Source organism: Pelodiscus sinensis, chromosome 7, assembly GCF_049634645.1.
Source record: "Pelodiscus sinensis isolate JC-2024 chromosome 7, ASM4963464v1, whole genome shotgun sequence".
Classification (NCBI taxonomy): Eukaryota; Metazoa; Chordata; order Testudines; family Trionychidae; genus Pelodiscus; species Pelodiscus sinensis.
The window spans coordinates 8,780,307-9,214,098 of record NC_134717.1 but is presented as its reverse complement, the minus strand read 5'-3'; the positions used below and the strand labels follow the sequence as shown (position 1 = coordinate 9,214,098).

Below are 433,792 nucleotides of genomic sequence, written 5' to 3'. Positions count from 1 at the left end.
TAGGTAGGGAAGTAGTCAGCAGACTTCACTGAGCTCATAGAAAGGGATAGATAGGGGGACCAGCTGAGGGGGAGGAGGACTCCTTCACACACATTCCCTGAAGCCATGCATTCCTGTGTGAGCAGCGATCACACCAGTCCACAGCCCACAGGAAGGGAATGTCCCAGGTGCAAGGCCATGTGTGACCTGCACGGCATGCCCTGTGTCACAGGGGCCTCGATGGGGCCAGAGGACCATGCTGCCCTCTCCCACCTCCGCGGAGACACACAGGCAAGGGAAGTGTACGGCCACAGTGGATCCCCTCATGGGCAGCAGAGGAGCCATGAGCAGCCTGCCCCTCCCTGGGGTCTGCACAGACGGCTGCTCACAGACACTGTGCTAAGAGGGTGAGGGAAGGATGAGAGTAGAGCTCTGCCTGCTTCCTATAGCAGCCCTAATTGGCTGCTGTTCCCCAGGAGACCGGGCAGCGAGAAAAGCAGCCATCAGAGTTTTGTTCCTTGGCAGAGCGGAAGGGTGCAGCTGTATGGATAGCACCAGATTGATTCTGGCCCTGGCCTGCAGCTCAGTGACATGGCAAGGATTGGCAGTGTTGGAATGGGCCAGATCATCCCCCCGAGGCCCAGTTGGCCAGTGCACAGAGGTTTCCCTTTCCGGTTTGGCCACCAGTGATGGTGTAGTCTATTCCCGCGCCATGCACTGCTCGGTCTCCCTCAAGCAGTGCCACATACAAAACATGCTGCTGCTGCTCCCACCTGATCAGGAGATGAACATAAGAACGGCCATACTGAGTTAAACCAATTGTCCATCTAGTCCAGTGCTCTGTCTTCTGACAGTGGCCAATGCCAGATGCCCCAGAGAGAATGAATAGAACAGGCAATCAATGAGCGACCCATCACCTGTCATCCCTTCTGGCAGCGGGAGGCTAGGGATACCCACTGCATGGGGCTCCATTCCTAACCATGTTGCCTAATAGCCCTTGATGGACCTACCCTCTGTGAACTTATCTCATTCTAAGCCAGGAGGAGCAGAGGTGGCACTGAACTGATTTGGAGGCTGTGGAAGTGCGGTCTGAAGGGGGTGGAGCTGATGGGGTGGCTGACGATTGAGGGGCTGGTGGGTTAGGAAATGGGACCCCCAACTCCAAAGAAAAATCTCATTAGCGCCCTGAAAATCCTAAAAAGCAAGCTCTGAACATCCCCATGTGCTGGTGACAATCTAAACCTGCAAATAAATAAATGCTAGTATCAATTTGTAAAACCTTCATTTTGATCTTTATAACTGAACAATCACTTCAACCAGATAAGCAAATTGGTGCATTGCCCAGCTCCGGCATACACAGAAAGCCCGTTCTCTGTCTAGCAAGGAGAAGGAGCCCTGCCAGGAATCTTAATGTCAAGAGAGGTCATGCAGGTTATAATTGAGTCTCATTAGCCCTCCACCAACATCATAGTTCGTTACCTACAGCCAAGCAGGAAGGTGTGAAGTTTTTACTTCCCTTGAAAATATCAAAGGAAATCAAACATCACTCTCAATCTGATGCTTACAACCAACATGAGAGGAAAACCCATCAGCAGCAGAGTCAAGTTCTGAGAGGTAATTTGTAGATCCATACAGCTGACTAATCACGTCAAGTGGTGATCAAAGCCACTGAAATCAGCTCCTCCCACCAGTAGGGAGCTAATGATGTAAAGTAGAAACATATGTAGAGAAATTATTGCTATAATTATTTATACCACTGTAGCATTCTGATACATTCGTTTATACACAAACCTTGCCTTAATCATCCAGTCCCTGCTGAGTGACTTTCAGCAAGTCACTTCACTTTTCTCTGCTCGGTTTCTCCATCTGTAATGGGGGGTGGGAATAATACAGAGCTTTAAGAGCTAGGTATTTGTTATTAGCATTACCTGTCCCATTGTGACAGTAGATGTATACCTGGCCTCCTCCTTCCCTACTGTTCCGGGTTGGGGGGCGGGAAGAGTCTTGGGCAGGCTCAGGCCAGCTTGGGCCCCACAGCCACCTCCCTTCCTGCTGCTCCAGGGCCAGGGAGGCTGGAGCCACATGGCCTCCTCCCTCCCCGCTGCTCCCGGGGGTGGAGAGGCTCCGCCATGCAGTTTTTTCCCTCCTCACTACTCCTGGGGCAGGGAGGATTAGGGATGCTGGAGCATGTATGTGCTTTTCCCCTCCCTGTGGTGGGGTAGGCACCTGCTCAGCATGCTGCTCCTCTGCCTCCTCTCCTCCCCATGGAGGAAATGGGGCCTCCACAGAGGGAGATGGGGCTGGGGCCTGCTTCCTCCTAGAAACTTTTCAAGTCTGCTCAAATGGGCTACGTCTACACTGGCCCCTTTTCCGGAAGGGGCATGTTAATTTCAGCTATCGTAATAGGGAAATCCGCGGGGGATTTAAATATCCCCCGCGGCATTTAAATAAAAATGTCTGCTGCTTTTTTCCGGCTTTTAGAAAAGCCGGAAAAGAGCGTCTACACTGGCCCCGATCCTCCGGAAAAAGTGCCCTTTTCCGGAGGATCTTATTCCTACTTCAAAATAAGATCCTCCGGAAAAGGGCACTTTTTCCGGAGGATTGGGGCCAGTGTAGACGCTCTTTTCCGGCTTTTCTAAAAGCCGGAAAAAAGCGGCGGACATTTTTATTTAAATGCTGCGGGGGATATTTAAATCCCCCGTGGATTTCCCTATTACGATAGCTGAAATTAACATGCCCCTTCCGGAAAAGGGGCCAGTGTAGACGTAGCCTTTGTATTTACATTTATGTCATGGCTTTATCATAAAAGCTCACAGACCTTCTGTTATTTTTCAGGACACAAGAAGCAAATCATCGGCTTAAAAAAGGTGAGTGTATTGACAAAACAAAAGATATATTTGATAAAACATACATGGTTGCTCAGTGTTATAGAGCAACTAAGAAAAGAACAAAACACAGAGGCTGTGTCTAGACTGCATCCCTTTTTCGTAAAAGGGATGCAAATTAGACGTATCGCAATTGCTAATGAAGCGGGGATTTAAATCTCCCCCACTTCATTAGCATAAAAATGGCTGCTGCTTTTTTTCGGCATGGAGCTTTGCTGGAAAAAAGCGCCAGTCTAGATGCGGATCTTTCGGAAAATAAAGCCTATTCCAAAAGATTCCTTATCCCTCTTAAAATAAGGGATAAGGGATCTTTTGGAAAAGGCTTTATTTTCCGAAAGATCCGCGTCTAGACTGGCGCTTTTTTCCAGCAAAGCTCTGAGCCGGAAAAAAGCGGCAGCCATTTTTATGCAAATGAAGCAGGGGGGATTTAAATCCCCGCTTCATTTGCAATTGCGATGTGTCTAATTTGCATCCCTTTTACAGAAAAGGGATGCAGTCTAGACACAGCCAGAGAAAAAAATGGTATCTCTGGGACAACTTAGGTATAGTGACTGATGGTGAAGGGAGGGAGGCACATGGATTTCACACTGAGAAGTTTAACCAAACAGAAAACAAAGAAAAATACCCTGATTGTGACTAAACATAAATTCCTCTCTCTACTCACGATCTGTACTGATCGTACTTCAAGGCCCAGTCCATTCCCATGCCCAATATTTCTTGTAATGCCATTTGATTACTCCATTTTGTTTCTTCCAGCTCCTAATTTAGAACTCACACAAAGCAACAGCAGCCAGGTATCTATACTCAATTTACATTTCAACAGTCTTTCCCATTGGCTTTCCTAGCTTTTTGCCAACACTGCCCTAGCTACTTGAGTTTAACCCTTTAGTCACCAGGTGCTGGCACTTCTCCTATCCATCACACTATCCAAAATCATCTTTTTCTGTCTCATGTTCTTTTCCCATCAATGTTCCCTCCCAGTGCCCATAGATATGTATCACCCGCTAAACTTAATGTACTCTGCAAATCAAATTTCTCTTTTCCTGAGATTTCTGTCAAGTGTTTGCTGAGTTTCAATAATCTGCAATACTTTTTCATTGGTTACACAATCAATCCATAATATTTTTCAGATTTTTTTCTTTAACAGCATCATATAAAGAAAAGTAGTTTATTATTTATTGTTTGAATATGCATGTTTTACAGACATAATTTAACACAGTAATTTTTAATAGTTAGATTTTAGTTTTCAGATTTACATCCCTTCCCATCAGATGCTCATTCTTCCAGAATGTCTCTTTTGCTTTTGATGTTTTAGTGCTCACTTTAGGATCTGATCTTCCATCTTCTGTAATGATGCTTCCTAAGTAGCAATAATTTGTCACTCGCTGCATGGCTGTGTCATTCATTGAAATCTTGCACATTTACATATGCTCCCTGCCATTCACCAGAACTTTTGTCTTGTTCCCATTCAAATATAACCTTTATGCTTTGCCTATTCACCTAGTCTCCACTAACTTCGTAAGACCTTCTTCTGAATTAGCCAACAGCATTGTCACGTGCACAGTGTTATTCACTCATTTTTCGTATATCTTAATACGTTTTTTTTCTGCATTAATTGTTATTGGTTACTCATCTACTCTGTAGTCTCCAGTAGCAGGGCCAGTAGCCAATGCACTCTGGCTCCATTCCCAGAGAGCCCCCAAGCACCTCGTGCTGCTGTCTCTGTTTAAGATCAGCTCCCCATGCAGACTGGCTGCCTGCCTCCTCCCAGTGCTGCTGTCTCTAATACAGAGGCAGCAGCATGGGGTGGCAACAGCCCCTGTCCGCGAAGGGGTCTGAGCTCCTCACTGACAGAGGCTGCTGCAGTGGGGGAGGGAAGAAGGTGGAGGGAGGCTGCTGAGAAGCAGCCTTGGTCTGCGGCGGCCCAGGCCAGTTGCGGACAGAAGCTGGTCTGGCAGAAGCCCCTATCTGAGACTGTTTGAAGCTTCTGTCCACGATAAGTCTGGGCCCACTGCAGGCAGAGGCTGGTCCCAAGCAGCAGCCCCGTCCGCAGGAGATCTGACCTGAGCCTCTGTCCACAAAGAGCTTCTAAAAGTGTCCAGCAGGTGAGTCTGAGAAACAAGAGGGGATGCTGGTATCTCATTGAAGAGAAAAGGCAAGAAGATGACTTAAGTAACTGAAACTGACGCTTTTGGCTATCCCTTTATGTTATGGATAAATAAAATCTGTCCAGGGCCTGGTAAGGCTCATGAGCTTGCAGCACTGAGCTTAGTTGACTGATCCTAAATCTGCATTTATTCGTTATCATTTAATTTAATGTTTTATATTCTTTTTCTCATGTTGATCTCTGTGCTTTTATTTTTCCTCTTTCATCCCCGGGGTTTTTCTTAGCTAGTAACTTCTTCCCTGCATGTTTATCTGCAGTCCATTTACCCACCACTGAAATATGGCCACTTCCGTAACAGAATGTGGAAAACATTTAGCAGTACAGTGTAATATTCTCACTTGCATGCAGCAAGATGTGGAGAATACTGTTACGGAAAGAGCCAACAGGCAGCACTGTTATATAGAGTCTTACACATTCTTTTTCTTAGCACACAAACTTTTAGGCTATGTCTACATTGGCATGATCTTGCGCAAATACTCTTTAATGCAAGAGTTCTTGCGTTAAAGTATTTGCGCAAGGGAGCGTCTACACTGGCATGTGCCTTTGCGGAAGAGATGTGCTTTTGCGCAAGAGCATCCATGCCAATATAGACACTCTCTTGCGCAAGAAAGCTCTGATGGCCATTTTAGCCATCAGGCTTTCTTGCACAAGAAATTCACGTTGCCTGTCTACACTGGTCTCTTGCGCAAGAACAGTTGCGCAAGAGGGCTTATTCCTGAATGGGAGCATCAGAGTTCTTGTGCAAGTAGCACTGATGTCACACATTAGAATGTCAGTGTTCTTGCGCAAGAACTTCCCGCCAGTGTAGACAGGCAGCATGTTTTTGCGCCAAAGCAACTGCTTTGGCACAAGATCGCGCCAATGTAGACACAGAATACGTCTTTAAAGAATAGCTGTTGTAGTCTTATGTGAAAAGCTGTGGCAGATGGCACAGAGTTTTCTCTCAACTTTATTCTTTGTTGTTGAGGCAGTTGTTGAGAGAGTAGCTTCCTAGGGAACTGGACATTGGTGTGTGTATTGAAACTTGTGAAATAGGAGATTTTGTGCTTTCTGTCAGCAATGGCCTTTGTTCCAAGACTGTATGGCTGCATCTAGACTGGCATGATTTTGTGGAAATACTTTTAACAGAAAAGTTTTTCAGTTAAAAGTATTTCCGCAAAAGCGCGTCTAGATTGACACGGATGCTTTTGCGCAAAAAGTGCTTTTGTGCAAAAGCATCCATGGCCAGTCTAGACGCAATTTTGCGCAAGAAAGCCCCGATTGCCATTTTAGCCATCAGGGCTTTTTTGCACAAAACAATTCTTCCCTGTCTACACTGGCCCTCTTGAGCAAGTATTCTCACACAGGAGGGCTTTTTCCCAAGCAGGAGCGGGAAAGTATTTGTGCAGGAAGCACTGCTTTTGTACATTACAAAGTCAGTGCTCTTGTGCAAATTCAAGCAGCCAGTGTAGACAGCTGGCAAGTTTTTGCGCAAAAGCATCTACTTTTGCGCAAAATCTTGCCAGTCTAGACGCACCCTACGTGTGTGGTGGCAAAGCTCCAGTTTTGCCTTGGGGGTCCTGCACTTTTAAGCAGTTAGGATGTGCCTCAGAGGCTATTGTGAACCTCAGTATAGCCTTTCTCCCTTTCTGGAGGCAAGGGTCACAGATTACTGTGCCGCCTTCATCATAAGCCAGTCAGTGGGTTTGGCATGAGAATCCTTCTTAGTCTCAGTCTTCCCTCTCAGAGAATGTCTCTGTGGCGATGTCGGGAGGGTTGGTGGGGAACCCCAATCCACCCTCTACTGCAGGATCCAGCCCAGGGACCCTAATGACAGCCACAACAATTACCCTATGTCTACACTTGCGGCTTCTTGTGCGAGAAATATGCAAATGAGGCTAAGCGTGGACTATCACAGAGCCTCATTTGCATACCTAATGAGCCACCATTTTTGCAGAAGAGGCTCTTGCGCCAGAAGGAGCTGTCTACACTGCCCATTCTTGCGCAAGAAAAACCCTCTTGTGCAATGCCGTTACACCAATTATTTTCAGGAATAATGGTATTGCGCAAGAGGGTTTTTCTTGCGCAAGAAGAGGCAGTGTAGACAGCTCCTTCTGGCGCAAGAGCCTCTTCTGCAAAAATGGCAGCACATTAGGTATGCAAATGAGGCTCAGCGATATTCCACGCTTAGCCTCATTTGCATATTTATTGCACAAGAAGCCGCGAGTGTAGACATAGCCTTAGTGTTTCCTCCACTACCATAGCTATAGCCCTGCCCTGGGTCATTTTCCCCAAAAAGCCTCTCCCAGCACCTTGTTCGTGGTACCTGACCACTCTCATCCTGCCTGGCCTTCCGCAGCACTTCACTTTTCTCCCAGCTCTTCATCAACTACCCTCCTTGAAGGGGGGGCCTCTTTAAACTAGCCCTAACAGGTTCTTAATAGGCTGCAAGTGTTCTGATTAGCCTGTCTCTCTTAATTGCTTCTTGCAAGTTCTTAACCGGCTACAGGTGTTTTATGGTGTCTGCCTGACTTAATTGGTTCTAGTATTGTTCTGGAGCAGCTCCTGCCTTAGTCATTCACAGAACAGAAAATTATCCATCCAGTGGCCGGGTATAGTTGCCTTTGACCAGACTACTGCAGCCAACTGGTCTGGGTCTGTCACAGGGTAAATAAAGAAACTGAGCCACTGACCTGCTGCGCTCCTGTGTTTCACTGCTGCTGGGCAGAGGTGGTATTATGAGAAATGGAATACTTGTGTCAGGAGAAGAGGCAGAAATGCATTATCTGGTTGAAATAGCAAAGGACATTTTGACACCAACTCTTCTGTGAAGAGCCTTGAAATCTTCAGTGTTATAAATGCTCTGGACCTAAGTTGTACAGATCATCCAAAAGGTCGTTTGATTCAGGCAGCCTATTGCACGGTACATCAGTTTAACAAACCCATTAAATCTAAAGCAAAAATAAATTCTAATGATTTCTTTGGAGCCAGTGCAGTTGACTCAAGCACACTGTTCCTAACCATTGGTCCCTCTTGGATTCCTTTCGGGTGGTGATTGGTGTTGTCCACATCTGTCTTTCTGTCCACCGTCAGTCTTTTTATCTAGATATAAGTATATAGTTTAGTGCAGGAGTGGGCAATAACACAGTGGCAGTCTCCCAGGGCTAATTCCTAGCAGGCTACCACTGCTATATTTACCTTCATGGCCGCAGTTACTGGCAATTGCAACCCCTGTTGGCCGTGGATCGCTGTAGTCAGCCAATTGGAGCGGCAGGAAGTGGCGAAGACTGGGACACCCCTTTCTGCAGCTCCCATTGGCCAGGAATGGTGATATGCAGCCAATCACTGGTACCTGTGGCTGTGTATGTAAATATAGCAGTGGAGGTCTGTCAAGTGCTACCGCTGGTGGACCAACTCCATCCTGCAGGCTGACATTTGCCTGCCCTTGGTTTAGAAGGGCCATAATTCCCATTGCTGCAGTATGTGGTTGCAAATGGAGACTGAAGCTTTGTATTTATTCACATAACATGCAGGATAATATAGCAGCAGCGTGAGAACTATCCTTGCTGGTCTACTAATGTCCCCACCACTCCTTATTTGCGGGGATGGGAGGGGAATCTATGGATCACCAGAAGAGACATTAGGCACAAGGTAGATAGACAACCTTTGAAAGAGTTATATGGGTTGGGGATGCTAAGAGGATTTCCATTGCACAAACAAACAGCCTAGCTAGAAACCCATTCTGGGAACCCATCCCTAGAACAAGAGCTGCAGGAGGAGGCCAGGTGGCAAATGGACAATTTCTTTAGGCAGGAAAGGCTGGGTTAGGGAAGAAAATATGCCTGGGCACAGACCTACAAAACTCAAAGGGAAGGAAAACAAGTTTTCACTGAAGCGTGTAAGGGGCCAATACAAATATTTTTGTACTCCAAGGACACTTAGGACAGATGCTTTTAATTTCCATGTCCACTTGTACCTTGCCCATTGGGCTCTTGGACACACTTTGAAGACTGCCAACAAGGAGGAAGGCAATAGTTCTAGTGATGGTATATTAAATGGTGCACTGATAACTACCCTTTAAGAAGTTGACTGAGCTCCCCCCCACAGCCAAAGTTAATTTCATGTAAGTTATCAACAGCCATCACCTACTAGCAACTTCCAGTCATTGCCAAACTAGCTCACTTTCAGGCTGATAACTGGAAGCTGAAAGAGTTAGGAACACAATTGACCTGACCCATCTGTTCCTCCAGTCTCACTTGGATTCCCAAGCCCTTTGTGACCATGCGACTTTCTCCTTTGAATCTTTTATTTCGAAAATTGTTACATCTCCTAATGCTTTATGTCATTGTCACTGACAATTCTTTCAGCAATGCAAAAATAACCTTTCTATGACAGTGCGCTGACACAGGTCAGTACTGTGCACGATATGCTGCCATGGATTCAGAGAAGGGCGGAATACTCGTGCGCAGTGTCTTTTGTGCTAGTGGTGCTTTTTAAAAATTAAATCACAGCGAAAAGAAAAGAAGAAATAGTCTCAGGAATAGTGGGGGAGAAAAGCTCGGAAGAAGAGGTGTTATTCCAAACAGCCATTCAGAAAGATTATACAAAAAAAATCCAGCTTGGTGATTTCTTGATTACTGCAATTCTCTCACACACAGTGAACTAGCACAGAGAACATTCACATAGTTACTGCAGTTTTTCTTTCTCAGTCCAGTAATCTGTACTGGGTTTTTATTTTTAACCCACACAAGAAGTATTATCTGTCAGCCACTGGGCCACGAGCAGTCCCAGGGCAGGTTTTGTGGTTGGAGCAGGCATTAGTCAGGAGTCAGAGCTCAGGGTCAGAACCAGGTTCAGAAGCCAGATGTCAGAGGGAAGGTATAACACTAAAAGCACCCCAATATCAGATGGCAAGGGGCTTCCTGGCATGTCAGTCAGTTTCAGCTAACTTGGCCAGCCCTGTGTGCCCCAACTTATTGTCATATTCTGCCTCTAACATGGGTATCAAAAGTGAATTGGTGTCACACTAGGGTTTCATCTTTTGGGGAAATGGATGCCCAAAGCCAACAGACTCTGGTCGTTGGCAGGTGGGATTGAACATGGGACCTAAGAATTTAAATCCATGAGCTCCTATTACGGCATGAACTAAAAGCCAACTTACTCTTAGCTGAGGCTATAGAGCAATGTCTCTAGATTATAGATCTATTAACCCTATGAGGAATTACCGATGCTCACTAATATGGTACTTTAAAGTCAGTCCACCAGAGAGGAAGGAAGGCAGCTATCTACCTGGCATCCTAACCCAACATGACTCTGGCTCCCAACTCATGGTTCTGATCATGAATTTGTCTCCTGCTTCTGATCTCCTGTTATCCTGACCCAGCTGTCTCACTGCTCCTATGTCATGAATGTGGAGTCTGACTCTGACCACTAGGTCTGACTGCCATGACCCAAGCCTTAAAAGGTAGTCTAATTTGGTAGATGTGTGGCTTGGTCTAAGGTTCTGGGTAGGGAGGCAATACCTCATCCTCTACAGCCAAATGGGGGATAACCTGATGGTCTTGGTCCACATGGTGCTTTATAAGCTTATTTGGTGGACTACAAGAGTTCCTTGAGCTGCTGGTGTAGAAGGGAGGCTAAATCCATGCTGGCCAGTCTTGAGGAACTCATGGGCAAATCTGGGTGGAGTACCAGTCATCGACAGGGCTGCCCTGGGAGTTTGATTTAGCAAGTCTTAACTAGACCTGCTAAATCAAAGTCTGGGAGATCAATTGATGCAGAGTCGATCTTCCATTCAGTGAAGACATGGCCTAGGGATTAGAACTTCACTGCATATTTAGCACATGGCTAGCATCCCTACCATGTCACCTGGGATCGGGATGGTGATGAAGGGACTTTCAGGACTTCATTCTGTGCCTGCAGGGGACAACTTGGGCTTGCAAGAGACCCCCCTATTCCAGAGAGACTGGGCTTTGTAGGTTCCATGCTTGTTATGTCAGCTGTAATGCCTTTATTGTTTGTGTTCTTGGTTGCTCAACCTGTCGGCGACCGGGACACGAGCAGCTGTACCTTGTGGTTGCAGCAGGCATTAGGGTAGTACATGCATAGGTGGCCAGGGTCTGAACCTGAGTCAGAGGCCAAATGCCAGAGCCAAGGGTCTCAGCCAGAGCCAGGAGTTGGAACTCAGGCTCAGAACTGGGTTACCTGGAGTTGGGCAAGGGTGGAGGGAGGGCATGGCCAAAGGCTGGATCAAAGCAGAAACAGGCTGGGAACAAGCATACGCAGATGCTACTGCATCCCTGGACAAAGACTATGAGTAGCCACTGAACTGCTGCTGCTGGGCTCAAGAGCTGGTCTGCTGACTCTTCCAACTAATCAAGCAATGCAGCCAATTGGGCAGCCTACTGCTGTCCAGCTGTGCTTGTTAGGTTGCCTAGAGACTAGGCCTGCTGCAGCCCCTGCTCCCAGACTGGCTAGCTGCAGGCCCTGACTTCTGATGTCCCAGACAATAGCACTGGGTATCTGTCTGAAGTCACAATCACACATCATCTCTCCCCAGAACAGGACTTTCTAGCGGTATCTTCTAATCAGTCTAACTGTGCGTTTCTAATGAGCTCCTCACTGTGGGATCTTCGTGCACTGCTATCTAGTATTACAGATTTCCTGCTGCGTCTGTTTGGCATTACTGTCCATTTCTGATTTGGTGGCAAGTTGATATGTAGCATCTTGCTGTTTGCCTGTCCAGAATATCAAGACATAGCACTTGTAAAAGGCTTTTCAAAACACTTTGTAGGTATTAACTAATTCACCCTTTTCAGGAAGAAAGTATGACTCTTTCCAGATTACAAGTCCAAATAATGAGACAGAAAGGTTAAATGATTTCCTTAGGCCATAAAGTTAGAGGATCAGAGTGGGAATTAGATCTTGTCTCTGAGGTCTCTACTAGGGTTGCCAGATGGTTGAAACAAAAATACCAAACACCTCTCCCCCAAAAAAACCTGGAAAAAAATTCTGTTGAAGGGGGGGAAAAGGAGGGGGAGACCAAAGTTGTTGAGCAAAAAAAAAAAAGGGGGGGGGGGGGACTCCAAGGACTTATTAAGCCAAAATTTTTTTTTAAAATAAAACAGCATGTCCCCTTTAAGTGCAGGGATAGGAACAGGGGAGAGGTTGAGCACTAAGACCCAGGGGAAAGCATTGCTTCCTCTAGGTCAGGCATGCGTCCTGCATGGACTCACTGTGTGGCCCATGCCGACTAGGGGCAGTGCGGCCTCATCCAATCTGCCAGCCGGGCGGAGGAGCGGGGCACTGCCGGAGAAGGGGAAGTGTGGCGATTTTTGCCACCGTGCTGCCTGCATGCAGCTCCGGCACGAGGAGGCGGGGCGCAAGCCAGAGGGCGGGATGCCAGCAGATGTCAGGATGCTGGTGTGACGTGGCATTGTGATGTCATGGCTGGCGACCGCCAGGTTAAAAAAGGCTCCGGCAGCCCTGCAAACTGGAAGGCAGAAGCCAGGTAGGGGAGGGGAAGGGGCTTGTGCTGAGGGGAGGAGTCAGGTCAGGAGAAAGGGGAAGGCACCAAGGGGCAGGGTGCAGGAGAGACAAATGCCAAGGGGCCAAGTGGAGACACGCGTGGTTTTGCTCAACAAAAATTTTTAGCCCGCGTGTTCGGTATTTTTTGGGGGAGCATCCCTACTTGCAGCCCGCAGCTGTTTTCTTTGGAGTAATATGGCCCTCGCCGTTTTCCGAGATGTGCAGGCCTGCCCTAGGTCTTTTGGCTGTCAGCCATTTTGTGCCGGCAGCCTTGGGGAACCAGGTAAGCATAGGGGCTGGGGTCGGGGGGTTGGGGGTGTTGGGAGCTGGAGAGGGCTCAGCGGGAGGGGGAGGGGGACGCTGGGTGCTGAGTGTTTGTAGGGTTGCCAGGTGCCCAGCATTTTCACCTCCTGTCCGGGGGGAAATTCAGAAAATACCGGACATTTTAGGTGTCCGGTATTCTTTGAATTTTTTTACCGGATATAAGCCAAAAATACTGGACTGTCCGGGTGAATACTGGACACCTGGCAACCCTAGACTCTCTACTCAGACCACTAGCCCCCTAACCTCCCATCTATCCATCTATCATAAGCAACACACAGACAAATGCTAAATACACAATAAGGGTACGTCTACACTACAGCGCTAGTTCGAACTAACTTAGTTCGAATTAGTTAATTCGAACTAAGCTAGTTCGAACTAACGCATCTAGAACTAAAAACTAGTTCGAACTAGCGTTTTGCTAGTTCGAACTAGTAAGTCCACATTGAGTGGACTCTGAACAGGGCTTAATGATGGCCGGAAGCAGTGCCGGCAGGGCATCAGAGGAGGACTTAGAGCATGGAGATACTGTCTCAGGCTAGCCGAGGGCTGCGCTTAAAGGGTCCCGACCCCCACCCCGGACACACAGTTCTAAGGGGTGCCCCGCTTGCAAAGCAGTCCTGGCTTGGAGTGCCCTGAGTGCCCACACTGGGCACATCACACCACTCGGCCATCAGCCCGGCTGCACTTGCCGCAGGCTGCCATCTGGGGAGAGGGAGTAATTGGGGGGCTGCAGGAGAGCTTCCACCCCCAGAAGCCCGCAGACCTCCCCATCGGGGGCTCGTACCCCATTCCTCCCTCACCTCCTTCCACTTGCCCTTCCCTAGCCCCCCTTCTTATTGATGTACAAAATAAAGATAACGTTTCTTCCAACATTGACTCTGTCTTTATTGAAAAAAACTGGGGGAGACTGGGAAAAGGAGGTGGGAGAGGGGAAGAGAAAGGCTGGGAGAGGGGAGGGCAACTAACATGATCAGGGGTTGGGAACAGGTCCCAGATGAAGAGAGGCTACAGAGACTGGGACTGTTCAGCTTAGAAAAGAGGAGACGGAGGGGGGACAGGATAGAGGTCTCTAAAAGCAGGGGTTGGGTGGAGAGGGTGCATTCAGAAAAGTTCTTCCTGAGTTCCCATAAAGAAGGACTAGAGGACACCAAAGGAAAGGAACTTAGATATAATGGTGATGGGGGCCTGTTGTGGGGTGATATACTTGTTCCTTTCCCGGGGAAGCTATCACGTACCTGGGGTTCTTGGACCCACCCCCACCCCTTCATGTCCTGAAATTCAACTGTGATTCTACACTCATGCCTCTTCCGCGGGGGCAGTGCGGCCTGGCAGCCTGAGTCCTTAGCAAACACCCCTCTCGCTGAGCAGTGTGGCCTAATAGCCAAAGTCTACACCAAATGCCCCTCTTGTTGGGGCAGGGCGGCCTAGCAGCCGGAGTCTGTAACAAATGCCCCTCTTGATGGGGCAGGGCGGCCTAGCAGCCGGAGTCTTTAATAGCTGGCACAGGCCCCCCGGGTTGGAGACTGAAGAAGGGATAGGGGGACCCAGGCTCCCACTACTCCACCAGGTCTCAACCCAGGGCCCTATTATCAGTGGCACAGTCCACTGCTGGCCCAGCGGGGTATCCTTCTGCAACACACTGAGCTCCTCAGGATACAGTCTCCCCTATCAATCTCTGTAGGGGGAAAGTTTGGGTAATCAATAACATGTCTGCCATTTTGTAAAAGTCCAAACACCAGCATGGACTCCATCTTGGCCACCCTTCTTCCTCCTCCTTTCAGGGCATTTTCCCTGCTTTTCTGATGTTTTGGCAGGAAAACTAGTCCCACACGTGACCTAAGTTCTGCCCGGCCACAGCGGTTTATTTAAGGGCTGCCTCTAGGGGCTACCCATCTGAGTGGCAGTCAGGCGCTGCCGAGAGGACAGGCCAGCACCGCACCAATAGGTCTCGGTTGTGGGAGGGTGAACTTACCTGCACGCAAGGGGTGTGCTACCAGCAGCCACCTCTCCTCAACAAGGACACGCCCACGCCCACGCCGGCACAGGGAGGGGAGTGGGCCAACCATCGCCAGAGCAGAGCTGACGCAGCCTGACCGCTCTCACCTGAATTACATCTGGAGACGGAATCCAGAGCTGTCCCACCGCCGTGAGGGTCTGCAAGCTGCAGGACATGGTAGTGATTCTACAATCCTCCATCGCCTTGCAGGGGTCCCGTCCGGGGGAAGGGAACTCACCCGAATCGCCGTCACGCACCACTTTTGTGCCACTTACCGTTAGTTGTGTGGGTCCTGGTTATAGCTATGTTCTTTACTTTGTTTGAACTGTTGACTAAAAACCCTGTTTGTTTGCACCCACATGTCAGTCCGTTTATTTTTCCTAAGGGGCTGGGACAAACCCCGATGACAGAAGCGGGTAGGGAGACGTTCCTTTAGACGGGTTCCTTTTTCGGCCAGGCATACCAGTCTATATCTCCACCAGACTCCTTCCAGGGTCCTTCCTCCAGATCCTCGGCCGGGTCTCACTGGCTGATACCCAGGTCTGGTTCCACTGGTGGTTCACCTCCAAGAGCTCGGGCAATGCCTCCTTCCTCCTCAGCAGCCAGCACAGACCGAGCCTTTCTCCAGGCCTTTATACCTGGGCTGCAGTCCAAGCATGCCCTTCAACCAGGTGAGCCTGGTTAGGGCCAGTTTCCCCAGTGCGGGGCTGATACACCCCATCACAGGGGCAGGTCTATCCTGCAGCTCGATGCAACTTTCCCAGGCTGGGTCTAAAATTTTTGATTGGGGTGGCTTTGTGCAAGCATGCTAAAAATAGCTGTGTAAAAATGGCAACTTGGCATGGAGCTCAGACTTTGAAGGAGGCGGGGCAGGCAGTGTGGCCGCTGTTTGTCAGCTCTTTTGCTGACAAAACACACCCAGTGAGCGGTGTTGGCTTTCTCAGCAGGAGAGTGGTCCTTTGGGGGTGGCGGACAGCACCTCTGAACGGCAACGGTTTTGTTGTTCTGTTGCCTGTGTGCACACAGCCTTAGAATAACACTGTCCTCTATTCTGTGGGCAGCGTGTTTTGTTTAAAACACGAATTCATGCATAGAGACCAATCCTGCAATGGTGCACTATCACAAGGTGTCCTCCCGAGAGAAGGCCTAAGCAAGGGCCAATTAACCTTACAGGCTTCGGCATCGACTCTATAAGTGCTCAGGGGCTCAAATGTCCACAGGAAAAAAAGGGGGGGCTCAGCACGAACAACTCTTCAGCTTGGTTCCCAATAATCTGCCAGGGGGCACTCAGGGAATGGGAAGAGCAGGAAACAGTGGGTGGGTAGGAGATCTCCGGGGGGGGGGGGAAGGAGAGCAGGGCTGGAGCAGAAAGAGGTGGAGCAAGGGTGAGGCCTCAGGTGAGGGGTGGCGTGAGGGTGGAAAGAGGGAGGGTGGAGCCTCGGGGAAAGGGGCAGATTTGGAGTGAGGCCTTATAGCAGAGTGGGGGTAGAACACCCACCAGGAAAAATAAGTCCGAATCTGTGCTTGCAGGCTGCCCTGGGAGGAGAAGCAGGGCTGGATAAAGCCTAACGGAAGATGAAGCCTAGCTGGGCAGGTGCAGGCCGAGCTTGTGTAAAGGCAGGATGTTGAGAGCGGGAGGTGGCTGCCGTCACTCCCCAGAGAGTAAGGGAGGGACAAGGAGGAGTTCTAGGGGGTTGAGTAAACCTGGGATCCTATCCCAGACCACGGAGTCTGGCATGAAGCTGGAGGGGGTGGGGGGGGGAAGAGAGTAGTCAAGGAAAGAGGAGGAAGCTTAGGCTGGTAAACCCAGAGGTGGGCCAGGACACAGATGTGAAATAGGAAGAAACTGGGGAAACAACAACCGTGTTTGAGATTGACTAGACTGTGATTGCGAGGCGTAGGATCCTGGGCTGGAACCCAGAGTAGTGGGCAGGCCTATGGACAGCAGTACGAGACCTGGACTTGGCCTGGAAGCCTACCTGGTACAGTATGGCTACGTCTACACTGGCACCCTTTTCCAGAAATGCTTAAAACGGAACAGTTTTCCATTATAAGTATTTCTGGAAAAAGCACGTCTACGTTGGCAGGATGCTTTTCCGGAAAAGCACTTTTTCCGGAAAAGCGTCCGTGGCCAATGTAGACGCGCTTTTCCGGAAAAAAGCCCCGATCGTCATTTTCGCGATCGGGGCTTTTTTGCGGAAAAGACTACTGTGCTGTCTACACTGGCCCTTTTCCGGAACAGTTTTTCCGGAAAAGGACTTTTGCCCGAATGGGAGCAGCATAGTTTTTCCGGAAAAACACTGACAATTTTACAGTAGATCGTCATTGCTTTTACGGAAAAGCAAGCGGCCAGTGTAGACAGCTCGCAGCTTATTCCGGAAAAGCGGCTGCTTTTCCGGAATAAGTGGCCCAGTGTAGACACAGCCTATATGGATAGATGGTCCGGTGGGACTTTGGCACCCTGGAGGGGGAGAACTGAATTGTGACCTGGCCAGAGAGCTCTGTCATGAAGAGGGAGCACCCTGGAGGATGGAGTGGGGAAGAGGGCAAGGCGGTGCAAGCATTATGCACATGTAGGTTAGCTTTATGCATGTAAATGGTGGCATAGCGTCTCTAACAATGCAAGCTAATTTAATCTTTCTGCATAGTGAGCTCAATATAGTTCCACTCAGATAATTTTTCAAGCCCTTCTAGATATTATAGATGCATACACATACACCGTACTGCTCCTTCTCTTTCTCTGCACATGTGCATAGATAGACTGTGTCTGTCTAAATAAACCTACTATGCATATTAGATCATTTGTTTTTCCCTATGCCTCAGTCAGGAATTATTCTTGGATATTTAATTTTGCCCTATTTTTCATTTTTCTTTACATTCATTGGTATGATTAAAATGCAGCCTGTTCAGGCTTACTATCAACCGCCACAATTAAACCCGTGACTGCAGTCATTAGTTATAGAATGCAATGAGAACATTTTAATGGAAGAGGGATTTTCCTTTTAAAGGACCTTCTCTTGCAGGGCTCATTACTCACAACCATATAACAAGCATGGCAGAGCTACCTTTAAAAATTATTATCTGGTCTGCTGGCTTTCTGCAGTTCCATGCCAGAGCAGCAATTTAGCTACTCAGTAAGGAATTTACAAGGCCCTGAGAGTTCACACACACAGTGCAAAAAACACAGTGCAGGGAAACACTGCTGGAACTGCTGCAAAAGAGCAGGAGCAGGGAAAGAGGATGGCAAAAAGAGCAAGAAAATGAGGGCAAGCTCCAAAGCTCACTGAAGCCCGTAGAAAGACATTCAGTCAGCTTCAGTTCAGACCCGAAACACTTGGGAGATCATTCCAGTTAGGAGCTGATAAAAGCAGGGAGCATTGGGCATTGATGGCACAAGCTGACTCAGGATAAGCTTATTTTTGATTGTGTTCAAAGCTAGTGGTTCCTTCGTCTGGCTCAAACTGGCCTTGATGGCTACATCTATATTTAGATAAAAGAACTGCAGCATGGCCGTGGCTGGCCCAGGTGAGCTGACTTGCGTTTTCAGGGCTCTCAAAGTGCAATGCAGGGCTGTGTCTAGACTGGCCAGTTTTTCTGGAAAATCAGCTGCTTTTCCGGAAAAACTTGCCAGCTGTCTACACTGGCCACTTGAATTTCCGCAAAAGCACTGACTTCCTACTGTAAGAAATCAGTGCTTTTTGCGGAAATACTTTGCTGCTCCCGTTCGGGCAAAAGTCTTTTTCCGAAAGACTTTTGCGCAAAAGGGCCAGTGTAGACAGCAGAGATTTCTTTTCCGCAAAAAAGCCCTGATCGCGAAAATGGCCATCAGGGCTTTTTTGCGGAAAAGCGCGTCTAGATTGGCCACGGACGCTTTTCCGCAAAAATTGTTTTTGTGGAAAAGCATCCTGCCAATCTAGACGCTCTTTTCCAAAAATGTTTTAACGGAAAACTTTTCCCTTAAAAGCATTTCTGGAAAATCATGCCAGTCTAGACGTAGCCCAGATGTTCAAGGTTGGGCCCAAGTCAGGGCACTGAGACCCCATGAGGGGCTGGCTTCCAACCCAAGTTCAAATATCTACATTGCAATTTTAGAAACCCATGAGCCTGAGTCAGCTGACCTGGTTCTGAGACTCAGTGCTGGGGGTTTCTTTTGTAGAGTGCTAACATCCCCTGAAAGCTCATGGCTGCATGTTACTGAAAACTTGATTTCCTATGGAGACAGGGGGAGCTGAGGGAACTCAGAATTTACAGGAATGCTTGACAGCTTGCAGAGTTGAGGTCTAGATAAACAATGAGGGATATGTGACGATCTGGGGATTTTATAAACAGAGCATGGCCTTGAGGGGTGACGAATGGGATGAGGAATCAAGAGATCTAGGTTCTGTGCCAAAACTCTCCCACATTCATCATGACCTTTGCTAAGTCACTTAGCTGATCTTGCCTCACTTTCCAATTCTGTAATATGAGCGCTTACTGAGGCTTAATTAGTGAATTTTACAAAGCACTCAGCTCAAGAGAGCCTTGCATTAGGGGACCCACTGACTTTGGAGAGTTTGAATCTTGCCACCACTGGAAATCAGTGCAAAACCTGTTCGTTTTTGCAGACCTCCTTTTACTATTTATTTTGTTTATTTGAATTTAAATAATTGAAAAAATGCTAATCCCAGACTCTCGGTGCCCAAACACATTATCAACAAGACAATGAAATCCCAGCAGCATTAAAACTATCATTTTGGCAGGCACTCCTTTCCACCCCCTTTATCGTTTCATTCAATTCTACCCTCTGCCCTTTCAAAAAGCCCTATCAAACAGATGTTTGCAGAGATTGTAACATGGGTCTTTCCCCCTGGAAATCAACCATCAAGATTAATCTCTTAGAATCACATCATAGCTTACAGAGGGTCAAAGAACACGATTCTTTATTCACTCAGCAATTTAAGTTTCTCATCTCCCTTGTATTTATCTCTTTCATACTATGGGGATGAGCTCATTGGCAATATGTCAATAGAATAGATGGAACCTACTGCTGAAGTGGAGATCTTCGCCTTTAAACCCTAATTTGGTGCCTTTGTATATGCATTAGGATACAGTTATTACTTATACGATCATATACTATTTTTTCCACAAGAAAACTGCCTGCCTCATTTAGCCCTCAAGAAGAGCCTGCTTTTGGGGACACATCAGGGTTGCATAGTGAAGAAGACTGTTGTTTGTGGGATTCCTGCCTATTTTATTGCAGAAGTTGGAGGGTATGTACCAGGAGTTCATCCCATGGCCCGTGGGCCTCTTGCAACCCAATCACCACACAACTGTGGCCCATGTGGCATCTTTAGGTCCCTACCAGTGGTACTGGATGTGGCCCACAATGAGTTGAGAACCACTGGTGTGTACTGTTTGAAAAACAGGACAGGAAGGTCTAGGCTTGCCCCAAATGGAAGGCTCTCCCCCTCAACTACAGGAAGGAACATCAAATCCAGGCTCCAGGTGATTAAAGAAGACAACAAAGGAAAAAACAGAAACAGGAGTCAGGCCAGCGGTTGAAAATCAAGTAACCAAGAGGGGGCATTGAGCAGAAACCCTTAGACAGAGCCCACTGCTCCTGTGAGGCGTTCAGGGTGCCCAAAAGAATTCTATCTGTAGACATAACTGAAAAAGGGATCAGAAATTGGTGGCTGGCCATCCTGGTCAATGCCAGGAGAAGACTGATGAGCAGGCCCTGTGATTTTGTGAGGCCACGGATGGGGTGTGAATAAATCAGGAAATATGGGGGAAAGTGTATCCAGAACCTCATTAGGTAACCCTGGAGGAGCCGGAAGAAGGGCTACATCCTGACATGCACTAATGTAGATGGGGACCAGGGTTTGTTTACCTCTTGTTGCAGGTAGCAGGGAATTCAAGAACTGTGACAGCTGCATACTGGTGCTCACAGCTCTATGGATCTCTGCAATGGACTGTGGAACCAGAGTGGCCTACAGGCTGGCCCAACAGGGTTCCTTTCCCTCCTCGGCTGGCAGCAGGTCCCTCCACTTGGTGTCAAGAAGGACACAAGGGCGAGGAAGCGGAAGATATGGAGCACGAGCACGTACAGATGTGCTCTGGGAGTGATTTGGAGGGGGGTGTTGTACAGCTGGCTCAGATGGCGTCTTGAGGGCAGCTGGAGAGATTTGCAAGGCAGGGTCCTGATTTCATTTGGGGAAGGGTGAGGGTGGTGGTGGTGGTGGTGATGGCACCTGTAGGACCTGCTCAAGGAAAGCAAGAGAATTGGGAGACAAGGCAGCCCTCCCCTCCTGGAACATATGAGATGGGACACACAGTGTGGGCAGCCTTACATGCTGGCTGAGCATCACTGAGGTCACCCAGCCCCTATGATTGTTCTCCAGGAGGTCTCTGAGCCTGGTGGTGCGGCCAGGACCAATTTCCAGTGCAGCAACTGGGACACCACCACTTGCACACTAAGCTGTGCACTGTGTGGCAATAGCTCCACTAGGAGGGTGCCCCCCACAGCTCACACTAAGAACTTGGTTGCTAAGACTAGATTCTAGGTCCTGAGGCAGTTTTGAAAGCTCAGAGAGGACGCCGAGGAGAACTTTCAGGTGGAAATAAAAGAATGGCTGGTCGTGGAGGAGGTAGTGGAGAAAGGTGGGCAGTAGCAAGCTCCATGCCGGACTACCTGCACTGTGAGGGAGTCTGTGCAGGGCCTGGAGGTGGAAGAGATGGGTCTGGCTGCGGATGCAGAACAGGCCCTGTCCACCCTCTTCCAAGAGGAGGCTAAGGACACTCATGGAGACCCAGTGCAACTCTACTGGGAAGAACTCCAGAATCTGCTTCTGGAAGCTGGCCTGGGTTGCCAGAGGTGACCTCAGGCTGTTAAACTGATGCCAGAGCAGGGAGAGGACTAGCTGGTTGAATGTCAGTACCCTCTCCCGATAGGTAAGGCAATAGAGATGCCCTGTCTACCTTCATACCCAGTCAGACTCCCTAGTCTCTAGACTGATCCAGCTCTCCAGATCAGAGGGATGGGTGGCAGAAAGGTACACACCAAGAGAGAGCAGTGACCTGTACCCCACCAGAGAGCACAGAGCATGGGTGGGTCACCTGTTGCTAATCATCAAGCCAAAATTCTTGACCCAAAACACCATCTGTCACTTGTTGCTAATCATCAAGCCAAAACTCTTGACCCAGATGACCTGGATGGAGAAAGACTCTTGCCAAGCCTTCTGTTTGGTGTCTATCTGTGCCAGCTCTCCTTGGAGCATGTCATCAACACTGGCTCCCTCTACCACCCACAAGTCAGTCTCCCATTGAGTCACAGATGTGTAGGAACGAGGTAGGGGGATTGTTGGAAGAAGGTTTCATGGCTAAGGGTGCTGAATGCTGCTCTAGGGAAGAGAATTCTATCCCTCCCTCTACCACAGAGTTCTTATGTGGTGTGGGACAAGTCACTGAAACCAAACTTTTCACAGGGGGCCATTAACTGTGTTCCTCAGTTTTCAGGGGTCTGACTTGAGATCATGGGGACTGATTTGCAGAAGTATTGAGCATCCGGCAACAGCTAAAGTCAGTGGGAGCTGTACTTAGAATATATGACAGTGCTAAGCACTCTGGAAAAATCAGTGCCTAGGGAATCTCAAACTGAGCACCCAAATTAGTGGAAACGTTTTAATTTAATCTCTCTGTGTCTCAGCTCCCCATCTGCCAAACAGGGATAATATCATCCACTCACCACACAGGGCTGCAGTGAAGATAAATTAATTAATGTTTGTGAACCACTCAGATACTACACTGATGAGCACCACCAAAAAGCCTTTGAGGAAATGAGTAATTCTATATTCAGAGCAGGATTGAATAGTGTGCTGTAAAATGGTTGGTTGGGGAGGGGGGTAGCACACATGGAATAATGAGGGCAAAGCAAAATATGAAATGAGCACCATTCATCCTGTGTGTTGAATGAGGAAAGGTTCCTATGGGGAAAAATAGTATGTAATTATATAATTAAAGACTGAATCATAATGCTTGTGTACCAGGGGCAACCATAATTCTGGTACAGTATTTCCTAACTTTTCGGTGCTTGATTTCACAACCTTAATACTGTTGATTTCATGTCACTTTTTGTGTGCAATATGTGTATATAAAAGACAGCTATACAACAGTGTTGGAAATAGGCAGGTATTGAGCTAGATTGTGAGATGATTTGATACATGTGGATAAGTTTATATAAAAATGTCCTTCTTTTAAGGATTAGAAAATCCCAGATGATGAATGAACTTTTATTGACCAAGGACTAGCTTGTCTATTCCGAACCCACAGACAACTACATCAAGCTACTTGAAACAAAGGAACACGTTTCATGAAGACTGTGTCCCTTTTTAATTTAAAAAATTCACACGTTTTCCACCAGCTCTACACCTGTGTATAATACATGGAGTTCTGCTCACAAGCCACTTTTGACCCACCCTCCTTGACTGTCAACTAGAGTTTTGCCTACAGAGGGACTAGGGACAACTGTAAAGGGGAACTGGTTACCTGGTAAACACTGCCTTACCAGCAGGCTTACCAGGATAACCAGGTTGGAGACTGCTCCAGACCCACTTCACCAGGCCAATTTAACCAGTTAAATGTATAGTTTAACCAGTTAACATTTTAGATTGGATTTTACATCCCTAAGAGGGTCTCCAAGATTGGGCTATCCCTATGTAGCTGTGAACTCAGAAAGCCATGAGTGAAAGGAACTAGCAGTTACTTTTCATTGAAAACCACGGAGCAGTGGCTTTAATAAATGTGTGGGATAGCGCGTAGAACCTTGGACTAGGATTCACGAGAGCTAGGTTCTATGCCTCTGGCCTGCTGAGTGATTTTGGGCAAGTCTCCATACCCAGTTTCCCTGTTTGTAAGATGGGGATAATGGTATTGGTCTCCTCTATCAGCACTTGAAATCTGCTGATAAAAAGCACTATGCAAGAGGTAGGAATTATTGTCCCAAGATCTTATACCGGGACTCCAGAATAGCTCAGAAAGCATTGCTGTCACCACGGGACTGAGCTGAAGTCAGTGAAAAGATCCCTGTTGATTTCAATGAGCTTTGGATAAGGACTCATGAGACATCATTTCCTATGAACCCAGTTTCATTTTGTTCAATGATTTCCTCTCGTAAAATGATGTTATTAATGAGACAGCCACAGAGTTGCAGTTATTCTGGCGACATAAATCAGGATCTGAGTTTGCTTAGTTTTTTAAAGAAGGTGCATCTTGGCAGCAACACAAAAACAAGGGGAGACTATATATTTAGGAAGAAGGATAGTCTAATAAAACAGCCACTGAAACTAGCTAGGTGCAGACAGTGCAGTCTATTAAATATAAAATGAGAACAATACTGAGACACTAATAAGGTATAGGCCAGGTGAACTAGTAAAGAGGAATAGAACGATGTAAGCTGTAGCTGACAGGGTCATTTCAATGAGTTCATATCCCCACGTGCACCAGAAAAGGAACACAGCTGAACCAAAAACTGTAGGGTTGTTGTGTTTTTCCCCCTTCATTCTGGCAGGTAGAAAAGCAGAAAAACTGAGCATCTGCTCAAAGCACTTGGGTATGAAAGGCAGCAAATGGCTGTGCTAAAAATGCAAGCATGTGAAGCAAATGTGACCTACAAAAGAAAGGCTGGTAGTGAGACATGCTGTGGATGTGACGCCCACCACTGCTCAAGAGCTATGCAAAGGTGCTATGTCCAGGCTGCTGAAAGGGGAAACAACCTCATGCAAAAAATATGAGATCCTGTGATGGGAAACATTCACAACTCTGGATTAATTTAACTAGTTCAAATACAGAATTACCAAATATTCATTTAGAGTACCCTCGTAATGTCCAGAGAGAAACCATTCTTGCCCAGGAAGGGCACGTCTACACAGCAGCGTTATTTCAAAATAAGTAGCATTATTTTGAAATAACAAAGTGAGCGTCTACACCGCAAGCCCGTTATTTCAAAATAATGTCGAAATAACAGGTGTCTTATTCCGAAATCTGTAACCTACATTTTACGAGGAATAACACCCATTTCAAAATTGTGATTTTGAAATAAGGCGTGTGTAGACAGCGCAGTTGTGGTTATTTCAAAACAAGTGGCCTCCAGGACTTCCCACAGGTGCCCTGCTGGCACTCTGGCCACACTCATCAGGACTCTATAGTTCCCCTTCCCCTGCAGGCTTTGAAGGTGCAGCCTCAGAGGAAACGGCTTGTGGCACACAACAGGCCCAGCTCGCACCGTGCCACACAGCAGAGATCAGCTCTGCCTACCCTGCTGCCATGGCAGACCACAGCGCTGACTCTGAGCCCCCAACAGCTGCAGGCATCTCCCAAGCCCCTGCCCAGGGGAGGAGGAGGCAGGCCCCATCCTGGACAGGTGTGGAGGTCCTGGATCTCATTGACATCTGGGGAGAGGAGGCAAACCTCCAGAATCTCTGCACCCGATGCAGGAATGCCGACATTTATAGCCAGCTAGGGCAGAGGGGACACATCCGCACCCAGGAACAGGTGCAGATGAAAGTAAAGGAGCTCAGGCAGACCTATACTAAAGCCAAGGAGAGTAGCTCCCGCTCAGGGGTGGTAGCCCAGAGCTTCCAATATTATAACCAGCTCCACCGCATTCTGGGACGGGGGTCAGTCCCGTCCCCACTCGGTTGTGGACTCTGGGCAGGAAACATCCACTGTCACCCTTCTGGAGAGCAGGCCTGCGTAGGAGGAGGAGGAGGAAAGGGAAGAACAAGTCACAGCATGCACGATGCCTGCCGTGCAGGATCTCATCTTGTCCTTGGAGCCATTACCACCATCCCAGGATGTCATCCAGGGATTGGACAAAGCTGGAGAAGGCCCATCAGGTGATCTCCCTGACTGTCCCTAGACATATCCGGGGGGAGGCGGCGGGCAGCAAGGGGCTGCACGCTCCTCGCTCAGCCTTCTCCGCCTGAGCATCATGCAGCAGCCTGTGCATGTGGGTGCATATGAAGCACTGATTCAGAGCACTCAGCCCAGGAGGCTGTCTTAGAGGCCCCATGCATGAGGTGGTGGAATCACCGTAGGAAGGCACCACTCCTAGCTCAATCCCTGAGCCTCTCCTCCCCCTCCCTTTCTCCTCCCACCTCACAGGTTCTTTCCCCGGTTATATTTTCCCCTAATTAAACCACAGATAGTTTCTTGTTTCAAAAACAAAAGGTCTGCTTTATTGTATCAACAGGGGAAGGGGGGGGTGGGGGAGGAAAGGCAAAGAGGGACAATGCACTGGCCCCTTGTGAGGAGGCCCAGGGGAGAGTGTCACTGGGGTCGTAGTGTCAAACTCTCCCTCAGGGCCTCTCAGATGCATATAGCCCCCTGATGGGCCTGCTGGATGGCAGCCCTGCGTGGCTGTTCAAAGGCTCTGGCAACTGCTTGGCCTCTGCCCTGCACCCTGGCAGGAATGTCTCCCCTTTGTTCTTGCATATATTGTGCAGGACACAACAGGCCACCACCACCAGGGGGATGTTCCGCTCATGGAGGTCGAGGCGGGTGAGGAGGCAACGGAACCTTCCTTTCAGATGGCCAAAGGCACCCTCCACAACCATGGGGGCTCTGCTGAGCCTGGGAATGAAACGTTCCTTGCTGTGGTCAAAATGTCCCATGTAGGGCATCATAAGCCAGGGGAGCAGAGGGTAGGCTGTGTTCCGTGAAAGAATTGCCAGTGTGCAATTTCTTGCAGAGGCTAGAGCTGCAGTGGACACGGGCGTTGTGTGCCTTCCTTGACCACCCAACATTGATGTTGGTGAACTGGCCTTGGAGGTCCACGATGGCCTGAGGGACGATAGAAAAGTACCCCTGCTGGTTGATGTATTCGGAGGCCCAGTGGTTAGGAGCCCGGATGGGGATATGGATGCCATCAAGGCCCCCACCCCTTGCAGTTGGGGAAGGCCATGGCAGCAAATCCAGCTACAATGGTCCACGTTTCCCAGGAGGATGAGCCGGTGCAGCAGGATTGTGCCATCACCTGTAGGAGGAGACAGAGAATCGCAGGGTTGCCAGGGCCCTCAGGAGGTCCCCGAGGCCAACCCCCCAACTTGGACACACCAGGACCAACCCCCTACTTACCCCATCCCCCAGCAGGGTTTTGTGAAGGCAGGATAGAAAACCCTTCCAGGGAGGGAGCTTCCACCACTCTTCCCCTTTCCCTAGGGAGCTGCATTCCAGCAGTTCATCACCTTCCTGGGATAATAGCATGAGAGCGCCATACCTGCATGACCACGGCTCTGAGGGTTGATCTCCCCACACCGAACTGGTTCCCAACAGAGCAGTAGCTGTTCAGCGTGGTGAGCTTCCAGATAGGGATGGCAACCCACTTCTGGAGGGGGTGGCAGGTCACTTGTGGGTGTCCCGTTGCTGGAGGGCAGGAAAGAGCCACTCACACAGCTCCAGGAAGGTGTCCTTCTGCATGCAGAACTCTGGAGCCACTGCTCCGTGATCAGTCAGAACTGGTGTCTAGTCGCCAGACGTGGCGGTGTACAGGGAAGGACAGGAGGGGTCATGCTGCATGAGCAGCGCATAGAGAGAGGAGAGAAGGTGCCCCACAATGAGCTGGGGGTCCTATTCCTGCAAAGCCATGAGGGCAGCCTGCAGTAAGTGCATTAGGAGGTGTGGCATGGAATCTAAGAGCCGTCAACTGCGTGGAGGCAGGTCCGGCTCCATGTCAGGAGTGCTGTGGTGTCTGCAAGGGCAACCAGAGCACACACACAGAAAAGGCTTTGCTGTCCCTCAAGGAGGTAGGCAAAGGAGAAGAGCCTGAGACATGGCTGTACAGAGGGGTCCATTTAAGCGTGAGCCTCCAATAGCCTCAGGCAGAAGCTACGGGATGAGAGTGCTGTCCTCATGCCCTGCCTGACGTGCTTCCAGGTGGCCTTAAATGCAATTCACCGTCCAATAAGTGTGGACGCTCTCTTCTGAAATAGCTCAGCGCTATTTCGATGGGCATTTGCTGTGTAGACGCACTACTTCGAAATAAATTATTCCTGAGTTTCTATTCTGATATAGCTTATTCCAAAATAAGCGCGCAGTGTAGCTGTACCCTGACAGAAAGCTTGTAAGCTCTTGTACAGTAAGCACTTTGGGAGAGGGATCAATTCTTTTGTTCTCTGGGGGTGCACCTAGCTCAATAGGGTTGTAATCCGTGACTAGGTCTCCTCAGTACTATCATTATATTCAATAATATTTGATACTTCCACTTTATGCTGCATTAAAATGAATGGTGTGTATATATACACACACATCACTGCCCTCTACTGAACAGAATAAAAAATGTCCAACAGTGTGTCACATGCACTGTAATGCTAAAAGTTAATGCCAATTCTCTTATAGTTCAAATAATTGGGTTTGTCCTTTTTGAAGCAAAGGATGAGAGTTTTGTCTCCACTAGCGCTGAATTTCTGAATGGCTGTGGTATACAACTTAATGAATGAATTTATTACATACTGTCTATTTAGATTGAAGGTTTTTTTGGCAAGGAACTTTACTTGTCTGAAAAGCACCATGTATAGTACTGGCACTAGTCACATAATCACTAATAAATTTTCATCAAGAACATGGACATATTTAGGTTGCAAAAGCTTAAAGTCCCAGATGACCATATATGATGAGCCAACATGGATTCTGCAAAAGAAAATTATGACTCCCCAATCTTTGAGAATTCTCCGTGTGGTATAAAACCATAATTTGAACAAAAATTTGTTGGCTAAATGTCTTTTCAAAGATAATCTTTAATTATTGCAATACATGTTCAAATACAGGCAAGACAGTAAAAGTAGGTTAAGCAAAATAAGTTAATAATTCGCTACAGTGTCAATATGTTGAATGGAACATAAAAAACCCACCAATTTCTACACCTGTTACTAATGACCTTTTAGTGAGTTAAAATTGAAAGAATTAAAAAAAAATGCAGTTGGCCTATTACATGTCATGCAGAGTGGATAATTTCACCTGTGGGTAGAGTCATTTTCATACTCAGTGCTTGGGTTGCAAACAAGACAGGGGATATGAATATTTTTTTGTTTAAAAACAATTGTTTTCCATTCATACTTGAAAGAAATATGGTTATTTATCATTTGTACTGTGCATATGAGCCACACTCATGGGCCAGGACCTCATTGTGCCATGTGCCATACAAACACAGAAGACCGAAGCACGACTATATGCCTCTGCACATTCCCTGCACATGCAGTCACCGCCCCCTCAACTCTCATTGGTCATGGTTCCTAGCCAATGGGAGCACTTAAGATGGCGCTAGGGGCAGGGGCAGCTCACAGAGGGAGATGCCAGCAGCTTACTGGGAGCCACAGAGAGCCAGATAGGGAGTCTACCTCCACTGCCAACCAGACTTTTAGGCCCAAACAGCAGAGCTGATTGGAGCTGTGAGGGTCTGTTTTTGACCAGGCAATCCCGATGCAGAGTGGCCTCAATCTAGTATGGAGGGGTCTAACTCCCCTTGGTGGTTACAGCTAAGCCTACCCCCTCCCGTTTCCCTTGCAGTGCAAGGGCAGGGCAGGAAATATGAGAAGACCCTGGTAGCTCAGTTGCAGGCAGACGTCCCTTCCAGGGAACTCCGCCCCAGCTGAGCCTGTGATTGGCAGCCAGAGGAAAGGCAAACCACCATCTCCCACCCCCTGAGATGGAAGTCTATGGAGAGAAAGTAGGGAGCTGGTGGAGCAATGTGTGGATGTGCCTTAACCTTTAAGGCAGCTTCCTAACACTACCAGAAAAGGGTGCCCTGAGTCCAAGAGGGAGGAATGTTACCGTGTCTCCTTCATATTTGTGTAGTGTTTTGAAGAGAGAGAACGCGTGCTAAACAAGAGCAAAGTATGCTCCTGCTGAGCAAAACTGGAAGTTTGTACAAGAGATGGTTTTAAGCAGTTGATCAAAATTGAAAATGTTAGCAGTAGAAGTATTTGACCAGCTCTAGTGATTCATAAGTAAGATGCAACAACTAATATTTGTTGCTTTATTTATTTTAAATATTCATATTTGGGAATTTTCCCCAGTATTTAATTAGCTATCCCTATCCTCCCCCCCCCCCCCAAGTGCACCACGAGATCCACACTTGGAATGGAATTTTCAGAAGCACACCATATTAGCCTAACTCCAATCCCATTGAAGTCAATCGCTGATCCAATGGATTGCACGCATACGGCGCCCATTACTAACCTATGAACACCTCACAATTTGTCATGTTGATCCTCACATACACACACACACGAAGTGGGGAAATGCTATTATCCCCATATTACAGATAGCTTTTCTTTAAAACTCAGTTCCTTAAGTGACATGCCCACAGGTAAGGTCACACAAGTAGTTTGTGGCAAAGCAGGGACTTGAATTTGAGTCTCTGAAGGCCAAGACTACCACCTTAACCACTGGCCCACCCCCACTCTTACCACATCTGTATTTCTATTTCCAACACTTGACTTACCATAATTACATTATGCCCCCTGTTTGAGTTTTCTGCTTGGCAGATAGGATACTGCTGTTCCTTAGCATTCAACAAAATCAACAGCCCTTCAAAAAGTTCCACCTTTATTCAGCTTGAGCAGAGATTTGTTTGGCTGGAACAATCAGATGCGGAAGACTGTTTTCCATGGCCATGCTATCTGATACTCATCTGGGCTTCTAGAATGGATTTTTCTTCTTCTGAGGACTTGTCTGAGGAAAGTGTATTTCACTTCCTATGGAGGAGCCTTTCCCAGTTCATAACTGAAGGAGGTTTGCCTGCCAGAATGTGTCATACTCACAGGTATAGCTCAAGGTTGTGATCTAGGTGTTAAAATTAGAGAGAGTAGGTACGCCAGCTAGCTTCTGCTCTATTTATCACTTATAACAGTGTTTTGTAATGGAAAACAGACTCTTCCGAAAAAAATGACTTTCTGCAGAAATCTTCAAGTATTTTTGTTCAGAAACTCAGTGCCTGGAATGTTTGATGTTTTTGCCTGGAAACGAAAATGTTTCAATTCTAAAATGCTGCTGTAATGTCTCAGGGGAGGTATCATTCAAGAAGGGCCTTATATCCCCCTTTCTTCTGGAGGGGTGGGGCTATGGTGTGGGGGCAAGCCTGCCCATTCCCCTTGTGGGGGGAGGGCATCGGGCGGGGGAACCCTGGCCACTTGTGGCAGCGCAGGGCTGGGGAAATGTGGCTGCACACAACAGTGCAGGCCAGGGCCAGGGAACTCCAGCTGCCAAAGGCAGCCTAGGGCGGGGGCCAGCAGCACCAGAGTGGGGGAGAGGGGAGAGGGTGCCAGCTGGCTCAGGGCCCATAGCAGGAGACATCTCCCCTGCTCCAACAAATTCTGTCATTCAGGACCAGTCAGGTCCTGACTGTGCCAGACCAGGCAGGTCCAGCCTGTAGTAATGCTGCCTTCCTGTAGGGCCTAATAGCCAAGTCAATAGTGACAGGAAGGGTTTGGTGAGGAGAAGGTAGGGGGACCCAGGCCCACCCTCTCCATCAGGTCCCAGACCAGCGCCCTGTCAGCAGTGGAGCGGAACACCACTAGATCAGCAGAGAATCCTATTGAAATACACCAAGCACCCAGGATACAACTCTTCCCCCGGGCTACTTCCTTCCACTCTCTCCACCGCAATCTTCCCCCAGCTCTCCCTCCAGCCTGGGGCTTCTGCTGTGGTTCCCTGCTACTAACAACAGCATCAGGGTATACCAGCACTTCCCCTTTCTAGTCTCCCCGCCAGCACCTCCTTCCTCATCAGCAGGTAGCCCAGACTGAGCTCCTCGACAGGCCTTTATACCTGGCCTCCCACTGGAGCATGCCCAGTAAGGCTGAGGGGGCGGGGCTTTCTCAGCCAGGTAGCTAAGGTTAACCCCTTGCAGCCCCAGTGCAGGGTTAGTACACCCCATCACAGGCTAGCCAGACATTTCCCATGATGCACCCTCTCTGATCACTGAAGGGTAAATCATGGTGCATTGTGGGTAATGTGGTCCAATCCCAGATTCTGGACTATCCGGGAAAATAGGACACCAGAACTACAATTGCCATTAGACACCACTGCAGCAGCATTTCAGAAATATACAATCCACAGTGACGTGAAGGAAAACAACCTGAGAAAAGAGACCCCTCTGCTTCGAGACGTCACAGGCTTTTTGTGGGGTTGTGTTCTATCGTAAGAGTTTCTTGAGCAGTTTCTTTTTAAAAAACTGTTGGTGATCTGCATATATCTATTCTGCACATTACTAGAAAGATTCTGATATGCAGCGGAATTGTAGTGAACTGACGACTTGAATATATCTCCCTCTAGTAGCTGGCATCTGAGACTCTCAGCCTGTTATTCATTCTCAGGCAATGGAGTCACTCCTTCAGTACACTTGGTAGGGACTTCAGCATTTGCTGCTACATTTACTGAGTTTGACTCTGGCTGATGAATACAGCCACATTTCATTACTTCCTTTTGCCATTATTTTCAAAATAATCCCAACAAACCTGAGAATACTATGAATAGTATGAATTAAAGCAAACTAAGGGCACAAAGAGCAGTGGAGAAGCTGCATAATTTTGAAATGCTCCTCTTTTCAAGGTAGTTTATTATATTATTTCCCCATTAGTATTCCTTTGTTTTACTTCTTTCTCTGAGGCACAAAGAAATTGAGAGAGCCAGAGCTTAGTATAATTCCTAGCATCTCATTTGTCAACCAATTCTTCATTAATTTTTAAGAGGAAAGAATAACAAACAACAAAACATTTTCCATGGGCAAGTGAAAGAGCAACAAACAAGTTTTTATACACACATGTGGGACAATGCTAAATTGAATCAATATATTGGCCCAAATTCATGTCTAATGTCAACCCATTTCACTAGGGTTGCGTTTGGTTCACTCTTGTTTCATATTTGAATAAAACTATCATATTAAAAAATAATTACAATAGAGTGAAGGAAATATAAGAGATGAGATGAGAGAAGCCACATCTTAGTGGACACTTGACACCACGGGGTGGGGGTGGTAATTTTGTTGCTATAGGAGGATTCAGAAAATTGATTCCTGGTTCTGTTGAAGATTTCCTTGTGCAGATCACGCCCCTGCTTTCTGCCTCAGTTTCCCCTCCCACTTAGCTGCTTATATTGAATCTCTTTATGGTAGGTATGGCATCAGTTGAGACTGCGTCAGGGCTGTGGGGATCTAAAGAGGTAAGCCTCCTCTGCTTGAGCTAAGACACATTTACTACTTTAGAGAAGGTACTAAGCTCACACATGATTGGCCACTAGAAGTAAGACAAACGTAGGCTGGGTTAGTGTGGCTTACATACATGGTACCCAGAACCATAGTGCTTTGATTCAGTTGGGGCCTGCAGGCCCTACTGTAATACAGATAGTGATAGTGTCACCCCTCTGCCAAGTTGCAATAGCTGTGTGGACTGTGCGGCTCAATTCCAGTGACATGGAGTCTAGGTATTTTCTTAGTGCAATTTGTTTACTTTGTACAGCAGTCCTTGAACAAAGGTGGTCAAATGGCATGCAGACAAACCCCTCTTTCAGAGCTCTCCGCCCAAGTATAGATGCTTTGTTTCCTGGAAGTGACTTTGCCTGAAGAATGATCTCTAGCTACAGAGAGTAAGGCTGAGAGCAAATTCTGATGCTTTTTTGAAGCATCTCTCCCAAATAGGAGCTACATCACAAACCTAACAGCTATATAACATTTCTCCAGAGACTGTACACCATCTATGTGCCAAGAAAAATAACTTGTAAGTCTATGTGTGACAGCATCACCCGGTGACTTCTGCAGTAACAAGTGCCTGGTCCATCTATTAGCACAGTTGTTTAAACACAATATGGATCTGATTTAGGGCCTGATTTTGCAAATCCTCACGTATGTAAGTAGCCTTACAGAATGACTGCTAGCATGAGTGATAGTGCCAAGACTGGGTTGTTATTTACAGAATGTCTTTTGTATAAACTAGCAGACAAAGTTAATAAGTCAGTTATAGAATTAATGATACCAGAGGGAAAGAGAAATGCAGGCATAGCTGGTGAGGGGGAATAAGATCTGCTGAGGAATGAAAGAGAGAGGAAATAAATGCAGTTCCAGAGGTCTTTTGCTGCGGCGGCAATAATAGAACTGAATGAGGGCCCCTTATTCTGCACCAGTAAAGCCAAAGCTGGGTTAGGAAGGTGGCACCTCAGCTATGATTAAAGCAGCACTTCTGGAGACAGAGGAACCTGAACTCTGGAATGTAGCCAACCACTGACAACCAAATGTACATAGCATGTAGGGGGAGAAGAAAGTGACTTAGAGACATTGCCTTATAGGATGTTCATACCATTAGTGGGAAACTGAGCTAAAGGACTTCTGACAAAGATGACATGAAGGTAGATTAATATATAGATCATTTCTTATTATGTGTTTTCCCAAGTCAGTTCTGTGCCTTAGTGAAGTCTCTTTGTTTTATAGACAGACAGTGCTTGTGAGTGGAGAAGTATTATCTAGGAAGGGGACTCGGGAAAGTGTTGAGTCTGTCTGAGTGGAGGCTGGAGCATGTGGTATTCATTATAAGTTCAAAAGGAGCCTCTAGACATCTGAACTTGGCCCTTGATGCTGCTGTTACCTGGCAGAAAGGCTAACCCAATAGTGGTGAGCATGTTTGACAGGAAAGAGCGGCGGTCATTGCTGGATGAACAAAGGGCTCAAAGGAGGAATGAGCATACATCTGGGGACCAGAAGGTCTTGAGTTTTAATCTTAGCTGTGCTACTGATTTGCTGTGTGGCCTTTGGGAAGTTGCCTTAGGTTCCCCAACTGTAAGCTGGGGATAATAGTGACCGATCTGCCTTGGTGGGGTGGTGTGCGGGCAAGTTTAACATTTGTAAAGTGCTATATAGCCAGTGCAATTAAAAAGTGAGACATTCAAATCTGCCATAAGGAAATACTCTTTCACGCAATGTGTGATTAAGCTGGAGGACTCACTGTCCCAGGAAGCTGTTGAGGGCAAGAACTTGACTCAAAAAGGGGTTGGCTATTTACCTGGATGTCAGTGATCCTCAGTTATCATAATTAATGATTGGTAAAAATTGTGGAAGGGATATTATCCTTGTGCTTCAGGGCTTAGACCAATCCTAGGGTGGGAGGAGCAGACTAGTCCACCGATCCTCTGCAAGTTCTTACACTTCCCTCTGAAGCAGTCAGTGTTGACTGCTGCTGTAGATAGAATACTGGAATGGATGGGCTACTGGCCTGATCCAGACTGACCTTTTCTATGTTGTAGGCCAGGCCCTGCCATGCAAAGGAAAGCTGCATACCAATGTCAGGTGACTTCAGCCTTTTTAAAGAGCTCAATTAGTGACAAATGAAAGCAAATCGAACCTTAATGACTTCTCATCACTGGGGCTACCTTCCTCCAGGAATAGGGACGACTGACAAAAATGTTATTGCTTCCATGCTTTAATGCAGGTTTTCTTCCTCTTGTCTTGTTCTTACCCTTTTGGACTTCTTGTGCATGCATTACCCCTCACGATGGATGAGGATTATTTAGGCTGTAAACCTGCACTTAGGAGCCAATCCTAGGGAAGTCTTACATTTCTGATGGCATAGAATCTTAGGGCTGGAAAGAACCTCACGAGATCATCTAGTCCAGGGTTTCTCAAACTTCACTGCACAACAAAAATTCCTACACAACCCCAGGAGAGAGGACCAAAGACAGAGCCTGCCCTAACCCTGCTGCCCAAGCCGTATCACCCCAGGCAGGAGGCCAAAGCTTAAACCTAAAATCTTTTGCCTAGGGTGGGAGAGCATGTAACCTTAGCCTTGGGCAGTGGGACAGGGGCTTCAGCTCAGCCCTGGAGAGCGGGGCTTGACTTGGGTTTCAGACTGGCTGGGGTTTAGGACCAACAACAACCTGAGCAGCCCAAATAGAATGGAGCCTCGATTGAGTTTGAGAACCCCTGATCTGCTCCATCCTCTTGTGCTGAGACAGAACCAAGTATACCTAGATCACACCTGGAAGGTGTTTGTCTGAACTGTTCTTAAGCCTCTAATGATGGAGATTCCACAACCTCCCATGATAAATTATTCCACTTCTTAACTATTTGTATAGTTAGATACAAAGAAAAAAAATTAACCTTTGTCCCCCTTGTTGTAAACTAACCTGATTGCTATTTATGCTACCATTGGTGGACATGGAGAACAGATACTCTTTCTGAACCCACTTTATACATTTCAAGCCTGCTATTAAGTGCCTTCTCTTTTCTAAACCAAACAAGCCCATTTTTTTCAACCTTTCCTCCTGGGTTGTGTTAACTAAATCTGTTATTTTTGTTACTCTTCTTTGGCCTCTCTCCAGTTTGTTCATATCTTTGGTAGTGTGGCGCCCAAAACTGATCCCAAAATTATATTTGCCTTTTTCACAACAGCATAACACTGACTTGTAATTAATTCATGATCTACTATAACTCCCAGATTCTTTTCTGCAGTATGTCTGTCATTTTGTCTTTGTATGTGTGCAATATCACCTCTGGCAGTACTAGTATATCAGCAAAGTGATCAATGAGCAGGAGCTCCATATCAACTCTGATGATTAAGGCAGACCCCACACAAGAACCACATTGCATGAATGGAAGGTAAACCACTCAAGCTGCCCTTCCACCCTTCATAGTCTGCAAGGTATCCAACCATCAGCTAATGGACTAGGAGGGGTTTCCTGCTGATTCAGGGGGGACAAGGTCATGCACTAGATGTAATGTGCCTTTGCTATAAGCAAGGCAATTGCATATATTTAAATGAAATAAAAATGACTTACACTTATTTAGCTCCTAAACGTTTTACATATCAGGATCTCTTGGGTTACATGCTAAAATGCAGCTGCTGTTTAATAATTCACAATATAGACGAGTAGGGGTCAGGATGTGACAAGAACAGGATGTGAAGATTGCTACCTCCAGCTGAAACTACATGGGGAATTTACATAAATAGCAATTACTTCCATGACAAGCATAACGAACAACTGATTGACTCAGTGGCTATATCTACGCAGTTGGCTTCTTGCGCAAGAACATCTTGTTCAAGGGTTCTTGCGCAAGAAGTCTTGGCAAGAAGACGTCCACACTGCCATGTGCAAGTTGTGCTTTTCCACAAGACCATCCGTGGTCATGTGGATGCTCTCTTGCGCAAGAAAGCTCTGATGGCCATTTTAGCCATTGGGGTTTCTTGCGCAAGAAATTCCTACCAAGCGTCCACACTGCCCTCTTGCGCAAGAGCTCCTGTGCAAGAGGGCTTACACCTGTTAAAAAAAAAAAAAAGAGCATAGTGCTTGCACAAGAAGCCCTCTCTTACCATGCCGTACTGTAAATTTCCTTGCGCAAGAATAGGTGGGAATTGTGGACACTCTGCGGATTCTTGTGCAAGAAGGGCTATACTTGCGCAAGAAGCCGCAAGTGTAGATATAGCCAGTGGTTCTCAAATATTTTTCTACTATCAGTTCATCTTAAAAATCTCCTTTTGTGTACCTTCTTTTTTTTCCCCACAACCCAACCTTGATCTCTTATTAACTGCAGTTACCAGGAAAAAAAAGAAGAGAAAATTAGGCAAGAACTAAGTAGTGATGTAAAATTAAACTCACTTTAATGGGATATGTGTGCACCTAGTTGGTTACATCCCATTCTTGTTTGGCATCTGTGCTGTTTAGGGAGGAAAAAATGGCGCTTCATGTTTTCATTAGATTTGAATCTCATTTTGTTGTCTTTCACCAAGTCACTGCATCTTGGTTTTGTCTTCCTGTGTATTTGCTATCCTGTCATGGTCTGAAAGTTTGAGCTACTGTTGAATTTACACTAAAGATATTCGACCCAGAAAAACAGCTTTGCGAGCTCTGAAGCAGGGATGGCTTGAGTGTAGCTGGTCAAAACAAACCAAAAGTGGAAATCTGAAGAGAACCTATAACTGAGCTCCAAATAGCATCAAGAATCAAGGCTTGAAGACTGACTCGTGCTTCATCATTGTGACAGAAGTGACTTAACTCAAGAGCTACGGTGGTTGCTGATTCAGCAAAATTGCCCACCTGGGATCTCTGTGCTAACCGCTGCATGACTATGCAAAATGTAGATCTTGCCTGCCTGTAGCCCTAAGGATTAGAGGTGGACTCAAAGTAAACACGGGATTCAAGCATGCCAGAAGCTGAAGGCCAGCTGTGAAGCACAGGTCTGGGTCTATCTTATAACCAGGTGATTTAACACCCTCAAACTTTAGGGGCATGGATGCCAATCTAAACATTGTGTCTCAGGTCTTTAACCATGGAATTTTTTTTTTTGAGGCATGGCCCTATGTGTGTGGACAGCAATAATGCAAAGAAGTTGAAGGATGTGCTTATGGGGCTGATCGCAGCCTCCTCCTGCTGTCAGTTTATAGCAATGTGACACTAATGACATAAACAAAGGGTACTTAAAGTGGGTACTAAGTAATCTTATCAGCTTCATTTAGCATGGACATGCTAATTAATTGACAATTTATTTTCTTCTTTTTCTTCCTCTCCCTCCTTCTCCTCTCTGTGCTATTTACTTGAAAAATTGGACTGACCCCTTAAACTCCATTCATCTGAAGAAGTGGTTTGTGCCCACGAAAGCTCATGTTACCATCTTGTTCTGTTAGTCTCTAAGGGTGTGTCTAGACTACTGAGTTTTGTCGACAAAAGTGGACTTTTGTCGACAAAACTATACCAGTGTCTACACTACCGCTGAACTGTCGACATAGCGTTGACAGAACTCAGCAGTTTTATCGACACTGGTATACCTCATTTTATGAGGCATAACACCTTCTGTCGACAGAGTTCTGTCGACAGAAGGTGTTATTGCTTGTAGGGTTGCGTCTAGACTACAGGGTTCTGTCGACAAAGCAGCTTGCTTTGTCGACAGAACTGAATGTGTCTAGACGCTCTATGTCGACAGAAGTTTTGTCGACAGTATCTGTCGACAAAACTTCTGTCGACAAAACCCGGTAGTCTAGACGTACCCTAAGGTCCTGCAAGACTATTTGTTATTTACGTTTTTCCAGTTACAGACTAACATGGCTACCCCTCTGAAACTTCTGAAAAGAAAGTTTGATTGAACCACTATATGTGTTTGATTGAACCACTCGATTAAAAAATCATCCATATTTAAAAGGGGAAAAAGTGAGTGTAGCCTGTGTTGGGGCAAATGACAGTCTGAAGTGCATGCTGCTGCTTCAATTCAGTTTGTGTGTGTGCTTTAGGGCTGCCAATTCTCCTGGACCAGATGCTAGTGCCACAAATGGCATCCGTTCAGGAAAGTTGGCAACCCTAGTCTGCTTACCCGGGAGAGACTGTGTTTAGGGACCATGTCTGCTCTCATTCAAGACAGTGGCTAAATTCAGGTCTTACATAGGCCCAAACAAAGAGGTTCTTCAGGGAATTTTTATTTCCTGAGTTGACAAAGTCTAAAATTATTCCTGATAGAGATGGGGTAAGAAGGAGGGAGATGATGCAAAACTTGAGCGATTCATAAAATATTATTAAAATTAAATGACAACTCCTAGATTGTAGAATGAGGATATTTTACTGAAAATAAGGCCCAGCACTTAACTTTAAGCATGTTTGTTTAAGTCGGCTTCACTTGAATGTCAGTGGAACTTTAAACATGTGCTTGAAGTTTGAGCATGTACTTAGATGCTTTCAAGAACAGTTGGCATTGCTTGTGTGCTTGAGAGCTATCCTGAATCAGAGACTAAATTCTACACTTTCCTTCTGTTCTTATACATTAAAAAATTGAGCACCCATACAAAAATAATCCTACACTTTTGCCACTATACAATGTGAATAGTTAAAACCTCCAGGCCATTGTTTTGTTTTGTTTTTTCCTCTGAGACATGACTTTCAACTCTAGTTCTAGGAAGTGTGTTCACTTCTATTTTCAGAAAACCTACATTGTTACATCTCTGCTGAAAGTGGATAGCTCTAGCAAAAGAAACTGTACAATAAAATCCATTTAATATTTACTTTATAAGAATAAGCATTTTAATACAAATTAGTTAGTATGCTTGCAAAGTCTTACTCGCTCCGGTAGCTCCTGCTTGTTGGTTGTCCTGTTCATTTTGATAGGGGAAAACGTTTTGTTCTACAAACTGCAATACAAAGAAATGATTGTAACATAGATGGGTGATAATATTTGCATGACATTCAGTAGCTAAATTCACTATATGGTGAAAATCACTTTTTTCCTTAAACATTCTTCTCTGTTCTGTTCCCATTGAATCAGACATTTGGAGGAAAATGGAGAACAGGATTGACAGAAGAATCAAACCTTGTAAATTTAATTCTCCCCTTGCAACATGAATATAAATGGAAAACTAACCTACTAAAAGTTTTTTGATGGACAACTCTTGTATGAAAGAGAAATAGGAAGAGAGAGTCAACCGAGAAGGCAGTCATGAGAAATCAAATAATTGATCAGCCTGGATATCTGGTGACTTGAAACATACAAACAGGGCTAAAATTCTGATCACTGCTCTAATGAACAGTCTGATTCCGTAATGCAGCAAGCGCTCCTGTGAAGTGTTAAGCACCTTTGACTGCCTGCTATCGAAGGCTGGGAGTGCTTAGGACCTTACAAGACTACACCCTCAATGGACTGTGTGGTTAATGTTTGGAGTGAGATACTTGCTTATTCAGCTAGAGCTTATATTCTCAAGAGATGAACAGGGTGTATTTGATTGTTGCCTGAAAGGATGCTGAGTGTGTTGGGTTACAAGATTAAATAAAATATACAGCATATTTAGACTCCACTGAGTAAAACCTGAGTAGGCAGCTTACAAGAGTCTAATACTGCTGTTTAATAATACCTAACCTGGGATGAAACAGTGCTTAATCTGCGCATATGTTTAATGCCACAGTGATCTTGATTACTCTTTGTTCAAAGTGTTCCCTGTTCATGATTCCTGAAATACAAGCATAGGATTTGATTTTAGACATTCAAAGGCAGTGTACAAACAGAACAGTCTTTCATCTTACACAGCAGCACTGGGCTATCCTATACTTTAAAAAACCACTAGAAAATGGTTCGTTCTCTTTGATGCTGTGCCTCACAGGTAGAACTGTAGTGACTATTTGTCCATCACTGCATGTTGTGATGTGCAGGCTGAATGAAGGACACAATGCTGGGCAGAAGAGGCTTGAAAGTTATTTATCACTAATAATAAGAGCAGGACACCTCTCTTGTCCTGTACCAACACATTCTTTGCTGCAAATCATCTTTCAAGTTTATTGGCATCTCTGGCTCTGCCTATGAAGGGAAGCAAACACACACCATTAGGATGCTGAACAGTGCATTGTTATATAAATGTTCTCAGCTTGAAGGTAATATAATGATACCTTTGGCTGTGTCCAGACTCCATGCCTCCGTCGACGGAGGCATGTAGATTAGCCAGATCGGAAGAGGGAAATGAAGCCGCGATTAAAATAATCGCGGCTTCATTTAAATTTAAATGGCTGCCCCGATCTGCCGATCAGCTGTTTGTCGGCAGATCGGGAGAGTCTGGACGCGATGCCCCGACAAAGAAGCCTTTCTTCATCGACACAGGTAAACCTGGTTTCACGAGGCTTACCTGTGTCGATGAAGAAAGGCTTCTTTGTCGGGGCATCGCGTCCAGACTCCCCCGATCTGCCGACAAACAGCTGATCGGCAGATCGGGGCAGCCATTTAAATTTAAATGAAGCCGCGATTATTTTAATCGCGGCTTCATTTCCCTCTTCCGATCTGGCTAATCTACATGCCTCCGTCGACGGAGGCATGGAGTCTGGACACACCCACAGTCCAAGAAAACTTTGGCTGAGCTACTGTGAGCAGCCACCTCTTCCAACTTGGTCTACACCACCACATATAAAGTGCAGGGAGTCCAAACTCATCCTCTTTCTGAGATATAGTTTTATTAACAAGAAAGAAGCATAAGCAAAATTCAACTCAGTCTGCTCAGTCCATACTCTAGATCCTCTCTCCTCAGGGAACATAGACCAGCCATAGTGGATTACACCAATGATTCATCGAATTCAGTATCCTGTCTTCTGAGAGAGGCCAGTGCCAAATGCTTCAGAGGGAATGAACAGAACAGGGTATTTCAGTAATCCATCTTACAGTCCAGTTCCAGCTTCTGGCAGTTGAAGATTTAGGAGCATTTGGAACACGAGAGTGCATCCCTAACCATCTTGGCTAAGAGCCGTTGATGGACCTATTCTCCTTGAATTTAGCTAATTTTTTAACCAAGTTCAAAGGATTTTTTTTAACCCATTTGGCTTTCTGAGCATTCCCTCTAGGCAAGTTCCATAGGCTGATGGCGTGTTAGGTGAAGTAGTTCTTCCTTTTGTTTCTTTTAAAACCTCTGCCTATTGATGTCATTGGGTGATTCCTGCTTCTTGCGTTATGTGAAGCTGTTCCCATCTCCCTTCAACTCCACATGGGTATATGAGCTACCTGTTGAGCCAGCAAAACCCTGCTCGGAGCAGGATCAACATCTAGCAGTTTTTCAGGTGAACATTGCTTGTTAAAGGTATCTTTTCATTCATTCATTCATTCATTCATTCATTCATTCATTCATTCGGTACACTGACTTCAGGGTGGGCTGAGAGGCTTGGATTAAAACAAAGACCCGTCAGATATGCACATAGGCCTTATAGCTTGCCATTCTGCCCCAGGCTATCACTGATTCTCTCTTACCTACTCTGAGAGGAGTAGCCATGTTAGTCTGTAACTTTAAAAACAATGAGTAGTCCCGTGGCATCTTAGAGAATAACAAAAATATATAGACTCATGACCTTTCGTGGGCAAAACCCACTTCATCAGATGAATTGGAGTGGAAATAACAGAAAACAAGATATCCACAAATGCTCATGATTCTGTATACAATAAAACTCTAATTGTCCGGCATCCAGTGGTTTGGCACTCCCAATAGTCCGGCACCAACTGGAACCCGGAAGTCCTCCAGCCAGTCGGACAATTGGAGCTGCTGTGAGCCTCATGGGAGCTCGTGGCTGGGAAAGGGAAGGGGAGAAGAGGGGAAGGGGATTATACCCCTGTGATGGGTCTGCCGGGACCCGCACTTCGTCCGGCCGGGGGGGTGGGCGGGGAACGGCACGGCGAGGGGCGAACCCTCCGCCATTTTGCAGGAAGGCGGGGGAAGCTCCGCACAGCCACCGGCGACAGACCAGCTGGAGAAACCTAGCCGATGGCCTGCAAGCAGCAGCGAAGAAGAGGGGGCAAGAGCTAAGTCCCTGAATTTGCCCCGTTCCGGCTGTGCTCAGCCCCGCCCACCATCGAGGTTTTTCAGGCATATTAACATGTAGAATAGAGTGTCTTACTCTTTGGGAAAGGATGGAACCAGAGAGTTGGGGTATAGATTCTAACTTTCCTACAATTGAGTGGCGTGGGGTTATGGGGCTCAGGGTTCCATTTCAAGCTGATAATTGTGACAGGTCTGAGTGTTCATGTTCTGGATTTGGGCAGGAGTTTGGGGTCTGAACTTTCCAAAGGGTCAGAGATAAGTTTGAGTTTCAGTACCTGCCGCAGCTCCTCAGGAGGCATTTGGTCCTGGCCACTGAAGTCTAGAATTATTCTAAACCCCTGTTTTCAATCCCTCATAACTTTCTGACATGTAGATGAAATCGCCTATATGTGATCTCAGCCCAAGTGTGACTTTGTTGTGAGAGATGTGATCTTTTTTAAGTGAGAAGAGAGTGGGGAGAGGGACATTTTCCCCCTTTAAAACATTTTTCATAGCCTTTCAATTTGAACAACTCTGCAGCTGAACTGGGTGAAGATTGAAAGTGAATTGGCTTTGATTTGACTGACTCATGAGTAGTTGAATATCACATACTGAGCATGCCTGGAAGGTATTTTATTTAAACTCATTACAAGTGTGTAGCTATGGAAGGACATGCTTTATATAGCTGAGTTAGCCCAGTACTCAGTATAGCTACTAACAGGCCATGATTTTCAAACACTATGGAAGAACTTGAATCTGGTAAGAAGATCCTCTTCTTTCCACTGCATTCTCCACCAGACATGGCTGGGTGCCAGAAAGCCCTACATTCTGTTCCCACCTTTACCTTGAAGTACTTTGGTAGTTCTTTGCATTTCATTGTTCAGATTACTCTGAACCACAGAGTCAGTATATTATAGGATGTGTAAAGGAGGTGGAGGTAAAAAACCAAGGGTTACCCATTCCAAGAGTCTGGGACACTGTTTCAGATTTTGGTAGGGTTGGGCTGACCTGTGCATGCCCTGATGCCAGAGAAGAGAGTGAGAGCGGGGTGGAGAGGGAGCAGAGGAGGACAGCAGTTTCAGCAGTGTTACTAAGCATACTCAGTACAAGCCAAGCAGCATATTGGGAGGCAGGGAGGGGACTGATTCCATTCTCCCTCTCCACACATACGTGTCACCTTTCTAGGGCGACTGAGGCACTGGAAAATTCTAGTTTTTTTGGGGAAGATAACTGAGCAATTAGCTGACAGGAGCCCTGTATCTAATTCCTACACAAAAGGGGAATAAATAAATAAATATTAGACCCACTCAGCTCCAATATTAACATGTTCTGGCATCTTATGGCAAGTCACTTAAGGGACACTGTCTAGCCTTAAAATTTTAATATGTAGTCTTACTTTCTTACTAACTGAAGAGAGAGAGAGAGAGAGCGAGAGAGACTGTCAGGACCCCTGGGCTCTATCTCAGCTCTGGAAGGGAAGTGGGGTCTAGTGGTTACAGCAGAGGGCAGATACATTTGGGCTCCATATAAGATCAGAATGGCCATATTAGGTCAGACCAATGGTCCATCTTGACTAGTATCCTGTCTTCCAACAGTGGTCAGTGCCAGGTGCTTTGGAAGGCATGAACAGAAAAGGCAATCATCAAATGATCCATCCCCTGTCACCTATTCCCAGCTTCTGGCAAACGGAAGCTAAGGACACCATTCCAGCCCATTCTGGCTAGTAGCCATTGATGGACCTGTCCTCAAACTTATTTTGTTCTTATTAGAACCCTGTTACAGTTTGGACCTGTCCACCATCTCCTGGCAAAGAGTTCCACAGGTTGTCTGTGAAGAAATAATTTGTTTGAAATCTGCTGTCTATAAATATAATTGAATGCATGTGTTATGTTAGTGAAGGAGTAAATAACATTTCCTTAGTCTGTTTTCCCACACCATTCATGACCTCTAATATATCCCCCCCATCCTTTAATCATTTATTTTCCAAGCTAAAAAGTCCCAGTCTTGTTAATCTCTCCTCATATGAAAGCTGTTCCTTACCCCTAATCATTTCTGTTGCCATTTCTGTACCTTTTCCAAATCCAATAGATCTTTTTTTAGATGGTGACCAAATCTGCATACATTATTCAAGATGTGGGCATACCATGAATTTATAGAGAGTCAATATGGTATTTTCTTGTCTTATTATCTATTACTTTCCTAATGATTCCCAATGTTCTGTTAGGTTTTTAGTTTTTAGGCAGTGATCTAACCATGCCTTAATTAAAGTGATAGGGAATAGCCAGCATGGGTTTGTGAAGAACAAGTCATGCCAAACTAATCCGATAGCTTTCTTTGATAGGATAACGAGCCTTGCGGATAAGGGAGAAGCGGTGGATGTCATATACCTAGACTTTAGTAAGGCATTTGATACGGTCTCGCATGCTATTCTTATCGATAAACTAGGCAAATATAACTTAGATAGGGCCATGATAAGGTGGGTGCATAATTGGCTGGATAACCGTAGTCAGAGAGTTGTTGTTAACGGTGCTAAATCCTGCTGGAAAGGGATAACAAGTGGAGTTCCGCAAGGGTCTGTTTTGGGACCAGTACTGTTCAATATCTTCATCAATGATGTAGATATTGGGATAGAGAGTACGCTTATTAAGTTTGCAGATGATACCAAACTGGGTGGGGTTGCAACTTCTTTGGAGGTTAGGGATATAATTCAAAATGACCTTAGCAAGTTAGAGAAATGGTCAGAGATAAACAGGATGAGGTTTAATAAAGAGAAATGCAAAGTGCTCCACTTAGGAAGGAACAATCAGTTCCATACATACAAGATGGGAAGCGACTGTCTAGGAAGGAGCATGGCGGAAAGGGATCTAGGGGTCATAGTGGACCACAAGTTGAATATGAGTCAACAGTGTGATGCTGTTGCAAAAAAAGCAAATATGATTCTAGGTTGTATCAACAGGTGTGTTGTAAGCAAAACTCGTGAAATCATTCTGCCGCTCTACTCTGCACTAGTTAGGCCTCAGCTGGAGTACTGTGTCCAGTTCTGGGCGCCACATTTCAAGAAAGATGTGGAGAAATTGGAAAGGGTACAGAGAAGAGCGACAAGAATGATTAAAGGTCTAGAGAACATGACCTGTGAAGCCAGGCTTCATGAACTGGGCTTGTTTAGTTTGGAAAAAAGAAGATTAAGGGGGGACATGATAGCGGTTTTCAAATATCTAAAAGGGTGTCACAAGGAGGAAGGAGAAAATTTGTTCCTCTTGGTTTCTGAGGACAGGACAAGGAGTAATGGGCTTAAAGTGCAGCAGGGGAGGTTTAGATTGGACATTAGGAAAAAATTCCTAACTGTCAGGGTGGTCAAATATTGGAATAAATTGCCAAGGGAGGTGGTGGAATCTCCCTCTCTGGAGATATTTAAGAACAGGTTAGATAGACATCTGTCAGGGATGGTGTAGACGGAGCTTGGTCCTGCCTTGAGGGCGGGGGGCTGGACTCGATGACCTCTCGAGGGCCCTTCCAGTCCTATTATTCTATGATTCTATGATACTTGTATGACCAGTCTTTTGTTGTTGGTAATCACCTCCCTCCCTCATTTTATAACCAACTCCTTGTCCCAAAGGCAAAGCTGCAAGCATCTCAAACTCTATTGCAGTTAAGAGGTGCCTTTGGAACCATGCCATGCAGCTTTAAGCAGGGGTTCAAACTCAGGAGGGGGGATACCGCCCCCCCTTTACCTGTATAAATGGTGCCCATGCCACAAATCCCAGCATGCACATTTGCATTTTCAAAAGAGTTTAGCTCACTGGATGCTGTACATCAGTGGTCCACAACGCGGTGCCCAAGGGCGCCATAGCACCTGCTGGGCCATTTCTGTGCGCCCGCCGAGTGATCAGGGCCAACCCCGCCCTTGAGCACGTGGTGCATGGGCGGTGCCAGCCCCTGGGCATGCAGCGAATGGGTGGTCCCACCCCCGGGTGCATGGCGCAAGGGCTGTGCTGGCCCCGGGCGCGTGGTGTATGAGCATCCCCTCCCCTGGGCACATGGCTCAGGAGCAGCGCTGGCCACAGGCGTGCAGTGCATGGGCACTGCTGGCTCCTGGGCGTGAGGCACAGGAGTGGTGCCGGCCCCAGGAGTGCGGCGCATGGGTGGCACCGGCACTGGGCACGCAGCGTATGGGTGTCCCCGCCCCTGGGCACGCAGCGCAGGAGCGGCGCTGGCCCCAGGCATGCAGCGCTGGGTGATGCCGGCTCCTGGGCGTGCGGCACAGGAGCGGCGCCGGACCTGGGAGTGCAGCGCATGGGTGACACCGGCACTGGGCACACAGCGTATGGGTGGCCCCGCCCCGGAGCGTGTGCGCAGCTGCAGCCCCATCCCCGGGAGCGTGTGTGGCCCCACCCCCACGTGCGTGTGCGGCCCCACTCCCAGGTGCCCGGCGCGTGAGTGGACCCGCCCCCAGGCGCCCGACAGACCCAAAAGGTTGGGGACCACTGCTGTACATCTATGTCTACATTGCGCTCTCTTGCTCAAGAACATATGCAAATGAGGTGCGGTGATGAATATCGCCATGCCTCATTTGCATGCTTAATGAATCACCATTTTTGCACAAGGAGCTTTTGCACAAGAAGGAGTATAGACTGCTCCTTCTTGCGCAAAAGCTCCTTGTGCAAAAATGGTGGCTCATTAAGTATGCAAATGAGGTGCGGCGATATTCATCCCCACGCCTCATTTGCATATGTTCTTGCGCAAGAGAGTGCAATGTAAACGTAGCCTTAGAGTTTCAATATGTAGAAACAGGGTAGTATCCCTTTAAATAGTTTGTGAGCCAACAAGAGCTACTGGTCTGTTCCTGCATGCTAATAGTGTGACAAGGGGAGTGGCTCCATGCTGAGTTCTTCTTTGAAAATCTGGTCCTAGTTGAGGTCTCCAAAGTCAATTAAATGAATGGCTGAGCAGGGAGCAGACCCTGAAACTCTGATGTGGTGGAACCTTCCTTTCTATTTCGCTCTGACTCTTATATCAAGTTATTACCATGATCTTTTATTCACCCAAACACTGTGTCTTTCATTGAAAGCTTAAATTCTGTAGCCAGAGAGGCATAGGGCCCCCAGTCTTACCCTGGAGAGAATCGTACAATGAATTTTTCAGTCCTTGTGATAAAGTTATCCTTGGTACAATAAATGAGTTCAGAGTCTGGTTTTATTTTTCCAGTCTCAGTGCAGAAACTGTTTTCAATTTATATGATCTCTTGGGCTCAAAGCTAGAGCTGAAAGAAAAGGTTCCTAATGTGGGACTAAGCTGTTTAGTTTAATGTGGTGCTGCTATAACTTATTTTTTCACTGTTCTTTTTTTACCTGGCAATAAATGGTTGGCTACTGTGTGTTGTGAGAGTTACACAATGGCATGCATCTCAGATCACATGAGATGCATGCACTGTTTAAGCTGTTCCCTGTGTGGCCACTCAGGAGAGGATTCATCTGATTAGCAGAGCACCCATAGCTAGGTTTTGTGTTTCTATTGGTGGTGCACATTTGCACATGCCTCAGTGCACATAAAAATTTATTCCACATGTGGATGGAAAAAAATACATATGGATGGAAAAGATTAGAGAGAACATTGGACACATGGCCAAATAAATTTCTTCTGCACAAATCCATTAGACTTCTCTATTTATGGAGACAGACCCATGATCCTTTTCTCCATCTCTCGTGCTAGGTCTATACTAAACCTGGAAGGATGGCGTCAGGTATGCAACTCCAGCTAAGTAAAAAATATAGCTGGAGGCGACATATCTTAAGCCAAGCTTGGCACCATCTTCCCAATGGGAGGCTGATGAGAGCAAATACTCCTGTTGGTTTCCCTTATTCCTCATGACTTCGATGAGAACTGGCACTGACTGGGGGCACCCTCAGTGTTCAGTTTAGCAGGTCTTTACTAGACCCGCTAAATCAAATGCCAGAAGATTGATCTCCGGTGTGGTCATTATAAACGTGGGAGCATATCTTTAGCTTTGTTCTCTGTTTAGTATAAGTTACACTGCCACCAGTCTGAGCCCATAAGCCACAACAGAGAGTGTATGACTTCTCATGTAAGCAAAAATCTCTTAACCTAAATATGTTTATAGATAATGGCTATCTGTCATGAAATCTAGACTTAATCATTCAGGCTAGTGCTCATTCTCCTGGGGCCCGGTTACTTACCTGGGTGGTGGACGGGTCCCTGCCACAGCCACAAGGGAGCTGTGGTCGGGCTGTGCGAGGGCACTGCTGCAGCAGGAGCCCGATTGGGAGAGTGTGCTGCAAGTCATGTCTCCCACCAGCTGGGTCTCAGTGGAGTGCCCCAGGCAGCTCTTGCTGGAGTGTAGCCAGCTCTTGCCAGAGCTGAGCTCTGGGGCACACCACCTTACTTTCACCTCTGCCTGCTGGTGAAAAGCCTGGTTACACATATGCATGCACTTATGTGGATTTGGCGGCATGAAGAGTAGTTTTAAATGCAACCACGCTTCATTTTCTCTTCCCTCAATATGGATGAAGTCCAGTCCATTACAGCAGAGTGTTGATTTAAAACAAACAAACAACCCCACTAGGCCAATGCATGTAGCTGAAGCGCTGAAACCCCCAGGAGCAGCCACCCGTATGTGAATCTGGAATCCAGATGCTGAGGCCAATGGCTAGACTTTCCTTTGGATTTGCCCTTGATGTCTCAGTCAGGGTGACTAATCGGAGTGTGCTGAAGTGTTGAAGCAGCTCTGGCCAGCCAGTTCAGTTATGAACAGACCAACCCTCTATGCTCAAACGGAGCTTAAACGTTACACAGCCTACTCTGGCTTGGCTGGAAAGTGACACCATCGCTGCTTTTCTCATAGCTTTGAACTACCTGACAGTTGCTGAAAAACCTAAATGCAACTCTTTCCCCTCCCCACTTGGCACAGCTCTCTGATCAGAGCACTGATAGGACACATGTTCTAAGGGGAATCAGGCTGGCTCTGCACTAAACTTCCCCCTAATGCCGCCCCTTTTCTCCCAAGACTCTTGTGCGCTAGCTAGCCCTCCTTGGACAGGCAGCTTAGATCTGCCTTTTCTTGCCTGACACAGCTCAGTTCTCTTAGGTCCACTTCTTAGCACTGTCCCCTCTGACACAGACATTTTGGTGAGGCTGTGGTGAATTGCAATGACCCTGCCTCTCCAGCCCTGTCTCTCAGGCAGCAACACTGCAACTTGCACAGGCAGCACTCTACCTTGTCCGCATTGTTTAAGAAGACTTTTTTTCCTAGTCTTCTTGGTTTGTACCTCTGTCCCACCCACAGCTACCATCAGAGGCATGTAAGGATATGACTACATTGCACCCGTAGCTCGAAATACGCTATGCAATTTGAGCTACACAAATTGCATAACTTATATCGACTCAATTTCAAAACTGCTTATTTTGTAATTTGGTGCTGTCAACACAGCGCCAAATTTTGAAATAACCCGCTATTCTGAAACGTCCCTTAACCCTCATGGAACGAGTTTCCCAGGGACGTTGGAATAGCGAGCCCGTTATATTTCGAAATAATGGGCGCACTGTTAAGACATGGGATGGCTGTTTCGGGATATCTCTGGTACAGCCTAAGTGTGTAGGGATTCCCGAGGCCAGGCCACTGGCTTGCAGGGCAGATCCTGACAGAACATGCAACTCCTCTGCTGTATACAAGGCACAGATTTTATAGACTACACCCTGTTACTAAACATAGGCTCCTGTAGCATAACTCTTGCTCAGGTGTTGTTGGACAGATAGTGTGAATTCTCCAGGGCAATGTGTCCCTCCTCTGTACCATACTCAAGAGAGCATTAGGATGCATCGGCACCACCTAGTGGTGAAAATCATATTGCACACTTTTTTGGGAGGCAGATGCAGGGCAAGAATATGCAACTGTCAGAATAGTCCTTTTTGCAATATCTGTCCTTAGTTTAGCTAGCAAACACCTGCATGCCAGAGAGGGCATTTCAGATAGTGTGTGGTGTAAGGTGAAGTTCAGAAGAAGAAATCAGGAGAAGGGAAGAATAAGGAGAAAAGGATCAGTGGCACTGGAACGTGAAGAGAAAACAGAAGAAAGGGCTTCATCCCAGACACCAGTTCTCATAACAAACAGGCCTGTAGTCTATATATATAGTAACAGCTCAAAGTCTGGCCAGTGAGAGTCACAGAAAAGAAGTTCTGATGCATTCTGTTTGTATAATGACCTGGAATAGGGACTAGGATTCTGAGGTTAAAAAAATGGATTTGTATGTCACAAATGGAAAATATTATTGTAATAGTGCGACGATTCACTGGCATTGTTCTGAACAACCATGTCATTGGCTCTATAATGCTAATAGCTAATGGAGAATCACTTTAATTCCAAAAACAGGGTCCTCTGCACTAGGGGGATGGAAAATTTAGGTTTCATCCCTCCTGTCTGGCCATGAGTTTCCAAGATTCCACAAACTGCAGAGAAGTGACAACCATGGAATTCTGGGTGGCCATGGAAATGGTAAAATGCTTTATTTTATATAGCACTTTTTGTCCCAAAGCTCTCTACAATTTACAGATGCACAGTTCCAGTGAACTGCCACCACCATTCTGGTGGAAAGTAGTGTAACAGTAACAAAGGATGAATTTTGCTCAAAGGCATCAGGGGAGAACTCCTTAAAAATGTGCCTTGGAATCAGTAATGTTGAAATTGAGTAGAGAGAGAACCCTGACTTACAAGGGCTGTGATAAACATCCACACATAGCACACTGCTGGGTACTTAAATTGCGTCTCTCACAAGAAGGAAAGTTTGAGTTGACTCTTCTGGGATTTAGAATTTCAGTTGCAGGAAGCGTCAGCATTTGAACCCTGAGGCTTAAACAGCTAACCCATCCCTTCCTGATTAAATTTTAAAAGAAAAACCACTAGTGTACTATCAGATGCCTATAGACCTGGAGATGTAATCTCCTCTCTGTGCCAAAGTTGGTGCACATCAGTTATTTAAAATGTAATATAATGAAATAGAACAAAAGTGCATGCAGTGAGATAGTAATCATCCATCATCTTAAGAACATGGAGAAACACAAGACATTTACAAGTCACCTGACAACTAAGGCTACACCCTAAAAACTATGCAACAATGCCAGATAAAACTACAGTTATAAAGAGAAGTTGGAAAAAATTGCAGGAGAGGAACAATGGAAAGGACTGATCACTTCCAAATTCCTGATTTTGCTTAGTCATATGCCTACGCTGACTGAGAGAGAACTAATGATTTCATTACAGAAGTTTAACATATGTGGCATTACAGTTCAAAGTTTGATCCAAGGCCCATTGAAATCAATTGGAATTTTTCCACTGGCTTCTATGGGCTTTAGATTAGATCCTAACAAGTGGACCAGGCTGAATGAACAGGGAAAGAAGGAGAGGTTTATAGGGCAGTTTGAACAAAATATTCCACAGTATGACAAGCTCAAAACTAGTCTCTTTCTATAACTTTGAGTGGAGCCCATTGTGACATTTGCCATCAGAAAACCATGCAAATGCTTTTAAAAGTATACCAGTCCCTGTTTTGCAATGTCTGAAATGTTTGAAAATAACATGTTGGAAAAGAATTCAGATTGAAAATACCATCTCTCTCTCTATATATACATTTTTTTCCCTGTAGGATGACAGAGTGATATCATCATGTCACTCTGCGTCCTGCCTGGTGCTCGGTGGGAGAGAGTCAAAGCTGGCGTGCTGTGGCCTCAGCCTGGGATCCCCCTAAATTCCTCCTGGCAGCTGGGGGGAGGGGGAGAAAGAGCCAAGGCTGACATGGCCTCAGCTTGCTCCCCCTCTGCTGGCTGGAATGGAAGGGGGGCGGAGAGCCAGAGCTGGCTTGGACTTGGCCTGGTGGTTGGGGAGGTACAGGCTGGGGGTGTCCTGCCTCGGCCCCCCTTTTCCGGTGGCCAGGGGGAAGAGCCTGTCTGCCTACTCCCCGAGAGAGGGCAGTTGGAAAGTGTAGCGAGCAGGAGGCAAAGCCCCCAAGTAACTTTACATAAAAGATTTTCTGTACACAAACTTTATCGCAAAATGCTTTGCAGCGGTAAAGAATTCAGTGACAGAGTTAAATAACAACAGGATTACAGAAGGCCAGAGAAATTAGAGCAGGCAAAGAATAGGTAGCTTATTATTTGTGTGATGACTACCTCAGTGGATCTATACTGCTGTTTTCCAGAGATACGATTTCTGAAAACACCCACCACCAACATGCTGTAAAAGTCACATTAGTATTGATGAGGCATCCTACTATCACACTGTTTATATAGCTATAACATACTGGTGATATCAATATGACTTGATTAGTCTTGAATAGGAACAGATTCACATATGTAGTGAAATACTGTCACTAAAGAAAATTCCATTTTGGGATTCTGGAAGTAAGTAACTGAGGCTTTCATCTTGTAATGTGTAATATCACTAAAACCCTTTGATGCATTTCTTTTTACTATATACTTGCTTATGTTGTACTGTCTTTATACAGCTTCAACTAATATCTTAATATATATTACTAATGTAAATATTGAGCTATTCAGAACAATTTAACTTTTTATACGGTGCCATAAGTACTGATTTTTCAGTGTAAAGGATCCCAGAGTGACAATGTACATATAGCACTGAGGAGATTAATCCACTTCTAGGATGGAGGGTGTTACCCATTTAGTTAACCATAAGGGCATGGAATTTTGGGCAAGGCCACTGAGGTGAACCTCTGCTTTAACAAAATGGGCAATACTGTATTAATATTGCATTTCTGTGCTAACACCCAAGTTACACTGAAATGGGGGATGGCAAGTCCCCTTCCCCAGTAAATTCAATTGCAGTGTAAACTTATTGCCAATCCTACAGATAAAGACCGAGGGGAAAAATCACCACTGTATTGTCTTGCAGTAAACCTTCCTGACCTTGCACATTCTGGGAAAACATGCGACATGGTAATTTTTTAGAGCAGGGATCACAAGCAATGGCATTTTCAGATCAACTTCTTCTTGGTATGGACTAGTCTGTATTGCAACTTGTGTAATTTCCCACTGCCTTCAGTGGAAGCTGGAGCCCACCCTTATGAAGGGCTAGATTACCTATGTCCAGAACAGGGAGGAGTGGGATTTAAGGAGGCTGTCCCAATCCCCACCTTCTTGTTTGCAGCTGTGCATGGAGCTCTGAAACAATCCCAATTATTGGCCTCACTGACTGGGATGAAAGGGAACACAGCCTTAACCACTCATCTGTACTGGCTAGCCTTGCAGGGTGCTAACCATACTTGCAGCCCAAAGAAATCTGGTGGAATTGTGTTTGTGTTGCTTGGCACACTGTTGTATGAATCTCCACTCATGGATTACGTCTAGACTGGCATGATTTTCTGCAAATGCTTTTAATGCAAAAGTTTTTCCGTTAAAAGTATTTGCGGAAAAGAGCGTCTAGATTGGCATGGACGCTTTTCCGCAAAAGCACTTTTAGCGGAAAAGCATCCGTGCCAATCTAGACGCGGTTTTGCGCAAGAAAGCCACGATCGCCATTTTCGCGATTGGGGCTTTTTTGCGCAAAACAATACCGTGTTGTCTACACTGGCCCTCTTGCGCAAAAGCATTTGCGCAAGAGGGCTTTTGTCCGAACGGGAGCAGCATAGCATTTCCGCAAGAACACTGACAATCTTACATGATGTGTAGACAGCTGGCAAGTTTTTCTGCAAAAGCAGCTGCTTTTGTGGAAAAACTTGCCAGTCTAGACGCAGCCATAATGTACACACCCTACCACTACCATCTGCTTTTAGATGGCGCACTGTAGCCATAAATCAGTATTTGAGTGATTGCTATTAAATTGATGTATGGTGCAGTAGCTATAAAGTGGATACCATCAGACTAAAAAATCATATTTAAAAAATAAAACACATCCTCCCCTGTATTACTAATAACTCAGCACCAGTGAAAGGCAAATAAGATTTTTACAGTTTTCACCCCACATGAATTGTAAAAATTTAAACATCTAATTTGTTTTTCACCAGTGCTTCTAACTAGACCGTATTTCTGTCAATTTAGAATAATGAAAACAAAACAAATCTGAAGCAATGTATGCGAGCTTGAAAGTGTCTCTCTCACCAACAGAGAGACAATAAAAGATACTACCTCATCCTTGTCTCAAGAAAACAAACCAGTCAGTGTATTTCACTATCCTGCCACTATCTTCTCTGCATTCAAACCTTTTGGACGGATTATAGTTAGATTGGAAAGCACTTGGAATACATCCTTCTGATTCCCATTCCTCTTACTGTGATATTAAAACATTTTTCACCTAACAAGAGAAATTAACATAAGGTAGCAACCAATGGTTTATCTAGCCCAGCATCCTGTCTCTGACAAGAATCAGACCAGAGGGAATGAACAGAACAAGGCAATTATTAAATGATCCCACTCATGCCCAATCCTAGTTTTTGGCAGTTAAGAGATTATGGGACACCTGCAGCAACCTGCTGGATCCTAGCAACACCATGTTTCCTATAATATCACTTTCTCTTTCCCTCTCTTTCTGCTAGTTGTTTGGGGGCAGAGACCCTATCTCCTTCTTGCTTCCTTCACAAAGCCCTTAAACCCACTGTGGAGTGGGCCTTGTCAAAAAGCCAACTATCTTCCTCATGCTTCACCACGCTGCCTAGTGCTACATTGTCCTGCATTTTGCTTCAGCTGCCTAGTGGTGAGGGTTGCGATCAGGGGAAATATTTGTTAAGCAAGTTCAATGGGACGTTCCAGGGAGAGATTTCCACCGTCCTAGGTTTTGTAGGAATTTTACAAAGCCGATCCACGGAAGAATTACTTGTTGAGGGTGGGGGATGGGGAGTGTCTTCCGATTTCCCTCGAAACTGAGCTGGTTTGTTCGCTCCAGTCGCGGGCACGCTGCTCGGGAGAGGGAGCGAGCTGCTTGTGTGGAGCGCAAGGGAGCATTTCCCGGGCAGCTCAAACCCGCTTTGCTCGACATTTTTTTTTTCTCCCGGGGCTGAAGTTTAAACGTCTCATTTTTGCTGGCTCCCCCCAAATAAAAACCTCCCCTGCCATAAAGCCTCCCCCCCCCCTTTTCACCCCCCTCCCCAGGCAGCAAAGGCTGCCGCGCGCCTCAAGGGTTAAACGCGACCATTCCCCGCCCGGGGCTTGCATTATGCCCGCGGCCGTTCAGCCTTGCGCGGAGCAGGCTTGCACGCGAAAACACCCCTCTCTGCAGCTGGGCAGCCCGCGAGCAGCAGCAGCTCCCGGCCCGACGCCCGCCCGCCCGGCACGGAGCCTAGCGGAGAGGGGCAGGCGCTATTGCAAAGCGCGGAGCAAAGAGCGGGCGAGCCCCCCCTGCAAGCGGCGACCCACCGGCAGGCTCGGACAATGCCCGCCGGTCCCGGGCGCGCGGGGCTGGCTGCAGCGGCAGCGGCGTGTCGCTCAATGCCCTGTTGAACTTTGAATATATTAGTTGACATCAGTGTGAGTGGGGCTGCCAGCCCCTAGCCCCCCCCTCCCCCCTCCGCCTCCTCCTCCGCCGCCGCCGCCTCCCTCCTCATGGGAAGAGGGGAAGCGTCCCTGCTAGGAGCTGCTGCGGCGGGGCTGCTCCGGGCTGGAAGGCAGCGAGAGGAGCCAGTCCGGTCCCGAGAACTCCAAGCCGGCCCCGCGGCTCCTGGCGGATGGGAGACCGGGGGGGCTGAGAAGAGGGTCTGAGCTTCCCCCCTCCCCACGAACCTTGCAGCTCCCGAGCAAGATGTGCAAGTGAGTTCCTGCCCCCCCTCCCAGAATAGTAAGTAACAGCATCCAGTGTGTGTGTGGGGGGGGGGGTAAGAGAGTGGGGGGTGTTATCCCTTTCCTGCACCCGACGCTATTTTAAGTGAGAGAGGAGCTGGGGGGGGGGGGATAGTTGCAAACTTTAGCAACTTCAGTGCGCGCGGGTGGAGGGGGTTGAATGGAGAATGGGGGGGGGCAAAGCCAGCGCCAATGGGGGGGTCCTTTGGAGTAAAGCTTATTGTGCAGCTTCATTGCTTTTTAGCGCCTCTCCGCAGCGCCACGGGGACGGGGTGATGGGGATGCTGGCGGGGGTGGGGGGCCATGTGTCGTCTCCAGGTTCAGCCGCCCTCCCTGCTGGAGCACCTCGGAGAGGAAACGAACTAGGAAAGGCGGCCCTGCAAGTGATTATTTTCCCTCCCCGCCGTCTCTCCCTAGTTCCACGCACCCGGGCTGCATACAGCGGGAGGGTGTGTGTGTGTATGGCGGGATCTGTGTGTGTGTTTGGGGGGGGGGTGCGGTATCTTAGAGGAAAAGGATAGGAGTGATTTTTTTTTGGATGGTAATTTGTCTTTGTGGTAGGGGTGGCCCATTAACGTGCAGCTCACGTCCCGATGAAGATCAAAAGCGGAGGGGGAAGAGGGAACCGGAGAGCCGAGTATGCTTCCTTGGTTTCTTGTATTGTTGGAAATTTCGGAGGTGGGTGGGTGGGGAGCCTAAAAGAAATCTTTGCCGAGCCAACGCAGAAACACACACACACACACACACACCAAAAGTTGCAGATCTGTATTTTCCGGCAGCTACCACCTGCCACAGGATGCTGACTAGGAGCATAAGTGCCCAGACTGTGTTAGTTTTCTTACAGAAAACAAAAAGAGGAGGGGGGTGGAAGTGTGAGGATATTTGGAAGGGTTTGTCAAGCCCACATTACTCGATTATTAAATCTGTCCCTTTATTTATAGGCTTGGCTGCTAGGAAGTAAGGCAGAAGTGCACTTGTATCGTTCTTTGCAATGTACGCTGTTGGCTCAGACTGAGCTTTTAAATTATTTCCTGAATTTAAAAAAAAATATCCCCGAGCGTGTGAGATCCCACCTCCTGATTGCTCTTGAGCTGGTTTCTGTGGCGGGGAAGGTAGGGAAGAGGGTGCTCATGGAGAAGTTTAAACTTGTACTGAGCAAGAATGCTCACGCCTTTATTTATCTTTGCCCAAACTCTTGTTTAGGCTTCAGTAGATTAGATCTCAGCGCCTTTGGGGGGGGTTCAGGTACAAACCTATCCTGGGCCGATTGCGTTGTGAACAGGAGAGAAACCAACTAAAGCAAAAAGTTGTAACTGGGCTGTGATTCTTTCACCCTCCCTCAATATTTATTTGTTGAGCAGATGGTAAATGCTGTTGTTGCTGTTGAAGATCATTAGAAAAGATGGGCGAACAAAGGCTAGAAAAAGGAAGACAGCGTAGATGGAAGAAACTGCTCCTGTGAAGAAATGCTAGCTTGATTAGATGCCTGATTTATAAAGTACCCAAAGGAGAAAACTCTGGTCAAAACCTGCAAAGAGTAAGGAGGTGGCAAGAAGGAAAAATCCTGCTGATATTTAATCAGATTACTCAGGGTTTTTAAAAATAGCTGTATTTCGTAACAGCTGCTTGAATCGTGCATGTATTTCTTCTTCTAAATCCTCCGACTAAAACTTTTCCTTCCAAAATAGAATTGAGTGATACATAAAGCACATTACAGTAGGAAACCTTTAGCAGAGTGCGGTATTCCGGATGCTATTGTACCCGGGGATGATTTTCCCCCTTTCCTTTTTTCTGTCCTTAAAGAGATTAAGTTTTTGTCCTCAGGCTGTCAGGGACGTGTTAATTCTGAGGTAGTGCAGCGGGCGCCTGCCATGCAGAATGTGAGTTTTGGCTTTGTTTGTTGTCCCATCTCCCACTGTTAGGTTGGTCCAAATTGATCATGATTGCCCTTGCCAGAAAGCAGCTCAGACAACCAGAGAGGAGAAAAGGTGAAAGTTAGAGTTGCAATTGGAAATCAAAAGCTTTAAGGGGAGGGAGAGTGGGTGCTGGGAAAAGGGGAATCAGCAGAGGGGAATAACTTGAACAAGGTGACCCCACCAGTTTATATACACAGCCTAAAAAGACACCATGCTTCAATAACATGAGAGAAATGCTTAATGTAAAAAGGCGCCCTGCCGGTCTTGTCTCACTTTGGCTCCATGTAGTGAATTTGGGGCTCAGCTCTTGCAGTCTTTACTCAGGTATTATTCCAGTTTAAGTCTTGGGATGTTAGATATCATGTAATTGAGTAGTCATGTAACCTCATGAAATGTTAGAGGTTACATGACTATTCAATAGTCGCTGGGGGTGGGGCCAGCAGCTAGTTCACTCTGGCCCCACTCTAGGGGAGCTCCATGCCAGCTTGTGCAGCTGCCCCTGTATTAGGGGAAGCAGTGCGGGGTGGCAGGCAGGAGCTAGTTTAAAAACCAGCTCCCCGTGCAGACCTGCGACCCTGCGCTGCTGCCTCTGATACAGAGGCAGCAGCGTAGAGCTGCTGCCATGGATCAACCTCTGTCCACGGTGGACCCAGGCTTGCTGCTGACACAGTCTGCTTTGCGGCAGCCTCCCTTGGCACCCCGTCTCCTGAGGCTCCTGCCTCTGAGGCAACAAAGGTGGTGGTGGGGGAGGGGGGGGGGAGAGTGTGTAGTCGATAGGATTACCCAATAAGCTCAGGCATTTACTTGACTATCTGCTGACATCCCTATTTAATCCCTTAAATTGAAGCAGGTTCGGATCCTAGACCGAAGGGAGGAAATGTTCTTGAAGGACGTTGCAGAAGGGTTTTGTATCTTAAGAAGGATCTTTCCCTGGCACATTGCACCCAGGTTTTAAATGAGCAGTGGACACCTGTGCTATCTAATCCTGATTAATCATCTCTATTTAGAGTGGAAAGTGGTAATGTCAGGGTTAAATGTGATCATTTGCATGACCGTGTTTTATTGAAAGCAAATGCATGTCATGTAAAGTTTTGTCTGGTGTCTAGGCTGTTGATTTGTTGTTGGGCAAAAGGGGGCAGTATCAAACAATACTACAAAGAAATCCACTCTTTGGAACTGTGTGTATGGGTTTCTGCCTTGGGTATTTCTACCAGCTCTCTCAGGGCTTCATTTTGCAGCCCCCACTTAGGTGAGTAGTTCCATGGGTGATCATGAGGACTACTTACCTGAGTAAAAGTTGCATGGTCAAAGCTTTCATTGTTAGATCTCCCCAAAAGATAAGTATTTGAAGCATGGAATAGGAAGCTTATGACCACATTGGTTTGTAACATGCATACATTTCTTCATGAAATGATTTGGGTTAAAGTGATATCATCTGGTTGCAAAGCCTCTTTTCTTCCTATTAAGGAGGCTGACAGCTAGGTGCTGCAGAACTATTTATTAATATACCAGTCCAGAGGCTCTCTTCTGCTCCTAGTGAAGTCCATGGCCAGGCAAAACTCCCAAGGGTGCGTCTAGACTGGCAAGATTTTGCGCAAAAACTTGCCAGCTGTCTACACTGGCTGCTTGAATTTGCGCAAGAGCACTGACTTTGTAATGTACAAAATCAGTGCTTGCGCAAATACTTTCACATTCCCGCTCGGGAAAAAGCCCTCTTGTGCAAGAATACTTGCGCCAGAGGGCCGGTGTAGACAGGGAAGAATTGTTTTGCGCAAAAAAGCCCCGATGGCTAAAACGGCGATCGGGGCTTTCTTGAGCAAAATCACGTCTAGACTGGCCACGGATGCTTTTGTGCAAAAGCACTTTTTGCACAAAAGCATCCTTGCCAATCTAGACGCTCTTTTGCGGAAATACTTTTAACGGAAAAACTTTTCCGTTAAAAGTATTTCTGCAAAATCATTCCAGTCTAGACGTAACCCCATTGATTTCACTGAGCAGGATCAAGCCCTAGGTTTGGTCTGCTGTTGATACAAATGACCTCCAAGTAATTTTCATCACTACTTTTCATACTAGAAAGAGAAATGGACATATTGTTCTGTCCTTTACTTCCTAGGAGAACTCATTTATTTTCAACCTAGGGAAATATATTGATCAGGCATACAGATTTTTTTTAAGAAGTGCATTAAACACTTTTAACCTTTTCTTTGCCTACTAGTTAGAATCTTTTCATGATTTTACATACCTTTTGTTATAAAATGGAATGTGACACGGTTAAAGGAATACTACCAGTATAAACGAATAATTTGGCAAATACACATTTACCTGTTACTAGAACTATTAGATACTTTTAAGTGACAAACAAATCCAAATGTATATCACTGTTTCTTTTTAATTTTTGCATTTCCCTCAATTTGGCCAAAGGAAAAAGTCAATGAAGCTAGTTTTATATAAGTTTTATAGCTGATTCCACTCATAGGTTCATAAAGCTGTACTGTTAAGTTTCCAATAATGAAGAGGGATGTTTATTTCTTAAAATATGTATTAGAAATGATTCCACAATTTGTATCGGTTTTGGGTTTGAGAGAATTGTTTTCACAAAAAAATGGTGCCAATTTTAAATTGATAATCTGCCTCTAATATTTTTTTTTTATTTTAAGACTTGCTTTACAACTGAAGAAGCTCAAAATCCAGTACAATTTGATACATTTTAACAAAAAGATGGAAGTTGGCATTTAAAATCAAGCACAGATAAGTTTGGAGATAATTGGAAAGCTTGTCTTAGGGTAAAGTTTGCCCCTGTGCCCCATTCAACAATTAAGTTTCATGAAGATTTCAAAATATTGTTTAAGAGATACATAGACCTTTTGCTGACCTTCTGTGCGGTTGTCAATTTGCAGTATTCCAATTCGCATTATTCTGATTTACTGTAAGAGACCATCTCAGAGTGTTTTACAGCACTGTTCAGGTGGCCCCACTGGAAACATTTAACATGACTGAAGATTGCACTTTAGAATATTTAGCCTGTATTGGGAACAAAATGCCAGTTCTTTCTTTTTTTTCTTTTCCTGTTTCACTTCTAAGAAAAAACAAACATTAGTGTACAGCAAGGTGTGATAACATCACAGCTTATGGATATATTGTAGTTCCTTTCTTTCTGTCTTTCTTTCTTGGCAGGTACATATTCTGTGTGATAGGTGCATTCATCCTCTCTTTAATCACAATTCTCATTAGTTAGATGAGAGTATTACCTGCACAAGGAAAGACTCCTGTAGCTTTCTGGGAATGGTACCGTGACTTCCTATTTCTGTCTTGCAAATTATGGAACATGCACAAGAGTGGGAGTTTACCTTGATTATATTACACTTCTAGTCCCACTGAGGGTATGTCTACACTGCATAGTTTTTTCCGGAAAAACGTCCGTTTTTCTAGAAAAACTACACTTACGTCCACACTGTTATTCTGTTGAAGGAACACAGGTGTTTTTCTGACAGTGGTAAACCTCTCTACGAGGAAGAAGCCTTTTTCCAAAAAAGCTTTTTCAGAAAAAGGCGTGTGTGGACACAGAAGAGAGTGTTTTTTCGAAAGAAGAGGCCTCCAGGAAAAAGCATAGGTGCCCTGATGGCCACTCCGTCCACAGTAATCACAACTGAAATGCAAGATAGTGTCTACATTGATGGGACGCTATATTCTGAAAAAGCAGCTCTCCTTTTTGTTGGGTAAACGTTCTCTTTCAACAGACTTTTTTCCGGAAGATCTCTTCCTGAGAAGCCTCTTCCGAAAGAAACCTGCAGTCTAGATGTAGCCTGTAATGCAGAGTATTCTGTCCTCATTGTTTCCCTCCATTTCAAGTCTAGCAAGGTTCTTATTCACCTACCTAAGAAATCTCACTGACTTCAGGAAGCGAGCCCACAAGCTAAGAGCAACTCATTTCCTTTAGGGCTTTGCTGGATTGGGTCTGTCAGACATTGGAAGAAAGATATTTGCATATTTCAATGACCACATGAAGTATTTTGTGCTTTGAAAAAACTTCTCTTGATCAGTGTGCAAACATTAAAGGGTTGGAGCTATTACATTGTTATGGAATGTGTGAAGATCTAAATGACTTTTTTCATAGCAGTACAAATCTGTTGGGTAATTAGGCATGAAATATGTTACCAAATTATAGAGTATGGTCCTAATTCAGCAATGGGACTGCTCACATCTTTAAAGTTAAGCAGGTATTAAAGTGTTTTGCTGGATAAGGGCCTATGTGTATTTTGTTTACCATTATAAGATCTCAAGCAATCATGCCGATTACTGGGCTTAATTCCCAAATCGATTGTGATCACACTGAGTGTTTGATAAGGCTGTGTAATATCTGATTGGTTTTTCATTAAGTAGTGGTTTGCAGAATGAGTATGGGATTCCCCCCCCCCCTTTTATCATTCAGATGACTAAATGCCTCTATACTTGCTAGTTTCAAAATATAATGTACTTTTGACTGTAAGGTTATATGAAGGAGGCAAGCAAAAATGGATTCCCAATGCAACGTGCCAGTTACAAAAGGTTCAAGTTTATCCACTGTGCAGCAGTGTTCCAGCTTATATGACTAGATGGAATGCAACAGCTTACAATGCAGAAGTGTTGTGATGTATTTGGTCTCTGTCAGAGATTCTGCTGAATTTCAGTGGCTTGATCCAAATTCTTTCAAGGTGCCAACAGGCCCTTCTTTAGGGGTGGTCTAAATGACTCTGAATAGGAGGTGCTTAGCACCTTGTCTGAGCCTTGGCATAGATCGGGGTGGTCAAACTTCAGAAGTTCAAGAGCCAGAGTGCAGCTGCTGGGCTCAAGGCTTCAGCCCTGCAGAAGATGTCTGCCAGGGTTTGGGGCTTCAGCCCTGCTCCTTCTGAACACTCAAGTCTGGCAGGCATGCCCTTCAGGGCATAAGCCCTGAGAGACGCCTCATCTCCTCTCCCTGAAAGGGTTGGGCAGAAGTCTTTTCCTTGCCACCTAGTTGCAAGGCAGGGGTCTCGAACTCCCCCTCAACAGGCTAGAAACTGGAGGCGGGGATGCGCAGGACTCCGTGAACCACACTTTAATGGTAATTTTGGCTGCCCCTGACATAGATGTTGCTTACGGGCCTGGCTCATTTGAGCAGTTCCACTGAAGTCTGTGTGTGTAGAGCCCCGTCATGCGGTCTTTGAGTGGGTTATCCACAAGTACTTTTCTCTTCTCAAAAAGTACAGATGCTCATATCTTCCAGATCCCTGATGCCACGATTCTCCAAAATAAAAAAAAAAAAAGACTCTGTTTGCGCAAAAGCATGTGCTTTTAACAAAATGCATTTGCTACCTGCTGAAACTGGTGGATCTGAAGTTACATATTGTAGGGGAAACTCTAGCCAAACATTTCTCCAGAGCTCAGTTTTATTCTCCCACACCTCACTTCCCTCAGTCCTTTCTCAAGCTGAGGTGTCTGCTGAGAAAAGCCGCTCCGCGTCTCCCTGGTCTGCTGGGGGGGGCGCTAGCTTCGTGTCTCCCTGGTCTGCTGGGGGGGGGGGGGGCGCTAGCTTCACATCTCCCTGGTCTGCTGGGGGGAAGCAGCTAGTGCGGGATTGCCTCACCCCGTTTGTAAGTAGGGATCTGATGTAAGTCGGATCCATGTAACCCGGGGACTGCCTGTACTTAATCCAGTGTAATTTATTCCAAGCCACTTTTTGTAATAATTTATGCTTCCTAAGATGTGTATTGTGTAGTCAAGAGAGAACTGTGCCTGGCTACATGAGATTTTACACATCTTTTGCACCCAACAAAGATGCAAAATCCAGCTCTGGAAACAGAATGTGAATTTGTGAAACTCCCTGGATGAGCTGTGGTGCATATATCAGTGCCTAAATTACATCCATTCATAGACATAAGGTGTTTTTTTAGCTATTCTAGATGTAACATGTTGCATGTGCCTAGTTTTAACAGTAATATTTGCATTTAATAATTCACTCAACGATAATGGAAGTTGCTCAGACGTTTTAAAAATAGCTTTCATTTTACTTAACATTTCAAAACATACCAGTGGAAGTTGCTTATATGGTACCAAACATTCATCAAATAGTGGGTTCTATGAATTGACTATAATAGTTATTAATGGCACAGGGCTAGATACCTCACTTAGGGAGCCACTCACAGGACAGAAAACAATCTGGGGTGGAGGGAGTTGATGAACAAGCTTTCTAATAAAGGAGGATCACAACTTTACAGAATCTTCATTCCTACAGCTGGATCTGGACAGTGGGTTTTGGTGCCTGTGTAGCATCCACTTACCTTCAAGGGGGTGAGAGCACAGGTGGCTGCCTGTACTTGGGTCAGTGCACAGGACTGGGATCTAAGTTTGGGAATACTTGAAGAGCGAGAGAAACAGAGATAATATGAACTTGAAATGGAGGCAGTATTCTAGCAGCACCCTGACTGGGTAGGTGGCAGTGATCCTTGATTACATGGTCCATCATCAGATAGAAAATATTCTAAACTGGACAGTAAGAGCTGAGTGAATAATATGAATTCTTAATTTAGGGATTGACCCCAGAATTCCCTCTCCATTCCCAAATTCTCTTCTGATCTACCTAAACTGGATTTGTGTTTTTGTTTTTGCGTGTATAAAAGACAGGAGGTTGCTGAATAAGGATGGCCTCTTCATAGAACCATAGAGCTGGAAGAGACCTCAGGAGGTCATCAAGTCCAGCCCCCTGCTCTTGTCCAGGTTTAGTTGCTGCTGTGCTGTGTTTCCAGGGCAGACATAAATTGTTTAGATTGCAGTTTCAGTTAAAGATTCAGCTAACTTTCAGCTTGTTTGTCTCCTAAAATGAAACATTGGTATAAGTAGATCAAGACATGGCAAGCGGATCATTCTGGACTGATCAGCTAGAACGGGGGTAGGCAATAATTTGTGATGGGGGAGTTCCAAGAATTTTGTTAAATGGTTACGGGCTGCACTCTTTCATAATGTTAATGGAGGGGGTGCAGGGTCTGGGATGGTGGCTGGGTGCAGAAGGGAGCTTGGGGAAGGGGACTCGGGTACTGGAGGGAGTCTGGGTGTAGGAGAAGATTCTGACCTGGAGGAGGAGTGTAGGAGGGGCTGCTGGATCTGGGAGGGGGTTGTGACCTGGTGTGGGGTGCAGGGTCTGGGGGGGTAGGGGTGCAAGAGTGGAGGTGCAGAGGGTTTGGGTTGTGATCTGGTGCAGATGGAGGAGCAGAGCATTGGGGAAGGTAGGGGCTGGAGTTCCAGGTGCAGGCTCTGGCTGGGAGATGCTTACCTAGGTGGCAGTGCTGAGGGCTGGCAAATAGAGGTGTGACATGGTCCAGTTGGTGTTGAAAGCTGGCTGCCCATAGCCCTGTCCCTTCCACCCAAGGCCCTACCTGTTCCGGGGAGGCCTGGAGCTGAACCCCTGCCCTCCCATTTCCCAGGGCTTGGTTAAGTCTGTCACCAGCCCTGGTGAGCCTGCATGTATGAAGGGAGAAGAGATATGATCAGGTCTCAAAACTTTAATAAAGTGATTACAGGTTTTCCCTCTTATCCCACCTCTTTTTCTACTCTGAGGCTTTGTCTACACTTCAGGGTTTTTATGCAAGAACCTATTCGCGGAAGAGATCTTCCACAAAAACTTCTTGTGCAAAAGCGCATTCACACCTCAAAAGTGCATTGCAAAAGTGATGTGCTTTTGCACAAGAGAGCATCCACACTGCATGGACACTTTTGTGCAAGAAATTTCTGATTGCCATTCACGGAATGGCCATCAGAGCATCTGTGCTTTTTCTGATAGGCTTTTTTGCACAAGAAACCACTGTTGAGCGTCTTTTTGCACAAGAACTCTTGCACAAAAAAGAGCTATTCCTTGTAGAAAGAGGTATACCTATACTGCAAAAAGCCCTCTGTTCTGCCATTTTACTGTAAATTTTCTTGTGCAAAAATGCGCTTGAGGTGTGGACACTCTGCAGGTTTTTGCGCAAAAACCCTGTAGTGTAGAATAGCCTTATTGTAAATTATAATCAGAGAGAGTTTTTTAATCAGGTGGATTATACAGGGCAATCAGCATATGTTCTGTCAGTCCATATCATGTTCCACAAGGTGACCTTTCCAGGGTTCACTGTACATCTCAAGCGCCTTTTTAAAAAAAGTCGGAGATTTGTCATTTGCCTGAAGTCTGAGATGCTTATCCAGAGTATAGCAGCTCAACCTATTATTTAATTACTTAGTCACTAACTATCTAAAATTAAAAAAATGCGTTTAGTATTCTACAGGTAGCCAGAAAATATCAGTGGTGGTGAATGGAGAAGAAACGCATTCAAGCCTTTTAACTGACCCCTAGCACAGTCATGTTCTGAGTCATGGTGGGGAGGTTTTGATGCGATTGTAGTACAAAGAGCTAAGGATGACGCCTGTCACCACTCCCCACCCCGCTCCATTGATGGTTCAGAAATCTAAGTGACTTGCCACAGGACACGGAGTTCCTGGCAGAGATGAGTTTAGACTCCAGATGCATGATTCCTAGGCTAGTTCAGGGAAGTACGGAAACACATGTATAAACATATACTTAAATTCTATTGAGTCAGTGCTTTCCTGAGTCATAGAACACTAGAACTGGAAGGGACCTCGAGAGCTCATCGAGTCCAGTCCCTTGCCCTCACCGTGTAGACCAGTGTTTCTCAATCTTTTTTTATAAAGTACCCCTTAAAAAAAAAGTACCCTCAGTACCTACAGTTTTCAGACACACACATTTTTTTTTCTACCATTGCAATACATTTGTTTAAACAACTTAATCGTAGCCAGGCAGGCGATGACATTTTTGGGTGTAAAAAGTACAAAAATAATAAAATGCTGTAAAACTTAAAACAAAAATTTAGTTTTCTACAAATTTAAATTGTGCTGACATATTCCCAGACTTCTCTCAAGTACCCCTAAGTGTACTCGTACCAGTGGTTGCAAAACACTGGTCTAGACTACCCCAGATAGATGTTATCAGAGCCCTAGTCCTGTGCCTTAGCACAATGCACTCGTGCCTACAAATCAGAGGAGTTCAGTTGAAGTCAGTAGTATTTCTGCTAGATAAAGGGGTGCAGAATCGGGCCCAGTATTTTGAAGTAGGACTGGATCATTCTTGATATATAAAAATCTAATTAAGGTGTTACTTGTTTTTATTTTATTAAACTTAGTGGCTGTGTGTAGACTGGCCAGTTTTTCCAGAAAATTATCCGCTTTTCCGGAAAAACTTGCCACCTGTATACACTGGCCGCTTGAATTTCCGCAAAAGCACTGACTTCCTACTGTAAGAAGTCAGTGCTTCTTGTGGAAATACTTTTCTGCTCCCGTTCATGCAAAAGTCCCTTTTGCGCAAAGCTTTTGTGCAAAAGGGCCAGTGTAGACAGCTCAGATTTGTTTTCCGCCAAAAAGCCCCGATCGCGAAAATGGCGATCAGGGCTTTTTTGCGGAAAAGCGTCCGTGCCAATCTAGACACTCTGTTCCGAAAATGCTTTTAACGGAAAACTTTTAACGCAGCCAGTTTGTCCACCCTTGAACAATAGAAGTTGTCACCTGGTGAATTATTTTCCTGGAGTCTGCTGTGTTTCTGTAGGACCATACATCACAGTATAGCTAATGTGATGTGTTTCCTCTAATGTGTCTTTGAAATATTAAAACAACTTAGATTTGGAATGAGCTCTGCACACCTACTTGTCTTTGGTTGCTTCGCTGCATTGCCTTTGAGAGTTATGAGTTCATTATAGTCTTGGAATGTTAATGGCACTTTGTTTTCCCTAAATTTCTTCTTCATATTTATTTATCGATTCTTCATTTGAACACAGTTTCACAGATGATCCTAGTGCTACAGAGAATAGCTGGCGTGAATAATTTTAAGAAAGCAGAAGCTTCAGTGCCTGCCTTTTTTGCCAAATATCACTGTGTAAAGTTCAAATGCGAAGGCATCCAAACTACTAAATCATGTAAAAAGACAACTGGATAAAGTGATTGTTTTGTTCTAGTTCCACGAATACAGTGTGCATTGGGGTGGCAAATCTAAATTGTTTATTGCAAATCCAGTGCTTGAACTTGCAAATGGTGCACATGAGTAATACCCGTGAGCAATCGTGTTGATTTTATTGGGGCTATTTGTGTGAGCAAGGAATCCTCATGGAAATTGGGATTTGCCGGACTTTACCATGACTAATAAACCTCGCTCTTACATAGCTGTTTTCATCAGTAGATCTCACTGGGTATGGCTACACTGCAAATATACCCTCTGTGGCAGTGAGTCTCAAAACTTCAAGCCCGCTGACTTGGCCTTGTGCTGTGGGCTAATAATAGCAGTGTAGACATGCCTTCTTGGGCTCTGAAACCCAGAAAGCGGGGTTGGTCTCCAATTCCTGAAATAATGTACCCCCCGCCCCCAGAGAAGTAACCTTCAGCAGCTGTTCTTACACTGAGTTGGGTCCTGTAGCTGGTCATGAACCCATTTTAACGGGATCGCCAGGGCAGGTGTTAGATTTGCTCTGGCCTGGGGCTGAAGCAGATGCCCAAACCCTACAGCCAGCAATAGTGCTTGGGCCTGTTCAGGCTTCAGTCCTGCTTTCTGAGGTCATGCAGTAATTTTTTTTTTATGGTCAGAAAGGGGTCACATGAAGTTTGAGAGCAGCTGATCTTCAGTAAATGGCAGTGAGGTTGCTGGCAAGTCAGGACTGAGGTATAGTGACAGATCTGTAAAAGATGTGGAGGAGTGGAATACCAAAGAGCTGTAGGTCAAAGCTGTAGGCTTGTCTTCAGTTACCCCGAGATTGATGCTCTGGAGATCAATCTCCTGGGGGTTGATTTAGTGGGTGTAGTAAGGACTTGCTAAATTGATTGCTGATGGTGCCCCATTGACCTCAATATTCCACTGGGTTGCTAAGAATAAGGAAAGTCAATGGAGAGTTTCTCCCATCAAACTCCTGCAGTGGGGATGCCACAGACGTTCAGCCTAAAGTATGTTGACTCCAGCTATGCTATTCTCATTTTTCTTCATTAGTGTAGACCTGGCCTGAGGTGCTTTAGTAGAACTAGGAAAGGTAAGGGCAAGAACAGTAATGAAGTTTATAAGTCAAGATTGAGGGTTATTGGTACATGAGGGCTAAGAATGCAACAGTAGGGAATTTTACAGGTCTAGACTAAGATGCAGAGGTATGTGCCTGGGGAAGAACTAGAACAGCAAGAATCATGCTAGAAGACCACCCTCTATTATCATAGGTGGGTATGGACTGGACTAGCAGCAAGTGTTGTAAATCAGGACTGGATTGTCTCAGCAGAGCTGGAGCTGGGGAAGTTTCAGAGCACCTGTTTGCAGCCAGGGAAGCACATCCTCTAACTGATGAATACTCAAATGAACACTCGGGAAGACAAATGTGTAAGATAATGATTGAGTCTTAATGTCTAGCTAGAATGAGTCCTGTGAATGGTCTGCCCTTATGCATGAAGTCTTATTAATTTTGTGTCTTAATCATTTCAGCTAAACTACCTGAGAAGGAGATCAAGAATAGTAGATGCTAGCATCAAGGAAAATATTCTTAAAGTGCTTCAGAAAGTTATGAATCTAATACCAGGTTTGGTTGGCTGGGCTGACGTAAACTATGATAACTGCTTTGCCTGAGGACTAGGCCCTTCCTTTAAGTAACACAGTCTCTGTGTTAAGTTCAGGAAGATGTTATCATTTAATGAAAACTTGTTTCCTGGCAGCATGGTACTCTGACCTTTTACAGAGCTCTCAAAGGACTTGGAGATCCATGAAAGCTTTAGAGCCCAAAATCGTTTCTCATTTACTCTAGCATGACCCCACTGTGGTCTTGAGGTGAGACCAGAGTACAGTTTTGGCCTCTAGTGTCACACAAATGTGTCCTTAAAAATCTTTGGACTATCTGTTACGGGGTTATAGAGGGATGCTTTCAAGTCACATTTTCCCTCCAAAATTAGGATGTGTAAAAACAAGCCAATGGAAACATTTTTTTTTAAAGAGAGGTACAAGAGTTGCAAACATTTAAGCATGAGACCTTCCCCCACCCCCATTGAAATTGACTAGAAACTGAAGTGAAATGGATGAGTCTTGTTTGTTTCACTGGCCAGACTGATAAATTGGAAGAGAGTGGGAAAAATTTGAGAGCTACATTCTGTCATTTTACTTTGGCTGACTTTTACTTTCCTATAAAAGTAGACCAAATTAACTGTTGAATGACATTAAGGGAGCTACCCCAATTTGTGTCAGCTGAGGATTCATCCCATTGAGGTCCATTGGGACTATTAAAGTAGTAATGCTCAATTAAGTATGAGTTAGGGTAGCAGAAATCAACCCTAAATGACCAGTGTAGACTGTTGAAAATAAGGTTTCAGCTCTTCAGTTATTACAGATATGACACCTGTGTAGTTTGTAACTTAAGTGAAGGGCCTTACTCTGCACCTGTTGAAATAAATAGAAAAGTGTCCATTGACTTGTGTGAGGACAGGATTGGGCTTTTTTCAATGTGTGCAGATCTGGCCGTTTTTACTCAGGCTCTTCTTGCTTTTTAAATGGGGATGTTTTCTGAGTCAAGCTGGCAGGATTTGATGCTGACTTTTTAAGTTGTCAGAGTCTCTTAAAATGCAACAGCATAATTTAGGTATCTCCAATTTGATTTAAATAGCAAAGCTCGCATGTTTCTCAGTTACAATTGAGTTGATAGATATGATTAAAAGGCAATAGATGTGGGGAGGGGGAATGCATGCTTTTCACAGTCAGTCTTCCTAGATGACAGAGTAAGCATATTTGCTATTGAGGTGTAACTGAAAGCATTTTTGCAAATTCATTTCATATGCTGTTTTAAAATGCTGCTTTCTGTTATGACCAGTTTCTGGAACAGATTATCATGACTGCAGGAAGCACTTCAAAGCACTTGTGTAGGAAGATCTTTTTTGAAAACTTGGGTTTCTTTTATAAGACTAAAAGCAGCAAACATGTCCACAGTCTGTGTTGGTTCAACTACAACAACATTTAATTGATAAAAAGGAGCTGCTATTAATTACCAAAATGCAATAAAGCTAGACCCTATTTTTTTTCTTCGATTGAAGATTCCAGAAAAAAGGGTGTCCTCTCTCCCCCTTGCTTTTCAGAATGGGATTTCAGTATCTATGTATGTATGTTTAGAAATGTCTGCCAGTCCATCTATGAGTCTGTTTATTCAAGTACTCCTCCTAAATGGTAAGAGCTAGGACCCCCAAATTTGGGATGAAGGTTACTTTTATCCAAACTTAAAGCAAGGTCAGGGTTTGGTTGTGTCATGAAAATATCAGGAATGGGACTGTTTTCCATAACATGGAAAGGGAAGGAGGGGAGAGAGGAGGGATGAGAAAAGGGAGGGGCACAAAGAGAAGGGACATAATACTGAAAGTGGACACTGGGGGCAGCAAGCCCGCACCGGAGCGCTATATTGCAGAGTGGCCATTGCAGGCCGCCGCACCACCAAAAGAGTGGCCAGCAGGGTTGGGGCTCTGCCATCTTGCCTGCCTCCAGACTGGGTAAATAGCCCTGCTGCTCTAAATGCTTCCTTCTTCCCCTGGCCCTTGGCCACAGCATTGGGTGGCAGAAGGTTCCTGGCTTGGGCCTTGTGATGTTTGCCCCTCATAACAGGGAAATATTTTTGTAAAATGAGCCCGGATATTATGCTGACAAGTGCCTTATGGATACTTACAATAACAAAATAATTTTCAGAAGCCATGGCCAGTGATGCACCACATGGATGAAAACAGGTGTGGCTCTCCTTACTCTGAATGAAGTGGTGATAGGATGTGTTGAGAATAAATGTTCTTGTGGGCTACACTAAGGATAGGGTTGCCAGATGGTTTCAACAAAAATACCAGACACACTTGACATTCCATCACAATCTACATGACATCTTATTTAGAAAATACTGGACATTTATATTTTCTCAATTTGTTTCCTGAACAGAAAGCTCAAATACTGGACTGTCCAGTTCAAAACCGGACACCTGGCAACCCTAACTAAGGATCTGGTTCAAAATTGCCCTTGGTTTTTAAAGCCCTCTTGGGTTGTCTTCTGTACTTCCCTACTGATTTTAACACTTGTCATGGTCTATGTCTATCTTGAATAGGAGGATTTTGTTAATGAAAACAGAGACAACCCTAGACCCAATCAAACAGACTTCCCCAAAGCTTGAGTTTCAGCTTTGTCTCCTTGTTCATTTACAGGCACAGCCTGTCTGGAATTCTCTACAGCACGGTCATGTAGTGACTGAATAATATGTTACAAGTAATCATATAATCAAAGCACTCATCTGGCACTGCTTAGCTCTCTGTCCCTTCCATTTTTGGTGGAGGAGCCCCTTCTGGACTGGACTGTATGAAAACTTTCTCTACCTCCTCACCTCGTCTGCTCTCTATCACATAGCAAATCTGTGATAAAAACAGACCTGTGATTAAAAACTCTGTTTTTAATTTTGTAACTTTATTTTTTAACCCTATAAGCCTCTTTGGGTACAGTTTGTGAAAGATGTTGTAAAAATACTATTATACTATATAATATGCATGTAGTTATTTACAAAAATAATTGATAATCACCTTTACATAAATTTTCTGTAAACAAGTAGAGCTATTCTAAGCTTTTCTTTGCCTTCTCTTTCCCTCACAGAAGATTATTAGCCAAGTACCAGTCTTGTGCAGTACATTTGCTTATGTTTTCACTGAACATAAATTAATCTACGTAATGTGTAGCATGCTCCTTGCATCTACCCATAATTAAATTACATTTGTTCTTAGGCACTCTTCATCTTCTGTAAACCCGCTTCCTGAGCAAATACTCCTTTCATTTGTAGAACAAACAGATCGGGGAGGCTGGAGTTGATTATTGCAGCATCCCTTTTCCCTTGTGTCTGCTTCAGGTCTGCGCAATAGAGAGGTGTACGATATGCACTCAGGGAGGAAAGCAGCAATTTTGTGGTTTGATATTAAATCCCAATAATATTTACCATCCTCCAGTGAAAGGTACAGTATTGTAAATGCTTTGTCAGTCTGGATGGTGTGACGAAGTGGTGATTGTATTCTCTCTGTTGGCTTGTGATGTTGCATGTGATTTTTACTGTCCTGTAGTAACCCCCTGTGTGTTCCTCGGTTTCCTGGGCATGGTACCAATACCTGGGGGCTGATGGGAATTTTGGTGTGATAGACTTCCCCATGTACACAGTGGCTGATGCTTTCTGTAACCTGAGCCTGGGGGAGCGGTTAACCAGGTGGCAACTTTTGTTCTGGAAGCTGGATAAAGGCCGGAGGCGGGGCTGGTTGCAGGGCTGGGGTGGGCTTCAGAGTGTGTTAGTCTTGCTGGTTTGAGGTGCAGAGATGAGGGCGGGGCCTTTGGCTCTGAGGCCCCTCTCCTCAGGATGGATTATATGGCCAGCTTCTGGTTACTGTGCTAACAATTCTGTTCTATGATGTGTCCCTGTGGACTAATGAGCCTTCTGTTTTACCTGCTGGCTGAGAGTCACATCTGACTGCAGATGAGGGCCCGGTGACTCCCATACCTTGGTGACAGATGGATTTTTCAATTCTCATTGTACAACCTAGATCCTCAGGTCCATCGATTCCCTTTTTTCTGCTAACAGCAATGGAGATGAGCTCATTTTCACAGAGAGACATTTTGGGTGCTGCCTCAGTGTTGGATGTGCAGTTTGGATAATGAGGACCCCACTGCCAGAAGTGCTGAGGATGTACGTCTCCGACTGCAAGTGCTGTGTGTATGGGCGTCTGTGGCCATCATGCTCAATAGCTGAAGTTGGGCACCTAAAGTTGATGGCCAGTTCTCAAAATCTGGCAGCCTGGGATTCATCCAGAGTGTCCCAATGAGTCAGCTGCAGAGAGGAGCATGGAACCCAGGTTTCCTGCTGCCCCCATTCACTAGGTCTTGGCATCAGCTGCTCATGCTGTGTGAAGGCTTGCACCCTGCTGTGGGCTAGCAAAGCAGAAGGAGAAAGAACTCCACACTTCTGAGCCCAGTAATTAGTCTAAGGGGCAATGGCATTTATAAGAACCACATTTCAATCTAGTTGCCTGTTTGTTTAAGGGTTGAACACTTTGAACTGAGGTGTGGTTTGCTCTGTGTGCAGAGTAAGATCCTGTGGTATTTGTAATGGGTAGGAGGCACTTTATTCTGGAGTTATTATACTTTGCCACTATGGTGCAGCGTGTCCTATGTCTGTCACTCTGTCTGCTGCCTTTTGTTGGTGCAATATACATACACGCAGCACTTGTGGAAAAAGATGCCACAGGAATCTGTCAGATACCATTGTTTATATTCAACAGCGCCTTGAATCCTCTTAGCAATAGGTCAGGTTTGAGTCCCAACCATCCATCCGTTTGTGCTCAGGATCCACAGAGACCATCCATGCTCAGACAGCATGACTTACCAACGCTTGCTCTTATAGCTCCTGTTTCGTTTCCTCTTGGAGCTGTTTGCTCTAGCTGAGCCCAGCCAGATGACGGACTGTAAAAGGAGCATAGAGTTTTGTTTAAACAAAAATATTTTTGTTAGCTGTCATTTGTGGCTGCACTTCACAAAGCTGGGCTACTTCTCTGATATGCTTATTCCAGTGGCATAAATCAGAGCTGTTTTCTTGGCTGTAACTTAACCGGAAGTCAGGATGGTGCAGGATTAGGGAATTGTAACCAGTTCTAAGAGGAGGACAGATTGAATGAAGAATCTAGCCTTTTTTCATTCTGTGCCTCAATATCTTTCCTCTTTCCCATCCCAGTAAAATAGGGATAAGAATGTTTCCTTTGTCTTGTCTGTGGAAATCACAAACTGTTTTAGGGAAAGATGTTTCTCTTACTGTGTGTCTAGCACAAAATGGGCCCATTTTCAGTTGGGGCCTTCAGATGGTATTGTAATTCAGTAGAACCTCAAAGATACAAATACCAGAGCTATGGACTGACTGGTCAACCAGGTGCTATGGGGAACTGGAAGTTAGCAGTCAAGCAGCAGCGGAGACCAAAAACAAAACAAAACAGAAAATATTGTATTGTGCCTGTTGCGTCTTAAAAGCAGGCAAGTCACAGCTACCTGTCCTCCTCCTAGCCACGCAGTGGGGCAGCCATGATTGGGGGAGACTTTAGGGGGCTGCAGCCTATGTCGTGTAAGAAAGAGATGGCTCTCCCCCCTGTTGACACTGCTTCACTGTGATGGGAAGCTCTGTTCCCTCAGCTCCCATTGGCTGCGATTCCCAGCCAATAGGAGCTGTGGAGGAGGGGGCCTGCAGATGATCATGGGCAGCATGGAGCCATCTGTTTCAGCCCCCCTCCAACAGGAGCTGCCCTGGGAAACTCCCCACACCCCAATCCCCTGTCCTAGCCCTGAGCCCCCTATACCACCTTAGCTCCCTACTAAGCCCCACATACCAGTACTAGGCTCCTGCTTGAACCCTAACTCCTGCGAGACCCCGCACCTCCACCTTAACCTCCTGTGGTGAACCCGCTCCCTCACTCCAAACCCTTTGGCCACAGCTTGGAGCCCCCTGTTACATCCCAAGCACCTCCTCTCCATATCCTGTGCCCTTGTACAGCGCTCTCATCCTCCCAACCCTGAGTCTCCTTCCACGCATAAAATCCCTCAGCTCTTCCCTTGCCACGGATCATCCATGTGCTAGAGTCATCACCCTTGCAGCCAGGGACTTAGAACCAGCTGCCATTGTCCGGGCAGCCACTTACTAGTAGGAGATGAGGACACTGAAGCTTGCAGGCTAAGCTGTGATCCTTTGCTCTGAGCAACCTGCCCTGAGGAGCATCCCGTACTGCCTTGTTCAGTTATGAACATTTCAAAGTTGTGACCAACCCCCATCCCCGAGGTGTCCATAGCTCTGAGGTTTTACTGTAAGTACAAACATCCATCCATAATGTTTCATGTTTTTTTTTAAATGTCTTCTGTTTGCCTTCAGATAAAATTCTCATAGCTGTTGGAGGCATTTAATGGAAATTGTTTTCACAGGACTACGGTATCTCAAAGAGCATTGTGTGTGTTTATGTATGGAGAGCAGTAGGAGCCATACAGTATCTTTGCAGCTTTAGCTTTTCCTACTCTGTGACAGGAGGAATTGATTTTAGAGTTAGGGGAGACGGATTCTAATGTAGCTTTATTAAGCTTGTTGGCAACTATGACTAACAATGTTAAAAAGGCCGTGTCCAGGTTGAATTCATTCAACATTTAGCCAAGAGCTTGTTTAGAAAAATAAAATAATATATCCCCATGTCATTTAATTCCTTCAGATTTGTTTGTGTATGTAGCTTTTGAGAGTCTGTATAAGAACATCTTTTACTGTAATACTATAGCGTCATCCCACATGGGGAAAATAGAGTTTCCTGGAGTAGGGATGTAATAGTTTAGTCGATTAACTGATAAGCCAATAAGCAAAAGCTTATAGGTTAATGCTGTAGACTACACACATTTCCTGCCTACCCCCACCTGTCAGTAAATTTTTTAGCAGGTTGGCCAGTAGCCCAGCTCAGTCCTGGCTCATGCCGGGTCCGGGACCTATCACCACTGTAGCTCTGAATTTAAAGTTTATTAGGAGCCAGGCGGGCAGGCAGCCCAGTTCAGTTCCAGCTTGTGCTGGGTTCGGGAGCTCAGCCCCTCCCTTGAACAGGGGATGCTGCTGCCTCTGAATCAGAGGCAGCAGCACAGGGCGACAGGCAGCCGGTTTGTGAGGGGAGCTGGTTTTTAAACTGGCACCACTTGTGGACCAGCTCCCACCTAGCACCCCATGCTGCTGCCTCTGATACAGAGGCAGCAGCGTGGCGTGATAGGGGGCTCCTCAGGAGTGGGGCCGGAGCACACTGACTTCTGACCCCACCCCCAGGGACTATAGAATAGTTGACTAACCCATAAGAATTCATGAGGTTAATCGACTGTTCAGTTGACCGATATTTAACATCCCTAGCCTGGAGAACACGACATTTGGCCATTAGATTGCAAGGTAACTTCATAGAGATCTGCTAGCATGCTGAATGAAGGAGGAGGAAGACTGGACTCATCTGTCAAGCACAGGACTTGGAATTGGGAGTCCTGGGTGGTGCATCTGGCCCTGGTTTTGCTACAGGATGGCTGCGTGATCATGAGCAAGTCACTTAACCCATTAGTGCCTCAAATATCTCCCACAGTAGAATAAACAATACCTGCCTGTCAGAAGTGTTGCAAAGCTTGTGTCACTAGGATTTGTGAAGCACTTTGTGGTCTTGGCCTCAGACATACTATAGAACTGTACAGTAAAAGTACTGTGTTACGAGTTCTGCTTGGAGTCTGGAGGTATCAGTCAAGAATCTCGTTTAGCTATTGCATGATTTGCTGCATGCTAACAACCATACGGAAAAAGAGAGAGAGACTGAACGGTGCTCTGATTGTTTAACTACAAGGGAAAACTCATTTTCTAGATGCTTGTCTATCAGTTGCCTTGGACAAACAACTTAAGCTCTGCCTCAGCTTCCCCATCTGCCCAATTGGAATAATAATGTTGTGAGGATTAATCAGAGATTGTTTGAAGTGCTTTGAACCAGAAGAGTGTGACGTATTTAACAATGCTTCCTGCCTCCATGCATGAGTTGTATGCACATAAAAAAATACCTTAAAAAAATCATTCTGATGTGCAGCTCCCATTGAGTGGTTTCCTCTTGGAATGACCCTTTTTTAAAATCAGAACGACAGAAAGGACAGATGCATGCCATTTAAAAAAGATGATCTAGTTAATTCTGGCTGTGCCCATCTCTGAAATCCACATCCATGTAGCCATACTTACAACCCCCCCAGATTCTCACCAACGTCTGCTGCTTGTAACTCAGTGCACGTCATTCCCCCCAAATTACTCACAGAACAACTAGCATTAGTCCTCCTTGTTTTCTTTGACAGGAGAATCTTGCGTTCCCTATCACGTAGACTCCTCCACACCTGCAGTCCTAGTAACAAGCCCTGGTGAGCAGTGAGTCACGGGACACATTCTTTGTTTCTGATATTGGCTTTTGGGTCTAGTGACATGTGCCAACATGGGGAAAAAAAAGACAAAGCCTCCCAGGGCATGATCACTTGAATTATTTCCCTTCCACTCTTCCTTTCTGAGAGTGGAAATCCAGCTTGCGTGCGTAGTTTGTGAACTGGAAACAAGCTGCTGGCTCCGTTAGCCGAGATCCTCAACCCAAAATGAAAGCGAGAGCTCTCCAGAGCATTAAGTCTCCTAGGTTATAGCCTTCTTGCTTGTTGAGCCTCTTTTCAGGACAAAAAGATTATAAAAGTGTTGCCAAGCCTCTCTTTTCAGTGGCTTCATGTTCCCATGATGCCCTGTCTCACTTGACTTTGAAGTGGGCTGCCATGTGGATGTTTCCCATTCACGGCTCTGCAAGAGCACGCTGCAAAGGTCCAGCTGGCTTTAAAGTGTCCATGAACTTTGTTAGTCGGCTCTTCTTTTGAGGAGGACTTGAAAATATCAGAGGCTGGAAGTCCTCTTCCCCAAGAACGGAACTATTCCGGTGTTACTCCAGAGGCAGGACTAGATGGTCACAATGACCTTAACATTTCTCAATTTCTTGAGGGCTCCTTGCTTTGGGCCCAATCCAAAGCCCACTGCAGTCAGTGGGAGAAGAGTGATAGAAATGTATCTGTGTTAGTCTGGTGTAGCTGAAGCAAAATACAGGACTATGTAGCACTTTAAAGACTAACAAGATGGTTTATTAGATGAGGAGCTTTCGTGGGCCAGACCCACTTCCTCATGTTTCCAGGAGTCCAAAGAGTTCTGGATCAGGCTCTGAACCAGACCTTGTTGTAACGAGGCATGTCAATGTGTAGACAACTACACTATTAACCGAGAAGCCTGGGTTTATTGGTTAAATTTGTCGAATACCCCCCCCCCCCGCACTGCCTCTGTATCAGAGGCAGCAAGTACGAGCATCAAATCTGCCTGCTGTTCCTCCCCTCTGATAGAGAGGCAGCAGCGCAGAGGATGAGGGGGGCAGGCAGGAGACAAAACGCGCAGGAAGGCGGCTTTTAAGCTGGCTCTCTGCATGTGCTGAATCCGGATTCATCTGCCCCCTCTCCTTGCTGCTTCCTACTGAGGCTGGGGGCAGGCCGACTCTCCCCAGTTCTGGCTCCATAGAGCTGCCTGCCTTCTCCTCCCTTCCTCGCTACCTCTTTCAGAGACAGGGGCTGCTGCCGTGAAGCAGCCTCTGTCTGTGGTGGGCTCTCTGTGGACAGAGGTCGTTCTGCGGCAGCAGCCCCTGTCTTTCGAAGTGGTCCAAGCTCCCTGCAGACGGGCTGCTCTGGCATCTCACGGAGCAGCCTCTGTCTGCGGCGAGCCTCGGCTCTGTCTGCAGCAGGCAAGAGCTGGTCTGTGCAGGGAATTGGTTTTTAAACTGGCTCCCCTTGCAGACTGGCTCATGGAGAGGCATCAGCCCAGGGTGGCAGGAGGCTCCCTGGGAGTGCGGCTGGAGTGCCCTGGCTGCCGGCCCCGCCCTGGGGACTATCGAAAAGTCGTATAACTGCTAAAATGTGATGCGCTCAGGCGACTGTTCAGTTATATTCCGTCTAACATCCCTCGTAACAGCCCATCTTTTGTGTGCAGCATAGATACGATACCGGAGAATGCTATCTTATGTTCCAAAAGAACAGGTAATTTTTCTGGCACAATCCGCTAACGGTTTTGCTTTCATTTAATGTGGTCTCTTGTGTGCGAATGTACATTGGTTTTCATAGCTAACTGCATCTGATGTGGTAATTGAGCGTTTGGTGTTGTTTTTTTTAAACAGAAGGTGGATATGTAGATGTCCAACAAAATCTGGAGCCGATAGCAAGTAGTCGCTTTAAAGCGAGCGATTCTAACAAAACCATTATTTATTTACTTAATTTATTTAGCCACGTGAGACGTGCACATCTGCTGCAGTACAGCTGGAATGTGTGTTGCCATGGGCTGGGAGCCTTTCTCCGGGGGATGGATGTATTGCTTGATAGCCTGGCCACCTGCATGAGAGAGTTTCATTTGGCTGTGTGAAACTTTGGTTAAGGTTGAAAAGATGCAAATTTGTTGTTTTCAATGCCTGGGGCAGATGGACTTGTTGGCGTGTGCTAGGATTTTATGCCACACCTATCACGTGGCCTCCAGTTATAGGCTGAATGCTTGTCTGCTGCTGAAGGGAAAGTTACGCGTGCTCAAGAAATAAAAACCAGTGCTGTTTTGCGCTCCACTGCCATTGTTGTGGAGCTTTCCTGGGGCTTAAAGGGCTGGACCTAACTCTTCCATGGCAGCGGAGAGGCCGGAGAGCCAACAGGTAACTCATTGGTCACTGTATTTCGCAACGGTGCAGGTGGTGGCGTGATGGGTCTGCACTCTGCTGGGAGTTCTCTTGTTTTCCTTTCTGTCTCAGACACACACTGCAAAAACTGAACCACCCCGGTCAGGCTGTTTCTCCTGCGAGCTGCTAAATGATTTGGACGGTGTTTTCTCCTGTGGGCTGGAAGTGGGTAATGTTCCTCACCGCCTTATCCTCTTTCCCCTCCATCCTCACTGCTGGGAACAGATAAGCTCCTGGCCCCTTGATAGGGGAAGCACCTGATGGGCAGGGCCCTGCAGGATTCTCTCTCCTTTCCTGTAGCAGTGTTGGCTGCTGCTGCTTCCCCGTCTGTTCGATGTTATTAGCACTGGGGCATGCTCCTTCCTGCTCTGCCTGATGTATGTCGGGTCCAGGACCGGAGGTGCTACCTCCTACTTCACTGGCAGGATGGGCTGTGGGGAGAGCAGCAAATAGGATGTCAGGCCTAACCAGAAGTCTCCCAGCCTGCCTAACCTTGCAGGCATTGTGAGCTGCCGGCAGCTATTCTTGGGTGTTGAACAGTGTTCCCTCTAAGCTGCATGGTAGCACAGCTTGACTGGCGATTAATGAGTCCCGCCCAGGTCCATGCAGCTCACTGACTGGGTGGGGCTGATTAATCACGTATGAAGCTCTGCTGCCCGCAGCTTAAAGGGAACACGACTGTTGAACTACTGGGGTGTCTAAAGACCTGTTTTCAGCTTCGTGCTAATGGGGGCCAGAGGTAGGCCAGAGTCGTGACCCCCGCCCTTCCCTGCTTGCTTGGGTTCCTGACCAGGCCGCGTTTGAATGGCCTTGTGAGCCCACGTGTCAAGCCACTTTTGCAGCCCTTCTGGTCAACGCCTGGGGGCGTTGGGAACCCCCGTTCCTCAGGAGGCTGGGAGGCATAGAGTCAGGCTGTTGGTGCTTCCTGGGAAAGCAGCTAAAGGAGAAACAGCAGGGTAGAGAAGGTGTTCTTCAATGCAAAGCTGGGGGTTGAGCAGCCTAAGGGGACTGTGTGTGGAGGAGGTAGGTATAATGCAGAGATCACAGAGCTCAGAAATGGGGGTAGGGGAGTAGTGAGGGGAGAGCTCGCTATTGGGCATAGGGCAGCAGGGAGGGGGGCGGTGGCCGCCTCCTCAGCAAAATTCTGGTTGTCCCCTTGACCTAATGGGAGCTAAAGCCTTACCTGTGGAAGTGAGGCTATATCCCTTCATGCCAATTGAATATAGTCTGTGTCATTTAGGCCTCAGTAGACCTGCCTGTTTTACTGAGATGGGGGAGGGGGACAGGATAGGATTATTATTAGTCGTTCACTGGGGAAATATCTTTTATTGTGCCTTGCAAATTTTCATATGTGGTGGGACCCGCTTGGGCCATGTTTAGACTAGGAAAAGCGATCTTGGTTAAAAATGTGGTGTTACATTTTTTTAAACATCATATTTTTAAACACCAGTGTAAACAGGATTGAACTGTTGGGTTTGATCACAATCCACTAAAACATTTTCAAAGGGGTTAAGCCCTGCCAGTGCTATTGGTCTAGAAAGCATGCTAATATGTTTTTCATCAGAACCTGTTTTCCTAGTCCAGAGCCTAGATGCAGCTTTGCAGCAAACTCCACCATAAACACTTTACCCCACATTGAAGATGAATGAAACCTCCCAAATTGCATCCTGTGTAAATTGCAATTCAGCAACGCCTCCATGTAGCGAGTAGGTTTTTTGTGATGTAACTACTTTTCTGGGAAAGGGTTTCACTCTGAAACCCTGAGGAACATACAGCTCAGGGAGAATTTCTACCTTGCTCTGTTGGTGTGCAGACTGAGCTGCATGGAGTATGTTTGACCTTTCAGTCCCCAAAAGGATTATCAGAGAATCATAAAATAATTGGTAAGACTCTGAGCTAGAAAAGAGCTGTTCAGTCATCCAATTCATCCCTCTGCTGAGGCAGGATTGTTCCCGACAGTGTATTTTCTAGTGTTAGTTTTAAATGATTGAGCTTGTATCAGGTCCTGTGGGAGATCATTCGGCAGTCTAGCAAACCTTGTCGTTTGTGAATGCCGTCTGACTGACATTCAGCCTAAACTTTCCTTTTCTTAATTTGTTCCTATCACTCCTTCCTGCAGCCCTTTGGCCACCTCTTTCTCCTTTTTGGATTTTTATACCCCTCAGATAGGAGTGGTTGGCTCTCACATTACCCCCCCAGGAATTAGATTTTTATAAGTCAGTCCCTCTGGCTCGCTCACAGTTTGTGCTGCTGTCTGCTCTGAATTCCATCCTGTGGCTTCCCAGCTGAATCCTGATTCTGTGAGGGCTCTCATGCTCACAGCACTTTCCAGGATCAGCCCATCAATGTGCATTTTCCAAATGTGCAGGATAAGAATGGAAATCTGAGCCAAACCGCTGCATCTGGACATCTGGGATCTTCAGCAGTATTCAAATTCAAAACCCAGAGCTAGTTGTGGTGGAGCTAAGCATCCCAGAATGGGAAGCAAATGATGTAGGGTTTTTATCGCCAGCTCTGCCACATGCTCACTTAGTGACCATGGGAAAGTTACTTGCCTCTCTATGCCTCAGATTCTTCATCTGCAAACTAGGGATAATGATATCCAACTCTGTAATATCTTTAAGATTTATGGATGGTTATTGCTAAATGTTATTATTTCAGTTGGCCCCTCATGTTTATATTGAATCAAACCAAAACACCAGGTCCAAAAGACTCTGTATTTTTAGAATAAGAGAGATCTGCGCCCAAATTATGTGATCTAGAAGGGACTCAGAAGGACTGTCCCTTGTTTTAAAATAACATGCATACCAATTTACTTGGCAACCAGCTGGTCTTTATTGATATAAGAGTAGGTAAGAGGCATCAGCCTAGCACTGCAGGGTGACCACAGTATTGTCCTTTTTTATGGTTTGTTGCAAATAAACATTCCTTTTTTAGAAAGGTTACAGGTGGCCAAAAAGCACATTTGCTGCTAAGCTTGTACTAAAAGTCGAAGAGGACACAAAACATCACTGTCTGCCTCTTTGGTGTAAATCACATTCATTTCATAAAAGTCCTGAACACATCCCCTAAATTTTAATACCTGAATTTCAAGCCCAGTAGTCAGTGAAGTTTTTAGCACCAGATTGAGAGCACTCTTAGTTGGCAGGCAGATGGTCTTTTCCCCTCTTTTACATTCTTTTAGCACAGTAACGTTGCCAGTTGGGTGTTTGAAAGCCTCATTAATTTTCCTCACTGTTTGGCAATAAGACCTTACTTGTTCTTTGCTCTGTTCTGATTCTGAAACCTGCGCAGTTTTCAAGTTTGTTACTTGTTGCTTTGATGTAGTGCTGGATTATTTGCCTTGCTGTGAAACCAAATGGTTAAGTTGATTGATTGATTTTTGTTTGTTTTAGAATCAAATTGGGATGTATTGCCAAGTAGTGACTTTAAGAAGGGTGGGGATTTAGCGAGTGGGGCATGATAGGGGTCAAGTGCAAAGAAAAGGATGAAAAATGAAAGTGACTGATATTAGACCAGCAAGTTGAAGAGCAGATTATAGCATTCAGTGATGAAATCACCTGTCCTTTAGGCCATTTAGGCCACTAATGTTGTTTGTATCATCACAGGTCTCTAGAGATGTTAACTGCACTGTTTGGAGATGTGTGAGCTCTAAAACATTATTTTAATTGTGCATAATAACGTCAAGTTATTTCAGATGAAAACTGCATTTAAAGTGTGCTTTTCTTTTGTAAAGCAAGTCTGTAGGAATGACATTGTGGAACTGCATGTTGATTTGATTCCCAATGGCTCCATATGTCATAAGTTTATTTTGCAAGCAAAAAGATAGAGGCTTTCTGATGAGCGACAGCCCGGAAACCCCAACCTGAGACAGGTATGTTTAAAAATCAAATGTGTTGCTTACATAAGAAAAGCAGAGCTTTTGTGGCATTGCATTAAGGTAATAAAACTGTAATATGCATCAAGACAAAATAATTTTAGTGAATCTAAAAAGAAGCATCCACTGTGTCCCTGATAAATCACTTATCTGGTTTTCATTTTCTTGAGGGCGGTGAGTAGAAGCTCCAGCTAAAACAGGGAGCATAGATTCTTTTTCAATAGGAGCAATGAAGTGAAATTGCCAACAGAATCACTTCTGATCAGATGAGTTCCTGCTGCAGAAATTGACTGTGCTACCCAAGTAATGAAATGCTACAGTGTTCATCTGCTCCTGAGTCAGTTAGTATTGCTTCGCTCTCTCTTCCTTTTTGGCATGCCTCACAAATTGGGAAAGATGGAAGTGTGAAAGATTTTGTTTCCCTAGCATGGACTTTTATAAGTAGAAGAGCTTGCTGATACATCAGCAATAGCTACATCTGTCAGAGTGTACTAAGGTGAGAGAATTGGTGGTAAGATTTCCTAGAAGTGACATCTTCTCTGATTTGCGTAGGAAAATATTGCTCATCTCCTGGATTACAAATAATGTGTCTCATGGCCTGCAGCTGGGTTACCCCTGGCTGCAATCTCCTTGCTTCTCACAAGCTGAGGAGAGTCGGGTCTGATCCGTTCTTAAACAGGAGACCCAGATCCGAGAGCAATGTCATCTGTGATGGTTTAAGGGTATATATGCACTGCGCAGCTTTTAGCGACAAGGCAGTGTTGACACAATCCTCTCGCTACAAACCAGCCTGTGTGAATGCTGTTTGTCAGCACTTTGGTCCACAAAATACCTCCACCCCCAATGAGAGTGATCTTTTGCTTTATCAGCAGCGGAGTGCTCCTGAAGACAAAGCAGCGTTCATGTTTCACTTGCTGCGGCAAAACTTTATTGTTCTTTTTAAGCACCTGTGAACATCAAAAGTTTGGTCAATCAAGTGCAAGTTTAGACGAGGGATGTGAATGTTTAACTGGTAAGCCTCTCCCTTAACAGGTGCGGCTTACTGGTTACAGTTAACTGATGGGGGCTGTCCTAGCCTTGCAGGACTCACCGAAGGCAGGGGTGCTCCAGCCCGGGATGGAGCAGCCCCTGTTTGTGGCAGGGGCCTGCTTCAGTCTGCCCTGTTTAACTGGTTAAACATGATTTTACATCTGTAGAGTAGACCTAGCCTAAGTGAAACTCTTTCATTTGAACCTATGCTCTTCCCCAGGGAAAGGCTAAAATGGCAGCCTATTGCAGGATTTGCTCTCATTGGGATGAGCTGTTAAATGGTGGGGTCTCGTCCTTTATTGTGGTCTTTAAATACCCATGTCACACTTTGTACCGGTCAGGTTGTGAACCTGTTGTTTTGGCCAGATTGTAAATTAGGGAAATCACTTTCTATGGGCCACAGGCTCTTCCCTGAAGTACAGAGGAAAGCAAACATGTGGAGGAAGTGACCCATATATGGGAAGTAAGCAGTATGGTCCCATGTAGTTATGTTAGTGTGTAGTCATTTACCTGAATAACTGATAAGATGGGGCTCATCGGTTAATCCTAACGATTATACACACCCCTTTTCCCCTTGCTGCCTCTGTGTCAGAGGCAGAAGCGTGGGGGAGGAGGCAAGAGCTGGTGAAAGTTCGCTCCCTACGAGAACTGGCTTCCACGGAGCTGCCTGCGCGGAGCATGAGGTAGGCGGGTGGGAGCCAGTGCTCCAGGGGAGCCGGCTTTAAAGGTGGCTCCTTCTCAAGCACTGGCTCCCGCCTCCCTCACCTCCTGCATGTAAACATGCAATTGCTGGAAAATTCAGCGGTTACACATTTACAAAAATAAATGGTTGCTCACATCCCTGCACTCAGCCTCCCTGCCTCCATGAACTTTACAGAAGAATGGGGCAGGACTATCACTGGCAGCCTAAAAACTTTCTCCTTCCGTGTCTGCGGATGAGAGATGAGCCACAGGGTCAGTGGGCAGCTTTACCTGCTTTTGTATGCTCTGGGGGTTGACAGCCAATGGAAAAGTGGTGGCTGATCCAGTTGCTCTTCTAGGTATGATCTGTGGTTTTGGAGGACTGGATGCCTAAGGATCCGTGGCCTGGATACTCCCTTCCAGCCAGCCTCCTCCAGAAAACATTAACCAACCCCTCCTTAGCCCTGTAACAAATAGAGTCATCAGCTTCTACCCCCTCCCCTCCAAATTAAGAAGAATCCTTTACATCCAATAGGGTTGTTGCTAGAGATTGTGCATGCAAGGTTCTCAGATAACATGATGATAAACATCAGGATAAAACCCTAAGTTGGGCAGGTAGAATATTTGATGATCTCCTCACCAGTGAAATAGTGATAGAAATGTAGCCGTGTTAGTCTGGTGTAGTTGAAACAGAAAACAGGACTATGTCGCACTTTAAAGACTAACAAGATGGTTTATTAGGTGATGAGCTTTCGTGGGCCAGACCCACTTCCTCAGATCAAATAGTGGAAGAAAATTGTCACAACCATACATACCAAAGGATACAATTAAAAAAAATGAACACATATGAAAAGGACAAATCAGTTTCTTGCCATTTCAACCAGAAAGGACATTGTCTCAACGACTTGATTACCTGCATCCTGCTTCAAAGATCTTTTAAGACGACACTTGAAAGAGAATCCTCTGAACTGTCATTCATGCTTAAATTCGACACTTTACACCGAAGCTTAAACAAAGACATTAATTATCTTACCCATTACAAAGATAGCTTCTCTAATTATCACCTCTAATATCATTAGCTTACAGACATTTACCTCCCCCCTATTCCCCTTCTGTTCTGAAATCTGATTTGTCCTTTTCATGTGTATTCATTTTTTTAAATTGTATCCTTTGGTATATATGGTTGTGACAATTTTCTTCCACTATTTGATCTGAGGAAGTGGATGTCACCAGTGAAAACATTGCTGTTTTATTTTGTATTGGCCTCCTCCCTGTGTTGTTTCATGTGGCTTGAGAGAGTCTGCAGTTCAACAGCCTTGAGAGCAGTGGTGTTCCACCAGTTCTGAAGTAAGCAGTGTGGGCCCTCAATTAGCAGGTAGTCATGTTGCATATAGTCATTTACACAAATAACCGAGAAGACGTGGTTCATCTGTTAATCCTCACGATTATACACACTCCCATCCCCCTTGCCTCCCATCTGTCAGAGGCAGCAAACAGTGTGGGGCAGCGGCAGGTGAGAGCCAGTGAAAGTCAGCTCCCCATGAGCACCGGCTCCTGCCACACTCAACCAATTAGTCACACTCAACTGGCCATATAGCCGCTAGTGGCTAGCGTGTTGGCCACCATGGCCCTAGAGTATTCCTCCTCTCTTTCTCAAACGCATTCTGGTGTGGTACTGTGTATAGTTAGTTACTGTTTTCCTTCCCCACTGGTGGCTGCATTTCAGTGATGGGTGAAGTATTTCTCATATGACTGTGTAGCTGTAAGGAACTTCAATGGTATTCTGAATGAAAGGCACTTACAAATGTAAGGTTTTAGTCAGGCATGCTGACGAGGGTCAAAGGCCGCCGTAGCCCCGGGGCCTGGCAGTTCAAAAGGGCCCAGGGCTCCCAGCTGTTGCCAGCACCGTGGGCCCTTTATATCGCTGCTGCGGTGCTCTGACACACAGTGTGTGGCTCTGAAAGCTGGGGTAGGGAAGAGGGGTGCTGTTATTTGGGCGGCATTGTGGGCTGGTTGCCCCCAGCCCCGCCCCTTCCACCCGAGGCCCTACCCTTAGGGGCACAAAGCCACTCCCCCATCCATACCTTGCCTGGCGGGCTGCGGAAGCTTTCGGCGTCCCTGAGTTTATTACTGGTTAGAACAATTCCTTTGCTGGCAAGTCACCATTTAATCTCTTTCCCTAATTCATAAACTGTACTCATTTCCACCCAAATTCCTGCAAGAGCATTTTGCCTGGCTATCTTTTCCTCTTCATTCCGTGATATAACTTAATTGAACTGAATGAAATATACATGAACATGAAGTGGTGATTACTCAGCCATGCTTGTTTTAATTCACAAATGTAATTTAACTTTTTTTTTTTAACTAACTTCAATTGGTAGCTTCAAAGCATAGATCATTAAACTAATTAGAGCTTTCTAAATATGTCAAGCAGATTATGTAGCACACCAAAAAGACACATGGACTGTATAGTATTTCTAAGCATTATTGCTGGCCTGCGGTAGCAGCAGTTTTATGAGTCCAATAACGACACTTCTCTTCTTGAAATCCCCCCTCACTCCTCCCAACATGTGATTGAAATCTTGCATATTTGATGTTTGACCAGAGAATTTTTTTAGACATGTCCATTGAATCTGCTGACTGAAATGAGAAACTTTGAAAAGTTAGGTATAATAGACTTATTTTGAAAATTCTTCTTGACTTTTAATTTTTAAAATAAATCCATAGCTCAAAAAGGACTTGGACTAGAAAGTTACTGTATGCATTATGGGATTTAGGGCTCTGTCCTACAAGTTGCTTCTGCAACCCACTGGTGAGTGGGTTACAGGTCCCTCCTCTGTGTCTGATTTACAGAGGAGGCAAGTCTGTTGTTGTCCCAGTTATAAAGCCTTGACTCTTTTAGCTCAAGATGTAGCAGCTCTGAAGGTCCCTGGTTCCATCACTGGTGTGTCAGCCAAGATGACATTCATCACATTAAAAGCTCTTGTGCTGCTGAGTTTCTTTGGTGCTACTAACGTCAGGGGGCGTTGCAGGGTGCTTAGCACTTGGCAGGATAAAGCCTTTAAGCTCCCGGTCAGGAAAGCGCTGCTATTCAGGAAAGCAATTGAGCACGGATCTCAGTTCTGCTAAGGTTGGGTACTTGCACTTGGGTCTGCCCACTCAGAGCTCCTTTACAAAGGGTGTACAAATCACTTTCTGTCTGGCTGTGAGTTAGATACAGTGTGTATGTATGTGTTGGTCTGTAGATATGGCCCGAGCTGGTTGGTGTAACTTCACTTGAAGCCAGTGGGACTCTGTGTATGCAGAGTTATGCCCATGCAGAAGCTCCTTACAGGACTGAAACCTTATACTTGAATACCAAATGTACTGATCCAGACACAGACTGTAATCTGGCTTTGTTGCCAAAATCAGAAGCTGTTTAAACACTGTATTAGATCACATCTGAGTGCTTTTAAAATGTACTCTAGTATGGAAATAGTCAATTATTTTTTGTCAAGGTCCAGACTTCAGAATAAATTATTATAATAACTCACCCAATAATAAGTAAAAAATATTTTGGGGTCTGTTCAAAGGAATCTCATGGTCCTGCTCTAGAGTATCTGAGACAGATTCATCCCCTGTAGCCAGTGGAGTTGCGCCATGGAGTTTCTGATCTTCTTACATCCACGATGACAGTAATTGTGCCACTGTACTATACAGCGTGACTGTATTTCCGAGTTGGAGGAACTGCAGGAAACTCACCCAATCTGCTCTGTGAAATCAATTTGATAATACAGCACATTGTTTTCCTTGATTTCCCACTTATTTGTTCCTTACTCAAACAAAACACCTGTTGAAGCCAAGGATCAGAGATGCCTCATGGTTAGTAAGCAGCCACAGTTTCCCATTTACAGGATGTCAAAACCTCTGTGTGGTCCCTCTTTAAAAAACAAAGCACAATTCTGTGTGCAAAATGAGGCCTGCCCGTGAGGTTTCTGCCAATGAGGGCCCCATTATTGTCTCTGGTGCTTTGCAAGTTATTAGCAGAAGTGTAACACGAAATCACTGTCCTGTGGAAAAGTGGCACTGTTTTCTTTTAGAGCTGATCATGGGTGAATCTGCAGGTGGGAATTCATGAGGTGTGTGATGCAATCCATCTTGCTGAAGCAGGAAGCCCAAGAGATACGAGAATCAAGAACCATGTTCCCCAGAGACCTTCCTCTTTCATTTCTTAAGTATTATGGCTGCATATTTTAGCCATGCCAGCTACAGGCATGGGGCCAAATCTAGCCCTGATGTAAGTCCATTATCATCAATGGAGTTGCCTGCCCTTACACAAGGCTAACTTTGGCCCGTGGTAGTTAAACTTCTGTCATTATTTCCACTAAGCCCTTCTCTTTATGTAGGGGTTTAGAAGCTGGCTGTAAAAATGTGCTCCATGCTGACAGTTGGCACCTCATCATCCTCGGATCAAGGCTTGCTTTTTTTTTTTTTTTTTTTTTTAAACAGATTGGGAAAGAATTATTTTGAGTTTTTTAACCGTGATTTCCTGGATTAAACAAAAATAGAAGTTTGCAGGTGAATAAGTAATACCTGAAGCATTCTGGGGTGGCTTGGTCTTTCGCATATAAGTGTGAATCTACAATAAGCTTTAGGTCTGTGATGTAAGTAGGAGCCATGGAAAGAGTGAACTGCTGTCAAGGTTTGATATCCTGTCACTCCATGTATTTTGCTTCAGAATTCAGGGGAGAAGATGACCATCTAGGACAAGAATAGAATGTAATGAACTGGCCATGTGTCCGTGTACCACTGCCCCCTACTGGACCAACTTTTTCCCTGTGTGTCATAGGCTCTGGACTGCTACCTAAAGCTGGACAGCTATAGGTAGCAAGTAGCATATCTAGTTTAGACATGTTTTCTGTGTGTAAATTACCACACGCGGATTTCAATCTTCATGATTTTGTTCTTTGTTCAAACAGACGTCTGCCTGGGTGTCTTGTGAAATGTTAATTGCAATGTTGAGAAGTCATAAAATTTGGTTAGGTGACAAATGATAGAGTGCACGTAAGTCACATGGTGTGATTGCTGCTGCTAAAGAATTTGCTAAACAAGAAGAGAGCTTGACTTTGTCAGTGGTAGTGTGAATTCTCATGCCAAAGCATATTTCTACAAGTATCCCCGATCTTTATGGAATACATCTTTGCATTTGAAGAAAGACATATGCAAATGTTTTTATGAAGAGAAAAAATTACACCTATGATTATGTTGTGGAAAATGTATAAAAGTAATTGGGAATTCTGTCTACAAGATCTTGCATTTTTTTATTCGAACTTTTTTTCCACGGCTTACCCTTTTATGCTTCAGGTTGACCCTCTCTAGCCCAGCACTCTCTGGCCTGGCAACATCCGTGGTCCGGCATGATTTTAGCCAGCTGGATGTCCACTTGTCATGAGTGTGGCCAAGTTTCTGGCAGTCCTAGAAAGTTTGTTTACAGGTGCCAGTCCTGGCTCTCAGTGTTCTGTGCTGTTTAGCTCTAATCTACCCCTAAATGTCTTCTAAGAGCCCAGAAAGCAACAGAAATGTTGGTAAATCTGCTGGACAATATTGATCTCCCATGGTTTGGCACCGGTCAGGTCCCAAGGGTGCTGGATTAGAGAGATTCAACTTGTAATAGCATCTCTGGGTTCCTCTCTTATCTCAGATGAAAAGAGTAGGGATGTGAAGGACTAGACGACTATCCGATAAGCATTTGCTTATCGGATAGTCGACAGGGTAGTCAACTAGTCGCTCCCTCGCCCCCCCTTGCTGCCTCTGTTATATATTATAGCCTGGCTTCGGGTTCCTCATGGCATTTTAATGCATCGACTATTTGATTAGTCAATTAACCCAATACTTAACATCCTTAGACAGGAGTGCTGTGGGTTTGAAGCAGGGAGCTCTGACTTTTGTTCCAGCTTCTGTCATGAAATTCCATATGGTTATGGCATGTCTCTCCCACAGAATCCACATGTCTCTAATGGACCATATTTGTTAGAATACTTACCTGTTTCACAACGATTTGGTGAGACTATTCATTATTTGTAAAAGCACATGGAGATCAGCAGGTGGCAGTGCCAAGTACAAAGTTATTGTAACATTGACAAGTTCATGCAGGTGTATTATTCAACATCCAATGAGAGACTGCATATTTAAAACACTTGCTATTATATGTCCCTGCCTCATTCTAACATTCAAGGATGTTAGAATGAGAAAAATGCATGTAGAAAAATGATACAATGCAATCTTTATTAATAGTGTCTGGGTTTCATTTTCAATAGGTCCTACTAAATTAAACAGTTGCTACTTTATGTCTCTACTCGAAGATTTATCCAGCATTGCCCAGGTCCTTAACTCAAAAAGTTTTTTGTTTTTCTTAATTTAAATCATTGCATGGGGTGGAGCTGGGGATGAGGGGTTCAGGATGCGGGCTGCCCCAGGGACAGGCTGCCCTCTCTCACCGCAGCAGCTTGGGGCCAGGTGAGAAACTCCTGTCCATGGCTGCTGCAGTGGGCACAGCTGGGGGATGGGTACATGTTCCCCAGCTGGGGGACAGACACATACTCCCAGATGGACAGACAAACAAACAGACAAACTCTCTGAAATATACAGTATAGCAGAAGATAGCTGTCCCTTTCTCCAACCCTAACCATTACTGTCCCGATGGTGTTATAGCTGTCCCCATCTCTGGCCTCTTGCTGCCCCCTTCTGGTCATTCTACAGTATAAACTCTCTCCTGCCTGACTCCTCTCTTTCCATTTTTTGAGAAACAATCGAATTCCGGACACATCCCATTGTCTTGGCATAAACAAACCTTTATAAGAGAGGAAGCTGCATACCAAACTCGGTAGTCCTAGCGTTCACCGTTTAAGAGATGTTCTTGGACTCTCAGATGGACAGACAGACACATACATTTCTAGAATAGATAGGAAGAAGATTGCAGCCCCATTTATGTGGCCCGGGAAGGAGCAGTCCCGATGTACAGTGATCCCCTTCTTCAAAAATAGAGCGCCTGTTTAGTCATACAGTGGACTGGCTGCCATTGAAGGCACTGAGCCTGGTCTGTCTAGTTGGGAATATGGCCTTGATCCTGAAAATGTTTAAGTCTTTGGGTAACTTTGCTCACATGCATGGATCCATTGTGAGAACATCACTGTTCTGCGCTGCCCTCCTATCTGCTGATGTATCTTGATGAGTGTTTCACGGGCAGACCAGCTGCAGTAAGTATCAGATAAACATGTATTTTAAGTGTATATGGAAGAGTCCAATATATACGCACGCATTCCTTTGTATTCGAGTATCAGAGAGGTAGCTGTGTTAGTCTGAATCTGCAAAAGCGACGAGGAGTCCTGTGGCACCTTATAGACTAACTGAAGTGTAGGAGCATAAGCTTTCGTGGGCAAAGACCCACTTCGTCAGATGCATGTTCTTTATATTCTTTGTTACAGTATTCAACAGTATAGAGTCAACTTGGCCACAAGGCCTGTTTTGTTTTTTCAAGAGGTGTTGAAGCTTCAGAGCTGCAGCCGAAGCATCTGGGAGCGGTGGCTGCCCTGTGTCTCTTCAGACCAAATCTACGAGCCAAATTCTGACACCTTCACTCACATTGTGTAATATCCCACTTGCACGTTTTCCCACTTATTCCCGTTGGCACTACTCAGTGTGTTGCGGCAGCTAACCCTAAATGATGTGTGAGGCACAAGGAAATTTAACAATTAAAATAACAAAAAGTGAAATAATTTGTAGTGGGTCAGTTCCCTGGCTCCACCAGCTATGGGCAGCACCAGTGCTCTCCTTTGAATCCATGCAGGCCTTTCTGTCCCTCTGCAGATTAGTAGTAGGCACATGCTAGGGATGTGCAAAGTTAATCAGTTAACTGGTTAAGCAGTGGGAGCTGGAGCAGCTCCCCACCTTCCAAATTGTCCGGAGCAGCCCCTGTCTGTGGCGGGCCTGGGTGCCCCCCAACCCTTTAACCGGTTAACCGCCCCTGTCTGTGGTGGGCCCGGAGCAGCCCCTGCACCGCCTTTAATCCGTTAACATATTAAACAATACGGCTGTGTCTAGACTGGCAAGTTTTTCCACAAAATCATCTGCTTTTGCGGAAAAACTTGCCAGCTGTCTACACTGGCCGCTTGAATTTCCGGAAAAGCACTTACGATCTCATGTAAAATCATCAGTGCTTTTCCGGAAAAACTATGCTGCTCCCATTTGGGCAAAAGTCTTTTTCCGAAAGACTTTTGCGCAAAAGGGCCAGTGTAGACAGCATAGTACTCTTTTCCGCAAAAAAGCCCCGATCGTGAAAAAGGCGATCGGGGCTTTTTTGCGGAAAACTGCGTCTAGATTGGCCATGGACGCTTTTCCGCAAAAAGTGCTTTTGCGGAAAAGCATCCTTCCAATCTAGACGCACTTTTCTGAAAATGCTTTTAACGGAAAACTTTTCCGTTAAAAGCATTTTCAGAAATTCATGCCAGTGTAGACGTAGCCTACGTGTAACTGGTTAACCAATTTAAACAGGATTTTTCATCTCTAGCACACCCCTATCCCTGTAAGCATCCCTTGGAGTGTTCATCTCTTCTTCTGCTGAACATGCGTTAGCCATAGACTTGACTCGCAAAGAAATACTGCACACCAGCTTACCAGGATCGCTGTACCTCACAGCTCAGAGATTGTAAAATAAGCATGCACTAGCTTTCATTGTAAACCAAAGAACACAAATTTGAGGAGCACAAAGTAGCATTAATGGACTTTTGAATTAATGGGCTTTTACATATAAAGCAAAATTATAACAGCTTTTCTCGAGCCTCAGCTTAACTAACAAGATGTTTTTCTGTCTCGTAAAATGTCTTTCAGTGTTACACAGCCAGACCAGCTGCGATCTTCTCTTCATAATAGAAGCCAGTCCTAGGTAAAGCATACGTGGGTGTACCTCCGCATTCCCAACTGTAGTTCCAATCATCCATTTTCTTCCTTTGTAAACGGGGTAACCCCGCTTCCCCTACTGCTTCTTATTTCCTGTATAGAATCTCCCCTGGACACTGCCTAGTCACTTGATTAGCATTTTGTTCAGACAGTAAATAAGCATGGTGGAGTTTACAATACTGTATTCAATTTACAGTACAGACAGGTAGATAAGTGTCCTGCTGCTTGAAAGAAACAGATTGATCACCTTCTGATGACCAGTCCTTTAAGAGTCTAATTTTCAGGTCAAGTACAAAATTCCTTACACGTTATATGTATTTCAGCGTGATTTGTGATTTGGTGTGACAAGCATTCAATCGAGACATGACATGACACTTTTTAACATGATTATATAGGCTCGAAGGGGTCACAGGGTCACAGTACATCCCCCCCCAAAGACTACATTCTTCAGCAGTGAAAGACATCCACACTGTCAGAAGCACTTAGCATGCAGTAGGGATGTTAAAGTTAGATTAATTAACTAACTGAATAGTTGCATTGCTAGTCGACTATCTGATAAGCTTCTGCCAGAAGGGATCTATAGATTCTCTCATGCATCACAACCCTTTAAATTTCACGTTGTTAGTCCTGTATCAAGTCTAGTAACTTGTCTGATTAAAGCATACCTTCATGAAAGGCCTCCTGCATTGCTCTGAAGACTTCAACAGATGCAGAATACACCGCTTTCCTTGGTAGTCTGTTCTAATCTTAATCACCTTGGCTATTAAAAAGTGCACCTTTTTCACAAGAACTTAAGAACAGCCATAGTGGGTCAGACCAGTGGTCCATCTAGCCTAATAACCTGTCTTCTCACAGTTGGCTGATGACATGCTTCAGAGTATATGAATAGAACAGGGCAACTACTGAGTGAGCCGTCCCATTGTATATGTATTTATGTGCGCGCGTGTGCGCGCGCGCACACACATACACACATATATCTTCACATTATTTTAATTTATTTATGTAGGGTTTTTATTTCAGACTCCATAGTAAAAATAGTGAACAGTTGTTTCTAATCATCGTAGAACAGAAACACAAATCAGGCGTGTTGTATGTTCTTGTCTTGTTTCTTTTGCTTAGGTCATTCAGGGGTTTAAAGACAACCCAGATTCAGGGGTTTAAGGATAGCCCAGATCATGAGGTTGCATGATCACTTTGGCTAATAACCATTGATGGACCTATCCTACATTACTTATACTTTTTTTTCCAACCCAGTTATATTTTTGGCCTTCACAACATCCCCTGGCAACCAGTTCCACATGTTGACTGTATGTTGTGAAGAAACCTGCTATCTCTTAATTTCACTTGGTGATCTCTTTCTCTTACATTATGTGAAGAGGTAAAAAACACTTCCTTATTCACCTCCACACCATTCATAGTTTTGCAGACCCCTATTGTATCCTCCTGTACTCTTCTTGTTTCAAAGTTGACAAGTCCTGGTCTTTTTAACCTTTCCTCAGATGGAATCTTTCCATACTCCGTAATCATTTTGTGTTGCCCTTCTCTGAACTTCTCCAGTTCTAATATCTCTTTTGAGGTGAGGTGATTGGAACTACATGCCACATTCAATATGGATTTATATAGCAGTATTATATTTTCTGTCGTCTTATCTGTCCCTGTCTTAGCGGTTCCTAACTGTCTTTTAGCTTTGACTGCTGCTGCACATGGAGCAGATGTTTTCAGAGACCTATTCACGGCTCCAAGAATTCTTTCTTGAGTGGTAACAGCTCATTTAGACCCCGTCATTTTGTATGTATAGTTGGGATTATGTTACCAATGTGCCTTACTTTGCACTTACCCACATTTCTAATTTGAATTTGTCTGGCTTTAGCTTCCACCCATTGTTCTTTAGAATAAAGAGCCCTTTAGTACCCATTATTTTCTCCCCATGAAGGTACTCATACACTGTAATCTAGTCACATCTCAATCATCTTTTTCATAAAATAAACAGCTTGGGCACTTTATTTTTTCTCTTTATAAGGCATTTCTCTAGTCCTCATAACTCTTTGTGGCTCTTTTCTGCCCTCTCCAGTTTTTCAAGATTTTCTCAAAATGTGGATACCAGAATGTGGCACGATATTCTAGTATTAGGCTCACCACAGCCATATACACAGGTAAAATCACCTCCCATACTCATGCTCACTGTGTGTATGTCCAAGGATCACACTGGCCCCTTGTATAATGCTCTGAGAGCTCATGTTAAGTTGCTTGTGCACTATGAACCCAAAATCAGAGGCACCTCTTTCCAGTATATAGTCCAGGGTTTCCCAACCTATGGGTCAGGACCCAAATATGGGTTGCCATTACACTTCAAAAGGGTCCCCACGTGTCTTCCCCTGGTGGCTCTTAAGGAGCCATTCACACATTTTTTCAATTGCCCTGGGTCACCAAGTCTTCCTGAATTGTCAAAATGGGTCCCCATCTAGAAAAGGTTGGGAACCGCTGATTTATAGTCCTTCACACTGTAGCTTTGGCCTGCATTCTTTATTTCTAGAGGCATGATCTTACATTTGGCAGTATTACAATGCATTGGTGCCTGAATGGGCCCCGTTTATCAAGCGATTCAGATGGCTTTGTGCCTGCCCTAGCCTGGTATTATTTACCGCTCTGCCAATCTGCGTGTCACCCATAAATTTTATCAGCAGTAATTTTATATTTACATCCAGATCGTGGATTAAAAATATTAGCTGGTGTCAGCCTCTAGTACTGATCTCCACAAGATACAGACCCATTTGAAGATGATTCCCCATGTTCTTCATAAGACTTTCCTGGATTCCTGTTTTGACCCTTGTTCTAACTCTGTTACTTGGGGGGAAAAAATGTGGACCAGAACCTTAGCTGGTGTAAATTTGTATAGCTCCACTGACATCAGTGACAATATGCTGAGTTACATCAGCTGAGGATCTGGCCTTGTGTCTTGGTGGCTTCTCTGGGATATCTGGTACTTTATGGCATGGATGGGGAAACTCAGGTTCGGGAGGGTTTGGTGTGGCCCCTGGTTTGCTTGGGTTTGGTCCCCGAGGCTCAGAGCCCCCCTCCTAGCATTGGGGAGCCCGTGCTGGTGCTCCATCCCTTCTCCCCCCACCATGGGGCTGGAGCACACAAGATCTATTAGCATGGGTCCCCCTAGGGGGTGTGTGAGGAATATGAGGAGGGTCTTTCTCAGGGGCCACCTCAGTGAGGGTTTATGGGTTTTTTTTGTTTTTGTTTTTTTTGCTTCTCACTTGTATGCAGCATCCAACTGTTTTTTTTTCTGTGGGTCAGTGACCTCTGACCCCCAAAAAGTTCCCCACATCTGATCTATGGGATGTGTTCATGTTCTCTTGTTTCATGTCACTCTGAGGCTTTTGGGGGAACTGTCTTAAAGTATGGATCGAATTCTGATCTTGCGTGCACCAGTTTTACCGGTAGAATTCTATTGGCTTCAGCAGAGTTATTCCCAGCTCATACCACGATAAGTGAGGTCAGAATTGGGCTCCTACTGTTCATGATTTTGGGGGTTTAATGGGCAAATTTGCCAGAGGATGATAGAAGTTAAACTGAAATGATGGCTTCCAGAGTTGGGCCTTAAAACCATAGATCTGACTTGCCATCTGGATCCTAGCTCCATAATGAGCTGATCCAAAACTCATCACTTTCAGCGGTTTGGCTCTGAACTCTGTAGCTCAGACTGAACTCTGGCACTATGAGTAATATCAGACCAATGGTAACAATGCTCCTTAGAGAATCTGTGAACAATGATTTGTCTTTCCCAGAGCTGGCACAGGATAAAACTAGCAGCGATATATTACTGGAGTCACACTTATAGGTATGACCAGAACTGGAACAGAGGAGACCTTTGAGAATCAATTCCTTGCTCCCAATGAATTTCTTTGCCATTTCAGCAATGTAACAGAGGCAGATAGAACCCCGAAGCTTTCTCTGTGGCACAACATGTGCAGGATATTGTAGAAATCTGTATGCATTAATGTATTTTGCACAGATTTATGCTGTCTCCTTGAGGGAGACATTCCTATCCATGCTGCCTTTAAAATGAGCCCAGTACATTTAAGTGAAGTAATACAAGGATGATTCTTCTGTCTAACAAGGGGCTGAGTGGAAACAATATCTTGGGACATGGTTATGGCCTAGTGGATCAAACACTGGGCTAGAACTTAGGAGATCTGGGTTCTATTCTCTACTCTTGGCTTTCTGGGCCAATTTGTGCAAGTTGCCCTGTGCCTCAGTTTTCCCATCTGTAAAGTGGGGATAATGTTTATCTCCTTCATAAAGTGCTTTTGAAAGAGATGAACAGTTGACAGGGCTCTGGGAAAGAGTTTAAACAACGAGGAATCCGGTTGCACCTTAAAGACTAATAGATTTATTTGGGCATTAGTTTTTGTGGGTAAAAAACACTTTGTCAGATGCATGGACTCCATCTGCACTTTGTGAGGCTGAAAGAGAAGCGTTCCTGTACACATCTGGCTGCAGGCCAGGTCCATATGCTGTTAGCTTGTGTGCTGCAGTGGTACCTGCTGAAGTAATCACTGAGGGGGGTGGGAAGTGTCCTATTGCGGAGGAAGAAATAAGGCTGCTCTCTCCAGAAACCTTCAGCAGAAGATTGCAAATTAGCTCCAGGAAAGTTCCCTCAAAATGTCTGTGGAGGATTCATGGGGCATCCCGTGACATCCTAACTGTGCTGGGGAATGAGAAGAAATAGTGACTCTACCTCTACGGCTTATTTCACTATCTCTTCTAACATGATTAAAAAGGAGTAAATGAACAGCTCTGTCCCTGCAATATCAAAACTAACTGTATACGTACCAGAGGTTCCTTCCCCTGCACCAGGCGCACCCAGGGTGGACTGTAGGGAATGGCTCAATTGCTCTGGAGTTAAAAACAGTCCTTGGCTCGCTGTGTCAGTGAACCCCTGGTTAGTGTTCCCTCTAACATTTTCTATCCTTGGGCATGTTGAATTTTCTTTTGGATGGGTTGAAATTTCTTATGTGCAACACCAATGTGTGGATGTGCACCATGAATACAAACAAAAACATTATATAAAACAAAACAGTCCATATATGTGGAAGAAAATATATTAAAACAAGGAATAGTTAACAAGGAGTAATGCTTACGATATTTAATATGAAATCAAATAAAGAAAATTAACACTACCCTTGGAGTACATGTATCCTCATCATTTCTAACAACTCAAGCTAGTCAACACAGCAAAATGCATATTATCCACACATAGCTCAGCTTTAAGATGCTAAACAAATCTGAGTCAACTAGAAATAGTATTTGCAAGGCGCACATGACTAATACAATATTTACTGACACTGGAAAGGAGAGTAAAAGGCATTCACTAACGCTTATACAGTGTTTCTGGAGAATGTTTAGGAAAAACAGATAAGTTCTCCTGGTTTGAAACTTTCACCTTGTGTGTGTCACCAACTCAAAGAGTAAAAGCCCCAGAACAAATTAACACATGGTTTCAGGGTTTGTAGACAGATTCATGTTTCAGAGAGCTCGCAAATAAGATTTCATCCTGCAAAAGTAGCATCATACTTGCATACCTACTACTTGCTACTTCTGACTCATTAGAACCAGAGCTCTATCACAAAGCAAAGATCTGGCCTTACAGCAATACAATTTACCATGTATTAATTAACACAGGATTTAAAAAAAAATAAGTTCAGGGTTTTAGATATGTGACATTCCAAAAAAAATCTGTTAAAAGAATCTTTTTCATTCTTATCTTAAGCCATTAACACCTATGTAAACTTTGTTTGAAATGTAATCATGCAAATGTCCTCCTGGTGTGCACACACCCCATGCAGCTTGCTTTCCTCCAACCCAGCCAGACAGGACTGCAGTAAGTGAGTCCGGACACTCCAAACAAATTATCCTCTGCCTTCACCTCACTGCACAGATGCCAGCACCTGTCCATCCACTCTTTCCCCCCCCCATCTACCTCATGCAGTCAGCCCTTTATCTCCCCCTTCCCAGCCCAGGAAGGTTGAAGAGACTGCTTGGTTTCTGCCTTTGTTTGTCTGTCTGTCTGTCTCTCTAGCTCTCTGACTATCTTTCTAGCTCTCCTGGGCGCAGAGGACTCTTCAAACTCAACTACTCTCTGACTTCACCCAGCCACTTATTCCTGCCTTATTTCACCTGTTTATCTGCTCTGGAAGCGCTTCAGTTTAGCATGTGGCAGCTCCCTTTAGCTGCTGCTTAGCTAGATGCTCCTCTCCCCTGCTGGTCAGCTGAGCTCCCTGCCTGCATGGGAGCTCTGAACCTCTGTGCTTGCTCAGAAAATACCTGTGCAGTCATGCAGCTGCACATCTTAGAGGGAACTTAACCCCTGTCACTTGTTTCCCACACTCTTCTTTCCTCTTCTCCTAATTGTTCATTTCAAGGGGTATGACTGCAGCTTCCCCAAAGTATCCACAGAGCTCTTGGAAGAGGGGAGGGTTCTCCACCAAGGAAGGCATGCAGCTCTTGGTAAAAGTGGCATGTCTGCAGCGCCTCACTGGAGCAACTATTATCCTCCTTTGCCTTCTAGTGTGCCTGCCACAGCTCCTTGATTTTCACGTGGCGCTGCTGCATGTTCCTCTTGTAGCTCTTTTCCACCATACCCTGAGCAACCTGTTCGTAGATATTGATGTTTCTGCAGCTGGATCAGAGCTGTGCTCAGGAGAGGCAGGAGCATGTCTACAGCGTGGAGTTGGCATGGGCAGTTGCTTGGTGAGCTCTCCATGCCAAGCAAAGTGGAAAGGGAATTTCAAAAGTCTGTGGGGCTTTAAAAAGGGGAGAATGTGTAACTGTGTGCCTGTGCACTGGGCAGTGGAGTTCAAAATGATAACTAGAGTGATCATGATGAGGAATTGTGGGACACCTTCTGGAAGCCACTAAGGTCAACATAAGTAACACAGTGACTACTCTAACTCTGCATTGACCTAACTACATTGACCTAAGCTCTTTGCCTCTCGTGGGGGGGTATAATCATTAGGTCAGTGTACTGGGCGAGTTACAGTGGCAGGAGCAACCTTTTAGTGTAGACACTGACAGAGCTAGATTAGTGCAAGGCATCTTACATTGACTAACTCTGTAATGTAGATCAGGTCACAGTAAGAGACAGTTCCACCCGTGAGAAGTTCACCATCTAAGGCCTTGATCTTGTGAACTAATCCACTTAGATGAACCCGGTGCACCATTGGAGTCATTGGGGCTCTGACTGCATGGACTAGCTTGCAGGATAATTTAAAGACAAAAGATAGGAGGAAAACGGAGTAGTAGTTGTGATAAAGTGGAGCTGTAGAACTGGCTAAATGGTACCTAATTTGATGTTAAAAATTCTCTTAGAGATGGTTAATACTTTCTCTCTCCAGCTCTATGTGCATCAGTTCCTTTGCATCTAAAACAAACTGTTTTGTAATCCTATGTCTATTTTTTTAAACTCTGTTTTCTGCTGGTTTTCATATATTTCTGTTACTTTAAGTTATAGTTTGATCTTACAATGCTTACCGTGGATTTCCTTTGGGGGGAAAATGGTTTCTGTACTTGTCTGTGTGAGATGTGAAAAGAAAAAATAGAAGGAATTTTTTGACAAGAAACCGATCAATATTCCAAAACTACTGGTGGTGAGGTTTAACGTGTCTGGTGCATCCCAAGAACCTTCTGAGAGTCCCCTGACAGTTCTTGCAAAGAAAATGTTAGGGTGCTTGTGGAATTTACTTAGTAAGTTACAGAGAATAGTTTGAATCTCTGCTATTAAGACTTCCTCTCCCCTCCTTGCTTGTAAGGTGTGGGTTTTTTTTTTATTTAAAGAAATTTAACAGTATGAACACCAGTGGTTCACAGTGATTTGTCTTTTGTGATTTTTTTTTTAAACGCTATTCCCATAGTCTAGCAAAAAGAATCTGACAAATAGGGTAGGGGAATGGACAGTCTATAGAATAACTAGTAAAAGGAAGATGTTAATAATCTGAGAACGTTTGGGTGTTTCATGTTACTTAAATAAATATTGCCTGCGATTTTAGACAACTTCAATTCTGGCTTTTTGATACAGCTTTCAGCATCGCTAACTTCAGGCCAAGATATAACTACAGTAGATGTTATTTGAAATACTCTGTTTATCCATATTTGGTAATAATTTAGGACCCGATCCGCTGTCCACTGAAGTGAATGGGAATTTTTCCATTGGTGTTTTATTGGATCCAGCCTGCAAAGAGAAGATGGTCATTTTTAGGAGTATGATAATCCATGGTGCACATGCTAATTTGATTGGAATTCCCAAGCCTTCTGCGAATGGGGCATTTCCAAAAAGAGAGAATTTCACTTCTTGGAAGATTAAAAAATTTCAAGGTGAGGAAAAGAGAAAGTTGCTTTTGTTTTCCATGTTTGATTATTTTGAAAACTCCTGAATGTAAATAAAATTGGAGGCAGATAAAACCCACATCTCACAGAAAACATTTTAAAGGGAATAGTATTATAAAGAAAAACTAACAAATATTTTCTCAAATGTATAACGATAAAATCTTATTGTGCCTTTCTTGTAAAATACGCAAAGATTTTTATCTTAAAGTATGTATTTTCTATTCTCTGAATTATCACTGCGAAGAGATGGGTCTGATTCACTAATGCAGTGTTCCAGTTCTATGCAAGTATAATTCCATTTATTTAATTCATAGACTTTTAAGGCAAGAGGGGACCATTATGATTATCTAGTCTGACCTTCTACATAACACAGATCATAGAATTTTGCCCAGTAATTCCTCAATCAAATTCAGTAATGTGTGTCTGAACTAGACTCAGCATACCTTTTAGAAAGACATCGAATCTCTATTGTTAAGAATGAAATGACTGAGGGGTGTGTCTAGACTACATGGCTCCATTGACGGAACCATGTAGATGATTTTACTAGACATAGCAAAATGAAGCGGCGATTTAAATAAACGCCACTTCATTTTCATCAAAATGGCTGTCGCGCTTACAGGAAACGAGGTTTACAGGATCTGACAACAAAGAGTTCTGTGGTTGGCTGATCCCCGTCTAAAACTACCGCGCTGTGTCGACAATCAGTTGATCGGCATAGCGCGGTGGCCATTTTGATGTAAATGAAGTGGCGATTATTTAAATCGCTGCTTCATTTTGCTATGTCTAGTACACTCATCTACATGGCTTCATCGACGGAGCCATGTAGTCTAGACACACCCAGAGGATCTACCACATCCCTTGCAAAACTGTTACAGTGACTATCCTCTTCCAAAAATTTGCATCTTATTTTCAGTTTGTCTAATTTCATCTTCTAGCCATTTAATCTGGCAGACAGAGGTGGAACAAGATTGAAGAGCCTTTGAATATCTCATCTCTCCCTCCATGCTGGCAATGTATAGACCGTGATCTTAACCTTCCGTTTTAATAAGTTAAATAGATTGAGCCACTTAAGGGGTATTTTACAGCCCTGTTTTCTAGTTTTACACCAGTGTAATTCAAAATTAATTAAGTGGTGAATCAAGCCCTATCACTTATTTTGCTTTGTTAGAGGTCCTGGTCCTTGCAAAAGTTTTGTGCTTGCAATGCATTCCAAGGTATGAACCATTTGCGCATGACAGGCAGGGGGAAACATACAGCAATCCGGCACTCATTGATTTTTTTTTTTGTTTAAACCCGATATATGTGATTATTTGCAAATGAACAAACCCTAACTTTCCTTAGATTCTAAGGCCAAGGGAAATGGCAGAGAATGGTATTGGAGCAGCTTCTAAAATTATAATTGGTGCTTGGGGGATGGGACAAATGTGATATCGGCACTATGCCATCATTGTTGCACAGACCAGCTGCACTGTATTGTTGTCTACCTTATGACCCTGCTCCTGTTGAACTCAATAAAAGTTTCCCCATTAACTTTAAAGGGAGCAGAATGGGCCCAAATACTGTAAGATTCTTGGAGGGAGAGACCTGTTGCATCCAGTTACCTTCTGCCTTGATTGACTCAGAAAGGTGGCCAGGAAGAGATGTGAGGGATGGCTTTCAGCTGAGGAGAGCTTAGCACAGCTCCTGTCTAGGTTAGACAGAAGCAGGTGCTTGTATGAGCTCCTCAAGTCTGTCAGTAGGCAGCAAAGCTGGAATTTCAACTTCAGTATAGTGCAAGGAAAGTTAGCAGCCATAAAGGCCACCCAGTATGTGAAGCAGAGCCCCATGTGTGTGGCCACCAGCTGGCTGGTGTGTCATTCTAATGTCTCCTTTTCTGTCCTCACAGGCTCCCATTTTAACTACCAAGAGAAAATCCCAACACTGGGTCCCAAATTTTATGGCTTGGGGCAGTGTTAGATACAGGATGCTAGTTCTTGCTGTACTATAACTTCGGTTTAGGTGCACATTTGGGGATGTGTGCCGTTTCTTAGTGTCTAGTGTTCAATTTTTTGATACCAGACACTAAGAAACATCTTCTGCTCCAACTGGCTTCTTGAAGAGCATGGGAATTGAATGATCTCAGAATTCCGGGGTTTTCAGTTTGGGGGTTCTGGCCTGTCTTTAACCTCTATTCCAGGAAGAGGGCTAGCTGCTTCCAATGTAGTCAAGTCAATGTGCTTGGTACATATGCTCACCTATTTGCTAAGATGTCAGAGTTTCTCAAAGGAAGCCCAGATTCATTACATAAATTGAATAAAGCTATTGTGGACCAAGTACCAAGAGCCAGGGTATGCTCTCCATTTCCTTGCTGTGAAAGTGAAGTAACTCTATTTACATCAGTGAAGTTACTCTGGGTTTCTACCCATGGAAAACAAGAGCAGAATCTAGTTTCATTTTGAGGATCTGATCTGGGGCGCTCACGTGATTCTCTTGAACTTCAAAATGTCAGTTGGGGCTGAAGATGAGCTCGCGGTCTCAAGACAATGGCCAAAAGCAGGGGTCTCCTAGCCCACAAGCCATCTACAGCCTGAGCACTTTCACAGTCTGGCCTGGGAGTCCCTTAGGCCTGGGGTGTGTGTGTCTGTACCCAGTGCGTGCGGGGGGCGGCCCTGACCCCTCGGTGATCAGGATGTCCAAAGTCGGGGTCAGTATCCCTTTTTTGCAGGGCAAATGCGGCCCATAGGACCTAGTCCCAAAGTACAGTTCTCTCTAACCAAGGTAAATAGACCCCTGTAGGCCTAGTCCCAAGGTAAGTCTACTGCTAGGGAGCAGGGTCATTGTGGGGTGGGGAGGGAGGAGAACCCAGGCCTTCCTGCTCCAGCGGGTCCCAGCCCAGGGTCCTGTTGGCAGTGGGGGATTTCACTGCCTGCTCAGTGGGAATGCGGCTGGAACACGCTGAGCTCCCGGAGGACAATCCTCCACCCTGGGCCACTTCCTACCATACCTGGCACCACTCAGCTCCTCGGGGTGTTGCTCAGCATGATCGGCCCTTGTGGCTGGCCTCCCTGCTCGGGGCTGTCGCTGGGGCTGCGTCTGAAGTAGCTGCTGTCGGGGGTTGCTGCTCCTGGGATGGCTCGGGGTACTGCTGTAGGGGCGACTCAGGAGCTATGACCTGAGCTCCTTCCCCTCTGGCGGTCCATCCCGACTGAGCTGTTCTGCTGCCTCTTATACTGCTCCAGCATTTGGAGCATGCCCAGTCTGGGGAAAGGGGCGGGACTTCCTCCACCCACAGACTCTTAGGCCCCCGCCTTCAGTCCGGGGTACGCTCTCCCCGTCACAGGAGTACATGGGGGAGGGGCGAAGGCGTGGTTGGGGCAGAAAGGGGCCTGGCTTGGGGCACAAAAGTGGACACACCCTCCCCTCGCGTCCGTAGGGACTTCCAGCCTGGATTGTGTGGATGAGTTTGAGACCCCTGCCCTAAGGTTTTTGTGACCACTGCAAATGAGGAAGCACCTGCTCCTTACGGTGAGTTAGAAGCCTGAGGTCATTTCCTTAGTGATGAAAATGGACAAGAGTTTGTCTGTTACACAACACAAGGTTGTTGGTCAAGGCTTTATAACAGGGCAGCATTCTCAATATGCTGCAAATAGTTAGACATAAGCTCCCTCCTTCCAGGCAGGTGCCATCTCCTGTCACACCCAAGTAAACGTCATCAGACCCCCTTTGTTCTGGCTAAATTGGTTAATAAATCTGTAATGAAGAACGTATTGATTCCCAAAAAGCTGGTATTTATTTGAATAAAGATTCTTTTCTGTGTGAGGATAGCACCTAGAAACGTGTACCATGAGCTGCGTTGCTCCACTTGGAGTTGCTTATATTTTCTGATAAGCTACCAGCTGATGGATGTTCTAGCGGAATGCAATCTGAAAATCGATGTTCTCTTGTCTGCTTTTAGTCATTGTGCTCCATTGCTCTTTGTGGTCTTATGTTATTAAAATTACGTCCAGTGTACAGCTGTATTGTGTGATGAGGTAACAGGGACGCAGATCACATTTGGATTACTGGATCAGACCTATTTATTATCTGCTCAGGTATCTGATGTGAATTTTCTGGCAGTGTCTGAGTGGATTCTGTAAGCTGAGAATTGCTTCCCCATCACGGACTGCTACATGCAGCCAGTCCCTGCTACATGCCGTGTACGTTTACTTCATGGTATGCTCCACTGGAGCATAATGAGCATGTGTATTGGAAATCGCTCATTGCACGTGCCAGGAGAGAGGAGGGATTCTAGGTAGACTCAATGATCAAGGGGCAGGGAAACAGGTGGCTCGTGGTGGTTTCACGTGTAAAGGGGGTGTGGTGGGGTTTGAATTTGGTAGTGGGGCTGGGGAGCTAAATGCAGACACTTCCTTAACCGCTAGTATGGCCGTACGGCATCCAGTGTTGGGAAGAGGAAACTTCAGACAAAAGGGAGCAGCTGGCTCTATGGATTCGGAGTAGGTCTGACGCTAGTATGGTAGTTAATGAGCAACGTGATCACCAGGACAGGAGCAGCTGGCTGTGTTGTGATCTCTGCGTGTTGCACTTAACAGTGAGATGATGGTATCTTCTTCTCCTGCTTTGTGTCCATTTGTTCTCTCTCCTCTCTGGCCAGGAATTGTCTTCTCACTGTGTGAACAGTGGCTGGCGTAAGAGATTCTCCGTCTCTGGTTGGGGCCACAAAAGGCACTGAGGGTAGGTCTACACTACCCTCCTAATTCGAACTAGGAGGGTAATGTAGGCATAGCGCACTTGCAAATGAAGCCCGGGATTTGAATTTCCCGGGCTTCATTTGCATGAAGCCGGCCGGCGCCATTTTTAAATGCCGGCAGTTCGAACCCTGTGCCGCGCGGCTACACGCGGCACGGAGTAGCTAGTTCGGATTAGGCTTCGAACTGCTGGCATTTAAAAATGGCGCCGGCCGGCTTCATGCAAATGAAGCCCGGGAAATTCAAATCCCGGGCTTCATTTGCAAGTGCGGTATGCCTACATTACCCTCCTAGTTCGAACTAGCGGGGTAGTGTAGACATACCCTGAGGGAATAGAGGGAAGGAGTAATACTCTTCAGGTCTCATTCCATTCAGCACAGGGTGGGGACAGGGGTACGCTTTAGGGATGTACACCGATCTAACCAGCGTTTGCATTTCATGGTGAAGAGAGGGAAGCAGTTCAAATCCAGCTCCAAACAGCATGGCTGCCCCATCTCCAGAAAGAACAAAATCTCAGGTCTGAACCTGCCCAAAAGTTGGATGATGGGATCCCAATTTTGTGATTCAGGACCTGTCTTTAATACATTCCAGCCTATTTGTGACCCATCCCTACATCATTTCTTTCTGCAGTGATCAGTTTATAAAAGCACAGCCCTGCAATTTTGGGTCAGTGAGATTGCAGGTGAACTATTCCCCTGCTCATTAAATTAAGTCCTACCTCCCAGGAAACCCACTTAAGTCCTTCCTCTCCAGAACTCTCTAAGGGCTCATCAGGGAGAAGGGAAGCTTTCTGCCTTCCTAGCTGTGAAACGTCTTCGGCCCACATTTGCCAAACTTGCGTGATCAGGAACTGACAGACAAGGTGAGGTTTGAACTTTGAACCTGCGTTGGGTTTGAGATTTGAATGGAATATACTGCACAGCCCTGTGTGTTCTATCAGTTTATGAAATAAATCACAGCACACTAGCTCTTACACCCATACATCAAAGGAATGCACGTAGAGAGAGTCAGAGGGGGAGAGGGAGACTGGTTCTCATTAGATCATTATCTAGCAGATGATGTTTGGCTCAGTGAGCCTGTTGCTTTTAAAGGTTACAAATGAGGTGTGTGGGCTTTTTTTATTGCCGTTGTAGATAGCTCACAGCTCCCATGTTTGATTTGACAGACCTTCCTCCTGAGATCAGATACAGCCTTTTTCATATACTTGTCCTCGCAGCTCTTCCCTGGCAACTAAGGGTGCCATTTTGGGCGCGTAGAGAAGAGAGCAGCCATGTGCTCCGGGATGCCGCTCGCTTTTCATCCCATTCCCTGAATGCTAAGGGAGTGAGGGGAAAGTGCTTCACCTGCCTGGTGAAGGGAGCAGCTGCCCCTTTGCTCTGGCTGGAGCCAGATGTGGTAAGGCTCTCTCTGGTGGGCAGCCTCACTGGCCCCAGTTCTAGCTCTGGCAGGCGGAAAGCCGCAGTCGGCTGGCCAGGCTGCATGGTGGCGGGTGGCTGCCCTCCTTTGCTCCGGATGGACCTGGGACGCGCTGATGTTAACAAGATCCAGTCCGTATGGAGGTGTTAAAATGAATCAGGAGTTACAATCTCCAGTAGTTAATCAGCCCACACATTTCTTCCTGAATGGCTTTAAAAGAAACAAGCAAAAAAAAAAAAAGCTTTTTGCTATTCTCAGTCCTTCAGGTTCCCCACCCCCTATATTCTTACAGCAGTCTGCTAGGGGATAACTCATGGCATCTCTGTGCTGTTCAGATGTGATCTTTCCCTGAAAAAGTACTTCTGGATCTTTTAGCTTGAACTGCCTTAGATGGTGCATAGGCAGGGCTTTCAGAAATGTACTCATACATGTCCTAATTAATGGATATCTTTAGTATGTATTACATCATTGCAGACCATGGTAAATGAAGAGCCCCTGGAAAACTGACAAAACTTTGATCTGCATTTATTTTTACTGGAGGACTATTCTTTAAAAACTAGCCAATTAGCCCATCATAAGACGGAATTTTCAGGTCTCTCCTCCATGTCCATCTTCTCTCCTGAGCCTCCGGTCTCTTGCTCCGTCTCTCTCTCTCTCTCTCTCCTACTGCCTCCTCTCCTCCCCCTCCTGCCTCTCACTCTCCCTTTCTCTTCTCCCCCTCCTGCCTCTCACTCTCTCTCCGCTCTCCTCTGTCTCCATTGGGGATGCACGCTTGTCCAAGCCCCGCCCTCTGGGCGTGTACGTCATTGCCCCCCCACTCTTCGCCTCCCGCCGTGGTGCTCAGCAAGGGGGGCGGGGCAGTGGTGTTCACTGCCAGGGGGCAGGGCCTGGAGCCGCTGTCACACTGCATGTCACTGCTCTGTCCCCCTTCGCCTCCTGCTGTGGCGCTCAGCTGAGATCTGCACCGCTCAGCTGGGCCACCACGGGGGAGCAAGTGGCCGTTTGGGTTCCCCCGCGGCGGCCTGGCTGAGCGGTGCAGAACTTAGCCGACCGCCACGGTCGGAGGTGAAGGAAGGCGGGGCAGTGACATATAGGGTTGCCAGGTGTCCGGTTTTCGGGCCCTCTGTCCAGTTAAAAAAAATCAGAAAATACCGGACATGTATAATGTCCGGTATTTTCTGGTTCTCCGGCTGGGTGCCAGATGGAAGCCTGGCCGGGGCGGGAGAGTGGCTGGGAGGGAGGGCGTGATTGGCGCTGGGAGCCTCTAGGGAAGCAGGGGAAGCTCCGTCCCTGCTCCTGAGCGCTGTTCCAGCGTGTGCTGGAGCTGCCGCTGGACTTGCTTCACTGGGACCATGAGCGGGGCGGGCAGCACCCTGGGATCTGCAAGTGCCCGGGTGAGTCCAGCTCCCCACCAACCGATTCCCTCTCCCCACCCCTCACCAGCCGGTTCCTCCTCCCGATCTCCCACGGCCAGCCTCGCTGCCCCCGACCAGCTTTGCTTCCCGCTGGCCAGCCCTGCGGCCTCTGACCCCCACCCCTGACCAGCTTTGCTTCCCGCCGGCTGCACCTCCCCCGTTCTCCCCTGGCCAGCTACGCTGCCTCTGACCGCCCCCCCCCCACAGCTCTGCTTCCCCCTCCCCTTCTCCCAGCCAGCCTTGCTCCTCTCCTGGCCGGTTCCTCCCCGCTCCCGCTCCGATCAAGTGTGTCCGTTTTTTTTTACCCTACCTGGTAACCCTAGTGATGTACACGGCCGGGGGCGGGGCCGCATACGTCACTGTGCCGTCCCCCTTCCCCTCCTGCTGTGGCGCTCGGCCGAGTTCTGCGCTGCTCAGTTGAGCTGCTGCGGGGGAGCCCAAACGGGGGAGCAGCCAGGCTCCCTCACATATCAGACACCTGTAGAGTGACTTTGCTTCAAGACTAGACCACACTGCATTGCCCAAGACTCCTGTGAGGGATGTATTGTGTGTAGAAAAATCCTAATCCATGGTGTGCTGCAAACACTCAAGTGATGAGCTTAAGTTTCCCGCACTGTGGTCAAATAAGAGGCCAGGAGCAGTGTCATTCAGTGCATGTGGAAATGAGTACAGCATATGTGTATGGCTGTCTGGTGGTGAGTGGCAGAAAAGTAAATTAATCTTGAGGCGGTTTCAGCTTTTAGTTCGAGCTTGGGACTTGTAAGCAGGAAATACAAAAGGAATAAAAGTATCATGACAATGCTTGTCTAAAACGGATCTGAAAAGATCTGGATTAAATATAAATATTTTCCTTTAGCTTTCTGAAAGGGAAATATACTGAGAGGTCTAAAAAAGCTGCTACTCACTACTTTGGAAGTTAACTATATCTTATTTTTGGTGAAAGCAAAGAGTTGTTTCAGGTGCTCAAATTTTTATTTGGTGTCGAGGGGCGTGGCCTCCTTGGACGGTGCCTCTCTCTAGAGTCCCCTGTGAGTCCGCTTGTCAGGGCCCACGCGACCCAATGACTGGCGCTGGTGTAAATGACGCCCCTCTGTCAATGTCAATCTGGCCCTGCGGCCTAGTCTTTATAAGACTCTCCTCTCGGGATAAATACAACCCTGCGGCACAGTTTTTATAAGGCTCCCCTCTTTGGGTAAATGCGGCCTGATCCTTAGACTTTCAGGCCTTCCTCTGCTCCAGAGTGCTGCAGAGGGGGAAGGTGCTTGTGTGGGGGCCAGGCTGTAGATGGAGGGAGGTGGAAGAGTGCTGCTTCTGACATCATCAGCCCAAGTTTCGTGATGTTTTCCCAAAGCTTTTGTACAAAGTAGAACCTAAACTTGCTCTTGCTTCATCTTGATTCTGGATGACACTCTTGCATAGGGCTGAGTTATTTACTTTTCCTAAATCCTTGGAGCAGTTGTAGCAACTAGTGTGGGAGCTGATAGCAGATACATATGCTTTGGTTTATACAGTTACAGGACACCTGCTTTTTCTTAGTCTTGGGTGAATCATCTGAGACTGCCCTTCTAGATAGTCCCTTTGAAAAATGTCATGTTGAACTCTAGATCTGCACTTCTACTACTTTGAGTACTGTACTTTGCTAAAATACAATGGCAATTTAAGAAAGCCTCTCTCCCCTACTGTAGGACAGTTAAAACCTAGTGCAGGGGGTCTTACTGTCTACTAAATTCTATCGGTTTTATCCCTCATTGGTGCTTTTCCTATTAGACTCACAAAACTCTTCCATAAGAGTCTGATGAGAAGATGCAGAATAAATTCAAAGTATTGTCACTTTAAACAGCCTAGAGGTAACGATGTTGGTTTGCATGAGAACCTAGGGACTTCATTGTACTTTCCCCATTATTTGTGATATATGCTTTATCCTCTGTCTTAGACTTGGCTTTTCCCAATCAGCAAATGTGTCTGCTGGAAACTTATTTGACCAGGCAGTTGGAGTGTCCCGCTGTGTGAGTAAGCGTTGCCCTTCAAGGGTCATTCCAAGTCTAGCGTGCCCAAGCCCCTTTCTTTAACACCATTGTAACGGAAAAATCAAGAGCAGAGGCAATATCTTTCTGAAGAGGAACTTTGCCTTGGCTGGGTATTCGAATGTGACTGTTATACGCAGGCTCAGGACTGCGTGATGTTATTAACCGTGTTATCAATGATTATAAGCAACCTACTGGACAATCTTAATAATCTACAACAATTGATTAGCTGTTATTAATAGATGTTTTTATCCCTTTTATCAATGTGCCATTAATTAAAACTCTACTCTGTTGTATTTTTTTCTTCCCATTCCAAATCTATTAGACCTGACAAGGATTGGTATTTGATTTCCCTGGGCTAGCTTGTGACCTGATCCCGCAAACTAATCTGTGCGTGTGAATCCTTCCACCTGCAGAAAGCCTTGTTAAAATCAGTGGGGCTCTGCCAGACAGAATAATTTGCAGGATTGGGGCCTTAGTTGTCATTCATACAAGCTCCATTAAACACACTCTCATAGCGCTGAATTCACCTGGAAAACAGCAAGCCCCTGTAATACAGATTTTAGCAGAAGCATAAGAGAAAACAACATATAATCAGTTTTTTCTTCCATTTGTTTAAGCTGCTAGGGTTTAACTAAAAATAACACCTTATCCCTGCTCATCTATTATACCAATCAAAACAGCAATTAACCTGTTACCCTTCTCTGAGTTTGGCTAAACAAGCTCGAAAATTGCTTGTAAACCAGCATTATTGCTCAGCTAGGTGGAGTATGCTTTCTCACTCAGAAAGGCGAAGGTTTCTCAGTCACTTGATTGTATTTGTCAGAAACACACAATTCAATGGACTTTCAAAATACTGAAAAACAGGCTGATAAACACGTTCTTTGTTGTATGTAAATTATGATACAGACCAAATATATAAGCATGGACAGCAGTTGCATCAGTAGCAAAGCGGGCTGCCTGATTGAGAACCTCTGATTGTAGGGAACAGTGTGAGAGAAACTCAGAATGGTTTCTTGGAACACAGTGGGCACCAACCAGTTGATGGAGATCTACTGGTAGATTTTGGAACCTCTGACAGGGGATCCTGACTGGTTTGGCCAAGAGGCTATCAAGTGCCAGCACTTCAGCTGCTACTTCCCCCACTGTTCCTCATCTCCTGCCCTTTGCCTTGGAGCTGCCTCTCTCCTCCTGCTTTCTGTGCAGTGCAGGGGAGGGAGAGGAGAGTGCTGATGTCAAGGTGCCCCCTCCCACTCTGTATCCTTTCACCACAAAGCAGAGAGGGGGTACAACAGGAATTTGGATGGAGTTTGCTGGCTACTTTAGGGAATGGTCCAGCGCCACGGCAGGGGTGAGCCTGCCTTAGCCTCACTGCACCACCACCCAGAAGCCATCTGAGGTAAGCAGTGCCCAGCTGTAGCCCACATCCTGAACTCCTGCCCCAGTCATGAACTCCCTTCTGCACCTCAAGCTTCTGCCCCAACCCCCCCTGCATCCAAACGCAGTCCCAGAGTCTGCAACTAGAACTTCTCCTACATCCCAACTGCCTGCCCCAAGAGCAGCTCAGAGTCCCTCTCACACTCCAGATCCCTTAATCCAAGACCAGAGCCTGCACCCAACCCTCTGTCCCAGCCTGATGAAAGTGACTGAGGATGGGCGAGAGAGGGAGGTTGAGTGAGTAGGGGCAGGGCCTCAGAGAAGGGGAGGGGTGGAGGTGGGGAAAGGGTATTTATATTGGAGGTAGATCTTGGATTTCACTTCAATTCAAAAAGTGATCACATGCTTAAAAAGGTTGGAGACCACTGTTGTAACAGCTTGCTCCCTCTGGACAGGACATGAGTCAGGGCACTGGTAGGGAGGTGCAGAGACCTGCCTGAGAGATTGCGGGTTTAGGGATAGTACCATAATGAGACACACAGCATTGCCTGTCTGCAGTATGCAGCTGCGCCACTTCAGGCAGACTGGTCAGTTCAGATCATGCTTGGAAGTCAGGGTCAGGCAATGGGCTTCTGGAAATGCGGGCAATGATTCAATAGAAGATGTCCTTCTGTCTGAGACAGTCCTGAATTTGTGCCCAGCAGCGTGTCAGTGCTGGAGATGCTGTGTTTCAGGTATTATGGAGCGTTTCTGACCACTTGAAACCATTAATGATCACAATCAGCCATATTCAGAAGAATAAACACACAAACCCTGGTCACATTTCCTAGTGGGTACCTGTGTTCTGTCTGGCTCATAATTTCCTTTGCCATTTTAATATGTTAGTCTTTCTCTTTCCTTTTCCTCTGTATTGCTTGAACAAGGGCTGTGTTCCTAAAAGTGGCTGCATTTCAGGGGTGAGTATGAGCTCCTAGGCCCCAGTCCTGCAAAATGATCCTTAACTGCGGAATATTATTCTCATATAAAATTTGTTTGGCTTCAGTTCAGGATTAGGCCATAGCTGGTAAAAATAATATAAGAGTCTCGAAAATGAAGAGTATGATAGAAATATGAGATTATTCTTTCTAGCTGCCCTGAAGCCTGGTCCCCTTCCTTCCCTTCTGAAAATAAGCTCAATAACCTCCGAACACTAGGGAGCTTCCCTCTTTTGGCCCTGTTGTTGGGCATCCAGACTAGATTAGAAACAAGTGTAAAATTGACCATCTCGCTTGATTACGCAAATGGACCAAAAAACAAACAGGAAGATGAAAATTATACACAGCTTTTTATTCAGTTTTAATTATCTCTAAGTTGTGGTTAGAAATAGTGGCAAAAAGAGCATTCTTAAATAAAATGGAATTTCATTATGTAGTTTCTATGTTTACACTGTCATTAAGCCTTTTTTATGCATATATGGTAATAAAGGGCTAACCCTTTACCTATCATTGGAGGATATATTTATCAAAGGTTTTTTTCCTACAAGCTATTTCAGTCTGAGAAAGGAAATGTGTTCCTTTTTCTGATGATGTTGTGACTTTGTAATGCTCGGTTTCTGATTGTTTCTTGTTCACTAATTGGCAGTTCCTTGGTGAATCTGTCAGAAAGTCTCACGAAACACCTGTTTTTCAGCATTGTAAAGAGCTTGGATTTCATATCACGTTTTATAGGTAGTCTCTTCGTTTATGTGATTGTGCCTTTGATTATTAAAATATTTTTGTAAATTTGCTTTCTAATATTTCTGCTTTCAAAGCTTCATTTCAGGGCAGCACTTAAACATGTGCTTAAGTCCCATTTAAGTCAAAATGAGTCCTACAACATACTTAACTTGAAGTGTTTTTTAAGTGCATTCTTAATCAGAGCCTTAGTTTGCTTACAATTCATCCAGCTTTCCATTTAGGCTCTTATATCACACTTCTTCTGTGGTATCTGAGGGCATGTCTAGACTTACTTTCACATTTGAAAGAAGATATGCAAATTTGGGCAAATTTGCATATTTTCTTCTGATCACTTTTTCAAAAGAGGCTCTTTTGAGAAAAAACCCTTTTTCTTAAGAACCGGATAAACCAAATTTTTTTAGGAACATAAGAATGGCCGTACTGGGTCAGACCAAAGGTCCATCTAGCCCAGTAGCCTGTCTGCTGACAGTGATCAGCACCAGGTGCCCCAGAGAGGGTGGACCGAAGACAATGATAAAGCGATTTGTCTCCTGCCATCCTTCTCCAGCCTCTGACAAACAGAGGCCAGGGACACCATTTTTATCCCCTGGCTAATAGCCTTTTATGGACCTAACCTCCATGAAATTATCTAGCTTCTCTTTAAACTCTGTTATAATCCTAGCCTTCACAGCCTCCTCTGGCAAGGAGTTCCACAGGTTGACTACACGCTGTGCGAAGAAAAACTTTCTTTTATTAGTTTTAAACCTGCTACCCATTAATTTCATTTGGTGTCCTCTAGTTCTTCTATTATGGGAACTAATTAATAACTTTACTTTATCCACTCTCGCCACACCACTCATGATTTGATATACCTTTATCATATCCTCCCTCAGTCTCCTCTTTTCTAAACTGAAAAGTCCCAGTCGCTTTAACCTCTCTTCATATGGGATCCGTTCCAAACCCCTAATCATTTTAGTTGCCCTTTTCTGAACCCTTTCCAAGGCCAAACTATCTTTTTGAGGTCAGGAGACCACATCTGTACACAGTATTCAAGATGTGGGCGTACCATAGTTTTATACAGGGGCAGTAAGGAAGAATGGTTCTTTCGAAAAAGCGGTTTTCTCTCAACAGAGCCACATCTAGATTACTTTATTTTTCGAAAGAACCTCTTTTGAAAAAGCGATCAGAAGAAGATATGAAAATTTGTGCTGAATTTGCATATCTTCTTTCGAAAGTGAAAGCAAGTCTGAACATGCCCTGAGAGTGTGGCTTGGAGAGTGAAAATAGATTACTTAGTTTCTTTATAACCACTTTGACTGTGTACCAGCAGTCTAGTCTGTGAGGGTATGGTATACATGTGCCTCTCCAATGTCCTTCATTTCAAAGGATATTCCTCATTTAAGCTATACTACAGAGCAGGGGTGGCCAACCAGTTAGAGATTAAGAGCCAAAATAGCTTTGAATAGTAGTGGAAAGAGCCACATATTATAGATTTATTTGTATACAGGCAGTCCCCGGGTTACGTACAAGATAGGGACTGTAGGTTTGTTCTTAAGTTGAATCTGTATGTAAGTCGGAACTGGCGTCCAGATTCAGCCGCTGCTGAAACTGATCAGTTTCAACAGCGGCTGAATCTGGATGCCAGTACTGACTTACACACAGATTCAACTTAAGAACCCCAGGCATCCCCCAGTTAGCTGCTGCTGAAACTGATCAGCGGCTGATTCCAGGAAGCCCGGGGCAGGGGCTTCCTGTAGTCAGCCATTGGTCAGTTTCAGCAGCGGCTGACTTGGGGACGCCTGGGGCAGAGCAGCTGGGGTGCTGCTGGGTTGGTCCAGTAGCGCGGCCGCTCCTCGGCACTACTGGACCAACCCAGCAGCGCCCCAGCTGCTGTACCACAGGCGTCTGGAGCAAAGCCGCGGAGCACGGGGGCAGCGGGACAGCCCAGACGCGCCGTGGCTGTCCTGCTGCCCTCGGGCTCCGCGGCTTTGCTCTGCTTTGCTCCCCGTCTCCCTGGTCTGCACGAGCAGAGCAAAGCCACGTAGCACGCGGGCAGCGGGCAGCCCAGACGCGTCTGGGCTGTCCGCTGCCCACGTGCTCCGCCGCTTTGCTTCCTCTCCCTGGTCTGCTGGAGACCAGGGAGACGGCCCCGTTCGTAACTGTGGATCCGACTTAAGTCGGATCCGCGTAACTCGGGGACTCCCTGTATATCTATAACCCAGTGCCCTCCACCTCCCCCTTCCCCAGAGGCAGGTACCCCCAGCCCCCTTGCTCCAACCCAATGCACCCACCCCTCCACAGAGCTAGGCAACCCCAGTCCCCCCCACTGTAACCCCATGCCCCACCCCTCCCCTAGAGCCAGGCAGCTCCAGATTTTTATTCTTTTATTAACCCTAGGTCTCACTGGAGCTGCTGCGGTGGCAGCCATGCACTTCTGCCTCCAGGCGCTGGGGCATGTGTGCAGAGCGGCCGTGAACTGTCGACGTGCGCAGCTCCGAAAGACAGTCGAACATTCCTTTGAAGGCAGGTGCCACCACCCCCTCCCCGAATCCCGGACAATTTTGGGGTTTTAAAAATAAACCGTCCAGACTGCAATTTAACATGGGAAAATGAGGACATGTCCGGGAAAAACCGGACGTATGGTAACCCTATAAAGAACCTCATTTCTATGAATGAGAGCCACAGATTGGCCACCCCTACTACAGAGCTTTTAGCAAAAACACAGGCCTGTTGCTAAGTCGGTGCGCATAAATGCTGTTTGTTGGCACTTCTGCTGGCACAATAAGTCTATCCCTAACAAGTGTCTTTTGCTTAGTCAGTGACAGAGCACTTCTGCCGATAAAGCAGCATTTGCCACTGCAAAACTCATTTCATTCTGGGAGGGAGGGTGTGTAAGCACCTGTAAATGACAAAAGTTTTGTCGAACAAGTGCAAGTGTAGACCTAGTTACCTCCAGGCCAGGCAAATTTGTAATCTCTTCACTTGTCTTGCTGAAAAAGTATTTACATCATAAATAAAGCACTGTGCAGCTGAGGGAAGGTTGTGGAAAGGTTCATTTGTGCTCTTCCCTCACAGCATTTTAAGATTTTCTGAATGAATAATGTGTCCCACAGTCAGATGTTGGCCAGTTGAAAGGTCTGACCAGACCCTGTCTTTGCCTTGTCCTGCTCCTATCAAACCTTTTCTTGAGTAAGATTTTTGTGTGTGTGTGTTAGAAAACAACTTGTACTGCATCACATGCGCATAGGTTTTTTCTCATGCGAGCTGGTGTGTGTGTGTGTGTGCATTTCCAAGGGAGAAATATTCCCCACTGTTGTGGCTGCCTGCACAACGTAGAAAGGCTGAGGAAGCATGTGGTTGAGCATAGAAATGAAGGATCAAGCGCTTTCCTCAGTCTGGCGAGACTGAACACAGACACAGATATGCACACAGACAGAATGAGCTCTTTCATGCGAGGAGCCATGATTTACTGGTGCACGGACTGAATATCAAGTGCCGCAGCACGGTGGCAGTGGCACTTGATTCCCACTGGCAGGATGGGAAGACTGATTCTGCAGAGCGGCAATCTAGATACCTGGGGTTCAATTCTCCTATTACTCACACCATCCCCTTGGCCACAATGGAGCTGCTCTGATTTGCACCAGTGTGTGTAAGAGGCGCTGCAAGAGGGTAACTTGCAGGGGCTGTAGCTACTCCTGAATTGGCCTCAGTTCTCCCTATAGCTGCTGCCACACTGTCCGCTCTGCCTTCAGAGCTGGGCAGCCAGAGTGGGGACTGCTGCCCGGGCACTCTGTTCTGAAGGCAGCAGTGCTGCTACTGCCAGCAGCACAGGAGTAAGTCTAGGGTGGGTACCTGAGAACTCCACCCACTGGGGCATGCCACCCAGGGCAGAAGGAGGTTCAGGGCTCCCCACATCTGCCTGCAGTGACCCTCTCCATGCCGGGTTCCTGGGCCTGTCCCCTCTGCCCTGGCAGTTGTTACCAGCTGCAAGCAAAGGGCAGGAGGGAGCCAGGTGCAGCCGCAGTCCCAGCCAAAGGGTGGAACTTTGGAGAGGGGAAGGAAGAGGAGGACAAGCCAGAATTTAGGAGGAGCAAGGGGTGGGGCTAACCTACCCTAGCCTCCCCACTAGGAGGAGGTGGTGCCCCTGGCAAGAGGGGGATTAGGCCGTATCTTTTTTTTGTATGCTCCCCACCCCCACATTTTTCAATACAAGGCTTTTACAAAGTGCCCTTCCTACCCCTGTTGTTGCATGGAGAATCCTGAGCTGGCAGCCTTACATGATCACTTTGCACAGGTTTAAATGTCTAAGCAAGGCAGCAGAGACTCAAGCCTCTGACATCTATAAACTCTTGTATTAGCCTAGTGCCCTAAGGCCCCAGCCAGCATGGCACCATGCGGGGTTCTGTATCCCCACAAATGATGGGACAGCCCAGTTACCACGTGGAGGGCCTGACTCTGATTGTGCTTACACTGCTGCAGTGAAAAATCAAAGTCATTGGAGTCACACTGGTGTGAGAAGATAATTGGACCCTGAAAGTGGTATCTGACATGTCCATATGGCTAAGGTAGTGCGATAGCTGGCATCACCGTAACATCAGAGTGTTTCACAAGATCCCTATGGCAGAAGGGCTGTGCTGTCATTCACAATTTATAGGTGAGAAACAGGCTAAGATCAATTAAGAAGGTTACATTAAGAAGTATGTAGCAGAGCGAGGACTTAAACCATATTTTTCCAAGTCTCAGATCAGTGTCCTACCCGCTGGACCATCCTGCCTCTCTCCTCACTTTGATGTCCTGTCCTTGCCTCTCATCCTAGTCAAATATAATCTTATTTTCTCAGATTAAAGAGAAAGGCCATCGTGCTGTGATATGAGTTTACTACGGGGCTGGTTGAAAGTCCTGTCAAGTCACACGGAGTGATAGGTGCTGCTTTCTGAAAAACATGGGAATCGGGGTCAGTGCCTCATGGGACTGTGTGTTCAGGGGTAGAAGGGACCCTAAACTGTAGCACTTTCTCCTCTCACATTTGTAAGATTAAGGGCAACCAATCATAATAGCACCTTGATTTAAGGTTAACTAGATAAAGTCATCTGAGTCGTATTTACTGTTAAACTAACTGCCCAGGGAGGTGAATTAATGATCTTTACAGAAACCTTTATGGTTATTTGGCCACAAGGTGCGATCTGGTCTGATCTTTTATGCAACATAAATCAGTTTAATGGTTAAATCTGTGCAGCTAGCTGCTGAATTTTAATGAGGGCTTTTTAAATGAACTATGGTGCTTTCCCACACACACAGGCACATTGAGCAGGTGTATATTGCAATTAAATGGGAAAACTTACAATTAAATAATGCTAAGTGTGTGACATGGGCTGACAGAAGCCTGAAGATTCATAGTGAAGGCCCACAATCAATCATTAATTTACTCCATTGTGGAAGGACAAAAATGCAAATGGCCTCAGCTGAGGTCAAAGCACAGTGGGGCAGTCAGTAGAGATTCGTGCTAGCAACCATTAATCTCAATAGAGGTAGGTTCAAATGCTAAGTCAAGTCACAAATGGAAATTAGTGGACAGCTATCAGTTTTTTTACCATTATTTGTATTATGGCAGCTCACATGGGCCCTGGGTGAGTGTCCAGGAGGCTAGACTCTCTAAAAACGAGTTGAGAGGGACCACTCCCTGCTCAATGAAATCTAAACGGATAAGATTGACTGGGAAACAGAGGCTCAGTTGACCGCAAAACCCAGGTCTCTTGATTCCTAGTCCGGTGCCATACTAAACTGCCTACTGTTTCCATCTTGTGTACTGTGTTCACTTGGGGCCAGAAGGGGCAGTGTTAGGTTTAGCATGAAATGCTTTTGGAACGTTATCCTCCATCGAGCATCCGAGAAGCTTGCTAGCTTGGTTCCAGGTAGATGTGGTGAACTTCAGGACATCTTGTATGAGCCACCTGTTTGCCCAAGTGTTTCCTGGGCGTGGGATCATTGCTTGGGATGTTGATTGAAGAATGGGGTCGGGTTGCTTGAAGGAAAGGAGCAGAAGCAGGGAGCAAGTTGAGGGTGCTATGAGTGTTTGTGTGGCCCAACCAGACGTCTGCCCCTATCACTAGGGCTATGTCTAGACTGCAGGCTTCTTTCGAAAGAGCCTCTTTCGAAAGATCGCGTCTAGACTGCAGGCGGATCTTTCGAAAGAGAAATCCGCTTTTTCAAAAGAGAGCACCCAGCGAGTCTGGATGCTCTCTTTCGAAGACGGCCTCTTTACATTGAAGAACACCTTCCTTCGAAAGAGGAACTTTCGAAGGAAGGCGTTCTTCCTCGTGAAACGAGGTTTACCGCCATCGAAAGAAAAGCCGCGTTCTTTCGAAATAATTTCGAAAGAACGCGGCTTGAGTCTGGACGCAGGGGAAGTTTTTTCGGGAAAAGGCTACTTTTCCCGAAAAAACCCCTGAGTCTGGACACGGCCTAGGTGTTCACAGCAAGAGCAACAGTTTCACTGTGAAGAGAGCAAGCGTGAATATTTCTCAGATCTTTGGCCTTCTGACGGCCTTGTGTGGCAGAGCTGCACTGAACGAAAGCAGTGTGCATTGCCTCAGAGAGCAGGAAGAAAGAGAGGAGAGCCTGGTAGTAGTGTTTTTCAGCACTTTAGATTTGGGTCAGCTTTTTTTTTTTTTTTTTTTAATTTCTCATTGAGAATATTGAGCTTCTCCATTCCCCAGCGTCTGAAAGAGGAGCTGGTTTCTATGTTAAGCAGGAAGTGATTGTGACTAGCTCTGCTCCGCTGAGCTTCTGTTTCATTAGATTTGGCTTAATTTGAGGCTGAAGATGCAGTCTTGGGCTATTGGATTTAAAGGCAGGCAAGCCTTAACAGGTCCCCATACACAAAAGAGCCATTCTCTTGGGCCAGATCCTGCCTTTCGTGTCAAAGGGAAGTCTCACAAGATATGGTCCTTTGTGCCTGTTCTTAGCTTCTCTTCCTTAAGGGAAGGAAAGTGGTTGATTGCGTCCTCTGTAGTGCCCAGGTCTGTTACTGTTGAAGCCAGTGGGAATCTGCCACGGACTTCAGGACGACTAGAAACTTTTCTGCTTGTGAATACTCCTATTGAAACTGGTTCCCTCCAAATAGCTGGGCAGAGAGTGATCTAATGCCTAGATTGGTGGACTGGGACTTGAGAGCCAGGTTCAGGACTAAGTTTCTAGGTAACCTTGGCCCAGTCACGCGCGTGTGTGTGTGTGTGTGTGTGTGTGTGTGTGTGTGTGTGTGTGTGTGTGTGTTTTCCCATATAAAATGCATGTAATGATAGAATAATAGATATGGAAGGGACCTTAAGAGGTCATCAAGTCCAGTCCCCTGCCCTCATGGCAGGACCAAGCGCTGTCTAGGTCATCTGTGATAGATGCCTCTTCAAGCTGCTCTTAAATATCTCCAGTGATGGAGATTCTACAACTTCCCCAGGCAATTTATTCCAGCGTTTAACCACCTTGATAGTTAGAAAGTTTTTTCCTAATGTCCAACCTAAACCTCCCTTGCTGCAGTTTAAGCCCATTGCTTCTAGTTCTATCCCCAGAGGACAGGGAGAACAATTTTTTTCTCCTCCTCCTAACACTACCCTTCTAGATACTTGGAAACTGTTATCCTACCCCCTCTCAGTCTTCTCTTTTCTACAGTAAAAAAACATGGGGTGGCAGCAGTTCCTGTTTGCTTAGGGGGAGTCTGAGCTCCCAGACCCAGTGCAAGCTGGAACTGAGCCAGGCTGCCTGCCCAACTGGTTCCTAATATACTTTAAACACAGAGCTGCAGCAGGGGTAAGTCCTGGACCTGGTGAAAGCCAGGACTGTGCCGGGCTACCTGCCTGCCCAGCTCCTAATACAGTTTAAATGCAGAGCCACAGCAGGGGTAGTTCCCAGACCCAGCGCAAGCCAGGATTGAGCCAGGCTGCTGGCCAGCCTGTTAAAAATTTACTGGCAAAGCAGGGGAGGGAATGTGTGTAGTCTATAGCATTAACCAATAAGGTTTTGCTTATCAGTTAGTCGGTTAATTGACTATAGCATGCTTTTTTTTTGTGACCGTACACCCTGGGATGGCACCTTTTTTCCCTGCGTAACTTAAATCAATTGCATTCCGTTTAGGTGTACCAGCACCCGTTTTCTTGGGGTAGCTGGGCTTCTGACGGAAGCCCACTTGGGACACGTGGCTCTTAAAGGGGCCATGACAACATTTCGGCCCCGGGAGCGAGCTTTTATTATTATTATTATTATTATTATTTATTATTACTACTAATAATAATTTATTTTTTATTTTTTTGCTCAACAACTTTCCTCCCGGAGTACTTGGCACCCTTTTTCTTACAAAAAAATCACTGGACTATACTATTACATCTCTACTCCTGACTTCCATGACTTTTCAAAGATGATCGCTAAAGGCTCAGATACCTCTTCTGTCAGCTTCTTGAGTATTCTAAGATGCATTTCATCAGGCACTTGTGATTGAAGACATCTAACTTTTCTAAGTAATTTTTAACGTGTTTTTTTTTCTATTTTAACTTCTAAACCTACTACATTTCCACTAGCATTCACTACTTTAGGCATCCCATCACCAGCAATCTTCTTGGTGAAAACCAAAACAAAGAAGTCGTTAAGCACCTCTGCCATTTCCAAGTTTCCTGTTATTGTTGCTCCCTTTTCACTGAGCAATGGGCCTACCCTGTCCTTGGTCTTCCTCTTGCTTCTAATATATTTGTAGAATGTTTTCTTGTTACCCTTTATGTCTCTTGGTAGACTGAACTTCTTTTGTGCCTTTGTCTTTCTAATCTTGCCTCTGCATACTTGTGTTATTTGCTTATATTCATCTTTTGTAATTTGACCCAGTTTCCACATTTTTATATACCTTTTTGATGTTTAGATCATGTAAGATTTCCTGGTTAAGCCAATGTGGTCTCTTGCCATACTTTTTATCTTTTCTATGAAATGGAATAGTTTGCTTTTGGGTCTTAATAATGGCCCTTTGAAAAACTGCCAACTCTCTTCAGTTTTTTCTTCTCTTAGTCTTGCTTCCCATGGGACCTTACCTAGTTTATTAAAATCTGCCTTCCTGAAATCCATTGTCTCTGTTTTGCTGTTCTCCCTTCTACCATTCCTTAGAATCATGAATTCTATGATTTCATGATCACTTTCGCCCAAGCTGCCTTCCACTTTAAAATTTTCAGTTCCTCCCTATTTGTTAAAATCAAATCTAGAACAGCTTCTACCCTAGAAGCTTTCTCAGCCTTCTGAAATAAAGAATTGTTTCCAATGCAGTCCAAGAACTTATTGGATAATCTGTGCCCTGCTGTGTTAGTTTCCCAACATATGTCTGGATAGTTGAAGTCCCCCATCACCACCAAATCTGCGCTTTGGAAGATTGTGTTAGTTGTTTTTTTTAAAAAAAGCCTCATTCATCTCTTCTGTCTGGGTAGGTGGTATGACATGACCCCTAGCATGACATCACCATTTTTTTTTATCCCTTTTAACCTAACCCAAAGACTCTAAACAAGTTTGTCGCCTATGTCCATCTTCACCTCAGTCCAAGTATATACATTTTTAATACAGTAAAACTCCAATAGTCTGGCATCCAACTGTTCGGCACTCCCGATACTCCGGCATCAAAATGCCAAGCGCTCCTGACCAGCTGATTAAAAAGCCTGCTGCTCAGCACACGTGCTGGCTGTAACCAGAGGGAGCATAAGGTTGTGGGAGGGGGGGAGGGAGTGCGATCCTGTTACAGTTCAGAGAAGAGCATTTTGCTTCAGCGAAGGGGAAAGGAAAGGGGAGAGGTAAGAGTATCAGGTTACAGGATGGAGAAGATGCCAAGAGGAAAGGGGAGGCGAGAGGGAGGGAGATTGTGTCCTGGTCAGCTGTTAAGCCATGCAGCTATACCGGACCTCCTGATTCTCCAGCAAATCTGAAAATCTGGCACCACCTAGGTCCAAAAGGTGCCCGATTATCGGAAGCCTACTGTATATAAGGCATCACCTCCTTCCTTCCCCCTCCCCTGCTTATCCTTCTTGAGCAAGCTATACCTTTTTATGATGGTGACCTCCTTTTGAGACGTACAGGAAAAAAAGCACTATATAAGAACTTGGTCTTAAGCGTATACAATTACAAGCTTTAAGTCATTGGAGATGGGCCTTTGAACCATGCACACCCGATTGGGGCATTCATTTTCACCACCAGGTCCCCACCAATTAAAGAAGAAGGATTCAGTACAGGTCTGTTTTAAGACTGGTGGCTTTAGAGCCGCGAATTACAGTTTTTGGCAACCCCTATTTCCCCTTTGTTCACACTTGCTTGAATTTTGTATATGCATAGTTATTAAATAATGCTTAACACTTACAATAACCCTTTATATCTCCAAAGTGCTGTACAAACACTAACTAATTAAAGAGACACACTCAACCTAGAAATAATGCTTCTGTCTGAAATCTGATTTTTCTCTTAGGGCCCTTACAAATAACACTTGAGACTGTTATGATAACAAGAGCTATGAAGAAAACAAGGGGATAATTTTCCCCCCTTCCTTTTTGTCAAAATTTGGATTTGATGGAAATTTTGGGACCAGCTATAACTAACTGTAAAAGAGAATAAAAGAAAAATAATACTCCTCAGTTTGCTTATTTTGTACCTTTGACAGTACTTTGTATAGAGTCATTTTGCATGCTTCCTGCCCTGCATAGTCTACCAGTCCATTTCCCCCTTTGGTTTGTGTGTGTGTTTCATGCAGAAAGAAAAAGAGAGGAAAAACATGGGGAAATGTGAGTTCAGGGGCACAGAAACTGTCAGGGTTTTTCCAGGGTAGGTGTGAAGTTGGAAACTACTTGAAATTCTCTTGTGAAACTGACTATGGTTCAAGGTGGTGTTGGGGCTCAGAACACTCCTGTGAGATAAATAATTTAGACAGAGAAAGGTGAAGAGTGTCCAGTAACATACAGAAAACCAGCTTTGGCCTTGGGGTGGCTGGGTATGACTTGATTGAAGGCAATGTAATGGCAGCTATTTGTACCAGGGTTGAATTTAGCCCAGAGAGTGAGTGGCAGAGCTAGGATTAGACCCTAGTTCCCAATTGCCAATCTTACATTTAGTGCAGTAGATTATGCTCAAGAATGTTTATAAATCTCTGTGGCTTTACAGTTTAAATCTTCAGTACATCATAAAATAGATAGCTGTCTCTAAATTCCCAAGGCAGAGCTTTGCAGTTGTGCTATGCTGAGACTAATGCTTGGAGTTATGTTTTGTCTTTGCCTCCTGTTGGTTCACCCCCTCCTGCCCTTTTTGCTTTGAGACATAGGTTTGACCAAATCTAGAAACTCAAAACTGAAGTTTAAACAAATTTTGCCTGATTTTAGGTTGAATCCATATGATGCTTTGAGGTTTATAAGTTGTCCATCTAAACATGTATGTTGTTTGGAGATAGCGACCAAGTTTTAAAAGTTTGAATCAGGACGGTTAAGGCAGAGTCTTAGAGGAAAGTTTTATTGAGAGTTGAGCAGTTGTTTGACCAGTGGAAGCTCAATGATGGGTGGAAGCTAACAGCAATTGCTTTCTCAGCCAAGAACATCTTTTCCCACTAATGTGTGTAAGAGTGAGCCCTGGCTTGATCATTCGTTTTGGGGGCTGTCGCAAAAAGGGTTCCAAAATTGAAAGTCAGGTCCTGAAAAGAGGGAAATGGGTGGATGTGAGTGGAGGATGATCATCCCATGTTTAGAGCAGGGTGGAAATTGTGTGAACCCTGGGAGATGTTTTGGAAAAACTTGGCTTAAGTTTAGGGTTGTTAACAAAAGGAGAAACTAGGCAAGTTTTGCCTCATTTTGGGTTTTATGTAGGTTCAAAGTTTGGGAATGTTTAAATCTGGGGGTTTGATTAACTCTTCAGAGAGAGTGGTAAGTTTACACTTTGATCTAAAATTGTCTACAATTCTGAGATGTTCAGATCTCTAATTGTTTGGTTTTGGTTTTGCCTGGTTTCAAGGCTTTGGTGAAAGAGCCAGAACTTCTAAGCTCATGTCCTTAATTAATTTTTGTTTTTTGGAAAATAAAATGAAAATGTACATGCTTCATTTAAGCATCATTGCTTTGTGGTAGGGCTGGGAATGAGAAGCTCAGTATGCAGGCTGCCCTGGGGAGAGAAGACTATTCCAGCTCCCTCTCACTGCAGCAGCTCGGGGCCAGGTGAGAAGCACCTTTCCATGCTTCTCTGCCAGAGTAAGGAATGCAGCAAACTGTGGACTTTTCCTTCTCTCCTTGATGAAGGGGAACAGCAAGCAATATTCCCTTAGGACCTGGGAGAGTGAGAGGCTTGGGGCTGGGGCAGTCCCCAACCGGGAAGGGTGAGCCCACAGCCAACCCCTTTCACTTGCCTGGTGATTCTGTCTTTTTTCTGTATGGTTTTCTGAGAAACCGTCTCATTCCAGGCACATGCCATTTTCCTGGCACAACCAAACCCTTAGCTTGCTTTAAGTTATGATAAGAGGAAGCGGTGTACTGAATGTGGTGGTCCTAGTTCTTACCATTTAGGAGGAGTTCTTGAACAGACATACACAGACAGACCATCTCAAATATATAGTAGTTGCGGGAGGGAGAGATCGGATCAACAGTGTCCTCCAAATCCATTGCCAAGGGAGGATGTCAAACTCTTGTAGTTCCTTCTATTTGTCTCACTGCTTAAAGGGGAAATTGAGGTCACTGCTGAGTTGCCGGAAGTGCATAACAAGAAGTGTGTGGGGTCCCAGCAGCCACATGAGTTGATTGTGCTTTAAGGTCATCCCTGAGAGGCAGAGGTGACCACTGCAGGAATGAAGCACAGCTTTGGAATTAGCTACACTTCCAAAGAAAGGGCTGCGTATGTATTCAACACCACCCCCAATTAAAGCAATCAGGAGATGTGGGGCAGATCTCAGTTATTGGTGAGAAATAGGCATGTAAAATCCCAGTTAATCGGTTAAACCAGGATTTTCCAACCTATGGGTCGAGATCCAAATATGGGTCACCATTACATTTCAAAAGGGTTGACAAGTGTCTCCCCAGGTGGCTCTGCCTCCTCTCCTTCCCCCGTTTTTGAATTGCCTTGTGTCACCAAGTCTTCCTGAATTGTCAAAATACGTCCCCATCTGGAAAAGGTTGGGAACCGCTGGGTTAAACCTTAGGTTTTATCGGGTAACCGATTAAGTGGGGTTCCTGCTCCCAGCTCCTGCTCCCAGCCCCCCTGTGTGTGGGGGCAGCTCCTGGGTACCAGTTAACTGGTTACCCATTCACAACCCTAGTGAGAAACCGACTGGGGGGTAAATCAGCCCTTGCAGTCAGAGTGTCTACTTCCCTTTACTCTGATATAGGCTTGAAAGAGGGGGGACATTTTCCAAAGGTGAACAGCTTGCAAGGCTGAGGAAATGTGCTATTGTGATAAAGAAGCCTTTGACTGCCGTGAGGCTTCGTTAATTGCTGTAAAAGATGAGATGTTCAATAGTGCCTTCAGTCTTCCGTTCCACCTGGGCCTAGGTTGTAACTTTGACTTTCTGCTTTGTGCCACAGTGAAAGAATACCGTATATACGCGAGTATAAGCCGACCCGAATATAAGCCGAGGCACCTAATTTTACCACAAAGAACTGGGAAAAAATATTGACTCGAGTCTAAGCCTAGGGTAGGAAATGAGGCAGCTACTGGTAAATGTAAAAAATGAAGATAGATACCAATAAAATTACATGAATATTTATTTCAAAGAAAAACAATAACCTAGCTCTGTAAGTGGAAAAGGGGGTCAACAAAAACAATATGGTATCAAAAATACCGTAACTCCCGCTCAAAGTCCTCCCGCCAATCCAATGAGCCCCTGAAGGGCCGCCTGCAAGAAAGCGCCCAGCGCCAGCACCAGTCACACACGGGAACAGACGCTCGGACACTCGGCCCAACCAGCTCAGCCCCCGCCGCCCCCGCCCGGACCTTTCCCAGGCCAGAGCCCCTCTCGGCTGCTCCCCGATCCTCCCTGCCGGCGGCCCCGGGGTGAGGCCGCTGGCTCCAAGCAGCACCTGCGGGCGCACCCGCAACCCAAGCGGCCGGCAGAGGCTCCGAGCGCCCCGCGCAGCGACGGCCCCCGACACACGGAGCCCAGCCCGCTCCCGGCAGCGCCCCCCGCCCCGAGCGCCTCGGTTACCGGGGCCGGAGCTCCGGGCTCACGCGGCTAGACCCGGCCGGCGGCAGAGACGCGCTGAGCCCGTCCGCGAGCAGGAGGCTGACTCGAGCCACAAAAAATGTGCTGAAAAACTCGGCTTATACTCGAGTATATACGGTACTTCAATTTTCCCTTTGTCGTCTTTGAAAGTCAAAGATTATCATTCACAGATGTAAAAGATGGTCCTGTGATTGAGGTGCTAAACTAGGGCTTTGTCTATACTTACCAGTAAATCGGCACTTCTCTGATTTGATGCAGCGGGTGTTGATTTAGTGGAGCCATTGAAGACATGCTATGGCCAAGTGCCAAGGGCCGAGTGCTTTCCCATTGACTCCAGTATGCCTGCTTCCTGAGAAGAGTAAAGTAAGATGATGGGAGACTTGTCTCGCATCAATGCAGCATGGTTTAGACATCGCAGAAAGTTGACCTAAGCTACATCAACTTCAATTACGTTGTTCTCATAACTAGAGTAGCATAACTGATGTTGACTTACTGCGGTAGTATAGATAAGGCCTGGGACTCAGGAGTTCTTGGTTTTATTCTTCGCTGTGCCACGGATTTACTGTGTGACTTTAAGCAAATGACTTCATCTCTGTCTCCATTCCACATCAGTAACATAATACCCTCCCACTCTTTTCCTGTCCTGTCTATTTAGATTCAAAACCTTCAAAGCAGTTGCCTAGCACAGTGGGATGCCCATGTGATACAAATAATAACACTACTGTGGTATTTACTTAGAGAAGACTATCCTGAAACTTGAGGTATGCTTCTGATATTCAGGGGTGTTTTCTAAAGACAGTGGGTCTAACTTTTGGGACAATTTGTGCTCAAATCTCCTCTGTAGCACCGGGACTCACTGTTGCAACATTGCACTGTCAGCATGTGGTGATGTTACTTGAGTGATGGGAGTGTGTTATGAAACCTTCACAATCTCTAAGGCTATGTCTAGACTACATCCCTCTGTCGGCAGAGGGATGTAAATGAAGCACTTTGAAAGTGCAAATGAAGCCGGGATTTAAATATCCCATGCTTCATTTACATAATCACGTAATGGCGCTCTTTTGAAAAATCGCTATTTTGAAATTGAAACCACAGTCTAGAGGCAGTTCTTTCGAAAATGGGGCACATTTTTGAAAGATGAGGTTTACAGTGCTTCATTTACATCCCTCTGTTGACAGTAACTGGGTGAAAATTCACCTGAATCAAATTTGATTGTATCCCCACAACTTGAGCCTGGCTCCCTTAAAGACTTGCGAAGGTTCTCAACCCCTGAAGTAATTCTGTGATGTGTTCCAGACAGAAGAGTGGTTTACCACTTAGGGGAGAAGCCATAGTAATCTTCATGGATGTGTAGACTGATGCTAGGCAAATCCGAGGGTTCTGAGATATCACGGAAATTTTGCTTAGGGTTTCTTTCAAAGGAAAACTTCAGAGACACAGTGTCACTTGGACCCAGAACTGGAAAGAATTTCAGTCAAATCCCTGTGTCCTGACACTGCTAAGTTTTGCTGGGCTGTAATTAGGAGATGGTGTATAACTATTCCCTGTTGCTGTAACTATCATGACATTGTGGTGATGTTATTGATTTGTTTCCAGTAGAAACTGCTTTCCAAACAGAAAATAAATCTCTGTAGGGCAAAGGATCATGTTAATCCAGCAGCAAGACAAAACAGGGGTGAAAGATAGGGGGAATGGGAGTACTACACATATAAAATGGGAAGATGATGGTTGACCAGATCTCAATGATGAAACAAATTTAACGGCAGAATAGTTTAGAAAATTGTATGTCTATAGAAAATGTCCTTTCACCTTACACCCATGCTGCTCTGGTGACACACAGGACACACAGCTCTGTGGTAAAGGCACTTGCCATGGAATTGTTCCGTATAAAATGAGAAATGGCTCAGAACTCAGATGCTACACACTTCTGAAATCTGTTCGAGTCTTCGTGTGGAACATTTTAAGGGATTTTGCAGGGGTTTGTCTTCTTTGATTCAGACTTGGCATTAGTCCTATCATAGCTCTGATCAGCAGCCTCCCTCTGGCTAATGGGACTTAAACAATAGTACTTAAGAGGGAAGTTACTGTGTTAAATAACAAAGTCACATAAAGAATTTACCTCCAGCTGTGCGTAACCATGTTGCTATAATTCCATCAAGGCGTGCTGACAGTGACATCAGAAATTGTGAGTGCCAAACTACAGTGTCTTGTTGATCTCCTCAGCACTTACAGATTTGTAGCCTTAGTCTGTGTACATTTATAGAGGGTTGTTCATTTCTTTCAGTCCCTTAAAAAGGGGTCTGTAAGTATGACAGATGCCACATTGGTGTCCCCTGGAGAATGAAGCCCTCTGCAACTCCATGAAGCAGAGAAGCAATGCAAGCGACTCTCAATGTGTCCGAAACTTCACCTAGATCTGACGAAGTGGGTTTTGCCCATGAAAGCTCATGATGATACTATAGATTTGTTAGTCTCTTCGGTGCCACAGGACTATTCATTGTTTTTAAAGTTACAGATTAGCACGACTGCCCGTCTAAGACACATCTAGGTATGTGAGACTAGTTCCATCTGAGAGTGCGTCTACACTGCAGCATTTTTCTGGGAAAATGGCCATTTTCCTGGAAAAACAATACTTGCGTCCACACTGCCATTGAGTTCTTTCGACAGAAAGTCGAAAGAACGGAGGGGTTTTCCAGACGGTGGTAAACCTCTTTCTATGAGGAAGAAGCCTTTTTCCGAAAAAGCATTTTCGGAAAAAGGCGTGTGTGGACGCACAAGAGGGAGCTCTTTCATAAGAAGAGGCCTCCAGGAAATAACACAGGTGCCCTGGTGGCCACTCCATCCATACTATTCACGCTGTCTTTCAGAAAAGCACATTGCTTTTTCATTGCACTTTTTCTGTGTGGATGCTCTCTTTCAAAATAAGCTTTTCCAGAAGATTTCTTCCAGAAAAGCTCCTTCCGAAAGAAGCTTGAAGTCTAGACATAGCCTTATAGGCTCATGGGTCTCTTGGTGAAGACCTCAACTATGGGTATGAACTACTATGAGCTGTCATTGCTTCTGGCTGTGGGGCCACCTGCCTGTTGAGAACTGGGTGGGAATCAGTGACTTCCGTAATGCTGTATATCAGACTCTCACAGTTCCTGCTCAGGGTCTCTATTGGACTGTCTAAATGCTGATGGAACCCAGAGGGGAGCACGCCCATGTCTGCCTAGGTGGCAGTGTGAGCCAGTAATCTTAGGGTGGAGTCGGTAGGTGGAATGAAGCAGGGAGAGGGAAAGGCCTCTGATAAGATTCTATTGAGCCCTGTGGCAGGCCAGGCTGTGGAAGGCTGTCTTGTGTAATGAGGAAATGATTGGTCTGCGGATGATTCGGTGTGCGGAGCTCTCCCACTCTGCTCTGAGCCGCCAGAATGGGATGGTTGGAGATTGCTGGTGCAGAAAAATCATAAGGCTCAATAGTTTTTCCTTGCTCTGCCAGGGGAGGTCAAAGTGCCCTGCTTTCAGACACGCCCTAGGAGCTGCGAGAGCTGCCCAGAACCAGATTTCACCCCCCCCCCCTTGGAAGGAAACACATCCTCCCTCACTGGGAAAGCATTAACCCTTAGAGGACCTTCCTTTGGCCCCAACAGGACCCCAGCTGCTTTTCCCTGGACTCTCCCAGGAACTCCCCTCTGCCTTGTTCATATCCACATGCACTCAAAGCACTGCACGCTGGTCTCCCCACTCTGAAAAGCCAGATGCCTCCTCTCCCTTCCTGACTCCACAGAGCTGCTAACCTGCTCTGACCAGCTCCTTGTTTCGCTCTGCTTCCCTGAACGTGTTCTCCTGGCAGATCTTCTCTTTGTTTGTGTCCAGCTTGAGCATTGGGTTGAAAGCCGGTAGCAGAACAGGTGGAAGACCTGGGCAGGGATCTGGAAGGTGTGTGAATTGTTCTGAGCTTACTCTAGTCAAAAGGGGGTAAGTCATTTCGCTTCTCAGGTGCCCTGGAATCTTTCCCTCCCTTCTAGCATAGTGATTCCCTGCCTGACTTGCACAAGTGATTACAAACTGCAGGCAGGGAGCTGTTCCAGCCCTGCAGGGGGCTTGCTACGGACAGGGGCTGCTCTTGTCCAGAGCAGCCTCTGTCCCTGGCGGGCCTGGGTGACCAGCAAGCAGGGGCTACTCTGGTGGGGGCTGGCAGCCGGCAGCATCCCCAGCCTCAGCGTGGGTGTGCGACCTGCTCCAGCTGGGCTAAAACAGTCCCTAGTCCAGGATCCTGCTTTAGTCGGTTAACCGCTGGGCAATCCTAATGTTTAACCGGTTAACTGATAAACTGGGATTTTTACATCCCTAATTTCAGTTATCTCTTGGGGCTTGATTCTCGTTAGCTCCTCACCTGGGTAGTGTGTTTACACTTCACGCTGCCTTAAACGACTACACAAAGAAAGAATCTGTCTCGGTCAGCAGAGAGAGTCCCAGGAACAAAGGAGTGACCTGAAGATGGGTCCAGTCCTTCGGCTTGTGAATGCACCTTTACCTATCTCCTCAGCACTTTCTCGGGATCAGCGGGATCAGCACCGACTCACTGAAAGAAATCACTTCCTTATGTGCTGTAAGTGGATATTTATTGGCGGACAGCTCAGTTCATGTTCCTGCCGAAGGAATTTTGGCCAGCGGCAGTTTCTGAAGTGGCAAACAGAAAGAAAAGAATGCAGACGACAGGGAGAACCAAGGTCCATCCAGGAATATTTTCAGGCTTTTTTCCCCTCATCCATTTAAAAATGGCCTCTAGCCAGGGCATCTCTGTCAGGAACCGAATTGTATCTAGTAGACTGTTCATAGAAATCAACTATAGTGATTTGCTTAGGATTATAGGTATGGTCAGACTGGGTCAGATCCATGGTCCATTTGGTTCTGTACCTCGTCTCTGACATTTACTGAGTAGCACCAGATACTTCAGAAGGTGCAAGAAACCCTATAGTAGGCAGATGGGTACTAACTTGCTCACAGTGAAGGTCTCATCCTAACCTTCAATATTTATGAGTTAGGCTCAAGCCAGGAAGCATGTGGATTTTTTTTTTTACCTCCCTTCCAAAATTCCTCTTTTTAATTTTTTGGCTAGCATTAATTAGTACAGTTCTGGATGTTCTTGTTTAAAGATTCTTTGCATCTTGCTAAGTTCATGTGGCAATGAGTTCCAAAGCCTAATAAAAAGTAATAGGGTAAAAAAAGGCAGCACAATATACTGGGAGTCAGATCGTCTGTGTTCTCTTCCTGGTTCTATTGCTGACTTGCTGTATCATCTTGGGCAAATCATTTACCTTGCCTCAGAATGCCTTCTGCAAAATGGGAGTGTTAGTTTTCACTGGTCTCATAGGAGTGCTGTGAGGCTGCATTAATCTCAATGCAATGCTTTGATATTCATGACTGAAAGTTGTTATTATATAGTCTGAAAGATCACATGGTATTTCCTAGGAACTCAGCTACTGGGAGCTCTGTGTTCAGATGGCTGCATGGCCTGCTTTCTATTTTTGTTTCATGCATTACATTTTGGGAGCTTTAGGGCTTATGTCTTACATACTTGGAGAAAAGTGATGTCCAGATTTGTGCTGTTACCTCTTAGCTTGTTTGTATTTTTGGCATGTACAGAAAACATGTTGATTTTGCAACAGAGATGAGCAACCAAAACAAGCAATTCCACTTGCAGACAGCCCAATCTGGGCTCAGAATTATCCAGCAGCTTCTCTCTCACTTCCTCTATCTCCCAGCACAGTCTTTTGTTCTTACATTCTGCCTGCCTCCATCAGCTCCTTGGCATTTTCTGTTCTCATTACATGGCTTTGTCCTAGTCAGCATGTGAAGTGCTTAACCCACACCTCCCCCTTAGCATACTGTGTGGTTCTGCTTTTAACCCTTTCTGTGCAGAGCTTCCATCTCCCGTATTTGTACCAATAATTCATAACACACATTTCATTAGCACCTTTGCCATGATTCTGCTTTGCAGTCTGCAAATTCCACAGCGGCTCTTTCTCCAGAATGTTTTCCCTGTCTCCCCTATTGACATAATTTCTTTTCAACCTCCTCCCTGAGGAGACACTGTTCATTCACTGATGTATGGAAGCTTTATATCTTTCCTAGCTTCCCTGGGTTTTCATAGCAGGGGCATCATTTCCCCTCTTGGCCCCTGTCTTCCCTAGACACTTATACTTTGCATTTCATTTAAATTCTCTGCCTCTTAAGTCATTTCTCCCCCAACACCATCCTTTTGTCTTTTCTGTCTTGTTTCTTGCTTTCCCAGTCCTGCTCTGCCTTCTCCTACACAGAAAAATAGAGATTGGGCCTGTCTTTTTAAATTGTTGCTATAGAATTTATAGGATGCTTAAATGCTTTTCTCCTACAGCATGTTATTTTTTATTACATTCTGTAGATTTTAGGATCACGTCTGTATAGCACTATTGCAATTCTACCTATTGGTTTCATCTCTATTAAATACTGTAGGACTTTTCTGTAAGCATAGCTATGCAGACACAAGAGAAATATTGACTTTTACTTTTCATCTTCAAAGTGCTTTCCAAATATTAATCTTCACAATAGCCCTGGGGACTGAGTAAGTATTGTCATCATTTTCACAGATGGGAAACTGACACACAGAATACTTTAACCAAGGGCAAAAAAAAAAAAAAAAAAAAAAAGGGAAGTCCTTTACTTGTACTTCTAGAGAAAGGTTTGGATAAGTATTCATTTATTTTTCTCCTCTAGGTATGTTGTTCTGTAAAACTTGCTCCTATGCACGGGCACCTCTGCCTTCCCTGGATGGAATCCTAAGTTGTCAGCATTATGTCATGAGCCCCATATGTCTACACTGGCACGTTTTGTCGACAAAAGCTGCCTTTTGTTGACAAAACAATGAGGGTATGTCTACACTACAATGTTAGTTCGAACTAACGGATGTTAGTTCGAACTAACATTCATAGCCGCTACACTAGCACTCCGCTAGTTTGAATTTGAATCGAACTAGCGGAGCGCTTAGTTCGAACTAGGAAAACCTCATTTTACGAGGATTAAGCCTAGTTCGAACTAGCTAGTTCGAATTAAGGGGTGTGTAGCCCCTTAATTCGAACTAGTGGGAGGCTAGCCCTCCCCAGGTTTCCCTGGTGGCCACTCTGGCCAACACCAGGGAAACTCTATGACCCCCTCCCGGCCCAGGACCCCTTAAAGGGGCACGGGCTGGCTACGGTGCCCGTGCCAGGTGCAAGCCTGCCAGCACCCAGCCAGCAGACCCTGCACCTGGCACGGCACAGAGCCACCCACCCGATGTCCCCCAGCCCACCCCCTCTTCCTGGGACCAGGCTGGCGGCTCCCGGGAGCTTGCCCTGGTCCGCAAGAGGTGGGCACCTTCCTGGGCTAGTGCAGACATTGTGGACCTTGTCCACGATCTCCGCACTAGGCACAGGAAAGTGGCCGTCTAGGGCAGGAGAGCTGCCAGCCTGGCCACCCAGGAGCAGGTGTGCATGAAAATCAAGGGGGTCCACTGAGACCCCCGACCCTGAGCCCTGAGCTTACAATGGCCGTCCTGGGTCAGACCAAAGGTCCATCTAGCCCAGTAGCCTGTCTGCCGACAGCGGCCAACCCTAGGGACCCTGGAGGGGATGGACCGAAGACAGTGACTAAGCCATTTGTCTCTTGCCATCCCTCTCCAGCCTTCCACAAACCTTGGGCAGGGACACCACTCCTACCCCCTGGCTAAGACTACTCCATGGACCCAACCTCCATGACTTGATCTCACTTCCCTTTCAACTCTGTTCTAGTTGTAGCCTTCACAGCCTCCTGCAGCAAGGAGTTCCACAGGTTAACTATTTGCTTTGTCAAGAACAACTTTCTCTTACTAGTTTCAAGCCTGCTACCCAGTCCTTTCCTTTGGTGTCCTCTAGTCCTTCTTTATGGGAACTCATGAAGAACTTTTCGGAATGCACCCTCTCCACCCAACCCCTGCTTTTAGAGACCTCTATCCTGTCGCCTCTCCGTCTCCTCTTTTCTAAGCTGAACAGTCCCAGTCTCTGTAGTCTCTCTTCATCTGGGACTTGTTCCCAACCCCTGATCATGTTAGTTGCCCTCCCCTCCCCTCTCCCAGCCTTTCTCTTCCCCTCTCCCACCTCCTTTTCCCAGTCTCCCCCAGTTTTGTTCAATAAAGACAGAGTCAATGTTGGAAGAAACGTTATCTTTATTTTGTACATCAATAAGAAGGGGGGCTAGGGAAGGGTAAGTGGAAGGAGGTGAGGGAGGAATGGGGTACGAGCCCCCGATGGGGAGGACTGGGCTGGCTCTGCGGGCTTCTGGGGGTGGAAGCTCTCCTGCAGCCCCCCAATTGCCCCCTCTCCCCAGATGGCAGCCTGCGGCAAGTGCAGCCGGGCTGATGGCCGAGTGCTGTGATGTGCCCAGTGTGGGTACTCCGGGCAATCCAAGCCAGGACTGCCTTGCAAGCGGGGCACCCCTTAGAACTGTGTGTCCGGGGTGGGGGTTGGGACCCTTTAAGCGCAGCCCTTGGCTAGCCTGAGACAGCATCTCCACGCTCTAAGTCCTCCTCTGATGCCCTGCCGGCACTGCTTCCGGCCATCCTTAAGCCCTGTTCAGGGTCCACTCAATGTGGACTTGCTAGTTCGAATTAGCAAAACGCTAGTTCGAACTATTTTTTAGTTCTAGACGCGTTAGTTCGAATTAGCTTAGTTCAAATTAACTAATTTGAACTAAGTTAGTTCGAATTAGCGCTGTAGTGTAGACGTACCCAGAGAGGGTTTACACTGCAACGTGACTTTTTTTTGGGGAAAAACATGCAGTTTTGTTGACAAAAAGCTTCTACCCCTGCAAGAAGCTTTTGTCTTTCCCCTCCCATTATTGTCGACAGAGCCAGCATAGAGTCTGCTGTTTGTTTTGTTGAGAGAACTGGTCAGTATCCCACGATGATGGCTGTGCTCAGTGTTTTCTGAACTCTGCTGCACCCCTCCCCTTTCAAAACTCCAGGAAGTATCTGACAACTGAGTGAGCTGCTCTCTTTGGGGGACAAAGAACAAATTATTGGAGTGCTTCTGTTCTGCACTACACTGGAAACACTGTGGCAGGTAGACTGCTGCTGCAGGGGCAGGGCGGGAGGGACTGCTGCTTTGACAAGGGATGTGACTAGTGACTCCTCTAGTTGCTTCCCCTCCCTCCCCCCATTGCTGCCTGTGTCAGAGAGAGGTAGCAAGCGAGCAGGATTGCCAGGTGTCCAGTTTTGAACCGGACAGTCCAGTATTTCAGCTTTCTGTTCGGGAAACAAATTGAGAAAATATAAATGGGGAAATATAAATGTCCGGTATTTTATAAATAAGATGTAATGTAGATTTTGATGTCAAGTATGTCTGGGATTTTTGTTGAAATACAAGCCGGAGGGAGCCGGAGCTGGTGCTGGGAGAGCTGGCTTAAAAGCCGGTTTCCCCGCCCCCCCCAGCATTATCTCCATGGGGAGGGAAAGGATGCTGTGTGGAACTGGCAGCGCTTCTGCCTTTGAAATGTAGCAAGAGCGGGCTCTTGCTACATTTTCAAAAGCAAAAGTGTGGCGGGGAGCATGGGGCTCTTGAACGTTTCAAAAGCAGGGAGCATGGTGCCAGCAGGGGGCTGCTTGAGTCCCCTGCTGTCTCCATGCTCTTCGCGTTGCTTCTGCCTTTGAAATGTAGCAAGAGCTGGTAGGGATCTTGCTACATTTCAAAGGTGGAGGCGCCCTTATCGACTATTCGATTAGTTGATTAATCTACATTTAACATCCTAGCTTTGACATTCCTCAGCATGGAGAGCTCAGCTCCCAGGGAATCCCAAGAAGTACGGAGATCAACTCTGATTTCCCCTAATACTGCACTGTGCGATGCTTACCCGCATTGCTTTGCTCTGTTGAGAGGGTGCTAGCAATGTAGCCATGAAATGTTGACAACGGGAAGCAGAAAAAACAGTTTGACCTGTTTTCACTTTTCACAACTTGTGCATGTTGATGGCACTTCTGTAGCCAAACCTTATCAGTGTAGCCATAGCCTAAATGAAGATGGAAAGTGGTGGCGGTTGTTGCCTGCATTTGCATCTTGAGGATTTGAAGAAATTTGTGATTCTTTTTGTGTGCTGCTTTTTGGCATGGAGTTGCTCCACTTTGTCAAGTTTCATTAATCAATAATGAGAGGGTATATGAAGGGTATGGTGCCTACTAAAGGGGAAGTCAGTGACCAAAATGAAAAGTTTCAGTAACATTTAATCAGAAGACAGTTCCAGTTTCTTTCTTTTGGCTCCTGGAAGAGAAGTGCCATCCGCTAACTATTGTCAATGTGCTCAGAACGTCATGCGGAAATTGTATCCGCCCGTAAGTGTCAGATAGGTCTGCTGCTACCTGAACAATGTAAAATCTCTCAGTCTCTCAGCTCCAGATTCCATCTGATCAAATGCTTTGGAATCTGATGCCATTACCTTCTGAAAGGGAGAGATGACTTGAATTACAGCCTGTCTCAGTGAGATGTGTCGCAGTCTTGCGTGAGTAGAACTTTCAGGCATAATCCAGGAATGCAGAACTGGCTCCTGGTGTCACCAAATAGTTGGGGTCCTTCCCAGAACAGACTTTTCTTCCCACCTTCCTCTAACCTCTGGGGCAGATTCTCCATCTACTAGAGTTGCTCCTCCTGATGTACTCCCTTTCCTGAGACTTGAATCTTTCTTTCACATGTGACATCCCAGCTGGGCTCAGCAGAAAGCTATACTTTGCCACTTCCTGTTACCTTGCCCTAATCCATCTCTGACATTATCTTTGCTAATTGAGCAACGGTGCTGCATAGTATATTGCTGGGTATGTGTGATAAACTCATGACTTCAGCATGTTAAATGACAGTATGTACAATGTGGGTTAAGACCTACGATATTTTTAGTTCTCTGTTCACCTACTGGGTTCTTCACTGTATTGTTCTGGGAAATGGAGTTGCTGAGTAGCAGCGTTTGACTTGTCTCTTGGAAAGTTAGGTTTCCTGTCAGCTTTCGGAATTCTAGAACAACTTGTTTTCCCACTGGTAATGCGCTCAAGACTTCAGCTCCTGTTCACTTCACCAGAAGTTTTGCCTATCTGCCCAGTCCTGAAACTGCCCCTTAAGTGTCATATTTAAAAGATAGGCAAGGTGATGTCTTTTACTGGACTAGCTTCTGCTAGGTGAAAGGGACAAGCTTTCAAGCTCTACAGAGGTCTTCCACCTTGTTTCTGTCATTTCCTGGGGCCAATCTGACTACAACAGCACTTCAAACCATGTTTTTAAAAATAATGGTGTTAGGCTACCGATTTAAATTGAGCCTGGGCAGTAGGCACAAAAGTCTTAGTCATCTGGCTGCATGGATGCTTTAGTTCAGTGGTTCTCAACAAAGGGGTACACGTATCCGTGGGTAAGCAGAGGTCCTTTAGATATTATCCCAGGCATTAACTAAATCAATGCAAACTAAAATTTCATACAATGACTTGTTTATACCAGGGAATATACTATACATTGAAATGTATGTACATTATTTATAGTAGTTTTACTTACTTTCTCATTTTTACCTTATAATTATAAAGTAAGCAGGTTTTCAGTACTAGTGTGCTGTGATACTTTTTGTATTTTTTTTGGCCTGATGTAGTAAGCAAGTACTTTTTAAGGGAAGTGAAACCTGGGGTGGGGAAAGGGGTGCATAGGATAAATTTGGCCCCTGCAAGCGGTACAGTAGTTTGGAAAGAGTGAGAGTCACTGCTTTAGTTAGTTCCTGATAGTTCACAGGGGGGGAAAAAAACCCTGGTGGTGCTAGTTGTCAGTTCAGTGGAGAAGCCATGTATTGGTTTAACTTTGAAACTTTTGCCCCTGGAGTTTATCCCTCCAAAACAGGACTGGAACATGCAAGGGCAGTGTGGAAATGCCGGCATTGGAGCTGTCCACGTGCTCTGTTCCAGATTAGAGGTCCTGAAGTTGAAAGGCTCCAGTGCCAAGCTCCTGGCAAACCAGTTCTCTGATCCTCTAATCTACATTTGAGAGTAAGGCGGCTTTAGGATTATGGCATCTGATTTCTGGACAGGTGATATGGATTCCATTCCTAGCTTTGCCACAGACTTCCTGTGTGGCATTGAGGAGCAGAGTGCTTGTTCGCAGTGTTGAAAACCACAGATGTTCAAAACCCAATGAGTCTGGTCCCCAATACCATGAGATTGGTTTTAAAATCATGAGATTCAAATCCAGAGATCTTAATTCATGGTTCATCATTTCAGTCTTTTCTCTCCAGATCAGAGAACTAGAAACTATTTAAAAAGAAGGCTGAGATTTTCACATGGGAACATGACCGAATGAAAGGGATTTTTTTAAAATCACTGAATTGTGCAAAAGTACGGTAAAATCAGAAGAGCTGACCGACAACCCTGTGTAAATAAACCTTGTCCCATTATTTTTCATCATAATTCAGAAATAATGTATTTCTTTCTGTCTCTGTACAGCAGGGCCAGCTCTGTACGGGGGAAAGCATGGTGGCCGTCGTGTGTGTTAGGCTGCGGGGCTGTGCTGCGTGGCTTCTTTTTTAAAAATTTGCTCTGATTGGCCAGCCTTTTTTGGTCTCCATGGATTGGCCAGCTTTTGGGAGAGAATTGAAGGGGTCCGACAATGTTTTCTGCTCTGATGGGCAAAATGGCTGGGGCGATTCCTGATGTACCCTTTTATTATCAGCATGACTGAGGGAAAACAAATAAGCAAAGGGACTTGCTACAGCTACCTGAAGGTGAAGTGTCTTGTGCAATGGCGAACAGCATGGTAGTGGCAAAGCTGGGAAAGAACCTAACTCCTGAATGCCAGACTAGTGCCTGTAACATACGCCATCCTGCTCCTTGCTAAGGGCCTGGACATGCTGCCCTTTCTCACTTGAGTTATATGCTGAGTTCAGAGAGACTCCTTGAGTAAGAACTGTGTGTCTGAGTAATTTTATTCTTGCAGGATTAGTGCCATTATGCTTATATAAACAACCCCTTTTTATTTGCCGTTTAACTCGTATCTACAACTGTTAAGAGTGGTAGTACATTTAAAGAGGAGGCGTTCTTAAAAACAAAACATTCCCACCACCATCCCCAAGCTTTTCCTATTAAAACGAGACTACAATAATCACAGTTAGTCTTCTGGGGCAGGCAAGCTGTGGAATACAAGGCATTTGAGTGTCTATCAAGTTCATGGGAAAATGAGCCTGGAAGAGCAACAAATACACACTGTGACCTCTTGACTCTTAGCCCCGGAGCTATGATAAGTTTGCAGTAAGGCACTTGGTTCCAGACAGGAATTTTCATTGCTGTAGTGACGTAAATCACTGTCCGAATGAGGTCTCTAAGGCCTTTGCTAAGCCAGGATTTCTCAGAGCCACAGTTCCCAGGCCCCCCCCCCCCCACCAGTGACAGCACAAGTGGAAGCTGTAGGGTAGACAGGGCTCACTTGGCCTTATGCATTTTTACCACTGCGTCAAAGCAGCAGTGAACAAACAATGGTATAAAAGCCAGGAGTCTTTTCTACAATGTGTTCTCCACTGGTGGTTCTGGCTAGTTCTTTGCGTGCTTGTTCACATTGATTCCAATCAGGTGTGTGTATGCTGCATGCACAGACATTGGAACCTTTTTTCCTAGCAGCATCTGTCGAGTTGGCTGTGGAGTCTCCTGGAGTGGGGCCAAAATGGTACGCTTTATATATGACCCCACTGACTTGACCACCCCTTGTTTCCTTCTTATTGTCCGTGACGGCCTGGGAACACTGTTCACTTGCTTCCAACCACCCTCGCCTATTGTTTGTACTGCTTCAAGTTAAAGTTAGTTAGTTAGTAGTTAAGTTTACTAATGATTTTGAGGGTGGGGTTTATGTTTTGATTTGTTTTTAATTAGTTTCATCCTAGTATAGCTCCTTTGAGGTGGCTGGGTTCATCTGCCCCATTTCCCGCCCAAGGCTGGGGGCTATGCTACAAGTCTAAGGCTTCAAGGCTTTTGGTTCATGCCGTAAGCCTATGCCTATTAGCGACCCCCACAGTTCCTGTTGATGTTGCCTGGGGGAAATGAATCCGGTGGAACATTTGTAAAATCTGCAAGGCATTCAAGCCATGCATGACAAAAGAATCATAGAATCATAGGACTGGAAGGGACCTCGAGAGGTCATCGAGTCCAGCCCCCCGCCCTCAAGGCAGGACCAAGCTCCGTCTACACCATCCCTGACAGATGTCTATCTAACCTGTTCTTAAATATCTCCAGAGAGGGAGATTCCACCACCTCCCTTGGAAATTTATTCCAATATTTGACCACCCTGACAGTTAGGAATTTTTCCTAATGTCCAATCTAAACCTCCCTTGCTGCACTTTAAGCCCAGAAGGAGACTTTTTAATTAAGCTGCACTTAGTAGTGGTCCCCAAGCTCCCGGCCTGAGTTCATCAGTGCGGAGCGCTCCGGCATCAGTGCATGACACGATGCAGGCAAAGAGCTGTTAAGGAGCGAAGGCATGGCAAGTCCCCGGCACCGCAGTGAGAGAGCGCGCAAAGCGGCCACTCTTGCACAAGAACTTGCTTCCTGTCTACACTGGCCGTGTGTTCTTGCACAAGTACACTGACATTCTCATGTATGAAATCAGGGCTTCTTGCACAAGAACTATGATGCTCACGCTCAGGAATAAGCCCTTTTACGCAACTATTCTTGCGCAAGAGGCCAGTGTGGACAGGCAACATGAATTTCTTGCGCAAGAAAGCCCTGTGGTTAAAATGGCCATTGGCACTTTCTCGGGCAAGAGAGCGTCCACACTGCCATAGATGCTCTTGTGCAAAAGCACAGCTCGCACATGGCAGTGTGGACATGTTCTTGAACAAGAACTCTTGCACAAGATGTTCTTGTGCAAGAAACCACCAGTGTAGACATAGCCTAAGAGTTTCCTTACATGAGCAAAATGAATTTTGTATTGGGCACCAGTACTGAGTTTAGGTGGCTTGTTTGAATGTGCCACAGGGGCACCCAAGTTATTAATAAATATTTTTAAACCTTTACCTTTTTTCTCTGCTGCCATGTCTCCTCCCCTTGTTCCATCAGCTCTCCTGGTGCCTGCTGCCTCCCAACTCCTCCTCTGCTGTCCTGACTCCTGCCCTTCTCACTGTCCTCAGCCCTCCTGCAACCTGACCCCCTCCACCAGCCCTTCTCTCCTCCTTGTGCCCACTCCTTCAGTAGCCCCACTCTGATCATGTGAGCTACCACTCCTCATCCCCTCTTCTAACACCTCCCTCTACAAACCTGCCAGACCTTTTCCTTCCCCTTCCCCTCCGCACAAGCCCGTTCCTCTCCCAGCCCTTCCCTTCCCTTCTGCCTTCCACTTTGCGGGGCTGGAGTTTGTGCTCCGTCCCCGGACCCGCAACTCAGCCGCGTGGCACAACGCAGCATCCAGCAGTTTTAAAATCCCGGGCTGTGATGTTATGTCACGCCGGGGCGTCTCCCCGCTCACCGGTTTGAGCACGCCGCGCAGGGCAGCAGCAGCCAGTAAGGGTGAGCTCAGTGAAGTTGTGCACGGCAGGGCCGGGATGGGGCTGGGAGAGGGACGCTCTGGGAATGGGAGGATACACGAGGGGGTTGGGGCCCGCTCCAGTTCCAAATATTGGTGGAGCATAGGCACCACGAGCCCATACAACTCGCTGCCCATGCCTCTGCTGGCTAGCCGGCTCTCTCTCTCTCTCTCTTTCAAAGGGGGCGGGGGAGTGCCGGCTCCTCGTGGAACCCCTAGTTTTGCTTCGTGGAACCCCAGGGTTCCCTGGAGCACCAATTGGGAAACATGGCTCTATGCCATCATCTAAATTGTTGGTGAAGCTATTGAACAGAACCAGTTCCAGAACTAATCCCTGCAGGACCCCATAGCCAGCATGACTGTGACCCACTGATAAGTATTCTCTGACAGCAGTTATCCGAGCTGCTATACACTCACTTTGTCGCAGACCTATCTACGTTGTATTTTCCTAGTTTATTGATAACAAGGTCATGTGAGACTGTATCGCATGCTTTTGGATTCCCTTCACCACCAAGCCAGGGCTGCCCTTTCCTTGGCCTCCTGCTTGATAACCTCTGTGGCCCATCTTCCCAGGTCACCAGAGAGCCCTCATGCACCTGAGGTCATGGTTTCTAAGCTTCGGAGCTGTGAGGTTTCCATGGAAGCTATGGCTCCTTAGCAACCGCCTGAGCCTATGGCCCTGTGAGGGCATCGCTTGCCAGACAGTCTCATGGTCAGAGTTTTAACAGTAGAGCTCAGGTGTGGGGGAGAGGTGGTTGTGGTTAACCAGGACCGTTAACCAGTCAGTGACTGCTTATCTGTTAAACAGTTAACCTAGTAGTTGTTAACATCCGTGTTTTACAATCATCCTTTATATTGGGGGGAAAGGGAAGAGGCAACTGCTTTCTAGCAGGTGATGAATATTGCAACGTGTCAAAAGGTAATTGAATTTCCCAAATCTTAATGTGACTGCCCACCATACCTGGAGGAAATCAGCTCCTGAGCAGTCAGAGCTGACATCAGATCAAATTAGAAACTGGGTTCAAATAAAGTGTCTCAAACATTTTTTCATGCCCTCTACATTAAAAAAATGGTGGCCTATCTGCAACGGATGCTTTATCTCTGGAGGCCAAGCTTAGACAGCATCAGCTTGATTTACAGATTTGCATGGTGAATTATAAAACTTCGAGGACCCCCAATACACTCTTATTGAAGCCAGTGGGATGACAGTTCTTGGCGCCGAATACTAGAAAATTTCCATGTCCCTTCATGAAGTCATTTTAAAAAAATGAACTATTGGCAAGAGCCATTGGAATCTGCCTGGATTTATGTATTCATTCTTATTTATTAAAATGCTGTGAACATGGATTAGCTTTCATTGCTGGATATTTATTGGTGTTTTCCTCTGCACCTCCAAACGGGATCCAGCAGGGCTTTAATAAAGGGAATGAGAGGCCAGTTGGTATTGTCCCATATCTTGTGTGAGTGTTCCTCTTATCTTCTTGCTGACCTGCTGCTGGTAAAGTCTTTGAGCAAAACTTGACCTGTTTGTAGAAATCAAACACAGCAGCTGTTTAATGTAATACTCAGGGTATGTCTACACTACAAAGTTAATTCGAACTAACGGAGCGCTTAGTTCGAACTAGGAAAACCTCATTTTACGAGGATTAAGCCTAGTTCGAACTAGCTAGTTCGAATTAAGGGGTGTGTAGCCCCTTAATTCGAACTAGTGGGAGGCTAGCCCTCCCCAGGTTTCCCTGGTGGCCACTCTGGCCAACACCAGGGAAACTCTATGCCCCCTCCCGGCCCCGGACCACTTAAAGGGGCACGGGCTGGCTACGTTGCCCGTGCCAGGAGCAAGCCTGCCAGCACCCAGCCAGCAGACCCTGCACCTGGCACGGATCGAGCCACCCACCCGATGCCCCCCAGTCCTCCCCCTCTTCCCGGGACCAGGCTGGCGGCTCCCGGGAGCTTGCCCGGGACCACAAGAGGTGGGCACCTGCCTGGTCTAGTGCAGACATCGTGGACCTTGTCCACGATCTCCGCACTAGGCACAGGAAAGTGGCCGTCTAGGGCAGGAGAGCTGCCAGCGTGGCCACCCAGGAGCAGGTGTGCAAGAGAATCAAGGGGGTCCACTGAGACCCCCGACCCTGAGCCCTGAGCTTACAATGGCCGTCCTGGGTCAGACCAAAGGTCCATCTAGCCCAGTAGCCTGTCTGCCGACAGCGGCCAACCCTAGGGACCCTGGAGGGGATGGACCGAAGACAGTGACCAAGCCATTTGTCTCGTGCCATCCCTCTCCAGCCTTCCACAAACCTTGGGCAGGGACACCACTCCTACCCCCTGGCTAATACCACTCCATGGACCCAACCTCCATGAATTGATCTCATTTCCCTTTCAACTCTGTTCTAGTTGTAGCCTTCACAGCCTCCTGCAGCAAGGAGTTCCACAGGTTGACTCTTTGCTTTGTGAAGAACAACTTTCTGTTACTAGTTTGAAGCCTGCTACCCATTCCTTTCCTTTGGTGTCCTCTAGTCCTTCTTTATGGGAACTAAGGAAGAACTTTTCTGTAGGCACCCTCTTCACCCAACTCCTGCTTTTAGAGACCTCTTTCCTGTCCCCCCTCAGTCTCCTCTTTTCTAAGCTGAAAAGTCCCAGTCTCTTTAGCCTCTCTTCATATGGGACCTGTTCCCAATCCCTGATCATTTTAGTTGCCCTCACCTCTCCCAGCCTCTCTCTTCCCCCTCCCACCTCCTTTTCCCAGTCTCCCCAATTTTTGTTCAATAAAGACAGATTCCATTTTGGAAGACACGTTATCTTTATTTTGTACATCAATAAGAAGGGGGGCTAGGGAAGGGTAAGTGGAAGGAGGTGAGGGAGGAATGGGGCACGAGCCCCTGATGGGGAGGACTGGGCTGGTTCTGTGGGCTTCTGGGGGTGGAAGCTCTCCTGCAGCCCCCCAATTGCCCTCTCTCCCCAGATGGCAGCCTGCGGCAAGTGCAGCCGGGCTGATGGCTGAGTGGTGTGATATTCCCAGTGTGGGTAGTCCGGGCACTCCAAGCCAGGACTGCTTTGCAAGTGGGGCACCCCTGAGAACTGTCTGTCCGGGGTGGGGGTCGGGACCCTTTAAGCGCAGCCCTCAGCTAGCCTGAGACAGCGTCTCCACGCTCTAAGTCCTCCTCTGATGCCCTGCCGGCACTGGTTCCGGTCATCCTTAACCTCGGTTCAGGGTCCACTTAATGTGGACATGCTAGTTCGAATTAGCAAAACGCTAATTCGAACTAGTTTTTTAGTCTGGATCCGTTAGTTCGAATTAACTTAGTTCCAATTAACTAATTCGAACTAAGTTAGTTCGAATTAACATTGTAGTGTAGACATACCCTCAGAGACACTAACCCCAGCACTTGCAAGGGCTAACCCCTGCACTTGCAAGGGGTGAAAGTCAATGTTACTCTAAGCCCATTCCATCTCCTCTGATCCCACTCCTGGAGAATTGCTCATGCCATAGCCCAGTGCTTAGCACTTGTAACTGGAAAATGTGAAGTGCCAGTAAGGGAAATCCATGTATTTATTCTCCAGCAATGGCTTTGCATGAGGCAAGTCCTGAATGAAGAGTTTTGATCTAGTAAGATTTGCAGATTCCATATGGGGTGACACATGCCACCTGACTTGTGCAAACCTTTGGAGTATGGCTGTGGCTGATTTCTGCCCCCCTGGAGATGTAGGATTACAAAGTGGGAGTGGCTTTTCCTTTCCATTGTAGAGACACACTCCCCATGCGCTCATCCTATGTGTTCTTCTCCCATAATACTCTTGCCCTGTAGGAATCTGGTTTCCCCATATCTGTGACACCTCCTGCTCCCCATTTGTTCCTCCCTTGCTTTTCGGCTCCTTTTGGTGATAGTAGGAAAGACGTCTCCTTGGTTTATTCTGTAGCTTGTCTCCCTTTTCAAGCCCTGGATGTAGTTTAGGAAGGAAAACGGTATTTTTTATGAATGAGAGAGACTAAGTTTTCCGTTTCTCATCCCTCGTGTATAAATAATGTAAGGAAATATAATTATTCTTATGTATTGTAATTCTTTAAAGTAGGCTCCTTTGGAATATGTAAGACTGAAAAGATTCAGCCGTGTATAAATGGTTCTGGCTGAAATCAAGACTGGCGCTAGGCAAAAATGTTGTACCTTGTGTTTTCTCACCCCACCTCAGATGGCTCCATTGCTTCCAACAGGCCTTCCTCCATCTGTAACCTTTCTGCTCAGTAGTTTGTGGGTGATCAAAAATATCAGAGCTAAGGAACAGCACAGTTCTGGAGTAGCAATTGTGCTTTTAGGTGGTGTTGGCATGTTGGCACTTTGAGCTGGGGGTGTGATGTGCATCACGAGGAGACTTGTGCCTGCTCTGATTGAGCTCGTGTGCTAAAAATAGTGACGTACAAGCTGTGGGAGCAGTACCATGCTGAGCATGGTCCCATCTAAGATGCTAGGCACATACTCAGGGTGGCTAGCCCCTCCCACCACTTGCACCACTGTACTATAGCTAGTGCAGACATGTCTCCTTGATCTGGGAATTACACCCCCAATAGAAATGTAGACACATCCTTAGACATGATGCTCTATATCATGGGTTCCCAAACTGGGGGGCATGAAGAAATTCCGGGGGGGGCACAAGGCAACCCAGCCACAAACCCCTCCCCGTCAATCCCAACCCAAGTTTTGTTGCTATTTTTTTGGAAAGGTTTGAGGGTTTCTCAAAAATAAAAAAGAGGTTGTGATGCCAAAAAGTTTGGGAATTACTGCTCTAGATGGCTACCTACTTAAGGTGTGTCTACACCATAGCTATGGTGCTGCAGTATAGACGGTTCTTGAGTTGACAGAAGGGATTTTCCATTGCTATAGATAATCCAGCTTTCTGAGAAGCAGTAACTAGGTTGATGGAAGCTGTGTCTACTGTGGATTTTAGGTTGACCTATCTAAGTCACAAAGGACACAACTTTTTTCACAGCCCTGAGCAATGTAGTTAGGTGGATCTAATACTTAGATCAGTGTTTCCCAAATAGTGTTCTGCGGAACCCCGGGGTTCGGCAAAATGAAAATAAGGGTTCCTCAAGAAAATTCCATTACAATAACATTTAATGATTTAAAAAATAATAATTAATATTATGTGATTTTTTTTGTTTTTAAATATGTGCAATTAAACTAAATGTTGATCTCATTATCTTGTTTAGCATTTGTTTATTGTTGTTCTTACTTATTTGTGGTCTACTTTTTCAGCTCCATATATTAATTAGACTGTTATTAGGGGTTCCGCAAAATTATCTGGAGTTTAAAAGGGTTCCGTGGCCAAATAAAATTGGGAAACACTGGCTTAGATGTAAAGCGGGCCTAAGTGTGCTGTTTAAACCTCAGGCTGCCAGTGACTGAGAGCTATGGAAAGGTTTTATTGTATTATACACGCAGACAATTAGTACCAGCAAGAGCAGGGGTGGGGAACCACAGGCCTGGGAGCCGGATGCAGCCCCTTTCTTGCCTGGATGCACCCCCTAAGGTTCAAGGCTCCCCCCCCCCCCAGTATTGGGGGATCTGCACCCTACTGCAGGACTGGAGCACACAAAATCTACTAGCCTGGACCCGACAGTGAGGGTTTGGGGTTTTTTTTGGCTTCTCACTTGTGTGCAGTCCCCAACTCTTTTTCTGTGGATCAGTGGCACCTGCTCCTAAACAGGTTCCCCACTCCTGAGCTAGAGTGTCAACATCCCATGCTTGGCCACACAGTACTTCACTCGTGCATGCTTCCCCCTCTGCCCAGATTGTGGCGTTATCTGCAAGCTGGGAGGAGTCCTGATGCTGTCCGCTGTATTTCCTGTCTAGTGTAGCTGGCCAAACTGGCCCTGTACAGAGGGTCATGGAGTGATCCATTCAATGGGTTGGGTTGCTTACTCCTCTTGCAGGGCTTGGAAGGAATTGTGGCTACACCTGTGCCAGTACTGTTATGCTCCGCCCTTTACTCAGATCACATAATAATGTTACCATCAAGCCCTAGGCAACTTTCATTAATGAAGTTTTTTTTTCAAGCTGAATACTATCCTAGCTGTCATGTGAGATGATATACCCTAGATATCCTTTAAGCATCATAGTCTCTCAATTCATCATAGCTTCATACTATTTAAATCCCTTTTTAAAATTTAAATTGGAAAACATTGAAATGCTTCAGGAATATGACATAGGCTTTTGATTCTGATTTGTGTCAAGATTTAGAGGACAGGCCATTTTGTTAATAACCATGCAGTCCTTTTTCCGATAAATCCTCCCGCGGAGAGTGCATCTTTCCTAGAGGGCTTCGCAGCTGATTGTGGCCCCAAATTACTCATCAAAAAGTTAGTAATATTCTGTGTATGGCAAGCCCTGAATTATTACCCAGTTAATGATGCGGCAGTGTATGTTTCCAGCTGTGCTGCAGTGGCATGCAGACCTTGGCGGCTGTTGTGGAGCTCATCAAATCACTGCTGAGCATCATCCCCGATTTGTCATAAACCTAAAGGTTCCTTTGGGGAAAGAATGATATTGGCTGCTACAACCTTAGCGCATTATAGCTAAATTCTGTCACCATCCTTATAAAGGGGTTGGTGGTTTTTTTGAGGGAAATGATAGTGAGATTTACTGACTCATGATGTTAAGTGATATCCATGGAGATGCAATTTAGCTTATGTTGTGGGAATACAAAATTCAGTTTCCAGATGAGTTGCAAAACAGCTCCATTGGGCCTGATTTATTAAAGGAATTTAGGTGCCTAAAAATGCAGTTAGGAACCTAGTGGAATTGTCAAAAGCACCTAGAAATCACTGGGGAGCAAGACACATGTGCATAGAGCTGAGCAGATGATAGAAACTGTTTTTGCAAAAGCTTCTGCATTGCAATTAGCATCAAATTCCTAAAATTTCAAAATTCTCCGGGAATGAAAAATCTGAAAAGCACTTTCCATTTTTGGCTTTTTAAAAAGTTGTTGCTTAGTATTATGTTTAGTATTATAACAGCAATGGACATGAAAAGTAATTTCAGAATGATCAATCAAAATGTTTATTCTGAAAGTGCCAGAATGGGAATTTTTTTGACATTTTGTCAGAACTCTGATTCTTTTTTTTTCCCCCTCTGCAAATTGAAAATTTTGCAAAGCTGACACTATTTCATGAAGGGTTTTGACTTTGATGAAAGTGCATTCTTTAATGGAAAGTGGCTCAGTTAAAAATTTTTGACTAGCTCTACCAAGGAGCTTCTGAAATTTCCTCCAGGTATTAATCTGCATATTTAGGGGCCTGAATCACTTTGAAAATCTGACCCTTTGTCATGTGTTTCAGGTGTGGAACTGAAAAGACACAGAAAAGTAGGGTTTCATTTCTGGCTCTGCCACAGAGTTCCTGTGAATCCTTGGGCAAGTCACATGATCTGCTTGTGCATCAATTCCTCCTCCGTGAAATGGGGATGTTAATATTACTTTTGTGTCATTGTATTTTAAGAGATTCATGGCAGAAGGCTGTCTTTTTATATGGATTCATAGCACTCCACACAATGGTGGCCCAGTCTCAGGTAGAACTGCAAGGGGTTACTTTAATTCTCTGGTGTGTGTTTATAGGTCCTTTCCTCTGTTAATTTGTAGAGGATACAGTTTGTCATGCCTGCCAGCTCATAAGTTCAGCCTTTAGCAAATCATGTTTTTAGCGCTGGAGTTCTCTGGCTCAGTTCCCAATGCATTGGCCAGGATGGTGGCCATCACACTACTGCAAGAGCTATTAATAAGAGATCCAAGGACATTTTGTGTAAGACTGGAAGTTACAGTCAGTCCAGGCCCAGGCTACGGGGGAAGGTCGGCTTAAGGTGTGGAATTCCAGCTACATAAAAAATGTAGCTGGAGTTTATGGCCTCCAGAGGTCGATTTTGGCCGCTGCAGTCTGGGGGGTTGTTTTTGGCCTCCGGAGGTCAATTTCGGCCTCACCAAACTGAGTGATTGGGCAACAAAATGACGAATGAAATGTAATGTGGATAAGTGTAAAGTAATGCACTTTGGAAAAAATAACCCCAATTATACATACAATATGATGGGGGCTAATTTAGCTACAACTAATCAGGAAAGAGATCTTGGAGTTATCGTGGCTAGTTCTCTGAAAACGTCCATGCAGTGTGCAACGGCAGTCAAAAAAGCAAATAGGATGCTAGGAATTATTAAAAAAGGGATAGAAAATAAGATGAAGAATATCTTACTGCCCTGTGATGGGGACCCCGGTGGGTCTTGCACTCTCTCAGTGCCGATCCCGGTGTACTGGGGGGAAAAGCTGTCGCATGAGCCAAGACAGCTTTACGGAGCATGCTCGGCAGCTGCCAGCAGGCTCCAGTTTCCGCTTCGCCCAGCAAAGGAAGGTGGGAGTGGGGCCGAGGCGCCGGTAGGGTGGCCCCGGCAACTCCTGCGCAGGTGCAGTCGGACACTTAAAGAGGGCGCCACTGAACCCAGAAGGGGATGGGGCGCAGAGGCAGCAGAGACCGGATTCTTCTGCTCACAGGACACTGACCGCGGGAGCACCCCCAGGACTGACGCTGATTTAGCAAGTAAGTAGGAAGTGACCCAGGGCATGGCCGCTGGAAAGGCCCATGGGTTGGTGCGTTGAGGGAAGCTTCCCCCGACCAACCGGACAAGGGTCACGGACCCCAGTCCTTAGGGCCCTGGGTTGGGGCTCGGAGTGAGGGTGGGCCCGAATCCCCCTACCTACCTCAGCCACTCTGGGATAGTGTGGCGAGCGATAGCCAAGGCCTGTAGGGTGGAACCCAGAGACGAACGACAAACATGGGTGAGGCGCCTGCAAACTAACCCAAGACAGGAGGGGATTGGGACCATGGACAGATCCGAGTGGTCGGGGCAGACAGTAGAAGCCCTGCGGGATAGGATTTAGGACCCCCGGGGAGGGTAGACCGTGGGGACAGTCGGGCCTCGGTGGGGGTGCTGGATGGATAATAAAGGCAGGATTAGACCCTAACCTATTCCTGTCCTTTACACTCCCCTATATAAAACTATAGTATGCCCACATCTTGAATATTGCGTATAGATGTGGTCTCCTCACCTCAAAAAAGATATTTTGGCATTAGAAAAGGTTCAGAAAAGGGCAACTAAAATGATTAGGGGTTTGGAACAGGTCCCATGTGAGGAGAGGCTAAAGAGACTGGGACTTTTCAGTTTAGAAGAGAGACTGCGGGGGGATATGATAGAGGTATATCAAATCATGAGTGGTATGGAGAGGGTGAATAAAGAAAAGTTACTTGTTCCCATAATATAAGAACTAGAGGACACCAAATTAAATTAATGGGTAGCAGGTTTAAAACTAATAAAATAAACTTCTTCACACAGCGTGTAGTCAACCTGTGGAACTCCTTGCCAGAGGAGGCTGTGAAGGCTAGGACTATAACAGAGTTTTAAAAAAGAGCTAGATAAATTCCTGGAGGTTAGGTCCATAAAAGGCTATTAGCTAGGGGGTAAGGAATAGTGCCTCTGGCCTCTGTTTGTCAAAAGCTGGAGATGGATGGCAGGAGACAAATTGCTTGATCATTGTCTTCGGTCCAGCCCCTCTGGGGCACCTGGCACTGTCCATTGTCAGCAGACAGGCTACTGGGCTAGATGGACCTTTGGTCTGATCCAGTATGGCCATTCTTATGTTCTTATGACGTACCTTAAACCAAGTTTTGGTGCCATGCTTGCCGCGGGATGTCAATGGGAGAAATGTTCCCATCAACTTCCCTAACTTGTTGCATTGGAGATAGGAGTTGGAGTTGGAGTACCAGTGCTGACGGGGATGCCCTCAGCATTCGATTTAGCAGGTCTTTACTAGGTCAGTCTTCCTGTATATGTAGATATGGCCTCAGTGTCATGACCACATCCTAATTTGGGTAACTGCATTCTTTTTTTCGTAAAACCACTTGCATTTTTATTTGGATATATTTTTCATTTCCTTAATTGTTGTCTAGTGCTGTTAAATCAGCTGTGGAGTTCCATCCTAAAGATAGCTGAATTTCAATGTCCAGCAAAATTAGTCCTGTGTACTTCAAGATGCTTGTGTGCCTCTTAAAACTTCAAAAGCTTTGACTTGCTTCTAGTTTCGGCTTGGCCCCTAATCACCACGGTGAGTGCTCTACAACTACAGAAAACAGTGCAAAAAGTAAATGGAACACTGAGATGGTGAAGATCTTTCTAATGGGCAAGGCAACTCAGTCCAAGTCATCACTGGTATTGTTTTGCGGTGTCACTAATAGAATGCAGAAACATTTTCAGCTGTTTGAGATGAAACATACAGAGGCAGGTACCTTTCCTTGGCCCAAAACACAGAGAGGCTTTCAGGCCAGAAATGTTCTTTCTGTAGTCAGCCCCTGAAGAATCTTTTTGGCTTGAAGTCCTTGTGTGTAACAGTTTATATAGTAGTTCAATAAAATATACACATGATCTACCTTGTCTTGCTATCAGTACATCATCTGAAATGCTGCAGCAGCTAATGTTCGTTCATATTTGATTTGTGCCTAGTGTTTTTTCAAGGCTGCAAAGCCATCCATCCAGGATAGATGTCTGTCTCAGTACTGGCCTCTGCTGCTGCTTATATATATTTGGATAAATACCTAGCTATCCTCTGGTATTAATTCAATTTGATTTAAATATTGTGAACAGTATTCCCCTGCCAACTTGCCTTGGAGGGTTTATTTTAACATCCTGTGTATGTATGAGTCTGTGTCTTACTGTTTCTGTTCCAAATGCGTATGAGAAACGCAATGATTGGCCTCTGACACTGTATTCATACACATGGTCAGTTCACCCCATGGGATGTGTGAGTAATCCTATTGAGGCTAAAATTTAGCCTGTGCTTTGCAAGATCAGAGCTGGTGCAACAAATCATTGGAAAGCGCCAAGTCGCACCTGATTCTGCATTCTGTACCTGTTCTTATGGAGTTGCCATTTCTTATACTTCATCCCTCCAGAGAACAGAATGGGATAAAGTCCTCACATCTCTGATGTCATTTACATCGTGATGTCCCAGCATTGCCGTGACACATAATCATGACCCTGGGATGCAAACAGTACATCACAGAGATGTGGTGCTATTCATTTTTTTAACTTCTTAGAAAATGCTACCCCATTTCAGAGCTTAGTCCTTGAAAACTGCAGCATGTGGCAAACCTGATAATTACAGCTTATATGGTACAAAATATTTCATGCTAACTAGAGATCTCCATCATATCCTATCTTAATCAGTCCTAGAAGCAGTGACTAAAGCAGTCACTTGTGTCATTGTTAAATATTTAGAAAAGCAGTATTTGTACAACACAACAAAAAAAGCTACTCAAGCTAATAATGTAAGAGTTTGACACAATAGATTTTTATAGCCTGTGTGGTGCTGCTTGTAAATATGTGTTTAGGGAGATAATAAAATGCAGATCATTGACCTGATATGCCATAATATCATCTTCAGAGCCATTAAGATGTGTTGGTTGAATGACTATTTAGAATCTCATACAGGATGAGTCGTAAAAATTTGCATGAAAAGTACTTATATGTCCGAGGAAACGTTTCAAAGTGAAAGACATGGACCACTTGAATTAGTCTATACTTTACATCAACAGAGGCCAGAGTTCTGCCCAGGGGCTTATGTGATCCTCTAGTTCTCCTGATGTGGCCCAGTACAGTGGTGTGAGAGGTGCTGCCTACTGGATAGAACAAACGACTGGGAGCTAGGACTACTGGGTTCTGCTGATAACTCAGTGTAAACTCTGGCTAGTAAACTAAACTTTGAGTCTTGGTTTCAATCTTTGAAAAAAAAAAGTGCTATATTAGTGCAAAGCATTAGTCAGTGATGGTCTCTGTAGAAAGTCCCAACAAAGATTTCCCAAGGCGGGAGTCGTCCTAACGAGAAGCTACTTCCATGTTCTTCGGTTACTATAAGTTACCAGAGGGGAAGGCATAGTAAGTAGTTGGTGCGCTCCGTTGTTTGATAGCTCAATTCTAGGGTCTCTCTTTGGAGACAACAGGAGGTGGGAGTGCACTGGAGACAGAATGCTCATCCCTTGAGGACAGACTCCTTTGGCATATTGAACATAATTTCTGAAGGGATTTCCATCTCCTAAGAATGTGGTGGTGAAGCAGAAGAAAAAGAAGGGAGTTTCAGAGATGGAGATGGGGTTTTTACTCCTTGGCAAGAAAAATAATGGCAGTGACATGATACAAAGGTGATGGACTGTCAATATGGCATAATGCATTTAGACTTCCTGACACCACAGAAGAGTACTCCTCACCCCCCACCCCCCCCCCCATCTAGCCATCGTCAAGTTCCACCTGCAAGCCGGTGCTACTGGTCATTGATTATTCATGGAACTAAATAGACTGGATCCTTAATTTTTGAGAGATGGTCATCGCAGTGTGAGAGATGGGCGATCCCTCCCCAGTGTTACAAGGGAGTCTTTCTCCAAAACCATGGAATGAAGAATGCAGTATATTATGAGTTAGGTATGCCTGCTTCAGAGGAAAAGGAGAATCAGTCATTCTTAAATCTCTTAGCTGATGACTTGTCTGAATGCTGACACTGATGCCTTCAAAAATAGCCTGCCAAAGCGACTGTCCCAGTGAACCCAGTAGGAGGTCATTTCCATGAGTCATTTTGGAAACTTAAGAGCAAAAGCCTGCAGCACTTAGTTCTATGTTAGAGCAAAATTCCTTTGGAACACTGGATCAGATCCTCCTATCCATTTACCTCAATGGGGCTTTAGTCTCAGTAAATAAAGACTTTAGGACCTGGACCATTTGGGGTTGGGGAGGAGAGGTGTCTGTGGGATATGGGTCTATAGAAATGGGAGGACTTTAAAAAGTATGTGTTTTGACAGCTGACCTTGCCTGCTGTTTCCTTAAAGTAACAGAGCAGGCGAGAAGCGTGCTTTTCAGTGCAAGCTGGCAGAGGGAGCAGGGATTTCTCTCGGGGGTGCTGTAGTTCTGCTCCCCTCTAGATGACGCTAAGCTGCCCTCTGCTAGTGATGACTCTGTCTCTCCGGAAAACATCTATGGAAAGAGAAAACACTTGGCCTTTAGAGCACAGCAGATTCCACCAAAGTGATATGGAGCATCAAACCCATAGATGGGCCTGAACAGAAACCCTCTCTTGAGCTTGGGATCCAAACTCCATAATTGTCTATCTCTTTCTTTAATGGGCTACTCAAAAGATTACAGATCTGATTACCTCCAAACTTTAGATGAAGATACAAACTGTCTGATTCAGGCCCACATTGCTGCCCTCCCCATGTTCATCCACCATCGGACTCTACAGATTACTCCATCCAACATCACTGTTCCAGCACAGCCTTCGGAGGAGACGGAATTCTTCCTTCGCTGCTGTTTTCATTGCTTTCCCTTTTCCCCCCTCCTCAAAGTTGAAATGTATCCTCTTTGCATTGGGCTCAGATTTTATTAGCAAAGGATCATGCATCTTTATTAACCTTTCAGTTAAGACTGCACCAGTGGTGTGAAACAGTATTCAGCAGTGCATCTGACATCATAAAAGCCACTGCAGGTGTCATGCAGTTTTTAAAAATACAACACATGAAGTTGTTTGGCCTTCTAGTAAAGAGATTAAATCTTTGTGGGGGTTTTTTGTACTTCCTGGTTAAAGACGTGTAAATAAACATGGTGAAACTGTCTTTGTAAAATTATAATTAGAAAACATATGCGGATGGTTCATTATTTTTATGAATCCCAGTTCATGATATTTAAGAGTCTATTGCAAAGTTCCAAAAATAATAAAAAATCAACACTAAAACTATACTGCTGATCCAAGTAAGGGAAAACTTTGTCAGGCCATATAACATTGGGCTATTTGTACTATTTTCCCTGTTGTTTATCTAAAGCACATTACATTCAGTGGGTTTCTGCTTCTGGCAGTTTAAATCTCCATGAGTTTAAGAGCCTTTGCCTAATTAAGACCATCGAGATTTTCACCAAACAGCTACAGTTCCACTTAAAGAATAATTTCTGTGCCATTCTGCTCTCTGGGGGAGATGAGGCCAAAATTAAAAATAAATAAATAGAAAAAGAGAGAAACAAGAGAAATAAACAGATTCAAACTACATAAAATATTTCCTGTAATGTAACATGGGGTCTGCTAGATGGGTCTCTAGTCATATTATTATTAAGTTATTTGCAAATAAATCATGGAGGAGATGCAAAAGATTTTATATTGTGAATTAGTGTATATGTGTGTTCTCACAGAGGCTGTGTAGCCTGCTTTGCTGCTTACTACCGTTTAATTAAACTGATCAGACGAGATTTATTGCTTCAATTCACTGATGCTGCTTCTGAAATACAGCAGCCTGATTCTATTAAGCCAGCACAGAAATGTCATTTTTAAAAATGGCTTTGTGGGCCTGATTTTCACGTACATAGATTCCTGCTAATCAGGTCCTGTTGTTTTGTTTACTTGATTCACTTTGGAATATGCTCACTGCAGCACTTGTCATGTCTGCTTATTTAAAGGCTTTGGAAATGGAAGCAAGTGGCTTGCACACCGGCATATTTCTTTAACAAAAAGCAGCTCTCTATTTGGTTATTGAGGTTGGGAAGAGAGAGGGGATTTGAGACCGAGAAAGAAAGCACCATGTAAACATACAGAAAGATCTGCATAGTTTCAGGAGTGGATTGGACTCAAGTTATATGTAAAGAATGGCAAAGTAATGCATATCAGATGCCAGAAGATGCAAATAAATTAAGTGTTACTAACAACCAAATTGTGCCTCTCTTACACGCGTTGAGTAGTGACTTAGTCTGAAGTAAGAGGGCTGTCTTGAATAAAGGTGATACAAATCTGGCCCTTTGAAAGCAGTCAGGAAGGGAGAGATTTGCTAATGGAGGATGACAAACTATCCGTTTGGGATACGATGCCTTTGTAAAGAACAAATCTACGCTTAAGACCTTTTTCTTGGAGGATTTCTCACATGGGTAAAGGAGTTTGAAGAGCCACTTACTACATTTTGCTCAGACCACCCATGGGATCCCATGTACAGGGACAGCATTCTTACTTAATCGAACCAAAAAACCCGTAAAGCTTAATAGTGTAACTAGATGGGCAGCCAGCATGATAGACTTATGAGGGTTAAAGGGAATTTGGCAGCTTATTTGTCAAAAGCAGTGTGTAATGGGGAGACAATCAACTTAAGGGTCATAAAATACCAGGAAGATGAAATGACATTAGAAACACAAGGAACAGTGGGCTTCAACCTAATAAAGAGCACATGCAAATTGGAAATGAGGAAAAACTGTCAGATGGTTGAGGGCAATTGGACAATGGAGTAGTTTGCTTAATGAGGTAGTCACAGCAAACTCAGGAGAGCTGTTGAGCTCTCTAGATTCAATAAGTATAGTGTTGAATTTTTCCTACCTTGACCCAAAAGTTTGGATTAAGTGACCCAGCAATCCTGTTCCAATCCTATCCTCTGTGGCCATTAGTTGGGTAATAATCTGTATATGAGTAAAAATGTGTTACAGAGAAACAAGATTCTTAACCTTTAACAGTAGAGAGCATGAGAAAGAGTCAGACAGGGTCCTTGAATTACAGCTGTGCTCTAGTTTCACAGTAAAAGCTGAAGATTGAAGTGCTTAATTGTTTTTCTAGTTGAGATTTAAAGCCTTTAGTTTCACAGTATGCAGTGTCTGGGCAGTCTTGTTACCATGTGAAATTGACAAATGACTAATTTACTTCTGGAATGAATTAAGATAAAACAAATTAAGGACACTTTAATTTAGAATAAGAGTGTCCACACAGGGCTTTAATGCAGTTTAACTAATCTGGGTTAATTTCCACAAGCCCTAACTTCCTTAGATCCCTTTGAAAGTGAAACTGGAATTCAAGACTGGATTATTTTAGTTTTGTCTTTTCTTGGACCGCAGCTGACATGGTGGCTATTGTGGTTAATGCCAGAACATTTTTTTAAAGATCAAAAATTTAATCGTTAATTTACAGTCCTCACAAGATGTTGAACCATAAATGCTCTATTTTATCTTTACAGATATTGTACCAAGTGATGGGCAACCAAGATTAGTGAGCGGGCTGCATGAATGGCCCTCCTTCAGCTTAGTGGGCTGCAGGGTAGTTATAAACAAGACAGTCTCTTGGGATAGTGTAGTTTTGCTAACTCTGCTTGTGTACCTAGAATTTCCAGGGTTTGCTGATTGGATGCAGAGGAAGCACGGCTCTTACAATCAATGCAGTGTGTAATCAGCAAACACCTCACTTCACATACCCTTGCTTTATGTGCATGTCACTTTAGTAATACCGATAGGGAAAACAAACTACATGGATGGAAGCCAGTGTTATCTGGCAACCTTTCCCGCAGACAACAGTAAACGGGCCATACATAGAATCATAGAACACTAGAACTGGAAGGGACCTCGAGAGATCATCGTGTCCAATTCCCTGCCTTCACGGCAGGACCCAGTACCGTCTAGAATATCCTTGATAGATGTCTATCTAACCTGCTCTTAAATATTTCCAGAGATGGAGATTCCACAACCTCCCTAGGCAATTTATTCCAGTATTTTACCACCTTGACAGTTGGGAAGTTTTTCCTAATGTCCAACCGAAACCTCCCTTGCTGCAGTTTAAGCCCAATGTTTCTTGTCCTATCCTCAGAGGCCAAGAAGGACAATTTTTCTCACTCCTCCTTTTGACACCCTTTTAGATAACTGAAAACCACTATCATGTCCCCTCTAGGTCTTCTCCTTTCCAAACTAAACAAGCCCAATTCTTTCAGTCTTCCTTCATGTTCTCTAGACCTTTAATCATTCTTGTTGCTCTTCTCTGTACCTTCTCCGGTTTCTCCACATCTTTTTTGAAATGTGGGGCCCAGAACTGGACACAATACTCCAATTGAGGCCTGATCAGCGCAGAGTAGAGCGAAAGAATGACTTCTCATGTCTTTCTCACAACACTCCTGTTAATGCATGCCAGAATCATGTTTGCTTTTTTTTGCAACAGCGCCACACTGTTGACTCATATTTAGCTTGTGGTCCACTATGACCTTTAGATCCTTTTCTGCAGTACTCCTTCCTAGACAGTCGCTTCCCGTTCTGTATGTGTGAAACTGATTCTAAGTGGAGTACTTTGCGTTTGTCCTTATTAAATGTCATCCTGTTCACCTCAGACCTTTTCTCCAATTTGTCCAGATCATGTTGAATTATGACCCTGTCCTCCAAAGCACTTGCAACCCCTCCCAGCTTGGTATCATCTATGAACTTAATAAGCGTTCTCTTTATGCCAGGGCTGGGCAAAATACGGCCCAAGGGCCGGATCTGGCCCGCCAAGCCACCAGATCCAGCTCACGGTCCACTCTGCCAGGACTCTCAGGCACACGTCGCTGCCGCGGTTTAAAACACAGTCCCTGTGTCTCCCTGTTCTGCAGGGAGGGGGAGGCTTTTGTGTGATCTCCCCCGGCCCCCAGCCTAATCCTCAGCTCCTATTGGCCAGAAACAACTGGCTAATAAGAACTAACTTCAGCCAATCTCTCAGCTCCTATTGGCTGGAAATAGCTAGCCAATCGGAGCTGAGAGATTGGCCCGAGAGTCTGGGGCAGTGCAATCCTCTTTCCCTACCCTGAGTTGAGAGCCACGTGGAGGGAGCAGCCTGTATTTTCAAGCGGGCTGGGGCTGCAGCAGGCAGGGAGCCCAGCCTGTCTTGGGGGTGCTGCAGCCTGCTGACCATAAGACATTTAGGTAAACTCCTCCCAGCTGGCACCTGCCTGTGGCACCCCAATTCCCTTCCCCAGATCACCATCCAAACTCTCTGCACTCCCTGCTCCAGGTAACAACTCCTTCCCAGACCTTGTACCTCCTCCTACCCCCTCCCCCAGGCCAGAATCCTTTCCTGCACCCACACTCCCTCACTGACCCTGCACCCCAATCCCCCGACCCAGGTCACAACTCCTCCTCCACCCAAACACCCTCTCAGACTCCATACCATCTCCTGAACCCCAGTCCCTTACCCCGTGCACCCTTCTGTACCCACCCTCCAACCTAGACCCCGCACACTGTCCACAGACAAGTGCCTCCCTTGACCACTTACCGAAACCTTGGAGTTGCCCCCCCCCCACCAAAAATTATTGTCCACCCCTGCTCTATGCTAATATCTAAATCGTTGATGAAGATATTGAACAAACTGGTCCCAAAACAGACCCTTGCGGAACCCCATTTGTTATACCTTTCCAGCAGGATTGTGAGCCATTAATAACTATTCTCTGAGACTGGTTATCCAGCCAGTTATGCACCCACCTTATAGTAGCCCCATCTAAGTTCTATTTGCCTAGTTTATTGATAAGAATATCATGCGAGACCGTATCAAATGCCTTACTAAAGTCTAGATATACCACATCCACTGCTTCTCCCTTATCCTATCAAAGAAAGCTGTCAGATTGGTTTGACATGATTGGTTCTGTACAATCCATGCTGGCTGTTACCTATCACCCTATTATCTTCCAAGTGTTTGCAGATGAATTCCTTAATTACTTGCTCCATTATCCTTCCTGGGTTGTTTTTATTTCCCATGTTATAGATGGGCACTATATTTACCCTTTTCCGATCTTCTGGAATTTCTCCCATCTTCCATGATTTTTCAAAGATGATAGCTTAAAGGCTCAGATATTTCCTCCATAAGCTCCCTGAATATTCTAGGATGCATTTAATCAGGCCCTGGTGACTTGCAGACTTCCAACTTGTCTGAGTGATTTTTAAATTGTCCTTTTTTTATTTTATCTTCTAAACCTACCCCATTCCCACTAGTATTCACTATGTTAGGCATTCCCTCATCATCAGACTTCTTGGTGAAGACCGAAACAAAGAAGTCATTAAGCACCTCTGCCATTTCCAAATTTCCGGTTACTGTTTCTTTTTGCTCACTGAGCAATGGGCCTATCCTGTCCTTGGTCTTCCTCTTGCTTCTAATATATTTATAGAAAGTTTCTTGTTACCCTTTATGTCTGTAGCTAGTTTGAGCTCATTTTGTTCCTTTGCCTTTCTAATCTTGCTTCTGCGTACCTGTATTGTTTGCTTATATTCATCCTTTGTAATTTGTCCTAGTTTCCACTTTTTATAGGACTCCTTTCTGATTTTTAAATCTTTAGATCATGTAAAATCTCCTGGTTAAGCCAAGGCCGTCTTTTGCCATACTTTCTATCTTTCCTGTGCAGTGGAATAGCTTGCTTTTGGGCCCTTAATAATGTCCCTTTGAAAAACTGCCGACTCTCTTCAGTTGTTTTCCCCCTTAGTCTTTTTTCCCATGGGACCTTACCTACCAGCTCTCTACACAGGATCCTGATGGGGTGCATGTGGCCTGTGGGCCACAGGTTGTCTTCTACTGTGTTGTACTATTCATTATAAGAACGTTCATGGAAAATGGGACCTTGTACAATAGTGTTTTTCAGACCATTTTTCTTGTGACTGTAAGAAAAACATTTATCTACATGACCCAAAACAAGTCTTCTGACTATAGCCTTCAAAAAATCCTAACAAAGGCATAAAGGAATAACTTTAACCGCTTCACTTCCAAAAAAACCCAACCCCTTCAGAAATAACAATCCCTTCTTCAAGCAGGATGTGCGCAGAAAAGCTCATGATTCTATTTATATCTTTTGATTAGTCTCCAAAGTGCTACAGGACCATTGTTGTTTACGTTTTTTTTTTAATTCCAGACTAACACGGCTACCCCTCTGATGCTTCACTTTAAGTAATAACTAAAGTTAGATATTAACGTTACTTATAGGGGCAGCCCGTCCACATAGGTGAATTAGGCGGTCGCCTAGGGCGCCAAGTTAAATGGGGCACCAAATGGTGGCACAATATCATTGAGGGGTTTGGAGGTGGGGGCGCCGATTGCATGGTTCGCCTAGGATGCCAGTTGCTGGCAGCTAGTCTAGGGCCGCCCCTGCTTATAAAACATTTTTAAATATAGTATAATGCAGTGAAAAAGGTGATCATGTTGAGTTTCGCTTACTTAATGTGATGGGTGGGTCTACCTGTTGTTCATAATCTTGTTGCAATCTGGATTTCCACATGACAGCGCCACCTGACTATCAGATACGCTGTTAAGTCATTTCCTTTTTTTCTTTTCTTTTTAACCTTGTCAAAATCAGAAATCCCAGTTCACTCAAGTAGTTTGTTGTTAACTGTAGCAACAACAGAGCACTAATCTTACTTACCAGTGGATATTCTTTGAAAACACTTGTCCAAAACAATGACAAATTGAATGACTTTTGGCATATTTTCAGTGTGCTATCACAGGTGATTTTCAGCAGCTCTCTTTCTTGCTCAAGTTTAGCTTTTTTATTGACTCAAGTTTTTTGAAAGCAGAAGGCTCACCCACACTTTCCCTTCAGATTATCATATCCTTCTTCAGGGATGTAGCAACTAAAATTGTCAGAGAAGGAGAGATAACTGTATGACACTTTACATTTCATTCACTTTTTCTGCACTGATGCCATTCTCCCGGTTTTGTAACTGTTGGGAATATGCCGTTGCTTGGACAGTTACTTTTCAAGTGCGCTTGCCACAGTGCTAATGACTTTTGGAATGCTTCTATCTATTCAGAGTGTTGAAACAAACCACTGCCTCATTCTTGTAACTTCAAATTCGGTTAGTTTAAAATTGAGAAAATGTCAGCGAGCTATGACAACTTTATTAACCACCTGTCGTTGCCAAACAAATTTGTCAAGTTAGATTGTTTTTCTACCAGGAAAATGTGAATCTCTTTCCTGTTAGGGAACTCATGTAAGCACCCTGCACTGAGAGAGCCACTGTGCTTCAGTGTGAAACAGTAAATGAGAGAACTCTCCTCCCCGTTTCTGAGGATAACACTTCAGAAAGCCTGTTGTTCTGGTAGCTTCCATTAACGAAATTAACAGTTTTCACTACTTCCTTCGGTATTGCTGAAAGATCAGAGGAAATCCCCTTAAGCTTCCTGCTAAATGAAACAGTAATTCCAAACAACCAGCTGCTTCAGATATTTTTTCACAACTCCTCTATTTGTCATATTTGCTCCACCTTTCACTTGTAATTTTTTTGCAATTAGCCCAGTCAGATTTGCATTTTTCCAGTTACACAGTCATGCAGTGCTTTAGATATCCGTGCTCCTGTTGCATTGGTTGTTAGTCAGACGACATGACAAATCTTTCATATAGCCATCTTGCCGTGCCTCCCTCACATAAAATTAACAGTGTTTCCCAATTTGAAATATCTGTACTCTCATCAAGTTGAAGAACAAAATACCTGCTTGCGTACCTGTAACCGGGTAATAAGATGAGCTTCCAAATGCTCTGTAGTATCACGCATCCACTGAGACACTGTTTAATGACTGAGAGGAATACATCTCAATTTTTCAATAGAATCTTTTAAAAAATTGTATCATATCCAGAGATCGTGGTAAAATAAGTTTTTCACCAATTGTGTGGACTAGGAATGTTAGCAAATGTGTTTTTGGGTAAACGTGTAACTGTTGAATTTTTGTTTACACGCAGGGGGAGATGGAAGAGGCAGTGGTGCAGAGGAGTTGGGGGGCAGGCAGCAGCCAGTACACATGGAAAGCCAGCTTTTAAGCAGGCTCCCCAGCAAGGACTGGCTCCTGCCTGCTCCCTCTCCTCCCACCCCATGCTGCTGCCTCTGTAGGAGGCAGGAGGGGTGGGGCCGGCATCAGCTCCTGACTCCCACAGAGGCAGAAAGGGGTGTGTGTGTGTTAGTCGTTAGGAATAATCTATAAGTCCAGGCTTATTGGTTAATTGTGTTAACTACATGCTAACGTCTCTGCTATGGATCATTTTCTCTTAATGGGATGTTACATTTGGACCTCTCTAACCCGGCACCCTTGGGACCTGACCAGTTCTGAATGAGGGATTTTGCTGGACAAGGGAAAGTCATTTCTGGCCCCCTTGGCACTGCCCCCATCCCTGACCTGGCTGGCCTCCTAGACGGCTTCCCACACGCTGCTGGCTCGCTGCCCTCCTGGGCAGTTGCCACTGCCACAGCTCCAGGATGCAGCCACACGCTGGGACTTCTAACCCCACCAGGCAACCACGCTCCTGGACTTCTGGCCCTGCTGGGCTGCCACCGCTGTTGCTGCAGCTCGCAGCCCCACCAAGCAGCCATGCACTGGGTCTCCGTAGAGAGGCGCCCCTGAAAGCACGTGTCGCAGCTTGCCTGACCAAGCAGGCACAGGAAGTATCCACCCTCTCGGTGACCTCCCTGGCGTGCTTCTGGGGGCTCTAAATCCGAGGCAGGCTCCCATTAGTGTGGACGCACTATATCAAAATAATTCTGAGCAATTTCGATGCTCTTCCATAGTGGGGACACACTATTTCAATTTTGTTATTTTGGGAGTTATTTCAAATTTACTTATTTTGAAATAATTTCCTAGTGTAGACATGCCCTAAGGTGCCAAAGGACTACTCATGGTCAACTTTAATTGTAAACTCCCATTTGTAAGCACCTTATTGTAAATAACACACTGTGGCTTTGGATTTGGAGTTGTGTTAGCTCGATGAAAACATGTTGCAAAAAAGCGTCACTATATTGCCTACTCCATACTGCCTACTCCATTATTTGCTTTTCTGTTTAGTAGTTGGTTTGGACAAGGCCAATGTGGCAGAAGTGTGTCTGTTACACTAGAACTCTCTGTTGCAGTTACGTTTGTATTTTTATTTTCAGATGTAGATGCATCTCATGACTGGGTTTCTCAACTTCTTTTTCTTATTACAACACTAATCCACTTTTTCAGGATTAAGGTTTGTTGATTAAGCCTTGCAACTGGAGTCTCCACAGTGTTAGCAAACCTGACAGTGTGTGGAAAGCACTCTTGCTACGAGACTGCATTCATAACCGCTATGTTGTGTATGCATGTGGTGTGTAAAAAACTCTTTGCAAATAAGCAAGTCTTACCGCAAATACGTCAAAAGTCTGACATTTAAATGATTGAAATGTTATGTAATGAAGGACATTTTAAGAGATCATGACACCTTAAATTTGCAAATGATCCAGTGCCTAATATTCCACGACCCAGTATGGCGACACAACCTTGAAACTGCTGATATGCAGGGGTGTTGTTTCCTTTAACTTAAAAAAACAAACAAACCAACCCTAACCACCTTTTTTTTCTGTGGAGGAAAAATGAAAAAGCTGGAAAACTATGACGGCTTTATGAAATGAGATGCAAATTACATACTGCTGGGACTTCACCTCTTTGTGAAAATGGGCCAAACTAATCCTAGGTTTAAGTCCACTGAAGTGAGTGAATAAAGAAATTGGTAGCATCGCACCTGCGAGGGATTTAGCCGAGGGAATTACACACTGAGGGAAATGATTAGCAAAATAAAATGTATTCATTTCTTTGTGCCACAATTACACAGTTTGTTACTCGCCTCGTTTTTAAATACATTGACAATTGTAAAATGCCTACTTAATGAGGTTCCAGAGGGATCCTGATTACTGGGTAATGGTCACCAAATGGTAATTTTTACTGTTTTTGAAGATGAAGTGTGTTGATATATTTCTCCATATGAAAATGGCAAGTATTGCACAAAGCAACTGATGACTATTACATGCTTGTAACAGAATTCATCTAGTGGTTTAATTTGTTTAGAAATTAATACGTCTCATAATGATTCTCAGTTATCTGGAAGTACCTTTTAAAATTGTTTAATTTCATATGATTTAGAAAACAGTCACAGCGATTTGATTGGAAGAATTTTAGAGACCCAACAATACACAGCAAAAGAGAGAAGAGGACTAAGTAATAATGCTTTGTAGTTGTATATTCAAGTGTGTTACAGTTACTGATTAAGCTTTATAACATACTTGTGAGGAGATATTATTATTATTTATTATTTATTTTAATAGAGGTGGGTAAATTGAGGCACATAGATAAGCTATAGTGGTCCTTTTATAACCACTACTCTCTACTACAGAGGTTTTCAAATTCTGGGTCACAGTTTTTAAGGGTAAGCCGCTAGCTGGCTGCAAGACATTTTATTTACCTGCGCGGGATACTACTTCCCACAACTTCCATTGGCTGGGAACAGCGATCTGCAGCCAGTGTGAGGTGTGATCGCTCATACCTGCGGAGCAAAGCCTCTTGCAGTCAGCTAGCAGCTTTGCCTTACAAAGCTGTGCCTCAGAGTTCGAAAACCTCTTTTCTACTGAAACAAAAGACAGGACTATGCAGCACTTTAAAGACTTAACAAGATGGTTTATTAGGTGCTGAGCTTTCGTGGGCCAGACCCACTTCCTCAGATCAATTTGTGGAAGAAAATTGGCATGACCATATATACCAAAGTGATACAATCAAAAAACAGTGAACACATATAAAATTGACAAATGAGATTTTAGAACGGGGGAGGGGGTGAGGGGGGGAGGTTAGTTTCTGTGAGGTAATGATATTAGGGGTGATAATTGGGGAAGCTATCTTTGTGATGGGTGAGAATGGGTGAGGCTCTTTCAGAGAGAAAACTGTTGCCTGCCATTTTAACCAGACTGACCATTCTCTCAATGACCTTAAAACATGCATATTGCTTCAAAGAGATTTTAACTCCAGACTTCAAAGAGAAGCCTCAGAACTGTCATTCATGCTTAAATTTGACACTTTACTTATGGGCCTTAACAAAGATGCTAATTATCTCACCCATTACAAAGATAGCTTCCCCAATTATCACCCCTAATATCATTACCTCACAGACACTAACCTTCCCCCCTCCCCTCCTCCCCCGGTTCTAAAATCTCATTTGTCAATTTTATATGTGGTCACTTTTTTTTTGATTGTATCACTTTGGTATATATGGTCATGCCAATTTTCTTCCACAAATTGATCTGAGGAAGTGGGTCTGGCCCACGAAAGCTAATAAACCATCTTGTTAGTCTTTAAAGTGCTGCATAGTCCTGTCTTTTGTTTCAGCTAGACCAGACTAACACGGCTGCATCTCTATCTCTTTTCTACTGGTTAGAGTTGTATCGTCATTTAATAGTTGGTCTAACAAGAGGTTGTAATCTCTGATACTCCTGGAAAAAACCAAATGCTGAAGGCTCTCCTTTTGTTTCAGTGGCTAAGGCTATGTCTGGGCCACAAGATCCTTAGAAAGATCCTTACATCAGTTCCCATATTTAGCATGTGTGTGGCATAGGAGGTGATTGTGTTATCTATATGTGGTCCCAGATTTCACTGTCAAATGCCATAATCTCTCGCTCTTCCGTGTGTACTACAATTCAGTGATTGATGGGATATGTTATCAGATGCAGTGTGTTTTCCATTGGCTGATAGTAGGCCTGAGACACGGGGACTTGTTCTGATCTCACTTTCACAGGTGTAAGTAAGGAGTTACTCCAAAGAAGTCAGTGGAGTTTCACCAATATAAGACTAGTCTGAGGGTAAAGTCAGGCCCTAAAAGGGTACAGCTCTATGTCAGAAACAATGGAAATGAGGAATGCAGTAGATCGGGGTGAGGAACCTTTTTTGGGTTGGAGGTCTCTGACCCACAGAAAAATCAATCGGGGGGCCGCACACAAGTGAGAAGCAAAAAAACCCAAACCAACCCTCTCTGATGAGGCCCACAACTGAGAAGGAGAAAGACACTCCCCACGTTCCCCTCATATACCAGAGCCTGGGGGGAGGGGGATCCAAGCTAGTAGATTTTGTGTGCTCCAGCTCCACTGTGGGGTGGCGGGGGGCGTGGTGTGTGGAGCATAGGCTCCCCAATGCTGGGAGGGGGGGAGCCCTCAGCCTCAGGGGCTGGATTCAGGGAAGTCAGGGGCCGCATCTGGCCCTTGGGCCTTAGGTTCCCCACCCCTGTAGTAGATCTTATAATGCAAAACTAGGGAAGAAATTATCTGAAGTGAAAATGGGTATTTGTTCAAAAAGATACTACACAAGGTTGCTCTTTGCTGTTGTGTAGAGTGGGTTGGAAGATGGGTTTTGTTCCCATGTAAGCTTTTTTTATTTTTACAGAAATCCGTCTTCAAAATTTTCTGGTTTTCATTACAAAATGGAAAACTTTTCAGGGGTTAGCAACTGAATGTGAAAACCCCAAAATTTTAGATGGAAGTCTAGTTTCCAGCCAAAGAAAGCATAAGCAATATTTGCCAAAACAGTAAGAGCAGTATAAAGGTTGACGAATGGCAAATCCAAATTAGTAGCAGCCAATACAATATGCATTAAAAATGGTACTTTTCCAAAGCAGACTATGTCTTGAGGGCAACGAGAGCGAGCATACTCAATTTTACCTCTTGTATCCTGTAAATACTTGAAAAAAAACACAACAAATGGTCTGGTAGCACTTTATAGACTAACAAAACATGTAGACGGTATCATGAGCTTTTGTGGGGCTGTGCCCACGAAAGCTCATGATACCGTCTGCGTGTTTTGTTAGTCTATAAAGTGCTACCAGTCCATTTGGTTTTTTTTTCTGTAACAGACTAACTCGGCTATCCCCTGAAGCTCGTAAATACTTGAGTTACTCCTTGAGATTATGCCAGTAGAATTGCACCATGACCCAAGAAAAGTAGATATTTCTCCATAAACATTTAAAGAAACATTGTAGTCAAAAGTGCATAGCATGCTGTGTTCTACAAATAATATATAGCATGTGCTCAACAAAACCCTGTAACTGGGTGATGGTCTATGGCCTATGAAGGTCAGACAAGTTGATCAAATAGTCCTGTCTGCCTTTTAACATCTGACATTCCGATGACATTACTGTTATTAATGTGCACGCTACTGTGCATTGTTTTTGTACGTTCACAGCTGCAAAAAAACAAAGCATGCTTAATTAAAATGCACCTTTATATTGAGAGTTGAATAATGTCCCTATGGCTTAAGCACAGAGCTTGCACAGCTTGTATAGCTGAAGCATGCTGACAACATTTCTGATATCTTAATTCCTCTAAGAAGGGACCAGAAGTGTTTCTGGTCAGATACCACAGGCTAATCCCCCTCTGCTCTGTGGTGCTGTAATCGGATGGAGCAGTTAAGCACAGTAGAGAAAAGAAGTCTTTCCTGATAACTGTTACTCTTCAGTTCATCTTGGTGTGTGAACCTCTAGTAAGTTCTCCATCCTAAAGTTTACACCATTCCACTTAACACGTCCTTAGCTGTGGATCTGGATACTTGCTATGGGTGTTTCATTACTGCTTAGGTCTCTTCCTGTTGGTCTTGATTTTTCTTTGTACTTCGTATCTTTTATAAACTAAGGCCGGATTCTGATATGAATCTGGCCCTGACTTTATAAATCCTTAGCTTTTATAATTCCTACTGGACTGGATTGACCTAAAGAGCTGAGCATGAAAAATCTGTAAGTTTCTGTCAGGGAAAGCATATCCAACACTGGCACTAGTATCTTATTATGTTTATTTCAGCAAAGAGTGGAGCTAAATAATTTTAAGAGATTCATAATAGCGGGTTTTGTAACGCAGAAGTGAGTGAGTGAAAGCTTCAAAATTCTGCTCAAATTTTCTCCATCTGAAGAAACACTGTTGTGCCCTAATATTTCAACAAATTGTTTAGGATCAGTTTTTGCCCTCAATGCATTCATAATGGAGGAGCCTGTGTGCTGCATATGAGTAGCATATGAGTAGCAAAGAGAAGAATTTGACACTTGAATTTTTAAATGCTGTGTCAAACCTATATTAACAGCAGGATGTAGATTGATTTAGTCTCTTTATTATAATAGAGTCCATGCTACCAGTATGGACTCTCAAATAATTTTTAGCAATATGGTTGCCACTGCAGATGTGTGCTCAGAAAAAACAACTGCAATTAATAGTGTTACTGAGATGACACTTGATACACAGGCAGTCCCCGGGTTACGTACAAGATAGGGACTGTAGGTTTGTTCTTAAGTTGAATCTGTATGTAAGTCGGAACTGGCGTCCAGATTCAGCCGCTGCTGAAACTGACCAGCGGCTGACTACAGGCTGAATCTGGACGCCAGTTCTTACATACAGATTCAACTTAAGAACCCCAGCCGTCCCCAAGTCAGCCGCTGCTGAAACTGATCAGCGGCTGATTCCAGGAAGCCCGGGGCAGAGCAACTCTGCCTCGGGCTTCCTGTAGTCAGCGCAGGTCAGTTTCAGCAGCGGCTGACTTGGGGACGCCCGGGGTAGAGCAGCTGGGTGCTGCTGGGTTGCTCCAGTAGCGCCGCTCCTCGGCGCTACTGGAGCAACCCAGCAGCACCCCAGCTGCTCTGCCCCAGGCGTCCTGATTCAGCCGCTGCTGAAACTGACCAGCAGCGGCTGAATCAGGACACCTGGGGCAGAGCAGCTGGGGTGCTGCTGGGTTGGTCCAGTAGCGCCCAGAGCGGCACTGCGGGACCAACCGGCAGCGCCCCGGCTGCTCTACCACAGGCGTCCGGAGAAAAGCCTGGTCTTCTGGGGGGGGGGGGGGAGGGCGTACTAGCTGCGCGCTCCCCCCCAGCAGACCAGGGAGACGCGGACGGCGGACCGAGACCAGCAGACCAGGGAGACGGGGAGCAAAGCCGGGGAGCACGCGGGCAGCGGACAGCCCAGACGCGCCGCGGCTGTCCCGCTGCCGGCGTCCTCAGAGGCTTTGCTCCCCGTCTCCCTGGTCTGCTGGTTTCCAGCAGACCAGGGAGACACGGAGCAAACCCCGTCCGACATAAGTTGGATCCGCATAACTCGGGGACTGCCTGTAGTAGCAAGCAATAGATGCTGTTGGAAATTCGGAGTGTGGGGCTTCTCAGCAGAGACAGGTGGGAGGAAGGATGGTCTCATGGTTTAGGCACTGGAGTAGGATTCAGGAGAACAGCATTTGTTCAGTTCCTGGCTTCCGGCGCAGTCTTAGGCACATCACTTAATCTCTCAGGGTACGTCTACACTACAGCGCTAGTTCGAACTAACTTAGTTCGAATTAGTTAATTCGAACTAAGCTAGTTCGAACTAACGCATCTAGAACTAAAAACTAGTTCGAACTAGCGTTTTGCTAGTTCGAACTAGTAAGTCCACATTGAGTGGACTCTGAACAGGGCTTAAGGATGGCCGGAAGCAGTGCCGGCAGGGCATAAAAGGAGGACTTAGAGCATGGAGATACTGTCTCAGGCTAGCCGAGGGCTGCGCTTAAAGGGTCCCGACCCCCACCCCGGACACACAGTTCTAAGGGGTGCCCCGCTTGCAAAGAAGTTCTGGCTTGGAGTGCCCTGAGTGCCCACACTGGGCACATCACACCACTCGGCCATCAGCCCGGCTGCACTTGCCGCAGGCTGCCATCTGGGGAGAGGGAGTAATTGGGGGGCTGCAGGAGAGCTTCCACCCCCAGAAGCCCGCAGAGCCAGCCCAGTCCTCCCCATCGGGGGCTCGTACCCCATTCCTCCCTCACCTCCTTCCACTTGCCCTTCCCTAGCCCCCCTTCTTATTGATGTACAAAATAAAGATAACGTTTCTTCCAACATTGACTCTGTCTTTATTGAAAAAAACTGGGGGAGACTGGGAAAAGGAGGTGGGAGAGGGGAAGAGAAAGGCTGGGAGAGGGGAGGGCAACTAACATGATCAGGGGTTGGGAACAGGTCCCAGATGAAGAGAGGCTACAGAGACTGGGACTGTTCAGCTTAGAAAAGAGGAGACGGAGGGGGGACAGGATAGAGGTCTCTAAAAGCAGGGGTTGGGTGGAGAGGGTGCATTCAGAAAAGTTCTTCCTGAGTTCCCATAAAGAAGGACTAGAGGACACCAAAGGAAAGGAATGGGTAGCAGGCTTGAAACTAGTAAGAGAAAGTTGTTCTTCTTCCCAAAGCAAATAGTTAACCTGTGGAACTCCTTGCTGCAGGAGGCTGTGAAGGCTACAACTAGAACAGAGTTGAAAGGGAAGTGAGATCAAGTCATGGAGGTTGGGTCCATGGAGTCCTATTAGCCAGAGGGTAGGAGTGGTGTCCCTGCCCAAAGTTTGTGGAAGGCTGGAGAGGGATGGCACGAGACAAATGGCTTGGTCATTGTCTTCGGTCCATCCCCTCCAGGGTCCCTAGGGTTGGCCGCTGTGGGCAGACAGGCTACTGGGCTAGATGGACCTTTGGTCTGACCCAGGACGGCCATTGTAAGCTCAGGGCTCAGTGTCGGGGGTCTCAGTGGACCTCCTTGATTTTCATGCACACCTGGTCCTGGGTGGCCAGGCTGGCAGCTCTCCTGCCCTAGACGGCCACTTTCCTGTGCCTAGTGCGGAGATCGTGGACGAGGTCCACGATGTCCGCACTAGCCCAGGAAGGTGCCCGCCTCTTGCGGTCCAGGGCAAGCTCCCGGGAGCCGCCAGCCTGGTCCCGGCAAGAGGGGGTGGGCTGGGGGGCATCGGGTGGGTGGCTCTGTGCCGTGCCAGGTGCAGGGTCTGCTAGCTGGGTGCTGGCAGGCTTGCACCTGGCACGGGCACCGTAGCCAGCCCGTGCCCCTTTAAGGGGTCCGGGGCCGGGAGGGGGGCATAGAGTTTCCCTGGTGTTGGCCAGAGTGGCCACCAGGGAAACCTGGGGAGGGCTAGCCTCCCACTAGTTCGAACTAAAGGGCTACACAGCCCTTAGTTCGAACTAGCTAGTTCGAACTAGGCGTTAGTCCTCGTAAAATGAGGTTTACCTAGTTCGAACTAAGCGCTCCGCTAGTTCGATTCAAATTCGAACTAGCGGAGCGCTAGTGTAGCGCATAGGAAAGTTAGTTCGAACTAACGTCCGTTAGTTCGAACTAACTTTGTAGTGTAGACATACCCTCAGTGTCTGTTCAGATTGTGGAAGATAGAGCCTTGTCCAAGGAGTTTACAGTGTGGGTGTGGTTTCTAGCAGTAATAATAATAATAATAATAATAATAATGTATTTATTATGTGATGCATGAGCTTTCAGTGGAATTTACCTTGACTAGGAATACAGAATGCCGACAAGTGCCCCTACGGGATGAAAAGCAAGTTCTCCAGTGATGCTGGCTACATGAAATGAGACTCTCAGGACAGACATAGAATCATGTATGCTGCTTTAAAAAAGACAGTGACTGTGAAGGCTCCGAGCTATTTTTCCTGAGATCTCAAACCCATAACTCAGAAAAAGAGAGAGGAACTGACAGAAAGAATGAGAGCTTTCCTCAAAGAAGACATTATAACATCATTATTGTATCCGGCCAAACTTGGAGGGCTTTCTGATGAGCAATACTACGTTTTGTAAAAAGCAATAAATCATCCACCAAGTTTTAAGAGACGTAGAGGGAAGGAGGCCCAGGAGATATGCCAGCGAAGGAAGCTCTTGCAATATGAGGAATTCAGAGAAGGTTTCAGTGGGATTGCTTGTGTGTGTAGGCACTTGCGGCGCCAGGTCTGTATTTCCGTAGTCTTGATTAGTTTATCTTGTGGGACTTCGAACTTGGACTGTTGCAGGACCATTTGTCTTGGACTTGGATTCTCCTCCGGTGAGTTAGTGATGGGGTTGTGCACAAGCAGAAGTTATGAAAAGCGGTTGGGTGCCACTGGACCTAGAGCAGGCAGGACCTTTTCTTAACAAAGCTCTGGTTTTGAGAGGAAATGTGGACAAATAGGTAAAGTGCAGGTGTTGGAGTCAGGAGACAAGGCCTATTTCTAAACCCGTCATAGACTTGGACAAAACAAAGGTTCATGGACTTCAGGCGTGGTATTTTCAGATGACTCAGTTGTGTCCTAACGCCTGCTTTGTTGAAATCAGTGGGAGTTGTACCGTTATCTTCAGTGGGGACAGGAACTTTTATGTTGTAAGCTGCCTAGCTGCACCAAGTTGGTAGGTCTGTATGATAGATTGGCTATAAAAATGGCTATGTTCTAGGTATGGCAATGTGTAGACGACGACACGATTAACCAATACGCCTGGGCTTATTGGTTAATCTTGTTGGCAACATGCATTTCCCTGCTCCCCTTGCTAACTCTGTAACAGAGGCAGCAAGGCGTTGGGGAGCAGAAGCCAGTGCCTGCGAGGAGCTGGCTTAAACGCTGGCTCCCCATGAGCACCGGATCCACCTTCTCTGCACAGAGGGTGAGGATAGTCGGCAGAAGCTGATATGCATGGAAAACTGGCTTTCAAGCAGGCTCCTCGTGCATGCTGGCTCTGCGGACCCACCTGCCTCCATTGCTGCTGCCTGGGGAGGCAGGAGCCAGTGCTGGGGGGAGCTGCCTTAACAGCTGGTTGCCCCCAGCACTGCCTGCCCCCTCCTGTGCTGCTGCCTCTGCTAAGGGCAGCATTTCGGGGGGGAGGAGCAGGGGAAGGCTGCTGCAAAGCAGCCTCTGTCTGCAGTGTCCCAAACTCACCACAGATGGAGGTTGCTCTGCAGTAGCAGCCCTGATCTGTGGGGGAGGAAGGAGGGTCTGAGCTCCCCACAGACAGAGGCTGCTCCAGCATCCCACAGAGCAGCCTCTGTCCATAGGGAGCTTGGACCCCCCTGGAGACAGGTGCTGCTACCACCCATGCTCTGTATCAGAGGCAGCAACGTGGGGTGGCAGGTGGAGCCGGTCTGCATGAGAAGCTGGATTTTAAACTGGCTCCCCTTGCGGAACAGCTCCCACCTGCCACCCTGCGCTGTTGCCTTTGATAGAAAGGCAGCAGTGTGTGATTGCAGGGGGCTCCCCGAGAGTGGGGCTGCGAGTGCTCTGGGTGCCGGCCCCACCCCTGGGGACTATCAAATAGTTGTGTAACCGCTAACGTTTCATGCGCTTACACGACTCTTGAGTTACACACTGTCTAACACTCCTACTATGTTTCTACCTCAGGTCTTGGAGATCTGGAGATCGATGCACTGGGGTTTTATTTAGTGAGTCTAATAAGGACCTGCTAAATCAAACGCTAACAGCACCCCATTGACCCTTGTACTCTACAGTGTCACAAGTAGGGTTACCAGGTAGACCCCGCCAAAAAACTGGACACACTTGAGCGGGGGGGAGGAGGCAGGGCAGGAAGCAGAGCTGGCCAGGGGGGTGGGATCCAGGGGCCAGCTGGGAGGAAGGGGGGGCTGGAAGCAGAGACAGGGGGGTCAGGGTCCGCGAGGCTGGGCAGGAGAAAGGGGGGGGCCGGGAAGCAGACTTGGGGGGGGGTCGAGGGCCATGGAGCGGGCAAGGAGGAGGGGGTGGGCCGCGGGGGGGGGGGGACAGGAAGCAGACCTGGTGGGAGGGATGTGCAGCCATTGGCTGCAGCTGGAGTCCAAGGGGCCGCGCCCCTGGCAGGCGCTATCTTTAGTTGAGAGCAGGCGGGCTAGGAGTCCCAGTCCCCGTCCCCGCCCTACCCCACCCAGCTTTTGCATGTGACTACAGGCTCCCAGCTGGAAGGCGGGGCCGCGATTGGCGGTGGGAGCCTCTGGTCGCGAGCAGAAGCCGGGCCGGGGGGAGTGGCTGGGAATCCCAGTCCCCGCTCCACCAGGCTTTTGCACACGACCACAGGCTCCCAGCACCAATCGCGCCCCGCCTCCCAGTCGCTCCCCTACACTCACCAAGCTTCGGTCCGGCGCCCAGCCGGAAATTCAGAAAATACTGGACATTGCACATGTCCTATATTTTCTGAATTTTGCCACCAGACAGAGGGCACACATACCGGACTGTCTGGTAGAAAACCGGACACCTGGCAACCCTAGTCACAAGGTGTAAGGGAAGTTGATGGGAGAGTTTCTGCCATCGACCTCCTGCTGTGGGGATGCTGGAGAAATTCATTTTAAGGCACGTTGACTCCAGCTACACAAATCTTCAAGCTAGAGTTGCGTATCTTAAATTGAATTTCTGCCCCACTGTAGCCCTGGCCTCAAAGATGTCCAGTGAGGTGATATTTATAGGTACAGTCCCATTTTTAGGGGGAAGCATGTTATCTATATACTATTATAAAAGAAGAGGCATCCATCATGCCATCTGCCACAGAGAACATTTGAGAAGACTTGAGAAGCTTCTGGGGAAGGCAGGCCCCTCCTACAGCCCTGCCCTCTCTGCTGAGGCCCTGCCCCTGCCATGGGGAGGAGCAGTGCGCTGAGTGTGTGCGTGCGCCCCCCAGCATCCCTGGAGGAACCGGAAGGGAAGAGGCTGTACGGCCCCAGCCTTCCTGCACCCGGGAGCAGTGGGGAGGGAGAAAGCCTTGCGGCCCAAGCCTCCCTGGTCCTGGAAGCAGTAGAGAGGGAGGGAGGCCACACCCCTGCCCTCTTCCCCCCGCACCACAGGGAGGGGAAAAGTGCACGCACGTGCACCCCAGCATCCCTGGAGGCTATGCAGCCTGAGCCTCCCCACCCCTGGAAGCAGTGGGGAGGGAGCAGGCCACGTGTACATCGGTGTCACAATGGGATGGGTAATGCTGGTAACCATAAAACAAGGGACAATTCTGACCCTAGACTAGAACCTATGGGCCCAGTTCACTGTTGCTTTACACCTTATAAGCACCATATATTTTGCAGTGGTGGAAATGACCACTCAACGGACAGGGCAACAGTGAAGTTAATTGAGATCAGAACATGGCCCGTGGTAAGTAAGTGCCACTGGATGAGTTAGTTGCTCATGGCCTCTTCCATCTTGCTATGTGATAGGCTCAGTTAAAAATATGCAAATTGCACCTTTTGTTCCAATACCTTGACTTCCCTTGAATTTGGTTATTTGGAAATCACTGTGGAATGGAGTGCATTTTCTTTGGCTGAAGGCATTCCCCCTCTCCCCCATGTGACTGATGGAAAAACTCACATATTTAACTCTAACGGGAGTTGTGAATATGTGCTAAGAATAGAAGATACAGGATCTGCCCCTAAAGACTGCTTCGAATAGCAACACACAGAAACAATTAATGGATTAAAGTTGTTGTTGTGTCCTTAACCCAGCCAGTCACCTATAGTAATTAATCATTTATTTTAGGACAAGAATTTGATGCCTCAGGTGACCATCCATGGGATAATTGTCTGTGTCTGTAACTCACATTGTTTTGTCTTGGTATTGTGGCATGTCCTGTGTGAAAGATTACTTAGCATTCTCTGTAGCCTGCCAAACTTACTGTGCACAATGAAGTCGACTATAGGAATGAGTGACAGCTGTAACTGAAAATGATTTCTAGCCAGCTGGTGGCTTAATTTAGACTGTTAGGATCAAATTTTGATCTCAAGTGTAAATCCAGTGAAGTCAACAGAATTGCATTGGATTCACAGTGGTGTGGCTGAAAGCAGAATCTAGCCTTTAATGTTAACATAAGAAGAACATAAGAACAGCCCTGCTGGGTCAGACAAAAGTCCATCTAGCCCAGTATCCTGTCCTCTGACAGTGGCCAATGCCAGGTATCCCAGAGGTAATAAAAAGAACAGGTAACCATCAAGTGATCCCTCTGCTGTCACCCATTCCCAGCCTCTGGCAAACAAAGACTAGGGACACCATTCCTGCCCATCCTGGCTAATAACCATTGATGGACCTATCCTCCATGAATTAATCTAGTTCTTTTTTAATCCTGTTAGTGTCCTGGTCTTCACAACATCCTCTGGCAACGAGTTCTACAGGTTGACTGTGTGTTACATCAAGAAATACTTCCTTTTGTTTGTTTTAAACCTGTTACCTATTAATTTCCTAATTCTTGTGTTATGAGAGCAAGTAAATAACTTTTCCTTATTTACTTTCTCCACCAGTGTTCTTTCACCACTGGTGTTGTCTTAAATCAGTGAGCCAGAATTGATTCCTGTATTCTGCCTTGGATATCTGTGCTTCTAGATCAGAGAATCTAAAGTTCTGTAGTTACAGCTGTATGTGAAATGTGTTATATTGAAAACTGTAGTTAAGCTCTCGGTTCTGTTCTCAGTATGTCTGGGAAGGGAGGCAGCATAACTTAGTGTTTAGAGTTGCCTACTTGTGAAATTTCTCTGTGATTCAGTCTTCCATATGCAGAATGGGAACAATAATTCCTTCCTATTGTACCTCAAAGCAGAGTTATAAGGCTGGCTCCAATTTGCCAAGAGTCATGATGGAATTGCTATAATTAAACATTGTAAAATCAAGATTGGAAGTTTTTCTAAAAGATCTGTGAAAGGGATTATTTGAGGGATGTTCCATGGCCTTGCTAGACAGGTGGTCAGACTAGCTGATCAGAATAATTCCTTCTGGGCTTTGGGGTCTATGAATATTTGGCCTACAATCATGGGCTGGAAAGACTTGATCTCTTGGAGCTTTATACCTTTCTCTCTATTGCCTGTCACCCATTATCATAATCAGTTCAGTTTTGCTCAAGAATGTGATACAGCCCTTAAAATGTACCTGTGCTGTATGTTGGCATTAGGAAATCTTTCTTCCACACATTGTTGCTATTTCTTCTAGTGACCCTGTTCTCACTTTCAGAACTGTTGAAGATAGAAAAAAACAATAATAATGAATTTCCATATGGGCTTGTAAAGAGATTACCGCCATTTATTCTTTTTGTAAAATTTTCAGAAAGGATAGCACCGTCCCAATACACAGAAGCAATTTTTCTTTTCAATGGATCCTGTGACTTAAATCTAAACCTTTGCTCTCAGAGGACACTTTTCAAATGTTTACTTACTGTTCAGTCCCTGGTAGGCAGGCTGGAAAAAAAATCAGATGAGATGTGGCTTCTTGAAAATTCTAACTGCTTAATATTGTTTGAAAAACAGAGATGGAATTGATTCATGTAGCAGCCTTTCTCCTCTCAATAAGAGGAAAGAGTTTCCTTTGCATCTCAGGTTTTTGTCAGTTGTCCAGTAAAATTATAATATATATATTTATGCAGAGCCTTTCATCTTGATGGGTCTCAAAAGAGTCGACACATTTTTTCATATTTATGTAATTTGTCACTTATTTTGTTCACTGCCTACTGTCCCACCCCAGAAATGGCTGCATTACTGTCATAAGCAAAATTACACACATTAACAATATTTATTAAAGCATCATCCTCATTTTAGATCTATCGATAACAGCAGTGATGTTTTTAATTTTCTTGCTCAATTGGTCATAGGAATTAACTAAAAATCAGTGAGTGTGATTCTTGCTTGGTTGGAGCTACGGGAGGAAGAGAGATCAGACAGAACAGAAGTGAATCTATATACAGTAAAACTCCAATTGTCCGGCATCCAGTGGTCCGGCATTCCTGATAGTCTGGCACCAACTGGAACCCGGAAGTGCTCCAACCAGCCAGACAATTGGAGCTCCTGTGAGCCCCACACACGCTCATGGGCCGGGAAAGGGAAGGGGAGGAGAGGGGAAGGGGATTATACCTCTGTAACAGGTCTGCCGGACCCGCACTGCATCCGGCTGGGGGGTAGGGAACGGTGGGGGCGAACCCTCCATTGTTTTTCAGGGAGGCGGGGGAAGCCCCGTGCAGCCGCCTGCTACAGGCCAGCTGGGGCTGCAAGCGGTGGTGGAGGAGAGGGGGCGAGGTGAGAGGTGGCGCTGTGGGACCAACCCGGCAGCACCCCAGCTGCTCTGCCCCGCCACTTCCCCAAGTCCGCCGCCGCCATTTGCCACCTGCCTGCAAGCGGCGGTGGACTTGGGGAAGCGGCGGGGCAGCACAGCTGGGGTGCTGCTGCATTGGTCCCACAGCGCCGCCCAGGTGAGGGGTAGCGCTGCGGGACCAACATGGCAGCACCCTAGCTGCTCTGCTCCACCACTTCCCCAAGTCCGCCGCTGCCGCTTGCAGCCCCAGCTGGCCTGTCGCCGGCGGCTGCACAGGGCTTCCCCCGCCTCCTTGCAAAACGGCAGAGGGTTTGCCCCTCGCCGCGCCGTTCCCCGCCAACCCTGCTCCCCACCCTCCAGTCGCAGTGCAGGTCCCGACAGGCCCGTCACAGCCCCCCGCCGGAGTACCTCCTGATACTTCGGCATATCAGATAATCCGGCATCCCTTGGGTCCCAAAGGTGCCGGATTATTGGAAGCCCATGGTTTGTGGCTTCTAGAAGGCACTTAAGAACTATGGCCAGGTCTATGCTAAGGGATAAGTTCAACCTGAGATCCGCAACTCCAGCTATATTAATTGCATTTGATTTGAACTTTTGAGTACAGTGGAAGGTCATTGGGAGAAATGCTCGTGTCAACTTCCCTTACTTCTTGTGAAGAGCAGGAGTACTGGCGCTGATATGGGTGCCCTCAGTTTTGAATTTAGCAGGTTCTTACTAGACCCGCTAAATAGAACTCCAGAAATTCATTTCGGGAGCATCGATCTGCAGGTACTCATAGATGTGGCCTCAGAGGAATAATAGAACATAGAGAATCACAACAAAGGACCTTGGAAGTGCTGTTTTAAATACCCTCTTGGGGGCAAATTGTCATCTTGAAGCACAGACTGAGGAAGTGGGATTTGTGAGGGCAAACTGCACATGCATGGATTGGTGGGTAAAGAGGGTACAGAATTCCTGTTGTTTCCCACTCCCAGCCCAGAGCTAGAGAGTAGTTTCAGGCTGTTAGTAGGGGACAGGGGGCAGGCTGTCTGGCTGGGAGGTGTGAGTGAGGAGGTGGGGGTCTGGGCATGAGGGGGTGGGGAACACTTGTTTTTGCACCACATGGCAGGCACCATGTAACATGCCTCCCATTGCTCCCATTCCCTGACAGGAGCCTCCAGGAAGGAGGGAAACAAAAATAGCAGTGCACAGGGAGCCATTTTTGGCTACTTGTTTTCTGCAGGTGGCGGGCAGGAAAATGCTGTCGTGCCAAGCCATTTTTAGCGCCGCTTGTTCCCTGCACGCTGGATCCAGCGCAGAGCCTTGGGACTTTCTCCCCCTGCACCTCTGCTCCCACCGGAAGTCAGTGGTGGCATTTCAGTCTTGTGGGGGGAGGCTGTAAGGCTGTGGTGCCAGCGCTGGCTCCCTGCTGCAGGGGGAACAAAGAGGGGCTGAGTTGGGGCTCCAGAAGAGCCATATCTGACTCCCCAGTGAGCCATATTTGGCTTGCGAGCCATAGGTTGCCGATCCCTGTGCTAAGGGCATCTCAGTGGGACCCACAACATTACTGTCTTAATACATCCATGGTTTGTTTATTGTCTGGAACAGGCCTACTCAACTTTGGAAGCCCCAGTGATACTAACCGCACATGCCGAGGGCTGCCACTTAAGTGTGGTTGCGTATACATGAAAATATATATGCAAATAGCTTCTTTCACACTGATGGGCATGAATACAAAGCACTTGGCACAATGGCCCTGCGCTCCTGGCACCTTCTCCCCAGGGGCTAGAAACGCCAACACTTTGTACCTGTCTGTTCCAGCCAGCCTATCCGCTTGCATCTTTCGGTGTTCACCCTGCATGGGAGACACTTTGCAGTTGTGGAGCATGTTCCCAGTAGAGGCCATGTTCAAAGGATCCCACCTGCAGGCCGCGTGTTGAGCCCTGCATAAACTCAAACCGCACCCTGGGCCACAAACAAACGGGCTGCTTGCCGCATGTTGAGTAGCTCTGGTCTAGAAAATATTTCATTGCACTCCTGATGCTCTTGTGCTTCCTGCATGTCACTTGGTTGAAAGAGACAAGAGTTGTGAAGCATCACTTGGAATTCCAGGTTGGATCTATGACTTGGCTACCCACCCCTCTCCATCCTTCCCACTCCCACCTCTGGCCACTTCCCATGCTAAATAGTTTCTCAGGATTGGAAATGCATCTCATAGCTCGTGCTTTAGATAGATACAACCATTGTGGGTTTCACCCTCCCTCCCGTCCCCCCCCAGTAGATTAGTTGTGTTCAGTAGTATGAAATCATGTCACTTTTCACTTCATCTGGGAGTTCTGTGCTTTGAAAATGTCACATTCATTGTGGAACTGTTTGACAGGGTAGAGAGTTCTGCCTAGGGAGAAGGGTGGGGATGGGAGTTATTTGACATATACATCTTCAAATTGAACAAAGTGTGATTTATTTTTCTTTGCTGCAGTCTGCTACCAATTTTCAGTTTAGATTAATAGCTATGAAAACTGCAGTTTGTAATGTCATAGTCATTAGCTATTAACACCATGTCTGATTTGACAGGACACCTATTTTATTTTTTAATTCTCTTGCATTCATGAGATATGTATCTGCCATCCCTTCGGCATGTCTGACTACTTAATTTGTGCCTATCCTTCCCTCGGTTTTGATTTTTTTCTAACATCACGCACCCACCAGAAGGAACAAATTCATGCTCTATCAGGAGCTGTTTTCAAAACTTGAATTGGGAGCCTATTTGAATTCATATTTCATAGATGCATAGCTTCAGGAACCCCTGACATCTCTGTCCCAAAGACATTTACTTTATTGATCTTTTAATTGCAGCAATAATCAGTTTGCCGAAGAGGTGGGCTCTTCCCAAGGCTGCCAAATCCATACTGGCTGAGTATAGTGTGTGTGATTTATGTGCAGATAAACAATCTTGGATCCCAGTCAGTCATTTAATCAGTTTTAATTCGGTTGCATAATCAGTAGCAAACAGGAGGGTTTTTTTTTTAATATGACGGTCTTTCCAGATGGTTTGGCATGTTACCCTGAGTGATATAGATAACATCCCTGTTTCTCATCAGTTTTATGTCAAAGGCATCTTTAGCTTTCTGAAAATGTTTAAAAGAAAAGGATTGGGAGCCAAGACCTGCCTTCAGGCTTTCTCTGGTATCTAAGGAACCATCTCAGATATGCAGGCTAGAAAACAAGCCTCTTCTTATCTCATGTTTTATGCAGGGATGTCCACCCAATTCATGAGAATTGAAGAAAAGCTCACAAAGAGACTCTGCTTCCTGTGTACGCTTGGATGTTGGTGCTTTTAAAAATCAGATGCTCTTTGACCAGTTTATTGTTTTTTTAAGAAAAACAGATATTCATTGGTTGAAATGGTGAGTTGGTTTGTGCTCTTTGCATCCAGCCCATAGGAAAGGATGGCACTTCATGGCACTCTTCCGGGGAAGCATCAGAAGGAATAGTGCCGTGGATCGGTACAACCTTGTCTGAGCTCCCCGCTTGCATTGGTTGGGCAGAGTCATTTGTGACACCTGTTTATATCATGCAGCACCATCCACCCTTGTTTCCACATGTGTGACCTGCAGCTCTACTGGCTGTGGCTCTTGTTACTTTTTGCTCCTTTCTGTGTATTTCTTGTCCCATTGCTCTGGCGGGACTAGGCCCTAAGCTTCCTTAAGCACTGGTGCTGCAACTATGATGGGTCCTGAATAGCTCTGCAAGGCATGGTAGAATCGGTACTCCCTTGTATAGCTGGGTAGGAGAGGCACTATGTGATTAGCACCTTTAGTCTCTATCTTGTATGTGGCTGTTTTTCACATGCTTGCTCATGTCCATACCAATCTAGGTATGTGCTTGCCCCAAGTACTGTCACAGGGAAATTTCCTTCGTCGGGTCTGCGCTGGTGCCCTTGGAGTTACTCTCTCATAATGCTGATTTAAAGGGCTCTCACACCCCCTCAGTTCCTTCTTACTGCACATGACAGTGTCTGGAATGGCAACTCACCTTTGTATTTTCCTCAAGTACTTCTGGGTATGTCTACACTACCACCCTAGTTCGAACTAGGGTGGTTAATGTAGGCAACCGGAGTTGCAAATGAAGCCCGGGATTTGAATTTCCCGGTCTTCATTTGCATATTGCCGGGCGCCGCCATTTTAAAATGTCCGCTAGTTCGGACTCCGTGCCCGCGGCTACACGCGGCATGAACTAGGTAGTTCGGATTACACTTCCTATTCCGAATTACCGGTACACCTCATTCCACGAGGAGTAACGGTAGTTCGGAATAGGAAGCCTAATCCGAACTACCTAGTTCGTGCTGCGTGTAGCCACGGGCACGGAGTCCGAACTAGCGGATATTTAAAAATGGCAGCGCACAGCAATATGCAAATGAAGCCTGGGAAATTCAAATCCCGGGCTTCATTTGCAACTCCGGTTGCCTACATTAACCACCCTAGTTTGAACCCTACATGAACCACCTACATGAACCACCCTAGTTTGAACCCTAGTCAGATGCCGGGCTTCCCATGGTGTTTCAAAGGGGCAGCGCCGCATGGAGCCTGGGGTTGGCCCCAGGCTCCACGTGGCGCTTTTGCCTTCGAAGTGTACACTGTGCTACACTTCAAAGGCAGAGGCACCTTATCGACTAATCAACTAGATTGATTAGTCAATTAGTCAATATTTAACATCCTTAGTGCAAAGTGATCAGAGCCACTGCATGCACCTTTTGGGTTTGTCTTCATTCTTTTCACTCTCATTGGCAGCTTCAAAGGGAGCTGAGGATTATGGCAGGAGGGGTTAGAAAATAGGACAGTGAATGTGAAATTGAGAGATCTGGGTTCAGGTTCCAGCTCAGCTATAGATTTCCTGTGTGACTTTGGGCAAGGCATTTTATTTGCCCTGTAAATCTGGGAAAGTACTTGCCTACCTCCCAGGGGTTGATGGGATGGCTAAAATCCACTATGAATTGTGAGGTGCTGAGATGCTATCCTGTTGAGAACCATATCCATAGTTAAGTATATTTACTCTAATGCAAAAACTCCATCATTATATAGACTTTCATGGAGCTTGCTGAAGCTCTTAAAATGCTTCACAAAGGTGTACAAGTATCATGATCTTTTTTAAACATGTAGGAAACCAAAGGAGCCATTTTTCATGGGATGACACAGCAAGTTTATGGCAGAGTTGGGAGTGTAACCTGTGTCACCGGACTCCCAGATCTCTACACCACTTGTTGCTCTTTGAATGGTGATTTTCAGTGTAATATTCTTCCCAGGGTAGCACTTAACTGTCACTAAGGCCTATGGGATCTGCCTAGGTAACCCATAGGCGAGTGTTCAGTACAAGTCCTCCTTTGTGCCAGATCTGCCGAAAATATGAATCTTTTGATTCTGGGGGTTCCTGGTTCAAGCCCTGGTGTTTTGGCCAAGGTGGCAGCTGGCATGTAATCATGTTCAAGGTGGAACTCTGGCCCTTATTTTGCATAGAGTTAGATTTGTTAACAGTTCTGACAGTCCCTTCTTCATGCTTGCTCACTGTAATACCTAGCTTAGAATATCCTGAATTCTTCAAAAGAATTTGTCTCTTGGTTGTACAAAACATGGAGGGTGAGATTTTTCAAAGCTACTTGAATCCCAGTTTCTGTTAAAATTAATGAGAACAGAGCAGCCAAAGAATCTGACTGACTTAAAATGATTCATAGGTGGGATTTTCTAATTTTTTTTAACTGAGAGATGAGAACAGCTTCGTGCTTCAGCTAACTTTGTAAAGTGCTGTTAGGTAAACACATCATGGCTTCCAAACACACGTCAGTTAGTTTACAGGCTCATGAGTTTGCCTGCTCTGACCTCCTACGTCACAGTGGCCATAAAAATCCCCTTGACGATCTCTGCTTTGAACCCAATAGCTGGTGGTTGAGCTACAGTATGCCTCCTAGACAGCCTCCCTTCCCCATATTGAGTTAAAAGTCTTGAGCTGACTTTTGTGTATTTTAGTCTAATGAGCTGGCAAGGAAGACTATGTAACATTGCTCTAACACGGAAGCATTTGAGGACGGAGGGGGCAGGCAGGTGTTGAGGATGGGGAGAGATTGGGTAGGCTGGCTGTGGACATAGGAACACACCATGGTTTGGCTAAAAATTGCTCACACATCCAGTCACTGCAAAAACAGCTTTTTCTTATTGCTGTGCTCCTGCCTGTCTGCTCGTTTATCTATCCATACTCTATTGTTTACACTGTAAGCGCGTTGGGGCCAAGACTGTTGTTTATTATGTTTGTATAGCACTTCACATAAGGGGATGCAAATGGTTTGAAGCTTTCTGACATGACCACAATTCAAATTTTATACTGTGGATAGCTTGCTCTTGCCTTTTCACTGCCATCAAGCAGTTAGAGTTTCTCTATGTCTGCAAACCCATTGTGAGACTTCCATGGAATTCTAAATGCAGGCCGTGTTGGTTTGTTCAGGTTTGAGACACATGTTTCTGCTTCTGGAATGGGCGATGATAACCCTTAAGAAATAGATATTTGGGGCACATGTGCTTGTTTACAAATTTGCTTTTCACAATGTTCTCCAGCATTTCAACAATAGAGAGGATGGTCCAGTGGTTAGTGGTCTTCCAGACCTGGATTCAACCGCAGATCTCCCTTAAGACCAGGGCAAGTCCCTAAGACTCTGTTTCCCATCTGTAAAAAGGTAGTTACAGGTAGCCCCCTGCCCTTCCTCATAGGGAGTCTGTGAGAATGAATGCTTTAAAGATTGGGTGGTACTCGGATATTCCAGAAATAGGGGCCATATAATTAACCAAGACGGTGCTGGTTTGAAAATTACTGTTTCTGCAAAATTTCTAAATCTAGAAATAGGGTAAATGTAGAAAGCAAATGAAAAAGTGGAGTGCACACAAATCCTGAAGCCACATAGAAATGAACATTGACGGAATCATTTTTGTAAGATTAGCCCTTCTCTATATTTAATTTGAAGTTCAAAATATAAACATTATTTTAAAATATTTTAAAATAATGGTAAAGCTTTTTTGGGGGGTGGGGTAGTTGGTCTCTGCTCTATGCTGCTGAGATGTGTCTGCCTCCTACTTATCACTTTCTTTACTGTTTCCTCAGGTTACTACAGGATATTTCCCCAAGTGTGACTTTGAATATGACACACCAGTGATGCAGAGGCAGTAAGTATTTAAGACTTTGTTTCAGCCATGGTAACTCCATCCCATAGTCCTTTGCTAAAACTGCCTTCTGTTTCTGAATTCTTTTATGCAGAAAGCTTGGAAGGAAATGACTAAGATCATATGGTTCCAAAATGGAAGGTGCAGTCTGAGACACTTTGATTTCACAGATTTGCTTTCACAGATTCTCTTGAGTAAGAATTCCAAAAATGGTTTGTTTAGCTTCGATGTGAAATGCCCCATGGGCCCGTCATTACTGCACGAAAGGGCAGAGAATTATAAAAATAAAAACAGCACTAATACTTACAAGCAGCACATAAAAGGCATTGACACGTTGCCAGAATTTGTCATGCAATACCGAGGCATAGAACAAGCAAACAGTACTGGGCTGCCTTCTGCTTCTGTGTGGCGGTCCCATCCATACCACTAGGAGTTCCCTGCTGAACCAAGGAGACTATAATTTCTCTCAACCTTAGAATGCCAAGTTTAGGGGACCTACTTTAAGTGGTGCTACATCAGGAATGAATTTGACTTTGTGTTCATTCCAGCCCTGAATATGTTTTGTCGGACTTTTGTGTCAGAATTGGGGCTCCGTGAAGGCTTTTCTTCCCAAAAAGTAAAACATTTTCAACCTTTCACTATTTATACTTTGGAGAATACATTTTCTTCCAATTAGCCTAAAATTTTCATTACACCCAAAAGTAGCCTCTACAAGCTTTCTTTGCCTTGTCTGCAGCGGTGAAAGTATCTGTAAGAAATTTTAAGTTACTGTCCTATCGCAACCTTGGTCTGGCAGCTCTTTAAATAGCTCCCCGCTGACTTTTGCCACAGCTCGGCCAGCTCTTGCCAGAGCAACGCACCAGGGCGGATCCACTTACTATCACCTTTGTTTGTCTGGCATAAACCTGGTTAGATTTGTTAGCCCTGGGTTGGAGAAAGTTTAAAAAAGGAAATGTAATACTGTTATTTATTGGTTGGTCCCATTTCTAATTTTTATGGGAGAATCAAATAATTAACTGTGAATTTCAGGAAATCTTTCAGTAAATCCTCAGATTTATGTTATGCCATCTTTTCAACTCATTTGCTGGTTTATTCAACCTTCATTTAATTCAGAGGAAAACTCAGCACCCAAACGACTTATAATAAAGACAAAACCATTTCCAGCCTTTACTTCAGTCATTGTTGATGGCTTTCGTCAGATGTTATTGGCTAACTAAATCACTGGCCATTAAAAATTGTAATTTTTGAAATAATCAGTAGGGGAAGGCCATTTTTCTCAAGGACGTCAAATATAAAAGAGATTGAGAAAAAGCCATTACAGTAAGGGGATACTAAGAAAAAATGGTGTGATTAATTTTATAGATTCCTCTGTGTTATTCATGTTTCTACTCCGTCTCTAGCAGTTGCAGTGAAAATCTGATCAGCCACTTACATTGAAAAGTAGATAATGGATTTTGCAAACTCACAAGCCAAAGCCCTATCTTGCATAGAACCTCAACTGCTTTCATTAAGAGAAAGATTGGAGCCCAGATTCAGAATGGACTAATAACTAGTGGGTCAGACCTTGAAGTCTTTGTGCTTTGGGATTTGACTGCAATCAGAGTTTGCATCAATGAGTAGTGAAGCATGGGATCTATTTCAGACTCATCCAAAGTTATGTGGTTACGTACAGAGATATTCCTAGCGACAGTTATACTCTTAATTGCCACAGGCCAAATATGGGACACAAATGAGGAGGGCAAAGCCAAAATTCATTCAAGAAACCTAAGGATTCATTTCTTTAGTGTAACTCAGACAGCGTTCAAAGGGGGAAACCAAAATGTCTGCTCCTCACACAATCTTACCATCAGCATTGTAACAACTTTCTACAAGTAGGTTGCTGAGCCAACTGTGTAAAATATATTAGGGAGCTTTTTATGTTGTCAGATATTTCAGATCATCCAAAAAAGGCTAAGAATACCACACTTTAGGGGATTTTTAACATGCTGTATGTGGTATTTGTTTTCTGTACTCTGACACTTCTCCTTAGTGCTGATCTGGGGATAAGTCCTAAAATGCATATTCTTGATCTCTATTGCTGACCTTTTATTGTTGGGCTTTATTCAGTATCACAGCTATGTTGGCGCTGCTGCAGCGATGTAGTGTGTCTTCACCAGATGTACTAGGTCGACAGGAGAGTGCTCTCCCGCCGACATAATTATTCCTCCTCCACGAGAGACAGAAGACATGGTAGCAGGAGAGATTCTTCAGCAGACATAATGCAGTGTAGACATTGCTTTAAGTCAAAATAACTTGGGTGGCACAGAGGGGTGGTTTTTTCATACCCGTGTGACATAAGTTTAATCAACTTTAGTGGCCATGTAGACAAGTTTGTTATATTATGAAAATCTGGACTAAAGTTAGACTTCTGTGAAGTTTTAAAAACCATGTCCAATGAATTTTTGAAAAATTATAATTCCCTGAAAATAAGGGTTTCTATAAGGGAAACACCAGCAAATTTTCCCTTGATTAGTATAAACCAGGGGTAGTCAATAGCAAACCTCTGGCCAAATCTCGATACTTTTCAGTGGACTGCACAATCTTTTTATTTACTTTTTATTATTTTCATAGTATTTTCTCTGGAATCTGAACCTTGACCAAAAATTGACTGCTACTTATGTAAACCCTACCTCCCAGTCTTGCTAAACTGTAAACGAAATTTTGTTTGTGACCTCCCATCTCCAATCATTGTCCCTAAATAGTCCCAAACACATTGCATCCACTTAGCTCATAGCTTCTTGAGGTTTACATCAGATTAATTCCGTCCAGGTCAGTGGTGTCATACTGGATTTACCCAGGCATCCCTGAGAGCAGAATTTGGCCCACTGACCGCAATTCTCCTCTGATTTCATTCAAAGATTGCCTCTATCAAGTCGTCTTTTACTGTCAAGCAGCCCGGAGAACCTGATAATGAGAAATATGGACTGTGCAATATGGGTTGAAGGTTCTCCGCACTTCCGAGTTTGCACTCAGGCTGGAATTCATGTGTGTTAGGTGCTTTGGTGAACTGGGAAAGCTTCAGGGATGGGTTCATAATGATAGAATCCTAGAACACTAGAACTGGAAGGGACCTTGAGGAGTTATTAAGTCCAGTCCCCTGCCCTCCTTTCAGGACCGAGCATAGTCTAGATCATCTCTAACAAGTGTCTATCTAACCTGCTCTTAAATATCTCCTGTGGTGGAAATTCTACAGTCTCCCTAGGCAATTTATTCCAGTGCTTAACTACCCCAACAGAAAGCTTTTCCTAATGTCCAAACTAAACCTCCCTTGCTTCAATTTAAGCCCATTGCTGCTTGAACTATCATCAGAAGTTAAGGAGAACCATTTTTCTCCTTCCTCCTTGTAACAGTCTTTTATACTTGAAAGCTGCTATCATGTTCTGTCAGTCTTCTCTTTTCCAGACTAAACAAACCCAATTCTGTCAGTCTTCCCTCATAGGTCCTGTTTTCTAGACCTTTAATCATTTTCGTGGCTCTTCTCTGAACCTTCTCCAATTGCTCCACATCTTTCCTGAAATGCGATGCCCGAATTGGACACAATACTCCAATTGAGGCCTAATTAGTGCAGAGTTGAGTGGAAGAATATGCCAATGAACTTTATCAGCCCTGTTGTCACCCCCCGCCCTGGGAGAAATGCACATACTCAAAGTGGATTTTACAGAAATCAATAGACCAAGAAAAGACTTTTGGATAGACAACCTGGGTTTAGATGGACTCAGGGATTTCTTCCTTATCTAGACCAGGGACAGGATCAGCTGGTCCATGGAGCGCCCCAATCCTTAGGATAGACTTGGAAAGATAGATCCTGCCAGAATCCATGATAGGGTGAACTCTGACAAGCTTATTGGCATGAATGTAGGTTCTTTTATTTTCTCTGTAATGCTTAAGCAATTAGGCTTGCTTAAAATAGTGTGGTAACTTTTATATTTGTAGTAATCACTCTGTCAGTCTCAGAAGCAGCAGCAAGCAGGTCTGTTTAAGGTAGGCACACTGCCTTTGTTGGGAAACACACAGTGGAGTCAGGGAGCTATGCAGCCTGGCTGTACGCTGGTCAGAAGGGAGTGTGAGACACAGATCTTCACCCAAGAGAGGCAATGACTGGGAAGCTGGAAGCCTGTGAATGGATGCCCTTGCTGGATAACAAAGGGGAAATCAAGGTACAGTTGCTCTAAATTAAGAGAACACACACATCTGTTTATTTATCCAGAACCTTAATGTCCATTGATTTCAATGACATGTTTGAACAGTGAGGTTTTTTTCTTTTTTTCCATTGTTTCCAGCCATACCTGCGAAAAAAGGACATTTCAGCCCTTGGATTCCACCTCCCAAGGGACACAGATTTTTGCTTCCCCCATTTTCAGATTCAACAGGTTACAAGAAGAACCGGGTGTCATTTAGCTGTTAAAGATTTTGTTTTCACTGGTCAGTGTGGAGCAGCATCATTAACGCAGGCAAATTACCATGCTTCACTGTACTCTGTCCATGGTACATTAGAGGCCCTTTCCCATTGGTAAAACTGGGCCTATTCTTCTGTAAGATGAGGGGCCCATTGGCAGTTCCTTGGCAAGTTAGACAGAGGAACTATTTAATGAACGAGAGTAGCTTAATGGGGAGAAGAAATTGAACGTGACATGTGCAGGGAAAGATACCAAAAGATTGATCTATATGTCATCGAATTATTGTACTGAAATGTTTATCAAGATTCCTTCAGCCGACTTTGTTTGAGAGAAAGTCCTGCAATTTGGGGGGAAATGGATTAACGAGATTATTTTCACAGTGTGTTTTACAAAAATCAAGCTTTCCATTCCATTTCTCTTCTATGTGGCAAATGCTGTGCTTTTAGACTAATAGAACCTGGCTTGCGGTGCTTAGCTTTCTGTCTGCAAAATGCTGCACTGGCTTTTGGTGCAGGGATCAGACTTGTGCTCAGAAAGGTCTGGCTTTTACAAATAGGTTTTTAGTTTAATAAGATGAAACCAATTAACCAGAAAATTCACTGCCAATGGATTTTACAAGTACATAAAAATATATTGCTTTTTCTCAAACCATTTCATCACCCTTTAACATTCTTCCTTCTCTTTCCTTTCGCTGCAGCAGTGGTAAAGCATAGCAATGGATTTACCCCCAGATCTGTCCCTTACACCTGCTCCTGAGGGCATTGGTCTCCCGCTCTGATTTTTTATATCTATAAATATTTTGCCTTTTGGTTTCCCTTTGCTTCCAGTATTCAGTGCAGCTTGCTCATGGCCTGGGGAAAAACAGAGCCCATACTCTATAGAAAGGTGTTTTTAAAAGGTTACCTAGACAGCCACAAGTGGCTTGTTGGTGGTATTTACAAGAGAAGACCCCTGGGCTAAGCAGCTCTCTCTGAAAAACAGGTGTTAGTGCAAGCAATAGCAAATTCTGAGCAGAGAAGATGTTGAGGAGAGGTGATAGGACCTGATGGTTCCCTCCTGCTGCCTCCGCAGGAGTGGAAATGTCTGCTGAAAACTCTAGGCACTAAAGCAGGTGGCGAGGAGGAGTGGTCTGGTGACAGTCAGGTGGTGTTGCAAGGTCCCTTGCTCCTGAACGCTACTGCCTGGCCTTCCCCTCTCCTCCATGAGCCATGCTGCTCTTCTCCACTCCATTCTTCTCCACTTTATGTACATCTGTCTTACTCCACCCTGTGGCGGGGAGAGGGCAGGTGACACTGCAGAGCTGGGACTGGAGGGAACCGGCTTTTAAGGTGGCTCCCCGCCCCTCCCCCCCTCAGCACCGTCTCCTGCCTGCTCCCTCGCTGCCTCTGTAGGAGGAAGCAAGAGGCGGCAGATGGGTCCATGAAGCCGACATGTGTGGGGAGCCGGCTCAAAAGCTAGCTCCCCATGCGTATTGGCTCCAGCCTGCCTCCTTCACCCCCCTCGCTTTCTCTCTATCAGCGGCAATAGCGCGAGGGTGGGGGGATCAGGCAGATCCATTGCTTGTGGGGAGCCGGCATAAAGCCAGCTCCTCACAGGCACAGGCTCCCACTCCCCGCCCCTTCACTGCATCTGATCAGAGGCAGCAAGGAGGGGGTGAGTGAATGTAGCTGACAAGATTAACCTTAATCATGAAGTTGACTACATGTTGACATCCCTAGAGGATGGTAGAAGTAAATTAACAGAGAGGCATTTGATTTCTGCAGAGACTCTCTAGTCTAGTGGTCCCCAACCTTTCGGAGCTGCCAGGCATCCGGGGCCAGCACCGCTCATGTATTGCGCGCCTGGGGCAGGGGCCGCCACCGTGGATGCGTCGCGCGCCTGGGGCAGGGGCCGCCCATGTGCCACGCACCCGGGGCCGGCACCGTGCATGTGCCGGGGGCGGGGCCAACCCAAATTATTTGGCGGGCGTACATAAATGCCCTGTTGGGTGCCATGGCGCCCACAGGAACCGCATTAGGAACCACTGCCTAGTCGCATCCCCTGCAACTGCACATGGAGGATACTATAAAGCCAGTGCTCTTCCCTTCCATTTCTCTTGATCCATTTCCACCCATTTTGGGTCTCTCCTTCAGCTTAAGTTCAAAAGAGCAACTGCCACTCTGATGATTTGGGAGCAACCTAGGAAACTGCATTGACTTGGGCTAACTTGTTTCCATCTCCTCCCTGTCAAATTTAATCATCCAGGGCTCTGCTTGCTATCAGTCTGCAGGCAGAATCCCCCCGAGGTCAATGGGAGTGCTAAGTAAAATATTAATGATGGTCTCTGAACCGTAATACACAACTTCACAAGTTTGCTGCGGTTGCCAGCAGAGGCAGAGAGCTGCGAAGGGGTTCTAACGATTGCTAAATGTGGTATGCGTGTCACTTCCCAAATCACTGCACCCAGTACAAGAAGCTGGTGACTGCAACCATGAAGCTGTCTCCACAGAAGTTTTGAAGCCACCTCTGAAAAAAATGCCTTCATAATCCGGAGGAAGAATTTGCATGGGTTTTCAGTAGTAGAAGGGGCTTTATTTATTGTTCCAATTCAGCTGTAATGATGCAATGGGGCCTTGACGGAAACAGCATTTCTAATAAGCAAAGCAGATATTTTAACAGAACCACTATATTTATTGTTCAGGCTCTGTTTTGTACAAAGAACTATGTTTGCTACATAAACCAATTTTTTTTTATTCTAAGGAAATGATTAAACTATTTGCCAGGGGAGTTGTTTTGAAGGAGAAACCTTTACATTGTGGATAGATCTATATTTAGGAATAAGCAAGACAACCTATTCTTGAGGGTCTCCTCTGCCTCTGAGTCTCCCTCTCTAACCACAGCGACTTGCGAATGATGCTCCTCTTCCAAAAAGCAGGACAGTCTCTAGAAGGGATGTAAGCAACTAGTCGACCACCCGATAAGCATAGGCTTATTGGGTAGTCGAGTTACTACTTGACTAGTCACTTCGCCTCCCTCCCCCGCTGCCTCTGTATCAGAGGCAGCAAGTGGGGGAAGAGAAGCCGGTGCTGGGGCGCAGCAGTCCCCACTTTCCCCAGGTTCCCATTGTGCCTCTGCCTTTTAAATACAGTAAGAGCTACAGGTAGATCTTACTGCATTTAAAAGGCAGAGGCGCAGCCAGGATAGCAAGTGCTCCCAACCCCATAAACCAATCTAGCAGTTGATGGAAATTCCATCAGCTACTCGATTAGCTGATTAATCTACATTTTTAACATCCCTATCCTTTACCCTTTTCCAGAAGCTGTACCAGGAGAGGCCAGAGTAGTATTCTGAAAAATTGTTAAAATTCTAAGCTATCACACAATTCAGTGGCTGAAAGTTGAAGCTAGACAAATTCAGACAAGAAATAATGTGTACATTTTTAACAGCGAGTTTTAATTAACAATTAGAACAATGTATCAAGAGTTGGGGCGGATTCTCCAAGGCTAACAATTGTTAAAGCAAAATTGGATTTTTTTTTAAAAGATCTGCTCTGGGAATTATTTTCAGGAACTGTTATGGCCTCTCTCTTGTGACCAGAGGCGTTTCCACAACTCCCTTCGTCTGTCTCCTTTCTTTGGGGACCTTTAAGGAATCAGTTGTCCCCTGACATTGGGTTATTAGCTCAGAGTCATTCAAAATAGTCCTCAGTGTCCCAAACACACGGTCCATCCTAGCAACCCCATAATTGATACCCATTTCCAATGTTCCTGCTGACTATGGAGTCTTTACTCTGCCCAGCAGAAGTCTGGCTCTCAGGGACTGCCTTCCTTCCTCTTTTGGGGTGCATCCTGTTCCGAGAGGGAAGGGGGTATATAAATTCTTCTCCCTCTAATACCTCCTCCTGATTGGCTAGGAGAGAGGGGAGCCCTGGCCCCTCCTGTGCTATGGGACATCTGATCCTGGTCCCTTTAAAACAGTGTTTCCCAATTTTATTTGGCCACGGAACCCTTTTAAACTCGAAATAATTTTGCGGAACCCCTAATAACAGTCTAATATATGGAGCTGAAAAAGCAGACCACAAATAAATAAGGATAGTAATAGACAAATGCTAAACAGGGTCATGAGATCAACATTTAGTTTAATTGCACATATTTAAAAACACAGATCACATAATATTAATTATTTTTTTAATCATAAAATGTTATTGTAATGGAATTTTCTCATGGAACCCTTATTTTCACTTCGCGGAACGCCATTTGGGAAAAACTGCTTTAAAATAAGAGAGTCCTGGCATTTTCTCATGTCATTGATAACTCTCTGGAACCGCCTCTTCTTTTCCCATTTCAACCCGTTCCTTTCTAAGGCTGTACTCACCCCAGCATCCAGAGATGGGGTTTTCTCCCCCAACCCTCCCTAGTTTAAAGAGCCAGTACAATCTTTTACACTCATTTTGTACAAAAGGTAAGGGTTGATAATCACAGTGGTGTCTGATCTTGTTTGAGGGCTACAGGACTCGGTAGGAAAATGTCTGATTGTAGTTCATCTGCAGAGAACAAGCCTAGAGCAGTTGTGCCTCCGTTTTAGTACTGTCTCTTTGTGCTTGGGCCCTTGTGTGTTATAGTTCTGAATTCTACGAAGTCGTGTAGAATTGCAACCTTCCAGCAAGAGTGTTTTATGTTTTTATCGAATGTCTCTGTCCATATGCTTTGGACATAGCACAAAATCACTAAGGGTGGATTCTCCCTTAATCCAGATCACTAAGGGTGCTCTTCCCCTCCCCAGCTACCTCCATTCTTTCTTGTTTAGACTCTGTCAGACACTAAGGCTGGCCCTGATGGTGAAAAAGTCCTGCCCCTCCATCTTTACCACTGTATCTCCCTACCCGCCAACAACAACAACAGGAAATGTAGTGACACCAAAGTACTACTGCATGGTATCAGACTGCCGTGTATTTCTAAAAGCTTTCCAGGAACCCTTGGCTACTTGGAGCAAGCTGCTAACTTGAGAGCAATAATTTTGTCTGGGTTTTGTCACAGAAATTCAATTAAGGAGGATTATAAACACAGTTGTAGGCCTGTTTCATTTACAGTTGCAAATGAAACCTAGGCCACACACTGATTGTTTATTCAGGAAGGGGGAATGCTGTGTCATTTTGTGCCGCTAGGATCAAAATTACCTGAATGTTCCTTTGTGCTGCTTCGTTTATTACAGAACTGGGGGCTGTGGGGAGAACCTGGGGGATAAATAAAGAGGTGGCGGAAGGGCGCGAGTGAGACAAGCAAGGAGAAAACCACCCCTACTGTTTTTCAGTAGGAGGCACACTTCTCATGTACACATAATAAACTCCCCGTGGAGGTTTATTCCGCCATAGAAACATACCCCGGAGGAGAAGAGTGAGAAGTTATTTATTTTTGTTAACAAAGAGCCATGTTCTGTTTCCACAGCTCTGAGTTGGTTCCAAATCCTCCAGCCACTGGGGCGAGGTGTGAGCTTGCCTTTAATTCTGATTTCTGGGCTGCACCAGCCAACTTTTTTTTTTTTTTTTAATTCCTTTTTAGCTTTTCAAGTGTCTCTGCAAACAGCTGAATTCCCCAGGTGGGAGTGTGGGGGAGAAAGAAGCCGAGATGCTTTCCAAGTTGAAGCCAAACAATAGCTGCAGCAGAAACGGCGCCCATCCCCCCGCCCATCAATCAGAACCCTCTGAAATCCTAAAAGGGGAGCTTTTTGGTTATGTGAGAAGCAAAAGCAAGTCCTATGACCCGTGTGGTGGAGCAATATTTGCAGCTGTGAAAGAGTAACAGGCCTGAGGTTCCCTTTTTTGATGGTCTGACAGCAAACATAAGGACTGCATTTGGCAGCCATCTAGAGAGCCTCAGAAAGGCCCCCGATTTCTTCTTTTGTTTTTAATATTGTTACATTGCACTCTTAGGCAGGCAAACCTAGTGCCGATTTCAGGGGGATTGTTGCCTGGATAAGGACATGTAGGAGCTGTCAGGCTGTGAACTATGAATAAGCATACTTAGCTCCTAGATGTGACCCCATTTTACAGATGAAATAAGAGAGGTGCCCAAGGTGACTCAGCTGGTCCTAGCCGAGTCAGAAATGAGGAACCTGGTCTGCTGACTTGTGGTGCAGTGCCCAGTGCATGATGGCATGCTGCTCCTCCTGCCAGTGAGCTCTCAAATGTTTGATGCGGATCTTACACCATACTTCACCTTGTATTGCAGCTTTTCTCCAGAGCAGTACATCTTAGAGACTTGCTTTCTTCCTGGTCTTGTGATTTCAGCCAGGGGTTTGATTGCCTTACCTGTGGTTTCAAATATGTGCCCAAGAGGCTGGCTGTATTCCTCTCCAGATGAAGGGAATAATCCCTTTTGTTCTAGCTTTAGACAAGAAGCTGCTTCCAAACACCTCAGTGTAACATCCTGACACTGCTGATGGTGGAAAGAGAACCCCTTAGTTTATGAACTCTCAAAACCTTCAGCAAGATCCATCAAAGATGGTTCAGTGAGGTGTGCCTGATACTTTCCTATACCAGTCCACGCTTTGCCCCCTCCCAAGGCAAATCTGTCCTGAGGGCAGGTACCTGATGTTACTGCTTACTTTCTACCTCAGTGTTTTCAGATAGGGGTTGTGTGAGGGAACAACATAGTTTATGGATGGGACAAGCTCCATAGGAGATGGATCATGTGAATTAATGTATTGCCAAGCAATCATGACCATGACCCCTCAGCAGATAGCGACTTTCACCTTTTAGAGACTGGTCCTTTAAAGGCAGCCTTGTGCAATGGTTCCCAACCTTTTTTATACTGGGGACCGGCAAACCCATTCACAAACTTTTGGTGGACTGTAGGGATGTTAAAATGTGATTAAGTTGAGTAGTTGATGGAATTTCCATCGACTGCTCGACTAGTCGATAGGCACTTCCGCATTCCTCCTTTGACATGTACAAGAGCCCCCGCTGACTCTGGGCTGCACACGGGTGCCTGCTTTGAAAGAGTCCCACGCTGACCTCGGGCTCCGTGCTGTGCTGCATGCCTGGTGAAATCCCCAGCTGATCCCAGGTTCCAGGGAAATTCTGCGGCTGCACGCTTCAGTGTTTTAAAGGGGCAGCGCTGCACAGCTGAGCCGCGTATCAACTGTGCAGCGGCTGCCCCTTTGAAACGCCACCTAGGGGTTTCAAAGCGGCAGTGGTACACAGCTGATCCCTGGCTCACCTGTGCGGCGCTGCTACTCTGAAGTACTCCTTCCCCCCCTCTATGCTGCTTCTATCTTATAGAGAGGGAGGGGAGTCGACTAGTCCTTAACATCCCTAGTGGACTGGTAAAATTGTATTTGCATATTTCCATATTCATTATGCAAATAAATATGCAAATATGCAAATGAAATATTTCAAGTCTGCCAAAAGCCTTGGCCCTCAGAGCCCCCCAGTGCTAGCAAATTGCATCGACTATTCGATTAGCCAATTAATCAAAATTTCACATCCCTAATGTGAATCTGGATCAGAATGCCTTATAGTGGCTGCCAGATGATTTAATTACCAGTTAAACTTTCAATTTTGTTGGAAGTTTGTTAATGCAAATCAAAATAGCAGCCTTATGTGCATCTTTCAGTGTGAAGATAGAAGCAACAGGTGCAAAGACTTCTGGTTTGAGAATCTGGCCAATTGATTCCTGTCGGGTTGCTATTGACTTACACTAATGAAATGGAATCAACTCAGTGGCACAATTCTAAAAAGCATCAGCTGCAAATTTGTCCAACTAATATCCCAGAAATAAAACAGGAAATTTAACAAAGTGCCTGAAAGATTCTAACTTGGAAAGCTGGTGGTGTTTTAGTTTCCGTGGCTGGGTATGATACTCTGCATTTTGCTTAGTGCCCTTATATTAAAGATGCCCGGAAGCCTTGCTGTCTTAAATCTATAGCTGAGATATTTTTGCTAACCTAGTTTAAAATCTCAGTTGAATCATTCCTTCCTGTTGGAGGCTAACTGGTTTAGAGCAACAATGCACGCAGGCAGTAACCAGTTCAGCAGTTTTCCTAGAACTTGCTGTACATTTTTGGGTTTTTTTGGGAACAAGATTTGTTTACGCAGCAGAAAAAAAATGAGCAATTGAATCACGAAGCTAGATAAAGGTCTGCAAGTATGTATTATATGGGGGTCCTTTTCTGCCAGATAATGACTTTATCTCTTTACCGTGAAAGAATTGAAAGAGATGTGGGAAAGCAGGACTGAAAGACACTCAGGATCCAATGATTCATTAATGAGGAAAAGGCCAGCTATTAATATGGGAATTAATAGCCCTCCAAAGCTGCCTCACATGAACAGCTGCAGTAGGGAATGGCAATGCAGAATACACAGACTTTACTCTAATTTCTTTTCACAGTGGCTACGATTCAATGTACAGTGTTTGTTACAGCAGCATGTATGCCACATCCACGGGGGCAGTTTGCCTGAGAGGGAGGAAAACAAGGGAGAAGAAAAGCACTGAAGAACATTTCTTCACTGTGCACGTGCAGCATTTGTAGATTCCAATGAGCCCATGGCTGGAGTGACACAGTTTGACGGGGGAACCTGAGTTGGTTGCTAGAAATTATTGTTGCTATAGGCACTGGGGCAAAAATACTCCATCATCGAAGGGGGGAAGGTTTGAAACTGTAAGCAAATGGAGAAGATCCATTATGCATATTTGCAGATGATAAAAGGCTGACAGTTGGAGTCTGCTTATCAAGGAAATAGGTTTATTAGGCTAGTCTGTGCTGTCGTTAAATAGGCTTCTTTTTATGTTTCATTTTATTTCATCTTCCTGAAGGTATCCAGGTTTATTAATCCACTTTTAATGCACCAGAAAAATGGCTAATTTAGATTATTTTTTCTGTTAACACATAAAAGGAATATGAAGCCTACAGTTCTCTCATCACCATTGGAGCAGGACCTCAGGGCATACCAAATGCTGTTTCTAAGCTTGGGCTTTCCTAGGAAATAAATTAAAATTCATTTTAAAACAAGTTGGCTCCTTGGTAGATGACACTGGTAGTGGAAGTATAGCCACAAATCTGTCTCTTAGCCTGATGCCTTCTGCCCTGCACTGAAAAGTAGGTAGGATTTGTTGTAGCTAGTCAGAGAGAGAAAAATATTGGAAGACAACATTTCTGCTTGTGTGATAAGACATTCCAGTGATGAATGGACCTTTCCTTTCATGAATCAGGGAAGCAACACATGGTGATGTGATTTGCTATTTGCTCACAGGGAGAGAGGAGCTGCTACTTTCCTCTTTTGAAGAAGTTTGGAAGACAAGAAGTGAAACATTAATAATTGAAAACCCAAGTACAGCAATGGCATTTGCTGTAAGAGAAGTCTTGCTTGACCTGAGGAGTATGTTCACCACGTCTTGTGGAAGTTCAGAGGAGAGTTACAATGAGCTGATATAAATAAAAAGGATGCTTAGTACCAGGATTTTACTTTGGTTCCCAGGAGGATCCTAAAATACCTCCCAAACAACTGACAACAAAAATTGCTTTCTCTACCACTCGGGGGTGACACCAGCAATTGTTCATAATTGCATAGGGACGGGAACTTCAGTCAGTGACACCAAATCCCTACTTTTTCAGAAACATCTGCTGAGATGTTTCATGGTCACATGAAATCTCTAATTTTGAAGGTTTTACCCTACAGACATTTGCACAATGAACTACATGGAACTTAGCTCCTCTACTATGGCATGACATAAAGCTGAGTCGACTCTGCTGGGATTTGAATGCAGTATATCAAACCTGATACTTATGCTGCAAAGCCACTCCTCAGCACTTTTTGAATGCTAGCTATAACACAGCAACGCTTGTGAAGTACACACTAGGGATGTTAAATTTCAATTAATCAGCTAATTAAGTAGTTGATGGAAGCAGGTTCCGACAGCTGTATCTCTCCCTTTGAAACGTACAAGAGCCGGAAATTCCATCGACTACTCGATTAATTGATAAGGAAGGCACTCATGGGCAGCTCTTGTACGTTTCAAAGGGAGATACAGCAGTTGGAACCTGCTTCTGCCCCCGCTGGCACTGTTTCCCTCACTGCGCCTCTGCCTCCCGTGGCCCCCACCTTCTGCTAAGATAGTGCTGGGGAGAATGGCTTTTAACCGGGGTCCCCCCAGCACGAGCTCCTGCTCTGCCCCCCCTTGGTGCCTCATACAGACTCGACTAGTTGCTTACATCCCTAGTGCACACAGTATTAGGTTACCTGATTTTAACCCTTAGCATATTTATGAGCCTACACTACAGAGTCTTTGTATGTGTGCGTGTGTGCGTACCTGAGCCCTCATTAATGGAACAGCAGTAATAACATGAAATGTTAATAAGGGATCACTTCACCAATATCAGAGGATAGTAAACAAACTTGAGAAGAGATTTAAAAAGAAAATAACTTTTAGTATATGTTTTGTTACATGTAGTCCCTAGTTTGACGTGTATGGCACAGATTTGAAGTTGTAAATGTCATTTCATTTGGAAGTTTTTAATCACCTTGTTAACTTATATTGGAGATTAATTCCATTATGCTGCATTTTGGGCATTCGCTCTGTTGAGGGTAGCGATTCTAGCTGTGGTCAAACTCAGGTATATCTATGTGTGTGTGTGGAGGGGTGGGAGTGGTATTCAAAGGCGTACCTTGTTAAAATAATGTAAAGAACGTTACTGGTAAAAGGTAAGAGACTCCTCTTGGTCCAAGTGTCGTACCTTGTTTCTTAGTGCTTAGAGACTCATCAGAAACAAAAATCAGAGGGCTAGTCGTGTTAGTCTGGATTTGCAAAAGCGACAAGGAGTCCTGTAGGACCTTATAGACTAACAGATGTATTGGAGCATAAGCTTTCGTGGGCAAAGACCCACTTTGTCATATGACATGCATCTGACGAAGTGGGTGTGCCCACAAAAGCTTATGCTCCAATACATCTGTTAATCTATAAGGTGCTATAGGACTTCTTGTCACTTTTATCAGAAACAAAAATTCTGAATGTGGGCTTGGGACAAAGCTGAAGAGCAGTTCAAACCTGTAGGTGAGCTGGCTCAGTGTGTAACCTTCAGCAAGTTGCTTATGCTCTGTCAAAACAGCCTCGTTGCTAAAAGTCCGTATAAATGCTGTTTGTTGGCACTTTTGCCGACAAAATACTTCTGCCCTCCGTGAGCGGCTTTCATTTTGTCTACAGCACAGTGCTCCACTTGCCACGGCAAAACTTTTGTTGTTTGGGGGGTGGGTGTTTATGCATCTGAACAATAAAAGTTGTATTGTTCAATTGCAAGTGTAGACTAAGACTTGGCCTCGTTCTCTCTTTTTCTTCACTGGTGAAAAGGAAAAGGGCTTCCTTAACTTACAGGTAGTCTGTGGTTATAGGAATAACTCATTGACATGTCTGGGGACAGGAGAGGATCATTGCCATATTTCTGTGTCTTAGAAAATTATACCAGTTTTGTAACATTAGCGAGATTGAGGAAATTTTTAGATGTGTCTTTGGAAAATGAAGACAGCAGATTAGCATCTTGGCCATTTGGCATGGAACAGGTGGCTTTCTTGGAACATGGTTTCTGTTGCCGAGCTGTAGAAGTTTACACGCTTAATGATTTTTCAGCTCTACAAGCATATATACACACACATGAATCTTTGGAGTGTAAGTCTTCAGAGCTGTAATGAACGATTTGAAGATGATACCCCCTACTTTTAGTAAACCATATATTATAGAAGAACTAAATACATGTTGGACTGGTTGTTTCCCTTAAGAGAACATGAGTTGGTATTTAAACATATCCTCTGACTCTAGAGTCTCGCATAGTTTTTTTGAGTTTAAATGTGAGGATTTAAGGTTTTTAAAAGGAGATATACAGTTGAGTGAATGATCTTTTTTCTTTTGTAGATATCAGCAGTTTAGAATTTATTCTTATACAGAGTCATTTTCTTTCTCCCATTGGGGAAAATTGCGTAAAACTGAATCTACAGAGCTGAACAAGTGACCTCCTTCCAATACACATTATAAATGGAAAAATTCCCATTGATTTCAGCAGGAGTTGGATCTAACCCAAAGAGAAGATTATCTGTCTAATTTTGTTGCTAAAGTGCAACTAATAGTTAGAAAAGCTACTCTGATTATATTGTGGCCTTCAGCATTTTGTTCTTTTAGAGCCTGATCCAAAGTTCATTGAAACCTTTCCATTGACTTTGCTGTGCTTTTGGGTCTAGGGATGTAATAGTGTAGTCGATTAACTGATTAATTGATAAGCAAAAGCTTATAGGTTAATGCTGTAGACTACATGCATTTTCCAGAGCACATTGGCTGCTTGGCCTCAAGTAACTGATAAGAATTCATGAGGTTAATCGACTATTGAATTCACCGATATTCAACATCCTTATTTGGGTCAGGCAATTAATGCTTTTTTTTATAACAACTTTGCTGAGTATCTTAGGCAGAAGATTACCTTTGGAACTACCAGCACCACAAACACTATTTGGCATTGGAAAATCATGCTGTGTTCTTTTTGTTTGTCTTAATTGCATTGCCAGTAGGAGAGATTCCGCAACCAGAAATTGACTTGACAGCTCTGTTGATATTAGAACCTAGTTTGCTTTCCCATGGCTGTATTGACTACAGTCTTAACAAGTAAATGCTTGCTTTGGTTAATATAATGTCAGCAGATATGACCCAGCCACATAATGGGAGTAGATCTGTTTTCATGCAGCCAAATTTTAAAATGCTTGTTATGGTTTTGTTACATCATAATTTTGTAAATCTCTTATTGTTTGGCAAATCCGCTTGTAGATTTGAAAATTATTTTCTTTGTTCTTCAGTTACTTCCTTCTCAAACCCTGTATATCCAGATCCGCTTTGGGAGCGGAGGGAGAGACTCTTTTAGTATCTTTTTATAGTAGCTAAACTTGTAGCCAAAAAAAGATACTGCATTTGTAATGTTCCCATTCTTCTAAGCACTTAACAAGAAAAATGATTGTGCGTGTGGTGTGAATATTCAGCACACAGCTTTGGTAACTGAGCGGCTCTTTTCACGGCCATCCAACCGCACACACATTCCTAAGCGATGACCTCATTCCCAGTGCTCTGCACAAGTGTGGAACACACAGGGTCTGTCCAGTTGCAAAACTCCACTTACCTTGGAGCTGATTTTCTGCTGAGATCTTTTAAACCACAAATCTAATCCACCTACCTCTGAAACTTTTTCATCCATTAACGTGGAAGAGACTTTTAAAGTGGAAATGGGGCTGAATCAGTGGGTCACTTGTAGGAATTTCCAAGTTGCTAGGTCTCTTTAGCTCTAAGCATTCAATAACTTCCCAGCCAAGGAAAGTGTTTGTCCTTTCCTCCCCCCTCCTTTGCCTTGTTTTGCATATTCTGACCCACCATTTACCTCCATCTTCAGCTTTAAAAAGCTTTGTGTGCTTTCTCCCCAGTCACAATTGCACAGATAAATCACTGGAGAAAATTTGCATTTGATGAGAATTGTTAGGTGATGTTAAATTTTATGGGAAGGGTATGATTGGGGGGAATGGTTTAATTAAAACTAATTCTCATGCAAAAAGAGAGGGCTTACCATCTTGTTCTTTCTAAGACAAAATTTTCTAAGCCATTTTTTCCCACTCTTCTTTTAGTTTTAAATCGCTATGTGGATTTAAAGTCAGATAACAGCACTTCAAAAGCACCTTCTTCTCTTGTTGCTAAAAACCTGTAAGTGAAAGCAGTATCATTTCCTCCAAATAGGAAAAAATATCAACATTATCACAAAGCTGAATAGTTGGTTATTCCAGGAACTTCTAACCAGCAACAAATATTGCACTCCAAACAGTCGCATTCCAAGCATAAACATGCTTTAGTGCCATCTAGCTAAGTCTATGGGTAACTTGTTTTGTAGTACCAGTCAACAGATAAGGCTGGGCGAAGGAGTTTATATACAATAAGAAGTTTTCTTAAATGTTTGCTCCAAATTTCAGGACCCCGAGCCACTAGTTATATATAAAAAAAAATTAGGTAACATCCATTCTCTCCCCCCCCCCCCCCCCCCCCCCGTTTTTCATTTTCACTCTGCTTCTGCATTTTCATATTAGAGCAATGGCTTTAAATGCAAAATACCAGAGGATACACAAAATGCCACATAATACACTCATTTAATGCCAATAGTGAATTTGGCTCTCCATATTTCTGCCTTCACTGGAAATCTGCTGGAAACAGTGCAAAGTGCTGGAAATCTCATGAGAATAAGGCTAAATTCTCACAAGATATCCCACCCACGTTTTTCAGAATACAGATTGCTGGGAAGATTAGATAAGAATCCTGACTGTTGGGTGTTTCCCTGAGCCAAGAACTGCAAATAATAATAGATTCTTGTACTCATTATGCAGCTCTCAAAAAGCACTGATTTTTTTAAAAAAATGTATTTTCCCCCAAGCTGGGGATTTCCACACTAGTACAACTTCCTTCCCAAGCATCTTCAGTGCAATAGGTCTGTGTGCCCCTAAGTCAGGTCTGTATCTGCTTCCTCATGAAGACAAAGCTAAACTAGTTCGTGGTGTGCTGTTATTTTGCTTGCTCTTTAGCATGAGAACAAGCAAAGGATGTATTGAAGATGTTAATGAAATTAATGAAAGCCAGATCTCAGAAACAGCAGAGATTGTTGGCTGTCTCAGCAAGCAAGATTGTACATCATTTTAATTACAGATGAGCCAAAACCAAAGCCAGATTTGAATAGGTTCAAACTTTCAGATTAAGCTCTTAGGACCCATTTCCAATTCTAATTTGGCTTTTGTTTTATTTTTTCATTCTGGTTTGGATCCAGGTCTTGTAATGTCCAACCTTTTGTGCGTATGACAGATAATACCCACTTAGTGGTTCCCCTCACTGAGGGGGATATGAAATCTGCTGCCATAAATTCCTGTAGGAATTCTCCTTTAGCTTCAGTGGTAGAGGCTTGTGTCTTTGTAGCTGACTGTGTAGGGTTCTAGTCTTTTTTCTCTAGGATTTCTGATTTGCTACCATAGCTTTCCCCATAAGCATCAATTCCATCACATTTATTACCCTTCACATACACACATTCCATTTTGAGATTTAAACTCTTACTTAAAAAAAATCCCACAATGCCCTCAGGAAGAGACAGGATTAATGAAATCATCCCTTTTTTTATCATCTAGATATAAGGGAATAGGGAGCCGCTCTCAAGGAAAAGAAGTTCTAGGTTGTGGGGGCTGAGCAGTCTTGCTGGAGGAACCTGAGGAACAGCCAACCTTGGAGGGGAGCATCAGAGAAGATATTAAATTTAAATTGAGCCCTACAGTGCTTCATTTACAAAATAATAATAATAAAAATGATTGCAGGTTATTAAACTAAACTTTAAAGACTTTTTAATAAATGAAAGGCTTTTAATAAATGATGAACATAGATGATAATGAGCTAGATAGAAAATAGAGAGAATCTTTATTAAATTTGACACATTCATTCTCCACCCACCCACTTTCTGCTACTTCTCTTACTCTTTGGATCAAAATCACAAAAATGTGCCCAAGCAGTGATGTTTGATTGCTGCCAATGTCTAGGAATATGGAGGATCCAACAGAAGCTCTTATGCAGTGAACTCTACCTTAACGAAACAGAAATATCTGGATAATATAAACAGATCCCATTCAGTTTCCAGAACCCACCCCTATCATTCATGGCTTACAGGTGCGTGTAAGGGACTACTCTTGTGATTGGTGTACCGCTCACTCAGGGCTTGTCTAAACTACAGAGAAGATTGACCCTTCAGAGGTTGATCTTTTAGTGTTTGATTTAGCGGGTCTAGTGTAGACTCCCAAATCGAGCTCTCCTGCCAGCCTCCCACAGTGTAGACGCTGTGTTGGTTCAGCTTAAGGTAAGCTGAATACAGCTACGCATTTTGTGTAGGGATGTACAGTAATTTCTCATTTAACACGTGCCCGCTTAACACGTTTTCGTGATAGCACGATTTTTTTTTAGGGAATGTTTTTTGAATTACATGACTGTCCCCGGGATAACATGATTTCCCCAGCCGGCCTGTTGCCAGCGGCTGTGCGGGACTTCCCCTGCCTCCCTGCAAAGCGGCGGAGGGTTCGCCGCTCGCTGCACCATTCTCCGCTGACTCTCCCTTGCCTGTAGTGCGGGTCCCAGCAGACCTGTCACGGGGGCATACTCCCAACCCAATCCCCCTCCCCTCTCCTCTCCTCTCCTCTCCTTCTCTTCCCTTCCTCAGAGCCAAACAGCTCCCTTCCCTGCTGTAACCCAGTCCTCCTTTTCCCCCAACTTTATGTCCCAGTTCCAACAGACACCACTGCTTGAAACACAACCCCCACCTTTTCCATTATTTTCAATGGGAAAATTGACCCCACATAACACATTTTCACTTAACACGATCATTTTCTGAAACATATCTATAGTGTTGAATGAGGAATTACTGTAATTGTATAGTCAGTTAATGTTATAGACTATTTGCATTTCTTCCCCCCTCAATACATTTTTTAGCAGGCTGACCAGCAGCCTGGCTCAGTAATGGCTTGCGACAGGTCCATGACCTACCCCTGCTGTGGCTCTGCATTTAAAGTGTAGTAGGACTCGGGCGGGCAGGTAGCCTGGCTCAGTTCTGGCTTGCGCTGGGCCTGGGAGCTCAGACTCCCCCCCCCCCCCACCCGCCGCAGACAGAGGCTTCTGGTACCCACTGCTGCCTCTGTATCAGAGAGCAGCAGTATGGGACGACAGGCAGCAGGTTCGCGAGGGGAGCTGGTTTTTAAATTGGCTCCCCTCATGGACCAGCTCCCACCTGGCACTCCCACGCTCCTGCCTCTATTCCAAAGGCAGCAGCCCAGAGTGGCAGGGGGCAATGTATCTCTATCCATTTCAAATTTCAACACTCTATCTCAATTGGTTCTTCAGGCCTCTTGCCAACCCCCTTGCTAGCTACTTGAGTGTAACCCTTTAGTCACCAGGTACTGGCCAGGACTCCTCCTATCCATCACATCAAGTAACCGATACGAATTCAGGAAGTTAATCGACTATTCAGTTAAGCGATATTTAACATCCCTAATTTTGCGCAATTGGATGGTATATCTTAAGCTGTCCTGCCTGGTGTAGTGTACAGTTTGATCCTCATTCAAACCTGAATGGTTACTCATCCCACAGTTGTGAGGCTGGTCATCCAAAGTCTTTAGTTGGAAAACTGGGATCTGGTTATACTAATGCTGGAACATCAAGATATATTCAGTTAGCGCCTCATCCCAAGTCCGTGAGAGTCTCTTCATCAACTGTGAGTCTTGGGTCAAGACCTTAGTCTGTATTAAGGATTTTGTGCATATATTCTTTAGGAGCAAATTATTAAGTGAGAAATCCAACTGGTTATTCCACTACACGTTTTTTTTCCTTTGGGGCTTGCACCCATAGGCTGTCACCAGAGTAGAAAGCTAAGCAGTGGCAGGCCTAGTGGCTGTAACTGGGCGGGAGACAGCTGAGGAAAATCTAAGGCACACCAGATGGCACGCTCTTCTCTCAAAATTAATAGATGCCCCAGCATGGTGTTTGGGGCGGCAGTGGGGAACTGGGCCCACACAAGTTCTATCCTTTGAATAGGCATACTGAATCCCTGATCACTTTTGATCGTGGAAGTTGCTGCAAGAGTAAAGAAACTAACTCGGAATCTTGGCTAAATTGTTTTGGAAAATTATATTCTACCTGCCTAAATTGCTTAAGTTGTATATGAGGCCTCCCATCTGAGAGTGGATGCCCTTCAAGAATGGATGAAGTGATTCCTGTATGTATGTGGTTGTTAAGGCACTTTTGAAAGCCTTCAGGACGAAAGGCACCATATAAATATGAGATGTTATTATTTTGTGCCAAGCAACTGTCCAGACCTGAAATACATTATGTCTTGGTAATATAGACAGCGCTTACTAATGTTTAAATTAAACTGTTAAAGCCTCTAAAAAAACCAGAGATGACAGGGAGCAAATTAAATCTGAATTATCCTTAACTTGCTGTGCCAGTCTTTTTCAGCTGCCTTCTTACTGACCTGGAAGAAAGCAGTGGGAGTGGAATGACATTCACACCTCTTAATTGGAGTCATTTTCTGTACCTTGTTACCATGCAGCTCACACCAAGGACACTGCTGGGATAGTGCAATGTCAGAGGTATCGGAGAATGAAGTCTCTGAAGGAGAGTACCTGGTGGCAGTAGGGATTGCCCTACCACCTTTCTGATTTAAAGTTAAGGCATGGTAAGGCAATACTCTGTCCAACACTTACTATGTAGGATACGTTTCCTTGCAGGGTGGAGATCTAACTCTTCAGCAACTTCAATAGCTTAGGATTCCCTTTTTCCCAACACTATGGGGAAACTTTTGAAAGTCGCTAAGGCTGTGTCCAGACTCAGGGGTTTTTTCGGGAAAAGTAGCCTTTTCCCGAAAAAACTTCCCCTGCGTCCAGACTCAAGCCGCGTTCTTTCGAAATTAATTCGAAAGAACGCGGCTTTTCTTTCGATGGCGGTAAACCTCAATTTACGAGGAAGAACGCCTTCTTTCGAAAGTTCCTCTTTCGAAAGAAGGCGTTCTTCAATGTAAATAGGGCTTCTTCGAAAGAGAGCATCCAGACTCACTGGATGCTTTCTTTCGAAAAAGCAAGCCGCTTTTTCGAAATTTCTCCGTGCAGTCTAGACGCTCTCTTTCGAAAGAGGCTCTTTCGAAAGATGCTTTCGAAAGAGCCTCTTTCGAAAGAGGCTCGCAGTCTAGACATAGCCTAAGAGTGTGAGTAACTAACTGCCTGAGTTATCTTAGGGAAGAATTGGTGCTGATGGCCATGACTTTTGTTCATGAGACTGAATGCCTGACTTAGAAGAGTCCACTACCAATCACCTGAGTCACTCCCAAATTAGACTGTTTCAATAATATATGGGCTAATTTTCCTGCTGAGTAGTAATTGATGGGGCTCATATGTTAACATCACTGCTTTTTTCCCCAAAATCTTTTATGTAATCCCTTAGCTTTAATTAAGGCTGAAATTAGACTTTCATTCTAGACCTGCATTTTCAGATGTTTCTGTAAAGACTACCTTTTTGGAGAAATCTCTCTTATGGCAGGAAAGTTTTCTTTTTGATTATTTTGATGTGAATCTGCTCAGATACTGCTGAGTTTTCTCTCACTGTGGAGAAAATTATAAAACATTACACTTTAAATGTAAATGCCACCCATAATTTCCCATGTAACCCTCACAGCCCCTCAGTGGCAAATGGCCCATGGTTCTGTAAACTCTCATCAGGTCTGAAACATTCACTACATTTTACTGATTATATAGGTAGAGAACTGTGTGTAATAGCCAATACAATCTGTGGAGACATTAGTCATTAGTATCGTTGCATGATGTATTGATGGAGGTGGGTAAAAATTATATGTGTGTTCTGGAAATATGTTCTTAAAATATGTTTTGGGGGCAGATTTAAGAAAGAAATTCTTCCTAGACAAAGCAATGTTGCTTTGCCTGTTTGCAGTTTTGCCAAAATCAATTGGGCAGGGTTATGTCAAAAGATAGTAGGCAGTTCGTGTCTAAGGTAAAAGTCATCTGAGGAGGATGAGGAAACTGCATGGCGTCAGCTCCCAGGAACACAAATAGAAGGGAAAAGAACTTCATTTGGGATGCACTTTGCAGGAATACATTTTAAAGGGTTGCTGGACTGTGAGAATAAAGAGAGAGAGGCCCTTTGTTATCCATCACCGAGGGAACAGAAAGGCCAGTGTTGTTTGCATCTATGAACGGTGGATCCCAAACTATGTGGGATGGTAATGCAGAAACGTGACTATAGAGGAGAAAGCTGTGTAAGGCTACGTCTGGACTATGGGGTTTTTCCGGGGTACTGGAGAAACTCTGCCGTGTCCAGGGAACGTGTCTGGTCTTCTGCTTTTTTTTCAGAAGAGCAGACACGGTCTTTCAGAAGTCCTGTCTTTCTCATTCCATGAGGAAGAAGGGCTCTTCCGAAAGAGGAGGTTTTTCCAAAATTTGGCCCAAGGTACACTGGCCAAACTTCAGAAAAGCCTCTTCTGACAGAACTATCGGAAAAACGTACGCAAATTGTGGAACACAATTTGTGTACCCTTTTCCAATAAAACATTGTAGGCTAGATGTAGTCTTAGAAAACCTGCTAAGTAGAATCTTAGAAGTGTGTGTTGCTTTGTTTTGTAATGCTTTTCTGCTTCTGTTATCTCTTCTTAGTATCACTTGAAGCTCTGTTTTTTATGAATAAACAAGTTCTTATTTTATTATAAATTCATCTCTGTGCTGTTATACTAAAGTGAGGTGTGCACCCTCTGCTGAGCTGCTAGGCTGGTGTGTATTCTGTCTCTTCGGAGACAGGGGACTTGATGTTTCTGTGTTCCAAGGCATTTGAGAGCTGAAACACATCAAGGATTAACCTGGGAGGTTTGGCCTGGTAGACTCTCATGGAGTTTGTCTGGCTAATAAACTTGGGTGGCAAGGAGCTGTCACCTAGCATAGCACTAACAAATCTCATCTCATTGAGACAGATGGTCAACAAGGTGACGTACACTTCTGGATGCTCTGAGGAAGTGTCACACCTACTGTTACTGCAACGTTGTGATTCAGTTTTTAGAAGCATGAAAAATTATGAGCTTCAGAGTGCTGGCTCCCACACTGATCATTACTCAGCCAGTCTGCCCATATGTTCCTGTTTATTATTGCTGTGTATGCTGTTAATATATGCCACCAGGAACTCATGAGTGCCAACTGGCAAGATGTGCAGAAGGAATGCAAAGGGGTTGCTTTGAGGTCAGGCATGTACATTCTAGTTCACCCAAATGTGTCATGGGAGCTGAAGTAAAAGCCCATGTCAGACTGGTCATCGGTATGATCACCTAATAATGAATGTTGAAGAAGGAGTTATGTCAGTCCTTAAAGTCTGTCTTGGGACCTGTCCCCAGCAAAGGTAAAAAATACATTTTCTGTCACACAAGAGATGCTCATCTAGTGGGCGGTATTTACATGTAAATTAGGTATGGTCTGTTTCACAGTGGGTCTCCTCTCACCAATCAGAATCGAATGGTAGAAGGATTGTGAGAAGTGAACAGTGAGGAGGGAGGTGCACATTAAAGGTTTGCCAAAGTATGTTTCTGGTGGGGGGAAGAGAGGAGGCGGAAGAGAGGGGGCAAAGACAACAAACACCTTGTCATCCTTTACCTAGGAACCCATGAACAGCAAGCTTTCTTCATGAACGTGGGATCTCTCAGCCAGGCTTGGTGGAGAATGTTGGGTGAGTTAAACTTCTTCAGACAAGTGGAGAACTTTGAAGTCAGTGGTCCCTCAAAAATGGGGCATGCCTCCCTGTGGGGGTAAGGAGGAACATTTTGGAGGAGTATATAGTGGAGCCTGAGTTAGCCTCCATGGGAGCTGGGGCAGGAGTGTCATGCTTCCAGCACCACTCTGCCCATAAACTAGCTCCATCTCTAGCCTCGCTCCTTCCCCAACCTCATTCAGACCCTAGTCCCACTCTGCCTCCAGTCCCAGGCCAGCCACCATGGAGGCTGGGAAGGGAATGCCATGCTTTCAGCCTTGCTCCACCCCCAGACCTTTTATACCTCAAACCCCATTCTGCCCCCAACCCAGCTCCACCCATAGCCACAGCTCCTCTCAGATCTCAAGCTAGCTCTGTCCCCCTTTCCTCTGCCCCCAGACCAACTCTACCTCTTCCTCCACTCCGTTCCTCTGTTCTGACACCAACTCTACCTTCAGCTCAAACTTTGCTGCTGAGGAAGTTCTGACAGTGTGGGTGTATGGACAGATTCCATTTCTGCCTTGGCGGGGGGAGGAGGGACTGGAAAAGTGTGGGCACTGCTGTTCTAAACTAAGTTTAGTATCTAGAATGGAGGTTATGATTTGGGCTTTATAATGCAACCCTTTGTTTCTAGTTTTCCGACTCACTGTCACTGGAATCTCTGTTCTTTGGAAATAGTTTTTCTGGTTTTAATGGTGAATGTGTCCAAATGCTGGTAAGCAAAAGTGAAGTTCCTGAGTTCAGTCTTACAAGCAGGTATGTCCTGTTCCTTTGGGAACAGCAGGCCTGATAACACTGTGACTATTCAGTGGATAAGAGGCTGGACTTCACAGGGAATGCACCAAGGTCTTGGGAGTTGATGTACCCCTTTTGTTAATCTATATGGAGGCCTGGAAGTCAGTGCTTTCTGGTGCCAGAGGCTGGTGGTTGAGGGAGCTGATCCACAGTAGACGCCGACAAGACTGACTCACTCTAAGGGCAGATGGGTGGTGAGGTGCCTTTAGGTTCCTGCTGGGGAGCATCACAATTCACATAGCAACCCAGAGAATGCCTGTGGGGGTGCACGCGGCTTTCCCAGTGTGGGATGTGAAATGTCATCTTCACTGTGGCATGGTTTATAATGCACATTAAAGTTTTTTGTGGGCCTTCAATAGAGCAAAAGTGTCTGGGCAGTCCGGGGGTGGAGGGGAAGGGAATGTCACCCTTAGTACAATAGACTTGCTCTGATCCTTTTCATTCTGACACTTCTTAAGACTTCTATAAAAGGCTCATGATTTTACGTGGGATTGATGATTGCCTATGAGTTGACTACATGTATTAACTCAGTACTGGGAATTTAATTCACTGTTGTCAGAAAAGCTTTGGAACACAGCGAATAAAGAGAGCAAAAAAGAAATGTTTCTGTAATGTAGAGCACAGAGAGACAAATGTGGGCGTACGTGAAAACATTCAGGCTGGTATCCTGACGTGGGGCTGGGGAAGGGGGGGTAGTTTCTCTATTTTTTGTTAAGCAAGTAAAAATTACTGCTCAGCTGGTTAAAAAGTCTGAAGGTTGACAGGACTATCTTGCAACCTTGGGACTCTGCTGTTGCAATTAAGGCTGTGCTGGCATTTCTTTGTTAAACCAAGTTCCAAAGGGTTTAATCTCTCCGTTGCTTTGTGAGACCTAACACTAATACTTGGGATGCAGTTCTTTGTTTAAATGCCAAATGTTTGGATTTGACAGTGTTAGCCTGGGGTAGCCTGCCGTTTGGATTGATGACTACATGGAACTGATGTAAGAATGGCCATATTGCCAACAATGGTCCATCTAGCCCTGTATCTTGTCTTCTGACAGTGACAATGCCTGGTGTCCCAGAGGGAATCAACAGAACAGGTGATGATCAAGTGATCCGTTCCCTGTTGCCCATTCCAAGCTCCTGGCAAACAAAGGCTAAGGACTTTCTTCCTGCCCGTCTTGGTTAATAGCCGTTGATGGACCTGTTCTGCATGAATTTCTCTAGCTCTTTTTTGATGGCTGTTATGGTCTTGGCTGCAAAACATCTTCTGGTGAAAAGTTCTAAAGGGTTACTGTGTGTTGTGTGAAGCAATACTTCCTTTTTGTTTGTTTTTAAACCTGATGCCTATTCATTTTATTTGGTGGCCCCTAGTTCTTGTGTTATGAGAAGTAAATTACATTTCCTTATTTACTTTCTACACATCAGTAATGATTTTACAGTGTTCTATCATCTCTCTCCTTAGTCATTTCTTTTCCAAGCTAAAAAGTCCCAGTCTTCTTAATCTCTGTTCCATACACCTAATCATTTTTGTTGCCCTTTTCTGAACCTTTTCCAATTCCAATATAATTTTTGGAAATGGGGCTACCAGAACTGCTTGCAGTATTCAAGGTGTGGGCATACCATGGATTTATACAGAGGCAATATATTTTCTGTCTTATTTGCTATCTCTTTCTTAAAGAGTCCTAATAATCTGCAAAAACAGCAAAAAGTCCTGTGGCACCTTAAACACTAAGGGTACGTCTACACTGCATCCCTAGTTCGGAGTAGGGATGCAAATGGAGACGACCGAAGTAGTTAATGAAGCGTGGATTAAAATATCCCGCGCTTCATTAACATGATCTCGCGGCGCGCTAGTTCGAATCACGGCTGATTCGAACCAGGAAGTGCGCGCCGGGACGCGTTAGTTCGGACTAAAGCCCTTAGTCCGAACTAACGTTACTCCTCATTTTTTGAGCCTCATTTTTTGAGGAGTAACGTTAGTTCGGACTAAGGGCTTTAGTCCGAACTAACACGTCCCGGCGCGCACTTCCTGGTTCGAATCAGCCGTGATTCGAACTAGCGCGCCGGCGAGATCATGTTAATGAAGCGCGGGATATTTAATTAACTAAGTTAGTTCGAATTAGCGTTGTAGTGTAGACGTACCCTATGGTGCTACAGGACTACTTGTTTTTAAAGTTACAGACGACTATGGCTACCCCTCAGAGACTTTTAATTATTTAGGAAGCATTTAACTCCTCCTCCTTACTACTGAGCAACCCTCTTCAGTAGTGTAAGATAGAATGCTGTGATTAGCTGATGTGGCAGGGAGTAGTGTAAGCAGGCAGGCCATCCTCTACTACATTGCCAGTGAAGACAGGACTCTGGAACTTACAACACTTTCTGAGAGAGAAAGCACCATGAGTCCTGGCCGATCAGGACCTGGGCTGAATGTTTATTTTACCTTTGGTATATTCTCTCCTTTTCCAGGCTAGAAAGTGCTCCAAGTTCTGCTATTCACTGGAAGATGGTTAAATGCTTTCTTTTTGGGTGGTGACATTAAAAGATTGAATCCCAGTGCTTCTGTTTATGATGATTGGATTTATATTGTAATCCACACATGGGCTTTGTTTGCAGTTCAGGCTTATTTGTATACATCAGAATGGTTATATGTGCTTAAAGTCTAAAGTGTATCTGTGCCGTGAACACCATTATGATGGTGGAGTATCAGGTCTTTGTTCCTGGGCACAGCTCTGTTTCTGCCTGTTTTGGGACTTGCGCTTTGTCTATGGATGTTACATAACAATGGTTTTTAGGGTGGCTCTTCTCTGCACTGATTAGGCCTCAATTGCAGTGTCCTGTCTAGTTCTGGGCACCACATTTCAGGAAACATGTGGACAAATTGGAGAAGATCCAGAGAAAAGCAACAAAAATGATGAACTGTCTAGAAAATATGATCTATGAAAGAGCTGGGTTTGTTTAGTTTGGGAAAGAGAAGACTGAGGGGGGGACATGGTAACAGCTGTGAAGTATCTAAAATGGCGTTACAAGGAAGAGGGAGAAAAATTATTCTCCTTAACCTCTGATGGTAGGGCAAGACGCAATGGGCTTAAACTGCAGCATGGAGGGTTTAGATTGGACACCAGGGAAAAATTCCTGTCAGGGAGGTGAAACACTAGAATAAATTTCTTAGAGAGGTTGTGGAATCTCCATCACTGGAGATATTTAAGAGCAGGTTAGACAGACATCTGTCAGGGATGATCTAGAATCTTCTAGATGGTGCTTGATCCTGCCATGAGGGCAGGAGTCTGCTCTTGATGATCTCTTGAGCTCCCTTCCAGTTCTATGATCCTTTCTGCTCTGTGAAAGTAGGTTTGTTTCTTTTTTTTACTAAAAAGCCCAATATTGTCGTTGGTTGGCGTGCTCGGAACCTTTCACAACTCTGAGATGTCCAACTGCTAAAATAAGGAGTGTAGATCTCTGCAAACCCTCTATGAGTTCTTTCATTGAAGCCCAAGAGGCTGTTGTCATTTAATATTGGTACATAGTTCCTTCATAGGTGTTTCTTGTGTTTCACGTAGGCCAAGATGAAAGTGACAAATGATTTTGGGTGCCTTTTTTTTTTCTCTGTGGCATTCTTTACAATCTTAAGGCATTGTAAATAGACATGATTTTTTTAGGGTTCTTCTTGAAAATCAGGCCCATTTATGGTCTTGTCTATACATACAACGCTGCAGCTGCACGGCTGTAGTACTTCTTCTAATTCACTACTTATGCCGATGGGAGACCTTGTCCTGTGAGCATAGGTACTCCTCCTCCCCTAGATGCAGTATCTCTGTCATTGGGAGAAGCCCTACCCTTGACCTAGCGCTGTCTGCAGCTGGGTTTAGGCTGGTACAACTCAGGGGTGTGGATTTTCCACACTCCTAAGTGACTTAGTTATAGCAACGTAAGTTCCCAATATAGGCCCAAGCTGAAGAGTCTCACGTTGGACAGAGGCTTCCCAAGTCAATGGCACTTCTGAAAATCTTGTCCATGGCTGTGCAACTCTCAGTACTGACAAATGAAATGATGGTGATGAGATAGGATAGTGGTGAGGGAGGAATCGAGGGACTGTAAACAGGCAAGGGGAACAGAGGAAATAAAGGAATACAAAGAAATGACTGGCATAGATTGCATATGTGAGGTCATTGTGTTGTTTTTTGTAATTACGTTTTGTTAGATTTGAAAGGGAGCTAATGAAAGAGTGGGTGAGGCACTGTTGGAAAGATGGGTGAGAGGTTGCACATGATGGTGGGTGAGAGGTTGCATGTGGTACCAGATGAGAGAGTACAGTATGGGGAACAGTGCAGAGGGTGGGGAAGGGAAAAGATGAGCGTGGTTTCAAAGGGGGAAGCTAAAGATTCTAGTGTGAAGAAGAGGACGGTGATGAAGATAGACACCAAGTCAGAGAGGCTGATAAATTAATCATGTAATAAAGGGCTACTGATCTGAGTAAGGGTTTATAGGCTCAGGTCTAGTGCAGAAACTTGATCCATACTTTTGTTTTATATCATTTTTGTTCTGCATAGCTGCCAGTATTTAATATTTGCCTCTCATACAGAATTCAGTAGCAATACACTTTCCAGGTCTTAAGACTTTCTATTATGCTGTTCATATCCTAAGGGAGCTAAATTGATTCCCAATAAAGCAGCAGGTTGATTTTAAGATCCTAGGACTTGCCTGTTTGTCTGATCTTTTGGATTTTCATTTAACAGGTTACTCTCCCCATCCCTCCTCGAAATGACTTTCTCTTTGTTGTATGACCTGTGGGCTGTTGCCTGTTACGCTGCAGTAGGCTAGGATTACAGCATCACACTCTACTTTTAAAGCTAACACAAATGTTGGATTGTGTGTCGATTTCCTTTAATGAATTTTATTTTTATGGCATTTGTCTTTGTAGTCTTGTATTTTTTTCTTCTCATTTTAGCTGATATCCTCTATCTTCTGATAAATTCTTTGTCGTCTTGACTCATGTTTTGGCACTGTGAGATCCTTAGAAGGGCGTCCTATCTCTCTAGAAAACATCAAAGAATGATGCGACTAAATAGCAAAGATGCCTTGATATTCCGTCTTTATTTTTCATGAGAAGCTTATAAACTTAATTAGGTAAATTTTCAAGTCAAAGCAAGTTCCTCCTGATCAGTGAAAAAAACAAACATTCTTGCTTCATGCATAATCAGTTACAATAAAGATGCTGCATCCAGAACTTAGCTGCAAACTTTGCGGTCATGCCAAAGGGAGAATAGGACAGAGTCTTCATTTCCAGAGTTATACTGACTGTCTGTTCCTAGTGTAACCCACACACCTACTGTGCCGAATAGTGGCACTTAGACCACTTACAGAAAGAGAAAGAGAGAATGAGTGTGCTGAGAGCTTAGCTGAGAGCCAACTGCTTTTTAGCTCCAACGGTAGAGGCTCATGAACTAAGCTCCAGAGATTCCAGGGTCAGTTCCACTACACTAGCGATACTAAACTTTTGCTCGTATATAATGCAAAATTATTTGGATGGCAAAGAGATCGTTGTTAGGTTTAATAACAAAACTTATTTTTTACTCTGGATTCCTATGCAGAAAGCTGATTATCTGGCCAGACTATATCCTTCTTGTGAGTGGTTTGTCCCTCCCTATAAGATTTCATAATGCTACTGGCAAAACAATTAGGAGTGTATTTTTAAGCAGCACTTACAAAACTTGGCTGCAGCTCTTATTAGTTGTTAGGAACACAGGAATTGCCATACTGTATTGGACCAGCAATCCCTATATTCTTATATCCTTTCTCTCACAGTGCCAGATGCTGCTTAGGAAGATACAAGGAATCCCAACCTGAGTCATAAAGGAAGTTCTTTTAGTGCTTGCTTATGTCTGTTGCATTGTAGGTGTGTGTGTGGTCTGAGAATAGTTGCCAGAATTTTTTCCCTTAATGGTATCTGGTGGGTCAGGTTCAGTGCCCCCTGGTGCTGTGTGCTCATAGTGCTGGTATAAGGGACCCCCACATCCCTTCAGTTCTTTTTTTACTGTCCATGATGGTTGCTGGAACTTCACTCATTGCTGAATCTCTCCATGGTTTCCTTCTCCTCCTTTGTTTCTATTATTTGATTGGATTGGTAAAGAATCAAAACAGTTTGAACTGCAAACATTAAATCAAATATATTAGCCTGAAATTAATGTTCAGGGAATTTCAGTGCATTTGGGCTTATAATATACTTAAAGCTCTTGCTCTCAAATTTTCATGGTAATTGAGTACCAAAGGGGGTTGTGAACATGGTTGAATAGAAATTCACTTTAGCATTTGAATGAAAACGTGTATATATTTCCCCCATTGTTAGCTAGATTGGTTCTAGTTTTATCTCTGATGTGTATTGTATCATCAGGGTATTTTGCTTCCCCCATGTTTTGATCAGGAGAGTTGTCATTGTGAACAATATGATGATGATGATGATGTTACAATCAGGCTACTTGGCTTTCTTCAATTTCACGATTCCATGCCCACAGAGTGCAGAATAGAAATGTGAATGTGCAATTGATAGAGGTGATTTAACTGCAGCATTTCAATATGTAGGATGTCAGCATCATTCTTAAATATATGGTTTGGATAGTATCTGATGGTAAACATTGCCAGATCTGATGTCACTGAGCCAGTATCTGTTATCCAGCCTGGCGGTTCCCTGAGAACAAAGGGTACATCTAGACTGTGGTGCTATTTCAGGATACCAGAAATAACGCAAAATAGCAACGCTGCATCTTTAAACACTCTGGCTATTTCCTGAAATAGTGGGTGCGCTATTCTGGTATCCCTGTAACCCTCATGGGCTAAGGGATTTTTCGCAATAGTGCCTAGACACAGAATAAGCTATGCAATTTGCATAGCACAAATTGTGTAGCTTATTCTGACAGAAGGGTGCTATCTAGATGCACCCAAAGAGAGATTTAATATACCAAGAATAATATTGTGAAAAGTGTTTACTAAAAAAGAATTGTCAAATAAGGTTGATGTGCTGCTCGTATTTTGCTTATTTAATGACAGGACTCCTAGAATTCTCAGTTGATTACGTATGTACGCGTGCGTGCATGAGTGTATGTGTGAGAGAGAGAGAGAGAGAGAGTGTATGTGTGTGCTGCTGACCTTTCAAGGGAGTACTTACCCTAAAAAGGCCTGTGAAGGGTATAGAATTTCAAGGGCTTTGGCTATGGTTATACGGACACATCCATTTCCATTCAGCATTTTCAGCAGAGGAAAACTGATTAGGATTTCAAATTGCAGTGCATGTTGGCCTGTGGTGTACTAGTCAGTTCCACACTGCTGCCAACTTCACATTGCAGCCAGAGGTACAAGGAGTACAATATTGCACAGGTAGGATTGCAAGCCTAGTCATTCCCTGGCTGTAGTTGCTTATGTTCTAGGAGACCTGAGACCAAGGGCCTGATTTTTGTCAGGCCTCTCCCCATTAGTGCAACCCAAAGGGTGAAATACAAATAACATCCATTGATCAGTTACATAGGTTATTCCTCACTTCCTATTCTAATTGGCTGTGGAAGATGATTTTTCATTTTTTCTTTCTTTTTTGTTTTAATTCCAAGTTGTTGAATTGCTCTAGGATGTCATCTGCATATTTTCTTTCCTGTGCTTAACTCAAACTCTTAATGTTATTTACATAAAATGTTTGCAGTTGGTAGTCTTTTATCGTTTTAATATTTAATCTGCTGTATGTACTTCATTGAACAGCAATAATAAAGGGACGATGAAGCAATAAAGAAAAACACTAATGGGAAGTAGAATGAAAACTGATTGATGAGAATTAATGTAGCAAAGCACCAGATGTTAACCACTGTTAAGTGATTGTTAAATCATTTTCTACCAAAGGTGCGTCACCTCTGACCCTCCTAGGCCAAGCAATCTGAATGTCTGTGTAGTGCAAGTCAATGCAAATCAGAGGCCAAACATTTGCCCACTGACTTATCAGGGGCTCTTTCATGAGACAAAGCTGTTATGAATGCCAGATTGATCTTATGTTTTAGTGCATTTGACTCGAACCTTGTTAGCCTTTAATAGGGAAAAAGCAACATCTGTAAGTGGCTTTGAGGTTTCAGTTACACTTGCACTCTAGAGGAACACAGTGGTGACTCAGTGCTGATGGATTTATGACTAGGTTATCTGATAGGAAGGTGGGATAAATAACACTTAGAAGAAGACATGCTTATTAATTGCATGAAACATACAGGTTTTTCTTAACTGACTCGGTTTCTTCAATTTTTCTTTTAGGAGTTTCATCTTGGTGGTTTCAGATAGCCCAGGGGAGTCTTACCATGAATATGAAGGTTATTTTATTCTCGTTCTACCAGAAATCTAGATTAGAAATGAAATCATTACTGACATTAACAAAGCCACGAGTAATCCACATGGTGGGAAACCCATTACTTTTGATGTTCATTGTTTCCGAAGCGGTAAAAGTTATTTTCTCTGAACAGTCTTAAGAATGATTTAGGATGTAAAAGAAAAAAAAATTAAATCCCTGTGTGGGGACACTCGCATATTTAAATTCCCAGAACATAGTTTGCCTTGTCCATTTTAAAATACATTTGAGATGGGTTTATTTAGCTGGAATCCACTGGGGATTATTCTTGAAAATTATTATATGTGATCTGTATTCTTTTGAATTATTTTATGGTCTTTTGGAGGCAATCATTATGAAACAAAGAATTAAAGATTTACAATAAAATATTGTGGAAAATATGAAGACTTTTAAAATGTGGAGCAAAATTTAGCATTTTCATGAAATGAGAAGTATCTGTATTAAATAATAATGTACATTTATCTAGTACACTGGAAACTTCCATGTGCGTATTCTAGTACAAAACACTGTCTTGTGTTACACTTACGGTTGCACAAGCACACCCACAATCAATCCATATAACTTAATTATGGATTGCTTAATATACGTCCAGTATAGCAGTCAAGCAATAAAAAGTTGTAGAAAGCACCACCTTCATTCAGCCCAATCCTACACATGTGCATTATTTATCACACACACATGCAAATATATTACCAAAAAAACCTTAACTCTGCCCCTTAAGCAATGTCAGCCTAAAACCTTCAGTCCTTTCTTGTTGATAGTTATTACTGTAGCAGAAGCCAAGCTTGCGGGCCTCATTGTCTCTTATGATGATTAATACATATGGTAAAATATCTGGCCCAAGAAGCATTCTTTTAGACAAGACAGATACTTCTCTTTTCTCCTATCCTTTATCACGTTTTACAGGTGGAGAACTGAACCAAAGAGAGATTACATGACTTACTGAACACCAAATGGGATGTTTGTGGCAGAACAGAAGTTGAAACTGCTTTCCAGTTCAGTAATGTCTTTCCTATGTTACCTTTATAACAGCTAGTAGCTAGGACTTGATCTCTCCATGATCTGTGTCTGGATCATTTACATGGTACTGATATTTTTAACTTTATTTCTCTATTATATTTTTCATGGATTCTAATTGCCAGGGGTGTCCCTAAAAGGGTGCACAGCCCATTCAGCCTCCCTGCTAGTTTGATGCTCACCATTTGCCTGTTGCACCTGCCCGCTTGGCAATCCTGCTCACCCAGCTTCTACTTGCTTCCCAGCTTCCTGCCTGCCTTCCTCCTTACCCCCAATCACCTGCTGCTTGCTTCCTCGCCCACCAGCTGCCCCCCTCCCTGTCTGCCTGCTGCAATTTTATTGAAGTTCAGGGCCCCCCTAAAGCGCAGAATCCTAAAGCAGTCACCCAAATTCAGTATTCAAGGGACGGCCCTGCTAGTTGCCATGTAAGAAGTCACCAAACATGTATGTACAACAATTTAATTATGTGGTGAGTGAATAGACAGGAGCAAGCATCCTTTGCAAAACATGCGATGTCAGCATTGCTGCCTGATGGTTTTTCCACATCGTGCTTTCTTTCTCTATTGGCTCCTTCTTCTCCAGCCTCGCTTACTGAAACACCCATTTGGAAGGGAACACTCTGGGAAGGAAGTAGGTTGGAACTGGCAGTCTCCTTGTATGTATTTGTTATGGGGTGGAGGAGAGGATACGAAGAGAGGTTTTCCGTCACTAACTAGTTCCTATGTAAAGCCTGCACGTCACACATTGCAGCTGGGTTAGTGACACTAACACACTTAATGGAAGGATTTGGCACGGAGGTGTTTCATTTTGTGCTCTCCAGTTAGACAGATGGTTTTTGGTTGGGAATGAGGGTTGAATATTCCCCGTAGTTGTTTCGGGGAGACTTGGCCACGTCCACTGGCACTAATTACAATAGCTGTCCTTTGTAATTAGCGGAGTGCTGGAGCCAGAGATGTCTCCATTGACTCTGTTTTACTTTTGGATTCCATCGCTGATTGCTCCTCCACAGCTGGGAGGCAGATTGTTTGCGCCGGAATTAGATAGTTGTAGGTGGGCAGCATCTCCTCAGGGTCTTTCTTATGTTCTTGGTAGATCTGGGAAATTGTTGTGGTTTTATTCTTCGGCAGTCTGTTCAGTGGGTGGGGAGGAGGAAAGAGGAAAACACACGTGCTTCCTAATTGGCAGTATCCTCTTCCAGTGAAGGATCTTCTTGGAGGTGGCCTGCAAGTGTCAAGTACTGTCCAGGTAGTGGGTTCCATCCCCTCTTATGTGACCAGTTTCCCCAGATATATATGGTGGTAGGGAAGAAAAGCCCCACACAACCCTTGCATGCCAGCTCGTGTAGGATGCCTTTGCCCTAACCAGAATTTAGCTGACACTATGTTCCTCTTTTGGTATCTGCTCTTCAGATACAGCACTTCTGCAATTCCTAATTTGTTGGCTCATGGTACAGCCTGATGCTAACGTGGGCAGGGAGAAGATGTTTTTTCTATCAACTGTACCTTTTAACTTTCTGTGTGGTGAGTTTTGAATGGCTTAGGAGTTTCCATAGAATCTTTCATCCTAGGATCCCAAAGCACTTACAGTCTCTTAGCTAACCCACGTCTGTGAGGTAGATGGGCAACATTAGCTCCATTTTACAGAAAGGTGTATTAAGGCACTGAGCAGTTAAATGACTCACTCAGATAATGCTAAAATTAAAAGCTAGGACTTTTGCTTCACCATTTGGTGCCTTAATTCTTAGACACAGAGGGCTAGATGTTCAGCTGGTGTAATTTGATGTAGCTCTACTGACCTCTCTAGAGAGTGATTCGCTTACACCAGCTAAGGATCTGACCCATAGTCTACTTCAGAATGGTAAGTCACCTTGATGTTGCAATGAAATGCAACCCATGCCAACCGTGCCTTGTGTGAGCAGGTAATGCTAGGTTGCATTCAGAGGACATGTCTGCATTGCAGCAGGAGATGAAACTGCCAGCTTGGTAGATGTACGCATACTAGGTTTGATTGAGCTTTTAGCCCTGGGGGCATGAGCAGAATCATGGACTTGCTCCCTGAATATATTCCCACCCAAGTCTCTAGATAAGTATATGCAGCTACATGCACAACTGTGGCTAGACTGTTATATTTCACATGCTAGTTAAATCAAAGCTTGCGTGTGTACGTCTACTCGTACACCTCTGGCAATAGTGTAGAGATACCCTTTGGTAGATAGACTAGCTGTCATGAAGAACTAGACAGGAGCTGTTCAGAAGAGCACTGCCACACAGTGCTTTATTTACATTGTGCATGGTACCTGCCTTCATTGCACCTGGCCTAAGCCATCTCCACACTGAAAAGGGAAATTTAAACAAAAAGGAAAGAAAATCAGTATTGAGTCGGCTCATTATTCAAAACAACAAGGGAAAGGATTTGCATCTCAATCGTATATTATGTTAAAGGAGATGTAACTTTGCGGAATGGCTGCAACAAGTTGTGAATTATGTATGACAGAGAAAAATAGCAGTGAGAATACATACAGCTGTGCTATTTGCTGTGTGCTGTGTACATAGATATGCCAGATTCATCAGGGACCCAGGGAGAGAAGCATAGCAAATCCTGAATTTCTGAGGCTTGCCCTTCTCCTCTGACACCAGACCTTAAACATTTTTAAAAATATTGTGTTATTTATAATTACTTTTTGTTTCTTTCTTTCTATTTTTTTTTTTTACTCTCTTGGTTTACTGGCTATCTCAGGGAGGTCACGGAAAGAACGAGAGACTTATAGAAATAGCCGAAAACAAGGAAACAGAAGCGCTCCTAAATACTCTAAAATGAAATGTTCTTGTTAATTTTTTACCTACTATTTTAATATGCAGAATATATTTAATTATTGTGAAAGAGAAGATTTAGTAGCTTTGGTTAACAACCAGACATTATGCAGAAATATGCTATAAATTCAACTCTGGGCTCTGTTGCACTGGTGGTAATCTTGAATTCTTCTACACTCTTCAATTGAGTTGTTCTAGACTTATACTGGTGTGACTGATCAGAATGCGGCTCAGTACAAGCTTTTCTATGCAAGTCCTCCATTGTACCTCAATCTTGATTTTCAAAATCCTTGCTTTCTCAGTCACGGTTACCTCCTGGGCAGAGAACAAGAATTGTGCCAAGTTATGTAGCGCTTTCTTAGTATGGCCAAATGCCCACAAAGGATTAAGACGAGGCACCAAAAATTTCAAACCAAAACTTTCACCAGTCCTTTTACCTGTGACCTTCTGCGAGGAGCATTTGTAGCCAGCTCTCCAGAGGCAATGGTGTGATAAACACTAGACGATTACCTCACTTAGCCTTTGTTTGGTTCAGTTTTAAATTCCACATATCAAATTTACGCAGATGAATTAATAATGAATCAGAACAAGGGCTTTTGCAATTCCATCTTTTGTAGCTAAAAGAACATTTAGATTGCGGTGAAGAAGTTAAAATAGTTCACGTCTATATTTAGCTCTTTCGTTGTTTCAAGGCACTCGTTTAGTAAAGTAAGGAAGAAACAATGGCATTCCGGGGTGCAGTGCAGACCAATGAAGGATTACCATCCCTATACTGTAACTGACAATGCCTTGTTAACTGCAATCATTAAACAGATTAAGTGCTTTAACTTTCTCATGTTGGTTTAGCAGATGTTATTTTAAATAAAGTAAAATATTAATTTATGTTCAACACAAAAGGTTTCAACATTGTCTTTATGTCAGGGGTGGGGAACCTTTTTTTGGCTTGAAAACCACTGACCCACAGAAAAATCAGTTGGGGACCACACAAGTAAGAAGGAGGGGGAAAAAACACCTTCAAAACCCCGCAACCCTCGCTGATGTGGCTCCCGACTGAGACACTTCATTCCCCTGGCACTCCAGCCTCATGGAGGGAGGACTGAGGTTCAAGGCTTCCCATAGGCCAGATTAACTCTGGTGGAGTTCTGGGGTTAGTGGATTTTGTGGACCCTCTGGGAGGGGGGGGGCAAAATGAGGGGTTCAGTGTGAGGGACAGCGCTGCCAGTGAGTTGGATGAGGGTGCAGGATCTTGGCAAGAGGTGGAGTGCAGGAGAGGGTTAAGGTGCAAGGTGTGGGTAGGAGGTTGGATTCAGGAGCAGGCTGTGAGTGGGGTATCTGGGCAGGGGGGAGGGAGCAGGAGTGGGCTAGGGGTAGGGTCTCTGACTGGAGAAGGGGGCAGGAGCGAGCTGGGGATAGGGTTTCTGCCCCGGGGCGGGGAGTGCAGGAGTGGGCTGAGGATGTAGGGTCTTGGTGGGGTGTGTGTGTGAAGGGGTGGAGTACAGGGTCTGGGTATGCGGGGAAAGGGGCCACTTTTCTGCCTTCGCACTGTCTGCTGCTCCTAGTCACTGTGTAACATGGCCTCCCACTGCTCCCATTGGCTGGAATCCAGCCAGCCAACGGGAGCAGTGGGGAAAGTCTCCAGTTCAGGGTGTCCATGTGCTGCTGTTTCCCCAGCTGGGAGAGGGGGAGGGAAGTGCCAACTCATGGAGCTACTTGTGGCTCCACATCTTCCCCGCTAGCTGGATTGTGCAGCGAGGCTTGGGACTTCCGCTCTGCCCCCCAGCAGGAAGCTGGCACTGGCGCTCCAACCTTGTGGATGTGGGGGGATGTGGGGGGATGTGCAAAGCTGGAGCACCAGTACAGGCTCCCTGCTGCGGTGGGTTGAGCTAGAGCTGTGGACCACCTGCAAGGCGTCTGTGGACCACCCACTTTGAAAACGACAGCTGTAAGGGAACAATATACAACAAATTGTTCTTTTTAAAAGGAGTTACACGGCCCAATTTAACCACAATAGTGGATTAGTTTTTATTAAAGAATAAAGCAAGTTTATTAAACAAAAGAAGATAGGATTTTAAGTGAGTACAAGTAATGAGGCATTCAAATCAGAAATGGTTACAAGAAAAGTAGAGATAAAACTCTTCTTAGCATTAAACAAACAAGACTTGGCTCAAGGTGAAAATTTTATTGTATGTTTTCAGTACCCTGCTGAGCAAATTCTCAGGCTAGATTTGATCCTAAGGTCCATCGTTGTCTTAGGTGAGAAGAGAGGGACGGACAGGTAGGTAGATATAACGTGGGGTGTTTTTGCTCTTCACTTTTATAGTTCAGTCAGCCTTTGAACTGTACATTCCTGGGAAGTCTCAGAGAGGTAGCCTTGTTAGTCTGTATCTGCAAAAACAACGAGGAGTCCTGTGGCCCCTTAAAGACTAACAGATTTATTTGGGCATAAGCTTTTGTGGGTAAAAAACACTTCGTCAGATGCAACCGAGAAAGTGTTTTTTACCCATAAAAGCTTATGCCCAAACACATCCGTTAGACTTTAACGTGCAACAGGACTCCTTGTTGTACAACATGGGCCATACCAGAAACAACAGATTGCCTTTGAACAGGCTGGCTCAACAGTCATGCCTTGCAAGGCCTAGCAGTGCGAGAGTACTCCTCCCCTGAGAATTCCCAAAGGGCTTTCCATCATGCCTCCGTGTGCTGCAGGGACTGCGGCACGTGGGCGGGGGAAAAATTAAACTCAGAGCTAGCTGTTAAAGATATAGAAATCAATAGGCTAAAATCCTTACACCTCCAGTTGGTAAACTTCTGCCATCTTGGTTACTAAAACCAAGCTCTAACACTTTCCGCTTCTTTGGTGACCAATTATTTTCTACTGCTGCCTTGGAATAAGGTGAATTATATTATTTATTATGTGTATTACAACAGCATGTAGTAGCAGCTCTTCTACAGATGAGGGCTGGCCACTGTAAGCACGCATATTAATTATTTAGATTTAAATAAAATAATTTAAAAAGACTTCTGCCCAAGATCCTAACACTGCATGAGTAAAACAATAAAATCCCAGGAGCATTTAAAGTAAGGGGTTACTTTCACCCTAACTTAGACATCCAGACATTAAGGAAAATGACCTTCCACCCCTTTATCATCAGTAGCATGCAAACACTCAGTCATCTCATTAAAAAAACCCTATCCAGTAGAGGAATTAAGACATATTAAGTGAAAATCTCTGCCTGGAAAGTGCAAAGTGTAAGTCTCCAGTCTTGCTTACATGCTTGTGGAATTTTATACATCCTGCGCGGGGAACGGGGCTGCTCACGGTGCATCGAGCTAGGCATGTAAGTAAGTCTTTGTAAGACCAGACAAGACAAAAAGCAGGAGGAAGGAAATACAGTTTTCTCCTGTGCTTTGTTTTTTTTCAACTTTTAAATGAGGGAATGGAGGTCCTGAGGCAACAAAAGATTAAGGGACTTTCCCAAGCTCTCAGAGAAAGTCTGGTGGACCTTGGATTTGAACCCAGATCTTCTGAGTCCTTGGCCAGTCATTGCTTTAACCACAAAACCATCCATATTTGAATTTTCAAAAAAGAGGACACTCCTGAGAGGGTGTGTAGTGTACCTGTCTCGGAATCTACTAACTCACGTTGTTGTTAATATGTTATATAGTACACATTATAACACATCAATAACAACGTGAGTTGGTAGATACTGATACACATACACTCCCTCTGAGGTGTGTCCTCTTTTTTGAACGTTCAGATATGGTAACCCTAAAACCATGTCTCCTGCCAAGATTCTTCTTTGTTTTCATCTCCCTGTTTAATTTCCCTTTGTACTTCTTCTCTTTTTATTCTTTTTTAAGAGTGAAATGCTAGGAGTAGAATAAGAAACCTTCAATTTAGTGGATGCAGAGAGGAATCCACTCTTAGGCTGATTTGTTTGTTCTTAGTTTGTTGTTTGTTTGTTTGTTTGTTTTTACAATCAGCAAGGAGATCTGAAGTAATTCTGGTTGTAGGAAGGAATCTCTGCTTTTGCAAGAGCTTATAAATGTTTCCTTGATAAGAAGAAAGGAAGTTCAAAATTAGCCTTGTTTGGACTTCTATGTGGGATATTTATGCATAGTCTCTTGGGATCACATCTGATTAGTGAATGAGTGACCTTATTGGAAACCAACAAGGAGGCCTGCAGTTGATTATAAATGATATGAAGCTCATGGCAGAGCACTAATGAAGGTGTTTTTGTAGATTATGTTGCGTATTTTTATTTTACAGTCCAAATTAGAAGAGCGAAGACAGATGGTGTACATTTTACTACCCTCTGAGAATACCTATAGAAATATACTGATACTAAGGGTGAGAAGCCAGGCAGCGACAGATCAGAAATAATGCCAGAACAGACTGTCTGGGATCTTTAATTAACATCTGAAAACAATAATGAACTTGTCCGGCAGGGTCAGGGGCAGGTGATATTGAGTTCTAAGGAAGAAAGAGTAGTGTTTGTCTGTGCTTCCTGGAGTTCGAAGAAGTTGCTTAGAAGTTTTGGTGTAGTTTTTCCTCCAGTAGTTAAAACCTAAGGGGGTGGAATCTAATCTCGGTCTGATATTTAGAGGAAATCTACTCCTAAGCTTTTCCGAAATAATATCCTGAAAGGGAGAAGAATCAATTTGAGTAAAGTTCAGAGTAACGTCTGAAGACTGAACTATAAAAACCTGACGTATGGGCCTGCATGTTTATATGCAGAAAGATGTTTCTCAGGGGCATTATACAAAATGATTATAGCAGATTCCATTCATCAAAGCAAAAATAAGCCAAAACAGATACAAAGACGAAACCCTGAGGAGGGGGAGAGGAAGGTATCCAATTTAGTGAGGCAACTGTGATCGCAATTAAAGGCCCAGATGGAAACCTTTGAAAGTCTCTTGAGTCTGCATATCCACTGTGAATTTTTTTCCTGCTAATTTGACATTATAAAAGGGGCACCCAAAGAATAAATATATGATGTTTGAAATTTCATCAGTCAAGTGCTGTCCTAAATTTGATTTATTGTAGACAATTTTCCAAAATTGGTTTGCATTTCTAAGATACAGGAGGGGAGTTTTCTCAAGTGATTATTCACAAAGAGAGAAATGGTACATTATTTGTAGACTTGTCTTTGTAAAATGCAGTTGGCATTAATCACACTGGTTAGCAGTCGTGCCTAGAAACCTCTGATACTTCAGACATTCAGATGCTATTTTGACTGGTCGTTACAAACTCAAGAAGCAGAGTGCAGCATTTTTCATTCCGCTGCAAGCATTACATTCAGGATTCCAATAAATACCAATTAATGCAGAAATCAAGAGTTAGAGAAGGGATAATTATCAATCTCTGTCACCCTGTCACTAAGACACATGAAATTACCATGCAGAAACACTTTTTAAAGGGTGGGGAAAATCAGAGTTAAGGTGGAAAAGGCATACCAAGTGTTGCTGTATCATGACACCTAAAAAGGGCTTGTTACCTTCCAACTTGTCATCATTTGTGCCTGTTTAAAGGGAGCAAAATGCTATAAATTCGGAATTCCCCATAATCTCCATTGCTTTGATTAATGTAGTCAAATAGGCTTTGAATATTGCCACCACTTTAAGTGAATAGAGAATTTTGATCTTAATGCTAATTCTGCTCTCCTCCAGTTTTCATTGGTCAGAATCAGACTGTGCTACTTAAACAAAAGCCCTTGATGCCTGATTCACTGACCAAGACAACAACAAATGGTTGGTTAATATAAATCAGACATATAGAAGAACATTTTCCACTGAAATGGAGATTGGCTTTTTTCCCTTTCATCATGCAGGTATATATTTAAGTGTTTTAGAAATGCCCGTTGTTCACTACACAGATGCAAAGAGCCCTCCAATATTTTCCATTCATGTGTGGAATAATTTTTTTCTGTGCACAGAGGCGTGTGTGAATGTGTACCACCAGTAGAGACAAAAAACCTAGCTGTGGATGCTCTGCTAATCAGCTTATCAGTGTTTGAATCTCTCCTGAGCTTATATGGAACACTATTAGCTGCTCATTTCCTTTGCTAAGCCCATGTTGTCAAAACTCTTACAGGAATTTTTTTTAGGCTGGAAAAAAGTTATTACATATGAATTGGTTCCCAGCTGCTGCCCCCTCCCAGCAGTCACTCAGTCTTCATTGTGAAATACCCAAAGACGTCTCCTGTGCAGTTACATTATTAAATAATAATAATAATAAAAAACACAATTTCAATTTTTTTAAATAAAATTTATTAAGAGATTCTGAACAAGAACTTTGGATCCCAACACCGATAAACTCAGGTAAAGTTTGCTTCTGTAGTAGAACTTTTTGCTGGTTCTTCTCTGTCTAATGGGTAAATTCAAAACGCTGTATCCAAACACCTATGAATTTAGAGAAATTCTGGGTTAAGTTATGGGCTCAAATTTCTTAGGCATCATCCCATCTCTAGATATCATGCTTGAGGAGGGCAAGAAAAAAAAACCCTGCATATTAAACAAAACAAAACAGTAATCACTCAGAGCCAGACTAACAACTTTAACTTTAATTCAAACACTATACCATAAGCAGGCCTACTGAAATTAACATGATTGGTTGCGGAGTAATGTACTATGCCCCATAAAAGTAGCAGAGTTGATTTCAAATAACTTTTGTGGTCTGTCTTGCATCTGTCTTTCCTGTAACTTCAGAGAGACTGATTTAATTTTTTAAAGAAATCCCTTGTGTGTAAAACTAGTACTATGTAAGTTTGAAAGGTCATAGACTATATGTATAGATAATTTTTATAAATAGGATCCACAATTCTTTCTTCTGTAACTCTGTTGACTCCACTGGAGTTATTCCTGAGTCTTACCCCAGTGCATAAGAGAGAAAAGGAAACTCAAGAGATGTATAATGGGAAAATGTTGACAGATTCTTAAATTATTGTGGAGTCAATGGGTAGCACTGTAATTCTCTTGAAAGTTCCAAAGTTTTGTTTTCTGAGATGGTTTGTTTCCAATAAACTTAGTCTACTTAAAAAAAACAAACAAAAAAAAAAAAACCCAACAACCAAGATGACTGGAACTGGGCTTGTGAATATCTATATTGCTGCATTTTCTCTTGGTATTTTAAAAGCCTTTCACTTTTAGGGCTTCCTATTGTTGAAATTTGTAAGGGGTTTCAAGAACTTCACAGTAGAAAGGCTTATTCATATAAGTCAGAGGTTTTTTGTTTTGTTTTTCTTGTCCCTCCTCTTCCCCAGACTAGAGTATCTTACATATTCATTGTAATACCGAATATTCATGCAGCAATTTTAAATTTGCAAGCCATGTAACTTTGCAGTGTCCAAAAATGTGTGGATGCCAAACAATACCTACTTTTTAACTTATTTTAGGAGAACTCCATGAATCTGCATAATGGTCTCACACAGAAAGTGCTTTATCTTCACCAGTTAGCGAGTCAGTTTAGTGGTATTCTTTTGGCAAAAGCTTTCAGAGAAATTATGCATGGTAAATTAATGAAGGCCGTCTGAGGTATTATTGTCTGTGAATGCACATGCCATTAGAATCAATGGCTGGCTGAAAAAAGTTAACGGTCATTAAGTGACTGTTAAAAGGGCCGGTGGACACAGATTCACTCCCTTCCAGGGTTCTGGTTGGATTAGGTAAAGACAGAGATTGCTATTTGCCTGTAGGCCATAGGACAACTCAGGCTTTGTGCTTTTATATCACCATTTATGTTGGGTCCTTTCTGTCACTGGCAGATTTACAAGAGTCTGAGCAAGAAGATCTCACAGCCAGGTAAAGGCCGGTGTTTCGCTTTTTCTATTGCTTTGTATAGTTCAGTGCAAAATATAAAAGTGAGTGCATTTAAATGCTTTAAAGTCTGTTGGTCTTCTCAAAGGATATCAGACTGAGAACTAGTGAAAAGCTTTGGTTCACAAAGGCTAAAGTTTTTGGTTTTAAGATACTGTGATCTTTGCAGGGATTGTTTGTCTGTGAAATGTATGTATATGTGGCATAGTGGAATATCTTAATTTTTTTCAAATAGCAATATATTAGTAGAGCATTGTGACACATCTAACCATCCTCCAAAAGAGTGCAGAATGGGTTTTAAAGCTGATCAGAAATTTAGACAACTGTTTCCCAAAATGGCAATGCAGTTGCGAATTTAAGACATGTAAGTGATGTGAACTGCATCATCACTACCTTTTATCTATATAGTTGTGTCCTTTTTTTAAGAGCATTGTAGACATTGTGTCAGATGTCAGCCAGTGTATGCTTTGGTCGCCGATACTTGTGACTAAAATAAAATACACTGGAGAAAACTGATATCTTCTTGAGGCTAGTGAGGAAAGCAATATAAAAAGATCTTTGATCGGGTGGTCTTCAGAGATTACACTTAACCTGTTGCTGATGAGGCAACCCTGTGAAAGATTAATTAGTATTGATCCAGATCCATTGTTAAGATTTAGAAATAGCGGCTTAAGAGGAAGATTTTCTATCACTGGTGTATATACCACAGAATCCTTGTTGTTTTATCACAGCCTTCTCAGATGAGTATAGTTTATGTAGTCAGGAAAAGAGAAATAGCTCATTTGATTAAGATTAACATGCACAACTTCACTAATACTTGAAGACCATTTCTCTGTCTTACTTTCTCCCTGTTTCATATCCCACAGAGATTACTAAACTGCTGCTGGTTGTTGGCACTGTTATTTATATAAAGATATATAATGTGTTTGTACTTGAGGGCTTGTCTGTAACCGTGTATACAATTTCAGATAGTAGACATTGGCAGGAATTATTGTGAAAAATTACTTTCTCGTGACAGCTTTATCCTGCCTATAGTATGTCATTGCCTGCAACTTTCAATTAATCACTGAATAAGAAAACATTGTGTCTGGTAACAATCGTGTGTCCATTAATATCAAGAAGTGAGTGAATCTTGGCTTTATGGATGCAAATGCTGTCGTGGACCCCAACCACTCTTGCTCCTTAATGAGTGAGTTTCAATATATAGGGAACATCCCGCCCACCCCCAATCATCCATTTTTGTGATCTACCAAACTGCAGTCCATAATGTTTGGTATCTCTGTAACAGCCTGATGGTGTGAGGTTTTAAATGATCTTATGAATTTGACTTTGACTCACTCTGTATTGACCTTGTCTTGAATAATTTTTCTCTATCCTGTTGAAGAAAAGGGGGGTTAAGGAAGAGCGGACATTAGACGAATGGCCTTACGTGATATTTCTCCTGGGTTTTCATGTATCCTGTTGCAATCTCTGAAGAAATGAGAGGAAGGAGAGAGAGAGGGAGAGAGCGCTATTGGAAAATAGAAGACATGGATTGTAAATTTTGCGCAAGAAATCGTGAGTCTGCCCCAGCAGACTAGCAGCTTGCACATGCTTGACTTCATCAGGAAACACAAGATAATTCTTGGGCAGTTCTTCCTAGGGGCTTATGTTGCTATTATATTTAAGTAACCCTTATTGCTCTTTCCCCTTTGAAATAAGACCCAGCATGATGCACCCATGTATTGGAATCCCAAACTCTCACCATATCCGCAGACATATTTCTACCTTAAATTGAAATGCTCAGAAAGGCTTTGTGGAAGTGTTGGGTTTGGGGCACAAAGGAACAAAGACTCTATGGTGTCACATAGCAAATATGTATATATGATACTAGACCTAATTCAGAATTAGTTCCTGTTCCTACCTACCCACAGAAGTCAGTGTTTGGTTTTCTGTTGATATCTGTGGAGTCAGAATTGAGCTCTCTCTGATTTGTGCAGCTAAAATGAGTAAAAAGTCGGTTAGTCATGCTTTTAATAAGCCTGTTTGTAAATGGCTTCTCCCCTCCCACCCCCAACAATGAAGGGAAACAGAAATATGTTAGAAAAAATTATTGGTTTGATCACACCAGAAAACTTCTTTGTCTAAGCCATTTTCTGTGTGAACCATTCAAGGAGAGCATTCATGTGTGTAATAACAGGGACCAGAAATATCATCTTTTAATTTTATTGATTTCTTTATTGATGCATTGATTTTGTTTGGGAATTTGTTGTCCATTTGACTGACATGTTGTTTTTGTCAAGGGGGGGTATATATGATTATCTGATGTGGAGTTTCAAAGAAGTGTGTGTATGTGTGTGTGTTCAGCTCTTTAATGAGGCTTGCCAATTTGCTTGGCTAGCTGAAGGCTTTCCATTGGTGCTGGATATTCAGCCAAACAAAGACTGTATGACAAGGACTATCCTATTCAAAGGTTTATCCTGAATCTGGTTGTGGTTCAGTAAATACAATGTTATACAATTTGCATATAGCATTTTTAATTCCCTGTCAGTGATAATAGCTTTTGAAAACTGGCAAAAGTTTCGCTTTTGATTCTTCATCTAGCCTTTTATTAACACTCAGTCTCAGTCTATCCTATTGTATTAGGGGTTGGTATCGCAAGTCATTGAATTATCTCAGGTCACAGAGAACTGGGGGCATTTAGTGCCATACAGAGCTGAATTCTTGTGTCTGGATTAGGCCAGGGTCTCAGGCCTGGTACCAATGGACACAGTTCCCTTGAAACACTAACAGTAGGGGGAATTTGTCTAGTTGTGTGCATGGGTGAAGGTGCTTCTGGCAGGGACAATAGATGGGCTAGGATGTGTGGTAGCTACAACCTGAACCCTAAACACAAAAGTGGAGCCAAGTGAGGTGTCTTCTCCACAACTGGTTTTTCTTCCCAAAGATTTTTTAAAGAATCTTCTTAATGTATGAGAATAGCCAGTATGAGAATAGCCTTGAAGTCATACTAAGAGTCTGAATAAGCCCAATGATTAAGTTAGCAAAAATTCTCCTTCTCCTCTCCCTTCCCTCTTCTCCGCTCCCTCTCCCCCCACAAAAACGCTTATCAGTAGGGGAAATGCAGAGCATATTGATCTCTTCCGCCTCCTTACAAGAACCACGTGTGGGCAATGTACTTTCTTTGTCTCAGTTTTCATGAATAACTTAATTGCTTTGTTATCCCTTTGGGTATATGTAATATTAACACTGGTTAATGATGTTAATTCAAGTTTTTACCATTAATAAAATGGCATTGCTTAAAATTAAGCATTACATTTCAATTAGCAGTCCATCAAAATCTTTAATAGTCTGGAGCATTAAAATGATATTTTAAAAATCTTATTAATTTTTTATTGTTTCGTGCTAATTTCCAAAGAGTGATTGAGAGCCTAGATGATCTGAGGAACGACCCTATCTGCCATGTTTCTTGAGGGAACTTCTTTCTTTTATGACATTATGCAAAAAGGTCACATTTCCACAAAGCAGGAATCTGTTTCAGTCACCTCCTGAATTCATTATCATCCTTTTTACTTTTTAACATGAGGCACATGATATACAGCCACCCCAGGTGGACATGTTTAAATTAATCTAGTAATAATTGATTCAGAAGAGATTTGGAGGACAGAATTAGCATAAAAGCCATAATGAGAGCAAATCCTCAGAGGCCAGACTGAACAGCTAAGTCCCTGAATACTTACATCTTCTAAACTAATTTGCTTATATATGCAGTATGGTGGTGAGGGGGTTAGAACTCATGTGCTTGGAATTCATTACACATAGTTTATATTCTCCAGAAAGCCCTAGCTTCACTGTGTGTGAAACTGACGTAGGCCCTCCTCACACTCCCAGATAGCCCTTCTCCGCCCATGAAATGACAAGCTCTGAATCTTAAGAGTTATTTTTAAAATATTTGCAGACTCTCCTCCCAAATCATGACGATTCTTAAAGCAAGTTCTCAACTGGAGGCTTGACTCAACTTTTAGCAACATGGAAGAAATGTTTGGAGGGCTGCGTAGTCTTGATATTCCCTTTTACTACACCAGCATGGCTCTGTCTGGCCTAATCTCAGGCCACACAGAGTCCATCTCTGTGAATGGCTGTGAACCCTCAGTCCCATGGATGGGAGTGGACGGAACTCAGCATTTCCAAAGCTTGGGACCATAAACTAGAGTCCACTGCAAAGTGATTCTCGAGGCAGTGAAAACAGTGAGCCAGAAAACAGGGGATCCATTGTTGTGCTCTTGTTGAAACTGATGGCAAAATTCCACTAACCTCAATAGGAGCAAGAGCAGGCGAGTTTACTATGGGGCAAACCTATTGACAGTTGCACTAGGGGATATCTAAGAGAGAAATTTGATCCTGCCTGCTAAAGATAAGGGTACAATAGAAGTATGGTGAGTATTAGGAAGAACTGATGTCAGATATTCCTGTGGTGTAAATTGAAGCAACTTCAATGGAGCTGCTCTGAAGAGAATTTATTCCTACATTGTTTGGTGTAAGCCCTTAATAACTGTAGGGTGTAACAGTTCTATATCCTTCATGGTAATGAAGAGTACAAGTGACTTGGAAAATATTCAAATCACAGCTTGTTTCTCTCCCTTTAAGCGATGTTATGCAGCTGTGTGTGTTTTAGCATAACACCCTCTTTCCTAAAGAACACCTATCCATAAAAAGAAAGTAAAAGTAGCCCCCCTTGGTCCATTGATGAGAGAGGCTAATGCAGTGCAGCAGCTGCCTGCTGCTAAATGATGAGCAGAATAAAATTTGTGTGCTGGGCATAGCAGGAAGAGGGAGAATCTGTTGGTTTGGTTTTTTGTATTTTGTCCTGCACCACTCATATTCTGGGTGTTTATGGACCTTTTGGATGCCTTGTAGCCAAGAGCTTGCTTGTAAAAAAACATTGCTGTGAATTGCTAAAAAGACCCTGCAGTGAAAGGTACTCCTGGTTCCAAACATGCTAAACTTCAGTTCCATGGTAACACTGTTGAGTACTTATCCCTCTATAGTTATAATTAAGTCATATATTTATTATGAGGCGGCCGATAATCACAAGTCTCAGCCTAAAACACACACACTGATTTCTCTCTCACACATGCACGCTGCATAAAGGTGTTTCTCATCTAGTTATTGCATGAACGCCAGTGTGTTTGAGAGCAATGCTGCAGGATGAGATACATTGGCTTTTGGCTGCTTAAGACTCCAGTTTAAATCCTGCCTAGTGTCACGTGAAAATAAGGCCTAGTCTGCACCTAAAACTGAAGTCTGATCTAGCTACATCGCTCAGGGATGTGCCAAGCTAGAGACCTAAGTAAGCTGACATTAGTCTCAATGTAGTCACCGCTACGTTGACGGAAGAATTCCTCTCTGGACCAAGCTACCCCTTTTGGAAGGGGCGGATTGACTTTGATGATAGAAGAACCACTTTGGTTGCTGGAGTAAGTATCTGTGCTACAGTGGCATGGCCACAGTGTTGCTGCTGTTGCATCTGTAGTACTGACATATCCTGAGTGGTCCCTTCCTCCTATTGCAGTCACAGGGCTATCATGGGAGCTGGTACAGTGCAGATGATAATCATTCTCGCCTCAAAAGAGTCCCGGGGTGGACTGGATTAGCCATTGGCTTTACAGTGTTGGGTCAGTGGAGGAATTTCCACAGTGTCTGCCTGAACTATGCCTGATTTACTTCCAAGGCTGTTACTAATTTCTCCTTGCTTTCACAAGCGCAAAATTTATTCCAAAAGGCTTAGTCAGAGAACACCCCCTGTGTGCTTCTACACTGCAGTATAAAACAAGGGCAGTAAAACTTTATGGTGAGTTCTGTAATTGTGCAAAAGCCAAGCAGTGTTATGGTTTCCAAATTAAACTGGGAGAACAAGGAGAGACTTGTGTCTAAAGCGTTTGGAGTCAGGAGACCTGAGTTACCTTTCTGGCTCTGCCAAAGACTGTTTATTTCCCTCTGGGCAGGCCACTTAATTGCTCTGTGCCTCAGTTTCCCCATTTGTAAAAAGGAGCTAGTAAAATTGAACTTGTGGGGGTTTTGAGAAGGTAAATTCATTAGTGACTGTGAAGTGTTCCAAGATCTTCTGATCAAGGGAGCTATAGAAATGTACAGTATTATAAAAGCCAGCAGTAATTTTGCAGGAATGTGAACATTTCTATTGATTCTTGTTGAGTTTTAAAAAAAAAAGCGTGAAAAAAATAACTCCCATAAAAATAACAGCACAAGAACATAAGAACAGCCATGCTGGGTCAGGCCAGTGGTCCATCTAGCCCAGTATCGTGCCTGCCGACAGTGGCCAATGCCAGATGCCCCAGAGGGAATGAACGGGACAGGTAATCAAGTGATCTATCTCCTGTTGCCCATTCCCAGCCTCTGACAAACAGAGGCACCAGGGACGCCATCCCTGCCCATTCTAGCTACTACCTATTTATGGACCTATTCTCCATGAAATTATCTAGCTCTTTTTTGATCCCTGTTATAGTCTTGGCCTTCACAACATCCTGAGGTGAAAAGTTGTGCCGTGGGGCTGGCACGGGGTAAGAGAGGGCTGTGAATGCCTGCCTGGCTGGCCCAGGAGGGTGCAGGCCTACCACACTGGGCAGCTTGGTGGTGCTCAAGAACACCTGTTGATCCTGGAGGAGGCAGGGCTATCCAGCCCTGGTGTGTTCCATGTGGGTGGGGCACAGCGGTGGGGCTGGTGAAACTTACCTACCTCCTCCCCTGGTCCAGTGATGTGGCTGGGGTGGGAAGGGTTGGGGCAGGGGACCACTTACCTGCGCCAGTGGCTGGCAAGATGGCTGCGACTCCCTTCCTGGTGTAGCTGCCCCCAGTGGTCACTCTGCAGTATATCTGTCCCCCGCACTCGCTGTCCCCAGTGATGACTGTGCAATGTTGCGTCCCTCCATTCAGCCCCCTCCCTTTCCATGTTACGGAAAACAACTGAATTCCAGGCACATCCCGTTTTCTTGCTACAACCAAACCCCGACCTTGCTTTAAGTTGGGATAAGAGGAAGCTGCCTACCAAAGTTGGTGGTCCTAGCGGTTACTGTTTAGAGACCTAAGTAGAAGTTTAGAAGAAGTTCTTGAACGAATGGATTCGCGGACAGACAGATTCAGACAGACACCCTGTATATCCCTACCTCTAACTTTCACTCTGTACATTGACAAACACCGCTGGGAGCCAGGGGAACGGAGTGGGCTGCGCTGGGTCCCTCCGTTTTCCTCCACCAGTGAGTGTGGAGGCAGGCCTGACCCCTACTGATAACCCCAAGTCCCCTGCTAGTGTCCCTAGCTGACTTGTCCTGACATAGGGACCCTAAAGTGCAGGGCCTATGGTGGTGGCCCCGAACCGTCCTGTGGATGGGATGGCTCTGTCAGAGCCCGTTCCCACAGCCTGAGTGGGAGTAACCAGAAGAGAGGCTGCTGCAGGCTTAGGAATGCAATCGTGGCAGCACAACTGCTCTGCTACTGCCCTGTGAAGGTTCCTTCCCTTTCTGACCTTACACCTTTCCCCTTGTTCAGTCCTTTTGATGGTGGGGCCATGCCTCCCTGTTTGGGTATCTCCTCTGGCATGCGATACTACTGTCCATGTCAGAAGCCGGGGTTCTTGAGTCCTGATCCACACTGGGCTATTCACCCCCCTGAAGCTCTGTGCTGAGAATTGTAGCACCCACTGACTTCACCTGGAGTTCTGGGTGATGGACACTTCTGAAAATCAAGTCCTTAATCTGTGTCTTGGTTTCTCCATCTATGAAATGAGGACCTTTCACAACTCATTTCATACTCGGTAGAGTGCCTAACAGACTGGCCTCTTTATCACAAAACCCGTCATTGTTTCTGGCAACCTTCCTAACCATTTCAGCAGAGATGCCACGTACCAACTGGGGATAGGGAAATACTTTCTCAACCCTAGCTATGGTCCCCTAGAGAAGGACTGCGGCACACAGGCAGGGAAATATGTGCAAACTTCAACTGCCAAATGAGTTCTTTGGATAAATAAAAGACTTCAGACTCCAGGGCACCTTGGACAAATGCTAAGTTCATACCCAAACCCCTAACAAAATAGCCCATGTTTTTACATGATATATAGCCAATAAAGCAAGTTCAAAAGGTTTTTTTTTTTTATTTTGAGGGCATCTTGAAGCACTTAGGAAACCAGTCCATGTGCGGTTAGGTTAACGCTGTACAAAAGTAGGTTTAAGTTTCTGCAGCGCAGGTATTTATTTATACCTACTGGGTTTGGCAGGTGCCCAGAGATATAGTACGTCACGCTCTGCTGCACATGTCTGTATTGTTGAATCAGAAATATTTTATGGGAGCTTTATATAATAGAATTCTGTTCTGGAGAGACCTCCTCCAAAGGGTGACCAACAGGTCAGTTTCGTCATTAGCGTCTCTGCCAACAAGGAGGCCAACTAATGCCAGTTGATGGCTTCTCTGATTTACGGATGTTAAATTGTGTTTAATCAGTTAATCGAATAGTCGATCGAATTTCCATCAACTACTCGATAAGTCGATAAAGGGGGAAACTGTAGTCACAGTGGGTTAGCTCCCAGCTCAGCTCTTACTACATTTAAAAGGTAGAGGGGCAATGGGGGACCGGGTGCAAACTGAGACAGCTGTCCTGGGTCATGCCCAGTCCCCCGCTGAGCTTCTACCTTCCCTGTGCCCCTCCCACAGAAACTGTGCTGGGGGGGAGCCAGCTCCTGCTCCCCAGAGGCAGCAAGGCGGGGTGGGAAGAGAAGTGACTCGTCGAGTAGTGACTCAGCGACCAAATAAGCCTCGGCCTGTGCAGAAGTGGACTGAGACGCACTGACTCGTTTCAGACGAGGCCACCAAGCTGCCATTAGAGAGCATCTTCTTGGAGTACCTAGTTCAACGCACATTGAAGTCAATAGGAGCCTTTCAATTGACTTCAGTGGCCTGTGGATCATGTACTTGGTAACTACCAAGTTGGGTTGGAATCAAGTGGTGATCTAGAGGGAAAATGATTCTAAGCCCATTACCCATCCCTTAAGCAGAGACATCAACCACGCTGTTCTCTTCATTTCCTTCTCCCTCTTCTGTCTCTCCTTAAAAGACTTCCCAGGCCTCTTCTGCTAGATTCACAAACACCAATCCACATCAGCAAAATGACACACTTACTTTGCTCTTGAGCCGTCTAGTCCTACAGATGCTCATACTTATCTTCCCAGCTTCCATGCCTTGTGCCTGCAGTGTAATTTAATAGGCTACATAACTTCTTATTTATGCGGAGATATCTGAACGATTCACATATGTCAAGATAACAAACAGATTACAGTAATATGTGTTGTATTTCCAGATTTGTGGTGTTTTGCTCCGATATGAGAAACAACAGCATTGTCAAAAGCTAGTAAGTGCTTCAAAATATACAAACTCACCATGAGTTATAGGTTTAGAAAGCATAACACCCAGTGGTTACCATTCAAACTAGAGACTTTGGTTCAAGTCTCTGCTCTGCTACAGACTTCCTGCGTAACCCTAGGCAAGTTACTTGGCCTCTTGGTAAAAGGAAAGTAATAATATTTCACTATTTTCTAAAGATGACGATAAATATCCTGGAGATTCTTGGGCTCTCATGTTATTAGGGCTGTATACCTTGTGTAGACTGATGCAGCTACAAGTAACATGTCCCAGCCAGAAACAAGAATGTCAGAGTATAATTGGAAGTAAAAGTAGTAATAAGTCAGTCATTTAAAAAAAAGAAAAGAAAAATACAGTGCATTGATTAAAACAAAAAGAGATAGATACTCCTCCCACATAAGCATCTGAACAATGGTTTTTGTAGTCAAACGTATCTGGCATTAAAAAAAAGAGTTCAGTATGCTAGAAGGGAGTCTAGTCCTGTAAATGTGATTGAAAGATTTGACATGTTCTGTTATTTAATTGCACTGTATCATTTTCTTTTGTAAGACAATTGCACTATTCACAACATAAACAGCACTAATGGGTAAATGTACCAACTAATGGTGGCAGAGAGAAAAGCTCCGTTTTCTTCTTTAGTGAGAGGCAGCTTTTTAAAACAGTCTGAAAGAGTGAACTCCAGCTGGCTGAGGTCTGTAGTCAGGGCAGCCAATGACATATGAATATAGAAAGAACTGCATTTTAGTCTGCATTGGTTTGGGTGTTTTTTACAGTGCATAGTTCGCTGAGCTAGGTTATCATGATTGTATTGCTCAGCTGTCATGGTATAGAACATTTATAATTATTTTTGCTTATTGGTCCAATGTGGGTTTTGAATATTTTGGTGCCCATGCACCTCCATCTGCTGCTGCTCCCAATTTCCAATGTCTTATTTCAATAAAAGCATGAACTTACCAACCCAACCATAAAAAGGCTTTTCAGGTTATTTTTTATAATCCAAGCATCCATTTGCCATTGACTATACTGGGTCTTGGTTCAAGGGTTTCCATGACACTGATTTTTCTTCAGTTTTTCAGTGTAGTGGGAACTTCACAGATACTTAAGTTTAATATTTTTTATGGTTTCTTTTTCACCTGGGTGATGGTTATTTTCAAAACGATGTCCAGCAGAAATTATGAACTTGACTACAGTGTTAGATTGAAGAACACTGATAAACCTGAACTTTTAAAGAAAGAGCGGGAATTTACTCTCTCAGGGAAAACTACTTAGGGAACAATTGTATCTACTAGGCTGTGGCATAGTCTCCTAGGGAAAGTGGCAGAAATCCATTCACCTGGCATATTATACAACTAGTCTGGACAAAATTAGTACACTGTACCACAGGGACCACTGCATTGGCAGAGAATGGACTGCATGACCTTGTGAGTCTTTTCTCCTGCAACTTTTATGGTTTGGTGAGCCTGGTGAGTATGAAACATGGACTTCTCTATCCCCTGATTCTAGACTCCACAGTGAATTAGGAGAGCATCAGAGGATTGTGCAGGAGTTTATGTATTGGTGTCATGGGCGAGCATTTTATATCCTGTTATTGTGGCAACTTAACAGTGTCAATCAAGTTCACCTTTTTTTGGGTGAGGTCCTCCCGGATCCTTCCTCCCCTCTTTGACACCCTCCACCATAACACTCACCTCAGTGGAGGAAAGCTGCATGTTACCTTTTCTGGAACCCAGTGTGGATCAGAGAATAATGCAGAACACATCTTTACGATTTCTGTATTCAGTCCTTTGCTTGCTTCCTTATAAAGTTTTGTGATACAAACAGGTGACAATTTATCCCAGTGATCCTCTTTTGATGCTTCCATTCATAGCATGGCTTGCATGTAGTGTCTCCTCCATATACTTTGTGTGTGTCTGACCCCTGCAGTAGCCTTGTATTTAGTAGCCTGAGCTAAAGACCATGCTAACCTTAATTTTGAATTATTTTCCATTTCTCATTTCTGCCACTGTCACTTGGTATTTAAACTTGCTTGAGTTTTTAAAAGAAAAAAAAATTCTGTAGTGTTTGTGAGCTGAGTTATAGAGCCTCCTTGGGAGAATCGTGGTGGGATTTTATAAAAGCTCTCAATTAAATTTTCGTCAGATGTACATGCATCTGACGAAGTGGGTCTTTGCCCATGAAAGCTTATGCTCCAATACATCTGTTAGTCTATAAGGTGCTACAGGACTCCTTGTCTCTTTTAATTAAATCTCTGTTAATCTGGGGCTAGAGAACAGCTAAATGCAAGTAACACTTGTCACAGTTCAGGGCAACTGCATCTATATTCCCCCTCTGTGCTCCATCAAGGGCATCTGCCAGAAGGTTTCTGGCTCCCATCCATCACCTCTCTTGGGGAACTGCTCCTCACCCCCTCTTGAGCAGGCTTTTTCCAGGCTGCACTGTTCCCTTACACTGTGATTTGCCCAGCAGACCAGACTGCCTAAACAAGCTAGATCCTGCACTTTGCTTCCTCTCCAGAGGCGATGAATTGCCAATAGGTTCAAGTTATGGCACAACTCTTTTGAAGCAAGTGCCTGTTCTTAACAGTGAATGCATTACAGAGAAAACCCACATCTATCAGGGATGATCTAGGTTGTGCTTAGTCCTGCCATGAGGGCAGGGGGCTGGACTTGATGACCCCTCGAGGTCCCTTCCAGTTCTGTGATTCTATGAAAACAATAAAAGAACCTACACACATGCTTAAAAACTAAAAAGGTCACCTGTCAGTCAGATGTGCTCGAACAGGACAAGTCCTTCAAATCCTTCTAGAAGGATTGAGGTTTTCACACCCATTTTCTGCATCAGAAAGAAGGCCCTGAGCCAACAGAAGAACAGAAAAATGGCCAAATCAGACCAGTGATTTGTCTAGTCCAGGATCCCGTCTTCTCACAGTGGCCAGTGCTCCAGAGGGAATGGACAGAATTGGGCAATTATTGAGTGATCCATCCCCTGAAGTCCATTCCTAGCTTTTGGCAGTCAGAGTATGGGGTTGCCTCCCTGTCCATCTTGGCTAATAGCCATTGATGGCCTTATCTTCCATGAACGTATCTAATTCTTGAATGCAGTAATGCTTTTGGCCTTCACAATATCCCCTGGCAACAAGCCCCACAGGTTGACTTCATTGTATGCGGAAATACTTCCTTTTCTTTGTTTAAAACCTGCTGCCTGTTAATTATGTTGGATGACCCCTTGTTCTTTTGTTATGTGAAAAAGTAAATAACACTTCCTCATTCACTTTCTCCACACCATTCATGATTTTATAGACCTTTCTCATATCCGCCTGTTAGTTGCCAGTTTTTCAAGTTGAGTAGGCCCAGTCTTTTTAATCTCTCCTCATATGGCAGCTGTTCCATAACCCTAATAATTTTTGTTGCCCTTCTCTGTACCTTTTCTATTTCTAATGTGTCTGTTTTTCAGAGAGGGTGACAAGAACTGCATGCAGTATTCATAGTGTACCGTGGATTTATACTGTGGCATTATGATATTTTCTGTTTTGTTACCTATGCCTTTCCTAATAGTTCTTAATGTTCTGCTAGCTTTTTTTGACTACTGCTGCACATCTGGCAGATGTTTTGGATAACTATCCACCATGACTCCAAGATCTCTTTCTTCTTGAATGGTAACAACTAATTTAGACCCATCATTTTGTATACAGGCAGTCCCCGGGTTACGTACAAGATAGGGACTGTAGGTTTGTTCTTAAGTTGAATCTGTATGTAAGTCGGAACTGGCGTCAGCTGCTGCTGAAACTGATCAGTTTCAACAGCGGCTGAATCTGGATGCCAGTTCTGACTTACATACAGATTCAACTTAAGAAACCCAGGCGTTCCCAAGTCAGCTGCTGCTGAAACTGATCAGCGGCTGATTCCAGGAAGCCTGGGGCAGAGCAACTCTGCCTCGGACTTCCTGTAGTCAGCCGCTGGTCAGTTTCAGCAGCGGCTGACTTGGGGACGCCTGGGGCAGAGCAGCTGGGGTGCTGCCGGGTTGGTCCGGAGCAGCGCTGTGGGACCAACCCGGCAGCCCCCAGCTGCTCTACCCCAGGAGTAGGCAAAGAAAGCCTGGTCTGCTGGGGGGGGGCACTAGCTGCATCCCCCCCCCCCCCAGCAGACCAGGGAGACGGGGGTGGGGACGCCCAAGTCCTCCACGGCTTTGCTCCGTCTCCCTGGTCTGCTGACCTGGGAGACACGGAGCAAAGCCGCAGAGCACGCGGGCAGCGGGATAGTCCAGGCGCGCCGCACTGTCCCACTGCTGGCGTGCTCCGAGGCTTTGCTCCCCATCTCCCTGGGGAGCAAATCCTTGGAGCACACCCACAGCGGGACAGCCCGGGCGCGCTTGAGCTGTCCCCCTGCGGGCGTGCTCAGAGGCTTTGCTCCCCATCTCCCTGGTCTGCTGGTCAGACCAGGGAGACGGGGAGCAAAGCCTTGGAGCACGCTCGCAGCGGGACAGCCCAGGCGCGCCTGGGCTGCCCCGGAGCTCCAGCCCCCCTGCGGGCCGCATGTTGTGCAGACCTGTTGTACAGGAAGGCTATGTGTTCAGCTCCTCTGGAACCTAGTGTGGACTGCAAGGTGAACTGGTGATCTGGAATTCATGTGCAAATTTAACACGATCATAATGGGTCTAAATAGAGACCAAGAATGGCTCTAAATAGAGACCAAGAATGGCTATCTTATTACAATAAGTAATTTCCCCCTTTAGTTATTTTCAACTTCTTATCGCTGTTGGACGTGGGCCATATCCACCCTGATTGAATTAAACTCATTAACACTGTTGTAACACTCCCATCTCTGTATGTATATGCATATATATCTCTGCCATCTGATTCTTTCATTTCTTGCATCTGAGGAAGGCAGCTGCCTCACAAAAGCTTATGTCCTCATAAATGTGTAAGTCTTTAAGATGCCACTAGGCTCCTTGTTGTTTTTGCTGAAACAGACTAACACAGCTACCTCTCTGTAGTTTGAAGGTTGCCAGACTTCTGGTGGCCCAAAGGTCCCTGGGTTGGAGCCAGTGCACTAGGAGGGCCTCTGGTTCCCTCCCCACAACTCCTTGGCAGTCGGGGTGTGTGTCTGTCATCGCCAGGCCATGCTCCCCAACCAGACCTAACGTGAGGACCATTACAGTTGCTCATAACTTTGCCAAACTTCATTCTTATTATCTATTGTTTGTATTATCATAGGAGACCCACTCATGGATCAAGATCCTATTGTGCTAGGTGCTATACAAGCATAGAACAAAAAATGGTTTATCTAAGCTAATTGTTTGGGCAGACATTTTCTGTGGTGGAGAAAATTTTTCAGAAAGTTTCAGCTAAAATGGTTTTGAGAACAAAATTAGAAAAAAATACATTGTTTTCCATGTATTTTAGAAAATTCTTGCAACCATTTAATTGAAAAGCTATAGCTATTCCTTGCTTAGGATCAGTGGCTTGAAATGTGGTGGGAGAATGAGGTTGTCCCAGTGTCAGGGATATATCTTCTGCTCTTCCCATGAAAAACCATCTACATCGGGCCAAGTTCTAAGTTTTTTTTTTGGGAGGGAAGGAGGGGTAAGACCCTCTTAGTTTGCACATACTCAGTAGAAACTTACTTTGGCAGCTAAATGATCTAAAGATTCTGTCTGTGCTAAGCATGCTCCAGTCTCCAGAAGGAAGACTCTCTCCTGTGTTCTCAGTAAAACCCGCTGCTGGAAGCTAGACAATGAGGCAGAGGAGGGAGGAGGAAGTTGTCATCCTGCAATGCAGAGGTGATGAGAAGTGGGGTGAGAAGAGAGGATGAGGGAATTAATTGGTGGGGTCAACTGAGGCGCTGGAGCAATCCTAATTTTGGCATTTCCTAACATCTGAGTGTTTGATTCTGCAGTCTTAATGTTCTTTTAACATCAGTTTTGATGTAATATATATAGTAGTTGCTGTATATGCAGACATTAGAGGGTATGAAGCGTTACAGATCATCTTTATGGCAGCATTCAAAACCCATCGGAACAAGAATTAAACGTATCATATGGCTTTAATTTGTAATGTTGCTACCTGGTGCCTCTTTCCTACTACCTCTTTAAGCATTTTATTGTTGCATTTGCATTACTTGAACCAGGCCTATTCTTAATACTCAGCCACTTACATGTATTTGGAATATTTGCACTTTTGGGTTTCTTTACAGAGTTGTATAACGGCATTTAATTTTCAAAGTTTTGTTTGCTGAATATTATCACACGTTGTTAACACGTATGGGTTTGTAATGAAAAAGGAAAACCACCCCACACAGATTTGTTGCAAACTGTAGATACAGAAGTATGCTTCCTAAAACGAAACTCTCTGCATTGCAGGTGTCCTCCCAGGGTCTACCTTGGAAGCTAGATCTGCAGGTCTCCAAAGATGATTGTATCAAGATTAAAGGGCATTTCTCTGTCACTAGCAAGCCTTTTCCTTCTCACTTTTCATCTCTCGGCATCACAGAATGCACCCGAATACCCTGAAACCGAACAGCAGCAATGTGTCAGAAGAGAACACCCCACCATTACTTTTGAAGGTAAGAGTTGTCCTCCCCTGGATGGCTTAGCTTGATTGCAAGGTACAGTAGGATAATCTTCTCTGGAGTCCTTCCTTTAGTGCTGTGTTGTGGAAAGCAGTGAGTCAGAGCAGAGAGCTGGGAGATAAGACCTCAAGGTTTCTCATCCCCATTCTGCCACTGACTCTGTGCAATCTCGGAAGTCCCACTGACTTCTGCTGTAATTTCCTCCTCCGTAAGTAGGTTCAGTGATGCTTATAAACCTTACAGAGCTAATGTGGGCCTTAATTCATACTTGTAAAGCATTTCCAAATATTTCAATGGAAGGCACATTTCTTATTTTGACAGACCAAGACTATTGAGTATACAATCATAATAAAATTGCAGGTGTTGGTTACCATTTTTGTTGTTTTTTTTCTGCCTACATTTGTAGTCATTGCCAGTGTTTTTTGTGACCTCCATCCCGACTCTGGCCTTGATAAGATGATCTTAGATGTAAAAGAGCAGTTTGTTTAGCTGCAGAGGCCTCACATAAAAACATCAGAGACCTCTTTCTGGTGTCTTGCAACATAAGAATTCCCCCGAAGAGCTGGGTTCTTATGCCAAATAAATGGTCCTTGTCATTTTATGTGTAGAAGCGGTACCCCTAGGCTTCGTTCTGTCACTGTTTCCACCTACCTGCCCATGTAGGTACATGACCCTCATATCTGAGCACCTATTCTGTCTAGTGTAAGAGGTTCTGTACACATCAGTGTTTCTCAACTTTTTTTTATAAAGTATCCCCCCTTTTTTAAAAAAAATAAGTACCCCTAATACCTACAGTTTTCAGACACACAATTTTTTTTTCTACCATTACAACACATTTGTTTAAACAACATAATTGTAGCCAAGCAGGCAATGAAATTTTTGGGTGTAAAAAGTACAAAAATAATAAAATGCTGTAAAACTTAAAACAAAAATTCAGTTTTCTCCAAATTTCAGTTGTGTTGACATATCCCCTGAACTTCTCTCAAATACCTCTAAGGGTATTCATACCACTGGTTGAGAAACACTGCTGTACACCATTTAGTGTGTTGAGCTTCCTTGTCAACTGTAGCTTCCTTGTAAATGTTGAAGTATTGATTTTGGTTCCCCTTTGGGGGATTTTGCAGTGTGTCCGTGGTTAGGCTCTTTGCTGAGAGCATCTGAGTGAGGCTTCTGTGACCTTTGAGATGGGGTGTCTAGGGAGAAAGGCAAAATTGAAGGGTGCCTTGCTGACCTTTTAGGGCTCTTGTCTAAGGCTTTATGCTTCCTCTGAGGTAAGGAAGCCATTGTCTATACATTTGGAAACAGTTTTCTTGTCTGTTTTCCATTATCCATGCTTTAAAGGTTTAAGTGGATTAAAGTAAATTAACAGATCTTTAAGCCTACATAATAAGGCACTGACTCTAACCTTGTCTCCTGGAATGGATAAATAAACCTTGATTTTTAATTGCTTAATAACGCTGACCATCTGCTTTATTGGGGAAGGGTGAAAAAAGAAATCCCTGAGGTTAAAAAATGAGTTGCAACTCCATCAGCTACTTAAACAAATAATACAGTAATGAGCATATTACAAGTACAGAGAGAGAAAGAGAGAGAGACAGAGAGAGAGAGAGAGTTGTCATCTTAATATTATCCAGAAGGCATTGAGGTTTTTTGTTTTACAGAGAGCCAGGTTGTAGGATCCATGTTTAAGATGTTACCTTCTGCAGATCATGTGAATTTTAGAAGCATATTTCAACCCTTGATCCTGAGAAGTCAGTTGGAGTTGATGCTCAAAATGAGTGTTTAGTTTGCCAGACTGCTTTGTTAAACAGGCATGTGAGGAACACACACACACACACAACCCAACTGTGCATTCCTTTTTCCTTTTGCTGCACTTTCTGGTATGGATTAATTAGAGCCTGGCAATTATAGAAAAGAAATAGAGATGAAAATTACAGCCAGCTCAGGCAACTGTCCTCACATGGGTCCTCTAAACCCTGGTTAGATTCATGGTTATCGTTTGTTTTGTACATCTGCTTACGGGTGATTGTTCAAGATACATTGTAGTCTTTTGTGTTTGCTCTGCTATATAGTCCTGCTGTACTGAAGATCTTCTGTAGGGAAAATATGCAGAATGAAATTAAAGGCATGCCAATTCCTGAGCTGCAAGCAGCACTCCAAGTCCATGGAAGTGAGCGCTAAATATCCAAAAAGCACAGCACAGCTCTTTGTCTGATTTACCTTAAGTCCCCAACACAAGCTGTCATGGAAAGTGTTGACCACATTGGGAACCACTGCAGTTCCACTGTGCAAGGAGAGCAGACTGGAGAATCCACATTTTACATGCTGCAAAGTATTGCTCTGTGAAGACTGTTTCCATGGCAGCTCGGAGCAGGAGGGTGTCGGCTAATAAGTCCCCAAGTATGTTGTTTCAAGTATGTTGCCATCAGAGGTGCAAGTAAGCCAGGGCGCCCTGGTGAACCATGCTGGTAAGAAAGAGCTGGTGGGCTTGGCTGAAGCAGGAGGCAGTGTGCTTTTAGCTGTGTTCCCCAGGGCAAGCTGCTGTGCTAAGCAGTGGGCAACCAGGTAGGTTAAAGGGGGATGACTGGCGTCATGATCCCACACTGGTCTGGGACTGTCCCAGCTCCCAGCCCTACCCCCTGTGCTATTTAGGGAGGGAACGAGGGTGGGGGCTCACATCTCCTGCCTCCCAAAATTCATACCCGGAGTCTGCTTACTGTTCCTCTTCTGGTCACTGTCGGGGAGCGAGAGGAAAGCTCACAGCATGGGCCACTGGCTGTGTGCTTTCCCCTCGCTCCCTGAAGGGAAGGGTAACAGCGAACAGCGTCGGAGAGCAAAGCTCACCCGTACTCCACTCTCTTTCCTGTGCCTTTTGAGGCACTTTTGTGCCTGCCACTTGTTATGAGGTTGGTGCTATTAAGGATTATTTATCCATTCCACAAGAACAGAGTTAGTGCCAGTGCCCTGTTCTCCAGGCTTAAAGATGTATTTGTACTTTCTGCAGCTCCTGGATCCGCCAGCTCAGCCAGAAGTCACTTAAGCCCAGGTTTTCATGTGAGATTCCTACTAATTCTTACCTTTGTCTGGCTTTGTTTGGTAAATCATGCCACCTTCTTTATTAGTTAGAGCTAAGAAAGAATGTTGCTTAAATGAGTTAACAAATCACTAGGGTCTCTTAGGGTGAACACACCAGCTGAGAGGAAAGAACTGAGACATGTGGGGTGTTTTTATAGGCTAAGGAGGACATAGTTGCAAGAGTCCCTTGTTTCAGTATTGGTAGTGCAGATTTCCTAATCTAGCTCTTCTCCTCAAGCATGCACGGTCTGGGGACTAGAGCTGGCGATATGTTGAAACAGACCAAGTGACTCACGGGAGGCCCCCTATTCCTTACTTGTGTGTGCGTGTGTGCGCGGGAGTGGAAGGGATATTCCTGCTAAGGGCCTCACTTGGGCTGGCACTGTGGGAACTGTCAGCAACACTGCCTCAGCTGACCTGAGCCATCAATGCGGACAAACAGAGAAGAGGTGGACTGATCTAGGGAATTGAGATAGTTAGGTCCCTAACCACACAGAGTGTTACATATGACAGCTATCCATATCCTATGTAAACCACTGGTAAAAATGTCCCTGCATGCAAAATTTGGCCTCTTTGAAGATACCTGATCTCCCCTGAATCTTGTTCAGGTGTGTTTTCTGTTGCTCTTGCCTGGTGTGTTTAAAATTAATTGATTTGGGAGTGTTCTAATCTGGAGTTTTACTTGGGGGTGTTGCGTAACTGTTCCCTACTACCAGATGAATATAAGTTGGGTAGCATGACTGTAGCTTGCTGTATATTCGTACATTGGTCTTATTTTTGTTTTAAACAACATATTTTTGGAAACTGGCCAACTTGCAAACATTGAGCTCTATGGGGATCTATTAAGTGTGTGCTTGTTGTATGGAAACAAAAGGCTGTTTTAACTCTGTGTGGTTGAATGATAATGGGGTTTGATTTATTTCCCTTGGATTTGCATGAAATTCTGCCAAACACCCCCACTGCAGTTGAACTTTGATGGGGGGGAGAAACCCCATACCGTCGTCAGTGAACTCACCTAGCTATGAAAAGCCCAGAGGAAATTTTGCTAAAGATTTGCATTCATGTTGAGTGTGCTTGATATTTTTTTGGTATTCCTAACGAAAAATGTAGTTAACAAAGAAGGAGAGTTGTGGGATGAAATCTGGGAGTTATTACTGGCCAGATACCATGGGGGAAACCAAAGGTACTATGGGGAAAATCCGTCGCCACCCTGGAATTTCCATTAAAGGAGTTGAAATTTTAGCTAGTAACGTCACATTGACTGGAGACCAACAATAGCATTTTCCTAAGACTGCAGTGGTGTAGAATATTTGACCTCCAAGGCATTTTGCAATGGATTTCTTTTCGATTAGAAAATCTCAAATTATTTTTTTTTATTTTGAAAATGGAACTCCAGCAAATGAGGCTGATATTTTCTTCCTCGGGGCTAGTGTAGAATTTGTTTTGAAATTATCAGAAATAAAGCCACAAATAATTAAGCAATGATTAGGAAGGTAACTTTGCTCTAGGGCAACCATCTGAAAATCTCACATAACAGCTTTCTACTCCACAGTATAATGTGTGTTTTTTTTTTTTAAATACAGTAATATTTTTTCTTTGGTGCTTACTCATCAATGGTGTCCTACAAGCTTTGCAAATAAACACCACAAGAACTGATAAAAATGATTCAGTGTGCTGAGCCAAAAGGTCTCTGGGATGAAAAGGCTCTGGGAAAAGTGCCCTTCATTCATAAAATGCTTTAAACAGAGCGAGTCACTCACAAGCTGCAGAGAAAAGGAAGATTTTAGATTTTAGAAAAGGTGAGATTAAAGGAGAGGGGTGTTTCAGAGCCCCTCTCACAGAGGGAAAAGGAGGGAGTTCTAAAGAGATGGGATAACACAACTGAAAGAGCGACCCCCCCCCAACTGCAGAGAGTGACGGGAGATGGGCTGCAGAGGAGAGCAGGTGAGGCGGTGGTGTGGAGTAGAGGGAATATACTGAGAGTAGGTCGAAAAGGTAACACACATGGAATTAGGGATGTAAGCGACTAGTGATGTGACTAGTTGCTTCTCTCCCCCCCCTTGCTGCCTCTATCAGCGATAAGCAGCAAGGGGGGGGAGCAGGAGCCGGTGCTGGGGGAGGCTGGCTTAAAAGCCATTTTCCCCCCAGCACCATCTCCGTGGGGGGCAGGAGAGGTAGAGGCACAGCAGGAAATGGCACGAGTAGGGACTGAAGCAGTCTTCACTCGTGGTGCGTCTGCTGTGATTCTGCTTTCGATTTGTGATTTCCGCTGGGGCTCTTGTACTTTTCAGAAGCAGAAGCCACTCCCACGCTGGGCCTGCACTTCTTGAGAGGTTTCCTTTTGAAATGTACCCGCTGGGGCTTTTGTACGTTTCAAAGGCTCAGGCACTGCAGGGAGTGCAGGGTCTGTGGGGGGAAGGGTCCCCTGCTAGTCCTGCACTCCCTGCCTGGCTTCCTTTTGAAATGTACAAGAGCACCAGTGGGGCTCTTGTACATTTCAAAGTCTGAGCTGCCGCAGGGAGCGGGGCTCCAGTCCCCCTTGGCCCTTTGCTCCCTACAGGGCTTCTGCTCTTGAACAGGAGCAAGATCCTGGCAGGGCTATTTCTACAATTCAAAGGCAGAGGCGCCCTTATAGACTTCAATAGAAATCCATCGACTATTTGATTAGTCAATTAATCTAAATTTAACATCCCTACATGAAATTAGTCCAGATAGAGTTTTAAAGAGTAGCTGAGTGTTTTTTTAGGTGCCACGAGCTTAATTTTTTTTATAAGAGATGCATGCAACATTGCTTTGATTCTTGAATAAATCATTCAGAATGGTAAACTCAAGGATATGAAATTGTGCTGCTAATAAGCAGTGCTGCTTTAGAGATCCCAGGCAGCAACCTCACCAAAAAGAAAGAAGTGTGTGGGGGGGAACAACCTGTTTTCTGTGATGGTGCACTACAAATAGGCATATGCTTTTAGGAGAGCTCATTCTGGATTTTAAGGTTTGCTTAATTTGCTCCTTAACAGATTCAGTTTATGCACCAATGGTTTTGCAAAACTGATGTAGTCAGCCTCTGTACTCGCATCTCATTGTTGTTTAACACCTTCCATCCAAAGATTTAGTTGTCTGAATTAAATGTATGAGAACTATTTAATAGATACTACAGGTTGCATTTCCCTAATCCAGAAACACCCTGGTCCAGCATCATCAGTGGATAGTGCTGTGCTGGAGCACTTAGTGGGAAAAACTGGTGGACTGGGGCCAGTGGTGTTGTGGGTCTAGGGAAGAGCTGAGCAGAGAGGGTCCTGTGGCTAGGAGAGGAGCCCAGACGTCCCGGGGACAGCAGCGGAGCACAGGTGGCTGGTGGAAGGGATCCCCAGTATCTCTGGGGAGCAGAGCTCTGACACGCCTGGGGAAAGGGTGGCCAGTGCTCCAGGAGCCAGCAGCTGAGAATGGAGGCGCCAGCATTGACCTCCCCAGTCCAGCAATTTCAAAGGTTTGGGACCAGTCAGTCCCAAAGGTGCCAGACCAGGGAGGTTCAACCTGTATCCTTTAACTGTCAGGGGACTGATCTTGGAAGGTGATGAGCACCGTAGCCCTAATCCACCAAAACACATAAGCGTATACTTAACTTCAAGCCAGTGGGATAAGCACGATAAGACTCATGCTTAAAGCTAAGCATGCGCTTAAGTGCTTTGCTGGAGCAGAGCCAGAGTACTCATCACTCTACTGGTTCAAGCCTTTTCTTGGAAACCTCAGCACACATTTTCTTGTCTGTTCAGAAAGCTGCTGATAGACACAACTGGAAAATGGTCTTCTCGACCATGAGTAAGCCATCTGATTGGGATAACCTTTCTGAGGTTAGAGTGCTTTCCTCTTTTGGATTTCCATGTGTATCTGCAGGGGAAGTACGAATGTGATGGCTACCATCTTCACTCAGACATAGGAGACAACTGGGGATTGCCAGAGCTCAAAGCATAAGCCGATACCTCGTGCTAATGCTTGCTGGTAGGGCTGTAACAAGCACATCTCAGTACCAAGCGGGGGCCTTTAACTTACATTCACCAGTGGGTCAGATGTCAGAGGTGAGGGTGGTAAAATACTGGATGTGTTTCGAAGGAAGCGGATTTCCAGGAGTATTGCCATTTGGCATGCGGACCGGATACATGTGGAAATGCTTTGAATACATGTACGGTCAAACTCTTCTGGATGTTCTCTCAAACGGGAAGTGAACGTTAACACTAGAGGATGATCACACTCTATTCACAAATGTGCTCCAGAACCAAATGGTCACTGTGTTTGAAATCTGAGTATGAACTTTGCAGCTTGAGCCTCTCTATCTAAGAATTGCCCAGTGCTAAGAAGGTGGCCGTGGCAATCTGCAGATTTAAAACCCATTCATAAAGGATTTTTCAGGTTCATGTTCATTCATAGATTTTCGTATTTAAAAGCTAGACTAGATGATTAGCTGCTCAAGTTTGACCACCTGTATAAAAGAGGCCATAGACTTTCCATCCAGATACACCTCTGTGGAGCACAGCTAGTTGTATTTGACTAGGGATGTTAGTAGTTAACTGGTTAGGGCCTTGAGCAACCGGCTGTGAGCAGGGTGCTGTTCCAGCCCCATGAGGCCTGCTGTGAGTGTGTGGGGGGGCTCTCCAGCTTGGCCCAAGCAGCCCCAGTTCACGGTGTGTCCAGTCCGGACGTTGAGTGGGCAGAGGAACTCCAGGAGGGCTCCAGTTTGGCCGTGACGGCTGAGCTTGAGTGTCCCTTCCCCTTTCCCCCTGCTCTCCCGCATTTCATTAACTGGTTAACTAATTAAATGGGATTTTACATCCTTATTTTTTTGACAAAAGAATGTGTGTTAACAGTACCTGAATCTCTTGGTTTTGCAAGATTTGATCGGGGGGGGGAGGGGAATCGTTGTTCTGAATCCTGGACAGCACATCTGTAGGCAGAAATTACTGGCGTAGATGTGTGAGTGTAGAGGTAATAGAAATCCGCCCCCAGATGTGAGAGAAGCTGCCCAAAGGTTGAGGGATGACAAAAGAGCGTTTTTCCATCAGATTCCCGTCGCTCTGAGAGACAATAGGCAACTTGCCTTCCAGTCTGAAAAGAGGGATTATACTCATCAGGATGTCATGAGAAGCAAGGAGTGATGCATGGGCACTCGTCTTTTCTTTCTCCGTGTATGTGACAGCTGCAATGCTGGTCGAGGCTTTGTCCCCACCTGAAAATGTAAAGGGCAGCTAGGAATCAGTGTGTCCAGGGCAGGAGTACTGGAAAATAGCTCTCCCAGTGCTCCAGGGAAACCACCTCCATGAGAGGAGGAGATAACTGGGCTGGGAGAGCAGCTCGCAGCTCTGCAGCCTGGTTCACACTAGCACTTTACAGCGCTGCAACTTGTGCTTGGGGAGAGGGGGATGGTGTTTTTTCACACCCATGAGCCAGAAAATTGCAGTGTAGACTTGTTCTCAGTGCACAATGGGCCAGGACGCTTACACGTCCTGAAACGTGCTTAAAGCAGCAAGCAGTCTCTGAATTAGCTGACTTGAGGCCTGTTAGCGGTTATGCTAGTGTAACCATGTAAGTTAGGAATAGCGTGTCAGGGAGGGCCCCTTAGTGTCTTGTACTGGCTACCAACTCTGATAGTAGCGTGAGGGGCAGAGCATGCTCTGCAGAGCTGAGGCAGCCCCATCTCCATTGTGCAAGCAGTTGGAAGGGCCTGGAACAGTGGGGGGTGACAGAGCCTTGGTTCCATCCTATAGTCTAGCAATGGGCAACCTTGGTTAGTGACTGGGCTGCATGAGAGGCCCTCCTTCATCTTAACGAGTAGTCCTGTGGCCCCTTAGAGACTAACAAAACATATAGTATCATGCGCTTTCATGGGCAAAACCCACTTCCTCAGATGAGCTCGAGTGACTGAAGAAGGGAGCTTGGCTGCTGGTGGGTGCTGAGCACCCACTGATTTTTCCCCATGCGTGCTCCAGCCCCACAGCACCCATGGAATTGGCACTTACGCTGGGAGGGGTAGAGTGGCTGTCTGGAGACCCCCCAGGACAGGTGCCAGGAAGAGCACTTTGCCAGGGAGGAATCGCCCAAGGAGGACAAACCAAGGTTGGACCTCTGATCGCTGCTGCCCAGAGCTGCATGGGGCTGTGAATGAATACTGGGGCTTGGGACCTTGCATTGGACAGAAGGAGGGAGGCTGTAGCTGGTTAATCGGTGAGGTGGTTCTTCTGAGTGGCTTTGCAGAGAGGGGCAGAGGAGGGCACTGGAGGGGGTTGTCGGGGAAAGTTTACTGGCCAGGAGCACCTAAGACTCGCCACTGGATTAGAACTTTGCCCAGGATTCCTGAGCTCGGTGTGCGGTGACACTGCTCTGCCTCTGCCCTTTCCGGCTGTGGTATCACTGGGCCTGTGGGGCTCTGTTGACTGTAACCCTGTTTTACTGCTCCCCCCTCTATATTCGTTTCCCCCTCCTCCTCTTGGTTTTCTCCTTTCATCTGCCTGTGGATAAATATTTCCCTTTCCTGTATTCATTATAGGGGGGGGGGAGAGAGAGAGAGAGGGGGAGAGAGAGAGAGAGAGAGAGAGTGTGTGTGTGTGTGTGTGTGTGTGTGTGTGTGTTCACGTTCACTTGGGAACTGGTGGCTTTTTGGAACAGGCACCAGCTCAGTGGGTGCCCTGGGGCTGGAGCACTCATGGGGAACAATTGATGGGTGCTGATCACGCCACCTGCAGCTGCCCAACAACCCTCTCTTCCCTCCAGCACCTCCAGCCAACCAACCACTGCAATTAGCTGTCCTGCAGCACTGGGGAGACTCTGTCGGCAGAGGGTGGAGAAAGAAGGGTGCAGCGCTGGGGGGAGAGGATGGAACTGGATGGGAGGAGGCGGGCAGGATGGAGTGGGGGCGGGAAGAGGCAGGGTGGAAGAGGGGTCTTGGGGAAAGGAGTGAAGCGGATGCAGGTCGTGGAACAGAGCCGGAGGTCGAGCACAACCCCCCTTCCCACAGACACTTTTGAAAGTCAGCACCTGTAGGTGGAACGGACATTCACAGCCGCGTTCCTGTGTGCACTTTTTCTGGGCTGGAGCTGCCTGCACAGTGGACCCCATGTTGGCCACCAGGGCGCTAAAGTTCCAGGCGGTAGATAAGAGGTCAGAGAGGCGCGGGGGGGGGGGGGGCGGGAAATCCAGGACGATGTGAAAATGTGAAGGGTAATTTTGAATTTAATTTGGAAATGAGCCTTGTGGAAAGGACGCCAGGAATCCCAACAGGGGAACTGGGATGATGCGGCCCCGTTTCCTAGAACAAGCCTGTTTCCTGACCACAGCATTCTGAATCCCCACGCCTTTGGTTGGAGAGCAGGGACTCAGGCAGAGAGGGGAAACAGGAATTGCAGCGTCTGAGGCAAGGCCATGTTTACTGCATAGTGAAGACAAGAAAGCAAGGGGGGTGTGTGTGAGATCGATAGAGCGAGAGAGGGAATCCGGGGTAACACACAGATCTCTGCCTTCAGGAGTAAAGTGAAAGTCTGAATGCCGGCACGTTTGTCTAAACAGCCCTGCCAATGCAGCTGTTGATTTTTTTCCCCCAGGTCCCTGGCTAATTTTGCCATATTGTGTTTTGGCTTTGGGCTACGAACAATAGGGAGTAGGAGGACGCCACGCAGCACAGGATTGGAACTTAGTTCTCCAAAAGCTCTTGCACTAGCCCCGGTCCTGGGCAGAGAGATTCAAAAGGAGGATGGTTGTTAAGATGTTGGAGAATCACGCATTAGATTAAGGTTACCTTGTCTGAGGGTTGTAAGACAGTTGTCACCTTTTATTCAGCTGTGAAAATGTCCAAGGAGCAGCAAAGAAGATGCTTTAGCTGATGGAATTACAAAGGGGGGGCTCATCAGCTGTGCTAAGATTGATTGTGGGTGCGGTTGGGAATCTCTCCGGAATGACCAGTGCATGTTGATCTCAGGGGACTGGCAGGGCCGTCCCCAGGACAACCCGGCCCCCGCCTCTTCCCTCGCCTGCTCCGCCCCCATTGCACCCCTTGCCTGAAGATCTCTCCCCCAAGCAATGTGATCCAGGGAATTACCGGGGGCAGGGCCTGGGATGGGGCGGCAGAGCTGTGGGAAGACAACCATCTCCCAGCCGGGTCACTCCACTTCACTGGGGTGGCTGGAAGCTGGGTGATTTCTCCCCAGCCCTCTACTCCGCTGAGCAGTGCAGGGCTCAGGGGAGCACAGTGGGCTGGGGGCAGGACATCGTGAGGGCGAGTGGGGACACCCAAACCCTGCCCTTGCCAGGCCTCCCAAATAATTCCCCAGGCCGTTCTGGGCCCTGCAGGCTAATATCCAAGCATTCAGCCTGGGGTGGCCACCCCGAACTGTCCTACGGATGGGATGGCTCTGGGGACTAGTAGCAGCAGCCAAAGCCTTTTTCCGTCTAGGCTGTTGGTGCTGATGGGAAGTGATTGCCCTCCGTGCCGTCTGTTCGGCAGCTCAACGAGACTCGTGGTCCCAGTTCAGTTGGTACTAGCAAAGAGTCCAGATCACAGAAGTCGCTACCTCGGTGGTCGCTAGTTCTCAGGGGACACTGCTCGATGTGGACTGAGACACTCCAGCTGAGCAAATTAGAGGCCACGGAGAGGTTGCCAGGGGGAGAGGACATTGTTGCTGAAGTCCGACTAAGCGGCCTGAGACCTGAACCTTTGTTACATGGTAATCTGTTGCTCAGGGGTGGGACCCGAATAAGTTGCCTAGGAAGGTTGTGGAATCTCCATCTTTGGAGATATTTAAGAGCAGGGTTAGACAGACATCTATCAGGGATGGTCTAGACGGTGCTTGGTCCTGCCGTGAGGGCAGGGGACAGGACTCGACCTCTCAAGGTCCCTTCTAGTTCTAGTGTTCTATGATTCGTTGACCCCATGCAAGTTGAGACCATTCTGAACGGACCTTTCCCAGCAGAGAGCCAGTGGCTGATTGAACACGAAGCGTGAACTAACGAGGGTCCGGCCCTCCCTGTCGGAGCTGAGACGCTGTGTGAGAGATACTTTCATGGCTGCTGCCTTAACTGTTCCTATTCTCTGGATATGCAATGTCATGGCTGTCGAATGAGCACACTTTCCACAAGGACTAAATTCACACACACAACTCAATCACAAGGAAAAATTGCCTCTCTCTCTTGGGAGACGGGCTGCCAGTGAAGCCAGCTCAAATCTGTGCAAGAGGCCATCTTGAGGCGCTTAGGAAACCACTCTGCGTGTGGTCAGGTTAGCCCTGTACAGGTGTGGGTTTGAGTATCTGTAGAGCAGGTATTTACTTATGCCACTCGGTTTGGGAGGCACCCAGGAGTGTAGTATGTTTAACAGCATTACACAGGCCTTTACTGTTGAATCAGCTTTATTTTATGGGAACTTTATGTAATATATATCTGTAGTCTGAAGGTTAATTAAAGCAGTTTCTTCTTCGGGTTTGTTTCTGGAAAGGGGTCCTGAGGGACTCCTTCCCATTAATTTCCTATCTTGCCTATTTCAGTATGTTTTTGCTATGTCTTTTATGTGTTTCAGTGCTCCCTTTTCATTTCTAACAGGGAATAAATGGGCCCAGGATTCAAACTGACAGTGATGGTGGATTGCAGTGGCATACATCTAATAGGGATATTACTTAGCACCTAGAGAGGCCTGCAGATTTTCCAGATGCATGCATTTGACACCTTGATCCTTAATGGTGTGCAGCAGGTTGCATGAGACTGTTGCACGACAGTGCAAGTGGAAGCGCTGTGTGAGCACTAGTGAAATGAAATCCTTTATATAGACATGTCTCTGTTCTCCTGTTTCCATATTCATAAGGATGCAGGGTATGACTGAGATAGAGAATGGGGGTTTTGGAGGAGACATGGGATTTTGAACGGGATCATAATGAGACTTATAAGGCACTTTCCATGTCTAAAGCTTGATCCAAAACCCAAAAATTACTGGAAAAAATCCCACTGGCTTCTGCGGCCTTTGGAGGCCCTTTCGCCCACCCAGTTTACATTGAGGTGATTAATGCACAGCGAAGTGCTAGCAGGAACAGTGATTTGCCTCCCAAATGGCATTGTGCCTGACCTTAGCCTCAAAAAATGCAACAAGTTCCTTGTCTTTTCTCCCACCCTCGTGCATGCATGGAGGGCAGAAGAAATCCCAAAGACTGATGGCTTTTATGAAGGCCCTGGGTCTTTTCAGTTATGTTTGTGAACCAACTTAGGCCACAAATAGGCCAGCAAAAGTTCAGATGGTCTGGATCACATCGCTGATACAGGGGTGTATTTGAAACCGTTACACTTTGGGGTGTTAACGTGGAGAAAGCCACAGTGTGGCTCCTTAACCCCTCTGGAAATAGAAATGTAAAGCACAAAGAAGGCCTTGATGAGCAGATTGCCTTTAAGTCATTTGCTTCCGAGATTTCCTGCCCCTGCTGCCGACGTACCAAGCTAGTGCGTTGGGTTTTAATTTTTCATCGTGTTTTAAAAACAGATACATTTGCAAAGGTAAACATGCCGCAGCACGGACGGCTTCCAGCCAAATGAAAGAGACGGCTCTGAAAAATCAGCTCTTGGAGAAAGGTCATATGCAAGCAAATGCTAGAGTTCATTGGGTCCATATGTGTAAACTTCAGCTAAGGTGAGACAGGCCCAGCCAAATACTTACTCTAGCAGAAGTGAGGCTCATTGTAAAATAAAAGCACTCAGCTGCCCTTGGGGATGCCTGTGGTCTGAGTGATAGGATTTAAAGTGTTGAATGAAAAAGACCTACATCCTCCCTTGCTGCTTAGATTTCCATTCCGACTTTATCCATTCACTCTAACAAAAAAGAAGGTTGGGGAGGATAATGTGCCGTTTGGCATTAATTCCAATAACTTGCAGTTCGACCGTTTTAGCTGGGAAACACGCTGAGCTTAATAATCTCCAGCGACATGCCTATCAAAGATTAATTTTGCTGTGAAGATCATGGCTTGCAGCCTTTAATTTAATAATCAGAAAGGGTTTCTTAATAAGTTGCACCCACCTGCAGGAGTTCCTAGAAAGCAGGACAGTAGCTGTTATTTCATAGGCTTGCTTGATCTTTCATCTGACTGCAGCAAGAATTGAGCCACCTACAGCTTTTTCATTAAGCTGCTTGTTGTTTTTGTACTGTGATTGGTCAGAGCTTGCTATTTAAAAGGAAGAGCGAAGGACCAGACCTCTCTGAAATGAGGATGTTTCAATTAGAATAGCAGATGAAGAAATCCTCTTTCCAGTAAACTGTATGAGTGGGTTGGGGGGAGGGGGAGAAGGGAAGGGTGGGGAAAGTTGGCAGGCAGGAAGAAAAACAGAGAAATTAGGGCATAAAAGTAGGATCCTTAAAAGGCTCTATTGTGTGCTGACCTTCCCCTCCCCTCGGTTAGATAGATGGCGTTTGACTGACCCCATTAGACAGCATGAATGCCCAGCTGACTCACCTGCCTGGAAAGGTGCTATTCTTACAGCATCTGCTGCTTGGCTCAAATATGTTTCTGCAGCTAAAGAGCTAAAGGAAAAGAAGTCAGAGCTGCCGGAGGTGAAACCGTCACACCTCCCGGGTGATAGCACACCATTAAAGGTGACAGGGAATTGCTCAGGAGGTGGAAGTGCCTGAAGATTAGCTTGGCTGGCAGACTTATTCCCTTCCTCATGTCTTTCTATTAAATTGGTATTGATTGCAGTGGGCGGGGATGGCTCACACGGGAACAAATTCAGCTGTGGGTGGGAGACATGAGACCGTGGTGGGGAATGTGGAAGCTTGGAAGAAAGAGTCAGCCTAGGAAAAGGCAGGAGAGGTGAAGAGGATGTGTTGGGAGACTGGGTGAAGAATGTCCAGGGTGCGTCTCCAGCTTATGTTGGCTCCAGGCCACTTTTAGCCTTCATCTGTCCACCCTGATTGCTGGAATGAGAAGGGGCCTCAGGGCCAGATGTTTGTGTGTTCTATACCCCGCACACTCTGCAAAGCAGGCCAAGACCTGAAAGTGCTTTGCAAACAGTGAGCACACCTGTGGTGCCGGGAAGCATTATTACTACCTCTGTAGAGATGGGGGAACTGCAGCACAGAGAACTTCAGAGCCTTCCTACAACGAGGCACCATACCCCACACTTAGTGCGTATATGAAATGTGCTGATTTTAAAAAGCTCCAAGGGGCTGATTGCAATCTGTACGTTGTTCTTCCAAGTGCTTGCTCACGTCTGTTCCGTATTAGGCGTGTGTGCTTGCCATGTGCAAAGATGCTGGAAGTTTTGCCCTCAGCGGTATCTGTAGAGGACTGGCTCTGGTGCCTTCTGGAGTAGCGACCACGTGGAAGGGGAAGGGGCCAACTGCCCTGGCGCCTGGGGATTCAAAAGGACCCGGGGCTCCCAGCGGTTGCCGCCACGCCTACGAAGCCATGGCAGCAGCTGGGCCCTTAAATCGCCACTAGAGCCCTGCACCATGCACTCCCAGCTGTGCTGAGAGAGGGGAGGGCATAGTGGTGCTGAGGGCTGGCTGCTCCTGGCCCCACCCCTTCCAGAAGTGTAGAGCTGGCCACCCTACCTTGACCAGGGTTCTGGCGATTTTGTCAGCCCCCTCCCCTTCACACATCTCACAGTACAAGGGGCGCTGGTGGCTTCCCACCCCCTCAGTTCCTTCTTGCCACCACTGAGGGTGCATAGAATGTCTGCTGTGTTGGCTCGCGTTGTTTGTTTCCGATCTTATGAACTTGTTGAACCTGTAATTTAGTTGTGCAGGGCATCCCCGCTATACATCCAAGATTCGGTCCAAAAAACGTGGATGCATAACGAAATGATGTAAAGTGGGGAATTTTTTTCCCCCGCGGCTGACTTCCATTTGTGCAAATTGGGTGATTTTGTGCATGACGTAAGAGTGGGAAATGGAAGGACTTATAACACATCAGTCCCTACAGGTGTCAAGGACGATCTGATGGAAATTATTTATACCGGGGCAACTTACAGTGGGGTCACCCTATATATAGTTAGTAGTTGAATGAGTTACCTTTAGTAGTAGTTTAAAGTCTTCAGTTGTCATGAATTGGACACAGCCAGGAGGTGGGCGTGCCCCACTCCCCAGGCTTCAAGCCCCTGTGATCATTGCAGATGGCCTATGTCCATAAGCAATCCCCATAGTAGCTATGTTGGGCGAAGGACACAAGTGAAAAATGCTGTCTCTGGAAGTCCTTCAAGCCCAGGACTAAAAAGGAGTGCAACTGACTTCCAGCACTCCTGATGAAGTTGGCTCTCACTCTGACACTGAAGGAAAAGTCAGACATGACCCCTAACCCTGCGGCATTGGAGCAGAGTGCCCTGCTGGTGCTGTTCACAAGCTGGCACCGATCCCCATCCCCGGCTCTGACTAAGTAGTTGAGAGAGGCTGTAAGAGAATGTTTTCCTACTTCTTGAAAATAAAAAAAACAGGGTTGGGAGCAAGCTAAGACCCCCTTCGGGAAGTTGGGCCCCAGCTCAAGTCGAGTAGTGGAGTCCTCCCCCATGCCTTGCCAGTAGGAGCACCAAGACCAACCTCTAGTATCACCATGTGTTCGATATAGTTCTTGGGACCAATTTGAGGACTGAAGCCACTGGCTCACCATCAGTTTCTGAGAAGGGGATCACTATATATAGGGAGAACCCACAGTATTCCGTCTGCGATAGCTCTTTCCACATTTCAGTACCAGCCATATAGCATGAGGTATAGATTTCTGGATTTCTGATGCCGATCCATCAAGCACCATCAGTCACCGAGACCCAACCAAGATGTTCATCTCAGTTGGACTGGTCTCAGGCAAGAGCCTCCGTGACGCCCAATCCTGGTTGCATGTAGCTGTAGCTCCAGCATGAAGCAGGGGTCCCTAACTGCGGGACAGCTTCCTGTGCCTGTGGTGCCATCTCTTTCATCAGCACTGAAGCCCGTACCGTGGTCCCAAGCACAGGGGCCAGTACCATGTTGCTCATGGAATCCATGCAGGGTTCACTTAGCTTTCCCAAGCTGCCTACTCCGTGTCAGGAACCTTGGACAGGCCAGGAACCTTAACATCCAAAACCCCTCCAGTGCTCAAGGTGTCAGGGGAAAGACCCCACCGGTCTAGGGTAGGAAATGTATGTAATTAACTGTGTAACCGCTGAAAATTTCAGAGGCTACATGGTTACACATGGGGCAGCAGGAAGCTCCCCGGGAGCCTGCATGTAACCATCATGTTAACCATTTACATGGTTACACTTTCACATCCCTAGTCTAGGAGGACCCAGGGGATCAGCTTGCTGGACTACTGATGGATGATGAAGAACCTGTGGTACTGGCATCATTCTTATTGTCGCCCGATGAGGTCATCTTGGGCCCCCTCACATGGTTTCTCAGGATGACACTAAGCCTCACCAGAAATTATGGGCGAGGGTTGCATTTAACCTGGGCTACAGGTAGAGGAACTGGAGGAGCCGTAGGACTCCCTCAGAACCACCAGGCATGGTCTTCTATAAAGACAAGTCCCAGCTGCATCCCCGCTTGCATTCCTGCAAAAGATGGGGTTTACCTTCCATATGAACCAGGACATATTCCTCTCAGTGTTCTGTCCCAAGCCAGACAAGGGCAGTGAACAGAAGCGTCTTTATGCTCTGGATGTCCACAGGGCCTTGGCTTTTTTCGTTAGAATGCACCAAGCCTTTCCATAAATTAACACAGCAGTTTCGTGGATAGGATGAAGGGCCGTCCGGTTACCTCGCAGAGGATCTCCAACTGGATCACCTCTTGCATAAAAACTTGTTAGAAGCTAGTGGGGGTCCCACCAACCAGTGCTTGTCAAAATCCATTTGACTAGAGCTCACATATCCTCGGTGGCCTTCCTGGCACACATCCCTATGCAGGAACTCTGTAGAGCCATGATGTGGTCTTTTATCCACATGTTCGTGGCACATTATGCCATCACTCAGCAGGCCAGAGTAGGGATGTGAATGTTTAACTGGTTAACCGGTAAGCCTCACCCTTCACCAGTGAGGCTTGCAGGTTAAGGTTAACCAGTAGGGGATGGAGCTGCTCCAGTCCCATGGGGGGGCCAGCTGCAGACAGAGTCTGCAGCAGCCCGACTGGTGGGCCTCCCTCTGTCCAGCCCCCCCATTTAATCGGTTAACCTATTAAACAATATGTTTAACTAGTTAACCAATTTAACGGCATTTTAGGCCTTAGGACAGAGACAATGCTGGATTTGGCAGAACTGTGTTGCAGTCTTCACGTCCGTGAACTTATGCCCGCCTTCTTGGGTACTGAGTGAGTCACCTAATATGGAATGTCCATGAGCAAGCACTCGAAGAAGAAAAGACTGTTACCTTTTCCCATTACTGGTGTTCTCTGAGATCTGTTGCTCATGACCATTCCATGACCCACATTCCTTCCCCATTGTCGGAGTTGCTGGGGCAAGAAGGAACAGAGGATGGGAAGTGCTGGTGATGCCCATTATATTGCGTTATGAGAGTGCTACTCCGGGGGAGAGAGGCAGAACCTGTTCCCTATAGATACTGCTGAAGGAAAAACTTCCAGTACCAGAGCGTGTGGCAAGCACACACATGTAATATGGAATGGCCATGAACAATACATTTTGAAAAACACCAGTCACGGAAAAAGTTTTACTGTCTTTTATGCAGAACAGAAGAGCATGCTCCTTGTCACAGATGGGTGGGTAGAAAGGATCACTGCTCCATGGATTGGCATGTAATCTCTTACCGCGCTGGATCCTAGATGTCTTTCTAAGCTTTCAGCTTCATCTGGCCAAAACTTTGGCGGGAGGAGTTGATTAACTAAATATTTCAGTATTTTGGAATTTGCTTTCAAAGTGCTCATTTTAGTAGACTATCTTGCAAACCAAAGACTCTGGAAAATTTGGCTTGGGAACACTGAAACATGTTGTTCCTTGAAAAGGGATAAATGAAATGGACATTCTTGTCAGTGTCACATATGCTATTCATTGAACAATGGTTGCTATTCCAGCCAGGACTCTCTGCTGCAGAACTGTGAACCCTGGAACACTGGCAGTTTTCCAATGGTAACCTGCTTGTGTTTTGACTAAAGTTGTGTCAGATCTGTAATAGATTCAGCAAAGCATCTTGCTTCAATGAATTCATCAGAAAGTTTCTGACCAGCTCTGCTGTCAGCAGCACCCTAATGGGAGCACAGTATTTTGTTTCTGTGATCTTAGGAGGACTAGAGAGGTAGTGTGGTATGGTTCTTATTTTTGCCTCCGCTATCCTGAATGTTTGAACTTATCCAAATTAGAAATAAGGCATACATTTTTAACAGAGAGAGTGATTAACTACTGTAGCAAATTTGCCAAGGAATTGAAGGATTCTCCCTATCTTGATGTCTTCAAGACTGCTTTTTGGAAGATATGCTTTAGTCAAACACAAATTACTGAGCTCAGTACACAGGTAACAGTGAAATTCTATGGCCTGCATTATACCAGGCACTAAAGTAAATAATCAGATGGTTTCTTCTGGCATGAACAGTTGATATATGCCTTACCATTACACCTAGGAACTGCTGTGTAGCTGAACTCTTTTAAAAAAAATACTTTTAAAAATTATATCACAAACATTGTCCCCTGAATCTTTTAATAGATGTTAGTGTATTAACTGATGAGGCTCTCATGGGCCTCCTATCGACTACAGTGGGAGTTTTACCTCTTTGAAGATAGCCAGTTTTATTGCTTAGAATCTAACTTGTGTGTGTTTGCAATTTGAGGGAATGCCTACCATGGCAAATCCAAGCTAGAGAAATAAGACGTGTCTCTCATAGGGCTGTATTCAAATGTGGTGAAGAATTCTACGTACTGTATGACTTCATCAGCATACACCTATAACACCACCCCTGTTGAGCTAGGAAAGTTCTATCCTGATTTCGCTGATGGGGAAACTCCAGGACAGAATAGAACAAATGACTTACCTAAGGTCACACAGGAAGTATGTGTTGGAGCTAGGAATTGTTCCCATGTGTCTTGGTTACCAGCCTAATATCGTATCCGCTAGACCAGCCTTTGTACCCTGGATGGTGCTTCAGTGAAATGGCACCGTTAACATCAGTTCTGAATCTGGCACATAGACTTTAAAATAAGTGAATAAACCAAGCCGCCATAATGTCTGTTCAGAAATAATGGTGACTCTCGATCTTTGGACATAATGGATGGGAAAATAACTGCTGAGAGAGCCTCCCTTTATTATGGAGCTTTTGCAGATTCTGCTCAGAATAAAGAGAAGTGCCCTAAATAGATTAGTAAATATCTTCACCTGATGGATACTCAGTAGGAGAACGAGTAGTGGATGTCCGAGTGAACTCGCTGTTTCTGGAGCAGCATCATTGTTTTCTGCTTTTTCATTTTCTTTCCAGATCTGAAGCCCTGGGTGTCGAATTTCACCTATCCAGGTGTGCAAGACTTTTCTCAGCTCGCGCTGGATGCCAACAGGAATCAGCTCGTTGTGGGAGCAAGGTAAAGATAATCTTTTAATTAGACCAGGATTGCTGTTCAAGCTCTTTCTCTGCAGGTTACTAGCTTCGGGGGAAATTGTCTCTGTGTGTGTCTATCTCTCTCTCTTTCTCTCTCTCAAAGAGAGGGCTGTAATTATATAGGGATTTTAGAATCTCAATAAAATTGCAAAGAATTGAAATCACTATTATTTTTAAACCATTTTAAATGCAATTAAAATGAAAGAGGAAGCTGCTGTTAGCAAAGAGGTTAGCAAAGTTCTAGTAGGCCAGTGTATTTCATAGCTCTGCTAAATCAGGACAGAGCTCTCTTGGTGGTTGTCTAGTGAAGTTCTTTAGTTACACTGTGTTTGTTCATTATTGAAGGGCTGCCATCTCTCTGCAAGGCCGTACCTGGGATGATGGTCTTTCCCCCCACTATTAGAGTTCACATTTAACATTGCTGTGCAGCCTTCCTTATGGATGTTTTTCTTTTATTAGCCAGGAATATATTTGCACAACCAGAAAATCTGAAACCTCAAAGTAATAAGTAACAAATTGGTGGCAGCATCGTGCTGCTTGATGTCACATATAAGAGATGTCTGTCTGTGTTAAAAGTAATTACAGACAACGGTGTTGCAGTGGCAAAACAGCCAGGGACGAGGTTATTCCAAATACTGGAGCAAAGAAGAGGCAGATTGGAACACTCTGTCCTTCTGCCAGAGTTAAACAGATGGTGAATGGATTGGACAGAAAAGCCTGAATTAGCTGCTCAAAGATAAATGTTTTTTTATGAAGGAGACAACCTAAATTTCCTAATTCAATGAATGAGCAAGAGATGCAGATAATGTTGTAGCTGGCTGAGGTGAAAAGTGTAAATGGTAAATTAAAAGCAACTGTTTGAATCTTCAGTGTAAGCATGTTATGGCCCTGCTGCCTGTTGGTCAAGAAACTGTAAGCTGGGAAAAAGGCATCAAGGACTTTGTGGAGGATGTATACTGCATTATAGTGAAACCCTTCCAAGCACATCTCAGAAGGGTTAGAGATGTGCTAGGTCAGTGTTGCCTCATTACCTGTTGGGCAGTGGCAGGAACAGCTAAGGGAGATTTGATTGCAAGGACCCAATTCAGACTACAGCCAACATTTGCGCAGTGCGAGAACTTTCTGGCTAGGAGAAAATAAAAGTTTGAAAAGGGAGATAGTTGAATCGCTGTGAGACAGTCTGCATGGCTACAGACGGAAGTAGAACAGCTTGGCTGAAAGAAGGATGGTGCTCAGATAAATGGGAACAACTGGGAAACTTGAAGGGAAACATGTAGCCTCCCCTAGAAGGAAGCTGCAGGAAAAGTCAGCTCTGAGGAGACAGCCTACTGGAACTGTGGATGTGAAAAGCCTCTGTAAGTAGACTGTCCTTGTGCCACAAGGTGAGGTGCTGCTGTGGAAAAGTAGCCAGAAAGCATCATGACAAGTAGTCTCCGTTGTTCAGCCTGACAAGGGGACCACCAGCTCCATCAGGAGCTATAAAAGGTCTAGTGATAGAAATGTAGCCGTGTTTGTCTGGTGTAGCTGAAGCAAAAATCAGGACTATGTAGCATTTTAAAGACTAACAAGATGGTTTATTAGGCAATGAGCTTTTGTGGCCCAGACCCACTTCCTCAGATCAAATAGTGGAAGAAAATTGGCACAATTTTCATATGTGTTCATTTTTTTTTCTTGTATCCTTTGGTATATATGGATAGTGCCAATTTTCTTCCACTATTTGATCTGAGGAAGTGGGTCTGGCCCACGAAAGCTTATTGCCTAATAAACCATCTTGTTAGTCTTTAAAGTGCTACATAGTCTTATAAAAGGTCTGTACCTCATAGAATTCACATGGGCTCTGAAGTGCAGAGGTTGTTTCCATAAACTCTTGTAATATGATCTGTTGCCTTCATTTGATCTCGGACTGCAGCGATCAGTGATGGAGGTCTATGTGCTTTGTAGGGCAGTAATTAAGAGCTGGACGGAATATTCCTGTTAGTGTTTGATAAAAAGGCAGCTCCATGTTTTTAAGGGGAGGGTCTGCTAAACCAGGATGTGATTTAGAAATGCTGATTCTGGAACAGGTCAAAAGAACTGCTTCTGAGTACCAAAGGGAAGGGAGAGAGATAAAAAAAGTCCTATTGGAAGTGTCTCTCTGTCTTTGGAAGGGTCAGGTACTGGTAAACAGGTGGTATGGCACCTGGGTACACCCAATGCCAACGGACACTGACTATAACAGTGGTTCCTAAACTTTTTGGCATCACGCCCCCTTTTTGATTTTTGAAAAACCCTCACGCCCCACCCCCCAAAAAGCAAAACTTGATGGGGGGGGGAGGGCTAGGTCGCCTCGTGCCCCCCCCCCCCTGGAATTTCTTCACATCCTTCCAGGGGGGCACGCCTCCCAGTTTAGGAACCCATGGACTATAGGGTCTTCGTGGATTTAAAAGTAGACATTCTTCTACAAAGGAGTTTCACTAGCCAGCTACAGGGACAGTCTGCAGAACTGGAATTCATTTACAGATTTGACACAGTTACCCTGGGCTTGAACAAAGACATTAACTACTAGGGTGCATTACCAAGCCAATTTCTCCTGTCTTTAAAATCTGCATTTCCATGACAAAAGCTATGTACGGGACACATCCAGCTCACTTAATTAGCCTCATTAACATGGGTTAGTCTCTAATGTGCCACAGGACTATACATAGGTCTTGGTAAAGCACGAACAAGAAAAAGATTCTGTACTAGCTAAGCTTAAGGTCTGGAGACTGGATGGACAGGGCTGAAGCTGCAGAAGTGTTACCTAAATTCCAGCCTTACAGAAATATGCAGGATTTAAAATAATCTCTGGGATCCTTAGCCTAAAGGTCCAGCGACCTGAGTTGATTGCAACTCTCTGAGGAGCCCTGGAGCTTCGCATCTCAGATAGCAGCTTCTGAGCAGACTTTTGGCCGAAAATAGGCTTTTACCTGAATAGTTGGCAGAAAGTGCCTAACAGTGCTGTCAAACTTGTAAAACCTGTGCCACTTGGAAAGCATCACTTCCAGCCCCAGGGCATCTTCCGTTGTAGCTGGAGTGTGGCTGCCACTGAACCATAAAATGAACAAATGCTACCAGATTATGTTGCATGGGCAGAAAATCATTGCAAACCAGGAAACTAGGACTGTGGCAGAGTCCTGGTTCAGGAATTTATACACACGTTTGGCACACCTGGGAATGTACAGAATGCCAGTATTAAAGTCTGTCTAAGCTATTTCCCATCGCCATAGTATGTGGGTACCTCACAATCTCTTAGAATTCCCCATCTCAAAAGGGGAGTGTGAGAATATTGTCCCATTTTTCAGATGGAGAATTCAGTTGTCAAAAGGCTAAGTGATGTGGCCAAGGTTACAAGGGAAGTCTGTGGCAAACCGGGACCTTGACCCTGGGTCTTCAGAGTTCTAATCTTGTATTTTAGCTAATGAACCATCCTTTCTCATGTGGGCATCTTTCAAGAGTCTAATTTTCAAAGGTGCTGAGCGGACATAGATCCCATTGACTACAGCTAGAGCTGTGGGTACTCCGCAGTTCTGAAAATCAGGCAGTGTGTGCCCACGTAGAAATTAAAACACACAGACCTGCTCTCGCCCACAGTCTGATGAGTACGTTGAGAGATTGAATAGCACTTTGGCTATCAAGTTGTCAACTGGGACAAGATGTGCAGTCCTGAATTCACCCCTGAATCTGATCCAATATTTCTCTGAGAGAGTGACTGAGATGAGTTAGTGCCATTTGTTATCATCCCTTGTATTCATATCACTCAGCCTCCTGCTGGGTTTGCCCCCTACCAAGTCATCTGTGGCTGAGAAATTACTCTGCCAGTTGATGTATTCATGGGAATGTGATCAAGCAAAGAGCAGGAGTGTGTGTCTGATTATATCACTGGTAGGAAGGTATCTGAAATCTGTTGCAGAAGCTGGAAAGAAATTCAGAAAATCAAATAACCTTCATTCTTACCATGGTAAGTTTCTCGAGGGACACAAGAAGCAGTCTGATTTAAAAATCACATCCCAGTGCTAGAAAATAAACAATTCTTGTAATGAAAGAATGTGAGAGAGAAGAACCCTCCTTCGAAATTTACAGAGAAAGTTCAAGAGTTGATGGAATTTGTTAAAAGAAACAGCCTGATCATCTGTGTGAGAAAACGTGGATGAAGATGAGAAATGTGTAAATGGACATTATTTCTAGTTAAAAGCTTAATTAGGAGTGCCTGGAGCATCTTTACCCATGGAAACAAATGTGATTTAAAATGCAGGCTTTAATCCATGGAGCTTTATATGGATTGATCCTCAGGAAGTTCAAGGTAGACTTACCTTTCATATTAGAGGGACAGAGTGGGTGAGTTAATGTCTTTCACTGGACCAACTTTTGTTGGTGAAAGCCACAAGCTTTTGAAATACACGGGCTTCCTTTTCATATGGCACTTTGATAGCTGGCATTCACTCAGGCACTTCAGATAGCAGCTCCTAGTTACATGCTAGAGACCTTCTAGGGGAGAGCTCCCAAGAGCCTGAATTTGTTGATGTCATGTCACAATCCAGGTCTTAGCTGTTTATCCGGGTATCTGTTGAGGAGGGGAGGATGGAAGAAAAAATTGTGTGGCTTCTGGGATCTTTGGACACTGGCACTTGGTGTTTAACTTTTTCTGTGTAAAGTTTGTACATGCACCTAGCATTCAGGATGGGCATTTTGAGAACTTCAGAATATATAGAAAATAGACTCAAATGAACAGACATAGGTTGCTGGTGCTGGCTGGTGCACATGAGCAGTTACTGCTGCAATTGAACAAATAGGAGGTTATCTCCCACAAATGGAATCTGTGACAATAGGTAGTTTAGCCCATTTTTTTTCTTTTGTTAGCAATGGAAACAAATGTTCCTCGGTTATAACTCAGGATGGCACTATCTGCATTTATGCCAAATAGCCTGTTTAATCAGGTATGTTACCTTACATGACCTGCCTCTCATCACTTTCGTATCCACAAATGAAAGAGGGTCTCGGATGACTCAAGACATCATTTCACTGACATCACTGTGTGAAAGACCATCTCAGCAGGACATGGGTTCTATGAAAATCATCCTGACCTCACCAATGAGGGTTAGACTGCAAATGTGCCTGGTACTTCGGATAAAATCCATGTCAGTGATCACAGAATAAACCACCCAGGAGAGAAATTTTTGCTTCTAATAGCCCATACTGGATAATTAAGTTAAAAAAATATGTTCCAGAAATTTGAGTACAAGCAAACACATGACGACGATGTTGTTCTGAAAGCTCTAGAGCGGTGGTTTTTAACTCGAGGGTTCTTTTGATTGTCTGAGGGATCTGTATAAGGTGACTCTGAAAATAATAAAAAGTTCAGATCCATTTTTTGATCGAAGTATGTGACTACACCCATCTGCAAGTCAAAACCCAGAAGTGTGATCATTCCTATCGAAGCCCTCTTTCACACTGTGTCAAATGCCATGGTGAGCCTGTGTGGCATCTAATGTTGAATTCTGTTCAGGCAGTTTTCAGTCTGACTTCTATGATGGGGATCTGTGGTCCACAGGTTGAATTTCCAGAGGAGTCTGCACCTACACTGGAAATTTTTTAGGAGCCTGCAAATGAAAAGTGATTGAAAACCACTGCTTTTTATTTTTTTCTAATGCACTCCCCTCAGCACCACTGGGTGGCGCAGCAGAGCAGTGTTTAACCTGTGTTAATGAACTTGTTAGCTTTGTCTATGGTACGAAGTTTGCGACAGGGCAGTTTTATATGGATAGTTTGATATCCAAAGTGGTTCTTTCTTCATCTGCTTACAAATGAAACAAAGTTTCTGTACAGTTCAAAGGGCATAAGGAACTCAGCAGGAGCAGAGAAAGGGGATTGGTCAGCAGTGAATTAGCATCACCAGCCCTGTAAGCTTTCATTTGCATACAGAGAATGTAGGAAATACCTGGCGTTTGAGGGGAAAACTGAAGAAGTTAAATAAGTATATTTGGTCTAAGTGATGATGTTTAAGGAGGTTGGGTGGGAGGGGCTACCCAATGATGTGAATGATGTAAACACCTAGGAGGAATTAAGTTGGCCAAAGAGAGTGTAATTAGAAGTAACAGGGTGATAGTAAGAAAGACTTGCCAACAGTGAGATGGATTAGGATGTGGAATAGTTTCTCTAGGAAAGTGGTCAAAGCCCTATAGTTTGAGATTATTACAGCTTGCATGGAAAGTGTGTAAGAGAATATCCTGAACTGTCAGAAGGGTGAACGAGAGAACCTAATAATCAGAGCTAGTCGGGGGAAAGTATCATGGACGTTTTTGTGATTTCCCCTTTGCCAAATATGAGATTTTGGGGAAGAGGGAATTCAACCAGCTTTGTAGATGGGTGGAAATTTCACAAAGAATTTCATTGTGAAGTTCCCTATTTTGTTTTTAATTTATTCCTACTGCTAAGACATATCCACACTGAATTTCTGTGCTGTTAGGATTTTTCTGAATATTATTTTTATCCTTGTATTTTGTTCAGAACTGTCATGCACACCATTGCCTTCTACTAAGCAGAACCAGAGCTGCTCAACTGCATGATTAAGCCCTGTGCTGCTTCAGCTGGTGGGAATTCTGCCATGGCTGGTCAGGTGGCAGTGCTTTTGGAATCAGGAGAGTCTTGAGTTTCATTGCCAGTGTGAGGGACCAAATTATTATGATGAGCACAGTGACAGCCACAAAGTCTTTGGTTGTTTTTTTTAAAATTGGGACATATGATTAATCGGCATGATCTGCTGCCTATAAGACAGTCCCAGCTAAGAGGACTCTACAGTAGCTCTACCTAGATTCATCTCAGAGAAATGTTGCTATGGGAAAAGCAGTTGCGCACAGAGTAACTGCATCATATTACTATGTGCCATTTAGTACAGTTCTCTGTTGAGCAACCATTGATTTTTAAAAAGAGTGATGTTCCAGACAAGTTTTTCTTCAATAGAAACAAAATTACAGGCTGATGAGATTACAAGTTGCAAGGGAGTTGTTGGCAGATCAGCTTTCCTCCAGCATCCATAGGTAGGGCCCTGTAAATGAATCAGTAGAGTAGTGTTTGCTGAAGGGATTACTGCATCCCTTGGTGGAGTCAGCATGCAATCAACTCCTGAGTGAGAAGCCTGGAATCATTTGTTAGTGTCCTGGGTTTCTTGAGATGGCAACATCAGAGGAATACACAGACATATTAGAAGTTCAAAGCACATCTGGGCCTCAGTAAGGATGTTGTAGGTCAGGCTAGCATAGGATTTGGCAGTCAAGTCACTTGCGGTTTAATTCTGATTCGGTTCCTGCCTTAATGTGTGTTCTCTTAACCTTTCCATTGTTTCTTTCCCCCCACCTGTAAAAGAGGGTTGGTGAAGCATGACTAAGTTATGTTTATCATACAAAGTGTTCTTCAGGCCTATGGCTGCAGTGTGAGAGGAACAAGGACATAGGCAGTTTTGCCTACTAGTCACAGCTGGACTGAAGTCCCGCCAGGGACAGTAGTCATCAAGCAGGAGTTGGAGGCATTGTAAGAGCCAGGACCTGTAAGCAAGTGTTAGAATGAGAGTCTGGCTGTGGACTCCTATGGTGCCTATTGCACAGTGTTCTTTGCATGGTTTCCTGGTGGCACTGTGGGAATATCAGTTGTCCTGTGCTCTGCAGACCTCAGTTCTAGTCCCCAGGTATTAGAGAAGCCAGCAGCTCCTGGCTACTAGTCTTGTGTTCAGTCCTAAGCCATGCACAATGCCAAAGCAAGATGTTAGGATTTGTCTTACACCTCAGTCTGCATCTTGGTTTTTGTCTTGCCTGCTTTTATCCAGTACTGATCACTAGTATATTCGTGGAACGCCTTTCGTGGTCCAGGACCTCTCTGTGCTGGGTGTTACACAAATACAGAACATTCCTTCCCATAATTACACTGATATACCTTAATTCTCTAGTTTTTCAGAACTCGTGTCAGGATGCTGTAGTCCATGGCTGGCTTAAAACTTCCCTTTTCTAGAAGAATCAGTCTGTATCCGTGAGGTAATGTCCCCAAAATAGAAAATGTTTCCTCTCTCTCTCAGCACCTCTGCATTCCTCACCCACAAGCAAGCTTTTAATTGTGAATTAACCTTATCTGCTTCTGTGCATCCCAACTAGCCACCAGCACTGGAAAAATGTGTAACTTTGCAGTCTTCAGCAGAGGTCATTCTGACGCACCGCTGAGTTGTTTTGTGTGGTTTTAGAGAGAGATGGTAAATATAGATGGAAACAAGACGTGAAAACCAACCACCCCATTTCATCATTTTAAACTGGTAAAGCTCTATTGGAGCTCTTCCTGATTTATAGCAGCATAAGTGAGCTCTGGATCAGGATGTTTTTTTTAATAAGAAGGAAGATTTCTTTTAATCAGTAGGCATTGTTCTGACAGACTTGATGCCTGAAAAGAGAGAGGGTTTTTCAGAGAGCAGAATACACATCTGTTTGTAGACCCGTGTGCTTCAAGTATACTGTAAAATACTTATAAACCCTATAGAGGAGATCTCGGCTTTTGTTGAAGATCATGTTAAATGGCTTCTCCTTAGAAATGCCCGGTTTCTCTTGCAGTCACATTGCTCCGTGCTTTGGAGATGACATACTTTTGCCTTCCGTGCAGTTGTTTCAAGGTAAGGCAGTTCTGGAGGGAGAATGTGGGAAATGTGTGATAAAGTTCAGCCAGGGTGCACTTGGCCAAGTGAGATGGCTACTTAGTAAGAAGATTTGACTGTGGAATGTTACTGGAAGGAGAATTAAGTGGATATGTTTTTCTGCTCTTTAAGATGCATCTAGACTTCTCCCTTTCCGTTACAACTCATACTACGTGGTGGTAGGTACGAGGAACATTTAATCATTTTCAGGCCAGCCAGTTAATAAACACTTCTATCTTTAGGATTTGTACTGTAGTGAAGCTCTAAGAAACCTGCAAATAAACAGGGAGTAGGCCCAGATTGTGGGAAACATTCCTTTTCAGAACAGTACTTAAACATGTGCCTAAATACCATTGATGTGATGAGGATTTAAACATGGCTTTATAATTAAGCATGTGCATAAGTGCTTTTATGAATTGGAATACAGGACTATGTAGCACTTTAAAGACTAACAAGATGGTTTATTAGATGATGAGCTTTCGTGAGCCGGACCCACTTCCTCAGATCAAATAGTGGAAGAAAATAGTCACAACCATATATATCAAAGGATACATTAAAAAAAAAAGTGAACACATATGAAAAGGACAAATCACATTTCAGAACAGAAGGGGAATGGGGGTGGGGGAAGGAAGGTAAATGTCTGTGAGTTAATGATATTAGAGGTGGGGAAAGGTAAATGTCTGTGAGCTAATGGTATTAGAGGTGTGATAGAAATGTAGCAGTGTTAGTCTGGTGTAGCTGAAACAAAATACTTTCTGAAACAGAAAATGTATTTTGTTTCAGCTACACCCGACTAAGACGGCTACATTTCTATCACTATTCTTTATGAATTGGGGACTTAGAAAAAAAGCATGATCTTACTATGCATACATAGGAAATCTTGCACGATTGAACCAGGTCTTGGTTGAGGCTTTCTGGGTGCTACTGAAATACAAGAAATAAGAACAGGGGAATTTTTAGAAATGAGTTAGATGTAGTGAGAAATAAGAGAAGGAATAATGATAATTAGCTTGGATGGTATATATTATGATATATATGATCCTATTTATCCCAAAGGGCACAGAGCACTTTACAAATGATAATCACTAGAACTACTCACCTGTGAAATGCAGCCAACTCTGAAGTCACCTTGCCTGGAAATTTAGGACAGGAAATGAAGAGGACAGTTTGGATGGGAAGTGAACACCATCCTGTCCCTTTAAATGTATTCACACAGTTTTTTGTTTAGAGCTATGGGAGAAAGGTGTTCGTAGGATAACTTAGTTACACCAGAAAGTTATTCCTTTGGCGAGTTTGGTCTGCTCCAGGTTTGTTAATTAAAAAAAAAAAATATTGTTGTGAAGAGGAAATAACTGAAATTTATTTAGAAAAAAATGTGCGAGAGGAGGGTAAGGTTGGTGGGAATGTACTAGAAGTGGGGCTCAGCTCCCCACCCAGTTGCGCAGGGTCTAACTTATGGCCTGCAGGGCATACATGGCTCACCAGAGAATTTCATACGGTTTTTGGCGGGGCTTGGGATAACAGCTCCAGGCAGCTCTTTGCTTATAATTTGGGAGAAGGTTATGTATTCTTTATGGTTTCCCTTGCCCCGTTTTCTGTAATTCTGATGCCTGGTTTATGCACTGATTTCTTTGTTTTTAAACAGACCGTATTGTACATAGCTTGTTTCTGTAGAAATACACACCAAACAAGCTGAACATAAAAAACATAAATCACTGCTCGTGACTTTAAATCTTATTAAAATTACGTAGAGTCTGTTTGGCCAACATCAGATTGTGCATTGGGTTATGTAGTGCTCCTGTGTGATAAGGTTGGCAGCTCTGCCAATATGTAAATGGTGCGCTTGCGTGTTCCTTAATTCTGCACCTCCAGATGATTTAAACTCCGGTTCAGCAAGGTTTTTAAACAGGCATGTGACTTTAAACACATATCCCACTGAAGTCAGTGGGAGCATTTTGAGGTACCTTTTGTAAATACCTTTTCAAATAGGGGCCTTAAATCACACTTCTACTTTTAAAAGTGACTGTGTAAAAATGGTGCCTTCTTACTCAGCAGATCTTCCTTCTACCTGGGTGTATGTAGGGTAACAGTTGCTGAATATAGGAAGTAAAATACATTTTTGCTGATTTTTCCTCCTGTTCGTCCTGCAGGGCCAATACACCTTAGAACAACTTATCTGGATTCTATCGCTTCTTGCGCATCATCTGTAAAATTGTTAGATTCTTTCAGTTATAACACTGTAAAGTCACTAAAAGTCAAAGAATTGAACAGGCAACACTGACGGCATAATATGGTCAGCAGAATTTCTATTACTGTTGATATGTGAGAAGAAAAGAACCTCGTTTGATCCTAAATGTCATGTTGAGTTTTCTGGGTGAGAAATAAGAAACAAAATCTTTGTATTGGTAAATGGGGCCCACTTTTTTCCATGGAGACATGGCAAATATATAGGACTGCATTCTTACACAGTAGTGTTTGCAAGGCAGAGCTGTGTATTAAATTACTTCTGGAGGAATTATGTGCTATTGCGCATACACATATTTCATGAGCTGTGCATGAAAATACTTCTAATTTTTTGACAAAAATAGCTTCTGCTGCAAAATGTCTGTAGTTCTGTCTTCTGCCCATCAGAGGGCACGATGGTGCTAGATCAGAGAAGCAGTTCTGGCATGGGGTGGGCAATAATTTTCAATGGTGGGGGGGGGCACTCCAAGCATTTGGTAAGTAGCTCTGTCTGTGTGTGTGCGTGTGCGTGTGCGCACGTGCATACTTTTCTACTATATGAATGGAGAGGGTGCCGTTTCTGGGATGGAGTTGGGTACAGAAGGGGGTTCGGATCTGGGGCAGGAGTACTGTATAAGAGAGGATGCTGGATCAGGGAGGGAGTTTGGATGCAGGAGGGGGTTGTGATCTGGGGCAGAGGGTGGGCGTGTATAGGGGTTCCACAGTCAGGCTCTGCCTGTCAGTCACTTATCATAGGTGACTCTCAGCTAGCGGCTCAGTGGGACCCTCAGATAGGCTCCTGACTGCTGCAACCCCACAGGCTATTCAGAATGGCTGGGAACAGCGGGTCTCTGTGTGCCATGTGCCTACAAGCACTCCCATTGGCTGGTTTCTGGTCCATGGAAGGCTGTGAGGATGGTGATGGAGTCTGGGGGGAAGGTGTGGAGTCCCACTTGCTCTCAAAGGGTACGTGCCTCACGGATGCAAGCTGGCCACTTTGAGCGTTGTGTGGGGCCGCGGCAGGCAGGGAGCAAGCACAAAGGTCCTGGTGACCCTCTGCAGTCCAGATCCAAATGTTTGGTGGGCTGGATGTGGCCGACAGGCCTTATTTGCCCACCCTGCCCTAGCAAAAAATAACTTCAGCAGTTCTGCTTCCCCCGGAGGGCAGCTGTGGCTCTAGAACGCAGCAGCTGCTCTTAGCAAGTTCTAGCCAGCTAGGAAAGAATTAAGAGCCTGCTTTCTTCACAGCTCGTCGGGCCAGGTCAGGAGATGAGATGTGAGACAAACAGCCTGGGGCTGCTTGGAGGAGTAACGGACAGGAGCTCATAAGGGCTAGTTTGGGAGGACAGACTGGGGTTGGGGCTGAATGGAGGGAGGTGCAAGGCCATATGGGCAAAGGGGGAGGGGTGCAGAGCTACAAGGGGAAGGAGAATGGCTAAGTAGGGATACAGACACATGGGGACGGGGTGCAGGGACACATGAAAATGACGGGAAGGGGCTGGCTGAGGGATGCAGGTTTAGGGGTCATTTCATAACAATCCCTCTTCTCTCTTCAACCAAACCTGTTCCATACTTTCCCCACCAATACACAATAACCCTTCAAGTTTATACCCAGGATCTTTCCCAGCAATTCCTTTCCTTTGGCTTCTCTGTTCTCCCTGTCTCCCCACTGCCATTGTGCTGCTTCTGGGGGGTGCAGGAATTATGGTTCTGCCTTCTAGTCTCAATGCATTATTGTTCAGAGTACCATATTAATACATCTAGAAAGGAATCTATTTGTCAAACAACATTTCCTGAATCTTTGTTGTCTGTATTGTTACAGACGTATTTGCTGTTATTTTGCAACAAATTACCCAGATAATTAAAACTGTTGTGATTATCTTGTGTTATTTTGACAAATAAAATACACAGAATTTTAAAATATTGGGTGCAGAATTTTTATCTTTTTGGCACTGAATTCCCTCAGGAGTAACATGAAGAAGCAGGAAAATCATTGTGATAATTGTGTGAACTTTAATATCTTTGACTATTGGAGGATTGTGTGACACCTGACCACAGCTCACAACTGATGCGTATGTGTGCACACCACACAGTGATCTCTGCAAAGATAGAGCCTGCTTTTCTTCAAATAGACTCTGTTCTTTCTGCAGCTCTTTAGGATGCAAGGAAAACTATCTCCTTTGAACATGCCTCTTTCTTTAAAAGATTTTGGTTGAACCTGTTCCTCTTTGGGGGAAAAAAATCTAATATTAAAAGTTTATCACTCAATCAAACCACCCCATGTTTCACAAGGCTAAAACAAGGAACTGGAATGTGTGTTATGTGACTTTCAAAATCAATGCATTTAAATAGCTTGCTTAACAACAGGATACCAACTCCAAGCCAGCTATCATGAGAACTCCTTCCTTGGAGTGTTACAAGACTTGAGGCCCTGTGACATGCTTTAACACCTTCAGGAACAGGATTATTTCATGATGCCTTACACACTGGAGCTGCCACACTATTTTTGTTAAATTAGTGCATACTTTCCTAAGGGGGCCAAGAAATATCAGCTGCCGGATCGAAAATTCCTAGTCAAGTAGCTTTGTGTAACCCTAGTCCAAAGGTCTGTTAAACAGAGCTCTTTGCAGGGCATAATGTTTGTTAAAGGGTTTCTCTACACAGCGTGGCAATGTGCACTACAATATAATTTCTAAGGACACTACTTTGTTGCACAGTAATTGGTCTGTGTAGACTCTTCGTTTTCACTAAAGTTTCCTGACTATGCTTCAACCTAGTACATGCTTCAAACACCACTACAATTCGGAGCACTGGGGAACTTCTGGTGTGCATGAGTAGGCTGTACGCAGACCAGTTAGTGCACAATGGGTTAGTGCGCTTTCAGAATGAAAACCCTGTGGTGTGCATTGCAGCATGGTGTAGACAAACCTTAAGTCGGTAGCTGGTTAATAACAGAATATCTGAGAGGTTTGGCAGCTCCAAGAGAAGGGACGTGTATGAAAGAACTACTGGGTTTGTGGAGGTGTTATTACTTAAGTACCTGGAAAGATACATTGGATGCATTTTGCTAATAATAATAACAATCCCTAGCTCTTTTCATCAGCAGGTAAATAGATCTGATAGATTTCAAAGCTCTGTGCAAAGGAGGTCAGTTTCATTATCCCCCATGCTACAGGTGGGGAAACTGAGGCAGAGACATGGCTTCCCCAAGGTCATCCAACAGGCCAATGAAAGATCTGGGACTAGAACTCCAGTCTAGTGCTCTTTTAGGCCACGCTGCCTAAATGCTTCTAAGGAAATCATTAATTTATTACTGTCTGTGACTTGCTTTGATGGGGGCTCTTTTAAGGGTCTCATGCTCCTCTGTGTTAGTTACTCCTGTGCAGGTGAGTGGAAGGGACCCGTGTGATTATCTAATCCGATCTTCTGTATAACACACTTCATACAGCTTCCCCAAATAAATGACATCTATTTTAGAAAAAAAATCCAACCTTGATTTAGAGATTCAGTGATGGATAATCTGTCACAGCCGTGGATAAATTGTTCCAATGGTTAATTACTCTGTCAAAAATTGTGTGCCTTATTTCCCGTCTGAATTTGTCAAGCTTCAACTTCCAGCCATTGGATTACGCTAGTCTTTCTCTATTTATTATATTTATTAATGTACTATATTTAATATATTCATTAGGCTTGGGTGGAAATATGAACGCATTAAATCAAGATTATTAAGCATAAAAACCTGCATAACACAAATGATTACAGGGGGAAAAAAGAAACAATTTGTGGCTCTTTCTTGAGGTCTGTACAGATTATGAAAGTGTTGTGGGGATGCCTGGGCTAGTTGCCTCCTATAGCCATCTGGCCATCCCCTGTAGCAGAAGTGGGCAATAATTTTTTAAGTGGGGCCACTTCACAAATTTCTGAAGTGGTTGCAGGCCACCCTGGAAGAGGTGGGGCCACAGGCGGAAGGGGCGGGGCCAGGAGACTGTGTGCTCCCCAGACCACAGATTTTGATTGACCTACTAGGGGCAGGGGAGCATGTGAAGTCCCTCTCCCCCTTCCCTGCCCTGCCAGGGGCGTTCAGCGCTTAGAGAGAACCACCAGCTGTTTTGAAAAGCTGGCGGTTCCCTCTACGCTCCGCATGCCCCTGGCGGGGGAAGGCGACTTCATGCCCTCCCCTGGCCAATCAGGGCCTGGGGGTAGAGGAGCGTGCAAAGTCTCCCCCCCCCCCACCCTGCCTAGTGAGAACCGCCTAGTGTGGTGCCTAGTGAGAACCACCAGCCATTTTGAACATCTGATGGTTCCCTCTGGTTCTGCATGCCCCTGGCAGGGGGAGGAGACCTTGCTCTCTTCCCTGTCCCCAGGTCTCGATTGGCCTGGGGGTGGGAGGAGTGTCAGGGCCGCTGAAGGCCAGATCAACCGGGTTGGCAGGCTGGACCTGGTTGGCAGATGCTGTCTTGCTCACCCCTGCCCTGTAGCCTTTGGCAGCAAGAACTATCCTGTCAGAACCTTCCTCTACTTGTCTGCCCAAGAATCCTCTTTGCTTGGTACATTTCTACATCATGGCATAGATGTGGGTGCATTGGCAGGTGCCACACAGAACACAGGTTTAGGGCACTCTGATTTCACTGCAGGTTTTGTGTGTGGAGAACATTTAGCAGAATGCAGCTGCTCTTTTCCTTTGCTTTCTGCTCTCTTCTGCACCTTCCTGAGTCCATCTCCTCTCCACTCCCAGAAGAGAAACAGGAGGGGGTAGCACCACGGGCCTTGTACCAACTGAAGATTTTTAATCAGACTCCTAGTCATTAAGGTTTCTTTGTATAGCTGCATTACAGGCATTGGAAAGTTTGGCTCAAAATGGGCTCAGAGTTTTGTTATAAAATTAATGAAAAGACAGGCAAAGAGAGGTGATTGTCCTGCTGTACTTGCCACTGCGGAGGCCTCACCAGGAGTGTTTTGTCCTGTTTTGGAGAGAATCCAGAGGAAGAATGTTGAAAGATTTAGAAAGCCAGACCTATGTGGAAATGTTAAAACAAAAATGCTGGGTATATTTAGTCTTGAGAAAAGTGTGAGGGGAACCTGATAACGTTTTCCAAATATGCTAAAGACTGTTATAAAGACGATGAGAATGAATTGTTCATGTCCACTGAAGGTAAGCCAATAAGTAATTGTTTGGCTCTGCAGCAAGGCAGATTGAGGTTAAATATTAGGAAAATCTTTCTGACTATAAGGATAGTTAAGCATTAGAATCGGCTTCTAAGAGAGGTTGTAGAATCTTGCCATTGAAAGTTTTTAAGAACAAATTGGACAAAATCCTGTCAGGAATGGTTTAGGTTTAGTTGGGTCTGGACTAGATGACCTTTAAAGGTCCCCTCCAGCCCTATATTTCTATGAAACAAGAGACACCGTTTTAGCATTTCCTATTGTTCCTTTGCTGGATCATGGAACCACTGCTCTTGGAAAGGCTTGCTGCCTGTATACATGAATAATTATACCATTTAGCAGAAAGTATATGACTTCCTCTCACTTTCTCCTTTATTTTTAAAGTTCTTTTTAATCTAATGACTTTGTTTTCTTCTTTTTTCTCTTGCAGGAACTACCTCTTCAGACTTAGTCTACACAATGTTTCTCTTATTCAGGTATGTTGGTTCATTTTTTTTTTACCCACTCGTTTTGCTTGATACGTTAATGAATTTGCTTGTGGAATCACTTGGTGCATGTTGTCACTATGCTTCCAGAGGGGCAGAGGGAAGAAATAGACTATGTGTTTGTTCCTTGAAAGGTAATGCTAAAAGAAAGGACATGCTTGTGCTTGACCATTTGCTAGCACTTTCTTGCTCTGCGTTCTTGAGTGTTTTCAGTGGTGAGGGGATGGGGGAAGGGAGTGCTGCTGAAAATATGGCATCTAAAGAAACAAAGCAGGTAGCATGATTGATAACTGGTGCGGCTAAAATAAAACCATACAAAGAAACCCTTGGCTTTCCTTAGTGCAGAGGTCAGCAGGTTGCAGGAATGGCTTTAACAGTTCTTGTCCCTCACCCTCGGGATGGAAGCATGGAATGCTGAAGAGCTGAATGTGTTACTAAAAACAAGATGGGACTTGTAGGTGTTAAAGGCACAACTAGTTGTAAGTGTGTGTCATCTGCCAGCCAGTGGTAGAGGAGAGGTTTGTATGCACTGGTCAGAAAGGGCATGCCAATGGGACAAGCAGGATTTCCCCCCTCTAGCTCGAATCTGGTACTGAAAGGTGCCGCAAAATTACCAATTTGAATGATCAGTTAATTAAAAGTACCTGTAAATAACAAATATTTTGGGATACAGACTGTTGTCTTCTGTAAGCACTGAATATGTGCCTTGCTCTTGTGAGATGGATAAAAGTGAGGGCACCCAATGTAGTTCAAGGCTACATTACAGCATCTCGCTCCATCCAGGTGCCAGATTGATGTCCAGTTGACTTTCCAGGGGTTCTTGCCCATGCAGAGTCAGGCTAAAATGCACTTCCCAGTGGGCAGTATTCAGAGTGGCTGGGCAAAGCATGTGCCACACCCTCTTTCCTTACACGTGAGTCTATTGACATTAAGCGTGGATGGAGGGCAGCATAGCGATTCAGCAGTCATGAACTTAATTCCTGTGCAACTTCTTGTTTTATTCAGTGAAGTAGAAGTGACAGTGGCGCAAACTCTAAAGGTTGCCCTCTTCTAACAGAACCTTCCCTTTCAAGGACTGCAGGTCATGTGTGCCTGCAGAATTCCAACTGGCTAGAGAAGAGATGGGGAGATGGTGACATAGTGTTTCTCTGTAGAGTGCTGGTTGTAGAGAGGGGCCATCGTAGCCTGTTGCTCGGGTTACCTCATGGGGTCCCCTGCATCCCAGCCAGATTGAGATTCTCCCGGGGGGCGGGGAGGTTGGGTAAATGCTCAGTGGCGCTTCAACAATAACAAGTGCTTTGTGCAGCCTTTCTGCCCTGGGGTAAATTTTCTCCACAGTGGCCTGTGTGCTACATTCCCCAAAATGGAAAGCCCTCCTTTATGTAAGTGGAGGATGTGGTGGGATCTCTGGTGAACATAATGAGCTTAGTTTGTTCTTGCTTTCTGGGTGTATCCGGCCTCTTCTACAAGCCTCTTTGCATGACAATGAGAGCATGGAATTATGCGGACACACGTGTTGAGAAGGATGGAAACGAGTGTTTTTAGACTTAGTGGTTGCCTAAGTAGCTACTTGGCTTGCCTCTGTGAAGCACGTCATCCTGCTCGGAGAACACCCCATCCCTCTATAGACCTCGTTGGAAGAAAAGAATAGAAAATCGAGCTGAGAAATTAAGGGGATGCTGATTTCAGTTCAATGGAAGGGGGAGTGAAGCAAGATTTAGAAAATAACAAAAGAGGGACTATTTTGTATTGAAGTGTTAGTGGCTTTCTTAAAATAGGATACGGATCCTACAGCTTGACATATATTGGGAGGGTCTTTTCTCCTAGTGGAGGGGTCTGATTCACTGCTCCCCATGGAACCCATGTTGCAGGCTGCCAGCAGCACCAAATCTGCCTGAAGATGGGGACAACATAGTGTCTGTCTCCACACCACCCCTGCTTTGCTGAGGTAGAACTGGGCAGCTTTGCCCACAGACGAGGAACGGTGTGCTATGTAGGGGGCAGACCCATAAACATACAGAAAGACCTTGGTTCAGCTCATCTTCTAGGTAGGCTTTAGTAGAGGGGCTCCAATTGAGCACTAGTCCCAAGTTTAAAGCTGCCTTCCCTGCCACCTCCTATGGCCACAGCTGACTGTGGGTAAAGGGTGAGTGGAAATTTCCATCACACTGCACCCGTAGAGAATAATCAATCCAGTCAGTGTTTTTGCCATTAAGGAGGCTGATCATATTTTTTTTCCAATGAGCCTAGCAACACTGGAGCAATATCCTAGTGACACTGTTACCTGGCCACCGACGTGGATGCGTTAATATCTCTCCTGTAATATGAAGATTTAGTGGCTAACTTTGATTAATGCGTCCCCCGGCCCCATCTTTTTTTCAATCAGTAAATGAACATTTCCTACTGTTAAACGGGTGACAGAGTCACTTATGATGTACATTACATTATTCATTGCTTCCATTCAGAGGAAATCCTTGTGCCCTTGAGAATTTTGTAGTTACCATTTCACACGGCCAAAGTAAACCACCTTGGTGCTGTTCTGGAACTTTTGGATTTCTTCTTTCCACTTAGCTGCTGAGTCACTGTGGACTGTCGTCATTTAGGCGCTGATCCAAACCAGCTCAGTCAAGAGTGTTCCTCTGACTTCAGTGCCCCTGAGACCAGGCTTGTACTGGAGCATTAATTTTTGGTCCATCACAAAAGTCTGCTCCAGCAGCGAAGATTTTGTATCTTTTCTGGTTCCAGGTTGGGCTGCCATTGCTAACAGTTGTTTACTAGCACAGGGAGAACAGCTGGATTTTCAGATTGCTGGTGGTTCTGAAAAATAGGTTAAAAAAATTCAACCTGAATTCAATGCAAAGAATCTGAAGAATTTCAGTGAATAGAAAAAGCTGACGACAATTTTATTTTAGGTCCAAACAAACTGCTCAGTGCTGTTTGCTTTTATGGTAAAAGATGCCCCAGAGGAAATAAAACAGTCAGAAGAGGTAATGGTGTTAACTGCCTTTGTTTTCCGTCTCATCTATAGTCCAGTGTTCAGGGCACTCACCTGGTATTTAAGAAACCAAGCTTCAATTCCCCCTTCCACTGCATATGGAACAGGTATTTAAACTTGGGTCTCCTACATTGTGGGGGAAGTACTCTAACTGTTGAGCTATGGATGGTTTGGTAGAGGAGTCTTTGTCTCTTCTATTGAAGCTGTTCCATTTTTGGAACCTTTTTGGAAATCTAAATAGAGGAGCAAGGATTTGTACTTGGTTCTCCCACATGATTTTTCAAAATAGTTTATTTGCTGGCAGGGGAGGGGTGGGGATTGTCCATTTTTGTACTCCATACAGCATTGCAATGAATGCTTATAAACTCACAGATCAACAACAAAACTGTGCTAAACTGACATGTGATTCCACCCATGTTAAAGTGAAATAGAACGTTCGGATTGGGCCTGCCTTGGGCCGGGGGCTGGATTTGATGACCTCCTGAGGTCTCTTCCAGCTCTATGATTCTGTAATTCTAAGATTACTCCCCATATGTAAAATATGGTGCTAGGATCTTGAAATTATAATTACAAAAACAAGCTATAACAAATGTCTTGCCCATCTACTTAAAGTTTGTTTCATATCCTTGTTTTCTGACTTTCCAGGGGACAGGTTCTTAAGATTTCCTGAAAATCAGCTCCTTTATGGTACCTCAAGTTGGAGGTACCTAAAACATCAATCACTGTTGAAAATCTGGTAGATTTTTTTTTTTTAATTCTTGCAACACTCAGGAAATTTGCCTTTAAAACATACAGTTTTTTAAATCTGCTGATGTCCCTTTAAAATTAAATCCTTGCGTTTTCCTTTTCCATTCTGAAAGCAGCTCTCATGTATACATTATGTTTCCTAAATATTAGGCATTTTTAAAACTTGGCAATGATGTACATATATAGCACACACTGTTCTATTTATGCAAGAGCCAGTAACAGGGTTACCCTCTAATCCCCAGCTTTCACAGAGAGGCCAGTCAGAGGACTGTTTATACTAGACTTCACAATTAATAGATTAGGTGGAAAGTGTCAGTTTAAAAACAAAATCTTCATGGTGTATTTAAAAAAATACACTAGGCTAATTTGGGTCTCTTAAAAGGCCTAAACAAGGACATTTGCCAGCATATATAAAATCGCTCTGCTTGGCATGCATTTCCTACTAGGCTCTGAGTTGCTGAATACCCCTGCTCCTGCTGACTTCATTGAGAGTACTTACAACTAGAACTGGATGAATAACAGTTTTTTTGATTCACTGGCAGCTCGGGGAGGTGGGATTGTTTTGACTTGAACTGAAATGGAAAAATTCTGAAATTTTCAATGAATCTAGAAAGTTGATTTTTTGCATTGAATGAAACTTTGTTTGACCGGACACTTCTTCGTGCTAGATATTTTTAAAGGGGTTAGATTAACAAAATAGGGAAGGAAGTGAGGCTGCTCCTGATAACTTCTAGACTGATGGTTAGGACACTCCCCTGCAATGAGGGAGACCCTGGGTTGGTTCACCCTCTGCCTGATGGGAACTAGGGGGCTTGAACTTGGGTCTCCTACCTCCCTAGAGAGCATCCTAATCACTGGGCTTTGGGGGATTCTGGGGCAGGGCTCTCCCAGTCTCCTGTTTTACTGTGTATAAATACGTGAATAGTCATTGAGGGGCTGAGTGGAGGAAAGAAGAAAATGTGACTCTAGACCAATAGTCACCAACCAGGCCAGAGTCTAGACCAGGCGTCGGCAATGGGTGGCACACATGTCATAAGTGGCACGCAAGATGATTTTTTGCAGCATGGCATAGGGGCCGGGCACCCGGAAAGCAGAGCAGGCAGCATGACCCTGTGCTGGGCTCCACATCCCTGGGGCATGCAGGGAGCTAAGGGGTTAACACTCTTCTTCCCCTTCCCTACTACAGGCTCTGCCTCCTGCTCCAGGAGAGGGCGGGGCTCTGCAGACTGGGATGGCACCAGCTAGTCACATGCTGCTGCAGCCTCCATGGAGTGCTGGGGTCTGGGCCAAGCTGCAGCGGCTCCCCGTGGGCGGAGAGACTCTTCCGCAGCATCCTGCTGTGCAACCCTGGGCTCTGCCTGCCGCAGCCCTGGAACTGCAGCCTGCAGATAAGGGGTGAGGCCCCAGCCAGGGAAGTGACTCCCCCCCTCCCCGCCCTGTCCCAGCACTGCTGCCCTGCCAGTGTGTGCGCTGGGGCACAGGGATGTGGGGGCCTGAGAGGGTGAAGGAGGATGCAGGGGCAGGATGGGAGGGAGAAGGGCTTGTGAGAAGGGTTTGCACTGAGGGGGATGGGGAAAGTTAAATCTTAGCCCGCCACTTCTGAAAGGTTGTTGACCCTGGTCTAGACGATGGTGGGAGACCCAAATTCAGATCCCTGCTCAAATGACCATTCTAGTATAAACAATTCATCCAAACCATTTTGCCCAGCTCCGCTCATATTACTATAGGGTATGAGTTCATCATGTGTATCAGCGGCATTTTTTCATGTAAGCAAACTTTAAAATATTTCAAGAATACTTACTCCTTTTACAAAAAGGGTGCCATTAAAAAAATCGGACGGTGAGCCATAAGGTATTTAGTAATCAATGGCAAATTAAATACATGGACCAGGCTTGCAGAATGGAGATCCCTACTCACTTTGAGGGGAAAAAACATCTTAGTAACAACACTGCCTTTACTGGAATATCTGTGCAGTATGGTACTTCTTGATGTGAGTAAGGATATAAGAATCTAGGCCTTAATGCAGTCCATCTCAAACATAAATACAATACCAGTTCAGCAAACTACAGGCAGTCCCGGGTTACGTACAAGATAGGGACTATAGGTTTGTTCTTAAGTTGAATTTGTATGTAAGTCAGAACTGGCTCCAGATTCAGCCGCTGCTGCTGAAACTGACCAGGGGCTGAGTACAGGAAGCTGGAGGCAGAATTGCTCTGCCCCCAGCTTCCTGGAATCAGCCACTGATCAGTTTCAACAACGGCTGAATCTCGAGCCTGGGACAGAACAGCTGGGCTGCCAGGTAGGTCCCTGCAGGACCAACCCGGCAGCACCCCAGCTGCTCTACCCCAGGGTCCACAACAAAAGCCTGGTCTGCTGGGGGGGGGGCACACTAGCTGCGCCCCCCCCCCCCCCCGAGCAGACCAGGGACACAGGGAGCAAAGCCGCAGCGGCGGCGGAGTCCCGCGCCTCCCCGGCTTTGCCAGAGCAAAGCCTCAGAGGCGCGGGACCCCTCCGCCTCCCCGGCTTTGCTTCCCGTGTCCCTGGTCTGCTGGGGACGGTCCCCAGCAGACCAGGGGCACTCGGAGCAGCTTTTCTCGCCCCAGAGGTTGAGGTGGCGGGACCGCTGCGCTCTGGGCGGTCCCGCTGCCTGCTAGCTCCGGGGCGAGAAAGCCCCATTCGTAAGTCGGGGACTGCCTGTAGTGAGGTGCTTCTGAACATGTTACCCTGTGTGAAAGCCAATGGGATGTGTGCTCCTAAATCACTTACATGCTTTTGAAAATTTTACTTGTCAGAAAGTACTTAACTTTCAGCATGTGAATTGTCCCATTAACTTCAGTGCCTGCATCCTGTTGATCATGTGTTTAAGAACTTTTCTGATACAGATACCATAAGGCCTCAGTGAAATCAATGGAACTTCAGTGGCATTTGGTGCAAGCTGTAAAGGAGCAGATATTTGCAAAGCTAAAGTAGAGAAGAAAAGCTGTTGTATGATTCTTTCGAAGGTAAACTGCACTCCTTTTCCACCAAGAGAAGGCATTTTACCCTGCTTCCCTTTTTCTCGCTTAATCTGACAATCAGAAACAGCTGCACTTCCCAGATCCATTTCTTAAACCGAACTGCTCCTGCTATATACACTTTCCTTCTGACACTTCTCCATGGAGGGATTACTAACTGTAGGGCAAAACCACTGGTAAATCAATAGTGCCTATCCACGGGTTGCAGTTAATGGTAATAAAATCTCTCCAGCGGTCCTGAACATCTTTTACTGCAACAGAATGAACAAGTTTTGTATTTCTGGTCTTGAATCAAACCAAGAATTAAACACATCTCATTTTCTTTTTTTTCTATTGCTCAAAGCCTGATCTTCCTTGCATATGTTGATTGGTACCTCCCTCTACAAGTAGTCCACATATTAAGGCACTACTCGGTGTAAGTACAGGCAGTCCCCGACTTACGCGGATCCGACTTATGTCGGATCCGCACTTACGAACGGGGCTTTTCTCGCCCCGGAGCTCACGGGCGGCTGGTCGCCACCCGTGTCCTCCGGAGCGAGAAAAGCTTCTCCCAGTCTCCCTCGTCTGCTGGGGAGGAGGGGTCCAGCAAAGCCGCTGGACCCACCCCAGCAGACCAGGGACACCCGAGCAAAGCCGCCGCCTGGGCGGCTTTGCTCCTGGGCAAACAAGCAAAGCCGCCCAGGTGGCGGCTTTGCTCTGGTGTCCCTGGTCTGCTGGGGGGGTCCAGCGGCTTTGCTGGACCCCCCCAGCAGACCAGGGGGACAGGAGCAAAGCCGCGGAGCACGCCCGCAGGGGGACAGCGCAAGCGCGCCTGGGCTGTCCCGCTGCGGGCGTGCTCCAAGGCTTTGCTCCCCGTCTCCCTGCAGACCTGGGAGACGCGGAGCAAAGCCTTGGAGCACGCCCGCAGCGGGACAGCCCGGGCGCGCTTGGGCTGTCCCCCTACGGGCGTGCTCCGCGGCTTTGCTCTCCGTCTCCCTGGTCTGACCAGCAGACCAGGGAGATGGGGAGCAAAGCCGCGGAGCACGCCAGCAGTGGGACAGCCGCGGCGCGCCTGGACTGTCCCTCTGCCCGCATGCTCTGCGGCTTTGCTCCGCGTCTCCCAGGTCAGCAGGACTTGGGCGGTCCCGCCATCCCCGTCTCCCTGGTCTGCTGGGGGGGGGGGGTGCAGCTAGTGCCCCCCCAGCAGACCAGGCTTTTCTTGCCTACCCCTGGGGTAGAGCAGCTGGGGGCTGCCGGGTTGGTCCCGCAGCGCCGCTCCAGACCAACCCGGCAGCACCCCAGCTGCTCTGCCCCAGGCGTCCTGATTCAGCCGCTGCTGGTCAGTTTCAGCAGCGGCTGAATCAGGACGCCTGGGGCAGAGCAGCTGGGGTGCTGCTGGGTTGCTCCAGTAGCGCCGAGGAGCCGCGCTACTGGAGCAACCCAGCAGCACCCCAGCTGCTCTGCCCGAGGCGTCCCCAAGTCAGATGCTGCTGAAACTGACCAGCGGCTGACTACAGGAAGCCCGAGGCAGAGTTGCTCTGCCCCAGGCTTCCTGGAATCAGCCGCTGATCAGTTTCAGCAGCAGCTGACTTGGGGACACCTGGGTTTCTTAAGTTGAATCTGTATGTAAGTCAGAACTGGCATCCAGATTCAGCCGCGGTTGAAACTGATCAGTTTCAGCAGCGGCTGAAGCCAGTTCCGACTTACATACAGATTCAACTTAAGAACAAACCTACAGTCCCTATCTTTTACGTATCCCGGGGACTGCCTGTAGAAGTGGCAGAATCTGACATCCAGTATTTCCCTGGTCAGTCACATAAAGATTTACAAGCATAACAAATGATAAATAGTGATTAATGCAGTTTTCAGTACACCTTTTCATTCTTGTTAAAAGTTATGACCAATACTTAGCAGGATACTTGCAAATGATTAATAAATTAATTCACCATAAATTCAACTTGGGAGATAGTGTTGCTTGCTTAGCGGACAGACTGCTGCACTGGGATACGAGTCACATCCAGTTTATTCCCAGCTTACGATAATGCTCCTCTTTACAGTGCCGTTAAGGCTACATAAGAGTAACATTGTTATTTTAAAAATGAGTAGTCCTGTGGCATCTTAGGTTATGTCTACACAGCAAGCCATTATTTCGAAATAATGGTGAGCTGAAGGACTTCTTACTCAGACTCCTGTAACCTTCATTTTACGAGGAGTAAGGGAAGTCGAAGGAAGAGTGTTCGTCCTTTGACTTCCTGCTGTGTAGACAATGCCAAAAGCTGAAATAAGCTATTTCAACTTGATTGACATAGTTCAAGTTGCATAGCTTAATTCAACTTTAGCCCTGCTGTGTAGACGAAAGCTCATGATCCTATATATTTATTCAAATGTAAGGTGCCATAGGACTACTCATTGTATTTAAAGTTACAGACTATTATTATTATTATTATGACACAGCTGCTATTATTATTATTATTATTATTATTATTATTATTTTAATTTGTGTTTATTAGCAAAAATATTTCCAAATCAGGGTTCTCCTGAGTATTGAACCTACTATAGCTGAAACCATAAGGCACTACAATTGTCTATGATGTTGATTTAAAACCAGATTTGTACAAAAGCAGGTCCATGTTTTCTCCAAAGTCCACAAATTTTAGTAAGCCTTTGGAATCTGGTCCAAGTTCCCAGTTCGTCATTCAACACAAAGTACAGATGAATTTTGGATAAGTAGTGATTTGTTTGAACCTTTTTCATGTTTCAAAATTTTCAATAACAATTTTAACTTTTTCTAGAAGAAAATATTTTTTAAGTTGGGTTAATTGCGTTTTGTATGGAGCTTGTCTGTTTCAGATATTCTGATACCACTGTGAGTGATGTGGTTTAAATACCTAGATAAAACATTTATTTCTTATTTTTCAGGTACAACCTGCTATTTTTTACACATAATCAAATCGTTATAATACAGCAGAAGCAAACCTTATTATGTGGATTATAGTTTAGTTATGAAGGTCACGTATTTTATCAGAATGATACATTTTTTATTAGCGGATTAACATCTAAATCTATTCTTAAATCACCTACCCTAGCTACATCTAAAATTCCTTATTCTCAGGCCAGAGTTCTAATGCCATTCCATAATAAATGGCTTTTGTGATGGATGTACTATGTGCCGAAGATGTAAAGAAGATGTTAGTATCTTGGACCTGCTTTTGAGCAAATCTGGTTTTCATCAAGATCATATGTGACTTCAGTTATAGCAGGTTGCATACTGAGGAGAACCCTGATTCTTCTTGTTACAGTTTTGTATTTTATCTGGAGTCTGGACCCAAATCAAACCCTCCATCTGAATACACTCCTCTGTAGAACAAATTCAGATTTGTACTTAAATTGAATTTCAAATTTTATGCAAAAGGCTGACAGATTTTCTGGAGTCTTGAAATCTGGGGCATAGGGGAAAATATCCTTTGTACTTTGAGAAATGTCGAAGTGTGTGTCTGGAGCCTGCAGTTCCTTTTAAGGATGCCTTCCTCCAAACACTCCCTACGAAGGTACGGCCTTGCTTCAGGTGCCCATGTGTCTTCCACAAAGCATTTAAGCATGTGATTATCTTTAAAAAGATGCTCAAATCCCCCTGGCACTTGCTTAAAGTTAACAATATGCTGACATAGTTTCCTGAATTTGTATGGACTTCAGCGCATACTTAAATGCTTTGCTGTATTGGGACTATATTGCTTACCACTGTGTGACACCTCAATGACTACATTTACGCCACTGCAGAAAGTTGACTTAAGATAGCAACTTCAGCTACATGAATAACATAGCTGGAGTCAACATATTTTAAGTTGTTATCATATGATCATATGATACACCATGGAGAGGACTATTGATGGGAGAGATTCTCCCATCGAGTTTTCTTACTCTTCTCATCCGGGATAGAGTAAGAGGGTTGACCGGAGAGTGATCCATGGTTGATTTGGCAGGTCTTAACTAGACCTCCTAAATCAACCCCCAGTGAATTGATCTCAGAGCGTGGATCCCTGCAGTAGTGTAAATGCAGCCATCGAAAACCATGCTACTGTTCTCATGGTCCACTATCAGGGACGGCCCATGAGCCTAGGCAAACTAGGCAGTTGTCTAGGGCGCTGCCGGCCCGGGCGCCCGATGATGACACGCCGGGGTGCCTGATGATGATGTCACGGGGCGCCCGGGTGCCCTGTGATTACATCACGGCCATTGACAGCCGTACAGGCGGGGGCGCCAATTGTGCCTTCCACCTGGGGCGCCAACTGCCGCATCCGGCCTCAGGCCACTCCTGTCTGCTATTAGGGTACAGTGAGAAAAAGTTTGGGGGTTCACTCGCTGACACTGTTTGGACCTCCATCTGGCATAGATCAGTGAAGCTGCCACTGAAGTCAACAAACCTGTGTTGATTTGCATCAGCTGAGGGCCTAGCCTTTTATTTCCATGTGTGTAAAGTGCAGCCTCTGTGATGTTTGTCAGTAGTTGATTGTCAACCTCATCCCACCTAACTTTTCAGGTGCCATTCTCCACCCCTCACCTTGGAATGTAAACAGTAAAATAACTACCAGCAGGGCTTTGGGCTTTGTCAGCAAACATTATAGAGTGGGAGTCAAAAACTGAGAATTTAAGAGCTGTTGAAGTCACTTACTGATAAGTGTGGCATATTGGCTTTTTATTTGATAAAACCCTGTCAGGCGTTTTATATGTGGGGAATGAAGACTAATGTTCTTATTACTTGCAAGTTACAGGCAGGGCCATTAAACATGCTTTGCACCGACCAAAAAAAGCACCTCTCATTTCTTACAATCAGCATGGCTTCTGTTTCCTTCTGCTGCAAAAGGATGTGGAGTATATTTTGGCTTTATTTAGCTTATTTTTCTCTTCCCACAGTTCTGATTCCAAGGTGCCCAGAAGAAGGCCGTATACTTGTGATACGATTCTTCTCTTGCTTCGCACCAACATCCGTCTATTGTCTTTAGGGACTTACTCCTTATTTAGGTTGGTGTTACTGAGAGAAGAATCAACCTTCAGCTGAAATTGACCTAGTAGCAGAAGTTTGTTTGTTTGCTTAGGGCTTTTTTGTTTGTTTTGACTCAGTAATGAGAAGCTCTGTAAAAGCAGATGAAATGTTTGTGCCTATAACCTGGCCAGAAATGAGCTGAAAATCCCTTGACAGTGCTGAAAAGTATTTCATGCTTACTCCCCTTCTGCTAACATTCCTTGTGTGACCTTTAATGAAGGAGTCAGGATTATGTTTGGTACTGAAGTGCTACAGTTAAAAATGCAGTATTTGGCCGAGTTACTGTAGAACACTCTAGATAGAATGTAGGCTCTAAAGTTGAACCTACAGATTAATATCTGCATTTTAAACTCAAAATATGGTTTGAATAAGACAAACATGGCTCACATACCTTGCACTGGCTGATCGCATAAGAGCTATCATGCCCCTGGTAGCCCTGGGGTAATTTACAGTGAGAATGTAAGAAGGCCAGTCATTGATTTGTGTGCCAGTGAAACGGGCCTAAAAATCAACCTTGTGTATTTCCTATAAAAAAAAGAACTATTGAGCTCTTGTAAAAAAAATATTTTACAGTAAATATGTTTCATGTGAGCCCAAGGATAAAATGGCCCTGATTTTTTTTTGATTGGTCGGAGTTTAGTTGATATGTAACAGTTTTGCATGAGTAATTGCCATGGGATTAGCGCAGCCTGAAGCCGTACAGCAGAGTCGCTAAATCAGGCGACACAGACTGAATAGCTCTGCTGGCACATCCAGAGTCTGGGGAGTGAGCATGGGCAGTGGGTGAAGGTGGGACGGGGGGAGCCAAGCAGCCCAAGCATGGAGAGGGTAGTTTCTTGGGGCCAGCCACACTCTGCCCCCAGTATGCTTACAACAGGTGTTCTGGGGGCAGAGTCTGGGTGAGGCCAAGTTGGCGGTTTGGGAAGGCAGTGCCTGACTCCCACCCATTATACTCTTATGCCTGCAACCCCTGGGAGTGAGGGGTCCAATCCATAACACGTGTGGAATATTGATTGTACCCCAGCACGCTAGAGAAGCGCTACCTTGAAATTTTTTATAACATGACAAAGCTTTTGGTTGGAAGGGCTCTCTGTGCTCAGTACTCCTCCCTCTCAAAAAAGCCCTCACATCATATAAGCCAGGTATGAAGAGGAGAAAAAAGTGATCAAGCCCCAACATGATTAGCTCTAACTTACAGCTGCCTTGATTGGGAGAAGATGCCATCATTAGGGCGTTCAGAGGGACGACACCCTCAGTTCAGGGATTATTTTCAGGCCTTGCTTTAGGAGTCTGAAGACGGTTTAGGTCTGGTTTCTCCACAACTTTGAGTTCATGCCACCAGTTGAACCCCAGGAGGTGTTCTGGGCTAGCATTTTAAAAAGCCGTTTTAGGACAACAGGTCTTGTTCGAGTCCAAAAGATTCAAATGCACACCGGCTCTGCAGCTCTGTGTGCAAGCTGTAGGTGTTCCTAAGAAATAACTTGTGATTGACGATCCTGATTGGCTAAGAGCTGTACACCTCCAATTACTGTGGTTATCTTTCACTCCTCGGCCCCCACCCCCCACCCCGCCAAGCTTTTCATCTGTGTGTGTGTCTAATCTTCCAGACTGTGAGCTCTTTGTGACAGGGGTTGTTGTTTCTTAGATACTTGTGCAGTGCCTAGCACCATGGGCCCTTGAATTAGTCACCCTCTGCAATATAAATGTTAATTAATAATAGCAATTCTGATGTACTTTGCTTGTAGTATCTATTGAACTTTTCATTCCACAGGCCCAAAAGGAGAGAGATGGAACAATGTGGTATATTAAGACCAATGGAGAATCAGGCTACATCCTAAAGGACATACTCTTGATATTTGTTATTAGAGTGTTTGACCTTGAATATAGGTTTAATTAATTGTTTTTGAGCAGTAGGTAGGGGAGAGGGACGGGTGCCAGAGAGAAACTAGGGGTTGGACTCAAGAGTGGAAAAAAAGGAAGATAAATAGCGGGATGAGAACAGAAAGAGAACAGAAAGTGAAAAGCACAATAGGAGATGAGATGGCAAGGAATAAAAAATATAGGAACAGAGTCCTCTTTACAGTAGAAAGAGCAAATACATTCCTTGTTGGAACAGAGCTTGGCAGAGACCACTGGAGCATCAGGTGCTGACGTCTGGTGTTGGAGAGGAAGCGACAGAAGCAAGGCAAACTGTGACAGACCAAGCAGGGAGTCTGAAGGCGTCTGTTTCAACAGACTCTCGCAAGGAGATAGAGCAACTGCTAAGTGAAGTTTGGGGAGGAGGCTTACTTGCAGTGGAGGGGCAGATAAGATTTTATTGCTGCAAGAATTGTGAAATGGGATTTTGAGGGAGGCATCAGAATTTTTGGCAGTGTGGGATGGGAGCCTTAGGCGGTAATCTTGTTTTGATTAAACTTTTGCCTGTCTCTGTCTTGTAGTAAATGCTGGGCTTTCTATAGCCTCCCTAAAGGTCTCTTTCTACAAATCCCATCATTTGCTCTCAAAGCTGGCTCCCAGTGTTTCTCTTGGAGAAGTGTCAGATTCCCTCACTCAGATCCAATGCTTTTTTTTCCCCTACACTGAGCAAACTAGCAGCCAGCTGGTCGGTGTGATGAAGCAGCAAGCCCTAGTTTTATATCTTCATCTGAGAAGTTCAGGCAAGGTCATACTAGACCTAATAATGTTTTTGTGTCCATTAAGGAAGTAACTGCATACGGTGATGCATCTTATGGAGCAGGGCTCTAGGAGAAAACAGGCAAATAAGTCTTTTTGGAGGGAGCATGGAGGACTGGATCTACAGTATTTTGTTTTTTTGGTTTTTTTTCCAGAAGATTGATTTCAGGGTTTGGAATAGGACATGGGAGCATGACCTGGGGAAGTTAGCACATTTTGTTCTGCTGTCTCCTGTTAGCAAAGTGTTCCGGTGCGGCTACACCCTGGATGGCCTGGTGTTAATGAAACACAGAGGCGTGGGAGGTTAGTTTCAGAGGGAGGAGTTGGACTTGAGGTAGGGCAGGCAGGAAGCTGCAGTTGGATGCTGGGTGATCTGAGGAAGGTGCTGCAAGAGTGTAGATCCGTAGCACAACTGCATCGACAGTGAAATTAAAAAGATACTGAGGGGGACTGGATTGCTCCAGGGGTTGGTAATGCCTTATGAACCCTACATCACTAGTTCAGCTGATTTAAATCCATCCCTTATTGGCAGCAACTGAAAGTCATGCCCCACTGATTGCTAGTGTTTGTTACTTAAGGGAAACGAGGGGTGATTTAAATCTGCTTTCTGGTGGACTTGTGTTCATCATCCCCAAACCCACCAATCCAAGTTCCATTTGGGAGGGCATCGATTGAATGGGCCCCAGCAACGAACTGCTTTCAGCTGCCCTGGGTGGTCCTTCTAAGTCAGGATTGAAGCATGTTGTCTGTGAACCATTAGGGAAGCTTGTATTGCTTCTGCTTGGGTTCCATGTGCTCTGTGACAAAACAGAAACTTGAATAAGTGATCTCCAGTTATTACACTGATCACAATCATCTCGTTGTTATCTTGTGCTCTGCTGTCTCTTTGCTGAATCTACTTGTTGTCTCCCACTTTCTCCTTAGATTGGAAGCACTTGGGGACTTTTTGCTCTGCATTTGTACAGTACATGATCTAGGCATGACCATAATTACATATCATAATAATAATGGTCTCTAAGGACGTCTGTTTGAATCCTTTCCCCCAACCTTACATATTTTAAAAGAGGGCAAAACTTTGATCTCAGCAAAGTGAATTTACTGGGTTGGAAGTGAGGGCAGACTTGTACTTGTGGGGGTTGTGCCATTCTTGCCTTTCCTCCTGAAGTTATATCTAATTCCTGCTGAAACTGACCAGGGGCTGACTACAGGAAGCCGGAGGCAGAGCTGCTCTGCCCCGGGCTTCCTGGAATCAGCCGCTGATCAGTTTCAACAGCGGCTGAATCAGGACGCCTGGGACAGAGCAGCTGGGGCGCTGCCGGGTAGGTCCCCACAGCGCCGCACCTCGGCACTGTGAGACCAACCCGGCAGCCCCCCAGCTGCTCTACCCCAGGCATCCTGATTCAGCTGCTGCTGAAACTGACCAGCGGCGAGAAAAGCCTGGTCTGCTGGCGGGAGGGGGGGGGCGCACTAGCTGCGCCCTCCCCCCTAGCAGACCAGGCTTTTCTCGCCACGGAGGACGGGGGTGGCGGGACCGCGGCGCGTCTCAGCAGTCCCGCCACCCGCGTCCTCCACGGCTTTGCTCCGCGTCTCCCTGGTCTGCTGGGGAGCGCCCCCAGCAGACCAGGGAGATGCGGAGCGGCTTTTCTCGCCGCGGAGGATGCTGGAGGCGGGAGCCCGGCGCGTCTCGGAGGTCTGCTGGGGAGGGGGTGCAGCTAATTCGGGGTTCCCTCACCCTGTTCTTAAGTAGGGATCCGACGTAAGTCGGATCCACGTAACCCGGGGACTGCCTGTATTTGTTTAATTGCCGCCTTCTTTTTCTTCTTCTTTTTTTAAGAGCTGGGACAGGACTAAGCCCATGTTGTACTTCTTATACGATTTTAATGAGACTATATTGTGGTATTTGTCATCTGAGAGAGTATTAGGCCCCATTGATGCAATAAATGTGATTTCCCTGAAGAAAAACAAAGAACACAGAACAGTGAAAATGTCATCTTGAGTTCTTCATTAGTCTCTTTAAAATGGCCGAATGCTCTGATTTTGATTCATTAATCTCATCCTAATTGTTGAGAGAATTGTGTTCTCACTGGGCAGTTTCCCCAAGCTTAATTCTGTTATTTCCCAAAACAAACAAAGGCTTAAAGGGATTATTCCTTGCTACAACCCAAAGTGGAATATGGAATACATGGCTCCCCACTTCCGTGTCTAGGAAGCTAATAATGGGTGGTGATTTCTCATATACTTTGATTACATTTTTTTATTTGAAGCATTGAGGAAGAACCCCTTTCATAGCTGGACATGAAAGCCATTTAAATTGGCTGCACAAAGTCTATCAGTTAACTGTGCTGTATCCACCTGGGCTATCTGGGTAGCAGGAAGAAAAAACCCAGCTTGTATAGTGGCAGAGACGTCTTAACATCTCTACCCAGCAGTACGCTTCAAAGGCAAGCACAATGGAGAGGAAACCCAGAGCAGAAAAATGAAGGTGAATAAAATCTCCTTGCTTGATGCAGAAAAACAAAGGGGACTGCAGCCATGGTAAATTGATTTTGTACTGAATATGGGTCGGTCCATTTGAAGGGGTTTTGAACCTTCTACTGCAGAGATCATTATGCAGAACACTAAAGGGAAGCTATTTAGGAGTCCTGTCACATCCGTCAGGGGAGCCCACGAATGGGAGGGAGGCATTTATTTCTGAATGGTGGCTCTACTAAAGAACCAAAAAAGGTGGAGATGGACATCTTTTGGGGATACATTAACTTGGAAAGGGGAATTGCTCTATGCTGCTAAAATGCAGGTATTGCTGTGGTAGACTCAACCCTAAAGAATACCTAACTATACCTGCAAAAGCAATGAGGAGCCTGTGGCATTTTAAAAACTAACAGATTTATTTGGGCATAAGCTTTCGTGGGTAAAACCAACTTCCTCAGATGTATTATATCTGTGAGAAAGGAAATGTAGAAACTGGCCTTTGGAAAACAAACAGAGCTGATGGTATGAAGAAAGTGTATTATGTGCTACAAAAATATCAGGTGTCTCTAATGATTGATTAAAACCATCCTAAAATAAACGAGTGTTCAGCTATAGCATACGATTGACTTATGTGTAACATATTAAAGAGGCATCTTTCTTTTTTTTGTCTGAGTACATTTTAACCTCCTTTATATAATCATTTTATTGATTTATCATATAATCTTGTGTTTTCATAATTGCCTCTCCCTTTGCCAATGTTTGTTGCTATAATTTACAAAATATATTGGATATGACAGGAGACCAATTTTATTATAGAGGTTAACTGCCCACTTTGCTAATTATCTTGTCATGGCTCCTGTATGCTTTTAGTCTCTCAATCACAGGCAATACTGTAACAAAATAGCATATCTGCCAGGCCAATGGATGTTCTGGGATGGGGTTCCCTCAGTCTCTCTTATTTCGGCTATCCCTTTTTGTATAAATCCTTATATAGTCGTGGGGTCAGAGAGACCAAGTAAAAGTGAAACTTTCAATGGTCCAGTAGTGAGAGCCTTCACTTGGGATGTGAGAGACCCAATTTGAATCTCTTTCCCAAGGAATATTTAATCCACCCCAGAATAGCTAGTAGTCAGGTGGTTAAGGCAGTCTCTTAGGAGATATATATATATTGGCCCTGATATAGATCAAGAAAATTTTTGAAGCCTTGAAAATTTTGACAGATCAGGAAAATTGTTTCCCACACAGCTTTAACTCTTAGGGAAGGAATACCATCAACATGCATTTGGACCAAACTTTTGACTTTGTAAAAATGTACTTTTACCAACTTGCAACCAATAAAAAACAACAAATAATTTAGTAGCACTTTAAAGACTAACAACAAAACAGGTAGATGGTATCATGAGCTTTCGTGGGCAAAGCCCACTTCTTCAGATGACGGGAGTGTTGGAAGTCCAGATCCAAGAATAAATAAGGGAAGGGGGGGCAAGGAGATAAGGGAAAAAAATTGAAGGGGAGGGGAAAAAAAGATAGTGAGTAGATAAGCTTCAGAGGGATAACAGACTCACTCGGCTATCCCTCTGAAGCTTATCTACTCTCTGTCTTTTTTTCATCCTCCCCTTCGATTTTTTTCCTTTCTCCCGCCCCTCTCTCCTTCCCTTATTTATTCTTGAATCTGGACTTCCAACGCTCCGGTCATCTGAAGAAGTGGGTTTTGCCCACAAAAGCTCATGATACCAGCTACCTGTTTTTGTTAGTCTTTAAAGTGCTACCAGACCATTGGTTGTTTTTTTTAAGTTTTTCCTGTTACAGACTAACTTGGCTACCCCTCAGAAGCTTTACAACCAATAGAAATACTTATTCTAACTGCCAATCGATGCCATTGTTTTTATACAAAACTGTTCTCCTGCAGCATTTGCAACCAAATATTGCAGTGTTGAGCAGTGATTTAGAAACAAAATGATATGAATGCTATTGACTGTTCTTTTGTGCAGGGCAAGAAAATAAAAACATAATTAGCGAACAATTAATTGGAAAGTGAAAAATACTTCCAGTTTCAACCATCTAAGTTTAAGGGCTCAAATTCAGCTCTCAGTTTGGTTAGATTGCATGTACACCAAATTACTGAGGGCAAGATTTGACCAATTAGTAAAGAAATGTGTTTGTTACAGATTTAAAGTTAATTGTGTCTCTTTAAGGATGAATTGGTCAGTTTATTATAAACTGTGATTTTTATTTCATTTTTTAAAATTCTTTGTGTCTATCACCTTAAAAACAACAAAGAGCTGAAATAGAGAATGCGTTTGTAACCCCGGCTGTGATTATCTTTATCACTTACTTTACTAAAACATTTTTAATCTAGTTTTATACCATTTTAGTTCTAGAGGGCTGGAAATAAATGTGTACTTGGTATCAAATGCTCTTTAGTAAAGCTTTAGACAATAATCTTTAATAATAATACTTTGTAATACTTGTACAGTGCTTTTCATTGTAGAGTGCTTTAGAAACTGTGGTCTATTAAGCCTCACACAATACCCCTTTGAGATAAGCAAATGTAGAGTCTGAAGCTGTAAATTCCTACCCAACAGTACAGGAAGGAGGAGTGTCTGATTTACAGGAACCTGGAGTTATTCAATGGAATCCCCTGCAGGGCAAATGAAAGTTTATTGCTCCAGAACTGTAATGCCAGTTTCACAGGGGCAAACAAAGCCAGAGGTGATTGACTTGCCTAAGATTACGCAGCAAACTAAGAACAGAACCAGTGCATCCTGTATCCAGTCTTTTTTGCGGGAGCCACTCAGCAGAGATGATGCAGGAGAGGTGTTTGTGTAACATGTTCTTACCTCCCATCCCAGTGCTGCTTCTTCATTCCAGATAGCGTTGATCCGGCGGTTGAGAAGCGTTTTGTGATGTTACTCTTCTGAAGAATGCTATACAAAAATAAACTGGGGAGATAGTGTGGTTTTGTGGACCTGGCAGCGCACTGGGAATCAAGGCAGCTGGCTCTGTCCTTAGCTGTGCCCCTGGGCCTCTGTGTTTCCTCTCACCATTTGCCTATTTAGATCTGAAGCACTTTGTATCAGAGGTTTGTCTCTCACCATGGCTGTGTCTAGACTGCATCCCTTTTCCGTAAAAGGGATGCAAATTAGACATATCGCAATTGCAAATGAAGCGGGGATTTAAATCCCCCCCCCCGCTTCATTAGCATAAAAATGGCTGCCACTTTTTCCCGGCTCGGAGCTTAGCCGGAAAAAAGTGCCAGTCTAGACGCGGACCTTTCGGAAAATAAAGCCTTTTCCGAAAGATCCCTTATCCCTCATATTGCACAATGCCGCTACACTGATTATTTTCAGGAATAATGGCATTGCACAAGAGGGTTTTTCTTACGCAAGAAGAGGCAGTGTAGACAGCTCCTTCTAGTGCAAGAGCCTTTTCCGCAAAAATGGTGTCTCATTAGGTATGCAAATAAGGCTCGGCAATATTCCACGCTTAGCCTCATTTGCATACTTCTGGCACAACAATCTGCCAGTGTAGAAATAGCCCTGGAGAGGAGGAAAGAGTTAATTTGAGGGTCTGATCAGTCTTGCTTTGCCCCTGTTGGCTTATTTAGGATGAACAGATGTAGCTGATTTGTACAACTTTTGTACAGCAGCTAACCTGGGGCTAACCATTTCTCAGTGTACAAGGACTTTGATAAAACTCTTTATGAGCTAAGTTGTTCAGCCTCACTACATCTACAGACCCAGAGCAAGCCCTAAATGAGAACTTTCATCCTTTGGCTGGTGTATGCCTTCCTTTGATGTCAGATTCTGATCTTACACTGGTGTAAATAAGGAGTTACCGAAGTCTAAGATTAGTGTCAGAGCAGAATCTGGCACACTGTTAAAACAGGTCATTTTTAGTTGTAATCAGTGGGCTTGATATACTATAACCCATAGTCCTATACACCGATTTGCACTTGTGAAAAGTATATTACTTGCGAATACAGGAAAATTATGAGTTGGGCCTGTTTGATTTTTTTTTTCCAGCATGTATCCCTCCTGTCTCCTAAATGTTAAATTATAAAGTTCAACTTCTGCACCACTTAAGGTAGAGCCAGTTTGTCCTCCTGGCTTGTGCTGATTTGCAGTGCGGTTGCTTTGGGTTGAAAACGAAACGTGCAACTTGCACTTTATCGCATCCTAAGGATTTAGAGATCATCGAAGGGAAATCAGTAATCTGATAAGCTGCAGTTAAATTCTCCTCTCCCCACTTCTGCTCCCATCATAAACTAATTTGATAAATTTTATGACCATGTCTCATAGGTGTCAATCTGCAGCAGTGTTCTGTAATTTGCCCGGTGCAATACGTAGCGTGTCTGTTTACTGACATTGTGTTCTCTTTAAACTCTATCATTTATCTCATTATCAGCTGTGTGTATCACAGTTTTAATAAATTTAACTGCTGTGGAATTTCACAAGTGTCTTTTAGAGCACTGAGCTTCAGTTCTATATAAAGTTAGATTTCGATAAATTATTGTTTATAGAAAATGGAAATGTCCCTGGTACTTAGGAGGCAAAAACCAAAGCCTTTATGGTAAGTTCTGTAGAATTTAGTGAGGGTGAAATCAGTGAATCTATGTAGAAATGGAATAGGTTTTTTTAGAACACTTTATATAGAGTGAAACGAGATCTGTTCTTAAGAGTTTTCTTCGTCCAAACTATAGAATCATCTAGCAGAAATGGTTTCTTTTAAATTCAATAATGTGTAATGCTTATAGAAAAGTTATCATTTCCTTATAAACTCTATGGGATTTTCCCATAAAGAGTAGGTAAACATTGCCACTGATGGTGTGGACTTTGTGGAGATTGCCAAATAGTTGTGAACATAGAAATGGCCTTATAAAGTAGTTTGTCTGCATCAACAATAATCTGTATGTTTCAGTTTATGGAACTGACATTTTCCTGACTGTCATTAAATGGATGAAGAGGTTTATGGTGGCAGTTTGTAGCAGAAATATGCTGGCTTTTGTGAGTAACATTTTGCCTAAAGGGCTTGATCATGACCCCAATGCAGCAAAGAACTTAAGCATGTGATGAATATTAGGCACATGCGAAAGCCCATCCTTGTGTAGCCAGGCACTCAAACAAGTGACTTCGTTCTGTTGAAGTCAACAGACTTAAGCGCATGTTGAAATGCTTTGCTGAACAGAGGTGGATTTAAACATGCTTAAAGTTAAGTTGATACTTAAATGCTTTGCTTAATTGTGCCCGTGAAGTATTGAACACCCTCTAGCTTACTGCTGTCAGGACCACTTGAGAGCTTTCCCCACATTCATTCAACACAGAGGTTTACTAATATAAATGACAAGAAACCCAGAGGTTTGTGCTGGAATAAGGAGTATTGGAAACAAGTGTGTTTCTTGTCGGAAGAGTATTTTAACTGAAAATACCAGCCCTGTAGGATTATTGGCTGTCTCCGCGCAGGGTACTATCCTGGGCAGATGGAAGAAGCCTCTTCTGTGTATCCCTGTACATTGATGGGAGAGCTGAGGCCATGCCATTAGCAGTCCCTGTAGACCTGATCTGGCAACATTCTCAGCTCCTTCTATTCCCATAGACATCTGTAGGAGTTGAGGGCGCTGAAGCTCTTCAAGGAGGTGCTTGGCACCTTACAGAACTAGACCCTGTGTTTGCAATATGTGCATTCCAACCACCTTCAGATATAAATAACGTCAAATGTAAAAACAAAAGATCTTAATGAAAAGAGAAGCGAACAGCATGATTCTAAGCCTATCTATTTTGACGGCACAAAAGGCTGTCAGCAGCTTGGATGGAACGTGTATTTAATGAAAGTGAGGATGGTAACAGATGGGTGGGTTTGTAATGAGCTACTTTAGAAATTAAAAATGGGTTTCATTTACCAAATACATATGCAGTGTAACTTATTTTTTATAGTCTTTGCTTTCCATTTTTGAAATGATACCTTCATTCTGGACAAAAATGTATCTTTGTATTCCAAGTATAATAGAAGGATTATTGTGAGCTTAATCTACTACATTAAAATGCAGTCTCAAATTAATTATAGATTGCAAATCAGTGTTACTGGGCGAAAGACAAATCCAGCCCACCATAGTTAGTGAGAGAGTTGCATCAGAGTCTGAAGACATCCATGAATGACATAGATCCCTAGGATTTTGTAGTGACATAGGGGAGGAGACTCGCTGTGGCACCTGTTGGTAATTGAGTAACTGGGAAGTGTGCCCTGAGTGAGAGAGAGTTTGAAAGCACAAGATAGGATAGAGTTTTCAGATGCAATAATTTGTCAGCATAAATATGTTTTGAACTGGATGAAAACTTTACAACTGCCCTCCACAACTTGTTAAAAAGAACACAATCAAACTCTAAATCCGAATATCTGTGAACCTTAACAAAAGGTGAGATTTGCATCTGTGCCCTATTTGTGTGGTACTTAGGATGTTTTTCAGCCACTGTTGCATCATGTATCTGAGATGATGTAAACGTGATCTCTTCAGCTCAGATAATTCATTCTTCTCCCTTACGTGGCTCCACAAAGTTTCAGCAGAAGGTTTTTTGGAGAAGAATTGTGTGTTGAAAGTAACAAATAACAGAGGTGGACGAGAGGGGAAGCAGATGCACCTGTCAATTTTATGAATGAAGAGCACATTAAATGGCATCATCCATCCTCCAATACTGTTACCAGCATTTTTAGTGCCAGCCTGCACAGATGGGTGGGCCATTCTGTGCATGTTTTTGTGCCCATCATTTTATGTCGTGGTAGTATGCTTGGGTTAGTTATTCAGATTCTTATAGTACAAGAATCTGAGCTTGCTTCATGCTGCACATGGATCGCATGGGTTCATATGAGGGCCCCAAAGTTTCCAGAAACATTGACAATAAGAAATCCCATACATGTTTGGAAATAGGAAGAGGGAAGGGTGAGGTGGCTGGAAGCCTTCCAAGTAGGAGGTCTGAGAGGAGGTGGAATGCTCCAGGAGGGGGGTACTGGTGCCTCCCATAAATCTACACTCAAACTGCTCAATATTGCTGGCTCACAGAAGCACGTGGAAGATGGGGAGAGCAACTGGAAGAACCTTCACAATCTCTGTTTTCCTGTTCTGCATGCTCCTACCATCTTCCGTCATCCAGCCACCCAGGCTTTGTTTTCTTGGTGTCTCACCATCTCATTCCATAGGCATCTGCCGTTCTTTTCCTGATTGACATGTATGTCGGGAGGTACAGAAATAGCCCCATATATTCTGGTGAAACTTAAATGGCTGAGACAGCTGAGAAAATGAGTGAAGGATTCAAGATGATCTCCAGCCTGGTGGGTAGTAGCCTGTTACTTAGTTACTTTGCAGTGCAGCTAAATGTGCAGAGACAGCTTTGAGAATCAAACAGAAATACCTTTTTTTTTGTTTTTTTGTTTTGTTTACTTAAGGCTAAGAAAAGGTGTGATGACTGGGCGGGACACCTGCCTTGTGATCAGGTAGTGAAATGAGTGCAAGGGTGCCTGACTGTCCCCCCCTCTCCCGAGTTTGGTACTGTGCTGGTTATGTAAGTATCAGCACCCATGAGAAATACACAGAAAGACTCAGCCAGACATGTGCTCAGTGTGCCTCAGAATACATATGTCTCCTTGGAAAGATTGACTGAAGAGATTCTGAAAGGTACTGGGAGATAAAGTTGGCTGAAGCAGAAGTGTTGAATGGGGAGGAGGAAGGTTTCATAAGGCACTTCTGGGAAGGAGATGCTTGGAAGGAAAGTAGAAGGGAGCGCTGTTAGTTTTCAGGGAGGCTTCGATAGGGGCAAGCGCAGAAATGAAAGAAAAAAAACAACAACTCTGGAGTGGTTGTGGAGCTGAAAATGGGGGCACCTGGTGGAGAGACTGGCTGTCAGAGGGATTTAAACAGAGCAGATGGAATCTGAAAGGCCAGGTGAGATGATGAAAAGTTTGAGCTCAAAAGCCTGCCCTTTTGTGGATCCCGAGAAAGCCCATTGAAATGAATGGCCAGGCCTCAGTTGGCTTTGGGACAGTCCCCGGCACATGATTTACAACTACTGTTTTTTTAAATATAAATTAGCGTTTTGGTTTTGCAGCTATATTTTTATAAGGGATGAGATGTTCCAGGTCCCCCCTTTGCTGGTCTTTAAATGTTCTCTTTGAGTCATGGGGGTCATTGGAGTCACTCAGCCTTCAAGCCTGGGCCTTAGAGCTCACCCGAGGTTTGTATTCTGCTCTAATAAAATGTGCCTTTAGTGCTTCATTATCCTCTTGACTCTAATGAAACTTGAATTAATGAATGGTGCAGTCACTGGCAACATGTTCCTATAATTCGTTCTCTATCAGCAAGGGCTTGTGTTAGCAGCAGCCTCATCAGGGGATGTGGGAGTACAAGGTTGTCCACAAAAGAACCCAGCACCAAAAACATGGCTTAGGAGTAGGGTGACCATATTTCCTAAAGGGAAAAGAGCACAGAATATGGGACTGGGGTTGGTGTGTCATTTACTTGAACCTACCTGTCCTCTGCCTGTGCTCAGTCTCCCCCCAGCATGGGACTGGCGCCATTGCTTGTCCCTCTTACTCCTGCCCCCCGCTGCACATTCCTCTGTACCCCACTTTTGATAAAAATGGGATTTATCCTGTTTGCTCTTGACAGCTGATCTGCATCTCCACTTCTGCCTCACCTGTGTGGTCTGAGTTAGCTCTTCCAACCTCTTCTGGACCTCTTGGTTTCCATGATGCATTTTCAAAATTTTTTTACAAACCCCGTTCTTATTTTTTGCTAGGGTTTTATTGTGTTCTGTGGTATTTTGCTTTAATTTATTATTATTTTTTTTAAAGTGCTTAAAAGGGGGAAAACTGAGAAGGGGGTAAAAGCCTGGATGTATTGCTGGTTTTTTATTTAAGCTGGAAGTTGCCCTGTATCTGATGTAGGATTTCTGGGATCTGGCTCTCTTTTATCAAAGCATTCATGATGGGTCAGGTCCTCAGATGGTGCAAATCAGCATCGCTCCACTGTTGGCAATGCAGCATAGCCAGGGCTTAAGTTGTCCTATAGCCATGGTGTCCAACCAGCTCCAAAGCACTAGCCACTAAAGTGGCTACTGCTATAGCGAACTAGCCACACACAACCAGCCAAATAGCCATGTGTGGTTAGTGGCTAGTGTGCTGGACACCATGGTCTTATAGCATTTCCCAGAGAGCCCATGCTTCATACACACCCAGGACTTCAATCCTGGGTTGAAAAATATTCATCGATGCTCTGCTCTGGACAGCTCTGGCTAACTTTAAACCGTGACCATAGCCATTTTACATCAGGTCAGGATGTAACCAAACATTCCACATTTCTTTAGCTGTAATGTACATCACTTTGAGGTCTGGTCCCCCATACTCCTCACAAAGGTGTTCCTGTGAACCTCCATTTCTCATCTTATCCAACTGATTTTGCAGTGTGACTAACACAATGTGTCAGTAATAGGGTGATTATCTCTGGGTTGCTTTTAAGAACGCTAAAAATTTGTGCAAAACTATTGTTGAATACCTCTGATTTTGCTGTAAAGAATTTTGTTTGTTCCACACTGGTGCTCAAAGCTGGTGCTTTCACACTGTCCTGCACCTTTAAAAAGGGCAAAGTCCTGGAGTATGGGGCTTATGCATTGCACCCTTCCACTTGAATTATAATCAGATGTTGTATTTACATGCAAATTAAAAGCTGTTCTCTGTTAACATGTTAGTTGCCTCACCCTCTGGACGGTTCATCTATTTATCATTTGTTTGCACTGTGAGCACAACAAGAATGATGTATATGACATTGTGTTTACTATCCCGATGCCTGCTGTAAATTGCACTGCATAAATTGACTTGAGATGCTTGCTCTTGTTTCTTTGAGTCTCCAGATGTGGGTTAGCCAAGAAGCAATAGTTCACACTATTATCATGTGACTTGTACGTTTTGGTTTCCCAGGCAACAGAATGGGGCTCAGATGAAGACACCAGGAGGTCCTGTCAGAGTAAAGGAAAAACTGAGGTAAGTTTTGCTTTGGCATAAAGAGGCTCCAGTTAAATTATTTGCTTCACACCCTTGGAAATACATGCAGGGAACATCTGACACCAGCTCAAGTTTGTAAATCTGCAGTGTTTTAGAGCCTTCACAGCCAATGCATATGCTACACAGAGCAAGCTATTTCAAAGGCCCCCTGTTCCAGTTATTAGACTGGCTCTGCACGAAATCTGAAGGTAATTCATTGCTGGAGGGGGCGTAATTTGTGACAAATCAGAGAGAAGAGTGGTGGCAGACCAGGAGTAACATTTATTATATAGCTGAGACTGATCAGGTCAGCTTACTCTTGGTGGGAAGCCATGAGATTCTGGCGCTCTGCCAGGTCAGTTTGCATTCAGCTTTAATTGCAGACAAGCACGTCCAGCTATAATTCCCTCAAACAGCAGTGTTTGATCTGATGACACAGAACAATTTTCTGCATCAAGGGCATCACAATATTTATTTTTTTATCAGACAGGTCCAGCTTCCTGGCATGCAATTCACACCAAAAACAGGGCATATAGAGAGTCCAGCACACCTGAATTTGTGGGTGTTTTTGATTCAAGCTCAGATGAGCATCCACAATTTGCAAATGGACATTGTCTTTGTAAGAAACCCAAATAAATCCCTGGATTTGAAGGCTGGGAACTTTGGGGTGTTTAAAATGATTATTATTGTATTACACTTATATTATTACATTATTACTATTATATTATATCTAGTATTATTGTATTACACCAAGTATTATTATTGTATTGGCACCTATAGGCCCCAATTGAGCCTGGGGCCCCACTGTGCTTGAATCTGTACATACATGTAGTTGTTAAAGTCGTTGCTACAAAAAGCTCAGTTTAAACCATACAGTCAAGCAAAGGAAGTATTTATTGTCCCTGCTTTACATAGGGAACTTGAGGCAGAGACCAATGAAGCAGCTCTCCTAAGGTCATCCATGAAATCTGTGGCAGTGTAGAGTAGAGCTGTGAAGGGTTAACCAGTTACCTGGTAAGCATTAGCCTTACCAGCATGCTTCTTGGTAACTGGTTAACCGAAGGGCCAGGGAGGAGGAGCAGCCCGCCACATGCTACGGCCCGGCCAGTGGGACCCCTGCTGGCCAGAGCAGTCCCCTTCCCATGGTGAAGTGCAACCCCATCCAGCTGGAGCAGTGCTCCCTACCTGCAGTGGGCTAGCTGGGTCACACCCACGTGCTTAACTGGTTAAACAATTACAATTATATTGTTGAACCGGTTAACGTTTTTAATGGATATTTACAGTGCAGGAAGAGGCAGGGCAAGGCTGAACGAAGGTGTTGGAAAGAGGTGGAGTGAGAGTGGGAAGGAGGGAGGAAGGAGTCAATTGGGGGCAGGGTCTGGGGCAACGTGTGGGTTTGAGCACCCCTAAGGCCCAGAAGAAGCCGGCACCTGTGTGGGGCTTGAGCCAGGTATTGATCTGAGCTTTCCTGAGTACCAGACTGGTGCCTTAACCCCAATATTAGCTTGTTACCTTCCACGTGCTGATTTCATTTTTAAACGCTCCAAAAAGTTAGCCTGCATGTTGCAACATGGACCAATCTCTATTACTAAGTCTCCTCCTGTAAACTTGGAGTTGAACAACGTAAGTGTCCTAGGACATTGACTAAAATATTATAGAGGTCAGTGCCATTATCACTGAAGATGCATTTTGGAGGAAAACAAGTAATCTGGCCAGCCAGCAAAAGATGAATTCAGGAAAAAGAAAACATAAAACAAAATAGGAGAGAATTTAAAAATTCAAGACACTGAGAACTTTTGCAAGTTGAATCTGAAATCTTTTGAGGTGTGCACAAGAGTAAAATGGTATTCCGTTGTTCCATTGTACTTGAATTTATAACCAAAAATTATTTTGTCAAGACACCGATCAACCTAGCATGTGATTTTCATGCACTTAGCTGAACACATCATGTGATAATTTCTCTTTTATCCTTTTACCGTTATGTCAGTGGAAAGCAAAGGTCTGAGCAACTGTTCTTCTACTACCTCTTCTATTCCTGCAGATCAAATGGCAGAGTTTGACAAACATTTCAGAAGAGAATAATGTTCTGAAAAGTTGAGCTCAAACGAATTTTGAGCCATTGCTTAGAAGACCTTGATGCATTCAGTTGGCCTTGTATTTGCAGAACCTTACAGTTCTTGGGGACAATAGCTAGCCAGATTGACATTGAACTGTTAGAAGCACTAAATGCAGACAGGGGTTGCTTAGTGGTCTCACAATAAGGCCTGAAGGTGGTTCAGTGGTTTATGGTGCTAATTTTTGACTTAGGAGAGTGGGTTCAGTTTCCTGCTCTATCATAGTCGTCTTATATGACCTTGGGCAAATGACTTAGGCCAAGTCTACACTCATAGGGTACATCAAATCAAGATACACAGCTCCAGCTATACTAATTACATAGCTGGAGTCGATGTACCTTGTTTTGCACTTCCTCACCATCCCCACAGTGTTCCCATCTGCTTCCCTTAATCCTTGCAGAAGCAGGAGTACCAGTAGTGAACCCTCTGAGTTCGATTTAGCGAGTCTCAACTAGACTTTAGTAAACTAAGAGAGCTGGTAGGTAAGGTCTCATGGGAAGCAAGGCTAAGAGGAAAAACAACTTGAGACAGTTGGCAGTTTTTCAAAGGGGGACATTATAAAGGGCCCAAAAGCAAACTGTTCCACTGTGTAGGAAAGATAGAAAGTATGGCAAGAGACCACATTGGCTTAACCAGGAAATCTTACATGATCTATAAATCCAAGGAGTTATATAAAAAGTGGAAACTAGGTCAAATTACAAAGGATGAATATAAGCAAATCATGCAAGTATGTATGAGCTAGATTAGAAAGGCAAAGGCACAAAGCAAGCTGAATCTAGCTAGAGATGTAAAAGGTAACAAGAAAGCATTCTACAAATATATTGGAAGCCAAGCGAAAGACCAAGGACAGGGTAAGCCCACTGCTTAGTAAAAAGGGAATAACAATAACAGAAAACTTGGAAATGGCAGAAGTGCTTAATGACTACTTTGTTTTGGTTTTCACCAAGAAGATTGATGGTGACATGATGCCTAACATAGTTAATGCTAGTGGAAATGGGGTGAGTTTAGAAGTTAAAATAGGAAAAGAACAAGTTAAAATTACTTAGAAAAGTTAGTTGTCTTCAAGTCACCAGGGCCTTATGAAATGCATCCTAGAATACTCAAGGAGCTGATAGAGGAGGTATCTGAGCCTTTAGCTGTCATCTTTGAAAAGCTGTGGCAGTCGGAAGAGATTCTAGAGGTCTAAAAAAGGGCACATATAGGGTGCGTCTACACAGCACCCAAAACTCAAAATAAGATACACAATTTGCGAATCTATTTCAAAATAGCTTATTTTGAAATTTGGTGTGTCTACATAGCGCCAAATTTTGAAATAATGCACAATTTCTAGCCAACTCTTATCCCTCATGCAATAAAGTTTTCCAGGATGGCGAAATAGCACATCTGTTATTTTGAAAAATATTTCAAAATACCGGGTGGCTTGTATGGACGTTTATTCCCAAAATAGCCTTGCAGTGTAGATGTACCCATAGTGTCCATCCATAAAAAGGGAAATAAGAATAACCCAGGAAACTACAGACCAGTCAGCTTAATTTCTGTGCTGGGAAAGATAATGGAGCAAGTAATTAAATAATTCAACTGAAAACTGGAAGATAATAAGGGATAGATAACAGCCAGCATGGATTTGTAAAGAACAAATCATGTCAAACCAATCTGACAGCTTTCTTTGATAGGATAACCAGTCTTGTGGATAAGGGAGAAGTGGTAGATGTGGTATACCTAGACTTTAGTAAAGCATTTGATACAGTCTCGCATGACCTTCTTCTCAATAAACTAGGAAGATACAATGTAGATGGGGCTACTATAAGACAGGTGCATAACTGGCTGGACAACCATTCTCAGAGAGTAGTTACCAATGGTTCACAGTCATGCTGGAAGGGGTTACAAATGGGTTACTGCAGGGGTCCTTTCTGGAATTGGTTCTGCTCAATAACATCACAAACTATTTAGATATTGGCATAGAGAGTACACTTATTAAGTTTTCAGATGATGCCAAGCTGGGAGGGGTTGCAACTGCTTTGGAGGTTAGAGTCATAATTCAAAATGATCTGGACAAACTGGAGAAATGGTCTGAGGTAAATAGGATGAAGTTTAATAAGGACAAATACAGAGTACTCCACTTTTCAGTTTCACACATATAGAATGGGAAGGAGTACTGCAGATTCATTCTGTGCTGATCAGCCTCGATTGGGGTAGTATGTCCACTTCTGGACACCACATTTAAAGAAAGATGTGGAGAAACTGGAAAGGGTCCAGAGAAGAGCAACAAAAATTATTACAGGTCATAGCCTGGGCGAAGTTACTTGGCCTGTCTGCTTTAATTCCTCCATCCACACTTGTATTTATTTGTGCTTTTCAGGGAGGGGTTTTCAGATCCACCCAAGGTATTAGGGTGGCCAAATCCCATTTATGTTCATGTCAATAGAGGGTTTAAATCTGATCCCTTGGGTAGCTTAGAAAATTTTACCATAAGGTGCCTGGAACTTTAGCCTAAGAATACAGGTCACAGATTAAATATTAACTAGGTACTTGGTGCTCATATATTGCCCTAATATTAATAACTGTAGTAACCTGACTGATCACCTATTACATGAGTGGTCGCTCAGGAGGGCAGGTGCAAGTCACTTTGGGCTTGGTTAAAACCAACATCTTAAAGTGTCCACTTATTGGCTGGCAGCGCATCATGTCACATTGAGGGCATGGCTTTCCTGAGTTATAGGAAGGACTTAGGAAGCAGTGCCACCATTAAGTCCAGGACACATTTATTGTCACTAGCGAGGTGGTTGGCATTCAGTATTTTTTTAGCTGAGATTTCCTTCTGGTTGCATAGCAATCAGAATGTCCCCTCTCCTCCACTGGTCATTTTGCATCTCCCATGGAGACTGACAGCATTCTGAACACAATGCTTAGGGTGAGTGCTGAGCTATATGCCCTCTAATTTTTTCCATCCACGTGCATAATAAATTTTGTTGTATGCACCAAGGCATGTGTGGGTGTGCACCATCAATAGAAACACATCCTGCCAGCTGCAGGCGGCTGTGGGCATGCTGAAAATCAGCTGGGCAGCATTTGAATCTCTCCTGGGTGGCCTCCCAAACAGCTTACAGGGAACACTGGTGCTGAACTATTTTTAGCTCATGCCTTCCCACTGGGGAAGGACATGGACCAGATATAACAGAGGCCATATAAACACCTAGGTGGATGGATATAGATTAACAGGGAGATGAGTCTGGATTTGCCCCTTTATTATAATTTTTCTAAAGACTTGATTCCATGTTCCTTCTACTCCTGTTAAATTAGCAGTGCAGGATTGATGCTGCCATTTGATATGACGTCCATTGCAATAAAACTGTCTGGAAAATCATTAGCAAATCCCTGCTTGGTACCTGCTGCACACCAAGGAAAGACAGCTTGGTTGGGATGCAGGCAAAGCTGATTAATGGAATTGCTGGTCTAAGGGAATAAATATACATATCTGAAAGCATATTAATAACAGGCTCAGCAGCCTGCAAAGAGGTGATTTTTTAACAAAAGGGGTGGACTGCAACAAATAAATTAAATCTGTTTTGCTGCAGTCTAAAGTGAAATGGCTTTGAAGGGAGCAGCATGGAGTTCTGCTGGTTAATGTTATGTACTATATAGCTATGGGGGACGGGGGAGGAGGCTCAGTTCATTATTAATGGTGCTCCTTTCAGCTGGGTGTGGCTGTTGTTTGAGGGAGAGTCTTGGGTCACTCAGTTGGCCTGGTAAGGTGTCCCACTGACCCAGTCAGTCCACCTTGGACGATAGCTCAGAGGTTGTGCTAAGGTGGTTATTTGGTGTAAATCAGTGGCGGGCAGTCTCTGGCCCAGGGGCTGCATGTGGCCTACTGGGGGTCCACCTGCGGCCCATGGACCCTCTGTGCCTCCCCCTCCCTCTGAGCACCTTCAGAGGAGCTGTGAATCACCTGATCTGTGCTCTGTCTCTGCTCTTCCTCTTCCCTCCTGGAGCTGGAATGCCACAAACAGCTGATTCGCAGCATGCCAGCTCTGAGAGGGAGGGGTGGAGTGGGAACTGAGTTGAATCAGGCAATTTGTGACTCCTCCAGAGGTGCTGGGAGGGAGGGAAGGAGCTGGTAAGTGCAGGGCTCTGGTGCACTGGTGCACAAGAGGTGTGTTGGGAGGGGGAGCAGAGAGGAGCCCTGCTGGGCTGCCGATGGAGCCCCACTGGGTTGCGGGCTGCTGTGACCCACTGAGGTAAAGGGGGGGAGGCTCTCATGCAGCCCACCCGTTATTTGTGGTTGCCCATCCCTAGTATGAATGGAAGGGGGAAAGCTGAGCTTGAGAGCTGATGCGCTGGAGGGAGAAGAGGCCACAAGAAGGTGTGATATTTTTTCCACATGTTCAGGGATTATAAATCAGTTTGCTTCACCCCTGCCTCAGACAGAGAGAGACTTGCTGGTGATAAACGAGGTGACAACTCCCTGTCACTCCACTCTGTGAGCCACCCGAACTGTATCCTCACATGCTCTCCCAGCCTTTGTTTTTTCCTTGCCATTCATCTTTAGGTGCACCCAGCCTGAGCCCTCCTAAAGAGTGTTTTCCTGTAACATCCAGCCCCTGCCTCTGGACCTCACAGAAATAACCAAGCTTGCTGTCTCCATGGAGAAAGTGTACACATCAGCCTCTGTGGTTCTGCAAGGGATTCACTCATAAATTCTTCTTTGTGCTGTTTGTTAATAAAACCAAGCATAGGTTTATTGTGAAACCCAGGTTTAATTGATACCGAGGAAGGATGGTGGAAACAGAAGTGGGTACAATTAAAGCACAATTTCAAGAGACGAAACATAACTGTGACAGGCAACAATCCTTGCCTAAAAAAGTTGCTCACCTAAAGCAACCTCTGAGTGTCACTAGCCCTGCCCCTGGAGCCAGGCTCCAACTTTTATTAACGCAAAAATCACCATCCTTTTTGCTTCCTCTCAGTGATAGACAGTGAAATGGTTCTTTTCCTCTTTTTGAAGCGTACCTCCAGGTAAGATCCTTCTCCCTTGATTCTTATGCTGGGGTGTGCTGACATCATGCAGCTTTCCCATCCTCTGGTGAACTTGGTCTTCTTCTGTGTCACATATGCAAATTTACCTCTTATTGGGTTTGGCTCATCCTGTTTAAATTGCATCCAAGACTAGGTAGATTCATATTCTTTTGTCTGGGAGAAACTTGTTTATCAGCTCCTTCCTGCTTATATAGTTCAAACGTACTTTTAGTGTGTACATGCAACTTCTAACATATTATTTGTAAGCATGTCAAGAGATGTTGATGAAGACCAGTGGCATATAAGCTTTCATGTGAAGTCTCACACAACCTTCTTGATAGATAAATGCTATGACAGTAACGTGTTAGGTGTTGTGAATTTGTCAGGGCTAATAGTAGTCGCTGACACAGAGTAGCAAACCACCAAGGGGTCATGGAAGCTCTTTCTCTTCCCCCTCCATCACTCACAGAACACAGGGATAATCTGCTTGACTCTTCCTGAGAGTCCCATGGGGGCATGCCTGGGGAGGGCTGCCTGTGCGCATTGAATGACTGTGCTCCTCAGGGACTTCCCCCTACACCGTTACTAGCCAGAGTTTTGTCTTGTCAGAGTTCTCCAATGGAGCGCAGTGTGTTTTCTGTTCTGGACAAACCCAGACCCATGACAAGCACAGCTGAGTCTGCTGCAGCTGAGTGTACTTTGTCGCTGCAGCGGAGAGATCCACAAAAGTATCTTTAAATTATAGAGATGTAAGTGGGAACATAATCACACCCTGGTGCAGCAGAAATTCCCAGATTTGCACATCCCAGTCAAGAAATGTTTCCTGTGCATTCAGCTAGTGCCATAGATGGGTACTTGTCAGTCATGTGTAAGTTCAGTGGAAAATACTGAATCATAGAATTAGAGAAGAAAAAACAGGCAGGGTCTGATTAGAGTCCATCTCCAGTACCTGCCATGTAGGGTCTCTCCCCACTGCGTATTCTTCAGCATTTGGTCTGATCTGCTTTTAAATGACTCGTACTATGTGGCTTCCAATGTGTCATGTGGGAGGGTATGAATGTAGGAATTGCAATATAAACTGCGGGCTTGTATTCACTTAAAACACTACAGTGGCACAGCTGCAGCGCTTCAGTGTAATGCACAGATAATCCACCTCAAAGAGAGTCAGTAGCTAGTTCAATGGCAGTATTTTCCCACTGACCCAATGCCGTCTACATGGGGACTTAGGGCAAGTCTACACTGCCATGCTACATGGGTGCAGCTGCACTGCTGTGGTGTGGTTGGTGAAGACATGCTATGCTAACAGGAGGGCACTCTCCCCTCAGAAGTTATGTTTCCTGCCAACTTAGCGCTTGTGTGGACAGCACAAAGGTCCATGTGACTTACACCACTCAGCTGATGGCTTTTTCACACCTCTAAGTGACATAAGTTACATTAACTAAAGCAGCAGTATAGACAAGCCCGTAGGATAATCTGTCAATGCCATTTGGGTGTGGATTTTTCAGACCTCTGACCAGTGTAGGTAAACTGACCTAATTATCTAGCAAAACAATTAGTAGTCCTGAAATAGTATCATAAGCTTTCATGGTAAAACCCACTTCCTCAGATGAGTTAGTTTTGTCTACAAAAGCTGATAGATAGATAGATAGAGTTGGTCTCTAAGGGTACATTTACACAGCAAACCAGGGAGATGGGGAGCAAAGCCTCGGAGGACGCCGGCAGCGGGACAGCCGCGGCGCGTCTGGGCTGTCCCGCTGCCCGCGTGCTCCGCGGCTTTGCTCAGCGTCTCCCTGGTCTGCTGGGGGGGGCTCCCCCCCCAGCAGACCAGGGAGACGCGGAGCAGCTTTTCTCGCCCCGGAGGACACGGGCGGCGGGACCGCGGCGCATCTGGGCGTCCTGCCGCTCCCGTCCTCCGGGGCGAGAAAAACCCTGTCCGACATAAGTCGGATCCACGTAACTCGGGGACTGCCTGTACTATTTTTAGGGATGTATAGGTGGGTGCACTGTTTGGTAGCTAGAAGAGGGGACTAGAAGTCAAGACTCTTGGGTCTTGTTCCTGGAGCTGCCACTGAATGACCTTAGGCAACCCCCTGATCATCTCTTTGCCATAACTCACCTTTATGTTAAAAGAGGAGAACAGCACTTACCTGCTTCAGAAGGATGTTATGAGGCTTCAAATAAAGTCAAGGAAAATGCTTTAAGCTCAGTGGATACTTTAAGTGGAAAATGCTTTAAGCTCAGAGGCACACAGCATTGTTATTGTCATTAGAGGCTTAGCTTGGTTAAAGAAGCTATAGAGATTGCAAGCAATTATTCTGTAGGAATAAAAATTATATTTGTTCGTGTTATGTCTCTGCCTGGCAACGGGCCCTTGCTCTTCCAAGCAATGTAGAAAATGTTCACTATTTGCCCTAGTTTTCACCAGTTACAACCAGTGGAAAAATTAGCAGATTCAGCTCATTCCATTTTTGTGAAAAATGTGAGCTGTCAAATGCTTCCGTTTTAACCCACTATCCCATACGGACCATGTTCTTCTCTGCCAAGATCAGAAACGGGCAGGCTGAGTCACAGGCCAGAATGTAATGTTACCAGTTCAGGCCGGAGTGGTAAGTTCTTCTGAACATAGGTTCCTTAGCCATTCACGTAGGCTACGTCTACACTGGCCCCTTTTCCGGAAGGGGCATGTAAATTTCATGAGTCGTCGTAGGGAAATCCGCGGGGGATTTAAATATCCCCCGCGGCATTTAAATAAAAATGTCCGCCGCTTTTTTCCGGCTTTTAAAAAAGCCGGAAAAGAGCGTCTACACTGGCCCCAATCCTCCGGAAAAAGCGCCCTTTTCCGGAGGCTCTTATTCCTACTTTGAAGTAGGAATAAGAGCCTCCGGAAAAGGGCGCTTTTTCCGGAGGATTGGGGCCAGTGTAGACGCTCTTTTCCGGCTTTTTTAAAAGCCGGAAAAAAGCGGCGGACATTTTTATTTAAATGCCGCGGGGGATATTTAAATCCCCCGCGGATTTCCCTACGACGACTCATGAAATTTACATGCCCCTTCCGGAAAAGGGGCCAGTGTAGACGTAGCCCTTCTGTTTTGATAAATAGCCTGCATTTTTGCATGAGCGAGCATAATTGAAACCCTTACATAAATATCGACAGTTTACCAGCTGGGTTACGATGCTTTGAGCATCCTAATTAGGGATGTGAATGGGTAACCGGTCTCCCATTAAGCATCACCCTTACCAGGTCATGCTTACTGGGTAATGGTGAACCATTTCACTGGGAGCAGCACCCCCGCCCACAGCCTGGCAGAGGCATAGCTCTGCCCTAGGCCACCAGCCGGCAGCTTGCCCCGTGTAGTTTGGGCTAGGAGCTGACACTGGCATCCAGCCCTGTGTAGTCCTGGGAGCGAGAGCCAGCAGACATTCCTGTGTGGGGCTAGGAGCTGGAGCAGTCCTCCATCCGGGATTCTGCTTAGTCGGTTAACCAGTTAAATACTGGGTTAATCTAGCATTTAACCAGTTAACTGATTAATTGGGATTTTACATTCCTAACCCTAATTGTCTTGAAGTAGAATGCATATCATGTACTCTGCTGCTTATTGTTGCTGGCTGTCTGCAGGGTCAGGAAGACCTCGCAGCATCAGTTTACATGCCATTCATTTTTTTAAGTGTTCGTTTCTGAGCAGCGAGAGCTGCTTTTTTTTTTTTTTTTTTTTAAGTGAAGGTCCAGAATATATTTCTGTGGCAAAGCAGCACATTTTTGTTTAACAGTTATAAAAAGAGGAACCTAGGCAAGACTCAGTGCATCCCTAACCCAAGGTACCCCTAAAAGATTAAACAACAGTGGCTAATTCAAATCAGATGCGGTTTACAAACCCCTCAAGGCTGAGGGAATTGGGAGTAGAGGTGGGGTTGGGCTCGCCCCTTTGAGACCGGAATTTGGATACAAATCTGTGCACTGGGTTAGATGGTGAATCATCCTCACATCCTACATTGAAAGTTCTGTGGGGAAAGGTGTTTGGGCCCATGCCTATTTAAATAGCAAGCAGTGACCAAAAAATGTTTGGGCCTGTACAGTTATGGGAACTCAAATCTGCAGTCCTAGTTCAGGGAAAATACCCACGGAGTTATGAGTCTGCATTTCAGAACTATGACTTACGTATACAAGAAATACTTCACCCATCAGTAAAATGCAGGTACCTGTAGGGTAGAAGGGAACAATCAATTGGTACCAATCACACAGCACAACAGTATGGCTATGTCTAGACTGCAGGCTTCTTTCGAAAGAGGCTCTTTCGAAAGCATCTTTCGAAAGTGCTTCTTTCAAAAGATCGCGTCTAGACTGCAGGCGGATCTTTCGAAAGAGAAATCCGCTTTTTCGAAAGAGAGCACCCAGCGAGTCTAGATGCTCTCTTTCGAAGACGGCCTCTTTACATTGAAGAACGCCTTCTTTCGAAAGAGGAACTTTCGAAAGAAGGCGTTCTTCCTCGTGAAACGAGGTTTACCGCCATAGAAAGAAAAGCCGCGTTCTTTCGAAATAATTTCAAAAGAACGCGGCTTGAGTCTGGACGCAGGGGAAGTTTTTTCGGGAAAAGGCTACTTTTCCCGAAAAAAACCCTGAGTCTGGACATGGCCTATGAGGGGACACATTATCAGACAAGTCCTTAGTCTTATTAAAAATTTTTAAAAAGCAGGAGAGTTTTAATTTCAGCACAGAACATATAACGGTGTTGTTATTTAAAGTCCTGTTTGGTAGACAAAACCAGTTTATCTGTTTCTGAAAGATGAAGTGGTGAATCAACGTAGCTAGGATTTGAAACTCTAGGTCCAGAGCACTTGGAGTTTAAAATCTGGTCCCTAGAGACCACATCTGCGTCCACAACATTGAGCCGCGGATATCTCCATCCACATTCGAGGATGCGAATACCAATGGATGTAAAGTGGATATCCACAATATGTAGGGTTCTAGATGCAAGATTTGAATCCACATCCGCATTCATATCCACAAAAATGAACCACGGATATCCCCAGCTGTTGGTGTATAAAACTGATATCTGCGGATTTGCAAAGCTCTACTGATCCCTGTTATATTTGATGAAGAAATAATAAACCTGAAATTGAGGATAGGCAGTACCTACTTAATGGCAAAGTGCAGCCTTCACATGGAATTCTTAAGTGCTTCCAGACTAGCTCTGAAAGTGCAGGTCCCACTGGTTGGTAGTATCTTTTAAAAAAAATCTCCAAATATTTTTAACATCAGCGCCTTGTTCTTAGCTAATGCTGGAAGCCTTTCCTTAAAAACAATCCTTCAAGGAGTTGGTTTCCATGTAGCATATGAAAGGAGATAGGACTCTATCCAATTGAGCAAGTCTCTTCTCTTGCAAATGATATGGGGTGTTTTTACATGACTGAATCTTGCAAATGAAGTCTTCAGGGAAATGATCAGCTGCTTGTAGGACTTGAAGATAGGAGAGCGTGCAGCATGATTGCTACCCACAAAAGAAGGAGCTTTGTCTGCAATTGTGGGCTCAGCTTAGTAGCAAATTATAATCTACAGAGGGTGGAAAGGAGTGGGAGGAGAGAAAGCAAAGCAGCCAATGTAACTGAGATGAGGTTATTATTTTTAACAAGTTTCCTTCCATGGAATTTAATTTGATTTCTAATGTGCCCTGTGAATGGTAGTCTATGAACAATTGCTTGTATCCATTTCTCTGCGACGTGCAAGATGGACAGAGACTCTTATGCCATGATTTTGATGTCAGACTTGCAGGACCTCTCTCACACGCTGCAGAACTGTTAAGAGCATCTCTGGGGAAAAGGGCGGGGGGAGACATGGATTTATTGCTGTGCAGAGCCACCAGCCGTTTGCGGATGCAGTTGCAGATGTAAATAGAGGCTTTGCTGACACTCAATGACCTGAGTTGGTGTGGGGAATTTGTCTTACCCTGAATCATTATGAACGCCTGGAAACTTAGCCCTGCTGTGACTTGGGTTTGTCCAAGTGCATGGAAAACAGGCACAGGAGCTGCCTAGACACGTCATCTACAAAATATTAGGGTGTTTTTTTAAAGAAACTGCTAACTTGACAATCTCCCTTTCTCACAGCCTGTTCGTATTTTTCCTTCTTTCAGGAGGAATGCCAGAACTATGTCCGAGTGTTGATTGTTTATGGCAAGAAGGTTTTTACCTGCGGTACCAATGCCTTTTCCCCAGTGTGTTCCAGTAGACAGGTCTGTCATTGTCTTTCTCTTTTGGAAGGGGTGGGATGGTGGGGAGATATGAGGGTATGTTCCGGTGAAAGAGACTGGCTTTGAGGTGAAGATGGTAGTATTCCCTATTGCAGAATAAATACTGAAGATAATTCAGCTGATCTGAAATTGTGTGGGGTATTTTTGTTGTGGTTCCTCCTGCCAACCCATAAGGTTGACGGGTGTCCGTATTTTGACAGGAGTCCGGTATTTTCGCCTCTTGTCTGTTAAAAAAAAATTCAGAAAATACCACACACCTAAAATGTTCGGTACTTTCTGATTTATTATTTATTTATTTATTTTCCTGGCCAGGAGGCAAAAATCCTGGGTGCTCAATGGGTTCCGCAGGGGAGCTGTCTGGCCTGGTGCAGGGAGGCAAGATGTTGGGCGGCTGCTGGCAGAGCCTGTTAGGGCCAAAAAGCCTCAAAAGTGTTTCTTAAAGGGGCCACCCCCCCCCCCCTTTTTTTTTCCTTTTCCTTAACAACTTTCGGGGTCCTTTTTTTTTTGGTATTTTTTCAGAAACTATCTGGCAGCCCTACTCACCCACCTTGCTGGGAAATGAGAGCAATGGTGTACAGGCAGTCCCCGGGTTACGTACAAGATAGGGACTGTAGGTTTGTTCTTAAGTTGAATCTGTATGTAAGTCGGAACTGGCGTCCAGATTCAGCCGCTGCTAAAACTGACCGCCAGTTCTGACTTACATACAGAATCAACTTAAGAACCCCAGGCGTCCCCAAGTCAGCTGCTGCTGAAACTGATCAAAGATATTTTGGCCTTGGAAAGGGTTCAGAAAAGGGCAACTAAAATGATTAGGGGTTTGGAACAGGTCCCATATGAGGAGAGGCTAAAGAGACTGGGACTTTTCAGTTTAGAAAAGAGGAGACTGAGGGGGGATATGATAGAGGTCTATAAAATCATGAGTGGTGTGGAGAGGGCTGATAAAGAAAAATTATTTATTAGTTCCCATAATAGAAGAACTAGAGGACACCAAATGAAATTAATGGGTAGCAGGTTTAAAACTAATAAAAGGAAGTTCTTCTTCACACAGCGTGTTGTCAACCTGTGGAACTCCTTGCCAGAGGAGGCGGTGAAGGCTAGGACTATAATAGAGTTTAAAGAGAAGCTGGATAAATTCATGGAAGTTAGGTCCATAAAAGGCTATTAGCCAGGGGATAAAATGGTGTCCTTGGCCTCTGTTTGTCAGAGGCTGGAGAGGGATGGCAGGAGACAAATCGCTTGATCATTGTCTTCGGTCAACCCTCTCTGGGGTACCTGGTGTTGGCCACTGTCGGTAGACAGGATACTGGGCTAGATGGACCTTTGGTCTGACCCAGTACGGCCGTTCTTATGTTCTTATCAGCAGCTGATTCCAGGAAGCCCGGGGCAGAGCAACTCTGCCTCGGGCTTCCTGTAGTCAGCGCTGGTCAGTTTCAGCAGAAGCTGACTTGGGGACGCCTGAGGCAGAGCAGCTGGGGTGCTGCTGGGTTGCTCCAGTAGCGCCGCTCCTTGGCGCTACTGGACCAACCCAGCAGCACCCCAACTGCTCTGCCCCAGGCGTCCTGATTCAGCCGCTGCTGAAACTGACCAGCAGCGGCTGAATCAGGATGCCTGGGGCAGAGCAGCTGGGGTGCTGCCGGGTTGGTCCAGTAGCGCCCAGAGCGGCACTGCGGGACCAACCGGCAGCGCCCCAGCTGCTCTGCCACAGGCGTCCGGAGAAAAGCCTAGTCTGCTGGGGGAGGAGGGGGGGGGCGTACTAGCTGCGCCCCCCCCCCCACCCCAGCAGACCAGGAAGACGCGGGCGGCGGACCGAGACGCACTGCGGTCCCGCCACCTGGGTCCTCCGCGGCTTTGCTCCCCGTCTCCCTGGTCTGCCAGGGAGACGGGGAGCAAAGCCTCTGAGGACGGCAGCAGCGGGACAGCCGCGGGGCGTCTGGGCTGCCTCGCTGCCCGAGGCCCCCCGCGGCTTTGCTCCACGTCTTCCTGGTCTGCAGACCAGGGAGACGCGGAGAAAGCCCCGGAGTACACGGGCGGCAGGACCGCGAGGTCCCGCAGTCCGTGTCCTCCGGGGCAGCCCCGTTAGTAACTGCGGATCCGACTAACTGACACAGACTAACTGGCGGGGGCATTCGGCGGCTCCCAAACAGGCAGACCCTCCCCCCTCAGAATCAGTAGTTGCCCCTTGCCGCTGTGCCAGGAACACCAAAAGGCTGCGTCCTGTGTGTGTCAGCCCTGTTTGTTGGAATTCCAACTCCCGTAGGGTTCCACCAAAGCAAGTGATAGCTCCCTATGGGATTAAAAAGAGCAAGAACAGGTCCCCAGTGACTGAAAACACATCAGCACGTAAAACTGGAAACAGAAGGGACCTAGACATCAAGAGACATTGTAATTAGGCAGCTGATGGATGTGGGTACAATTCCATTAGCATTGGCGAGCTGTGGCCGCAGAAGGCCAGCAGGTCTGAAGCAAATGCACCACACTGGCTGTGTGCTGGCCCTCTGCATGTGGCAGAGCTGACCACTGATTTACAATCAATCACAATGTCATTTTCTTACATGCCTGGTTTTTTTTTTTTAACATGGGGATTCTTACAAGGTGTTCGAGGAAAGGCTGAATTCTGTGTGCATGCTTAAAGAAGCCAACCGGGCTATAAAATTCTTTACTCCCACTTTCTGTCTCCTTTTAAATACAGGTAGGAAATCTTAGTAAAACCATTGACAAAATAAACGGCGTGGCTAGATGCCCGTATGACCCTCGGCACAACTCGACCGCTGTGATTACATCACGGGGAGAACTGTATGCTGCGACTGTAATTGATTTCTCTGGACGGGATCCTGCTATTTATCGCAGCCTTGGAAATGTTCCCCCGCTTCGGACTGCACAATACAACTCCAAATGGCTTAATGGTAAAATGCTGCTGGGTCAAACCTAAGCAATACATGTATTGAAAGTGACAGGATAGGCTTGTAAATCAGCTCCCTCTCCTTCATTCCATTTCCAGAATCCAAAATTGATAGGGGATTTCAGAGACCTGTACACGAGTGTGGTTTATAGAGTACTTTTACAGACAGGTGGTTGGGTCTTGAGATGCCGAAGTGTTCTGTTTGAACATGAAAAAGATATTTTACCACTGGATACCAGTCACAGAATTGCAGATCAGCTAGTGCTACCAATGTTGTCACATTGTTGGCCCAATTTTGCAAGTTCCTGAGTATCCAAAACTCCCATTGACTTCAGTGGAAATTGAAGGTGCGTGACATCAATACAAGATGTAGCCCCGAATGAGGAGAAACTAAGTCCTCCCCCTCCTTGTTATACATTCCTAGATGTTAAAATCAGAAGGGACCATCATCATGGTCTAGTCTGACCTTCTGCGTAACCCAGATCATAAACATTCATCCAATAATTCCTGCATTGAGCTGTGGGTGAGAGAGAACAGAATCTATTAGAAGGAAACTCAGTCTCGTCAGAAAGACGTAAGTGATGGAGAATCTGCTATGTTCCTTGCGTAGTGGGGCCTGATCCACAGCTCATTCAGGTCAGTAGGAGTCTTACTATTGACTTTTGTGGGTTTTGGGTCAAACCCTATGGTCAGTGCTCGTGTCCCCTCTCTCAAGATACTGGTGAGGCTCATCTAGGCTGCTCTGGAGCTGTGGGATATAGTGTGAAGCCGTGACAAGAAAGAGAAGGTACTGGACATTGGCATTGTATTTCTATTAAGAGGCAAAAATCCCAGCATTTCTCCGATATGTCTGCTTTTCCGTACAAACAAAAACAAATTGAGAAAACCCAGGAGAAGGAAAGACAATCGGAAGAGAGAGTTTAAAGAGGAGCATGGCAGAGCTAAGCTGCCAGTGCCATGCAATGTATCCAAAGGAGCTAATGCAAATCTTAGGTGTATAAATGGTGATATCGAGTAGGAATAGGGAGGTAGAATTGCCTCTGTCTGCAGCACCAGTGAGACCATTATCACAATACTGTGTCTGTTCTGGTGTCCACATTTCTAAAAGGATGTTGAAAAAATGAAGCGGGTTCAGCAGAGTTACAGGAATGATTCAAGGTCTGGAAAACCTGCCTTGCAGTGAGAGACTTAAGGAGCATGATCTATTAACCTCACTCATTAGAAGGTTAAAAGTTGTCTTGATTGTGCATCAGAAATATCTGCCTGGGGAGAAAATACTGGACAGAAATGGGCTTCTTGACCTAGCAGGCAAAGCTAGAATAAGATCAAAGCCTGGAAGCTAAAGCTAGTCAATTTCAAACTGAAAATAAAGTGCCTGTTTTTAATAAGGGTGAGGGGCATTTCATTATCAAAGAAGGTGGAGGATTGGAAATCTCAGGAAATCTGTCAGTTAGGTTTAGGTGTCTTTCTAAAAGATATGCTCTAATTAAACCAAAAATTACTGGGCTTGAAGAAGTCTTAAAAGGAGATATTCCATGACCTGTGTTATGTGGAAGATCAGATTAGGTAATCATAATGGTCCCTTAGGCCTTAAAATATACATAGCTATGTCTATGAAGGTCTGATTGGAGCTATTGTGTGATGCTCTTTTCTACTTTATCATATACCACCTCCCAGCTTATACCTCCCTGGCAGCTTCACCAGAGCTCCCAGTGCTCTGTTCTCACTCCTGGGCTGTAGCATTAAAGGAATTCCTGGAATTCCTTTTTCTTCCTCCTTTGAGCATTAGTCTGACATAAGCATCATAAAAGCAGCCTGTAAAATCAACATTGCCCCCCCCCCCCCCCCCCGTGTCAAATATTGTTCATTGGCCAAACTTTTTTTCCTTTGCTTCAGAGTCTGGTGGCATATGAAAGGAGCTGATTCAAACCATATATGTAACACATCAGAGGTACAAACTCAACAATGAAAAGGAGGAGGGTGGCTTATATTCTAGGGTGACTACACACATGTCCCTTACAGCCTAACAGTGCAATGCACAAGGCAATTCAATGAGCAACATTCAGTTTCTGAGCTGTATAAATCTGATTGCACATCTGTTTTCCAGAACCCAACTTTATTGCTGCCTATGACATTGGTTTGTTCACCTACTTCTTTTTCCGTGAGAATGCGGTAGAACACGATTGTGGGAAAACTGTCTACTCTCGCGTGGCCAGGGTTTGCAAAAATGACATTGGGGGGAGATTTTTGCTGGAGGATACGTGGACAACTTTTATGAAGGCCAGGCTGAACTGTTCCCGCTCTGGAGAAATTCCCTTCTACTACAACGAACTCCAAAGCACCTTCTATCTTCCTGAGCAAGACCTAATCTATGGAGTCTTCACTACCAATGTGTGAGTTGTGGTACTTTCAATCATGTTTAGACCCCACATACCATCCTCAACCCCCAATACAATGAAATTGACATATTTCCTGTCTCACTGTCAGTCCCAGTCAGTTACTTCTCAAGGATCCTTTAGAGGCAAAGTACCCTTTAGAACTTTGAGGGAGAAGCGTGAACTATAAAATAGAAAGACATAACTAGAGATTGTCATAGCACCTTTCTGATTTTAGAATCATTTTTTAGGAAGTTGCACTGGGATGATTTTGGGAATGTATGCGTGAGAACCCTGAGGCTAGAATGAGAGAAGAGCTAAAAACATATTATGATTTTTTTTTTTGTATTTTATATACTTTTTAAAGGTTAGATGAGCATAAACCAGGCTTCTCCAAACTCCTGGCTCAGATGAGAACAATTTCTCACTGCTACTAGTAGGCCCATTTATGAGGTCACAATAATACTCTCTGCGGTTTATGTTAGATTGAATCATGAATGAGAAGATGAAATTTGAATTGTATAAGAAACGATACTCAGTGGGCCTAATTCATGTAGCTCACTTCTGTGGGGATACTCATGGATTAAGATATTGCTCAGTGTGAGTAAAGGCAGGCCCCCCAAAAATAATAGCCCATGCAGGGCAGAGACTTGGCATCACACTCAAATAAGGGTCTTGCTTACATACAGTGATGCTCCCGGGGGGTTTGTCTTTGGCTGAAATTGAGCTTGGGATCCCTGGATCTCAGCACACGAATCTCTGCTTTTTGAACTAAAGAACTTGATTGCTTAGCTCAAAAGCTATAGCAAATTCATTAACCTCTCTACAGGAGCTAGAGGGAGACTGTAAAGAATCATGCTGTTTTAGCATGGGCTCCACTGATACTGAGATCGGGACTAACGTCTGCTTGAACAACTCTCGCTTCTTTGTGCTTTTTGCTACCCAGGTCTAGGTTGGATATTAGGAAAAACTATTTCACTAGGAGAGGGGTGAAGGACTGGAACGGGTTACCCATGGAGGGGATGGAATCTCCATGCCTAGAGGTGTTTCAGTCCCCGCTTGACAAAGCCCTGTCTGGGATGATTTAGTTGGGATTGGTCCTGCTTTGGGCAGGGGGCTGGACTCAATGACCCACTGAGGTCTCTTCCAGCTCTAGGATTCTATGATTCTATGCATAGATATTGCAGCCCTAACAGTGAAATCCTGGCTCCACTGAAGGCAGTGGGAGTTTAGCCATCGGAGTCAGTGGAGCCACACTTCCCCCCCATACTCTTTAAACACCAAGAGGGACAATGGACAGTAGGCTGTATGTATCTATCTTGTGCTATTTCTGCACGTTCACTGCCAAAATCAGCCAGGAACTAGCCAGTGCACTGCTGACAGAAGAAAATACAAGTGGGCAATGGTCCTGAACCACAAACCCAGATCCAAACACCCTGTGGACTTTATTGAAAATCTAACCTAAATCTGAACTTTTGCATCAACTCTCTACTGAAAGGAAGTTAGCCAAACATCCTGACCCTACAAAGAAACTGGGCTCGAGTTTCTGATGAAGATATGAGACAGTGCTTATGTTACTGACCATTTTGCAGTGCAGACATTGAAGGGACACTGGAAAGTTTGAAATTATCATTTAAAAAATCAATACTACATTATAATCAACAACTGGTATACTTAGAATCTATTGGAAAAAAATAACTTTAAAAACAACATTTGGTTAGTCTCTAAGGTGCGACAGGACCATTGTTGTTGTTTGTTATTTTAGTTACAGACTAACAAGGCTACCCCTCTTGAGACTTTTAGAATCTACTGGGAGAAGGTATTGAATGGCATCAGTTAGCTAGGCTATTCACCTGCTGTGTCTGCATCATCACTTTTCCTATTAATTTTAAGCAACACAGAATGTAATAAGTGTTACCCAATCCCTATATGAGATACAGTTAGACACTCTTGTTACTCCATGGCTTTAAAAGACCCATCCCTATTCTTAGTTCATCCTTCTCTCCTCCGTCTGCTGAGAACCATGTATTATGTAACACTGGTGAATAGATGCTTTATTATTGACAATAGCTAAAGTTAGATTGAGTAGTGTTTTTTGTGGCTATGATAGAATGTTCTTTCTAGAATTCAAAAAGGAAAATGTTCCGATTTGTCATATAACTAGGGAAATAATGGTAATTATTCTTTTAACATCCATCAGGATTTGTATCATGCTGTATGTGTTTTGCATGCCACGTAAGGCTAATTTATAGTACAGTCTGTGTATCTCTCCTGAGTTGTGATGGTACACTGAAGAGACATGATTTTGTTTAAAAGTATGATTACTTTTTGAAAACGTGAGTTTAATGGGATCGGAGCTATTTCCCAACAAAGGATGATCGGCTTCTATCATGCTTCACTGCAAAAAATCTGACAAACAGCTCAATATTACACAACGTCTAAGTCAGCAGAACAGATGGTTATTTAGGGAAGTAACTTCTGAAATATTTAAGAAGCTGTTATTAAAGTGTTTTTATGAGGTCATTGAGATCACATTTTGAACGTAACCCATTTTCCAAACATCCTGGTTGATCATCACCACTAATATTGGATGTGAATGAAGGGAATAGCTACATATGGCCTATGCATCACCCAGAAACACCTGTACAGAGAAATTAATGTCAGTGGTTTAAGATTTGGATCAAACTTTTCATAGTCAGGAGGTGAAACATCACTGCCTTGGAGGAGAGATTCATCTCTCTTCACTCATCTTCAGCAGTGAGAAGGAATTTGAGTCTGAAAAGTTTAGCAGAGCTCATAAGAATCCATTCTGTTTTGAAAAACTGTGCTGCTTTATTTAGACTGGCCTTGTGTGTGTGCATGCCTTGAAGCAGTTAGTTGTCACCCATCATTAGCTTTGTCTAAAGAGCTGCCTTCTGTGAACATGCACCGCGTCAGTGGCATTCAGATAGAAGTGGAGAAAGGTTCGGCTTGCGTTGCTTTGACATGTTCAAAGAGAGCTGATCCACTGCGCAGTGGAATGGAAGGTGCAGAGAGGAGCGGTTGTGGAGAGGGGGGAGGTAGGAAAAGGGAATGGAGGGGGGAAAGTTCCTCTTTATATTGGGTTGCTCCAGATGATTCTGCTGTGAAAGAATCTGTCCTTCTGGTTCCCTGTCTGAAATTGTGTAGAGAAGCTTTTTGTGAGTGTAATTATCGGTTTAGTAAAAATTTGTTCTTTTCAGAGAATTCAGATTACTTTAATTAGCAGCTTGAGATGTCAAGCAAACTCTGGGTTATCTAGAAGGTACCATGACAAGTCAATCTCTCATGCCATCCCTTAGTGGCCTATTTTTATTTTTAAAGTGATGTCTTTCTCTCTAATTTTCTTCTTCTTCCTTTAAAAAGAATGGTTTGAATTCCAAGTTGTGCTTATACAAGCCCTGCCACTTAAGTCAGTATCTATGACTAGGGCTTACTCCTACTTCGATGTAGAACCCTCCCTGGGAGGTTCTGGGTGATCTTACTGCCTGTTGAAGTCAGAAGTTGAGTGTGCTCAGCACCTTGCCAACACATGCTTTTACTGACAGAACTGGAACAGCATGGGCCCCCTGAGCTGCAGGATATGATGACTGAGTAGGGTAAAGTTGCTGGAACAAGTTTCCTTGCAGATAGTCCAGGAGCATTTGTTCTAGAGATTGATTCCTCTGTGCTGGGCCATGCATTCTTGAGACAGATTCTATGCTCATCTGGGGACACAAAGAAGTGAATGGTGGTTTCTAGAGAGTAGCAAGATCTTCCTGTATGTTGGACTGCTGCAATAGCCGTCTAGTGCTAGCTCTCTCTCTCGAATATTTTTGCATCTGTAGATTTCAGGCATCCACAGAAACTGAATTTCAATGTCACCTGAAAAAAATTAGTCTGTTCATTATCAGGCAGGATTGATGGGATGTTAAAAAAAATAGCAACTAAAATCGGACACAAATAATCCATGCAAATTAAACAATATGCATGCTTCATGTCAGGATTGTGTCCATGGCTTTTAAACCACAGAGAGCTTCGAAAAGATCTCAGCAAACTAAGTGATTGGGCAACAAAATGGCAAATGAAATTTAATGTTGATAAATGTAAAGTAATGTACTTTGGAAAAAACAATCCCAACTATACGTACAATATAATGGGGTCTAATTTGGCTACAACTACTCAAGAGAGAGATCTTGGAGTCATCGTGGATAGTTGTCTGAAAACATCCACTCAGTGTTCAACTGCAGTCAAAAAAGCAAAGAGAATGTTAGGAATAATTAAAAAAAGGATAGAGAATAAGACAGAAAATATCTTAATGCCTCTATATAAAACCATGGTACGCCCACATCTTGAATACTGCGTACAGATGTGGTTCCTCATTTAAAAAAAGATATATTGGCATTGGAACAGGTTCAGAAAAGGGCAACAAAAATGATTAGGGGTTTGGAAAGGGTTCCATATGAAGAAAGATTAAAAAGACTTGGACTCTTCAGCTTAGAAAAGAGGAGACTAAGGGGGAATATGATAGAAGTTTATAAAATCATGACTGATGTGGAAAAAGTGAATAAGGAAAAGTTATTTACATATTTCCACAATATAAGAACTAGGGGTCACCAAATGAAATTAATAGGCAGCAGGTTTAAAACAAACAGAAGGAAGTTTTCTTCATGCAGTGCACAGTCTACCTGTGGAACTCCTTGCCAGAGGATGTGGTGAAAGTTGGGACTTTAACAGGGTTCAAAAACAAGCTAGATAGATTCATGAAGGTTAGGTCCATTGATGGCTATTAGCCAGGATGGGTAGGAATGGTGTCCCTAGCCTCTGTTTCTCCCAAGGTGAGTGACAGGAGAGGGATCACGTGAGGATTATCTGTTGTGTCCCCTCCCTCTGGGGCATCTGGTATTGGCCGCTGTCAGCAAACAGGATACTGGGCTGGATGGACCATTGGTCTGACCTAGTATCGCTGTATTTATGTTCTTATGTTCTATATTTTACAACTGAGTTTAACATTCATTCTCAAGATTCTCATCTAATCTAGCTGGATTTTTTTTCTTCCTCCTGAGTTCTGTAGCACTGCACTTTTACCTAGTAATTTACATGTATTTTGTTCAAGTGAAGTTTGATGTCTGCTATGATGAAATTGTCAATGTTCTAATGATTAAATTGATTTTTCCCCTTTCCAGAAACAGTATAGCTGCTTCAGCAGTATGTGCCTTCAACCTCAGTGCTATTACTCAGGCATTTAATGGCCCGTTCCGATACCAGGAGAATCCAAGATCAGCGTGGCTGCCAACAATAAACCCGATCCCTAATTTTCAGGTATTACTGCAGCACTTCAATTTACTCCAGACCCTTTTAATTTCACTTTGATGGAACTGTTGTACTAGGTTGATTTGTATGGAATTCAGGACTGCAGGCAGTAGCATGGTGCTATACAAGTCACGGAGCGATGTTTTTCTACACTTGGAGCAGGGATGTAACAGTTTATCGGACAAGCTAGCTGTTCATGTAACTTAAACCACTAGGATTTTTAGTGGTAACACAGTTACATTTTTAAACATGTTTTTACATCCCTAACTTGGAAAATGAAGATTTGGGATGGGGTCTACTCTAGATTTACCAAAATACTTCAAGATAAAGACTGAAGTGGGTAGAGGGGAAAAGCCTGGCCAGTTTTTGGAAGAATTTGGGAATCACTGTATGTATTCATGAGACAGAATGAGGAGAAAAATATATAGATATCAGTTCTCATCTGGTAAAGGTAAATCTTTTTCATACACATGTTATTAGCCAGTGGAACTCCTTGCAACATGATCTGGGTATATGTCAGCAAATCAATTCCCTGACATTGTATGAGTTTTGGGGTTTGGTGCTCCTCCCTCCCTCCTATTCTTTGCCTGGGAATCTCTAGTAAGCTGTAATACTTTTAAAATTCTAGTTGTTGGCCATGATATGAAGGCACCTGGGTGGTGTTTAGTGGCCTGTGACATATGGGAGTTCAGACTGAATGATCTACTGTGCTCGTCACTGTGATATGTGAGTGTCTAAAATGCGACTCTTAAAATGACATGTGCAGATTTTCCAGCCATGTTTTGCAGATTCAGTGTCTGGACTCTGAAGCTAGACAAATTCAGACTAGAGTAAAGGGACACCTTTTTGAGCAGTGAGAGTAAATTACCATTGGAACAACTTATATAGGGACGTGGTGGATTGCCTGTCACATGAAATCTTAAATCAGCCCTTCTATATTTCAGTCCTAATAGGGGTTGTGTCTTTCTAATAGATATGTTCTAGCTCGCCCAGACTTTTTGGGCTCTTGCAGGAATTGCTGCAGGACATACTGTGGCCAGAGTTATTCAGGAGGTCAGACTAGGTGATCACAATAATTCCTTTGGGCTAAAAAATCTGGGAATCTATGAATTGTGAACTTGTCTGGATCCTGAGTTATAGCTAATTGGCAAAAAAAGGGAAAAAATTACAACCATCTAGCTTTATAGTCAGCTCTGCACAAAATCGTAGGAAGGCTGAACATGGCTGCTTCAGAGCATCCATGAACAGCCTCTGCTAGCTAGGATCTCATGGTGCCTTCATTGCAATGTAGAATTTGTCACCCCTCTTCCCTCCCCCCTCAGTTTGTCAGAAATCTTACCTCACATCCTCTGAGTGAATCTCTGTGTCACAGCAGGACCTTGTGCCAAATTGAGCAACTAATTCCCCAGTCATTAATGCAGAGGTGCAGTTGATGAAGACTGCAGGTTCCAACATACATTGCTCCATCTTCATTGGCTACATTTTGGCCACCCCAATCTAGTCGCATTTAAAAAAAAATCTGAGGCCTGGCTGAAGACCCAATCATGTCAAATGCCCATGATTCCAGTCAGGTTTGGAGGGTTCCTTGAGAGTTGAGGGTGTTCAGCCCCTTGCTGGACTGTGCTCTGGGTGAACGGGAATGAAAAAAAAAAAAGTCTGGAAAAGAAATGTGTGTGCTGTGTAAAATATCAGATACAATGGGGGTAGGAAGAGGGGGGGAAGAGACTGCAGGACCAATATGAGAGTGTTAAAAGGTTAAAAAAAAAAGGAAAGGATTGTATGTGCCAGATGAAACGAAGATTGCAAAAAGAGATTAGGATGTATTTCAAGTACATAAGGAACAGGAGGTCAGTGAAGGGCCTTTATGAGATGACAAGGGTAATTTAGTGACAGAAGAGGCAGATATTGCAAAAAAAAATTAAATTAATTCCTTGACTCAGTGTTCACAAAGGAAGATGAGGGAAGGATGCCAGAGGGGGAAAAATCTTCCCAGAGAGGAAGGAGAAATACAGAAGGATATAGAGGACCAAGACAGCATGATCAAGAAATTGGAACAAAACAAAATAAAACTAAAACAGGAGGATGCTAAGTCAGCATGCAGGCTGCCAATAGAGCAAAAGGGTTATCTTCTGCTTGATGGGAGTAGGAAATAAAATTAACAATGACATTCCAACCACCAGGATTCCTCCTTCACTGATGACCTGGGAAGGGAAAGGAGGGTATAGTGGGTAAAAATCAGAGTATCTGATGCAAGATCCATGTAGGTACAAAGGGAGAAAGAGATAAAGCTGGCAAAAGAGAGACTTCCAGACTTCTTTAGAAACCAGGGATGAGGCATTGATGAAATAGAAAGGGCTTTTCTATAAGAAAATGCATTGTATAAGGATTGAGTAGGGATAAAAAGCCACTGGGAATGCGAATTTAGAAAGATGCTAACCAAAGGACCAGTCTTTCGCCTGGAGTACACTGACCCTATTGATTGCCCTGGATTGCCACTGGTTCGCGCTACCTCTGGCCCAAAAAGTTAGTTGCAGATTTTCCGCAAGGATTCACAAAAACAATGAAGTGCCCAACCATAGTGAAGAACTTGTTTGATATTGCATTAAACATTCAAAAATATCACCCTAACTAGGAAAACATCATTTGCCTGTTCCCTGATGTAGCTTCCAATCTGTCATGATGAGTAAATTGGGGGGGAAGAGCACAGGGTGGACCACGTTTAGGACTGAGCATGGATCCTAATGTTGACCTTGAATTCTGTGGTCTGGGGCACAGGACATTTATCAGACTCCCTCATATTTCATTTGGGTTCAGGGAGGCCTTCTTGCCTTCCTCACTGAAATTCAATCGTGAAGGCAATAATGAAGATCTCATTGACTTCAACAGGAATATGGTGTTGCACGGTGCTTTGAAAATATTAAAGGCTAAGTATGTATGGGTATGTCTACACTACCCCCCTAGTTCGAACTAGGGGGGTAATGTATGCATACCGAACTTGCTAATGAAGCCCGGGATTTGAATTTCCCGGGCTTCATTAGCATAAAGCCGGCGCCGCCATTTTTAAAAGCCGGCTAGTGCGAACCCCGTGCCGCGCGGCTACACGCGGCACGGACTAGATAGTTCGGATTAGGAAGACTAATCCGAACTACACGCGGCACGGGGTTCGCACTAGCCGGCTTTTAAAAATGGCGGCGCCGGCTTTATGCTAATGAAGCCCGGGAAATTCAAATCCCGGGCTTCATTAGCAAGTTCGGTATGCATACATTACCCCCCTAGTTCGAACTAGGGGAGTAGTGTAGACATACCCTATGATATCAAGTGAATTCCAGGGCAACTGCGGCCTCAGATTGAGGTAACCAGGGCAGTAGACAGGATGCTGCTATTGAGCTGAGGCTAAGAGACCACCAAATGTTCCATTTTTGGATGGACAGGAGATGTGAGGCCTACCTTGCCAGACCGACTGAAGCCTGAAGATGGTCAGACACAGGCTAACCAGCCATCTCCTTGAAGATGTAGGAGTTGGAGGGAAGTTGCAGACAAATTCCTCAGCTCCCCCAAAGGTTTATTCAAAGTTAGGAGAGCCATTTGGGGGGGTGCACTTGGAAGAGGCCAGGTGGCGAATGTGATGTTTTCACACTAAAAGGTTAATTTGGGGGGCCAGTTCACCTTAGGTTCACATGGACTTTAGGGTGAAACACTAGGGAGACCTGGGAGAACCTCAGAAAGGATAGAAGTTCAGGGTCGTCTTTTCTCATCTGAATTTCTTCATCCATTCTTTTTTTTTTTTTTTTAAACTCTCCCCCCCCTCATTAATTCTGAACTCCTGTAGTTTATCTGTAGATATGATCATTCTGTGGGGTCACGGGAGAATAAAATACGGCCTCAATAGCCAATGGACCAGCATGGAGAGTTCCTAGTAAGCTGTGAGCTTGGGTGGCCACCCAAGAGAGAATGAAATCCACCCAGCTCATTAGTAGAGTACCCACAGCTGGCAGCATCTGTTTCTACTGGTGGTGCACATCCGCACATGCCTTAATACACATAATATGTATTCCACACATGTACTGGAAAAAATTAGAGGGGGCATTGATGGAGCCGTGCTTTATGGGGTGGAAGAGTGACTAAAGCTCACAGTAACCCTATTCACTAGTGTAAGGGGCCAAATTCTGAAGTTTTTCCTCAGGCATAGTTCCCAGAGAAGTCACTGAGTGTTTTCCCCAAGGAAGGCCTTCAGGGTTGTTTTGGGCAAAGTGCAAATACAGCTACTGACATTCTGTCATCCTGTTTAGTGTGGGACGCTGAATGACAACAGCCCTAATGAGAACCTGACCGAAAGGATCCTGCAAGATGCCCAGCGCTTGTTCCTGATGAATGACGTTGTTCAGCCAGTCTCCGTGGATCCGTATGTCACTCAGGACAGCATTCGATTTTCCAAACTGGTGGTCGACATTGTTCAAGGAAAGGATACTCTCTACCATGTGATGTATATTGGGACAGGTAAGAGCATTAGTGCTTAAGGGGGATTGGTCCCCTCATTCAGAGATATAGCAGCATGTAAGACTGTAAAGGAGTTACCTGTTAACCAGTGCCTGGCCAGGTTGGAGCAGTCCCCCACCCACAGGAAACCCATGCACCACAGGTGAGGGGGCACTCCAGGCTGGCCGGGACACAGCAGTCCCTTGCCCACTGTGCACCCTGCTGGGCCTGCCAAGCTTCACCATGAGCAAGGGGTCACTGCAGCCCAACTAGGCTGAAGGACCACCCCCCGCCTGAGGCGTGATGTGGCCGGCCCCTACCTGGCTTGGCCTGGCCCCCATTATGCCACGGTGTCCAGTCAACTGATTAAACATATAGTTTAACTGGTTACCATTTTAAATGGGATTTTACATCCCTAGCAGCATGGGAGACCATTAGTGTTTTCACTTTAAGCAAAACTCCATGGAAGGTAGCTTTTTGGAATAAGGAAAGGATAAAAACAGTATAGAGACCTGGAGGTAGGAGCCTGAGAGAATAGGCCTTAAATCTGCAGTGCATAAAGAAGCAAAGATGACGCCTTTCCTTTTATTAACATGGCATCAACTAATCAGACTAAGCTAAGGCACAATGGTGGGTAAGGGCAAAGGGCTTGCCCTAGGTAACTAAATTGCTGGGTATGATCCTTTGTAAACTAGTTTATTCTGTCCCTGCTACAGTTCACCTCTCTTTAGAGTCCTGCGAAGTTCATGGCTATGAAAAAAGTGCCACAGACCGTGAAATCTGATCTTTTGAGTGCTTTTAACCTATCCTAGACAGATTTCACGGGGGAGACCAACATTTCTCAAACTAGGTGTCAAATTGCAGGGGAGTGGGACACATGGTTATTTTAAGGGGGTTGTAGTATTGCCAACCTTATTCTGTGCTGCTGCCTTCAGAGCTGGCCAGCCAGAGTGTGGCGGGTGCTGGCTGAGGGCCCAGCTCAGAAAGCAGCAGCGTAGGATTAAGGGTGGCAATACCATACCACGCCATCCTTACTTCTGTGCTTCTGATGGTGGCAGCTTTGCCCTCAGAGCTGGACTCCCAGCATTCAGCTGCTGCTCTCTAGCTGCTTAGCTCTGAAGGCAGCACTGCCGCCAGCAGCAGTGCAGAAGTACGGGTAGCAATCTTGCAACAGCCTCCTGCCCCCCGCTGTATGTTTATGACTCCCCACAACTTCTTTCTGGGTCAGGGCCCCTACAATTACAACACCATGAAATTTCAGATTTAAATAGCTCAAATCATGAAATTTACAAGGTTAAAAAAAAACCTCTGACCCTGATATTGACGAAAATGGACTGTGAATTTGGTAGTGCCCTACTTATCTCAATTATACCTACTCACATGCTGTTGTGAAGCTCAGTTGTTTGCAGCAGTAATGTTTTGTACTTTTACATGCCTGCTATTCTATGAGATCAAGAGAAGAGTAAGCATTATTATCGTCACATTACAGATGGGGGAAAATGAGGCAGACAAATTAGGTGATAATCAGTGGCAGCACTGAGATTATAATGCAGATTTGATCATTCTTGGGTTCCACTGCCAGTCTCTGACAATTAGGTCACACTGCAAAGCACAAGAACCGTGGATGAAAGGCAACGAAGAAAGGCAAAGTATTACAAATGATTGTCTTAACCTATATTCATTCTTGAGATCAAATTTACATTAAATATTTTGATTAATCGGAAGCATATGGCCAGTCTCATGGGTGTAATGTTTTCATCCTCTGTTGTAAGAGAGTTGACTTTATAGTAAGATATATTACCTCTGAAAGTGTTAGATTAAACTAACACTGCAATATAGAGTCATCCTTTTGCTCTGAACTTACCATCTTCCAGGATTGTGTCATAATTTATGTAACTTTTACCACCACTTACTTTGAAAGTGATTAGCTTTGATATATTCTAGTAACATTCCCCCTATTTAAGCCTGCATGGACGTGATCGTGACGAGAGAACCATACTTCAAATGAAATATGGCATGGTTTTGCCACTTCTACTTTTTATTCCTCAATGAGGTGTCCTAGTTACTTTGCCAGAAGAAGAAGTGGAAGACTGAGACTTTTAATTCCTTTTGCTTCCTGCCTTTCATTATCTGTGAAGCCGACATTGTACTTTATCATCTATTTTCTTATACACATCTGCTTCTCTGGACACTGGAGGTGGTCACTAGAGCCTAGAATCTGTTTAAACTGAGACCTTTCAAAGGCTGAGAGTCACAGTTAGAAGGAGTCTTGAGCATATTGGATCCTGGAGAGTAAAGGCAGATTTCAACTCAAAACTGAATTGACCCCAAATTTCATGATGGCTTAGATCAGGGGTGCGTAAATACCAATTTACAGGCCGGATCCGGTTCCCCAGGGTTAGCTATATTTACCCACCTCTCCACAGACGCAGGTGATTGCGGCTCCTGTTGGCTGTGGATCACTGTTCCCAGCCAATGGGAGCTGTGTGTAAGCGGGGGAATGGTCCCGCTATTGTGGGGAACTTTCCTGGCTTCTATACACCCCGGTGAAATGGACCAGCGAAAGGATCTGAGTCCCTGCTCCCACTTCCTTTACCCAACCGCCTCCCTGACTCTGAGGGCTCCCCATTCTCCTGAGTAGCAGAGTCCTCGAAATCCCAACAAGGCTGGGACCGGGCTTAATCCCTGACCTTGTAGACACTTAGGAAAGGGGCTAGGGTGTCCCCACTCCAGGGTGCTCTCTTTACACTGGATGCTTTCTTGACCCAGTGATCATTACATACAGTTCAAAGGGTGTCTACACTACAGCACTAATTCGAACTAACTTAATTCGAATTAGTTAATTCGAACTAAGCTAATTCGAACTAGTGCATCTAGACCTAAAAACTAGTTCGAATTAGCATTTTTCTAATTCGAACTAGCATGTCCACATTGAGTGGACCCTGAACCGAGGTTAAGGATGGCCGGAAGCAGTGCTGGCAGGGCATCAGATGAGGACTTAGAGCGTGGAGCTGCTGTCTCAGGCTAGCCGAGGGCTGTGTTTAAAGGGTCCTGACCCCCACCCCGGACAGACAGTTCTCAGGGGTTCTCTGCTTGCAAAGCAGTCCTGGCTTGGAGTGCCCTGAGTGCCCACACTCAGCACATCACAGCACTCAGCCATCAGCCCGGCTGCACTTGCCGCAGGCTGCCATCTGGGGGGGGTGTCAATCGGGGGGCTGCAGGAGAGTTTCCACCCTGAGGAGCCCGCAGAGCCACCCCAGTCCTCCTCATCGGGGGCTCGGACCCCATTCCTCCCTCACCTCATTCCACTTACCCCTCTCTAGCCCCCCTTCCTGATGTGCAAAATAAAGGACACGTGTGGTCAAAAATAGAAACTCTCTTTATTGAACAAAACTGGGGGAGACTGGGAAAAGGAGGTGGGAGAGGGGAAGAGAAAGGGTGGAAAAGGGGAGGGCAACTAAAATGATCAGGGGTTTGGAACAGGTCCCATATAAAGAGAGGCTAAAGAGACTGGGACTTTTCAGTTTAGAAAAGAGGAGACTGAGGGGGGATATGACAGAGGTCTATAAAAGCATGAGTGGCGTGGAGAGGGTGTATAAAGAAAAGTTCTTCATTAGTTCCCATAAAGAAGGACTAGAGGACACCAAAGGAAAGGAATGGGTAGCAGGCTTCAAACTAGTAACAGAAAGTTGTTCTTCACAAAGCAAAGAGTCAACCTGTGGAACTCCTTGCTGCAGGAGGCTATGAAGGCTAGAACTAGAACAGAGTTTAAAGAGAAGTGAGATCAAGTCATGGAGGTTTGGTCCATGGAGTGGTATTAGCCAGGGGGTAGGAGTGGTGTCCCTGGCCTCTGTTTGTGGAAGGCTGGAGATGGATGGCATGAGACAAATGGCTTGGTCATTGTCTTCGGTCCATCCCCTTCAGGATACCTAGTGTTGGCCGCTGTCGGCAGACAGGCTACTGGGCTAGATGGACCTTTGTTCTGACCCAGTACGGCCGTTCTAAGCTCAGGGCTCAGGGTCGGGGGTCTCACTGGACCACCTTGATTTTCATGCAAACCTGCTCCTGGGTGGCCAGGCTGGCAGCTCTCCTGCCCGAGACGGCCACTTTCATGTGTCTAGTGCGGAGGTCGTGGATGAGGTCCACGATGTCTGCACTAGACCAGGCGGGCGCCCTCCTCTTGCGGCCCCGGGCAGGCTCCTGGGAGCCGCCAGCCTGGTCCTGGGAAGAGGGGGAGGGCTGGGTGGCAGCGGGTGACTGGCTCGTGCCGTGCCAGGTGCAGGGTCTGCTGGCTGGGTGCTGGCAGACTTGCACCTGGCACGGGCACCGTAGCCAGCCCGTGCTCCTTTAAGGGCTCCGGGGCCGGGAGGGGGGCAGAAGAGTTTCCCTGGTGGTGCCCAGAGTGGCCACCAGGGCAAGCTGGGGAGGGCTAGCCTCCCACTAGTTCGAATTAAGTGGCTACACAGCCCTTAATTCGAACTAGTTAATTCGAATTAGGCTTAGTCCTCGTACAATGAGGTTTACCTAGTTCGAATTAAGTTCGAACTAGCGGTTTGCATGTGTAGCGCCTATCAAAGTTAATTCGAACTAACGTCTGTTAGTTCGAATTAACTTTGTAGTGTAGACATACCCAAAGTGAATACAGTTTATTAAACAGCAGCTGATTAAAAAGAAAAGAAAAAGGAAAAAATGAGAATGGTTAAATGAGAACACACAGCCCCGCTCTGTAGCACGGGGACATCACAAACAGCAGTCTGCAGAGTGTAAGGACAGTTCACAGTCTGTTCCTTATGAGTCCCAGGGCTCTCTCTCAGGCCCTGGCTGTGCTGCAAGGGGGCTGCAGGTTGAATACGCTTGCTCTGGCAGTGACCACACGGCCTCAGGCTCTAGGTGGCAGGACCCCTCTCTTAGTTGGAGTTACAATCCCTCTCCAAGTCTGGCCTGCAGGGCCTCTTGACTGGTGGCATCTCCCTGCCCAGAACCTCGCCCCCCACTTTGCTGGTCCCAGCTGCTCACCACACCCAGCTGCAGACTGTGCTGCTTTGCCAGCCTCTGGCTCCTTGCATTGCGTCTCTGACCCCTTTGGCTCTCTGATCACTGTAAGTCTGCTGCTCACCACAGGGTCTGCCCACCTTGGGCTGTGTGTGCCTGGCTCTGTTGCTGCAGAACTGCCACTCAGTACAGCTTGCACTCCTTGGGCTGTGTGTGTCTGGCTCTGTCACTGCAGGACTGCCCCTCAGTACAGCTTGCTCTTCTCTGCTCTCTCTCCTTTTCTCAGAGAGACCCAGAAAATCCCTGCTCACACGGAGGATGGAACCTAACCTCCTAATTTCCTCATTTGCCTGTCCAACCTGTCAATCAGGCTGAGCTGGAGTGTTGGCTTCTTCCCATTGTCCCTGGGGTCTGTCAGTCTCAGGGCCCTGATTTCTCATGGACCCTTCCCCTTTTGGTACTGGGAGCTGGCCAACCAAAAACTCCCACTGGGTTTTAGTAAGGGGTTAACAGTCCCCTTACATGTGGGAAGTGGTGTACCAGTCTACGCTGCTTCCTACAGCTCCCATTGGCTGAAGATTGCTGTTCCTTGCCAATGGGAGGTGTGGGAGGCAGCGTCCCAGTCTGTGCCACTTTCCATTGGCCGGGAAGGGTGTACAGTTTGGTTCAATGGCTATTAGCAGCTCCGCTATAAAAATTCCTTCAGTGCTTCTGGAAGTGAATTGCACCCGTGAAGCTGAGGCAGTTTCTACCCTGGATACCAAAAATGTTTACAAAAAAATTAGAGGAAACAAGCCTTAAAGTGTCTATGTAAATAGGATGTTGTTAATCTTTAGCCTTCGTGCTAGCTACAAAATTGAATCAATATTGCTAAGATTTACTTGCTTCTTGCTTTTTCTTCCATTAGAGTATGGCACCATTTTGAAGGCACTTTCTACCACTAATAGGAGCCTGAGGAGTTGTTATTTAGAGGAAATGCAGATTCTTCCCGACGGTCAACAGGAACCAATCAAAAGCCTCCAAATCCTGCATAGTGACAGGTCACTTTTTGTGGGTTTAAATAATGGAGTGCTAAAAATTCCTCTGGAGAGGTGTTCAGTGTACAGAACAGAAGGGTAAGCAAATTTACTGCTCTGATATATTCCACTCCAGCTTCAAAGGAAAGCACCAGGGAAACATATTCTAGTCTGATTCATTTCAGAATGCCCTTTTTCATCACCAGGAGAAAGGGATGAGATATTTGTGTGTGTGTATATCTTGATTGATAGTGCTCATGCCAGAAGCAACGGGATGGTGTTTTTGGTAAATATTAATTAGTCCTCATTAGAAATTTAATCACATGTTTACTAAGGAGTAACTTCCAATATTTACTTTTTTACTTGACATTTCAGTGTTTGGTTTTATCATCTCCTCATGTTTTGCTTATAGTTCTCACTGGCTGAAAGACTGAAGAATTCTGAATTCTTGGTCCCCTTAGCCCATTGTGGCTTATAAATGATTGCTTCCTAATCATTTAACAGTGTAGGGCTGGGTTGGGCAGTTACTTTTTGTTTCTTTTAGAAGCCAATAGCTCATTGGAACAGCATGTTGTGGGCACAGATATAGCTGGCACCTGAAAATATGTTGTTGTTTGGCTTCAACATTTTAAAATAAAATTATCCCTCCACACATACACATTTTCAGTATTGAGTCCTGACAGCAGAGGTGTAATTCACCCAACACTGAGTACAGAAGTGTTTGGAGAGTTAGATGGGCTGTACCTATTTTCAGTAGGCAAAGCAGTGTAATACTGGCTGATTGAGTCATGTGCTCATGTAATCTGTGTTTTCCATCTTCAGTCCGAGAGTTTGTGGTGGTTCCAGTTGCGGGGCATTGGGGCATTGCTTATTTGCACCCCATTTGCACCACTCCATGTCAGCCTCTTCCCTCAAATACAGAGATCCTTGTCTGAAATAGATGTCCTCAGTACATGCTAAAAGGAGGCAGTTCGTTAGCATGCTCTAAACTAGCTATCTCTTTCTTGGCCTAGCACAAAACCTGTCTGATTCCACATGGTGAATATTACTATTGTTTAATTTCTAGCTGTGTTAAAATAATCAACTAGTTTGCTCTAAAGTTGTGTTTGTCTAAATATTAAAACACCTGCTCTTTCTATTCTTGTTGAGCCTTAGAAGTTTAATTGTCTCTCTTTAGGCAAAACAACCCCACATCAGTCATTACTTCAACTTTAACTTGGTAGCAGTGAATGTATTAAGGTTTAGGGGTTTCATTCTGGAAGGATTTAATAGAAGAAAGGAACCAGTGCTGGAAAACATTCCTACCCTACCTTGGTCTTAGTGGCAGAAGTTCTTTTAAGAGTAGATAGGAGAGTACAGTTGAAAGGAATATACATACAATATGGATCAAGAGAATCCTAATTCTTCCCTATGTTTCTGTTTGTTTTTGAATGATATTCCCAAATTAAAATTGCTGACAATTTATAGAATGTTAATGTTCCCAGTTTGAGGTCATAAAAGTACGTTCCAGTTGGGGCTCCGTGTAATCCTTTTATAAAGTCATGATTTTCGGGGCTCCTTAAGGTATTTGGACACTAGTTCCCAATGACCTTCCTTTTAACAATTTGTATTGTAAACCATGGGCTGTCTGGTCAAGTTTTCCAAGTTGCCTGAAGGATTTGGATGCTAATGATTAAAGAAGAGCTTATATGCCCGCCACGTAACAGAGAGAGAATGCTATGAGCACTCATGGATGAGTCTTGTTCAATAACAGATTGATCCGGGTGACTGAAATCATCATATAACTCCCTAAAAATCATTATTTTCTTCCTGGAAGTCATTGCCATGACAAACATGCTTAGCCTTAGTTATGTTGCTGATTTGGTGCTACAGGTTTTCCTAGTGAGACAGTCTTGTAACATGCACATCCAGGCAAAACACCATTGAATTTGGAGCATTGTTTTAATAGGCTTCGTCATCTGTCCCTGTGAAAAATCTGTGAGAATGAGTTTGGGAAAGGAAGTGTCTGGTAGGGTGTCCCATGAGGGATTGTGGGTCTCCAATGCAGGTGTCTGGACAGTCCTCTGACTGCAGCTGCCACCTGACTGGTACCAGCAAAGAGTATGGACTGGTGGACCCTAGTTCTCCATAGGCACTGCCCATGAAGCTCCCATTTGGAGGAGATGTTTGGCCTCTCCAGTTGGCACAGACTCATTCTTTGAACCAGAAAGCAGTGCAGCAAGTTGTCCAAGCAACAAAGTGAATTCCTAGCCTGCAGCTATATCAGATCTTCCTTCTTGCCTGACTCTTGCACCCAGCCTTGTTCCTGATTCCTGCCTTCCTGTTCTGTTTGATTCCTGATCTTCTGCATTGTTCCAGATCCCTGTTTTTGTACCCTGTTCCTGGCTACAGACTCTCATCTTGGGCCCAATTCCCGTCCTGACTGTTTCTGTAGCTGGCCACCAGTTCCTGGCACCTGACTCCTGCTCTGACCTCCGGCGGTCAGTCTATGACAATCTCTCTACCCCATTAGGAGAATCAGAGTTTGCTCCTGCAAATGAAACAGACTGTGGACTCCACCCAGAAAAAGCCTGTGGGATTTGTGGGAAGCTAGCAGATTCTTCCTTGGCCATCAGTGTTCCCTTTCAAGGGATTGCTACCTTGTAGCGGGGGCCACAGAAAGGATGCCAGTGCCCCAGGAATTTCTGCAGGTCCAGAGGACTGGCAGTGTATGTTCTAGTCTCAGCCTGTCCACACACCCCACCCTGGCCCAGAATCCCAGTACTTCATAGACTGGGGAGGAGGAGGGAGAGAAGGTAACAATGGCGAAATAGCAGTCGAGTCCTTTTTGCCTCCGGAGGGCATGTCTACACTAGGAAATTATTTCGAAATAACTTATTTCAAAATAATAACTATTACAAACTAGCATGTCCACACTACAGGGAAGCCTTGAAATTAGCAGGGGAGGTATAGCTCAGTGGTTTGAGCATTGGCCTGTTAAATGCAGGGTTGTGAGTTCAATCCTTACAGAGGCCATTTAGGGATTTGGGGCAAAAATTTGTCAGGGTTGGGGCTTGGTCCTGCTCTGAAGGCAGGGGACGGGACTCAATGACCTTTCAAGGTCCCTTCCAGTTCTAGGCAATCTCCAATAATTTAATTTTTAGTCCGAGGCAGGCTCCCTTAATGCGAACGTGCTACTTTGACTTAGAGCCCCAGGCAGCACTGGGGAGTAATTACTTCGAAAGACTCTGGGGAATAGTTATTTTGAAATAGCAGCAGTGGAGCATCCACACTACCGCTATTTTGACATAAGCATTATTCCTCGTGGAAAGCAGGAGTTATTTTAAAATAACCAGCCCTTTATTTTTAAATACTGTAACGTGCTTGGTAGTGTGGACACTCAGTTTGTTATTTCAAATATAAGGGGAGTTATTAAGTGTAGGCCAGTGCTGAGAGTCTCCTCCACACATGGAACTGGCAGGCACAACTTCTTCCTTGGTCATCCCCCTTTGCTCCAAGTTAGTGGTATACAGTAGTTTAGAACATACACACTCTCACACAAGTTACAGTCAGCATTTGACTTCATGGCGAAGGTCTATCTCAGATGATTGAAAGCCAGCCGACCTCAGGGAGGGTTTTACATCTTCTCCAAATCAGATTTTTCTCTCAGGAGTGACTGGCAACTCAAAATCTTGCCTCCTACAATCAATTGGATCAGAGTTTTGGATACTGTCCAGTGAGTAGGTTTGGCCTAAATAGAAGTATCTGGGACAGGGTTAATTGAAACTTACTATCAACAGGCTGGGTACCAAACTGCGCACACATTTGTACAACGTGATAAGCCAGACTGTGTTCAGAGAAAATTGGTCAATTAATGGGATTTTGCAGGTAATACTGTGGTGGATCCTGAGTTCAAAAGAAGATGGGGAGAAACTCTGGGATACTATTGTGAGATCTGGAGAAGCACAGAGAGGGTACATTGCAAAAAAGCAAATGGAAAAAAAAGTTTGAAACCATTCATTTAGAGTGGATGGTGGTGTCCCCTTTCCCCCCAGTAGAAACTGCTTTGTAGGGCATTTCTCAATGTCAACTTCCTGAAACTTTTCCCTTTTAATATCCTGGATGTACCAACTTCCTTTGTATTTATTTCAGTGCTCAGTTGTTTCAAGAGGGATGTTTTGAATTTCATCTGGGGCTTTCCATCTGGCACTTATCATGGGTTGTGATTTATTGCTTCTTGTTGTTGTGTCTGTGTTAAATGCATGCCAATAAATAAGCTTAAGAGCAAGTGATGATTCCTACCCCCCACCTATCTTCTTGCTGGTGCTGAGGCTCCTTGACTGGCTTCTCAGAAAAGCTCTGGTTTCAGCAGTTTTCATAATCGTTTTGACGGGGGCTTGGGAAGCTTTCAGATGATAAAGATTTTGTGGCTCCCAGGCAGGAATGCCACAGTGCTGTTTGTTTCCCTTGGCTCTGTCTCACTTTGTCAGGAAGCTTGTGACGGTTTCGCACCCCTGGGGCTGATCAGAAAGCATGATTGCCAAGTAGTTTTTGGAATCGTGTTGGTCTGGGCCCCAAAAAAGGGAAATCAGATGTGGATACAAAATAGATCCGCGCATTGATTAGCTGTGGCATTCCATACAGTTCTGTTGCTGCAAGGCAGCATCCAAGGCTCAAAAAGATGGAAAGAAAAAGAAAAGGGGGTAAACCCCCCCCACTTCTGGCCCCTCCTTTACTGTTTTGTGTATTGCCGCTAAATGGTCACTCATAGCATTGCATGGCGTCTTGCTGTGGCTCGTTGACCCAAGATGTTTCTGGATATCTAAACAGTGCTTTGTACATCTCCACTGACCTGTCACAATTGGCCTTTTCAATGCAGCCAGGCTCAGCAGCAGGGCGACAGACGGCTGTAGAGTCAGCCGCCTAAATTTATGGCTGGACTTGGCTGCAGGGACCTTGCCTTGTGCATGTGTGTGTTTTCCTATTGTGTATTAACGCTGTGGTTCCTCACTTCCACTGGAGTATTAGGAGGGTGTCTGATGCCTACAAAACCAACAAATCCTTTTAAACGTGCCATGTTTCTAGACTTACTTGCTACACAGTAATTTGACTGGGTTAAGTGCTGAGGGTTTTTCTTGTTTAGAAACCTTTTTAATGTCCTTACAATACTAGAAGTAGGTCCTGTGTCAAAGTACCCTTTGGCCTGGAGTTGGGCTTGGATTCCTGGACTAAATTTCACAGCTGGCCTCTGCAGTGTATATTGAACAGGTAAAAACAAAATCCAGGATCTGAACTTGGGAGTGGTGGGGATTCGTGATGTGGATCCATTGCTGAGAGTTCAGGCCAATCTTTAGTGTAGGTCAAGTGAGTGAGATAATTTCGTACTGGGAATTACAGTGACTCAAATGGGACAGTGAGACCAGCACTAGCACGGGGAGTTTTGTGATCTATGTCACCTGCCCAGCTCCTAGCATCTACCCAGAGCTTGCGTTCAGTGCAGCAGGGTACTGACTGCAGGTCAGCCAACCACATACAAGACAGGGAAGGAGAACAAAGCTGGAGTAATGCATTTGGTTTAGAACAGCAAGAATGAAGCAGGGTTGTCAACCTGGCTGGAAAATCTCTCCACCGTCACTGCTGCTTCCATTCCTGCTAGACATTATTTTTCTGCACTTTTTAATGTTTGATCTTCTTCCCTTCCCCCTCCCCTCACACTTTCTGGAGAGAGTCTACAGCTCATACAAATCCGTGGTATTTTGGATGCACTATGGGGTCGTGGGAACAGGCCAGTTTATTATCCACATCTGCTGCTAAAGATGCATCTTTCTCTGTGCAATTGTGTTCACTTCTTCAGTGGTGAATCTCTCGGGCCTTACATCACTTTGGCAGCAGGATAATGACATCACTGCAGTTATTCCTGATTTACAAGCATGTGACTGGGATGTGAACCAGGTCCTCTTTGCATGCAATGGTGACTCTTGCCTGACTTTTGACCCAGTTCCTGTGGGCTGCTTGGCCAAAATTCTGTTTTACATACCCCTTGGTCAGTGTTCCCTCTAATTCTTTCCATCTGCATGCGGAATAAATGTTGTTATGTGCAGGTGGGCACCACCAATAAAAAACACATGCTGCCATCTGTGAGAGGCTGTGGGTGCTTTGCTAATTAGCTTGGTGTCATTTGAATCTCTCCTGGGCGGTCACCCAAGCGCTCAGTGTACAGGGAACACTGTCCCTTGGCCATATTGTTTTATGCAAAGCCAACAAAAACCCTGATGCTCAGTGGACTGCAATTCTCATTTGCTGACTTGGTCTGTGTGAGGAACACAATTCACTGCAACCCAACTCTGGGCCAGTGATTAAACCCCTGAATACGTGTGGGAGAGCAACTCCTGGGCCAGCTCAGCCAGGGAATGTTGGACATGGGGATGGGTCAAGAGCAACATCCAATCGGTGTAGTGCATTTCTCTCTCCCTCTCCGCTCCTCACTGTGTGTCAAATAAAAGTACTGAAGGTGGCCACTCAGCCCAGAAACTCAAAGATATTTAAGCTTCGAACTGTCATGTAAATCCACGGGAGATACATCCCTAAGTACTTTTGAGGAGCTGAGTCTAAACAACTTCCACTAGCTATTTTAAGTGAAAAAATTGTGGGTTTGGATGTTTAAAAAAATAACCAAAAAGTGAGATCCCCTGAAACAAAAAGGTGAGCTGCTTGAATCTAGCATAGTACAGATGCAGTCATTACAGGCCAGCTAGATTTCAGGAAAGCAAATGTTGGGGAATTCAGAAACTCAGTGAGTAATGTGCAATGGAAGGGAGCATTAAAAATGCTGGGGAGAGCCACAGAGGAGTCCTAAAACAACACAATTAAGGCACAGAAGATCCCACTGTGACACTGGCCAGATTTTTGCTGAATATTTTGATGCCTAAATGGGAGAGCTGAGTATTTCTGAAAATCTGGTTCTTTAATGGCTATGAAAATTGCTGAGATAGCAAATTCCTTTTGTGCATGTCTTTGAGAGCATGAAAAGAAGTAGTAAGGAAAATAACTATTGTTGAAAAACAGAAAAGGGAAAATCTGTACTGGTTTGATTGACATGGTCACTGTAGAATTAAGGGAACTAGCTACTTTATTATACCACTGCTAATTAATTTGGAAAGCCTTGGCAAACTTCAAAGAAAGAAAGAAGAGTGATCAGGACAATTACTGTCCCATAAATCCATCCACAGTATAGTATGATACATTGTGAAAATTAAATCCTGACTCCGTTTAAGTGAATGATTCAGTGAGGCCAGCATTTCACCTCTAGGGAATCTGTAGTTAGACACCCATGCTAGCTGACTCAGGCTTAGGGGCTTTTGTTAAGGGACTGCTTAGTGGCAATGATGACATAACCCTAAGGGACAACAACCAGAACTACAATCAATAAACCCCATTGATATATGAAGAAAAACGTGGGGTAGATGAATTTGATTGCTTTTTTTTATAGCAGTACAAAATTAGACTCCTTATGGCAAACACTTATGCGTGTGCTGAGATGTAAGCAGATGAGTGGTCCTAATTATAATACATCAGGGCTACGTCTACACTGGCCCCTTTTCCGGAAGGGGCATGTAAATTTCACTAGTCGTCGTAGGGAAATCCGCGGGGGATTTAAATATCCCCCGCGGCATTTAAATAAAAATGTCCGCCGCTTTTTTCCGGCTTTTAAAAAAGCCGGAAAAGAGCGTCTACACTGGCCCCGATCCTCCGGAAAAAGTGCCCTTATTCCTTTGAGTAGGAATAAGACCCTCCGGAAAAGGGCACTTTTTCCGGAGGATCGGGGCCAGTGTAGACGCTCTTTTCCGGCTTTTTTAAAAGCCGGAAAAAAGCGGCGGACATTTTTATTTAAATGCCGCGGGGGATATTTAAATCCCCCGCGGATTTCCCTACGACGACTAGTGAAATTTACATGCCCCTTCCGGAAAAGGGGCCAGTGTAGACGTAGCCCTAGTCTTCATCTTCAGCATACCTTCATCATAGTTTACAGGCTCTGGACCTTCATGGTTGAAAGGAACAAGATAGTTGTAATATGGCTAGGTTTTGGTAAAACAGTGGATACTATATTTCATGAAAGCTTAATTCAAATGGCTTGGGAAAGGGAGATTGTCATATGTATCTGAAATCAATTAAAAGACCATAAGCAAAGGACATGGATAAGTGGTAATGAAGCAGGTTGGGGGAAGTTTCTGTTTAGGTACCTGAGAAATTGGCATTAGGTCTCATCATATTTGACATTATCTTTCTGACACAGAAGAAAATGACATGCTTTATGGCTGATACTAAAGTGCGAAAGAATCACAGAGAACAGTGGTGAAATAATTAAGTATCTGCCGGGAAAGGTAAGATAGGATGAGTTTAAAAGCTAGGCCTGAGGTTTGTGTTGTGGGTATGGAGCTGGGCATGAGGGTGAGAGTTAAACTTGAAAAGCCAGACAATAGAATTCAAGATTTTGTGCCGTGCCTGGATGCTCTGCTCAGAGGAGGATGCGAAACAGAAATGTGTTTGGCTGTTGACTAATCTCCCAAGAGACATGGTGAAAGCCCCATCACTCGGAAAATTTAAAAATGCTGTAGAGTAGACTGAACCCTATGAAATAATCTGTAGGGAACAATCCTATAGAGACTGGAAAATAGACTGGACAATTTGATACATCTGTCCAATTTCTGACTTCTATGATCCTATAAACTCAATTTATAAAGCTGTATTTTATGCTGTCTTTTTAATTCTCTCTCTCTCACACACTTTTAGACTGCCACTTACCATACTGTGCAATAAATAGCTGAAGCCGGGGTTTATGCAGCTGCTGAAAGGTTATAACTAAGAGAGACGAAGGTCACTTAAGAATGAGCCCAGTAAAATGAGTTAATTTCAGGGCTCACTAGCTTTTGTTTTCTCACTGTCATCTCTTTGTTGCCAATTTGTTTTGGGATGCTTTGGTGTTGCTGGATTTTTTTTTAACACGCTGCACTTGTGACCTGGATGGCTCGGAAGATTCTGAATAGCTTAGAAGATGGATTCTTTCACCTCTAGCTAACTGGCTTGAGTCCAGCCCGGATCATTGGTGTCTAGAAGTCATTATCCTCTGATGACTGCTTGGTGGGCTCTGTGAAATTAGTCTCAGTCCAGTGCTGATTGACAGTGAACATGCAGTTTGCTTGGAACATACATGCTAGGATGGCTTTGACACTACAGTAATTTAAATAATATTAATAATAAAATGCTTTAAGCAGGCCCCAGGGGATTTATTCATTGCAGCCTTCACTTCTTACATCTTGTGCAACTATTATTTCATACTAGCATTACCTGTCCCATTGTGACGGTAGACAAACCGGCTGAAGCCCTGACCACCAGAATCCCCCTCCCCTCCGCCAAGGCTGCTTTCACCCCTGTGGGGTTCAGCCCCATTGACCTCCCGCCCCCTCCATGAGGCTCAGCTCAAATGTTCTCTGACAGGTGGTGTGATGGACGCCTCTCCTTTTATACTAGTCGAACCCTCCACTTTCTAGACACTGTTACGTAGGAAGAGGCAGACTCTGCATCAAAGAGGATGGAGTCTAATTCCATGAGCCGGCTACTTCATATCTCAGATTTCCTGTCTTCTTACAGCAAGCCCTGCAGTGCGAGTGGGCAGACGCTGTAATATGTAAGGTGAACCCCTGATTGCAGGAGTCATAGTTTTACATCCAGCTGAATAGCTGTTGGGAAATTTGGCCTTTTTGTTTGAAAATGTGCTAGTTGTGGGGTTAGTGTATAAAATATGTATATACAATTCATCGTCATAATCAAACACATAATAGTGATAGTTATTTATATTTCTGTAGTGTCTTTCACAGCAAAAAAAACCAAACAAACGCGACAGCCGTCTGTGAAAAATATAATCGCTCATGTCATCCACCACTGAACATTAGCAACTTCTCAGTGGAACACAGCAGCTCCCAGTAACACTACACAGCTGGTTTGGACAGGCGCTAAAAATGTAGGGGGTGAATATCAAGGAAAATGTCCTTATTGTGAGATCAGTGACAGTATGGAATAATCTGTCACATTAAGTAGAGGAAGCATTGTTGCCTGGGGCACTTAAAAGTAGTTAGGTCAAAGTGATGGAGAACATACTGAATGCATTATCCTGCACTTGTTCCGTCTAGGGACTATCTTGCACAGGACAAAGGATGACCTAGATCGGGGTGGGCAATAATTTTTAAAAGGAGGGGGGCACTTCAAAATTTTCTGAAGTGGCCCTGAGCAGTCCCAGCAGGGGTGGGGCCAGGAAACTTCTTGTGCCTCCCTGCCCACAGACCCTGATTGGCCTCAGGGAATGCATGAAGTCTTTGCGCCCAACCCCCGATGTCTAGAGAGAATCGCCAGCTGTTTTAGAACAGCTGGCGGTTCCCTCCAGGTGCTGCAGCAGGAGGAGATTTCGTGCACTCCCCCTGCCTCCAGGCCAATCAGGGACCTTGCCAGGGGCACACAGCTGCTGGAGAGAACTGCCAGCTGTTTTCTGATTGGCCTGGGGGCAGGGTAGTGACAGGGCGGTGGCTGGCTGGATCCGCTGGCTTGGCAGGCCGGATATAGCTCATGGAGGCTGTCTTGCCCATCCCTGAACTAGATCCTCCAGGGGATAGATTAGATGGCCTAACATTTCTTTGAACTCTCTAATATTCTGTTATTTTACAAATAGTCTCTGCAGTTGAATTAGCCGCTGGCAATTTTTTGAGCAGAAAGTAATTATCCAAAGTTGGAAAAAGAAGCTCATATGAAAGAGCTGCTCAAATAGGGATTGTTTTGTGCAGCCTTGGTGAAAATTGTAGGTTGTTTCCAGACCTCTGTCATTGTTCATGACTGTTTCAAAATCATTTGCTCCTGCAGTCTTTCTTCTTGATAACTCCCATCTCAGCCTAGGAGTGGATCAGCAGCGACTTCTGGAGACTGTCTATAACATATTCTTTTTTGAGAGGAAAGTGGACACAGTTCTTTTCTTTCCAACTACCCTATTGCTATGCCCCCTAGCCATAAATTGCAGGAATTCGCTTTGTTCTTGAGGATGAAATCTGAAATTGCAAACCCAAAAGGTAGAGGTAAAGTACCATAACATCGGCATCCTGGCATATTTTATGACATAGAGAAAGAGAGAAACTAAAACCTGAATAGGCAAATTTTCCAGATCTGTTTTTCAAAAGGACCTCAGCCCCTCTGCCTTTTTTCTTTGGGAGTGTCTGCCCTGCATGTAAGAGATGTCTTTGTGTATCATCTGCTTAGCTCTCCTGAATAATACAGGGCATAGAATTTCCCCATAATATACTTTAGGAGTTTTCTATTATTGTTAAAGTCTTCTGAGGTTAGGAAATGAGCTTTAGCATCTAGGAAAATACACTTCCTGTTGAGGAATTCCTTTTTGCTACTACTTCTCTCATTAGGGCTTGTGTAGTATCTACATTGCTTGCAGATGACTGATCCCATATCTGATAGTCAAAGGCCCATTGACTTTACATTTTTATTAGAGGTCAGTTTTGCTTGTCATGGTGATAGGAGTTTTTAATAGTATTTACTGAGCAGTGCTGCTGCTTTTTCTTTCTTTTCTTTTTTTTTAATAACCTGTTTTACTGATGCAAAAGTAAATCCAGATTTAATCAGAATTTTCTCAGGATAGCATTAATCTTCATATCTGAATAAATACAATGTTGTTTTATTTCACGTCTTTAATAAAAACCAAACTCTACCCAATAAAGAATTCATTGTCCCTAAGAAATGATGGAAAGGCATGTCAAGGAGTAAGAAAGGCAATAGCTTGTTGTGTTGATTGTGAGAGGCCTTAATCTATAATGCCACAATCAGTTATGGAGATATCGAAAATGTTGAGGTGCAAGCGGAAAGTAGAACAAGTCAAGGTCTATGGCAGCATTGCACAACCTAAGTGGCCCTCCTTCACCTCCATCGGTTGCAAGATTGTTGTAACCAAGATCGTCTCCTGGGATAAGGTAGTTTGTCTGTCTCCGTCTGTGTACCTAGAATTTGCAGGGTGTGCCAATTGAACCGTAGCAGCGCTTTGATTGGCTGCAGAGGCAGTGCACGGCTCTCTCGGTCAATGTTGTGTGTAATCTGCACACACCTTGCTTTACATGTGTGTCACTTTCGAACAGTAATACTGGTAGGAAAAAAACCTACACAGATTGAAACCCTGCACATAGGCAACGGTAAACAAAATGTCTAGAGGACCAATGGGCTGTATGTGGACCTTCAGCCAAAGGTTGCCCACCCTGGCGTGTAGTATGGAAAGGAAAATAAGTCACAGTTTCCCGCAGAAGTCATTCATCTATTCACTGTTACTTTCAAATGAGTTAGGTGTGTTTTGCCTTTTAAATGGCATGGATGGTAATTTAATTTCAGAAGTCATTTTTTACATATCAGGCTTTAATTTATGTGATTAAAACTAGGGCTGTCAAGCAATTAAAACATTAATAATGATTCATCATACTTTTAAACAATAGAATAGTATCGATTTAAATATTTTTGCATGTTTTCTATATTTTCAAATATATTGCTCTGAAGAATACAACGTGTACATTGCTCACCTTATTTTTATTACAGATGTTTGCATTGTAAAAACAAATTAATATTTTTCAGCTCACCTAATGCAAGTACTGTACTGCAATCTCTTTATTGTGAAAGTTGAAGTTATAAACAAAGAATCATGTACAAACCTCCCACCCCATTCAGAAATAAAACATACAACGTTAGAGCCTGTAAGTCTACTCAGTTCTATTTCTTGTTCAGCCAGTCGCTCAGACAATTCAGCTTGTTCACGTTTTCTGGAGATAACGCTGCTGCTTTTCGTTTACAATGTCACCTGAAAGTGAGAACAGGTGTGCACATGGCACTTTTGTCACTGGCGTTCTATTTACATGCCAGATGATCTAAAGATTTATATGTCCCTTCATGCTTCCACCACCCTTCCAGATGACATATGTCCATGCTGATGGCAGGCTCTGCTCGATCATGATCCAAAGCAGTGCAGACTGGCATATGTTCATTTTATTCATCTGAGTCAGATGCCACCAGCACAAGGTTGATTTTATTTTTTGGTGGTTCAGGTTCTGTAGTTTCTGCCTCTGAATGCATGCTTTACACCTCATCATGCTCCGATTTTGGAAGGTACTTCAGACTCTTAAACCTTGGATCAAGTGCTATAGCTATCTTTAGAAATCTCACTTCGGTACGTGTAACAGGATCGTGACTCACCACTGTGGTCCGTCCTGCTGGTCTCCTCAGGAATGATCCTCAGCCTTGGAGCACCTACTGCTACCTTGTGTCTCACCCTCACTTACCTCTTTTCTGTACTGGTTCAGGCCTTGTGTCCCTCCTTGCCCCCAGTGCCCTTTGCTCATGGTACTGCCCTGCAGCAGCGCCGCCACACTCTGGGATCCTCTCCTCCCAGGACACCCCAGCCCCGTATACCCACCTTGCCTCAGTGACTCATTGCCTTTCATCATCTAGCCCCTGCCCTGCAGGCAAACTGCAGTCTGACATGGCCACTCATCATTGGCAAAGGAGTGGACCTGTTGCCTTCTGCTGACCTGACTGCCTCCTAGTTTTCTCATGTCTGGTGAGCAAGGCCTCAGCCTGGGAGTTTGCCTGTTCAGAGCGCCCCAGTTCTGCTTGCTCTTCCCTGGTCCTGCTCTGTCTCAGTTACCCTCTCTTGCTTATCCAAGCAGCCAGGTTCTTCCTGCTCCACAGCTCCAGCTCCAGCTCTGTCAAACAAATCTCTCCTCCTCCTCTCCAGGATCCCAGGTGTTCCCTAATTGACTGCTATTGGCCTCAATTGCTTTCTCTGCCTTTTCAGCCCTCTCCCAGGGCTAGGTTTGCCCTTGTTTCACCCAGAGCCCCCATACAGTACCTTCTTCACGTTTTGTTAAATCTGTAGAGAAAGTGAATGAACAATATGTGCCAAGTTGTCATCCAAGATTATCATAACCTGATATATATGGCAGAATGCAGGTAAAACAGTGCTGGAGACATACGGTTCTCCCCCCAAAGAGTTCAATAACAAATTTAATTAGCACATTTTTTTTAATGAGCATCATCAGCATAGAAGCATGTCCTCTGGAATGGAGGCTGAAGCATTAAAGGACATAGGAATGTTTCACATAGCTGGCGCATAAATACACAATGCCATCTACAAAAGTCATCCATGCAGACACTTGTTTTCAGGTAACATTGTAAATAAGCAGGCAGCATTATCTCCTGTAATTGTAAACCAACTTTTCTGTCTTTGTGAGTAGCTGATCAAAAAGTAGGACTGAATGGACTTGTAGGCTAAAGTTTTACATTGCTTTGTTTTTTAATGTAGTTATGTAACCATTTGTAAGTTGAGTTTTCATGATAAAGAGATTGCACCTCAGTACTTGTATGAGGTGAATTGAAAAATACTATTTATTGTATAATTTTTAGTGCAAATATTTGTAATAAAAATAATATAAAGTGAGCAGTGTGCACTTTGTATTATGTATTATGATTGAAATCAATATATTTGATAATGTAGAAAAACATCCAAAATTTGTAATAAATTTCAGCTGGCCTTCTATTGTTTAATAGTACAATTAAAACTGATGAATCATGATTAATTTTTAATCAGGTTAAATTTGTTGAGTTAATTGCAATTAATCGATAGTCTGAGTTAAAACACAACGTTGCAACTATCAGCCTACTCACTGTGGGCTGGGGGCTGTTTTTTCACGGAGCAGCAGCTTACATAGCAAGTAGTTCCAATGAGGCGTAAGGTCCTACTCCGAATGAATAATGAGTGACAGACACTGCATCTGAATGTGTTGCATTGTTTGGTAGAAAAATGAAGTTGCAACTTGACCAGCATCTGACTGCAGCAACTCCGTTCCAGTCCACTTGTCTATTTAGTGGGAAAGATAATGGATTTACACAGGTCACTAGCCTCTCTCTATGAGTTTAAATTTTTAAAGGTGTCAAAATTACAGGGATTGTTTGAGGTTTTTTTTTCTTTTTTAATCTTCTTTTCATAAATCATGAACATCCTTTGATTCTGACTCTACTCTCTTCACGCCATGTGGTTTTCAGGAAGACAAAAGTCCATTCTTCTCTGCGTGGTGGGTTATTGAGACTGTCAGGAATTATGATTTGGTTGGCTGGAAGCTAATATGATTATTTGTTTAGTTCATCCCTTCTGCAGGTTTATGTTAATGGGACAAAAAAGCTAACCCTTGTCAGGAAATGCCAGTCTGCCAAACACAGGCTTAGGCTCACAGCTGATCAATAGCAAAATACCACCCTATTGCTTACAAAATGCTGTCCTCTTTGTATTAGCCGGGCTGCTCTGCATTTGGAGCCTATTAACATGGACTCCTAACATATCAAAGTAAAGTTTAATACTGTAACTGAGAAGGCTCCTACCACCGTCTGTGATTTCAGGTTCTGTGTCAGTCTCCCGTCTTCTGTCAGACAAAGGACTAACATAAGCAGTGTCCTCCCACCCTGGGCTTAATAAAAGTCTTGGTGTCCCGCCTGGATTTTTCATCAGCAGTCTGCCCCTTGTACCAGAGAGTGACTGCAAGGCTGCTTCCCAGGGTCTTTCTTCGTCATGGTGCTTTCAGAGATTGGCATGAAATGTAACCTCTGCCACTCCATAGCCTCTTGGCTTTCTTCTACCTCGCTTCTCTCCTCCTTCCCTGCCCTTTATACCGGAGAGTGTCCGAAGAGCTTCTCCCCAAGACCCTCCTTCCTGAAGTCATTTCCCTACTGCAGGGACTATTATAAGAGACCATCCCTTCCTGGCAGTTTTCTGTGCTGACATTCTTCCCCTGCAGCTCTTTATGAGATGCACCCACCCTGGCTCAGCTGGATCTGACTTAATGAACAGGGCTAGCCGGCCCCAGGCCTGTGGCCCTTAAAGGGTTATGCAGCCTGTTAAACCCTCACTCACCCACATTCCAGAATTAGTCGCATTTACTCGCAGAGTAAAGAGAAAGGGGGCGAGAAAGAAGGAAATGGAAAGAACGAGGAAGGACATGACGAGAACAAGAGCAGCCCGGTGAATTGTCGGAGAGCCTTAGCTGAGTATCTATTAGTATAAATGCCATGTGATTGCTTTGTGACTCTGGGTACAGAATAGCACGTTTGCTTGTTGTCTCTCCCATGGCAATTAGAAGAGAGAACAGAAGTATTAATTCTTGCTTTTCTTTGCTCTGTCAAAGCCAAATCTCTTGGGTCTCCTCTATTCATTTTAAAAGGTCTATTTTTTACACAGTCTGACACTTTTATCTGTCAGGGAAAACCGACCAAGCCATGGAGTCATCTTGTGCCGTCAGCAAACGGGAGGCTGGATGGGAAACTTTTGAACTGCAGAGGTTTAAATTTTAATGAAGTTTTAAAGGAAGAAATTGTTCAGTCCATAAACAAGAGATCCCATGTCACTTGGATCACTGGATTGCTGCTTCTGCTTTTCACAGCACATTGGAATACTTAAGGAGGGAGGAATCCTGATGGGTATTCCGCTCTGGCCTCCTGGCCCACGGGGGATATTTGTTGGCGGTTCCTTCACTGAGAATGTGAGCCATCTGTGTGCACCTGGCAAAGGTCACAATTTCCCCCAGCACCTGGTCCTTCCATAGTGAGAGGAAGACCCTGGCACACATTTAGATCAAGTGCGCCAGGTTGCAGGCTGTTTCTGGCTCCTCCAGAAACTTCTCTGATTCTGGCTGCACTCCCCACATGTCCTGATTTACGCACTCCTATCCATGGACCCACAAAGTCACGAAATGTCCTCATCAGCCTCCTCTTGGTGCTGGCCAAGGTGGCCGTTCACTGTACCCAGAGGAGAAAGCTAGATGGAGAGGAGGGAGTGTTCTGCCAATATTGGAACTACTTCCAATCCTCCCTCAAGTCACGTCTCTGGGTAGAGTTCCTCTGGGCCACATCCATTGGCTCTCTAGAGTCTTTCCAGGTGCAAAGGGTGTTCTCTGTTCCGTGTCCTTGATTTTATACCTGTGACCCTCATTCCTGTTCCTGGTTTTTCATTTTTTGTCCCGTGAATGCATTTAAAACCTGGATCCAGTGGCTCCTCTCCTTGGGTGAATGGGAGGAGCCTTTTGATGTGGGTGGGCGTAAGCATCCCCAATGTTTCCAAAGGTGCACATTGGAATAAACAGTCCCTTTATGGAACAACTGTGTTCAGAAGTTAGACATTCTTACGTGTCATTTAACTCGTGCTTTGGGACAGTGTGTTGTGAAACTAACAACAAACCCCATGACAGCCGTAACAAAAGGACCCTGAGGGCCTTCTAGTTTTGATTACTTTGGGAGAGAAATTCTCATGCTGTGGCCTGCACAGAGGACTGTGCTGGCTCTTGCTTTGTGTTTTCAGATGTTAAACTGTATCATAAGGACAAAAAAAAAGCACATATTTTTTCCTGATGAGCCACTACTGCAGGGACGTTATGTTATGGGGAGTGGGGTTGGCCCTAGGTTATTATGAACTAAGGACAGGAGATACTGAGAGATGAGGAATGGGAAAGGGAGACTGAGCGTGAGCGATGATAGAGACAGACCCTGGGCTGTTGAGGTTTGGGGCAGGAGGTGATGAGAAGAGGGTGAGGCCTTGATCAGCTGAGAAAAGGAGACTGGAGGTGGGGGCAGGGTTGTGGGAAATGGGGCCAGGAATCAGGCCTACGTAGTGTTGCATGAGGGACACTTGACAAAATTTCTGTGCTTAGTGACAGACATTGGGGGAGGGGTTACATCATCCAGTCATTCCATTTTTTTTTTAAATTACCAAAAACATTTTACCTCAGACTTGTGTCCATTTACAAGCTCCCCTGCTTAACTGTAGTGTGCTCTGGATGAAATCCTGCTTGCGGATCCCCTTCCGCCCCCTCCCCCGCCCCGGAGCCTTAATCCTCCATCTGTGTTATCCCAGCTCGTTGCTGTGGAAATAATTGTGATATTTGACAACCGACAGTCCCATGACTCCAGAACAGCAGGCAGCAGGTGAACTCTTACGAAGGAGATCCCAATTTCATGCAAATCTCCTTGATGAGTGAAAGTCGAGCGCGAACGACAAAACACCTGGTGCAGAAGACACAAGCAGAATTGTTTCTAAATTGGGGGCTTTCAGTACATGCCATTAGGCATTAAATGAGACATTTGTTGCAGTGAACTAAAGTGAATCACTATTGATACTAATGCCCTGTCATAATGAACCCAGCCCAGTAGCTGTACATGGAAAGGTATTTTCCTGACTCAGTGAATATGTTGCAATTATTAATCAGCATGAGCAGGTCCAGGGAGGGGAGGAAGACCTTTGCTGTCAGCAGCATTTATGCTTCATGCACTTCCCCCCTAGAGACTTCATCAGGTAAGTCAGTGGGCTACCCCATCTGTATTAATGAAATCACTATTCCCCGCTGTGCTCTGGGAGGCTTCCAGGGAGGGTTTCTGGGAGTGGCACAAATTCCCCGGTGGCACTGCTTCACTGGGAGTTGTGATGCCAAAGGGCAGGGTGGGATAGTGTCTCATTTGCTCCTTGAGACAACTCTAATCAGCAATGTGAAAAATCTACATACTGTTTGCCACTAAAGAGTCTTCATACGGAATGAAATCCTGTTCCTCTTGCAGCCAAGAGTAAAAGCCCCATTGACTTCAATAGTCAGAATTTCACTTTTAGCTTCTTTGGGAGTAGGGTTGCCAGGTGTCCGGCATTGGACTGGACAGTCTGGTATTTGTAGCTTCTGTCCATTAAAAACGCAGAAAGCATTTTATATGTCCGGTATTTTCTGTGTTTCTTGGATGGAAGGCCGCTTGGGACATTCTTCCCCTGCCGCGTCTGGTGGGGATGGGGAGAGCATGGGGATTAAAAAGCACCATGACTCTTTTTTTGTTGTGGGGTTTTTTTTCTTCTCAACAACTTTGGTCCCTGTTTTTTATTTTCCCGCCATGTTCGTTATTTTTTGTATAACTATCTGGCAACCCTATTTGGGGGGCAGGGACTGTGTCTTGTTCACATTTGTGCAGTGCATAAAAATAAGGGGCCCTCATCCTGATGGGGAAGGGGGCTTTTGGGCAGTACCATAATATACATGCTAAATGAGACTATTTGTAAAAAGTTTCCACGTGTATTTCCCATTCTAAACATAGAGAAACACTGTGGTCTTTTTGCGCTCATGGTGTGGCAAATACTGATTCAGTAATGGTGACTATTGTATAGATATTATTGATCCATAACATTTATATTATAGTAACATACAGAGGTCTCAACTGGATTTGGGTCCCATTTTTCTAGGCAATGCACATGACAGCCCTGTGTCAAAGAGTTGACCATCTAGCAGGTTTCTAATTTGTCTTTTTATTGCATATGTTGTTGTTTTCTCAATATAATTTTGGTAGCATTTTGGACGTAGTATAATTTCAGTTATCCAGATTTCCTGTACCTGAAAATACAGGTATCACATCCACAGTGTGTCTATCATATAGCCTGATGTTGGTTAACAGCATGTCCATTTATCTGAATGCCTGTTTATCTGAAACATTTAGCTGTCCTGAAGACCAGTCAGATAAATGGGTGTATACTCTGTTTTTATATCATTCATAAAATAAATGGAAATATATATAACAAAATCTAAATGAAATATAGATCTGAAAGCATTCATTTGGTGCATTGTCTCTTGCTGTATTGTATATTGTAATATTCTTTCCATTTATAAAAGTGAAAAATGAAGCAAATTGTGTGCAAGTAAATACGTTTCCCTTTATCCTAAATTGTATAATTGTCAGTTGGTTTCCTACCAGCTCTGTTCTGAATTTTGAAATGAAATTGACAGCACAGCTGTTGAAATCTCACTTGGTCACGGGAGCCAGCCTTGAGATGGAGAAATGTCTTGTTCTTGATGATTATTATTAAATGATGCCATATCAGGTCTGATTAAAAAAAAAAAGTCCCAGTCTCCTGTAAGTGGCAGAGAGAGGCAAAAGACACTTGTTCTATAGATGTTCCAGATCCCAGTGAGTGCGCACCTAGCACAAGAGATGCCTCGTGTTTACACACATGATGTCAAGCTTTTGCCACAACCCAACATTGCAGGGCAGGCACTGGTTCTGTGATTCAGTTCCTGATTGCCCCTCAGCTGTGGGGGTGAGCAGAGAGGTAAGGGACTGGCAGGCTGTGATTCACTGAGTGCACCGTTAAGGTTCTGTAATTCGCCGCTCTCAGCCAAGAACAGCACATTAGCTACATGACACACGTTATAATAGTGCCAGCAAAATGGTCAGTGCCTAACTGGGATATATTGCAGCCTGCGGAGTGGCTGTGGGCTGCAGCATAGAACATATGGAGATTATTTTCTGCATTTATGCAGCCCGTGTTTCCCTATAAATTAAATTCAGAGAAAATGTGCATCCGTAATAGGGTGATGCTCACAACTGGCATCCTTGTGACGAGTTGCAATGACCTGCTTCTACTTGCTGACTGCCCAGTGGGCCAGCTTAATAAAATCGGAAGCAACCACACGTGCTCAAGATCTGGAAGGACGAGTAGAAATCTTTGCAGGATTCTTTTGTTCCTCTTCTCTGTGTTTTTACTGCTTCCTCCAGAACCCACGCAGTTCCCTCCTAAAGTGCGGGACCTACCTAAGGGTCTTGAGCATATTCCATGCGTCTCTCCAGTCCCTGTGTCTGCTCAGTGACTATGTATCTTCCCAGAGAAGAGCTGCTGCCGTTGAAATGCAAAAGCCAGACAAGCACTTCCTGTGGAAATGAAGGCTACCCCAGTCTGTGGATTAGAACAGGATGGACTGCCAAAATAGTGGGATAAGACTCTTTATTCAGAATAATACGCACTGCAGCACATACATACCCTTCTGCGTCCTTGGGCCGGCTGAGAATTATCTATGTTTTTTCCTCAGGTATTTTTAAGCAGTTTGAGGAAAACATAATGGAGAATCATTATAACTTGTTCACTAAATCTCTCCTTTAAAACTATGAAGTGACAGTTGCATCGGTTGCTGTTTACCAAGCTTAAATCTGTGGTGAAACAGATGTCCTTCAGCAACAGATGAGCAAATTGGAGAGTTGTTAAGTAATAAAAACCTGTACCAGAGAGCAAAAGAATCAAGCGTTTGCTTTTGGGCAAATTGCTTTTGAATCAGTATGGACTAGTGCTGCATCCAAGTGTTTTCAGCTGTGCTTGAGGGACATCCTTTTTCATTTGTGGCTGATTATGGTCTAATAGGATTTCTAAGATTTCTGGGTGGGAATAGTTCACATCTCATTTTGTTTGATTTTTTTTCCTGATGTTTCACTTATCCTACTGATACCTACCTTTGGAATAAATCTCATTACCTTCCTTTTTTAGCTGCTTGAACGGGATTTTTCTTGTCAGTCCCATGCTACCATTTAACTGGCATGTCTGAAATCTTTGGGGGTTTTCGGAAAGAGCCAAGCATCAATTTGCATGATAGCAAAGCATGGATCACTGAAATAAAGAAATAACATTACAAATCCTTTTAGTTTTGATCCTTCCTCTTCTTTCTCTCTGGCTCCCTGACTGGTTGCATATATTCTCTATGGCTTGTGTGCTCAATTTTCATTATGAAAATTTAATGACTTGAATTCAGAATGGGAGTAACCAAGATGGAGCAGCCTGATCACTGACCTTTGCTGTCTAGTGGTGAGAGTCATCATAGTTATTTTTCTTTAGCAGCTCATTGGATGGGAACACACACGTAGCTGTAAATATGGATCTGGCAGGAAAATGAATGCCTCAGTATTCAGAGCAGACAAAGGCTCAGAAATAATGTTCTGCTGTTCCTTTTCCAAACTAACATCTTGATGTGAGGATTATCAATGAAATCATTGTTTTGACAAAAGCCAAGACTAATAGAAAGCCTTTGTTACTGGCCCATTGGCTAATTTTGCTTCTCTAACCCCTTTGGATGGACATAGTGTCAGCAAACATGCTCACAGAGGATGCTTTGTGTGAGATCTGGCCTGGTGCAGGATTATTTGGGGGCACAAGGATATCTCAGTGACATGTGTTCTTGGACTAAAATTTTTAATTTCCCCCCGTAGGCTTCATGAGAGAGTGACTGGATTTTTAATCGACAGTGATATTTGCTGTGTCCCCTATCATCTATGTTAGTCAACTGTTCTCTCCTTCCAAGCAGGTGAAGTGCTGCCTAAAAGAAATTGTTTCTTTGGCTGAGGTTCAGAGCAGTTGACAGCTGTCATATAGGAGCGCTGCACTTTTATTACAGTTTTTTAGAACTAGCCGGTCCTCAAGAGCTCTAATCTGTTCTCTTTCCTCACACAGGGAATGTCTAGGAGCCAGGGACCCATACTGTGGCTGGGATAACAAGCAGAAACGATGCACCACCATTGAGGACAGCTCCAACATGAGTCTGTGGACTCAGAACATTACTGAGTGCCCTGTAAGTGGAAATTAAACCAAAAGAACAGAAAAATATATTGCACATAGTGTGTGTGTGCGTGCTAGAGTTGAGAGAGTCTAGTCAGCCTGCTGCTTAGTACATCTCTGTCTATGCTCTAGGGTTTCTGATTCTTGCTGGGGGCTTCCTATTGCTCTCCCCCGGTTAAGTCAGAGCAGTCTCAAAGCTGCTTTAATGTATGCATGGCTGCTCATTGCTCTCTGTGGGGGTGGGAAATGAGAACGGGGGAAGTGCCAGGTGCTCTTGCCATGCCAGCATGTCCCAACTCATCTCTGGTATGAACCTTATGTGAGAATCTGGGAGCCAAGAGCTGGCATGGGGCTCTTGTGACAGCTGTGTTGGCCAGAGACGCGCCCTTGCCGGACAGTATTCCATTGGAGAAGCAGAGAGAGGCTGAACCTAACCAGAGAATCATACTGTGTGTGTGTGTGTGTGTGTGTGTGTGTGTGTGTGTGTGTGTGTGTGTGTGTGTGTGTGTGTGTGTGGCGTATAAAGAAAGAGGATGATAGTGGTATATATTAAAGTGCAGGAAATATTGTGTGTGTGTACACACAAATGGAAGGGAAGTGTGATGGTGTATACATGTATGAGAGAGAGATGAAATTGTAACCCTCCACTCATCTGAGTAGGGCTCAAAGATAGTTTAAAGCATTCAATGGGAAAACTTTTCTGTTCTCACCATGGCCTTGGAAATGTCATTACAAGAAACCAGCTCTACTCAACTCAGTTGATATCTGCACAGTGGCTCTCTTTCTGCCTGCTGTGCCCAGTTCATGGCTTCCACCTTAAAAAGCTGCATGGCCAAGTTGATTCCTGCTGCTTGACCCATAGCTGTGGATAGTCTACTCTTCTTTCATTACAGTGTGGAAAATAAAAGATTTATTTTTTAACTTCCATTTTTGTTATCTAATGCCAATGAGCATGGTAATGCTGCCAACTGCAGCAGGCTGAAAAGGGGCTGTGTGGGTTATATCTTCAATGTATGGATGTGCTGGGATATTTATTTCCCTTATCTATCTTTCTTCTCAGAAAATTTCCCAGGAAATACTAGTCATTACTTCAATCCATCCTCTGCTTGGCAGGCTTAAGTCTTTCACCACTGGATTCAGAGGCTTGTGTGTTCATAACTGTCTTGTGCGGTGCTTCCTGATTGCACATGCTGTTATCTCGTCCTGTTTAATGCCTGTGTCTGTTGATAGGTGTGTGAGGTGTTAATCCTCTAGTTCGAATGCAGCTGCCATGGCGAACATTGGGAAGTGTGTGACTCCAGATCATTGTTTCAAGGTTATAAAAGCCACACAGAGCATTCAGGAGAATTCTAAATATTGTGTGCTCCTTGCGATATACATTTCACCTTTGTGTTAGAATTTGATACACAAATAGTTTTAGTTTTTTTATTAATAATGTATTAATTTATATCAATATAGTACTTTTTATTCCGAGTACTTAAACCACTTACATTACATAAATGACGTCTGTTCTCTCTTTCTTCCCTCTGTCCATCACTGAAATATCTCCATCTCTGATGTGGAGGAGATAGCTGAGTTAAGGCCCTGATTTGGCAATGTACAATGTAAGCACCCAAGTGCGTGGCTCAATAGGGGCCTTACACTGCAAAAGAATTTAGGACATTAAGGAGAAAAATGTTGGACCAATTAAAAATGCAGTGGCCTGTAGAGAAATAGAATATAGTGACCCAATCTGGAACATGGCTGGGACACTGAAGTGGACAGGCCTGCCCATGTGAAGAAAACCTCGTTATCTCTTTTGTTTTACTTCCTAACCCTTGAAGAATCCAGGTTTTTATCTCACTAGGTTTCAGGTACATTATCCATTGTTTCCTAGTCTCTCTGCTTTCCGATCAGGTGTCCAGAGCAAGGCCTGGCTCGGCCCTCAGCTGTCCAGAGCTGCCGTTGTGGCAAACGTGCTGCTCTGACCCCCAAGTCAGGATAGACTCTTCAGCCTCCAGTATCCAAGCCAGGGCTGGACTACCCAATAGGCAGACTAAGCACGTGCTTAGGGCACCAGCAAAGCAGGGGCATCCAGAAAAAAAAAAAGAAGAGATTTTGTTTTTATTTTGAATTATATATGGGGGAGGGGAGTACCATAATCTTTTCAGTGCTTAGGGCCTCTAAAGGTCTTAATCCGGTTCTGATCCAAGCGCAGTGTCTATGGAGTCTCTATGGAGCATGTGCAAACTGTGATTATTTTTCAAAGGCTTAGAAGTTGGCCCAATTTGGCTATTTTCATAGGGACAGCAAAAGGCCTCTGTGACAAATCGTGGTGAGCACCAGTACTGTTGAAAGAAAAGGACGTCAGAAATATTTAACATGGGGAAAAACAATGAATTTCTCGCTAACTGTGCTCTAAGACAGTGATGGGCAGCCTGTGGTCCGTTGGGGTTCTGTGTGTGGCCCTCCAGACATTTTTTTTTCTCCGTGCACATTTTGCTGATTTTCATCTATGTATTTCTTTTCTACTGGTATTACTACAGTGACACACACGTCAAGCAAGGGCACTTAAAGGCAGGTGCATGCGGCTTGCACACAACATTGACTGTGAGAGCCGTGTGCTCCCTCTGCAGCCGATCAAAGTGCTGCCTTGGCTCACTCTGCAAATGCTTGGTACGCAAGTGCAGTTCGCAAAACTACCCTATCCCCAGGGACTGTCTTGGTTACGACAATCTTGTGGCCTGCCGAGATGAAGGAGGGCCACAGCTCACACAGCTCGCTTGCTAGCCCAGGTTGCCCCTCACTGCTCTCAGACATGTCTACAATTAAAAAATCAGCCTGAGGCGGACATACCTGTCATGGAAATCCAGCCTAAATGGCTAAAGTTTGGCAAATCTATAGGGATCTGAAAATGGGATCTTATAATAAGAGGATTTAGTAATAGCTTTCCCTGGAGGAGACTTCACCCACCACCTATGAGCATCATCCATCTCCCTGTCCCACATCTTCTCCTGTGGCCCTCTCCACACTCTACCCGTGCTCCACCCCAAGTCCTGCCCCTACTCAGCACCTCCACCATGTTCCTTTCCTCCCCGCCGCCATGAGGCCCCCCACTGCTCCCCTTCCCCTGTGGTCCCTGTTGCTTACACTGTCTGTGGTCCTTCCTTTCCCCCACCGCTCATCACCTACAGGGCCATTGCAAATGATGGGTGGCAGAGGTGTGGAGGAGAGGAAGGACTGTGGTGGGGGCCATGGGGAAGGGCCGGAACAGGGAGAGGAAGAAGCGGAATGCGGGTAGGGCTGCCCTGGCCCAGATATTTGGTGATGGCAGCTGTGCCAGGCAAAGCCTTCCCTGGCCTATTACACCTACCACCTACATTGGTGTCCCCGGCCCCACCTATATTATACAGTGCAAAATATCTGCTCTTCATAAAAACAAGATCACTCTGGATTTTGAGCGGTGCTGCTTTCTGGCCTGTGTCTGCATTTCTTGAACTCAGGGAGCCGTTTAAGTTGTATAAGCAGCGGAGGGTTGGACCCGTCTGCATATGTGAGTCTGTTTGTGATCAAGAACGACTCTCTTACCTGATCATCTGAAATAATTTCAGAGGTGTATATCATTGCAGATGATTTTAAATGTGTCTTGTTTATCTGATTTACGCTGTGATGGCTACATAGGAGCCACCACAGAGAGCTGTTCTGAAAAAGATCAATGCATAGTTTTTTATCCAAATTTCCAAGCTTGCTCTTTTCAAAATGTCACTACAAACTTAAGGATGGAATAATAATCCATATGTAATTTCTTAAAAAAAACTTCCCACACTTGCAACGTGACATGTTTATAAATATCAACATCTCAGCCATTTTGTTTATTTAAGTGTTGGGCCGTTTCCCAGTAGCAATTACAAGCCAATAATTATTTATCAGCTTTTTATTTTTAAAAACTGAAGCAATGGGCCATATCAGACCATTGATTCCTAAGCAGAACTCCTCATGGAAATCAGCAAAGGTTTCTGGCTTAAAAATGAATAGCATGATCCAGTTTTGGCTTTTTGAAAAAAAATTAAATAAAATAAAATGATAATCCAGAATCAAATGAATGAAAGTAGCTCTCTTATTTTTTTTTTAACTCTGTAACAACCAAGTTCATTTTAAAATCGCACAATCAACCAAATAAATATGTACTCCTTTGGGACATCTTGCCTGACAATCTTCAACCCAGAATGAGTCTTTGCTGCTGAACCACAATCTGTTGAAAACAAAGGTTTGCAACAGATGTTTGAAGCCCCTTGACCACCACATGATGAGCATAGTAACAGATCTAAATTACTTCCATGTCATTGCTGTGGATTTCTGAAGCGGTTAGATGGGCTGAGGAGGAGGAGGACAGCTCTCAAGAGTTAGAGTTTAACACAGGGTCAGTGGCGGAGGGAGAGTTCTACTCCTGATTCTACAGTTGACTCACTGCGCGGCCTCAGACATGTCCCTTAACCTCTCTGTGCCTCAGTTTCCTCACTTGTAAAGCCTGAGATATCAGCCAGTGCCCCAGTTTGTTCCATTACTATTCTATGAATGAGACACCAGGACCACTTTCCAAGCTGCCTTTATGGGCAGTTTCTCTGTAGTTGCTGGGTTTTGTGCAGCTCTGTATGGGGCATTTCACACTGGTGCCACTGAGTCCCTTCCGTCTTCTCCCCGCAGGGGGAGCACTTGTGTGCAGGCAGGGCCATATTCTTAGGATACCTCACAAGAGGGCAAGCACCAGCGGCAATTAGGGGTGTAGCTACTGGACAGGAGAGATCCTAGGGGTGATTGGAGTGATTCTGGAGGGGCTCCAGTGGTTTGCTGGTGGAGGGAGAGGAGGCATGAAGCAGCTGGGTGTTGAGGAGGGCTTGATCCAGCAGGGAGAAGCCTGGAGGAAAAAGTATGCAGGAAAGTTCAGAGGGGGGCGGAGAAGGGGAGTGTCCTATTCATTCATTCCCAGAACCGACCATGTGGCTGGGTGTTGTGGGAATGGGGGTAGTGGCTGAGGTTGGGTTTGGAAGTGCAAATGTCACAGAACGTGCCTGACACCCAGTGAGTCTGTTCCCTTGCACGCTGACCATAGTGGAGAAGTTCTGGGACAGCTCCAGGTGGCTTGTCCTACCACACCTCTGTCAGAGCCCTCCAGTTTTGACTGTGGCTCAAGACAGCACACAAACCGCACAATTTCAAGAAGTGGCACTGGAACCTAAGCTCAGTTATAAACACTGGCACCTCTAGTCCTCTCCACCTCCTCCCTTGGCTGGCTAGGGTGCCATACAAAAGACCTGTGGAACTCCTTGCCAGAGGATGTTGTGAAGACCAGGACTTTAACAGGGTTTAAAAAAGAGCTAGACAAATTCATGGAGGTTAGGTCCATCAATACTTATTAGCCAGGATGGGTAGGAATAGTGTCCTCTGTTTGTCAGAGTCTCAAAATGGATGACAACGGAGGGATCACCTGATGATTACCTCTTCTGTCATTACCTCTGGCATTGGCCATTGTTGGAGAACAGGATACAGGGCTAGATGGACCTTCGTCTGACTCAGGATGGCTTATCTCATGCTGCCTCCCTTCTAGCTGACTCACTTCATGTACACCCTCTGTCGGAGGCCACAATGCACGTGCTACACAGGGTTTCCATTGCTTTTTCCATCCTGTTTGCGAGATAGCAATGGGTGCAGCACAGAGCAGCAACCCCCTGACTGCTGGGTCTGACTGGGGTTTGTGAAGAGCAGAGCTCTATCACTGTGGCTGCTGGCAGAGCAAACCAACCTGGGGGAGGTGTCATGCTCAGCAAACTCATTGATCTTCAGTAAGGCCCTTTGCTTCCCTTGGAATCAGAATTCTGGGACCTTGTGCCTATGCATTTACAGGAGTCCCTGTGAGATGGGCAACTTCTATTGCCGTTGAAACAGAGCAAGAGAGCGAGAGGGGGATGGTTGTAGAAAGAGTGTTTAGATAAAACACAACCACCCAGGGACAGTTAGAACATAACATAAGAACGGCCGTACTGGGTCAGACCAAAGGTCCATCTAGCCCAGTAGCCAGTCTGCTGACAGTGGCCAGCACCAGGTGCCCCAGAGAGGGTGGACCAAAGACAATGATCAAGCGATTTGTCTCCTGCCATCCATCTCCAGCCTGTGACAAACAGAGGCCAAGGACACCATTTTATCCCCTGGCTAATAGCCTTTTATGGACCTAACCTCCATGAAATTATCTAGCTTCTCTTTAAACTCTATTATAGTCCTAGCCTTCACAGCCTCTTCTGGCAAGGAGTTCCACAGGTTGACTACACACTGTGTGAAGAAGAACTTTCTTTTATTAGTTTTAAACCTGCCACCCATTAATTTAATGTGATGTCCTCTAGTTCTTCTATTTAGGGAACTAATAAATAACTTTTTTTTATCGGCCCTCTCCACACCATTCATGATTTTATAGACCTCTATCGTATCCCCCCACAGTCTCCTCTTTTCTAAGAGTTATTTAGAGTATCAATCAAGACCCACGTGCAAGGTTATTTTTCATGTCTAGGATCATTTAGTGAGACAGCAGCAAGTCAGGCATTGCATGAGCAGATACCAATGCCTCATCTCTCTCACATGTCAATCCCAGCCGGAAACTGCCCTTATTCCAGTGTTTTGCACGTGGACGATTACCCTGATGATGATGATGATGATTGATTATTTATTAACTAGTGTTGTAATGTTGGAAATACCCATGTCGTAGAGCAGGAGCCCGCTGTGCTACCTGCTGTGCCAAAGATGGCACTTGCTCAAAGCTAACTATACTCGAGGTTTCTGGAGACAAGTGGGCCTGGTCTAGGTGATAAGGCATTGGGCTGGCCACAGGAGACCTGTGCTCTGCTCCGAGCTTTTTGCACTAACCTGCTCTGTGACCTTGAAGAAGTTGTTTCACTTATCCATGTGTATCTGTTTCATCTCCCCTCCCTTTGCCCGTGTTATCTAATTTGATTGTAAGCTGCTTGGGATAGGGCCGGTCTCCTACACGTCTGCATAGTGCCTCATGCAGAATGGCTCTGAGCTCAGGTGGGCGCTACAGGAATATAAATAGTAAATTCTATGGGAATAGTCTCAAACCTTGCAGCTGTACTTTACTGAACTCCTTTGGATTGTTAACACAGGAAGACTGTGGTTTGGCTGCTAGTAGGCCGCGCCCACTGCCTACTGTGCTGAGCGATATTGTCTCACTGCTCACTTGTACTCCCCGTCTATCCCAATCCGCTGGTTGTCTCTTGTCTTATCCTTAGACTACAAGCTCCTTGGGACCGGGACTGCGTCTTTGTTCTGTGCTTGCACAATACTGAGCACAGTGGGCCCCCGCTGCAGGACTCGAGCTCCCAGGTGCTAGGAAAGAGAAATGAATGAAGATGATAAGACTTCAATGGTGTTGTAAGGGCTGAGGCGGTGCGATACGTTATCTGAAGGGATGGCAGTTTCGGGAGGTGGGCAGATGGTGCCCTTGTGGGATGCGGTAGTAGCCGCAGGGAGTTTTGGTGCGTGTGATACAGGGTGGAATTCTGAGGTAGATATTGGCTCAGCATTGTCTGAAAATACCCCCTGTTTTTGAAGCCCGCTCACAGTCACAGACAGCTCCTGTCTAAGCTATATCTTAATCCCCTCATCAGCTTTGTTTGCTATGTCTATTGTGGTGCTGTCTCCAGAAATGTAAACGCTCTGTAGTGACGACTTCTTTTTTTTTTAATTAGGTGAAAAATCTGACGACAAATGGCAGATTGGGGCCCTGGTCCCCGTGGCAACCATGTGAGCATTCGGACGGGGAGAGCACAGGCTCTTGTATGTGCAGGTCACGGTCCTGCAACAGCCCTCGCCCTCGTTGCGGGGGTCGCAGCTGTGAAGGGGCCAGGATCGAGATTGCAAACTGCTCAAGGTACAGCTGCGTGGCTGGGGGGGAGGGGGGACGGGCGACAGGGTGGTTCCTACATGTCTGGTCTCCTCACTTGTATTTCTATTGCTGTCATCTTGTCTCTGGGCCACATCTGGCCCTAGTGTAAGTGGGTGCAACTCAATAGTCTTTGATTACAGTGCCTAAACCTAGGCTCCCAGTCTGTGTCCCTGACTGGGCAGGCAGGGACACAGGGTGGGTTCTCGAGAGGCCTAGGAGATAGGGCATCATCCTGGGGAGTGCAGGGTTGTGAGTTGGAGTCCCTCCACCCACCTCACAGCATGGCTCACAGAAGGAAAGATAGGCAGGTGTCAGGAGTTGTTGACTCCTGCATGACTGGACTGAGCCCTGACATTTGTGCAGACATAGGGCCAAGATACCTTTAATTTACCTCAGCTCGTCTTTAAGCACTCCTCATATGGAGGAGGCCTTGCCTCCTCCCCCGATCTCAGCCCTCCTTTGGGCAGCAAAAGAGTCCGCTACCTTTGTGAAGGGTAATATTTTAATTTCTGTCTATTCCAGCGGTTCTGCCTCCTCAGCAGAGCCAGCCGTTCCTGACACTGCTCTGCTGCCTTGAGTTTTGCTGAACCCTATTGAGGCAGCCTTTTCTGTCAGTGACTGATAGCCAGGCCCACCAGAAGGACAAGCATTTCAGTGTCGCTTACATGATAGGTTCTGGTCCAGTGGGAAAAGTGGCGGGAACAGCCTTGGAAGAAGTGGCTGAAATATGTATTCCGTTATAAAACATAGGAAGACAGCAGGGTTTGAAAAATAGGGACATCTGGTCATCCTACATCCACTTAAGCCCCCGAATTTCCTTTAATTGACTTCATATGGCATTGGGATGTTTTCACAGAGAGAAAGCAGGATGTTCAAAGATGAGTTTCAGGAGATGGAAATCTGAAAATGGAAACTCTTTGTTGCCATTAAGAATCCTCTCCACTGGGAATAAAAATCACCCACGGGCAAGAAATGTTATTTTTATGATGAATATTTTTTCTACATATTTATTTTTCTTTTCCTGCTGCAACAGCAAACATCCTCCTTGTTGCGTTTTTCTCTTAAAGTTTTGCAAAAAACCTCTCCTTCTGGATTGAGGACTGCCAGGTGAGAGGTGGGTTAAAATATGGAAGAATAGGATTTTCATATAAAAGGATCTCTCATTCCTTCACCTGTCTGTGGGGAGGCGGGGATAGCCAGCGCTATCTGAGGTCAGGCTGCTCAGAGACAGCAAGAGCTGATAATAAACACAAAAACCGTTCAGGATAACTGGGGGTTTTGTACTATGATTGGTGCCAGGCTAGAATGCACTTGTTGCCAGCAGTGTGATTAGTTCAGTAAAGGCTTTGAAAAGTAACAGCTGTTTCCCAGCTCAGCTTTCAAGCATGGCTGTAACTGGAGGGCATCTGAGCCATTTCTTTAGTAGATGTTAGAAGGTGGCATTTTGTGCAAAATTGAATCACTGGACTAGAAACAGTCACACATCATGATAAGCTGTTGAGGCGGAGAGATAGCTGCCTATCTGGTGGCTGAGCATGAGATGAGAATCTGTGACACAAGCAAGACCGTAATCTAATTCTTCTGTCCTCTATTTCTATTGAGAAGTAAGATCTACAGGTTGACTCTCTCTAGTTCGGCACCCTCAGGACCTGACCGGTGCCAAACCAGAGAATTTGCCGAACCACAGGAGGTCGATATTGTCTAGCAGCATTGCCAACACTTCCACTGCTTATTGCGCTCTTAGAAGACATGTAGGGGTAAACGAGCACTAAATAACAGCACAGAGCCAGGACTGGTGGCTTTTAGTAAACTTTATGGGACCGTGGGAAATTTGGCCGCATCTAGATAATTAAAATCATACTGGACCATGGATGTTGCTGGACTAGAGAGATTCTACTTGTAGTAGCATTGCCAACCCCTATCATACTCAGGCCCCAAAATCATGAAATTAGCTTAAAAATCAGGAGATTATTTTTTTATTTAAAAGTATTAATAAATGTTGGGTTCTTTCTATTTGCCTTGTGGCTTTTGAACATCTAGGGTCACACTAAGGTCAAATTTTCAGACATTTCTCTGCAGCCATGAAAGTTAAATACTTTTTTTTTTATCTGAAAGCTGAGATTCTCATGTAAGAAAAAAACACCAAATATTACAAGACTCATGATAAAATCATGACTTAGCAACACCAGTTAAAGCAAATTTGTAATTTCAACATGCCCGTGATGGAGAGGGGTAGTTTCCCCAACTCCATGGCATTGCTAGAGCTGGTTTTGCTGGCCCATGACACCTGAATCCCATTTTGTGGGAGGCCCAGTTCATGCCAGGGGGGTGGATTTTAACATGCAAATGTGGGGGTCTTCTGTTGTCTGAGCACACTGGCCAGAGCAGGGAAAGTAAAGAGATGTTGGGGCGAATTGGTCAATGAGATTTCTAGAGGAATGGGTCTGCGGAGAAAAGACAACCATTAACACTAGAGAAAGCCCAGAGAATCCTGAGGGGGGACTTTGAACTTGCTCAGCACTGGCTTAACTCTGCTTTGTTTGAAATCAATAGGAGCTTTGCCATCGACTTCTGTGGGAGCAGAGTTCAGCGTAGGCTGAGCGCTTCTGAAAATCCCACTTCCGTCTCGGGACCTTTCTCTTGGTGCACTTCATTTCAGCCAGACCCTTTTTAGAACTAGTCTATCCCAGTGACTTGATGGGGCTGCCAGATAGGAACTTTACAGCCAAAGCCTTTGGGTATAGCATGGAACAGGAAGAATTTTTGATGAACCCAAATAGTCTGTTTTCTCATCTGCCCCCATCCCTTTTTCTCTGTCAGAAATGGAGCTTGGACACCATGGTCTGCCTGGGCCCAGTGCAGCACCTCCTGTGGGATTGGCTTTCAGGTCCGTCAGAGATCCTGCAGCAACCCTGCTCCACGGTATGGGGGCAGAGTCTGTGTCGGACAGAGCAGAGAAGAGCGGTAAGAGGCATTCACAGCCTAAGCACGAGAAGGGTCTTTCATCCAGGGCAGTACGTTCACTTTAGAGCCTATCAATGTGTACCAGCGGGCAGGATGGATCTTAAGTTAACAGGGATGAAATGCACAGAGCTATGAATGCAGCCGGGGGGCTGACCAGTCAAGCACATGCAAGCGAGGGAATTCCAGCGTTAAGATGCTTTTCTCACCCACATTGTCTGTCTTCTCCGTTGTAACACACCTGGACAATCTGGGGGTGCGCCTACACTGCAGGGCTTAATTCGAAATAAGCTACGCAAATTGAGCTACATCTTATTTCGAAATACAGCACGCTCCTCCGACTTCCCTTACTCCTCGTACGATGAAGGTTACAGGAGTCGGAGTAAGAAGTCCATCAACTTGATGGACACTATTTCAAAATAACTGCCTGCTGTGTAGACGCGGACTAAGTAATTTAGGAATAGTGGACTTACCCTAAGGCTTCACAGTTGCCACTGTGTTTCATGCCATGGGTTCTCAGAACTTCACAGCAGTAGCAGGGATGGAACCACGATCATGTTGCCCCCAACGCTGAGGATCTTACCTCTTGTGCTAAAAGAGAATCTCTGTTAGCAGTATAATGCTTAGGATGCTCAGCTGAGCATTTCTGATTCCACCCGCTAGAGGGCAGTGCTGTATATAGGCACTACTCAGTATATGGACCAGGTGCCCCTTAATCACAACAGTTCACCCCGTTAGGTCTGTGTTAATGGTAATGATGTAAAAAAAAAAAAAAGAGAGAGAACCCAGCTTGACTTTCAGATCTCAGATTGAGTTTGCAGGGCTGGGTGTGAGAAAAACAGAAGAAATTTGATCTGGAATCGTTGAAAGACACTTGATTGGAATGCACAAATGATTTTCACGGAGTCATTTCTCAGAGTCCAGCCACTCTTTAAGCAAATGCTTTAAAGTATCCTCGTGTGGTTTCTAGCTTTGACATTTCATTAAAGGCCACTTCTACTTGGCAGCAGATTTTTGTTGGTCTCTTGAGTGGAGACTTACGACAGGTTTCTCTGTATTTCTCTGTGCAAAGGGTAATTCATTTTACTTTCTTGACTCTGGACATCTTTATGTTTGGCTTGATTTGTGGCCATTCAAAATGAACTTTAAAGACTGCATGGCAGTCAATTGTGGTCCAAGTTTAAAGACTCCGGTGATTTAAAACTGAGATGGAATTTGATTCAGAAGTTGAAAAAAATGAGGCTTCCTTTTAAAAAAGGAAACATGAAATAACGTTAATCTGCTTTTAGGCACAGCCCAATGTCAGACGCATTACCTCTGTTCCAAACATCAGTAAGGCCAAGGTTTTCAAAAGACCAGGTTGTCAAGGACTCAGCATTTGTGTAAAAGATCCCCTCTCTCTTTTAGGCAGCTAAAAGAAGGGCCAGATTTCCAAAATGCTCAGTACCCAGCACCTACCATTGTGATACCCATGGGTTGGGGGGTGGGGCTGTTTTGGAAAATCTGGCTTGATTGATTTTGGTTATCCAGGAAAGATCTGAACTCTTTTGAAAATGTGCCCCTGACTATGGGTCCTGAGCTCATTAGCAAATCTCCCCCTAAATGCTTATCAGCTTATATTCCTCGTGAAACAAGGTTTACCGGAGCGGTCGACAAAGGCTTCCCTTGTCGACCGCGCCACGTTTAGACTACCGCGCTGTGCTGGATCAGCTGATTGTTGGCACAGCATGGCAGCCATTTTTATTTTAATGAAGCAGGGATTATTTAAATCCCTGCTTCATTGACTATATCGAGTAAACTACTTTACATGGCTCTGTCGATGGACCCATGTAGTCTAGACACACCCAAAGAGTGAAATTCACTTCTGTGTGGAGAGTCATCAAGACCCGCACTCCTCATAAGTTTGATTTTGGTGGCACATGAATTTCACCAACAACATATATATTATCTATGGTCCTGCATTTGCAGCCAATATCTGTCTGCCCTTTGGATGTCTCTAGTAAGTGATGTGGATGCTTTGACAAGCTTTGCATGCACTCTTTCAGATTCTGCAACGAGAACAGCCCATGCCCGTTACCCATATTTTGGTCTTCCTGGGGCCCCTGGAATAAATGTAGTGCGAATTGTGGAGGAGGGATACATTCCAGGCAGAGGTCCTGTGAGAATGGCAACACCTGCCCGGGCTGTGCTGTGGTATGTATTACTTACTAGCATTGCATTCAGCCTTCAGCGGTCCTGTGTTTCACTTACAGATTCTGTTGTTGTAGTTGTTTCATTTTTTGTTTTGTGCTAGTGAAAAATGCTAGGAGCAGCTCCTTCTGGTAGGCAGAGGGATGGGTAGACTGAGAGGTGAGTGGATTCATTCTACTTTGGGAGTTAGCCAAAACTCATGGAACCTGATGCCGAGGTGGGGAGAGGGAAGCGGGAAGGGTGTCTTTCCACTGATTTCAGTTGGCTTTGGATCAGGCCTTTTGCCCTAACTAGTCTGGGAAACTGAGAGCGGTCCAGCAGTTTTCCGCTTTATACCTCACTTCCATGGAGGATAGTTAGTGGGAGCCCTGCATATACCACAGATGTGGTCTCATGCTTGTTTGGCAATGCAAGGTGCATCTAATCAGCCTGCGGGTGATACACTGTTCACATTTCCACTTTATTTCCCCTCAGTTTGTCAGCTGATTGGTGTGAGGTGTTTTAAGTAGTTTGTTCTAAAACAGTTTTTTCTTCATGAAGATTTTTCCTAGGTATAATTAAGGTTTGATTAAGGACCTCTGGTTTTATTCACAAGCCATTTTCACCTACTCTGGAGTCATATGAAGTCCTGAAGCAGGAACATTCTTATCCCCCTGCCAGAAGGAATTCCCTTACACTTTTTAAAACACAGGAACTCAGCCTGGATTCTGGCAACCTCTGCCACAGGCTGTCTGCCCAAACAGAACTTCCACAAATGTCAGGAGGAACTCAGACATAGACTGAGGGCCTGTAGGGCCCACTCAGGTTTTTCTAGCACCCTCTTCAGAAATCAACAGTGCCAAGATCAGAATAAAAAGGTGCTAGAGAATGGGCTACTGCTACATGCACTTCAGGACTGTCCCATTGCTGTTTACAGCCAGAGATTTACTATTGCTATAATGTATTTCATTTATTATTTGAATTGCGGCCCTGCCCAAAGTGTGCTAGGCACTTTCCAAATGTGTGCAAAGACTTTCAAAGAGCTTGCAATCTGCAAAGAAACAAAAACTAGGAAAGGAGACACAGGCCCCAAGCTAGTGGGGTAAATTCATCCCATGCCGAGGATCTGTCTGAGGCCTCTGCACAGATTAACTTCCAGTTACTCCCTCTGGCTCTGATTGTCCTGCTGCAAAGGGGTGATTTGTATCTGGATAAGTCAGGGTGATGCAGGTGCATGCTTCCTTAGATCCACTTGCTCTCGTGCTGGTTTCTTGAGTGTAAAGGAATTCCTTCCTTGTAGCTGTGCTACAGATGTGTCAGAGTAACAAGAAAAGGTTTTCCTGGTTGGTAGGAATACAAGACCTGCAATCCGGACAGCTGCCCAGAGGTGCGCAGAAACACACCCTGGACTCCCTGGATGCCCGTCAACCTCACCCAGAACGGAGCTCGCCAAGAGCAGCGCTTCCGCTACACCTGCCGTGCCCAGCTGGCTGATCCGCATGAGCTGCAGTTTGGGAGGAAGAAGACAGAGAGTCGGTTCTGCCCCAATGATGGCTCGGCGGTTTGTGATACTGACAGTACGTCCTGCCAGCTCGCTGGTAGCTCTAGGCCCAGGCTCAGCTTCACATGCTTTTTGGTGTTGAAAGGGGGATGCAGACGTGAGTGAACACTGACTGTGTTCTGACACCGTCACATACAGCAGGGATGGCAGGAGTCTAGACTGACCGTCACTAGCCCCGGCGAAGGAGCACCATGCAGGGAGGCTGCAAAGGGCCATCTTAATCCCCGTGGTCATGGGTGTGTAGGGATTGCTTCCTCCTCCCATAACACAAGTACTAGGGGTCACCAAATGAAATTAGTAGGTAGCAGGTTTAAACAAACAAAAGGAAGTTTTTCTTTATGCAGTGCACAGTCAACCTGCGGAACTCCTTGCCAGAGGATGTTGTGAAGACCAGGACTTTTAACAGGGTTCAAAAAGAGCAAGATAAATTCATGGAGGTTCGGTCCATCAATACTTATTAGCCAGGATGTGAAGGAATGGTGTCCCTAGCTTCTCTTCTCCGAGGCCGGAAATGGGTGACAGAAGAGGGATCACTTTATGGTTCCCTGTTCTGTTCATTCCCTCTGGGGCATCTGGAATTGGCTACTGTCAGGCTAGATGGACCTTTGGCCTGACCCAGTATGACCGTTCTTATGTTCTAGTGCCCGCAGAAGGCTGAGGCGCTGGAGGTGGGGCATGGCTTCACCCATTCTCTGTAGTGGGGGGATAGGGAGGGGCCATCCTGAGGTGTAGCATGTACGCTCCCACTACGTGCTCTGGAGGTCCAAAGGGAGGGGGCGCAATCCTCCTAGTGCTATATAAAGCACCTTTACGTTGTCTCTAGCACAGGTCAGTGCCTTTCAGCCCAGCCTGGCCCTAGTCAGCATGTTGCTCCTGTGATATTGCAGGTTTGGTTTTTCACTTCATTCAGTTTGCAGAGGGTAACCAGCTTGTTCCATTGCTTTTCCCTTTGGGTTTTGCGCTGTGCAGGGGGATGCATTTCCACCACACTCCTGCACAGAGCCTGAGTGTGGAATGAGTTTGTTTCCAAGTGAAAGCCTCCCCCTCTCTCCCCCGCCCCGATTAACATTTTGTGTGGCTTGTTTGTGCTTCTTGAAGCTCTAGTTGACGACCTTCTAAAGACCGGCAAGACCTCTGCACGGATTATCAATGGCGGCTGGTCCTTCTGGGGTGCCTGGTCATCCTGTTCCAGGGACTGCGAATTGGGCTTCCGGATCCGGAAGAGAACGTGCACGAACCCGGAACCTAAGAACGGCGGCCTGCCTTGCGTGGGGTCAGCAATGGAATACCAAGATTGTAACTCACATCCCTGCCCAGGTGAAAATCGTTTCTCTCCTCCTCACAATTCCGTTCTCTTCTCACAAAGAGTCAATAGTTCTAAACGTCTGCTTGTAACTTTGTCGCTTTTTTGATTGTATTTAAATGAGCTTTGGGCAGCCTGTGATACATACACACTTCAGTGCTTTGCCTCATGCCTTCTCTCACCCCTAGAGGGCGCCATACTAACGTGCACTAGAGCGCAGCACTTTGGCTTAGCTTCCATTTTTCTCACTGCTAGAGGGTGACTAACACACACTTGGGCAGGCACAGTGCTCGGTACAGCAGGGGGCAGTGTGATGCCTTTATCAGTGGTGAGAAGGCAACGTACGTAGGTTACTGAGATGCTTGTCACAGCAGGGTTTGGGGTGGGTTTTGGGGGGGGGTGAACTCTTGTTTCTTCTCACTTCCTGCCTCTCCTGCTAATTTAATGTTCTCACAATGAGCCTCTCTTCCTGATATCAGTGAGCATTTCCTGCACAGCCAGCAGGGAGCATTTGTGCTAGATATGTGAAGGGTTAATTGGTAAGTCTTACCCTTCATGGGTGAGGCTTACCGGTTCAGGTTAACCAGTGGGGGCTGCTGCTGCAGGCAGGGGGTTGCTCCAGCCCCGCAGTGGGCCCACCGTGGACAGGAGCTGCTCCGGCTGAGACGCTGGAGCAGCCCCTACCAGCAGCAGAGGGAGTGGGAGGATGCTCCAGCCCAGTGGTGGATGTGGGGAAGGCGGGGTTGCTCCAGCTGGGCTGGAGTGCCCCCCCTACTCATCTCCCCTTGAATTGGTTAGCCAATTAAACAGGATTCTACATCCCTAATTCATGCCAGGTGACCTGTTTTTCATGTTCTGGGTGCACTTTTGATCTGGAATATACTACTGGTACTCAAGGCCTTACTTGAATTGCGGGATGACTGTCAAAAAAAACCCCTGTCAAGCCAAAGAGAATCATAATAATGGGTCTTGTGGGGTTTTTTTTGGTAATAAGGCCCATTCTTCCTTTTCTGTGATTTTCCCATTTTTGGCACCCATGGGCTGACAGCGGCTGTGTGGGGCAGAGGACGGGGGTTCTCGCTGTTGGCCCCCAGGACAGATGGGGCTCCAGGTGTGAAAATTGTGGGGGAAGCCTGATATTGCAGGGTGCAGGATTTCTGCAGTATTGAGAATTAAGTAGGGCCTTACTCATAGTCCATGGGCTTTCCCCATTCTACCCCTCTGCACCCTGTAGAAACCGTTTCAGCACGTCTATTCACCACTGAACAGTAACAATGCTTCGCCACTTCCTGTGAAATACTTTATGCCCTGGGGCGAAATGGCTACAACTGCTACGTATCATATGAGCCGTCTCATTTATTGTATTGCTTATATTTAAAATCTTAAAGGCAATGCTAAGTGGGGTTGCCAGTTTTGGTTGGAGGTATTCCTGGATGTTTCAGCACATGGCATAAACTTAAATCTGAGATTAAACTTTAATTCCTGGAAACCCAAGGACAGTCCTGGAGAGTTGGCAACCCCAAATCTAAAGCTCCCAGTTTTTGAGGCAGGAGAGATGCTATCGCAGTGTCCCGAGTGCAATGAAGGTGACAGAATTTGAGCCGCACAGCCTGTCAGAGTTAAAAATGTGGGAGCTATGAGAGGGCTGTCTACTATTTTGGAACTTCCCAGTGACTGTTCACTAATGGTAGGGTCCTTTTGTGCGCCCTTTGGAGTACAACATGCAGGCCCACCGATGGAGGGGGGTGCAAAGGGCTTCCAGACACCACTGCGGCTAGGGCCCTGGGCCCTTTACATCGCCACAGGCGCACCACTCCACATGCACTGAGCTGTGCTACGGGCGGGCAGCTGGGACGGTGTGTTCTTGGGCGGCCCTCAGGGCTGGCTGCCCTGCTCCCACCAAAGGCCCCCCCATTCCAAGTGCAGAACCGGACACCCTACACCTTGACCAGGGAGGGTGTTGGTATCCCCGACAACATGGTTAGCCTTATTGTTGGTTGAAGCCATCCATTTTCAGGTACTGGGATTGCTCCTATGCCTAGTGCCACAAAAAGAGCTTGTTAGCTTGGGCTGTGCTGCGTAGGGGGGGGGGAGTCAAGACTCAAGTGGTCCTCCCAAGCTTCATCCCAGCTAGCGAAATAAAAGCCACTGTCTCTGTTTTATTTCTTCTGATCCGCAGTAAAAGGTTCATGGTCTTGCTGGACCCCTTGGTCTCAGTGTTCAGCAACCTGTGGGGGAGGGCACTACCAGCGCACCCGCACCTGTACCAACCCAGCGCCCTCCAGCGGAGAGGGGATCTGCATTGGCCTGCACACCGAGGAGGCACTCTGCAACACCCACTCCTGCAAAGGTAGCCGGTTATTTTCTCCTGTCCTAGTTGGGTGGCGAGGGCAGAAACAAACCCCAGCAGCAAACCAATGGAAAAAGCAGCAAAAAAATCACAGCCCGTAAAACGTTTGCCTGCCCAGACCAGTGGTTTATATTCCCTGGTTCCCATGTTGAACCAGGGAAAAGAAGGCCACCCCCTTCTTAAAATTAAATGTGCCGTCTTCCTCTTACCTTACTCACTGGTACGTGGCCTGTACTCTAGAGCCAGCCAAAATCTTGAGCTGTTTCGAATAATTGAAAAAGCAGATGAGTTGTGAGCGGAGATGTTTGCAAGACAAGCCATAGGGGTCTCCACAATGCCTGTGTGGTTGACAAGGGATTTTCCTTCCTTGTGTTGTGCTGCACAGAATGGCTGAGGAGCGCACATCACAGCTTGAAGGGAAGGTGGGGAAAAAGGTGTGGGAGTGGTTGGGAGCCATCTTTGTGTGCCCCTGATCCTGGGTTGGTCAGCTGCTGGACTGATGGTGATCAGAGGAGACTTAGGTTGCACTGTTATGCTGACTGACTGCAGCTCCCTTGAGGGCATTATGGCCAGTGGAACAACCCCTCAGCCAGCTCCTCTGCCACTACAGCAGGGGTGGGCAATAATTTGTAATGTGGGGGCACTCCGATTCTGGTAGGTGGTCAAGGGCCGCACTTCTCTGTGGAGAGGGTGCAGGGTGCAAAAGGGAGCTGGGGGTAGGAGACCGGAGTTCAGGCGAGGATGTGGGGTCTGAGAGGCAGTTTGGATGAAAGAGGGGGTTGTGACCGGGGGCAGGAGATTGGGCTGCAGGGACCAGGAGGGGGTATGGCTGCAGGAAAGGATTCTGGCCTAGGAGAGGGGTGTACAAACAGGTGCAGAGTCTGGGAGGGAGTTGTGACTTGGGGGACAAGGGGTTGCAGAGGGTTTGGGGGTGACCTGGGGAAGGGGATTGCTTCCCCCCCCCCCAGCATAGAGAGGCACACTGAGCAGCCAGGGGTTGCGGCAGACAGGGAGCCTCCCCACGTGTCCCAGCGGGATGGGTTGCGGGCTGGGTCTTTCCCACCCCTGCATTGCAGGAAGAGTTCCGGTTTAGTATCCTTTATGCCCACTCTGTGCCTCACAAGGGTTTCCCTGGTCTGGGTTTTCCTTCTGGGGCTGGCTAAGTCAGTCTTCAGCCTGCTATGTGCTCACGGGTGTAATGTGCAGCATAGGTTGCCCAGTAGTAACGTGGTTTATATTGACGTAATTAAATCCAGGCCCCTGAATGCTCCTGTTGAGGGCCGAACTAGAGATGGTCCTGCACTAGAACCAGGATTCAGAGGCTCCCAGACACTGGGGGAATCGGGACGGTGCGGGTGTCCTTCCTCCCGTGACAGCCTTGTGTGCACATTATTCCTGATCTGGGTCCGGTTGGGTTTCAGGTGGCTGGTCAGACTGGTCAGAGTGGAGCCTGTGCAATGAAGACGGGATCCAGTATCGCAGCCGTTACTGTGAGATGCACAATCCAGAGCCATCCCAGTGCGTCGGAAACAGCACCCAGTACCAAGACTGCTTGTACAATGAAATTCCCGGTAGGTGCGGCCGGGAAAGCGGCTTCTCTCGGGAGGAATGACTGTCAGTCAGCATCGGCTGCAGTGTTCAGACCTCCTGCGGGGTTTAGGTGCCCATTAGAAATAGTGGGAATGGTGTGTCACAGGCCTGCAGGTGCCTTTGAAAAACCAATCTGTAGCCTTCAGCACTTTGTGCATGAACTGGACGGGGCAGCTCGTCTCTCCCATAAGACGATGCTGTTGACAGCTACAGTAAACACAGGCCGTTGCTTCATTTGCACTGGGGCTGTTGGACCCTGCAGGGTGCAGTTCAGAATGTGTTAAGTGAACCGTGGAGTTAGTGTGAACCTGGAGTTTGCTTCATTCAGACGCCCCAGGGGAAACATCCCACAGATGCAAGGCATCTGGGCTGGTAGGGCAGAGGGCATTGATGGCTCTTCAGGTGCAGTTTTGCTGACAGGTTCATGAACACCTGGAACCTGAAGCTTCATGTCAGGTGAATTTGACACAATATTTAGCAGTTTTAATCTGTAAAGCCCTTTCTAAGTGTTCTTTTCTCTGCTGCATCTTTGTGTCCCTGAGGGTTTATTATGGAGGTTTTGTTAAATTTTGCTCCACATTATCAGCCAGTCTCTTCATTGAGGCCCGTAGCTTGCTGTAGAAAGCAGCATCAACTTCTGCAAGGAGCAAAGGAGTATTAATTTCCTAAGTAGTGCAACTGATGGTGAAGTGACAACTTATCCAGTGCTTTCTCTTTGTTTAGTGATCCTGCCAGCCTCAAGCATTGATGAGAGCACGAACTGTGGAGGTAGAGTACAACTAACTATATATCTTATTTTTATCTTCATGTGGCTTTTCCTTTCTGGGCAGCATCAACCAAACCATTAATCTACCCAGTTCGCATCCTTCTGATAGCCTTAATTCCCATGGTGTCTTGTTGTCTGAGTCAGGTTGAAAGAATTATTGCTCTGTCCAGCTCGCAGTTCCAAGATACTTACTTATTTCTGGTTTTGGGATGTGTCCTCAGAGTCATTAATTAGCAGAGAGCACATGCCTGTCTCAATGTTCCCAGTTTTTAAATGGGCCAAAAGAAATGAAGGGATCAGCTGTTCTACAGGTAGGCATATTTCAGACACTTACCAAAATTTCATCCCAGACTGTAGTTTTGCAGTATAATGAGGTTCAAGAGACAAAGTGGGTTAGATCAGAATGGATAGTCTTCCTTCCAATTCCTTTTCATTCATTAAAAAATATAAAAAAAAACCACGTAAGTGGCCCTGTAGCACCTTAGGGTATGTCTACACTACCCCGCTAGTTCGAACTAGCGGGGTAATGTATGCATACCGAACGTGCAAATGAAGCCCGGGATTTTAATTTCCCGGGCTTTATTTGCATAAGCGGGGAGCCGCCATTTTTAAATCCCCGCTGGTTCGAACCCCGTGTAGCGCGGCTACACGGGGCTCGAACTAGGTAGTTCGGACTAGGTTCCTATTCCGAACTACCGGTACACCCGTGAAACTAGAGACTAACCAAAAAAAAAAATGTATACGTATCATGAGCTTTCATGGGCAGAACCCAGGTGGTACCTCTCTATGTTCCTTGCTCCACTCATCTGAAGAATTGGGTTGTGCTTGCAAAAGCTCATGATTCTCTATTAAATTTTTTTGTTAGTCTCTAAGGTGTTACAGGACCATTTGGTTTTTTTTAGGATTTTTTTTAAGTTACAGACTATTATGGCTACCCCTGTGAGTCTCATTCACATTCTTGTTTATCTCCCAATAAACTGTGTCTTCATTATGGTTAAAAGTTGGAAGAGCCAATCATTAACTTCACCTCTCCGCTGTCCTGCATATTCTAGATTGCTAAGGTCTTCTGAAGTCTTTCAGGATTTCTGTGGCTTGCCCGTACTGCCCCCTGCAACGTCAATTACTGATTTTCCTGTACCTTTTAAAATGATGCCAAAGGAGCTTCACTCTAGGGTTGTGGCAGATTTCCGCTGATGGTGAACGCAAAGCTTTTGTGAAATACAAATCACCAGCTCTCCCTGGAAGTCTTCAATTCGAAGTGCAGCTTCTGGCCCATGCAGAGCAACTTTCCCTGCCAAGGGATCACAAAAAAGGCAAATAAAACGTCAACAAGGAAGAGAGATTTCTCTGTCACTCCAGCTGCTATTTTGATATGTAGCTTCTTGGTTTGTGGCTGCAGGGCAGTCAGTAGAATTACGATTTCAGTACCAGTTATGTAAAAATGATCTTTCTGCATCACTTATTCCTGCCCACACAAGGCATGGAACTTGCTTCTGTCCTGGGGCGCCTGATTATTCTTGCACTCCAGAATTAGGCATTGCTGTTGACAATTTGCATTGTCTTCTATTTCCATTGCTATTTCGTTTGCTGTTACCATGTATATTTTACCATGGCTAATATTATTTAGTACTTGGCATCTTACAATATCTGGCAAGGAAACTAATCAACAGAAGCTCTTTGTGCTGCATTTTGAACAGAAAAACCAACATTTAAAAAGCGACGAACAGGAAGGCACCTTTGGGAACTAATGTGCTGCCTATGGAAAAAACAAACAAAAAACCTCTTGCCTCCAAGGTACTGTGAAAACACGCACAAAATGTGGTGGCACTAAAGGGGCCAGAGTTGTTTGTAGAAAGTCTGAAGAGGTACAGATTTCCCACTGTATGGACAGACGGATGGACAGAAATAGGGAGCCTCTTTGTGGAACCATTATCAGATTCATTACAGTATGGGCACGCCGGACAAGAGAAAGTTGTGTGACATCACTGAACTCACCTAATTCATTCCACATCTTTGCCACTGTCATGTTGATGAGAGTTGTAAGAGTTGTTAAAGCAGAAGCTGATTTTTAGGCGGAAACTGGCCTGATGGAGAAGTCTTGTAACATTTAATAGAGGTTCTTAACTTTCATCACAGAGCCCAGGAGGACAAGGACAACTGCCCGAGATCCCTCCTGATGGAGACCACGCTTTGCTTGGAGTTAGAGCCCTCGCAGCCAGACTCTGCTCCCAGAACCTCGGCATCGGTGGGAAGCACACCTGTGGGCACCAAGACCCTTGCCTGTGCCCAAGAAGTGGCAGAAAAAAAAGGGCTCAGCCCCCCTGTGATTGCTGAGCCTGCACACGCTGCAGCAGGCCTGATAGCTACCTCCTTATGTGTCATCTTGGCAGGGTGACAGGGCAAAGACAAAGGGCTTAAGCAATGGCACCCTTCATCCTCCTGCTCGCTGGCTCAGCCCAGCCCTTCAAAACACCAGGGGAGCCAGAAATAGGCATTTGGAAGGTGCACCTGAGAGTCAAGTACCTAGATCCATCCTCCAATTCTTTTCTCAACTGCCTGCACCGCGTCCCGTCAGCATGGTCGTGTGTGACATTGGACCACTGGGCGTGCCACTATATCCTCCAGCTACGCCCTACAGTTCTTGACTGCTCCCCTCCCCTTCCCTTTCTCCGTCCCTCTTCAGAGACCTCTGTCAGAAGCAACTCCTCACTCAGGAGGTAGAATACCGCTCACAGCGTTAAGAGGTTGCAAAGATCCCTCAAGATATGAGAAGAAAAAGATTCTCCCGATATTGCCTAATCCCAAAAACAAAAGGGGGCCTAAAACCCACCCTGGACCTGCATCACCTCAACAAATACCTCAGAAAGTTGAAGTTCTTCATGATTTCCCTGACCTCTGTCATCCTCTCCTTGGAGCTAGGGGACCGGTATGCTGCCCTCCACTTGAAGGATGCATGTATCCATGTCTCTATTTTCCAAGGGCACAGATAGTTCCTCCATTTTTGCTGGGTCAGTGCTATTTCCAATTCATGGAGAAGTTCTTTGGTCTTTTGTCAGCCCTGAGAGTGTTTACAACGTGCAGAGCACACGTGGGCACTTCCCTGAGGCATCAAGGCATTCGTATTTACCTGTACCTCGACAACTGGCTAATAAAGGGCCAGTCTCAGCACCAGGTGTGGTGGCACCCCGATCTGGTTCACTCCACCCGTCGCAATCTAGGACCATTGATAAACGGGAAAAAAAATCAACTTTAGTTCCGGGGCAGTGCACGGAATTCATCGGCGCGGTCCTCGTCTCCCTGAAGCCTGATTCTACACATACAAGCCGGCCCTCTCACCACCTCTCATATGCCTGAGGCTGTTGCCACGTGGCAGCCTGCACTTACATGCTCCAGCATGCATGGTTCCATCTGAGGCCCCAGCGGGTGTGGCTGGCATCAGTCAACATCTCCAACAGACATAGCTTAGGCAGTGCAGTCAAGGTTCCAGACCCCATACCAGCACTGCTCCCTTGGTGGTTGGACCCTGCATCAGCTCCATCCCCTGGTCTCCATTGCTTTTAATCTAGGGTGGGGCTTGCAGGTACGTGGGTCAAGTCACAAGCACTCTTCACTTGGCCTGTCAAGCTTACTTGCTGCACCGTAAAGTCCAGACAGACTATGCTGCCGCAATGTTTTGTGTCCATAAGCAAGGCACCAGCCAAGAAGCTCTGAGGCCCTGGAACATCCGTGTTCAGCATTTCTTGGTCACAATAACATCTGCCTGCAGGGTCTTCAAGATTAGGGCATTTCCCTCGGAGCTGCCCTAAACAGCATTTTAGAAGAACCAGGTACAACTGTGACAGTATAACACCAACCGGCGGAATCGAACCTGAGACCTCTGGAGCTTAGTGCAGGAGTCTCTACAGCTTGAGCTAAAAGTCCTCTGGCTGTCAGCTAAGGCTGAGCAAAGTCATTCGAAGTGTCACTACAAGAGACAGTGAGCCGCTGCCAGTAGGTGTGTAGGTTACAACAGCATCTGGCCTTTCTGCTTAGGGTTGTTTCACAGTTTCCTAGGACTCAGGACATATTCTCACCAGAGAAGAATAATACACTGCCGCATGAGCACGGCTCTCAGGAGGGCACCATAGCCAACACTACAGATACTGCTAAGGCAAAAATCTCTTGTCTGTTCACTCTATGCCTCCCTCTGGCTGGGTCTCCCTGTGTCCTCGCTTCACTCTCTAGTCTGGACCCATGTCACTCCAGTGTCTCTCAACCCCCTTTCATGGCGGGTGTTTATCAGTCTCTGAACTCCAGGGTCCTCCCGTCTAGGAAACACCCAATTCCTCTGAACCCTGCTTGCCGGTGACCCACTGCCAGTCTTCATCTAGCCCCTGCCACAAGGGCAGATTGCCATCTGTAATGGCCACTCTTCATTGGCAAGGGGGTTGACCTGCTGCCTTTGCCTATCCTGTCTGGCTCTCTGCAGCCCTTCTGCACTCAGGTCTGGCCTCAGGCCCTACAGCCTGGGAGCTTGCCTGTCCAGAGCTTCCTGTGCTCTGCTCTATCTCCAGGAAGCCTCTTGCTTCCTAGGAAGCCAGGTCCCTCCTGCTCTCCAGCCAGAGCAAGAGCGAGTCCTTTCCTCTCCCTCCAGGAGCCCTTCTTTACATAGCCCGCAGCTGGGCCCTAATTAGCAAGAACTGCCTCCACTGGGACTTCACTCTCAGCCCTCGCTCAGGGCTAGGTTTTGCCCTTAAAGGGCCAGTGCAGGACAGACTCCCTGTCACAGAAATGCAATCATGCAAATGTCCTCCTAGCATACCCCCCCTACAGCCTGCGTTCCCCTTCCCTCCAACCCAGACAGAGAGGACTGCAGCAGGTGAGTCAGACACCCCAAACAAACTGTCCTCTGCCTCCACCTCACTGCACAGATGCCAGGACTCACCCATCCACTCTTTCCCCCACTTATCCCATGCAGTCAGCCTCTTATCTCCCCCTTCCCAGTCCAGGAGGTTTGAAGAGGCTGCTGGGTTTCTGCCTCTCTCTCTCTCTCTTTCTTTTCCAGCAGAGGGGACTCTCCAAACTCCCCTCCCCTCTGACTTTCCCCCAAGCCAATTAATTAATGACTCTCTCCCCCAGCCACTTAACCCTCCTTATCTCGGCTGCTTCTCTGCTCTGGGAGCTCTTTAGTTCATTGCATGGCAGAATTTAGCTGCTGTTTATAGACACCCTGACCCCTGCCAATCAGCTGAGCTTCCTGCTTGTTTTGGGAGCTTTGAATCTCTGAGCGGAGCTCAGAAAATAGCTGCATGGTCACACAGCTGCACAGTTTAGAGGGAACTGTGCCAGGCAGTCACTTTTGCCTCTCCACACACTCTCGAGTTGAGACAACAAGTGCTGCAGATGAGTTCTTTGGCTTTTCTTGGTAGCTAGTCTCTGCAGTCTCCGAACGCAAGTGGCTGCACTCAGCAGTGAGCATGTTGATGTTCACCAGGGCACTGGGGGTTCTCACCTTTTCCTTTTGTGGCCCAATTTGTCCTTGCTGGAAAGGTTGGGTAGCAGACCCATGTCAGCAGAAATGTACATTTGGACTAATGCTGCTCGTTTGCCTCTAATAGCTCCACTCTCCCAACTGGAAAGCAGCACCCTCTGATTGCAGAGGGACACTAAACGGGGTCATATCTGGGTGTGGAGTAAGATTCTGCCAGTCCTCGCTCTGGCCTGGGCTGTTTCTCTTGTGTAAGGTGTTTCTGTTTGGTTATACCCTGATTACGTCAGAGCTTTGCGGGGTTAAGTAGGAATGAAGAATGTAAGATAGATGGCTCTTTCCTAGCATTTACTTCTTCCACTAGCCTCCCCCAGTGCCTGTGGCTTCTCCTGCCAGTAAATATGCATTTAATATGCTGTGCTGGAAGCATATGAGCTTAACTGGAAACTTCAAGTTAAGAGATCTGTGTGGAGGGCTTTTACACTCCAGGGGTTCTGCTCTTTGACATCTTTCTGTTGCTGGTGCCTCACCAGGGCCTGCCTGGGATTCTGTCTGGACAGCTCATGGAGAAATTTGATCACAGACCATTTCTGGCAGTTTCCTTTGTATTTTCTTTTCTTTCCATTGCCCATTTAGTTTCCTTCTCGTTCCTCCCCTCCCCGCTTCCTCTGGCTCCTGCAGTGCACCTGCTAGCACACTCTTTAGCGTTACTAATACACCTCATGGATAGTGAGGGAGACTGATGGCTAAATCAATAAACAAGGTTGCTGAGCACACTTTGGATGCATGGACAATGCAAAGAAGCCCTGGAACTGTGAGTCTCAAAGCCTGGTTCAATTGATTCAGGCCAGCGGGGCTCAAGTTACAAGTCTAGAAAATAGCAGTGGAGACGTTTGGGGCAGGGGGTGTCTCACAGCTCAGACCCCAGCCCAAATGGGGGCGTCTGCACTGCTATTCGTTAGCCCCATAGCAGGAACCCCACATGGGTGAATCAGTTGGCCCAGTCTCTGGGATTTGCTGCCCATGGCGGGCTTTTTTGAGGGGGAAGGGCATTGTTGATGTATCTGTAGGTATGACATAAAGAAGGAATGTGTCATGCTGCTTCCCTCATATGTCTTCCCCCACTGAATATTTCTGGGTCACCAACAAAGAGGGCTTTTATTTTCCATTAGAGAAACACTGAGTTTTTGTAGCCCTTATTTCCATGACACTCCTGTACTTTGGAGCCCATGAACGTTCGTTGTCTGTTTGCCCGATTTCTTTTGCTGTCAGTTTAACATAATGTTTAGTTCCGATAGCAATAGAGGGAGAGAGAATGGAGAGAGAGGGAAAGAGCTTTGAGAAAACAATGTATGGACCCATTAACCTCAGCAAGGCAGAGCTGTGGTTTTTCCATTAGAACACGAGACGCTGGCTTCAGTAGTTTATCGTCCTCGATTCGGAGATGTCGTCGCTCTGATTTGAATCTGTGCTCTTGTCCAGAGAGGAAGAAGGCTGTTCTTTGAAAGGAGCATCCCTTTGTTGTTTTGCTTGCAGGATTTAGTCTCATCCATTTGATTGCCACTGGGGTCTCCTGCTTCTTTGGTTCCAGTCTCTTAACGTTCGTGATCTATGTGTACTGTCAGCGTTGCCAGCGGCAGTCCCAGGAATCAACTGTTATCCACCCCACCACTCCCAACCACCTCCACTACAAAGGCAACACAACTCCCAAGAATGAAAAGTACACACCCATGGAATTCAAGGTGGGTACTTTACCAGAAACACCACTGGCAAATTGAGAATGGTTGCCTATTTATGCTGTGGTTTTAATGATAAGTGTGTGTGTGCATGAACTCTCTCTCTGATGTAAAATCCCATTTAATTCTGGTACGAAGGTGCCAGAGACAATATGCTGGAGAAGACTGAAACAATGGTAAACAAGTATTGAGTAAAACAGGGGTAGTAACGGATGTAACAGATGAGATTACTGATTTGGGGCCCAGGAACACAGACAAGGGTGGGGAAGATGGTCTGGAAGATGTAACCCTGACCAACAACCCCTCCTCCCCCAGTAGTTATATACCACTGACATTTTGCATATGTTTGTCTGTCTGTCTGTCACTGCTTGCCTTTCTTTCCTGTTTAGGCCACGATCCTGCAGTAAGCTCTGTGCATGCAGACAGTGGCACCCATAGACTTTGAGAGGCTCTCATTGCAAGACTGGTGACATAGGTTGTAAGCTCTTCATGCTTGGGGTGGTTTCTACCTAAACATTTTCACAATGCCCAGCACGAGAGGACCTCAGTCCTGATTGGAGCCGTTGGGTGATAGCATAATAGTAATAATTAATAATAATCAATGTCAACAATGATCATGGGGCTATGGCAGGGAATTGGAAGAGTAGCCATGATTCTGGTACTTCAAAGAAAAATGAGAGGAGTCTGAAAATTAGATTTCTCTGGTAACGGCATTCTTGATTGAGGTGCTGAGTATTTCCTCGTGGTACTATGGGCCTCTCCTCCACTGTACAGCACCTTGCAGGGTTCTGAAGTTTGTAAATGCAAAAATGTGTTTCCTGCTGGCTTAAGGATACAGTTGTGTACAGTGTAATAAGGGAGCAGCATAATAATGAGAGCCAGCATGAGTCTGTAGACGGTAAATCATGTCATGGAAATTGGATTCCATTTTTTAAATTAAATAAATATTGATCTAGGTAGAAAAGAAGCAGCAGACAATATCTGGAGTTTGAGTAAGTTCTTGACAAAGTTTTACAGGATGGATTATCCTATAAACTCTCAGAATACCGGGTAGGTAATAAATTATGAAGATGGGTAAAAGATTGAGGCCAGATTCGGAAAGCTCCGAAACCACAGGAGTAAACTTTTCAGTTATGTGTGTAGTCCTGGCAAAGTCTGTAGGCCTGCGGTAGTGAGTAAGGCCTGCTTGTGTGAGTAGTGTTTTGCAGGGCTCCTCTCTTGTTTCATGGGCAGCAATCGGAGGACTGGAGTGGAAGGTGGTGTGCATTCTTTTTGGAACTGGGCAAGGAATGAATACTTGTAGTATTAATATTTTGGTAACAATGCAAACATTGCTGCAATGTGTAAGATCATTATATTTGCAGATGATAGTAAATTAGTGGGAGTGGCTAAGATTCAGAGGAATACATCTATTTACAGAATAATCTTGATTGACTCGGCAAATGGATTACGGAATGTAATATGTCTGTGTAAAGTTGAGGCAGCTTGGCAGGAATAATGTCCAAGTTTAAAGTGGCAATGGATTAGCTAAGAGAATCAGAAAAGGGCCTGGGTTTTTTGACCGACCAAATACTAAATAGTTGATCTTGTATGAAGCTACAGTAAAAGCTGATAGGGTGTTGGATTCTCTGAAAAGGGGGTAAATATATTACCTAGGAATTCTTGGCGTTAAGATCACATTCTGGTTTGGATTACTTGAAGGGTTACAGTTTAAATTACTTGAAAGAAAGTGTAACTGGAGACAGCACAAGGTAGAGCAGTAGGGTAGGTAATAGAAAGTGATGATCGGGGGAGGGGGGTGATTCATAGGCCATATTTTGAGAAGTGGCAGAACTGAAGTATGTATCAAAGATCATTGGACAGATAAGACCAGAGGCTATGTCTACACAGCAGCATTATTTCAGAATAACGTAGTTCATGTCTACTCAGCCAGCCCATTATTTCAAAATAAATTTGAAATAACAGGCTTCTTGCTCCGACTCCTGTAACTCTCATTGTACGAGGAGTAAGGGAAGTCGGGGGAAGAGTGCTCTGTTTTGAAATAACTTCTGTGTAGACAGCGCCAAAAGTCGAAACAAGCTATTTTGACTTAAGCATAGCTCAAGTTGCGTAGCTTATTTTGAGTTTAGCCCTGTTGTGTAGATGTGCTCTAAGAGTTTAGGGTAAAAGGGACTTGTATATTAAGAAGAATTTAAAGAGATTTTATCTTAACGATAGAATGGAGACTGGGTGGCAGGGGTTTCTAGGTGTGGTGAAGGTATTTTAAATGAAATCCCTTCTCCTTAATCCCTCTGCAAAATAGTGTCTCCTTAAAATCTGCTTTCATATAGTTCCTCTTCTCTTAACCCCTATTTCTAGTCTTTCCTACAACCGTAGTCCTAGGCTACATCTACACTTCAGGCTTTTTACGCAAGAACATCCATTCTTGCGCAAAAACTTGCGGAGCCTCTACACTGCAGGTGTGTTCTTGCGCAAGTAAATTTATAGTAAAGCATCAGAAGAGAGGGCTTCTTGTGCAAGAGTTATTCCTCTCCCCGCGAGGAATAAGCCCTCTTGAGCAAGAAGGCAGTGTGGACGGGCAACAGGGCTTTCTTGCGCAAGAAACCCCTACGGCTAAAAAGGCCATCAGAGCTTGTGCAAGAAGCCTGCAGTGTAGACGTAGCCTTAGATTTTAGTTGAATCGCTTCTAATTGTTCTCTAAATAATGTAGTGTTAGTAAAGTTAAAAAGAGGTTGCATGTGTGTGTGAAACATACGCCAAAGGGGTATTATTAGTTAGCTTTTTATTTAGGAGTAGCTGATAAACTTCAGCAGGCATGCTGCGGGATTCTTTCACTGCTCATGTTTGTCCCTGCCCACACTGAGCTGTGGTGGGTGTTTTGATGGGAATGGTTTTTTAAAAAGAGGAAACTTGAAAATATTCTTAATGTGCTTTTAAGTTTATCAGTATATTAGAATTTTCATCAGACGGTTGAAGAAGGGCCCATGGTCTCAGTGCGATCATACAGAGCTCCATACAATAACATGGACTTCATTGCTTTTCTAAATTCCACAGGATCTAAAATTCACCTTGTTGAAAATGTTGAGGTGCTCTGGAATTTTGGCTTGGGCCTGGTTTGTATTCTAATCATTTAAATACCAATTGGTTTTCTGGGTCAAAATAATGCACATGGACGTAGAGTTGCCTGGTGTCTGGTTTTGTACTGGACAGTCCGGTATTTGCACGCTCTGTCCGGTAAAAAAAACAGAAAATACCGAACATGTTCAGAGTCCAATATTTTCTTTTTTTTCCAGCTATGCACCAGACGGAAGCCGGGAGTGGCTGGGAGTCTCAGCTGGGAGGCGGGGCCGCAATTGCCGCTGGGAGTCCTTAGTCAGTTGAGTGTGAGGAGGAGGGGAAGCCTCCTCTTCCTGATTTCCCCGCCAGCTCTGCTTCCCGCCCACCCTTCCTCCCGGCCACTGATCCCTCCCCAGCTGCGCTTCCGGCCAGCCCTGCCCCCTCCCGGCCGGTCGCACCTCCCCCGATATCCTGTGGCCAGCCCCCTTCCGCCCGACCCGTCCCCCCCACGACCAGCCCTGCTTCCCGTTGGCCCCCCATCTCTCCCGGCCAGCCCCATTGTCTCCCCCCCCCCCCTGTTAGCTATTTCCAGGCCTCCCTCCCTTCCTGGCCGGTACTCTCCCCCTCATGAAGTATGTCCAGGCTTTTGGGTTTTTTTAAAATGACTACCTGGTAACCCCTAGCAGTGAGCCAGGTTCTTGGAGTCTTTTTTTTTTTTCTCAAAAAAGTCCCCTCCCACTTTTTTTTTCCTTCAACATTTTTTCCCGGTGGTTTTTTTTTGGGGGGGGGGTGTTCGGTATTTTTGTTTCAGCCATCTGGCAACCCTACGTGGACAGGGTGTGTGTATGTGTAAGCTGGTTAATTTAGTCCTGGGCCCCTTTCCCGAGCTCAGGCCTATCAGTAACGGTCCAGAGGCCCCTTTTAAGCCCCGGGGAGGCAGTAATGCAAATGCAGGTCCAGAGTCAGTGCAGCCCAGGCCGGGGTTCAGGGTGGGCCAGCTAAACAAATGTAATTCCTTAGGCATGAGTGGGAAGAGGGAGACTGCCACCCAAAAGTGTGGGGGGCACGGGGACGCAGGACCTACCTACTCCACGGCGTCCCAACCCAGGGCCCTAGAGTGGCAGCCTCTGCATTCTGGGGTAGGGTCAAGACGGTCCCCTCTTCGGAGTGGGGGCCCGGCGGTCTGAGCCAGTCCTCAACCTCTGCCAGGTCCTCAAGGCCCTCCTGGCTTGGGAGCTTAGGGCAGGCCTCTGCTTCCTCTTGTGCCTGCTGAGCTCCTGGGCTGGGCTTTTATGCTCCCTCCTCCACCCCTTGGCCTCTGTGGAATTAAAGAGGCAGGACCTGGCTCTGCACACCCAGGCTCAGAGAGGGGTTCTTCCCCCTTGGGCTCAGTGAGTCGCCACCCCTGCTCACTACAGTATGTATGTGTGTTTGGGGTTAGCAATGCCTGCGATTCAGAAAATACATGATCAGTTGGCTACTTTGCAGTAAAAGGAAGAAACCAATAATGCATATTGACAGGGTGCTAAAATAAACTGAGCATATGCACAACTCTGTAATTTTCTCTATGCTTTTGAAGCTACTCAGACTTCTGAAGCCGTCTTTATTTTATATTCATCTTGAAATATCTCTGTTCCCCAATCAACAGGTGAACATGAGCAAAAGTTTGAAAGCGTTACACTCAAATGTACAGTGCTGAATGGGGAATTGTAAATCAAGGTGAATTTTTTATGAAGGTAAGTTTAGCAGGTCTGAGCCTTGTTGGGACAATCAAGTACAGCAACACATTAATGCAGATCAGATGTAGAAACCATAGATGGCAATGACCTATTGATCATTTAGTTGATGATGACTTGCCAAGGTAGGGTTTTGTCAAGAATATTTGAATTTCTATCTTGCTTCGTCAGACTGTATGGATTTTATTATTAGATATTTTAGCTGTGATATTTAAAGGATTTTATACTTACGCTTTCTTCAGCAATACATGGATTTTGAGTTCTTACTCCTCAATATTAGGGACTTTTGGGGTCATCTAATAGGTGGTTCATGTTTCAATAATTAGTTAAATTCATATAGTGCTTTGACCATCTCAGGCACTACACAGTACAAGGACACAATGCAATAACAAATAGCAGCTCTTTGCTCTGGACATCATGGCAGAATGGGTTATAGAACCTCCTGCAGCACTCCCAGTACTGTCAGGTGGATTAGTTAATAATTGATGATAATAGGGGAGAGCAAACCCGCAATGGACTGGCATTCTCAGCACGTTTTGTTCCTTCTGGGAATTGTTCAGCAACTCATTCTTGCAAGTGGCTAGTTAGCGCTGCCCTTGATATAAAGGAGAAAGGATCTTGGACTGAACACAAGGAAGGACCCAAGGTCAGGGCTGAGCTGTTCAGAGGTAGGAGCGCTGCAGCAGCCATGCCTGGAGATAAGTCTCAAATAAAACTTTCTATTATGGTTAATCACCTTTTTTAACAAAAAGTTTAAGTGTTGACTCTACAAAGCATGTGGACTGTGGTTTAGAGTAACCTGGAAAAGGCACCTGCACATACACAGAGCCAAATCCAAATCCCATTGAAATCAGTGGAAAGACTCCCATTAACTTCAGCACACTTTGGAATGGGGTCATATTGATTAAGGACGATTGCATGTTTTCAAGTGATGACAACGATATAGAGTGTCTTCCCAGCTGTGCTTTTATTGATGTAGCTTGTAGCTTCATTTTCAAAACATATCCATATATTGTATTAAATCAAACTTCTCTCTATGGAGATTTCTCAGGCAAATTATCAAAACACATCCTGTCTCTTGTCACCCCTCTGCCATCCCTCATAAACTATGGGGAAAACCCTGAAGTTGTTGCTCAAGTGAGAACAGAGTGAAAGCTGAGTGAGGATTTCAGGATTGGGCTGTAAAGAAACAGGAAGGAGCTTGTACATGCTTCTTATAAATGCTCTCGCACCTGCCCAAACAAAGTCATACCTCTGAATAAAAATACAGCATTAGAAAATATTCGTAAGTGGAAAAATATATGTATTAATTCCCGCGGGATCTATATAAATCAAGCGATCTAAATTAAACATCTTTCAACAAAGTGTGAATAATCCCATGGAAAGCCAAAGGCCATGTGGAGCAGGGACCCTCTGTAAAGTATCCCAGACAATTGCAAAAAATTTTATATCAACAAAATATCAATATGGGGATCACGAAAGAGTTCCTGCCTTCCTGAAGAATAATCCTTCTGAACAAACTGGCAGTCTTAAAGATTGGTGCCGCTTCCAACTGTGTAGTGAGAAATACAGCTTGAAGTGGCTGTGGAGATATGTCTGGTTTTAAAAATCTGTTTCTTTTAGGTATAGTTGTTTTTACTGCGACTGAAAATTGTTTCTCTTTTTTAAAGCCAAGAAGCAGCTGGGGGTTCAAGTGTAAATGACTTTTAACTATTCTGGGTCCCCCAGAGGTAAGTTTGTCGAAGTCATTCTTAGTTTGTTAGGGCATTTGCTTCTCTCGTCCTTGGAAAATGTAAGGACTCAGTCTCCTGTCACGTAAGTTCATTTGTTGCAACTTCAACTACACTTAGCCAACTCATTTATTCCTATGTGGTCAGAGCAAAGGCCATGTTATTGTTGTGATATAAGAATTCCTTTTATTTCAGTCACCCTTTCACTAGGCATCATTTGAGTCCCAGAAACTGGGCTATATTTTTCAGATATTAGACAACAGCTAATGAATCACAACACATCAAGAAAGTTCTCAACCATTTCTCTTTAGCATCTGCCTTGGCTATATGGCTTTTTAATGAGAGCTTTAGCTGATGCAATCAGATGAAACAACAAATAAAAACCAACAGTAAATCAGATGGAAACACACAATCTAGGTGAATTTCATGTTTAATGAAGACTGTTTCCTATGGGCTAAGTGGCATTTAACAACCTTAACTGCTTGAATGGCACGTTGCATATTTTTAGTATGTGTCACGACAATAGCCTTATTTGAAAAAGGATGATAGGGGCTGAATTGGCTCAGAGCATTGTGCTCTTTGTTGTGATCCAGCAGTTGCAAATATCACTTCAGGAGAGTCTAGATTTACATAAGTCTTGGTGGAAAGGAAAATAAGGGAGCTGCTGACTGGGGGCTGTGTGTGTGTGGGGAGGGGGAAGGAGGATTAAGTCATGCAAGTGAGAGGCAGTCTATGACTGTCTGTCTTTCTTTGCTCCTCCCCGTTATTTCATTGGGTCAAGTCAAACTGAGCAGTCAGGCATTCCTGGATGTGTGGCTTTTATGTGGTTATTATCCCCATGGGGTGAGCTGCCATTAGCAGAAGGGTTATTACCCTGTGACAGCAGTGACTTGGGAGAGGGGCTGAGAGGAGGAAAGCTGCCTTCTCGTTTTCTCACACACCACTTGCCCTGTAGATCAGTGAAAACTGCCAGTTAGAGTTGGGATGTCTCATCTCTGGCTGTCCCAGAGAGAGCTCCCCCTTGCAGTGTTGAAATAGCTGCAGTGTTGAAATAACTGCCCTTGCAGTGTTGAAATAGACTGTTCTCATCCAGTCTGGTTTCCTTTCTGTTTTTAAGTTGGATGCTTTGTTGCTTTGTGAGGCGGGGGCTGCAGGCTGCGTGGCAGGAATCCAAATCAGCACATCAGTAATGGTCACAAAAACGTCTGTTCAATTCTCTTGATCTGCTTTCAACCTCCTCTTCGATTTTAAGTCACCTTGAGAATCACGTCCCTGGGGGTGTAGGTGCTTCAGTCTCATCCTGCCGTGTGTTTAATGCTGACCCAGCTCTCCCCCCACATCCCGAGGGAGATGTGCGTGCAAGCAGGATCTTTGCTGTTGCCCCCTACTCTGTGAGCTGAGATGCCAATCTAGTCATTGCACATGCCAGGCTTTCCTTCGTTGGGGTAACGTTTATTTGTTTCCACACTGGGAAAAAGAGAATGTAAGGAAGAATGTAAGGAAGAAGTGTGGACTCGTGAGGGAATTAAACGATATGGCAGTAAACCAGTTACTGTATGTTTATACTGCTGCCCTCTACTGGTCAGAGCAGGGCTGCTCAGTTATGTCCTAGGCTCTTATTTAGGCCGGGGCAAAATACGGCCCATGGGCCACATCTGGCCCACCAAGCCACCGGATCCAACCCGCAGATGCAGTGAGGAGCCCCAGGCAGACTCCCTGCTTGCCCCACCCCACCCGCACTCCTCTCAGAAAAGTGGCTGTCAGCCATTTTTCTTTCACCAGTGTGATCCTGGAGGGGAGCGGGGAAGGCTTCATGAGCTGCTCCCACTCCCAGGACAATTCTATTGGCTGGTTTCTGGCCAATGGGAGCTCCTGTTTGTAAAACAGGCAGCATATGAAGCACCCTTCCCCTCTCCGTTTCATAGTTATTCACACATGCACGGGGCAGGGCAGGCAGGCTCCCTGAGAGCCCTGCTGGGCTGCTGGCCAGGAGTCACCTCTGGCACTCCAGCCCTCCCTCCCCCATCCCGCTGCACCCCAATCCTGCCCCTGTACCCCGTATAACCCAAATCCTCTGCTCCCTCCTGCACCCATATCCCCTCCCAGACCCCACGCTCTCTCCTGCACCCGAATCCCTTACCCCAAGCTCCCTTCTGCACCCAACTTCCATCCCAGACCCCACATTTCCTCCATTAATATCATGGGTTACCTAGGGAGCTGGTGGAATCTCCATCCCTAGAGGTTTTTACGTCCTGGCTTGACAAAGCCCTGGCTGGGATGATTTAGTTGGGGTTGGTTCTGCTGTGGGCAGGGGGGCTGGACTCAATGACTCCTGAGGTCTCTTTCAGCCTTGGGATTCTGTGAAGGTTGTCCTTTATTTAGTACATCAAGAAAAGGGGCTAGGGAAGGGTAAGTGGAAGGAGGTGAGGGAGGAATGGGGTACGCGCCCCCGATGGGGAGGACTGGGCTGGCTCTGCGGGCTTCTGGGGGTGGAAGCTCTCCTGCAGCCCCCCAATTGCCCCCTCTCCCCAGATGGCAGCCTGCGGCAAGTGCAGCTGGTCTGATGGCCGAGTGCTGTGATGTGCCCAGTGTGGGTACTCCGGGCAATCCAAGCCAGGACTGCTTTGCAAGCGGGGCACCCCTGAGAATTGTCTGTCCGGGGTGGGGGTCGGGTCCCTTTAAGCACAGCCCTCGGCTAGCCTGAGACAGCATCTCCACGCTCTAAGTCCTCATCTGATGCCCTGCCAGCACTGCTTCCGGCCATCCTTAACCCCGGTTCAGGGTCCACTTAATGTGGACATGCTAGTTCGAATTAACAAAACGCTAATTCGAACTAGTTTTTTAGTCTGGATCCGTTAGTTCGAATTAGCTTAGTTCGAATTAGCGCTGTAGTGTAGACATACCCAGAGGTAGGAATCTAGGGTTGTTGATCTATTGAATAGCTTCTTTAACTGGAATAATAAAGTGAGTCTAGTAATTAGGAAATAATGAGTGGTCAATTCTAAGAATTAGGGGACAGTTGTTCAGTACCCGATACAGCTTGAGAAAGGGACCCTGGCAAAGTGCCAATATTGTGTCTTACTGACACTCAGGCTACCAGGTATCAGGACAGCCCCAAGAAGCAGTTGAGAACAGCCCCAGGGCTGCTGTAAGATACATTGGCTGCTCCAGCAGTCTGGATTGCTGGGGTGCAGCAACACTCCATCTACAGCGCGTCTTCCTCTCCATCACACTCTCTTGGATTTGGCATCAAGTTAACAATTCTGGCTCTACCCCTCCCTCAGGTGCTCGTAAACAAGGAAAAGCTTCATTATGCCATCTCTAAAGTTGCTTTGCCTGAGCATCCTCACTGGATCCCAGGACCTAGCATCAAGTATGGGAATCGGGAAAACTGAACCTGTACAAATTAACAGGTATGGATGGAATGTGCCCTGTGGTCTGGAAGAATTAGTAATGAACAGCCCCCATTACTAGTATTTATTTATGAAAACTAAGGCAATACACCAGTGCAGTGAAAAGTGAGTATGTAGTACCAAGCTTCATATACAGTGCTCCATCTAACTAATTGAATAGCTCCATCTAACTAATTGAAGAGTGCTCCATCTAACTAATTGAATAGCTATTAAACCTCCACATCTGGGTCACTTGGGTCACAGGAGTAGCCGCATTAATTACACCTGAGTAAAGGCAGCTAGATTTGGTGCCAAGAGGAGATATTTGGAGGCATGTAGGTCCCTATTTAAGAGTATTTAAGCACAACCTTAACTTCAATCCATTCCTATTAAACCATTAGGACATGAGTGCTTGGCTGACTCAGGGCCCCAGTGGCGAATGAAACCAGGAACAATAACTGGAATGGGACACAATGTGCTTTCAGCTATGCCTGTGCAAAGGCCTGCACATATTTTGAAGTGAAGGGCTCGTGGGTGGAATTGATAGCTGAATTGGGACCATTCATATCTACGAAGAGAAATCAGACATGATCACGGAGTTGGCTTCCAAGCTGAGGGGGTGAAGGGAATGCTGATCTCAGATATCGAGGGCTAGGTTCTCATCTGTTGTAAGTTGGTGTAGCTCCATGCACCTATAGACTTTAGTAAAGCATTTGGATTTTAAGTTCAGGCTTGACAAGGACCTGGCAGGGGTGATTTAGTTGGGCTTGGTCTTGCTTTGAGCAAGAGGTTGGACTAGACAAGTGAGCCGATAGCCTGCGCGGACCCGTGGCAAGATGGGGGGTAGGGGAGGAGGTGTGCTCCATGCTTCCAGAAGCGGGAGGCCTCAGGCGGAAAGGGCAGGGGTGGGGTGGGGCAGCCAGTCCTCTGCAGCACCTGGAGCATGGCATACTCCTCCCCCAGCCTTCAGAGCTGCCTGAAGTGCACTGCACCGCACTCTGGCAGCAATTCAAAGGGCCTGGGGCTCTAGCTACTGCTGTTCCTGCAGTAGCAGAAGTAGCAGCTGGGAGCTCCAGGCCCCTTTGAATCTCTGGCTCCCAGGGCAACTGCCCCCTTTTACTACCCTCCCACCCCAGTCACCAAGCCTATGGCTAGATGACCTGAGGTTTCTTCCAGTCCATATCTTGTACGATTCTACCATTTCTTACAGGATTGTACTAAATCCGAAATGGCCAATAGATTCAGATCGGCTTGGGTTTGAAGGCTGCTACTGGAGACTGAAAATTGGCTGATGTACCATGGTGGGCAGTGATGAGTGGCAATTCCCCATTTTGCAAGGTGGTGTCATGTGGGGCATAGCAAAGATCAGTATGAATCCTAGTTTCCTCTGACTTCTTCCTTGCAAACAGCATGTTAATGAATTTATCAGAAGACACTACGTTAGCAAAGGGGAAGTATCAAAGATGAGCCATGGTAGAAAAGTCATGGAAAAAGACCCAGAAGATTACAAATGTAGAAAGGAAATAACCAGGTGAGATTTAGCATGGGGAAAAAAACCCAAAGCAGAATGTACTCAAAAAGCTATGCAGTTGGAGGGAGCTGTCATGCTGTCTGGAGTGGTTCACGACATGAGTGCCAACCTTATTTCAGACTGTCAAGAAGCAGGGAAGATACCCCAGAATTCATTCTGTCATTCAATTGCACCAACCCACTAACACGTGAACTCCTGAAGTTGTAGAACAGCCTTACCAGGATATTCCCGTCTATTTTGCCTCCCAGGCAAATGAGACAGTGAGAGAAATATCTCAAAATACTTGGGTTACTGCCAGCCTTAAGAGAATGGACACTTAGCCCTGGTAAATTAGCACCTTAGATCTCACACCAAAGGCAATGTATCCAATCCTATAGTAAGAATTTATTAAACTAAGAAAAGAAAAGAGAGGGTCACTACAAAAATACACAAATGAATTAGAGCGGATGGCTCCGTATGGCGATAGAGTTGCAGTAATATGTCAGCTCTGAATGTCCTTTAGAGCTAACCCAGGTTCACACTGGGGACCTCCTCTTCTGTTTTGTAGCTCCAGCCCTGTGGGAATCCAAACAGCGAAAAAGATGAAAAATTGACTTGTCAGCTTCTTTTTCCTGATGTGATGCTTTTGCACGTAGCCTCTTCATGAGTGCCAGGAGACAATTAACACAGTCTGGGTACTGTAATGTTCCAAAATGATCCATTTATTTTTGATAGGACTTCTTGATGGGCAGGAGACAAACCCTCCTGAGTTCACAGTTTCAAAGCAAACATTTTTTACAGTTACAAGACAAAAAACTGAAGTACTTCTTCATAGCATGGGACAAAGATATTATTGTAAATGAGATTAATGCATACAGCAGGTTATACACATTTCATAAAATCTAAATACTTAGAGGTAAGTCCGGTATCCATGCTAGCCTGGCTGAAACACAGGGGAACAGACTGGTTACCAGCAATGAATTTGTTAGTGCTTAGCTGAGGCCCAAAGCCTTGGCAAGAGGTCAGCATCAAAGGAGAGCTTGAAAAGTAGGAAGGTTGTCTGAGACCTAAGGGAAGTATTGATCAGCAAATTATACAATCTATGCTGTGATTGTGTGTGTGTGCGTGCGCGCGCGTGTGCTGCACTGAGGTAGCTAAGCCTATATAACTCCGGTCTAAATACACTGTGATGTGGGGCTCACACCATTCCAGGTGACGTCCCTGGTAAGTTGCACTCAGGCAGTTTATATACGCTAGGGTTGTTTGTACTAGTGTAGCTACATCGATATAGGGCTTATCTACATTTGAACCACTACAGCTGCATCACTGTAGTGCTTCGGTATAGACACTATGCCGACAGCCCGGGTGCTAACGTGTTTACCTCCCAAAGAGGTGAACAGGATTCTGTCCCGCTAGCACTGTCTACGCTGTGGGTTAGGTTGGATTTTTCACACAACTAAGCGATATAACTGAGCTGACCTAGCTGGATATGAATTTGCAATGCCTTACAATGGCAGAGGAAGCCATTGTGATTTTAGGAGCAGGGAGGGCCATGCACAGAGACATCACAGAGCAGGGGGACAGCACAGGCAGCACTGTTGAGACTACGGGTGAAATTTTATGTCCCACTTCAGACATCTTCATACTGACAAATAGGAGGGAATTTTTGGGGCATCGGGTTTTTCTTAGCACATCGTGAGTGCTACTGGAAACAAGTAACTCATATTAACAATCACCCAGAGAACAATAACAAATACTGGTGAATTTGAGATCACTATAAGTGTGATTTGGTCGGATTACTTAGGTTCTGATCTACCACCCATTAATGTCAGTAGAAAGATTCTCATTGACCTCAGTGGCCTTTAGATCAGACTTTGGGTCCAAATACAGAAAGACACTTAAATACAAGTCTAGCCTTAGGTATGTGCCTAGTTCACAATGGAAGTTGTGCCATTGATTGCAGTGGTACCAGGATTTCATGCAGACAGTTGAGCAGATATGAATGTCTTTGTGCCATCAGGGAGGAGGCGAGTGTCTTAAGAAAGACTTGAAAGAAGAGATGCCAAAGGCTGTGAATCTTTTTATATCTTATTGCTAATAAATCTATGGGATTCTGAAGCCCCTTCCGGCATTTGTCGGTATTTCCAGAAGGGGCTATACAGTGAGAGAGGCATGACATAGTTACAATATCCATTTGATGGGAGGAGAGAGAGGGCAGGAGTAGGCTGTGTATCCTTTGTTTTGTTAGTGCTAATAAATACAAAGAGGTCTGATTTGTTTAGTCATGTGTTTTTATAAGCAAAGTATTTTTAATGTAATTGTTATGCTAATTATTCCCCAATTTGCTGGTTAGTCATAGTTCTGAGATTGCCACCTTACACCATGCCAGGAAAATGCATTCTGTAAGGAACTGCTCATACTCTGAATCCATTTCAGTAATCCTTATCTCTGCCATGACACAGAGTAATTTCCTGTTATGAGATGGCCATGGCTAGATCCATAAAATAAACAATTTGTGTTGAAAAAGCATTTCATCCAGTCTGATTTTATGAGGAAAACATAAGCCCCCTGCGGAATACAAAAAAGGTTGGCTCTGTGATGCTTTATTGGTTATTTATATCAATTACATAATTTCATTTTGATTTGTTTAACTACTTGCCTTCGCCTTGCCTCTCCTTCCTTCCCCACAGAAAAACAGTCTCCAGTTTCAGATCTCTGTTACTGCAGGAACTCGGATACTCCAAACAGGGAAAATGGAAACCACTCCTTTTGTTCTTTAAAAGCCTAATGTTGCAATCAGGGGCAGGAATTCAAAGGCACAGTGAAAGGAGGGCATCAAGCTCTATTTGCATATGGTCCCAACTAGGGCACTATAGGTTCCCACTGTGAATGAACGGAGTAATTTAGTTAATGCTGTCTGTCCGTAATGCAGTCCAGCCGCTTGGATATGTTCTCAGCCATTGCCTAAATCCATGGCACAATGCATGTCAAAGCTTTAAAATGTATGGAGCTCACCTACAGTGCTGATTGGCTCACTTACTTCTCATGTTCCTTTCCACCCAACATGAGGTTTAGAACTGATGTGTTTTTAACGGTATTACATTAAATACAAAACAGCAAGAGTGGAAGTGCAGTTGGAGCATGGAGGGATCTTTTGGGGGAAACTACAGTTGGAAAACATGCATCATAATATAAAACCTCTTAATGAGGGATGAGATTGAAATGTGATGAGGGATTATTGAAAAATGAATGAGATGTTCTAAATATGTTCCCGGGGTCACCTAACTAAAAATTAGGGATGTAAAAAGTCAGTTTAAAAGGTAACCATGTAACCATTGAAAGTTTTAGCAGTTACACACACTCTGGGCTCTGCAGTGTAAAATTTAAATAATCTTTATACTGCAGAGCCTGCAGCAAAGCCCCCCCAGGAGCAGGGCTGCTAGGGGCTGCTGGCTTTATGCAAAGCTGCTTCCCTGCGGGCCAGGAAGAGTTTGACTAATAACATTAAACAAACAATTAGCCAATAAGCATCAGCTAATCAGTTAATCGGTTAAACTTTAACATCCCTACTAAAATATCTGCCACATGTAAAAGGGAGAACGTGAAATATCTGCCAGTGGTAGACAGATGTTGGGGGCATATTTTCTGTTTATGTAAATGGTCAAAGCTCCAGTGACTTTCATGCAGTTCTGACAGTTTGCACCAGATGAAGATCTGCCCCATAGATCTAAGTAGAACTCCAAAAAGGGAGAGGAGTGTGAAGTGCTGAGAGGACTGTAGAGATGTAGAGGTAACTGCAAAATAAGGCATCAGCCCAGGCTTACCAGAAATCTTACTGTATTATTTTACTGCGTTAGAAACATTGTTACTTTGTTGTTCTGATTTAGATTTTGGAGGCATATATTTGGGAGGAAGGTGTATTGATAAATAGCACACTAATAGCACACAATGCTATTTTCACTAGAGTTATGCAGAATTTTTTTTAAAGGCCTATTTTAGTCAAAAATTTGATGTTTAGACAGATTTTGATGAAAAAACTGACGTTTGGAAAATGTGAGCACATATTCATAAGTAACAAATGTACATACAAGATATTTATACAGTTGCAACAAAGTTCAAACTGGATTACTACTGGAATTTCCATATTGTTAATTGTGATTATGTGTTGACAGTTGTCAGATAGTAATCCAATATACTAGTGGATTATAATTTAATGACCAATATAACATATATTGTTTTCAAGTTTCAGACATTATAACAATATATGGAAAAGGCATTTTTGGTAGACCTATGCTTCTAAAATTAATCACAACTGAATGTTCCTTATACATTTCTGTATATATTGGGTTATTCAGTATTCTACTAGCCCCAGCTTAAATAGTAGCATTGTCAGGACTTTTTTTTTAAAAAATTGCTAACAGTGATAGTATGTCAAAATGCTGCACTTTCTCAAACCATCTCATAGTGAGTTCTTTCTTCACTTTCTGAAAATGTCCCTATGTGACAAACTAATATTTCTAAGACAGAAAAGTCTGTCTTCTGTTTTATTCATATGCCAATATAATACAATAAAAACTCTTTTAAAAGAAGAAATTTAAATTCTGGTGCATGCCCTTGAGTAATGGGGTTTGGTCAGATTAGCATAAATTGCTGGCAAGCCACTTGCTAAAAAGTTCTTGGATGGAGGCTCCTGATGGATGGACTGGCAAATAGAACTTGGCTTTGCTGATACTGCTGATCTCAAGGATGGAGGAAGCAGGTAACAGATACTCGATCACTGTGGTTTGAGTTCCTGTTTGCACCTGAGTGAAATAATTTTCTGTCTTTCTAACTAAATTTATCTTAGAGGTATTTTTATCACCTTAGATTCTGAGCATTGCTGTAGTTTTGTCTTGTGGTAATTCGGATAGTCTTGCCTGTTGCCTCGTCTCAGACTGAAGTAAGATTCCTTCTCCTAAGGCAGCAGTTCCCAACCTTTTCCAGCTGGGGACCCATTTTGTCAATTCAGGAAGACTCGGTGAATTCAAAAAATGTGTGAATGGCTCCTTAAGAGCCACCTGGGGAGACACCTGGCGACCCTTTTGAAATGTAATGGCAACCCGTATTTGGGTCCTGACCCATAGGTTGGGAAACCCTGTCCTAAGGGGAAGAGGGAGCCTGACCCCCCCCCTTCTCTGCCATGTTTAGGATGGTTTTCCAGTATTGTGTGCCAAGTGATATTTCAGCATTAGGAAAGGGGGGAGTTACATACTTAAGACCTTGAAATCTGAAGGGGTTGGAAAATGCACACTGCTCACAGGTGGGCGAGGTTGTAAACACCAAGAAGGAAGAGGCATTCGTAGTTAGTGCTACATGAGAGTCGACAGCTGTGAGTAACAGGATGAAATTGAGAGAGGGAAAATATAAGCGGAGTATCAGGAACAGTGTCCTGGTAATAAGGACTATTAGGCTGTCATGTAATGGAAATGCCATTGCTGTAGCCTTTTAAACTATGCCACATAAAACCTACCATAGGGGGCAACCTATATGGGCACAGAGAGGCAAATTTCTTCTCTGAGGGCTTTGTGGAGGGTAGCATGTGTTGCACTGGATCAGCAAGATATGATTCTGTGGTGATGAGCTCCATGTAAGAGCCTAGAAAGACAGATAGCAAGTAACTCTTCTAAACATAGGCACCAGCTTCCTGGGGTGATGCTCATCTCTCCTTCACCACAGGCCCTGTTCCCTTCCCCCAAGTCCCCACCCCTTTCTGCCCTGCTTTGCCCAAAACCCAACCCCCCCGAAGTTCCTGACTCCTGCCTCTCTCCTGGAAGTGCCCTGTGCCTTCTCCCTCCCAGAGTCTCCTGCATGCTACCAAACCGCTGACTGTGGCAGACAGGAAGTGCTGGGGGGGAGGGGGGGCGGCGAGCTGGCTGCTGGTGGATACTAAATACCTACTAATTTTTTTTGTGGGTGCTCCAGCCCTGGAGAATCCGCAGAGTTGGCATCTCTGCTTCTGAGAGAATTGCACAGTACAATGCCTTCAGCAGCCACTTCTCAGGCACTGAGCTGCTGAGAAACCGCATGAGCACAGCTGAGTACGGGATTCTGGTGCTCTCTGCAGTTGGTTTTGTGGCAATGAGTGCTCTTGATCTTGCCATCTCAAAATCAACAAACTCTCCTGCAGACTCCCTATTTGTTCCAAGCAAGCTAAATGCACCCCTAATGTAACTCCATTGCACTGAGCACACTGAGGATGAATATCTGAGCCATGTTATGCCTGAGGGAAATGTCTTCAGAGGGACAGTTTGTCACCTGCTTTTTATCCCTGCATGGAGCAAAAAGAAAGGCGCAAGGGTTAAACCTCTTACCAACACAAGTGAAGCTACCCACAGAGATGTAATTGCAATCCCCTTCTGGGTTTGTAGATTTCTACAATTTGCTGCTGCCTCATTTCCCTTCTTTGTTGATATTTTTCCAATTTCTAGTGCCTGGGAGCCTAATCATCTATTTATTAAAATAAGACCAACAATATGTTTGTGCTGGAAAACATTAAGAAGCTGTATACATTGATCATCCAGATTTAGGGCTTTTTCTGCCATCCTAATATTGCCAGAAACAAATTCTTTGCAGCTAATTACATTATTAATCCCTTAAAGCATTTGCATAAGGTATTTCCCAAAGATATGAGACCCTCCATCAAAAAAATAAATTGAGCAAAAAAAGTTGTGTGTATTTTTCTAATTAAGTATTGTAAGAAAGTAAAGGCAAAAAAGAGAGAAAATGCAAATGTTGTTAATTAAATGCTAAGCTTGCTTTCAGGGTCTAGATTTAAATCATTGCAGGGTATCCTGAAATTCAGTCATTCCATCTGAGTGCCCAAGGAATGGAAGGCTGTGATTTTCATTTTGAGCTTCTATCAGACTAGGGTTTGATCACCACCAATCTTCAGGAGTATTTAGATCTGTGGCTTTGATCAGGACTCCTCTCTACTCTTAACCCTTAGTGAAATCCTAAATGGGGACTCAGCTATTACGCAGTTGCTAGGACTTCCTGAGAGCCTCCCAATTGAACCATGTTCTCTCACACATCCATATGCTGACAGCCCTCTCCTCCCCACACTGTGCAACCCATGAGATTTCCCTGAGCATCATCTTAACACTTGACCATGTAGGAGCCATTTCCTTACTCTCTTGTTCCTCTTGTCCACATTTGTGCTTCTGAAAATGTACACTTGTGCTACACCTGGGCAGTTGAGTGGAACTGATGGTGTTTTAGGCTCACATGGTGAATAGAGACACCAGGGGTCCAGCGCTCCATAGTCCATAAACAGGCATGTGGCCATTTAATTGCATGTGTTAATTATATGAAGCTAAATCACATTGGCTAGGAAATAGCAACTCTTATGTACAGTATGGATGAACAGCAAAGTTGTTTTGGAAGGGGTTCCTTAAGATACCAATAGTACTTGGCACATATAATGTGCCTTTTACCAAGAGATCTCAAGCTGGTTAAGTATTTTTATCTTCATGTTACAGATGGGGAGTCTGAAGCATAAAGATTCCCTGAGGACACACAGAAAGTGGCAGAGCCAGAGAATTAAACTCCAATTCCCTGACTACCAGCCCTGTCTAACCAACAAAGGGCTCCCTTATTATTTTCATATTTCTTTGGATGATTGGGAGCAATGCATGACACATCCTATCACCGCTTCCTCTCATTGCTGAGAGCAGAAGGCAGTCTCTTCCGGAAGATTATTTAGCATTTGCTGAAGCAGGAGCTCTGCCCATTCTGATAATGAAGTTTGGCATTCATACAGTGCTTGATGTGGTCACCTTCATTCACACAGAGCAGGGCTTTATTCACCTGAGGATCCCTCTGATGTGCAAAGGACCATATGCATGAGTAAGGGACTTCTCAGATTCAGGGACACCAACAGCCTCTGCGGGCTCCTGGGCGAGGTGGGGGAGGGTCAGTTCTGCTCTCCTAGAAGGGGCAGAGCCAGGGACAGTTAGCCCTCAGTGCTGCCCAGAGCATGACATTGCCCCGTCAGGCCTTTAAGCAGCATTCTGGTGGAAATTTGAATCACAGGGCCCTGGGCAACTGGTACCTTTGCCTGTCCTCTCCCTGGTGGCAGGCCTGCTCAGGTTGAATGACAGTGGAAGTATTGGGCCATTAGCACTTGTTGAGCATCAGCCAGTTAATCATTTGGAAGGTAGGTTAGCAAGTATTATTATCCCCTTCCCTCTTCTGGAAACAGTAGCAGAGCCAGCATTAGAACTCAGGAGTTCCTGACTCCAAAACCACGCCTCAGTCCTCCAGCTCACACTGCCTTTCAAATAAGCGCCATTCTGTACTCCAGCTTGCAAGAACCTTGAACTAATCAATTACAGGTATCTCCACCCTTTTTGGAAACACAGTGTGTACCTATTTTAAGGGTGCATGTGGAACATTCATCTTTTGTTGCTTCAGAACAAGGGGTGAATTCCTTGGTGCAGCTTAACAGCAGATTAACATAACCACAACAGACCAAGGCACGCAGTTATTTAAAAATAAAAGCCTGCCATGAGCATGCTTCAAAAGTGAACTGTATTGTGTGATTGAAATGACATCAACAACAAGAGAAATACAAGAAGACATTTTCTGAAGTGTCTCATTCTCTGAAACAAGGCAGGAAACACCTGGCCTGTCAGGGTGTGTGTGTGTGTGTGGTGGTGATGGAGGGGAGGGCTGAGGAGGTGAGGGGGGGGAGAATGGCTGGTGGCATGAATACAAGCAATTCCATGATAAGGTAAAGAATGGGGAGAGAAAGTCCTGGACTCTTTTCTAAATGCTAGTGGGTAAAAAATACTTCTTATAACTCATTTTTCTGCTGCTGTTAATCACACTTGTTACTTGGTTGTTACATTTCTTGAGTCATTTTAGTTTTTCCAAAAGTGACCATGACTTGTTACTTATACTGTAGCTGACAGAAGTGACACACTTAATATCGGGGGGTCCAAACCTGGATATCTACCAGTGGAGATGAAGATCAGGTAAATGTGCACCTGCTCTTCCAAAAAGAAAAGAAGTGCCATTTTGGTAACTGCCGCTTCTACTATGAGCACTTTGGAAGGGAATAGGTTGAGTGTACAGTTTACCACTCAGTCCTGTTTAGGCCCAGCATGGTCGTGTGACAATGATGGTCAGACATCATGCCATCTACTAGGAGAATCTGGGTCTCTGGAGAAGACTCTGGATTCTGGCTCTAGTAATGGCTGAGCACAGATCCACCAATGCAGAAATGGCAAAAGCTGTGGGTCCACCCATGGACTGACTCCACAAAGAGAGAGCGCCATGTATGGTACACATCCATCTTATCCTCCCAGATGGAGGGAAGGTGCCAGTGGCCCAGGATGGACACCATGCTGGAGACGGAATCTGAGAAAGATCTGAAGATAGGAAAGAGCATTCACAAAGCATTTATATGTCTATGTAATTTCTTTTTACCTTTTACAGACACTTAACAAGAACAACTTAATACCTGATGAGCGGACCAACTTCTACCCCTTGCAGCAAACCAACGTGTACACTACAACCTATTATCCAAGTACACTGAATAAATATGACTACAGGCCTGAGGCCTCTCCTGGAAGGACCTTTACCAACAGCTGATGGTGAACAGACTATCCAAGGACTGGATCACTTCCTGTATGAATTGTTTTTTAAACTGAGTATATGGACCAAATATTGGCCCGGTCTCCAGATGTAAATATTGTACAAGTAGGGCCTCTTTTTTTTGTTAACTGTTTTACTTTTAAACAGCACATCTCCTTACATGGACAGAATGCTTATGGACCAGAGACCATTATGCATAGATTTTTGTGGATATTTGACTGGAGAAGACACTTGCTGCTGCAAATATTCATGGCTGGATGGTCAGTATATCTGTCTGAGACCTGAACTGCCAAGGAGCTGATGCATGCTGTGTTAGGTTTCCACCATGTTACCTGCCAGCATGTTCTAAGAAACATTACAGATAGCTCCGTAGAGCAAAGGATAATACAGCGAGGCACCCCCTTGATGTGACTAGGTAATGATGGTGCACTGAATGACACTTAGTTCACAAGATAAGCTGTATGGGACTCCATTATGCTAGGAACTGGATCAAAGTTTTACGTTTATAGCAAGGTCTCTAGCTTCATCAGAAGATTCCTTCCCCATTGCAGGAAATGGCCTCCATAATCTTCTTTGGGAACATCCAGTTCAACCAGGAAAAGAAAACACACAAAGTTCTCTATCCAAAGAAGCATTTCAGAATATTTCCAGTCTTAATTAGAATTATACAGGCAATGTGAGATGGTAAGTGAAGTAAATGTTGGATTAACGGGATGTGGACATTGACTGCATAACAAAGATGTGCATACCACTGGAAAAAATGTGAGAAGTGCTGTATGCGAGCCATTAGCATTCTTTCAAACAACATTTACTTTTGTTCTCCAACCTTGATTCTGTTCATGTCTGCAAGGAATGATGACTGATGGTCAGGCCCTCCTCTTGTGAAATCACTATACTTGGGGCTAATTCTTATTTTATTATTAATTTTTAGTTCAGTTATTTTTTGAAGAGTAAGAAATTCTGAATTTTTGGCACGGTATTTTTCTAAGGAATGTATTCATTGCATACCATGACACAGAAAGTCTGCTGCACATTCTTATTGTGTCTTCCAGTCTGTACTCCATCCAGTTATTATACAGCTGAATAATGTGCATTGTTTGCCAGTATTTCTTTAGCTTTCTCAGCTAGAAACAAATGAAAAAAAATCTTGCTCCAGTTATTAAAGTTGGACTGTAGGATTATTAAACATTATATCCAGCCTTGAAATGTAACTTTGTGTACGTGTGTGCCTGTGTGCAGCAGAAGGCATGGTGTGTATGTCTGATGTTACTGTCTGGCCAAAAGAAAACCTATCACCAGTGCTTAATGGACAGTTCCAACAAATTTGTTAGCAACGTGAACGAGTTTGACACTGTTACTATTGAATGTTTCTATTTATAATGAACTCCTGATGCTAAGACTTTAGAATGCCTCAATACTGAGCATGAGATAAGAGTACAAACCTAAACACACCTGAGTTCCACAACTTGAATTCTTTGTATGTGTATTATTTTAGCGACTGCTGTGTCTATTTTCATTGACTGGGATGTGTTCCAAGCAGTTTGGGTTATATTGGATACATATGATAGATTTCACTGTAAGCCAGCACTTATTAGTTTCTCATTGCTATCACTTTATAGACACTTGTTTGTAAGGCTGCAGCTGCTCATTGCACGCATACCCATACACAGAGGTGGTCAATGGGAGCTGAGAAAAGACTTTGCTATTCATGACGCTAAAAACGTACAGCTCTCTAATGGATGAGGCAGAGCAGAGGTGGACTTTGTAATCTGATTTTACAATGTGGGATCACTAACAGGAGAACAAATTAGCCTTATGCTTCTAAACTATACCAGTGGTCTATAGCTGTAAGGAGATTGATTATAACAATTTCATCAAGGGTTTTAGATTAACTCAATGATTCCTAATCTTTTCTGGCAACTGTACCAAATTAGCAGACTGATTAAAGTTCTGCTTCCAGTTACACCAGTGTGGGAAAAACTTAATTGAAGTAAAATTACTCTAGATCTGTACAGCAGTATGACTGCAAACAGATTTTGGCCCCAAGAGTCTGGCTACACTAATTTCTTCCACCTCTCTGTCTGGATGCCTTCTAACACACTAAAATCCCAGTCTTGCAGTGTGAATAGAAAGTAAGACGATAGAGGTGCACTGGATTCTATAGATCATCAAAGTGGCAGGCACTGGTCACAAAAGAACCATTAATTTTCAGGGGGCATTAGATACCCAAAGTTTAGCTTGGGCTATGGAAAATTCCATGCTAAAGTCACAGGACTGGTACAGAGCCCCTGTTTGAAAATTGGTACACTAAACATATGTCAGCAGTTCTAAAGAAACTATTGGTTCCCAAGATCACTGTAGATATTATAAACAGAAGTCATTGCTAAGCTTTCATTTCAGATGGTTCCCTGTGTGGAGGAGTTATGTTGTTGTTTACTTGGCAGGATTTCAGCTGCAGTTCTTAAGAGTTGCAAGCAAGCGAGTTAAACCATGCAGTTATTTTAATTTCAATGTTCTCTTCTTTTGTAGTTCAACCATTTCCATTTTCAGCTTTAAAAAAAAGTTGAAATTATTTAGTCTTTCAACTGAGTGAGCAAGATCATTGCTTCATTGTGTTCAAAAGGTGCCTACTTTGTAGTATAGGTGAGCAGAGGGGTAGGGTACATTTCCAGCAAGACACTTCAGAGTCATTCTTATTAGCCATCTGAATGGCTTCATAGAATTGACAATCATAGCGAGAATCTGTGGCTTCCATTCGAGCAGAAAGTAGAAGCAAGGGGGAGGTGAAACACTGCACTCTTATTACTCAATTAATGTTTGCATGAGAGTGCAGTTCTTTAAGGGCAATGTTAATGTGATGTGAGGGTTGAATTCCTTCTAAGCTCACCAGTGCGGCTCAGGTTAATGACACAATATACAGTGATATTCTTGGATTTGTTTGTTTCTATCATGTAAATTGGCAACAGATCATCAGATCTGTAATACCCATAGGAGATTGAATTGCTCCTCCAGTCCGACATTAAATTGCTTAAATTTTCCATTCTTAAGGTCATATAAAAGTATGCACAGTATGCTGGAAAAACCCTTGATGCTACAGCTTTTTAACACTGGTTTGGTGCTTTTAAAAAAACTTGTAGAGAGAAAAGTTTTAGCAAGAAATTGAATTAACCTTACAGCCTCAGTGCTCTGAAAATATTTTAGGATAGGATTCAGCTGTATAGAATGTTGAATGCAGTAAGAATATTGCATCTAAATAGGCATGGGGTGGTATTTAACAATGTTGGGTTTTTTCCCCCTTGCTCTAATGGTTGCATACATGGAGTGAACCATGCTTCACTGTAAAACTGCTGTTTCACTTCACTGGATTGAAATGCCAAGTATAAACATTCCAGCTCTTTACAACTTGCAGATGCCTCCAGTAGATGTCACAAGTAAAATTCCTGGAGAAAGGAGGGCTGCTTGTTCTAAAGATGCATTTGTGAATGTTTGTAAATGTGAGCCACTCCCTCTTCTTAAACATGTAAAATGTAACAAATACCAGAGAAGATATGTATGGTGCAATGACTGCGATTCTTAATGCCTTATTTTAAGAAAATGAAATAGTAGTAATATGGAAATCAAGGTAGAGAGAGACAATAGAGTCCATTAAATGCCAGATCTGGTAAAGGTGTTTTAGGACACCATCAATAATTAATCTGATGAGATGAAACCCATGTGAAAATGAAATTGCTATCCATACAGATCACTATATTCTTTGTACCAACTGTAAATTTACATTTTATATGTATAAAAAAGTTTATGTAATGAATCTAATAGTGTGCATATCTATCAGTAGATAGATAAGGTATATATTTATAATATATACATACTGTTTCCATCCATCCAAATGCCTGCAGACAAAATTTAGACTGAGAAAGGCAGTGCTGGTGTTCAAATTCTACAGCAAGAGACTGAAAATAATGATTAAGAAACCCATGTTCTGTTCTTTATATTATCAAAATACATTTATAGCTAAATACAGTTTTAAAAAAAGTTAAAAACACAATTGATTTTTGTAGTTAAATGCCTGTTTTTCACAAAACATTCTGGCTAAGAATAATTTCATAGCCACTCAAACAAATGACTAATCAGCCTGAGGCAGCTGTGTGTATCACTCTTAAATGTAACTAAGTAGAGAATAATTGTGCAAGCAATGTAGCAGGTTAGACTAAAGGAACGAACGGAAAGTAAAAAAGTATTTGGATCTGGAACAAGTTTTCATTTGAATGCAGAAGAAGTTTGCAATTGTTTTCCAAGTAGTTGACTGGCAGCATAAGAGCTGAATAACCATTTCCACATTAGGCTCCTGTCATACAATTTAAGAGAGATTTTCAAATGGTTCTGACAGAGCAATAGAGTAAAAGGTAGCTAATGCCTTTAGGGACCTTTGTAATGCACTACCCAGCCTTCCAGATTACTGATGTCCGAGAACCACAGTGGAACGGCTTGAATATAGGTTACATTCCAGCCTCCACTGGAGTGGTCAAAACAGTGCATTGATTTCAATGGGTGCAGCGTAAGTACTAGGCCCATGAGCAATGGTTTTGCAGGATTTAGCCCTAGCTGAACAGTTTTGAGAGCTCGCAGCTATGAAACAGGAGAAGTCTCATTTATGCAAGTCCCTCATGTAAGTCTGTTAAGAGCAAACATCAAACCATTTGGAGGTCAGGTGTGGGTCAGCGAGACATTGACCAAGTTGGATATTATCCATAGCACTGGAGCCTTCATGAGGAAGGTTTGACAGAATTTGGGAACGGGTGACAGGGAACAGACTACTTGCTGATTCCCTGCTCTGTTTAATTCCCTTGTGGAGATCTGGCATTGGCTCCAGTCAGAAAACAAGATACTCGGCTAGACGAACCATTGGTCAGATCCAGTAGGGCCATTCTTATGTTCTTAAGGAAACTCAGAAAAACAAGGTCTCATGGAGAATCTGGCATCTTAATTCTCACTGCCAGAACATTGTAAGGTAGAGCCTTTCTTGAAGTTTTAGTTGTAGTTCTGGTCCCAGCTGCAGATGATCTGCCACCAATGCAATCCGCATTATTTGTGTGCTTCTAGAGAACCTACACTCCCTCTTCTTGGCTGTATAAATAGTTTTAAAATAAAGATAATGCTGAATATCTGTACCACTACTGAAACTTCAGTGGAATGGGGAATGCTGTGTAATATACAGGTCACAGCATGAGGGAGAGGTCAGTGTATAGTCCATCAATAACTGAAGCAAAGTGACTTTTAGTAGAAATATGGCAAAACCTTGGGAAAAAAGCCAGCCAGCTGCATGAGCTTGTGGGTTCCATCTACATGCAACTAATCTCCAGTAACATCTGGGTAAGTGTGTATTTTGAACAAATTAGCTATTTAATCAAAAACATCCTTTGTCACATGGGGTAAGTTAGGAGGGAAATTGGCAAGGACTTGTGCATAGATGAGGAGGGAGGGACAGAGGCAATACTGGCTCTTTGATACACAGGAAATTGTTAGCAGAAAACAGTATGTTTATCCCAAAAAGGAAAATCTGGCAAGTATTATTGGACTCTTAATGTGAAGGCACATCACCCTTCCTATGCAATTGAACATGATGGTACTATTAGTGTATAAAGGTGACCTAGACTGTAATCACTGCCTTTGACACTGTGAATTTTTTGGGTACTCTGTATTTTTATATATTGTACAATGTAAAGTATAATTCAGAAATAAAACAGAACCTCCTGAAAAGCTTGTGAATCATTTCCCCTAAAAAAATATACTACTGGAATGTTAAATACATGTTCGAGATGGCAAAACACATCCAACTGCAACTCATCAATTGGGCTGGGTTTGTAACTTGGACTATATATATAATTGTTATTCCTTGCTGACCACAATCCCCTTAGTGCCTGAACCATGATTTAGGATTGCATTTATCACAATTTTAGGCTGAATAATACTACTAGGTATAAATTTAAATTCAGCTACACAATGCAACACTCCACCTCATCAAACTTGATTGTGTTCAGCTCTCCAGAATAAAACTAAACACCAAAACCACTCCTGCCCCTCTCCCATGCTTTAGGTGCATTTGATGCATAAACTGTATTTCAGAATAAGGTGTCAAATGGGCTGAACCAAAACTTTCAACTGAGTGTGGGTGACATGCAAATCTAATTTTGCTGCATGACCTTTATCTCTGTTCTCTGGCTCCTATAGTACCTCTGCTTTGTCCAGGAAGCCAAATATCTAGTGTCCCAAGGACACTATTTTCTTAAAATATCAGGATATTAGCTTGCTCCAATAGGGGCAAATAGATCAGCATGCAGAGATTTTCAGTTGTACATTTTCCACTTGGATTGAGATTGTATCCTAGTGCTTTTGCAATTATTACATAGCACAGTGAAAAATTGTAAAAATGGGCAGAGTTTTAAGGATGATCATAGCCTCTTACTGAAGAATGTTATTGCCCTCATCTCATTTATTAATAAAAACAAAGACTGTAAAAAGTGACAGAATCGTAAGCATTTCAGTTTATATTTCAAGACCTCTGAAGACTAATATTATAGTTTTATACTGAAAATTATACCACACGATCATAAAAAATAGATTGGATTGCTAACAAGATGAAATATACTACACCTGCATGTAGAATACCTTATCCCTAGAAAATCAAGCTCTCTTTTGGGTGTTTTCAGCTGCTCAAGTGTAGATTCAAGAATTTCTTTTCAAATGCAGACCATCAAAAAGTACCTGAGAGGCACAAGATCAGTAAAAAAAAATTTGGGGGGTGGGGGGGAGGGAGGGAGACAGCTCAGATGGTGGTTTCCAATTATTCTTACACTTGAATGTGCACAAGCACTTTCTAAATTATTTTATTTTGAGTCAAGGCAAATCGATAAAGTGAACTCTCGAGTCTTAGCATGTTGTTTTTCTAGCTACTAATTAGCGTAATTAAAATAACAGGCTCACTTTGTTCCACAGTGCACATGATTCTCACTCACTTTCACTGCAATTCACAACTCTGTGCATTAGTAAAAATATCTAATAAATAAAAAGTAGCTACTGCATATGTGTAACTTATGAGCACTTTCAGTCTTATTGTTGGCTTATAACACAGGCCAGGTTAGTGCATCTGAGTTGGCATGGAGCTGTGAGGTCTTGAGCCTACAGGAGGCTGAGTGTTCTGGCCCTATTCCAGCAATGCACTTAAATACATGCTTAACTTTAAGCACTTTGAGTAGGCCTGCTCTGGTTAAGAGCTTTGCTGGAGCAGGGCCAAAATGTTCAGCCTCTTGAAAAATCTAGGATCTGCTACCTGGGATGTTACTAGGCTAACTGGAGATGGCTGAAGGGGCAACAAATAGCTACTGAACCTGCACATCCATTAGCAATGACAAATCACTTGCTGAACAAGAACAGCAGTAATGAAATCGTGCTGGAATATAGTGTTTTTATATCCCTGTTAAAATCTCTGATATTTACTATGTAACTCATCCACAGTTTTTTTTCCCATGCTTATCAGCACAATATGCAGTCCAGGTGCTTTATTTTGTCTTTCCCCATCTATTCTTACACAGTGGGGTTATTGTAAACATAGAAACATGCTGATGCCCCAGCTATCCAACCAAGATACACTTCAGCACAATTACAGGTCCTTAAACACTGCAGTTTGAGGATACCAAGTTTATGAACACAGTGTATGATTGATATATTGATTGTTAGTCTCCTTCTGCTGTTTAATTTTTGTTTTATACATATACACACACTGGGCACAAAATTTTTTGGTCTTTGGAAAATTATTTCATTAGATGTTTCTGGCCTAATGATCTGGCTCCCGCTGGGATAAACCCCTCTCTCACTGTAAGAGCTTTTCAAGTACCCCACTCACACTCTCCCAACTATTTAGCTCTGAAAATATAACTTCTGCTGATCCTGCTGTCACACCATGCTGCAAAACTGTTTTTAAATGTCACAGCAGATTCCTACAGTTTGAAGGTGCTAATTAGGTGCCTACCACCATGTCCGTTAGTAATCTCTGATTTGCAGGAGGCCTACGTATTGGCAAGAATTAAGCATTTTGGGAGGGGACTGGGCCTGTTTCAGGGGGTCAGTCTGTCCATGGTGCACCCTCCATAACTTTAACTGGATCTTGCAGCTTAAGGGAGAGCAATCTCAGTCCCATCCATCCATTCCAATCCATTCCAGGGAGCTATAGGACAGTAAAAGTTCCTGGAGTAGTCTGGCTGCCACCAAAGAGTGCTATCAGGAACAAGTGCCATCAACTTCCTACCAAACCACTGGCAGCTGCTGGGCAGTTTCAGCTGTAACTCTTCAGAGGCAAAGTATAGAACATTTGTTTTAGTCCCTTAAGGGTTAATACAAATGATGCACTTAAAATAGTTGTTCTCCAAAAATGACTTAATTCAAATTACCCATCTCTGGCTGTGGAGATCTTGCTGTTTATGAAGGAGCATAACACATACTTTTGTGTTTCCCCCTTGGACACCAAGGTCTATGTTTTAGAAAAAGTTCTTGCTTGCAACGTGGTCAGATGAGTATGGGTTTGTAAGCAGAAAATCATCTATAAGGGAGAATTTGCTAATGTTATGAAGGAGTCTGAGTCTTTTGTAGAATCATAGAACACTAGAACTGGAAGAGACCTCAAGAGGTCATTGAGTCCAGTCCCCTGCCCTCACAGCAGGATCAAGCACCGTCTAGATCATCCTTGATAGATGTCCATCTAACTTCCCTAGGCAACTTATTCCAGTGTTTAACCTCCCTGACAGTTGTGTTTAACCTCCCTGACAGTTAGGAAGTTTTTCCTAATGTCCAACCTAAACCTCCCTTTGAAGGTATTGAAAATAACAAAGAGGCCATGAAATTCTTCACCACTGAAGCTGCACATGAACGTAACACTTTCTTGCAGCAGATAAATCACTTGTTGCACGGACAGACCCACACATCTGCAAGTAGGAACATTGCTACTTTAAATCATTTTGCTTACAAATCCCACATCATCCTCAAGAGCTATGCTAGTCTGGGGACCCAATTTGGAGTTGCAACATTTAGATCTACAGGGCTCTTCACTCAGCATTTTACAGGGATCAGCTTCTTTCTCCAACTCCCTTAAGAGAGAAATGACTCAGATAGCAGAGGGCAAGCAGGTCAGTTAAAACACAAGGGGGTAATGTTACTGTAATCTTTGAACAGATGGAGAAGTGTCCTGTAGACTAGCTACTCCAGATGGATACTTTGTAACCGTACCCTGGTCTCATCCGCTAGGGATGGTATCTTAGGTGCAACTCTCACTCCGTATCTAATCACCGGAGAGTATATAATTTCTCAGGAATGTTAGGCGCGTATAAAATGAAAACTTAAGACTGAATTTTCAGTGAAAACCACAAAACTATATTATTTAACAAATTTAACAAACAGTGCCTTGAAGGAACAGATGAGGGGGCAGGCCCCTTTTTACACTAAATGGACCAGGAGGGGAAGTCCCTCCAGGCCCCTATACCTACACAGAGTCTACGGCAACAGAGACGATTGATGAGTTGCTAGCGACCTACAACCCTCGGGCTAATTGAAAACCTTTAGGGAGGACAGCTAGGCGTCCCTCGTCAGCTGATCTCGACGCTAGGCGACCTACAATCCGTTGGCTAATTAAAGCCGCGGGAGAGGAACAGCCCAGGAGATCCCTCGAAGCACGGATGGAGGATGAAGACAGTCGGTTCACCTTCCGTGAAGCCCTCTGGTCCTCGCTGCCTCTTCTCTGTGCTTCAGTGCAGCCGGATCAGGCGATTGATGACTCTGTTCTATCTACTCTAATCCTATCCTAAAAATAAAACCTTAACCTAATCCCGACGTGCCCGACGAACAGACACGACGTCGGCCGACATGCGTGGACCGACGCAGCCTGACGTACAGACTCGATGACGGGAACTAATCTAACTAAAATACTAAACTAACTAACCTAACTAATCTATTTGAGGAGGTCTGACCTTCCGCCAGCCTGACTCAAGAAAATACTATATTATATAAAATAGAGATAGCATAGCCTTCCACTAGCTTCTCTAGAAGAATATCTTTATAGGACCTCTTTCATACACCTAGGACAAGGATGACTCACTCTCTCTCTAACCTAGCCTAGAACCTATCCCGATGAAACAAGAACCCGACGCAACCGCAACTGCTGCGCAGCAGAGACTTAAATAGTCTGGGTTCATGCATATTCATGAGTGTTCTAAATTTGAAATGATTGGTTAACAAAGATGCTCTTAAAGCGTGGTTTGAATTTAATTGGTTGTTGTAGGATGCTAAGGAATATTCATGGCTCATTCAAATTACAACAGGTAGGTGAGTTGGTATTTT

General features: G+C 44.9%; 1 protein-coding gene and 1 long non-coding RNA gene across 10 annotated transcripts; one reads left to right on the top strand and one right to left on the bottom strand.

Annotated features, from left to right (window-relative positions):
- The first annotated feature begins 56,352 nt into the window (after positions 1-56,352).
- SEMA5B (semaphorin 5B) lies at positions 56,353-428,547 on the top strand. 9 transcript variants are annotated; one of them, XM_075933120.1, is made up of 24 exons: positions 56,353-56,902; positions 190,993-191,054; positions 253,335-253,537; positions 274,014-274,113; positions 290,630-290,675; positions 317,566-317,628; positions 330,881-330,979; positions 333,687-333,900; positions 336,004-336,289; positions 341,455-341,590; positions 345,871-346,078; positions 351,957-352,164; positions 374,411-374,528; positions 382,249-382,430; positions 385,266-385,409; positions 387,452-387,599; positions 388,927-389,152; positions 390,235-390,453; positions 392,619-392,789; positions 394,211-394,360; positions 395,103-395,147; positions 402,149-402,354; positions 422,718-422,787; positions 423,251-423,385. In XM_075933120.1, the coding sequence occupies exons 3-23, from the start codon at positions 253,384-253,386 to the stop codon at positions 422,778-422,780; spliced, it is 3,186 nt and encodes a 1,061-aa protein (XP_075789235.1). In that variant the 5' UTR covers positions 56,353-56,902; positions 190,993-191,054; positions 253,335-253,383; the 3' UTR covers positions 422,781-422,787; positions 423,251-423,385. The 9 variants fall into 9 exon arrangements, with proteins under 9 accessions (XP_075789235.1, XP_075789234.1, XP_075789229.1 ...); XM_075933119.1 differs by lacking the exon at positions 422,718-422,787 and adding an exon at positions 216,694-216,762 and having other exon boundaries at positions 56,355-56,874; positions 423,251-428,547; XM_075933114.1 differs by lacking the exon at positions 422,718-422,787 and adding an exon at positions 216,694-216,762 and having other exon boundaries at positions 56,355-56,902; positions 423,251-428,547.
- On the bottom strand, positions 147,869-159,843 carry LOC142830146 (uncharacterized). Its single transcript, XR_012905122.1, has 3 exons — positions 159,705-159,843; positions 159,360-159,526; positions 147,869-148,002 (listed from the first exon to the last, which is right to left on the bottom strand). It is a non-coding gene; the product is annotated as an uncharacterized LOC142830146 (long non-coding RNA).
- Positions 428,548-433,792: the final 5,245 nt, after the last annotated feature.

What these genes read in the sequence shown, in the direction of transcription:
- SEMA5B (XM_075933113.1), top strand. Translation starts at nt 253,384, where the DNA reads ATGATTGTATCAAGATTAAAGGGCATTTCTCTGTCACTAGCAAGCCTT. An exon ending in TCAGTGTACAGAACAGAAGG is followed by an intron (nt 352,165 to 374,410) that starts GTAAGCAAATTT and finishes TTCCTCACACAG; the next exon opens with GGAATGTCTAGGAGCCAGGG. An exon ending in TAACTCACATCCCTGCCCAG is followed by an intron (nt 390,454 to 392,618) that starts GTGAAAATCGTT and finishes TCTGATCCGCAG; the next exon opens with TAAAAGGTTCATGGTCTTGC.